The following is a 474,497-nucleotide window of genomic DNA, read 5'->3' as shown; positions in this document are numbered from 1 at the left end:
TATTTCAGCACCTTCAAATACCCCCGAATTGAGCCTCCATCGAACCTGCCAAGATGGGATCAGAATACCAGCGGTCTATCGTCCGAGGTACTCAGCCCGGCATTAGAGCTTGGAATACGTTGGTCGTGCGGTTAGGGGCGCGAAATTGTGAACTTTCATTGGGAAGATACTGGGTTCGAACTCCACTGTCGACAGCCCCGAAGATGGTTCTCCGTGGTTTCCCATTTCCACATCAGGAAAATGCTGGAGCTGAACCTCATTTAGGTCACGAACGCTTCCTTCTCACTTCTACCCCTTTTCTGTCCCATCGTCGCCATAAGACCTATCTGTGTCGGTGCGACTTAAAGCCAATTTTGAAAATCATCATAATTAGGACATTATACAACTGTCGAGATCCATAGTTATAAACGATGAGAAGTATTTTCTAGGCAGACATTATTGGCGAGTAGTCAATAATAATAATAATAATAATAATAATAATAATAATAATAATGGTATTTGCGTTACGTTTACGGTTTTCGGAGACGATGAGGTGCCGGAATTTAGTCCCGCAGGGGTTCTATTTACGTGCCACTAAATATACCGGCACGAGTGTGACGTATTTGAGCACATTCAAAAACTACTGGACTGGGCCAAGTTCGAACCTGCGAGGTTGGAGTCAAAAGGCCAGCACCTCAACCTTCTGAGCCACACAGCCCGACAGGAGGCACGAAATGTAGGTACGTTTAATTTATTTATTTGTATAACATGTCCATTATTCGTTTGAAGTAAAACGTTGGCTGTGCTTGCCTAATTCAATTCAATCCCATGCTTGCTTTCGTTGGCGTAAAGACATAGGTTTTCAGGTCATTTCCATACTCACTAGACCACGGGGCTGACGACCACAGATATCCCAATCCCCTAAGTGACGTAACAGCAAATGAACCAGTATTAACGCTGACAATTCGATACAGCTCCAGGGTCCGAAACCGATAACTAGGGTTGTCTGACGGAAACTAAATACTAACAACAAAACCAGTCTGGCGAGAATGTAACGTAACATGGTGAACACCGGTAGCAGCCTTCAGCTGTTATCGTAGTTCAGTTGCTCGTAAACATAAAACCAGTTTGGCAAGTATATTACGTAACATCTCGCGGCATTACAAAGGTAGCGTTCAGCTGTTACAGTAGAACCGGTTTGGTACGGATGGCGCGTGACTTGCCTGTTGTCAACGGAAAGCTATTCATTCGCAGAACGAGGCATACTACCTATTCTAAAAACATCATATCACTTTGCTCTCGAAAATAACTTCCGCGGATTACTAAAAGTTTGATATATAGTGGTTCGTCACATCGTTCTCTATTGCTACAAGAAATATCTGCACGTATACACCTAACACGCTGTATATATTACAGAAAATAAACAAACCAATGGATCCATGCTGAAAGCCAAAAGTGAGGCTTTACAGAAAATTTATAACACATTTATTGCGCATGCCGAAGTTAACCAATGCTGGTGGCGGGAAATCTGACAAGAGTTCTCGAGACTAACGCAGACACTATTTCTTGTCAGAAATTTTAAGCATTGTCCCCGCATTATGTGGCGAGCAGCGTGTTGTAGACCTGCAGGTAGATGGAGGTGAACGTTGTTTGTGCCGAGTATGCGAATAGCCAACCATGGGCCTTCTCCATTCTGTAAATACGTGTCAACAAGCGACTAGGGCAGCCCTGTCCAACGCGGCGCCCGCGGGCGCCATGGCGCCCGAGGTGCCATTTTATGGCGCCCTTCGCAATTAATTTCCAAATTAAATTTTACTTAATATTTGAAAACAATACTTTTGCATTTCAAAAAATATACTTTTCTCTTAAAAATACCGCCCTCAAAGTCAGGAAATTTGTTATATCCGTACCTCCAAATACACAAAGAGCTTTGAGTAAGCCATAAATGTGATCTAGGCCTAACTGACTCGTGTCCGCAATTAGTGAAGAGATAGAAGAAAGGTTCAGAAAGAGAGCTATTCGACATGTAAGTATTTGCGACAAAGGGAAATCCTCCACAAACCTCTCACTGTGGGGGGGGGGGGCTAGCGCCAGGTATAAGGCCCTCTCTACTCACGAGCCAAATATAGCCGCATATTTATTCAGCAGCCAAACAGAACCGCTTCCTTATGATTCACTTGATTGCAATGCCATAAACTACCTACCATGACAGAGTTTTACCAGAACGACAAAGGGATATCCAATTTGCCCACAAAGTAACTTTAATCCCAACAAAGCTGTGCCGTAAACAATGAACAAACGATTATGAAAGTCTTGCAATTGGAATGTTCCCAGTTCCTAGCTTTCAGGCGAACATTCAGTATTACTTGTGAGCTTATGCAGGGCGTATGGAATACGTTTTGAGTGCCTTGTGTTGTGATAAGTTGTGCACTCAACATGTTTCGTGTGCTTTTTTCATTACTATTTAAACTTTAAATTATTCAGTTTATAATCAGTTATATTTCATTAAACATAACTCTTCTTAACATGGCTAAAAGGCAAAGAAATTATAACTTTAACAGTGAATGGAAGGACCAGTATTGCTTTATTGAAAACAAAGGAAAGTATGTGTGTTTAGTGTGTAATGCTAGCGTGTCTGTTCCTAAAAGAAGTAATGTAAAGCGACATCTTTCGACTAATCACAAAAAATTTGACAGCGAATTTCCTGTTAATTCTGAACTAAGAAAACACAAAGTGAAAGACCTAAAATCTAAATTAGCATTGCAACAACGTGCGTTTAAGAAGCCAGTTCAGCAAACGCGTAACGTGACAATAGCTTCCTACAAAGTTTGTTACGTCCTAGCTAAAAGGAAAAAAGCTTTCAGGGATGGGGAAGTAGTGAATGAAGCTATGTTAAATGCTGCTGAATCTCTGTTCGAATCTCACAAAGATAAACCTGAATTGATATCTTCAATCAAAAGACCTCAGTTGTCTCACCAAACTGTTGCTAGGCGGGTCGAACAGATGTCTAATAATTTGGAATCTCAATTGCATCAGGATTTTAAATCGTGTGAACATTTTTCACTCCAGTTTGATAAAAGTGCTGATATGTCTGACACTGCTGAGTTGTGTGTAGCCTATTTGCTAGAATGGTTTTTAATGATTTTACAATAAAGGAAGAATTTATCAAGCTATTGCCACTTCATGGACGTACTAGGGGAGAAGACATATTTAATGCTTTCGTTAAATTCACCAAAGAGAGTAACTTACCACTGTCAAAGCTTGTCGCTATAACAACAGATGGGGCACCGTCTATGACTGGTAGAAATAATGGATTTCTTTCTCTTTGCGCTATAATAATTTCGTGTGGCTATTTCTAGCCGGGTGCAGCCGTTCTAAGGCAGACCCTCCGGTGAGGGTGGGCGGCATCTGCCATGTGTAGGTAACTGCGTGTTATTGTGGTGGAGGATAGTGTTATGTGTGGTGTGTGAGTTGCAGGGATGTTGGGGACAGCACAAACACCCAGCCCCGGGCCATTGGAATTAACCAATGGAGGTTAAAATCCCCGACCCGGCCGGGAATCGAACCCGGGACCCTCTGAACCGAAGGCCAGTACGCTGACCATTCAGCCAACGAGTCGGACCTCTTTGCGCTAAGGATGAATCATCTCCAAAATTTCTTTCTTATCATTGACACTGACTGACAGAGCAAATGCAACACCAAGAAGGAGTGGTCAGAACTTTATGCCAATTGCAGGGTAGACTGACGTCACTGAGGTATGCTCATGATGTGAAATGCGCCGCTGTGCTGCGCACGTAGCGAACGATAAATGGGACACGGCGTTGGCGAATGGCCCACTTCGTACCGTGATTTCTCAGCCGACAGTCATTGTAGAACGTGTTGTCGTGTGCCACAGGACACGTGTATAGCTAAGAATGCCAGGCCGCCGTCAACGGAGGCATTTCCAGCAGACAGACGACTTTACGAGGGGTATGGTGATCGGGCTGAGAAGGGCAGGTTGGTCGCTTCGTCAAATCGCAGCCGATACCCATAGGGATGTGTCCACGGTGCAGCGCCTGTGGTGAAGATGGTTGGCGCAGGGACATGTGGCACGTGCGAGGGATCCAGGCGCAGCCCGAGTGACGTCAGCACGCGAGGATCGGCGCATCCGCCGCCAAGCGGTGGCAGCCCCGCACGCCACGTCAACCGCCATTCTTCAGCATGTGCAAGACATCCTGGCTGTTCCAATATCGACCAGAACAATTTCCCGCCGATTGGTTGAAGGAGGCCTGCACTCCCGGCGTCCGCTCAGAAGACTACCATTGACTCCACAGCATAGACGTGCACGCCTGGCATGGTGCCGGGCTAGAGCGACTTGGATGAGGGAATGGCGGAACGTCGTGTTCTCCGATGAGTCACGCTTCTGTTCTGTCAGTGATAGTCACCGCAGACGAGTGTGGCGTCGGCGTGGAGAAAGGTCAAATCCGGCAGTAACTGTGGAGCGCCCTACCGCTAGACAACGCGGCATCATGGTTTGGGGCGCTATTGCGTATGATTCCACGTCACCTCTAGTGCGTATTCAAGGCACGTTAAATGCCCACCGCTACGTGCAGCATGTGCTGCGGCCGGTGGCACTCCCGTACCTTCAGGGGCTGCCCAATGCTCTGTTTCAGCAGGATAATGCCCGCCCACACACTGCTCGCATCTCCCAACAGGCTCTACGAGGTGTACAGATGCTTCCGTGGCCAGCGTACTCTCCGGATCTCTCACCAATCGAACACGTGTGAGATCTCATTGGACGCCGTTTGCAAACTCTGCCCCAGCCTTGTACGGACGACCAACTGTGGCAAATGGTTGACAGAGAATGGAGAACCATCCCTCAGGACACCATCCGCACTCTTATTGACTCTGTACCTCGACGTGTTTCTGCGTGCATCGCCGCTCGCGGTGGTCCTACATCCTACTGAGTCGATGCCGTGCGCATTGTGTAACCTGCATATCGGTTTGAAATAAACATCAATTATTCTTCCGTGCCGACTCTGTTTTTTCCCCAACTTTCATCCCGTTCGAACCACTCCTCCTTGGTGTTGCATTTGCTCTGTCAGTCAGTGTATTATTCACCAAGAAGCTTTACGCAAAGCTTTTAAAGTTCGATCACGTCATGAAAATTGTAACTCACGTCGTGAATTATATAAGATCGTTATGTACTCGTCATCGATTGTTCAGAAATATTTTAAGTATGTCAGATTCGGAGTATGGTGACGTCATCATACATGCAGACGTAAGGTGGCTTAGTAGGGGGGAAACACTAGAACGGTTTTGCTGCCTGTTGGATGAGATACAAGGCTTTATGAAATCATCTCCTGGGAAATATTATCACGAACTTGATTATATATCTTGGCTAATCGAATTAGCATTCTTGCAGACATCACCTCAAAGTTAAATGAGTTAAATCTCAAATTGCAAGGAAAAGATCATAATATTTCAGGTATGATAAGTATTGTCAATGTATTTGAAAATAAACTTAAGGTATGGATTGTCCATTTAAATATAAATTCCCTTTCACATTTTCCAAATTTGAAATCTATGGCAGATACAGTAAATGGCGGCACGCGTGATTTTTCATCTCTTGCTAAACATCTTAAAATTCTTCGGTCCGAATTTGGTGGCAGATTTAGCCAGTTTTCAATGCTTGAACCAGTGATCATGTTTGTCAATAATCCCTTCGCTTCTGTTGAGGTTTGTGAGCTTGGAGGGAGGGTGTGTGAAATATTCGAAAATTATAATCCTGAAGAATTAGAAATGGAAATTTTAAGCCTTCACTCAGACCTTTCTTTGAAATCCTCCTACGCAACATGTGGCAATTTTTGGACTCTGGTGGACGGTAAAAAGTATCCCATTACCCGCAGTGTTGCTCTGAAGATGCAATCTTGTTTTGGTTCAACCTATCTTTGTGAAGTCGCCTTTTCTACTATGAACATAATAAGAAACAAATACCGATCCTGCCTGACAGACTCAGACTTGGATGACGCGTTAAGAGCAGCCTGTTCCAGTTACACACCAGAGTTTCCTAAACTTGCAGCGGGCATGCAGTGCCAGATTTCACATTAATTATGCGAGTAAATATATTTTCATATAATTTTAATTCTATTATTATTATTATTATTATTATTATTATTATTATTATTATTATTATTATTATATAGTCGCTGTAGTACCGATAGCAGTAGTCGAATTAGTGGAATCGTACCTGGCGCCCGCATACCCTTAGTTATCATGTGAATGTGCTCGCGTAGAAACGAACGTTGGACAGCCCTGGACTAGGGTGTTCATTTCTTTCATTTCTATCTAGGTCTACTTTGACGCAGTATAACAATTATAAAAAATACGCATTCTGGCATTGTATGCAGTGGTAAGTACATGAATGAGTAGGCTAAGTACATAAAATAACTGCTACTGTAGGTACACCTGCCTGGATACTAGAAGCATGCATTATTCGAACTTGAGACGAGGCAAGATGCGCCTTGCTGCATATGCAACCAGTCAACCCCATTACACACGAGTGGAACGTGTAATCTAAAATGCCTAAGTTTGCTCCAATTCTTTCGACAGGAAGGTGTACATCGTTATCAGACCCCACATTAAATACCATATGACCACTGCTTGTGTTTCCTGATATTTAGGTGATGAAGGAAATAATTCCTTACTGTAGAGTACTCGCGTCTTAATAAGATACTTTGGTATATGACGGTATAATGTGTAACTGTGTCTAATTGTATGCGACAACTTTAAGACTATGTCCGAAATGCAACGCAAGTCGTGAATGTCGGTTATTTTGAAGAGATACCAAATAGCACAGGCCGCTGTGTTGTTTGTTCAAAAGAAGTAAAGTATGCCGGCGGAGATACTTCTGGGATGATCTGGCACTTAAAAGTACACTAGCAATGAAGGGGAATCATCACAGAACACCTCCGGCCCGGTCTGCATCACAAGAAGCTACCCGTCAACAACAATTGTGAGGTATCCAGGTAGGTGTAAATCCTATCTGTAATTATTAACAAATTATAAGGGTTATTCAGCTAAGATGTCCGCCTTAAACAACTCGTGAACTGTTTAAAATAATGACATTTTGTTTTCACTTTTGTTACTGGTATTAAGGAGTTCATAGTACAACATGCAGTACTTTTCCAGGCTTTTGACAAGATTTATCGGCACACACATTTCCTTATGAGAATTGCTGATGATATACTATCAAGCTGCTGGGCTGAGTGGCGCAGACTGTGGAGGCGCTGGCCTTCTGACTTCAACTTGGCAGATTCGATCCTGACTCAGTCCGGTGGTATTTGAAGGTGCTCAAATACATCAGCCTCATGTCTGTAGATTTACTGGCATGTAAAAGAACTCCTGCGGGACTACATTCTGGCACCTCGGCATCTCCAAAAACTGTAAAAGTAGTTGATGGGGCATAAAACAAATAATATTATTATACCATCAAGCTTACACTCGGTTACTGGGACGTCGTACAGCTCGCAGCACAGGAGAATCAGTCTTGAGAGCATTGCCCATCACTACCCTGTTGAAAGAATGGGAGCAAACTCAGGCATTTTAGATTACATGCTCCACGCTTGTAATAGTCATTGCATATGCAGTAGAGCACATCTTTCCCCGTCTCAAGTTCGAATAATGCAAGCCTCTAGTATCTAGGTGTGTACATCCTATCTACAGTTAATCACAAATTATAGAGGGTTATTCAGCTAAGATATCCACCGCAAATAAGCCATGAACAGTTTAAGATACAGACATTCTGTTTTCACTTTTGTTAATGGTATTAAGGGGTTCTTAGTTGAACACGCAGTACTTTTCCAGGCTTTAAAAAAAAATATTGGCTCTCACATTTCCATATGAGAACATTATTTCATGCAATAACTGCTTATGGTATACTATCGTGTTTACACTCGTAGTTACTGGGACGTTGCACACATCGCAGCACAGGATAATTAGTCTTGAGATTCTTGCAAGAGTGTCTAGATCTGTGACGGTGGTCTTGAGAGAGTCGAGCGAGAGCGTTGCCCATCACTAACCAATGCACAATTAAGCAAATAATAATTGCTTATGGCCTCCGGAGAGGTCTCTTGTGGGTCTTTTGCTCATAGACGTCCTATTAGGCGACCTGAATGTCTTTTAAGATGAGGGCCGTACCTAGGATGATTTCTAATGCTGAATACGCCACACACACCCAGTCCCAAACCATTGGAATTAACCAATTAAGGTTAAAATCCCCAACCCGGCCGGGAATCGAACCCGGGACCCTCTGAACCGAAGGCCAGTACGTTGACCATTCAGCCAACGAGTCTGACAAAAATAAGCAAATAAAACAACTATATGAAAACATGAAAAGAAACGCAAAGAAAGAAAATGCCATTGACAGGGTGGAGAGATACCGTGCAGGAGAAGGAACATATCAGCCTAAATAAATGGAAAAGTCTATGAGACATAAAAATTGTTTCAGATTAAAAAATGCATATTAGAAATGTTATCGTAAGTTCTGGTTCTGTGCATTGCAGCACTGCTTTAATAGCTGCCAGGTTAGAGTACAATTTAAAACTAGGTGATAATGGTTATCCCTTGGGAAAGTATTAACTCCAGTATTAAGTCCTCAAATAAGAACAGAAAGCAGAAATCAGGTACAACAGAGCTTGCAACTGCAACATGAACTCTATAATGTTGTGAGATGGATAACAGGCAATGGTATGTTGATAAACGGGGTTACAAGTCAGGTTGCGAGTTTCACAAATAGGAATAGTCCTCTCAATTTTAATTACTGCGTTGATGGGGTGAAAGTTCCTTTTGGGGAGCATTGTAAATATCTAGGTGTTAATATAAGCAGTGATTTAGTTGGAACGAAATATTTAGAGGTACTCACCTTAGCAATTTACAAATGGACTCGTATTGGGTGTCAAAATCAGCGGCCCCTTGTTTCCGACAAGTTGTTTCATCAGCTGAACGTCTCCCCTTTCGTAGCCGTGACTTGACATATGGATGTGGGTTAAATATATGCACAGGATGTCCAACGCTGCTTATGAAAATAAGTCCGCTTGATCTTGCATCCAGCAGCCTATTTCTCTTTTCGGTGAGGATCTCATTCATGGTACTGAAAGCTCCTTCAGCTTCTGTTGAAGAGATGGGAATGGTCTGTACAGTCTTGATTAAAGGCATCAGCTCCACTGGGATTTCCTTGGTCTTGACATACTTTCTAAAAGCATTATTGTGCCTCGTCTTGTCTGACACGTGGAAAAAGTCACAAAGGTTGCCAACACTCTCATCACCATAGTATATATCCAAAGTAGAAGCGGAGGGCCAGTTATTTTTGTATAGTACCTTTGAATCACTGATGCCTTTTGTCATTCTCTCATGTCTCTGATGACTAGAGCTGGAACCAAGATGAGATGATGTGAACACATTTTCCATAAGCCTGTTGCTTAAATTGTTCACAAGACTTCTGAAAAACTGCTTTCTGTCAATTTACACAACTTTTTTTAGAATCATGTAATCCTATGTTTCTAAACATTTTGTATTCTGCTGCTTTAATTAATTAATGTTATTTGTTTTACGTCCCACTAACTACTTTTTAAGGTCTTCGGAGACGCCGAGGTGCCGGAATTTAGTCCCGCAGGAGTTCTTTAACGTGCCAGTAAATCTACCGACACGGGGCTGTCGTATTTGAGCACCTTCAAATACCACCGGACTGAGCCAGGATCGAACCTGCCAAGTTGGGGTTAGAAGGCCAGCGCCTTAACCGTCTGAGCCACTCAGCCCGGCTATTCTGCTGCTTTAAGAACTGTTCTGTAGTATTCTCCAGGAGCTGAATTACACATAGATTCAAACACTTTTATAGTGTGCTTGATTGCATTTTGAGCCTCTGTCAGACTTCTCTCTCTTTTCTGTAACTCTAATGACAAATCAGTTAACTCAACAAGAGCATCATACATAATTGCTATATTTTCTAGGAATTCTACACATGTTAACATATTTTCTAGGCCTTGGAATTTTGCCCTTTCTTTGGAGTCTCTCTGGTGGTCATTTTTGGCCTCACAAAAATGTTTTACTAGCGCACTATAATTTTCCCAGACAGCTTTTACAGTTCTCTGGCTCGATGCTACCCATCTTATTGTAAATATTTTGGATTCACTTGGATTCACACAAACATGTGGAAGAAGGTTGTTGTGCTCGCTTTCCGCTCTCCGAATCCAATAACAGAGTAGTTAACATTAGAGAACCAGAAAACCACCCAGGAGTGTAAAATCGACCGTATCTTATGAACATAAAACCGTAAGTTTCGATATTAGTCCGCTAGAGTACACCCATGACGTTTCAGTGCTATGTATAGATTATAAGATTTTCTTACTGAATGTAAAAATCTTACGTCATTGTAAAGAGGGAAAATATTTTCCGGAACGGCGTTCCGGCCCGTTCCGGTCCAACTAAACCACTGAATATAAGGAAAGATCTTCATTGGGGTAATCACATAAATGAGATTGTAAATAAAGGGTACAGATCTCTGCACAGGGTTATGAGGGTGTTTACGGGTTGTAGTAGGGATATAAAGGAGAGGGCATATAAGTCTCTGGCAAGACCCCAACTAGAGTATGGTTCCAGTGTATGGGACCCTCACCAGGATTACTTGATTCAAGAACTGGAAAAATTCCAAAGAAAAGCAGCTCGATTTGTTCTGGGTGATTTCCGACAAAAGAGTAGCGTTAAAGAATGTTGCAAAGTTTGGGGTGGGAAGAGCAGGGAGAAAGAAGACGAGCTGCTCGACTAAGTGGTATGTAAATACAAAGTATGTTACAAGTGTTATTTTTAATATCCATCTATTCAATACAAAGAGACCTAGTAAATTAAGAATTAAATCTTATCATAAAAAGTTACAAGGGACATGTTTTGCCCACATTAAGGGCATCGTCAGAATCAAACTCAAACCTACCGGGGGAGTTGGCCGTGCGCGTAGAGGCACGCGGCTGTGAGCTTGCATCCGGGAGATAGTAGGTTCGAATCCCACTATCGGCAGCCCTGAAGATGGTTTTCCGTGGTTTCCCATTTTCACACCAGGCAAATGCTGGGGCTGTACCTTAATTAAGGCCACGGCCGCTTCCTTCCAACTCCTAAGCCTTTCCTATCCCATCGTCGCTATAAGACCTATCTGTGTCGGTGCGACGTAAAGCCCCTAGCAAAAAAAAAAACAACAACTCAAACCTGTAAGGTAAATAATCAGGATCCTGATTGTTCTTACAAATCGTAAAAACAGGATATCAATGTAGGTGTTTGTCTAACATAAAATTTAATTCTCAATGACTCAAGCTGCAGCTTGATACTATGATTTTAACCAAGGACATTCTAATCATTTTATGTTAGACAAACACCTACATTGATATCCTGTTTTTACGATTTGTACGAACAATCAGGATCCTGATTATTTACCTTACAGGTTTGAGTTTGAGGCTGATGATGCCCTTAATATAGGCGAAACATGTCCCTTGTAACTTTTTATGATAAGATTTAATTCTTAATTTACTAGATCTCTTTGTATTGCATAGGTGGATATTATAAATAACACTTTTAACATACTTTGTATTCACGTACATTTCAATACTGACCTAACATGAGAATTATAACGTGTAAGAGGTATGTTCCAAGCTGTCGGTGGAAAGATGGCGTGGAATGACATTAGTAGACGAATAAGTTTGAGTGGCGTCTTTAAAAGTAGGAAAGATCACAATATGAAGATAAAGTTGTAATTCAAGAGGACAAATTGAGGAAAATATTCATTTATAGGAAGGTGAGTTAGGGATTGGAATAACTTACCAAGGGAGATGTTCAATAAATTTCCAATTTCTTTGAAACCATTTAAGAAAAGGCTAGGAAAACAACAGATAGCGAATCTGCCACCTGGGCAACTGCCCTAAATGCAGATCAGTTTTGATTGTTGGATTGGATTTGATTTTGGATTTTGATTTGATTTGGGAACTGTGTAGGAAGGATAATATATGGTGTGTGGAAAAGATGTACGAGCTGTTGTTCTGTCAAATCATTGAAATAGTCTCTTCTCTTTCTAACTATTTCTTGAAAAGGCCTATCTATTCTAAAGTTCTGAATCTGTTGCATCTGCCATATTAAGTACTTCTGGTCTAACAAACAGAATTAACTGCTTGAAGCTGGGCAGTTAAACTAACTAAAATTTCAGCAGATTGTTAGACTTAACAACTGTTTGGTTAAATGCTAATTTGTTAAAAATAACTGTTAAATTATTTTAATATGCAGTTACTGTAAATGTTAACTGAGGTTGAATAAACGGGGCATGTACCTATCAGTAGATGATACAAACTATGAACAATAACTGAAATATTACAGCCTTTTTTAACCCCTGTGAGTACCTTGAACCAAAAACTCATTCAACCATCAATTCTCACTGCAGTCCATTTGATGGCTTTTAATAATATAAACTTAATCGCATAGTCCCCTTGTAGGGTTAACATCTTTTCCCTTGGTATTGTCATGTGCCTTCTAGATCTATGAAACTTAAGCATATGTGTGTTCCACTCGTAGCATTTTTCAATTGCCCAGAGCCTACTGAAAATGCAATTCTGACAACCCCCTTGTGATCTGAAACCACACTGGTTCTCATCCAGATTGCTCTCAACCACTGATCGCACCCTCCCTTCCTAAATGCCAGTGAATACCTTTGCTGGTATAATGCCAAATGAAATACCTGGATACTTGTTACAATCCTTCCTGTTACATTGCTTGTAGATTGGTACAATTACTGCTTTTGATGAATCAGAAGGAACCTTACTAACATTCCATGCTAATCTTATTACTCTGTGAAGCCATTTCTACCTTTCCAGGGTGCCTGCAGAAAAGATCATGAAAAATGGTTTGCTCAAATCTTCGGTTTAAAAAGAATAATAGCAAATCCATGACATGATATAGTAGGGGTAACAGAAAGATGAAGACAGTAATTATTACTTTGTGGTGGAAAGTGCAAGTCACAGCTGATGGATGGCTCTACTGGGAGAAGCATTTGGTAGAGACCAATAGTGGTTGCAATAATGAGAGTGAGAAAAATTGAAAGAATAAAGGAAATAAGGGAGAAGAAAATGAAAGTATGGAAATTAAAAGGTATAAATGTACAGGAGATATTGAAACAATAATTGAAATACCTCGACACCACTGTAGGAACAAGCAGAAAAACAAAGAACGTGGAACACATGCTTGCTACTCTTCAAAACAAGAGTTCTTCATCTGGCAAGGGTCAGTGGTTCCGTCTAGGAGCGGTATAAGGAAGTGTAATGCTGTTGCTAAAAAACAAACCCCATAGTGCAACAGCCCCGAAGGGGCATGGACTACCAGGCGATTGCTGCTCAGCCCGAAGGTCTGCTGATTATAAGGTGTCTTGTGGTCAGCATGATGAATCCTCTAAGCCATTATTCTTGGCTTCCTAGACTGATACTGTCGCTCATGATGATGATTATTATTATTATTATTATTATTATTATTATTATTAATATAAGAAGAAGAAGAACTGAACACCCCACTAACTACTTTTCTACAGTTTTCAGAGACTCCCAGGTGCCAGAATTTTGTCCCGTGGGAGTTCCTTTATGTACTGGTAAATCTGGGGCTGACGTATTTGAGCGCCTGACAAAATGACAATGGCAAGAGATATCGAATTACCTTTTTCAAATTATCCGTCATGCCAAGTGAACGTAACTCTCATATACTTCGTTCACGTTGATACCGACCACTAGTGATGGGTAGTCTGAGACGAGGTCTCGGGATTTCTCGAGACTAGCGCAGGCGCGAGAAATTTCGAGAGATCTCGAGAGCGCTGTGCGACGAGCAGCCTGTCGTAGGTCTACTGGTAGTCGGAGCTGAATGTTGTTTGTGCCGAGTATGCGAATAGCCAACCACGGACCTAATCCATTTCGTAAATACGTGTCAACAAGCGACTAGGGCGTTCATTTCTCTCATTTCTATCCAAGTCTATTTTGACGCAGTATAGCATAAGTATAAAGGTTACACATTCTGGCATTGTATGCAGTGGTATTGTAAGTACACGAATGAAAAGGCTAAGTACAGAAACTGACGGCTACTGTAGGTACACCGACCTGGATACTAGAGGCGTGCATTATTCGAACTCGAGACGAGGCAAGATGCGCCCTGCTGTCTATGCAACCACCATTACGCATGAGTGGAATGTGTAGTCTAAAATGCTTGAGTTTGCTCCAATTCTTTCAACAGGTTATCAGGTTATCGTTATCAGATCCCACATTCAATATCATTATGACCACTGCTTAAAATGCTATGGATTATTCGCGTCATATGTACAGTTAGCGCAATTACCCAACAACAACAAGAGTACAACAAGCAATTCCATGGAAAAGAAATATTACAAGAAATACTACTGATCTAACATTCTAAATCCAGCATCATACACAAATTCAGTATTTCCAGTGTTTAACACTACCGCGTACAATAGGTTGAGCTTTCGACTAGCTTAACATTACAAGTGATAATAAAGTGAACTTTAACCATCATTACCCTACAACTATAACGACAACAACAACGAAAGGAAATATGACAAGAAGTTTGACTACCTAAATTCAGCATCACTATACACAAATTGACACACAACTGACGCATTTCCATTACTTAACAATATGGCTTACAATACTATAGGTTGAACTTACTACTAGCTTAACACTACAGGTGATATCAAAGTTAAAACATAACTACCCAACAACTACAACAACAAGAGTACAACAAGCAATTCCATGGAGAGAAAATATTAGAAGAAATACTACTAGTTTAACACTCTAAATCCAGCAGAAAATCACCAATTCAGTGTCCGTCGTTTACAGCTTTTACTTTCCACCTTACACTAGCGCTTAAATGATATGATACCGGAAGAGAATCTATCAAATACTGCTGCAGGTGATTTATTCCAATCCCTTATGGTCCTGTTTACGAAGGAAAACTTGCCCACATCAGTATGCAGGTTATTATTACACTACTGTAAGTGACCATTGCCACCGGGATATTTCCCATTTGCGATGTATTTGTTAATAATAATAATAATAATAATAATAATAATAATAATAATAATAATAATAATAATAATTAGGTGCTTCGGTATATGACAGTGCAATATGTAATTGTGTCTAGTTGTACGCGACAACTTGAAGACGATGTCCGAAATGCAATGTACGTCGTGGATGTCGGTTATTTTGAAGAGATGCCACATAGCACAGCCCGCTGTCTTGTTTATTCAAAGGAAGTAAAATACGTCGGCAGAAATACTTCTGAGATGATCTGACACTTAAAAACACATAATATAAATGAAGAGGAATAGTCACAGAACACCTCCGGCCTGGCCTGCATCACAGGAAGCTACCCTGTCGACAAAGATTGTGAGGCATCGAGGTAGGTTTACATCGTAATAACAGTTATTAACAAATTATACGGGTTATTCAGCTAAGAAGTCCACCTGAAATAACTCGTGAACAGTTTAAGATACTGGCATTCTGTCTTCACTTTCGTTAATGCTATTAAGGAGGTCCTAGTTCAACATGCAGTGCTTTCCTAGGATTTTGACAAAATTTGTCGTCACACGTGTTTCTATATGAGAACTGCTGATGATAACTATCAAGCTTACACTCGTAGTAACTGGGACGTCGCACAGCTCGCAGCACACGAGAATCGGTCTCGAGAGCGTTGCCCATCACCCCTGCTGAAAGAATTGGAGCAAAATTGGGCGTTTTAGATTACACGTTCCACTCGTGTGTAATGGGGATTGCATATGTAGCAAAGTACATCTTCCCCGTCACAAGTTCGAATAATGCACGCCTCTAGTATCCAGAGTAGGTGTACATCATATCTACAGTTATTCACAAATTGAAAACCTACAACCTGTTTTCCAGTCATTGACCGGGTCAGGGATGTAATGAATGAAACATATATAGGCTATTAGTACGATGGGGTCACCACTCCCAAAGTGATATATTAATGACTGATAGATGCTACGAAATGAGAATGGAGAGTGTTGCTGGAATGGAAGATGACAGGGAAAACCGGAGTACCCGGAGTAAAACCTTTCCCGCCTCCGCTTTGTCCAGCACAAATCTCATATAGAGTGACCGGGATTTGAACCATGGTATCCAGTGGTGGGAGGCCGACGCGCTGCCGTCTGAGCCACGGAGGCTCTTTATTCACAAATTATGCAGGATTATTCAGCTAAGATGTCCATCCCAAATAAATCGAGAACAGTTTAAGATACCGACATTCTGTTTTCACTTTCGTTAATGGTATTAAGGGGTTCATAGTTGAGCATGCAGTACTTTTCCAGGCTTTTGAAAAATGTATTGGGTCACACGTTTTCATATGAGAACGTTATTTCGCGCAATAACTGTCCATGATATACTATCAAGTTTACAGTCATAGTTACTGGTACGTCGCACGGCTTGCACTTCAGGAGGATCGGTCTCGAGATTCTCGCGAGAGTCTCGAGATCTGCGACGTCAGTCTCGAGAGTCTCGAGCGAGAGCGTTGCCCATCACTACCGACCACCCTATATTGGGTGCCTTTCATATTTTATTGTCGAAAATAAAAGACCCAAATGAGTTCAGTGCGGAGTCATATAATTAAAATTTAGGACACAAAAAGAATAATTTAATTAGCTCAAAAATTTCTGAAGTTATGCAGGGTGTATCCGTGATGATGTTACAAACTTTCAGCGATGATAGAGGACGGCAAATGGATTAATTTGGTATAAGGAACTGTAGTCCAGAAACGTTTGAGTCAAAAGTTATTAATAATCCAAGTTGTTTAACGTCCATCTGTTCTTAACAGACGTCAGGGTGTCGGAATTTCGTCGCGCATATCGTGCTGGAAGCCAACAACATGGGTTGTCACCTTAAAACACCCTGAAAAGCCACCAACCTCAGTTGGGTTTGAACCCCTTAACTTGGGATTACTAGACCAATGCCATATCCACTACACCACTGCAGCCGGTAGTCAAAAGTTAAAGCAAAAATCGATCTGATACCTCCGACTAGTGATGGGCAACGCTCTCGCTCGAGACTCTCGAGACTGACGTCGCAGATCTCGAGACTCTCGCGGGACTCTCGCGAGACTCTCGCGAGAATCTCGAGACCGATCCTCCTGTAGTGCACGCTGTGCGACGTACCAGTAACTGCAATACGACTGTAAACTCGATAGTATATCATTGGCAGTTATTCAGTGAAATAACGTTCTCATATAAAAACGTGTAAGCTAATACATTTTGTCAAAAGCCTGGAAAAGTACTGCATGTTCACCTATGAACCCCTTAATACCATGAACGAAAGTGAAAACCGAATGTCAGTATCTTAAATTGTTCACGGCTCATTTGACGTGGACATCATAGCTGAATAACCCTGCATAATTGTGAATAACTGTAGATAGGATGTACACCTACTTGGATACTAGAGGCGTGCATTATTCGAACTTGAGACGGGGAAGATGTGCTTTGCTACGTATGCAACCCCCACTGCACATGAGTGGAACGTGTATTCTAAAATGCCCGACTTTGCTCCAATTCTTTCAGCAGGGGTGATGGGCAACGCTCTCGAGACCGATTCTCGTGTGCTGCGAGCTGTGCGACGCTATGTCCCAGTAACTACGAGTGTAAGCTTGATAGTTATCATCAGCAGTTCTCATATGGAAACGTGTGTGACGATAAATTTTGTCAAAAGCATAGGAAATCAAAGCATGTTGAACTATGAGCTTCTTAATACCATTAACAAAATTGAAGACAATGTCAGTATCTTAAACTGTTCACGAGTTATTTCAGGTGGACTTCTTAGCTGAATAACCGGTATAATTTGTTAATAACTGTTATTAGGATGTAAACCTACCTGGATGCCTCACAATCTCTGTCGGTAGGATAGCTTCTTGTGATTCAGACCGGGCCGGAGGTGTTCTGTGACTATTCCTCTTCATTTATATTATGTGTTTTTAAATGTCGGATCATCGCAGAAGTATTTCTGCCGACGTATTTTACTTCTTTGGAATAAACAAGACAGCGGGCTGTGCTATGTGGCATCTCTTCAAAATAACCGACATCCACAACTTACGTTGCATTTCGGACATCGTCTACAAGTTGTCGCGTACAACGAGACACAATTGCACATTGCACTGTCATTTTTTTTAAATGACGTTATTTCTGGGCGTCGACCTAAAGAGATTTTTTTGCCCCTTCTTGCACCATGTGATATGAACCTGCGTGCAATTGGAATGGAGGAAATGTAGAGTGCTGAATGTGAGGAAAGGAGCGTTAAGGACGACACAAACACCCAGTCCCCAAGCCAGGGATATTAATCATTTACAATCAAATATCCTGACCCAGCTAGAAATCGAACCCGGGGCCGTCGTGTGACAGGCGGACGTGTTGCTCCCTACACCGCGGGGCCGGACTGCATTGTCATATACCGAAGTACCTAATTATTATTATTATTATTATTAACAAATACATCGCAAATGGGAAATATCCCGGTGGCAATGGTCACTTACAGTAGTGTAATAATAACCAGCATAGTGATGTAGGCAAGTTTTCCTTCGTAAACAGGACCATAAGGGATTGGTATAAATTACCTGCAGCAGTCTTTGATAAATTATCTTCCAGTATCAAATCGTTTAAGACAATGATTAGTAAAAGTAAAATCATCTCCGTACAGGCCACGAAGGCCCTTGGAGGGGTAGAAGGTAAAGGCTTCCACTATCCGTAACCTCGGCACTTGATGGGGTTGAGTGGTTAGCTCTACGCCCGGCCGCCTTTGCCCCCAGGAATTAACCTGGTACTCATTTTTGGTGTAGGCTGAGTGAACCTCATGGCCATGTGCACCTCCGGAAGTGGAAATCTCGGTTCTTAAATTTTACAGCTTCCTGACGGTGATTCGAACCCACGTCCTTCCGCGTGAACCGAGCACTCCTTTACCGCCTCGGCCAGGCAGCTCCTAAGATGATGATTATTGCTAGTGTAAAATTAAAAGTAAAAGCTGTAAACGATGGTCACTGAATTTGTGATTTTCTGCTGGATTTAGTATGTTAAACTAGTAGTATTTCTAATATTTTCTCTCCACGGAACTGCTTGTTGTACTCTTGTTGTAGCTGTTGGGTAGTTATGTTTTAACTTTAATATAACTTGTAGTGTTAAGCTAGTAGGAAGTTCAACCTATAGTATTGTAAGCCATAGTGTTAAGTAATGGAAATACTGAATTTGTTTATGATGGTGCTGGATTTAGAACGTTAAATTAGTAGTACTTCTTGTAATATTCTCTTTCCATGAAATTGCAAAATACTGAATTAGTTTGATGCTGGATTTAGAATGTTAAATTAGTAGTACTTCTTGTAATATTTCCTTTCCATGGAATTGCTTGTTGTACTCTTGTTGGGTAATTATGCTAACTTTACATATGACGCGAATACTCTATAACATTGTAAGGAATTATTTCCTTCGTTACCAAAATATCGGTAACGCAAGCAGTGGTCATAATGTGATACTGAATATGAGGTCTGATAACGATGTACACCTATCTGTCGAAAGAATTAGATCAAACTGAAGCAGTTTAGATTACACATTCCACTTCTTCGTAATGGAGGTTGCGTATGCAACAAGGCGCATCTTACCTCGTCTCGAGTTCGAATAACGCACGCTTCTGGTATCCAGTACGTGTACCTACAGAAGCCGTTAGGTTCTGTACTTAAACCACTCATTCGTGTACCTACCAGCGCATACAATGCCAGAATACGTATCCTTTATAATGATGTTATACTGCGTCAAAATAGACCTCGCTAGAAATGAACACCCTAGTCGCTTGTTGACAAGTATTTACGAAATGGAGAAAGCCCGTGGTTGGCTATTCGCATACTCGGCACACACAACATTCAGCTCCGAATACCTGTAGGCCTACGACACGCTGCTCGCCGCACAATGCGGGGACAACGCACTCGAAATCTCTCCAAATTTCTCGCGAGAAATAGTATCTGCGCTAGTCTCGAGATATCCCGAGAAATCTCGAGACCTAGTCTCAGACTGCCCATCACTACCTCCGACTATACCGTACACTACATGTGCTAAGAGTACAATAGGGAAGACAATCCTGATGGGCACAAGATAATAACTCAATGACTCCAATGTAGATTTGATATTTAAAATCTGCCTTGTCAATACTTAGTTACGGTATTTAACTAATAATTTATTTTCACCTAATATACTGGTAGGCCATGGCCCTTCAAGGGCTGTAGTGCCATGGGGTTTGGTTTGGTTTTTTAATATACTGTATACGTTTTGAGGACCTTATTGTCCTCTTCCTCAGTGGTTTCTTTTTCTCACACTGCCCAATATCTCTTGGAACTTTTCACTTATAAACACCAATCTTATACTTAACAACAAATCCTCTTGTAACCTATAGTGCATATTTAGTTCTAGACATATCTTAGTTAATATATACTGTACCAGTAAAATAGCCCGACTTTATGAATTAATATTAAAGTTAGCATGAAGTAGGTCTCAGGGTAATTCTGGGTGGTTTCTAGCTAGGGCCTGGTACAGGAGGCAGGGTCCTATCTACAAGAAAATTTGTAAATTGATTGACTAATAGTTTTATTCAGAAAATTCATTTCAAAGTGCACATCACCTTACTGTTGATAGTCACTGTCTTCAACATCGCCTTTTGATGACCCGTGCTCCCAGTTCACCAGGCCGAAATACGTTCTGGAAGTTGCCAATATTTCGTTGAGATAAGGCCGGAACACCCCGGTTGGTTTGATATGGGTTTGAGTCTCGAACTTTCGACGTTGTGGACGGTCTCCGACGCTCTCCGACTATGTTACGGGGTAATCACTCGTCACATAACTTACACGAGTGTCCAAATTTACACAGTCCACCGACACTTTGGTTTGACAGCACTGTTTCATTTAATATGGTTGGGATATGCGGTCGAATTCACTTTTAATCTTGTAGATAGAATTTAAAAGTTCACTAAGGATTTAGATGCGAGTAGCATCGAGATTGGAAGAAAATAAAGCACAGTTCATGAATAGAAATAATGAAACAGAATATTGTTCACGCACTAGGCACAGTTCGTGGTGATTTTTCCACTAAATAAAGTAGCACTTGACATTGAAAGAAATGTATGACTGCTCTAGAGTTTATCAAAGACACTGCGGTCAGTCATGAAACAACACTAAACACTTTGATGAAGAAATAAGGTTGTAATGAAAAGTACAGTTCGTTGTTAGGCGCGCTTGACATTAAATTAAAAAAGGCGACTGTTCGAGAGTTTGTCTAAGACACTGCTGTCAGTCACACACAGATAATTTACACACTGTTGAGAAGAAATAATACACAGTTCTGCTTGAATTGGATTTAAAAAAACACAGTTTGAATTCACAGTGAAACACTTGTGTCGCAATACACGATTATACTTTTATCATGGTAATCATTTGCAGTAACATTCATGGGAAAGTTCGAACACTTTCGTAAATACTCGTGTCTATTAAGGAAATTATGCTGACAGAGATTTGAAGAAAAAATGTCAGAGTTAATAGTATAACGTAGTAGTGTCACATTGAAATTAATTATGTTCGTTCAGAGGCTAAGTTTCACACAGGCAACGTGGTAATAAACTCAGTTCTACAAGAACAAAAGTAAGTTGCATCGAGAAGTTTCTACATGCTCACAGAATATAAGTCCGACTTAACTGTTGTCACCTAAGTCCAATACACGACTTGTCATAATCAGAGTTCCAATACGCGCACAGATTATAAGTTCAAGTTTATTGACAGACTCAATGTCCATTATAAAGACTTTGTTATACATTAGAGTTCATACGCGCACAATTTATAATTTCAACACGACTGTCAGAGTTTAAGTCCCACGCGAAGACTTTGAATATTCGAAGAGAGACTTTGTCAGCACTTCGACGAACACTGTAGCGTGGAGAGTCAGTCTGAACACTCATCTATGACAGTCTGATCTGGGTAAAGTGAGCTCTCTTTATATTCGGTTTGGGGCTCCTACGTCATCATATAACGTAGGGCCTAATCTCCTTGAGGCTGATTATCTCGCGAATCCCTCGACGGATTAACTTGAGATTCACAATTTGGGACGTTTATGTTATTCTCTTCAGAATGACGTATCGCTCAAGTCGCTGCGATTAATATTAGAGAAGTTTTGAATTTTTCTCAATGGAATGTTCGCGAAGGTGTGACGTTCATATTCAGAATATACCAGGCCATGCAGGCTACACGTGGCGTCAGACGGGTAGTCTAACTTGTCCCTGCAGCTACGTCCCACACACAGCTGTCGGCGGCTCGCCTGTTCGTTCCTCCGAACGTAAACAAACCAAGTTCGCTCTGAACATCTTGCGTGATGATGAAGTACAATTAATAGTCAAAAAATACGGAATGTACAGGTCGTAACCGGTACAATACTATGTGTCATAAATAAAATGTCATAAATGTGCACTAAACCATAGTATTATATTTACAGTCTTATTTTAAATGTCTTAGCCTTGTCTGTTATGTACAAATACAATCAATTTAATAAAATTAGCAGCTCTTAAAATGTATTAAAATCTTCCAATCCAGAGTTTTAATCAGTTATATGTTGCAGCTACTTCCATTTGCCCTCAAACACTCCCTAGAATGGTATTTCCTCACTCCACACTAAGTGAGTCTACTATTGTCTATATGTAAACATAATTGACCTTGACCTTAGCCTTATGTAACATGCCTCTCAGTAGAACATCGATGTCAGGATCAATATCTACTCCTCCTTTAGCAAATTGGACAATGTTTGCTTTTTGGCACCCGAATCTGAAAACTGTCAGTTGTTCTATTTAAAGTTAAGTGCAATCACTTTACCCTTAAACTCCGTTGTTGTTATCTGAATCAAAACCAATTGTATTATCTTTCCACCATAGCTCAATTGGTAGAGCAACTAACGCAAAAACAAATGGTATAGGCTACAAAAGGATTTGTTAAGTATATGATTGGTGTGTATAAATAAGTGAAAAGGTCCAAGAGATATTTGGCAGTTTGAGAAAAACTGCAGAGGAAGAGGACAATAAGGTCCTCGAAACATATACAGTATATTTAGTGAAAATAAATAATTAGTTAAATAACTCTAAGTATTGACAAGGCTGATTTTAAATATCAAATCGCCGGGCTGAGTGGCTCAGACGGTTAAGGCGCTGGCCTTCTAACCCCAACTTGGCAGGTTCGATCCTGGCTCAGTCCGGTGGTATTTGAAGGTGCTCAAATACGACAGCCCCGTGTCGGTAGATTTACTGGCACGTAAAAGAACTCCTGCGGGACTAAATTCCCGCACCTCGGCGTCTCCGAAGACCTTAAAAAGTAGTTAGTGGGACGTAAAGCAAATAACATTCTTAAATATCAAATCTACATTGGAGTCATTGAGTTATTATCCTAACATCTTCTGCCCATCAGGATTGTCTGCCCTATTGTACTCTTAGCACATGTAGTGTACGGTACAGTCGGAGGTATCAAACCGATTTTTGCTTTAACTTTTGACTACCGCGATTGGTGTGCGATGTCTGTACTGTAGGCTTCAGTCTGTGTTTACGGGTTGAAATGGTATGTTGATCAGCCCTATCCAAATGGAGTTGTACCCGGTGATTGTATTAGAACCATGAGAATACTTGTGATTAGTACCACCACGCGGGGAACAACATGGGTCGCTTTTACTTGCACGTACTACCACTATGTTAGGTACCAAATAGGTTTGTGATTAGTAGCAATAGAATGCGTTGCCGGCTTCTACAGTACCTGTGATTAGTACCATTTTAGGAGCCACACAATGGGTGAGCGACACCATGGTTCTGGCTCGCCTATGATTCGTACCCACTACCGGTATATGAGGAACACCAGGGGATAGTGTGGACCCCTCTGGTTAGTACACCTATGTGATTGCCTGTAAATGGCACCGCAATGTGTGAAACCCCATAGGTCTGTATTCCATGTTCGAATTTCATTACCTGTGAGTAGTACCATACTGTGTGGAATGCCGAGAGTCTAAGCTACTTTTGTTTAGTACCGCAACATGGCAAATACCATGGTTCTGTATTCCTAGTGATAAGTACCATTATGAGGGGTCGATGACTTGGATTTTGGACCCCTTTAGACTAAAAGCATCATTGATTCAGTATTATGCTCTAGACGCAGGCCCTTGGTCAGTAATACTATTGTTTCACGGCAGTTTCTGTGAATGCGAGACATTGCGGGTTGGATCCACTGCTTGTTTTAAATTCATATCCATCCATTCATTCTTTGTCCTTACATTTTGAATTCTGGTCAGTGGAGGATTTTGGACTTTCAATTTATCATTCCATTTTGTCTCATCTCGTATCATTAGGGGCCGATGACCTAGATGTTAGGCCCCTTTAAACAACAAGCATTATCATCATCGTCGAAATGATTTGCATACGTGAAAATCACAATGCACCATGAACCTCTTTTTGTGGAAGCACAGGGTTTTGTGCTGTTTTAAATTATCACAATTTTGGGTCATCAATTGCAACATACAGCCGCTCGCAAAATTATTCGTCCGGACTCGTCATGTGAGGACAATAGACAGTAGCACCAATATAATAAAGAATTAATTGCAAACAAGTAATAGTATGATTTATTTGCCATCTGAACAGCTGAGGACATACTTTATAGCACCCTATGCACTGGCATTTGGAACAAATAAAAACAATCACACTGCAATCACACTGCTTGCAGAAAAGTCACGTTACAAAATTATTTGTCCACAATAAGAAGCCAGGAAAAGTTCAGTCGTTTCCTAAGTATCAGTAGCGTGTCAAATGTCCTTTGAAATCAATCACGGTTTGAAACGTTTCGGCATGGATGTCACCAGTTTTTCTGTCACTTCCTGGCCTATTTCGTGCCATTCTTCTATGAAGTATTGTACCGGTAACAGAGCCCGACTCTCAGATTAAATGTTAAAGTGGCATGACTATAGTTCTCAGGGCGAAAAACTGGATTGATTGTAGCTAGGGCTCGGTACAGGAGGTAGGTCCTATCTACAGAAAAACTTTGACTCTGATTGCACAAGAGTTTATTCAAATAAGTCATGAATTGGCACATCACCTCTAAGTAGAAATGGATTGTCTTCCTCGTATTCCAATAGTATGGCTCGGGTTCTCCAGCTCACCAAGCCAAGCTGGTTGAAGCACGTTCCAGAAGACTCCAGGGATTCCAGAGACTCCAGATACTCCAGACAGAGGCAGCTGGACTGTCTGGATTGACGGCAAGTAGAGATGTCTCGAACCCTGAGGCCCGGGTCGAACCCCGGTGATCCAGGCGATGAGGCAATGAGACTGAGAGGATTGATGTTCCCAAGGTCACTAGTAGCACTGAGTCCATGAAAACCTTGGATGAATAACTTATAAGCAGAGTTCTTGATAATTGTATATCAAGACTTCCAACACTCCTAAACCGATATGAGTGGTATTAATAATTTTAGAGTTCATCACTAGGAAAATCCCCTTCCCTGTATAACTTTTGGCAACGAAAAATACAAGTCCCTTCTTGTGAAATTATAGTTAAACTCAAAGTTCATTACTGGCGAAGGTGCAAGTCTTTGCCTAAACTCGAATGAAAACACAAGTCCATTCACTTGGAAGTTTGAATATATTTAAAGTTAATCACTGGTGAAATTCATAAAGTCTTTGAGTGACCACTGACGGAAACACAAGTCCTTCCACATAAATAAATTCACTGACGAAATTTATAAGTCTTTTAAACCAACACTGGCAAATGTACAAGTCTTTGAGTAATGTTGTTGTTTGAGTCATCAGTCCATAGACTGGTTTGATGCAGCCCTCCATGCCACCCTATCCTGTGCTAACCTTTTCATTTCTACGTAACTATTGCATCCTACATCTGCTCTAATCTGCTTGTCATATTCATATCTTGGTCTACCCCTACCGTTCTTACCCCCTACACTTCCTTCAAAAACCGACTGAACAAGTCCTGGGTGTCTTAAGATGTGTCCTATCATTCTATCTCTTCTTCTCGTCAAATTTAGCCAAATCGATCTCCTCTCACCAATTCGATTCAGTATCTCTTCATTCGTGATTCGATCTATCCATCTCACCTTCAGCATTCTTCTGTAACACCACATTTCAAAAGCTTCTATTCTCTTTCTTTCTCAGCCAGTTATCGTCCATGTTTCTGAACACTTAGAAAAATTCCAGCTTCGAAGACACGTAAATAATACAAGTCCATTCAATGAACACTTAGAAGAATTCTGGTCTCGAACCCATGTAAATAATACAAGTCCATTTCACGAACACTTAGAAAAATTCCAGCTTTGGAGACACGTAAATAATACAAGTCCAAACACTTAGAAAAGTTTCAGTCTCGAAGGCACGTAAATAATACAAGTCCATTTAATTAACACTTGTAAATATTCTAAGTTCATTTACGAAGACTTAGAAAATTTTCTACAACACTCTAAGTCTTATGAGTCCACTTATAGTACTTGGAAGAATCGTCTTCCCACACTTGTATAATGACAGAGTTCCACGATGATAGTAGCAGCAAGAGTGTCCCCGCTGACTACTCAGCTGAGACTTTGTGAATAGGCTACAGTAGGTCCTCCTTTTATTCAATCCGGGATGTCTACGTCATAATACGGTTTGATTGAATATCTCCCGAATCCCTCGATGGATATGCTTGAAACTCGAGCATTGGGACGTTTAGGTGATCCCAAACAAGATGATATATCGCTCGATTCGCTAGCATCATTATTATAGAAATTTCAAAATTTTCTCCATCGAACTCTCTAGAACAAGTGACGTGGAATCCAGAAAATACCAGTCAAGGCTGGTAACACGTGTTGAGACGAGCGGGCGGTCTAGCTAGCCCCTGTGGCTACGTCAAAGCTCACAGTCATCATACACTCGCTAGCTGGTCCTCGCTGCTGGTAAACAAACCAGTCGCGCTCGGAACATTACGCGTGGTAAATAAACGTAACTTATGCTCAAAGAATACTTATGTACAGGTCGTAACCGGTACAGTATTGCTTCAGAGCTTCTTTCTTTGGAATATACTGCTTGCTCAGTTTACATTTTAATTCTGCCCATAAATGATGTATGGGTTTAAGTCTGGGGAGTGGGATGGTGTCTGCAGCACATGAGGTGTATTGTAGAGTAGCCATTCCCTAACAACATGAGCAGTGTGCTTAGGGTCATTATCTTGCTGGAAGAAGTACACACAACTAAGACCTAATTTTGCCGCGCTGAGTGTTAAGTGTTGCTCTAATATATTCAAATATACCATCTTATCCATCCGTTCAGGTATTGTATGGCAGTTGGCTACCCCAGCCGCCGACGTACGCCCGCGTACCATTATGGAACCTCTTCTATATTTTGCGGTTGGTTGCAGATTTTGACTTTGGAGCTCGGCGTTCTTCTTTCTCCATACATGTCGCTTTCCAGAGCAATTGGATAAACGGAATTAGCTCTCGTCCGTCGACAACACGCATTTCCATAATGCTGGTGGCTTCATAACGTACTGTTTGGCGAATGCCAGCCTCTTCTTACGGTTCACCTAACTTATCCAGGGCTTCTTCCGGCTTGTACGCCCCTGCAAACCAGCTCTGTGTAACATATGTCATACGGTGTCGGTGCTGATGTTCTTCCCAGTGGAGGTTTGTACTCCTGTTCGAAGCACTGGTAAAGACACATGGGGGTTTTTCTGGACGGTGCGTATTATGCTTCGCTCTTCGCAATTTGTCAGCTTCCTTGGCCACCCAGTTCTTGTTCTGTTGAGTACGTTGCACTGGTCTTGTATCCTTGAATGATACTTGCGACTGTAGTTTGCGGTATTTCTGTTTTTTTCAGCAATTACTCTTTGCGAATTAGCAAGTGGGTGGAGTTGGATAATTCGTTGGCGTTCAACAACAGTTCATTTCCTTATCTTGCCCATTGTACTCGGGGCATGCACTAGATGTTGTCTCACCGACACTGTCCGTATCACTGATGGACTACACTTGGTGACGTGTTGCACTTCCTTAGTGCTGTGTACATTACACAAGGTAGTGCACAAGGTGGACGAATACTTTTGCGTTGCCATTTCCCAGCCCAACCGCACTCATTATTTATTATTAAAGAGTACTGACGTGCACAAGGTATATTCTACCGGTATTATTGTACATATATATTGCATATTCACTGCGTATTTGTTTCTGAACATACTCGAAGTGTTGCAATGCAGTTTTGGTGTTCAATATATGAACAGGACACATGGACGAATACTCATGCGAGCGACTGTATATGGAATATCTCTTATATTTCTTTACCTTCAGAGTAACATATATTGGATGTTATTTACTTTACATTTATATTACAATTAACAAGTTTGTTTGCAAAAAGAAATTAAATAGAACAAATCTTAGTTCAAGAGCTCTTCAAAAACAAACTAATAATGTTTTCAATTAAATAAAAATTATGTTCTTATTCCTTTACATTATATTTGCTCTTGTTTTATTAGTATTAAAACTTTGTGCTCAACTGTAAAATGACAACTACTTTTTGATGTGCAAGGAGTGAAGAACAGAGAAACTTAGTTTAAGCTATAAACTCAACTCTCTTCAAATGGCAAATCATGCCTGATGTACACTGACTGACAGAGCAAATGCAACACCAAGAAGGAGTGGTTCGAAAGGGATGAAAGTTGGGAAAAAAACAGAGACGGCACGGACGAATAATTGATGTTTATTTCAAACCGATATGCAGGTTACACAATGCGCACGGCATCGACTCAGTAGGATGTAGGACCACCGCGAGCGGCGATGCACGCAGAAACACGTCGAGGTACAGAGTCAATAAGAGTCCGGATGGTGTCCTGAGGGATGGTTCTCCATTCTCTGTCAACCATTTGCCACAGTTGGTCGTCCGTACGAGGCTGGGGCAGAGTTTGCAAACGGCGTCCAATGAGATCCCACACGTGTTCGATTGGTGAGAGATCCGGAGAGTACGCTGGCCACGGAAGCATCTGTACACCTCGTAGAGCCTGTTGGGAGATGCGAGCAGTGTGTGGGCGGGCATTATCCTGCTGAAACAGAGCATTGGGCAGCCCCTGAAGGTACGGGAGTGCCACCGGCCGCAGCACATGCTGCACGTAGCGGTGGGCATTTAACGTGCCTTGAATACGCACTAGAGGTGACGTGGAATCATACGCAATTGCGCCCCAAACCATGATGCCACGTTGTCTAGCGGTAGGGCGCTCCACAGTTACTGCCGGATTTGACCTTTCTCCACGCCGACGCCACACTCGTCTGCGGTGACTATCACTGACAGAACAGAAGCGTGACTCATCGGAGAACACGACGTTCCGCCATTCCCTCATCCAAGTCGCTCTAGCCCGGCACCATGCCAGGCGTGCACGTCTATGCTGTGGAGTCAATGGTAGTCTTCTGAGCGGACGCCGGGAGTGCAGGCCTCCTTCAACCAATCGACGGGAAATTGTTCTGGTCGATATTGGAACAGCCAGGGTGTCTTGCACATGCTGAAGAATGGCGGTTGACGTGGCGTGCGGGGCTGCCACCGCTTGGCGGCGGATGCGCCGATCCTCGCGTGCTGACGTCACTCGGGCTGCGCCTGGACCCCTCGCACGTGCCACATGTCCCTGCGCCAACCATCTTCGCCACAGGCGCTGCACCGTGGACACATCCCTATGGGTATCGGCTGCGATTTGACGAAGCGACCAACCTGCCCTTCGCAGCCCGATCACCATACCCCTCGTAAAGTCGTCTGTCTGCTGGAAATGCCTCCGTTGATGGCGGCCTGGCATTCTTAGCTATACACGTGTCCTGTGGCACACGACAACACGTTCTAGAATGACTGTCGGCTGAGAAATCACGGTACGAAGTGGGCCATTCGCCAACGCCGTGTCCCATTTATCGTTCGCTACGTGTGCAGCACAGCGGCGGATTTCACATCATGAGCATACCTCAGTGACGTCAGTCTACCCTGCAATTGGCATAAAGTTCTGACCACTCCTTCTTGGTGTTGCATTTGCTCTGTCAGTCAGTGTATTTTGCTTTCAAAACTGACATGCTGGGAACAAACTAATTTGCTTTGTGTCGCACTACACAAATTAACGGTCTTATAGCGATGGTGGGATAGAAAAATTCTATGAGTAGCTAAGAAGTGGCCTTAATTAACTTAGAGCTCCAGCATTTGCTTGGTATGAAAATGGGAAACCATGGAAAACCATCATCAGGGCTGCCGACAGTGGGGTTCGAACCCACGATCTCCCGGATGCAAGCTCACAGCTGAACGCACCTAACCATATGGCCAAATTCACCCAGTGCATTAAGAATGCAAATAGGGCATTTTTCTCTATGAGCCCTATATTAGGCTCCAAGATTTTAACGAGGAATGCAAAAATGATTATCTACAATAAAATCATTCGACCAGTACTTCGGTATCGTTCTGAGACATGGAGTACAACCAAGAAAGAGCAGTTGCAGTTGCAAGTCTTTGAGAATAAAGTTTACAGAAAAATACTTGGCCCATGGTTTGATCCCAATTCTCAAAGCTGGCAGAAAATATCTAATTAGGAGATGTATACCCACTCGCAACAACACACTATAATGGGTATGATAGAATCCAACAGACTGCGCTGGGCTGGACATGTACTGAAGATGCAGTATAACAGAGCACCAGTAGATCTATACAAAGGATCTCTTAATGGGAAAAGACCTTCAGGAAAACCCCGAAGCACCTGGAAGAAGGAGATCAAATTGATAACTGGGAAGAGCAGTCTCAAAATAAAAAAGGATGGAAGAGGGTTGTGAGATCAGCATGAGAACTTCATGTCCCTCAGAAGCCTGTGGAGTGAGTGAGTGAATGGTGAGCCTTATGCCTAGAATTTCATGTTTTTCATCTTTAACTTTTTTGTAGCTTACAAATTTTTCTTTCACCAGAACAAATACTCCCCATCCTACTATTCCTATCTCTACAATATACACTCCAGTTCTGTGAGAAAATTTCTGCATCCATTAGCCATGACTCAAATCCTATTAAAATATCTGGTAAGTATGTATCTATTAAATTACTTAGTTCTATTCCTTTCTTTACAATACTTCTACAGTTCAACACTAACATTTTTATGTCATCCTTACTTGACTTCCAGTTCCCTGTACCCTTATCACTGCTCCCTAGACCAACCAGTTTCCCTGAATGTACCTCCCTATACAATGTACCGCATTTCCCCATCATTAAATGTACAGTACATTGCTCACAATTAGCAGATGCTGACCTGGATTAAACAAGTACGAAAGAAATTCTTGAGAACAGCAGTCTAAATTTTGAGAATTTTGTAACCCTTCTCTAGTCAAAGTAAATATTGTTGCACTCTCTGCGTGCGTGTGCAAATTAAAACATATTGTAAACATTTCTCCCTCGAAGTGTTGGACTCGAGCAGTTAATCTGCACAATTGCACATACATCTGTGCTATTCATTGTGAATGGATGACCAAAATGATTTCTGAGTAGTCTGGTTGACCAAGATGTTGCAGCATATTTTCACTCTCTGTACCACATGACATAAGAAATGTGTAGCCTTCTCGAGGGGCCTGCAAGACATCATGAAGTTATTCACGTGCGGTCTCATATGTTATCCCTACTGACAAGTATGCAGCACTATCTCATAACAGAAATATCACATAAGGGGTGTGACTGTACAATCAACTAGCATCCAACATTACGATCCAAGAGCTCCGGTTCACTTCCTAGCAACTTCATCTGGTGAACCCTTCAATAGGAACAAGATGTGGCAACTAGGACATTTGCAAAGTAACCCTGCACCTCAGTGAAGTAGCTTCATACAATTCACTTACTTCAAGAAACAAAATGTGTAGGGAAAAGATAAATACAGCTTTTTCAGTATACTTTATTATAAGTGATTGTAATACATACAGCATGACGGAATGATTACCATGTAATTGTATAAAAGAAGGACAGTGTACAAGGTACTTCATTTCTTCCTTATATTGCGTAAAATGCAGTATAATGAAAAAATGGACGATGGTTGAACAGGTCAAGACTCGCCGAGTGAACCTATCGTTCAGAAACTTCACCTGTTCTGGCTTCTCTTGGTCGAACTGAAACAAGTCATGATAAAATGAGTTCTGATGGTACACAAGCTTCTTACTAAACAATATGACATATGTGACCAGTTGTGCAGAAAGGGACCTAAAGTGGGATTTTCAGTTTTGGTTTTCTTGTGGTTTTAAAATTGGCATAACATATTGAGCATTTAAAAAAACACTTAATGGTTCTAGGGGCAATACTTCAGAAGATATTAATTACTGACTCTTGACATTAATTGTATTCTTCACAAATTACAGTTTTTTAATAGTTTTCATTTACTTTCTTATGAATTGTACAAAATCTTCACGACTCTGGTGATGAAGAACTGAACTGGTTAGCAATTTAATTTGTTAAGTAAACCCATATGTAGCATAAGAAGTCAAATCTGTGAAATGCAATTTTTACATCCCAGACACTTTGTTCATCTCTGCTGTAAAATTTCCATTGCTGATTCCGGGTCCCTTTTTGTGCATCTGGTCATATACATACAATCATTAAATCATAAATACTCAGTAAATACTTTTTTAAAAATCTTGCACACTAACGAGTCACTTTTGCCATGTCAACCTGCACTTCAACAATTGTGAGAGTCTCGCAGGGTGTATTTCTGTTGCTGTTGTTGGTGAGCACGTGCCTACAATTTGTTGATGTGAAAGTAGAACCAAAACTCTCTTTGTAACACGAGATATTTACCTTTACCTCTCCGAGGAAAACAAGTGTTTTAAAATGGTCCACACATGTGTGTAATGTTGAGAAATGACCTGTTAGAAACAGATTGAATAGAACATCTGACTGAATCTTTTCATAGAAATTGATAAAATTATGTTAGAAATTGTCAGCAGTGTAATTTGCTGCCATTATTTTGTATTCCTTCCCCTAAAATTTAGTTCCAAGCCATTTAAAATATCATACTCTTACCACTGTTTTATGCCATCTAATTGGAAAACTTACTCACATAACACCTATGGTACCTTTCTGGAACATGTGAAGCAGAAATATATATTTCTTTGATTTTCTCTTTTCTAGACCTTGTATCCATCTAAAAAATACTACCCTAATTTCAACCAAGAATTTTCATGTGGGAAAGGGTTAAAAAGACTATGAAATACATTATCAGGAGTTTACAACATGTACTGGTACAACAAATGTTGGGCTGACCTATACGGGGTGTTTCAAAAACACACGGCATAATTTCAGGGTTGGATTTCTCAAATATAGAGAAGGAAAGAAGTCCATATAAACATGGGTCTGAAAACTTGCACTTTTCAAGATATCAGACTCTGTTGTGGACTACAATCTTAAGTGTTATGGGCTATCTTGCATGTACTGATGTACTCCGGTCATTATCATACAAGGTGTTCAACATACCCACCTCCTGCCATACTACAGGCTAATGTTCAATGTCGTATGGAGTTACAGATACACTCCAATAAGTCCGGTGTTGTACATACTGTTTGAAAAGACCATACAATTCTGCTGTGAAGTGTTGCTTCATCCTCCTCAACAGTCGTGTACACTTTGCTTAAACCCACATAAAGAAGACCAACGGGTTTAGATCAGGTGATCATGGAGGCCAAGAAAGTATGCATTTCTGGGCCATGTTCATATATACTTTTTTCCTTCCCTGTATGTGATGGGATCCAATCATAAAATTATACCTTGAATTATTGAAACATTCTGTATAGTGTGACTTACAGTATGAGTCACATAAGGAAGAACAAACAACTAATTTGACCACATCTATAGCCATTCATTCTAAGACCACACTCAGTACTAATAATAATGTTGTTTATGTTTACATCCCACTTGCTACTTTTACAGTTTTCAGAGATGCTGAAGTGCCAGAATTTTGTCCCGCAGGAGTTCTTTTATCTGCCATTAAATCTACTGACATGAAGCTACTACTACTACTACTACTACTACTACTACTACTACTTCCAAAAAGATGACGCTTGCTTGTTGTTTTAAGGGGCCTAACATCGAAGGTCATCGGCCCACTTCCAAAAAGAGAAAAAGAAGGTTAAATTCCCAGCTATCTGTAACTGTGAAGAAGGAGTTGAAAGCTGAGGATATATGCCTTGGAATGACAAGAAGTTATGGATTGTAGCATCATCATCATCCCCAACTAGATTATTATTATTTTACAAGTTGCTTTACGTCGCACTGACACAGATAGGTCTTAGCGATGACAGGATAGGAAAGGGCTAGGAGTGGGAAGGAAGCAGCCGTGGCCTTAACTAAGGTACAGCCCCAGCATTTGCTTGGTGTGAACATGGGAAAGTATGGAAAACCATCTTCAAGGCTGCTGACAGTGGGGTTCAAACCTACTATCTCCCAAATGCAAGCCCACAGCTACGCACTCCTAACCGCATGTCCAACTCACCCGGTATTATTATTATTATTATTATTATTATTATTATTATTATTATTATTATTATTATTATTATTATTATTCATAATACTATTATCAAGATTATCACCCTCTAGCTTAATATCAGTGATAGTTGACTTCATATTAATATATTTCTACTGTGTATATTACTCTAAATTACTAAATATGTGTTAACAGTGGTGAAGTGTAAGACAGGGACTAATGTCCTTAACTTCACCAGATTTTGACCCTAACTTGGCAGATTCGATTCTGGTTCAGTCCAGTGGTATTTGAAGATGCTCAAATACGTCAGCCTTATGTTGGAGATTTATTGGCACATAAAAGAACTCCTGCGGGTCTAAATTCCGGCACCTCGGAGTCTCCAAAAACAGTAAAAAAGTAGTTAGTGGGGCGTAAAAGCCACTTATATTATTAACCCATCTCACCCACAAAAAAAACTCCACAAACTTCTCTTCCTCTTCATTCCTATTTCCATTTCCAAAAGGTCTAATTACTCATTATTCATTACTCATGTCTGCCATGACAGTGACTTCTATATTCTTTATTTCTCTCTCAAGTGTCTCCAGGAATTTGTCCATATCTTCTTCTATTCATCCAGTCTGAGGTACATACACTTGGATGAAATCCTTAGTCCATTTTCTGTCCTTACCTGCATCTGGATTATTCTATCACTTAAGTAGCCCACTTTGTCTACATACTCATCTAAGATCTTGTTGGTCACTATCCCCAGTCCATTGTTTGCCTTATGTCCTCCACTCCAGTAGAGAGTGTATCCCTTCCCAAACTTCTTCTTTCATTTTCCTCTCTACTTAACCTCACTCAATCCTATTATTCTCCTTCTCCAGAAAATCTGTCACCTCTTTTGACTTTCCAGTTAGTGACATGAGGTTGATTATTGCCATCTTCATAACGTTCTCTACTGGTCACCCAATTCTCATTGTTCCCCCAGCATTAAAACTGCATGTTGCTTCCAGGGAACACCCTAGCCTTTTCCGAAGCTGATTTAAAAGGGCCATTTTCATATTAGGCTAGTATTATGATGTTGTCACCACTTCTAAAGGCATTTTAGAGCTACTGTTGGCAAGTGATCAAGCTGCTTGTAACATGGAGTACAGATACATTTTGCAGCTTCTCCTAACCTGGATTCAGACACTACCTGATGTGTTCCAGTGACGTTTCCTACACTAATGGGATGATTACCACACCCAAGGAAATTCATCTGCCCTGATGCTCTGTGATGAGATGTTGGCTGTATAGTCTACTTATTACCATAGCGGGGTAACCGTCAACTAAACGTTAAACTACAGTAGTATCATTAGTAAACAAACAAGCAAGAAAAGAGGTTCTCAAACTGTTTGTTCACAAGTGATTTTTAAGATTACTGTTGCTATGAACACACTGAATATACAGTTCTTATTTCTACAACCCACAAACCTACTACACTGGCATAGCAGGGGGGAGAGGTGATACTCCCACGTGGCGCGTCCCAGGTGTCAGATAGGGGGGTCCTAACCGGCTTGCCAGCGGATTTGTGGGAAATAAAATACCTCTCGCGGACCAAACACACAACCCCTGTGAGTGGAGGATGCAGACAAAGAATACAACCACGGTATCCCCTGACTGTCGTATGAGGCGATTAAAAGGGGCGACCAAGGGATGATCAAATTAGAACCATGATACTACTTGTAATTAGTACTATCACGCAGGGAACAACATGGGTCACTTTTACTTTCTCGTAGTACCACTATGTTGGGTACACAATAGGTTCATGATTAGTAGCGACAGTGTGTGCTCAAGATGCATTTTACAATACCTGTGATTCGTACCACTATATGAGCGACACCATGGTTCTACCATGCCTATGATTAGTACCCACTATGTGAGGAACACCACGGGATAATGCGAGTCCCTGTGGTTAGTCCAGTTATGTGAAGAACACCATAGGTTTACGTTGCCTGTAAATAACAACACAAGGTCTGTGTTACATGTGCGCATTACATTACCTGTGAGTAGTACCATACTGTGTGGAATATCACGAGTCTACGCTACTTTTGATTAGTACCGCAACATAACAAATACCATGGTTCTACTTTCCTAGCGATAAGTACCATTATGAGGGGCCGATGACCTGGATTTATGGATCCGCTTAGAGTACAAACATCATTGATTCAGTATTGTGTTTTAGAAGCAGTCCCTTGATCAGTAATACTATTGTTTAACGCTAGTTTCTGCGAATGTGGAGTATTGCGGGTCAGATCCACTGATTGTTTTAACTTCATATCCATCCATTCATTCTTTGTCCTCACATTTTGAATTCTGGTCAGTGGAGGATTATGGATTTTTAATTGTACTTACATTTGGTCTCATTTTGTGCCATTAGGTGCTGATGACCTAGTTGTTAGGCCCCTTTTAAAAACAACCATCATCATCATGTTTCTATGACCTCTTCTTCTTATTATTATTATAATCATCATTATTATTATCATTATCATTATTATTATTGAGTATGACTTACTTTCACAGGCACCAGGTAATAATCTTATGTCATCAACTGCAAATCCCCCATTACTGGCTGAACCCTCCAGAAGGAGACGAAGAGGCTTACGGTTGTCTAATGTCACTTGGGCTGGGCTCCACTTTGGGTAGGCTGTATCCATTCCCTGGGCTGCCAACTTCCACAGCTAGAATTGAAAGATCAAAATCAAGTTTCATCAGTCATCTGTGTTTCTTTGATAAAATCCCTAAATAACAGAGAAATTAAAAGAAAATTTTATTCCATATCTCATGTGTTCAAATAATGAGAAGATTCCACTCTGGAAGATATTAACAATGTTAGGCTTAATGCAATAGCTGGAGCTGATATCTCATTGATTCACCCCTTTAAACAATAGTTAATAATAATGCTTCCTTAATAGTAAACCATTTTCTAGTTTACAAAAATAAGGTAAAAATTTGGGAAGGAACAAAACAAACCTAAAAATTCTAGCAAAGATAATATTATTATGCAGAGAAAATAAGAAATCAGTTATGGAAACTGCACAAGTGAATCTCAACTTAGAAAATGATCAATTAACTACACTTCCAGAAAAAAAAGACATGCAACATCCTCAAGGACTATGTTCAGTGGCACCAGGGTAAATATGTGCATACTGAGGGGTTGTTGTGTTAATGATTCATTGTCACAGACATCGACTATCAGATGGCACTCAGGAGGCCTGTCTATTCGCACTCTGTTTTGACTCTGCAGGTAGTAACTGTGCTGAGGTTAGAGGTGAACAGTGTTTGCAACATTCATTCTAAGGTAAAACCATGCCTCACCAATGAGTACTCGCTCCTTTTGAACAAATGCAGCCATTTGAACGGGGTCGGATTCTGGGCATGCGGGAAGCTTGATGGACGTATCAACAAATTGCTGAACATGTTGGGTGCAATGTATCGGTGGTGTATTGCTGCTTTCTACAGTGAACTGTGGAAAATTTCCACACCCGTAGACCAGGCTACGGACGTCTGCATGGTACAGACACACGTCAAGATCGACGCATTTTACGAGCAGCAGTGGCCAACCAAACATCTTCCAGGAACGAAATCCAGTTACATGTTGCATCTGCTGTGTCATCAAGGATCATTAGGGACCTTCTCTTGCAGAAGGATTATGATCACGTGTGCCACTGGCCAGGCTACCACTGACACCACGACACCGCCAAGCGTGGTTACTCTGGTGTCGTGAAAGAGTCGACTGGAGAGGGGAATGATGCTCTGTTGTCTTTACTGACGAGAGTATGTTCTGTATGTATGCAAGTGATGGACGTACATGTGTACGGCGTAGACGTAGTGAGTGGTCTATTCCAGAGTGCATTCGCCCACGACACCCAAGTCCCAACTCACGGTCACTGTTGGTGTTTCTGCAAGGTAACATAACCAATGCCTGCTACATTGCACAGATTGTTGTCCCCGTGCTACTGACATTTCTTTGACAGGAAGGTGATGTGCTTTTTCAGCAGGACAGTGAATGTCCACATACAGCTGCTGTGATGTAACGTGCTCTACGTGGTGTAGAACAACTGCCCTGGCCAACAAGGTCACCTGATCTCTCACCAACTGAACACATATGGGACATGATGAAGCAGGAACTTATGCGTTCTCCAGAGCTGTGAAAACTATTGCCAAATTGCATCAAAAGGTGAAAGATGCTTAGGACAATCTTTCGCAGGATGCCACTTGGCACCTTCAAGATTGTTTGTAAGCATGAATACATGCTTGTACTGCTGCCTGAGTGGGGTACACTGTGTGTTGATGCAACTATTTGGGCACCCTTTACTGTGACGCGTTTCATTTGGTCTGCATTTGTAATCCTATACTCCTGCAATGATGAACTGCCTGTTACATCACTTGTGAATAATATGACCTTGTCCTTGGGATGTTACATGTTCTTTTCTGGCAGTGTACATGAATATGCGCTTTGCTAATAAATTTTTCCATTCTTTCATTTGGACCATGAAATGCACATCTTAGTTTTACACCAGTAAGTGGACAAGATACAATTATATCTCTTGTGATTGTCTGGAATATGGATTCTCTTGAGTTACGAGCAATTAACTAAGGAGTGGATCATTTAAAAAATGAAAGTGTATCAAAAATTTCACAGTGTGGTAAAAAAATGGAAATGGCGTATGGCTTTAAGTGCCGGAAGTGACCGAGGACAAGTTCGGCTTGCCAGATGCAGGTCTTTTGATTCGACGCCCGTAGGCGACCTGTACGTCATGATGTGAATGAAATGATGATGAAGAAAATGGCACATACACCCAGCCCCTGTGCCAGTGAAATTAACCAATTATGGTTAAAATTCCCGACCCTGCCAGGAATCCAACCCGGGATCCCTGTGATCAAAGGCCAGCATGCTAACCATTTAGCCATGGAGCCACAGCGTGGTGATAAGGCTATGTAGATTCAATTGTTATTCTCAGGATACATAGTCAATATTATTGTTGAGGAGAACTGTTTAAAAAAAATACAAACAAAGATGTTTATGTTGTATTGAATCTAAACAGTGGGTCATAGCCTGATAACAAGAGTTCTTGACAAACACATTCTAGTATAGGATGTACAGCAAATGATTAGTAGTTAAGTTGGAAAATTCTCTGGAATATCCAATAATACAATTATTTCTTGCAAATATGTGCAAAATGTTTATTAAATGATAAATTATAACTGAATTAACCACTTAAGTTAACAAGTTGTGGAATTTGAGATAGAATATTGTTGTTTTAAATCTATATTGAAATGAAAAATATTATTTCACCATTATTATGATGAAGGTTCAACCCATATTGTGAACGATACATTTTCAGAAAATTATGTAACTCACCTTTTAGTTTTTAACAGTGAAGTTGGCAATTAGCTTTTATAAAAGAATTTGCATCATTACCAAGCAGAGTAGCCAACAGCAGCTAGTTTTACTAGTGTTGAAGCTCTGCATTTGGGAGGAAGAAGGGCTGATCCCCACCGTTCTCTGTTCTGGCTTTCCATTCACCTGGACTAAGGCAAATGCCGGGGCAGATCATTTTATAGGCCATAGCTGCCACCCTCTCACCTTCTCTGTACCACAAATCTCCCTGGCCTGAGAGAGGGCAAAACCCTCTGGGAGGTCTACCAGACCCCTTCAGGATATGGAATGAAAACATTTTTAATAGCAGCAGCAGTAGTAGTAGTATTTGCATCATTAAGCATCTTAAATCCAGATCCTGTTGTTCAATTAATTTAATCTAACTGGGCTATTGTTGCCCTATCCAACGGCTCCACTATAAATTAGCCAACCTGCCCTGTAAATTCTCTAAAATGAAAATAAATTCCACTTATGAATACTTGCCCGTGCATTCAAAACCCTCCATTTATATATATATATATATATATCTTTTTTTTCCAAGTAGCTGACTGCCTATTAAAACTAATCAAACCCCTTATATGCCACTTACAATAAAAATGCTCTATGTGAACAGTTTAATATTATTTTCTTTATTTGGTAAATTATTTGATCACCTTTCACGGTTGAAAGGGTAAACAAACTGTGTCACAGTGTAAGTCCTTTGTATTTTTTACTACAAGATTCCAAGAGATCTGATAAAGTGAGTCTAATAATAAACTAAACAACTGGAACATTATCCATCAGTGGTTCACAAACTTTCCAGTTCACAGATACCTTGAAAAAAAAAAAAAAAAAAAACCCTAACGTTTCACAGACATCATGTAAGTTTTGAAATTAAACAAACTGCAAATGTGTTAAAAATGCTCATATTTTAATTCACACATATTAAATTCAACAGTCAAAATTAGAGGATAATATCAGTGACATCAGAAGTAGTTCACTTATGTGCCAGGCCATGGTCACAGATATACTTGCCACAGCAAGAGGCCTATTGCAACGTGCATGGCAAATTACCCTGCTATACATTTGTTTAATGTAATGGTACTCCTTTTACTTATACTTGAAGAAAAGAAACATTACAAAACAATGGAACATAAATATATACAGTACTTGTACTTGTTACTTATCAAAACAGCAAGCATTTCCTAAAAGAACCTACATTTTAACAATAGCAAGAAAAGGAATAAAATTACGCATGAAAAGTGACATTACAAAAATACTCAGGAACACAAAGTATGCAATTCATATGAGTTGCTCCCATGAGCCGGTCAAACTAGTTACAAACTGTCAAGGTGTGGGAGCACTTGCTTGAAAACTATTCAAAATCAGTGAGATGTTGCAACTTACCCTTGTTACAATACGCTACTTCCTCCTCTACTAGTTTCATGCTACGTTTTATACATGTATGAAAAAGTTGCATGTACTGTATTTCTGCAATAAGAGGTCCTGTTACCTCATTTGTAGAACTGTAGTTTTTAAGAATAATTTTTTATAATGAAATGGTTCATAGTGTGGGTTACTCTAGTCACGTCCTAGTTGTCAACCATGGGCAATGGCTGAGTGGCCTAGTAAGTGATCCTGAGATTTGGGATACCAATTGCTATGGAATGGACTGGGCATCTCGGACATACTCTGAGTCATGGCCCTCCTTGTGCTCAGGCGGCTAGGATTATACAACCCACTGCTGGTCCCTAACTGGTTAGTGGAGAGATCCTCACTTGGACAACTTTTTTTTTTGCTATTGGCTTTACGTCGCATCGACACAGTACATCTTATGGTGACGATGGGACAGGAAAGGGCTAGGAGTGGGAAGGAAGCAACCGTGGCCTTAATTAAGGTACAGCCCCAGCATTTGCCATGTTGTTTTCCAAGGAGTCCCACACCTGGCCACACTTAAAGGCTTGCTTAAAATGTTCTGATCTCGGTAAATTCATGAAGCATGATGCTACCCTACTTACACATAGTCCAGGTACCGAGCTTGATAGCTGCAGTCGCTTAAGTGCGACTAGTATCCAGTATTCGGGAGATAGTGGGTTCGAACCCCACTGTCGGCAGCCCTGAAGATGGTTTTCTGTGGTTTCCCATTTTCACACCAGGCAAATGACTGCTTGTCATCTCGTAGGATGAGGGAAATGGCACTAGGGAGTTTTAGACTATGGCGCAGATCAGCCAGGTCCACACACTCCGTAAGGATGTGTACTATGGTTAAATAACACCACAAATACACACCGGGGGGGGGGGGGCATTCACCCTTCAGTAGGAGTCTGTTATGAAGGGTAAGAGATGTAGGGAGAGACCAAGACGACGATGGTTAGACTCAGTTTCTAACGTTTTAAAGATAAGAGGTATAGAACTAAATGAGGTGACAGTAATAGTTGCAAATAGAGGATTGTGGCGATGTTTAGTAAATTCACAGAGGCTTGCAGACTGAACACTCAAAGGCAAAATGGTCTATAATGATGATGTATGTTTGTATGAAATTTTCTATCTTGTAATTCTCTTAATGTTTATGGTGGGTTCAACAATTCAGTAATATGTTATTCAGAAAGGTTGTATCACATTAAATGAAAAATAACTGTGTAATATATACCATCAGTTTTTTAATTCAAGTGGTGGTGGTGGTGGTGGTGGTGGTGGTTATTGTCTTCAGAGATAGTACAACTGGACAAACATCCTATTTAATTCAAGTGCTAAAATATAATTCTAAAATTCAATAAAATATGCAGTACAATAGTAAGAACTAAGATGCTCTGCTCTAAAGGAAGACATTACTCTATTGTTCCATACACGGTATTTATATGGAATGTTACCGTTTCTCCAGTCAGGTCATCCAAGTCACCATGTGGAGGGTAGCTGACAATACGTAGGTGAGTAGTATCCCCAGCACCAAAGGCAGCAAACCAAAATGAAAAGCACAAGATGTCTTTATCCTTGACTGGATTCATAACTGGTGACACAAGCCTCACTTGTCTTTGCACTTGGTTGGTGGTGAAGATATCAAAGAATATATAACCATCTGTGGACAGGAAAAGAATAACTGTTTGAATATCCCAATGTATATTATCAGGTGAATATAGATATAAGATAGATTTTAGGATGATAATATATCCTGGTTTTAATTATTGTAACTTTTAGTAGCTAGTCTGAGTATTTCTCTTAAAAATAAGAAATAAGAAATAAGTGATAAAGTATTACAGAGCTTAAACTAGACTAAGCCTGTCAAGACATTGGCCACTACAAGATAGTCACAGCAAGTGTGGCATTCATGACAAATGTATCTTTACCCCAGGTCACAGTTTTTTAATAGATTCATGTTAAAATCAGCTCTTTGGGGATGAAATGGCCCAACATTTTATGATAATAGGAAACATAGGTAAGTATTGTAAATTAAATCAATTTAAAAAAAGTGAATTAACTTTTCCTTTACATGTATTGTGATTCTACTCATTTTGTTTTGATTATTTTGACTCCACAATTCTTAGAATATTAGGTTCAATATTAATTTAAACTAAGCTTTCACAACATGCAACCTTCTTCTCCCATCCTTTGCGGTATTGTGTGTCTTAAAGGAGTCTATCAAATCGGCTACAGTAAACAGTCTGGTCATGTGATCAGCCTCAGTTTGCCATGCCTGGACTTAACAGATGCTATAGATGACTAAGTAGAATTTTAGCAGTCTAGATTTCATAATAATAATGAAAAATGAAATGGCATACGGCTTTTAGTGCTGGGATGTGTTCAAGGACTTCGGCTCACCATGTGCAGGTCTTTTGATTTGACGCCCACAGGTGACCTGCACATCATGATGAGAATGAAATGATGATGAAGACGACACATACACCCAGTCCCTGTGCCAGGGGAATCAACCTATTATGGTTAAAGTTCCCAACCCTGCCGGGAATCAAACCCAGGGCCCCTGTGACCAAAGGCCAGCATGCTATAATAATATTAGTATTTCATCCCACTCAGTTGCGTAGCCAGGATCGGACGATGGAGGGGGTGTATTTGTGTGTGTGCGCGCGCGCGCGCGCGCGCGTGTGTGTGTAGTTACAAAATGATGGTAGAACATAATGAAGGTTCAGGAATGACTTGTCATTATAATGACACTGATATAAGTGAATTGCAGATCTGTTGGTTCTACAATTATGCCTCTGAATGTTTATTTAGTTTATTATCAGTTTTTGTATATTTTCTTTTTATAAAAATTCCATGGGTTTGGGGTGGTTTCTGACCCCCAGTAAGCCCCTGCCACCTATATGGTTTTCGGAAAGACAGAGGTTGCAGAGGTTGTTCAGCTTGAGTTATTTTATCTGCCAGTAAATCTACCAACACAAGGCTGGTGTATGAAGCAACTTCAAAACCATGGGACTGAGCCAGAATCGAACCTACCAACTTGACTTCAGAAGGCCAGCGCTCTACCATCTGAGTTACTCAGGCCAGCAGTCTGGCATACAATTGTACCTGTAAAGATTCAGATGCATTTCCCATTTTCTTCCATTTTCCTTGCAATGTAGTAGGAAAACTCTACTGTTTTCAATCTTACAATTATCTATAACCACTTTAGAAACTAAATGCATTTTGCTCAATCAGTAGAATATACTTGAATAGAATTTAGTGTTGAAATTTAGCCTATATATGATGTGCTCAAAGTACAAGTGAAGGAAGTCTAAAAATTAAAATTATTATGGTAGGAGGTTTAAGATATTCACCAGTATGAAGTCTGTCAGAGGAGTAATGAATGAAGTCCATAGTTGAAACTCCTTCTTCAAGCATCTCCCGACTGTGACAAATGCTCTTCAGCCAAAACTAGCTCAACATGGGAAGACTACGATGAAATGCTTCATGATTGAGTTTTTTTTTTTTTTTGAAAATGTGATAGTAGATACTTCAGTAATCATAATTACCATCATCATTTTCCTTGTCCACCTCCTGCCAATTGGGATGTTTACGGCACTTTTCCATCTTTGTCTATCCAAACAAAACTCTTCCTCCCTATGTTCCAAACCAGGTTTCTTCTGCTATTCTCGATCATTTGCAACCACCTTAGTCTGGGTCTCCATCATCCACTTTTGCATCCTTCCCTCTTCCATCCTCTTAACATGTCAAACCATCTAAGTTTATCCATCTCCATACTGTCAAAATGTTTTTCCACTCTGATTTCTTTCCTGATGTCCTTATTTCTTGCTCTGTCCTTTTTTGTCTTTCCTATCATGCTTCTTAAATACTTAATTTCAATTGGCTTGACTACGGAATAAATTAGTCAACTAGGGAAAGGGCATAACCAGTAAAATCAGATCTATATGACTGATAGTATAAAATGAACGTAGGATCATAATGCTCATAATACTCATCAGTGTGATTCATCACGGCATTTAACTATCAAACGGACAAGACCGAATCACATATAAAGAATGTGTTAGTCATATTAGTAAAAATTATACTGTGAGTTAACTTTCTTGAAGGAAATGGACTAGTGGCTCTGCCAGTTGATCTGTAGGTCTATGTAATAGGCAAGGGACATTCAAGGACAATTGAATACCCAATTTCATTATTTTATTATTTTATGAAGAATTTTGATCCGTTGATGCTTGAATTTTTCACATTGGAACAAAATATGATTGGTTGTACTGACTTCTTTACCACATTCACAGATATTCATGTCGATCACCTTTATTCTAAATAAATGTTCAGGGGTGAATTTTTCACATTGGAACAAAATATGATTGGTTGTACCGACTTCTTTACCACATTCACAGATATTCATGTCGACCACCGTTATTCTAAATAAATGTTTAGGGGTGCAGACATGATTGAGTCTTAATCTTATGATCGTGGATATATGTCATTGTGTGTAGGAACCTGTAAAAAACCATGGATGTTTCGGGATAGTCTGCAAAATATCTAATAAATGTTTGCCTGTAAACAGGGACTCATGTTTCCAGTTTTCAATCCAGAGCTTCCATAACTGTTCCACTACTTCTCCCCATAAATCTAAATAAGAAACTGCTAAATGATATGCTAAGCCAAATCCATTAGCAGCTTCATTGGCAAGTTTATCAGCTTGTACATTGACCGTATTTTCTATATGAGCTGAAACTCACAAACATATTACTTTGACATTACTCATTTCTAAATCGTAACTTGATTTGCGAATGTTTTGAATATTTCAATTGGTAGGGTCTTCATCATGAAGTAAAGAGGAAAGTGTACTAAGCGAATCCATACAAATAATTGCTTCTTTTATCCTTGAATATTTTATGAATAATAATGCTTGCCTTATATTAAAAATCTCTGCAGTATACGATGATGCCTGGGATGGTAAGGAAATTTGCTTTGCTACTTGTAAATATGGTGAATAAAAAGCTGCCCCTACACCTGGAGGTTCTGTATGTTCTGATCCATCTGTATACAATGGGATGAAAGTAGAGTACCTCTGAAGAGTCATCAAAGTATGAAGGCTTTCGCAGCTGGTGTCAATATAATTAAAATCTTCTGGGCTATTATGCTGTGGTCCACTCCTCTCATTTCATCCAGACATTTTGACTACTGCTGCAGTAGTCATCCTCTGTGGCATCATGTAGCTACTCTCTCCTGTATCCCGCTGGCAACTGCGTTGGTTGCTTGGGAGGCAGCTGTATTTATATGTGAATGTGCGGCCTCCAATTTGTTCACGGCATGCAATCTGACGTCTGATACTGCAGTCACTCTTTGCCCTGCGATGACGCATCAACCATGTCACTGGCTATTCCCCAGCAGAGCTGTTTCTTGGTCGACAACTGTACGGCACCGGGGATTGGGAGATTCGTCCACCACCCATTTTGGGTCAAGGTGATGCAGCGGGTTCCCTGGCAGAGTGGCAGCAGCAACAGCAGCAGAGCATCCAGGAGAAGCAAGCTTTGGCCGAGAAGATATCCCTTACCCAGGCCAAGGCTCAAGATATCAAAGAGACCCACATCTTCCTACCAGGCCAACAAGTACTGCGACGTAACCACCCAGTCAGTAATAAGATGGAGGATTTCACATAGGTCTCGCACCTAAGTGGGTTGGTCCCATTGAGGTGGATAAACAGCTGAGTCATGGGGTCTACTTACTGAAGACCAACCCTCCCGTCAAGGTCCACGCATCAGAATTGTGGCGAGTCACCCGACCGCTGCGCATACAGAGTAAGCCTGGAGGAGAGGCTACTAATGACACAGCACCATCTGGTCATCGTGAGGAGAACATATAGACTGTCGAGGAAGAGGCTGGCAGCGAGGCAACCCCGAACCGCGGCGCGGCACATGCTGGTCAAGAGGAGGAGGAGAGCACATCCAGTGACATAGAGGAAGAAAGAAGATACAACTTACGTCCAAGGCAGCATCGACGAGTGTGACAAAGTGTGGAAATTGTTTGAAGTTAAAGGGGGGATATCGACACAAGTACGATAACAGGTATGACTTGAAAACAATGTTCTTTTACCCATGGGTAACTAATGCAGGTATCAAGCTTGAATTATTATGGTTATTATTATTTTGATCATTATTATTATTATTGTTGTTGTTGTACCGGGAGGTACACCCCTATGCCGCACTTTTAAATCTTGCACCAATAAAACCTCCTCTACAGGAAAAACTCGGAACTTAAAACTGGACCAAATTATAAATTTTCTCAGAAGATGTCACTACCTTAATTTTGTGATTATGAAGTTGCCAGTACTGTGTGAATTTCAACTTGTTTTGTTTTCTGTTCCTCAAGAAGTGTGGACGCTCTCTCATAGATGTCTCTACTAAAAACTATGATCATGCACCCTGGTGCGAAATGAAGGAACTTTATTTGAAGAAATTATTCATAAGTTTGTTCTTTACTAAATTTCATTCATTCAGTTGTGGGTTGGCAATATTTATCTTTCTTCCCGCCTGTTTTTATTTTAACCAATCAAGAATTTCTGTAATTAATTTCCTGTGTAATTAATTTCCTACCAATCACAGGTTTCTTCTTTGATTTGATGTGGAACTTTAAGCAACCCAATAAAAGAGAGAGGGTGTGGCTTAATTATTCATGAAAGGTCTCAAACTTTCCCCGAGGGTTTATAAGCTGTTGATTTTCTCGTCTCTCGGCCACTTGATCAACATCTAACCTAGTGTGTGGATGTGTAGCAAGAGGCGGGTGGTGCCTCTTTCTTCAGCCAGCAGCTCTTCAGCAAGGTAATGGCCGTTTTACATCTTATTTCTTGCTAGCTCAGCAGTTTAACCCGCGGGAAAGGTCCGAAACTTTAATATGTAACCTACTTTTCTAAACATGTCATTTTCTGCCGGCTTATGTAAAAACTTCATAAAATCTGTAAGTGTAATTCGGGGATAGAGAGTGATTTGCCCTCTTGAGCCTCCCTTCATTTTGGTTTGAGGTGACTGCATTTTCTTGCTTTCTGTAATGTCTTAAATTATTCTTATACGGGTCACCTCCATAGCTTGGGAATAGCCCCTGTTTCATTGGCCTAGTGCCTTTTAGGTTTTAAAATGAGTATTTAGGAGTGCAAGTACACGCCTCCATTCATTTTTGTATTTTGGGCCATTTACTTAACCTGTTCTTTTTCTGCTAAGGCCCAGTAGATTGGGTACAAGATACCCCCGTGTCATTGTTGTAAGTTGTGCCTTGATAGCAAATAATTGTAATGTCTACTATTGCCTTGAAGAGGCTTGAAAAACTGAGAGCATGTATGCTCTTTTCAAGTATTTTAAAAGTGCCTCTAGGAGGCTTGACATGGTAAATTAAGGAGCAAGTGCTCCAGGTATTTGGGGATTTCTGCCCTTTGTAAAATTACGCTCCTCTGTAATGTTTGATCTGAAAGCTCAAAAATTGTAAAACTAAGGGCTTGTTGCCGAAGTGTGTTAAAGATTCATTTTTTTTTTCTTTCTAAATCTTGTTTTTAAATTACTATGTTATTGTTATCTCACTAAGTGAGAATTTGTTTTTAAATATAACCTTCCATTTCAGTTTAAATTCTTTCTTGATAAAGTAGTTAGACTCATTCACCCCAGCACCTTCTTTCACCTCTGCTGATCAACCAAATCACGGTAACAATTATTATTATTGTACGAAGAGAAGGAGAAGAAGAAGAAGAAGATACAATTTTGATACCTGGAAAGTCCATATGAAAGTATTACTCATAAAAATAAATGATATGTTGTCCTATGTAAGTGGTGCCAAAGTAAAGCCCTAGGCAAATGCAGAGAACGGGGTCGCAGTTATTATTTATTTAGCGTATGATGAATACAATATTATATACAGTTTGTACAACAACCATCTCTAGTTTATAACTAAAGTTCCATATAAAAAATTTAGAGCCAGAAAAGAGCTTTGCTTGAGAAACAGTGTACGTCCTCTATAGAGCATCTCTAAGCATGCAAAGGACACTCAAATGCAATGTGATCCACTGTCTGCTCCTCTTCTCCACAGTCACACTGCGGTGATGTCTTCCATCTCCATTTGAAGAGAGTGGCTGCACATCTATCTTGGCCAGTCCTAATTCGGTTTAGAGTCCTCCACTGCCGTCTGGGAAAGAAAAATCTATCTGGGCACTTGCAGGGGTTCTTAATGATGTGATGATGTGGTAACAAAGATTTCTGTTGCCATTTTTCTTTCCAGGCGTCCGATATATTAAAAGAGGTGTCCTGTAGATTCATTGCAGTATGCCAAGAGGGGTGTCTGGATTTCAGTCATTTAGCTGGAGAAGCTGATATGTCAGAATGAACAGGGTGGTGAGGATGGTTTTATATTTGCTTCCGTAAGTTAAGCAGTGACTGAGATCTTCTTAGGGATGGAGGTGGTATGTGGCTTAGGGTGGGAAGCCAGTGTGTGTTAATTGGTTGGATGCACCCTGTAATGATATGCATTTCTTGGTTCAGCTGGGTGTCTACTAGTCCAGTGTGAGCACTGTTAAGCCAGGTTGAGCAGCAACATTCAGCGACGGAATAAGAAAGTGCAAGAGCAGTGGATCTCAGGATTTGAGCATTAGCATCGCAGGATATACCCGCCAGCTTTTGAATGATGTTATTCCTGGTCTTGATCTTGGCTGACCCATTACAGAGGTGATTCTTGTAGGTCAAGGACCTACCCTGGGTGACTCCCAGTATTTTGGGATGCTACAGTACTGTAGATTCTCTCCTCTGAATGGCATGGTTGGTTTGTACCCAGCACTTCTATTCCGCAAGTGGAAGGTAGACATAACAGTTTTCTGAGGGTTTGGTCTAAGGTTGTTCTGATGAAAGTAAATGTCTAGAATTTTTAAGTCTGATGTAAGCATCGACTCAGGCTCATCGGAGCATTGGTGTTGGGCAACCAATGCGATGTCATCTGCGTAGATGAATTTTCTGGATTTGGTTAATAGGAGGTCATATGGTACAGGTTGAATAGTAGAGGGACCAATATGGAGCCCTGAGGGAGTCCACCATTTATCTTATGTACTTTACTTCTGGAGTCTTCTGAAAAACTCTAAAAGTACTTATTACTCAGCATGTTACTGAGTAATGTGGTGAGTTTCAGGCAAGGGATGATGCTGATAAATTTGAGAAGGAGCTTATCTTGCCATACGGTGTCATATGCAGCTGTCAGATCTAAGAAGACACCCGTGCTTACCATTTTTTTCTCAAAGCCATTTTCAATATGGGTAACTAGTGCTAAAACCTGTTCGTCACATCCTCATCCAGGTCTAAATCCACCTTGCTTGACTGGAATGTGCTGATTGATTGTCGCAGAGATCATGTTATATGTCAGCCTTTCCAGAAGGCTAATTGTAACACTGAGGAGTGCTATTCGCCAGGAATTCTCAACTTTTGTTAGGTCCTTAGATGTTTGTAATACAGCTATTATTTTTGTTTACTTGAAGAGTGAAGGTAGGTTACATGTCTCTAGTATGTTTGTGAAGAAGTTAGTAAGCCATTTAGCAGCTGATGGTCCATTATGAAGAAGGAACTCTAGATAAATACCATCAACACCTGCCACTTTGCCAGGTTTTAGACTTTTTATGGCCTGCTTAGTGATGCAGTGACAACGTGGGGATCAGAAGATAGTAGGGCTATGTCAGAAGGTTGCGTGTTGATTGCGACAATTTTGACTGCAGACACCCATTAATAGTCTTGATTGTGGACACAATATATTTGGGAAGAGTGCCAGCTCATTCCAAGGTTTTCCTTTCCATACCTCTTCCACCTGTCTTACCAATCCAGTTCTGCTCTAGTTGTCATACAGAACGTTAGCTCTACCAGAGTGTTGAGTTTTCAGTTTGTTTATTTGTTTCTGTTCATTAATCGTTTTTGTGCTATTATGGAATTTATCGGGATGGAAAAAGGGAGGCCATGTGCTTTATTACATGGTTATAGTTATAGATAATACACATGGATTTGTTTGAAGAAGAAAACAAAGAAGTGCAAAGGAAAGAGAACTTGATTTTATAAAGTTAATAAATAAATCTCTCTATTCACTTTCAACTCTGATTAATTTGAAATTTACATGAATGTGGTGTTAAAATACATTATATTTACTATTTGTGACCAATTTCAGTTTTCCACACTTACGTGTCATGAAGCATGTAGAACAGTTTTTAACTTAATTTGGTTGTATTTATTAGCAACCATAGATATTGTTTTTATTATTAAATATTTGTTATTATTTTTATTATTAGCATTTAATTATTTGTTTATGTATTATAGGTAATGAAGTAGTGAGAATTGTAAATCATGATTGCATACCAGATGAGGCTTAACTGGATGTAAAACAAGCAATATTTTGTGCAATGAAACAGGCTAGAGAAGAGCCCTAGTACACCCATACCTCAAAATTTATTCAGAAGAATTTCAAAATTTGCATAATAAAGAAAGTGTACTCGTAGCACACATTGCTCAGTTTGAAAAAATTGAAAAAGTCGATGCACGGAGCATGGAGTGCAGTTACCATCAGAAATCATCCTCAATGAAGAATTGTTGAACATAGAAATAAAATTCAGGAAACGCAATCATCAAAAGTTACCAGTGTTTTGCCCAGAGTGTGGCATGGGCTCATCAGTTGGCCACCACACCTTTTCCAAGACACTGGCTGGCTAGCTCGCCAGTAGCGATACCACTGTAAAAGGTGCGGTAGCCCACTGATGAGCCCATGCCGCACTCTGGGCGAAACACTGGTAACTTTTGACGATTGAGTTTCCTGAATTTTATTTCTAGCTAACTCAGTCGGAAGCCATATTTTGGTCATGCTAGCCCGGGAGGGCAATATAGCAAGGGGAGATGCAATTCTCCCCTAGTATGTCGGCACTGCATTGTGCTTATCACATGTATGGCTTGCAGTGGTGTCACTACCGGCGTGCTAGCCAGCCAGTGTCTTGGAAAAGGCGTGGTAGCCAACTGATGAGCCCATGCCGCACTCTGGGCGAAACACTGGTAACTTTTGATGATTGAGTTTCCTGAATTTTATTTCTAGCTATCTCAATCGGAAGCCATATTTTGGTCATGCTAGCCCGGAAGGGCAATATAGCAAGTGGAGATGCAATTCTCCCCTAGTACATCGGCACTGCATTGTGCTTATCACATGTATGGCTTGCAGTGGTGTTGCTACCGGCGTGCTAGCCAGCCAGTGTCTTGGAAAAGGTGCAGTAGCCAACTGACGAGCCCATGCCGCACTCTGGGCGAAACACTGGTAACTTTTGACGATTGAGTTTCCTGAATTTTATTTCTAGCTATCTCAATTGGAAGCCATATTTTGGTCAATTGTTGAACATGTTTGACAGAAAGAGCTTTCTCCTTTCACATGATGGCACAGATGACAGAATGAAAATTTTTGCCAGTTTTTTTAGCTAAAGAAATGTTGCAAGAAAGAATGTTGTTTTACGTTGATGGTGCAGTTTGCTGAATTGTACACGATACATGTGGACCTGGGCAATACCTCCTGTCGGACAAATATCAAACCTGATCTGAATTTAACTTCACTATGTGTCTCAGGCATTGGACTACAGAGTTCTTCTTCTTCTTCCTGGCCTTTTCCCAATTACCTGGGGTCGGCACTTTCTTCAGTTTATCACTGATGTTTCTAGGTTCACTGGAGCCAGCCAGGCTCATTTAGGGTCTGTTTGGTGGTTTCAGATTGGATGTCCTTCCTGATGCCACGTGATTTTTCAGTTGAATATTCCAACCCAGGTTTGATCGAAATTTGAACCTTGACCATCTGGACAGAAAGTCAGGATCTAAGCCACAGCTCTAATACCCCCTCCCTGCCATTGGCCTTCAGTGCATTTTGTAAACATGTTTGATGTACCGTGATGTATACCGTGTTAAATTGTAATATGCAAAATTATTTTTGAGCACTGTACTATGAGTTCCAATGGTGTTCAGAAAGAGTAATGTTTTTCAAGGAATTTTTTGTTTGGAAGGGTAGTAATTAATGCCAAGAAATTCTGTAATGTGTAAAATTTCAAACACACACACACACATACACGCACACGCATGCACACACACACGCACACGCACGCACACACACACACACACACACACACACACACACACACACACACACACACACACACTTTGCATAAAGCAACATATTATACATAAGGTAGGGCAGCAATGAAGTACATTAATCTAATGTGGCTGTGTTCCTTCCCAAATGAGTCCTGTGTAGGATTTGCTGCATACCAGCGTGTGTCAAGTCATGCAAATCGGGAATCGGCATGTGCGGCGTGATGCAAAGAATGCAGGAAGCAACAAAAATATGACGTTCATTGTATACAGGTCCGGGTCATGTTGCTGACGTCGGTGGCATGCTGCAGACACGTGCTGAAAAACTCCACATGCTGATTACTGTGCATCATGGCTACAAGAAAATTTCATTGCAGTTCTTTGTTGTACTGCTCCCTGAATAGCAATTGCATTACTATTGAAGAAGTAATTTTCTTGAACTTATCTCAATGTTATTAGTAGCTTTTCATCAACATTTAGCTTTGCTTTAGTTTAAATCAATTTTCCTTCTTTTTAGGTATGTAGATACATCTGATAATGCATTTGAACTTTATGGGATCTTTTGAAAAATCACAAGCTGACCCACATGCAACATATGTGTGACACAACATATTGAAATCACGAACCCACTTCCTTTTCCTCTTATTGTTCAATTTTAGCCACATGTACAACATAACATTGTCTTTACTGTGTCATCAAATGGATAAAAGAGAGTGCTTCTCCGATGTGCAGTCACAAGTCTGAATCACGGAAGAAGCAAAGACATATCGGATTTTCATGCCTTGATGCATAACTTGATGTTTGCCAGGTTTGACTTTCCTAAAAGATCATGGGATGTGCTATGAAGTCATGGAGTGAGAAAGGAGCTTGAAGCTGTCTCCCAGGGATATGGAGTACCCAGGACGACATTTGTAAATGTACCTCAAGCACCTCTTTATTTATTACTACACAGATCTTACCAGATGTAGAGAATGTGTTATCTGACAGGTGTGCTGGTCGGTGTGAGTCGAACGCCTTCTGCCAGCTGACCATTTGTTCCCCAGGTCGAGAGCGAGTCAGGTTGTTCCACGAGCAGAGGTTCCGCTCGAACGAGCAGTCCTCTGGTCGCAGCATCGCATGCTCAGGTGAGACTGTGGAAGAACAAATTTGGCATTATTTTAAAATACATTTAAACCTTCACATCCACCACAGATTCGTCCATCCGGTGGTCTAGAAGTGAAGTCTCATTTTCAGGATTGCCCTCCCTTTCTTCCCCCATTATTGGTCTTTTTGTTCTAACAAATTGGTAGTGGGACAATGAATTGATCCTTCTGCTTTAAATAAAGAAATAATACATTAAATAAATATCATATGTTTATTTTTATGCTTTTTGGTAATCCATGTCATTGGCTGGGTCTGTACCAGAAACTGTACTTCTGTAATAATAATAATAATAATAATAATAATAATAATAATAATAATAATAATAATAATAATAATAATAATAATAATAATAATAATAATAATAATAATTTTAACAGCTGTTAAATGTCACACAAACTCAGACAGGTTTTTGGCAATAACGATAGCCTATAGGAAAGGGCTTGGACTGGGAAGGAAGCGACTATGGCCTTAAATAATATAAAGCTCCAGCATTCACCTAACAAGAAAATGGGAAACTACGAAGAACCGTATCCGGGGCTGCCGATGGCGGAATTCAAACTCTCATTGTTTCAGACGTTTCCTGTGTTTCTGTGGCAGTCTTAGTTAATGAGATGTTGACCTTGGTGTCATCACAGTAGGATCTGGAAGTCCTGGAGTACCCATCAGTACCACAGCTCCAGAGTAGTGAGATACCCTTATTGCCCTTGACATTCTTGTATGCTCTGAAGATCAGCTTATAATGTGAACATTTAGCAAATGAAAGCACATCCTTTGCATTTGTAATAGAATACCTGGTCGTTAGTCTACGGACAAGCCAGTCATTACTCCAATGCTCTTACTGTATTTGAGCGTTGCCTGATAATTCTGCCCTGTTGTCGCACCATTATGCGTGATCATAATAGTATGGCTGTTTGGATTTGTGGGAGCATCCTTAAATTACAAAAATAATTTGCCATTTTTGTGGAAGGTGTATGTGATGACTAAAGTCATGGTTGCCTGGATCTAAATCCTTCAATCTTGACTTCCAAGTCGTTTCACATTGTACAAGGAGTTCCTTAAATAGCGCTCAGTGACTATTCATTTGCTGTGGGCATATTTTCTTTAAACACATTGGAAAAGTACATACACTTTCATAGAATATGTTTGAAGTCAAGGCAGTTAACTAGGACAATACAACTTACAAAATGCAACTTTCCATTATTTTACCTTGGGATTCCTGTAAAAGAGATTGATATAAAACACATATTGTAAATAGAAAATAACATTTTCATCATTAAACACAGCACTCAAAGCACTTCATTATATATGTGAACTTTTATATATACATATAACTTACGTACATATTTGCCTTACGTCACACTGACACAGACCGGTCTTATGATGATGAAGGCAAGGAAAGGGGCTAGGACTGGGAAGGAAGCGACCGTGGCCTTAATTAAGGTACAGCCCCTGCATTTGCCTGGTATGAGAATGGGAAACCACAAAACACTTCAGGGCTTCACTGGCGTGCGAACCTGCCGCACTTCACAAGTGGAACCACTCACAAACATGCAGCTCGCACACATCCAAGCACAGGGGATTAGGACCAGCTGAACTCTTGCCTCGTTAGTCACCTAGTGGACTTCAGTTGATCAATCATCGATTTATTTTATATGACATTTTACCCTAAAATGTTAAATATATATCAATTTTACTCACCAATACAAGAAAAAATATACCAAACAATATACCAGGCGGCTTGCAAGCGCCGTAATTTCTACTTATCAATGTCCTGCATGCACAAATGATGAATGGGATGTCTACTAACTGATTTTCACGGGGTCACTACTGTCAGCAGGCAGGTTACAATCAGAATACGATGAGTAACAACCGGACAGTCGATTGCAGCATGTTCCTCAGCGCTACCCATCTAATGCAACTCCTTGCATTAGTAAACCTCATTTTTGACTGCATTGTACCAGGCTGGTGTATGGTATAGCAGCACTACATTTGCTGTCTGCATATTGGCAATGGCTAGTGTGTTCACCAACAACGAACACACAGACAAAATTTTAATCTATGGAGAATCTGGTAGGAATGTGGCCGAAGCTGCAAACAGACATCTGCCTTCTACAAACGTATTTCGTCAAACAGTATTAGTTTTTGTTTCATACAAACAACTCTTTTATATAGTGGAATGTCTACAAGTGAATAAATTCATAAGTTATTAAATTTTCTTTTTTGCATCTTTGGCATATTTAAAAATGCACCCTGTTGTGGAACGTGTGCAGTAAAATGACTGCTATTTGTTTCACATCATCTAAATTCAGCACGTTGTAGTGCTCCTTTGAAAACAAGTGCTAAGGCATCCCACGCATCACTAGTGCATGCAGGATATTTGTAAGTAGAAAGTACGGCGCTCGCGAGCCGCCTGGTATAATTGACTGAAATTGCCAATGTTGGAGAAAAACCAACTCAAAATTTACAATTCATAATTAATAAATAGCAAAATAATAAAATAGACAACAGTCTAAGTTTAATAACATATTGAATATTTACATTTACAAATGTTTACACACTTAAATAACCCCTAATAAATTGTAATAAAATATGAGGAAATGCCTTGATTTTTACAGTATGTTTACGATTGTGTAAAGATAAGACAGTATAAAGGAGAAAGGTTCCATTTCATGCTATTCCTGAAGATATTCTTGAACACAGGGTAAAATTGCATTTGTCAGTTTATATTTTGCAGTCCTTAGGAACTGTTTAAACATTGTCAGTGAATGGTCTTCCTATGTTTGTGTATAGTAAAGGAATCCAATGGCAGGCCACACCTCACCAAAACTCAGGTGCCTGCCATCAATGTCAAGCATCAACAATATCTGATGTATCTTAGAGGTGAAGCTTCCACGGTGTGTAGAATTATTTAGTTTATTTTCCAGGTTGAACCGTGTTGTTGTTTTATGTACATTACGTACAGTTTGCCGATGTTTCGAATACATTGCAGGGTGGTTCATGACCTTGTAGTGTGATTGCTCCCTGGGAGACTGATTACCTCAGATCAAGTAGGGGTATTTCAGTCGCCTTGACAAACAATACTACAATGTATTCGAAACGTCGGCAAACTGTACGTAATGCACAGAAAACAACAACACGGTTCAACCTGGAAAATAAACTAAATAATATTTGATGTACATCACTGGGATTATCTGATCTGGTCATCAGCTTGAACGATGAACTAATCCACTTCCATGTTTTTGTAAAACTCTCACAGTTGGTACAACTTTGCAAGTGTGCATCCATCAACATGTTGTTTCTTTTTACATATCATATTATGGCAAAACTTTCTTTCTTCCTTAGGAATAGTTTCACTGAGTGCTCTGTATGCAGCTACTTTCCACTCTACTGGTGTGTTTTGAACTGTTTCAAGGTATTCTTCCTGTTTCTTTTGGGTTACTTCTGTATAACATGCAGTGTAATATCATTTTTAACCACTGAATGTTTGTAAATTATCTTCAATCTGTATGCTGTTGTGTATGTCGATGCTGAGCTACCGGGCTGACAAGGCAGATTTTAGAAATATTGGATGATTGTCCTGTCTCTCTCTTGTGTTTCTATGACCTCCTCCTTTTCTATTAAAACAATTGAGAGTTTTCTGTTCTATACTAATGTAAATGATGTTGCGCGGATGTTTGAGTGATTGACTGAACTGTTCTATCTGATTCCTCTTGCACTACTGAAGCTGTTTCATGAAAGTCAACTATGGGTGTGTTGAGAGTGTTATCTTCAACTACAGGATCTACTACCAGGGGAACGCGTTGTGCGGGGAATTTTTCCCGTTCTAAGCTGGTCTAGGTAGGACTGTCGACATTATCAGAATGAATAAAAGAACAAGTTATCGACTATGTTGTCAGAGCCTCTTTACAGACTGAGCTCACGTGACGCTACCCCGCGTGTGTCCAATGCCACTGTGAAGTTCATAAGGCAGTCCTCAATTTTAAAAGAGGATGTTAAAGGTCTGACCCCGGGAGATGCAGTACCATCAAGAATATATGGACTACCAAAAATCCATAAAGACGACTTTCCCCTCAGACCAATAGTTAGTGCAATAGGTTCTCCTGCGTATGCTCTGGCAAAATATCTAAGCAAATTTCTTCAGCTCAATACACTGCATACTGAATCATACATTATGGACTCTCTATATTTCGTTAATACATTGTCAACTCAACCATAACCCTTCAGCCCAATGCATTTCTGGCGAGTTTTGATGTGGAGTACTTTTTCACTAAATTGCTGATTAACTCGGTCATGTCTCTCATTGAGGATCTGTTCCCTGAGGACATTAATAAGCTATTTCACCACTGCATGACTTCCAGCCATTTCTTGTGTCATGGGAAATTTTATGAACAGATGGATGGTGTGGCTATGGGAAGTCCACTTTTGCTGGTAGTGGATAATTTCTTCATGGAGCATTTTGAGGACGAGGCGGAGGAGGAGGCTATTTCTTCTCTGTCCGTCAAACCGATGACATCATCAATTTCTAAACCATTAAATCAGCAGTATCCTTCAATTAAATACACTATGGAGATGGAGTTGGATTGGATGCCTTCCTTTCTTAGATGTTGCAGTAAGAAATGCCACAACCGTCTATCGTAAGCCTACCCACACAAATCGCTATCTCCACGCAGACTCTCACCATCATCCAGCCCAAAAACGGGCCATTCTCATGACACTCACCGCGAGGGTGAAACAAATTTGTGAGCCATCAATTATTCAGGAGGGAATGGGCACACTCACAGTCATGCTCATGGGTGACTGTGAGTGTGCAGAGATTTGTAGAGTCTTGCATCACACAGGGCAACTAGGCAATGCTCTTAGAATGAAGTGAAGGGAACAGCATACCTTCCATTTATCCATAATACCATAGATTAAATTGCCAAGGCCCCCTGCAAGCAAAATATTATAACCGTGTTTGGCACCGTCACCAAAATTGCTCACAGGTTAGGTAAAATCAAGGACAAATTGTTCCCACTATTTCACTCTGGCGTTTACAAAATTCCCTGTACTTACGGCAAGGTATTCATTGGCCAAACATGCTGGTCCATTGACACCCATATTAAGGAACACCAAAGAAATATCCATCTCAGCCAGACAGACAAGACAGCAATACCTGAGCATACCCTATCATCATCCAAGATATTCGAGCTCTTATTCACAAAAAACACTGCAAGTCCAGGATTATATGGGAAGCTGTGGAAACATGTAAAAATCATAACAATTTGAACAGGGACACTGGCTATTAATTAAGTAATACGTGGATTCCAGCCATGAAGGAATTACACAGATAGTTTTCTTCCCTGTCCTTTCACTATTTTCGTTTCGGTGTTTTCCAAATTCGTACTCTCCTTATCACTAGATGGTTTACTCTAGGCTATGTGTCATACAACTCTCGACTCTACGACTCTCATAACCTGTGTACACCTGTTACTGTTTATTCTTACCTACTTCTTTTCACTCTCGTGTCTTCAACCTTGTTGTACAATGTCCTTTTTCATCCCCCGCCCCTGGCCCCACCCAGCTAACACAAGAATTTTTCTCTTTGTTCCCCTTGATACACACTTTTTCCATCTTCAGTTCTATTCTATTCTTCTATCCTCGTCAGTCTTTTGTTGCACTTTATTTTATTTATTTCTTCTACCACATTCGTCTTATTCATCTGATGATCGTCTTGTTCATTTCAAGACACACATAAGTTACGTACTGAACAAGAAACAACTTAACTGGAACTAAGATGGCGTCGTCACTTTCGACTTGGAAACTAGCGCACAGTGAGCCATCTGGTGACAAACGAGAGTACCACTTAGTATAGGACAACGATAAAGTATTCTCAAGTTCACACCATCGTTATTAGAGAAGTCTTCCTCATGAATAGATGTTATTTTTTTCTGAAGACATGGAACAAAGTTCGCTGCAAAATATAAAGAATTTCACCTTATTTTCTGGACACGGCAAAAGCCAAAAGCTTTATTATCACATCTAACACTATCAGGAGTTTGTGCTGGCTGTTTACGATGAGGATATTGTTCTGGTAGACGTTTAGTTTCATTACAGCAGCTTGAAAATTTAGTCGTCTGGTTTTCGCAACTATGTTTTGTAACTACTGATGTCTAGATAGGGAGGGAATGCGTTGCTTTAGCAGAATTCTAATTGCCCTCACACCATTGTGAACTTTGTAGCTGAAGAACGATCTTGAGGTCTCCTCATAAATGAAGAAGATGGTTCCGTATTACTGAGCTGGTCTGATAGCAACCAGTGCGAAAAATCTACCAGCAAATTATATACCGTATCTGTAACAATTTTGTTCAAAGACCTGCAGATTCTACTGTAACTTTACTTTGGAACCCATTGCTATGTATTGTATTGTATGCTATTGCTATGTAGTTTCAAGATGGCGACTACTGTGTGTGACTCTGTGATATCCGTGGTGGATAATGGTGTAAGATGCAGTGAAAAATGTGGCAAATGCAGAAGAGTAGTTAAAAATGGGATTCTGTGTCGAAGTGTGATGAATGGTACCATTTTCGTTGTGCAAATATTGTAAATAGGTCTGATATTGAAGAAAATGTGTGGCTGTGTCCCGAGTGTAAACAAACTGACAGTGAGGTAGAACAACAAGAAAGAGAGACTTACGAATCTATGCTTAAGATTTTAGGAGTGCTACAAGAAGACTTATGTCCTCTGAAACTTGAAAATGAAAGCTTAAAGGACAGAATAAAGAAACTGGAAGATAAAGACAGTGGAGAAGAAAGATTGCCGTGGACGGAAATGACGTGTAGCCATTTTAGGCCTAACGTTAAACATATGGGAGAAACTACCTACAACTTAAAACCGGGAAAAAAACTCTTTGCAGTGCCAAAATAGATTTCAGTCATTGCAACAAGTTCCAGAAGAAGACACATCAAGTTTTCCGAATAATTTTAAATCCAGTGGAGGTAACCTACAGAAGAAGAAAACCAACCGGAAGTCAAGATTGCCAAACATTCATCTCTACGCAGACAGTCAAGGACGGGGTATGGCAGAAGGCATCAAGGATGAGCTGCATAATCCAGAAACTGAGGTTTTAGTACTAATAAAACCAGGTGCCAAAACTGAAGACGTCCTTTCAAGTTGTGATCCTGTGTTAGAGAAGGACAACTACGTGGTGATTGTGAGTGGTACAAATGACATTGCTGCAAATGAAGATGAGGAACTAATTACGACCCTCAGAGGTAAGATTTCGAAACTACCTGACTCAAAAGTAATTGTAGTTAATGTGCCACCCAGGTATGACCTTATGGAAGACTCGTCTGTGAACAAAGCTGTACATGATGTAAATATAAAAACCAAGAGATTAAGTACGGTACCGGTAAGAGTTTTAGAAATGTCTATGTACCTAGTAGATAGTTTAGGTCTTGGCAGGCAAATGTTCACTAGGCATGGGTAACATCTGAATGGTAATGGAAAAGCAACTCTCTGTAGACAAATTGCTACAATTATCAACAGAGATTTGCAAACTAATATGCACTTAAGAAAACCCATACCACTAAATTGGCTTATAGGCCTACAGGGAAACTTGCCAGAAAACCCAGATCCTTAAATCAAGATCAATGACAAAGATCTGGGTTCCAGGGCGTTCTCAACTCATGAGTCAAATGTTACCCAATTACAACAGTCAAGTTTTAGGGAGGAAGGGGGTCTGAGATTGCTCTTGGTAAACTGACAGAGTGTAGTAAATAAACAAATAAAATTCAGTACATTGATGGAATCTTATGAGACTGATGTGGTGATAGGAGTAGAATCATGGTTGAGAGAAGGGGTGGGTAATAGAGAAGTATTTCCAGAAGGGTATACAGTCTATCATAGAGACCGAGGAGATAAAAAGGGTGGGGGGTTGTTTATTCTGGTGAAGGAAACTTATTGTTCACATGAATGGTTTACCGATGAAAGGGATGAAATATTAGGGATAAAATTAATTTGTGATAATATGCAAGAGGTGGGAATTATAGGAACATATAGGCCTGGAAGAGAGGAAAGAGAAATGGAAATATTTGAGAAAATAATAGATTATACTCATAAAAACAATAATAATGATATGGTAATAATTGGGGGAGATCTAAATTTGCCTGAAGTTGAATGAAATGGAGCTGCAAGTGAAGCCCATGAACAAAAACTGGCAAATAAGTTAATTTAAGATTTACACAAGTAGTACAAGAACCGACTCGTCTCAACAACTTGCTAGATGTATTCTTGGTTAAACCATGGGAAATTGTTGATAAAACTGAGGTAATTGAAGGAATAGGTGACCATAAGGCTGTAATAATGGATGTAGGACTTGTACAAAAAATGCTTAATAAGAGGGTCACACAAGACAAGAAATTGTACAGAAAAACTAAAGTTGATGAATTTGGGACTTACCTTAAATCACAATTCAGTTGTTGGATAAGTGAAGGGAGTAATGTGGATACACTTTGGGCTAAATTTAAAGGAATCATTTGGGAAGGAGAGAAGAGATTTGTACCTGTTAAGAAGGGTAAAATGACCTCAGACCCTGTTTATTATACATGGGAAATAAGAAAATTAAACAGAAAATGTAGAATAGTAAACAGGAAAATCAATAGAGAATAGAGAAACTAGAAAACAGCTAATGAGGGAACTGAATAGAGTAAAAAAGGAAGCAAAACAGAAATATATGAATGGCATACTTCAAGAGGGTAATGACCACAAAGAGAAGTGGAAAAAGATGTATTCATATATTAGGAATCAAAAAGGAAAAGGAATCCAAATTCCTACAGTGGTGGGAGAAGGGGATGAACACTATTCAACAGATACTGAGAAAGCAAATCTATTTAGTAGGGAATTCAGAGATTCAGTAGAAGATTGTCAGGAGTTGGAAACAGTAACAGAAGATAGAGAGGGAGAGACACATAGGGAAACAAGAAGCTTCTCATTCACAAATGAAGATATTTTCAGAGATATCCAACTGCTTCAGCAAGGAAAAGAAGCAAGAAGTGTTCAAATTACTGGGGAGGTATTAAAGACAATGGGGTGGTACATAGTGCCTTATTTAAAATTTCTCTTTGACTATGACCAAAAAAATGGAAGGAATCAATAATAATACCAATTTATAAAGGAAAGGGTGATAAAAGGAAACCAGAGAACTACAGACCAATCAGCCTGACCAGTATAGTTTGTAAAATACTGGAGAGTTTAATAGCAAAGTACATCAGAGGGATATGTGATGATAAAAATTGGTTCATGAGGAGCCAGTATGAATTTAAAAAGAAATTTTCTTGTGAGGCACAACTGGTGGGATTTCAGCAGGACATATCAGATCAGTTGGATTCAGGAGGCCAGTTAGATTGCATAGCCATAGATCTTTCCAAAGCCTTTGATAGATTGGAACATGGAATATTATTAAAGAAATTGGAGGGAATAGGATTGGATGTAAGGGTTATACATTGGATAAGAACATTTCTAAATTCAAGGGTTCAGAAAGTCAAAGTAGGAAATAATATATCACAGGAAGAGAAAGTTTGGAAGGGAATTGCACAGGGTAGTATAATCGGTCCGTTACTTTTCTTAATATACACAAATGATTTAGGGAACAAGATAACATCAAAAATAAGATTGTATGCAGATGATATAATTGTTTATAGGGAAATAAATGACATTGAGGATTGTTCAGAATTACAAAGGGACCTTGAAAGTATCCAACAGTGGGTTGAAGAAAATAATATGAAGGTTAATGGAGGCAAATCAACTGTTACAACATTTACAAACAGGAGCTTTAAAACTGAATTTGAATATACTTTGGATGAGGTAGTTATCCCAAAAGATGGTAAGTGCAAATACTTAGGTGTGAGATTTGGAAGTAATTTGCACTGGAAGGATCATGTGGATGACATTGTTGGGAAAGCATACGGATCGTTACATGTCGTAATGAGGCTACTTAAAGGATGCAACAAAGAATTAAAAGAGAAAAGTTACTTAAGTATGGTTCGTCCATTATTGGAATATGCAAACAGTGTTTGGGATCCTCACCAAGAATACCTAATAAAAGATATAGATAGTGTGCAGAGGAAAGCAGCAAGATTTGTAACAAGGGATTTCAGGAGAAACAGTAGTGTATCAGAAATGTTAGAGGAACTTGGGTGGGAAACTTTAAGTAAGAGAAGGGCGAAAACTAGACTTATAGGATTATATAGAGCCTATACAGGAGAAGCAGCATGGAGAGAAATCCGTGAGAGGCTTCAGTTGGAAAATAATTATATTAGCAGAACTGATCACAAGTATAAAATTAGAAGGAATTTTAGCAGAAGCGACTGGGGTAAATTTTCATTCATTGGGAAGGGCATGAAGGAGTGGAACAGTTTACCAGGGGTAGTGTTTGATCCTTTTCCAAAATCTGTACAGGTATTCAAGAAGAGAATAAACAGCAACAGGGAAAATAAATGAAATGTTAGAGGGCATTCGACCAGTGCAGGCTATTGTAAATAAAAAATGTGTGTTTAAAAAAAAATTAACTCCATCCCCTGGTCCATGGAGTCTGGACAGCTAAAGTAGGAGACTGCCTGTAGGGATGAAGTACAGCGGGGACTTCGAGGGCCCTGGGACCGGTACGGTAGCTGTGAAGGCCCTTCAGGAACTCTGAAAAGTGGTGGCAAAAGGGGGCTCTGGTTAAGACGCAGCAGGTCGTTATGCTACTTAGGTTCCAAAATGGGTAAAAAAAAAAAAAAAGTAAATAAATGCAATGTAAATTTTAATCTTATACCAGTTGCTTAGTATTATTTGAAGTAATTACACATACTGTATATGAGTTGACTATGTTTATAAGTAGAATTTTGTAAACAATATAAATTTATGAAGGATGATCTCTTTGTTTAATTGTTAGCATAAATTGTATATTATTGTATTCTAGAAAAAAAAATTCTTATCTTGTTAATTTAAAATTTAGTGCTTGACAATAATATATTTTAATGTACCATTTGCCACCGAGGTAGACACCTCATTTGCAAATAAAGAGATTTTGATTTGATTTGAAGTCTTGCTCACCTGCAAATTGTTGAAGGAATTTGTCAGTACCATAGTTTCCTGATTTGATGCACTTGATGAACACTTGATTTGAAATGCCATTTAACTGAATCACTTCAATTTCACTTTTGTCGAGTTTCAATGTATCAAAAATACATTCATGTATTTCACAAGGAGCTGGACGGGGGATGTCGGTGAAACTTACCACTACCATATTTTTACATTCAACTAACATTTTGTCAGTTTGTATTAACTGTACAAAATACTAAAACAATTCTACCAATATTCTGTTCTGTTATTACTATTGTTTTGAGAAAAGCACTATTAAACTTCTGCTTACAACCATTAATTGGAGACATGAACTGTCATGGAGCGTGCTAGCAAGTGTGACCCGCTCGTGCACCGGTCTACGTTGAACTGATAAGGTCATGTGAAGGCAAACCTATAACTGCTATGGATCGTTTGGTGGATGGCCGGAGAATTTACTACGAGGTACTCCAACAACAATAAATACTAAATATTGCTTAACATATATACTGTCATCACATATTCTGTTGGAAATACCTCTCTCTACACAACACTCTTCTTCTGAGATCAGCAGTCTTGCCAGTTACTTTTACACATGATTTGTGCCGAAAATGGCATTAACTCTCTGGTGCTCGTAAAATCATCCTACAGACCTACTTGGGACACAGTTCTTACAGGCTATAATATAGAAGCTTTCTTCTTGGTCATATCCCAATTATTTAAGGCCCATTCTATGTGTCGATTACGCCCAGTTTTACAGCTGAATGCCATATGTAGAGAAATGTAATCGCTGTTGTGTGCGTTAATTAGTAGTGTGATGTGTTGTGTGTAAATGAAGATGTGTATTAAGATAAACACAAACAGCTAGTCTCTGAATGAGAGGAATTAACCAGACGTTAACATCCCCAGCTCAGCCGGAAATTGAAGCCCGAGGCCTCTGAACCAACGACAACTACGCTGACCATTCAGCCAAGGAGTCGGACAGAAGCCTTCTATCTTTGAACAAAAGAAATTGTGCTCTCAATGTCAGGCACAGTTTTATTCTTTATTAAACTTGGCTAATTGCACAATTTTTTCAGTTGTTAGAATTATTTATTTGTTGAAAGTTTTCTGAAGAAAGAGAGAGAATCAAATCCCTTGATTCAATGGAAGTGGGCTACAATAATAATGGGTTCCGGAAATCGACCAGTGAAGAGTCTTCATGGCTCTGGCATATGGGAGCGAAACACATTGTTGCAAACACCTATATATATATATATATATATATAAAATAACTTGACCTGACTGACTGACTACTGGACATAAAAAAATGAAATTTTGGGGATACATTCATATTAACATGTAGGTGCTCGCTAAGGAAGGATTTTTGGATATTCTGTAGCTAAGGGGGTGAAAAGGTGGGTGAATTTTAAAAATGAGGATATCTATATCTCAAAAGCTTAAAAGTTTATAGACATAAAAATTGGTATTTGAAATCTCCTTTAAAAATAAAGAAACATATATTTTTAGTTTTTGGAAAATCCCATTAAGTGGGGTGCAAAAAGGGGGAAAAGCAGTTAACACCTTTTATGAGGAGACTTATATCTCAAAAACTGAAGATGTTACAGACATGAAAATTGAAATTTGGAATCTCGTATGAAAATAAAGAAACATGTATTTTTGTGTTTTTTGATAATCCGATGAATAGGGGGTGAACAGGAGTGACAAACGGGGTGAAATTTTAAAAGACTATATCTGCAAATTATCTCAGACACGTAACGTATTACAGATTTGAAAACTGGTATTTGGAATTTCCTGTAAATCTAAAGAAAGATAAATTTTTTTCAGAAAATCCACTTAAGGGGAACTGAAAAAGAGGGTGAATTTTTAAAATGAGCGTATCTAGAGTATATCTCAAAAACTTAACATGTTGCAGACGTGAAAATGGGTATTTGGAATATCCTTTAAAAATTAGGAAACACGTATTCTTTGGTTTTCGGGAAAAAAACCTTAATGGGGGGGGGAAGGGGGTGAAAGATTTGAACAATTAGTTAAATTATTTGGATGAGAATATATATATATACTGTATACCAAAAAATCTAAAGATGTTACAAACGTGAAAACTGGTATTTTAAATCTCCTTTAAAAATAAAGAAACACACATTTGGTGGAGAAATCAACTTGGTAGTGGGGGGGGGGATGAAAACGGAGATGAATTCCTTTTACGAGGATACATGTATCTCATAAACCGAAGATGTTACAGTCGTGATAACTAGTATTTGAAAGCATTTTTAAAGAAACAGTACTGTTCGTTTTTGGAAAATTCATTTGAGTGGGGAGTGTGAAAGGAAGTAAAAAAATTTAATTCTTTTTCTGGAGAAACTTATATCTCAAAACTGAAGGTTACAGACGTGGAAATTGGTATTTGGAATCTCCTTTAAAAATAAAGAAACACGCATATTTTGGGTGGGGGAAACCAACTTAATGGGCGGGGGTGGAGTGAAAAAGGAGATGAATTCTTTTCTTGAGGATACTTATATCTCAAAAACTGAAGATGTTACAGACATGAACATTTTTGTTTGGTTTTTCCTTCAAAGTAAAGAAACATGTAATCTTTTGTCTTTGGAAAATCCACTCAAGGGGGTGAATTAATTGAAAAATTAGTTGAATACTTTGTATGAGGATACTTATATCTCAAAAAGTAAAGATGTAACATATGTGAAAATTAGTATTTGGAATCTCCTTTAATAATAAATAAACACCCATTTGGGGGGAGGGGGCAATCAACTTCGGGGCGGGGGCGATGGAAAACGTGTTTAATTCCTTTTTATGAGGACACATAAATGTCAAAACTGAAGATGTTACAGTCATGATAATTGGCATTTGGAAGCTCCTTTATAAATATTAAAAACGTTATTTTTGTTTTCAGAAAATTCGCTAAAGGGGAAAGGGTGAAAGGAAGTGAACATTTTTTATTCTTTCTTGGACAAACTTATGTATAAAAAACTTAAGGTTACACACATGAAAATTTGTATTTGGAATCTTCTTTAAAAATAAAGAAACACGCATTTTTGGAGGGGGGGGGGGAATCAGCTTGACGAGCTGGGGTGAAAAAGGAGTTGAATCCTTTTCATGAGGATACTTACTTCTCAAAAACTGAAGATGTTGGAGGAATGAACATTTGTATTTGGGATCTTCTTTGAAAGTAAAGAAACACGTGTTCTTTTGTCTTTGGAAAATCTACTTAAGAGGGTGAATGAATTGAAAAATTAGTTGAATTCTTTGTGTGAGGATACTTATATCTCAAAAACTAAAGATGTTAAAGATGTGAAAATTAATATTTGGAATCTCCTTTAAAAATAAAGAAACACTCACTTTTGGGGAGGGGGAATCTACTTAACCATTAGGAAGGGGGTGAAAAAGGAGTTGAATTACTTTTATGAGGATACTTATATCTCAAAAACTGAAGATGTTACAGACGTGAAAATTAGTATTTGGAATCTCCTTTAAACACGCTTTTGTTTTTGTTTTTTTCGGAAAATCGACGTAAGCGGCGTTGGGTTGAAAATAAGTAAATAAGGAGCTGAAATATCTTTATGAGGATACTTTATCTTAAAAACTGAAGCTGTTACAGACGTGAAGGTTGGTATTTTGAATTTCCTTTCAAAATAAAGAAACACGTATTTTTTGTTTTCGGAAAGTCCGCTTAAGGCGGGAGTGGTTGGAAAAAAGTGAAGAAGAAGTTGAATTATTCTTATGAGTATATATTTATCTCAAAAACGGAAGGTGTTACAGACGTACAGGCATGGAAACTGGTATTTGGAATGTCCTTTATAAATAATGAAACACGTATTTTTGGTTTTCAGAAAATCCAGTTAAGGTGCTGAAAAGAATTGGAAGAGCGGGTTAATTTTTAAAATGAGTACCGGTATATCTATATTATACGTCAAAAACTTAACATGTTAGAGACAAGAAGCTTGGTATTTGGAAAGCCCTTTAAAAATACATGAACCTGTACCTTTTCGTTTTCGGAGGAGGCACTTAACAGGAGGTGAAAAGAAGTGAAAAGTAGTACTGACTGATTCATCATCGCCGAGACAACACTACTGGACATAAAGAAATAACATTATGGGGATACATTCATATTAACATGTAGGTGGTTGCTGAGGGAGGATTTTTGGATATTCCGTCGCTAAGGGGGTGAAAAAAAGGGGTGAATTTTTAAAACGAGGATATCTATATTTCAAAACTTAAAACTTTACAGATGTAAAAATTGGATATTGGAATCTCTTTTAAAAATAAACACATATTTTTTTGTTTTCGGAAAATCCCATTAAGGGGGGTGAAAAAGGAGGAAATGTGGTTGAACACCTTTTATGAGGAAACTTATATCTCAAAAACTGAAGACGTTACAGACATGAAAATTGAAATTTGGAATCTCCTTTGAAAATAAAGAAACACGTATTTTTGTGTTCTTGGATAATCCCATGAATAGGGGGTGAACAAGAGTAACAAACGGGGTTAATTTTTAAAAAGATTATATCTGAAAATTATCTCAGACACGTAACATATAACAGATTTGAAAACTGGTATTTGGAATTTCCAGTAAATGTAAAGAAACATAAATATTTTATTCGGAAAATCCACTTAAGGAGAATTTTTAAAATTAGTGTATCTACAGTATATCTAAAAAACGTAACATGTTGCAGACGTGAAAATTGGTATTTGGAACCTCCTTTAAAAATAAGGAAACACGTATTCTTTGGTTTTCGGAAAATACCCTTAACCGGGGGGGGGGGAGTGAAATAATTGAGAAATTAGTTGAATTATTTGTAAGAGAATGTAGCCTACATATATACCAAAAAATCTAAAGATGTTACAAACGTGAAAACTGGTATATGGAATCTCCTTTTAAAATAAAGAAATACGCATTTGGTGGGGGAATCAACATGGTAGGCGGGGGATGAAAACGGAGATGAATTCCTTTTACGAGGATACATATATCTCAAAAACTGAAGATGTTACAGTCATTATAATTGGTATTTGGAAGCTCTTTTAAAGAAACGGGTACTGTTTGATTTTGGAAAATTCAATTGAGTGGGGAGTGTGAAAGGAAGTAAAAAAATTGAATACTTTTTCTGGAGAAACTTATATCTCAAAACTGAAAGTTTCAGACGGAAATTGGTATTTGAAATATCCTTTTTAAAATAAAGAAACAAACATTGTTTGGGTGGGGGGGAACCAACTTAACGGGCGGGGGTGGAGTGAAAAAGGAGTTGAATCCTTTTCATGAGGATATTTATATTTAAAAACCGAAGATGTTACAGATATGAAAATTTGTATTTGAGTTTACTTTCAAAGTAAAGAAACATGTAATCTTATGTCTTTGACCGGGGAGTTGGCCGTGCGGTTAGGAGCGCGCAGCTGTGAGCTCGCATCCGGGAGTTAGTGGGTTCGAATCCCACTGTCGGCAGCCCTGAAGATAGTTTTCCGTGGTTTCCCATTTTCACACCAGGCATATGCTGAGGCTGTACCTTTATTAAGGCTACGGCCGCTTCCTTCCCATTCCTAGGCCTTTCCTGTCCCATCATCGCCATAAGACCTATCTGTGTCGGTGCGACATAAAACAAATAGGAAAGAAAAAGCTTTTGTCTTTGGAAAATCCACTTAAGGGGGATGAATTAATTTAAAAATTAGTTGAATATTTTGTATGAGGATACTTATATCTCAAAAACTAAAAACGTTACAGACGTGAAAATTAGTATTTGGAATCTCCTTTAAAAATAAAGAAACACTCATTTGCGGGGGGGGGGGGAGGATGAACTTGGGGGTGGGGTGGTAAAAAGGAGTTTAATTCCTTTTTACGAGGATACATACACTGACTGACAGAGCAAATGCAACACCAAGAAGGAGTGGTTCGAAAGGGATGAAAGTTGGGGAAAAAACAGAGACGGCACGGACGAATAATTTATGTTTATTTCAAACCGATATGCAGGTTACACAATGCGCACGGCATCGACTCAGTAGGATGTAGGACCACCGCGAGCGGCGATGCACGCAGAAACACGTCGAGGTACAGAGTCAATAAGAGTGCGGATGGTGTCCTGAGGGATGGTTCTCCATTCTCTGTCAACCATTTGCCACAGTTGGTCGTCCGTACGAGGCTGGGGCAGAGTTTGCAAACGGCGTCCAATGAGATCCCACACGTGTTCGATTGGTGAGAGATCCGGAGAGTACGCTGGCCACGGAAGCATCTGTACACCTCGTAGAGCCTGTTGGGAGATGCGAGCAGTGTGTGGGCGGGCATTATCCTGCTGAAACAGAGCATTGGGCAGCCCCTGAAGGTACGGGAGTGCCACCGGCCGCAGCACATGCTGCACGTAGCGGTGGGCATTTAACGTGCCTTGAATACGCACTAGAGGTGACGTGGAATCATACGCAATAGCGCCCCAAACCATGATGCCGCGTTGTCTAGCGGTAGGACGCTCCACAGTTACTGCCGGATTTGACCTTTCTCCACGCCGACGCCACACTCGTCTGCGGTGACTATCACTGACAGAACAGAAGCGTGACTCATCGGAGAACACGACGTTCCGCCATTCCCTCATCCAAGTCGCTCTAGCCCGGCACCATGCCAGGCGTGCACGTCTATGCTGTGGAGTCAATGGTAGTCTTCTGAGCGGACGCCGGGAGTGCAGGCCTCCTTCAACCAATCGACGGGAAATTGTTCTGGTCGATATTGGAACAGCCAGGGTGTCTTGCACATGCTGAAGAATGGCGGTTGACGTGGTGTGCGGGACTGCCACCGCTTGGCGGCGGATGCGCCGATCCTCGAGTGCTGACGTCACTCGGGCTGCGCCTGGCCCCCTCGCACGTGCCACATGTCCCTGCGCCAACCATCTTCGCCACAGGCGTTGCACCGTGGACACATCCCTATGGGTATCGGCTGCGATTTGACGAAGCGACCAACCTGCCCTTCGCAGCCCGATCACCATACCCCTCGTAAAGTCGTCTGTCTGCTGGAAATGCCTCCGTTGACGGCGGCCTGGCATTCTTAGCTGTACACGTGTCCTGTGGCACACGACAACACGTTCTACAATGACTGTCGGCTGAGAAATCACGGTAAGAAGTGGGCCATTCGCCAACGCCGTGTCCCATTTATCGTTCGCTACGTGCGCAGCACAGCGGCGCATTTCACATCATGAGCAAACCTCAGTGACGTCAGTCTACCCTGCAATTGGCATAAAGTTCTGACCACTCCTTCTTGGTGTTGCATTTGCTCTGTCAGTCAGTGTATATCTCAAAACTGAAGATGTTACAATCGTGATAATTGGCATTTAGAAGCTCCTTTATAAATAAACAAACAAGTTTTTTTGTTTTCGGATTATTCACTTAAGGGGGAGTGTGAAAAAAGTGGAAAAATTTAATTCTTTTTATAGAGGAACTTATATCTCATAACTTAAGGTTACACACATGAAAATTTGTATTTGGAATCTCCTTTAAAATAAAGAAACACGCATTTTTTGGGAGGGGGCGGGGAATCAACTTAACCTGCTTGGGTGTAATAAGAGTTGAATTCCTTTTATGAGGATACTTATATCTCAAACCTGAAGATGTTAAGAGGCATAAATATGTGTATTTGGGATCTTCCTTTTAAGTAAAGGAACACTTGTTCTTTTGTCTTCGGAAAATGCACTTAATGGGGATGAATGAATTGAAAAATTAGTTGAATTCTTTGTATGACAATACTTATATCTTAAAAGCTAAAAATGTTAAAGACGTGAAAATTGGTATTTGGAATCTCCTTTAAGAATAAAGAAACACGCACTTTTGGGGATGGGGAAATCAACTTAACGGGTATGAAAGGGGGTGTGAACAAAGAGTTGCATAACTTTTATTAGGATACTTATATCTCAAAAATTGAAGATGCTACAGACGTGAAAATTAACTTAGTATTTGGATTCTCCTTTAAAAATAAAGAAACACGCATTTGTTTTTACCGGAAAATCGACGTAAGGGGTTTGGGGTTGAAAATAAGTAAATAAGGAGCTGAAATATCTTTATGAGGATACTTTGTCTTAAAAACTGAAGCTGTTACAGACGTGAAGGTTGGTATTTTGAATTTCCTTTCAAAATAAGGAAACACGTATTTTTTGTTTTCGGAAGTCCACTTAAGGCGGGAGAGGGGTGGAAAGAAGTGAAGAAGAAGAAGTTGAATTATTCTGAAGGGGTTACAGACGTACAGGCATGAAAACTGGTATTTGGAATCTCCTTTAAAAATAATGAAACACGTATTTTTAGTTTTCGGAAAACCCAGTTAAGGGACTGAAAAGAATTTGAAAAGCGGATGAATTATTAAAATGAGTACCGGTATATCTACATTATATGTCAAAAATTTAACATGTTAGTGACAAGAAACTTGGTATTTGGAAAGTCCTTTAAAATACAGGAACATTCACCCTTTTGTTTTCGGAGAACGCACTTAACGGGGGATGAAAAGGAGTGAAATATAGTTGAATTTTTTTTATGAGGATACTTATATCTTAGAAAATGAAGATGTTCAGACGTGAAAATTGGTATTTGGAATCTCCTTTAAAAACAAAGGAACATGTATTTTTGTTTTCGGAAAATACACTTAGATGGGGGTAGGGGTGGGGGAGGGACTGATCAAGGGGTTGAATTCTTTTTATGGGGATACTTATGTATATCTCAAAAATCGAAGATGTTACAGAGGTGGGAATAGGTATTTGGAATCTCCTTTAAAAATAAAGGAACATCTATTCAATTTTTCAACTTGAGAGAAGACTCTTTCTCACATGTACAGTTCTATGTCGCATGGTCGTCTTTGCCACAAAAGGTAATACCTCAAACATGGTTTACAAGAATTTCTAGGGTAAATGAATCTCAATTTTTGGTGAGTTTTTATACTTTAGGAATTTTCAGATAATGTCTTAGTACAATGCCGAGGAACGATTACTTTGATCAAATTACGAAATCCACGCGAGCCAAGCCGCGGGTAATTGCTAGTAAAAAATAATTAAACAGTTCGTGGTGGCCACTAAAAATGTCAACCTTTTAAAAATTCCTTAGAATAATTGAGTCTGCAAACCGTTACCTGAGTCAGTTGATTAATAAAAAGCCAATCCTTGCCACAGAAGCAGGAAAATAAATGCTCGCAGAGGGAACCTGTAGCATGAGGAAAACCCAACGGATGTAGTACAGGTTCAGAGCCACAGAAATTGGAGGAAACACTCAACAGATGTGCAGCATCTATTTTCCAGCATACACATTTTAGTTTTGATTGTTATCCCTACATAAAAGGTAATATTTTAAGTAAATAAATGGAGAAATGGAGCAAAGTAAGTCTAGCAGCATATTCCGACATCCCAAGTCTCACCATAATATTTTTCTGACTGCCAATATTAACGTGTTAATTGTTAAGTGTTATAGTTGGATTGTGATCTCCCGATTTACTTATTCTAACATTAAAACACACCCGGAAATTTTATGGAAACGTATTTCAAACCACATAAATTGCTATAATAGACGTCATTAAAATTTATATTTATTTGCATGTGAAGTGTTTTATAGTAGTTAATTGAAGTGTGGGGATGAACTGATCTTAAACAGATTGTATGCATGTGTGTGTGTTTAAGTAGATGTTAGGAAATAGTTACATTTCTCTGCACCATAATATTTATACATTTATTTCTGCACACCTTTTCTTACCGGCGTATAATCTTTCCCATTTAGAAAGTATGTATTAGTGAATATACTTATATTAAAACCTCAAAATTGGTACAAAAAATATTGCTAACAACAATATAATTATCAAAAGACAACATTCGGTACTTATGAAAAATAATAAAGAATTGTCCTCACCTACATATACGGACTTGAAGAATGAAGTGAAAACTATAATATAAACATGTCAAAATATGTGAATTGACCCCTATTTCACCAACATTAAAGAAATGCAAAAATTATACACTTCAATAATAGTAAACGAAATATATTATTGTTATAGCTAACTTTGCAAATTCTAAATATTATAAAAATGTAATAGGTAAGGGTTATTCTGCCCGAAGGTAGGTCCGAACCTCCGCAGAGGTGTTCCTGAGCCGGAGTTTACGTGCGGTAGGGTGGCCAGTTCGTTTCCGCTCCTCCATTCCCTTACAACCCCCCCCCACCAACAGCACGTTGCAACCCATTCAACTCCTGACCACGCCCAATGTTGCTTAACATTGCTGTTGGCATTATAAAAATGTAAACAAAGTAATTTTATGCAATGTTTTAAAAGATTCATAAATCTATAAATGCGAGTTATAAAATAATGGAATTCACGAATCTTATAAATAATATTCTAGGGGGCCCGTTGTCTATAATGTCATTTATTTCGCCAAATTTTGATATATTTATCCGTTTAAAGTCAATTCAAGATCGTATCTGTAGTTTTTAGCTTTTGTGACTGCCTGCCTGTTTGTTTATTTGTTTGTTTGTTTGTTTGTTTGTTTGTTTGTTTGTTTGTTCCATCATCACGGGTAAAAGATTGAATAGATCTCGACCAAAATTCATACTTAGAGTCTACTCATCCAGAAGCAGTTTTCGATATGCATACCATTTGAAAATCACCGAATAAACTGGGGTTTATAGAAAGACTAGATGATTTCTTTCACTTTTCTCTTACACTATTGAATATATCTAGATCAAACTTCATATTTAGTCTACTCATCCAGGCACAGGTTTCGATATGCATATCATTTAAAAATCACTGAATAGACTGGGGGTTTATAGGAAAACTAGAAGAGGTTTATTCAATTTTCAATTACACTATGGATTATATCTCGACCAAACTTCATATTTAGAGTCTACTCATCCAGAAGCAGGCTTCACTATGTATATTATTTAAAAATCACTGCATAGACTGGGAGTTTGTAGGAAATAATTGTAATACATAATGTCTTTTATCTTCAAATGACGTAGAAAGTACTATTTTCTACGGGCTTCATGCTCTGCAGCCAATGACGGACACCCTCGCAGACGTACAGTTATTTGAAGGATCAATAACAGGATAAAATCAGAGGATGAATCACATTTCTCTTAGCTTTAAAATTACCCTCATTTAATGTATCTGAACACTGAAGTAATATGAGGTAGAACTTTTCCCTTAGGTGTCTGTCTGGTTATCTATCTGTTTGTATATTCCTAAAAGTGAAAAACTGCTGGACTTATTTCAACCAAACTACGTATTTGGATTCAACTCACTCAGGATTATGTTATCAGGTGCATATGGTGTCATGGTAATCACATGGAGTTGGTATTTATAGGAAGACTATCATCATTTTGTCTTTGAATGATGAGTGATGGGTGAAAGAGTACTGCTATGAGCGCTGAGTGAGGAGTAATTCACCCGGCATGTTCGTATCCAAAGACGTCTTCCTGTGCGTGTGTGTCTACCCCTTTGCAGTTCCCATATCGTTCCACATGCTCAGTGCTCTCACGGTTCAGGCGGGCCTGGAAGCACTCGCAAGCAGCTCTGAAGAAGGTTTTGTTGTGGTCCCCATTTTCACCCCAGGCAAATGCAGGAGCTGTACCTCATTTAAGGCCACGGTCGTTTCTCTCCCACTCCTAGCCATGTCCTATCCCATCGTCGCCGTAAGACATATCTGTACCGGACGAGTTGTTGTGCGGTTACAGGCGCGCGGCTGTCACCTTGCATCCGGGAGATAGTGGGTTCGAATCACACTGTCGGCAGTCCTGAAGATGGTTTTCCGTGCTTTCCCATTTTCACACCATGTAAATGCTGGGGCTGTACCTTAATTAAGGCCACGGCTGCTTCCTTCCAACTCCTAAGCCTTTCCTCTCCCATTGTCGCCATAAGACCTATCTGTGTCTATGCGACGTAAAGCCACTAGCAAGAAAACACACATCTCTGTGTCAGTGTGACGTAAATTAAATCTTTTAAAAAGTACAAGGAATGTCGAATATAAGGAAATCCTTTAATGAATATTTACCCCATTGACCGTCATGTCTTGACAGGGTTACAGCTAGTTATTATTATTATTATTATTATTATTATTATTATTATTATTATTATTATTATTATTATTATTATTATTATTGGGCAACCAGCGTGTATTTACTGGAATGAGAGAGAATGTGAAAGGTGCTCGACCTTCGGAGAACGAAGGCACTGGCAAAAGAAAGGGAAAGGCCATGAAGGGGTGCAAATTAGAGACTCCCTGAACTAATAACGTTGGGGTCGGAAGTCAGAAGAGAACAGGAGTTGACCAAGGGTGGCCGTATAGGAGAGATAAAGGTTGGGAGACTGGGGCAAGTGGAAGCAACGCCAGGTGAACCGTGGTTGCCAGTCCACATCCCCAAACTTAAAACCTCAGTTCCCAATTTTAGTCCCCTCCTACGACAGATAGAGGATACCGTGGGTGTTTTCTACCATCCCCATCCACAGTCTTCTGTATTTGCTCCTATATCTTTTGTTTTAGAAGCCCCCCACCCTCCGAAAAATCCTAATTCCCCGGAGAAATTCCTGGGTATGGCCTTGAAGGGAAACATAGTGTAATCAGTTAAACATTTCCATTCTTCCTCTGAAAGATTGTCACATTTGACAATAAGAAACGGAAATAAAAATTAAACATTAAAATATCCATGTGCTTATTAATTAAGATAACAGGAAGAACCGAAGTATAGTGGAAGAGTACTGGGAACTCTTAGAAAATGAAATCCGCAAAATTCCGAAGGATCATATCAAGATGCTACTTGGTGACTTTAATGCTCGGGTTGGAAAAGAAAGAATATGTAAGAAGATTATAGGCGACTTTCCGGTACATAATAAGACAAACAGAAATGAAATTAGTCTAATTGAACTGTGCGAGGCATTTAATTTGGTGCTGGTGTCCACCTACTAGGCTATAACAAAAACTGAACAGAAAACAAACAAAAAATCTGGTGGCCCCGATTCTGAACCTAGAAGAATTTCAAATTGACCATGTAGCTAGAACCTCTAGGAACTTGAAATGAAATCCAAAATTTCAAGGTAAAAAAGTAGGAGGTAACATTGAGACAGACGATTATCAAACTGAGATTCATCCCGCAAAACAGGTTCAAAAAGAGATCACCCAGTACATTCCAATTTGATATTGAAAAACTAAGAAACAACTAAGAGATAAATCAATCTTTCAAAGAGAAGTTAGGAAGTAACAGAACGGAAAATTGGTAAGTCCTGAAAGGAAATAACCACAGCCACCCAGGAATGATGTCATTTGGAAAGAAATAACTAGCACATATGGGGGAATGAGAAATGAATTTTGTTACAGTCAGTATAAGAACTTCCTATAGAATTAGGCACAAAATAAGTTGCCTAATGAACAAACTTACTTGAGCAGTCACCGTCAAAGAAGGCGATGTCATCAATTGCCATCGAACCACTCGCCCGATTTGGTCCCCAGATGCCTTCGAAGATGACCTGGAGAAATGAACATACGATATTGAACTAGTATGATTTATAGCGTGGCATATGTAGTGCTCATAATTCACAATCAATTCTTTTAACAGAATATGTATTCCCGTCCTTACAATATTAATAATGTACACAATTCATCATGGAATAAAGTAAAAATACAACTGACAGATTTGTTGTTGCATGCCACTAGTATTCTGAATGATTTATGGAAGTGTATTTTCGTTACATGGGCTAAGAGCAAGATGAATACCCATTGCATGCGAATATGAACTGTACGTGAAGCCTTGATGTAAAATGTGATCGAGACTTGGTACAAGAAGTTGCTGGACACACTGTGTAGCTAGGTATTTATTTCCGGTTAATTCTAGTGGAGCTCTTCACCTTCATTGATTCACGTACCCCTACAACGAAGAGAAATTCCAGCAGGATAATGCATCGTGTCATAGGGATCAAATTGTCCACAACTGTTTTGAGGAGCGTGCTGGAGGGTTGCAACGACTGCTGTAGCCATTTCTTTCGCCTAATCTGAACGTGACGGCGAGGTCTATTCCCACCCTCGACCCTGCATCTACAAATAGCAGGAAGTTGTGAGTAGCTATCCAAACAGCATGGGTCAGAATTTCTCCACGGGTGTTTCTTACACTTGTAGACGAGTTTCTGCACTTGGTTGAGCTGGAGGGGGGGCCTATACTGTACGATAAAAATGAAACGGCGTATGGCTTTTAGTGCCGGGAGTGTCCGAGGACATGTTCGGCTCGCCAGATGCAGGTCTTTCAATTTGACCCCCGTAGGTGACTTCCGCGTCGTGATGAGGATGAAATGATGATGAGGACGACACATACACCCAGCCCCCACGTCAGCGAAATTAACCAATTATGGTTAAAATTCCCGACCCCGCCGGGAATCGAACCCGGGACTCCTGTGACCAAAGGTCAGCACGCTAACCATTTAGCGGTGGAGCCGGACAACCTATACGACACTACACCACTATTCAATGATTTTTGGCACGTCAGTGTATTATGTATCTGCCTGTCTGTTAGGTCATCAGCTTAGAGGCTGGTTGGATCCTCAAATAACACCACCAAAGGTTATGCGGTTATAAGGAAACCCCAAAAAGCAATGGCAGCACCAAAATGAGGCACACTAGGCAAGATGAGGAGTGAGGTAGTTTGTCATTGCTTTCTTCACTGGGTCAGAAAGTACTATTGCAACACGACTGACCCTATGAGCAGCACCTTTCATAACACTCAGATGCACTAGTCATGCTCTGAATGTCATTACTCAGCACCACCCATACTCCAGCAGCTTCCTTATTGTCACAGCCATGGATGTTGACTGGGACTTCGGTGGAAGCTACACTTTACTCTGGCCTGTGCCAAGAGATGGATGCAAAAGTACTGTATCCATCAGGAAATGACAGCAGGCAGATTATGTCTCTAAGAAACAAAAATCACATGTAAAGCAAATACAGAAGGTCGTTCGGGATCTCTGGTAACGATTTTGAAGGCCGCTGGTGGGGCTGTTATCAACCTGAGCACGTCAAAATCGGGAGTGATGATTCACGTCTGTACTGAGAACTTGTGTGTAAAGTTCCGTGATATTAGTTGCAATGATGCCGAAGCGGATTGACCCTCACTGGGAGGGCTACATAAGAATCTTTTCCGATGCTAAATATAGCTATTCTGCAATCCAAGGAATGTGTACGAAGAGTGATTTCTTGATATCAAAGAACGGGATCAGTGCTGTATTGAATAAAAAGGCAAAGGCCGACTGGGCTTAATTCCAGAGGTAAATCCACGACCAGCCATCAGCCGTACACCAGAAGTGGTGAGGAAAGTGAAGGCCCTTGTCTCAGGTGGTAACCCTGCCCCTCAAAAGACTATCACACGTAAGTTGGGCATGTCTATTTCAGCAGTTAAAACCATAATCAATAAGGACCTGCAAATAGAAAAGTGGCATAAGCGCCGAGTTCACAAGCTGTTGCACCGTCACATTTCGGAACGTCGCACTAACGCAAGAAAGCTGTGTGAGGGCTATGTGGCAGGGGACACATGGGAAAACGTGGTGATATTAGAAGAAGCATATGTGTACATGTGTGTACTTTAGTGATTGTAACAAACCACGCTCCATTTACTATCACCCTGGAGAAAAAAAATCAAATATTGTATAAAGAATGCCAGGAAAGTTTTCCAAGGTATTTCATGATCATCGCTGGAAACTGCTACAATAGCAAGTTAACCACTCACCGTGTCGTTATTAATGTGGAGGTGAACTCTACATACTATCAGCAAGATGATGGCTTTCTTTTAAAACCTCGTATGTCCCAATGCTCTACCTACCCATTATATTCCTTAAGACTGGTTACGCCTCCCAGCCACATATTTATATGCAGTCAATCAGAATAATTTTCGTTGTGTTCATTTTCCTATGGTAGTGTGTAAAGGAAAATGGACCTTACCATACCATATTGCAGGGACGTTGTTTGCATGACGAATGTACGCACTCCTACAATAAAACATATTTAAGGTTCCCTTTTCTTTACATATTAGAATAGAATACTCCCCTCCCCACAGTCTCGGATCACCCGAAACTGGGAAGGGAGTAATCATTTATTGTACACCAAAATATGTTTTGGTACATGTACAACATGTGACAATAAAGTGCGGTGAATGAAGTCAGAACGGTCGATCCGGTAACATTGGCGACACAAAACGCTGCTCCTGCGTAGCAGCAAGTTTTGACCACCTGCTCCCATCGTTGTTCAGTTGAGCATCGTGTGTGTGCCGTGTAAGACCTGTTTGACACAGTGCGTGTTTAGTGCGTTGGTTCTGAACTGCGAACTGGAACATGAACGACCAAAAGATCAATGTACAGTTTTGTTTTAAGCTTGCCAAGACACCGAAAGAAATGCATGCGATGCTGGTACGCGTTTATGAATATCAAGCACTGTCCTTGAAGTGTGTGTGTACGAGTGGTTCGCCCGATTTCGAGGAGGCCGGGAAAGTGTTTCTGACAACCCCCGTAGCGGAAGACCGGCGACCGCCGTCAGTGACGAAAACATTGAGAAGGTGAGGGCATTAATCACGAACGATCGGCGATTAACTGTGCGCATGATAGCGGATGAACTGCAGATTAACCGTGAATCCGTGCGACAAATCGTTACCCAGAAGTTAGGGAAGAGGAAAACGTGTTTTCGTCTTGTGCCACATCACTTGACTGACGATCAGAAGCAGGCACGTTTAAAGGCTTCACAGGATTTTGTCGAAACGGCGGATGCGACACCAAATTTCTAGAACTGTATTGTCACTGAGGATGAAACCTGCTGTCTCAGGTACGACCCTGAAATGAAAGGGCAAAGCATGGAATGGCGTTCTCCGGGATCCCCTCGTCGGAAAAAGGTCAGAGCCGAAAAGTCACGCATCAAACTCGCTTTGAAAAGAAAGAGATTTGACGATATTCCTGACATCCAACGAAACGTGACGAGGCTTTTGAACACCATCCCAAAGGAAGCATTCTTGCAAAGTTTCCAGGACATGTATCGCCGATCTCAGCAGTTCATAGTTATGGGAGGGGACTATTTTGAAGGACAGTAAGGTCACTGTTATGCATTGTTCATCTATGTTGACAGTACAGGACTATTCGCCGAACTTTGTCACAGGTTGTATATTACAACATTAAACATTTACCATTAAACTTATTCACTATTTCAGTCTGTTTATAGATTGCATTGTGATTTCCTTTCCAGATTATTTATTTATTTTGACCTAGACGTGAACATCGTTATATAGTCTAGGATAAGCGTGTATCTTACGCTCCCTAAGTTGTATTAGTGCTTAATTTTCTACCTTATGAACGAATTAAATAACTGAAGAGTGACTGAGTGCCTATACTTCATTCGCATGCGGTTTAATAGTTAACTTGAAAAAAAAAATAGCGACTCTGCAATACAACAATTTATCTATTACTACATTTAATAATATATTAACACCTACAAGTAATTATGTATCTTCTCCTTCTTTACTGTCTCTGTTTTCGTCCTCTTTGAATTTCTTTTTCTCACATTCCTCTTATAGTATTGGAAACTTTTACTCTTTCTCCTGGTACCTTCCATTCTCTGTTTATTAACTTAACAATGGTGTAAAATTTAGGTTCATTATCGATTTTACTTATATCCTTTCCATCTATATATTTCTCTCTTAACTTTCTTGTTTCTTTACAGTCTTTTACCCACTCTGCATCCACCGACCTACGTTAACAACACTGGTAATATGATACTGTGCCGACCGTTGCAGTTCCCGTGAGCGTACGATCAGACCAAGTAGGCGCAGCTCACAGCACTAGGGACCTAGGGAGCTCTGGGGAGTTCAGGAAGTCTAACATCAGTACAGGGAAGGTCTTGATGATGATGATGCTTGTTGTTTAAAGGGACCTTATATATAAGGTCATCGGCCCCTAACGGTACGAGGTGTAGACATGATATGATATAATTATTTAAATTTAAAATGTATCCACTGACTGGAGATTAAAATAAATGGTGAAGAAAAATTATTATGAGATTAAAATAATCAGTGGATCTAATTTGCAATGCCTTATTTTCTAATAAAATTATAGAAAATGCAGGTGGCAATGGAATTGCTTGGAAGTACAGATATATATATATCAAACTAGCAATTACATGCGGCTTCCCTAGCGTGGATTTCGTAATTTGATCAAAGTAAGATATTATCTGAAAATTCCTAAAGTATAAAAACTCACCCAAAAATTAAGTTTCATTTGCCCCAGAAATTCTTTGTAAATCATGTTTTGTGGTATTACCTTTTGGGGGTAAGACGACCATGTGACAAAGAACTGTACATACAGAAACAGTCTTCTCTCAAGTAGAAAAAGTAAATAAATGTTTCTTTATGTTTAAAGGAGCTTCCAAATACCTATTCCCACATCTGTAACAATCTTCAGTTTTTGAGATGTACATAAGTGTCCCCATTAAAATAATTCAACCCCTTGATTAGTCCTTCCCCCAACCCCCACCCCATCTAAGTGTATTTTCCGAAAACAAAAATACATGTTGCTTTATTTTTAAAGGGGATTCCAAATACCAATTTTCGCGTCTGTAACATCTTCAGTTTCAAAGATATAACTATCCTCATAAAAATAATTCAACTATTTTTCACTTCTTTTCACCCCCTCTTAAGTGCCTTCTCCGAAAACAAAATGGTAAAGGTTCCTGTTTTTTTAAAGGACTTACAAAATACCAAGTTTTTGTTTCTAACATGTTAAGTTTTTGACTTATAATGTAGATATACCGGTACTCATTTTAAAAATTTACCCGCTTTTCAATTCTTTTAAGCCCATTAACTGGATTTTCCTAAAAAATACGTGTTTCATTATTTTTAAGGAGATTCCAAATACCAGTTTTCGTGTCTGTACGTCTGTAACACCTTCAGTTTTTTAGATAAATGTATACTCATAAAAATAATTCAACTTCTTCTTCTTCACTTATTTCCAGCCCTCTCACGTCTTAAGTGGAGTTTCCGAAAACAAAAAAAATACGTGCTTATTTTGAAAGGAAATTCAAAATACCAACTTACACGTCTGTAACAGCTCAGGTTTTAAGATAATGTATCCTCATATATATATTTCAACTCCTTATTTACATATTTTCAACTCCACACCCCTTACGACGATTTTTCCGAAAGAAACAAAACAAATGCGTGTTTCTTTATTTTTAAAGGAGATTCAAAATACTAATTTTCACGTCTGTAACATCTTCAGTTTTGAGATATAAATATCCTCATAAAAGCAATTCAACTCCTTTTTCACCCCCACTTCCTACCCGTTATGTTGATTCCTCACTCCCCAAAAGTGCGTGTTTATTGTTAAAGGAGATTCCAAATACCAATTTTCACGTCTTTAAAATATTTAGTTTTGAGATATAAGTATCCTCACACAAAGAATTCATCTATTTTTTCAATTCATTCAACCCCCTTAAGTGGATATTCCGAAGACAAAAGAACACGTGTTTATTTACTTTGAAAGAAGATTACAAATACAAATGTTCACGCCTCTAACATCTTCAGTTTTTGAGATATAAGTACCCTCATAAAAGAATTCAACTCCTTTTTTAACCCAGCCCGTTAAGTTGATTCCCCTACCCTGCCACAAAATGCGTGTTTCTTTATTTTTAAAGGAGATGCCAAATACAAATTTTCAGAGTGTAACCTTAAATTTTTGAGATGGGAGTTTCTCCGTAGAAACAATTAAATATTTCACTTCCTTTCACTCTGCCCCCTTAAGTGAATTTTCCGGAAACCATAAATACTTGTTTCTTTACTTATAAAGGAGCTTTCAAATGCCAATTATCACGACTGTAACATCTTCAGTGTTGAGATATACAGTACGTATCCTCATAAAAAGGAATTAAACTCCTTTTTAACCGTCCCCGTTCCCAAGTTGATTTCTCCCCTAATATGCGTATTTCCTTATATTAAAAGGAGACTCCAAATATTAATATTCACGTCTGTAACATCTTTAGTTTTGTGATATAACTATCCTCATGAAAAGAATTCAACTCCTTTCTCACTCCGCCCGTTAACTTGGTTTTCCCCACCCCAAAAATGCGTGTTTCTTTATTCTTAAGGGAGATTCCAAATACCAGTTTCCACGTCTGTAACCTTCAATTTTGAGATATACGTTTCTCCAGAACAGAAATTCAGTTTCTTCACTTCCTTTCACACTCCCCACTCAAGTGAATTTTCCAAAAACAAACAGTACCTACCCATTTCTTTAAAAGAGCTTCCAAATACCAATTATCACGACTGTAACTTCTTCAGTTTTTGAGATATATGTATTCTCGTAAAAGGAATTCATCTACGTTTTTACACCCCCCCCCCCCCCAAGTTGATCCACCCCCAAAATGCGTGTTTCTTTATTTTTAAAGGAGATTCCAAATACCAGTTTCCACGTTTGTACCATTTTTATATAATCTCGTACAAATAATTCAACTAATTTTTCAATTCTTCCAACCCCTCCCCCGCCCGCGCCGAGGTTTTTTTCAGAGAACCAAAGAATAAGTGTTTCCTTACCTTTAAAGGAGATTCCAAATACCAATGTTCACGTCTGCAACATGTTAAGTTTTTGAGATATACTGTAGATATGCTAATTTTAAAATTCACCCCCTTTTACAGTTCTCCTTAAGAGGATTTTCTGAAAAAATTTATGTTTCTTTACTTTACAGGAAATTCCAAATTCCAGTTTTCAAATCTGTAATATGTCACGTATCTGAGATAATTTACAGATATAGTCTTTTTAAAAATTCACCCCGTTTGTCTCTCCTGTTCACCTTCTATTCATCAGATTACACAAAAACACAAAAATACGTGTTTCTTTATTTTCAAAGGAGATTCCATATACCAATTTTTACGTCTGTAATATCTTCACTTTTTAAGATAAGTCTCCTAATAAAAGGTGATCAACCCCTTTTCCCCCTTTTTTCACCCCCATAATGGAATTTTCTGAAAACAAAAAATACGTGTTTCTTTATTTTAAAAGCAGATTCCTAATAATAATTTTTACGGCTGTAAACTTTCAAGTTTTTGAGATATAGATATCCTCATTTTAAAAATTCACCCCCTTTTCACCCCCTTAGCGACGGAATATCCAAAAATCCTCCCTTAGTGAGCACCTACACCCTAATATAAATTATACTCAAAATTTAATTTTTTATGTCCAGAAGTTTTGGCTCGGCGATGAAGAATCAGTCCGTCAGTCAGTCAGTCAGGACATGTTATTTTATATACGTATATTGATTAAAGTTAGAAATTAAAATAACACATTAAAATACGCAAACACGAAATAAATAGAGTCAAAGGGGTAAAAGCGCAGTTAACACAAACACACGAGGACAAAGGACGTTATTATGCACGATAAAAAAGACCACTATCCCTCATAAAACGGATGACGGGATCTGCTGGCTGCTCATCATCTCGCAAGACGAGGGAGATTGTACACGGGAGTGTTAGCCTACGGCGCAGATCGACCAGGTTCGTACACTCCGTAAGCATGTGTACCACGTTAAGATGATCGCCGCAAGTACACATCGGAAAGGGTTCTCCTTGCAGTAAGTAGGAGTTCGTTAGTAAACCGTGGCCGATCCGAAGACGACATAATACCACTGCTTCCCTCCGAAAAGCCCAAAGGGGAGTCCTCCATATCTTCGTTGTTCCTTTTATCGCTCTCAGCTTATTTGGAAGTGGAGTGGCCTGCCACTCCATCTCCCAATGTGACATAACCAGATGTCTCAACTGAGTGCGAACATCACTTGTTGGAACCTTGTAAGGGAACGGGGGCAGTGTAACCGCCTCCTTGACAGCCTTATCTGCTAATTTGTTTCCCTCTACACCCATGTGGCTCGGGAGCCACAGAAACGTGATTCTGGTGCCGGCATCTAAACACCCAGCCAGCAGGTCCTGGATCCGCTGCACCAGAGGGTGCCGAGGGAAACAGGTATCAATAGACTGTAGCGAGCTCAAGGAGACAGAACACAGAAGAAACTTCCGGCGCACATCGGACAGTACGTACCGCAGAGCTCCAGAGATAGCATAGAGCTCTGCTGTGTACACACTACAGGTTTCCGGGAGAGCAAATAGAAACCTAACATTGTCGACAACGAACGCACAGCCCACCTTCGTTTCTGTCCTCGAACCATCCGTTTAAACCACGACTGAACCTGGATACCGGCCAAAAACTGACAAAAAGGGCCTCCAATAAATCGAAGGGTCCGTGTTTTCCTTCGGGCCAGTGTGCGGATCCAGGATTATTTCAGGTCGTCGTATTATCCACGGAGGTACCCCACTCGGTTGTCTGACAAGGCAGGGAACCGAAGGTACATCAAACAATCTGTGACTGCTATCCAAGCGTATTCCGACCGGCCGCGTTGCTCGAGGATGAGCATCGTCCAGCGGACGGTTTACATTCTGAAATACGCTAGGGTAGCTTGGGTGAAGTGGCATATGTTGCAAATTTGCAGCATAGGACATAAGCATTTGCTGGAGTCTCAGGCGTAAAGGCGGCACACCAGATTCAGCGAGCAGGCTTGTACGAAAAGCTCCCGTCGCCAGCCTAACCCCACTGTGGTGGATGCTATTCAGTTTCGCAAGGACGCTTTGCCTTGCTGATCCGTATGCTGCACTGCCGTAATCTAACCTAGATAATATATGTGCCCTATAAAATCGTAAGAGTTCCGTGTCGTCAACACCCCCGCCCCAATTAGGGCTGCTAAGAAACTTCAAGATATTTAACTGATTGGTGCATTGCACTTTCAACTGCCGCACATGTTGCTCCCACGATAATTTGCTATCGAAAAGGAGCCCAATAAATTGATAAGTGTCGACTACGGGAAAGCGACATTTCCTACATACAGCTCAGTATGCGAGTGAAGAGGGCGTTGCCGGCAAAAGTGGACAACAGAGGTCTTTGCGGTTGAAAACAGAAAGCCATGTTCTAAAGTCCACTGTTCCACTCTCCTAATAGCTTGCAGTAATTGTCGCTCTGGAACTGCCATATTATGCGAGCTATAATGCAGAGCAAAATCGTTCACATATAGCGACGGTGTTATTGATGAACCAGCAGCAGCGACAATACCGTTTGTGGTAATCGCAATCAGAATGACGTTAAGAACCGATCCCTGTGGAACTCCATTTTCTTGAACGTGGTATTACGAATATGCCCTTTTAACTCGGACACGGAATAGACGGAGGGACAAAATTTCGCAATAAATACCGGCATGTTGCCTCGGAATCTCCATTGATGAAGGACTGAAATGATAACATATTGCCATGCGGTATCATAGGCTTTTTCTAAGTCGAAGAAAACAGCCACCAAATGCTTTTTGCGGAGAAATGCATCCTGGATTGAACACTTCAGGCGTACCTGGTGGTCAGTGGTCGAGCGAACGGCTCGAAAACCACATTGGTACTCGGACAAAAGTCCTTGTTTGTCCAGACACCACACAAGTCGGCGATTTACCATCCTCTCAAATAGCTTACACAAGCAGCTAGTGAGACAAATACGTCTATAGCTTCCTGCATACTTAGGTTTCTTATCAGACTTGAGGACAGGAATGACTATGCCCTCTCGCCACTGAGACGGAAACTCACCCTCTATCCAGATTCGGTTGAAAACTCGAAGGAGATATAATAGACTATCCTCACTAAGGTGTTTCAACATATGGTTTTGGACATTGTCTGACCCAAGAGACGTGTCCTTGCAAAGCGCCAAGGCGCTGCGGACTTCCCACTCCGTAAAAGACACGTTATAGTCCTCTGAAGCTTGAGTTGTAAAACTAAGGTGATGACGTTCTTCCTCCCGCTTCAGAGTGAGGAAATCACGGTGGTAATTCCCGACGCCAGATACATCCGCGAAATGACGTGCAATATGGTTAGCAACCGAGATTGGTTCAGTGACGATACTGCCTGCAATGGAAATTTCCGGTACAAAAGATGATCCTTGGATACCCGAAATACGTCGATGTTTAGTCCACACTTGAGATGATGAAGTATGTGACGTCATAGACGAGACATATCTCTCCCATGAAGCTTTCTTACTTTGGCGAATAAGAACTCGCGCCTTAGCGCGGAGTTTTTTTAAATGTTACCAAGTTGGCCACAGTAGGCTGCCTACGGTAACGGTTATGAGCGCGACGGCGTTCTTTGATGGCTGCTCCAGTTTTCGGCGAGGAGTCTCTGAGAAGGAGAGAATTGACTCCTCAGTAGCAGCAAGGATAACTTGTGTTATGTAAGTTACTTCACCGTCTACGGTCCGCTTGGTCTAGTAGTTAAAGACAGCAAGGGGTGCGAACTTTGGCTAATCAGCATTTTTAAGTATCCATCGAGGAGGAGCCTCGACGGATTTTTGTTTCAACAAAGTAAGAATAATGGGAAAATGGTCACTGTCACAGAGATCATCGTGTGTATTCCACCGAAACAGCGGAACTAACGTTCGGCTGCATAGACTTAAGTATATGCGAGAGTATGTGCTGTAACGTACACTGAAATGAGTTGGCTCACCTGTGTTCAAAGTACATAAATACAACTCTGTTACTAATGTTTCCAACTCCCTTCCCCTGAGGCAAGGTGCTTCAGAGCCCCATATGGATTGATAGGCGTTAAACCCACCCAATAAGAGGAAGGGAGGTGGAAGCTTATCTATAAGATCAGTGACATCATATATGTTAAGAGACTGGCCTGGTGGAAAATAAGCATTACATACTGTTGGTATGACAGGCAGCGGAACGCGAACTGCTACAGCCTCCATCGGGGTTCTTAGTAGAATCTCTTCGCTGTAGGTATCAGAACGGACAAAAATGCAAACGCCATCGGAAGCCCGGTCAACATAATATAGTTCTGTTGAGTATAGTCGAAAATTTCTCAAGACCGTATGTTGACCTGGTCTGAAATTTGTTTCCTGAATACAGACTATACTCGCCGAATACTCGCTAATGGGCTGGCGCAGCTCAGCAAGATGCCTATCATAACCGTTACAATTCCACTGTAACCGTGCCATAGTGTGGGTGTGAACTTCTGTGGTTTAGGATAGAATCAGCGAAATGCTACCAAACAAACACTCACATCCCCATCTGAAGATGGAGATAAATGCTCCATTTACATCACCTCATCTCCAGACGAGGTAATCCATGCCTTGAATTTCTTCGACGTAGTCCGGGGGTGGGGTTTCTTCCTACGAGGGGAGCGCCCTGGTTTTCCAGGAGGAAAACCCCCTGGCGCAGACTCGGACCCTCCGGGTAGCGGGGGTGAGTTCCCATTCGTAGGAGAGGTGGAAGAACGCCTTGTAAGGGCGCTCTCTTTTGCCACCGTCGATTCTTGTTTAGATGGGCTGGGAGGTGATTTCCCAGCCCTGGTCGCCGAAGCCGCCTCCGCCGGCTTAGGCGCGGCTTTCGCCGACCTCGTGAGGGAAGGAGACATTATCTTCTTCCCCTGCTGTGCCGGCGTAGGTTTCTTAGCCAGCACAGGCTTGTTTGTGGTCGGAGGCTGGGATGAACCCGCGTTCGAGCTCTTTCTCTTTACGGCGTTGCTCACAGGAGCAACTGCCGCCTTAGGCGCAGCGATATTCTGGGAGTGTGTACCAGTTGTACATAACGAACCTGGGAGAGACTGTGCTACCATGCTGAAGTCTAGCGTCTTGGCCGGTGTATTTAGAGAATTAAACTTACGGTGCGCTTCCTGGTAGGAAAGACCAGTGTCTTAATATCCTGGATCTTCTTCTTACTCAGATATACCGGACAGTTCCGATCTCGAGGAGAATGAAAACCAGGGCAGTTAGCCCACCTATATGGAGTTGTGCACTCTTCCGCGCCATGAACTTCTCTTCCACACGTACCACAGATAGATGGATTCGAACAACGGGATACCACGTGTCTGAATCTCTGGCATTGATAGCATCCCATACGAGGCGGGATGTACGGTCTCACATCGCAACGATTTGTTGTTACCTTGACTTTCTCTGACAACACTCACAATTTGAAGGATACTATGAACGCACCCGTGGCAACGTCTTCACCGTTGACATTGCACGTGATGCACCGGGACGTTTGTCACGCCACGGTGCTTCATGTCTTCCATCTGTTCATCGTCAGTATTCAAAACGAGATCACGGTGGAAAATAACTCCACGAACCAGATTCAAGGTTTTGTGCTCTTCCACTTTGACGGGGATTTCGCCAAAGTGGTCGCACTTAAGCAACCGATCTGCTTGGAGTGCTGTGCTCGTTTTCAAAAGCAAACCGCCATTGCGCATTTTCTTAAGATCGTCGAGTTCACCGTATAAGCCTTCGATGTGTCGACTGAAAAGAATCCATTTGACCAGCTTGAAATCTTGCCCATCGGTTCTGGTAGGAACTAGGAACGTAGGGAAGCTGGAACCCAGACTAATATGCTGCGCTTGTTCCCAAGGGATTGCCCCCTCCCCCTTATGGAATCAAATGTTAAAGACTTGGGTAGCTGACTACCCGAGGAGGCTGGCGGAAGTGGTTTCGACGCAATGCCCGAAATCATCCTCCCCGAATTCTACCCACTCGGATCAGGGGTGTCTGTAGCCGAACCAAGCAGCCAAGGCAATACCCACCTGGTCGTAGCCGGTATTGCCCCGGGTCCGATGTTGGACGTTGCCTAATACTACGAGATGACTGAGGCAAGGAGCACTAGGACTCCCTTCCTGCAATCACCCGCAACAGCACGTGCCCCATAGCGTGCACAGAGCACTAAATGTAGAGAAAAATGAATAATAATATGTCCTTCTGGCATTCGGCTGTACGGGGGCCTGTGTTGTCAGGCGGATACTACTTCAAGGGTAGATGACACTCCCAACCGCTGATCCCTGGGTGGTCACTGCGCGGGCTTTCGAGCGTAATCGCACACGTAGGAGGCCTATCTCCGTGCAGCATGCACATCGAGAATTTCGAATCGGTCTACAACTAACCCTCAAAAACAATACAAAATAAAGAGGGTACCATGGCCACATGACCCTTTGAGTCGCCTTCTGCGACAGGCAGGGATTACCTGTAAGTGTGTTCAGCCCCTCCCATCCACAGGGGTCAAACCCATAGTACCTAACCTCAATCCATGTCCGCGCCTAGGTCGCTCCTTTTATTCGCTCTTTACGCCAGGCAGGGGATACCGCAGGTGCATTCTACATGTGCGTCCCCCACCCGCAGGGGCCAGGAAAGGTCTTTATCTACTTAAGACTATCATTCACTTCTAGTTACATAATAAAGTCAACTTACTCTATATGGACGAGTCTCCGTAAAAGGAGCACGGGCGAAGTTCCACCGAGGACCCTGGTTGTTGTAGAGTTGCCAGATGGGGCGCAGCACCGGCCGAGAGTTTTCCCCCTGAGTCTGCAGCAGCACCCTCAACACGCCAAGGCTTGGACCCGAAACATCAATGAAGGGCTCGTACATGAAGAACCTGCACACAAGCACTACCATCATTGTTTGAAAAATTATGATGTTTGAGCTCGAAACCTATTTTTACACTAGGCTGTACCAGGCTTTGCTCTCTTCGTTTCAACTTTTTAATGAACCAATAATCGCCAAGGAGCTGCAGTATTTGGTTATGAAGTGTTGATGTGTATCTGTCCCTGACAAGGGATACAAACAGTTCCAGAAATTTTCATGAAAAAAATAGAGTATGCAATGTATAATTTAAGTGTTAAAAAAATAAGTACCGGTAATTATAGTGTAGGCGTATTTAAAATAATCCACACTGATTTATAAAATCACATGAAGTGAAGTGATGTTGTGCGCCATCCTTATAAGTGAAGAACTAAGACAATAGAGTAGGCCTATGTGTCATTAATTGTTAAAATGTTGTGTAATTACAGTTAAAATTAACCGATTATAGACTAAAGGCAAGAGCATTGAGAGAATATAGCAGTTGTGACCCAGATCGCACAAACGTGTAGGTCGTACATTTTGTTGATATTTCCCTGTAATTTGTTATTTTTTACAGCATAAAATATAAAATATAGAAGTGTACGACTGTGCGAATACGTCATGGCACTCACTCTTATTATTATGTAATTCTTCCTTTACCAATCGGACAAAAATAGTACAAATATAGTTATAGGTATATATTTAGGCTTCTTAGACATAATTCACCGTGTCATTCGTAAAATGCTTTTGTACCCCTCTTCTTTGAATTTTATGATATAGCGTGTCGTATAATTGTTAGGATGTGCTGTGTTTAGTTCAAAGGCCTGCGATGATACTTTCAGCTTTTCTCAAACGGAGTTCGCTCATCCTTTGGAGCAAAATGGATACATTATCTGATCAAAAATGTAGTGACCTCCATCTCACTTGATGATAATAAAGGCAATGGTGCTATATTCTGTACAATCGTCAGTTGGTAGGACAAGACAAAAGAGGGCCATTGTGCCAATGGAGCTTCCGTCCTGAAAAATATATCAGAGCTTTCATATCTATATATATAAAATAAGAGTTTTGTCTGTACATTGCTCAAAATTTGAAAAGAATGGTATTTCTGTATCGGTCATGTCCACAGTAACAAGAAAATGCATTTTTTACTTTTCCGTAATGTCTGTCTGTCTGTCTGTCTGTCTGTCTGTCTGTCTGTCTGTCTGTCTGTCTGTCTGTCTGTCTGTCTGTCTGTCTGTATGTATGTATGTATGTATGTATGTATGTATGTATGTATGTATGTATGTATGTATGTACACGCATCACGAGAAAACGGCTGAAGAGAATTTAATGAAAATCGGAATGTAAAGTCGGGTGATGAACCGCTACAATCTAGGCTATAAATTATTTTAATCACGCTGAGTGAAATGGTAGTTTAGTGGAAGGCCTGAAATTTAATTCTCAAATATTTATGTTACTAGTGGTCGTGTCTTAATGAAAATCGCTAGACAAAGATGGGAGATAAGTCGCTACAATATAGGCTATACACGCTGAGAAAAATGGTAATTTAGGGGAAGGCCTAAAATTTTGTTGTCAAATATTTATTTTATTAGTGGTCGTATCTTCACGAAAATTGGTATGCAAAGTCGGGGAATAGGTCGCTATAATCTAGGCTGTCAGTAATGTTATTCGCACTGAGTGAAATGGTAGTTTAGGGGAAGGCGTGAAATGTAATCTACATATAAAATAAGTGTTTTGCCTGTGCATTGCTCAGAATTTGAAATGAATGATATTTCTGTATCTGTCATGTCCACAGTAACAAGGAAATGATTTTTTTAATTTTCCGTAATTTCTGTCTGTCTGTCTGTCTGTCTGTCTGTCTGTCTGTCTGTCTGTCTGTCTGTCTGTCTGTCTGTCTGTCTGTCTGTCTGTCTGTCTGTCTGTCTGTACACTCATCAATAGAAAACGGCTGAAGAGAATTTAATGAAAATTGGTATGTAATGTCGGGTGATGAACCACTGCAATCTAGGCTACAAATTATTTTATTCACGTTGAGTGAAATGGTAGTTTAGGGAAAGGCCTGAAATGTAATTCTCAAATAAGTTATTTATGTTATTAGTGGTCGTATCGATAAATACTACATAACTAACATAACTTTATTTATGTCGTAAGTTAGTAGTAGTTATGTAAGCAGTTATTAACTTTCCGATCACTTGTGTCTTATACATTGTTACCCTACCGCATATAATCAGAGATATTCATGAATTTGGATTTTTGTTACTAAGTTCATATCAGCGCCGAGTCACGAGAAAATGGGTAAACAGAAAATCGGTATGTAAAGTCTGAGAATAAGGAACTACAATCTCCGATATAAATAATTTTGTAAGACACCCTAATATCACAGAGTCGAAAGAAAACTAATGTGAAGGCCTGCAATATAGAAAGCTCATAAACTTTATCAACAATAACATTACATTGACCATTGTTTGTTGTGATGTGCTTTTTGTCTTCTGTTTCCACTCATCCCTGATAGATAGGATTACTGCAGCGTACCGAGGTTTTTTTAATTTGCTTGACGTCGCACCGACACAGGTAGGTCTTATGGCGACGATGGGATAGGAAATGAATAGTGGTGTGAAGGAAGCTGCCTTGGCTTTAAGGTACAGCCTGGTGTGACTGGTGTGAAAATGGGAAACCACGGAATACCATTTTCAGGTTTGCCGGCAGTGGGGTTCGAATCCACTATCTCCCGGATGCAAGCTCACAGCTGCGGGCCCCTAACCACACGGGCAACTCGCCTGGTCGTACCGACTGTAACAGCCTGCCTGTATATTGGCGGGAGGCATCTGGGGAGTAAGATAAAATTCTTCTTTAGCATGCCATTCTTCTGGTTCATACATTTTCTGATATATCTGGTACGTAACACACTGGTTCATCATAGTATTCGAGCTATTCAATCCCTACTCTGAGGCACTGATTGGAATGAGTAGTGTGCATATTTAACGGAATAATGACAGAGGAGTGTTCACGGCAGTCTGCGACCTGGTTATTCCAGCTCTGGAACTTTGGACTCTTAGATCGGCACCGTAGTACTGTTCGTTGAAAGTGAGAAAGTGTGCGGTTTTTCATTTGATCGAGTATTTTATATGATAACATTGCTTTCAATCGCTACATTCCTACTAACGTTTTTGTAATGTCCTATGTTGAATTCAGTTAGGAAAACCACCAAGTCAGTCTTTCTGAGAATCCCGTAGCGAAGCACGGGTACATCAGCTAGTATAGCATAAAATCATTAAACGCACACTTGGTTTGGATAATACTGCGATGAAATGTATTATTTGTATTTTATAATCCAAGAAATGCTATCACTCCATCGTGCAGCTTGTTGAAGATTCATAAGAGCAAGCTGAACATGTACCGGTACTAGCAATTAAAACAGAGTTCTCAAATACCCTGGGAACTAGTAATATGAAGTACTGAAATCGTTTCGATATACAGGATGAATTACTTAAAACATTCACCCCAAATATTTCTGAAATGGAAGCTGCTATTGATGTGCTGTTTTCACAGAAATGAAGTGTAACCAAGGGGTCATCGTTGTAGCCCATGTAGTATGCGAACCTTTTCTTGATACCCAGTTCCCATTCAGCACTAGAGAGCTCAGGTATCAAGAAAAGGTTCGCGTACTATACACAGATTGTAATAATTATTTGAATATGTATTTATTTTGAAAGTTTACTTTTACAAATGGAACAATGCCTATTTACATTATCACAATAAAACTAAATTAGAATGCCAGTGGTGTTTCTTTCCAGGATTCTAGCACAAGTAGTTTACGAGCTATTATAGTTGGAAAATTGTAAATGCCGACGGTGCAAATTTGTGAAACTTTATGCAAATTATAAAATAGAATGCGGTGCATTGTATATTTATGAGAACTGATGGTTATTTTAATAAATTAATACTGAGCTACTTCTTCTCTTGCCTACCTTATTACGGAATAGTATTTATGGATATAAATTGGTCAACGCCTGAAAGGTATGCAAGTGATTAGAAACAGATGTACAGGTTGAGTGAAATACTCCTAGGTTCATGATATTCTCTTGGTAACCAGAAACGTACACTAAAAGTATCCTTCTTCTTCTTCATCTGGCCTTTTCACAATTACTTTGTACCGGGCGAATTGGCCGTGCGTTTAGGGGCGCGCAGCTGTGAGCTCGCATCCTGGAGATAGTGGGTTCGAACCCCACTGTCGGCAGCCCTGAAGATGGTTTTTGGTGGTTTCCCATTTTCACACCAGGCAAATGCTGGGGCTGTACCTTAATTAAGGCCACGGCCGCTTCCTTCCTATACCTAGGTCTTTCCTGTCCCATCGTCGCCATAAGACCTATCTGTGTCGGTGCGACGTAAAGAAAATAGCAAAAAATAATTACTCTGCATCGGCACTTTGTGTGGATCTGGTCAATTTTAACGGCGCGATGATGTTCCTGACGCCAACCCTATGTGGAACAGAATACTCCCTTCCCCACTGTTCCGGGTCGCCAGAAACTGAGGGGAGATTATTCTCTTAATTGGCAATTAGGCATGTACCTATTACAGCCAAAACAAACAAACAAACAAACAAACAAACAAACAAACAAACAAACAAACAAACAAACAAACAAACAAACAAACAAACAAATACATGTAATTCGGAAGAAGTACATTATGGAGTACATATCAATAAACAGAAATACTACCAGCTAGAAAATATACAATGTATAAAAGATGACGATCAAAACTGAACAAATATTTAAACACAACATGAAACTAAAATTAGAGTTATTATCAACCTTAGTCATTATTATCTTAGACTCCTTACTTTTTCATACTTTTAAGTCATAAGTTTGTGCTGTGTACATACATGGTTACAAAACCTCTTTTAAATTCCCCATAGAGACATAATACTTAAGAAATTGATAATTTTCTGTAGGTATATTTATTTTCAACACAAATATGACCAATGTTTAACTTTCCGTTTACTATACGAGTAAATGATCAATTTTGGACTCTCTCTCTTCCAACTTCGGTTGACCAAGGCAGGAGACATGACACTTTTTTCATCCTGAAACGTCAGTATACATTTCAGTATGTATAGTATAAGTATCCCCTATTATATTTAACCATACGTATTCTTGCTGATTCCACTATTTTCAGATCGTTAACTTGCCAATTATTCGTACATTTCACTGCATGTACTGTTTCCTCATTCATCCCTTTCATTTTCTTATCCCATAAACTTTTAATAATTATCAATAATGTCGATGGTTTCCCTGGACCTCTCCATTCCCTGTTCATGATTTTAACAATAGTATAATATTCACATTCTCTTTCTATTTTATTTCTCTCTTCTGTTTCTAAATATTTAACCTTAATGCCCTTGTACTTTCGCACTGCCTCAAGAAATATGCATTTCCTATCTCCTTCTCACACAAGAAACATATTTTCTTTCAGAACTTCTTTAAATGTCTTATTTTATAAACTCCAATCAACCACCAACAGGTCATTCTCCTATATTCTCTTTTTGTTAATTTATAATTTGTTATTCTCATGCCTGGATATATTGTACCATTCTTCTCATCCTTGGCCATGTAAAAGTTTCCTGTAATAGGCCTGTCACCTTATCTGTGCCTGCATGTTCAGTCGTATGGTGTCCTAGCCAAATCAGATCAATTTGGTAGCCGATGGGACGACAATCCGGAATCTAGTGTGTTCGTCGTCTACGAACTTGTGAAGGAGGTTGTTAAAATAATACAAATATTATGCCTTCTTCTGCGCCTCGTCGAAACGTGGAGTCCCGGGTTCAAGTTCCTTCTTAAAATATTCAATGGATTAGGGTTCCTACTGGGAGTATCAACTACTACATTTATTTTTCCTGGGCAATGTTGCATTGTTAAGTCAAATTGCTGCTTGAAAAGTGCCCATCGGCAAACTCGATCGCTACCGACATTGCATTTGAGAATAACATCAATGCCGTAAACATACTTTCTCCACTGAATCAATGAAGCAACAATAGGCAATATGTCTAACTCCGTTGTTGTGTATTTCATCTTGTAATGTCGTAATTTCCTGCTCACGAAGGCTAGATAACTGATCTTGTTCTCACACTCAGGTGTCTCTTGGTACAGAACCACACCAATCCCTATGTTAGAAGCGTCCACCTGGAGGATGAATCTCCTATCGAAAAGATATCCTAGCCTGACTGAGTTAGCTAAGAGCTGTTTGGTTTTATAGAAGACTTCCTCGTGTCTAGGCGCCCAACGCCACCTGTTGTTCGCCTTTAACAATTACTGTAGAGGCGCCACTGTATCTGTGTATGCGGGACAGTGATCTGCAAAAAATTGACATAAGCCTAGACATTTTCTGATATGTTTGACTCTGCTAGGCACAGGGAAATTTTGAATAGCATCAATTTTGACTGGTTTAGGCGTAATCCCACTTCCATCAATCACGTGACCTAAGAATAACGCGCTTCTATGGCAAAAATGTGATTTTTGCAGATTCACCTTTAAATTACATCAGTTTAGGCGTGCCAATAATAGGTCAATCTTTCTGAGGTGATCTTCTAAAGTTATCGAACTTCTTATAATATCATCCACATAGAGTATGGGGAAATCCTTTACTTCTTGACTAAGGTTTCCTTCCACGGCTCGCATAAGTGCTGAGCTTGAGTTCATAAGACCGAAAGGCCGTCTTTGGAAAATTTAAGTCTGATTGTCGAGCATAAATCCAGTAAGCATACATGATCCACGATGTAAAACTATGTGATGAAAGGATGAGGTTAAAACCACCGTACCGAACAATTTCATTCCTCCACATTTTTACAGGATGTCCTTAATTGCTAGTGCTTGTCATATTCGGGTAGCAGGCGTTTGTTAATTGCCCGCGTATCCAAGCATACTCGAATGAACCGTTTGATTTCAATACTGGTAAGATTGGATTGAGGAAGGGTGTAGCTGACTTGGTGATAATATCATTGTTCTCCATTTCGTTAATTACATCTTTAACCTTCGGAAATAACTTTTGCGGTATAGGATATGGTTTGTGTTTGAAGGGTTCCCAGCTGTTCACTACAATCTCGTATTCATAGTTGGGGATCTTGCCTCGTTTTGATCTCTAAAATGGTCTTGAGTTTGTCACGGTTTTCATCGTTTACCTCGGCTTCAGCTATATTTCTGTATCAAATTTCTAAATCTCTCTTCCTCGTTGTCGTCTTCGATATTTGAGATCATTGCGTCCAATGTTTATCGAAGTTCAGCACAATTTTCGATCTAACCAGCCGGAAAATCGATCGACTCCTTTCCTCCATGTTTTGCTGTGGTAGTCCAAATCTTTTCCTCTCCATTATCACTTTCCAACTCGTTTAATTTCATCTCTTCGTGAATATTGATTGCTCGAAATATAATATTGGTGGTTCCCATGTCAATGATCGCATTATATGGCCTGAGAAAATATGTGGCTAGAATATGATTATATTCCATCTTAGGGTAAAATCACGCATGGATGTGACATTATTGAGTTTCCTAACTCAACGTCTAGCAAGGCTTGTTCTTTACACACCGCAGTCCTCTCGGGGATTATTCTTCTAACTTTCAGTTTTGATATGGTATGACCGAAATTAGAACTCTAGACTGTAGTTCGCTGAGAATTTTCTGGGATGCCGGACTTATGGTAGCGCCTGTATCTACCAAACTACGAATACGGAGATTATTTATTCTGGCATAAATCACGGGCAATTCCTTGACAGACTTACAATTTACTTTAATTGGGTCGTCAATCAGTTCTTCAGGTTGAATGATCCAGCTATCAATAGAGACGATAGTGCATTCTTCCTCTTGCTCGTCCCGTGCGGAATTCGCACTATCTTCTCGTACTAATGTTGAAGTATTTTTTATACGCGCCCCCTCTAGCATCGTATTCTGGGGAGTGTGGGTTCAAATCTTGCCCTTGGTTTGCCAGTCTGCGAGCGCGATATTGTTTACTTTCAGCCCCATGACCTTTTATGTCGTCTTGGCCCTGAATAGCCTCCTTCCAGCGCTCTTCCTCCTGACGATTGCTGTTGAGTTCTTGCAAGTATCTCTGGGAATCTCGATTTCGCTCTTCAAGTCCTAGGCGATAATTGCCTCTCATCCCTTCCTTTCGACCGTCCCTGTCATTCCATCTGCTTCAGGGCCGTCTCTGACTCGCAAAAATTTCCGTACGGATAACGGTATGTTTTCCCTGGAAATCCGCCTGGGTAATAGCTGCCTCTCCGCTATCCTCTATTTCGGGCGTTGTCGCTACCTTTCCTGTCGTCTATCCATCGGTTCGCTCTCCATGCTGCTCTCTTCTCTTTTTCTTCTTCCCCATTCAACGTTTCTCTCTGTATCGTCTGCGCTCCTGATTGGCATTCCCCATTTCTTGTTCTGAACTGGGCTGTGGCCTGCTGTTAAGTGCACAGTGAGAATCGCTTCAGTCTTTCACACTTCCGGATAACTCTGATTCTTAGTCTGGTCGAGCTGTCTAAGTGTCAATTCGGCCCCCGCGGCGGTCTTTACATTTGCTGCGATCAGTGTCCTCTGTACTTCCACCGGTATTTGCTTCAAAATGGCGGCTATAACCTCGTTCTCTGGTGGCGGAACATCCAAATCATGGATCTTAAGCATTTGGGATAGAAAATATTGAGAAAACTTAGTCGGAAATGTAGCGACGTATTTCCTGGAGTACAATTCCATTCTCAATTCCTACTGTACAGATACGTTCCAATATTTCTTAAGAAATGCCTTTTTAACTTCCTCGTACGTACTAAACTTTACCGAAATGCCGTCATTCATTCCAACACTGAGTCAGCTAGGAATTTCTCAACCGTCTTTAATTTTCTCTCCGGTGGTATCCTACATTCAGCGATATAATCCTCTACTTCACGCAGAAATGTACGTGGCTTTCTGTCGTCCATCACCGTGTATTTCTTGGGTTTATCCTCCGATGTTCTACTAATATTATATATAGGGACCCCTCCGTGAGCATCGGGCGTCGACCTTCCAGTCGCAGGAAGCTTAAAATCTCCCTCAGCGGAGCTGCCTCGCTTGTACGACTGTTTTCATTATTCACTTGCCTTCCCATGTCTCTGACATTACTCTGCTGCATTGAATATTTTATCTTACTGAACTCCTTATTGGTCCGCAGATCTGTCAATTCGATCTTGTCTCTCAAGTGTTCGAGTTCTTTATCTATCATTGCTACTTTGGTCCTAGTCTCCTCTCCTATCTCGGCCCACGCTTGAATTACTTCGTCTACCTCCTGGTAGCGCACGATCTGTCATGATCATGTTGGTGATTTCCTGTCTGTTCTTGGTGATTTCCTGTCTTTTCTTGGTGATTTCTTCACCGACCTCTTGCGCAATGTGCCTTTTAATTTCTTCAAGCTGCTGTGCAGTCTGGGAATGTACTACCTTTATTTCACCCGTTATTTTCTCTTCGGTCTACCTCTGTGTGCGTGCTATTCGGTCGCTTACCTCGTTCGACATAGCTCTAAGCCTCGTCTCAGTGTCTTTCGTTAATTGTTGTACCGAAAGCCGGTTTTTACCTATTTCTTGCACTGCGCCGTTAATATTTGTGACAAGAGTTACAAATCTATTCTCGGTATCTTCTGCAGTTTCCGTCATCTCACTCACTAATCCCTTAAATGATTACTCAAACTCTTTAATCAGTTCCTATGCACTGTTCTGTACTTCATTTAATCGTCTTTCCAATCTATCCGTGCCTTCCATACAATATTTCTGTACTAGATCAATCTTGGTGTCCAACTCTATTAATGTTAACTTAGTGTTCTGGTTATCCATCACGATTTGGCCTAACCGTTCATTCGTTTCCCGCCTATTTGCTATTATTTGGTCCTTAGTATCCTGCATCGCGTGCTTTAATTGTTCATCCATCCTCGCTAACTGTTCTTCACTTCTCCTCGCGGCTACATCCATCCTCGCTAACAAGTCCTCAAGTGTCACTCTCATAACAATATCTAATTTGAGAAAACGTAGCCCCTCAGATATAGCTTCGGCATTAGGTATTTGTAGATTTAATGTTTCATTTCGCTATCTACATTTATTGTTAAATTTCCCCAGCTTCTAATTATTTACGTTAAATACTGTCACTCATGTTCGGCCCTCCAAATGACCGTTCAGAAGCTGCCTACGGATTTTCCCTTTATGTTTTCATGAGATAAGCAATAACAATATACGGGAAACGTCCGATAATTTTGAAAAATGAATATTAATTAGCCCCCAAATGAATTTATCAAATCAGCTAGGTCTCCTACTCATGGGCTCGGAAATTATATTACTAGACAACAGTACATAGCCATATGCACATCTTTACCTTCGACATGAGGATGATATGTCCCGTACAATGGTTCGTAAACTCCTAATCATCACTTTCGATGTGGTATTGTTACGCTAGGTCAACTCGAGACCGAGGTTATCTCGTGAACCGATTTCTAATTTTTTTGCTGTAGGATTTGCCGTACCAGACAAACACTTGGCTGTGTCCGTGCTGATAAATATCTGAACACCTTACCTCATTAGTGGGAAATCATTCTATTATTCCCGAACTCGAATAGAGTTTCTTGATTATTCTTTGACATGCCTTAATGCTTGACTCAATGGGTTTCACCATTCTCTGCTTCAATCTGTTCAGTTCTCATTCATTCCTTCTACATTATAATTAACATATTTACTTGTCAATCCATAATACCAAGCGTGCATACGTGAATTTAGGCTTACTGACTTTTCCTAAATCATTCGATTTCAAAGAAATCTTGCCCTTTCATATTCGACTACCAGAGACATGTGGCATCGAACTCAGGACTACTAGACATACGAAAATCTGCCCCACGTTGGGTGCTTTGTTATGCACCTTTTCCCTGTTCCAGGTGGCCTAGCTGAACGGAGACGCTGCGTGGTGCGTCCGAAAAATTCATATGCCTAACAAACTTATAATACAACATTGCGACAGGATCTAGAATACATATTCATGAATGAGAACTCAACAAGACAAAGGAGGTAAACGCATAATTTATTCCGGCTAAAATTCAAAGTTCAAATTCAAGTAGAAACTAAACCCCAATGAAAAATCCACAGCCTGTTTCCAGTCATTTGACTGGGTCAGGAATGGAATGAATGAAGCCCCATCTAGCGGCGAGGATAGGAATTGTGCCGCCTGCCGAAGCCTGTCACACTCCCATGGGGCAATGATTAATGAATGGCAGATGAAATGAAACTAAATTGGAGAGTGTTGCTGGAATGAAATATGGCAGGGAAAACCGGAGTACCCGGAGAAAAACCTGTCCCGCCTCCTCTTTGTCCAGCACAAATCTCACTTGGAGTGACCGGGATTTGAACCATGGAACCCAGCGATGAGAGGCCGGCGCGCTGCCGCCTGGGCCACGGAAGCTCCTCTAAACCCCAATGAAAATTCCAAATTATATAAAACAAAGAAAATTTACAATGTAAAATTCGACACTAAAAGTCGTTCAATGCATACGGGTCGAGAACCCGAGCATATAAAATTCAATAACTTCGGAAACGTGAATTATACCTATTTGTGATGAATATCGAGATAAGTCTATTATGATTTGTCTGCAGGCTGCGATTAAGAACCGTCTCTTTCATGAATACGTAATGATCGATTCAAATATTTCGAATTTGTTGAATATAAACATCATAAAATGAACACTTTGTTCGGGACTGGCCCTAAATTTAAACCATCAAAAGAACACTGATTCTAATATACAATATCCGGATCGTGGGCATAAGACAGAGGTTTGGAAACCTCGCAATCCAACTACAGCCAACGGACTGTGGATCGCTAATCAACACAAATAACTGACAACACTATCACACACATAAGACACAACGAACACAAATAAACCATATCTGAAAAAGAAAGACATAAATGGTACATGTTCAACATCGGATCGAGCGGGAATCGTTCTGAGGTTCTGCGGAGTTTTCATGACAATTAGAGTCACATTACATAAGCTATTCTCAAACATGTTCTCAAACAGGTGGTCAGCTGTGTGGCAAGGGAATAAACAATCACAACCTTAGTCTGCGTGGCTCAAGCAATCCCCAAATATGACCGTTTCAAGTTAATGGGACAATGTGTAAACTTTCACTCAAGGCCTCGAGCTGGATATACACACTCTGCGCTCTTTACCTGGGAAAAATCTTGGCCAGTGGAAAGACCATCTCGGCTTATAGGCCCTTAAACATATCGTTCATTATAACAACTGGCCTGGGGTAAACACTCTCACAAACCAGGTACAACTCATTACGTTAGCCACAAGACTATTTCCAATTTTAGCCCTCAACACAATAATCATGCTCATATTCAATAGTCACCGGTTCACTTCTGGAGCGCAGATAGGGTTTTTATAAATGAACCTCACTAAATTCAACAATGGGATAGCCCTCTGCACAAATCGTCAGTTGAAAAGCAACACATGCAATACTACTACTTCATTCATAGCCTGTCTATAGATTAGTTCCACACATCTCTAAGTTCACGTTCGATCCTCAAGGGGTCCAATGCCCTCCAATTTGCACAGATGACTTTGACATCGCTTATACCTTAGTGTCGGCACGGCACAAATACACATAAGACAGATAACAATTAAAAAACTACACTACTTCCTGACATAGTCCTCGTATCCCATCTCTAAATAACACTGAAATAACACTAAAATACAGCATGCATCCAGCCCCAAACCTTATATATACAATAAATGAAAACAAACCAATACCACTCTGGCTTACATTACAACTACTAATGCGTCCCTGTATCCTGGTAATGGTTGTAAATCTCAATTCTCTTCACCGCTTCGTTCGTACACGAATACACTGTCGTAACCCTGGTAAGGATGCAGTTGACAATATCCCCTATTGAGACATTAGTCCGGTCAAACGATAGTTACCAAATTATGGGATAGTTTCCGGTTTCGACCAAGTCCTTCTCAGCGGTTTTATTATTAGACAGCGCGAACTTGTGTTAAAACATTTATTAACGGAGTAAATGTTGCTCGGGTGACCTTAAACACATTGTTACTAGGTCTGCTCTACCACTGATACAACAAGCTTTGTTGATCACGTTGAAAATACGCACTTCTCGAATATCACTTAGCTACTGCGGGCACTGAAGTACTGGATCTTCTTGGATCTGTAGAGAACATAAAACCTGTAAATTGTGTGGTGATAGGCGATTCTATCGTGCGGCATATAGGACAGGAAAACAGGACAGTGAAATTGATGTGCATGCCGGGAATTCGAGCGGAATAGTTGAACAGGAAAATAGACGACGAATGCGGTGGAAACGAGGAAGTAGTAGTTCTCCAAGTAGGTACTAATGATTTAAAACGCAACGGACTGAATATATAATGGGGGTCATTTATGATCTAGTGAAGTCGACTAAGAAAAAGTTCCCGAAGGCAAATGTTGTAATTAGTGGTATACTAAGGAGACCAGATGTATCGTGGAAGAAGATTGGCCGATTGAACGAAGAGCTTCAGTGGGTGGCCGAAAGTTCCGGATCACTCTTTGCAGACGGCAACAGTTGGATCGACGACAGAGACTTCAGCAGGGATGAACTTCATATGAATCAGCGACGAGTGGCGAGACTAGGTGAACTCTTTTCGAGGGTTACCGAGTCCTTTTCCACCCAAACGGATGACGGCGCAGAACGGGATGCTGAATGACGATCCACGACGGAAGCAGATTCGATGAAGCTACAACGATAACAGGGCCACCAACAGGAAATCGTGAGAGGCAGTGATACCGGATCGGGTAAGTTTCTTAGATTGTTGCAGGTAAACTGCGGAAGTATTCGTAATAAAACCGCAAAATTCGAAAACTTAGTTGATGCGAGTGACTCTGATATAATTGTGGGAACGGAAAGTCCTTGATCGCATAATATATATAATTCAGAAATATTCAGGTCAAAATTTCTAACGATTAGACGGCATAGAGGGTCGAAAGGAGGGGGAATTTTGTGTTAGGTCAGAGCTAAGCAGTGCGTTAAAATGTTTCCTCGATGGCTGCGAAATAATTGGGGTGGAGGTAAATAATATACACAATAAACAAAATATAGTCATTATTGAGCTTATCGTCCGCCGAAATCAGGTTTAAACACGATCACTCGTCTTTCAGAATTGACATGTGCAAATATAAGCTACGGGAAAAGAATTATAATTGCAGAGGATCTAAACCTCCCGTCAGTAAACTTGGCTGGGTCAACTAAGGGGGCCTATCGAAAGAAGCAGTTAACTTATTAGTGCATAATACTGGCTTTTCCCAAGTCGTTACAAAGAATACACGTAAACGAGCACTTTTAGGTGTTTTTCTAGTCAGACGGATGACATAGTTATATCTTGTGACGTAATTCAGGGGATTATTGACCACAGTGCAGTGGTACTCGATCTCTCTTGGGAAACTTGTAATACGAGGCTTGGGGGAATTTCTAAGACTATTTGGTGCTATGTGAGGGGAGGCTCCGTAGGTTTTCAAAACTATTTGAGATTGTGCTATACTAACTGGTTAAAGGAGAGCAAGGGGATGGACGACATTTGGGAGAACTTCAAAACCATTTTAAATACCGGACTGAATAAATTCGTTCCCAAAAGGATAATTAGGGAAAATTCAGAACTGTCGTACTACATCGCGACTATTAGAAAGCTTAAACGTAAGACTAGGAGAGCGTTTAACAGAAGAAATAATAACGATGCATGCAAAGCGAAGTATAGACGTTTGGTGAAGCTTTTGATAGAAGAAAAGAAAATGGCTGAAGTGATATATCTTGACAACATCCTAAATGAAAATCGAAATTCCTGGAACCCTTTCCTTAAATATATACGAAGATTGAAGGCAGAGAACAAGTTAGTTCCTTCTCTTTCTATAGGAGGGTATTTATTGGCGACAACAGATATAGATAAAGCTGAAGCATTAAATAAGCACTACGGAAAGGTTTTTAATCCGGCGGCACAGTTATTCAGGGGCAATTTTCCGTAAACTAATAATGATTTCCAAATTGAAGCATCATTATTGCGTAAAGGTTTTTCTAAACTCAGAAGAAGTAAATCTTGTGGGCCAGATTCTATTTCCGGAGAGGCACTTAAACTCGGGAGTGAAGCGATCCTACTATGTTGAATAAGAATCTTTAATATATAACTGAACAATACGAAGGTTTCAGAAGATTGGAAATCAACCATTGTAGTTCCTATTTACAAATGGGGTGACAAGAGCAACTTGAATAAACACAGACCGGTAAGTTTGACGTCAGTCGTATGCAAACAAATGGAACAATTATTATTTGAGATTATTTGAGGTTAAAATGGGACTCTTCTGGAATGGTATTTAGGGGGCAGCATGGTTTTAGGGAAGGGTTCTCCTACGAAAGTCAGTTCTGTTCCGTATGTGAAGGTATACTGTATATGCTCGACAGTGGGTCAAGGTTTGATGCAATAGTAAATCTTGTGCCACATGACATCCTCCTTAACAAGTTAGCGCGTACGGGCAGTGACATCAGAGTTGTGAAATGGATACGAGAACTCCTCAATGGAAGAACTCAGAGGGTGCGTGTAGGAGAAACGCTATCTTCCCCAATAAGTGTTATGTCTGGTGTGGCTCAGGGTAGTGTTATTGGGCCAATTCTTTTCATACTTTTCATGAATGATATGCCTGATCCGATAAAATCGGAAGTGCGCCTCTTTGCCGATGAATGCGTCATATACCGGGAGATAAAGACAGAGGAAGACGAACTATTGCTCCAGGAGGATTTTGATACGATTGAAATATGGGCGCGTGAAAACCGAATGAAAATCCACAGCGGTAAATGCAAGAAATTGTGTTTCAGTAAAAAGAAAATGACAGGAAGGACGGATTACGAAATTGGAGGGGAAAGTGTTGTTGGAGGTGATAGTTGTAAGTACTTAGGTGTTCCTTTTAGAAAAGACTAAAATTGATCAGAGCTAGTGGTAAATGTAGTTAAGAAATCCTGGAGATCGTTACATATTTTGTATGCCGAATCTCGAGAAAGCTAATTCTGGTGCCAAAAGTAAAGCTTATAAATGAATGGTTGGTAAGACCGATTCTCGAATATGGATCTGCGTGCTGGGATCCGTACAGGGTGGGTTTAATAAATTCCCTAGAAAAAGTGCAAAGAAGAGCGATGCGTTTCGTAACCATGAATAGGAGGAATACCATTAATTGGGAAAGTCTTGAATCTAGAAGAACTAGTGCTTTTCATATTTATCGAGAAATGATCATAAGCATAAAATTATGGCCAGAAACCAGTATACGGACATGGGCAAGTTTTCCTTCGTAAACAGGATGATACTGGAATAAATTACCTGCATCGGTCTTTGATAGATTCCCTTGCGGTATCGTCATTTAAGAAGACCATCAGTGCTAGTATAGAGTGAAAAGTGAAAGTTGTAAATTACGGATACTGAATTTGTGATTTTCTGCTTGGTTTAGATTGTGAAATTAGTTGTTTTTCTTGTGGTATTCTCTTTCCAGGGAACTGCTTGTTGTACTCATGTTGTTGTTCTTGGGTATTTACCAATATTTTTTAACTTTACTTCATTATCACTTGTAATGTTAAGCTAGTAGTAAGCTGGTTTTGTAAGCATAGTGTTAAATACTGGAAATAATTAAGTTGTGTGTGAAACTGTATATGATGATGATGGATTTAGAAAGTTAAACTAGTAGTATTTCTTGTAATATTTTTTCCATGGAATTGCTTTTTGTACTCGCGTTATTGTAGTTTTGGGTAGTTATATTTTTAATTTTATTATCACTTGTAGTGTTAAGCTAGTAGTAAGTTCAACCTATAGACTAGTATTGTTGTAAGCCGTAGTGTTAAGTACTGGAAATACTTCAGTTGTTTGTGAATTTGTATATGATGATACTGGATTTAGAATGTTAAACTAGTAGTATTTCTTGTCATACTTTCTTTCCATGTAATTGCTTGTTGTACTCTTCTTGTTGTTGTAGGGTAATTATGGTTTGACTTCACTTTATTATCACTTATAATGTTAAGCTAGAAGTAAGCTCAGCCTATAGTACTGTAAGCCGTAGTGTTAAGCACTGGAAATACTTAAGTTGTTTGTGAATTTGTATATGATGATACTGGATTTAGAATGTTAAACTAGTAGTAATTCTTGTAATATTTTCTTTCCATGGAATTGCTTGTTTTACTCTTGTTGTTAGTTTGTTTGTTTGTTGTTAATATTGGGTAATTATGTTAACTTTATTATCTGCGCATTTTTTGCGATAGATTTACACCCTAGTGCTGAATTGGTCGACCTCGGCAATCTTCGAGATTCATACTGGCAACCTTTGAAACACAAACTATGAATCGCTTATGCATCGTTGTGGGACATCTGGCGTACACTTTACGTACTAGTACTGTTGTTATTTACACAGCAAAGCCAAACTATAGAATTCACTCTAGGAATAAGATTCGCATCGGAAAATGTTATGTAATGTTATATAATGTGTGTGTGACACAGTTGTTGGCTTAAGAAAATTAGAAAATTCATATCGATCGAGCATATTATCGATTCAATTCAGATTTAATTTCCATTCAGTTGGCAGTACTAACGGAACCGGGAGAGCTCCCTCCTTACTCCTCAAACCCGTACACAAATCTATCGCTAAAAAGTGCGTAGATAATACTTTATTATTACACTACTGTAAGTGACCATTGCCACCGGGATATTTTCCATTTGAGATGCATTTGTTAATAATAATAATAATAATAATAATAATAATAATAATAATAATAATACAATGAGACTGTTGCACTAACGCTTCAGTCTTTTATAAACAGAGTAGGGGGACACGCCTTTCAGTACATCCCCGAGATACACTCGGCTCGCTTTGTGTTCGACCAGTTACCCCTCAACGGATATTTCAGACAAGTTGAAATTAACAAAACAGGCACAGTTATCATTTCTATGTCTTAATCTACTTCTAAAATATCAAAAGGAATTGTCCTCTTCTTGGATCTGTGGGATATGGCTCTGTAACTTATGCCCGGGACCGAATTTAAATGATTCCGGACCTGGATATCTCGTGTTAGAGGAAACCCTGGCGTTGTTTGGCAGTTCCCCGCTTTCAAATCTCTCGCTCTGTCTCTTGCATGCGGTTTGCCGACTCTAGATTCTCCTCGCGTACCCAAGCCATCAACGGGGTTTACAACAGTAACCTTACGGCGGGAACAGCGCCGTACCCTGCTTGCTACGGGTTCGATACGTATATACAGACGGTCACTCAGCGTTCCTAAGCTCGTTTCTCAGCGCTAAATTCAAAATGTGTCGCAGTATTAAACCAATTTAATTGGACCGTGACGGTTCAATATATTCATAAGTTCCTCTAGAGTTCTCCTATGTTTACCCCCAGCTCTTAGCATTTGTATTTAAATATCTACTACTTTTTTTTATAGTTGTTTTACGTCACACCGACACAGATAGGTTTTATGGCGACGATGGGACAGGAAAGGACTATGAATGGGAAGGAAGCGGCCGTGGCCTTAATTAAGGTTCAGCCCCAGCATTTTCCTGGTGTGAAAATGGGAAACGACGGAAAACCATAGTCAGGGCTGCCAACAGTGGGGTTCGAACCCATTATCTCCCGGATGCGAGCTCACAGCTGCGCGCTCCTAATCGCACGGCCAACTCGCCCGGTGAGGGTTTATTACTGCGTGAGGGGAGATCTCTCTCTAATGTCAATCTGGACACCTGACCGAGTCGATGAAAAAATACAACTTATACTACTACATTTCTTTACTTACCAGAACGAGAGACAGCGTGGTTGGTCAGAACCCGTGAATTCCTTCGACGTGAATTGTGTTGTGCTGCCCGCAGATTGAAGTAGCATGCGACCAAGGCTTAAGAAGTACTCTGTAATCGTGGAGATAATATTAATGATGATTACAATGGAGAAGTGAAAATTACAGCAAATAAATGTAGACCATAACAAATATAAGCTATACTAAAAAGGAAATAAAAGATTGGTTAATATTAAAGAGGGGAAACGGATATTGAATTTAGCATACCAACACCAGATTAAACAAGTACATGATGATTTTTGTTAAACGAAGGCGAAAAAGAATGTTAGGTAGAATAAGAGTCTTAAACTACTGGGATAAAGAGGGTCAGAACGAAGGAAACCGAGTAAGAAAGTAACTATTGAGAAGCAGACGACCATGTCAAAATGTAGGACCAAAAGGACGTTACAGGAATTCTGTGAAATCAGCAAAAAAGTCAATAAATAAATAAATAAATAAATAAATAAATAAATAAATAAATAAATAAATAAATAAATAAATAAATAAATAAATAAATACTTACGAATAGAGAAGTAAGAGGTGTATTGTGGTGGTTAATGGATATCTCTAAGAATAAGGGTCAAAGAGAGAAATATGAGGAGAATTGTTGTTTGTTATACGTGCAAATAATGGAAGAGGCACATTTGCTGAGACTATGTAGGAGACAGACTCACTTAGGGTAAAATACGTGGGTAGCGATTCCAAAGCAAAAATAGAAGGAGAGAAAGAATGTTATACAATAGTCAATTTTTTTTAAAAAAAAGAGTGAATCTCATCGGGTAAGAAAGCAACATTTTGGTGTATATTAAAGGAAAATATAGTAAGCACTAATTCAACTAATGAAGAGTAGGATACATTTGTTCTAGATCATATAGCACTATTTAATATCCAGAAAAAAGCTATATTTTGTAAAATGGGTGCAAACATTTGTTAGTAAGAGGAAAACTAACTGTAGTTAGGAAAATCAAATGTATGTATTAAAAAACGGATTGAAATGAATGAATGCTCTCTCCCCTGTTCCACGTGGTCCGGAACTAGGGGATCGTAGTATTCTAGTCTAAGCATAAGCTGTAGATGGTAGGGAAAGTCGATGGACAAGAAGCGAGGATAAATAATTGAAGGAATATCAATCTTAAAAATCTGAAATTGTTAACAGCTTTGGAATTCTGACTTAGCAGGGCTTGTCTCATGGTCAGTTGTGGCCACCCGACTTACCTTCTATGTGATGATATAGCTAGGGCATGGCAAAGGCACGTCTTCTTTTTTTTACAATTGCTTCACTTCGCACCGACACAGATAGGTCTTCTGGCAACGATAGGATAGGAAAGAGCTAGGAGTGGGAAGGAAGCGACCGTTCCCTTAGTTAAGGTACAGCCCGAGCATTTGCCTGGTATGAAAATGGGAAAATTTGGGCCGATGACCTTAGATGTTGGGCCCCTTTAAACCACAAGCAAGTAAAATGGGAAACCGGGTAGAATCATCTTCAGGGCTGCCGACAGTGGGGTTCGAACCCCACTATATATCAATTGCAAGCTCACAGCTGCGCGCCCCTAAGAGCACGGCCAACTCGCTCGGTACTACTGCGTTAGTCATTGTGCAATATGACGATATGGAAAAACATGCATAAAATTGATGCTGCTTTTACTTTAATGACTCGAAAAAGAATTGGTCTGTGGTCTCGTTTATGTTATTCCTTCAAGTAGCATTAATACTAACACTTCTTCTTCTTCTACCGCGTTTCCCACACTGTGGAGTCGCGAGTGCGAACTGTGTTTCACATGTCGATCTGGCCCTGTTTTACAGCCGGATGCCCTTCCTGATGCCAACCCTATATGGAGCGATGTAATCACTATTGCGTGTTTCTGTGGTGGTTGGTAATGTATTGTGTTGTCTGAATATGAAGAGGAGAGTGTCGGGACACACAGACACACACCCAGTTCCCAAGGCAGAAGAATTAATCACAAGCGATTAAAATCCCCGCCTCGGCCGGGAATCGAGCCCTGGATCCTTTGAACCGAAGGCATCAACGCAGACCATTCAGGCAAGGAGTCGGACATTAATACTAACACTTGATCTTAGATGATGATGATAATAATAATAATAATAATAATAATAATAATAATAATAATAATAATAATAATAATAATATCGTGTGGCTGTTGGTGGCCTGGTGCAGCCCTCGTGAGGCAGACCCTGGGTGTTAGTGTAGCAGAGGATAGTGTTGTGTGTGTGAGTTGCAGGGATGTTGGGGGCAGTACAAACAACCAATACCCGAATCAGGGGAAATAACCATTGAAAGTTAAAATATCCGGCCTGGCTAGGTATCGAACCCAGGTCCCTCTGAACCAGAGGAGACTACGCTGACCATGCAGCTAAGGAGCACATAATAATAATAATAATAATAATAATAATAATAATAATAATAATAATAATAATAATAATAATAATAATAATGGGATTATAGAATTCTGTGACAGCCACAAGGACTTCATTTTCAGTATTAATTTGATACAATGGTCAGTACTGTAAATATTGTTGTACGCTCCACTATTTTGCGATACCAATCTTTTATTCTAATTCCACTAGCTATGAGCATGTCTACAATAGGGAAGAAGTGGTCCCAGTGTAAATGCCTTCAATCCTCACCTTCATTGCACATAATGGTTTTATGACAAAATGCCATTGATAATGAACGTCACTGGCTAGATCTTCCAGTACGTAATATCCCGGATGGATCACACGTCCCTTGCGATCTAATTTTATGCAACCCACTGTGTTTCTTACAACTCTGAAATACATTGGCCCCTCTCCTTAAACCAGAGTAATGTAACGGGATGTGTGGTTACGGGCTAGGAAACAGTAGAAATTGTGAGAGCCACTATTAATTCATAATGAGTACCCGAATAAACCCGTAAAACTAGTACAGATACGAAGAACATGTACTTTACGACAGAAGGTTTGTATAGGTTGGGAACTGCCCGCTGCATGTCAAACCTCGCAATACCTTACTTGGCAGGGACGCTGTAGGAGATCTTAAAGTGAACTGATTTGTTTATTTGGCCCTGAAAAGAACTGTTGGTACTGTGGAATATGGAATGGAGCTGGGTTGGAGGGGGCTAGGAAATGTGACAGGATTTCAGTTACCTACGTCGTTTAAAGCAGCATCTGCTCGAACTGACGGCCTCCGTGGTCGATGCAGAGCTGAGCGCAATGTTGTAAGGACCATCTCGCACGTTGCGACATCTTCTGCGAAACGGGTCGGCATAGCTCGCTGATGAGCTCTGTAAGGAGACCAGGATTAGCCGGTTCCTGTGCATATACTATTTGTTATACATGGCCATATAGAAAAAAACCAGGGACGAAATATCGGGTGACGTGGCGGGCGAGGGACAGATCCTCCCCTTCCTACTGGACGACCGCCGCCAGGTGTGGTGGAGCTCTGTCATGTTGAAATCACATCCTGCAGCGGTCAAGGAATGGCACATGTTCCAAGAACGGTGGTAATTCATCTTGGAGAAATCGCAGATAGCGTTCTCGAGTCAGAGATCCCTCAAAGAAATGGGGACCAATGAGGTGATCATCCACCATACGTTCACATGCCACTCTACCTGAAAAACTGCTTCCTGTACCCAATGAGGATTAACCACACTCCAGTAATGCATATTATATCGATTAACGGTTCCATTGTTATGAAAACGCGCTTGGACCGCAAATAATATGGTCGCTAAAAGGGCAGTATCAGTGTCCACATGCCGTAGGGTCCATTGAAGAATGCCACCCGGGCTTTGAATTCATGACCGTGGAGCTCCTGGTGTAAGTGCAAATGGTACGGATAAAACCGCTGGGCGTGCAATATCCGAATAACAGACACCAGTCTGATATTCGTTTCCTGTGCAATGGCCCGTGTGCTAGTGTGAGGATTATGCTGGATGCCGGCCCCGTGGTGTAGGGGTAGAGTGCCTGCCTCTTACCCGGAGGCCCCGGGTTCGATTTCCGGCCAGGTCAGGGATTTTTACCTGGACCTGAGGTCTGGTTCGAGGTCCACTCAGCCTACGTGATTAGAATTGAGGAGCTATCTGACGGTGAGATAGCGACCCCGGTCTAGAAAGCCAAGAGAACGGCCGAGAGGATTCGTCGTGCTGACCGCACAACACCTCGTAATCTGCAAGCCTTCAGGCTGAGCAGCGGTCGCTTGGTAGGCCAAGGCCCTTCAAGGGCTGTAGTGCCATGTGGGGGGGGGGCGTCCAAGACAACATTTTCACATGTGAGCAGACGTCACGGGTTTATCTCGAACAGGCCGTGTCCCTTCCCGGCGACTCAGTAGCCCGCAGACGCCTTTCCACACTCCAAAATGTCATACCTCTTGGTTTTCGTCTACCCAGATAGCGTCTTTGAAACGGGCGTTGTGCCTGGAATGCATTCTCTCTAGCTTCTCCATATATGAGTAACATATCTACATATTCGTCGCTAGAATACCTTACGAGGCAGTGAATAAGAGTTGTGTTGTGTTGTGACTTGCCTCGAAGGAGGGGAGTTGGCTCAGCTACATACCTACCTGCCATAGCATGTTGTTATCGTTCCGACAGGGCACACTTTTCCCTAAATGTGGTCTATGAAGCTTGGAACATGTACGATGTGGCTAATTATTTGCCTGTGTCCTAGCCACAGACCATCACCTCCTCATCCTCGTCCAGCCAAGCTCAATACCCTATGCCACGGTAATTATGGTCCATTAGAGGGCCAAATAAACAAATCAGTCAGTGGAAGCTATCAAGTATGCAACCTTACCACATAACACGAAATTGGCGACAAAATAAAAATAAAAGATTACTCGCGTGGAATTCGAACCTTCGAGATCCGTCCGCTATCACCACTCCGACCGCGCACCTGCCAAGAGAGCTATTGCGAGGCTTGACACGCAGCGCGCAGTTTCCAGCCTATACAATACCTGCTCCTGGTCTGTGTGTGCACCTGCTGTTGTAAGGCACGTGTTTTTCGCATGTGTGCTCGTTTTACGGGTTAATTCCAGGTACCCATAACGAATTAATAGTGGCACTCACGATTCCTGCTGCCTTCTAGCCCGTAAACACATATCTCGTTATATTACCCCGGTTTAGGGTGAGGGACCGATGCATTTCAGAACTGTAATAAAAGCGGCGGGATGCATAAAACTAAATCACAAGGGGCATGTGAACCACCCGATATTGCTGTAAAATGTCCTAGAGTGTTTCATATAGCAGAGATGATTTTGATGTTGTGAGTTACATTTATATGTCGTTGTAATGTGGTCTAATAATGCACCAGGAAAACTAAAAAGTCTTCAAAAATGTATGGCGTTTACATTTATAATTGAAATACTCACCATTCTGTCGATATGACATCTGCGTGGAGGCGTGTGGACGAAGTCTATGTCGCATTTCCTGTGTGTGAGTTGGCACTCGTTCCCAACGAACACCTTCTCTGTTTCCAGAACTGGTCCAGCCACACTCATCCACTTCAAACGTGCAGTCTCCAGTGTCAGGTGCTGCTACCTGAGGTGCAGCTGCAATCGTACAAACACATGCATATTTTAACAAGAATTATACGCTTCACCCTCTTTACATTTTACATAATATACTACAGGCTTTGCAAAGGCCACCTTGTTAAGAGTGTTCCATGAGTACGTGGATTCGTGGAATAACCGCACCACCACCACCAGGGTCTAACTGCCGTGGAGTACGACGTGTTGATGACGAAGCTCACCGCAGGCTATCTTGGATGGTAAGAGGTGATAGACGGGCCTAGAGGGCAACAGATCACTAGGGCATTCAATAACATTGAAATGGCGTATGGATTTTAGTACCGGGATGTGTCCGAGAGCTTCGGCTCACAAGGTGCAGGTCTTTTGATTTGATGCCCGTAGGCGACCTGCGCGTCGTGATGAGGATGAAATGATGATGAAGACGGCAGTCCCCGTGCCAGGGGAATTAACAATTTATGGATACAATTCCCGACCCTACTGGGTATCGAACCCGGGATTTCTACCAAAGTCCAGCACGCTAACCATTTAGCCATGTAGCCGGACAACGAATTCAATGCTGGTGAACAACAACATGTGGGTAATTATGCCATCCAAAACCTTCTCTTTGCAATAGGGTACAGCGTACCTCTGCTCACCACACGTCAGAAGGCACACTGACTGACATGGGCATCGTCTTTGGACTTTAGAAGTATGGGAAAAGGTCACCTACGAGAGTCCAACTTGGCAGGTTCGATCCTGCCTCAGTCCGGTAGTATTTCAAAGTTCTCAAATATGTCAGCCTCGTTGCGGTAGGTTTACCGGCTGGTAAATCCCAGCTATTTGGGGATGCCAATAATGTGGATTTGGTCCAGTTTTACAACAGATTCCCTTCCTGACGCAAATCTTAAGTGAAGGAATATATTCACTGTTGCATGTTTCTGGGGTGGTTTCTGGTTGATGTCATCGTAAATGGAATACTGCGAGACAATATTCCGGCACCTCGGCGTCTCCGTCAACCATTAAATTAGTTAATGGGACGTGAAACCATTATTATCATATATTTCAATAAAGAAGAGATGTTCAAATGCCCAGGGAGGGGGTTTAAACCAGGTAACCACCTCCAGACCCTTGCGTACGCCACTGATCCTAGTGTCTATAGCACTATGCGCGTGTTTGACTTCTTTTAGGTTTTTAGGTAACTGTGTCTAAGTCTATAATGCAGCAGAAAGTGAGGAGTCAAGGACCAGCTTGGTAACAACGTGCTATTAGAAACTAATGCACACGCCGTTAATGTCTTTTAAGGGTGTTAAGAGATAAAAGCAAGTGTTCCACTACAACTCAGAGGCTGCCGACTGGCTATCTGATGAACGTGGTGACTGTACATGGGTATCGTGAAATATTGCGCCACCGTCGGACTTACAGAATACAGATGACATAACCGACTAGGACCGACTGGTATATTGCCAACGAGAGTCTTGCAAAATCACTTACTCTGCTCATTTAGAAACAATTCACTTTTCACACGTACAAATGGCATAATGTTTCCATTTTCTCATTCAGTCTCATAGGCGCAGCCATAACAAAAGTCCCACCATATATTGCCGGGATGACTGAGTGTGCTCAGCTAAAAGCAGTCGGTAACAATCAGTCATTCAGAGTAGGAATACCGTTCGAACTGAGAGAGTTAGTAGAACAACCACACTTCTGGCCGAAAGGTGTGTTAGTAAGGCGATTTCCTTTTCGAGGACACCAAAGAGAAAGGATACGGCTATAGGCAGGAAACAAGTAACACATAGAAAGTGATGACATGGAACGCTGAAGGTGCAGTAAATGCATTCGATATGTTACCAAACGATGATTTAGCGGACTTTGATTTGATCATTTTACCAGAAACTGTTGTAACTAGAGAGTGGAATATTCCTACTTTTTATACGATGCATGTTTTTGCCACTCAAGGAAAAACGGGTAGACCAGTGGGAGGAATCTCATGCCATCTCAAACCCAAAATGGCCCCCTTTAAATTGCTGTACGAAGTACCGGAGATGATAATAATCAAAACAAAACTATGCACAGTGATAGGCGTATACTTCCCACCACGATACAAGGCAGAAGACATTGTGGATATTATTAGTGCTGGGCTTCATAGAATACAACCACAGGATCTAGTAATACTCACGGGAGACCTGAATTGCAGGATAGATATTCGCAACTCTAAAACGGAGGTACTTCTGGAATACTTCAAGACAGAAGGTTTAAGCCTGGTTAACGAACCAAATGAAAAGACATATATATGCCATAATGGAAGTAGCACTATAGATTTGTTATTTTCCAATATGAAGGACGTCGAAATGATTTCCTAGACAGTTGTACGCACAGCAACCAGGAAGCACTTACCAGTGGCTACAATACAGATGCTGCGAGAAAGAACCAGAGCCGTCACTAAAAGTACGGAAGTATCAAGGAAAATCAACATGCGGGTAATATCAGAGTCTAATGCAATAATAGATATGGTGTCCCTACATGTCCAAGATGGTGATATTACCGGGCGAGTTGGCCGTGCGGTTAGGGGCGCGCAGCTGTGAACTCGCATCCGGGAGACAGTGGGTTCGAACCCCACTGTCAGCAGCCCTGAAAATGGTTTTCCGTGGTTTCCCATTTTCACACCAGGCAAATGCTGGGGCTGTACCTTCATTAAGGCCACGGCCGCTTCCTTCCCATTCCTAGGCCTTTCCTGTCCCATCGTCGCCATAAGAACTATCTGTGTCGGTGCGACGTAAAGCAACTAGCAGATGGTGATATTGATAGTGCAGTATCGAAACTACAAAACATTATCTTAAATTCCGCTATAAAATATAGTCAAACCGAGAAGAGAGCAAAACCATGGTTTTTCTTTTCTTGCTAGTGGCTTTACGTCGCACCGACACAGATAGGTCTTATGGCGACGATAAAAACCATGGTTCAACAGGTCCTGTTACCAAGCTAGATATGAAACAATCAAACTCCTCCATACTGCTGCAGACACGCTAGAAGAAGAAGCACTAATAATGTACGCCTGGAAGAGAAGGGAATACAAAAAGCTAATAAGGGAAACTAAAGTGAAATACTATGAAGAGACAGCACTAACGACCAACATTTCCTCGGAATATTCCCATGAGCACGTGGACGGCTCATTACACACAGGTTTTGACATATAAGGACACGAGACCACGCGTAATCAACGATAGCACCGACATTGACGGACCAATAGATATGTTCAGCGCACAGGAGATACTCTTAAATTTGAAAAATAACAAAGCTCATGGGCCAGACATGATCTACAATGAACATTTGAAGAATTCGGCTCCCGTTCTCATTGATCCCCTCACTAGCCTATTCAACGAATGTGTTAAACAGGGAAAAATATCAGATCGATGGCGAACTTCAACGATAAAGACCCTTTATAAAGGAAAGAAAGACTTAAGCGACCCTAATTTAAATCGAGGAATAGCACTAGAATGCACATTAGTGAAGATATTGACCAAACTGTTAACGCAAAGGCTGAATGCTTTAATAGATCAGTATCTCCCAGAAGAGCAATTTGGATTTAGGAAAAAGCGGTCCACAATACAGGCTATACACTGACTTAGCAAATGTCATGGGATAGTCACCTAATAGCGTGTGGGGACTCCTCTGGTCCTAAGAACTGCAGTGAGACGTCGTAGAAGTGAGTCGACAAGTCCCTGATCTCTGGACGCACCTGACACCAAATCGTTTGCAGAGCGGCCGCCAATGCTGGTCTGTTCGTTGGTGCAGGATCTATGGCACGGAGCCTGCGTTCCAGGACATCCCAGATATCGGGTTCATATCGGGGCTTCTGGGTGGCCATGGCAGTCGTTGGACCTCCGCTGCATGTTCCTGGAACCATTCGCGGCCGACGTGGGAGCGATGTGGCGGCGCGTTATCATCTTGAAACACCGCAGAACCGTCTGGGCGCTGGAAGGCCAAAAATGGGTGGGGATGATCTCCGAGCAGCTCAACATACCGCGTACCATTCAAAGTCTCTTCCAGAACAAGTAGAGGGCCCATTCCATACCAGAAAAGTGCACCCCAGACCATAACAGAGACACCAGCGCTCTGGACCACACCTTCGAGGCAGGCGGGATCCATCGCTTCATGTGGTCTGCGACATACACGGTGCCTCTCATGGGCATGGCGCAGTTGAAATCGTGATTCGTCCGACCATATCACGTTACGCCATTGTTCCAGTGTCCATCCCTGGTGACTGGAGACAAATGCGCGTCGTTGTGCCCGATGATGTTGGGTTAACAGTGGCACCCGTGTGCGGCGCCGGCTCCCATCCCCCGTAGAACCCATGTTCCTACGGATTGTCCACTGGGAGACGTGTCTAGCACGGCCTGTGTTGAACTGAGCCGTGATTTGTTGCACAGTTGCCCGTCTGTCACTATTGACAATCCGTCTCGTCTCAGGTGTCGCCGGTCATGGTCATCGAGGGTGACTGGACGGCCAATCGTTCGTTTGTTGTGGACGGTGACACCCGCATTCAACTATTCATGATACGCCCTGGACACGGTTGATCGTGTGAAGCCGAATTCCCGCACCACTTCCGAAATCGAACTTCCCATCCGTCGGGCACCGACCACAATAGCCCGTTCGAACGGTGTCAGTTCACGACGACGTTCCATGTTACACCTGTTACATGCACAGCCACTGCTCACAAGGTCTCCTATACAGCTACCGCTGGCACAGTGGGCGTGTTATGCGCAGACAACACACCTGCGCATCAGTCCTCCGCTATCCCATGACATTTGCTCAGTCAGTGTAGATTGCCTTCAGAATGATATTCATGAAGCCTTTAGATTCACGAAGGGGAAGCTACATGTTATGTTCGTGGATTATTCGAAAGCCTTTGATACAATTAGTCCAATACAAGTCATATCAAAGATTGAAGATCTCATGGGAAAAAATAATCCCATATTGCAACTGGTAAAAAACATTCTGGCAATGAATGAGGTGCAAATAGACGATTCGATCACAATGTCCGATCACAAGGCACAAACATTTATATGTGCGCAGATGACATGGTTTTAGTGTCCAGATCAATACCTGCTCTGCAGTTGGCATTTGATCGACTCGTAGAGTGGGCTAAAACAAATGACCTTCATGTTAACAGAAGTAAAACCATGACTATGACCTTTAGGAAAGGAGGCAGACATGCAGCAAGTGATGTGATATATTTGGATGGAGAACCATTAACCAGTGTGAATTAATTTAAATCTCGGAATAACACTGCATATACAGTACAAGGAACCAGTTTCACAGCGCATATCAAACAAAGATTAACAGCAGCATTGGCACGGTAGCTATTAATGACATCAAATATTTATATAAAATATCCCTTCAGACAGAGTTGAAGTTATTCAAAGTGAAAAGACCACCTGTAATAACCTATGGCATCTCCAGTATCTAGCAGCATCTGTCAGTAAGAAACTTAAAGGATGTGGAGAAGATAAAAGCAACATTTTTAAAGAGAGCCCTATGTTTGTCGAAATTCACCTCTTCGAGACTGGTGTATGAGCTAACTAGGGAAATGATGTTTTTGGAGGAAATACGGGACAAATTTTCTCTCCCATCAACTCCAGCATATCAAAGTTTATTTCGCGAACATCAGAGAAACAAATCGGAAATCTGGTTGGACTTCTATAGTACGGAAGCGATGATGAATGACAAATGGAAGGAAGCCAACTACGAGTTGCAGCACGTATCAACAAGGCTTGCTGTGCACAGGCCCCGATTTCAAGTAGTTAGCGCCCTGGGCAAACAATATTTAGCAGCCCCACCCCCTCTCTGCTCGTTTTCCTGTTTCTCTAAAAAATAACTGTTTACAAATTAAATATTACAATTTTCGATATTATGAGTTTTAAAACAGCACATTATGCAAATACAGTTAATTTTCATAATTAAACTTATCAAGCCAAATAAGAATCAGGCTGTTTTTATTTTTATTTAAAAAGCCGTTGGTTCAGTTTGATAGTTTGTATGTAAGTAAATAATTTTAGAAATAAGACACATTTTCTTCATAAAATTTAAATATATAGATTAAATTCAGGTTTTAAAGTTAGAATAGTTTAAAGTGTTTGATATAGGCTAATAAAATATGTGGAATAATTTGTGGAATGTAAAATTAATTTGAGTGTAGTGAATTTAAGACGTAATTACGCAGGCCATAATTACTCGATCCGCCGGCCGCCGCCCCTCAAAAACTGGCGCCCTGGGCAAATGCCCAGTCCGCCCATTTGTAAATCGGGGCCTGGCTGTGCATAGTTTTCACTTCAAACTATGCTCCACGACGAAGTATCACTCGCCAAATGGGGGATGCACGTGTGCTTTGTGCGGGAAGCAGTGTGATCGCTATCAAGTACTAAGGGGTGAAGGAAGGAAAATTCCTCTAATTAAGTTCTGCATTGAATGATTTGGTTTATTCTTTGTATATGGCAATTAGCTGCAATAAATATATTATGATTAAAAGTCCCACCATACCTGGACAGGGTCCTTGAATAAAGGACACATCGTCGACTGCAATGTCTCCCATAGCCGTGTTACCGACTGTGGCTTCCATCAGAACCTGTACAACACAACGAAAACAACGTTAACGACATAGCTTATTTTATTCAATATTGTGCTGTATTTTAATATTGAACAAGCACCTGGTTTTAAAAACTGAAAATGTAAAGTAAAGTAGATGAGAACCAGTACAGAGTAGTGTGCCACATAGAGACACCACTCAGTTGCCGTGCACGTGAACTGACGTAACAAGAGGGGACTGAAAGGGGGCACATTTGAACAAATTTAGAGAAATATGTTTTCTTACTGCCCAAAAGATTTTATTTACTGAAATCACAATAATCTTGAAAAAGTGGCATATTCTACATAATTCCAGATCGAATGAACTCTGATGCATCCTGTTAATACAAAAAGCAAAGGTGTAACATGTTCATAACTACCCCTACCGCTGGGGTACCTTTGAACTACACATGGGACACTTTTGAACATGCATAAATCAGTTCAGAATAGATCAAATATGCAAGCTTTATGTTGTTTGAAGGACACTGTTCACTTCATTACGTAACTTTGTCCTTGCAAAAGTTGAAGTTGACACAGAAAGTTTTCAAAGCTCCACTGCGTGCAGTTCCACCTGAAGCCGATACGGTGGAAGTTTGACAACAATATAATCTGCCAACTTCACTGATACCATCTGTTTCTGGAAATAGAAACTTCCATGTCTCTCCATTCCTAATGTTAATGTAATTGGCTTTACGTCCCACTAACTACACTTACGGTTTTCGGAGACGCCGAGGTACCGGAATTTAGTCCCGCAGGGGTTCTTTTACGTGCCAGTAAATCTACAGACACGACACGAGGGTGACGTATTTGAGAACCTTCAAATATCACCGGACTGAGCCAGGATCGAACCTGCCATGTTGGGGTCAGAAGGCCAGCGCCTCAACCGACTGAGCCACTCAGTTTCCGTATTTGCGTATGAATATAACCTGCCAGTTATTTCGATCACTTGGCCTAAGAACAACATCTTGTATTTCATTGTAGCGAATCGAATTAACAGAAAATCACCTGTTAATATTTTTTCGTTGACTGCTCTCTTAGGAGACCCCACGATTTCTTCAAATGTCTCAAAACCGGAATCGGCGTGAACCGAAATATCCTCACTACTTACACTGGAAGATGAATGTCCGTTTTTCTAAGGATTCTTCTGACTTTCCTGAGTTTTGCTTTGTTTTTTAGTCTCCCTGCCATATTTGTTCTTTTGAGCGGCCCTTGCTGCAGTTTCTTCCTCAATGCAGTCTTTTACTGGCATGGATAGCGGGATTTGGCTTTCTTTCTTTCTTTCTTTCTTTCTTTCTTTCTTTCTTTGCTTTCATACTCAGCTAGGTCCAGCTTTTCGAAAGGGTCGAACATCTTCTGATGAAAGGTTCTCCTTTCATGGTCCTTGAGTTTCCTCGCAAAATTCTACTCCAGTACGTGTTCCAGCCGAGGTAGCGGAAGGGACAGAGTTCCCTGAAACAGTGATTTCTTCACTGATACTGCATGTTGGCTCGAAATCCTCATCACTGAAGGCAAGCCTATAAAAAGGTCATATTCCTGTCTCAGAAAATGGAGCAGTTATATTTTTCAAAGTGAAGGAAGGCTGAAAGGCAACATTCATTAATGCTGCCAAATCATGAATTGTTATAGTTTTACCAGGATTAGCAGTTATCCAGTCGTGCTGTGCGATTCGTAGCTTTCTTTTAAATAGCCCCATGACTCCTACATCTAGTGGCTGCAGTCGGTGTATGCAGAGGGGGGGAGGGGGTGGAATTGACCAAAACGATACCTTGCTCTCGAGCATTCAGAATAAAATATAGCATGCAATGGGACTCATTTACAGAATGATAGGGTCTTCATTCGAACACGTAGTAATTTTCTTGACATGCTCCAGTACCATTCAAAACAAAGGTCCCGCCATCGAGCTACTTCTAGGACTATTGACAAGGCCCAGACTTCCAGGTGGTGCACCAAACATCAATGAGTCAGCAATTCTCGCACAAGGAAAGACGAAAAGAGATAATAAACGATTACCAACAGCACTGATTATCATACAAACTGTTATAGTTGCTCCACGCTCTCCGGAAACTACATTCGTAGACTGTACAACTGTAGATACCCCAGTTTCATCGAGATTCCAGACTGTGTCCACACTGATCGACACCAATTTAAGTACAAGCTCATAATTGCCATAAAATTCCATTACGTTTCATTTGTTGGACAAACTGGCTCTGGCGAGATTTGTATTTTCAGGCTACGAAGAGGAAGTTTGTTGCGTGGTTTCGTAAATACCTGCACCCAGTCGATTCCTACAATATTGTTTTTATCCTAAGCATTTGGATATTTACAGCCTAATTTCTTACGATAGTCGTAAGCCAACGGACGGATTTTCATGTTAGTCATTCCGTAACTGGTTTTAGAGCTTTTAACATTGTCATCATGTAGCATTTGCTCTTGATTTTCACTGAACGCCTGCCGACTTCCATACCGCGAACGAAACACACGAGATTTCCTTAGGTCATTCTTCCCCATTTTAACTCTGTAATGGATTGAAATGCGAGTCATTCCATATTGTGAAGCAGCCTCTCTCAGTGAAAGACTTCTTTCCATGACATTTCTAACAGCGTCCGTTATAACCTCCTCCGGGATATCCGATTCGTTTCTCTTCTTAATGTACGTACGCACCATAGTTTTTCTCAGCTCTAACATAATTTCATATTAATCAGTAGGAGGTTTTGTTATATTTTGCTTCATAAACGTGTGCCCCCCAAACGCAGTGTTCAAATCTGTTCCGCGTGCAGCCATTAACCATAACCTTACATTTTGGTGAGGAGCAAGACCTTACAACAGCTTTGTTCTGCTGATACCTTTCACAACACATTGATATGTAATATCGCAGAAACAAACTTACATTTTATGGAACAACACAGTAACGAACACCTTATAAAGTTCACTTGTTCATTCATTCACACCAAAGACAACAAAGACATGGCGGATTTAAGAACGCCGCCTCGCAAAGCCCATTTGAATTAGCCCGGGAAGCGATCTGATTGGCTAACTTCGGCAGCTGATAAAATGACAATGGCGAGAGATATCGAAATATTTCTTTTTCAAATTATTTACCAGTATGACCAACCCTGCAACGTTCATACACACGGTTCACGTTGTATATACAATCTTCTTCTTCTCCTTCTTTCCTACCGCTTTTTCCCACACCTGTGGGGTCACGGGTACGAACTGCGTAGCACATGTGGATTTGCCCTGTTTTACGGCCGGATGCCCTTCCCGACGCCAACCTTATATGGAGGGATGGAATCACTATTGCGTGTTTCTGTGGTAGTTGGTAGTTCGGTATGTTGTCTGAATATGAAGAGAGTATTAGGATGTACATGAACACCCAATCCTCGAGCCAGAAGAATTAATCAGAAGCGATTAAAATCCCCGACCCGGCCGGGAATCGAACCCGAGACCCTCTGACCATTCAGCCAACGAGTCGGACCCCTGTATATACAATCTGATATGAAAATTAAATTTGCATCCACTTACCTCTTAGATGTTATTTTTGCCAAGTCCACCGAAAGTAATAATCTCTTAGATCTTTTGCTCCTATATTCCTATTCCTTTATAAATATCATTAGCTCGTAAGGGCTGTAACTATTACCTTGATGGATGTATAGTCTCCCAAAAAAGTGTGTGTGTGTGTGTGTGTGTGTGTGTGTGTGTGTGTGTGTGTGTGTGTGTGTGTGTGTGTGTGTGTGTGTGTGTGTGTGTGTGTGTGTGTGTGTGTGTGTGTGTGTGTGTGTGGTACTGTATAGTACGCGCACCTTTTAGCGATACATGGGCACCCTAGTGCTGAATCGGTCGACCTCGGTTATCTTCGAGATTCGTACTGGCAACCTTTTAAGGACAAACTATGAATCGCTTATGCATCGCTGAGCGACATCTGGCGTACAGTTTACGTACTAACACTGTTGTTGTTTACACAGCAAAGCCAAACTATAGAATTCATGCTAGGAACAAGATTCGCATCGAGAAATGTTATATAATGTGTGTATGACACAGTTGTTGGCTTAAGATTATAACGGTTTACAAAAATTCATATCAATCGATCATATTATCGATTCAATTCAGATTTCATTTCCATTCAGTTGGCAGTATAACCGGAACCGGGAGAGCTCCCTCCTTACTCCTCTACCCCGTACTAAGGAATTACGCTAAAAGGTGCTCGGACTATATGTTCCTTGCATTTTATATTTTATTATATATAATTTTAGTTATTATCAAAGTGTAATTCAACCACCATGTAGATACAAACTCTATGGATACCCATAACAAACATTAGAACTATTGGTTTGTTTCTGAAGAAAGTGTACCTGCGAGGATCTTATACAACACCATTCCTTTCTGAGCGGCTGTACATGTATTGTAACAGATAGTATACCAGAGAACTTCATAAATATAAATTAATAAAAATATTAATGATTATTTTGCGTCCCACTAACTACTTTTACGGCACTCAGAGACGCCTAGGTGCCGCAATTTTTCCCCGCATGAGTTATTTTACGTGCCGGAAAATCTACCGACACGAGGACGAATTATATGAGCACCTTGAAATACCACCGGATTGATGCGGGATCGAACCCGCCACCTTGAGCTCAAAAGGCCAGCACTCTATCACCTGAGCTACTAAACTCGGCAAGAGATAAAAGAGTCATTCATCTGGGAATGATGAGTAACACCCATATCAAAGAAACCCCATGGCGCTCCAGCCCTGATTGACCTTGGCCTACCAAGCGACCGCTGCTCAGCCCGAGGGCCTGCAGGTTACTAGTTGACGTGTGTTCAGTGCGGTGAATCCTTGCTATTCTGCGGGCTTCTCAATTGTAAACAGGAAGGCTGCGTGGATCTCAAACTAGCCCTCAGATCCAGGTAAAAATCCCTGACCTGCCCAGGAATCGAAGCCGAGGTCTCTCGGTAATAGGCGGGCTCGACCACGGAACCGGCACAAAACCACAAGTTAAAAAAAGACTACTGTATGTGGAAATTTATATTGATTATTCTCTTTAAGTCCTTCAGGAAACTTTTCAGTTAATGAATCCTAATTGCGGGATATTCAGACCTGCCACATGGGGGGAATATTAATATTGCATGCAGATGAATCTACTACTCATGTATGGTAGAAAATAATTAGTAATCTCTACATCTTTAGATGTTAATTTTCCTCCGTGCTTCGTACTTCCACATAATTTAATACAAAATGATAATGTTAATATTTCATAAAAATAATATTAGCCTGTAATGTTTGTAAATAATGTAAAACATCGGGAATAAAGAGAATTGTAAGTAGTTATTGTGTTGTCTGACCTGGAACTCTGTGAGTGAGGAGACTGTAACTTCTCCCATGAACCAGGCGTTACCAACATTTCCTGTCAGCTCCCAGATCGTGTGAGTAGCAGGGGTCGAAGCTTCGTGGAAGAAGTGGCGTAGAAGTACTCGAAGTGACCCTACCGAAGGGCCGAACATGTGAAACCAGAGCCTCATACACAGAGGTGCATCACTGCCTGAAACAGAGCAACCATTTATTGACGAACTCCCCAAAACACAAATCACAATCAGGTCGCTTCATCAGTTATGGCAACCATGTTATATTTCCCTAACATATGGCAGCGCTGTAAGTTCAATGCATGCGTTCGGAAACCTATGTCGCACTAATGAATGCCACCGACAGATGGCGTCTCTCTGCATTCATGCCTAGTTAACAGCACAAGAAAAGTGTTCGTGTGCGATCCGCCGTGCTCCAAGATGGATGTAAGTAAAATTGGACAGCGCTCATACGTGAAAATTGCAGTTTTCCGCGGCAGATAGGCTATACACGTCAGTGTCATGCGGATCTAAGAGAAGCGTTGCGTGATAGTACTTTACCATATCGAACTTTTGCACGTAGGGTTGTGCCTTCAGACGTGGGCATCCGGTGTGAGATGTCGGTGGCCATTATCGAGCAGTTCTTAACGGAAGACAGGCGTTGGACTGTGTAGAAATTATCCATACATACGGGTATTTCTGAGCTGTCAGTGTTCTGAATTTTACGACAAGATTTGCAGATGCCCACGATTTGTGCAAAGTGGTTCCCATTTCAGTTAACCGAAGTGCAGAAGTGTACTCGAAACGAGACATGTGTCCGTCTGGAGCAACTTCATCGCGAAGGAAACACCATGATAAATCGACATGTGTCCGTCTGGAGCAACTTCATCGCGAAGGAAACACCATGATAAATCGACATGTGTCCGTCTGGAGCAACTTCATCGCGAAGGAAACACCATGATAAATCGACATGTATCCATTTGGAGCAACTTCATCGCGAAGGAAACACCATAATAAATCGACATGTGTCCATCTGGAGCAACTTCATCGCGAAGGAAACACCATGATAAATCGAAATTGTATCCATCTGGAGCAACTTCATCTTGAAGGAAAGCCACGATAAATCGAAATTGTATCCATTTGGAGCAACTTCATCGTGAAAGAAACGCCATGATAAATCGAATTAATGTAATTGGCGAAACCTATTTGTAATGTACTTTTGAATTCATTTTATTTATAATAATAGAATTATTTCCATTCAGGTATCTTTCGATTGTCCCTGTCAATAGCGCTTTTACCTGGAGCCAATTTCGTGCTGGCATTGAGAATCACATTCCAGTGTCCTTCAAACACACACAGTGGAATTCAATTGCTGATGTGTTATTGGAAGATTTAACGCACTTTTCATGACTTATAAAGCAACCCCTGTATATTTTTCAGTGCATACGCATGGCAAGGGAAATAAGAGGTACCTGTACCAAAAGTTGAAGATGAAAGAGGTACAGTACTATTACAAGATACACAGGTAACTTGTTTATGTGCCAAGTTTAATGCCCACAGGCTTTAATGTTCACACCACAGGGTCTTTGAACAAATTTCACATGGGCTGCATCATCTTCAACAACTGAAGGAAAAAAACAGTTCAGCATCCTTCCTCCACTAAACTACTGAAATTTACTGAAATATTGAGCATTGCTGTATTCTGTGTCAGTGTTACGTCATATGACGTCTGATCGTTATTAAGTTCTAAATGGAACAGATTGCAATTCCTTTACTTCCTTCTCCTTTTTTCTTTTTTTTTTAAAATAGTGTAACATAAAAATAATGGACATATTTTGACCCGTTTGTCCACTTCGAAATTATAAGACTGCCTGTTCATTTCAAAGAACATGTGAATATCGCAAATTCCACATACAGGGTGGCCCACGTTAGTTTTTCTCCTCAAATACGTTATTTTCTGACTAGCTGAAGTTAGCGACAAGCTGTTTTTACCTAGATGTATGACAATAAGTGGCACATGCAAGAACCTGCAATGTGTCCCGTGCTTTTCTAAGCTATGAGGCACAGATACCAAGTCGCTTTCTTAAAATGAAACTATACTCATTTCTGTCGCATACACAGTCGACAGAGTGGCTGTCCCAAGAGCTCTGAATTATCTTAGTGAAATTATTGAAGTTTAGTTCATCTTGTGTGCGTGTGTGATCCATTTAGTTCTAAAAACATTGGTGTTTATTTATAATAGGTCTAATTGAGATTAGCGATAACCTAGTTATTTAGATTTAAATAACACGATACCCTTGTGGCTCAGACGGCAGCGCGCCAGCCTCTCACCACTGGGTTCCGTGGTTCAAATCCCGGGCACTGCATGTGAGATTTGTGGAGGACAAAGCAGAGGCGGGACAGGTTTTTCTCCGGGTACTCCGGTTTTCCCTGTCATCTTTCATTTCAGCAACACTCTCCGACATCATTTCATTTCATCTGCCAGTCATTAATCATTGCCGCAGAGGAGTGCGACAGGCACAATTCCTATCCTCGCCGCAAGATGGCGGCTTCATTCATTCCATCCCTGACCCGGTCAATGACTGGAAAACAGGTTGTAGGTTTTCTTACAGTATTTCACTTGCGAAATACTTAACAATCGTTGTATTTTTTATCGATTATTGCCGCTCTTCGTTTTCGAATATTGCATTGTTAGCTGTCTACAGGCGAGGCAAAAGGGTATAATGTAGTCAAGAAAACAGCAAAATAATCAGCTGATTACATTATTCCGATAACGTAATTTTAGTTCTGAGTACCGGTAGGTACTTCAAGTCGCAGGAGTAATTTATACTTTCACCTCGATCTTTCAACATTTAAGAGCAGTTTCCATTTCTGTTAGCTTGTAGGAATAAAACAAAAAATATTTTTAAATGAGGATTTAACTTTAACTACATTTTTGTTGTTTCAATTATCCAATTGTATTTAGGATACGTCAAAACACAGTTTAGAATGATTGTAGTGTAGTTATATTATTAGAAACTATCATGCTTACTGTATCATTGCGTAATATTTGTCTTCTGTTAGTGCGTAGGTAGAAAAAGAATAATAACACGAGTAAGTTTCAAGTATTTAGTTTTAGCTCCAGTCCTATTGTTTCAGTTAACCTGTTATAATTAGGATACGCCTAAGTGCAGTTGAGAATTGTAGTGTAATTATTTTATTAGATATTATCTTGCCTGCTATGTTAGCGTGTTATCCTGGTGTATGGTAACCCTTTCAGTATTTCAGCATTTAACTGAAAATGAAAACCTACAACCTGTTTTCCAGTCAATGACCGGGTCAGGGATGTAATGAATGAAACATATATAGGCTGTTATTACAATGGGATCGCCACTCCCAAGGTGATTTATTAATGACTGATAGATGCTATGAAATGATAATGGAGAGTGTTGCTGGAATGAAAGATGACAGGGAAAACCGGAGTACCCGGAGAAAAACCTGTCCCGCCTCCGCTTTGTCCAGCACAAATCTCACATGAAGTCACCGGGATTTGAACCACGGTATCCAGCGGTGAGAGGCCGACGCGCTGCCGTCTGAGCCACGGAGGCTCTTCAGCATTTAACTAAACGGCAGTTTTAATTTCTATTAAACCATACTAGTGTAAACTAGTAAATATTAATTATAATAATCTGTCTACCTATTTAGCTTTGTTGTGCAATCCTTGTGTAATTCTTCCGAATTTCAACTTTTAATGGCAATTTTCATTTCTGTTTAAGCGTAGTAACAACCTCTTGTAATTAGGATACATACGTCTGAACGCAGTTTAGAAATATTGTAGTGTAGTTATTTTGTTAGAAATTAGCGTGCTTATTTTAATACTGCGAAATATTTGTGTACTAGGGGAAAAATCTCTCAAGAAATGTAGCATTTACCAGAATTCTATTATTGTAATTAGAATAGGCTTAGCTGCAGTTTAGAATAATTCTAGCATAACTATTCTTATTGCACAGTATCTTGCTTGACTTCCTGCAAGCAAGCAAACATTAATAACATGTCTGTAACTGTATGTATTTAGTGTAGTTATACATTTCCAAAGTTAGCCTCTTATTCCTAGTATTTTATAATCAGGATACGTTTAACTAGAATCATTGTAGTGCAGTTATTCTATCAGTTGATTTCCTGATTACACTATTGTCGTGAAATCTTTGTGTAATATACATTATTTCATATACCTATATATGACATATACCTGACATATAGGATACCTACTTCTGTTCACAGAATACGCTGATTTATTTTTGTGAGAAGGTAGTGCCATACCGTATTTGCTTTACGTCGCACCGAAATAGATAGGCCTTATGGCGACGATGGGAGAGGAAAAGCCTAGGAGTGGGAAGGAAGCGACAGTGGCCTTAATTAAGGCATAGCCCCAGCATTTGCCTTGTGTGAAAATGGGAAACCACGGAAAAAGTTCTTCAGGGCTGTCGACAGTGGGGTTCGAATCTACTATCTCCCGGATCTACAGCTGCGCGCTCCTAACTACAGGGCGAGTTCCTAACTACAGGGCGAGCTCACCCAGTTTCAATATTATTTCATATTTCTTTGAAGAGATAAAGGAATGGCTGGAAGAGGCAGGTGTAAGGACTGTGGACGCGAGTGGGAAGTAAGGAATATGAGGGAAGAGATAGCGAGTTTGAGGGAGATAATTGCACTGTAACGGAGGACAGGAATGCAGATGTGTCTCCCTCAATCAAGGAACAGGATACGGTAGGAAGGAGAGAGAGGGGAAGGTAGGTGAAAAGTTGTGGAAGACAGGTGGGCTAATGTTTTAAAGCCAACGAAAACAATGCTAAGGGTTTTCCTCAGGGAATGGGCAAAGGAGAGGTATTGGTGAGGAATCGGTATGAGTCACTACAGGTAGATCAGCAGAGGGTAGATGAAAATCAGGGAAGTGTTACATAGGAGAGCGGGGCCGGGAAAAGGGACCGGCAGAAAGGGGAAACGTAGAGTAGAGGATAGGAAAAGGGAGGTGGAATTGGTAGTGAGAGGGAGAAAAGGAAGGATATAGTGGATTCTTCAGGCATCAGGGAAGTTAAGGGAGAGCAGGAGATGAGGAGATCAATCAGAGGGGATGGGATTGAGGCTCTGGCCAAGGGTAACCCTTTGTCAGGCATATGGGGAAAGTGTGTGGAGGAAAAGGAACCAGGGTAAAGTGTTAACCGTGAATTAGGTTGAGAAAGATGTCGAGGAAAACAGAAGGGAGGGAGGAGGGTAAGGAGAAGGTGGTAATTTGCAACGTTGGTGCCAATAACGTACGACAAGAAGGAATAGGTACTAACATAGTTGGGGGCGTGTGACAAGAAGGAATAGGTACTAACATAGTTGGGGGCGTGTGGGATCTGGTTACGGTAGCACGGAAGAAGTTCAATAAAGCAGAGATTGTTATCAGAGGGATACTGTGTAGGAGGGTAATTGGGGATTTAAATGAGACTATGGGATTAGTATGTGGGAAATTGGGAGTGAGATTTGTAGATCCCAATGGGTGAGTTAGGGGAGAGCAGGAGAGGAGGTGTCAGTTATCTACGTTCGGATGGCGTTCACTTGAACTGCATTAGTACATATAAGTTAGTTTTTTTTTAAGAAGAGTTATAGTAAGGTACATTCAGGGAAACAGGTCGGAACAGAGAGCGGTGATGGCAGTATAGGAAGCAGAAGGTCAAGTAAGGATGACATAGAATTTTTAGTGTTAAACTGTAAAAGTATTGTAAAGAAATGAATAGAATTAATTTTGATAGATATACACTAATTTTCATAAAAACCAGAACACCTTGAAAGACTAGAGATAGGAAGTTCATATTCACAGGACATGTGCGTTATTATATGTTCTGACGAAATGATTAGCGTTTGAAACCATGTCGGCCTTCAGGTTCCAGGTCCACATCGATATCTCGGCGCACCACCACCGACTGGTAAAATGTGCCTGCGGCTCTCGTTGTCGCTATAAGCAGCAGAAGTGCAGGATGTCTCGCGGACGTATGCGAGAACCGTACCGTCAAATGAGTGAGTTTAAAAGAGGGCGCATTATTGGCATGAGAAAACGTGATGCATCCATCCGATAAATTGCTGCTTGTGTGGGACGAAGTGTGTCGGCAGTGCAAAGGGTGTGTAGAGGATGGCTCACAGAAGGCCATAGAACACGACAAGATGGTCTGGTCGCACCACCCAGACAACCCCCCGAGAAGATCGACACCTCATCCGAATGGCATTTCAGGACAGATCTGCACCTTCCTCGGCTCTGACGCAACAGTGGAACAGTGTAACACATCGTACACTATCAGGAGTAACAGTCTGTCGCCGTTTATTACGGTCTGGGTTACCGGCGCGTCGTCCACTTCTCCGCCTACTTTTGACTAATGTTCATAAACATGCTAGGCTGCAATGGGATATGGAAACACGTTACAGGGGACAGGAATGGCAGCAGATGGAATTTTCGGACGAATCCAGGTTCCGTTTGTTTGAAAATGATGACCGCATTTTGGTTCGCAGCAGACAGGGGGAGGGGCATCACACTGACTGCATTCGCACAAGACATTCAGCGCCAACTCAAGCCTTATGGTGTAGGATGCCATTAGATAAACCATAAATCACAGTTAGTGCGTGTCCAGGGTACTGTGACCAGTTTGACCTACGTGAATGACATCCTGCGACCCGTAGCCACACCCTTTCTGCACGACATCCCGCAGGTCATATTTCAGCAGGACAATGCGAGAGCACATGTTGCTGCACGAACACGTTCCTTCTTGTTGTCACAGGATGTCACACTGTTGCCCTGGCCCGTCCGATCACCGGAATTGCCGCCAATCGAAAATATGTGGGATATAGTGAAACGACGGGTGCGGCGCTATGACCCAATACCAACCACCAAAAATGAAGTGTGGAACCACATGAATGTAGCATGGATGGCTATACCCCAGGACGCCATTCGCGCCTTATACGCATCGATGTCATCACGCATGGAACAAGTTATCAGTGCCCATGGAGGAACCAGTGCCTATTAAGCAACAGGAACATCTGAACCTAGGGGACTGAAATGCTAATCATTTCTGCAGAACATACTACCTAATGAACATGTCCTGTGAACATGAACTTCCTATCTCTATTATTTCAAGGTGATCTGTTTTTACCAGATATAGTAATAGGAATTGGATCATGGCTGAGAAATGATATTACGGATGCGGAAATTTTCTCAAGGAACTGGAGTGTTTATCGTAGAGACAGGTTAGGAACAATAGGAGGGGGAGTATTCATACTGATGAAAGAAGACCGTACAAGCCACCTGGGCGACTGCCCTAAATGCGATCAGTAGTGATTGATTGATGATTGATTGATTGATTGATTGATTGATTGATTGATTGATTGATTGATTGATTGATTGATTGATTGATTGATTGATAAGCTAGAAAAAGTGAAAGATGAGAAACATTTCATTCTAGGTGCACTACTTATCTCTAAAGATAATGTTTTTGGGGTGTACAGACTGGGCAAGGCTGGCGCTGATGCAATCAGCTACGTGGGGAACGACAGAGAATGTAACGTTATTGTAGCGGGTGAGCTGAACTTACCAAATGTTCATTGGGAAGGGGATGCGAACGACAGAAAGGATGACATGCAAATTGTAAATATGTTAATATGGGAAGCACAGCTGGACGGAACCAATTACGGCACGGGTTCCGGACCTGGGGGCAATTACCCCTACGGTGGTAAACAGCTATTCTGCGGGGGTAATAATGCCGGTAATTTTTGGTATGACAGACGAACGCCACGTGGCTTGCGCTCTCTCGCGCTGCATGTAGAGTATACTAATAAAAAGCGTGGCGATGTGTGTGTAGGTAGGTCACTGTGTTCCATCCCTTTCTAGCAGCTGCCACCACCGCCGTGCCCGCTTTCTCGCACGCGAAGGAGACGGGCGAGTACGACTCAGTTTGAGTTTCCTCGAGCACTAACTCGTACGTGTCGGTTTGCTTTTGCATTGTACTGTTCTCTAAGATCCTACACGCGTTCTAGGTAAGTACCAACACTAATAATTTTCACTTCTTTTGATGTGTTTTTTCAATATTGTTATTAGTAAACCAATCATTTCACGTCATGAGAGTTTATTTTCAAGCAACATTGTGAACGACAGAATAAAAGTTGTTAGCCAGTAGTAAGTAGTTCATGTATTTTTCTATTGACCGTTCATTTCGTAACAGTGTTTAACGATTGTTTCAGGTGACATGGCTTCTACATCCGGAAAAATGCGCTCGTATAAAGAAGCATTTCTACAACCGGGGTTTCACGAATCTTGTTGACATAAATATAGAAAAGTCTCAGTGTGTTATATGTAATAAAGTTCTTAGTGCAGGGAGTATGAAACCGAGCAAACTAAAAGAACATTTCGAGAAAGTTCACAAAGAGTTTGCAGGTAAAGACATCGATTATTCTTTAAGAGAAAAGAGAGTGTTTTGAAGTCTTCGCAATTGGAAATGTACAAAAGGCAACTGAATCGTGTCTTCAAGCTTTGTGTCGAATTGCTTTTCGTATTGCTATGAACAAAATCGCACACTATAGAAGAGGAACTTATCAAACTCTTGTGTGACGCAGTGTCGCTCGTTATTGGGGAGCAACACGTGACTAAGATTAACCCAATATCACTCTCCAATACAACAGCCGTATTTTAGAGTAGAGTAATGACATTTTGGCAACTGTTACTTCTGAAATTAAAGAAAGATCTATGTTTGCGCTGCAATTGGACGAGTCAACCGATGTAGGTTCGTGTTCACACTTTCTGGTATTTACTCAGTACATTGAGGATGACCATGTAAAAGAGGAATACTTGTTTTGAAAGTCTTTGCCCACCACTATTCGCGGCGAAGACTTATTCAAAACGCTGAAACAGTTTATTGAGGAAACAGGACTGGATTGGTCAAAGCTAGTTGGCGTTTATACGGATGGGTATTCATTCTGGCTTTCAAGTACTCGTGAAACAAGTTGGACTGCATGATACATCGTTACGCTTTACTGTTAAGACGCTTCCTTGAGATTTACTAAGCGCGTTGAGCGACGTAGTAAAAATTGTCAATCATATTCGTGGCAGCGCTACGAGTTCCAGATTATTCAAAGTTTTGTGCGATGAAGTTGGTGCCAAATGTAATTGTCTTTTGTAAAACACGGAAGTACGCTGGTTGTAGAGAGGGAAAGTTTTAAACAGGGTTTATGATCTCCGTGGAGAAATAAGACTGTTTCTCGAAAATCAGACAACACAAAAAGAGATAGAATTGGACTCAAACATAAAAGATAAAACATTTAGCAAAATGCTGGCGTATCTTGCTAATTTTTTCAGTGAAATTAACAGTCTGAATACCTCATTATAAGGAAGTATGACGAATATCTTGACGGCACAGGATGAAGTTGTAAGTTTTCCACGTAAATTGGAACTTTACCTACGCAGAGTTCAAGTTGTTGATATGTTGATGTTTACACAACAGTGTGAGCAATTTGTAAATGGTGAATCTGAAAAAAATCACTTTTGAAAATTCCGTGATTCACCACATATCTGCAGCAATAGACTCAATGAAGCAATATTTCCCGGTCAAGGGTCAGTCCAGTTCTTGGATATTAAGACCATTTTCTACTGATGATGACATTTTTGAAGACCACGACTATCAGTCAAAGTAGAATTTCACGGACCAGGCGAGGATAGTACTTTCAAAGTGGAATTTCAAAATTATGATCTAAGTACATTTCGGCGAAAAGTAAGTAGTGAAAATCCTATCATAGCTGACAGAGCTCTAAGAATGATGATACCTTTCGCTATCACATATACACCAGGGTCCAAAAGTTAAGCATAAATTACGAGTAAGCAGGACAACAGGAAATAGATCGCAAATCGTACGACATATGCAGCTACCAAACTTACGTGATCGCTCTGTATAGGAAAGGAGTGTTCCCGGCTTTGACTAGCGGCGTAACCGCAAGGTAAACACAGCCAGTGCCTGCGCCCCATATTCCCTCAGTCGTGTTTGCTCTGTTATAGTACGCGGAGTGTAGCCTCGTGGTGAACGTGATACCATAATGGCACGATGACTCCATTTTGACCCCGTCTTGCAGGGTAGAATACTCGGCCGCCTGGAAACAGGCCAGATACAGACCGGAGTCTCCGTATCCTTGAATGTGCCACAACGTGTCATTTCCAGGCTTTAGAGACGATTTTGAGACACAGGAGATGTTAGTCGTAGGCAGTACCAGGTCGACCAAGGGTAACCACCCCAGAGCAGCACCGATAACTGGCCTTAACCGCCCGACGAAATTGGAGTGCACCTGCAGGACAATTGTCGGCGAAGCTTGCAGCGGACTCAGGGGTTGCCGTTTCCCGGCAAACTGTGTACCGGAGGCTCAGAATAGCAGGGCTGTTTGCCCGACGTTCAGCGGTGTGCGTCCCACTCACTCCAACACAGAGACGGGCCCGTTTACTGTGGAGCCGTCAACATTGAAACTGGACCACGAATGAATGGAGGCATGTGCTCTTCACAGATGAATCCCGCTTCAGTTTTCAGAACGATTCCCGTCGCACATTAATCTGGAGAGAACCGGGTAGCCGATACAACCACAGGAACATCGTGGAACAGGACCAGTATGGTGGTGGAGGCGTCATGATGTGGAGTGGCATCATGTTGAATGGCCGTACGGACCTGCACATCTTCATGGGTGGTCCGAAGAACACTGTTAACGCTCGGAGACACAGGGATGAGGTACTGAGACCACATGTTCGACTCTTCAGAGGTGCGGTTCGTCCAGACTTCCTCTTAATGGACAATAATGCCCGACCGCACCGCGCTGCTCTGGTAAATGAATTTCTGGCTGGGGAAGACATTCACCGCATGAACTGGCCAGCGGATCTGAATCCTATAGAACATGCCTAGGATGCATTGGGGAGGCGAATTGCATCCCGTCAACCTCCACCAAGGACCCTCCAAGACCTTCGCATTGCCCTTTCTGAGGAATGGGATCAACTGCCATAGGAACTCTTGAACCTTGTGATAGGGAGCATGCCACGTCGCTGCAAAGCATGTGTGGCCGTTAGGGGTAACCATACACCCTATTAACAGCATATTTTGTTGTGGAAGACATTGCCAAGGTGTACCTTAGCTATCAGAACCTTTCTGACACTGTTTTCTTGGACAAGTTGTGTGACATGGTGTGTGAGTCAGCTTCCGTTTGTTCAGCAATCCGTCTGACATTCCTATCAGGCGGTATGGGCTCGTTTAGTGATGATGCTTAACTTTTGGACACTAGTGTAGATGTGAGAGTGGTTTCTCAACTTGACTAACAGTAAAAGCAAAGGCCAGAAACCATCTAATGTGGAACATGACTTGAGGTGTGCGTTAAGTGAAACTAAACCTAACGTAAAAAACTTGTGAATGCAAAACAATTTTAACCTTCACATTACTTGTCATTAATTAAGTAACTACATTGAAATTGTTATTGCGTATATACTATATTTGTGCGATTTTATGATTAATAAAGGCTATTTGTATGCTTGTGTTGTTTTCTTCGGTAACATTTTAAAGGGGGAGCGGGAGGTAAAATCAGTTTCCCCTGATACCTCACAGGTGTAACAAGACTGAAAAGGTTTAGGAACCGCTGAACTAGAGCGAAAAATATTCTAGACGTGGTGCTGAAAAACCAGATATCCTCTATAGATAAACTGAAGTGATACATAAGTGACCACGAAGCTGTCTTTCTCGTAGATAGAAGATAAATGTGATTGAAAGGAATGTCATAAAAGTAGGATTATTAGGCAAAACCATATGGTTAATAAGAGAGACATGGGGATATTTAAAAAAAGCAATTGTGATCAACAGAAAAGAGTAAATAAATTAAGGCCACGGCCGCTTCCTTGCCACTCCTAGCCCTTTCCTGTTCCATCGTCGCCAAAGACCTATCAATGTCCGTGTGACGTAAAGCAACTCGTAAAAAAGAAAGGTTGAGAGGGGGGACGGGTGGAATTAAATACTTGATACGAACAGTGAAACACAAGGGACAACGAGAAAAACACAGCATCAGTATTCCTTACTTGGTAAAAGAACACAATATACTTGGTAAATGAGTTGTAGCCTACTTGTTTTTTATAAAATTCTCTTTTAAATTCCACAGAGTCAGGCGGTTTCTAAATATCACTTTAGAAATATTATACAACAAAAAAGGAGCCATCATTTTGTGAGGGACCCTAAATTATCAGAAATGTTCAGTTATATCGCACCGGACTGCACCCGATTCAACAGTTAAGCAGGAATTCAACATTGGTGATGCTGCCAAATGATTTGTCAACGTTTTTCGAATTGTCGCCAATTTGATACATTTGTTGATGTATCGTCTGAGATAAAAAGGAAATGACTTATCCGAGGAGTTTAAATTATTTATAAGTAGAGCCCGGATTTCCATGCATTATCAAATTTCAAAATATGCATGCATTAATGCACTATCATACGGCAAAACATGCACAATAAACTGGAAAATATCCACTATCAAAATTCAGTTCCTTTTGAAACATTGTACAAAAACGACCCTAATTTCTCCAAATTGTCTTGATTTAAGCTCATCCGTTTATCTGTCAGCACTTGATCTTTTTACGTCACAAGAAGTGATAGATGCATACTTCAATGAATATATTTGGACAAACTGAGGTCTTTTGCATTTTCACCACAATACATCTTTTATAAGCTTGACGAATTCAAAATCAGGATTTGAACGAATTAATTTATTCAACATATCTCTAGCTGCGGCAGCTACTTCTCCATGTGATGATTGCAGACACATCTGAATGTCCTCAATAACTGGTAACGATTGCCTGCTGCGATAATAAACACGTGTGACGAGCGAGAGCTCCGGGTAGGAAATTTCAGGATAACAACGGAAGAGGGTTCAATGAAAAACCCGAGTTTGTAAGCTGCTATCTCAGTAACGCGGCGCCACAGAAGTGCGATACAAGTTTTCTTTTGTTCGTCTAACATAAATGAAAAATGAGCCATCAATGATTAATGCACAATTTACGTTTTTCGAATTGTTGCCAGTTTGATACCCCTTATTCCTAAGAATTAGAGATCGACGTGGGGCCTTCCGACTTATGTCATTATTTACTCAAACAACAGATAAGAAAGAAAGTGTTTGATTAATTGGATTATAGAACCTGTACCGTATGTAGGCTACTAACCTTGGTTGTCACACAGGATGCCAGGAATACATTCTCTCCGTCTCTCAGTAATAGACATACTGTAGCCTATAACGTGGAAAAATTGTCCCAAAGTCTGCAAACTAACATTCAGAAAAGGCACTATCATGCAAGTCAACAATTTATATGCGTCAAAGTCAGAATAAAAATCATATTATGCAGTATTAAACGTCCAAATATTCGCTATTACATCCAAAATCTTCCAAATATGCATTATGCACGAATTTTCTCCTAAAAAGACGAAAACATGCAAACATGCACGGAAAAAGAACGGTTATTTGGAACTGTTCAGCCGTAAAACGAATATTTGCAAAGTTTGAGAAGTGTAGCTAGCTTATTTAAAAAACATGCATTTGCATGGAAATCCGGGCTCTACTTATAAGCAAATATAAATTTGAACAAATTATTAAGTCGGTTTGACATTTTTTTAAGGAAGAACGGTTAATGATTTTCTTATTGAAGAACAATAAAAGGAGCAGTCTAGTTAAGTGTTAACTGATAGCAGTACACTTACCTGTAGGGGGGAACGTCATACTGACGAGGCGTGCCCTATCTCCAGGTCGCCGGGGAAACGATGAGTCAATGAAAGCATAGCCGCCACTGACACCTGTATCCATTGAGCTGTCCCTAGAGGGTCCAGTCACGGGGTTCTGGCTTCCTCGGCTCTGGAACACACACAAACACTGGAATACGTATGTATGCGCAGGAAAATGAAACAAAAATGTTGAAAGATATATTTAACTCAATATTTTGGTTTTCGGTTCGACCGTGCACTCAGCCCCAGTTCGCTTGGATGTCGTTTGTACAAGTGGCTTTACGTCGCACCGACACAGGTCTTATGGCGACGATGGGACAGGAAAGGGCTAGGAATGGGAAGGAAGCGGCTGTGGCCTAGATAGGTACTTGCCTGGTGTGAAAATGGGAAACCACAGAAAGCCATCTCCCCCTACGGACACTCCCAGGATACGGTCACTACTCAGATACGATAAACTGGCAAGTCCCAACTGAAATACTACAGAAATAATTTTCAAATTAACTCTCATTTACGGACACACTCAGATATGGACACGGACAACAGTTTGAGAGTCCTAAAGCTTGCTTTACCTTTTGACTACGAACAAAACTGGGGTTTCGAGACCAAATACACTGTACTGGGTGTTACAAAAATGAAAAATATTGAGCTCCCTACAGAAATGTACTCCATTGACCAGAAGACAATAAGGGCTCCGTAATGCTGTACCTGTTAGCCTAAGCCACCCAGCTCTCCAGTGCATTTAGCTGGAAGAGGGTGAATAGATAAATTCATAAAGTGTTGCCTGAGTGATGGGTCCAAACTCCAGTCACCATGATCAATATGGTTGCCTTGTTTGATGTTTAAAAGCAAAGGTCTGATAATCCGTGAAAAAAATTAAGTTCTAGAATGTGTGGAAACAATTACATGCAGAGTTCGTGTGATTGCAGATAAGTTCAGTGTAGGAAAGAAACAAATTATACAGTTTTGCTACAGAAACAGTACAACAGTCGTCCAGTTGCAAAACTCAGGAAGTTCTAATGAACAAAATTTCCAAGAACAGAAAATAAACTTCTCATATTTTATTTTTCATTATTGCCAAGTTCAAACTTTCCACCTTCCTCTATGGCGCTAAGATGCGGACTCTCTGTTGTTTGGAGCTACAGAAAATTGATGTCTTTGAAATGTGGCGTTGGAGAAGGATCCTTCACTTTCCTTGGACAGCTTTCCACACCAACGAGGTTTTTCCGAAGGAGCTGCACATCATGACCAGGCTGTCAACTACAGTATATGTAAACAAAGAATTTGCCATACTGCAAGACGTGGAGAAGGGAGTCTGAAAAGACTGCTAGACGGAGGAAATGCCCTTGGAAAGAGAGATCGTAGACGAGCTTCCATACGCTGGACGACTTAAGACACAGGCAATGCGGCTTTCAGTGGATTATCTGTGCCAATCCTTTGTACATTTAAGTTGCTATAATTCTTCCCAGATTTACTGGTGCCTTTTCCTTCTGCGATATTGATACTAGTGGAGAAGTGATCCTCCCTTGTAACTAATGCAATACTCAACATGGATCTTGAAATAATACTTATTTTAGCAGAGTGAAATTAAAGCGTGATTTTCCTGGAGGTTAATAACCTAAGAAAGTGCTTCTTTCCGATTGCTATTGTCCAAATTGGGATCCAAACGTTGTACATTACCATGCTGTCTGAAGATGTCAGTATACTCTTGAGGCTCAATGATTGTATTCTTTCCCTTACAAGTTTCTCACTTTTCCCAAACACATGATCAAGGAGGAATATAAGAGTGGCCAACAGCAGGAAAAATGAGGGGGAGGTTGGAAACCACGAAGAGAATAAGAATGTCATCAAAACGGACGGAAATAAATTGTTTTTGTTTAGACACAGTATTAGTAGCCTAGACGTAAATTAGCAATGGATAGAGGCGTAACGAATATGATACGAGCCCGCCTGCAGAAATTATAGTTGGCCCCCTCAGTGAAATTGTACTTGGGTCCCCCCTCAATGAAATTATAGTTGGCCCCCTCAATGAAATTATAGATGAGCGCCTCCCTCAATGAAATTATAGTTGGTCCCTCTCAATGAAATTATAGTTGGTCCCCCTCAATGAAATTACAGTTGGTTCCCCTCAATGAAATTATAGTTGGCCCCCTCAATGAAATTATACTTGGGTCCCCCCTCAATGAAATTATAGATGAGCGCCTCCCCCAATTAAATTATAGTTGGACCCTCTCAATGAAATTATAGTTGGTCCCCCTCAATGAAATTACAGTTGGTTCCCCTCAATGAAATTATAGTTGGCCCCCTCAATGAAATTATAGATGATGGCCTCCCTTATTGAAATTATAGTTGGGCCCCCATCAATTAAATTATAGTTCTCTTTTGCTAGTTGCTTTACGTCGCACCGACACAGATAGGTGTTATGGCGACGATGGGACAGGAAAGGGCTAGGAGTGGGAAGGAAGTGGCCGTGGCCTTAATTAAGGTACAGCCCCAGCATTTGCCTGGTGTGAAAATGGGAAACCACGGAAAACCATCTTCAGGACTGCCGAGAGTGGGGTTCGAACCTACTATCTCCCGAATACTAGATACTGGCCGTACTTAAGCGACTGCACCTATCGAGCTTGGTAAATTATAGTTGGTCCCCTTCAATGAAATTATAGTTGGCCCTCTCGATGAAATTATAGATGAGCACCTCCCTCAATGAAATTATAGTTGGTCCCCCTCAATGAAATTATAGTTGACCCCCCTCAATGAAATTGTATAAAACCTATCAAAGACACATAAAATTACCTGCAGCAAATACAAACAAAACCTTAATGCAAATTATATCCTTTTAATTCAGTACAGTATGTGCAAAAGACTAACTAATTCATAGCTTGTATTTTAAAACAAATATTTTGCAGGGACTGAAATATACGAAATCCGCCTCCGTAGCGTAAACGTTAGTGTTATTAGCTGCCATCCTCGGGGGTCCGGGTTCGATTCCCGGTACTGTCAGAAATTTTGCAGGCCCCATGGTGTAGGGGTAGTATGCCTGCCTCTTATCCGGTGGCCCCGGGTTCGATTCCCGGCCAGGTCAGGGATTTTAACCTGGACCTGAGGGCTGGTTCGAGGTCCACTCAGCCTACGTGATTAGAATTGAGGAGCTATCTGACGGTGAGATAGCGGGCCCGGTCTAGAAAGCCAAGAAAAAGGGCCGAGAGGATTCGTCGTGCTGACCACATGACACCTCGTAATCTGCTGGCTTTCGGGCTGAGCAGCGGTCGCTTGGTAGGCCAAGGCCCTTCAAGGACTGTAGTGCCATGGGGTTTGTTTGTTTGTTTGTTTGTTTGTTTGTTTGTTTGTTTGTTTGTTTGTTTGTTTGTTTGTTTGTTTGTTTGTTTGTTTGTTTGTTTGTTTGTTTGTTTGTTTGTTTGTTTGTTTGTTTGTTTGTTTGTTTGTTTGTTTGTTGAAATATACGAAGGTGGGGGTGATTTTAAAGCAAAGAGAAATGTGATGCATCACTGACTTTCTCCTGTTATGGAGCCTTCAAAAAACTGTACGTCTGCAAGGGTGTCCGTCACTGGCTGCAGAGCATGAAGCCCGTAGAAAATAGTAATTTTCTCCATCATTTGACGAAACCTTCTCCTGGATGAGCAGAGTATAAATAGGAAGCTTGGCTGAGATATAACCAATAGTGTAAGAGATAATTGAAAACACTCTTCTGGGCTCCCTGTAAACCCCCAGTCTTTTTAGTGAGTTTTAAATGATATGCATATTGAAACCTACTCCTGGATAAGTAGACTCTAAATATGAAGTTTGGTCGAGATATAATCAATAATGTAAGAGGAAATGGAAAATAACTCTTCTGGTCTTCGTATTAACCCCCAGTCTGTTCAGTGAATTCTTTTGCTGTTGGCTTTACGTCGCTACGACACAGTTAGGTCTTATGGCGACGATGGTACAGAAAAGGGCTAGGACTGGGAAGGAAACGGCCGTGGCCTTATTTAAGGTACAGCCCCAGCATTTTCCTGGTGTGAAAATGGGAAACCTCGGAAAACTATCTTCAGGGCTGCCGACAGTGGGGTTCGAACCCACTATCTCCCGAATATCAGTGATTATTAAATGATATGCATATCGATACCTGCGCTTAGATGAGTAGTCTCTAAACATGAAGTTTTGTCGAGATATATTCAATCGTATAAAAGAAAAATGGAAAAATCCCTCTTTTTGTCTTCCTGTAAACCCCTAGTCGATTACGTGATTGTTAAATGATATGCACATCGAAAGTCGCTTTTCGATAAGTAGACTCTAAATGTGAAATTTCGTCGAGATATATTCAATAGTGTGAGAGAGAACTGAAAAATACTTCTGGTCTTCGTATAGACTCCCAGCCTATTGAGTGATTTTTGAATGATATACATATCGAAACCTGCTCCTGGATGGGCAGACACTAAATATGAAGTTTGGTGGAGATCTATTCAGCCGTTCATCAGTGATGGTGGAACAAACAAAGAGACACGAAAGCTAAAAAATACTGATACGATCTTGAATAGACCTCAAACGGATAAATATGTCAAAATTTGGCGAAATAAATAACATTACAGACAACGGACACCCTAGAATTTTATTTATAATAATAATAATAATAATAATAATAATAATAATAATAATAATAATAATAATAATAAAAACCATATCCTCTGTTGTGCATGAAATTAAAACTCATAAATATTATCACATCTGTTTTATATTATGATTATTGTAGCAACAATACTAAAATATGGTTACGCAGAGTAGGAGATTCCGTTTGATTCATTTCACGGCGTGTCAACCTACACTCACTGCAGTCTTACAATTGGTGTGGCTAGAGGACTGATCTTCGAGCTCTGGGCGCGAAGAACTACAGACACAGACTTGTGGCAATGTAAGAGCGAAAACCACCAGTGACCGTATCTGACAACGTTGCTGTACTTCATTAGAAGACTGTGTAATGTTAATACGTATATTGCGGGAGAGTGTGATTGATTTAATATTGTGCACAGAGGACATGTTAGTGTATATCAAAAATATATAGATTAGAGACTGGGCCGAGTCCCATCATGCACCAGTATGGGTAATGTTAGAAAGAAGCGAGAGGAAAATAGAGGAGGAGGTAAAGGGAGGCATGGGGAAGGGCACTAGTCTCACTAAGTACAGGTGGACGGAAAAGACATCACAGGAGCTAAATGCCCTTTTAGAAAAGGAGCTGGATATAATTACGATTGAATGGGAAGAGGCACTGAGAGAAGGTAAGAATGATAAAGCGCTTGAATTAATCAAATACCCAATTAAAAGAGTGGCAAAGGCGAATAGAGTCCCTAAAAGATCGAAGAACAATGAAGAGAGCTGGTACAACAATGAATGTAAAGAAAAAAGAAAAGCAGTAATAGTGGCACTAAAAGAGTTTAGAAAGAAGGGAGGGTGCCAAGAAAGAATAGCGTTCTGCAACCTAAGAAAAGAATACAAATTAAAAATCGCAGAGAAAAAAAGAATATGGATGAAAGAGCAAACAGAGCTAATAAACAAGGAATGTAAAATGAATCAAGTGGAAAGAGTATGGGATAGAATTAATAAAATCAACAAAGGAGGGAAAAAGGTTAGCAAACCGAATATAGCGGACGAGCAATGGTTGGATTATTTTCGGGAGCTGCTAGGTGGTGAAGATAAATGGGAAAAGGCAGATATGGAAATGGCAGGAGGACAACATCAAGAGGTACGCATCCAGGAACTGGATAAAGAGATCTAGAGGGAAGAAGTGATGAGGGTACTGAACCATGCTTATCGCATGTTCCACGATTTGACATTTAATTATGTAAATAGCTTCCTTCAGTTTTGTGTGTCAGTCTAATGACGTCCAGTAGGGAGCAGCACACGCTATGTTTTTATCTGTGAGGTCGTTCGTTTTGCTGAGCGATAATTTTTACTCTGTGGAGCTCTTCTGCTGTTCTATGTGGGGCAGATACTAACAATGGCTGCTGCTATGTTTGGTGTGGCCTTTTTATGTTTTAAATATTCATTTAATGTGTTCAAGCCTGGACCTTTCACGCTAACTGCTATTCGATTTTACCATTGATAATCACAGGTACGTGATATTTGGTTTGTATTTAAATTTGGTGACGATTTATTCCCGTATGTTTCGCTTTAAATCTGATGTCAGTTACCCCTTTGAGACACCATTTCAGCGTCCCACTGTGTCCGCTCTGACGGAACCTCCTCTTATCAATGCCTCATGTGAGCTCAGCGAAAACCAAAATCTCATGTTGAACTGCCTGTTAGAGGAGTTTTCCGACGTCTTGACCGATAAGCTTGGGTGTGCTAAGAATTTTTCATACTGCATCGAACTCAAAGATGACACTCCTGTGAGGTCCCCTCCGTTCAGTTGTTCGCCCCCGAAGTTGTCCGCTATGAGGGAATATGTCAACGACCTGCTAGATAAGAAGGTCATCAGTCACTCCAAGTCCCCTTTTAGTAGTCCCGCCTTCCTAATCCCTAAAAAGGACGGCAAACTGAGATTCGTGATAGACTACAGAAAGGTCAACAAGAACATTGTCTTCGACAGCTTCCCATTACCCACCATCGAAAGTGCCTTCCAGCATTTTCATGGCGCCAAGTACTTCACTGTATTTGACTTCAATTCCGCATATTATCAGATCCCCTTGGACCTTAAAAGTCGCCCCTGTACTGCCTTCGCCACTCCGTTTGGATTGTTCGAATTCAATAAAGTCCCGATGGGCATTTCTGTGGGAGGACAAGCGCTTAGCCGCGTGATGGACTCAATTTTCGGTGACCTCAAATTTTCCTGTGTATTTAATTTTTTGGACGATCTTCTGATCTTTTCGCCCAGCTTTGACGAGCACCTGGCCCATCTTCGCGAAGTTCTCAGTCGGTTGCGCAAGCACGGCTTCACGATCAACCCAAAGAAGGTCTCTCTTTGTACCAAACGGCTAAATTTTCTAGGCCACGTTGTATCTGACTCTGGAATCGCTGTAAACCCTGATCGGGTTAAGTGCATCAAAGATTTTCCCCCGCCCAAAAACGTTCGCGGTGTGCGAAGATTTCTTGGTATGGTAGGATTTTACAGCCGGTTCATCAAAAATTTCTCTCAGATTTCGGCCCCTTTAAACCTGCTGAAAAGAAAAGGTTGTCGCTTTGTCTGGAGCCATGATCAAACCCAGGCCTTCGAACAATTGAAACAGGCACTCTGTGAAGCCCCTGTATTGCATAGTCCGGATTTTTCCCGCGATTTCATCTTGCAATGCGACTCCAGCGAGCTCGCTGTGTCCGCGGTGCTCAATCAAGCCGATGAGCAGGGTAAGCTAGTCCCCGTCGCGTACTTCAGTAAACTACTACATGGAGCTGAACTGAGGTATTCCATTTACGAAAAAGAATGCCTAGCAGTAGTTTTGGGTGTCGAAAAGTTTCGCTCGTATCTTGAGCACCGCCATTTTTACATCCACACGGACAATCAAGCTCTCTCGTGGATGAGCGCTAATGTGAAAAGACTTGGTCGAACCGCCAGATGGATTCTCCGATTATCTGCGTACAAATTTACTGTCGTACATGTCCGTGGAAAGGACAATGTTGTAGCCGACTGCTTGTCGCGCATGTTCGAGGGAGCGAAGGAGAGTGCGGTCGAACCTGAGGAAGACCGTGTCCCAACCGAAGAAGATAACACCATTAGTATTTTGCAAAATTTCCCATGGTCCTTCACGGATATCTCCGAACACCAGAAGGACGACTCCGAGTGTCGCGAGTTGTTGAAACGAATCGCGGATGGCTCTCTTGAAGACGAGTCGTATAGTGTTAAGAGAGGATTGTTGTCCCGTCGAAGTCGGAAAAATGGTAGTGACAGAATTTACGTATCCTTGAAATTGAGGCCCATGCTACTTCAGTTTTATCACGACTCCTATCTTGGTGCTCATTTAGGTCAATATAAAACTTTAAATCGAATCTCTCGCGACTACTTCTGGCCTGACTTGAAAAGAGATGTTTTGGAGTATGTAAGAAGTTGCGATGTTTGCCAGAGGGCTAAACCCGCGCAGTCTTCTCTCGTTGGACCCCATTCTGCTGACATAGCGACATGCCCCGGGGAAAGGTTATTCATTGATTATTTTGGCCCCCTCACCAAGTCCAAGAGTGGCAACGTTGGGATCTTGTCCGTCGTTGACGCATTTTCAAAATTTGTTTGGCTATTTCCCGTGCGCAAGATAAATTCGAACAACGTTGTGCATTTCCTATCCCGGCACATTTTTGAAATTTACGGACCCCCTAAGACGATAGTGACCGACAATGCGTCCACCTTTAACTGTCGTAAGCTCCGACACTTATGATTTGGGTGGGGAATCAAGCATGTGTTTTTAAGCCCTCACTATCCCAAACCCTCGCACGTTGAAAGGTTCCATCGAAATCTCAAAGCTTGTTTGACGGCCTTTCACAACGCTGACCAGCGCAGCTGGGACTGATATCTTGATTTCTTTGTTTTAGCATTCAACAGCAGTGTACATGAGTCGCACCGGCAAGCCCCGGCTGCTCTATTTCTAGGTAGAGATCTCGTCGACCCACTGCAATTGAAGTGGAATATTGGGTATCTGTCCAAACCGTCCAGGACGATGGACGTAGAGGCCAAATGGAAGGAAGCAGTGACACAGTTAACCAGGGCTCGAGACCGTGTGGCTGAGAGGTACAATCGGAACAGAAAGAGAGTAAAGCTTGAAGTTGGAGACTTGGTCGTAGTGAAAGTTTTTCCATTGAGCTCAACGGCAAATCAAGTCACGGCCAAATTATGTTATAAATGGTCTCAGCCTAAAAAGGTAACCAGATTCCTAGGACCTGTGACAGTAGAACTGGAAGATGTAGTAAGTAAGAAGGTGAGCAAGGCTCACGTCTCGATGGTAAAGGCTTACCGTCAAAGAAGCCAGTAAACCTCGTATATTTCCATATCTTACGTATCTGTAGTGGTGTATATTAACCTTGTCCTTAATGAATTCCCAGTTTTCTAACATGCCTTTTCTTTCAGGTAAAAATCGTGTTTCATGAATGAGAACGGAAATGAAAGAAAGGAAAGAAAGGAAATAGAAAAAAAGGGAAGTGGTTCGAATTGCTGGAGTTGAACTGAATTCACATCCAGATCCCTGAGTGCATGGAAATATTATACCCAACCGCCTTGACTTTTGAATGCCTAGATTTCAACCTGAGTGCGCGAATGAAACAGTGTAATAATGGACTGATGTAAATCAGCGTTGCACGTGACAAGCTAATACAGACCTCCCATGAGGCGGACTTTCTCATTTAAAAATGTATAATGTGGTGACTGTTCTTGTAAATTTCATGTGTCCGTAAATAATTGTAGATATAAGTAGTTCATAAGTACCTAGGTTAAGTGGGCGCGCGCTCGTAGCTTTAAGTTATGGACCTCTTTTAAAATGCGTCCACTCGTCTGATCAACGAGTTTCGGAGCATTTTAAAAGGCGGTGCCGCTGGATATTTGAACCATGCTTATCGCATGTTCCACGATTTGACATTTAATTATGTAAATAGCTTCCTTCAGTTTTGTGTGTCAGTCTAATGACGTCCAGTAGGGAGCAGCACACGCTATGTTTTTATCTGTGAGGTCGTTCGTTTTTCTGAGCGATAATTTTTACTCTGTGGAGCTCTTCTGCTGTTCTATGTGGGGCAGATACTAACAATGGCTGCTGCTATGTTTGGTGTGGCCTTTTTATGTTTTAAATATTCATTTAATGTGTTCAAGCCTGGACCTTTCACGCTAACTGCTATTCGATTTTACCATTGATAATCACAGGTACGTGATATTTGGTTTGTATTTAAATTTGGTGACGATTTATTCCCGTATGTTACGGTCGATGGCATACATCTTTCCGCTCCGTCATACGATGTGCTTTGAATGAATGTATTTGTGGTCTTGTTGTTATGATTGAAAAAGGGTCTCTGTGGTTATGATTTGGTGCACTGCGTGCTTTAATACTGCGTGATCCTCATGATGTGCCCCTTGTCTCGACCGCAGGGGATACCAATGCAGGTTGTACAAGGCGCAACATGCCAGTGATGTGAATAAAGTAATGTCCAATTCTGACCTTATGTGTAATTGCACGCCGCACAAAAACATTTGAGTACGTGAGACCCACTGATAATGACCGTGGAGTCATAATTTATGGTTTGTATTTGACTACGAAATCTGAACGGCCGTTCGTGTTTTATTTTCCCGATACCCTCATTGTGTGTGAGTGAATGTGGTATGCATGTGAGTTCGAATGTGTGGGAGAGGAAAGGTTGGTATGCCGATTGACCTGTTGTATTTGTCTTTCAAATTCTGCGCCTTGTTTGGTTTTCAGCGCAGAGTTATATTTATTTATTATTCATGGCTGATGCTCAGCTTGAGTACCCGCCATGTTGGTTTCATATTTGCGCATGGGTGTACCTATTGTGTTCTTTGGGTCTTGTCTTGGCTTTGATTGGTCCATGGAGGCTGTGCTCAGTCTCATCTGTCGTTATTCTTATCTGCCTTTTGTTCTCCGGCACTGCTTATTGTTGTGCGAACGTTTCGCATTGTCGGTTGCCTGATGTGATTAGGATGCAGTGCCTTGGATATTTGAATCTTGGTAAAACGGGCGACCTGGTTGAATAGTTTATGATGAAAGGAAGCTGCTGGTATTGTAATAGCGATGTGTCGAGGAGCAGTGTGCATTTTAAATTGCGTATCAATATTTTTGATGAGTATTAGTGAGTTTTCACGCCATATTTCAACTATGTGAAAAAGAACAAGGTATGTCCATCAGTATTTCGATTAATTCCCCTATTTATTTCGTGTGATTTTCTTTTCTTGGTTTAATCTTTTTCTCTTATATTTATTTAATAAATCCCCTGGTTTAAACCATTTCTTCTTTTATTTCAAATAGATGTAGTCTTGCCCTTGTTCCCTGATTACAAGGGGGGGTTTTCAGCTCAGGGTTATGTATGTGCCTTGCCCAGTCGACACGATCCGGGCCTCAAATATTGTTCCCCATGAATATTTCACTAAGGTATTGCTTGGATCGCTGATTTATGTAGTGATAGATGGGGAGGGTGTGGCTCAGTACTGAGTAATCTTAAGAGTAAATCAGCAGGAGAATGTAATGGAATAAATAACGTTTTTTGGAAGGAAATATGTAAGCACGTTCAGATAGTAGATGGTATAGTTAAATTTTTTAACAAGATCTTCGAAGGAGGGAATTACCCAAAAGAATGGGAAGTTGGTGTAGCATGTCCTATTTACAAAAAGAAAGGACACAGAAATATACCAAAGAATTATAGAGGAATAACACTGCTAGACTCGTTGAGTAAGGTGTACATAGGGATACTAGCGAATAGGCTAAGCGCGACTGGGCGAAGAGTCAGTCGATATTGTCAATCTACCAAGAGGGGTTTAGAAGACGGCGCAGAACAACAGATAGCATAATGACTGTCAAGATGATCATAGAAAAATATCTGGATAGAAAAGGGGGGAAAGTGTACATAGCTGCAATAGACTTTGAGAAAGCATTTAATACGGTTAGTAGAAGAGCTTTATTGCAAAAATTAGGGAACATAGGGGTATCTAGGAAAATGATCTTAGCGATTGAAGCTATATATAGGAAGGTATATTGTAGGGTTAGATTGGAGGACAATCGGTTGAGCAAACTAATAGAGTGTAAGGTAGGTCTGAAACAGGGCTGTAAATTATCGCCCATATTATTTCTCCTGTTCGTTAATGACATCCTCAACGGCCACGGTAGAGATAGCTGGGCGGTGCCAGCGGTAAATGGGCTTGAGGTACTAGGCTTAATATTTGCAGATGATGTGATCCTACTAGCCCTGACAGGGGGAGGCTTACAGAAAAGCTTCAATATGGTTGAGTTTGCAAGGAAATGGTCCCTGAAAATCAATGGAAGTAAGTCGAAGGTGTTGGTAGTAAGTAAAACTAAGAGAAGGAAGAATGAAAGGATATGGGCGGTACAGGGAGAGAAGATTGAAGAGGTAAGCAAACTAGAATATCTGGGGGTAATTTTAAACAGGAAAGGAGACTGGAACGACTAAGTGAGGTCAGAGAAGTGGAAAGGAACCGCAGCACTTTCGCTGGTCAACATCCTAGAGTCAAAATTCCCTGGTGTTAATTACAGTCTGCAGAGAATGGTTTTGAAAATGCTGGTGCTAGGCAGAGCTCTGTACGGGGCGGAGCTATGGGGTTTAGAGGACAAAAAAGACATGTTGAAAGAGATTATATCCAGGTTCAGTAAAATAATAATGCAATTACCACAATGCACGGCTAATGCCGGGGCACTACTTATGTGTGGGGAATGTATTGAAGCTGATTGTGTGAAAAGAGTACTAAAATATTGGATGAGACGTAAACTAGGAGAAGGGGGTGCAGTCCTACAAGCAGCATATATCCAACAGTTGAAACATATGTATAAGGGGTGTTGGTTGACGAGAGTTAAAGAGTATCTGAATAGGATTGGTATGGGGTATATCTGGAAGACAGTCTGGCACGGGAAAGAGAGCTGTAGACTGAGTGAGATAGTAGAGAGAGTCAAAGACATCCAAATACAGCGCTTGATAGAGGAAGGTAGGGAGAAGTGTTCCCTTAGGCTGTATTATGAAATCGCCGAAATAACAAGAATAAGCATTACCAACGTAAACAGAGCAGAGAGAAGAGGAATAGTATGGTGGTTATTGGGGTTGCATAAAAATAGGGGATGGATAAGAAGAGCGGACAAGTCACGGTGTATATTATGTGAAAAAGTGGCAAATGATCTGCACTTGGTGAAAGAATGTGTGGCTCTAGATAAAGTGAGAAATAAACTGTTGAATCAAGAAGAGCAAACCATATTTAAGCAGGGGGATGATCATAAAATTATGAATTGGGTAGTGAAAGAATGGTTAAGAGCTGGTAATTTAAATAAATACTTATGTGCGGCAAAAAAATTATGTGTGAGTAAAATAGAACAAGGATCTGGTCAGTGCTGCTCTTAGGGTTTAGGAGTCTTAGAGTTAGAAGTAGTTAGTATATGACTCAACGAGCTGCCATGTGTGTGCAACAAAATGGATCATGGACAAGTGTTGATGACACTAATGATGAGGGAATATATGTACCCCCATAGAGTGCAGTTAGGTTTTATTCTTAATATACATTCCTATGTATATTGGATTAGATGTAAACCAGGAATCGTATTGAGTAGGAGATAGTAGGAAGAATAGTATTAGTTAATAATTATAAGTACTAAGATAGAATTAGGAATGAGGGGAAAGGGGATTCAGGATATAACCGTTAAAAAGGGGTGGGACGGGCCCACCCGAAAGATGTAAGTGCCAACTTAGTAGAGTTAGACTGGGCGTGGTACCCTGCATGGAGACTGGTATCCCGCTCGTGCGGGGGGCCACTAAGTATGTTGTAAGAGTAGAGTTTTAGTTGGTCAGAAAGAGAGCGGCTTCAGCTTTACGGGGCAGGCCGCAATGGAATGGTGAGAGGGACACACGGTCATCTGGTAGTTGTGGGGGTCCTTATGAGGGCCTACTGAATAGGGCCGGTCGTGTCATCATCAGCAGTGCGGCTTCTTCTCACCAGGGGTGATGTAGGGGTAGATGCTTAATTTTGGCTCTTGTTTTACTTTAGATTAGATTTTAGGGTTATAGGGTTGGCACTTTCATGTGGTATGGTCATCCGCCCAATTAAGAGGCCGTCAGTAGATTTAGTTGGTATAGTTATTCTTATACTGTTTTTTATTTTTGTTTATTTTATTGGTCCCTTTTGTTATTAGTAGAGGCAACATAGTAGAATTAGTCTAGGGTGGTGCCTTACATGGAGACTGGTATACCGCTCGTGTGAGGGACCACCAAGTTAGTTGACAGGATTGCAGGGTTGACCCTTACATGTGGACTGGTCATCCGCCCATGTAGGGGACAGCTCAGTAGACTAGTTGGGGTGCTTATAGAACTGCTTATAATTGTTTAGTTTAGTTTATTTATGGTTCTTTCAGTTTCCTGTATTCTAACACTGTGAACATGCATCGGGGTGAACAGCCTGTAATGTTCAATGTTCAATAAATAAATTACGTATATTGCAACATAATTTCCACTTACATAGGAAGTAATCGTGGTATACTTGGAAGTCTGTTAAGGCTGGGGACGCTACAGTTGATTTTGATTTGTGGTATAGTATTGAAAATGATTACATATACAGTATTTATCCTGAAACTGCCAGTGAAGAACTTACCAGAGACCAGTCAAAGTCGTCCCCAGGTTCATTGTTCCAGTCACAAAATCCTGCAGCGAACGTACAGAATCCTTGGCAATAACTTCCTGGCCGTAGCTGTATCCCATCCACGGCTAGGAAGCCACGATAGGAGCGGACAGGATTGCTGGCCTCCACCGGTACTCCCTCCAATAGAAGCTGAAGTGAAAATAACTTGGTGACAGTGAAAAAATATCCTTCAGTTAAACATTAAAATATTAGTAATATAAAACTGAATTCACAAAATGGATACGGTCTAAAGATATTCAATATTAATTTTCAGTATTTTGTGATAAGTAACAGCAACCTCTTAACGCTTCAAGGTGCCAGTGTGCATTCTCCAGCTGGTATATTCCTCACTAACAAACATATCCTCCACGTGGGTATTAATGGACAGTACATCCCTGTCAAGTCAATGCAACCTCTATACTTAGTTCAATTTTTTAAATATTTGCTTCACGTCGCACCGACTTATGTTGTCTTATGACAGCATGGATAGGAAAGGGCTAGGACTGGGAAGGAAGTGACCGACGGCTTAATTAATGTACATTTGCTTTGTGTGGAAATGGGAAATCACGGAAAGGTATTTTAAGGGCTGCCGACAAAGGGGTTCGAAGCCACTATCACTTGAATGGGAGCTGACAGCTAGGTGACCCAAACCGCGTAGCAACTCGGTGCTTAGTTCAAATATTTCCGCGTACAGTACACAGTGTATCAACACAGGGACTGCCTAGGCGAGGCGTAAAGGCGCCCTCTGTTCACTTGCATTGACATGGGTTCGATTCTCCGTCAAGAATTCTAAAATAAATATTTTAGAAACGACATTTCCACTTCTGTACAGGCACATGACTATGTGTTTCACTCAGCCTACACCTCATGAGGGTACCATATTTATTCCTGGGGCAAAGGCGGCTGCAACCACCGTACCCCACTTACTGTCGTGGTTACGAACAGCGGAAGACTTTACCTTCCACTCCTCCAAAGGCCTTCACGGCCTGTATGAAACTGGCTGGCGTAGATGAACAACTATTTTATTCTTTTCTTACCATTTGTATTACGTGGCACCGACACAGATAAGTCTTACGGCGACGATGGGACAGGAAGCGGCCGTGGCCTTGATTAAGCTACAGCTAAAATGGGAAACAACGCAAAACCATCTTCAGGGCTGCCAACAGTCGGTCCGAACCCACTATCTCCGGAATACAAGCTGACAACTACGTGACCCAAACCCCGCAGCCGCTCGCTCAGTACTATTTTCTTTACTAGCGGTTTAACGGCGCACGAACACAGGAACATTTTCGGCGACAATAGGAGAGGGAAGTTCTCGGACTAGGAACGATGCAACCGTGACGTTAATTAACGTAAACCCCAACATTTTCCAGGTGTGCAAATGGGAAAAGACGGAAAAGCATTTTAGTGTTGCCGGCGGCGGGAGGTTCGAACCCACCATCTCTCGATTGGGAGGTTAAAGTTACGCGACTCCTCGCCTCGCTTGGTGAATACTATTTTAATAAGCTTAGACCTTTATAGCATGTTCAAGAAGTATAATTTCTTTACAATTACTGCTTCTAACATTCCTTCTCTGTTCACTCATAGGTGTTAAATCCTCGTTGATGATGGTTTCCTGACACTATTCTTTATTTGTCATTCTACTGGGTGCTTTTGAATTATGCTATATGAAATTAAACTTGTAAAAAGTGCATGTATCAAATCATAAGAAAGATTACAATAAATAATACCCCATTCCTAATGTGTGGTTTCCAAGATTATACGAGTTGGGTATTATCTTATATTTTTAAAAAATAGTTCCGAAAATTTCTTAAACAAATAATATGAGAGTGAAAATATAATTAAAGAAATTAACGCGAGGGTTTTCGTAGTCGTTCAAAGCTAAAATATTCCTTTCTTTTCTTCTTTCATTGCACTAAATTTAATACAATAAAACCCGCCTGAAATTATTTCCGCCGGATTGAGTGGCTCAGACGGTTGAAGCGCAGGCCTTCTGACCACAATTTGGCAGGTTCGATCCTGGCTAATTCCAGTGCTCAAAGATGTCAGCTTCGTGTCGGTAGATTTTCTGGCACGCAAATAACTCGTGCGGGAGTAAATTTAGGCACCTCAGCGTCTCCGAAAACCGTAAATGTGGTTACTGGGACGTACAGCAAATAGCATTAAAAATTATTGAAATTATTTCCTATTTTCAGTAATTTCCATTCTAAAAGTTATAGGTCAAGTTCTCCAGTAAATGACCATGTAAGAACCATAGCAAAGCAAATTCATCTTCGTACAGGCCATGAAGGCCCTTGGAGGGGTGGAAGGTAAAGGCTTCCACTATCCGTAACCTCGGCACTTAATGGGGTAGAGTGGTTAGTTCTACGTCCGGCCGCTTTTGCCCCCAGTGGTAAGAACCATAGGATTACACATTAAAATCCAATAATAATGTTATTTTTCTTTACGTCCCACTAACTACTTTTACGGTTTTCGGAGACGCCTAAGTGCCGGAATTTAGCCCCGCAGGAGTTCTTTTACGTGCCAGTAAATCTACCGACACGAGGCATACGCACCGGACTGATCCAGGATCGAACCTGCCGAGTTGTAGTCAGAAGGCCAGCGCCTCAACCGTGTGAGCCACTCAGCCCTGCACATTAAAATGTAATAATTGAAATTAACGATCTAAAAAAAGACAGTTTTCCTCAGTTTATGACCGAGGAATGGAGACTTGAAATGCTTGATTTAGCACCCTGAAATACAACAGCAGATACAAGATATATGGTGGCAAATTTTTTGAAACTTCCTGTTTGCGTGAACACCAATGAATGACCATTTCGCTCTATTGGTCGACTGCTCTTTCACCGGGGAATGATCAGAAGTAAAACCAAGTTATAAGGATTTCATTTTCTTAATTCTATATTCTAAAAATATTTTCCAGCAGTTTGGAAGTACACTATGTGGGCAAACGTCTCCGGACATTCCATGCCGTTCGCTAAAAATACGCCAGTCATGCTACAATTAAACTCGTGTCCTCATCCCGAGGTGGTGCGGCTCGTTTCAGGCACACCCCCAATGGAAGTAAGATGCATGCACCATTTTAACCACATACCAGCCCTCCTGGCATTCTTAAATTTTCTGGAGGTACCGGAAATCGAACCCGGGGCTGATTATCTTATCAAATCATTCCGAATCAGCATCAGCGCTACCCTTTCCCGGTCTGCACATTCCAAAGACATAAAGTTGCCTACCATCTTCAGAGATGAGCCTTACACTTAGAATTTCATGTTTGTCATCTTAAACTTTTTCTTAGCTTACAAACTCTTCTTTCTCCAGAATGAATACTCCCCCTCCTGTACGATAAATACTCCAGTTGCGTGATGAGAAAATTTCTGCACCCATTATATCACTTCTTAGTCATGATTCAACTCCTATTACAATAACTGGTAAGTATATATCTATTAAATATATATCTATTAAATTACTTAATTCTATTAATTTATTTACAATACTTCTACAGTTCAGCGCTAACATGTTTATGTCAACCCTACTTGACTTCCAGATCCCTGTACCCTTATTACCGCTCCGTATACCACCCCGTTTCCCTGGATGTACCTCCTATGGAACTACAAAATAGCTTCTTCTGACGAATCTATCTTCCTATTGTCAATCTTCTTTGATTCTTTAAGGAATTCATTGAAAAGTACTTGACTGTTGGCTGCTTTCTTGATACGTCTTCCGTCGAATTTCATATTTCCCAGAGATTTCCTAAGTTCACGAACCGCTTGAGGAAGCTTGCAATTTTGGATTATTTCAACTCTTTCTGGCTGTGGTTGTATGGCTATTGGTGTAATCAGATAGCCCTGGGATTGATTTTCTTATACTCCTAACACTGATTTACTTAAATTAATTTTAAGGCCATTATCATTCAATCTTTGAAACACCAAGTTCAAATGCTTAGTATGTTGCTCTAGAGATTCTGAGGCTATCAGATGTCATCAATGTAAACAAAACAAAAATGAAGTCCTTGTAAAATAACATGAACAAATCTTTGAAAAGTTGATGGGGCATTCTTGAATCCATTAGGCATAAAATGAAATTCAAAAAGGCCAAATGGTGTACTTATCGCTGATTTTTCTTTATCTTCTTCTGCTAATAGAATATGTAAAAAAAGCTTGGAGCATGTCTAATTTCAAGTAAACTGTTTTGCTTTGTGAGATGTAGTTGAAGTCATCAATGCGAGGTGTGGGATAACGGCCGGGTATGGTTCGCTCATTAAGTCTACGATAGTCACCACACACACGTCACGTTCCATTCTTCTTTGTAACTAAATGCACTGGGCTTGACCATTGTGACCTTGAAGGCTGAATTATATTGTGATCCAACATGAATTGGAATTTCCATTTTGCAGTAGCTAACTTTTCAGGATCAAGACGCCTAGGCTTGGAAAATACAGGTGGCCAATTGGTAGTAGTGATAAAGTGCTTCACATTATGTTTTATATCGTTAGGAGTTATTATTGGTTTGGTTATTCAGACTATTTCTGCAATAAGTCATAAAATGCTGGACCCTCTTGCAGAGTACTGACCGTATCAAAGTTGGATATAGCAGCTATCTCAGCCGTGACACTGAGTTTTGGTTTACCATCAATTATTCTTCCATTTTTAATGTCGATAGGTCAAACTGATGTAAAAAATCGTATCCCAATATAACTTTAGTTATTTTTTCTATTCAAGTGGCCATTCAAATGTTCTTTTTAAAGCCGAGATCAACGTAAATTATTTTGGTGCCAAAAGTTGGTATCTCTGTCCCATTAGCAGGACAAAGTTTAAGATCGGATGATACATTTTTATAACTACTATTAGCTGGTAAGACAGAAATATCTGCTCCTCCGCTATCTATTAGAAATTGTTGGTCAGAAGATCGATCTTGAATAAACAATCTAAAATTCCGGCCTACCTGAGTCATGACGGCAGAATGTGAAGCCGCTGCTAATTCTGCCGGCTGACGTTGCCCTCATCTTTCCACTGGCAATGTGGGGTGCACTTCTGTGGCCTATAGTTGGTCCCAAATCTGAAGTGGTAGTAGCAATATTTACCATCTTTATCAAATTTCGGCTTACCCCTACTCTGACTGCGAGATCTTGGGCGGTAGTATCTGGTTCTACTACGGGATCGTCTTGTACGTTGCAGATCTCGTTATAATTCTTCAATCCTGGTCAGGATAGGTGCGCTGAGGGCATAGGTGCGCTTGATATGTTTGGCTATTGAACTTTAGGTGTCTGGATTTCTTCAACATACTTCGTCTCACAAATTCGATCTGCCATCTCTGCTACCTTTTCCAAATCCTCATTTATTTATTTATTTATCAACGAAGCACAAGATACAGCAAAATTGAAAAAAAAAATCACTTGTACTGTCAGCAAACTAATTAACATTCATGATAAAATTTAACAAGCATAACAAAATATAACAAGATCAGGTACACAGCCTAACACGTGTCCAAATCGAAAACCATGAGAATGTCCATGTTCATAGTAAAGTCGTCGTGGCTCAAGATGTCGGTATAACCACTTCCATCAACTTGTACTTAAGATACAGTTTACACCCCTCTCGAATTTACTTTTATTTGATGCTATATCAAGCTCTTGTCTCCTATTAATAGTGTTAAAGAGAGTTGGGAGGCTGATTAGGAAAGATCGTTAAAGTATTGAGTGCTGACTTTGGGGAATGAGGGAAATCTTTGATTCTGGTGGAGCGGGAAGGAACTCGGAAAGAGAAGAGTGAGACAAGATGTTCCGAACGGTAATGCGCATTTAAGATCCCGTGGAGGAAACTCAGGTCAGCTACCTGTCGCCTGATGTGCAGCGGTGACATATTAAGTGCATTTAATACCCGCTGCCTAAACAAATTTCTGAGCTTGGGGTTTCTGCTCCTAATAATTGCAGCAAAGAAGGGCACTGATCTGTCTAACTGGTTAATATTGGAGAGGGAGTCTGTTGTCCAAATCAGAAAGCAGTAGTTCAAGAGAGGTTGAATGATCATGAGTAAGAGGTGACGATAAGCTGTAGGATCAGAAATTTCTGTGAAGCGGTAGAGAATGCCTAGTAATTTCATAACCTTGGTTGTATATGATTTTATGTGGTACTTAAATTGTAATTTTGTATCGAATATTACACCTCAGTCACGCTGTTGCATGACTGTGGCAATGGGCTTGTCGAGTAGGTAATCTGATGTCAGTAGAGGAGATTTACGTGGTGTTATGGTCATGTAACAACACATTTGAGGATTGGGGATAAGTTTCCAAGTACGGCACCAGTTCGAGAGAACGTTAAGTGAGGACTGTAGAAAAGCTGCATCTGCTATATTCCTGATCTCCCTAAATATCTTACAGTCATGAGAAAAATGTAGGATATTTGCTGTTTCGTTGAGGTTGGACGGCAGATCGTCCATAAACAAGGAAAACAGCAAGGGGCCAAGAGCACTGCCTTGTGGTACATCGGAGGTGACTTTTAACCATAAGGATGATGTGCGGTTGTTTTTGTGAGGGAGGGGAGATGTTGGAGAAGAAATACATGTTGAACAGTTTATTGCGATCGGCACCGTCTGCTGTTGCATCGTTGTGCGTCACACTGACAGGAATCCACTCCGTTCTCCGTGTGTTGATGAGACCCTAGTAACGCTTGGGATTGCTACGGACGTTATCAGTGATTGTGTGTACGTGTGTCTTGTAGTCTCTTCTGACCATAAACCTCGCGTGGCGGCGGATGTTAACGAAGGTATTGTGAGTGTGTGGGTTAGAGACGTATTTCCACAGGCGCCAAACCAAACGTATGTTTACTGGAAGCTTATCTAAACACAATATTTTTAAACCATTTTCTGAAATGCTGGTACCAGCTAGTCCTTTCATTTTTCTGAGAAATTGACACGGTTTCATGTCACCTAACTGTATTTTAGTTATTAGCTTCTTTATCTGTCTCTCTTCACTCTCCTTAAAGATGGTTAGCAATCGTTCCAAGGCTACGGTGTATTTATTTGAGTCCTTACTTGTTGCTAAACCCCAGATGTTTTCAACGAAACTTGGCTCCAGCTGAGTGAGAAAATTAAATCTTGATGATTCAGTAGTTATTACGGCGATCTTAAACTGAGCTTCGGCTTGCCAAAACCAAATCTCTGGTTTATCAGTCCACAACTGCGGCAGCTTCAACTTCACTTTTCTGTTGCATTTCTTTTCCCTTGCCGTTCTGCATCACGTCGGGGTCATCAATTATGTCGATACAGTCAAGAGCAATTATTGACTTTGAATGAATAACTAATTTTTATTACACCTTACTTGTTCATGCATCAGAAAAGAACAAAGTATCACTTTAAAATCCATTCTAGAATCCGAGAAAAGAATAAATCTTATTTCACTGGATGGCAGCCATCTTACGTCCATCTTACAGCAATGTTAGTCCTTATATTAAGTATCAGCATGGAATAGATTTCCTCCTTGTAATTCTCTGATATTATAGTACAGTATTATAAATAAATAAATAAATAAATAAATAAATAAATAAATAAATAAATAAATAAAATTTAATTAATTAATTAATTAATTTATTAATTAATAATCTCACCTTGTGTGGGCTGTGACATGTGTAGAGCAGACGAGCTTCCAGCCAGTCTCGAGCTCGGTACTGCGCTTGCCACAGCACATGATCCTGTTCTGACGCACGTGCTACATCACCACTACCGCTCTCTTCAGTGTCCCTCAACAACACGCGCAACTCTGCGGCGCTCAACCCCTGTAGCGCGTATCTGGAAAACCAGGAAACAGTCCTGTAAGGTGCACACTAAACAGAGTCTTTAGGTCGGTATTCTTTTCATAATCTGGCGGCGTATTTATTCTCATGCCCAAGCGTATGTGTTCGTGGAAACAACACTTCATAATAAGAGATTACGATTAGGAAACTAACTGTGATAATAATAAACTGTAAGTAATGGATACCAGAATCATTGTAACTACAAGAGGAAAAGACATGCCTGAACCCTGCCCGATGAATCACCACCAAATTCGAACAGGTATATTTATAAAATGAACGTACGTGGAATGCTACAACAGCTCCTGCAAAGGGATGTGTCAAGTTTCACCAAGCAGTTGCTTTACGTCGCACCACCACAGATGGGGCTAGGAGTGGGAAGGAAGCGGCTGTGGCCTTAATTAAGGTATAGCCCCGGAATTTTCCTGGTGTGAAGATGGGAAACCACGGAAAACCATCATCAGGGCTGCCGACAGTGGGGTTCGAATCCACTATCTCTCTAATGCAAATTCACAGCTCCGCGACCCTAACCACACATTTCGCAAAGCTGACCTCCTGCATTTGCCGAGATGGCGTTGTACCAGCGAAAGAATGTCTGCCTGTGGTACAGTTATTGTACGTACGGTAGCTTATGGTCTCATTGATTGCCCTATTCTGCTTCATGTAGTGAGAAACAGAAAAGTTGTTTACTTTCGTTACAGCCTACCATGTCTTCGTCCCAGAAATGCGATTGTTTCGTCGAGGATTTAATGTCAATGAAAGCTAACGAAACTGCTCTGGAGAAATATAGCGGATATTTGTTGGCCACTTATATAAGTGGACGATGGTAGAAATCCATTACATTCAGTCCATACTATCAAAGAAGTGTCGTACGGCTTTTAGTGCCGGAATATCCCAGGACGGGTTCGGCTCGCCAGGTGCAGGTCTTTCTATTTGACTCCCGTAGGCGACCTACGCGTCGTGATGAGGATGAAATGATGATGAAGAAAACACATACACCCAGTCCCCGTGCCATTGAAATTAACCAATTAAGGTTAAAATCCCCGACCCGGCCGGGAATCGAACCCGGGACCCTCTGAACCGAAGGCCAGTACGCTGACCGTTCAGCCAACGAGTCGGACCATACTATCAATGCATGCGAGCCTTTCCGTTCAGATGTGAACGCAAACTTTTACCTTCATCATCCACTAACTGTGTAGTATATTATCGCTGTGGAGCAAAACCGCGTAGCTGACAATGCACTTCCTATCTGTTATTTCCCTTAAGACTGGCCACGCCTTTCAGCGTACGTACGGATTTGCAGTCCTTCGGAAACTTCGTTGTGTTCATTTTCCTATGCCAATGTGTAAAGGAAAATGAACACTACTCTAGGAGTGCCTAAATACGTCGCGCAAACATACATTCCTACAGCACGGTACACTACGCATAGAAAAATGAACACAGCGAAAATTGTTTTGATGGATTGCATATCCATACGTGGATGGGAGGCGTGACCAGTCTTAAGGGAAATAATGAACAAGAAGAGCATTTTAGCATAGCAGGTATTGCTCGCTCGTTGGTCATTAATGTTTATAAGTACTGAAAACATTTCAGAGGAACACGTAGCGTAATAACGCGAAGTACTACACAAGAAATTACATCAAGGCTGAAAGCCCTTTTAGTGAAAAAATCAAGAATGAAAATTCAGGTTGTAAGCTTCATCAATAGTGTGGCAGTATAAAGACAGCAGTGGGAATGGATTGAAATATCTTAATATATTGTTTAAAGAAATATTTTTTGTTGTATAAGATTTTATTTTGTTTGGACATGGAAGAATTGTTTTGATTTCATAAACCTGTGCCTATTCAGATCATTTTAAATTCAGTTTTAGAAATTCTCCTTTTATAGATTGTATTAAAATGAGCATTTATCTGTGGATTTTAATAATAGTTTATTGTCAATATTTGTGAAAGGGCGCGTACCTAAACGTGCAGTTCCGGAAGCGCGTTTCCTGTCGAGTAAACGAAGATCTTTCTCGAAATTTATCACCGTGTCAACAAGAACGAAGCGATTTTTTGATTGGAGAATTGGAGAAAGTTGAAGATAAATTCTAAATTGTCATTGGTTCTCTTTGGTGGTTGCACCATTTCCTCTTTCTGGACCTTACCCCACTCCTTCGGTGGGAGCGAGGTACGATCTGGGTCTTTGATCATCTGACCATCGTAGCGAGCGGTCGTGAAACTCCTTCTGTCCCCTCGTGGGAAAACCTAGCACTGTTTCTACGTTTATTTCGGTTTTCAACTTCATTTAAATGTAATAATTTCTTCGTTTTTTTACGCAGTATATCCTCGAGTTTCACGTTCATGGCTAAATTTGTCGAAATGACTTCGCTTTCAGTTAAGATCTTGTACATTTTGTTTCGGAGGCAATACTTAACTTTGTAACTTGTAATGTACGGGTTCGCCTCCCGTAGTTCTGTGTCCCCTTACATAAGTACTGAAACTCTATGCACATTACCTGAAGTGTTTAGGTAGTGATGCAAGTTTTCTGTACTTCTGTGTTTGGTTTTATTTATACATTTGGGTTGATTAGGATTACCCCTAATTTTAATCATCGTGTATCGTTGAATAGTCTTTCTATGGATTCAAAATCTGTGATTAAATTTCTTTTAGTGCATTGCGCATGTCTACAGACGCGGTTAACACTTAAATTTACCTTTGTAAACATCTTTCTATTTTGAGTTCTTGATTTGTTCCTTTTATTTTAAATTCTTGATTTGTTTCCTTTTAAATTAAATGTGTGTAATCCAAGGGCAATTATCCTCTAAGTTTTCCTTCTTCACAAAAGACTACCTTCCATAACCTTTCAGGGTTCCACGCAGCTTTCGACATCCATTCTGTAGTTGTCATGTTTCCTAACCTGTATGTGTACGTTTTGTGCTGCGATGTTTTGTTGGACCTTAAGTTTTCTTTTACTGTGTTTAAAATTTAATTACGGTATTAATATTTTTATTTGTGTAATCAAGCCAGTTACGATTACATTGGTAGCCCGGAGAGTGATTTTGTGAACGAAGGATTAACAATAATGTTATTGGCTTAACGTCCCACTAACTACTTTTACGGTTTTTGGAGGCGCCGAGGTGCCGGAATTTAGTCCCGCAAGAGTTCTTTCACGTGCCAGTAAATCTACCGACACGAGGCTGAAGTATTTAAGCACTTTCAAATACCACCGGACTGAGCCAGGATCGAACCTGCCAAGTTGGGGTCAGAAGGCCAGCGCCTCAACCGTCTGAGCCACTCAGCCCGGCGAACGAGGGATTAGTAGATGTAATTGACCGAAACTAACCTTAAAATTGCGTAAGATTTTATATGCACTTTAAGACATTCTAATCTTTTATTTCTTGTTCTTTCCTTTCATGATGTCTCGAGCCATTCCTACTCCTTCTCATTTGAGAAAAGAGGAATTACGCTACGAACTCCGGATTCGTACCGTAAATCCCACAGGAACTGTTAGGGACGATATGAGTTGATTAGCTTCTTCTCTTAACCTACCGGTGACTGTTTCTGAGCTAACAGAAATGAATTGGGTGAGTCTTTATCCGTGAATAAGGATAAATTGCCTGACTTTAGTGCTATGATTTTGTTTTTTTCATTCTTCTGAGCCCTCTGAAAATCAATTAATGCGGGTTAAACGTCAATTACAGCATTACACGGATCGTATTCAGGATTTGTAATTGTATGTTAAAGGATGCTTCGTCTAATTCTGAAGCTGGTGTTATGTCTCACTCTGAACCTTATGTAAATTTTCTACAATCTTGTGGCATTTCCGCAATTCCCCCTTGTAAGAAACCGTACATATGCTTAAAGATAAATAATGAACATGTATGTGCTTTGGTAGAACAGGAAGTAGCATCAAATTGATACATGAGGATAGGTATAATTCCATGACAACTGTTTGTAAATTACCTCCTCTTAAATCTAGATTATTATGGAAAATTTAAAATGGAATTCATTGAACTGCAGAACCAAAATCATACCAGTTTTAGCAATAAGATTTGCACCTAAAATGAATGGACAAGATAAATCTCCGGAAACTAGTACAGGCATTTTCCGTGTAAAAACACAGATTCTCATTTTGACTTTTAGTGATCCTACTATATTCAAAGGGTTAGAATTTGCAGTGTTTCAAGTTAAAGATTCATTGAGCTCGGGGTGAGGACAAAGGGCACTGAAAAATATATCTCTACAAGTGATTCAATAATATGAGTTATTAAATCAGAAACTATTAATCTCCCATTAGTTCATATCAGTTTGTTATACACGCATACTGTCATCAACATTTTCATCGTAAGATACCACCATTTTTTTAGATCGGATGTGCTTTTGAAATCAGACCACATTTTAAAATTTCTTCTATGAATTATCTGGCGTGCCATCTTAGGTGTACCACCATTGGTAAGCGTGCCACGGATTGAAAGTCCTTGCAATAGCTTGTTCCTGTGTCAGTGGCCTCAGTCTGGTGCACACGAATTGAGCACAGGGTACTTGACCAACCTTAATTTCTTACTCTAGTAGATCACATACAATGTGAAATCGTTCGTTTGCACCAGGCACAAGCAATTTGGAATTGTTCATTCGCAATGGAATGTAAAGTTTTTCATGTTAATAGTACCTTGTAATTTCATTATTTGTCAATACCTGTTCATATTATAACTTAACCCTCTATCATTGACAAGTTTACGCAACGTAAATAATACTGTACATATATATACGTATGTTTTAAGTGATTTCAATCTGAGGATGTTCTTGTAGAACGAAACATGTCATTCTTTGTATAATATTGGGTATGTTTATAGTGTTATAATTTATAATGAAATTGTTGTGTGTTTGACAATCTGTAAAGCTTTTATGTTACATTTTACTAAGTCGACACTGGAAAGTATGGCTCCATTTTAAAGAAAATATTCACAATGAGTACAAAGAAAATAACAAACATTTCCTTCCCATTTTGTACAGGCTTAAGACTGACAACATAAATTTACCAAGGATGGCCTGGATAAAAAGTTTGGTCAAAATTAAAATCATGTAACTTTTCACTTAAATTATTTTCCATGATAGGCTGCTCGTTTTACATAACCTAATCGAGAAATGACTTCTGTATTTCATTATAACAGTACACCTGTCAAAATATCGCCTCAAGGACATCGTCCATACTTTTAGGTAGCTTTGGAGACTTACCACATTTGGTAGTATAACGATTTTCTTTAATCCACGGAAAATCTTCTCTTGTCGGATGTTTCAGTGACAGTAGAAAAGTTAACTCTTTTCTAATCACGTTACTAGGCACTTAATTTAAATCTTCACTTGCTTTTCCCTTTATATCGTTTTAAAATATTTGCCTTTACAAATTACCACTGGCCCCATGATTGTATATTCCACCAAGGCTGAATGAAACAAAATAAACTATCAGTATACAAATACGGACGACGACCGCTATCTGTACATCACCATCTTACTTTAGTAGTTGGGAATATTTTAGGTCATATACCTTTTAACTCTGCACCCTTTTCACTCCAGAATGAAAGCACGGTTTCTCGGACTGAAGGCATAGTTGAACTGGAACGGTGTTCTTTTTGCCCTAAGTAATAATATTCGAACGTTGAGCCACATTTCGAACCATGAGAATAGGAAAACAAGTTGCTGCCACAACATGCCAACAGCAGCTCCGCATCTAGGTCGGTGGAATGGAGAAATGTATACACTACGTATTTGATCTCTTCTCGTTGATCATTTCTAATGCTGTAAGCGCAAATAATAATTTCTTACCGTGGTGCTCAACTGAAAATGTTACCGGTACTTGAGTTCTGATTAAACCGGTTTGAACTCTGTTCTTATTCGTCAGGCCACCTCTTTGTATACTCACGATCATTAGAATTTCGGGTGGAGAGGACATAAGGTAACGTTTGGATGTAGATTTCGGCCAACCCTGAGCGTGGAGAAAAGAAGCAGGGCAACGTCACACGTTCACGTCTTCCAGGAGGTGTGGCTTGTAACGTCCCGTACTCACATAATTTCACAATTTTAACATTTTTTTTTGGTGGCCCGATTACAGAACTGTCCTCTTAAACGGCCTATTGCACCCTGTTACACAAGGAATACAGAACAATTGACCCTCAAGGGCCTCACATATATATCTTCACGCTTCTGTTGTGTGCATGTGTTCGTTTCTACATGGCTCTGCTCTGCTCTCTTACCTTTAAGAAAGAGCGGTTCTGAGGGCTGTGCAGAATTACTTACATACATACATACATTATCATTATAGACTGTTATGCCTTTCAACGTTCAGTCTGCAAGCCTCTGAGAATTTACTAAACGTCGCCACAATCCTCGATTTGCAACTAGTGTTGTGGCCTCATTTAGTTCTATACCTCTTATCTTTAAATCGTTAGAAACAGAGTCTAACCATCGTCGTCTTGGTCTCCCTCTACTTCTCTTACCCTCCATAACAGAGTCCATTATTCTCCTAGGTAACCTATCCTCCTCCATTCGCCTCACATGACCCCACCACCGAAGCCAGTTTATGCCTACAGCTTCATCCATCGAGTTCATTCCTAAATTAGCCTTTATCTCCTCATTCCGAGTTCCCTCCTGCCATTGTTCCCACCTGTTTGTACCAGCAATCATTCTTGCTACTTTCATGTCCGTTACTTCTAACTTATGAATAAGATATCCTGAGTCCACCCAGCTTTCGCTCCCATAAAGCAAAGTTGGTCTGAAAACAGACCGATGTAAAGATAGTTTCGTCTGGGAGCTGACTTCCTTCTTACAGAATACTGCTGATCGCAACTGCGAGCTCACTGCATTAGCTTTACTACACCTTGATTCAATCTCACTTACTATATTACCATCCTGGGAAAACACACAACCTAAATACTTGAAATTATCGACCTGTTCTAGCTTTGTATCACCAATCTGACATTCAATTCTGTTGGATTTCTTACCTGCTGACATCAATTTAGTCTTCGAGAGGCTAATTTTCATACCATACTCATTGCACCTATTTTCAAGTTCCAAGATGTTAGACTGCAGGCTTTCGGCACAGTCTGCCATTAAGACCAAGTCGTCAGCACAGGCCAGGCTGCTTACTACATTTCCACCTAACTGAATCCCTCCCTGCCATTTTATACCTTTCAGCATATGATCCATGTAAACTACAAACAGCAAAGGTGAAAGATTACAGCCTTGTCTAACAACTGTAAGTACCCTGAACCAAGAACTCATTCTACCATCAATTCTCACTGAAGCCCAATTGTCAACATAAATGCCTTTGATTGATTTTAATAATCTACCTTTAATTCCATAGTCCCCTAGTATAGCGAACATCTTTTCCCTCGGTACCCTGTCATATGCTTTCTATAGATCTACGAAACATAAACACAACTGCCTATTCCTCTCGTAGCATTTTTCAATTGCCTGCCGCATACTGAAAATCTGATCCTGACAGCCTCTCTGTGGTCTGAAACCACACTGGTTTTCATCCAACTTCCTCTCAACGACTGATCGCACCCTCCCTTCCAAGATGCATGTGAATACTTTGCCTGGTATACTAATCAATGAGATACCTCGATAGTCGTTGCAATCCTTCCTGTTCCCTTGCTTATAGATAGGTGCAATTACTGCTTTTGTCCAATCTGAAGGTACCTTACCAACACTCCACGCTAATTTGACTACTCTATGAAGCCATTTCATCCCAACCTTCCCACTATACCTCACAATTTCAGGTCTAATTTCATCTATTCCTGCGGCCTTATGACAATGGAGTTTATTTACTATCCTTTCCACTTCCGCAAGCATAATTTCACCAACATCATTTTCCTCCTCCCCATGAGCTTGACTGTTTGCAACACCACCATGATGATTTCCTTTTACATTGAGAAGGTGTTCAAAATATTCCCTCCACCTCTCCAGTGATTCCCTGGGATCTGTTATGAGTTCACCTGAATTACTCAAAACACTGTTCATTTCCTTTTTGCCTCCCTTCCTAAGATTCTTTATTACTGTCCAGAAAGGTTTCCCTGCTGCTTGGCCTAGCCTTTCCAGGTTATTACCAAAATCTTCCCATGACTTCTTTTTGGATTCAACAACTATTTGTTTCGCTCTGTTTCTTTCATCTACGTACAAATCCCTGTCTGCCTCGGCCGTTGTTTGGAGCCATTTCTGATAAGCCTTCTTTTTACGTTTACAGGCTGCTCTCACTTCATCATTCCACCAAGATGTTCGCCTTTTCCCATCTTTACACACAGTTGTTCCTAGGCATTCCCTTGCTGTTTCTACTACAGCATCCCTGTATGCCACCCATTCACTTTCTATATCGTGAACCTGCTTACTGTCTACTGTTCGAAACTTCTCACTAATCATATCCATGTACTTCTGTCTAATTTCCTCGTTCTGGAGATTTTCTACCCTTATTCGTTTGCAGACAGATTTCACTTTCTCTACCCTAGGCCTAGAGATACTTAGTTCACTACAGATCAGATAATGGTCTGTATCATCGAAAAATCCCCGAAAAACTCGTACATTCCTAAAAGATTTCCTGAATTCAAAGTCTGTTAAGATATAGTCTATTATGGATCTGGTGCCCCTAGCCTCCCATGTGTAGCGGTGAATAGCCTTATGCTTGAAGAATGTATTCGTAACAGCTAAACCCATACTAGCACAGAAGTCCAGCAAACGCTTCCCATTTCCATTAGCTTCCATATCGTCCCCACGTTTACCAATCACCCTTTCGTATCCTTCAGTTCTATTCCCAACTCTCGCATTGAAATCGCCCATTAGCACTATTCTATCCTTGCTGTTGACCCTGACCACGATGTCACTCAATGCTTCATAAAACTTGTCAACTTCATCCTCATCTGCACCCTCACATGGTGAATACACGGACACAATTCTTGTCCTAATTCCTCCCACTGACAAATCTACCCACATCATTCGCTCACTTACGTGCCTAACAGAAACTATGTTGCGTGCAATGGTATTCCTGATAAAGAGCCCTACCCCAGACTCTGCCCTTCCCTTTCTAACACCCGTCAAGTACACTTTATAATCTCCTATCTCTTCCTCCTTATCTCCCCTTACCCGAATATCACTTACTCCTAGCACATCCAGATGCATCCTCTTTGCTGACTCAGCAAGTTCTACCTTCTTTCTTCCATAAGCCCCATTAATATTGATAGCTCCCCATCGAATTCCATTTCGTTCACCAAGTTGTTTCCAAGGAGTCCCTCGCCTGTCAAATGGGAGTGGGACTCCATTACTCCCATAGGTGCGAGGCTTGCTTAAAGTGTTCTGAGCTCGGTAAATTCATGAAGCAGGATGCTGCCCTACTTGCACATAGTCCAAGTGAGGATCTCTCCTCTAACGGGTTATGGACCACCGGTGAATTGTGTAGTCCTGGCCGCCTGAGCACAAGGAGGGCCACGACTCAGAATATGTCCGAGATGCCCACTCCCATTCCATAGCAACTGGTATCCCGACTCTCAGGACCACCTACTAGGCCACTCAGCCGTTGCCCATGGTTCACGAACTAGGACGTGACTACAGTAACCCACTTACTTGCCTGAAATAAACATTTCTGCCCACTACTTACTAATGATAGTGAGTGTATACGACAAAACATTTCATAGCGGAATGAACTTGCCCCTGCGTATATACACAGATTGTATCCGTAGGCTTTTGCATTGGCGGCTCGTGACAACATTTTTAGGGGGTTCACAACAACATTTTCGTTCATGTCTCAAATCAGCAAGAAAGTAACATAGGTACATAAATCACTTCACTAAACGTTCCTTGTACGGTTCCTTTTTCACAAATAATGTGGTCGAACCCCTGTAACCGAGGATAAATTTTATACTAGACTAATCTGTTAGTGTAGAACAAAAGTAAAATTCATAATAACTTTACTGCATTGCGAACATTGAAGGAGGCGAGTACTATTCTTGGTTTTTAAATAGCACGAACTTCACCTGGGTATGACGAGAAGCATAGAGATAATGTGTACCGCAATTACCGGCCGATTTTTGAAATAATTGTTTCCGAATTGTCCCCAATAGTCTCCACATTATCTCGGTTAATCAGGGTTCTACTATATCACATGTTAATTATTCTCGTCTTGTTATAGACAACACCAGCAAAGGGAATTCAATACTCGCTTTTTTGTGTGCAAGAGCATTTTCATGTTTATTTATTTTTGCACTCAAATGAGCAAGGTCTGTGCATCCAGCGGAATTCCATAACTTCTTTCTTTGTTGAACAATAAACAGGGCAAACAAAAAAGCGCATTCCTAGATCTACATATTTTTGCACTCAAATGAGCAAGGTCTGTGCATCCAGCGGAATTCCATAACTTCTTTCTTTGTTGAACAATAAACAGGGCAAACAAAAAAGCGCATTCCTAGATCTACATCCACAGAACCAGTTGCGTGTTTCGTACACTTCTCTCTTAAACTTACGCCTATAATCGCGTTTGTCAGTTTTTGTAACTTTTCCGATAATAAAATCTGGTCTGTCCGGTCCATGCCTTTAAATTTCTAACTCACCCTGATAGGTTAATATTTCTCTGGTTAAAATTATCTGACCTTAATTCATTTCCTCTTACACAAAGTATACCATGGTTACAAACCATACAGACAGAGAAGAAAAACACAACACTCAAATAAATTTCACTTGAAAAGATGTTCCAATAACAAGGTAACGCAAACTTCTTACCACGATTACCAACAACTGTTCACAACGAGCTAGAAAATGCCTATTCAGAATTACTAGCGAAATCTGCCGGTAATGTAATGCAATAGTAGCTCCTGGGAGGCTGTGGCTAACCGTAATAGGGGAGGTGGCGGACCCTTGTGGTCAACTGTAATACAGCCACTGGTTTGAGGGTGGCTCTAGACGGCAAGGCACGTTCCTTACCGTGTCCTCGCCAATGGGAATATGCGTGCATAAACCATAACGTCATCTGCTTTGCGCATGCGTATAGTCTTCAGCACAATAGCACATTATGCAGTGTGCTCGCTGCATTGCCAGTCAAAACGAACAACTTTCGGTGTAACAGAGCTTCGATATAAGTTGAATGCTTTCTATCGATTGTCGAAATAAGGTCGAAAGAAAGGAACGTTTTAAATTATCCATGAATGCGTGAAGATGTATTAAAACTGGGTGTTCACGTGCTCATGTGCTCCTGAGAGCCCACCACCAATGGACTTTAGTGATTCGTACCTCGTAACTGCAAGATTTATATTATATCTGGAGGATTTATTCTTGTTTTAAATGATTTAACATGTACTCTTTTTATTTTCTCTGTGTTCACATTGTCTTAATTAAATAAATTAGCGGGGCTGAGTGGCTCAGTCTGTTGAGGCACTGGCCTTCTGACCCTAACTTGGCAGGTTCAATCCTGGCTCAGTCTGGTGGTATTTGAAGGAGATCAAATGCGTCAGCATCGTGTCGGTAGATTTACTGGCGCGTAACAGAACACCTGCGGGACTAAATTGCGGCACCTCGGCGACTCCAAAAACCGTAAAAGTAGTTAGTGGGACGTAAAGCCAATAACATTTTCATTATTGAAATAAATTATTTGGTGACTGGAGTGTACTAAATGAAACAAAACTATTTTCTCACTCATAACAACAAAAGAGAAGAAACACCATACATCAACATACTGTGTAACTATGATGATTATGATAATGGGGCGGTGGTGGTGGTGGTGGTAAGGCAAAGAAGGGAATCATATGAAGGGATACATTTGATACAGGTAGAAAGGTCCGAACATAAACAGATTCGGTTGCAAGTATACAATACTGCTTTACAGAAATGTTCGGTGGTTTGTCAGTATAGCCGGGTGTCAGACAATTTCATTTAATCTGTGATCTTCACACTCTGTCATGCATTCCTAGAACCTTCAACACAAGTAAACTAATTTGGACCCACCCGAATATAAGACACGTTCCTTCCGATCCAGTGCTGGCCAGTTCTGAGCTCTCCAGGAGCGCTCCAGTGTGGAACTGATGAGTTGACACAGATGTCTCCACGAACATGTAGCCTCCTGCACACAGAAATAGAACACATTTTAGTCTTCCGAAATTAAAAATTATCATCATAATCTGGAGTTACCTCCAGCGAAGAAAACCTCATTGTCGTTGATATATTTTTATAGATGAAGGACATATTTATTTGCCAACTAACATACAGTATACAACCTGCTTGATGATACTCATATATATAGGTTGATTTAACAATCTGGGAGAAAACAGGGCTAATAAGATTCCATCTTTCAATACAATAATTGATTTGCACAAGGAGATGCTTAAAATGATAATACATAAGACTTCACCACAAAATTACTAAAACAAGAAACACACATTAAAATGTACAACAATTCCGTTTCTTGTCACTGACTGAGACCTATCAGTCAATCACTACTGATCTGCATTTATGGCAGTCGCCCAGGTGGCAGATTCCCTGTCTGTTGTTTTCCTAGCCTTTTTTTAAATGATCGCAAAGAAATTGGAAAATTATTGAACATTTCCCTTGGTAAGTTATTCCAATCCCTAACTCCCCTTCCTATAAACGAATATTTGCACCAATTTGTCCTTTTGAATTCCAACTTTATCTTCATATTGTGATCTTTCCTACTTTTAAAGACACCACTCAAACTTATTCGTCCACTGATGTCTTGAGGAAAAATGTTAAAATCGTGTTACATTGTGAAGGCAGAGTGCAATTTGTTAGATATAACATTCCAGTTCAGAAACGGTATTTAATGCGTTATTCTAAAAGTATTGATTGATGCATTCCAATTTAACCAAAAGCAAATAAGAAGTGCCTATATTTTGCTTGGCACGTGGAGCCCTTCTTCTTATTTAAGGAAACCGTGACAATTGAGCGTCAAGTGGGGCCTATCCAGCGTTGTCACGCGTAGTTACGCTTTTGTCACTGATAACAAGACATTTTAGGGCTGGCAAAACATAACATTGAACTTCGCCGCATCAGTTTCCTTAAATAAGAAGAAGGGTTCCGCGTGCCAACCAAGATACAGGCACTTATTATTTGCTTTCGGATAAATTTGAATGCATCAATCAATACTTTTAGAACAACGCATTAAATATATTTCAAGAATTGGAATGTTATACTCAACAAACTGGAATTTGTTTTCACGATGTGACAGGATTTTAAAATGTTTCCTCAAGAAAGAATATAAGATAGGTTTCACACAGTGACATGAAACAGAATTTTTGTAGAGTCTAATGTCTAATGTATGATAATTTTAAGCATCTCTTTGGAGATTTTGACTGTTTTTTTAATTCTCACTGAAGAAAGTAAATGATATTTTTCTCGAAATATGTACCATGATGAAATGAATTAAATTAGTAATCTCCACATACTAATTGTGCAAATCAATTGTATTGCCAAGCAGAACCGTTTTAGCCCTGTTTTCTCATACGTTGTTAAATCATCAGTAGTTAATAAGGATCTAATAGAAACCGAAAATAGTCAAGTTCATTAATATAAAGGTTGTCCAATTAGAACATAGACAGAACTAGCAATACGGTGAATAACTGACGGGTCTGCCAAGAGTTGGCAGCATTTTTCTTCTGCTATTTAGTTTACGTCACACCTACACAGCCAAGACTTATGTTGGCAATGAGATAGGATTAGGAGGGAAGAGGCCGTGGCCTTAATAAGGTACAGCCCCAGCATTTGCTTGGTGTAAAATGGGAAACCAAGGAAAATCACCTTCAGGCTTGCTGACAGTGGGATTCGAGCTCACCATCTCCCGAATGCAAGTTCACAGCTACGTGACTCAAACCGCGAAGCCAATTCACTCAGTGTGGCAGCACTGCATGGGTTGGTGTTTGTAGTAACAGCTCAGAAACGTCGTCAGTCCAAGGCACGCATCCACTAAGTAGAGGAAAATGTTGAAGCAACATTCCTGTTTAACAGTTACGCCCAGACGAATACAACGTGGCATGAACCAATTCCTGTGCAAAGAAGGTGCTGTTGTTTGAGAAACTGTCACGAAATGTGGTTGTGATCAACGGTAACGCACATCAACACGCTGCCAACGCAGCAATGTACAGTCGGCGCTGTTTTCGCTGGGTAGGCTATTATGGATCACCCACCTTGCAGGCATGATCTCTCCCCTTGCTACAGTCACGTCTTTGGTCTACTGAAGAATGCCCTATAGAGTAAGAGTTTAACCATCAACCAAGCAGTTTCGAATTCTGTGGAAGAGTGGTTTAACCGAAAACAACCGTCCACCCTTGTAGAGGGTGCAGATAAACTTGTTCAGCGTTTTAACAAGGAGTGGCAATGTTTAGGTGTAGACTCCCAAACTATCATTGGTAGACTTTCGTTTTGATGTACTATGTGTTGTACTACAGGCTACATGAGGAGCTTGGTATCAAAGTCGGACAATTCCATTCTATTCAGTTTTTAGGTTTTGGTTGACTCTTATGTGACTTTTATGCTGAATTCGGTTCTACAACTGTTCTGCTTCAAAAAGATAGAACTTAAGTAGAATAGCGTGTATTTACTCAGTTGGGAATCAAAATATGGACAATTCCACCATCGTTTCTTTAAAAAAAATGACAACTCCTTCAGTTGTCAATGAGAAGCTTGCATTCATGCAATCTGCTCCCAACTTGCACTGCAAATCCATCATGGCTGAATGTTTATACTAACCTGTAATGAGTGCATTTCGTGATGATTCTTGTTAATAATTAACTTTATATTGTTCAATAAAAGTAAAAAATGGAAGTCCAGGTTAAACAAGTACCCCTGAAAGAAGAAAGGAAGCGATCAATTGACAAGTCAAATTGGAAACGCACAAAGAAAAGATTGCCAGATGAGTAATTCCAGTATGATTTCAGAGCAGTAACGTTCAATAGTTTCAGTTTTGTATTACGCAATTTTAAGTTTAAATACGGGAAGATTTATGTGGATTTAGGCCTATAAGTGACAACTGGCATTTTTATAAAACAGATCTACTTTTATTTTCACTACTAAGCCTACACTAAAGCTAGGCCGCAAAGGTTGTCGACTGATAACAATGAATGGTGTTAATAAATGTCATGCTTCTTATTAGTTATCAAAAGAGAAGGAGAAGCAAGACTGTTTCCTTTTGAAATATTGTAAGGAAGTTCAACCGGCAAGCAGACTGAAAAAATGGAGCTCCAAGATCGGTAATGTATCAGTACTATGTTATTAATGAGGCAAACAACAAAGTACAGATGTCGAAATGCCTTTCTACGTATTCTCAACCTAAAGAAGCAAAGGATATTAGGAGTGTTCCAACGTTTTATATGAAATGGTTCACTTGTACCTCATGAAACTCGCGATGGGGATCGAAGAACTGAAGCATTCAAAGGCAAAGAGGAATCAGTTATTTCTTTCAGTAAAGGCTTCAAGTGTATTGGAATCACATTATGGCAGATGGAAAAGTAGGAGAATTTATCTTTCTTCGGACCTGAAAATTAGAAAAAATGTTTAAAATATATCACATAAGCATAAAAGAAGGAACGTTGAAGTCAGATTTCCGGCACATTTTCAACACCCGCTTCAATATTAGCTACTCAGAGGCTCCTGTGGATGTTTGTTCTCTCTGCCTTGAACTTCAAGAGAGACTGAAGCAAGCTGAAATATAAAAGGATTAAAAGTCGAATACAGAATTGGAGACAAAAATGAAGATTCATATCTTAAAAGCTAGTTCATTCTTCAATGATTTGCGAGAAGAAAGAGGAGGACTGCGAACCATTTCTTTCTTTCTTTCTTTCTTTCTTTCTTTCTTTCTTTGGTTTCTAAAAGCAACACTTCCAAAAGTGCCATATCAAATGCCATACTACAGCCGTCAGCTCTATTGCTGTAACTTAGCCGTCGTTACTGGATCTTCTACAGCCCCACTGAATACAAGAACAGTTTGTATTTACACTTGGTGTGAGAAGGAAATGCAGGAATCTTCCAATCAAGTCGCCTCTGCTGTTTTTCATGAGCTGTGTGTGCAATCTGCAAAAGGAGATCTTTCTGAAGTTAAAGTAATCGGACTAGTTGCAGATGGATGTGCAGGCCAGAACAAAAAATGTAAATATGCTTACTATGTGCTCGTTTTGGTTATTAAAGCATGCTCCAGAGAATATAGAGTCATTGGAAATAATATTCCCTGTAACTGGACACTCTTTTCTGCCAGCTGATAGTGTTTTTGGTTACTTGAAAAAGACTTAAGGAAGAAGACCACCCACCGTAATTGACGTGGCAGAATACCATGAAGACGGTTCAAAACATGGACGAATGAAAATTGTGGGAAGAGATTGGATAGCACATGACTGGAGACAAGAAGCAAAGGTGGTGGTAAAGCCAACCCAAAGTCTTCACTTTCCGCTTTCCAGATGTAAGCGCTTCATACTTAGACGCTCCAAGACCCACAAGAATGTACTAGTATCCGGTGGGAGTCATACAACAATATATTGGTAAGTTTATGTCCATAATAAAAAAGGACAAGTAACGTCTAAAGCTCAATCCTGCAACAATTTCTGTCGGCTGTAGCGTCAACCCCAAGAAAATTGCAGATGTTAAGAATCTCTTGTCCAAGCACTTCGGAGAAAATTGGCAAGAAATAGACCGTTTACATTGAAACCGCAACCTCATAGTATAGAGTGAAGCTGGTAATATTCTCAGCAATGGACAATGTGAGTGTGATGAGCTAGATAGTGCAGGTTTTGATGAACTAGTTGTTTCTAAGGTTCAAGAATAACTCAAAGATTTCAGTTTTGTCAAAAAGCACATAAATTTAATTTGTTCGTGTCATTTTTAACCATATGTCCGATTTTATATGATTTTGTTTTAATACATTGGATATAATTGCATTATTTTAAAACACCCTTCCTAAGGCATTAGAAGTGTAGAGAAGAAAATAAAATTAATTCATTGATATAGAGTTTATAATTATTTGGTTTCAAAAGAGGACAGGTTCAGTTTTAAATGGCTCCCTTTGGTTTCAAAACCAGACAACTCCATGACTTCGTTTCCACATGGCAACTCCAGTATTTAAATTATAATTACGGTTTTAATATGTATTTAATTTTATTAATGAGTATGAAAAATATTTAAGTGGACTATCATAATGAAATTAAAAATATCACCTGATACTGACAACCATATTGTGGATTTAGTTTTTTACCTCTCCTGTAAAAAGAAGCAAAATCGAAGTTGTCCTATTTGATACGAAGCTCTTCACATTAATTTTAAGTTTCTAGACACCATTCTGTCTTTCAGTCGAACAACACTTACGCGTTATTTTAGGCCAACAGGAGTGTAACAGTATTTTAAATTTATTTTAGAATAGATTTCGTGGAACTACACTATTCTAGTACTTGCCAGGATTGAGCGCAGAGAACCTCATTTCAATGAGCCACTGAATGCTCCTGGAAATGGGGATTGAGCTTATCACCTTTAGCTTCTCAGTTCCGTTACGAAACGTCTGATGCTCCTCAATGAAGGTAGGTGAGAACCATACAAGATATTATAGCAAGTTTGTAGCCAACAACAGCAGCATACCGTTTGTTACAGTAGTAAGTGAGTTCAACTATGAATAGCGCCATGTCTCAATATGAGTAACAAAACTTCAAAAACGTCACGTTTATGAAACGAAATAATAGAGTGATGGAACTGAGTATACGGTACAGGTAATGAAGTTGAAAACTTGAATTCGAGAGATGGCAAATTCAAACTCCACTGCCGGCAGCCCTAAAGATTTTTTAATATTTTAATATAAGGCAAAAACTGACTCCTAATTAATGAAGTAGCCGCAAATTTAGTTGTACTAGCCCTTTCTGAATACAGCATCGCCAAAGTTCTATCAATGTTAGCCGCGGTGTTGAACAGCTAGCACAAACTGTACGAACAACAAGATGCACCAGAATTGTCTCTGTCTTGTTATCGATGATTCCGGGCGTTGAAAGCATACATCAAAAACTTACAATGTACTGGCATGGAAAGTGAGCTGTGAGAAGTGCATTTGATCTATGGCGCTGCCATTCGAAATACGTATGAAGTAGTACTCGTGTACCCAGAACATCATCTGAAGAGGTGTCACGCTGTATGCACTATGTTGTCAAATATTACGTAACGTTTCTGTATAACAGGTTAATTTGGTACAAAGCTGCATGTAGATCTACTTGTGAATGGAGTTGCGTTTCTTTATTAAGGGTTTCTTATTCATAGGGCATTTTAGTCAGACCCGAGTGTGAAATGTGTGATTTAATAGCACTGCCCCTACCGGGCGAGTTGGTCGTGCAGTTACAGGCGCGCAGTTGTGAGCTTGCATCCGGGAGATAGTGGGTTCGAATCCCACTATCGGCAGCCATGAAGATGGTTTTCCGTGGTTTCCCATTTTCACACCAGGCAAAAGCTGGGGCTGTACCTTAATTAAGGCCACGGCCGCTTCCTTCCAACTCCTAGGCCTTTCCTGTCCCATTTTCGCCATACGACCTATCTGTGTCGATGCGACGTAAAGCCAGTAGCAAAAAAAAAAAAAATAGAACTGACCAACAATGAAAATGTTTCGGGCTGACAAATCGCCTATTCCTTCGTATTTCCACCTGGTGAATACAAAAATCACCATGAAAATGACTGATTAGCTCTTGCTTTGGATATACAGTGACGCATCCCCTTTTAGAGTCTACATTTTCAGTTTCGGGGAAAATATGTTTTTTGGAAGTTGGCGCACACCTGTCAACCGACAAAACACAACGTTATACGGTTGTTTATACGTTATAAACATAAATACTGTGTCTGTGACTGTGAGTGCTTTAAAAGTGTAAAATTTGTTACGTGAACATGCCACGAAACTGTGGAAATTCCGTGAGTAATTTTTGTTACATTTGCGGTGAAATAACATTTTAGTTACAGAAACTCAATCTCACGCCTGTTGTGAAGACTGCTTATCATCATTATTTTGGTATTAAGGTAGGGGACCAGGATTAAACATGGAATCTACATATATGTTATACCTTGTGTTCAGTTATACTGCGAGAATGGATGAAAAAAACGATCTATGGGTTTTGCTGTGCCTATGGTTAGGCCGTAGCCTAAAAACCATACAAATGACAACTATTTCTGCTTGACTCTACCAATAAAATCAGAATTGTCAATTAAGGTAAGAGGAACCGTTGAATATCCGTATCTTTGATCTGCTATTCGACCTATTTCACATTCAGATTGTTTACCAGTTCCTACTCCACCTCAAAATTATCAGTTAGAAGTAGAAAATCAACACAGTGATGAAGAAGAAGAAGAAGAAGAAGAAGAACCCAAGAATCCTTACACCATCCAATTACCCTGATTTTGAGAAAAAAAGGTGATAAACCGCGCACTGAGTCAAGTGGAATTGAGTAATCTCATTCGAGACCTTCACTTGTCACAGGAAAAGACAGAACTTCTAGGGCCACGACTACATCAATGGAATCTTCTCGAACGTGATGTCAGGTTCTTACATTACAAACAACATCAGAGGGAACTGCTTCCTTTTTTTAGAAGAAAATCGATCTTGTTTTTTCTGCGACGTTACTGGTTTGATGAAAAGTTTGAATTTGAACCATGATCCAACTGGATAGAGGCAATCAATCAATCAATCAATCAATCAATCAATCAATCAATCAATCAATCAATCAATCAATGCTGATCTGCATTTAGGGCAGTCGCCCAGGTGGCAGATTCCCTATCTGTTGTTTTCCTAGCCTTTTCCTAAATGATTTCAAAGAAATTGGAAATTTATTGAACGTCTCCCTTGGTAAGTTATTCCAATCCCTAACTCCCCTTCCTATAAATGAAGGGGAGTTACCTCATAATGGCAACCGCCTTGGTCATGCAGTTCACATGAAAGAGACTTATGCAAACATGACAGCCCTCCTCGGTGCAATCAAGTACGCTGAACACAAGTGGAAAATCTGTGGCGATCTGAAAGTCATAGCTGTATTCTCAGGAATGAAACTGGGGTACACTAAATACTGCTGTTTTTTATGTATGTGGGGCAGTAGGAACAGAATATCACATTATATTCAAGCAGACTGGCCTGCAAGAAATTTGAACTCTAGTGAGAAATATGTCGTTGCCGAAACTCCCGTGGACCCAAAAGAGGTTATTCTTCCACCCTTACATATAAAGCTCGGTTTGATGAAAGTTTTTGTCAAAGGTATGAACCAGGAAGGGCAGGCCTTTAAGTACTTAAGAGACACATTTTCTACATAAAGTGATGCAAATGTTATGGAAGGTATTTTGTTGGGACACAAATTCGTTAACTTACAAAACATCCTGCCTTTGAATGAGTTTTGGAGGAGAAAGGAAAAGGATGCCTTGAAGGGAGTTATTCATGAATTTTTAGGCAACACAGGAGATGATAATTACACTCATTTGGTGACAGTACTACTGCAAAGACAGCATCGACTCGGATGCAGCATGCCTCTTAAAATCCATATTCTCCACTCCCGCCTAGACTTTTTCCCTCCAAGTTGTGGGGCTGTGAGTGATGAACACGGAGACAGGTACCATCAGAATATTTCTGTTATGGAACAAAGATATCAAGGCCGCTGGAATGAAGCAATGCTTGCGGATTACTGCTGGTTTCTGTGTAGGGATGCTCCGGAACTCGCTTATAAGAGGTAAGCAAAAAGACAACGATCTCACGAAGCCACCACATGCTTCTCTTCAGACCTAGCCACCTACTAGGCATTCTTCCATCAATTTACAACTCTTAGAATGTTACTGTCATTTAAAAATGTAAAATAGATTTTCAGTGTTATCGCATATGCAATCAAAATGTATCGCTTTATCTCAATCCGTTAAAATCAAATACTTGCACGTACATAACTAAAACAGAAACTAGAGCTAGTAAACATTTGTCTTTGTGATATTCATTTTTCTCAACACTAAATTAGTAAGGATTGACTAACGAAGTGAAGGAAACATTCACGGTTTGTTCTTGTTATTCAGTGTAGCTTGTGTTATTCTGATTTCATAGTGGTATGCCTAAACGAAATTATTGGATTCAGGATTCTAAATAGAGCACGGAGGCTAAGCATATTTCCTCATACTAGCGTATATGTTAAGGAGGTAAAATAATTGAAAACCCTCATTCAGGATGCCCGGGAGTCGGGCCGTAAACCTCCAAATATTGGAGCATCCCAACCTGAGATCCTTCAGCGGGTGAAGGAACCATGAAATGAACCAAAATAAAGCAAGCACTGCTATAAAATTAAGTTTCCTTCACTTTTGCCTTGATAAGGAAAACTGCTTGACATCGTGAGAAAGATGTAAAATGTGTTTCGTAGATCTGTGGATGTGCGAAATTGCACCGTTCGGAGATCTCGGCGCCAGCACTGGCTTTCCTTAGTGTAATGCTCTCCAGATATTTCTTCTCTCATTTCAGGCAAATGATGAGTTAGTAGGCCTGTCCTTAAGTTGTTACCACAGTACTTTATTTGTATACGCATTATTTGCGGGTTATTTTCAAATAGCTTTTTACAAATCGTCATCTATTCTGGAAAATTCATTAAATGAATCAACAGCAAAATCTACTAAGAAAATCTATGACCCATTGATTTAGATGTCCTTGCGTGAGGCGATGTTGGTAGTGGAGTATGAAATGGATTTCCAACTTTTTCACAATACTAGTGTATTTCGTAGACGTAGCTTCATTTATGTTTAAGACACCGAGATGGAGTGACACACACAACAAATGTCATCCATATCAGATAAGCTCAGCTGTCTGCAAGCGTAGAAACTACAATTCTGGAAAAATATTTAAACAAAAAGTCACTATCCCAGCGTATTAGTCACAAACATCACCTCTAGATGTTCCTTACAGGACTGCCGTTTGTTCGATTACCTCCGGAGGGATATAATGTTGAGAGTGATTCAGAGAAATAAAATGTTTCTTATATAGCAGTAGTAGTACCTGAAGAATCAGCATTGTCGAAGTCTCGAGGAGGACCACCAAGCCAGTTGGAGTTCTTTCCAGAGCTAACTTGCCACCGCAAGGAAGAATTCCCGTCACTCTTCCACTTGCACGTTGTGAGCTCTGGTAACACTCCAAAATTGCAGTCAGCTGGAAATATACACACAGGTAATGACACAACTCAGTAGATATTTTTATTTCTAAAATCCGACTTCCAATGGCAAGTCTCTACTCGGCCTAAATGTACATCTTACAGAGAACATCTGCTAGTGAGACAAACGTACCGTAGCAAGTTTATCATTGGCCTTAACAGAATTCTTAAAGATAGGATCTGCTTGTGCGACAAACGTAGCAGATTTCTCGTTGACATTAAGAGACTTATTAAGCCGCGTTTACACCGAATGTTAACTACAAATGTTTATAACTTCCTGTTACCAACACGTGTTAGCATAGGATGTTAACAATAAATATTGGTAACGGAACACCAATGTGACTTATTTTTGTTACCAACATTTTGGCCGCATGACCTCAGTCGGCAATATGTCTTGTGGGGAGGAAGTTGTATTCATTGCAGCAGTATGCGTCATGTTAGTGCAGCAGAGAAGACAAAGATTTTGGCTTAGACCTTTATTGCTGGCAAGAGCTACGTATAGCGGGAGTGACCTGTTAAGGTATTTGAATAGAGATGGCATTGATCTATTGTCAGGCGAACTGAGATGTGATGGAAATTTCTGAGAATGGCTAGTTGTGACTCTGAATATTTGAGAGGAATGATAGGACGTGGGATTGGGAAACGTGACACTGATTATAGAAAAGCCACTCCAGTAGAAGAAAATCTTGCGGTGACCTTGCGTATATTTTTACCAAGTAGAGACACAAGCCTAAGTTATATGTTTAAAATTTCAAAACTGAAAGTACCGTATCGTTGTTTTTACCAGCGGTGTGTCAGGCTTTGAACAAGTTTGGTCTGAAAGGAGAAGCTTCCCGCGAAACAATTCATTCAAGTTCAGCAATTGATCCTTTGATCACTCCATTTCACAAAAAAAAAAATAAAAAAATGAAATGACGTATGGCTTTTAGTGCCCGGAGTGTCCAAGGACAAGTTCGGCACGTGCAGGTCTTTCGATTTGACACCCGTAGGCGACCTGCACGTCGTGATGAGTATGAAATGATGATGAAGACGACACATACACCCAGCCCCCGTGCCAGCGAAATTAACCAATGATGGTTAAAATTCCCGACCCTGCCGGGAATCGAATCCGGGGCCCCTGTGACCAAAGGCCAGCACGCTAACCATTTAGCCATGGAGCCGAACTTCACTCAGAATATTTTCCATAATACAAAATCAAACACTCCCGCACGAAAAGTGATTCCCTCGCCCTAGCGGGCGATCTCACGATTGCGAGATGGCGCTGAACAAGAGCGGGTTAAATGTTGCCAACAACGAAAAGGCTCGATAACATGTGTTGGTAACAAATGCTAACATTTTATCACCTTAATCAACTTCTTGTGGTTAACAACATTTCTGTTGCCAACACGGGAAAACTGTTGCTAACATGACATGTTGATATATTCACAAGCATTTTTTTTCGAAAAGTTACCAATAATGTTGGTAACATGAGTTACCAACTGCGCTGCAGACGCGGATTTAGAGAGAGGATCTCTTTATGAGACACACCTTATTGACCCTAATAAGCTTTATACAGAGAGCATCTGTTTAAAAACAAACGTAGCAACTTTCTCACTAACCCTTGTTTGTATGTATGTTTGTTTAGTCCTTAGCCCGAAGGCTAGTTGGATCCTCAACAGCTCCGCCATCAGCTGTCATAGATGGCTTAGGCATTACTGAAGAGGTATACTAGGGAAATGTGGAGTGAGGTAGTTTCACGTTGCTTTCCTCACCGAGCCAAACGTTGCTATTACATATCAGTCTGCCATGTGCACTGAAATGCAAGTACAAACCGACCCTATGAGCAACATTTTCACACCATTCATAACAGAGAATGGCTGCATAAGGAATGGCATTGCTAGCATCACTCATACCACTCTCACTTCCATTTTGTCAAAGCCAAGGATAAACTGAGACAGGTCATTGAAAGTAACAAAATTGCTCTATCCTATACCAGAAGACGTAGTGCACTGTGCCCTTATAACATTCTTACACAGAACATCTATTTGTGTGACAAACGTAGTGAGTTTCTGATTGGTCCAAATTTCTTACAGAGGCCAATACGTTTCCCCGGTGGCAAACTAGCGAAATTGGACAACTAGCGAATCTGCTGTCTTTGGCAGTTAAGGTCTAGATTTTACTATTTACTCCGGTGAAGTCTGATGTCTGTTACTTCTAACTTATGAATAAGATATCCTTGAGTCCACCCAGCTTTCGCTCCCGTAAAGCAAAGTTAGTCTGAAAACAGACCGATGTAAATCAATGCTGTTAAACTGATAGTTTGCACTTTCGTTTCAGAAGAGAGGGGTGGGGGGCTTATTTGTTTATGAGACAAGAGACAGTCCAACAATCACCTGAAAGTGGTTCATACGGGAAACTCAAGCGTCATCTATCGATTCTTAAACATTCTTAAGGTTATACATACATACATGCATACATACATTATCATTATAGACTGTTATGCCTTTCAGCGTTCAGTCTGCAAGCCTCTGTGAATTTACTAAACGTCGCCACAATCCTCGATTTGCAACTAGTGTTGTGATCTCATGTAGTTCTATACCTCTTATCTTTAAATCGTTAGAAACCGAGTCTAACCATCGTCGTCTTGGTCTACCTCTACTTCTCTTACCCTCCATAACAGAGTCCATTATTCTCATAGGTAACCTATCCTCCTCCATTCGCCTCACATGACCCCACCACCGAAGCCGGTTTATGCGTACAGCTTCATCCATCGAGTTCATTCCTAAATTAGCCTGTATATCCTCATTCCGAGTACCCTCCTGCCATTGTTCCCACCTGTTTGTACCCACAATCATTCTTGCTACTTTCATGTCTGTTACTTCTAACTTATGAATAAGATATCCTGAGTCCACCCAGGTTTCGCTCCCGTAAAGCAAAGTTAGTCTGAAAACAGACCGATGTAAAGATAGTTTCGTCTGGGAGCTGCCTTCCTTCTTACAAAATACTGTTGATCGCAACTGCGAGCTCACTGCATTAGCTTTACGACACCTTTATTCAATCTCACTTACTATATTACCATCCTGGGAGAACACACAACCTAAGTACTTAAAATTATCAACCTGTTCTAGCTTTGTATCACCAATCTGACATTCAATTCTGTTGAATTTCTTACCTACTGACATCAATTTAGTCTTCGAGAGGCTAATTTTCATACCGGTACCATACTCATTGCACCTCTTTTCAAGTTCAAAGATATTAGACTGCCACAAAGACCAAGTCGTCAGCATAGGCCAGACTGCTTAGTACATTTCCACCTAACTGAATCTCTCCCTGCCATTTTATACCTTTCAGCAAATGATCCATGTAAACTACGAACAGCAAAGGTGAAAGATTACAGCCTTGTCTAACCCCTGTAAGTACCCTGAACCAAGAACTCATTTTACCATCAATTCTCACTGAAGCCCAATTATCAACATAAATGCCCTTGATTGATTTTAATAATCTACCTTTAATTCCATAGTCCCCTAGTATAGCGAACATCTTTTCCCTCGGTACCCTGTCATATGCTTTCTCTAGATCTACAAAACATAAACACAACTGCCTATTCCTCTCGTAGCATTATTCACTTACCTGGCGCATACTGAAAATCTGATCCTGACAGCCTCATTGTGGTCTGAAACCACACTGGTTTTCATCCAACTTCCTCTCAACGACTGATCGCACCCTCCCTTCCAAGATGCCAGTGAATACTTTGCCTGGTATACTAATCAATGAAATACCTCGATAGTTGTTGCAATCCTTCATGTTCCCTTGCTTATAGATAGATGCAATTATTGCTTTTATCCAACATGAAGGTACCTTACCAACATTCCATGCTAATTTTATTACTCTATGAAGCCATTTCATCCCTGCCTTCCCACTATACTTCACCATTTCAGGTCTAATTTCATCTATATCTGCTCCTTTATGTCAGTGGAGTTTATTTACCATCCTTTCCACTTCCTCAAGCGTGATTTCACCAACATCATTTTCCTCCTCCCCATGAGCTTGGCTGTTCGCAACACCACCAGGATAATTTCCTTTTACATTGAGAATATGTTCAAAATATTCCCTCCACCTCTCCAGTGATTCCCTGGAATCTATTATGAGTTCACCTGAATTACTCAAAACACTGTTCATTTCCTTTTTTCCTTCCTTCCTTAGATTCTTTATTACTGTCCAGAAAGGTTTCCTTGCTGCTTGACCTAGCCTTTCCAGGTTATTACCAAAATCTTCCCACGACTTCTTTTTGGATTCAACAACTATTTGTTTCATTCTGTTTTTTTCATCTACGTACAAATCCCTGTGTGCCTCGGCCCTTGTTTGGAGCCATTTCTGATAAGCCTTCTTTTTACGTTTACAAGCTGCTCTTACTTCATCATTCCACCAAGATGTTCGCCCTTTCCCATCTTTACACACAGTTGTTCCTAGGCATTCCCTTGCTGTTTCTACTACAGCATCCCTGTATGCCACCCATTCACTTTTTATATCCTGAACCTGCTTACTATCCACTGTTCGAAATTTCTCACTAATAGTATCCGTGACCTTCTGTCTAATTTCCTCGTCTTGGAGATTTTCTACCCTTATTCGTTTGCAGACAGATTTCACTTTCTCTACCCTTGGCCTAGAGATACTAAGTTCACTACAGATCAAATAGTGGTACCTCTAGTCTCCCATGTGTATCGTTGAATAGCCTTATGCTTGAAGAATGTATTCGTAACTGCCAAACCCATACTAGCACAAAAGTCCAGCAAACGCTTCCCATTCCCATTAGCTTCCATATCTTATATTGAAACTTAAATGTATCGGTCTTATTGACGACCTTTAAGTATCGATGTATTACTTTCACTGCTGTAGCTTGCTAATAATTCCGAAAATTAATAGGTAACTTACCTTCTTCGAGAGGGGGAGCTGCTGAGGGCTCCTGGTCGATAACAGGTCTACTGGTCGAGGTTGTAGCAGTGGTGGTGGTTGTGGTGCTGGTGGTGGTGGTAGTAGGGGGGGCAGTGGTAGTTGTACTCGTAGTAGTGACGGCCGTAGTGGTGGTAGGTGCAGGTGTGGTGCTACTGGTAGTTTCTGGAACTGTTATGGGTTCAGGTCTAGTGGTTTCACTTTCCGGTGTTGTGCTCGCCGCCGTCGTAGAGCTAGTAGTAGCGGGGCTAGTTGTCTCTGGCAACGTCGTCGGAGGTTCCATAGCGTCTGTGTGTTGTTCAGGAGCATCAGTGACCGGCGCAGTCTCAAGTACTTCATCCGACGGTTCAGTTGAAGGGACAGTTGTTGTCGGCAATGGCGTGTCACTCGTCATTTCGTCAGTCTGCTGGTCTGTTTCGTTGAATTGTCCCTCAGACCCGTACTCTACACTACTCACGGCATTCGATGTGCGGCCACCATTCAACCCCACCCGATTGTGGAAAGAAAAGCCATAGCCTGTCTGTTCCACGTCCACTTTATTTGTCTCTTGCGTCACTATGATTAGGTCTTCAGGTAACACAGTAGCGCCTCTCCTGTACTCCAGGATGAGATTCTGTTTGAACGGTCGAACACTTGCAACCTGTAACACACCAGAGTACACGTTATTGTTCAATCTTCTACTCTGTAGAGAGAGCACTCGAATATGAAAACTGGATTCAACATCTATACCACCAAGAAATTATTGCTCTATCGACGTAGAATCAATAGCCAACCACCTTATTTCTCCATCCAAGATAGGAACACATGAGAAGTTTTGCAGAGAGATACGGTCGTAATCCAACCAGTTAAATCAAAAGACACAAGAAATTTTGCAGACAGATATAGCACCATGCAGAGCCCGAACTCCGTGCTTTAGGAGGAGGTGACGCCATAGCGCAAGTTCCAGTCCGTGCGATTACTTGTGAAGACTCTGGACGGGAAGGAAGCTGTATTTCAAACTTACTGGCAAAGATCCCGGATATAGCGTTACCCAGCCAGAGAGAGAGAGAGAGAGAGAGAGAGAGAATAGATCGCGAGAAGAGAACAGAGAGATTTGAATTTGTCACGTGGAGCGAGGAGTGCCAATTACACGTAGCCAAATATGAGCACTTCAGGCCTGACAGCAAATTATTAGATCAAGCTATTTTCAAAAGAATGCTAGTTATATCATTTGTTGGACACTAAAACATGTTGATTTAATTTATGGAGGGCTACCTGCATCATTGCGGTGACAAGCAAGCAACTTTAGGATTTCCTCACTCAAATTCAAACGACCGTTGACCGCAAGCGGCCAGTACACAAAGACTGTCTGGTGAGAGAACGGGGATGTACCATTCGTAACGGAAACGGACCTTTCCTATAAAGGGGAATCAGCCAAGAAGCTCGCCCCTTGTGTTTGACAGATCGGAGAGGAGTACGTGTCGCTCGCGTAAAACCTTGAGACAAAGTGCCTATAACACTGTGCCTTAAACAAAGTGATAATAGCATTATCAAACTAGCTCGCCCTAGCATGCACTGTGAGTAGATGATAGCTGAACTAGATGAAGTTCGTCATTTTAGTGCGGTTCGCGGAGAGTTATCTGCCTAATGAACTTGTTGTGGCCGGTTTTCATACCGTAATAGGCTGTACTCTTGACGGGACTAAGATCATAAGTAGGAGATTAGCTAAACGATCTCGCCTAGGCCGCAACACTGCGCGCATATACGTACAAGGCAGTAAGGAAGAATATTTACTTGCAGCAGCCAGTTTCCAGGACGTCCAAAGAAGACAAGAGAGAAGCAGACGGCGGCAGTGATGGCGTTCCCAGGAGTCGAGTGCCAAGCTTTCAGATTTAGCGTCCGCAGCTCCAGGATGGGCTAATTCTACAATGAGCCCCGGACGGTGGCCGGAGGCAATGACGGAGGATATCAGATGAGTTAAACTGCATTTTTTAAGAATGATGTGTAGTTGTAGACTCGTTTCAGGCCCTTTTCCTCATTAATCATGTACATTTTTAATTACGTAAGTTCAATGCCTTGAGCATCTTCATTTCAAGTGTAATTTAATTAATTTAACTTGAGGCTGACGACACGCGCCAGCCATATGTTTTATTAGCTTTGCTTAAGATGGTATGAGGGTAACATTAGTTTTGTGGTTGTTATGAGTTTTTTAAATGTAGTTGCTTTAAGTGCCATTTTGGGTGCTAGGGTTATTGATGTCATTGCCTTCAGTTAGATCCGGAGGTAAGATCACCTCTAGTGTTTCGAACGGGGAAGCCGGTTTCGAATACCATATAGTTAATGTCAGGATGTGCATGAGTTGCATGGAGCATGTTTTTCATCTTGGAGTGAGACCAGTGAGACATTTCCACCGTTGTGATGAGCAAGGATCTTTTAGAATTATATGCAACAGATTAATCCGTAGCCGAGGGTGAGATGCGAACCCAGAGAGTGTAGATGCGAGGCTAGAATGACCTCAGATATATGTATGTACTACCGCCGTGAGATACTAGTGGAATCAGCCGTGCGAAGGCTTAGTTGACAGTCCGAGAGTGAGCCGAGATGTTAATGTAATTAGCCGAGAGAAGGCTTAGATAATGGGCCGATAGCGAGCCAAGATTCGAATCTGTATTGTATATTCGAGATGCAAGACGCGAGAAGCGCTAATGAGTATATGTGTGAAGTACGGGTTACTGTGCGCTCTGACGTGGCGTTTGTTGTGACACAAATTTTCGAATGCAAAGAGCGCTTATTTGTGTCGCTTTTGTGTATATGTGACAGTTGAATCTCGTTCCGTAAGCCACAAGGACAAATGTTTGTAAGGGACTCAGGTAGTTTCATGCCGGCTGCCCGAGGCGTGGTAAATGAATGGGCGTACGCACGGTACCGCTATGTTTTTGACCGAGGCAAGAGCAGTCTGTCCGCATTTATAGTTCCATTTCATTGTTCAATCACTTTCACTGCTCAACTAATACTGCCAAGTCTAGTCGGCCAACACCTGCCATGTGCGCAGTATACATCTGGAGATATCGCGAGTTCGAGACCAGGATATCAGAGTACGACATCAATTGTGTTTTTGTGTTTACTTTTTCAGGATGTGTTTCATTGTACATTGTATTGTTTGTGTGTGCATTTCATTTTGACTTTTGTTATTTGTGTGCATCGTTGTATAAGGCGATTAAACCACGAGCTGGATTATTCGTTGTGAGGCTCGATCCTCTCCAGTTTATCAGGGCAGATCCCGTGATATTTAATTCAGTTTCTTTTGGGGGACATGTGTTAGTCCCAAGCCAGTTTTTGTTATATGTTTACCGACTATATGGGATTTATATAACAAGGCGGATATGTACAAGTCTATAATTATATGTGAGTTGCAGTAAAGATGTAATTTGAGGCTTCGTGCCACCCGTAGATTTAACTCATCTGTATACTCCGCGAAAATACAACGATACCAACGTATTTCCACTCACGATGATTTTGAGTTGGGTTCGAGGCCCGTGTTTCGACTTACACTTTGTGACGACGAATTTTTCTGTATAATTTTGTAAATCTGTTGTTAGATTTTTATCTTGCATAGTTATCATGCTTTCTCATGCGTTATTGATTATAAATTGGTTCCACCCTTTATTGCCACGACTTATCATTTACATTTACCTTGCCAATACCTGCATGTCCGGTCGTATGGTTTCCTAACCTAATAAGGTCAATCTGGGTACCACAATACGTAGTTTGGTGTGTTGGTCATCTATTAACTTATGTAACATGTTATTGAAATAGTGGAAATACGCTGCCTTTTTCTGTGCTTCGACGAAACTTGGAGTGCCGGATTCGAGTTCCCTCTTGAAACTCTCGATTATTAACCGAGTTGGTGGACAGTTAAGCGTCAAGTTTATGATGATCATGTTAACTTTGGTAAAACATTCAAGGAATTTAAACGTTCGTCTGTGTGCTAGATGTAGTTTATCATAACGTTTCGGCTTCTTAGTTATCGATAGAGAAAGTGACTTTCATCACTGTCGGTATTGCATGAGCTTTGATGATTTTATAAGCGTCAATACATTGGTTACAGATTGCACTTCATCTGCAACCGAAAAACATGTCAACATCAGGAAAGGAGATTACGCAAAATATCATCATGCACTAAACAATATACGACGTAAATTTAAAAAGTTCAAACATGTTTCTTTTAGAAAAACGGAGCTCGGTACACCTCCACAAGAGCTGCTTAATTCTACCTCATCGTCTAAGCAAACTACAATTTCTGTCACCGTGCAAATATCTCAAGAAGACGGGGAGCAGGGAAAAGAAGAAGAAGAAGAAGAAGAAGAAGAAGGACTAAACGTCTTTTCACCTTCAGAGCAAGTTGGGGTTTTACCTACAAATGTCACTGTGGAAACACCTACTATGTCAAAAGAAGATCTAACCTTCTTGTTCCAAGTCATGATTACACCAGAATATCGTAATCAGTTAAAACAACTTATTCAAAACAGCTACGGTTCACTCTTCACGCCCTACATAGAGAAATTTTTTACATGACAAACCGACATCATCTGCGGCATTCACTTTGAAAATGGTTGCTTTCATATAGGTAATGCTGACATTAAGATTGATAGCGACAGTCTCGTCGTGATGTGACCTATTAACCTACAAGAGGTCCCTTAGAACTCCTCTTCTTACGAATACTCGACAAGGATATAATTTCGGAAGATGATCCTAAGAAATATAAATAGATTTTTTTTCTTGCTACTGAACGTAATTACAAGAGATCGGAAGCTGCGAATGCCAGTAATAGTCGCAAGTATAGAAAGCTGTTTCTCGCACATCAACTGTCTACACGTGGTCTCAATGTCATCAGCAATCCCTTGTTACTCTACGTTGACGTGACGTACTGGGACGATCCCAACAACTCGTAGAACGTCTGCAACTTCTAAAAGTTTCTCGAGATGCTGATCACACGGGGCATGAAGCATGTGTTCTAGAAATAGAGAATAAATTGCGTCATTCGTGTGTTATCGAGTAATGGCTCCTCAAAGCAAGACGACCTTTATAGATTAGTATCGCTCACGAGTTACAGTACATAAACCACCTACCGTCGCAGACGAGTCACAACATGTGGAAATGACGATCCATGGTAAGCTAAGTAGAAATGATTCCTTATGCATCTAGTAGTAAAGTATTACAAGCATCTGGTCACCGTCATCGATGCGTAATTCAGGTGTGCCTTTGCAGAATCCGTTCGTTCCAAGGCAGGTGCTCAAGTCAAAGGGGCTTTGAAACATATCGTTCAACAATCAAAATGCCACCCATTAATTCTTCAAACTAATCTGGTCAAAGAGTTTTAAAACATGTTGTCTTTTTATCTCAAGACACTCAGCATTCATCAATATTCTACGTACAGCAGTCTCAAAGTAAGTGCTGTAGAACATTTTAATCACACACTCAAAACATTCATGTAGCGAAAATTTACAGTTCAGGGTTTATATCGCTGAATTGATCTGCTACCAGGACTTGTGTCTCCATACATCGATACGTCTCCTCGCATCATCAGCACGAAGCTTCGTCTTGTCATCCGTAATACACTGCGCTTTGATGCCATTCGTCATATGATCAAAACAGCTGGTCCTCGACGTCACCAGTTAAAAAAGTGATTTTTTCCTATCAGAAAGTACAGGTTATTCTTCACAAAAAGATACACACCTAACTTGAGCACAGAAACACTTCAAATCAACGTAGTCAGGCTCACCAACTCATTTACCTGTTTACTTCATGATCTTTCAGAACAGCCTATCGAAGGAGGATCATACATCGAAGGTCATGGAGCAGAACAAAGAAAACAGAGACAACATAGCAAATTATCTTGATATCGAACAAGTGAGACTTATTTGTAAGTGCGAATCTTGCACCGAGTCTAACACTGTACTAGTGAGAATGCTAATACTGCTTATTATGAACACAGAAGTTCACTCTGTATGCCGCATCATTTGATTACCCATTTACCAGATGGGTTTCTATCAACTTACGCTGTTTTAGACGTAGAACATACAGTACCTGGGAAATGCTACTTTCACAGAGTTGCATAGCGTTAGACGTAGGTTGTAATCGACACTACAATCATTGAAGTAAATCAGATTTTGATAGACCAAATTTAATTATTAAAATACTGCAAACAGTGAAAGAGTGAATTTAGTGGTGTATCTTAAAACAAAGAAATGTACCTCATTACTGTCTATTTGATAAACATATCCTAGAACTATTCCTTAACTCATCTCAAAGAACGTCTGAAGACAAAATGACTGAGCGCGTGGCTGCGTGGTTTGGGTCACGTAGCTGTCAATTTGCAATTAGGGAGATAGTGAATGCGAACTTCACTGTCGGCGGCCCTGAAGATGTTTTTCCATGGTTTCACATTTTCATACAAGGCAAATGCCAGATCTGTACCTTAATTAGGGCCACGGCCTCTTCCTTCCGATTTTTAGCCATTTTCTATGCTATCGTCGCCATAACACCTATGTGTGTCGGTGTGACGCTAAACAAATTGTAAAAAAATGTGATGAAGAGAAACTTATGAAATATGGTGTTATAGAAGAATGCTAAATGTGTGATGAGCAAAAGATAGCATAGAGAACTGTATCAAATCCGTCAATCAACTAATGACTTAAACAACAACTACCCTTCCTTTCCTCACAGAAAACCCATTTAGAATAGAAATTGATCGTTCTGGTCACCAAGAACCAGTGACCGGGTTCGAACTAGCTCTAACTAGCTCGGAGAGCCAGGCATCAGATAATTTTTGTCTAGTTTTGTCAGTGATCGCTACGAGAATCACAATTAGTAAAAATATATATTCACGCGATGAAAAGCTGGGAGCGAGTCATACGTCTCACCTTGAAAAATAACTGTTCTGAACACAGGGGCTTGATCTCCGAGTGTTCTAAACGGTAGTGTAACCTACTAGAGCTCGAATGTGTTTAATGCACAGAGGTTCGTTTCTCGGTGACGGAAACGGTATTTGAACATTGCGATTTACACATGTCTCTCACCTTCCAGCATGCATTGCGAAACAACGAATCGAAGGGCATACACACATGGAGTAAAGATTTCTTAATCGTTTCAACACTATGCTCCTTAGGAAAAGTTTGCAATGACGGACCTCCTATTTCATGGAGATCTATAAATCCGCAGGTCGGTGACAAGTACTCGCGCAGCCATTCTGTTTCTCACTACACCTAACAAACACTGGATCTGCTCTTGACACATGGACGCACATGATCATAGCTAGAAAGCGATAATACTGCCTTCTTTTTCTCACGCAGTTCCAGATTAATTTTAATCCATTGTATCTGTCTTTTACACTCATCCGTTTGCAGGAAATAGGGAAAAGGCGGAATAAATACAAATCTGGCGACTTTTCATGCCCACAACACGCTGCATGTCACAGTTTTGGTGTTTCGATATGGAGGCATGAATCTTGTTTTCATGATGGTTTAGTAGCACGATCTGTTATTTCAACATTATTGAAGATGTTCGTAGGTGCTTTTTCAAGTGATAATATTACGGAAAAGCATTAAAAGGTGTGTTTTCTGCAGTAGTAGGTATGTGTTCGCTACTATAAGCTCTGTGCGCTGGTGGGAGAAATGCACCGTTGCGTTGCGAGTGGCGAACATTGTAAGTTAATGTGATCACCGCGCACATATCTGCTGTCGTCTCACTACCTGTTGCCATTGCCGATTAAATTATAACAGTGGGATTTCAGAGTGTTTTATGCAACAAGAACCGGCCAAACAGTTCACAGGAAATAGCAACAGAGTGAATAAGTACAAATTTGATAAGAGATACATTACCATTTCACGATATAGGCAACAGAGTAATTTATGTAACTTATTATTTGTGGTGATAACGAGATGAATATTCATGTACACACTCAACATTGCTGTCTTCTTGCTAGTTGCTTTACGTCGCACCGACGCAGATAGGTCTTATGGCTACGATGGGACAGGAAAGGCCTAGGAATGGAAAGGAAGCAGCCGTGGCCTTAAGGTACAGCCCCAGCATTTACCTGGTGTGAAAATACGAAACCACGGAAAACCATCTTCAGGGCTACTGACAGTGGGGTTCGAAACCACTATCTCCCGGATGCGAGTTCACAGCTGCGCGCTCCTAACCGCACGGCCAACTCGCCCGATGGTCAGAAGTTTAGGAAGTAGGCCTTCTATAAAATATCTTTGTAACTGGAAGAATATATACGCAAACACAGTATTTACTTATATTTTCTTGTCACGAGGGAAACGGAAGAAAGACCGCGAATCCTTCTGGACTTCATAGTTATTGCAGCCAAACGCAGCACATATCTTTCCACTCATATTGACAGGGGATATAAAAGAATGACACACGCTACTATTTGCTTATGTCAACTTACTGCAGACGCATAAATAACCCCAAAAACTTCACAGACAAATACACGTGCTCTTATGACAGAATCAGTAAATCTCAGGTCACTCCGCTAGATCGAGCTCTAATCGCTGTCCCTCGATATCTCTCAAAGTGTCGCGTATTGTATCTACTGTATTTGGCTGCACCACCTCAGGATGAGGACACGAGTTTAGTCCGGCTCCATGGCTGAATGGTTAACGTGCTGGCCTTTCGTCCAGGGAGTCCCGGGTTCGATTTCTGGCCGAGTCGTGGATTTTAACTTCCATTGGTTAATTCCGATCACTCGGAGGCTGGGTATGCGTGCCGTCTTCGTTATTAGTCTTCATCATAGGTAGGCTCCATCCTGACAGACGCGCAAGTCGTCTATACGGCGTCAACTCGAAATACATGCATCAGGCCTCTTCGGAAGCCACACGCCATATATGTCATAAGTGTTAGTGTAGCGCTTCTCGGCCTCTTAGCTAAGATCAAAGTGTAAAAATCTCTTTACAATAGGCTATGGTAGGAACGTGTAGGCTGCCTGGTTATACATCTAATTACCATTCACATAACGACTAAGGCTATCTCAACATTTGCGTTTCCTAACGATAAGGAGAAGCGAGATAAACGGACTCATGCTGTACACCGAGCAAAGATGCCTGTGTCTGTATTATACACTGACTGACAGTGACAATGCAACACCAAGGAGGAGTGGTTCGAAAGGGATGAAAGTTGGGGAGAAAACAGAGTCGGCACGGACGAATAATTGATGTTTATTTCAAACCGATATGCAGGTTACACAATGCGCACGGCGTCGACTCAGTAGGATGTAGGACCACCGCGAGTGGCGATGCACGCAGAAACACGTCGAGGTACAGAGTCAATAAGAGTGCGGATGGTGTCCTGAGGGATGGTTCTCCATTCTCTGTCAACCATTTGCCACAGTTGGTCGTCCGTACGATGCTGGGGCAGAGTTTGCAAACGGCGTCCAATGAGATCCCACACGTGTTCGATTGGTGAGAGATCCGGAGAGTACGCTGGCCACGGAAGCATCTGTACACCTCGTAGAGCCTGTTGGGAGATGCGAGCAGTGTGTGGGCGGGCATTATCCTACTGAAACAGAGCATTGGGCAGCCCCTGAAGGTACGGGAGTGCCACCGGCCGCAGCACATGCTGCACGTAGCGGTGGGCATTTAACGTGCCTTGAATACGCACTAGAGGTGACGTGGAATCATACGCAATAGCGCCCCAAACCATGATACCGCGTTGTCTAGCGCTAGGGCGCTCCACAGTTACTGCCGGATTTGACCTTTCTCCACGCCGACGCCACACTCGTCTGCGGTGACTATCACTGACAGAACAGAAGCGTGACTCATCGGAGAACACGACGTTCCGCCATTCCCTCATCCAAGTCGCTCTAGCCCGGCACCATGCCAGGCGTGCACGTCTATGCTGTGGAGTCAATGGTAGTCTTCTGAGCGCACGCCGGGAGTGCAGGCCTCCTTCAACCAATCGACGGGAAATTGTTCTGGCTGATATTGGAACAGCCAGGGTGTCTTGCACATGCTGAAGAATGGCGGTTGACGTGGCGTGCGGGGCTGCCACCGCTTGGCGGCGGATGCGCCGATCCTCGCGTGCTGACGTCACTCGGGCTGCGCCTGGACCCCTCGCACGTGCCACATGTCCCTGCGCCAACCATCTTCGCCACAGGCGCTGCACCGTGGACACATCCCTATGGGTATCGGCTGCGATTTGACGAAGCGACCAACCTGCCCTTCTCAGCCCGATCACCATACCCCTCGTAAAGTCGTCTGTCTGCTGGAAATGCCTCCGTTGACGGCGGCCTGGCATTCTTAGCTATACACGTGTCCTGTGGCACACGACAACACGTTCTACAATGACTGTCGGCTGAGAAATCACGGTACGAAGTGGGCCATTCGCCAACGCCGTGTCCCATTTATCGTTCGCTACGTGCGCAGCACAGCGGCGCATTTCACATCATGAGCATACCTCAGTGACGTCAGTCTACCCTGCAATTGGCATAAAGTTCTGACCACTCCTTCTTGGTGTTGCATTTGCTCTGTCAGTCAGTGTACATTTTCTGAAAATCGTACGAGTATAATTCAGTTAGACACTGCAAATAGACCAGACGGTTCCGTTTTAATTGTGCGCAAGGGAAATTCAAAATTAACTGACGATGCTGTGTTAATCTATGTTTAGTAACTCATTAATACAGTCATCTAAAGTAAAACACATATTTAATTTGTAAACTGTATCCATTAATGTATGAGGCAGCCCTCATATATGTCACAACCAACCCCTACCAAAAGAAAGGAGAAGAAAGGAGGGAGGATCTATTGCTGAATGATGAATTTACCGCCAATACATTGCGTGAAGGAGGCAAGGCATCAAATTATAACGACTTGTTCGGTAGGCAAAAGAATGCAATTGAATTTTAAAGCAAATTAGTGTCCATAAGGTTTTATTTTACGAACTTCAAACCAGATAATTCCAACTATCAAGGTATCTACAGCAATTTTTAAAGATTTAAGTGTGCAAATATGCTTAAATGATTGCAATATACGGTAGCTTCTAAAAATATAGCTGGATTTTAAGAGATAGTCTGCTATGTACCGCGTTTTCAGCACTTGAGCGTTTACTAAGTCATATGAATGCTTTCGGTAACTATTCTACATCAATGGATACAGTTAAGAAGTTAAATAACATGTGCTTTGTATATCTCCCTTATAATTTAGTGAGTAATTTACCATTCATTACAGCTGTAAAGATGCATACCTGTTTTCACGCTCCTCAGCAATTACTTTAAACCCATCCCATAGGCTGTTTATATTTTTATTTACCATTTTCCTCTGATACATTTTAATTTCCCCCATGCCTCTCCAGTCAATCATATGGTATTGCCAAATAGTCCTTCTTTTAAAACCTTTCTATAGCATTTTTTAAAACTAAAAAATCAGCTTCGTGGTCACTGATACCATTTATCACTTCAGTTGCTCTATAGAGCTCGTCTGATTTCCTCAGCACCACCTCTAAAATACTTTCTTCTAGTTGGTTCAATACTTTATTACTCAGCTGTCCTCGGATTAAATTATTTGAAATTTTTTGATCATTGTCTTTGACATTCGTATTACCTTCCCAATTAACTTCGGGTAAATTGAAAAATGCTTCTTTCACCAGTTTCAATACTCGCCATCCTACCGTTCCTACCCTTCAGTTCTGCGAGAACATTTCTGTACCCATAATATCACTTCTCAGCCATGACTTAACTCCCTTTCTGGTAAGGGTTGATATCAGGAAGGGGATCCTGCCGTAAAACAGGTCTTAATCTACATTAGTATCAGTCCAGATAACTAGTAAAAAGGACAGGAAAGGATCACTGTGGATATATACCAAAGCATATTTTCTAAGAGTACCAGCGTTACCTCAAGTGCATATCCATAGCCATCACATTCATTAGAACAGCCTACAAACTACAACATAGACTCATATTTTTGCTGCTTAAATCCTTGTTTGAGTCGTAAGTTTGTGACTGTGTTTGTACAGAACTTTGAATGCTTATTAAATAACAAAAATTACCCAAAGCATTCGTTATTAATAAGCCATCGATATTATTAATTAGAGAACAACACAGCCAAAATTACAGAATTCTTTAGTGACATGCGCCTTTTTTGTTACGGAAATGTCAATATACAGCTTGAAACCCAAGGTCAGTACTTCCATCAATACAAGCCAGCCTTACACACTGACTGGTAGCCTCGAAAATAGTGAGCTAAAGATTTCGCGTAACATGCAATGCTTTCCAACCGGATGGGCTCAGAGCATGCTATAAACTCCTCTGCATACCCTCCACTAATGTCGACGCCATTCTCTTATTTATTCTATTTTATGAAGAGAGAAATTGTGTGCGTTTGTTGATATGTGGAAATTACTCTCGGGAACACTTATCGAATTTCAGTAGTCCTTTCACAATTAGAAATAATATTTTATCCAGGTTATTTTAGGACATATATGTCTAATCAGTCATCTGATCCCTTTTAGTGCTGTTGCGCAGATGGAAGATTCCTTATCAGCTGTTTAACTGGTGTTTTCTTAAATTATTCTACAGATCTTGGAAGTTTGTCGAACTTCTCCGTCGGTAAATATTCCATCCCCTAATTCTTCTTCTTATAAACGAATATTTGCCCCAATTTGTTCTCTTGAATTCATGTTCCTTGCTACTTTTAAACACTACCTTCACGCTTATTCGTCTTAATTGTAAGCCATCTCTCCGTTGACAGCTCGGTGTATACCACTTAGGAGTAGCTCACCTCGTTATTTCCAAGTCTTCCCAGCACGAAGTTTGAAAGATTTCCTTAAAACACTAATCCACTACTCCAATTCAAGATGGCGTGATCCTTTCCTGCCCTTTTTCCTAGTTATCTGGGCTGGTACTAATGTAGATTAAGCCTCGTTTTATGGCGGGATCCCCTTCCTGATGTCAACCCTTACCATAACAGGACTTCAGTCATGGCTGAAAGTATTCGGCTAAATAAGTTACAAGATTGTGAGCAACTGAAAAATGACCTCGATAATGTTGTGAGATGGACAGCAGGCAATGGTATGATGAAAAACGGGGTTAAAACTCAGGTTGTGAGTTTCACAATTGTAGTAAGGACATACAAGTCACTGGTGACCCCAAATAGAGTATGGTTCCAATGTATGGGACCTTCACCAGGATTACTTCATTCAAGAACTGGAAAAATCCAAAGAAAAGCAGCTCGATTTATTCTGGGTGATTTCCGATAAAAATGTTGCGAAGTTTGGGCTGGGAAGACTTGCGAGAAAGAAGGCGAGCTGCTCGACTAAGTGGTATGTTCCGATCTGTCAGTGGAGAGATGGCGTGGAATGATAATAGCAGACGAATAAGTTTGAGTGGTGTCTTTAAAAGTAGGAAAGATCACAATATGGAGATAAAGTTGGAATTCAAGAGGATATATTGGGGCAAATATACGTTTATAGGAAGGGGAGTTAGGGATTGAAATAACTTACGAAGGGAGATGTTCAATAAATTTCTAATTTCTTTGAAATCATTCAAGAAAACCTCCAACAGATAGGGAATCTGCCACCTGGGTGACTGCTCTAAATGCAGATCAGTAGTGATTGATTGATTGATTGATTGATTGATTGATTGATTGATTGATTGATTGATTGATTGATTGATTGATTGATTGATTGATTGATTGATTGATTGATTGATTGATTGATTGATTGATTGATTGATTGATTGATTGATTGATTGATTGATTGATTTCCTTAACAACACTACCCTTTTGTTGGAAATCACCCACAATAATTCTGTGGACCTTCTTGAGTTCTCGAATCAAGTCATCTTCGTGCGGGACCCATCCACTATACTCTCATTAGGGTCTTATAAGAGATTTATACCCTCTCTCCTTCACATCCTTACTACAACCCCTAAATACCTCCGTAACCACATGAGGAGATCTTATTTACAGCCCCGTTAATGAACTTTCCCCAATGAAGATATTTCCTTATAAAAACACCTGAGTATTTACAGTGATTCACATAACGAGATGTGTGGTTAGGGGCTAGAAGATAGCAGGAATCGGGAGAGCCACTCTTAATTCATTACGATACGGGTACCTGGAATGATCCTGTAAAAAGAGCACGCATACGAAGAATATGCACTTTACAATAGGTGGTGCACACACAGACCAGGAGCAGGTACTGTATAGGCTGGGAATTGCGCGCTGCATGTCGAGCCTCGCAGAAGCTCACATGGCAAGGTCGCGGTGGGAGATATGATAGTGGACAGTGCTCAAAGGTTCGAATTGCAGAGTAGTAATTTCTTTACCGCCAGTTGCCTGGGATATGGTAAGGTTGCATGCTTGATAGCTTCCACAGACTGATTTGTTCATTTGGCCCTGTAAAGGGCAGTATGTATTGTGGCATAGGGTAGATAGCTGGGTTGGACGAGAATGAGGAGGTTATGGTCTGTGGCTAGCATACAGGCAACTATTTATCCACGTCGTACTGTACATTTTCCAAGCTTCGTAGGCGACAGGTAGGGCAAAGTGTGCCCCATTTCAACAATAACAACCTCCGATGGCAGGTAGGTATGTAGCTGCTCGAACTCCCTTCCTTCGAGGCAAGTTGCAACACAACACAAAGCTTATTCACTGCCTAGTGATGTATTCCAGCGACGAGTAAGTGGATATAAGTTACTCATTTATGTAGAAGCTAGACAGAATGCATACCAGACTCAATGCCTGTACCAAGAAGTCTATCCGGCTAGAGGACAACCGGCGGGCATGATATTTCGGAATGTGGAAAGACGTCTACGGGCTACCACGTCCCTGGGAAGGATACGACCTGTTCGAGATCACGTCGTGACAACTGTTCACAATTGATGCCAAATTTGGTAGAGTGTGTTTGTGGCCTTGCAGCAATGCGACTGCTACGAGTTGGTATGTCGATTGTCATTTATAGTGATATTCTTGTCAACAAATAAGACACCTTGCAGAGACAATGCAAAAGAAAAAATCGACCGGGAAGAAGAGAGCAGTGTTCCTACAACAAGATAATGCACGCCCGCACTCCGCTTTTTTGGCAAGAGCATCTATCGAAGAACTTGGTTGGGGGATTCTTCTTTCCCCGATCTTGTGCCCTCAAATGTCCAACAATATCCAAGAAAGCTCTTTTGATAACAAAAATGACCTTGAAACTTGGCTTGACGACTTCTTTAAGTCGAAACTGTCAGATTTCTTCAAACGTGAAATTAAGAACTTGCCCCAGCGTAGCCAGAAAGTTATTAATAGTGTAGAGAATATGATCCTGATCCATTTGTATCTTCCATGTACTACTCCTTCTACCGCTTTTACCACACCTTGGTGTGGTCGCCGGTGCGAAATGTGTCGCATATATGGACTTGCCCCTGCTTTACAAACGGATGCCCTTCCTGACGCCACCCATCTCTGGAGGGATGTAATCACTATTACGTGTCTTCCGTAGTGGTTCGTAGTATAATGTGTTGTGAGTGTATAAGGAAGGGTGTATTGGGACGAACACAAATACCCAGACCCAGAGTCAGACGAACTGACCATATGCGATTAAAATCCATGACCCCACCGGGAATGAAACCCAGGACACTCCGAACTGAAGGACTCTACGCTGACCAATCATCCAAGGAGCCATCTTCCAGTTAGGTTATCTGAAATGTGTAAAAATAACGATTTTTGCCAGACAGCCAAAAAAAAAAAAAAGAAAAAAACACTACAAGTGCTTATCTGGGAGCTGGCAATTTTTAAAGGAGCAGAGCAAGTCTGAAATACAAGCGTATGCTACCCTTTAAAGTGAATCGGCTGTCGGAACTGTTAGGGGTATTAAAGAATGGATACCACGAAATGTACTTCCAATTCAATTTTCTACCGAATATGTTCATGTGCATTTTCTTCCTAACTTCAGCAGTTTTCCTGGGTAAAATGCGCATTCTTTATGCGATATAAACCAAAAGAAAGGGTAAACGTTTAGTCATATTAAATGTAGTACACAAGTAAGATTAAGAATGACATTTCCTCTAAAAGTACGCATGTGAATTTTCTTCGTAACTAACAGTTTGCTAGAAAATTGCTTTCTTAAAATGCTTTTACGGTGCACTATGTCTTCTAATAAGGACTAGAACAAATTTGTTACCTTGACCTATCTCAGCCTCATCCTGGGCTGATAATGTGATATTGACTGAGGTATCAGCGATGCTAGTAAGACCATTCCTTATGCTGTCAGTCCCTGTGATGAATGGTATAAAACTATCACTCATCTCGTTTGGTGTATGCATTTCAGTGTGCTTGGCAGACTGATATGTAATAGCAACTTCTGGCTCGGTGGGGAAAGTCACCATTTCCCTAATACGCCCTTCAGTGAAGCTTAGGCCATCCGTAACAGCTGATGGCGGAGCTGATGATGATGATGATTATGATGACGATTCATGTTGTTTATAGGAGCCAATATGTAGGTCATCGGCCCTATGGCGGAGCTATTGAGCATCGAACCAACCTTAAGACTGAGTACTCAGATTATATACGTACATCGTTTTAAATAAGCAGGCCAGGGCGTTTGCATGTTATTTGTATACATTAGTGGTGCGAGTCCAGCAATTGTTATACTACTCGTATACTTCCTCACTCCGAGAGAGAATTTTTGAGGTGGAAAGCAGGGGCAATGGAAAAAGCTATCACCAAAGCAAAGGAAATCTATGTCTCGAATAGAGAATACACTATTTAATCTCTTAGACGTAAAGGTTCTAGAAAAATTAATGTTCCCCTGTATCTTGTAACTGAGGTAGAGGACGAGGGGAGAGTGACAGTGATCAGGGGCAAGTTACTTCGTTCCGTTCAGTTCACTATTTTCACCAGCAGTGCACAAATTTAATTAAGTCTGACTTAAACGCGGGCGAATCGTGGTAGCTGCTAGTTAAATAGATAATAGGTTGCACGCCTTTTTTATAAATTTGCGCTGGCAAAGAGAATATCTGACACAAAGTTTTAAAAATATCTTCCTCTCGCTCTTTTCTGGCCGTTTTGCCAGTTATCTGATCTCGGCTTTAACCTACACTAAAGCCAGTTCTACGGCCAGATGCCCACCTTGAAGCCAACAATATGTGGAGGATGTATTCACTATTGCGTGTTTCTTTTTGATGCATTGTACGCAAATGAAGATATAAATCAAGAAAATCACAAATACACAGCTCCGGATCCAGCCAAATGCGGTTAAAATCCCCTGACCGGCCGCCAATCGAACCCGGAGCCCCATGAACAGAAGACCACTACTCTGAACATTTAGCCAAGCAGCCGGATAATTTTAATAATAATGTTATTTGCTTTACGTCCCACTAACTACTCTTTTACGGTTTTCGGAGACGCCAAGGTGCCGGAATTTTGTCCCGCAGAGTTCTTTTACGTGCCAGTAAATCTACCGACACGAGGCTGACGTATTTGAGCACCTTCAAATACCACCGGACTGAGCCAGGATCGAACCTGCCAAGTTGGGCTCAGAAGGCCAGCCTCAACCGTCTGAGCCACTCAGCCCGGCCGGACAAATTTCTACTAATAGCTGCGAATATTAATTTCTAGTTTGGCGTTCTCTTGTTAGTAGTTATGACTTGTTCTTTCATTGCAATACTTTTCAGAGGACCCTGTCTTATTCTACAGTATGTTCGTAGTCTGTTCATAGTGACCTGTAACAAGTCAAATGTTGCGTTTAAAAGCAATGCTGCCATATGAAACGCACGATCAAATGTAAAGCAGCAGAGATTCTCACATGTTAGTAATAGTACTACGCTTGCAATCTATCAGTGCCAAGTTCAAGAGCTGGAATGGCCTGGCCACAGACGGCGATGAAGACTGGTCTGTTGGGTTTCGTTCAGTGTGCAAACTCCCCATTCGTATCACCGCCTCCAGAGCACGGATCGAATAACTCGAGTACTATGATGGACCAGTGTGTAACGTACCAATAGCTATCAGAATATGTAGGCTATGGTCCAAAGATAAGAAAATTATGTAACTCTCCAGGTCCTCTGTACCAATATTTCAGACAGGCTGTTACGTTACGCTAACGCGCCACTTTGGAACAACAATACATTCGTGTATTGGGACTGGTGATATTTCTAATACGATAAAATATATATGAGGCACGAAAGATCAGAATTTACTATTCTTCCCCCTTGTTACAGAAGATGCTGCAGTAAGATTAACTTCAGCAGCGGTAGGACATAGGACATAAATGAAATAAATAAAATATAATACATACATATAAATATAAAATATATAAAATATTCTTCGTCCTAGGATCAATTTGTACTGCGTGTAACTAAGGAAATTTTATTTTCTGCAACTTTTGTTATGTGGCGTTTATCGATACTTGCAATTTCCCCATAACTATTATTTCAGCCAGCGAGAATAAAAAAATTGATATCCCAAATTGTAGTACATTCTACCTTCACTTAATATCGATTTTTATTAGATTCTTTTTACATGTTTCCTCGTGATGTACATAAATGCATACAGACATGACAGAAATTAAATTGAATTTTCCGTTTATTATGGTCATGGTCGACACACAAATACCAATTTCTAAAAATTGTGACCAAAGAACGGCCAACATTCTTATTTTATTCATTGCAATCCGTCACGCTATATTTTCTAGTTATACTTAGATAGACTGTTTACTTTGACTCAAATTTGCTATCAGTTGATGCTGGAACTTTACAAGCAGAACAACATTGTTTAACCTTGGACATCGGAGCGTGAAGCGCAGGTGAGTCACGTCTGATTGCCGGTTTGAGTTCATGTGTGCACGCATTAATAACAATGGGCTATTGATACAGAATTCTACAGAATATCACAAGGTATTCTAAGATAAACTTGGTTCCATTTTCCCTCCTTGTTGTAGGATATTAACTGCGGGGTATCTGGCTCCATGGATAACTGGTTAGCATGTTGGTCTTTGGCCCAAAGTGTCCCGTGTTCGATTCCCGGCCAGGTCGGGGATTTTAACCTTTATGGGTTACGGTATTTCCTCCTACTCGGGGACTGGGATTTGTGCCGTTTTCGACATTAGTTTTCTTCCAAGGTCAGGCGTCATTCTTACAGGCGCGCAGATGGCTCATGAGCGTCAATTCCACCTCCAGTGTCTCTCCGGAGGCCACACGTCATTATTATTATTATTATTAACCTAGTCACTGCGGAGACGCTCTGGAAAGAGAGCTACACTGGAGTGTGAGAATTTCATCTGAAACATTTTTTATTTCATATAAGCTAATGAAATGAAATGAAATGGCGTATGGCTTTTAGTGCCGAGAGTGTCCGAGCACAAGTTCGGCTCGCCAGATGCAGGTCTTTTGATTTGACCCCCGCAGGCGACCTGCGCGTCGTGATGAGAATAAAATGATGGTGAAGACGACACATACACCCAGCCTCCGTGTCAGCGCAATTAACCAATTATGGTTAAAATTCCAGACCCCGCCGAGAATCGAACCCGGGACTCCTGTGGCCAAAGGCCAGTACGCTAACCATTTAGCCATGGAGCCGGACATATCAGCTAAAATGGCACGGAACTATGTAGAATCAAACCATGAACTTCTTAGTTGCCAAAGAAATGCTTCGGCTATCGTGCTGTATTAGCAAATTTGACGCACAGAGCTTGTTCCTAGGTCTGTTGAAGTTTATTTAAAGGAATATCGATTTTTCACGTCCACAAGAATTTCATAATACGTTTTGCGGCTTTTGGATCGTTCAGTATACACTGAGGTATTTAGTACAGGTGTAAAATGGTACGACAGACTTAAAATCAAATCAGAGAACTTATATTTCAGGAGGAATTGCTCTACTCATTGAACTATCGTGAGAAGCTGACCGAAGTACGAATACACTTTCCACCATTTGTTAAGAATGAAGCCATATTTTCAGTCCTTAAATAGTGTTTGGTGACAACGGACTTAGCATCGGCAGTCTAGATAAGTACGTAAGTTTTCCATTATATTGATACTTGTATATTTATTTTCTTTTTGTCATTACTGTTTCATGTTATCACTAAACTCTCTATCATTGACATGTTTACGCAACGTAAACAATACTGTACACATATAAGCATGTTTTGAGTGATTTGATATAATCTGAGGATGTTCTTATAGAACGAAACATGTCATTCTTTGTATATTAGTGTGTATTTTACAGGTATGTTCATAGTGTTGTAATTTATATTGTAATTGCTGTGTGTTTGACAGACTGGAAAGTTTTTATTGCACTTTCCACCATGGAAAATTGGAATATTTGATGAATGCAATCCAATCCTATAAGTCCTAAAGCAATGAAATTCGGTGTGACATATTTAAAACCTGCGCTTTAATTTACAACAAATGTATTTTCTTTTTATTGTACCTCGTGTCGGTAGATTTACTGGCACTTTAAAGAACTCCTGCGGGACTAAATTCCGGCACCTCGGTGTCTCCAAAACCCGTAAACATGTAGTTAGTGGGACATAAAGCAAATAACATTATTATAAATTTCTATTGCATGGTTCGTGGTGTGAGTTACTGTAGTCACGCCCTACTTCGTGAACCATGGCCAACGGCTTAGTGGCTTAGTAAGCGGTCCTGAGAGTTGGGTTACCGGTTGCTACGGAGTAGGTTTTTGTTTGATTGTTGTATAATGCGGCCTAACATCTAGGACATCGGCTCTATGGAATAGGAGTGTGCACCTCGGACATATGCTGAGTCATGGCCTCAGGTGGCTAGGACTATAAAATCTAACGGTAGTCCCTAACCCGTCAGAGGAGAGATTATCACTATGGCTATGTGTAAGTCGGTCGGAATCCTGCCCCATAGAATTTCTTACGAGCACGTTCAGAACGTTTTAAGCAAGACTCGGACCTATGGAGGTAACAGAGTCCCACTTCCATTTGACAGGCAACTATCAATATTAATGGGGTTCATGGAATAAATAAGATAAAACTAGCTGATTCAGCAAAGAGGGTGTGCCTGTAGTTAGGAGTGAATGATATTACGGTAAGGGGAAGTAACGAGAAGGAAATAGGAGATTATAAAGTGACCTTAACAGGTGATTAAAGAGGGAAGTGCTGAATGTGGGGTAAGACTGTTCATCAGGAATACTATTGCATGCAACATACAGTAATTTGTGTTACGCACATAAATGAGCGAATGATGTGGGGTAGATTTAGCAGTTGGACGAATTAGGATGAAGATTGCCTCAGTGTATTCCCCATGTGAAGGTGCAAATGATGTGGAAATGGACAAATTTCATGAAGCTCTGAGTGACATCGTAGTCAAGAGTAAACAGCAAGGATAGGACAGTGCTAATGGGCGATTTCATTGGCAGAGTTAGGAAAAGAACTGAAAGAAATGATAAGCTGATGGGTAAATGTGGGTATGATACTGTATGGACGCTAATAGGAATGGGAAGCCTTTACTGTACTTCAGTTCTAGAATGGAATTAGCAGTTACGCATACATTCTTTAAGCATTACGCTATTCACCGCTACATATGGCAGGATGGTGGCACTAGATCCATAAGACTATATCATAACGGACATTGTCCGGCTCCATGGCTAAATGGTTAGCGTGCTGGCCTTTGGTCACAGGAGTCCCGGGTTCGACTCCCGGCAGGGTCGGGAATTTTAACCATCATTGGTTAATTTCGCTGGCACGGGGGCTGGGTGTATGTGTTGTCTTCATCATCATTTCATCCTCATCACGACGCGCAGGTCGCCCACGGGAATCAAATCAAAAGACCTGCATCTGGTGAGCCGAACTTGTCCTCGGACACTCCCGGCACTAAAAGCCATACGCCATTTCATAACGGACATTGTATTCAGAAAGTCTGTTAGGAATGTGAGGGTATTCCGGGGCAAGCACGATGTTACAGACCACTATGTGATTGTTGTGAACTAAGTATCTCTAGGCCTGGGACAGGGAAAGTCAAATCTGTATGCAGACGAATAAGTGTAGAAAATCTCCAGGACGAGGAAATTAAACAGAAGCACATGGATATGATTAGTGAAAAGTTCCAAACAATAGACAGTAGTCAGGTTCAGGATATAGAAAGGGATGGGTGGCATTCAGAGATGCTGTAGTAGAAGCAGAAAGCGAGTACCTATGGATTACTGTAGGTAAAGATGGGAAAAAAAGCGAACATCTTGGCGGACTTAAAAAGAGAGGGATGGAGGCACAAATGAACACTGAGTGGTTGCTGATCACTAAATAATTACTGAATATGGTTTGTGCATATTTTAGACCGCAGTAAACAAGGACGTTAAGTGCTGTGGGGTTTGGTTTTGGTTTTATAGTTCATTTTTGGAAACAGTTGCTCAAGCTAATAAGTAGAAGCGAACACAACCAAACATTTAGCTACAAATAATCTTAATTTGATGTGCATAGCAATTGGAAAAAATGTTTGAATAGACCTACATCTACAACAACATTATCCTGAAATAGTGTTTTCAGAAATGCTTCATATCGCACTGATTAATTCGAGTTACAAATCCAGTCTTACCTTCGGAGGTTGAACGTGCAAAGGACTTACAAACAAGGTCAGAATCACTTTTCATTGCCTCCTTTGGGAACGCACGAAAGCCTTTCTTTCTATTCATCGTGAAGTTTACGTTGATGCACTGATTTCGTTTGATCGAATGTGTCATCACGACTTTCTAACTGGAACTGCGCCGCTGCCCGCCACAGGCCGTCGTTCAGGTTTACGAAACGAAAAAGTGACAGACGAATGAACACTGATCCCGAGAGATCTCCAAAATTAAGCAACATTGGGAGTGGTCAAGATTTGGATGGGTTGCCACGCGCTGTTGGTGGGGGGGGGGGGGTAAGGGAATGGAGGAGCGGAACGGAACTGGCCACCCTACCGTACGTAAACTCTGGCTCAGGCACACCTCTGCGGAGGTTCGGAGTTGCTTTCGGCAGAATATACCCTTACTTACAAATCACTGCAACACATCTGCTGGCCTGAGAGAGGGTGTCACCCTCTAGTAGATACGCCGTGCTCCATCAGGGTACGTAATGAAAGCTAGCTAATAAATAAATAAATAAATAAAGAAATAAATAAATAAGGCTAATTATTTTTCAACAGGTAGAAAATAAGCCTGTAGGCAGAGGAATGCTAACGGGCCCTTGTTACAAACAAACCAATAACAATAAAATGCAAAATAAATCCCGTGGCACATACAGCACGTCAAGGGCTGCGGATTGCTCAGACGACTGCTGCCTAGCTAAATGACCTGTGGATACTGGAGTGTCACGTTGTTGGCGTGATAAGTATCCTCAGGCATATTCCTTGGTGTTTGACCAGGTCCGTAGTCTCTCATATCACACGCAGCGTCGTGTTGATTGTAACTCCATTGATTGTTTGAACAGCCGCAGTCGTGATCGGACGTTTTTCCCTTCTGAGAAAGAGGAAATTCTTCACGAAACGTAAAGAATTCCTACAGTTTATTTCTTTGACACGGCAAAAACCAAAAAGATGATCATGTATAGTAATAATAATAATAATAATAATAATAATAATAATAATAATAATAATAATAATACCGTTAATTTCCGTGGTCCAGGGAGAGAAAGAAGCGTAAGGGGTAAATGGCTGAACAAAGAGAGAACCAATGATAAAATTTTGACAACAGTTATTGCTGAAATTTGTTTTCTTTCTTTTCTTAGGAAACTTGTCAAAAGGGAACAACAACAACAACAGAGGTTTAACGATAGGAAATTAACAAACAAGCTTAGAAACTTAGAACGTTCACAACCGGGAGAAAGCACTTCCATTTTACAGAATACATTGAGTCTAATTCAGACCAATAGGTCTTATAAATTTACAAATCTTGGGCTTTAATTCGTGAAGAACTAGCCTTTACAAGAGAAGTTACTCGGCAGAGGGAATATAGAAAAGTACATGTCAATAAGGAAAGAAGCAGAAGCTTCTGGAACAAGGTTACCACGAGGGAAATCGAACCCTCAGCTTCAGAGTTACATTTAGAAGGGTCTTGAACCCAGAACTACAATTTACATTTCACACCTTATAATGCCCACAAGGGCCTCAAACTCACATTAGGTTAATGAAATTACATGAATGACTTCAAGTCAAGACACCTCCAGTTACATTTCGCAGAATTCCATTTCTGCTCTAAAAGCTTAAACAGCTTTCACACTCGCTACCCTTATTTCGTAGGGAAACCACCGCAGAAAAGTGGATCGAAAGATCAAGAAAATACAGGAGCCGAAGTCCATATTACACGGTCAAGGAATTGAAAACAAAAGTTGATGGAAAGGCCGAGAACAAAATGAAAATGGCTGAACCCACTCAAGCACTCTTAGTACAAGATTTAAGGTAAAACAAAATATGGCTTAAGGCCCGATGACATGCTACTTGGTGACTAAGAAAATATTAAGTCCAAAACCACGGTAGAGAAATTTATAAATTGAAACTTAGTCACCAGAAAACCAATTGAATTAGGGACGCGAGGGTACACACTCGTGCGTCCTTAAATTTTATAAAGTACTCATGAGGGGTTTTGAAGTTCAGTCAGCAAACTGCATAGAAAGCCTACATTTTAAGTCCCAACAAAATAAGAAAACCCTACATTTAATTTAGAGGAAATGCAGATCGACCTAACCGTTCCATGCTAAGGGGAACACTGGAAACTTCCCTTTGTCACACGTAGATGAAGTTGGCATAGTTAGATTATAATTCTGCTGTACCTTATGCCAGCCCCAGTCTCTGCAACCGGCTCCTGAAGGAGATCTCAATCAATGTTGCACTCTCGAAGACCGGGCGAGTTGGCCGTGCAGTTAGGAGCGCGCAGTTGTGAGCTCCCATCCGGCAGATAGTGGGTTCGAGCTCCACTGTCGGCAGCCCTGAAGATGGTTTTTCCTGGTTTCCCATTTTCACACCAGGCAAATGCTGGGGCTGTACCTTAATTACGGCCACGGCTGCTTCCTTCCTATTCCTAGGCCTTTCCTGTCCCATCGTTGCCATAAGACCTATCTGTGTTGGTGCGACGTAATGCAAATAGCAAAAAGCACTCTCGAAGTCCAGATGAAGACTGACACTTTATGTTTAAACTCACATCTATATATGGGGAGCTGGCTGACTGTTCTAGAACAATGATGTAATTAAACTGCTTGATTGGTGGAAAATTACGTCATTAGGCATAAATGTGACTGGTTGATCAAAGCTTTAGACAGTAGTGACAACTCAAAAATAACTCAAAAACAACTCAAGGCGATCAGGCTATGAAACATTGAAACATGAACATTCCTGATCATGTTAATTACACTCCAATCCAGTGAATGACACTTACAATCACTAGTGGTGAAATCGTGTGAAAATATATTAAACTTTGTGGATACGATAAATTTCAAAGACAAAGACTGCTGACACTTGGTAGAGCGGGAGTTCAAGCACAGGAAGATGTCTTACTAATCATAATAATAACAACAACAACAAGAATTGTATGACTTCAGCTGTCGGGATGTAGTGGTGCCATTTAGACGGCCAGCGTACAAGTTTTGGCGTTTCAATTGCTCTGCCATAAACCAGGAAATCAGAACTCTGCTGGACGAATTGATGTCGCCGGATGTCAAATACGAAGAGAAGGACTGCCCACGTAACAAAATATCTACCAAAGCTATGGTCCAAGTAACACCATTAACTAACCCCAAGGCACTACAGCCCTGAAGGTCCTTGGCCTACCAAGCAACCGCTGCTCAGCCCGAAGGCCTGCGAATTACGAGGAGTCGTGTGGTCAACACGACGAATCCTTTCGGCCGTTATTCTTGGGTTTCTAGACCGAGGCCGCTATCTTACCGTCAGATAGCTCCTCAATTCTAATCACGTAGGCTGAGTAGACCTCGAACCAGCTCTCAGATCCAGGTAAAAATCCCTGAACTGGCCGGGAATTGTTTTTTTTTTACAATTGGCTTTACGTCGCGCCGACACAGATAGGTCTTATGGCGACGATGAGAGAGGAAAGGCCTAGGAGTGGGAAAGAAGCGGCCGTGGCCTTAATTAAGGTACAGCCCCAGCATTTTCCTGGTGTGAAAATGGGAAACCACGGAAAACCATCTTCAGGGCTGCCGATAGTGGGGTTCGAACCCACTATCTTCCGGATGCAAGCTCACAGCGGCGCGACCCTAACCGCACGGCCAACTCGCCCGGTGGCCGGGAATCGAGCTCAGGGCCTCCGGGTAAGAGGCAAGCACGCTACCCCTACACCACGGGGCCGGCAAGTATCACCGTTGGTTGTGTATTATTCGTCCTAATCGGCTTGTACGAGAGCAACGTCCTTGCCGGTTATTGATGTGGTGGAGACAGTCTCTGCTGAAGTGATGCTATTGATCAGTCTTCCGCAAGCAAAGCGCACGCTACCGCTTAGCATGTGTCACCTCACTAACTTCGTGTTGAATATTTCAAATAATTAATGAGCAGTGGAGATCAAGAGATACGTTTGGTTCATATTTTATGCCCTCCCCACCTTTACTATAGGCAAGAAAAAGACATTAAAAATTACTTCACATCACTTATAATATATGGGCTGCATACATATACAATTAAATACGGCACATAAGAATACAGTCCTTACAAAGCTATTCATTTCTAGATTTTAATTTTGTAATAAATCTTTCTTTTTTTCTTAATCCGTTTACCCTCCAGGGTTGGCTTTTCTCTCGGACTCCGCGAGGGATCCCACCTCTACCGCCTCAAAGGCAGTATCCTGGAGCGTGAGACTTTGGGTCGGACGATACAACTGGGGAGGATGACCAGTACCTTGCCCAGGCGCCCTCACCTGCTATACTGAACAGGGGCCTTGGGGAGATGGTAAAATTGGAAGGGATAGACAAGGAAGAGGGAATGAAGCGGCCGTAGCCTTGAGTTAGGTACCATCCCGACATTTGCATGGAGGTGAAAGGGGAAACCACGGGAAACCACTTCCAGGATGGCTGAGGTGGGAATCGAAACCCTCTACTCACTTGACTTCCCTATGCTGAGTGAATCCCGTTCCAGTTCTCGTACCACGTTTCAAATTTCGTGGCAGACCCGGGAATCGTACCCAGGCCTCCAGGGATGGCAGCAAATCACACTCACCACTACACCATAATAACTAAAAGTACTAGTATTTATTTATTTATTTATTTATTTATTTATTTATTTATTTATTTATTTATTTATTTATTTATTTATTTATTTATTTATTTATTTATTTATTTATTTAGGGGCTACCTGGCCGAGGCGGTGGAGGAGTGCTCGGATCAGCCGACAGGTTGTAGGTTAACCTAACCATCAGGAAGTGTAGAAGATTTAGGAAGCGATACTTCAACTTCTGGGAAGGTACATGACACTGAGGCTTACACAGCCTAAATTAAAAAATGAGTACTAGGCAAACGTAGAGTTAACCACTCAGTCCGATTTACTGCCGAGTTTACGGAAAGTTGAAGTCTTTACCTCCAAGGGCCTTCATGATCCTAACGGAGGTAGATTATTTATTTATTTATTTATTTATTTATTTATTTATTTATTTATTTATTTATTTATTTATTTATTTGTGCTAGTAGTTTGACGCCGCACTAAAGGTACAGTCCCAGTATTTGCCTGTGTGAAAACGGTGAAACCACGGAACACTATCTTCAGCGCTTCCGATGGTGGCATTGGAACCCACCATCTTCTAAATGCAAGATCACAGCTACGCGGCCCGTATCGCGCTGCCAACTCGTTCGGAAATAATAATAATAATAATAATAATAATAATAATAATAATAATAATAATAATAATAATAATAATAATAATAATAATAATAATAATAATAATAATAGGCTATACATATAACATTTCGTCTGTACACTTCGAGGTCTTGCCTCATATTTAGTTTTCATTTTGGCTTAAGTGTATATAAGTCGAAAATGAATTGCGTTGCGTTGAGTTATGTTAGGACATGACGAGAACACGGCGCCACATGTGAGGCTTGTGCTGGTTGTTTAGGTGATGATTGTGTTAAGAGGAAGTACGACTGGACAACTATCCACATTCGCTCCACAGAATGTCTCGGAAGTCGGTATTCAATTTCAAAGATAACCGGGATATGCGCTAGGCTATATATTATTCCACTAGCAATTACCCGCGGCTTCGCTCGCGTGGATTTCGTAATTTGATCAAAGTAATCGTTCCTCGGCATTGTACTAAGACATTGTCTGAAAATTCCTAAAGTATAAACACTCACCCAAAAGTTGAGTTTCATTTACCTCAGAAGTTCTTTGTAAACTATGTTTGTGGTATTACCTTTTAGGGCTAAGACGACCATGCGACATAGAAGTGTCCATGTGAGAAACAGTCTTATGTCAAGTCGAAAAAATAAATACATGTTTCCTTATTTTTAAAGGAGATTCCAAATACCTGTTCCCACATCTTAACACATTCAGTTTTTGAGATATGCATAAGTATCCCCAGAAAAGGAATTTAACCTCTTGATCAGTCCTTCCCCCTCCCTCACCCCCATCTACGTGTACTTTCCGAAAACAAAAATACATGTTTCTTTATTTTCAAAGGAGATACCAAATACCAATTTCCACGTCTGTAACATCTTCAGCTTTTAAGATATAAGTATCCTCATAAAAATAATTCAACTACTTTTCACTTCTTTTCACCCCCTGTTAAGTGCCTTCTCCGAAAAAATGGTAGGCCCTACAGGTTCCTGTATTTTTAAAGGACTTTCCAAATACCAAGTTTCTTGTCTCTAACATGTTAAGTTTTTGACGTATAATATGGATATACAGGTACTCATTTTAAAAATTCACCCGCTTTTCCAATTCTTTTCAGCCCCTTAAGTGGACTTTCAGAAAACAAAAAAATACGTGTTTCATTATTTTTAAAGGAGACTCCAAATGCCAGTTTTCATGCCTGTACGTCTGTAACACCTTAAGTTTTTGAGATAAATGTACACTCATAAGAATAATTCAACTTCTTGTTCTTCACTTCTTTTCACTCCTCTCCCGCCTTAAGTGGACTTTCCGAACACAAAAACACGTGTTTCTTTATTTTGAAAGGAAATTCAAAATACCAACTTTCACGTCTTTAACAGCTTCTGTTCTTAATATGAAGTATCCTCATAAACATATTTCAACTCCTTATTTACTTTTCAATCCCACACCGCTTACTTCGATTTTCCGAAAAAACAAATAATTGTTTCTTTATTTTTAAAGGAGATTCCAAATACTAATGTTCACGTCTGTAACATCTTCAGTTTTTGAGATATAAATATACTCATAAAAGTAATTCAGCTACTTTTCATCCCCGTCCTACCCATTAAGTTGTTTCCCCCCTCCACAAAAGTGAGTGTTTCTTTATTTTTAAAGGAGATTCCAAATACCAATTTTAACGTCTTTAACATTTTTAGTTTTTGAGATATAAGTTTCCTCATACAAGAAATTCAACTAATTTTTCAATTCATTCACCCCTTAAGTGGATTTTCCGAAGACAAAAGAACACGTGTTTCTTTACTTTGAAAGAAGATTCCAAATACAAATGTTTATGCCTCTAACATCTTCAGTTTTTGAGATATAAGTATCCTCATAAAAGGTATTCAACTCCTTTTTCAACCCAGCCCGTTAAGTTGATTCCCCCCCCCCCCCCTCCTTCCAAAAATGCGTGTTTCTTTATTTTTCAGGCGATTTCAAATACAAATTTTGACGTGTGTAACCTTAAGTTTTTGAGATATAAGTTTCTCCATAAAAGAATTAAATGTTTTCACTTCCTTTCACCCTCCCCCCCTTAAGTGCATTTTCCGAAAACAAAAAAAGAACGTGTTTCTTTATTTATAAAAGGAGCTTCCATATGCCAATTATCACAACTGTAACATCTTCAGTTTTGAGAAAACTCCTTTTTCACTGCCCCGCCCCCAAGTTGATTCCCCCCACCCCCACCCCCACCCAAATGCGTGTTTCTTTATTTTTAAATGAGATTCCAAATAGTAATTTTCACGTCTGTAACATCTTTAGTTTTTGAGATATAAGTATCCCCATACAAAGTATTCAAATATTTTTTTTAATTAATTCACCCCCTTACGTGGATTTTCCAAAGACAAAAGATTACGTGTTTCTTTACCTTGAAAGAAAATTCAAAATACAAATTTTCATGTCTGTAACATCTTCAGTTTTTGAGATATAAGTATCCTCATACAAAGTATTCAAATAATTTTTTAATTAATTCACCCCCTTACGTGGATTTTCCAAAGACAAAAGATTACGTGTTTCTTTACTTTGAAAGAAAATTCCAAATACAAATTTTCATGTCTGTAACATCTTCAGTTTTTGAGATATAAGTATCCTCATGAAAAGAATTCAACTCCTTTCTCACTCCACCCGCGCCCGTTAAGTTGCTTTCCCCCACCCAAAAATATACTTTTCACGTTTGTAACATGGCGTATGGCTTTTAGTGCCGGGAGTGTCCGAGGACAAGTTCGACTCGCCAGATGCAAGTCTTTTGATTTGACGCCCGTAGGCGATCTGTACGTCGTGATGAGGATGAAATGATGGTAAAGACGACAAATACGCCCAGCCCCCGTGCCAGCGAAATAAACCAATTATGGTTAAAATTCCCGACCCTGCCGGGAATGGAACCCGGGACCCCTGTGACCAAAGGCCAGCATGCTAACCATTTAGCCATGGAGCCGGACTATATATATACTAGCAAGATACCCGTGCTTCGCTACGGTATTATACTGAAATTTATAATGGAATTCTTAACGTTTTATATATAATCCGCCGAAATTCGCGATCTGACTCGTTTTCTGAGATAATCCGCCAAAATTCGTGATCTGACTCGTTTTCTGAGAGATTACGACAAATTTCCTCCCGTTTTTCAATCTTTCTTTCCAGCAATCGATTTAGTACTTCCCGGGCTAGGTCCAGGTATTCCACCCGGTCAGTTGGGTCCCTAAATCTTTGCCACCTTTTCCTATAAGCAATTTTAATATGGATCAAATCCTTGAGGAGATCTGGCGTGGTATCGTCTTGGGTGCCTTGGCGGTACTGAACCCGCGGCCGGACTGTAATCGTAGTCAATACCCGGCAAGGACCCGTTTCCGCACATTTTGGCGACGATTCAGAACATTATTATTATTATTGTTATTATTATTATTATTATTAGGGTGGGTGATATTTTTTTGGTAGTTGCTTTACGTCGCACCGACACAGATAGGTTTTATGGCGACGATGGGACAGGAAAGGCCTAGGAATGGGAAGGAAGCGGCCGTGGCCTTAATTAAGGTACAGTCTCAGCATTTGCCTGGTGTGAAAATGGGAAACCACGGAAAACCACCTTCAGGGCTCCCGGATGCAAGCTCACAGCAACGCGCTCCTAACCGCACGGCCAACATGCCCGGTGTGGGTGATATTAGTTTAATTTATGTTCTTCTTCTTATTATTATTATTATTATCATCATCATCATTATTGATATTCTGGGTCCTGCAGCAAGATACAAGACCGCTACTTGGCGGTAAATTACATCTTCTGCCATTGTCATTGCTGACAATGTGAACAGCACCATTGTCGCGCGTAGGCAAATGCACGGGATTTCTGGCGATACGAATGACATACTTCCGAGCATTATTGACCTTATTATAGAGATGAACAATTGCACGGTCAATTTCATTCCTAACATTTACTTCAAATGTGTTTAAATGTTTATTTATATGCCAGGGGAATCTACTGCAATCTAACATGAAGTTCTACCAAGGAAACGTTGGCTCTTGAAAACGAAGCGAGGAAAGATTAAAAATGATCAGTTTAGGATTAGAATAAGTACATTACAAACAGTCAAATCAATTGGTCTCAACTACTTCTTCACCCCACTGCCGTTAAGTTGATTTACCCTCTCCCTCCCACCCCCCACCCCCCGCCCCCAGAAAAGAAGGCGTGTTTCCTTATGTTTGAAACAGATTCCAAATACCAATGTTCACGTCTGTTACCTTCAGTTTTGAGATATAAGTATCCCCATAGAAAGAATTAACTTTTTTCACTTCCTTTCACACTCCCCCCCATTTTAAGTGAATTTTCAGGCAAAAAATACTTGTTTCTTTAACAGTAAAGGGTCTTCTAAATACCAATTATCACGACTCTAACAACTCCAGTTTTTGTGATATGTGTCCTCATAAAAGGAATTCATCTCCGTTTCACCCTCGCCAAGCCTTTGCTGGCAAGATGTAGTGTTATCAGTGCACTATGTCTTCTGGTATGGGCTAGAATAAAATTGTTACTTTCATTGACCTGTCTTAGTCTTATACTTGGCTTTGACAATATGAAAGTGACTGAGGTATGAGTGACGCTAGTAATGCCATTCTTTATGCAGCCAGTCCCTGCTTTGAATGGTGTGAAAATGCCGCTCATACGGTCGATTGGTGTACGCATTTCAGTGGGCTTGGCAGACTGATGTGCAATAGCAACTTCTGGCTCAGTGAAGAAAGCAACGGGAAACTACCTCACTCCTCATTTCCCTAGTACGCCTCTTCAGTGACACCTAGGCCATCTATGACAGCTAATGGTGAACCTGTTGAGGATCCAACCAGCCTTCGTGCTGAATACCCAACATACATACATACATACATACATACATCACCTCCGCCCCCAAGATTACTTTCCCCCAAAAAACGCGTGATTTTTTGTTTGTAAAAGAGGTCCAATAACCAATTTTCACGTCTGTAACAACTTTAGTTTTTATTAGATATAAGTATCAAGTATCCTCATACAATTAATTCAATTAATTTTTCAATTCTTTCACCTCCCCCTTCATTGGATTTTCCGCGAATACGTGTTGCTTTACTTTTAAAACAGATACCAAATACTAGTTTTCACGTCTGAAAAATCTTTCGTTTTTTAGATAATAGTATCTTCATACAAATAATACAACTAATTTTTCAATTTTTCCCATTTAAGTGGATTTCCGAAAACAAAAAATACGTATTTCATTATTTTTAAAGGAGATTCCAAATACCGAATTTCACGTGTCTAACATCTTCAGTTTTTGAGATATCAGTATCCTAATTACAAGAATTCAACCCCATTTTCAGTAACTTTTACCCCCCATCCCCCACCCAAGTGACTTTTCCGAAAACAAAAAATACGTGCTTCTTTATTTTAATAGAGATAAAAAGATCATTTTTCACTTGTGTCACATGTTAAATTTTTGAGATGTACTGTAGAAATTATAATTTTAAAATTCCACCCCGTTTTTAGTTCCCCTTAAGTGGAGTTTCCAGAAACAAATAACCTATGTTTCTTTACTTTTACAGGAGACTCCAAATACCAATTTTTACATCTGTAACATTTTACGTTTCTGAGATATACTGTAGACATAGTCCTTCTAAAATGTCACCCCAATTTGTCACTCCTGTTTAACCCCCATTAATTGGATTTTCCAAAAACAAAAAATTCCTGTTTCTTTATTTCTAAAGGAGATCCCAAATACCAATTTTCAGGTCTGTAATATCTTCAGTTTCTGATATATACGAATCCTCATTAAAGGCGTTCAACCTATTTTTCACCCTTTTTCACCCCTCCTATTGAGATATCCCAAAAATAAAAAAATACATGTTTCTTTGTTTTTAAAGGAGAATCTAAATACCAATTTTTACATCTGTAAACTTTTAAAGTTTTGAGATATAGACACACTCATTTTAAAAATTCAACCCCTTTTCACTCCCCATTAATTGGTCCCCCACCCCCCAAATACGTGTTTCTTTATTTTAAAAGAGAATCCCAAATACCAATTTTCAGGTCTGTAATATCTTCAGTTTCTGAGATATAAGTACCCTCATTAAAGGCATTCAACCCCTTTCTCACCCTATTTCACCCCTCCTACTGGGATTTTTCCAAAACAAAAAAGTGTTTATTTTTAAAGGAGATTCAAAATACCAATTTTTACATCTGTAAACTTTTAAAGTTTTCAGATATAGATACACTCATTTTAAAAATTCACCCCCTTCCTTTTCACCCCCTTAACCATGGAATATACAAAAATCCTCCCTTAGCGAGCACCTCCATTGTAATATAAATGTATCCTCAAAATTTCATTTCTTTATGTCCAGTTGTTTTGGCTCGGTGATGATGAATCAGTCAGTCAGTCAGTCAGTCAGTCAGTCAGTCAGTCAGTCAGGACATGTTCTTTTATATATATAGATTGGTGTACACCGGTGTAGCGCTAATAAGAGAATTAAAGCAGGAAATATCAAGTTTATCCGTTAATAAAAATGGATCGGAGAACAGCAGAGTCGCTCAACGAAGAATGAGCGCATGGTACTGTATATTCCTCGCATTTAATATTTTATCAGACTTAATTTTAATTATTATCAAATTATATTTCACCTGCAATATAAGATTCATGTTTGTGGGTTACTGTAGTCACGTCCTAGTTCGTGAACCATGGGCAACGGCTGAGTGGCCTAGTAAGTGGTCCTGAGAGTCTGGATACCATTTGCTATGGAATGGGAGTGGGCATCTCGGACATATTCTGAGTCATGGCCCTCCTTGTGCTCAGGCGGCTAGGACTATACAATTCACCGGTGGTCCATAACCCGTTAGAGAAGAGATCCTTACTTGGACTATGTGCAAGTAGGGTAGCATCCTGCTTCATGAATTTACCGAGCTCAGAACTTTTTAAGTAAGCCTCGGACCTATGGAAGTAATGGAGTCCCACTCCCATTTGACAGGCGAGGGACTCCTAGGAAACAACTTGGCGAACGAAATGGAATTCGATGGGGAGCTATCAATATTAATGGGGCTTATGGAAGAAAGAAGGTAGAACTGGCTGAGTCAGCAAAGAGGATGCATCTGGATGTGCTAGGAGTAAGTGATATTCGGGTAAGGGGAGATAATGAGGAAGAGATTGGAGATTATAAAATGTACTTGACGGGTGTTAGAAAGGGAAGGCCAGAGTCTGGGGTAGGGCTCTTTATCAGGAATACCATTGCACGCAAAATAGTTTCTGTTAGGAACGTAAATGAGCGAATGATATGGGTAGATTTGTCAGTTGGAGAAATTAGGACAAGAATTGTGTCCGTGCATTCACCATGTGAGGGTGCAGATGAGGATGAAGTTGACAAATTTTATGAGGCATTGAGTGACATCTTGGTCAGGGTCAACAGCAAGGATAGAATAGTGCTAATGGGCGATTTCAATGCGAGAGTTGGGAATAGAACCGAAGGATACGAAAGGGTGATTGGTAAATGTGGGGAAGATATGGAAGCTAATGGGAATGGGAAGCGTTTGCTGGACTTCTGTGCTAGTATGGGTTTATCTGTTACGAATACATTCTTCAAGCATAAGACTATTCACCGCTACACATGGGAGGCTAGGGGTACCATATCCATAATAGGCTATATCTTAACAGACTTTGAATTCAGGAAATCTGTTGGGAATGTACGAGTTTTCGCGGATTTTTCGATGATAGAGACCACTATCTGATCTGTAGTGAACTAAGTATCTCTAGGCCTAGGGTAGAGAAAGTGAAATCTGTCTGCAAACGAATAAGGGTATAAAATCTCCAGGACGAGGAAATTAGACAGAAGTGCATGGATATGATTAGTGAGAAGTTTCGAACAGTAGACAGTAAGCAGGTTCAGGATATAGAAAGTGAATGGGTGGCATACAGGGATGCTGTAGTAGAAACAGCAAGGGAATGCCTAGGAACAACTGTGTGTAAAGATGGGAAAAGGTGAACATCTTGGTGGAATGATGAAGTGAGAGCAGCCTGTAAACGTAAAAAGAAGGCTTATCAGATATGGCTCCAAACAAGGACCGAGGCAGACAGGGATTTGTACGTAGATGAAAGAAACAGAGCGAACAAATAGTTTTTGAATCCAAAAAGAAGTCATGGGAAGATTTTGGTAATAACCTGGAAAGGCTAGGTCAAGCAGCAGGGAAACCCTTTTGCACAGTAATAAAGAATCTTACGAAGGGAGGGGAAAAAGGAAATGAACAGTGTTTTGAGTAATTCAGGTGAACTCATAATAGATCCCAGGGAATCACTGGAGAGGTGGTGGGAATAATTTGAACATCTTCTCAATGTAAAAGGAAATCATCCTGGTGGTGTTGTGAACAGCCAAGCTCATGGGGAGGAGGAAAATGATGTTGGTAAAATTATGCTTGAGGAAGTGGAAAGGATGGTAAAAAAACTCCATTGTCATAAGTCAGCAGGAATAGATGAAATTAGACCTGAAATGATGAAGTATAGTGGGAAGGCAGGGATGAAATGGCTTCATAGAGTAGTAAAATTAGCGTGGGGTGTTGGTAAGGTACCTTTAGATTGGACAAAAGCAGTAATTGCACTTATCTATAAGCAAGTGAACAGGAAGAATTGCAACAATTATCGAGGTATCTCATTGATTAGTATACCAGGCAAAGTATTCACTGGCAACTTGGAAGGGAGAGTGCGATCAGTCGTTGAGAGGAAGTTGGATGAAAACCAGTGTGGTTTCAAACCACAGAGACTGTCAGGATCAGATTTTCAGTATGCGCCAGGTAATTGAAAAAATGCTACGAGAGGAATAGGCAGCTGTGTTTATGTTTCGTAGATCTAGAGAAAGCATATGACAGGGTACCGAGGGAAAAGATGTTCACTACACTGGGGGACTATGGAATTAAAGGTAGATTATTAAAATCAATCAAAGGCATTTATGTTGACAATTGGGCTTCAGTGAGAATTGATGGTAAAATGATTTCTTGGTTAAGGGTACTTTCAGGGGTTAGACAAGGCTGTAATCTTTCACCTTTGCTGTTCGTAGTTTACATGGATCATCTGCTGAAAGGTACAAAATGGCATGGAGTGATTCAGTTAGGTGGAAATGTAGTAAGCAGTTTGGCCTATGCTGACGACTTGGTATTAATGGCAGACTGTGCCGAAAGCCTGCAGTCTAATATGTTGGAACTTGAAAATAGGTGCAATGAGTATGGGTATGAGTATGACTAAATTGATGTCAGCAGGTAAGAAATCCAACAGAATTGAATGTCAGATTGGTGATACAAAGCTAGAACAGGTCGATAATTTCAAGTATTTAGGTTGTGTGTTTTCCCAGGATGGTAATATAGTAAGTGAGATTGAATCAAGGTGTAGTAAAGCTAATGCAGTGAGCTCGCAATTGCGATCAGCGGTATTCTGTAAGAAGGAAGTCAGCTCCCAGACGAAACTATCTTTACATCGGTCTGTTTTCAGACTAACTTTGCTTTACGGGAGCGAAAGCTGGGTGGACTCAAGATATCTTATTCATAAGTTAGAAGCAACAGATATTAAAGTAGCAAGAATGATTGCTGGTACAAACAGGTGGGAACAATGGAAGGAGGGTACTCGGAATGAGGAGATAAAGGCTAATTTAGGAATGAACTCGATGGATGAAGCTGTACACATAAACCGGCTTCGGTGGTGGGGTCATGTGAGGCGAATGGAGGAGGATAGGTTACCTAGGAGAATAATGGACTCTGCTATGGAGGGTAAGAGAAGTAGAGGGAGACCAAGACGACGATGGTTAGACTCGGTTTCTAACGATAAGAGATATAGAACTAAATGAGGCCACAACACTAGTTGCAAATAGAGGATTGTGGCGACGTTTAGTAAATTCTCAGAGGCTTACAGACTGAACGCTGAAAGACATAACAATCTATAATGCTAATGTATGTGTGTTTGTATGCAATATAAGATACAAACCGGATAGTTGTAAGTTGTTTAGAAGTGGTACAATTAGTGATCTATAATAGTTGTTGAGAGCTTATCCAGGAGGCTGGTTTAAACAGCTCCACCATCAGCCGTCGTAGGTAGCCAGGTGTCACTGAAGCAGCATACTAAGGAAATGAGGAGCAAGGTAGTTTCTCGTTGCTTTACTCACTGTCAGAAATTGCTATTGCATGTCAGTCTGCGAAGACCACTAAAATGCCTGCAAAAACTGAACCTACGACTGACATTTTCACACCATTCACAACAGGGACTGGCTGCATAAGGTATGGCATTACTAGCATCACGCATGCCCCGATCAATTTCATGTTGAGCTGTGTGTGTTCTAAAATAATGGGTACTGAGTCAGCATTTCCCCCACACTTCTCTTAGTAGAAAAGCTATGTAGATTCTCGGTCATCGACCTAGTAGTAAAGCTATGTATATTCTTACCCGGGTTCAGTGACCTCTCGGTGAGGTTAAGACGCGGAAAACGCGACGGAGTCCGGCTCCATGGCTAAATGGTTAGCGTGCTGGCCTTTGGTCAGGGGGATCCCTGGTTCGATTCCCGGCAGGGTCGGGAATTTTAACCATCACTGGTTAATTTCACTGGCACGGGGGCTGAGTGTATGTGTCTTCTTCATCATCATTTCAACCTCATCATGACGCTCAGGTGGCCTACGGGCGTCCAATCAAAAGACCTGCACCTGGCGAGCCGAACTTGTCCTCGGACACTCCCGGCACTAACAGTCATACGCCATTTCATTTCAACGCGACGGAAGGCTAGCATCTCAAAAGTCTGAGCCAGTCAGCCTGGCAGGGTAAGGAGGTGGTGGTACACAATTCCTAAGTACTAGATTGTGTGTCAAAAAGCCTCTATTACATTCCAATCCTCTCCGCAGTGCTCATATGGAGTGAGGGCATTTAACGCTGTTGATGGTGATTTGTCCGTCGGATGGAGACGTAAAGCCTTGACCAGACCTCTCGATGCTATTCGAGAGGTGAAGGCTATGTGCCACTACCGGGTTTTAACCTCTCTCTTCCTACTATAATCTTATCATTCATTTCAACGTATTATCTTCCCTGATGGGGTTTACACCAGGAAAGGCATCCGGTTATAAAAAGTCCACCCTGACAGATTCATCTCACCACAAACCCAACGCCGTAGGCATTTCAAATCACCCACGCTGTGACGTCACATATCTGTCAGGAGAAGGCCTGTGCGTTCGGGTATGTAAAGATAAGCATTCATTTTAAATCGCCCACGCTTATGACATCACAGCTCCGTCGCTCCTCCAAGGAGAGACGGCAAAGGGCCTGTGTGAGATTAGGTTACCGTTAATGGCCAAGGTTATCAGCCGCGCTCTGACGTAATAACTCTGTCAGGAGAAGACATGTGCGCTCGGTTATGTAAAGATAAGCATGCATTTAAATTGCCCGCCCTTATTACGTCACAGCTCCGTCACTCATCCAAGGGGAGACGGCAAAGGGCCTGTGTGAGGTTAGGTTACCGTTCGTGCCCAAGGTAAGTTTAACACACGTGTTAACCACATCTACAAGTCATTTCACCAGTTCAGCTCCTCCAAGGAGAGCCCGTAAAGAGCCTGTGTGAGTTTAGGTTAGCGTTCATGCGCAAGGTTAGGTTAACACGTAATAATGGCGTCTTAACCTCATCTTCAGGTCACCTAACCGATTTGTGGCTCCTCCAAGTGCGCCCGATCGATTTGACTCCTCCAAAGGTGTCCGTGACCTTCCCGTTTCGGCTCCTCCAAGGGGCCCCTCTGATTCGGCTGCTTCAAAGTGGCCCGTGAGGTTAGCATTGCCCTCGTACGTAAGGGCATGACGTCATAACCTCACCCAGGTGTCAAAAACGTTCCAGGTTGGCCAGTGAGGTTAGCATTGCCCTCGCACGAATGGGAATGACGTCATAACCTCACCTAAGGGTCACAAGTACCCCCAGATCATTCCCTAAACAATTAGGCCCCTTCAGTGGAGTCTGTGAGGTTAGGCTTGCTCTCGTACGCAAGGTTATGACGTTATTCCGCGTCTTAACCTCACGGAGAGGTCATTGAACCCGGGTAACAACCTACATACCTTTATTACTAGGTCAATGACCTAGAACCTACATGGATTTACTACTCAGAAAACCGTGGGAAAGTGCTGACTTGTTCTAGCCCATACCAGAAGACATAGTGCACTGTAAACACAAGGTCCTGCCAGGAAATACGATATAACGTTAATATTAATGAATGTAATAAATTATAATATGAATTTACGCATACCTTACACCAAGAGAGCTGGCTACGTGCTACAGGTAAACCGAAGGCTCAGAATCGGGAGATTTTGGACTCGAACCCCATCTTAGGTTCCTCAAGATAATTTTCCGTGTTTCCTCGTTTTCACAGCATAGGATTGTACCTTAATTAAGACGTCAACTATTTTACTTTCCCAGTCTCAGCAATTTTCCCTCCCTGACTCGACGAAAATCTGAGTTAGAGTAACGCTAAATGTCAAAGGCCGTCAGTTTGAGCCTTAGAGACCTATTCAGTGTGTATCTAAACACGTGTTACAAACGTCGTGGTCTGATTCCTAGGATCAAAACAAGAAAAAATGTCCCTATGAACATATCTTCTGCAATGAATTGTTACTGAGTTACATGCGACGGGGTTACAGGACGCACTTCGGCCGCATCACGGGAGCTACTCAAAGTATTCCCCATGAGCAGACTAAACATGGACTGGGGAATCTACACGAAGATAACTGGGTTCTGTCGAACAGCTGCACAGTCGTTACTGGTACGCTGTTCCAGCTCGCTGATGTCGTTAAGCGGAGTAGCGTACACCATAATTTTCATGCGCTCACAAACACAAAGGTGCAGTGGAATGAGGTCAGGAGACTGGGCAGGCCAATGCACTGGACCTGGATGCCCGATCCACAGTCATGTGAAGGTATTGCACAAAACCCGGTGTACCTGCAAACTGAAGTACAGTGGAGCCACGCTGCGTCGTAGGCGCTGTTGATGATTACAAACAATCGTACCATGGGTTTTTCAACTGTCCACGTGTGTGTGTGTGTGTGTGTGTGTGTGTGTGTGTGTGTGTGTGTGTGTGTGTGTGTGTGTGTGTGTGTGTGTGTTATGCAAGTATATGATGCCATATCTTCCAAATGTGGCCTCGTCGGTGAACAAAACGGGCGACAATGTCTCTAGTAGAGGACATACGTTCACCGGGACAGTTTTTCTTGTTTTGATCCCAGGAATCACCTCCCGACGTTTGTTACAAATGTTTAGATACATCCTATAGACTGTCAGAAGTGTTAGCACAAGCCGGAATGGTGGAACGTACAAAATGGAAGAAGCAAAAACGCTTCAGTGAACATCTGATTACAATCGAACCTTTCGCAAGAGAATAAGGAATGCTACTCTGACGTGTTTGCTAGTACACATGGACACATCGTGTACACCTGGTTCCGTCGTCCTAGTCAGTGTTCAATAACGGAACACATCTTACACCTCGTTAATAACAGCTTTTGTTAAAATAGAGTGTCTCATACAGCCTTGAACAAGGACGTTGTTACATGGTACAGTACAGTACTGTACTCTTACAGAGGTGCTCAAAAATGCTATACAATGCAGTGTCCTGGAGAGTGTGACTTTGGGTCGGGTGGGATATAACTGGGAAGGTGGACCAGTACCTCACCCAGGAGGCCTTACACGCAATGTTGAAGAGGGGCCTTGTGAATAGGTGAAAAGATCGGAAAGGGGTAGACAGGGAACAGGGAAGAAAGCGGCCGTGGCCTTAAATTAGGCACCATCCCAGCATTTTCCCGGAGAAGAAGTGACAAACCACGAAAAACGACTTCCAGGATGGCTGAGATGGGAATATTCTTTTTCTTTTGCTAGGGGCTTTACGTCGCACCGACACAGATAGGTCTTATGGCGACGATGGGATAGGAAAGGCTTAGGAGTTGGAAGGAAGCGGCCGTGGCCTTAATTAAGGTACAGTCCCAGCATTTGCCTGGTGTGAAAATGGGAAACCACGGAAAACCATTTTCAGGGCTGCCGATAGTGGGGTTCGAACCTACTATCTCCCGGATGCAAGCTCACAGCCGCGCGCCTCTACGCGCACTGCCAACTCGCCCGGTGAGATGGGAATCGAACCCTCCTCTACTCAGGTGACCTCCCGAGGCTGAGTGGACCCCGTTCCAGCCCTCGTACCACTTTCCAAATTTCGTGGCAGAGCCGGTAATTGAACCATGGCCTCCGGGGATGGGAGCTAATTGCTTCGAGTAAATTATTGTGTTTAAATCAGTAACGCGAATTTTAGTTGTTGTTGTTGTTGTGATGTTCAAGTCTCACTGTTAACTTTAGAACTGTAAAACATGCAGTTTAATTGTTTGATAAATGATCGTTTACAACTATAGTTTATAGGAGGTAACTTAGAGCACTGATGGCCATTTTCATTCGGGTTCACTAACTCATCCACTGTATTTCCTCATATGTCACGAACAAAAGTCAGATTATAAGTTTCAGTAAGATAAAATGTCCTCTCGTTTCATTTACTGTGTAGGTGGAGTAGAAGTACAGTAACCCATGGGGGTCACTGTAAACATTTAGATGTTAATATAAGGTAATATCTTCCTTGGGTAATCGCATGAACGAGGTTGTAAATAATTATTACACATTATGAAGGTACTCAGGGGTTACTGTAACGATGTGAGGAGATGATGTACAAGTCACTGGTAAGACCCCAAGTAAAGTATCGTTCCTGTGTATGGGACCCTCAAGAGGATTATTTGATTCGAGAACTGGAAAAGATCCATAGGAAAGCAGCTCGATTTGTTCTGGGCGATTTGCGACAAAAGAATGGTATTACGACAATGTTACAATCTTTGGGCTGGGAAGACTTGAGAGTAAGGAGACAAGTTGCTCGACTAAGTGCAGAGATAGCGTGAGATGCTATTGGTAAACGTATAAGCTTGAATGGAGTTTATAAAAGTAAAAAAGATCATAATATGAAGATATAATTGGAATTCAAGGGGTCAAATTGGGGCAAATATTAATTTATAGGAAGATGAACTGGAATAATTTACCAAGGGAGATGTTCAATAAATCTCCAACTTCTTTAAGAAAAGATTAGGTACACAGCAGATAGAAAATCTATCACCTGGGTGACAGCCCTAAATGCAGATCAATGGTGTCCGATGATGGTGAGGTTTAACATGTTTAACCATGTTTATTTCTCTCTCAAGTACTGACAACATAAACCCTCATTTACTATTCATTTTCCGGAAATATATTCTGTAATAAATATACAACCTGTGTCTGAAAAGTTCGGTGAAAAGTCGCCTAGTTTGTACACCGTGCTAGTTCAGACGATGCGTTCGCTCATACGCATTGCGAGACATGACACCAAGTGCCCCCTATCGGTTAACTCAACACAGTTAAACGGAGTTGAACGCTGCAACACATCGCATGGAGTCAGTGTGAGGACTCATGTTATTGCACAATAGAGTGCAAAACGGAGGAACGCGTTAACATGAAGTTTTGCTTCCACCTATGCAAAACGGCAACGGAAACACACGCAATGTTAGTGCAAGTTTACCACGCTCAAGCAGTGAGTAAAGAGTGCGTTTTTGACCGGTTTAAACGCTTTCGAAATGGAAAAGAAGGTGCTGAGGACGAGGCGCGTTCGGGTCGACCAACCACCAGCACATCTCCAGACAACATCGAACGAGTGCGACAGATGCTTGCGAATGATCGGCGACTGTCCTTACGCATGATAGCAGATGAAGTGGGTATAAGCAAGGACGGTGTAAGGACCATTGTTCACGAACATTTGAAAAAGCGGAAGAGTTGTGCCCGGTTTGTACCGCACACCCTGACAGACGAGCAGAAGCAAACTCGGATGGAAACGTCCGGGGATTTCATTGACGTTTTTGACCAAAATCCGGAGGTGTTCAAAACCATCATTACAGGAGACAAGTCGTGGTGCAGCCAGTATGATCCGGAGTCCAAGAGACTACAATGGCGTGGTGTTCAGCGTCTTCTCCGCCTCGCAAGAAAAGTCGGTGCACAAAGTCCAAGACTAAGACAATGCTGATCGCCTTTTTCGACAGCAATGGTGTCATTCATAATGAATTTTTACCCCAGGGTACACCTGTCAACGCAGAATTCTACGAGGGAGTTTTGACACGGCTACTGCAACGCATCAGACGGATTCGGTCTGAACTGTACCGTAGTGGACAGTGGAAGCTCCTCCACGACAATGCCCATCCGCACACCGCGATCCGCGTGACCCATATTCTTGCTGAACACCAGGTGATTTTTTGTTCCCCCGTCTTAAATTAGCCCTGAAAGGCCACCGGTTCGACAGTGTAGCAGGTATCCAATCACTCGTGACAAGGGTTCTCCGGGAGATTCCAAAAGAAGCGTTTGCTGCCAGCTTCCAGCAGCTTTACAGTCGATGTCAAAAGTGTGCTCTTGCTAACGGAGATTATTTTGAAGGTCCCTAAAGGAGTGTTGTGTGTAACTGACGTTGTCTTTATTTCCTGAGACCATTCACCGAACTTTTCAGACACAGATTGTATTATATACCGAGCGATTTGGCCGTGCGGTTACGGGCGCGCAGCTGTGAGCATGCATTCGGGAGACAGTGGTTCGAACCCCACTGTCCGTGGTTTGCCATTTCCCACCAGGAAAATGCTGGGGCTGTACCTTAATTAAAACCACGGTCGATTATTTCCCACTCCTAGCCCTTTCCTATCCCACCTTCGCCATATGGTCTGTGTCGGTCCGACGTAAATCAGATTGAAATAAATATTAAAAAGTACTTGAAGCAAGTGAAATCGATATGAAGAAGAGTTAATGAATAGAAACTCTTCTTTCTCAGTCACGGATGACCATTTATTTTAACTATAATTAATACATGCAGATATTATTATTATTATTATTATTATTATTATTATTATTATTATTATTATTATTATTATTAATTTAATCCGTTTAACCTTGATGCAAGTGTAATGGATTAGTACAACTGGGAAACAATTATCTAACCCATGGGTAAATAATGGAAATATCAAGCTCGATTAGTAGGTATTATTATTATAGTTATTATGACTTGTGAGGTGTGGCTATGAAGTTGTTTGCGTCTATTGGTATTGTTATTTACGTAGTTTTATACGGACTTTATTTTGTATAACTCGTGATTGTATTATTTGTGTGTTGTATCATCTGTATAGTGTAACAAAACATGTGAGGTTATGTCGTGATACATCTGCTGTATGTATATTAATAAGAGTTTATTTAATGTAAGAACACGTAATCAATAGTATATATTTTATTATTACCTGTAAATATGATATATAAATCCAGTGTAATGTTGTGCAACACAGAGTAATAGTTCAGAACAACACATTTTGTCACTAGAATTGTATAGAAAATTCCATTCATTGTTAGTAGGCTATTGGAGACTCTAGAAATTGCGAGAAAACAGGTTTTGTCATACTTTTCTAGAAGCCTGGTCGGGCAATGTATATTAAGAGGCAGTCTTGGGAGTTGGAGTTAAAGTTGTTAGCGAGAGTTGCTAGTGAAAGCCGTCAGTTAAGTATGTGAACTTATGTTGTGATTTTGTTGTGTTGGTAGTTGGTTGACATGCGAATGTTGCAGTCTTCTTCTTCTTTGTAGCAGTCTTTTGTTCAAGACGGCAGTTTATTAGTGCAAGGATCATGTGTGTTTAATATGTACATAATCTATATATATAAAATAAAAGTTTTGTCTGTACATTGCTCAGAATTTGAAAAGAATGGTATTTCTGCATCGGGCATGTCCACAGTAACAAGAAAATGCATTTTTTACTTTTCCGTAATTTTTGTCTGTCTATCTGTCTGTATGTATGTACACGCATCACGAAATAACGGCTGAAGAGAATTTAATGAAAATCGGAATGTAAAGTCGGGTGATGAAACGCTACAATCTAGGCTATAAATTATTTTAATCAAGCTGGGTGAAATGGTAGTTTAGGGGAAGGCCTAAGATTTAATTCTCAAATATTTATGTTATTAGTGGTCCTATCTTAATGAAAACTGGTATGTAAAGTTCTAAAATAAGTCGCTACAATATAAACTATAAATAATCTATATTCACTCTGAGAGAAATGGTAGTTTAGGGGAAGGCCTAAAATGTTATTCGCAAATATTTATGTTATTAGTGGTCCTATCTTAATTAAAATAGGTATACAAAGTTGACGAATAAGTCTATACAATCTACGCCATAAATAATCTTATTTACGCTGAGCGAAATGGTAGTTTAGGGGAAGGCCTAAAATTTAATTCTCAAATATTTCTTATTAGTTGTCCCATCGTAAATAAAATCGGTATGCAAAGTCGGGGAATAAGTCAATACAATCTAGGCCATAAATAACTTTATTCACGCTGAGCGAAATGGTAGTTTAGGGGAAGGACCAAAATGTAATTCTCGAATATTTGTGTTATTAGTGGTCTTAGTGACAATTACTATATAAATAAAGTTACATAGTATTAAATTTCCGATCATTTATGTCTTATACATTTTGACCGTACCGGCTATGATAACGGATATATTCATGAATATGGATTTTTGTTGCTAAGATACCAGCGCCGTCACGAGAAAATGGGTGAACAGAATTTAATGAAAATCGGTATGCAAAATCGGGGAATAAGGAACTACAGTCTACGCTATAATTAATTTTATAAGACGACCTTATATTAAAGAGTCGAAAGAAAACTGAATGTGAAGGCCTACAATACAGAAAGCTCATAACATTGATCAACAATAACATTACATTGACGATTGTTTGTTGTGATTTGCTTTGTGTGTCTGTTGCCGTTCATCTCCGATAGATGGGATGACTGCTGTATACCGAGTTTTTTTAAAAAATCTGCTCTACGTCGCGCCGACACAGATAGGACTCATGGCGACGATGGGATACGAAAGGGCTAGGAGTGGGAAGGAAGCAGCCCCTATGTTAAATACGTTTCAGCCCCAGCATTTTCCTGGTGTGAAAATTGGAGACCACGGAAAACCATCTTCAGGGCTGTCGACAGTGGAGTTCAAACCCACTACCTCCCGGATCCAAGATCACAGCTATGCGCCCCTAACCGCACAGCCAACTCACCCGGTCGTACCGAGCATAACAGACTGCCTGAAAATTGGCGGGAAGTAGCTGGGGAGTTAGATAAATTTCTGATACTGATACGTAACAAACTGGTTCATCATAGCATTCGAGCTATTCAATTCCTACTCTGAGGCACTGATTGGAATGAACAGTGTGCATATTTAAAGGAATAATGGCAGAGAAGTGTTCACGGCTGTATGCGGTCTGATCATTGCAGCACTGGAACTTTGGACTGTTAGATTGGCACCGTAGTACTGTTCGTTAAAAGTGAGAAAATGTGCGGTTTATTAATTTTGATTGAGTATTTTATATAACATTGCTTTTAATCACTACATTCCTTCTGACGACTTCAGGTAGGAAAACTACAAAGACAGTCTTTCTGAGAATCCCGCAGCGAAGCACGGGTACATCAGCTAGTTTGTTAATAAAACTGTACACAATTGACAGCATTTCATGTGTGCGTCTTTGTGGATACAACACCCTCCACTGGGCGATTTGGCCGTGCGATTAGGGCTGCGCAGCTGTGAGCTTGCATCAGGGAGATAGTGGGTTCGAACCCCACTGTCGGCGGCCCTGAAGATGGTTTACCATTGTTTCCCATTTTCACACCAGGAAAATGCTGGGGCTGTACCGTAATTAGGGCCATGGCCGCTTCCTTCTCACTCCTAGGCCTTTCCTGTCCCATCGTAGCCATAAGACCTATCTGTGTCGGTGCGACGTAAAGCAAATTGTAAAAAAACACCCTCCTGGGTTTGTTTCCCCCCTCCCCCCCGGACTCTGCGAGGCATCCCAACTCGACCGCCTCAAGGGCATTGTCCTGCAGCGTGAGACACTTGGTCGGGAGATACAACTGGGAAGGATGACTATTACCTCGCCCAGGCATCCTCTCCTGCTATGCTGAACAGTGGCCGTGTGTGGGGCGGGGGTGGAAAGATTGGAAGGGTTATGCAAGGAACGGGGAAGGAAGCGGCCGTGGCTTTAAGTTGGGTACCATCCCGGCATTTGCCTAGAGGAGAAGCGGGAAACCATGGAAAATCACTTAGAGGATGGCTGAGGGGGGAATCGAATCCCTATCTACTCTGTTGACTTTCTGAGGCTGAGTGGACCCCATTCTAGACCTTGTACCACTTTCCAATTTTAGTGGGAGAACCGTGAATTGAACCCTGGCCTCCGTGGGTGGTAGCTAATCACACTAAGTTAGTTTTTCCATACACGATATTCAAGATACCCAACTAAGAAAATGTTACGAAATTATTTATATATTTTTGCAAATAAACTGCATATGGAATAAGAGAGCCTCCGTGGCTCAGGCGGAAGCGCCCCGGCCTCTCACCGCTGGGTTCCGTGGTTCAAATCCCGGTCACTCCATGTGAGATTTATGCTCGACAAAGCGGAGGCGGGACAGGATTTTCTCCGGGTACTCCGGTTTTCCCGGTCATATTTCATTCCAGCAACACACTCCAATAACATTTCATTTCATCTGTCATTCATTAATCATTGCCCCAGAGGAGTGCGACAGGCTTCGGTAGCCGGCACGATTCCTATCCTCCCCGCTGGATGGGGGCTTCAATCATTCCATTCCTGACCCGGTCGAATGAATGGAAACAGGCTGTGGATCTTCATATTGTATATCGAATAAATAATTCTTAGACGTATCTTTAATGAATAATAAACGGTACAGATCTCTGCACATGGTTATAATGATGTTTAGGGGTTGTAGTCAAGATGTAAAGGAAAGGGCATATACATCTCTGGTAAAACCCCAACTAGAGTATGGTTCGAGTGTATGGGACCCTCACCAGGATTACTTGATTCAAGAACTGGAAAAAATCCAGAGAAAAACAGGTCGATTTGTTCTGGGTGATTTCCGACAAAAGAGTAGCGTTACAATAATGTTGTAAAGTTTGGGCTGAGAAGAATTGGGAGAAAGAAGACAAGCTGCTCGTCTAAGTGGTATATTCCGAGCTGTCAGCGGAGAGATGGCGTGGAATGACATTTGTAGACGAATAAGTTTGAGTTGTGTCTTTAAAAGTAGGAAAGATCACAATATGAAGATAAAGTTGGAATTCAAGAGGACAAATTGGGGCAAATATTAGTTCATAGGAAGGGGAGTTAGGGATTGGAATAACTTACCAAGGGAGATGTTCAATAAATATCCAATTTCTTTGAAAAGTCTAGCAAAACAACAGATAGGGAATCTGCCACCTGGGCGACTGCCCTAAATGCAGATCAGTTTTTTTTTTTTTTTTTTTTTTGCTACTTGCTTTACGTCGCACCGACACAGATAGGTCTTATGGCGACGAAGGGATGGGAAAGGCCTAGGAGTTGGAAGGAAGCGGCCGTGGCCTTAATTAAGGTACAGCCCCAGCATTTGCCTGGTGTGAAAATGGGAAACCACGGAAAACCATTTTCAGGGCTGCCGACAGTGGGGCTCGAACCCACGATCTCCCGGATGCAAGCTCACAGCCGCGCGCCTCTACGCGCACGGCCAACTCGCCCGGTAAATGCAGATCAGTATTGATTGATTGATTCGATTAGCCTTGGAGATACTTCTTAGACGTCAATGAAGTCATAGAATCTAGGATAGCTAGCTACAAGCGAATTCTCTGTTTTCATCTTCTTTAGACGTCTTTTTCCACATTTCTACATAGTTTTGCTGCTCTCCCTGGTGTCTTCATTTTTTGTTTCATAATATAACAAGGTGCCTTTGCTAAAAAGATGTAGTGTTTACAGTGCACTGTGTCTTCTGGCATGGGCTAGAGCAATTTTGTTACTTTCATTGATCTGTCTCAACTTTATCCTTCGCTTTGACAAAATGAAAGTGACTGAGGTATGAGTGATGCTAGTAATGCCATTCCTTCTGCAGCCAGTCCCTGCTATGAATGGTGTGAAAATATTGCTCATAGGGTCGGTTGGTGCATGCATTTTAGTGGGCTTGGCAGACTGATATGTAATAGTAACTTCTGGCTCGGTGAGGAAAGCAACGGGAAACTACCTCACTCCTCATTTCCCTAGTACGCCTCTTCAGTGACGCCTAGGCTATTTATGACAGCTGTTGACGGAGCTGTTGAGGATCCAACCGGCCTTCGAGCTGAGGACTAAACATACATACAACATAACAAGAATGTAAAGTTCATTTTCGATTTTCCCTATCTCCTTCCCATCTATATACTTCCTCCTCATATTTCTCGTTTCACTGCAGTACTTCAGTGGATGTGCCACTGAATTATATTCTTTTGGCATAAAATGCATAGATTTTCCTAATTTTATCTTATTGCTTTATTGTTCTATACAGTACATACACCCATGAGCCACCAAATTATCCCCTCTCATTTCCCGTTTTCCTGGCCGAGTGGCTCAGACGGTTGAGGCGCTGGCCTTCGGACCCCAACTTGGCAGGTTCGATCCTGGCTCAGTCCGGTGGTATTTGAAGGTGCTCAAATATGTCAGCCTCGTGTCGGTAGGTTTACGGGCACGTAAAAGAACTCCGGCGGGACCAAATTCCGGCACCCCAGCGTCTCCGAAAAACCGTTAAATTAGTTAAAGCCAATAACATTATTATTACATTTCCCTTTTTATTAACATTTCAGTTCATTTTGCCACATTTTGTACTTACGTTACAAAATTCTACGAGTATTCTCTTGCTAATACATCCTGTCCTTTTTCCTATTTATATGCCTTTCGCTATTTATACCACCTTATTACACAGTCCAATATCATCCCTTAATAAATGTATTTCCCATTGTTATCCCTTTTCTATGTCATCTAGTAGTTTCTTCACCCTATTCACCCAGTAACCCTCATTTTATGAATAGAGATGAGTGGCCGTAGTGTGTATTTTTTGTAATTCTTTGCATCACGGGTAGTGACCGAGCCCGGTATTGGTATCTACAGTAGCATATGTACGTTCTCTCGGAGCTGAAGTAGGAACCACTTCAGCGATAGTCGATAATGTAATTAGAATGCACGTCTTTTTTTCGATTGCTAAAAAGTTTAGTGGCACGGGTCTCCCTCATTAAGTACTCTTAAATGTCAATTGACTGCGCCACGATCGAACCCGTAACTTGAGTGCCTAACAAAGTACGTAACGTAGCCGTCCGGGCTGACCCTCAGACCACGGTAGTGGTTCAGTAACCGAGCAAGTGGTAAGGGTGTTGAGGGATTATCACCTTCCAGTGGCACTATCTGTAATTTATCGATAGAGACAGGCACAATGTGAAGAAAATGTTGCCAAAATATGAAACAAAAATGTAAAATATGAACCATTTAGACCAGGTTTACATCATTATTATTTTACAAAATTAGCCTTTGTAAATTAAATTGTATCTATATTAAATCATCATCATCATCATCATCATCTGTTTACCCTCCAGGTTCGGTTTTTCCCTCGGACTTAGCGAGGGATCCCACCTCTACCGCCTCAAGGGCAGCGTCCTGGAGCTTCAGACTCTTGGTCGGGGGATACAACTGGGGAGTATGACCAGTACCTCGCCCAGGCGGCCTCACCTGCTATGCTGAACAGGGGCCTTGTGGAGGGATGGGAAGATTGGAAGGGATAGGCAAGGAAGAGGGAAGGAAGCGGCCGTGGCCTTAAGTTAGGTACCATCCCGGCATTCGCCTGGAGGAGAAGTGGGAAACCACGGAAAACCACTTCCAGGATGGCTGAGGTGGGAATCGAACCCACCTCTACTCAGTTGACCTCCCGAGGCTGAGTGGACCCCGTTCCAGCCCTCGTACCACTTTTCAAATTTCGTGGCAGAGCCGGGAATCGAACCCGGCCCTCCGGGGGTGGCAGCTAATCACGCTAACCACTACACCACAGAGGCGGACATCTATATTAAATAATAAAGCAAATACTTTCTTAGTAGCGTGAGCACTATTAGCTCCCGTTCTCGGGGAACAGCGCGGATTCCAATTACTGTAAAAGATCTAAAATCTACAGAGGGGCTGGTAAGTGGTTAAAAGATACATGCAGCTCATATCCATAGGGTGTCTGCCTTAAAAGAGGCGATCACCTCGAGGAACACGAGGATACGAGTGCTTTACTATGATACCAAATTAAATATAGTTATTTCTTGTCCTTTCTTTCCAGTTATCTGAGGTCAGCATTTGTGTTAATCAAGCCTTATTTTACGGCCGAATGCCCTTCTTGACTGAAGAGATGTATTCACTATTGTGTGTTTTCTGTGGTGGTTAGTAGAGTGATATGTTGTATGCAAATGAAGCTGGGTATTAAAACGATCACGAATACCCAGTCCCCCCACTAGGGGAATTGACAGACCCGGCCGTGAATCAAACCCAGGGCCCTATAAATGAAACGCCACTACGCTGACCATTCAGCCAAGGAGCCAGACACCAAATGAAATACGATAAATTACGATAATGTTATAGCCTTTCGACACTACGAAACCCTTACACTGAGAACAAATCAAATCACTGGTTACTTTAATTCGACTTAACAGTAGTTGCAATACAGGGGCTGTCTGGCCGAGGTGGTAAAGGCGTGCTCGGTTTGCCCGGAAGGACGTGGGTTCGAATCCCCGTCAGGAAGTCGTAAAATTTAAGAAACGAGATTTCCACTTCCGGAGGTGCACATGGCCCTGAGGTTCACTCAGCCTACACCAAAATTGAGTATCCAGGTTAATTCCTGGGGGCAAGGCGGCCGAGCGTATAGCTAACCACTCTGCCCCATCAAGTGCTGAAGTTTCGGATAGTGGAAGCCTTTATCTTCCACCCCTCCAAGGGCGTTCATGGCCTCTAGAGAGTTGACTTTGCTTTGCTTTACTGGTTACAATATGCCAAAAGTTGCCTTTTACTATTTTCTGGTAAAAGGTTGCATTTTCTGTCAGTTATAGTTGTGTTCTACGAAAACGAAGATCGTTCCACATGAGTAGACCTATACTTGTATCGTACTATATTTGCTCTTACGTTTAAACACCTTGCAATTTGATAGAGAGTGTCGCGCGATGGATTGAGGGTTTTTCATACGTGTTTCCTGGCAAATGGTCTCGATTCAGTATCTGGAAAGCCTGGTTCATTGCTCATGGAAGTACTGTATTAAGGGGAAGAAAAAATTAAAGCGAAGAATTGTACATTTTACACCATATGAAGGTTTCCATGAATTACGAAAATTTTACCAAAATATGATTGAATATGAAAATAAATTCACGCAAATTAAATTCAAACCTTTGTATATCCCGAGAATTCTTCTTCCAGTGTCATTATATGTAATTTATCAGCAACAGCTCATATTTTGTATTAGTCGATAGGCTCATATTGTGTGAGCTGTTGACATTAGAGAGTAATCTGCCAACCGTTAACACAGAGTCACGGTGGCCAGCTTCATACTGGTGACATAATAAATAAAGGTACTCGTGCAAAACTCTGTATTCCGCAGCGCTTTGTTGGCTCGCACAACGCCACATCCGCACCAGGTCCGACGTCACGTAAACAGATCGCAGATATAGGTTCATAGGACTGGCAAACCGGAGTCAATGGAACCATCTCATTTTACAGAATGTGTTCATGGCGATTAACTGAAACATGTGGGGCGATTTTGAGGGGAAAAAATAAAAGTAATACAAACCTGACTTTATTCTCAGCAACAGCTGCTTTAAATAATAATAATAATAATAATAATAATAATAATAATAATAATAATAATAATAATAATAATAATAATAATAATAATTATAATAATAACATTTATCAGCGTATCTCGGTTATTTCTGGGGTCACTGGGGCCACCCAGGTTCATTTTTCGGTTTTGTCTGGGGATTTACGACCATATCCCCATCCTGACGCCACGTGATCTTTCAGATTAAAATCTGAGCAGAGCACTGATCGGGATCCCAACCTCAGCTTTCTGAGTTGGAAGCCAGTAACTGGATATTAGGTAGTGTTACAGTTATTGTAGGCTGACGTGTTTCGATCTTGCTACTTAGATCGTCTTCAGAACGAAAACAATTAATGGCAATTGTCACTCAACAGTAACTAGACCGGGCGAGTTGGCAGTGCGGTTAAGAGCGCGCAGCTGTGAGCTTACATCCGGGAGATAGTGGGTTCGAATCCCACTGTCGGCAGCCCTGAAGATGGTTTTCCGTGGTTTCCCATTTTCACACCAGGCAAATGCTGGGGCTGTACCTTAATTAAGGCCACGGCCGCTTCATTCCAACTCATAGGGCCTTCCTGTCCCATCGTCGCCGTAAGACCTCTGCGTCGGTGCGACGTAAAGCCACTAGCAAAAAAAGAAAAAAAGAAACAGTAACTAGACTCAACATAAAGTGACCCTGTCAGAAATTTAGTTCATTCCAGGGCCTCAAGGGTCAAGGAGAAAGATATTCAAGATGTTAGCTATGATCTATTCAATATATAGCCATCCCTTGGGTTGCGTAGCTGTGAGCTTGCATTCGGGAGATGGTGGGTTCGAATACCACCGTTGGCAGCCCTGAAGATGGTTTTCTGTGGTTTCCCATTTTTACACTAGGCAAATGCTGGAGGTCTACCTTAACTAAGGTCAGGGCCACATTACCTCCCCAATCCTAGTCTTCTCGCATACTTGCATCGCCGAAAACCTTTCAAATGGATCTGTTTCATCTTGTTCTCACCACCACTATTTCAGTTTTCATGGTAGAATATATGAACAAATAGATTTTGTTGCTATGGGATCACCATGGGCATCAGTCATCGCTAATTTCATTACGCAGGATTTTGAAGAGCGCTGTCTTCAATCCTTCACACTTAAGCCTTCCATCTGGCTGAAATATGTTGATGACACATTTGTTATCTGGCCCCAAGGTGAACACGAATTATCCATATTTTTGGATCACTTGAACAGCTTACATCCAAAACATTAAATTTACTATGGAGACTGAGCGTGGAGGATGGTTGCCGTTCTTGGGTGTTTTAGTTTCTGGGAAATCTGATAGAACTTTAGTTAATTCGATTTACCGTAAACCCACCCATACCATCTCGCACCACCCTTGCCAAAAGCGAGCTGTGCTTAACACCACTATCAGCCGAGGAAGGGAGGTTTGCGAGGAGGATAAGTTAAGCGGTGATCTTCAATTCAATAGCGATGGTTATTCAGTGCAAAAGACCAAGTGCGACACCCTATGTTAAAAGACAGATTGTCACGTGTTTTCCACCTTTAAGCCTGTCCTTCTTGCCATTCGTACAATATGTCACAGATAGGACTAGCAATATTCTCAGAAGGCACAATAAAACCATAGGCAATTGCTTGCGATCTGTTAAACATTCTATTGGCTTAAAGTGGGATATATGAGTCCTTGTTACTGTGGATGTAGAAAGGTAGCAACAAGGTTTAAGGAGCATTGTAAGCACTCATGGCTTTGTCAGTCAGAGAGATCTACCATGAGAGAGCATGCCATATATAACGACCATAAAATCATTGTTGATGCAACATCTGTCATTTGTAAGGAGAAACTTTTCACATCTAGAATCATTCATGAAACTATAGAAATTATTAAACACTCAAGTTATTTTAAGAAAAGGGATGGCTATGTACTGAGTAGATCATGGTAACCCTCCATAGTTAAGTCCTGGACATCTATTACCTTTATTCTTGAGGACCTGGAATTACCTATACTTCTAACAACGCCTTTCTATCTTGAGCCTAGTTCAAAATCAAAATTACTTTATTTGCAAATGAGGTGTCTACCTCGGTGGCAAATGGTACACTAAAATACATTATTATCAAGCACTAACTAGAGAAGAAGACATTTTCCTACAATATAGTATTATACAATTTACACTAACAACATTTTTTTTCTATTAAACACACAACTCATCCTAAATAAATTTATATTGTTTACAACATTCTACTTATAATGTCTCCTGAACTTACAAACATACAGTATGTTGAATTACTTCAAACAATACCATACAACTGCTATAAGATTAAAATTTACATTGTATTTATTTATTATTATTTACCCATTTTGGAACCTAAGTAGCATAACGACCTGCAGCGTCATAACCAGAGCCCCTTTTGTCACCGCTTTTTAAAGTTCCTGAAGGGCCTTCACAGCTACCGTAGCGGTCCCAGGTCCCTCGAAGTCTCCACTGTACTTCAACCCTACAGGCAGTCCCCTACTTCGGCTGTCCAAACTCCATAGACCAAGGGATGGAATTAATTTATTCACACACATTTTTTTATTTACAATAACCTGCACTGGCCGAATGCCCTCTAACATTTCATTTATTTTTTCTGTTGCTGTATATTCTCTTCTTGAATATCTGTACAGATTTTGGAAAAGGATCAAATAATCCCCCTGGCAAACTGTTCCACTCCTCCACGCCCTTCCCAATGAATGAAAATTTACCCCAATCGCTTCTGCTAAAATCCCTTCTAATTTTGTACTTGTGGTCAGTTCTGCCGATATAATTATTTTCCAACTGAAGCCTCTCACGGATATCTCCCCATGCTTCTTCTCCTGTATAGGCTCTATATAATCCTATAAGTCAGTTTTCTCCCTTCTCTTACTTAAAGTTTCGCACCCAAGTTGCTTTAACATTTCTGATACACTACTTTTTCTCCTGAAATCCCCCTGTTACAAATCTTGCTGCTTTCCTCTGCACGCCATCTATTTCTTTTATTAGGTATTCCTGGTGAGGATACCAAACACTGTTTGCATATTCCAATAAGGTACGAACCGTACTTAAGTAACTTTTCTTTTTTAATTCTTTGTTGCATCCTTTAAGTAGCCTCATTATGACATGTAACGATCTGTATGCTTTCCCAACAGTGTCATCCACATGACCTTTCCAGTGCAAGTTACTTTGAAATCTCACACCTAAGTATTTGCACTTGCCATCTTTTGGGATAATTACCTCATCCAAAGTATATTGAAATTCAGTTTTAAAGCTCCTGTTTGTAAGTGTTGTAACAGTTGATTTGCCTCCATTAACCTGCATAGTATTCTCTTCAAACCATTGTTGGATACTGTCAAGTTCCCCTTGTAATTCTGAACAATCCTTAATGTTATTTATTTCCCTATGAACAATCATGTCATCTGCATACAATCTTATATTTGATGTTATATTGTTGCCTAAATCGTTTGCGTATATTAAGAAAAGTAATGGACCGTGCTACCCTGTGCTATTCCCTTCCAAACTTTCTCTTCCTGTGATACATTATTTCCTACTTTGACTTTCTGATCCCTTGAATTTAGAAATGCTGTTATCCAACGTATAACCCTTATGCCCAATCCTATTCCCTCCAATTTCTTTAATAATATTCCATGTTCCACTCTGTCAAAGGATTTGGAAAGGTCTATGGCTATGCAATCTAAATGACCTCCTGAATCCAACTGATCTGATAAGTCCTGCTGTAATCCCACCAGTTGTGCCTCGCAGGAAAATTTCTTTCTAAATACATACTGGCTTCTCATGAACCAATTTTTATCATCACATATCCCTCTGGTGTACTTTGCTATTAAACTCTCCATTATTTTACAAACTATACTGGTCAGGCTTATTTAGTTTATTTTCCAGGTTGAACCGTGTTGTTGTTGTCTGTACATCACGTACAGTTTGCCGACGTTGCGAATACATTGCAGTATTCTTTATCAAGGGACTGAAATACCCCTACTCGATCCGAGGTAGTCAGTCTCCCAGGCACCAGTCACATTGGTCTGCAGTTCTCAGGTTTCCTTTTATCACCCTTTCCTTTATAAATTGGTATTGTTATAGATTCCTTCCATTCCTTTGGCATTACACTATTATTTATGACATAGTCAAAAAGAAATTTTAAATAAGGCTCTATGTACCACCCTATTGTCTACGGAGTGATTATTGCCATTAACTGTTTTCATTCTGCATTCTTATTGCTTTCAAGAACTTAGTAGCAAGATCAAACCGCGTCAGCCTACAATAGTTGTAACACGATCTAATATCCCCAAAATACTACAGTATAGTAATAATAATAATAATAATAATAATAATAATAATAATAATAATAATAATAATAATACTTTTTACAAGTTGCTTTACGTCGCACCGACACAGATAAGTCTTACGGCGACGATGGGATAGGAAAGGACTAGGAGTGGGAAGGAAGCGGCCGTGGCCTTAATTAAGGAACCACTCCAGCATTTGCCTGGTGTGAAAATGGGAAACCATGGAAAACCATCGTCAGGGCTGCCGACAGTGGGGCCCGAACCCACTATTTCCGGAATACTAGATACTGCCCACATTTAAGCGACTGCAGCTACCGAGCTCGGTATAATAATAATAATAATAATAATAATAATAATAATAATAATAATAATAATAATAATAATAATAATAATAATATAGGTTTAACTTCCCACTACCTGCAAAAATGGATCGGATAATAACTCAACACATTTTATGAAATATTTAATGAGTAGAAAATATAAAAATATGCACGAAGGAACTACAGGCTTTCCCTATTTTTCAACATATGAACCAAGCCTCACGAGACACTCCTCCCATCGTGACACCAAGTGGAATACGCCTCGTTCACAGACGTCTGTTCCCTGGGAGTATAGCCACCTGCGCGCGATAGATTTTACTTGATGACAATCGAAGCGCTGACCTCTTAGGAATTTCTTCTGGGGTCCGAACAGATGAAAGACGATGCAAGGCCTTACTTCGTGCGCAGGTGACTGTACTCCTCCCAGGCAATGGAGTTCTACGAAAGAGACGTATTCTGCTTGCTGTCACGATGGGAGAAATTACTCGAGGGACTTGGTTCACATCATGAAAAATAGCAGACATCAGTACATAATTTTGTTTTGTTTTTCCTACTCTCTAAATAGTTCGTTAAAATGTCGTGCGTTACTTTTTGAATTCACCCTCGTATTTTGCGGTTTTCATACGATGTCGAGATGCCGGAAATTTTGTCCCGGAAGGAGATCTTTTGCGTGCCCGTAAATTTACCGACACGAGATTGGGACTTTCATATAACACCGGACTGAGCTGGGATCAAACCCACAGACTGGGCTCAGAAAGCCAGAACTCAACCGTCTGAAATACTCAGTTTGTTGGTTAGAATATTGTATACTCTGATTATGCACGGAAGCAAGCTTGTTTTTTTACGTGACTATGATAGCCAAGAACCTCCAGTTTTCCATGGAATCCGAACCACAGGGACGTGACTTCATTTCAAAATTCCCACATGCACGAGTTGGGATTCGAACCACGGCCGCTATATTATCACGCTCGCGCACTCGAGATGTATACGTCTAAGAGGGTGTTAAGTGTAATCAAGATCTGATAGCTAAAAGAGTAACTCGGGCTAATTCGTCTGTTGCCTCCAGGTCTCTAGCTGCATCAATAACTACAGTCATTTGGCTGGTAAGTTTCTCATAGATTTATGTTTTAGCGCTCCATGCGTAGTTACATTGTTCTAAAATCAATAATTAACAGAAATACAATTATATTTGGCTGTGCTTCAAATTTTTTTTCGTACTTCATTTTTATCTTGGGTTATATGTGGTCATCAGCCCAATGGATGGTTGAATCCTAAACAAGCACCAGCAAAGGTTATGCGGTTATAAAGAAACTGCAAAAACCAATGGAGGTGCCAAAATGGGGACAGAAACGGCTATTGCAGCACAACTGATCCTCTGAGTAACACAGATGCACTAGTCGTGCTCCGAACGTCAGCAGTCATTCCTCAGCAGCTTCCGTATTGTCACAGCCATGGTTGAGACTGCAACTTCGGTGGAAGCTACATTTTGCTCTGGCCTATACCTAGTTTAGTTGGAAAGTCTCGACAGTAGGGCATATGTTCACAGGGGCTCTTTGTTATGGGGATGTACTGTCCACCAACGCCCCCCCACCCACCCACCCCGCCATCCCGCCACGCCACAGACACCACTGCTTCTCACATGTTTGGGAACACTCAGTGTAAAGAAATAATTATATTTCTAGGTACTTTTTCAAGCGGAATGATCCAATAGGGGATAATAACCTACAAGCTGACTCTCGATTACGTCTTTGAGTAAAATTTGGTCCTGTTAAGTACTGTAGAAGATGTGTGTTTTTACTAAGATTTTTGTAGAATTTTATGTTATTAGCCCACTAAACGGAGAAATAAAGCGTTGTGCAAATGTATTCGAGCGATGTGATATGGAGAGAGCTATTCATGCATCAATGGTCCACAGATAAGTCATCAGGCCAGGGGTTGGTTGAATTCTAAACAAGCACGATCATAAGTTATGAGGTTATAAGGATATTCATAGGGGCTCTGTAGGAAATCCGTTGAACTGAAGATGCCTGAACTAGCGGAAACGGTAGAAATTAGTTAGTGGGAAGTTTTGTTCCACAACAGAACACAGAGCCTCATATGAATTTGACCACCCACAGAAAATCATACGGTTTCAGGGTTGTCCTATCACCTCAACATACAGTCCAAATACTTCTCTTTTTACTTTCAACTTCATTTGGTCTTTACCGAGATCTTGGTAATTTTAGCAGTATCAAAAATTCACTTTGAGGATGTCTTCGCCTCCAAGCAGGCGTATTTCTATATGACTAAATTGGCTGAGCTCGGAATGAAATAATAATAATAATAATAATAATAATAATAATAATAATAATAATAATAATAATAATAATAATAATAATAATAATAATAACTTGTTGGATTTTTAAGTCACCCTAACTAATTTCTACAGTTTCCGGAGAGGCCGAAGTGTCGGTATTTTGTCTCATAGAAGTTCTTTTAAGTGCCGATAAATCCACCGACGCAAAGCTGACGTATATGAGCACCTTCAAATACCACTGGACTGAGCCGGGATCGAACCCACCAACTTGAGTTCAAAGTCAGCACTCTGCCGCCCGAGCTACAAAGCCCGGCTAAGAAATCGGAATGGTCGCTCCCTTGCTCTGTAATACATAGTTATTTCCGAAAATGGAAATTGATTAAATGTTCATTTTTAAATTGTTAATAAAAGGTAGAATCCGTGAAATTAAACACTATCTGCTATGGTACGGCGGGTCCTACCTGAGCGCCGTATGCTAATACTCGTTGCCGGAATGTTTAACTACACATCCCCTCTGACAAAGTGGATACCACCACAGGTACAACCGCAAACAGTCTCGTCTGACTTGAGGGATTTTAGGGGAATATTATAGGCAGTATGTTATTTGGCATGAACGTTTCAGAGAAAATAAGTATTCGTCCTGATGACGACAAGCAAGCCTAACTGATCATTATCAGCTTACGCAGTCCGTCTTAAATGAGAAGCTTTTTCTGTTGCGCTCGTTTTTATGAAGTAAAATCTAATTTAGCTTCGCTCAAGTGATATTTACCGCAGTGAATTTTTCTGCAGAGTGCAACGCATTGAGCGGGCGGGACAACATGGAAACATTACAGTGTCTTGATTGGACAATTCTGAGTAGCTCCTGGAAGCCAAAACTCTTACCGTTTCATCGTAGGCCCTATATTGTTAGTCGAATTGAGTGCGAAATATTTTCTTGGAACTAACTTGTCTTATTGCTCTCTCAATGCCCGGCGTCCAACCGCTCCAATACGGGAAGCCTTAGGATTCTTAAAGGCTACCGAAAAGGAAAGCGTGTACAACATTTATGGTTTAAAAATAATTTTATGAGAAGTTTTCTGGCTATAACTCTAGAAAAGTTTTCGTGGTTTCTTTTGATCAACTACAGTATATTACCTCGGAGGTTTCCGATAAAGTTTCCCTCGACAGTTCATTTAACTAAAGCATGACACGCAATCTGTGCGCAACTGGTCACGTTGTATAATTCAAGAGCGCGTCTCCATCAAACTGAAGCAGACTAAATGGTCCGTCGAACGTGTACATCATAATCAAGATCCGATTCGACTTCCGTCTGGTGGATGATATGTGCACGAAATTGTAATAATCTTGATTAATAGCACCCTAGAGACTTCTGCTGTAATTCTTTTCCGAACAATCAAACTTCCGTCTTCAAAGCACCAGTCAACGCATTTGCTCTATATAATGCAACAGATACATTAACATGATAGTAAAACCATTTTGGCAACTCTGAAGTAACTACAGTGACATGAATTACAGTATTAGAATGCCAGTCCACTGTCTGGATTTAATACGTGAGGCGGGAAGTCACGCAAACGTAACAAGATATATCGGTTTCTACAAGCGTCTTCTCTGCCCATTATAAACTGGCTCAAATCTAAAACTGAACTCACGTTAACTCACCCCCCCCCCCCACCCCCATGGCGCAACAGCCCCGAAGGGCCATGGCCTACCAAGCGACCGCTGCTCAGCCCGAAGGCCTACAAATTACGAGGTTTTTAGTTTTTAAGTTGGCAAAACTGTAATATTTGTAGATTCTTTTCTGAGTTCTTAAGTTACTAGCACAGCTATCCCTTCCTTCTTCTTCTTCAAAATTTTCCACCAATCAGGAATTTTGAATATCTATTAAATTAACGGATAGAAATTGTGGGTGTGTACAGGGCTTCGGCCCACAGATTTATGAAACCTTCTCTCCGCTATAAAAGTTGGGACCTTCCGGGCAATATTGTCTTTTTCCGTCGCTCCAGTCAAGAAGTTTAGAATGTGTCGGAGGCAGGGGGCAAGCCTCGCCCATCGTCGGAAGGTCCACCAGCTCAAGGTAATGGCAGACATCTTTTAATCATGTGATAGTCTCAGAAAGCCGACTTGAGGGGAAGGTTTCAAAATTCGTTCGTAACGTAAATTTCAATCTTTCAATGTAAATTTTCAAACAAGTCTAAAGACCTTATTCTAACTTAGGGAATAAGGAGTGTGAACCCTCTTTTAATTCCCATTCATCTTGGTATTGGGGTGACTATGATTTCGTAAACTTTATAAAATTTACCTTTTCCTTTTGTAATTTAAAATTTTATCTCCATCTAGTCACCTCTGTAACTTCTAGCCATAAGCTCCTAACATTTTGGTTTACGGCCGACATATTAAATCTTGTCTTTTTTCACTAAGGCCAGGTAGAATGGGCCCTTATTGCCTCTGTTAATGTTTAACTATTCTTATTGAAATGTAACTTAGACTGCCGAGCGAATAAGACAGTGAAAACTGTGTGTATTTGACCTAATGTAAAATTTAGATTGTGCCTTGGAGAGGCTTGAATCTTGGAAATTTTGGAGGGTAGTCTCCTAGTTAACTGAGTAGAGCAAAGACACTCTTTCGAACGTGGTAAATTTGGGAGCCCTGTCTTCTTGCTTGTAATTGAGCAGTTTGAGCTACCTAACTCATCTCTTAAAAATCATTATGTCTATTGTACCTGATCTTTCTTAGGTTTTCAAATAAGAGCTGAAGACCTCCCCTTCTGTCTATCCAACTGTTATTGGTTATTGTTTAACAAGGTTAAAATCTAAGAGGAAAATAAATACAAGGAAAGAAATAAAATTTCAAATTTTAGAGTTTTAAATTAAATTTTATCATTTCTCTGCCCACCCATTCATGCCCGCACCTTTTTCACCTTGTATTTCACGGAAAGTCCGTAATAATAATAATAATAATAATAATAATAATAATAATAATAATAATAATAATAATAATAATAATAATAATAATGTTATTGTTTTACGTCCCATTGACTACTTTCGACGGTTATCGGAGACGCCGAGGTGCCGGAAGTTTGTCCCACAGGAGTTCTCTACCGATACGAAACTGACGTATTTGAGCACCTTCAAATACCACCAGACTGAGCCAGGATCGAACTTGCCATGTTGGAGTCAGAAGGCCAGCGATCTACCGTCTGAGTCTCTCTGACAAGAGAAATACTTGGGTTGGACGAGACAGATTTCAATGAAACTAGGGTGAATGATAAATTAACATGTATACCGGGCAAGTTGGCCGTGCGGTTAGGGGCGCGTGGCTGTGAGCTTGCATCCGGGAGATAGTGGGTTCGAATCCCACTGTCTGCACCCTGAAGATGATTTTCGTTGGTTTCCAATTTTCACACCAGGCTTCCTTCCAACTGCTAGACCTTTCCTATCCCATCGTCGCCATAAGACCTATTTGTGTGAGTGCGACGTAAAGCCCCTAGCAAAAAAAAAATAACATGTGCTGAATTTAACTGTATTAAACCTTTCTTTTTTCGCAAAATGAACGATACTGTTATAACTAATTGCTGGAGGACGTAATGGTAGCAAAAAATAAAAGTCGGAAAAATAGTGAAAATGAAAGGCATAAGATTCTTAAGAATATAAAGCTGAGTATGCACTGTATAAATATACAGATAGTCCTGTTTTGAAGTTACATAAAACACTTTATGCTGAAAATGAGATTTTGACAATTACAACATAATTTCACACTCTATAAACCTGTTTTACTAACACGTATAGTGCCTGAATATAACAACATATTTGAATTTAAATACTTCTCTATTGTTTGTAATGGAAATACGAAACCTTTGTCATCTATATTACAACGTGCACGTTATTAATATAATATTTTATTAGTACAAAACGAAATGTCCGCCTCTGTGGTGTAGTGGTTAGTGTGATTAGCTGCCACCCCCGGAGGCCCGGGTTCGATTCCCGGCTCTGCCACGATATTTTAAAAGTGGTACGAGGGCTGGAACGGGGTGCACTCAGCCTCGGGAGGTCAACTGAGTAGAGGTGGGTTCGATTCCCACCTCAGCCATCCTGGAAGTGGTTTGCCGTGGTTTCCTACTTATCTTCCAGGCAAGTGCCGGGATGGTACCTAACATAAGACCACGGCCGCTTCCTTCCCTCTTCCTTGTCTATCCCTTCCAATCTTCCAATCCCCCACCCAGGCCCGTGTTCCGCATAGCAGGTGAGGCCGCCTGGGCGAGGTACTGGTCATCCTCCACAGTTGTATCCCCGAGCCAGAGTCTGAAGCTCCAGGACACTGCCCTTGAGGCGGTAGAGGTGGGATTCCTCGCAGAGTTCGAGGGAAAAACCAACCCTGGAAGGTAAATAGATTACGTCGTCAAACGAAAGAGTAGAAAGAATATTGGAACGATCAAAAGATACGGATGGAAAAGAGCAAATCATAGACAGTTATTAAATGTAACAGCCTTGCCAGAAGTAGTTTTTGATGGAGGCTATAGAGTAATGGTAGCAAAAAATGAAAGTCGGAAAAATAGTGAAAATGAAAGGCATAAGATTCTAAAGAATATAAAGCTGAACTGAGGTCAAGAGGGTACAAACACCGTGCCGTGCAGCTATGTAGCTCAAATCTTTGGCTTTGGGCGAAATCTGTGGCATACTTCCGAGGAAATGAAAGTAGGGAAATTAAAAGTATGGAAATAAAAAATAAATTCCATATAAATTGAAACAACACTCACCCAGAGCTAAGGTGGAGAGTGTGGGAGTGGGATGGGACATGTTCAAAAAGGCATTTGTGCAGAGTGCTTGTAACATATCTGAAAAGAGTAAAAAAAAATTGGAACGAGAGGGTAAAGGGTTCTTTGAAAAATAAGAGGAAGGCGGTACGGTATGTATGTAATAGGGATAAAACGGAAGAAAATAGACAAAAATATCAGGAAACGAAAAGAAGGTACAAGAAGGTAGTAAGTGAGGGAGAAAAGCTGGGAAAGATTTACACGAGAGTTGGGAGAGAGAGTGCGTAGCAGTAAGAGGGTTCTATATGGACTGGTAAGAAGGAAAAGTAAGCGTACACAAAGCAGATGAAAGGGAAAAGTATAACACAACCAGAACAGATAAGGGTAAGATGAAAGGATTACTTCGATGAACTCCTGAATGTGAGAAGTGTAGGAGAGATGAGAGGGGTGGAGTATGAAGGGGTTAACCCGAGAGTGATATCACAATGGAAGATGTGGAAACTACTGTCAGACGAATGAAAATGGGAAAAGCAGTGGAAATAAATGAAGAGTGTGTGTAAATGGTAAAAGCAGCAGGACTCGTAGTCTACAATGCCTGTTCAGGCCGTTTATATGTATTTGGAAAGAAAAATCAGTACCAAATGGCTGGAGTAAAGGAGTACTGTACTTATAGAGAGGGGCAGGAAGATATGCGGGAATTATCAGGGAATCATAGCCATATCTCAGGTAAAGCAGAATGAAATGGTGCTACAAAATAGAATGAAAAGAAAGTTGGAAAGACAATATAAGTAGAGCAATATGGCTTTTGAAATGGGAAGATCAACACTGTACACCATATTCAGTAAGAAACAGATAATGGAAACACATTGGGAATACAAGAGAAGTATGGCGATTACATTCCTTGATTTAGAAAAGGCTTACTATAGTGTACCCCGAGCAAAGGTATGGAAAGTAATGCAAAGAAAAGAATGTGTGCAAGCAATGTACAAAAATGTTGCAGCAGTGTCCAGACACGTGTGGGCAGGACAGAGTGGTTTTGGAATAAAATTGAACTACGACAAGGAAGTGTGATATCACCGCTGTTATTCATAATGATTATGGAAGAAACTGTGAAGGAGACACAGGTAAAATATTAGGACAGGGAGCTTTAGATTGTGCTGTTTGCAGATAATATTATAGTATGGGGAGCAAACACAGATGAAGTACAAGGGCAACTCGACAAGCTGAATGAGATTATTGTAAATTATGCAATGAAACTCAGCGTGGGAAAGAGTAATACAATGGTGTTGACTAGAAGAGAAAGAGAAGTGAAAGGAATTGTAAAAATAAAGGAACAAAACCTTGGAATTCTTGAGATCTTCAGGTACTTGGGAAGCAAACTGATGCAGGATGCAGGGCTGGACTTGGAGATCAGTAAAAGGAATCAACAGGAAAATGTATTCTACCAGAGTGTGAGCAAGCTGGTGTGGAGGAAGGAAGTACCAGTGAAGTGTAAAGAGGTGTACTACTGCCCAATACTGACATATGCAGCAGAGACCTGGCCACTGACAAAAAGACAGGAGAATGGAATCCAAGCTAGTGAAAGGACAAAGGACAGAGTAAGAAATGAGGACTTCGGGAAGGAAATTGGAGTGGAAAACTTTACAACAGAATGGAGAAAAAATAAAGTTAGCTGGTTTGGACATGTAAAGAGGATGGAAGAAGGAAGGATAGCGAAGCTGGACGATTGATACCCACTTAGAAGGAAGGAGGGCAAGAGGGAGGTGGTTGAAGAAACCTAGACTGGAACACAGTTTAGGAGGAACAATGGTGTTTAGATAGAGGAAGATGGAAAGGTGTCATGCACATAACAACTCGGTGAGAGCTGGACGAGGGAAAGTGATGATGAAGAGGAGGAGTAGTAGTAGTAGTAGTAGTAGTAGTAGTAGTAGTAGTAGTAGTAGTAGTAGTAGTAGTAGTAGCCTACAGTGCGACTTGGCCATGCGGTTTGGGGCGCGCAGCTGTGAGCTTGCATCCGGGAGGTAGTGTGTTCGAAACCCACTGTCGGCAGCCCTGAATATGGTTTTGCATGGTTTCCCATTTTCACACCAGGCAAATGTTGGGGCTGTACCTTAATTAAGGCTACGGCCTCTTCCTGCTCGCTCCCAGCCCTTTCCTGTCTCATCGTCGCCATAAGACCTATCTGTGTCTGTGCAACGTAAAGCCAATTGTAAAAACTAGTAGTAGTACAAACGAGGGAACAGTCTGATTCCTGTTCAGAATCGTTGAATTTGCCATCCTGTGGACAGCCTACGTAACAACAGCATGCATACAGAGATTTTTTTGGTGTCTTAATTGATAATTTTACCAAGTTTAATTACAATCAGTTTGTACCTACGCAAACAGTTCTCTTCTTTCTTTCTTAATCTGCTTACCCTCCAGGGTTGGTTTTTCCCTCGGACTCAGCGAGGGATCCCACCTCTACCGCCTCAAGGGCAGTGTCCTGGAGTGTGACATTGGGTCGGGGATACAACTGGGGAGAATGACCAGTACCTCGCCCAGGCGGCCTCACCTGCTATGCTGAACAGAGGCCTTGTCGGGGGATGGGAAGATTGGAAGGGGTAGACAAGGAAGAGGGAAGAAAGCGGCCGTGGCCTAAGTTAGGTACCATCCCGGCATTTGCCTGGAGGAGAAATGGGAAACCACGGAAAACCACTTCCAGAATGGCTGAGGTGGGAATCGAACCCACCTCTACTCAGTTGACCTCCCGAGGCTGAGTGGACCCCGTTTTAGCCCTCGCACCACTTATCAAATTCCGTGGCAGAGCCGGGAATCGAACCCGGACCTCGGGGGGGGGGGGGGTTGGCAGCTAATCACACTAACCACTACACCACAGAGGCGGACAAAAAAACAGTTCTCTTGTGAGATGAAATACCAGGGCAAGCCCGAGATCACAGTACATATATCACACACCGTCAAAAAGGTAATCTTCTAATTTGATTTTCCTAGTTTTATACAGAGAGACAGTTTGTCTGTTAATCCACGTATATAATCACAGCTGAAGTCTGATTTATGGGAACCGGGCTCCCGCATACATTAGTGTCGACCAGCCTATAAGTATGTATGGTTGACTGTAAGCGTGCGTTACACCCTTACGTGGAAGTGTAACTATCAGTTTCAGGTGCATGATTGAAGCACGGGTCTTTTAACGGTTTGCATGCAGTGATTCATTAACTACTACGTCTTGAGGAAACTTACAAAGGATCCAGACGAAGCTATATCACTACAGTGAGGATGAGACTCTAGCCATTATAGGATATGCAAATATAACTACAATGTTCACGGAAGTAGTTGAAGTCAAAGAAAATGCAGGTGGATGATTTTGCTTAGAATAGCAGCACACCTCTTGAGACTCTAGTTAATACCGACCCACAACTCAAATTTCTATTGTGTCCTGCTGTGGAATATATTCACTTTTATAGATATCTGAGTTGAAAGCCAGTATTTCAGTGCATTGTTCGCGATTGGTGATCCTTGACATATGGACATCATGAGATTAGGCATCGTTTAATTTCGAGAGATATGGCTTATAACTGCAATTATTTCATAACAGGATCACCTTAAGTGTACCGGCACGAAGTTCAGCCCAGTACTTCAAAGTACTGTCAAAATTATTGTCACGGACATCAAATATACATGACAGCCAGCTGTGCTCGAGTTCGATTCCACAATTTTGAGCTTGAAGAGAAGAAATTGCATAACCAGTAGAAATATTTCCAGTTAGATTATTTGTCATAAATGCGTGTCCTAACTATAAGCTGCGAGTTCGATCTCAGTGAAGAAGGAAACTACACGACCAAGTTCAACAACGAAGAAGGGAAGGGAACTGGCCAATTGTTATTTCTCTTGACTGATGTGATAGAAGAAGTAACTGTTACAGGTAGGGGCAAAAGATCTCTATAGGTCGACGCCCCGAACAAATAGCATATGTATATAAAACTGTTACAGATCTATATTACATTGATTTTTACTAGGAGTAGGGAGAGGCGTGTCAGTGGGTGGGAGAAACAGAGAGAAAGAGGTAGGTGCTGGAAAGGTAAAGCAAACAGGTAACACAGAAAAATATGCCATGCAAATAGGTATTCTTGTATGGGTTACCTTGGGTAATCAATGCCAGTGTGTCCTTCAGAGAAGCACGGTGAAATAACCTCTTCCAGTGCAATGTCTGCATGTGAGGACAAATTTATTTTCTTCTCTATCAGTGTCGTTCATATTTCCACGCGGTTTTATTTAGGATTTGTTATCTAGTCTTCATGATCGCACTCACCAACATTATGTAGCCTTTTAGATGACCTTTCAATTGGGATGAGGAGGGCAGTAATAACGTACTGTCCAGTTCCTAGTATACACCCTACCCATGAAGAACAAAGAAGCTGAAAACTCATAAAATATTACGTTATGCCCTTACTAGGATTATAAAATACTTTCGTAACACGGACGACGTTTGCCTTTTGAACCATCAATTTACACATTACAGATCGCTGTACTACATTTAAAAAATTGCTTCCTTTATTTTAAGGCTGCCGATTTGGCAACGCTTACCATAACACATACTATCCGTAATGAAAAACTACTCTAGCTTGTCTGATTTCCTGAACATTTCATGGTTATTATTGGTGTTAAATGATGGTTCCAGCAGATAGAAGCTTGGTTCTACGAGGTAAGAAAAATTAATTACATTTCTCCTTGTATTATTTTAAGATATACTTCCCTAAGCAGATTATTTATGAGTATGACACAGGATCAGACATGGACTGAGCAGGTGAAGAAGAAATACGGTATATTCGTACATGTACAGGGTGTTTCAAAAATAATATACGTTTTTCGAATGCATATAATTATTAAACTGTAAGACATAAGAATATGAAACTTTACAAACATATTTACGAACCTCTCAAGATCAGATTACAGATGTTCAACATGTCCTCCATCAGCGACATGAACAATATCACATCGATACTTAAATTCCTCCCATACTCGGGCAAGCATGTCCTTCGTCACTGATGTTATGGCAGTACGGATCCGGTTCTTCAACTCTTCCAGGTTCTGTGGGAGTGGTGGTACATAAACGTTGTCTTTAACGAGACCCCACAGGAAAAAGTCACAGGGTGTCAAATCCGGTGACTGTGGAGCCCAGCTGAGACATGCTCAGTCGCCAGCTCCTTGACGACCAATCTAACGGTTCGGTAAAGTTTCATTCAGATATTCACGCACTTGGCGACTCAGGTGAGGGGGTCTTGTTGAAAAATGAAGTTGTCTTCGTGCAGCCTCGGAAACAACCAGTTTTTTAACATAGCGAGATACTGTTGACCGTTTGGTGTGTTTTGAAACGTCGGTTGGTTATGAAGCCGTACAAGTTACAGCTGTTACTACAAGCTCTGCGTCCTGATGACAAACGCAAACAAGTGGCATTTTGTAACGAGATTCTTGATGCTATTGCTAATTTGACCACATACGTCGGCATTAGGTCATAAACTTGTACACAGATAATGTTTACACTTGTGGAAAAATTTTAATTTTCAATTTAGATGCAAACTGGTAGCACAGATGCTCCAAATACAAGTAGGCCTACTGAAACCCCAGAAAGCGATTTCATTTTAGACTATTTTTCCACAAATGTGGTCTTCGGCACTGAAGAAGATATTGCGACACGTGCTCAAAGCAACGTACGATAGAGCGACTATTTTAACAACGACAATGATCGTAACGCATAGAAAATGTGTACACCTGATGGGTGTAAATGTTATTAACCGTTGCATAGAAGGTTTATGTACCTGTTGATCTGAGTGGCAATAAATATAAAGGATCCCACCATTCATCAAGAGTAGGTAGGGTGAAACATTCCAACACCACCACCCCCTCCCCCACCTCTCATCGTCAGACTGCGCGCACAGTATCGCTGAAGTCGGGATCTGAACCTGTTCCTCATGCAAATCCACGTGAACTTCTCGTTCAGATCATTATCGTTCTGTCGTATTTTATTTAGGTGGTGTGCTTTGTGTTGTAGTTTTCCATTTAAGGAACTAGAGAAATAATTATTAATTTGTTATGTGTACAGTGCAGTTATGCTTGTTGTCTGCGATGTCATAAAGTTTGTATAGCAGTTTATATATTGGCAATAGGTGTGCAGGGATGTGAAGTAATGTATTATCTTAATATGTTCTTGAATTAATGTGGATAACCTCGGGAAATTATCACTCTTAGGGAAGTGCTGTTACCAGGGATCAAACCAACTACTACTACTACTACTAAACGTTTCCATTCCTCCCCTGAAGGGGTGAGGCGGGCCACTTAGACGGTGACGCCGTCTCTCAGGTCGGGAGATTTGTTACGGTGAAGGAAATGTGTGGAGAAGGTGAGGGGGTGGGCGGCCGTGGCCTATTCTACGAACTGTCCCGGCATTCGCCTTAGTGCAGGAGAATGGAAAACCACGAAAAACCATTCTCAGGACAGCCGACGGGTGGGGCGAGGCGTGAAGTCCGGCACTGTGCCCCAGGCCCGTCTCACGAATGCAGACGCGTAGAGCCACGGTAGAGCCGTGGCCAACTTTCCTCTGCTCGGTTGGCCGGTCAGAGTACATATGGGACAACAACCCACTCTCCATCTACCGACTCAAAACAAACACCTTAGACTTACATAGTACTTGTTTAAGCGCACTAATTATGAGAGTTCGTGGGATGACCTGTAGTAGCAGAACACGAATCACACACCTTTTGGTTGAACAGTATTTTGCATGAGAAAGCTTTGGGGTTTTTTTTTGTTTTTTTTGTTTTGTTTTTTTTGCGTCGCACCGACACAGATAGGTCTTTTGGCGACGATGGGACAGGGAAGGGCTAGGAGTGAGAAGGAAGCAGCCGTGGCCTTAATTAAGGTACAGCTCCAGCATTTGCCTGGTGTGAAAATGGGAAACCACGGAAAACCATTTTCAGGTCTGCCGACAGTGGGGTTCAAACCTATTATCTCCCGAATACTGGATACTGGCCGCAGTTAAGCGACTGCAGCTATCGAGCTCGGTAGAAAGCTTTGGTAAGGTGTACATTTTAGTCTGTCATAGTAGACTGAAAGAAGTCTATTTCTTTTAGTCTGTCATGAAAATGAAAATCCACAGCCAGTTTCCAGTCATTCGACCGGGTCAGGAATGGAATGAATGAAGCCCCCATCTAGCGGCGAGGATAGGAATTGTGCTGGCTGGCGAAGTATGTCGCACTCCTCTGGGGCAATAATTAATGACTGACAGACGAAATGAGAGAGTGGGTTCGAGCCCCACTGCCGGCAGCCCTGAAGATGGTTTTCCGTGGTTTCCCATTTTCACACCAGGCAAATGCTGGGGCTGTACTTTAATTAAGGTCACGGTCCATGCCTTCCGACTCCTAGCCATTTTCCGTCGCTAAAAGAGCTATCTTTATCGGTGCGATGTAAAGCAATTTGTAAAAAGAAAATATCACATATCTTTATCTTCACTAGTGATGGAACTTATTCGCTATTCAGAGGCTAGCTGTTGTCCATGGGCGTCTGATGATGTTCCAAATACTATTTTAAGAAACTCAACGAACAGAAAAAGTCACATAGCATTACAACACTATGCAAAATCAAGCATTAAACTTGTTCAAGTGTGCAAATATATTACGTTTTTGTGAATGAATAACAGAAATTTTACTTTTCATAGTGGAAACTCTGCCATTCCCACCCAAGAAACTGCACGCTTCAACCCCGTATATTTGTACTTTGTAACACGAAACTTGTAACGTATCAGTTTTCTTTGAATGTGTAAATATAGGAAAATAAAACCCTGTGTATTAATATCGAGCGCAATATAAATCAAACGCGAAAATTTTTTTAACGTCTGTTTTTCTTGCGATTGTAGAGTCCTCCTTTCTATACTATACTCAAATCAACATTTCGTTGAATTATGCGAGGAGAGTTTCATACAATCGAATGTCACTGCTCGTGTCCCGTGTCGAGTATGCTTGCTCTCTGCGACGTACGCTTGGTACGTAAGCGAGCCCGGCCGCACTGGGCTAGCCTCAATGGGCGCCCAGCTGACCAACTCTCATATAGTACATGCTAAAGAGATATTAAGTATAGAACAAAAATGGCCATCCAAACACGTTGGGAATCTAACTCGCAACCATCGTTACTTGCTGATTTATCGTACTCAGTGTGGCAGAAGTCAGTGTAATGATTCAAAAGGGAATCTAAATAAGATTTTTTTCGTTTCTTCACGCCGGTATATCCAAAAGATTCAAACATTCGGGTAATAAGATAAACATTTCCGAAGATTTGAATATTTGCAAACAATTATCTCAGTCAAACAGACAACCATAAACTGTCCACGTAACATAATTTTATCTTAGTTTTGCCACCGGTTTAAGGTCGCTCTAACTCATTGAAGGTTTTCGGCGACGCAAGCATGGGAAAGGGCTAGGATTGGGAAGGAAGCGGCTGCGCCCTTATTCAAAGTACAGCCCCAGCATTTGCCTGGTGTGAAAATGGGAAACCACGGAAAACCATCCTCGGGGCTGCGGACGGTGGGGAACCACATGATCACCGTCAGCTTCTGCAGCTATTTGGGGCTGGGGTTGTATCTTAATAAAGGCTTGTAAAACCTTCGGTGTGTTAGTGCGACATTAAACAGTAGCAAAAAATGTGATCCAACAGAGCGTAAGTTATACCAGTAATAGGCCCTAAGCTTAGAACAGTAGCTCCAGCGAAATGGACTCAACATCTACGCAAGTAAACGATCGATAGTGAATTTACTCGCAAACGACTGTATCAGCCTAATCACAACATCATCCTAGGACCACACAGCTTCCTAAACCTTCTGCCTACCGAGCTCGATAGCTGTAGTCGCTTAAGTGCGGCCAGTATCCAGTATTCGGGAGATAGTAGGTTCGAACCCCACTGTCGGCAGCCCTGAAAATGGTTTTCCGTGGTTTCCCATTTTCACACCAGGCAAATGATTGGGCTCTACCTTAATTAAGGCCACGGCCGCTTCCTTCCCACTCTTAGCCCTTTCCTGTCCCATCGTCGCCATAAGACATATATGTGTCGGTGCGACCTAAAGCAACTAGCAAAAAAACCTTCTGCCAAATTTTTGAGCCTTGTATACGACACGTTTAATGTGGGTAACCCATATCAACCAACTTATTCTAACGATACATGTATTACGAACTTTAACACAAACTTGGTGGAATGTTTCACCAATGTTCTATCAATCTCCGATAAGATCTAGAAGATAATCTGGTTGCATCCTATACCAAAGTGGAACTAAAAGGGCTCTACGGAGATTACGTTGCATCTAATATCGATGCCTTCGGAAAGGCATCGGAGCGATGAATTCAACATCGCAGAGGGACAGGTCGCTGTAAGCAAATCGTTGCTGAGAAATAGTTTCCATACGAACATCATCAGGACTTTCTAAGAGGCGGACTTCCTATTAAAACAAAAATCACCACCACCATCTAGAGGTGGCCGAACTGCTTTTCACATTATTCGTCAGTACTTATCAGACAGACTTCTACTGAAATGATCAAGCTCTGCAGTTTCTCTCTAGCCCATGATCACCGTCAGCTTCTGCAGCAAGTTGAAAATCGGGGATAGCCAGAGCTAATAAACATTCTTCAACTACTCAACAATTTTCAGTATTTTTTTCCGATTTTTCTAACCACAGCTGCCAACTAATGAACCAGCAATACATGATCGTTCTTTTCACCTTTATGTGGGTGCCCTTACTGTAACCCGGCTGGAATATACTCTCCCCAAACAGCACACAGTCCTACAATTGTTCCAAGAATAAATAATAGTAAATTGGACCCGGCTATAGCAAATCTACACTGACGAATCTAAAGCTGCGTTTACCCTAAGCGCAATTTCCTCGCGAAATAATTCCGCGAAGGAATTGAGCCTAGTGTAGACGCTCCCTCACCCCTGAATAATTGCGGAGTGAGGGCCCTCGCTGGGAGCCGGAGCCTTGTCGGCTTTTGCCCCCGCATCAAACGGTTTCGCTCATCGAATTTCGCTCAGTGTAAACGTGGTCCCCATACTTGCGCGAGGGATGAATCAAGAACAGTGCTTGCAGCTCATCGAGCTCTACAAAAATAGAGATTTTATGTGGAATCCGAAAAACAAAAACTATTTCAATCGCAATAAAAGAGAAGATGCGTGGAAGGAAATTAGTTGCCAACTAAACTTTCCTATTTCTACAGTGAAAGGGAAGATGAAAGCGCTACTGGGATCATATCGAAGCGAAAGATCGAAAGAAAATAAGAGCAGAGTCACTGGATCAGGTAAGCAATTGCTATTGGTTTATAACGAAAAATTGTGTCATTTCATTACTTTTTAGAAACCTACCGGTACCTATGTTGAAGCATTCTTGGGTCATTGTGAAGAAGTTACACTGACCGGCACGAAAAACGCAACACTTCAATTTCTTACAAAAACTGAAATTTATTTTAACTTTATGACACTCTTATGACACTAAGCTACTATATGATGACGAAATATTGTAGTGACTGGAGGGACAAAATAAGTTTCCATGTTGGCTGCAAAACCAGAACTGAAGCTTTCAGGCTTGTCGAAGGCGGCTCGCCCCACTCGCGTTATTTTTCGCTCTGAATTGCGCTCTGTTTTGGGTAATGCGAAATTTCACTCGAAGCGAGTAAGTTTCGCCCGACCGACTTTCGCGAGGGAGTTTCGCTAGTGTAAACGCAGCTTTAGATGCTATCTGCATCCGCCCTAGCCATCAGATGATATAGATGTTGATTCCCAGGCATCAATTTTTGGAAATGAGACATAGCTCTCATAGTGCATTGGCACTGCTGGTGGCTTCAAGTAGCCTATGCAGTGGCCTCCACGGTATGCACTAGCCTTGCGTCTTGGGAGGTGTGCTAAGTCCCAACTGACGAGCCCAACTTAGCACACGAGGGCGAAACGCAGGCAACCAAGAATGAGTTAGCTGGAAAATTTATAATGTCCAATAACGGACCATTATATTTGTATTATAAATTTACTCATTCAGGACAAATATTTTAGATTCCCTATGGGAATCAACATCTATATTAACTACTACTAACTTACGACATAACTAAAGTTATGTTAGTTATGTAATATTTATCGATACGACCACTAATAACATAAATTATTTGAGAATTAAATTTCAGTCCTTTCCCTAAAATACCATTTCACTCAGTGTGAATAAAATTATTGATGGCCTAGATTACAGCGACGTATTCCCCGACTTTGCATACCAATTTTCGTGAAGATACGACCACTAATATAATAAATATTTGAGAATTAAATTTTAGGCCTTCCCCTAAACTATCATTTTTCTCAGCATGAATATAATTATGTATAGCCTATATTTTAGCGACTTATTTCCCATCTTTGTCTACCGATTTCCATTTTGATACGACCATTAATAATATAAATATTTGAAAATTAAATTTTAGGCATTCCCTAAACTCCCATTCCACTCAGCGTGAATACAATTATTTATGGCCTAGATTATATAGACTTATTACCCCGAATTTGCATACCAATTTTCATTAACGCACGACCAATAACAACATAAATATTTGAGAATTAAATTTCAGGCCTTCCCCTAAACTACCATTTCACTCAGCGTGAATAAAATAATTTATAGCCTAGATTGTAGTGGTTCATCACCTGACTTTACATTCCGATTTTCATTAAATTCTCTTCAGCCGTTTTCTCGTGATACGTGTACAGACAGACAGACAGACAGACAGACAGACAGACAGACAGACAGACAGACAGACAGACAGACAGACAGACAGACAGACAGACAGACAGACAGACAGACAGACAGACAGACAGACATTACGGAAAAGTAAAAAAAAAAATGCATTTCCTTGTTACTGTGGACATGACCGATACAGAAATACCATTCTTTTCAAATGTTGAGCAATGTACAGACAAAACTCTTATTTTATATATGTAGATTACTAGGCTTTTTAAAAATCCGAACCTTCATGAATATTAACGAATATGCGTTAAACATGCATTTTTTTGGAGTAGAATGTGTAGTCGTCCGCCTCTGTGGTGTAGTGGTTAGTGTGATTAGTTGCCACCCCTGGAGGCCCGGATTCCATTCCCGGCTCCGCCACGAAATTTTAAACGTGGTACGAGAACTGGAACGAGGTCAACTCAGCCCCGGGAGGTCAACTGAGTAGAGGGTGTTCGATTCCCACCTCAGATATCCTCAAAGTGGTTTCTCGTGGTTTCCCACTTCTCCTCGAGGCAAATGCCGAGATGGTACCTAACTTAAGGCTACGGTCGCTTCCTTCCCTCTTCCCTGCCTACCTCTTCCAATCTTCCCATTTCCCCACAAGGCCCTGTTCAGCATAGTAAATGAGACCGCCTGGGCAAGGTACTGGTACTAATGTCCAGTTGTATACCCCTGACACAAAGTCTCACGCTCCGGGATACTGCCCTCGAGGCGGTAGAGACTGAGTCCGAGGTGAAAACCAACCTTAGAGGGTAAGATTAAGAAAGAAAGAAAGGAAGAAAGAAAGAAAGAAAGAAAGAAAGAAAGAAAGAAAGAAAGAAAGAAAGAATTTGTAGTCTTTGAGTTATAACAATTACAATTTGAATCTCACTACTTTTAAGCAAACGAATGGTATACCACCCCTTTAACCCTTTGAATGGCGACAAGCGATATACCGTGCCCGCGTGAGTTTGCTAAAAGCGCAGGAGCAATGCATAGCTAGCGATACAGGCTTTTATTTAACGGCTTCTAGTTCAGTTGTGTAGGAGAGGTGGCAGCACTAATCTCTTGCTTTATGGAAAAGGTCAAAAATGCCTTCTGCGTGCTTTCACGGTATCCATGCTGCAAGTTCTGGGATGGTTTTCTTCCTTGCGGTCATGTGCTTCTTACACGTGGAAAATCACGGAAAACCATCTTTAGGGCTGCCGACAGTGAGATTCGGACCAAGTATCTCCCGATTACAAACTCACAACACGCGACCCTAACCGTGCGGCCACTTGCTCGGCCGAAGGGAGTTTTAGTAAGCAGTTGTTCGTAGTGAATATCATGCAAAGTGAACCCGAGAGTTACATAAGTGGGTAAATAAGCGGCCTATCCATCCCTATACAGGCGTAGTATCTTAGCGCGGTAGTCTTTTACTGTAAAAGTATTAGATCTTGGGGTTACTGTAAATAATTGGACTACGAAAATTTCTGTGGTGGTCAAAAAACAAACCTGGATGCCAGGAAACATAGAACATAAGAGAGAGCTCTAAATTTTCTGTATGAATTTTGAGTAACGGAGTAGAATTTCTGTTTATATCTTTTCAGAGAACTACTTAAAATTTGTAACTGAACATGTTGTTCTTCATCTACTTGTTACTTGTAACGTTGCTGTCAATATGGTAATATTTCCGAGGAAATTGCTTAAATATTGAGAACGTTGTGGTTATTTTCCAGGCTTTCTTAGCACAAGCCCAGGGTCAGAGACTGGCACTAACAGTAAGTTGCTTCACGTCACACCGACGCAGATAGGTCTTATAGCGACGATGGGACAGGAAACGGCTAGGAGTGGGTAGGAAGTAATCGTGGCCTTTATTAACCTACAGCCCTAGCATTTGCCTGGCATGAAAATGGGAAACCGTGGAAAACCATCTTCAGGGCTGCCGACAGTGCGGTTCGAACCCACATCTCCCGAATGCAAGCTGATATCTACGTGACCCAAACCGCGCGGCCTCTTCCTTGATTAAACCGGAAATTTCGTGGATTCCTAGAGCAATACGATGCAGTCAGGAAACCTTTCCGTTGTTCTGGAGCTTTGTCGGCCAACTAAACCCTGATTCACGCCAAAAATATATACATCAACCCATTTAGAAAGCAGAATTGACCCTAGTTGAAACTATCTTGTTCAGGCGCTACTGCTATTTTGAAATTGTCTTTTTAATTTATTACACGTTCGGGTTAGGACACCTGTCTATTATTCTGCACATTATAAATATTCAGAATTGCTCGCTAGGTTGAAGGCTGAGTTAACCTCGCTATTTCCGTGCTAGATGACCGTACTAGATACCTCGTTCCAGCTGGGGAATCGCACTGCGAGTCCTTCAGATAATTCTAATGAAATGTCTGATATCAATGAGGCTACACGCATGATCTCATCCCCTTTCCCTAATATGTTAATTTGGTATCTCGTCAGGGTCGTTCAAGAACTGTTCCATTTACAATTCAAATCACTTCTAGGAGAATCTAGGTTCGCTTTATCTAGCTAATAACTTCCACATATGTATACCTTAATGGTATGAGGAAACTGGAAGACTGCTCAAAAATAGCATGAATCAGATACGAAGATTATGCATACTGTCTTCGGAAGAAATCTTGTAACGGTCTCAGAGAACCATTAACAGTAGCGATATGGAATTCAAAATGGTGCTTGATATATTCGGATAAAATGAATAGCATGAGGTCTCAATTACAAACTGACTTAATGATAACAGAGGAAGTTAAAGATAGAGAATATTATCATAGCTCGCGTATGAGAACAGTTTGACTGTAATGTATCGCCCGCCTAGGAAGGCATCTACTACGACTACTACAATTGTGAAATTCAAATACAACGTTGAAGAAGTTCGTAGTTTTACGAGCCTATCAATATTGTGATCACTGCAATAGGACCTCCAGTTTTAAGTCGAATCCGAACCACAGGGGTGTGACTCTTCGTTTCAAAATTCCCACAGACATTGCCTGGGATTTGAATCACGTTTGCCTCGGAGAAAAGCCAGTCAGTGACGATGTGACTCGGCTATCACACACCACCCTTTGCACTTTTTCTTTCTTTTTGGTCATCAGCCCAGAGGCTGGTTGGATCCTCAAATAGCACCACCAAAGGTTATGCGGTTATAACGAAACCGCAAAAACCAATGGCAGCACCAAAATGAGGCGTACTAGGCAAGACGAGGAGTGAGGTAGTTTGCCATTGCTTTCCTCACTGGATCAGAAAGTGCTATTGCAGCACGACTGACCCTATGAGCAACACCTTTCAAAACACTCAGATGCACTAGTCGTGCTCTGAATGCCATTACTCAGCTCTACCCATACCCCAGCAGCTTCCATATTGTCACAGCCATGGATGTTGACTGGGACTTGGTGGAAGCTATACTTTACTCTGGCCTGTGCCAAGAGATGGATACAAAAGTACTGTATCCATCAAGAAATGGCAGCAGGCAAACCCTTTGCACAATACTGAATTAAAGTGTAAATTGCTGTCAAAATGTTTTAAAAGTAACGATGTCACGCTTTCTCTCGCACATGCTATGTACGCTATTGGTGGAAATGAACATTTTATTCCACGTAATATTTTAATTCTACGATACAAAAGAGGTTTTTTTGGAATAACTGATCCACTGTAACAGGCTGTCACCGCATGTTTATGCTTCGTTTGTTCACAGAAACTCCAACTGAACTGACAGATGGAATTTCAGGGTACCCACTACTGTCATACTAGCAAGTGGCCGCATGGTTTGAGTCACGCAGCTTTGAGCTTGCATTCGGGAGACAGTGGGTTCGAACCCCACTGTCGGCAGCCCTGAATATGGTTTACCGTGGTTTCCCATTCTCACACCAGGAAAATGCTGGGGCTGTACCTTAATTAAGGCCACGGTCGTTTCCTTCCTGCTCCTAGCCTTTTCCTATCCCACCGTCGCCGTAAGAACTATCTGTGTCCGTGTGACGTAAAACATTTTTTTTAAAACCTACTGTAGTAGGGTGAGTGAACCTCGGGGTCATATTCCTCTGTAGAAGTAGTCAGGTTTCTAAATTCCTCACATATCTGATTGAGAATTTAATCCACATCCTTCCGGGCACATCTTCACTGTACAGTCCCGTACTGACATACCGGTACAGTGCAGGATTTCTCTGAATGTGTATGATGGACGTGAAACGTGCATGCTTTAAGGTCCATATCCATGAAAACAATCGTTCCATCACTACTAAAAGTGGTGTTCCTCATAGCATAAAACAGAGCATAATGCATGCTTAATATCTGTCTCCATTAATCCATCAACAGGGATGAACACCGCAGAAAATCAGATTTTAAAGTTCACATTTCTGCCACACCTATAGGTGCAGTTTTCTTCACGAATCTTAACTATTTTTGTGCAAGTTAATATTTGACCGAGCTCGATAGCTGCAGTCACTTAAGTGAGGCCAGTTTCCAGTATTCGGGAGATAGTGGGTTCGAACCCCACCGTCGGCAGCTCTGAAGATGGTTTTCCGTGGTGTCCCATTTTCACACCAGGCAAATGCTGGGGCTGTATCATAATTAAGGCCACGGACGCTTTCTTCCCACTCCTAACTGTTTCCCATCCCATCGTCGCCGTAAGACGTATCTGTGTCGGTGCGACGTAAAGCAACTTGTAAAAAAATATATAACTTATGTGTATCTACCCTTAGAAATGGCTTCTCAAAAGTATTTTCCCCCTCAAAAACCATTAATTAAAGCTACTAAAGGAGCGTACAAGTATATTGTTTTAGTTCTTGTAGTTCCTGAGAAAATTATACCTAAAGATTACATTTTCGGAAATGTAATTTTAGCTGACAGCTGAGGGAGAGTGACAGTATGTATGTATGTATGTATGTATGTATGTATGTATGTATGTATGTATGTATGTATGTATGTATGTATGTATGTATGTATGTATGTATGTATGTATGTATGTATGTATGTATGTATGTATGTATGTATGTACGTCCTGTTTCCTGGTGCGGGATCTGGGATGAGGTGAAAAGAAATGACATGGTACATAATGCCCTTACTGTTACAAACCTCATCCGTGGAGATAATGAAGATGACATGAAGGATCGTGAATGAAATTGTGTAAGGAAGTGGAAGGAATCGGCTGTGGCCTTTGATTAGGAACCGCCCAAGTATTTAGCTGGAAGTGCAAATGGGAAAGGACGGGGAGTGACAGCGGTGCTGTCATATTTAAACAACCATTTAAAATATACTTTTATTGTAGAAACATACACATTATTTATTATATATCTGTGGACCCAAAAAAACTGATTCTATTCGAAGACGTGGGGAAACCAAAATATGAATTATGATGGAAGACTTTTCAATTCCAGATGCTCTTAATTTTTGGTAGACTGAATGGTAAATCTCGCTCTGGGAATAGGCTACTGAGGCAATGAATGAATTAATTACTTAATACACTCCTCTCCCAATCACGGATAACCACCTACTGAGAAGAGAGTATTCATTCATTGTAATCAGACGTGTCTGGCTCCTTGGCTAAATGTTCAAGCCTTCGGTTCATCGGGCCTTGGGTTTAATTCCCGATCAGCTCCGGGATTTTAACTTCGTCTGGTTAATTGCTCTAGCTCGGGGGCTGGGTATTTGTGTTCGGCTTGATACACATCTTCATTTTTCATATATACATTACACTACAGTCCAGCTCCTTGGCTAAATGGTTAGCGTGCTGGCCTTTGGTCACAGGGATCCAGGGTTCGATTCACGGCAGGGTCGGGAATTTTAACCATCATTGGTTAATTTCGCTGGCACGGAGGCTGGGTTTATGTGTTGTCATCATTTCATCCTCATCACGAAGCTCAAGTCGCCTACGGGTGTCCAATCAAAAGACCTGCGCCTGGAGAGCCGAACATGTCCTCGGGCGCTCCAGGCACTAAAAGCCATACGCCATTATTTTACCATAGGGTTGGTGTCAGGGAAGGCATCCGTTCGTGAAGATTGGCTAAATCCACACGAAGTGCTGACCGCAGGTAATTGAGAAAAGGACAGGAAGAGAAGAAGAAGATTACTAATACATGCAGTTAATGTATAATATGTCAACTAAAAACATATTACAAATATATAATCTATATATCTAAAATAACATGTCCTGACTGACTTATTTATCATCGCCGAGCCAAAATTACTGGACGTAAAGAAATGATTTTGGGGATACATTTATATTAGAGCCTAGGTGCTCACTAAGGGAAGATTTGTCAATATCCCGTCGCTAAGAGGGTGAAAAGGTGGATAAATTGTTTAAAAGAGCATATCTATATCTCAAAAACGTAAAAATGTACAGACGTAAAGACTGGTATTTAGCAACTCCTTTAAAAATAAAGAAAAACGTTATTTTTTTGTTTTCGGAAAATCCCATCAACGAAGGCGAAAAAAGGCGAAAAATTGGTTCAATACCTTTCATGAGGATACTTATATCTCAAAAACTGAAGATGTAACAGACATGAAAATTGGTATTTGGAATCTCCTTTAAAATTAAAGAAACACGTATTTTTTGTTTTTGGAAAATACAAATAGTGGGGGGGTGGGGGGTAAACAGGAGTGACAAAGGGGGTGATTTAAAAAAACTATATCTTCAGTATATCTCATTAACATAAATTGTTACAGACGTGAAAACTGGTATTTGGAATCTGCTGTAAAAATAAAGAAACATAGATAATTTGTTTTCGGAAATTCCACTTAAGGGAAACTGTAAAAGGGGGTGAATTTTTAAAATGGGGATATATCTACAAAACATCTCATAAACTTGACATGCTACAGACGTGAACATTGGTATTTTTAATCTCTTCTAAAGAGACATGTATTTTTTATTTTTGGAAAAACCACTTAAAGGGGGTTAAAAGGGACTGAAAACGGGGTGAATTCCTTTTATTAGAATAGTGATTACTCAAAAACTGAAGATGATACAGAGGTGAAAATTGGTAATTGGAGTCTCCTTTAAAAATAAAGAAATACTTATATTTTCGTTTTCGGAAAATCCACGTAACGGGGGGGCGGGGGTGAGAGATTGGAAAAATTAGTTTAATTCTTTGTATGACGATATTTATATCTCAAAAACGAAAGATGTTGCAGAAATGAAAAATATTATTTGGAATCTACTTTAAAAGTAAAGAAACATGTATTCTTTTGTTTTCGGAAAATCCACTTAAGGAGGTAAAACAATTGAAAAATTAGTTAAATTATTTGTAAGAGGATACATAAATCTAAAAAATCTGAAGATATTACAGGCGTGAAAATTGGTATTTGGAATCTCCCTTAAAAATAATTAAACGCTCATTTCTGAGGAAAAATCAACTTGAAGGGGGGGGGGGGTTAATAAAGAGTTGAATTTTTTTATGAGGATACATATATCTCAAAAACTGAAGACGTTACAGGTATTAAAATTGGAATCTTCTTTCAAAGTAAAGAAACACGTATTCTTTTGTTTTTAAAAACACATGGAGGGGGTTGAATGAATTGAAAAATTATTTGAATTCTTTGTATGGGGATACCTATATCTCAAAAAGTGAGTATGTTATAGACTTGAGAATTGGTATTGGTATTGGTATTTGAAAAATTAAGAAACACGCATTTTCGGCTGGGGGATCAAATAGGGTGGGGTGTGGAAAAGGAGATGAATTTTTTTTATATGAGGATACATATATCTCAAAACTGAAGAATTTACACTCTTGATAACTGATAGTTGGAAGCTCCTTTATAAATAAATAAACAAGTATTTTTTTGTTTTTCGAAAATTCGCTTAAGGACGGAGGGTGAAAGGAAGTGAAAGAATTGAATTATTTTTATGGAGATACTTATATCTCAAGAACTGAAGGTTACAGACGTGAAAATTGGTATTTGGAATCTACTTTAGAAATAAAGAAATACAATTTTTTGGGGTGGGGGTATCAGCTTAAGGGGATGGGGGCCGAAGAAAGAGTTGATTTGTTTTTATGAGAATACTTATACCGGTAACTCAAAAACTGAATATGTTACAGACATGAAAGTTTGTATTTGAAAGAAGATTCCAAATAAAGAAACACGTATTCCTTGTTTCGGAATATCCACTTAATGGGGGAGGGGGGTGAAGATAAGTAAAGGAGTTGAATATTGTTTATGAGGATACTAATATCTCAGAAACTTAAGATGTAACAGACGTGGAAGTTGATATTTTGAATCTCCTTTAAAAATAAAAGAAAAATAAAGGGGTGAGAGAGGCGGAGGGAAGTGAAGAAGAAGTTGAATTATTTTTTTAGGATAATTATATCTCAAAAACTGACGATGATACGGATGTGAAAACTGGTATTTGGAATCCCTTTTAAAAATAAAGAAATAAATACTTATTCTTTGTTTTCGGAAAATCCATTTAAGGGGGGTGAAAAGTATCGAAAAAGAGGCTGAATTTTTAAATTGAGTACCGGTATATCTATAGAAAATAAGACAAAATATTAACATGTTACAGGCGTAAAACTTTTTATTTGGAACGTACTTTAAAAATACCGGAATATTTTTTTTCGGTAAAGGCACTTAACGGGGAGTAAAAAGAAGTGAAAAAAGATTGACTTAATTTTTATGAGTATACTTATATCTCAAAAAGTGTTTATGTTACAGACGTGGAAATAGGTATTTGGAATCTCTTTTAAAAATAAATAAATATTTTCTTTCGACTTGAGAGAAGACCGTTTCTCACATGTACAGATCTAAGTCGTATGGCCATGTTAGCCCCCAAAGGCAATACCAAAAACGTTATTTGCAAAGAGTTTCTAGGGTAAATGAAATTCAATTTTTCAGTGAGTTTTTATACCTTAACGATTTTCAGAATATGTCTTAGTACAGTACCGAGGAACGATTACTTTTAACAAATTACGAAATCCACGCGAGCGAAGCCGCGGGTAACTGCTAGTTTAATTATATACATCCAGTAAATCCTTCTTGGACATATCTTTAACAATTAGTCAAACTTAAAATTTTAAGATTTTCCTAGACTTTAACTAAGTTATAGAGTCTTGTATATTCTTACTACTATCTACAGTAGTGCTCAACTTGGCTAAATATTGCTCATACCAAAATAATAGATACCCAACTAAATCAGACAATGCGCCTCAACACTGGCTACATGTCATAAACAACATACCACAACCATCACTAAGGAGATCAGAATCGCTACTGAAACAAGGAGGAAAATTTTAAGCAATGAATGCTTACCAATCCACGCAGATACTTTAAAAACGACAAGAAAGTGACTAACATCTCGGCAACCATGATGGCGCACGGCAGACCACCTTCTCCGGAGCTCTTTCAACATCTCAGATGCCTGGAAACCTCGGTAGGAAGAATGTTCTTTTCTGTCACACCATGAAACTGTTCAAAACCCGTGTGTTCAGCCAGCTGGGTCCCACCTTTCCCGGCGTCAGTGAAGAATTCTCAATCGAATAAGGACTGATCAAGGCAGATGGGGACTTCCCCGAACTGCGACCGAGGCGAGCCGTTATCCACTTCGAGCTTTCCAGGGCATTTCCACAGACTAATGAACCCGTCCGGTGGATTTCCAGTCTGGATTTGGATTTGTTACCAATATTCCGATCTTGTAACTACTCAGTATTTCTCATGTACATACCTTTGCATTACCGTATGCTAAATAAAAGAAAAAAATTAACTACTATCTGCAAGTATCTTCTCTGTTAATATTACATCATTTTGCTCTTTTCCTTGTTCCATTCTCTGCTTAATAACTTAACAAAAGTACAATGTTCAGGTTAATTTTCAGTTTTATCTCCCTCTGAATGCCTAGGAACAACTGTGAAAAAGGATGAGAAAAAGCGAACATCTTGGTGGAATGATAATGTGAGAACAGCTTGTAAACGTAAAAAGAAAACGAGTCAGAAATGGATCCAAACTACTGATGCAGACAGGGAATTATTGGTGGACGAAAGAAACAGAACAAAACAAATAGTTATTGAATCCAGAAGAAGTCGTGGGAAGTTTTGGTAATAACCTGGAAAGGCTATGTCAAGAAGCAGGAAAGCCCTTCTGGACAGCAATAAAGAATCTTAGAAAGGGAGGGAAAAGGGAAATTAATAGTGTTTTGGATAAAACAGGCGAACTCATAATAGATCCCAGGGAATCACTAGGTAGGTAAAAGGAATATTTTTAAAATCATCTCAACGTAAAAGGAAATCATCTTGGTGACGTCGTGAACAACCAAGCTTATGGGGAGGAGGACAATGATGTTGGTGAAATTACGCTTGAGGAAGTGGAAACGATGGTAATTACATTCATTGTCATACTGTAGCAGGAATAGACCTGAAATTATGAAATATTGTGGGAACGCAGGGATGAAATGGCTTCATAGAGTAATTAGATTAGTATGGATTGTTGGTAAGGTACCTCCTGATTGGACAAAAGCACCTGCCTACAAGAAACGGAACAGGAAGGATTGCAATAACTATCGAGGTATCTCATTGATCAGTATACCAAGCAAGGTGTTCACTGGGATTTTGGAAGGGATGGTGCGATCAGTGGTTGAGAATAAGTTGGATGAAAACCAGTGTGATTTCTGACCACAGAGGGGCTGTCAGGATCAGATTTTAAGTATGCACCAGGTAACTGAAGGGGTTGCCTGGCCGAGGCGGTAAAGGCGTGCTCGGTTCGCCCGGAAGGACGTGGGTTCGAATCCCCGTCAGGAAGTCGTAAAATTTAAGAAACGAGGTTTCTACTTCCGGAGGTGAATATGGCCATGCGGTTCACACAGCCTACTCCAAAAATGAGTACCAGGTTAATTCCTGGACGCAAAGGCGACCGGGCGTAGAGCTAACCACTCTACCCGTTCATGTGCCGAGGTTAAGAATGGTGGAAGCCTTTACCTTCCACTCCTCCAAGGACCTTCATGGCCTGTACGGAGGTGATTTCGCTTTGCTTTTACCAGGTAACTGAAAATTGCTACGAGAGTAACAGACAGTTATGTTTATGTTTCGTAGATCTAGAAAAGACATTTGACAGAGTACCGAGGGAAGATGTTCGCTGTACTGGGGGACTATGGAAATAAGGGTATATCATTAAAACCAATCAAAGGTATTTATGTAGACAATTTGGCTGCAGTGAGAATTGACAGTGGAATGAGTTCTTGATTCAAGGTACTTACAGGGGTACGAGCTCGATAGGTGCAGTTGCATAAGTGTGGCCAGTATCCAGTAATCGGGAGATTGTGGGTTCAAACCCCACTGTCGGCAGCCCTGAATATGGTTTTCCGTGGTTTCCCATTTTCACACAGGCAAATACTGGGGCTGTACCCTAATTAATGTCACGAACGCTTCCTTCCCACTCCTAGCCCCTTCCTACCCCATCGTTGCCATAAGACCTATCTGTGTCAGTGGGACGTAAAAAAACTTGTAAAAAAACTTACAGGGTTAGTCAAGGCTGCAATCCTTCACCTTTGCTGTTCATAGTTTACATGGCTGATCTGCTGAAAGGCATTAAATGACAGGGAGGAACTCAGTTAGGTGAAAATGTAATAAGCAGTTTGGCGTATGCTGAGGGCTTGGTCTCAACGGCAGATTGTGCTGAAAGCCTGCAGTCTAATATCTTGGAACTTGATATTAGGTACAATGAGTATGGTATGAAAATTAGCCTTTCCAAGACTAAATTGACGTCAGTCGGTAAGAAATACAGGAGAATTGAATGTCATATTGGGGAACAGGTAGATAATTTCAAGTATTTTGGATGCGTGTTATCCCTGGAAGGTACTAAAGTAAGCGAGAGTAAATCAAAGCGCAATAAAGCTAATGCAGTGAGCTCGCAGTAGCGATCAATAGTATTCTGTATAAAGGAAGTCGGCTCCCGGACGAAACTATCTCTACATCGCATCAGTTTGTTTTCAGACCAACTTTGCTTTACGGGAGTGAAATCTGGGTGGACCTATTCATAAGTTAGATGTAACAGACATGAAAGCAGCGAGGATGTTTGCTGGTACAAACAGGTGGAAACAATGTCATTAGGGAACTAGGGATGACGAAATAAAAGCTAAATTAGGAATGACCTCGATGGACGAAGCTGTACGCATAAACCAGCTTCGGTGGTGGAGCTATCTGGGGTGAATGGAGGTGGATAGGTTACCCAGGAGAATAATGGACTCCATTATGGAGGGTTAGGGAAGTAGAGGGATACCAAGGCGACGATGTTTGGACTCAGTTTCTAACGATTTAAAGAGGTTTAGATCTAAATAAGGCCACAGAACTAGATACAAATAAAAGATTGTACCGGCGGTTTGTAAATTCACAGAGGCTTGCAGACTGAACGATGAAAGGTTTAACAGTCTATAATGAAGACGTATGTACGTATGTACTGTATGTACACTGACTGACAGAGCAAATGCAACACCAAGAAGGAGTGGTCAGAACTTTATGCCAATTGCAGGGTAGACTGACGTCACTGAGGTATGCTCATGATGTGAAATGCGCCGCTTTGCTGCGCACGTAGCGAACGATAAATGGGACACGGCGTTGGCGAATGGCCCACTTCGTACCGTGATTTCTCAGCCGACAGTCATTGTAGAACATGTTGTCGTGTGCCACAGGACACGTGTATAGCTAAGAATGCCAGGCCGCCGTCAACGGAGGCATTTCCAGCAGACAGACGACTTTACGAGGGGTATGGTGATCGGGCTGAGAAGGGCAGGTTGGTCGCTTCGTCAAATCGCAGCCGATACCCATAGGGATGTGTCCACGGTGCAGCGCCTGTGGCGAAGATGGTTGGCGCAGGGACATGTGGCACGTGCGAGGGGTCCAGGCGCAGCCCGAGTGACGTCAGCACGCGAGGATCGGCGCATCCGCCGCCAAGCGGTGGCAGCCCCGCACGCCACGTCAACCGCCATTCTTCAGCATGTGCAAGACACCCTGGCTGTTCCAATATCGACCAGAACAATTTCCCGTTGATTGGTTGAAGGAGGCCTGCACTCCCGGCGTCCGCTCAGAAGACTACCATTGACTCCACAGCATAGACGTGCACGCCTGGCATGGTGCCGGGCTAGAGCGACTTGGATGAGGGAATGGCGGAACGTCGTGTTCTCCGATGAGTCACGCTTCTGTTCTGTCAGTGATAGTCACCGCAGACGAGTGTGGCGTCGGCGTGGAGAAAGGTCAAATCCGGCAGTAACTGTGGAGCGCCCTACCGCTAGACAACGCGGCATCATGGTTTGGGGCGCTATTGCGTATGATTCCACGTCACCTCTAGTGCGTATTCAAGGCACGTTAAATGCCCACCGCTACGTGCAGCATGTGCTGCGGCCGGTGGCACTCCCGTACCTTCAGGGGCTGCCCAATGCTCTGTTTCAGCAGGATAATGCCCGCCCACTCACTGCTCGCATCTCCCAACAGGCTCTACGAGGTGTACAGATGCTTCCGTGGCCAGCGTACTCTCCGGATCTCTCACCAATCGAACACGTGTGGGATCTCATTGGACGCCGTTTGCAAACTCTGCCCCAGCCTCGTACGGACGACCAACTGTGGCAAATGGTTGACAGAGAATGGAGAACCATCCCTCAGGACACCATCCGCACTCTTATTGACTCTGTACCTCGACGTGTTTCTGCGTGCATCGCCGCTCGCGGTGGTCCTACATCCTACTGAGTCGATGCCGTGCGCATTGTGTAACCTGCATATCGGTTTGAAATAAACATCAATTATTCTTCCGTGCCGACTCTGTTTTCTTTCCCAACTTTCATCCCTTTCGAACCACTCCTCCTTGGTGTTGCTTTTGCTCTGTCAGTCAGTGTATGTATGTATGTATGTATGTATGTATGTATGTATTTAGAACAAGGATATTCCTGACACAATGTTAGAAAATTAGAAATACGGCACATCTTTGAAATTCCAAAACTTGTTCATAGTGTATGGATTATCTACTGACAGGTATTAAATGGAAGGGAGAGATTCAGTTAGGAGAAAATGTAATAAGCAGTTTGGCCTATGTTGGCGACTTGGTCTTAATGGCAGTTTGTGCCTCGTAGTCTGATGGAAGTGCAAAGAAGCTGCAATTGAAATAGTTAATTGTCCAAGTGTAAAGTTCGGCGAAACATTAAGATTTCCATGTTGACATTTGAATGTATTTACTGTGAACACTAAAACCTGCGTCTGAGGCTATATCCGGAGGTACATGAATTATTTTTAAATCTTACCATTTATATATATATATTTGTTGCTATAGGAGAGTCAAATAAGTTCTAAGTATAAGTTCTATATAAGTACCAACATAGTTGGGGATGCGTGGGATCTGGTAAATGCAGCACGGGTGCAGTTTAAGGATGGGAAGATTGTTATCAGTGGAATACTGTGTAGGAGGGATACTGACTGGAGGGTGATGGGGATTTAAATGAGACTATGGAGTGGGTATGTGGGAAACTGGGAGTGAAATTTCTAGATCCTAATGGGTGGGTAGGAGATAGAGATCTGCGCTCAGATGGCCTTCACTTTAACCGCAGTAGTACGTATAAGTCAGGAAATTTGTTTGGAGGGGTAATAGGTGAGGAACATTCAGGGAAACGGGGTGGTCTAGGGAGCGGTGATAAGGGTACAGAGATCTGGAAGTCAAGTAGGGATGACATAAAAATGTCAGTGTTGAACTGTAGAAGTACAGTAGAGAAAGGAATAGAATTATGTAATTTAATACATATTGTAATAGGAGTTGAATAATGGCTGAAATGCAGACATTTTTCCACGGAACTGGAGTGTGTATCATATAGATAGAAAAGGAATGGTGGGAGGGGGGTATTCATTCTGGTGAAAGAAGAATTTGTAAGCTACGAAAAGGTTAAAGATGACAAACATGAAATTCTAGGTGTAAGGCTCATTTCTAAAGATAATAGGCAACTTGATGTTTTTGGAGTGTACAGACCGCTGACATGCATTCAGAATTATTTGATAAGACAATCAGCTATGTGGGAGACGACACGGAAAGGAATGTGATTGTAGCGGGAGATATGAATTTACCAAATGTCAATTGGGAAGGAAATGCGAACGACACGAAGCATGGCCAACAAATGGCAAATAAGCTAATATGGGAAGGGCAGCTGATTCAGAAAGTGATGGAACTAACTAGAGGGAAAAATATCCTGGACGTGGTGCTGGTAAAACTCGATGAGCTCTATAGAGAAACCGAAGTAAGTGATCACGAAGCTGTTTTTGTCGTAGTTAAAAATAAATGTGATAGAAAGGAAAGCCTTCAAAGTAGGACTATTAGGCTGATGAAGCAGGCATGGGGAAGTTTTATAAAAGTAACTATGATCGGTGGAGAACAGCAAATAAAAATGTAAACGGACTCTGGGATGGGTTTAAAGCAATTGTTGTGGAATGCGAAAACAGGTTTGTACCTTTAAAGGTGGTAAGGAATGGTAAAAACCCACCTTATTATAATAGAGAAATAAAGGGATTAAGAAGGAGGTGCAAATTGGAAAGGAATAGTTAGAAATGGCTATGGAAGTAAGGAGAAATTGAAGGAACTTACTAGGAAATTGAATCTAGCAGTCAGCTAAGGATAACTTGATGGCAAGCACAATTGGCAGTCATACAAATTTCAGTGAAAATGGAACGGTATGTATAGGTACTTTAAGGCAGAAACAGGTTCCAAGAAGGACATTCCAGGAATAATTACTGAACAAGAGGAGTGTGTATGTGAGGATCTTCAAAAGGCAGAAGTATTCAGTCAGCAGTATACAAAGATTGTTGGTTACAAGGATAATGTCCAGATAGAGAAGGAGACTAATGCTAAAGAAGTACTAAAATTTACATATGATAACAATGACATTTACATTGAGATACAAAAGTTGAAAATTAGAAAAGCGGCTGGAATTGATCAGATTTCTGGGGATATACTAAAGACAATGGGTTGGGATATAGTACCATATCTGAAGTACTTATTTGATTATTGTTTGGTCGGAGGAGCTATACCAGATGAATGGAGAGTTGCTATAGTAGCCCGTGTGTATAAAGGAAAGGGTGATAGACATAAAGCTGAAAATTACAGGCCAGTAAGTTAGACATGCGTTGCATGTAAGCTGATGGAAGGCATTCTTTCTGATTATAACAGACATGTTTACGAAATTAATAACTGGTTCGATAGAAGGCAGCTTGGTTTTAGGAAATGTTATTCCCCTGAAGCTCAACTTGTAGGATTCCAGCAAGATATAGCAGATATCTTGAATTCAAGAGGTCAAATGGATTGTATCGCGATTGATCTGTCCAAAGCATTTGATACGGTGGATCATGCGAGACTACTGGCAAAAATGAGTGCAATTGGACTAGACAAAAGAGTGACTGAATGGGTTGCTATATTTCTAGAAAATATATCTCAGAGAATTAGAGTAGGAGAAGCTTTAACTGACCCTGTAATATTTAAGACGGGAATTCCCCAAGGCAGTATTATTAGACCATTATATTTTCTTATATATATAAATGATATGAGTAAAGAAGTGGAATCAGAGATAAGGCATTTTGCAGATGATGTTATTCTTTATAAAAGTTTGTGAGCAACTAAAATTGACCTCGATAATGTTGTGAGATGGACAGTAGGCAATGGAACGATGATAAACGGGGTTAAAAGTCAAGTTTTGAGTTTCACAAATAGGAAATGTTCTCTCAGTTTTAGTTACTGCGTTGATGGGGTGAAAGTTCCATTTGGGGATCATTGTAAGTATCTAGCTGTTAATATAAGGAAGGATATTCATTGGGGTAATCCCATAAATGGGATTATAAATAAAGGGCACAAATCTCTGCACATGGTTATGAGGGTGTTTAGGGGTTGTAGTAAGGATGTAAAGGAGAGGGCATATAAGTCTCTGGTAAGACCCCAACTAGAGTATGGTTCCAGTGTTAGTTGATTCCAAGGATTAGTTGATTCAAGAACTGGAAAAAAGCAAAGAAAAACAGCTCAATTTGTTCTGGGTGATTTCTGACAAGAGAGTAGCGTTACAAAAATGTTGGAAAGTTTGGGCTGGGAAGACTTGGGAGAAAGGAGACGAGCTGCTCGACTAAATGGTATGTTCCGAGCTGTCAGCGGAGAGATGACGTGGAATGACATTAGTAGACGAATAAGTCTTTTTACAAGTTGCTTAACGTCGCACCGACACAGATAAGTCTTACGGCGACGATGGGACAGGAAAGGGCTAGGAGTGGAAGGAAGCGGCCGTGGCCTTAATTGAGATACAGCCCCAGCATATGCCTGGTGTGAAATTGGGAAACTACGGAAAACCATCTTCAGGACTGCGGACAGTGTGGTTCGAGCCCACTATCTCCCGAATACCGGATACTGGCCGCAATTAAAGGACTGCAGCTATCGAGCTCGGTACGAATAAGTTTGAGCGGTGTCTTTAAAGGTAGGAAATATCACAATATGAAGATAAAGTTGGAATTCAAGAGGACAAATTGGGGCAAATATTCGTTTATAGGAAGGGGAGTTAGGTATTGGAATAACTTACGAAGGGAGATTTTCTATAAATTTCCAATTTCCTTGACATCATTCAAGAAAAATCTAGGAAAACAACAGTTAGGGAATCTGCCACTTGGGCGACTGCCCTAAACGCAGATCAGTAGTGACTGAATGTTCTATAAAAAAATCTATTAATCAGGAAAACTGCTGTGGCAAGTAGAAAAGAGTGTGCACACATGTCAATACTGTAGTAATTCTTTTAGTCCCCAATACATAGGAGCAGCTCGTAGTGTTGACAACAAAGATAAATTCACATTCTACATCGTAACAATATCCGGCTCCTTGACTAAATGGTTAGCGTGCTGACCTTTGGTCCAATGCGTCCCGGGTTCAATTTCCGGATGCGTCGTGGATTTTAACTTTCATTGGTTAATTCCGATGGTTCGGGGACTGGGTGTGTGTGTGTGTGTGTTGTCTTTAGGATCTGAATTAATCACAGTAGGGCCTCATTCTAACAGACGCGCAGGTCGCTTATCTGGCGTCAACTCAAAAGACCTTCACCAGGCCTCTCCAGAACTCACACGCCATTATTATTATCAAAACATAAAGACATTTGTTTAAAAATGTTTACGGTTTTTGCTTCAACGAGTTTTCAGTATATCATCATAATGAGTAACAGGTGATCGCATCTAGACAGCACATGATCATACTCATATGAAGGTACAGAAATCAAATCTTCTCAAGTGACAGCTGAAAAGGGAATGAAGCCTTGTGTGCAGTAATTATGCTGTAGCTAAGTACAAACCATCAAAGAGAACTCTTTCACCACCGGAGGAGGAATCAACGTAATGGTGCTGCAAACTATGGAACTGTAAAGTGGCTTTTTTATTCATATTTAAGATTTAGGTAAGTTTAAACTTACAAGAGTGTAATGCTGCATTGTGATTCCTATACGGTAGGCATGTTAAGGTATTCTAAATGGGACGATTGCACACGAAATACATGGTGTTTCAAACGTAGTGCAGACAAGGAGGTCATATAAACATGGGGCCGCAAATTCCTCATTTGAGATATCACTCTCAAGTGTCGTAAACTGGAGTGTTATTTGTCAGAATGCAATGGTGTGACGTTAAGGATTTTTTTTGTGTCTGAGCACCATAATGTGCGTCATCGTGATCTCTGGATAGGAAGAAGTTAATCAATTGTTTCGCCCACGCTCACTTGATCTAAACCTACTGGACTGCTTTCTGTGGGGGTACTTAAAGTCGTTGGTGCATGCGACTGCCGTGGAGGATGAAGCATCACTTCGAGGAAGAATTGTGCAGGCTTGTCAAAAGATACGCACAAAGCTAGACATTTTGCATAATGCGACGACGTGTAGAAGCCTGCAGTATGGCATGAGATGGGCCTCATAAGGTAAAAAAAAGAGTGCATCGTCATAGGAAATTCAAACCAAATTGTACCAAATGATATTCTAGGCGTAATTATCTGATGATTACGAATTTCCGGATGCATGTTTATATAACTTCTTTATGATGCACTTACTGAGGACCATATGACCATATCTGAGAATGTTTCAGGAAGAACAATTTGAAAAAATTAATACCTTGCATAAAATAATAAAACGCTTGTCAAATTACCCATGTTGCCTCCAACTGCACATTTTAACAAATATTTTAATATCTTATCAATTTCTTGTCTCCGTCTAAAAGCCTCAGGTGTAAGCTAAAGCATAACTTGATACACTCTAATACATTCTGTACGGCTAATACAAATATCCATATGTACTGCGCTAGAAGAGATTCAAAAATTAATTTTACACAAATACATACTTGTAAGTTTGGTACAAATTCACTATGAAATTACTCCGTACATATTTTAACCCTTTCACTCCCACTGGGACATATATGTCCCGCAAGGGCATCAAGCAATACTATTGGGATTTAATTCAATTATAATAGCACAGGACCGTGTCCCAATGGTTATCTATACATTTTTTAGCTTTAGCATTGCCATAAATTTCCAACAGATGGCACTTGTTCTAAGTTTTATTCATATAACGGGAGATAATCGACACGGGTCACTGTTTTCGCGCCAATTTTTTGAGGTTACATTATTGTGTTCATTGTGTAACACAGGAAGGTGCTTATAGCAATAATAAATACCACTTTCTTTCATCTTACATATTATTATATCAGGTTAGTGCAATGTTATATCTAATTTCTTTACAATGGGACACACATAACCCATTGGTAGTTTTCGTTGGGATGTATAGTCCCAGTGGTATTTTATAACCTGGTTTACAAAATAGCTTTTGCTTATTGTAGCTACGATGACTTCAAAAAGGCGGCATTGGGAGGATGTCTTTTCGAATGACAACCAACTGGCAGAGTTTTTAGAGACCAATGGAGAAGATTCAGCGTCAGATTTGGACTTCGGCTCTTATGATGTTACGGATGTAAATTACGTGCCTAATGACAATGATTCGGTAGGTTTGGATGGTGATACAGCCTCAGAAGCAGACAAAAACGACAATTTCAGGGAAAGTTAGACAGGAGCCAATGTCAGTATTTGGCTAATGCTTCTGGAACGCTTGCTGCAAAGTGGCAGGTTTCTAAAGAAGTGGTGGAACTTAGCAACTGCCATATGGCAAACGAAGTCGAAGTGCTAAAAAGGAAGAAAGATGGAAATAAAGAAGTAGTTCCCTGCTCATAATCAACATCATTCTACAATGAAATCATGGGAGGTGTAGATCTCTCAGATCGGAAAGTTGGAACATACGATTTTGATAGAAAATCTCCAAAGTGGTGGAGAAATGTTTTCTTCAAGGTCCTCACGGTGGCCGTTGTCAATTCTTGGATTTTGTATCAAGAAACCAAGCATAAAAAGATTCCGTTTTTGGAGTACATTATTCCCCTTGCAGAACCAAATGATGGCTGTTAGCAAAGCAAATGCAACAGTACAAATGAAGAGGACATCTGGGCGACCTACCTCGGCATCAAAATTGATGTTGAATGTCGGAGATCAGTTGCCGGTGGAAGGCAACACCAGAAGGCGATGTGTGAGGTGTTCAAAGCTGAAGAAAGAAACAAGAACCAAAACTCTCTGTACAATGTGTAAGCTTCGTCTGTGCAAGAACTGCTTTGCACCTTATCTCACTTGATCTGTTGCACCTAATCTAACCTACATGTGAGGTGTTCTAAACCTAATAATTTGATCGCATACATCATCGTTTTCAGTTTGCTTTTTTTTGCTATTGGCTTTACGTCGCACCGACACAGATAGGTCTTATGGCGACGATGGCACAGGAAAGGGCTAGGACTGGGAAGGAAGTGGCCGTGGCCTTAATTAAGGTACATCCCCAGCATTTGCCTGGTGTGAAAATGGGAAACCACGGAAAACCATCTTCAGGGCTGCCGACAGTGGGGTTCGAACCTACTATCTCCCGAATACTGGATACTGGCCGCATTTAAGCGACTGCAGCTATCGAGCTCGGTCGTTTTCAGTTTGCCTACTTAGTATTCTGTGTACCATATTTTGCATTTCATATTCTTATAAATAATGGTATTATAAATGAGGGTTGGCATCTTTCAAAATATACCTCTGGGACATATATGTCCAACACAGAAATACCAGTGGGACACATATGTCCCACCCCTCTCAGAGACACAACGTATCAGATATGAATTAGATATTGAAATTACATACTAATTAGAAGTTCGTTGACCAGTAAATGCAAATAAATAACCTAATTTATGAAAAAATTAAATTGGTAGTGAAAGGGTTAACAGACTCCGTGGAGACATAAGATAAACATGCACATTAGTTACTTTTAAGCGTAAACTACTGCAGGTACTGTTGTGTGTGTCCTCCGCGCTCAGCTCCGCGCCTACAAGCTCCGCAACCCGCCGCATCACCGATGTTTCCAGAGCCTACGAGAGGACTGCACGGCGCCTGGCATGCTCGTCTGTGACGTCAGCCAGCGCTATATAAGTAGCGACGTTCCTCGCCTTACCGAGGACTACCCCAGTGTCCAACGACTAGACCACACCGCAAGTCAAACACGGAGGCATTCCTCTTAAAAATGTGTCTTGAACAGGCGGACTGATTGCTGGTTGTGAGGTCTCACCTCCGGACATTGCCTCATCTTCCCTGATTCCCGTAGCCACGTCGAGCCCCGAGTCAAGCACTCTGCTACCCTCTCAAGTCCTCAGCAATGCTCCGACGACTATCTTAGCATTCTGCGAATTAAGATATTGGTGCAAGTTCCTTGCAAGTCTAAGTCCAATACTAGCATTATACTAACGCGACTCTCTCTACAAGATACGCTTGTCATCCCACAGCAGATAGTTTTCGACTATCCAAGGACATTTCCCAGTGGAATAGACTATCTCCTCAAGATAGGTGTGAATGTGTATATAGGACTCTCTCTTTGTAAATATATATTTGTGCCATAGACTTTCAGTCTATCACTTAATAACAGCATTAACTGCGTGCAATCAATCAAGCTTCAAGACAAGTCTCATTATATTTCTTGTAAATACTGTATAAAACTATTGAAGCAATAAACTTTATGTAGTGTTACTGTATACCAAGTTCTTTGTATACAACAGGTACCTAATACTGTTTGCATATAACATAGGTTACATCTGCTGTGTAATTGAATGTATGCTATGTACCATTACGAGCTGAAGCTCAGGTGCCCTAGCATTAAATAAATAAATAAATAAATAAATAAATAAATAAATAAAAAGGGAAACCCGTTTAGTCTCCTCTCTATACATGAGCAATCCAACCTTGCACTGTTCCCGTGTATTTTTTAAACATTCTGTATAACAAAACCATCACATAGGTCATGTTCTTGCACATACATTGTTTTCACCAGTCCTACTAACCATTAATGCTGCAGTACCAAATAGGAATGAGTATACATACGGAGCAATTAATACTGTGGTAAATCTTTTAGCTCCCCCAGTAAAATGAAGTAATATATTAGAAAAATAAAACGGTTGGGGATATTAATCTCTGCACAAGTATTAACCAATTAAAAACGTTATTTTCTTTTTAACCGGAAAAACTGAACAGCATTTTAACCAACAGTACAACCTTAGTGTAAGGAAAGTATATCTTTTTGTTTTCCCTAGTGCTGCGTGTATATAAGATCCAATACATACTGTATATGGAAGGTACTCACCACGCCCGCCAACAGGAAGGCCACCACGGGTGGCCACAGCATCTCCCGCATGGTGCTCCCAAGAGCTGCAAAGAGTACAATACCAGTCAGTACCTCACAAAGCTTGCTAGTGTTTATAGTTTAACAGAATGTTGTAAGAGTTAAAGAATTCATAGAGTTGTATGGCAAGATGAAGTCATTCAAGGAAGGCTGTAATACCCCTGAAAACAGAGGAGTTGGAGTGTCCCCTCACGACAGTGTTAAAATATCCCTGTATATCTGGAATTTTTGCAGATAGAATTTTTAAATGACCCGAGTACAGTTCTTTTAAATCTCTCGTAAGTGTACCGTACCAGCATTAAGTGATTCCTGTTGTTGGAGAAAGCTTTGATTTACTTTAATTTAGAACAATTACAGAAGGGAACAACTACTGTATTATACAAGGTTCCCGTACAATGATATTTTACTGTGGCTCTTCGTATGTTTTAAGAAGTTTATGAAAATTTGAATACTATCCGTTTTGTAGTTCGTCAGATAGTTCGGCTTCTTGGCTGATTGGTCAGCGTACTAGGCTTCGGTTCCCCCAACCAAATCGGTTTTCTTTAACTCCGTATGGTTAACTTCTCTGGCTCGGTAACGGGGTGTTTGTGTTCATCTTAATATTCTCCTCTTCATCTACATAAAACACACCAAACTACCAACTACGCCATAAACACGCAATAGTGAATTCATCTCTCCAAATACGGTTGGCGTCAGGAACGGTATCCGGCCATAAAACTGGGCCAAACCCTGAACAAGTGCCGACCACAAAAATGGGAGGAGAAAAAAGAAGAAAATGTTTGTCAGACAGAAATATCAAACTGAAAAATGTGAAATACGAAACGCTATGATAGAAGTAATGCAGTTTCTTACCGAGCTCGATAGCTGCAGTCGCTTAAGTGCGGCCAGTATCCAGTATTCGGGAGATAGTGGGTTCGAACCCCACTATCGGCAGCCCTGAAGATGGTTTTCCGTGGTTTCCCATTTTCACACCAGGAAAATGCTGGGGTTGTACCTTAATTAAGGCCACGGCCGCTTCCTTCCCAGTCCTAGCCCATTCCTGTCCCATCGTCGCCATAAGACCTATCTGTGTCGGTGCGACGTAAAGCCAATAGCAAAAAAAGAAAGTAATGCATTAAGTTATAAATATTCATACGGGGCATTCATGTGAACTGGACAGCAAAATAAAAGTTTAAAAAATAACGTAATAGCTTCCTCTGTTCAAGAGTCTTCATTACATTAAATGTTGAATACACTACTGTATATTTTTCTGAGCCCACTAAACTAAACTAGAAGGATAGTTATTTATTAACATGTTCTGAAAACATACTACATTTGACCGACTTCTGCACATTAAAAAAGTATTTTAAAAATAACCACGGCTTTCTCTTTGGCTTCTCTTAACCTTCATGGCGGAAGTTTTAAGGCAGATAGCACAAGATGGGGTTGCGAGTTAAATTATATTTATGGCGAGGCTGTCCTGTAAATAGTAGAGGATTTTAATTTATTTGTGTTAAACGACGGATTGGCTACTCTGTTACAAGTGCCGGGAGAACGTCCGTCCGCTATTGACCTAACAACGATTTGTTCTTCTAATAACTCATCGGACTTTCACTGAAAAATCTTGCTATATTCAATGGGATCTAATCATTAGGCTGTCATCGTTTTACCTGATTTGCCGTTTCGTCCCTCGCTGTTCAAACCTACAATTAAAATGGAAGGTCCAAACGCAGACAGGATAAAATACAGAAGGGTAATAGACGCAAATATACACTATGTGTTTAATCAAAAACTACGCTTGATAAATACGCTTTCGTACACACCATTAATTTAGCTGTCTCCATATCAATTCCTGAACGAAGAAAAAACAACATCTCAGAATGATACCCACCCCCAGCGTGGAATTCTAAATGTAGTAGAATAGCAAAGGGATACCAGGCCCTCAGCAAGTTACAACGAGCTACTACAATGGAATATTTCATCAGGTACGCGGCACTCAATCGCTTCCTGAAAAAGGGAAAAGGGTAGTTTGAGATCCTATTTTGAAACAGTTGCCCAAGGATACACCTCTATTGAGGCCAATGACCTAGATGTTAGGTCCTTAAAACAACAATTATCATCGACACTCCTCTGTCAAAATCTGCTCGATGGTCAACAATGTGAAGGAGACGCCAGCCCCTAAAGCACTTAACTGTTTGATAGAAGAGTCTTTAGAGCTTATTGCTCCACCTACGACCTCACCTTCCCCGAAACAGCGTCCACAGTTGGAAGTTTTCGTACCTACGCAAGATGTTCTTACATCACCCTTCACGTTACACGAGTCAGATCAAGTTTTAAAAAACTACTACTGGATATGACCATGCATATTATAACATGCTTTCTAACTTATCTCGCAGCGCCAAGGAAATATTGCTATTACTTTTCACGTATATCTGGAATGAAAACAATTTCCCACAGGACTGGAAGATGCGAGTTACTGTCCCAGTTCTGGAATAATTTACCAAGGGAGACGTTCGATACATTTCGAACTTCTTTGAAATTATTTCAGGAAAGACGAAATCTGCCGCCTGGGTGACAGCCCTGACCGCAGAACAGTGGGGATTGATTGATTGATTGATTGATTGATTGATTGATTGATTGATTGATTGATTGATTGATTGATTGATTGATTGATTGATTGATTGATTGATTGATTGATTGATTGATTGATTGATTGATTGATTGATTGATTGATTGATTGATTGATTGATTGATTGATTGATTGATTGAAAACCAGGTAAAGATCGAAACGAATCTGCTTCTTATAGGACAATCGCTCTATCTCATGCACGGCTGTTGAAACTTAGACTAGAGTGGTGGTCAGATTCACAAAATTTATTGCTTCCCTCTCAATATGAGTTGAAGAAAAGTCGATCTGCTTACGACAAACTCGGCATTCTGACTACGGACATCTAACGTACACTTCTAACTAATGACTTTTTCTCATGTTCCTTGACATATCTGAGACATATAGCAGCGTTATCATACAAGTACTTTCTGAAAAGCTACAAGATCTAGGTCTCCCCAAAATAGGCGTGCGAAGTATTTATGATCTACTTTTCCGGCGGACATTCTATATTCGATCCCAAGGCTAGTAGCAAAAGGTCTCCCTCAAGGTGCTATACTGAGTCCTTAACTGTATGCCATTACATTGCAGATCTTACCATGTTTTCAATCGAACAGCCAAAGTTCTACAAAAATGCAATGGCGTATGGCTTTTAGTACCGGGAGTGTCCGAGGACAAGTTCGGCTCGCCAGATGCAGGTCTTCTGATTTGACTTCCGTAGGCGACCTGCGCGTCGTGGTGAGGACGAAATGATTATGACGACGACACATACACGCAGCCCCCATGCCAGCGAAATTAACCAATTATGGTTAAAATTCCAGACCCTGCCGGAATAGAACCCGGGACCCCGTGACCAAAAGCCAGCACGCTAACCATTTAGCCATGGAGCCGGACAATGTTCCACAGTATGCAGATGACGTATCATTTCAATCTTTTTGGTTAGCGTGTCTATGCCCCCATGACGCCACAAGGAAGCTCCAAACTTGGACATTTCAACCTGGTGTTAATTTATATACAACGTAAATGGAATAGAATATAAAGTATATATATTTTATCTTTAATTCGTCACTGTATTGTATTCATTCGAAAGAAGTTCCACTACACATCACCATTTGTACATCGCGGGCCACATTCTTCCCCCTCTACAGACTTCAGCGAAGCTGCACGGCTTAACTTATATCTCGATAGTAAACTTAAATGGAGAACACACGTTGAGTACCTGGCAACTAAAGTGGGCCGAACGTCAAACAACATCAGAGCAGTATGCCGGAAATGGTAGGGAACTGAGCCATCCGTTCTACTACCATTATACACATCTTAATACACTCTGTGCTAGATTATGGTTGCATATTTTTCGGCAACGCGCCGCTGTACGTTCTACGAAAACTACAGTAGATGTCCTACAGTTCCGCACACACAAAACATCTCTCGGAACCATACTACTGGTAAACGTTAAAGAAATGACCCTCGAGATAAGACGAAAACTGCTTGCCAATAACTTTCTTTTGTAACACTCGACCATAACTACCAACTCTCTAATGTTCAAATTGCACCAACTTTTTCCAGTGTGTTAATGAGGAATAGACAGAAGGCTAAGGATACCTCTATTGGTCAAAAGCATTAAGGAATTACAATACATTTGTAACTTAACTCACACAAATAGCACATAAATACTCACCATACGCTGTCCCATTTTGATCTCACATATACTCGTACTTTGAATAAGAAACACCATCACCGTAAAATAAGAATAACAAGTAGTGTCATCACTGTACAAGGTAATAATATAGAGTCGCATCACCATGCTAGGTGAAAAATATCAAATCAAATCTTCTTTAAGTAACAATATAAAATCAAGTGCTTACGATGAAAATGTCAAGTCAAGTGAAGCGTAACGAAGGGAAGAGAAGTGCAGCAAAATAAGTGTAAATGGAAAGTGCTCCCGCACTGAGTCCATGCGTTAAAGATGATTGTAACTCTGCTAGTTAATAAATGACTGAATGGGAATGCACAAGGAACAATTAAGAATGATCTTGTTCCATGCTCGCGCAAGTTTATAAAGGCTCTCTCCACGCAGCGGTACCAACATCAAACGTCGACTGGTAGCTACGCCCATGACGTATCTACTAGCGACTACCGGTCAGCGAATACTTGTTCAAAATTCGAACCGTCTCCGTGTCCGTAATGACCATAGAGCAGCCGATACACAACTGAATACTTGCCATTAAATCGGCCATCACGTACGGCGCGCAGCACATCAGTGGAATATTAATTGTTACGAAATTTATTGTATTTCAAAAATTAGAACAATCGTGCAGGAACAAGCGTTCGAGTAAGTACACCGTGGACATACTGAGTAGTAGGCTATATACGAAGCTCAGGAAAATAGAAAAGAAGTTCATCTTATTTTGTGAGGGGGTCATTATAAACAATTTACCATTGACATTATTGGTATTTTAAATGTAGTAGTAGTATATCATGTTACGGTATATTTATTCTACTATGTTCGAAAAGAACACATTCATAAACATCCTAATAAAATCTTCTAAATATATTTTTCACAGTCTTGGGCTATAACTTTTAAACAAATTTTATAATGTTTCATTTTATACAATTAAAATGTTCGTGCCAGTGCCACGTGACATTATTACCCTTATGCTACACTGCAGTCTGCCTCTGTGGTGTAGTGGTTAGTGTGATTAGCTGGCACCCCCAGAGGTCCGGGTTCGATTCCCGGCTCTGCCACGAAACTTGAAAAGTGGTACGAGGGCTGAAACGGGGTCCACTCAGCCTCGGGAGGTCAACTGAGTAGAGGTGGGTTCGATTTCCACCTCAGACATCCTGGAAGTGGTTTTCCGTGGTTTCCCACTTCTCCTCCAGACAAATGCCGGGATGGTACCTAACTTAAGGCCACGGCCACTTCCTTCCCTCTTCCTTGTCTATCCCTTCCAATCTTCCCATCCCCCACAAGGCCCCTGTTCAGCATAGCAGGTGAGGCCGCCTGGACGAGGTACTGGTCATCCTCCCCAGTTGTATCCCCCTACCCAGAGTCTTAAGTTCCAGGACACTGCCCTTCAGGCGGTAGAGGTGGGATCCCTCGCTGAGACCGAGAGAAAAACCGACCCTGGAGGGTAAACAGATTACGATACGATACGATGCTACACTGTAACCGTATATTTTAGTCAACGTTTATTTGTATACTTTACGTAACAGGAAAATCCATGGAAGTAATCAAATATATTGAACTAAATTTAATAAAACACAATATGTCAACACGGAACTCAGCAAAGTTCAAGAATGAAACTGGCATGATGAATCCACACTCTACGAAGTATTTATTTTTTAAATGAACTGCCATATGCACAGCATTCTACAACAGAATGTGAGCTGAGACTAAACGGTGAATACAGCTGGGTAATGTACATCTGCTCTTGCAGAACTGTCAAAACAATATGTTTCGCAACAAGTAAGTTTATATGGTGTCGGCCTTATTTTATTACATGGTCGATATTATCAACTTACCTTCTTAATAAGCGGGATGGCTGTGGTGCTCCTTTTTCTCTTTCAGTAGACGAGGAGCCAGTAAGAGTACTGCCGCTATGTTCAGTGACAGCTACTTGTGTACAGTACGTGCAGCAGTCCCTAGCACAGGGGAGGGCAGACTATACTCATGTCCAAATATTTTTCGTTACTCTGACAGTGAGAAATTAGAGGAAAGAAAATGATAATGTTATTTTTAAATATAAATATGTCAATGTTCATTTTATATAGCTCTAAAGTGGTTAAACTTGGCGTACGCCTCGATGGATCAAAGTCCACAGTGGTACACTACACAACGAAACAATAGACCAATTGGTGAAGCAGAGCGTCACAGAAGCCCAGTTCCCAGCAATACGCCAACCATTCACGGATTTCCAACATCAAATCAAGGAACATGCTTACAGAGAATGGTCAAAACACTGGACAGGAACTCAGCTATCAAATGCAAACATTACACCGCCATCCAGAGATACATTCCACAGAAACCATGGTTCAACCTACAATCTCTCATCCTTGACATACCACTTCATTTATCAGAATGAGACTTGGACATGCATCTTACCCCAGCCATCTACTCACAATCAGAATTAATGTTGTAGACTCTTCAAATTGGTCCTCTTTCCGCAATCAAGAAGTTGACCTCAACCATGCAACTTTAGGATGCACTGAATACAAATCACAAGTAACCAATTTACACCAGTCTATTATAAAACACAAAGTTCCACTTCGCACGCCTGCTTCGCCATTGTTAATCAATTATGACATCCGTATATACAAAGCAATAGCCAAATTTTAAGTAAAGCCAACTTAGCATTATGATACATTCAGTCTCACTAGTCCCTCTTTAAACTATCCCCCACTCAGTCCAAATTCCTATACCGTGTCTTACCATCACCAAGTAGTCACAATGCCATGACAGGCCCCACGGCATGAAGATGTTGCACCTCGTCTTACAGACTGAATGCCAATATGTTAAAAACGTTAATGGCGAGTTCATCTCCGTACACGCCAAAATTTGCAAGTTCTGACTGCTTGCAGCGCCTCATCTTCACCTGGTAGCAAGACTTAGAACTAATAATTTTGTGGCACAATTCGTGAGCGCGTTGCTTAGTTAGCATATCTACGAAATTTCAGACTCCTATGATCATTGCAGCCCGTGCTGTACCCCGCTGAACACGGTCAGCTTAATTGTGGATACCCGGTATATACATAGTCCTACATACATACATACATACATAGGCTACATACATCTTTCTTTCTTTCTTAATCTGCTTACCCTCCAGGGTTGGCTTTTCCCTCGGACTCAGCGAGGGATCCCACCTCTACCACCTCCAGGACAGTGTCCTGGAGCTTCAGACTCTGGGTCGGGGATACAACTGGGGAGGATTACCAGTACCTCCCAGGCGGCCTCACCTGCTGTGCTGAACAGGGGCCTTGGTGGGGGATGGGAAGATTGGAAGGGATAGACAAGGAAGAGGGAAGGAAGCGGCCGTGGTCTTAAGTTAGGTACCATCCCGGCATTTGCCTGGAGGAGAAGTGGGAAACCTCGGAAAACCACTTGCAGGATGGCTGAGGTGGGAATCGAACCCACCTCTACTCAGTTGACCTCCCGAGACTTAGAGAACCCCGTTCCAGCCCTCGTACAACTTTTAAAATTTCGTGGCAGAGCCGGGAATCGAACCCGGGCCTCCGGAGGTGGCAGCTAATCACATTAACCACTACATCACAGAGGCGGACACATACATACATACATACATACATACATACATACATGCAAGAAATTGAACCGATGGTCTCCAAGGTCCTTATATGGCATGGAAAGGATATTTTATCAAACAAAATGATAATTTTAATAACGTACGGGAAAAACGTAAATTTTATTTATAAAGATGGTGAAAACGAAAACCTACAACCTGTTTTCCAGTCATTGACCGGATCAGTAAAGAAATGATGAATCACTCCCAAAGTGATTTATTAATGACTGATAGATGCTATGAAATGAGAATGGAGAGTGTTGCTGGAATGAAAGATGACAGGGAAATCCGGAGTACCGGGGGGAAAACCTGTCCCGCCTCTGCTTTGTCCACCACAAATCTCACATGGAGTGACCGGGATTTGAACCACGGAACCCAGCGGTGAGAGGCCGGCGCGCTGCCGGCTGAGCCACGGAGGTTCCTTATAAAGATGATATTCATGATTATTACAACGGTGACACACTCGCAAGATAAAACACGTTCTAAACGGTGACAAAGCTCAAAGAATATTCCAAACTAAGGAGTACGTCCATACGTGTACCGTCAATATTGTCGTCCTCACAAAATGAATCATGCGAAACGCTGCTTACACGAGACGTCCACAGCTAAAAGATCAATTTGAAGTTCGTGTCCGCTCGTTTAATCCATGTGTTTGGGACATAAAGGACACATGGTTTCGTTGAACCTGTGCCTTGGAAATGTATGTCAGGATGGACAAAAAAATGGTTCACTGACACCGAGTGTAATGATTACCATTTTATGACGTCACGAGCATGAGCAGGTAACGGAAGTAGCACTCGACAGGCACAGTCAGAACGGGAAGTAAGGTAGAAGCTGTGATTGTCCCTAACAGTCCATATACAATCATGAATGTACTGTTAGACAGCATGTCTCGCTCAATTCACCACGCACAACCACCCATCCCCGTGTCGCATGTGCCCTACAGCTTCAATTGCCGAATACCAAACAACTGACAAAGAAACTGTTGGTGTTGGACCAGATCAATTGTAGAAAGGTAATAAACACTCTGCCGTAAAATATTTTTTTTCTATTGGCTTTACGTCGCACCGACACAGATAGGTCTTATGGCGACGATGGGACGGGAAAGGGTTAGGACTGGAGAGGAGGCGGCCGTGGCCTTAATTAAGGTACAGCCCCAGCATTTGCCTGGTCTGAAAATGGGAAACCACGGAAAACCATCTTCAGGGCTGCCGACAGTGGGGTTCGAACCACCTATCTCCCGAATACTGGATACTGGCCGCACTTAAGCGACTGCAGCTATCGAGCTCGGGAAAATAATATTGAAGAACTTGAAAAGTCGTATTTCTTGCTGCAGTTTTACATGGAGTGTGGTGCACTGAAACTTAGTAGGGTGGTCATCTGTTCAATTAAGACATCAGAACTTCGCTGTACGCTTGCCCTTGTTACGTAGGCTGTCCGCAGCATGACAAGTGAGTGGCTCTGAACAGAGATATGCTAATTTCCTCGCTTGTGTTAATAAAACATTATATTAATAGCATGCACGTTTATATACTGTAGACGACCGAGATTTCATAAACTAAACCAAACCCCATGGCGCAAGAGCCCCTTAAGGAACATGACCTACCAAGCGATCGCTGCTCTGCCCGAAGGCCTGCAGATTACGAGGTGTCGTGTGGTCGGCACGACGAATCATCTAGCTCGTTATTCTTGACTTTCTATACCAGAGCCGCTATCTCACCGTCAGATAGCTCCCCAATTGTAATCACGTAGGCTGAGTGGACCTCAAACCAGCTCTCAGATCCAGGTAAATCCCTGACCTGGCCGGGAATTGAACCTGGAGTCTCTGGATAAGAGGCAGGCACGCTACCCCTAAACATCGGGACCGGCAACCAAGACTTCATACTACAAAATATTTTATAGTTGGGGACAAATCATGACGACCTCGCCTCACACCACTACTTTCCAGCGGCAGCTCGGTGTCTATTAGCGACTTATAGGATTTACTACCTCTACTGCAGCCAGAGCTACTGCATTCTATACGAAGAAAGGGTAAATGCTACAGAGAGTGAGGAAGAAAGTGGTTTGGCAGCCTCTCCAAAATAAACAAGGATCACTTAGAACTCGTTAACTCAACAGGGTTTAGGGTGTGTAGGGTGGCTTCCAGGTCGCTTCTAGGAACTGAGGCCGTCATGTTTTGTCCCCAACTATATCTTCCATTATAAAGGGCATATAAGTCGTAAAACACTAATCGTTTGATTAGACATGGCTTTTCGATACCTTCCATACGTCGATATTCTGGATACTCAAGAGCTATCGATAACTAACGATACTTCAACAGATAAGCTTGATATTTCTTCGATACTATATTAAGAGAATACGAAAATGTTTAATCAATACTGTCAACTTGCCAGAAGTAGCAGATTTTAAAGTGGTCGCAAGGAGCTCATGTCTCAACTCATAAGTTGCAAAATAACAGGTATAGAAAGAAATTGGACTCCTTTGCAGCCAATCAATCAATCTATCTATCTATCTATCTATCTATCTATCTATCTATCTATCTATCTATACTGATCTGCATTTAGGGCAGTCGCCCAGGTGGCAGATTCCCTATCTGTTGTTTTCCTAGCCTTTTCCTAAATGATTTCAAGAAACTGAACATTTATTAAACATCTCCCTTGGTAAGATATTCCAATCCCTAACTCCCCTTCCTATAAATGAATATTTGCCCCAATTTGTCCTCTTGAATTCCAATTTTATCTTCATATTGTGATCTTTCCTACTTTTATAGACACCACTCAAACTTATTCGTCTACTAATGTCATTCCACGCCATCTCTCCGCTGACAGCTCGGAACATACCACTTAGTCGATAAGCTCGTCTTCTTTCTCCAAAGTCTTCCCAGCCCAAATTTTGGAACATTTTTGTAACGCTACTCTTTTGTCGGAAATCACCCAGAACAAATCGAGCTGCTTTTCTTTGGATTTTTTCCAGTTCATGAATGAAGTAATCGTGGTGAGGGTCCCATACACTGGAACCGCACTCTAGTTTGGGTCTTACCAGAGACTTATATGCCCTGTCCTTTGCATTCTTACTACAACCCCTAAACACCTTCATAACCATGCGCAGAGATCTGTACCCTTTATTTACAATCCCATTTATGTGATGTGCCCCACTGTTCCCACAACAAAAGGGGCCTTTCTCTGAATTTCTGTAGATGTTCTGGTGCCGGTATATCTGAAGTACAAACTTCCTTAAAAGTCGTATTCCAGGGCAATAAAACGTGCCAAATTGTAGCTTTAGGGTGTTATTTTCGAACGTGATATTGCACTTATTTGTAGCATTATTTATTTCCAATTTGGACGGCTATAGAAAAGCCATCCTCCGCCTACAAAATAACCTATTTCTGAGACTTTCAGTAAACAAATCCCGCGGTCTATTTAACCTATCAAATCACAAGCAAGGAAGCAACTTATTGTAAAAAGTGTCATCGCCTTTAGCATGAAACCTGATTTTGATTTTAGATTAATATTTTACATTTTCTATTCAGTTGTTATTTTGACGTGTTAGAAGCAGGCATGTTTCGTAATCTACCGCTTTTGGATGATACGATCGAAGTGTGGAACTACTTCCAATTGAATCCTGCCAGTAATAACCGTGTTATTTGCCGCATTTATAACAAGAGTGTCCCGCGAGGAGGAAAATCTCACAACTCTAGCAAACTGAAGAAACATGTCACCTCGGTTCATAGAATTGTGTTTACAGAACATGAACATCCCAACGAAAATATTCGAAACAGTGGAAATGTAACAAGTGAAGGAATGGCAGTGGAAGCGCCTGAGCCTCTTTATTCCATTTCGAAATCATTACAACTTACATGATATGGAAAGACAACCAGTCATTTAGCATTGTAGAAGATAAATAATTTAAGCAGTTAATTTAGCACCTTGAACGTAAGCTCACGTCAAATAACGTCATCTCAGAACTATATCATGAAGTAGGAACGAGAGTGAAAGATGAGCTCCGAACTCCAGATATCATAGATGTTACGACGGACTTGTGTACATCAGCAGCAACCGTGGACTACGTAGCTATCACAGTTCACTTTGTAGATCAGGACTACAAACTTCAGCACTTATTGCATGCACTGAACTGATACCATTTGAAGAAGTGAGACATACAGGTGAAGAAAAATGCAAATTTCTTGAAGAAGACATTAGAAACTTGGGGCTTAATGAGTAAAATAGTGGTTGTGATTCACGACAACGCACGTAGAGGTATTTGATTAAAAATCGCGGACAAAAGTCCGTAGTTACAAACAAGCGAATGCTTGGAAACAGCGACTACCTGATAAGATTGAGATCCTGAGTGAACATAAGAACCGAGTTTTGTTTTACCTGACTCACTCAGCGCGGCGTGGTCAGTCGTCATCTAATCGCTTTGCTGAATGCATGGACCAAAATCTAAGTAAAAATAAAATAATATCTTCTGTGTTACTATCTCGTAATTTTTAAGCGAATTGTTATGATTTTTGAAATGGACAACGTTGGGCTAGGGATGTACCGTTATTAGAACTACTTTCAATATAATTGCGGTAATTTAGTTATAACTGTATGATTTTGAAACTGAGAAAAAAGCAGTTTGTTTTCCCTAAAAATAAATTGACGAGTTAATTAGTTAATGTTACGGACTTTTTCTGATTATGCTTTTTCATTAATGTGTTAGTTCACTCATCTACTTACTGAACATTCGAATTGTAGGTGCCAAAAGAACTGACTCGGAACTTCACTCAGAGTTAGAAGAGATTAACTTACATGCACGTCAAAGTTACTCGCCTTCCTTCCAAAGATAATTTGCTTATGCCCCTTTGAGCTGTTGAATTGGACAACTCGGAAGATGCAAAAGGAATTTTTAATTAACACACATTCAACGTGCCATCATTTCTGGCGAACTTCGTCGCAATGCACAAGATATCTCACAGTGCACCCGATGTCAGGGGTTTGGTCACACTAAAAACACGCTGAGACAAATGTCCTAATAATCATCACCATTCAGCATGCAGTAAACCAAAACGCGTACCTCCGGCATGTGTCAACTGCGGCCAGAAACATGCTGCAAACTACAAAGGTCACCCATACTGTATCAATATGAAGAACAAGATCAGGCGCGAAATCACTTCCCTTTCAACAACATTTTTCACCTGCTTCCAGCCCATCAGTATCACCCATATACCTCCGGCTAATAAAGCTAAAGACGTTTGCCCACTGCCATGTCCACCTACACTAGTTCAAATCCCTAAAACACCAGAATCGCAACGGCCTATTTTCCAGCCTTCACTACAAACCCTAGCACATCCCGCTCAGAATCAACCGAATCATTCTTCACATCCTGAAGCATCATCCAGTCTTGTCCAACAGGTCATAGAATTTCTTACGGCATTTATCCCCCAAATTAAGTTATTTATCATGAAATTACTGTCACCCGCGACCCCACAGGCGTGGGACGAGCGTTAGGAAAACAATAAGAAGAAGATCATGAAATTACTGCCAGAACTTCTCAATAATGATAGTTAGCTCCAATCCTATGGTCCCTCACCTCACATTTCTAAACTGGAATACCAAGAGTTTGAAGGTCAAACGTGTCTCCTTCTTAGAGCTCATGTCTCGCCATAATATCGGTGTTGCTTGCATTTCTGAAATACACCTAGTTGAACTTTTACAGCACCTGGATTCAACGCACAGTCAGCAACAGTTCTGTTCGTACAGCTGAAATGTGAATAAAATTTTACTGTTTTGTGTAAAAATATGTATATATACCAGGTGGCTCTCGAACGCCAAACTTTCTACTTATAAATGCCCCGCATGCACAAATGATGAATGGGATGTCTACCAACTGATTTTCACAGGGGAACTACTGCCAGCGGGCAGGTTACGTCAGAATGTGAAGAGATAAGAAACGGAGTGTCGCTTACAGCATGTTACTCAGCGCTGCCGGTCTAATGAACCCCTTGCATTAGTAAACATCGTTTTTGACCGCATAGTTCTAGGCTGGTGTATAGTACAGCCGCACTATATTTGGTGTCTGCATATCGCCAATGGCTAGTGTGATCAGCAGCGACGAATACACAGACATTATTTTAATCTGGACAATCTGGTCGGAATCCAACAGAAGCTCCAAACAGACGTATGCCTTCTACACACGTACTTTACCGAACAGTATTAGTTTCTGTTTCATACAAGCAACTCTTCCATTGAGTGGAATGTCTACACGTGTATAAATTAATAAGTTATTAGATTTCCTTTTCTGCATCTTTCGCTTGTCTGCAAACAGTAGCGGCGATTAGGGGATGGGGTGAGGAGGGACAGTCGCCCCCCCTCACCACCACTTTGTGGAGTAAACATTACATTTCTATTCCACTTTAGCCAGTTGGAACTAGGAATTATTTTTAAAAAGCTGCTTGTACAAACCTTGTAGGTCTTATGGCGACGATGGGATAGGAAAGGCTTGGAAGTTGGAAGGAAGCCCGTGGCCTTAATTAAGGTACAGCCCCAGAATTTGCCTGGTGTGAAAATGGGAAACCACGGAAAACCATCTTCAGGGCTGTCGACAGTGGGGTTCGAAACCACTATCTCCCTAGTGCAAGCTCACAGCTGCGCGCCCGTAACCCCATGGCCAGCTCGCCCGGTACAATTACATAGATGTACGGCATGATTATGCAATTAAAAATCATTTAGTATTTGAATACACACTAAGAAACTAACAGACAATAAAGAGACTGCCAGACTGACGAATGCGCGCGGCAAGCGGGTGAATTATAACTCAGTGGCCACGACCTCAGCAAAAAAATATGTACCCTTACTACCCTTCCTCACAGCACATGCAAAGTCTCCACTACTTGCCGTAGCGCTATACGATAAAGGAAAGACTTAGCATTCAAGACAACAAGGCTTGTACAAATAGCTCTTTTAAAATAATTCCTAGCTCCAGCTGCCTAAAGTGGAATAAAATGTAATATTTACTCTACAAAGTGGGGGTGGGAGCGACTGTTCCTCCTCACCCCGCCCCCTAACCACCGCTACTGCTTGCAGACACGCCAAAGATGCAATAAATGAACTCTAATAACTTATTAATTTATACACGTGTAGACATTCAACTCGATAAAAGAGTTGATTGTATGGAACAAAAACTAATACTGTTCGGCGAAATATGTGTTTAGAAGGCGTACGTCTGTTTGGAGCTTCTGTTGCATTCCGACCAGGTTGTCCAGCTTAAAATGATGTCTGTGTATGCACTGCTGCTGATCACACTAGCCATTGCCGATATGCAGACAGCAAATATAGTGCGGCTGTACCATACACCAGCCTAGAACTATGCGGTCGAAAACGATGTTTACTAATGCAAGGGGTTCATTAGACCAGTAGCACTGAGTAACATGCTGCGAGCGACACTCCGTTTCTTATCTCTTAATATTCTGCCGTAACCTGCCTGCTGGCAGTAGTTCCCCTTGAAAATCAGTTGGTAGACATCCCATTCATCATTTGTGCATGCGGAGCATTTATAAATAGAAAGTACGGCGATCGAGAGCCACCTGGTATATATATATGTTTTTGCACTTTTCTGGTAGTAACCTGATAAAGTACGACATCTATTTTTAATACATGAACTAAAATATTACATATCACCTTCAGAAAATGTATGAACAACCTTAGAAAACACAAAAATCTAAACTTCCTCTACAACATTTCTGTTCGTACTTACACCGAGCTCGATAGCTGCAGTCCCTTAAATGCGGCCAGTATCCAGTATTCGGGAGATAGTAGGTTCGAACCCCACTGTTGACAGCCCTGAAGATGGTTTTCCGTGGTTTCCCATTTTCACATCAGGCAAATGCTGGGGCTGTACCTTAATTAAGGCCACGGTCGCTTCCTTCCCACTCCCAGCCCTTCCCGGTCCCATCGTCGCCATAAGACCTATCTGTGTCGGTGCGACGTAAAGCAACTAGCAAAAAAAAAGTTCGTACTTACAAGTTAGTCCCGTCTCTCAGCATCTAGCTGCCCTGTTATACCTCAGTCCTGCCTGTAGCTTACTTGTTTACATTCCTATGAAGGATTGGTGCGAGATGGTGGAGGCAAGAGAGCTCTCAAACGACCTGAAGGAAATAATTGACCAGCTTGCTTAAGGGGAAATCAGTAAGGGGTCAACAATGCAGTGTATCGTCAATAAATTCAAATTTATTAGGGCACGTGGAAGAATATGAGACGAAATCCAAGAGAGAGAAAATTAAGTGGAAGGGATGAAATGTACATTTGCAGCAAACTACACGTGATCCTATGTTAAGTGTACCAAAACTGCGCACTCTTGTACAACACAATCTGTGAAATCTGCCAAAGGAACTTTCTAACCAGACTATGCGTCGTGTTTTGTGGATAAATGGCTACCGGGGCCGAAAGACAAAAATAAGTAACTTCGGGTCGGATGGAGTCTGCAGAGTTTTGAGCCTCTATATCCTCTCAAGCAATGAGAAATCTGCACTTCAATGAGTAAAGAATGGACAAACTGAGTATAAGCACATACTGGCGAAAAACTTGAAAAATAGTGTCCAAAAACAGGCTTTCACAATAATTTCATTTTTCAACTTGATACTGAACTAAACATACTTCGGAACTTGTAATAATCTGGCTGATTTGGAATGTTCCCCACCAACTCAAAACTCCTTTTCAGTCAACGGATTTAAATCATATTGAACATTTATGATCGATTTTGAAAATGAGGGTCAGAAATGTAAGAGTACTTCCAAACCGGAGTTGCGAAGAGTTATTACAGGACAATGGAAGAACATCAGTCCACAACTGTGCAAGAAGCTAGTCACTTCTATTCAAAGACGATACGAGAAAGTTATTAAGGCAAAAGGATATTCAACACGATACTAATTTCTTGATGATTATGATGCTTGTTGTTTAAAGGTACCTAACATCGAGGTCATCGGCCCCTAATGGTACGAAATCTAATGACAAATTAAAAGTTCAAACTTATCCACTGACCAAAATAAAAAACTTTATGAAAAAGGAATGGATGGATATGAATTTGAAACAATCAGTGGATCCGACCCAAAAACTATCATAAAAAGTAGTACTACTGACCAAGGGACCACTTCCAAAGCACAATCCTGAATCGAGGATACTTGTCTAAAGGGGTCCAAAATCCAGGCAACGGCCCCTCATAATGGTACTTATCACGAGTAAAGTAGAACCATGGTATTTGTCATGTTGGAGTACTAATCAAAAGTAGCGTAGACTCACGGTATTCCATACAAGATGGTACAACTTACAAGTATTGCACGTCGCACAGGTAACGCAGACCTATGGTGTTTCTCACATAACGGCGCCACTCACAGGCAACGCGAACCGATGATGTTCCTCACCTACGTGTACTAATCACGGACGCCGGTATTCCCGTGGTGTTCCTCATATAGTGGGTACTAATCACAGGCGACGCAGACCCACGGTGTCGCTCACATGGTGGTACTAATCACAGGCAACGCAGACCCGTGGTGTTTCTCACAGTGATACTAATCACGAGTACCGGAAACCAACAGTGAACCACTTTCTGCTACTACTAATCACAAACCTCTGGTGTACCAAATATAGTGGTACTACTCGCCAGTAAATGCGACCCATGGTGTTACCCGCGAGATGGTACTAATAAAAAGTAGTTTCATGGTTCTAATGCAATCATCCCTTGGTCGCCCCTTTTAGTCGCCTCTCACGAAAGGCAGGGGATACCATGGGTGTATTTTTCGTTTGCATCCCTCACCCACAGGGGGTAGACAGAGAGAAAAAAGAAGAAGAAAAGGGAAGGGAGCCGTCACTTCGAAAAATGAAGCAACGGACGAAGAAAGGCAAGAGCCACGAAGGGCGTGAAAGTGAAGGACTCCCTAGGCCTCGAATGCTCTAATACCGTCGGGGTCGGAAAAGAACAAGAGTTGACCGAGGGAGGTCGGACAGGATAGACGAAAGAGAGGAGCCGAGCACAAGTAAGTGGAAACAATACCAGGACTCAGCTAAGGGCCCCGTGGTCGCCAACCCACACTCCCAAGTTGAGAGCCCCTTGGGCCCCTTTTATTCTCCTCTTACGACAGGAAGGGGATACCGTGGGCGTATTCTTCATCTGCGCCCCCCACCCACAGGGAGTACTAATTTCTTGAAAGTGTTGAATTTTTGTGTTTCGAGCATTTCTTCTTCTTTTTTCTTGCAATTTGCTTTAAGTCGCACCGACACAGATAGGTCTTGTGGCGACGATGGGACAGGAAAGGTCTAGGAGTGGGAAGGAAACTGCCGTGGCATTAATTAAGGTACAGCCCCAGCTTTTGCCTGGTGTAAAAATGGGAAACCACGGAAAACCTTTTTCAGAGCAGCCGACAGTGGAGTTCGAATCCACTATCTCCCGGATGTAAGATCACAGCCGCGTGCCCCTAACCGCACGGCCAACTCGCTCGGTTCGAGTAATTCCTATAATGAAGTGCAGAAATAGAAAAATTGTAAAATGAGTTCAGTTTTCTGTTTTCTGATATTGTTCATAGCCTATATCTTCTGAAAGTGATATGTAAAATTTGAGTTGTATTAAAAATAGACGTCATAGTTTATTATGTTCCTACCAGAAAAGTGCAAACAAATACACATTTACTTCATAAAACAGCCAACTTGTATTCACATTCCAGCTGTACGATGAAAACTGTTACTATCTGTACATAGAACTGATCGCCCAACTCATGTTGCCTCTGGTGGCGTAGCAATCATCACAAAGAAAAAACATAAACATCACTCAGTATTCCTACCGCAGCTATCCATTACAGGAGCTTGTGCTGTTAAATTGAGTTAAGTTACGGACCTCCATTGCCCACCATAGCAGCCAATCATCTCGAATCCACGTAGAAGGCATAAGATTATTGTTTCAAGACGAGTTACCAACCGTATTAATGGGATATATTAATACAGTAGTAAGAACGAGATTGGGGTGGTCGTGCAATAACTATGCTAGACAACTGAAATTAATGCCATTCATGTCGCTGCTCCAGAAGAACCAATCCACTCACTACCCACCTGACTTAAACCAGCAACCTGAAATCCTCGACATAGCTTTCATTAAATACTGCTTATTCCCGCTTTACATGAGATCTATAACTGAAATGGACTCAAATCCCTGCCCGGTAACTGCATCATTTTCTGCTGAAACTACCGTTCAACATTATCATTCACTCATTCATGGTTATATTAATTGGAACATCTATCAACAACAGCTTGAATCCCATCTTCAAACAAGTATATCCCTAAGAACCAGTGGAGATATTGACACCACTTCACGATCTTCGTATGTACCTCACTTAAACAGCCACAGTATCCCGAAGGGGACAACAAAACACAACCACTCACTCAGCCTTTCCTCTCAGAATTTTACGACTCCTCAAGGCCAAACATAAAATGCGTCAGACTCAGCGTCTGCCTTGGAAACATCATAGATTAAACCATTTCATCAGATTAGTACACACAACTTTAGGTAATCACCAGTAGGCATCGTACCAGAATCATATCTCCAGTCTATCGCCCGATGATTGCACACTTTGGAAGGAAACCAAACGAATACTGCATGAACCAAGCATTATTCCACTACTATTAACTGCGATATACTCGCAGATGTTTTTGAAGCTGCCTTCACTCTAAAACCACAAATCAACCACGAGTATAACAGTGAAGTCGAAGAAGTTCTGGAAATAATCAAATTTACCTCGCCGGGAGAAAGTCAATATCTGATAAAGAACCTGCCCATCAACAAAGCTGCTGCACATGATCACATCCCTAACATAGCCTTGAAGCACCTAACTCGAAAACCACTATAATTCCTTGCATCTATATTCAATGCACTTCTTCGTCCACAGTACTTTCCCGATACACAGAAATAATTGCAATTCACAAACCTGGAAAACCTTTATCACTTTCAACGACCTACAGACCAATAATTTTATCCAAATTATTCGAGAAATTCATCAACAAACGTTTAAATAACTTCTTAGAGGAAACATCCTACCTTCCATATGATGAGTTTCACTTCCGTCAGAGACATTTGAATACTCACCAACTACTAAGTTACGTATTACGGAACATATTGCACGAGATTTCGGGCTAGAGCATCAAACTATTACAACATTCTTAGATTTTACAACAGCTTTTGTTAAGGTTTGGCGCAAAAGCCTTCTATACAAGTCGCAAACAATTGGAATCCCACATTATACCGTGCGATTCAGCCGCCCCTTTCTATGTAGTTTTATGCTACCCGCAATATTAATTCCATCCTGAAAATATCTGCCCTGCCGGTATGCTCAGACAACACAGCAGGATATCTTTGTATTTATCCGCCTCACCATGATAGGATACCGTAATATTATACTCGTATTAAACACTGGAAGGACCGGGCGAGTTGGCCGAGCGCGTAGAGGCGCGCGGCTGTGAGCTTGCATCCGGGAGATAGTAGGTTCGAATCCCACTATCGGCAGCCCTGAAAATGGTTTTCCGTGGTTTCCCATTTTCACACCAGGCAAATGCTGGGGCTGTACCTTAATTAAGGCCACGGCCGCTTCCTTCCAACTCCTAGGCCTATTCCATCGTCGCCATAAGACCTATCTGTGTCGGTGCGACGTAAAGCCCCTAGCAAAAAAAAACACTGGAAGGCATGCATGTGCCTTCCAGATCATATGAACCTGACACGCCGGCGAAACACTAAATTGATATTGTGATCCCACTAAACCTTATGCATTCTATAAGCTGTACAAGCTGCCGTAGCACAGTTTGTGAAGGCGCAGCGGAGATGGTTTACGCATGAGGTGGGCGGCTCGAGTCCGGGGCGAAGATTCCATACTTTTGAAATATTTGTTTAATACGTACCGCACGTAATGTAGGTTAAATATCCGCTTTCATGAAAATTGTGTGTGAATGAATGTGTTTGTGACCCTAAGAAGGGCCGATTATTTAACAGGCTGGACACATACGGACAGGAAATAATATGAACATAACTGTCCTGAAATGTTTTATCGCAGAAAATGCTCATGTGATGACCATTTTAGTTTATGCACATTCGGGTTCGGTGTCCAATAGATCATCTTTTGCGCTGAAGCATTCCAGGCGTAATTGCTCGGCAGGCGTCCGTGATAAGTTGCCGGAGCTGGTCGGTATGGATGAACTTTATGTTCAGGCAGTACTTTGTGTTCGCCTGAGAAATGACGGACGGCTGGCTGGTGTTCGCCTGTTGTGCAATCGCACTTGTACTGATGTGTAGATTATTACGAGCTGCCTCCATAACGTCCTCTTCTGCTTCACCCGATGTAACGGGCCTATCGTGGACTGGTGGCTGCCTGGAAATCACGCCTGTTGTCCTTAGCGTCTTTCAACACGGCGGAATGTCGCAGCAGTCGGATGTTTCCCGTTCCTGGTACAGACGTAGTCCCTCGAACGTGTTTTGTCTTGCTTCCCCATAAATGAGGAGCATGTCAACGTATTCCTCTGTGGAAAACATGCCGAATGACAGCAGAGATAACATTCAGGCCCTAACCAGCCGAGTATGCGCAGGGCACAAGGTGAATAACAGCGCCGTTGTACTGTTTGAATGTGGCAAACGTGGGCCTGTGTTTATGTATTCAAACATTATACCGATGCAAAAATTCTTGAATGATGCAGGATTTGAACCACTGATGGAATATTTCCTCGATAGCTCAGATAATGCCTAACCACATCCGCTAGGCTACACTGCTGTGAACACGCTGGTAGTACAACGAGCGTAAAGTACATACGCCATCCGGTTCGGTACTTAAGACATTAATTACTACACTGTTAACTAGTTTTATGCATTGATTCCCCTCTTCGTGACACCCGGTCACGAGGCACGACACATTAGTATAGTTACATGGTCAAAGGACGTCGCTACATGATTTCAAGGCGTCATGTTTTGCGAGTGGACGATATAACCTGTCGGTAGGATTCAGAATCGTGAGAAAAATGTGCTTACTGGACATCATTACCATACAGTACGCCTGCAGGGGACGAGCTACCTTATAACTATGTCGCACGTTAGTTAGGTTGCATAAAACTACATTGGAAGGGGCGGCTGAATCGCACGGTATATACAAAATAATCTAAAGCTTATTGAGCCAGCGTACCATTAGCGTACGCATCAACTTCACGAATTCAACACCTCGGCCCATCAAAGCCGCAATCCCTCAAGGTTCTGTTCTTGGTCCAACATTCTCCAACATTTATACATACGATATTCCATCACCTCAATTCATCAACGTCGCAATGTATGCAGATGATCCCGCTGTTTTCACATCACACAATGCCATCTTAACTGTCACTCGCCACCTGCAAGGTTCCCTAAAAACCACATCAGCTTGATTAAACGACTGGAGTATGTCACTAAATGTACTGAAACGTGAAAACATATATATACTTTTCGAAGTCCAATACCTCCACCACAAATAATTCTAAATGGAACATCCATACCTTGGACGCCTAATGATAAGGCCTTCCAGCGCCTGGGATTATTCTTTGACCGCAATCTAACTTGGAAATACTACACAAATCAGAAAATAAATCCAAGTTACACAAGACTAACAAAACTATATCCACTCCTAAACATGAAATCGTCCCTTAAATTTGAATCTGACTTACTCCTCTACAAATCACTGCTGCATCCTTTGCTCACCTTCACCTGCCCAGTATGTGGAGGGGTGGCTCGAACCACGATCAGACGACAACAAACATTCCAAAATAAATATCTCTTGTATCATCACCAATGGTTCTTGGTATATTCGAAACCTACAATTACATCGTAAACTTCAGTTAAGACACTGTGGAGCACATGATCTCAACGCAAGCCAAGGCGTTCTTTAAGGAGGTACAAAAAGTGCCTGGCGCTGTGTTCTTCGCCCTTGGAAAATTGTCATCACATCCACGCCATCCAGTCGTCTTCCTCAACATATTTTGCCTTCGCCAAGAGAATAGTCTGAAGATTATCAGGTCTATTATGACCACTTTTAAGTATTTACGATCATTACAAAAAAAATACAAAGTTTCCAAAGCTGTGAATACTAGCTGTGTGATATTTATAACTCGTGTGCTATTCCACAGTGATTCTTTCAATTAACTGCCACGTTAATCATTAATAATGTATTCAATACAACAAATATTACAGAAAAACGGTTAACCTGAAACTGAAAATTGGATAATCATTGTATGTTTGTGTTCGTGATTTGTTTTTGTCTTTCTTTTATCTGTTTGCTGTTACAATACTGCGCTATCTTGTTTAGGAGGTCGACTTCAATCACGTCACTTGCCTTGTATTCCACGTTACAAGATTCTTTCTTTTCAACAACAATCTGACATAGTATGTACCTTTTTTGCCAGCGGTTATACGTCCCATAGTATGTACCTATGCTGAACGATGAAATACTGCATTTAAAAATAGTTATCAAATCTTCAAAAGCCATCACACAGTTGATCAGTGATTGCCACACTAAGATTGCTGAATGAAATTAATATGCGCAAAAAGACACTGAAGAGAACGAAATATGTTTCATCACCACACTGTTGGATCCCGCTTAAAAAGACGAGATTTTCGCAATTAGAGTGCTCTCACTGCTGCAACTTGCTAAACAACAGAAGGGTCTAAAATCCACAACTGAAATGGTAAGCTTGTAACTGCATCGTAATATGCTGAGTATTCAAATCTTTGGAGAAAGTATAGGTTACATTAAAATACTCGGTACAAGTGGTAAATTTTAAATTTTTAAATTTCAGATGACCCATTCTTTGGTGCCAGCAAATTAGCCTGGTATTTAGTGCTTGATTTGTAGCATTATGCAAGAAAATAACAAAACAAATTCATTGTCTGAAAATGAAATCACCAAGTAGGCCTACCTGAAAGAAGGTCTATTATGACCACTTTTAAGTATTTACGATCATTACAAAAGAAATACAAAGTTTCCAAAGCTGTGAAAACTAGCTGTGTGATATTTATGTATACCACCAGCAACATAATTTTTTAAGAGACTGCTTAGCAGTATGTGATAGAAAGGGAAGTAGGTTCGACGCCGAGAGAGTGAAAATGTTTATGGTTTTGAATAAAAACTCATGACGCTATTGAGTTAGTGTTTTATAATTCATTTGATTTGGATTTTTAAATAGTGTCAAATACCTTTTCAAAATTTTGTTTGTGGAAAGATGAATAACTAACTAAGTAATAATGACCTAGCTTTTCGGAGCCACCAGCTATTTTTCAAAAATTCAACGTAACATTGATTTTACGCAGAATGATTATTACCATGCAAATTTAGGATATTTTGACTTATCTTTCACCCAGGTTTCATTGAAACCTGTCTGGTCCAACCCAAACAGATCCTTCGTAAGGGAAGAGAGCTGTCGTAAGCAGATATCAGCAGTAGTATCACGACATTGCATGAAGGCTGAGAAGGAAAGCCCAAAAAGAGGCTTCGTCTGACTACAGAAAACTTACAATTGAGTATCATACATTTTGTTACCATCTAGAACGTTAAGTAACATTTTATTTTAATTTCAAGTAATTGATATATTACAAGATAGAAAGACTCCAACTTTTTTTGCTATTTGTTTTACGTCGCGCCAACACAGATAGGTCTGATGGTGACGAAGGGATAGGAAAGGCCTAGGAGAGGGAAGGCAGCGGCCGTGGCCTTAATTCAGGTACAGCCCCAGCATTTGCCTGGTGTTAAAATGGGAAACCACGGAAAACCATTTTCAGGGCTGTCGACAGTGCGGTTCGAACCCACTATCTCCCGGATCCAAGCTCACAGCCGCGCACCCCTAACCACACGACCAACTCGCCCGGTAGACTCCAATTTTCCCGGCTCTTCGACTGAATGGTCAGCGTCGGGCTCCTATGTTCAGAGGCTCCCGGTTCGATTTCGGGCTCGGGGACTGTGGTTTGTGTTTGTTCCAATTCTCTCTACTTCAGATACACACAACACATTACACTACCAACCCCCACAGAAATAGACAACCAAACCAAACTCCTTGGCACAACAGTCCCGAAGGGCTATGGCCTGCCAAGCGACCGCTGCCCAGCCCAAAGGCCTGCGCACGACGAATCCCTTCGGCGGTTATTCTTGGTTTTCTATGCCAGGGCCTAAATATCACCATCAGATAGATCGTCTAATGTGATCACGTAGGCTGAGTGGACCTTGAATCAACCCTCTAGTCCAGGCTACTCGCTCTCAGAGGTTGAAATGGAAATGGCGTATGGCTATTAGTGCCGGGAGTGTCCGAGGACAAGTTCGGCTCGCCAGGTGCAGATATTTTGATTTGACTCCCCTAGGCGACCTGCGCGTTGTGATGAGATGAAATGTTGATGAAGGCGACACCTACACCATCCCCCGTGCCAGCGAAATTAACCAATGATGGTTAACATTCCCTACTCTGCTGGGAATGGAACCCGGGACCCCTGTGACCAAAGGCCAGCACGCTAATGATTTCGCCATGGAGAGGTTAAGTAGTTAAAACTGAGAGATGGTAACCCTGTGTCTTGAGCTGAGGAAATCCTGGCACACCGCGGACTAGAAATGTAAACACAGCCAGCCAGCTAGGCTTCAAAAGCGCACCGATCGTTAACGAGTTAATTGCAAGAACTATAATGTGGTATTTGGAACACAAAATCAATGCTAATCTTGTGGCAGATCAGTACTGTGTAAACTAAAGCCACCACCTAGGAACTTGAGGCATTCTTGAATGCGGGGAATCATACTGAGCACCAAAGAAAACAACTTGTTTTGGGGCAGATTATGTCACTCTAAGATGGCAGCTTCAGTCAGTTGCTGAAGTTTAGCACGAGAATTAGGACGGTGGACAACTGATCTCTTCAGTTCACGCCATGCATATTGAAAACAGTCTATGTCTGTAGAATATACCGGCCACACCAATCGCTGTTCAAACCCGGCAGAGGTAGTCGGATTTTTGAAGGGCGGAAAAAAGTCCATTCGACACTCCATGTCGTACGATGTCGGCATGTAAAAGATCTCTGGTGATACATTTGGTATTTACCCGACAAAATTAATTAAATCTCAGCCATAGACGCCCAAGAGAGATCCGGTTTACTCTGTCTGCCATCTAGCGGACCTAGAATAAAAACGGAACGTCGAAATTGACGAGCAGACAGCCATATGGCGTCAAATCGAAATGTCTGCAAACGGTAGCTGAGGCCATACGATTATTATTATTATTATTATTATTATTATTATTATTATTATTATTATTATTATTATTATTATTATTATTATTATGCGTCTCAAGAAACTGACCACTCGGTATTGATGGGCATGAGTATTATCATCCACTAGTGTAAAACCACCTTTCACAGCGGCAGCAAAACCTGGAACTACAGATTGGAGGATGTTGCCTCTGACCTCTTTATAACAGATTAGTCACGTTACCCTGGTTAGGAATTAGAAGCGAACGGTAGACCAAACATGATACCAAGACATGACGGAACCACCTTGTAGCAAACGGCACTACAGGATGAAAGGCTTGTTTGATCTCACACCGAATTGTCTCCAGACCCTAATGCTCTTGTTGTAAGGTGCAGGCTTATGGTGACTTCATCAGGAAAGTCCATACGCTTCCACTGTTCCTAATTCCATGAGTTGTTGTCCAACTCAGAAGGGTGGTTTAAGAGGAGCTTTTAGTATAAGCCTCCTTGATATAAGTCATCCATCTTGAAACCGATTTCGCACCGTCTGATCTGACACATTCATCCCGGTGGCTCTCCAAAAATTCTGATGAAACGAGGTGACAGTTACCTATGTCTTGCTTAAATCAACAAAAACCGCTCCTCATTGAGAGTTGTTTTACTTGGGCGTGCCGCAGGTGGTTACTCATCTGAGAACGGGCCCAGCTAATCTTCTGTACCATCTCTAGGATGCGATGCAGCACAGATATTTAACAATGGATATCAAGTTCCTGCCTTGATTACAACTTGTGATTGGTGTAACTGCCGGAAGTAACTCCAGTGGGTATGAAAAATAAATCCATATTATTTTATTTATACCATTAGAATTTCATGAACTTAACCAGTATAAAGGCGTCCAGGTTGTTCAAACGCCGGAGGTTACTCACGGAGATATCCTGCAGTCACACATGAAGTCTCATTTTGAGATTATTTATTTCATATCAGATGTACTGTATATATTTGTCATTGGTATAGCTATATACAGGGTTATTCACCGAACATGTTACACTGAAATAACTTCTAAACCATTAAAGATATCAGCATTCTGTTTTCATATTCGTAAATGGTACGCAGGGTCTTGTAAAATAACGTGCTACTTAGTCTCATGGGGTGATTAACAACCGGAATATTGATACTAACTACATATTTTTAAATGGAACGGCACAAATTCACAAAGCTAATTTAAAAGTTCATCTCCGTACAAGTTCAAATATGTAAGTATTTTCAAAATCGGACAATTACTTTTTGAGATATAAGTAAGAACGGCATGTGCTGTTTTGCATGCCGCATTAGACGGCGTGAAGTCGGGCAAGGACATATTGAGGCGCAAGCAGTTTCCTGGGAGTGAGTTCAGCCGCGGAATGGATACCAGGCATGTATGCACCTCGTACACATGTGATGGGTTTGCAAAGTGTGTCTGACAGACGAACACATGACAGGACAGAAAGGGTTGATGTGTTTAAAAGGAATAAAATAAGTACTTTGCCTTGAAAGGAACGTAACGAAAGCTATAATTGTCACTGGTTTTAGTGTACAGTTCATACTACTCTATGAGTTGAGAAATAAACATAGCACAAAACACCGAAAGACCTCCTTCTTTAAAAGCAAATGGTCAGAGCTGATCGTGGTGAGATGGCAGCAACACTATTATTTATGTTTTATTTTACACGCATTAATCTCCGCAGAGCTCCAGCGCGACTGTAGTAGCGTGCATTCGGAAGAGCGTAGGTTCGAGTCCTGCCTCGCCCAACCTAAAAGTAATTTTCATTGTGTCCCATGTTCAACACCAGTAAAATGCCGGATAGGTACCTTTGTGATAGGCCACGGCCGACTTCCTTTCCAAATCCTTCCCATTCCCATCCGTGAGAAAAAACGCTAAACTGAGCGCAACCTATTACATGTCAAAACAAAACAATACAACTTTAATCTCCCTTCCCCGTTGTGTGTTCGCCAGTCATACAATAACGTTGCACACCCAGGGTATGTTACGGTACATCACATTATGTTTACAGTACATGCCTGGTATCCGTTCTGTGGCTGGAATCAAGGCCAGGAAACAGCTTGCTTCTCAATATGTCCTTGCCCGACTTCACGCCGTCTGATGCGGCAACAAAACCGCGCATACTGTTCTTATTTATATCTCAACAATTAATTGTACGATTTTGAAAATACTTACATATTTGAACTAGTACGCAGTTGATCTTTTAGGCAATCTGTATGAATTTATGCTGTTCCGTTTAAAAATATGGAGTTAGTATCAGTATCTCGGTTATCAATCATCCCATGAGACTAAGTAGCACGTTGTTTTACAAAGCCCTGGGTACTATTTACGAATATGAAAACAGAATGCCGATATATTTAATGGTTTAGAAGTTATTTCTGTGTAACATGTTAGGTGAATAACCATGTATATAAAATAACATGTCCTGACTGACTGACTGACTGACTGACTGACTGACTGACTGACTGACTGATTCATCATCGTCGAGCCAAAAGTACTGGACATAAAGAAATGAAATTTTCGGGATACTTTTATATTAGGGTTAGGTGCTCTCTAAGGGGGGATTTTTGGATATTCTGTCGCTAAGGGGTGAATTTTTAAAATGAGGATATCTATATCTCAAAAACTTAAAAGTTTACAGACGTAAAATTGGTATTTGGAATCTCCTTTAAAAATAAAGAAACATGTATTTTTTGTTTTCAGAAAATCCCATTGAGGGGGGGGGGGGTGAAAAAGGGGGAAAAGCGGTTGAACACCTTTTATGGCGAGACTTATATCTCAAAAACTGAAGATGTTACAGACATGAAAATTGGTATTTGGAATCTCCTTTGAAAACAAAGAAACACGTATTTTTGTGTTTTTGGATAATCCGATGAATAGGGGGTGAACAGAAGTTGACAAACGGGGTGAATTAAAAAAATATATATTTGAAAATTATCTCAGACATGTAACATATTACAGATTTGAAAACTGGTATTTGGAATTTCCTGCAAAAGTAAAGAAACATAAATATTTTTTCGGAAAATACACTTAAGGGGAACTGAAAAAGGGGGTGAATTTTTAAAATTGACATATCTACAGTATATCTAGAAAACTTAACATGTTGCAGACGTGAAAATTGGTATTTGGAATCTCCTTTGAAAATAAGGAAACACGTATTTTTTTGTTTTCGTAAAATCCAATTAAGAGGCTGAAAAGAATTGGAAAAGCGGGTGAATTTTTAAAATGAGACCGGAATATCTACATTATATGTCAAAAACATGTTAGAGACAAGAAACTTGGTATTTGGAAAGTCCTTTAAAAATACAGGAACATGTACCTTTTTGTTTTCGGAGAAGGCACTACACGGGGAAAGGGGGGGGGGGTGAAAAGAAATGAAAAATAGTTGAATTATTTTTATGAGGATACTTATATCTTAAAAAGTGAAGATGTTACAGATGGGTATTTGGAATCTCCTTTAAAAATAAAGAAACATGTATTTATTTTTTCGACTTGAGAGAAGACTTTTTCTTACATGTACAGTTTTATGTTGCATGGACGTCTTAGCCCCAAAAGGTAATACCACAAACATGGTTTAAAAAGAATTTTTGGGGTAAATGAAACTGAATTTATTTGTGAGTTTTTATACTTTAGGAATTTTCAGATAATGTCTTAGTACAATGCCGAGGAACGATTACTCTGATCAAATTACGAAATCCACGCGAGCGAAGCCGCAGGTTATTGCTAGTCTTTACTAGAGGAGTAATTTTTTCATACTAAAGGAATGTCATTTTCTTACAAAACTTCGGTCAGATATTTTTAACATTTATTTCATTTAACGTAACAATTTTCTTAATGAATTAAGTATATTACAGTTTAACAAATAATTGAATTGGTTATTTGAGAAACTACACATGTCCATTTTCAGCCAAAATGAGTTTGATGAATTAATCAATGTAAAGGGTCAATGACCTTAGATGTTAGGCCTCTTTAAACATCAAGCCTTATAACCATCATCAATCAACGTAAACTCGTGCCTTCGTCCCGAGATTGTGCAGCTCTTTTCAGGCACATAGAGGTGAGCTACATGTACCACCCGGAAAAGTGGTTAACACTTACGAGCCCTCCTGCCATTCCCAAATCTCTGGCAGTACCGGAAATAGAACCAAGGCCCCCGAAGACGACAGCTAAGAGCGCTAACCGTTACTCTACGGAGCTGGAATACGCATTAATGAAAACATGCACTGGCGGATAAAATATCCAAACACCATGAAATAAGGAATGTAGAATAAGGAAATTTTGGCAATATATTTGTCGAGGTAACATCTTTAACTGATTAAAGGTACAAGACTACAGGTTAATACCCGCGCGAGAAAAGCCATCGCAAATGTATCATGCTGCTCCATTAATAACCGCTGTAATCGCCTGACTGTTGAATGCAGGCATGTAAACGTGCATGCATTGTGTCGTACAGGTGCCCGAAGTAAGCATGCAAACGTGCGTGCATTGTGTCGTACAGGTGCCGGAAGTAAGCATGCAAACGTGCATGCATTGTGTCGTACAGGTGCCGGAAGTAAGCATGCAAACGTGCATGCATTGTGTCGTACAGGTGCCGGAAGTAAGCATGCAAACGTGCATGCATTGTGTCGTACAGGTGCTGGAAGTAAGCATGTAAACGTGCATGCATTGTGTCGTACAGGTGCCGGAAGTAAGCATGCAAACGTGCATGCATTGTGTCGTACAGGTGCCGGAAGTAAGCATGAAAACGTGCATGCATTGTGTCGTACAGGTGCCGGAAGTCAGCTTGTGGGATGGAGTTCCATGCCTGTTGCACTTGGTCGGTCAATACAAGGACGGTTAATGCCGGTTGTGGATGACGCTGGAGTTGTCGTCCAATGATGTCCCATACGTGCTCGACTGGGGATAGATCGGGGGATAGAGTAGGCCAAGGCAACATGTCGACACTCTGTAGAGCACATTGGGTTAAACAGCGGCATGACGGCGTGCATTGTCCTGTTGGAAAACAACCCCGGGAATGTTGTTCATGAATGGCAGCTCAACAGGTCGAATCACCAGACGGAAGTACACATCTACAGTCAGGGTGCGTGGGATAACCACGAGAGTGCTCCTGCTGTCATGGGAAATTGCTCCCCAGACCAGAACTCCCGGTGTAGGTCCAGTGTGTCGACGCCACAGACAGGTGGAATGCAGGCGCTCACCTGGTCTCCTTCTGACCAACACACGGCCATCACTGGCACCAAGGCAGAACTGGCTTTCATCGAAAAACATAACGGACCCCCACTCTATCCTCCAATGAGCTCTCGCTTGACACCACCGAAGTCGCAGACGGCAGTGGTTTTGGGTAAGTGGAATGCACGCCGCAGGACGTCTAGCTTAGAGCTGTCTTTCAAGTAACCGATTTCCAACAGTTCGTCGCGTCACGGTGGTGCCAACTGCCACTCGAATTGCTGCTGCAGACGTAGTCCGCTGCGCCACAGCTATACGCCGAATACGGTGGTCCTCCCTCTCGGTGGTGCCAAGGGGACGTCCAGAGCCCAGTCTTCTTGCGAGCGTACCTTCTGGTGACCACTGCTGCCAGCACGCATGCACCGTGGAGACATTCCTGCAAAGTCGTTCTGTAATAGGGCGGAAGAAAAAGCCACCTTTACGTAACTCTATTATACGGCCTCATTCAAGCGCAGTGAGCTGTTGATACTGGCCTCTTCGTCCTCATAAAGGCATTTTTGACCCACTCACAGTCACATCGTCCATTCTCACAGGTAACTAACGCTCTCGCACAGTAGAGTCCCTATTTAAAGCAGACCTTATGTGCGATGTCATGGAGCCACTACTGGCGCCACGCTAATGCGATTTTCGGGAAATTTGAATCAACATCATTTTTCAGATGTATAAACACGCCTGGCAACGTTCGTTGAATAAAATACATGCAAAATTTTCTCCCGGCCTTCCATTTACAGGGATACTGCAGCTGAGAAACTTTAATAAGAGACATTGTTAAGAGAAAATGTTCAGAATTTTGGCGTTAATTTTGTTTTATGAAGAGAGATTTAAAAGCATAACTAATTCCGAGATTTAAGTGTGATACTGTGTTGCACTTGAAAACTTTTTGTAAGAATTAGGTAGAAAATAAACTCATTTCTATTTTTTTTTTTGGATAGGAGTTTTATTTTAGAAATCCTACACGTCTAGAAAATTCTAGATCCCACATCACTCTTTTTCTTAAATGTTCAGGAGTACCGCATAGTATCTGAAACTTATTGCGTAAAAATCAGAACGAAAGACCAAATATGACAAGCTGCAGACAGTTTTATTTTACTTTTCTCGAAACCGGCAGTTGTGAACATATGTGGTTTCTCCAATAAAGTACTTCGTGGACAGGAACAGCCGCTGGTCAGCTGTTGAATAGTGCACATTACATTCAAAATTCCTCTAAATTTAAATGAGAATTCGGTGTTTGGTGGAAAATTAAATTCTAAAACAGTTGGCGATATTCTATTAGCACGGCTCAATATCGGATAAAGCTCCAGTGGCAAACAGTCATTCATTGAGTGTGAATCGTCCTCTAAGATATATCATGGGTAACGACATTCCATTCCTTCTGGTGGCAAAATTACTGTTCTTGGGAGAGATTTCATAAAGTTTTTGTCTGTTATGCCACATGCTTATCGCCAAACAATTATTTATGTATAATTGTATTAAATAAACTCCACTTTGACCCTTCTTCAAAATACGCCACTTAACTTACAAAAAATATATGGGCAAAACCACAAACAAAATGTAAATCACTGATTTTTTGTTGTTGCAAGAAATCGGTAACGGTGACTGCTCCTCTGTAGATGGTGACGGATCAAATGTTATTGAACTACTATCCAGTATTGTAGCATATTATAACATCGTAATTGAAATTTTGTAGCAAACAGTTCATTTCTGCGAAATATATAATTTTCTCGAAACTTGCAATTCTTAATTAATTACTGTAATTTGAAAATCATTGAGCTTGTACTGGGAAATTCAAAACCACACACTAGCGTCAACAACTTAATACTGAAGATGAAAGCTAGCTACTTTAATTTCCTACATAATTCTTGAACTCCTTGGAATTAATGGTTTGCCTCCACATATTCTCATTGTAAAAACTGGAGCCATAGTTTTGCTCCCTAAAAATCGGAACGTTTCCCCACAGCTCCTAAACGGAATCAGATTAGGGCCTGATTCTAAGAAGCATGTACGAAAATTGTTTAGATTTGGAAATAATAAGTGAAGATAAAACTGGACAGAGAGCTCTGATCCCTCGAACTGACTTAACAATATCCGATAAAGCACATCCATTTTCTTTCAAGATGCATCAACTTCAAATTCGCTCGGCATTTTGTATCACGATTAATAAACCTCAAGGGACGTGAAAGTCTCTATTTACCTCAGCCATGACCAGTTACATGTTGCAATGTCAAGAAAACGATATTTTGAAATTGCAATAGTGCCAAAAGCTACAAGGTTTCAGGTACAAGGAATGCAGTGAACATGGAGCTGCGTGAATTGGGTCACGTAGCTATCAGCTTGCATTCAGGAGATAGTGGGTTCGAGCCCCACTGTCGGCAGCCCTGAAGATGGTTTTCTATGGTGTCCCATTTTCACACCAGGCAAATTCTGGGGCTGTACCTTAATTAAGACCACAGCCGCTTCCTTCCCACTCCTAGCCCTTTCCTATCCCATCGTCGCCATAAGACCTATCTCTGTCGGTGCGACGTAAAGCAACTAGCATTTCCTTCGCACTTCTAGGTACATCAGTAATATGAGCTGTGTATGTTCTAAAACAATGGGTGCTGTGTCTGAATTTTCCCACGCTTTTTGAGTAGTAAAGCTATGTAGTTCTAGGTCATTGACCTAGTAGTAAAGCTATGTAGGTTCCTACCCAGATTCATTGACCTCTCGGAGTGGTTAAGACATAGAATAATGCCATAACCTTGCGTACGAGAGCAAGCCTCCATTGGAGGGGCCTAATTGGTCAGGGAAAGATCTGGGGTGCTCTTGACTCCTGGGTGAGGTTATGACGTCATACCCTTACGTACGATGGCAATGCTAACCTCACGGGCCACTTTGAAGGAGCCGAATCGGACGAATCCCTTTGGAGGAACCGAGTCGGTAAGGTCACGGATACCTTTGGAGGAGCCGAATCGATCAGGCGTCCTTAGAGGAGCCACAAATCGGTTGGGTGACCTGCAGGTGAGGTTAAAACGTCATTATGACGTGTTAACCTAACCTTGCGCACGAACTCTAACCTAACCTCACACAGGCTCTTTAACGGATCCCCTTGGAGGAGTCCAGTCGGTTAGGTGACTGGTAGTTGAGGTTATGACGCCATGGTGACATGTTAACCTATTCTCGCTACGAGGAAACCTAACCTCAGACAGGCTATTTACGAGCTCCCCTCGGAGGAGCCAAACTGGTGAGGTGAATTGTAGGTGTGGTTAACACGTGTGTTAACGTAACCTTGGCCACGAACGGTAACCTAACCTCACACAGGCTCTTTGCCGTCTGCCCTTGGAGCAGTGACGCAGCTGTGACGTAATAAGCGCAGGAGATTTAAAATGCATGCATATTTTCACATAACCGAACGCGCAGGCCTTCTCCTGACAGAGCTGTGACGCGACAGTTTGGGTGATTTAAATGCGGGCTGCTGGCTAAGGGTGCAGGAAGTTATAACGTAATGCGTGTCCATTCCTTGCCCGTTTCTCTACGGTCTTAGGTTTGTGGTGAGATGAATCTGCCAAGATGGATTTTTTATAACTGGATTCCTGACGTCAATCTCATCAGGGAAGATAATAAGATGAAATAAATGGCATTATATATGGTAGTAGGAAGGGAGAGGGTACAACTCGGTAGTGGCACATAGCCTGCTCCTGTAAATAGCATCGAGAGGTCTGCTCAAGGCTTTACGTCTCCATCCGACGGACAAATGACCATCAACAGCGTTATATGCCCTCACTCCATATGAGCACTCCGCGAAGGCCACAATGCTAACCATTCAGCAAAAGAGTCGGACATTAATAAAAATAACAACACTTTTCCCATATCTGAAGGTCACGTTGCGAACTGTATAGGAAATGTCGATTTAACCCTGTTTTACGGTCGAATGCCCTTTCCGACACCAACCCTCTATGGAGAGATGTATTCAGTATGGTATGTTTCTGTATTGATTGGTAATATAGTGTATTGTCTGAAAATGAAGAGGAAAATTACCCCTCAGCATTTGCTTCGTTTAAAATATATCGTCGCTGCCGGGGCAAAACCTCTTATGTGAAATACTTTAGCTTAGAACTTTGGCCGGTAAGGTTCTGTCAGCTAAGGTGCAATATTGTGTGAACACGGTCAAAGCATTCTCGCTCTTCATAATGTATGTGCTGCGGGTCAGTATATCTCCAAGAATATTATTACATAGGAGGTTTTGTCTCGGCAACGACGATATGTTGACAAGAGGTATTCGAAATCACTATCTTTGAATACAAACAAGTTTTACATATTTGAAGAATTCAATATCTATATTCTCTCTCAACAATTAGTATAGCAAGTTAGATTGAATCAAGGTTTTCAATGGAATTTCATGCTGTATGTTGCAGTTACCGGCGTTGCAGCAATTACATACGTCCGCTTCCGCTCTTGCTACTGTTTCGATCCTGACTCAGTCCGCTAGTATTTGAAGGTGGTCAAATACGTCAACCTTGTGTCGGTAAATTTACTGGCGTGTAAAAGAACACCTGCGGGACTAAATTCCGGCACCTGGCCGTCTTCGAAATCCGTCAAATGTAGTTAGTGGGATGAAAAGCCGATGTTGTTGTTTGAGTCATCAGTCCATAGACTGGTCTGATGCAGCTATCTATGCTACCCTATCCTGTGCTAACCTTTTCATTTCTACGTAACTATTGCATCCTACATCTACTCTAATCTGCTTGTCATATTCATACTTTGGTCTACCACTACCGTTCTTACCACTTACACTTCCTTCAAAAACCAACCTAACAAGTCCTGGGTGTCTTAAGATGTGTCCTATCATTCTATCTCTTCTTCTCGTCACATTTAGCCAAATCGATCTCCTCTCAACAATTCGATTCAGTATCTCTTCATTCGTGATTCGATCTATCCATATCACCTTCAGCATTCTTCTGTAACACCACATTTCAAAAGCTTCTATTCTCTTTCTTTCTGAGCTAGTTATCGTCCATTTTTCACTTCCATACAATGCCACGCTCCAGATGAAAGTCTTCAGAAACATCTTTCTAATTCCGATATCAATGTTTGAAGTGAGCAAATTTCTTTTCTTAAGAAAGCTCTTCCTTGCTTGTGCTAGTCGGCATTTTATATCCTCCTTACTTCTGCCATCGTTAGTTATTTCACTACCCTAGTAACAATACATCTACTTCTTTTAAGACTTAATTTCCTAATCTAACATTTCCTGCATCGCCTGCCTTCGTTCGACTGCACTCCATTACTTTTGTTTTCGACTTATTTATTTTCATCTTGTACTCCTTACCCAAGACTTCGTCCATACCATTCAGCAGCTTCTCGAGATCTTCTGCAGTCTCAGATTAAATAGCAATATCATCGGCAATTCTCAAGGTTTTGGTTTTCTCTCCTTGGATTTTAACTCCCTTTCCAAATTCCACTTTGATTTCCTTTACTGCCTGTTCCATGTAAACATCAAAAAGGAGGGGGACAAACTGTAACCTTGTCTTACTCCTTTCTGGATTGCTGCTTCCTTTTCAAAGCCCTCAATTCGTATCACTGCAGACTGATTTTTATACAGATTGTAGATAATTCTTCGTTCTCGGTATCTGATCCCAATCACCTTCAGAATCTTAAATAGCTTGGTCCAATCAACATTATCGAATGCCTTTTCTAGATCAACAAACGCCTTGTACGTGGGATTGTCTTCCTGAATTCGGTCCTCTAAGATCAGACGTAAAATCAGGATTGCTTCACGTGTTCCCACATTTCTTCTGAAGCCAAATTGATCTTCACCCAACTCACCTTCAACTTGTTTTTCCATTCTTCTGTAAATAATACGTGTTAAAATTTTGCAGGCATGAGATACTAAACTAATGATGCGGTAGTTTTCACACTTGTCAGCACCGGCTTTCATGGGAGTAGGTATAATATTCTGCCGAGAATCAGATGGTACTTCTCCTATCTCATACATCTTACAAACTAAATGGAATAACCTTGCCATGCTGGTTTCTCCTAAGGCAGTCAATACTTCAGAGGGAATGTCATGAATTCCAAGTGACTTGTTCCTATTTAGGTCTCTAACAGCTCTGTCAAACTCTGACCTCAAAAGTGGGTCTTCCATTTGATCATCATCAACAGCCTCTTCTTGTTCCAGAACCAAATTATCTACATCTTTACCTCGATACAACTGTTGGATATGTTCCTGCCACCTTTCTGCTTTGTCTTCTTTCCCTAGAAGTGGCTTTCCATCTGAACTCTTAATATTCATACACCTAGATTTCCTTTCCTTTCTCCAAAGGTTTCCTCGATATTCCTGTATGCAGCATCTACCTTTCTTAGGACAATACACAACCTTCGACGTCCTTGCACTTCTCCTTCAGCCATTCTTCCTTAGCTATCTTGCACTTTCTATCCACTTAATTCTTTATTCGCCTGTATTCTTTTCTGCCCTCTTCATTTCTAGCATTCTTCTATTTTCGTCGTTCATCAATCAGCTCTAGTATCTCTTGAGTTATCCACTGAATCTTAGTTGATCTTTTCTTCCTTACTAACATTTCTTCAGCAGCCCTACTGACTTCATTTTTCATGACTATCCACTCTTCTTCTATTGTGTTTCCTTCAGCCTTTTCATTTAGTCCTTGTCCAACATGTTCCTTGAAATAATCCCTCACACTCTTTTATTTCAACTTGTCTAGATCCCATCTCCTTGCATTCCTTCCTTTCTTCAATTTCTTCAACTTCAGATGGCATTTCATGACGAACAAGTTGTGGTTAGAGTCCACGTCTGCTCCTGGAAAAGTTTTGCAATCCAACATCTGGTTTCTGAATCTCTGCCTAGTCATAATGGAGTCTATTTGATACCTTCCAGTGTCTAGAGGTCTAGTCCACATATACAGCCGTCGTTTGTGGTGTTTGAACCAAGTATTGGTAAGGACTAAATTATGATCAGTGCAGAATTCAACCAGCCGACTTCCTCTTTCGTTCCTTTGTCCCAATCCGAATTCTCCTACTGTATTGCATTATTTTCCTTGGCCTATCACTGCATTCCAGTCTCCCATCACAATTAGATTCTCGTCACCTTTTACATATTGTATTAAATCTTCTATCTCTTCATATATTATTTCAATTTCCTCATCATCCGCTGAACTAGTAGGCATATAGACCTGCACTATTGTGGTGGGCACTAGTTTGGTGTCTATCTTGACGGCAATAATTATTTCACTATGCTGGTCGTAGTAGCTTACCCGCTGCCCTATTTTCTTATTCATTATTAAACCAACTCCTGCATTTCCCCTGTTTGATTTTGTGACGATAATTCTGTAGTCGCCTGACCAAAAATCCTGTTCTTCCTACCAACGTACTTCACGTATACCAAATACGTCTAACTTTAGTCTGTCCATCTCCCTTTTCAGATTATCTAACCTACCACAACGATACAAACTTCTAACATTCTACGCTCCGGTTCGCAGAATGTCAGTATCCATCTTTCTGATGACCAACCCCTCTCCGAATAGGGGACTACCTCCGGAATATTTTACCCGGGATGAAGCCATCATCAGTACCTCATTCATAAAGAGAGAGCTGCATGCCCTCGGGAGTTACTTACAGGTGTACTTTCCCACTGCTTTCAGCCATGTAGCAGTATCAAGACAGCTAAGCCATGTTGAGTATTGTTACAAGGCCATATCAGTCAATCATCTAAACTGCCTCTTGCAACTTCCGAAATGCTGCTACCCCCCTTTCGATGAACCATTCGTTAGTCTGATTTCTCAACAGATACCCATCCGATATGGTTGCACCTGCGGCTCGGCTATCTGCTTCATTGGGACACGCAAGCCTCCCCACCGCGGCAAGGTCACATGGTTCGCAGGGGAGGGAAAAGCCGATCACATTATTATTATTATTATTATTATTATTATTATTATTATTATCATTATTATTAAATAACTCGGAATATCGGATTTATATGTTAGAAGTGAAAATAAAAATCTACAGGCTGTTTCTAGTCACTTAACCAGATTCGAAATAGAATGAAGCTATATCTAACAGCGAAGATAGGAATTCTGCCTGCTCCCCCGAAATTAGTTATCTTCTTCTGGCTTAGAGCGTGCAAATATGCGAGGTGACTTCTCTTCTCTTCACACTCACATAGTTTTAAGCTTACGTTTTTTACTGATAGACCTAAGGGTTGACGAAAGTTTGTCTCACTTTATATGAGAATATAAAGGGTATACAAAATACTCTCTTTATTAATCTGTGCTACGGTGTAGTGGTTGATGTGATTAGCAGCGTTAGGGAAAACCAACCCTAGAGTGAAATCAGATTAAGAAAATAAGAAAGAAAAAAGAAAGAAAGAAAAAGAAAAAGGGAGGAAAATTATTATTATTATTATTATTATTATTATTATTATTATTATTATTATTATTAGCTACGGTCGCTTCCTTCTCTATACCTTTTCTTTGCCTGCTGATCTCTCTATCCGCCTAGGTGAAGCCCTGGTCTCTTGAAAGCGGCGACTAAAAGGGGTTCGCTAGGGCGATCTCAAACTTAGGAGCGTGGTTGACGATATACACTGACTGAGCAAATGTCATGGGATAGCGGAGCACTGGTGCGCAGGTGTGTTGTCTGCGCACCACACAGCCCCTGTGCCAGAGGCAGTTGTATAGGAGACCGTGTGAGCAGTGGCTCTGCATGTGACAGGTGTAACATGGAACGTCGTCGTGAGCTGACACCGTTCGAACGGGGTATGGTGGTCGGTGCCCGACGGATGGGAAGTGCGATTTCGGAAGTGGTGCGGGAGTTCGGCATTCACACGATCAACCGTGTCCAGGGTGTATCGTGAATGGTTGAATGCGGGTGTCACCGTCCACAACAGACGAACGACCGGCCGTCCAGTCACCCTCGATGATCGTGACCGGCGACATCTGAGACGGATTGTCAATAGTGACAGACGGGCAACCGTGCAACAAATCACGGCTCAATTCAACACAGGCCATGCTAGACACGTCTCCCAGTGGACAATCCGTAGGAACATGGGTTCTATGGGGTATGGGAGCCGGCGCCGCACATGGGTGCCACTGTTAACCCAACGTCATTGGGCACAACGACGCGCATTTGTCGCCAGTCACCAGGGATGGACACTGGAACAATGGCGTAACGTGATATGGTCGGACGAATCACGATTTCAACTGCACCATGCCCATGAGAGGCACCGTGTATGGCGCAGACCACATGAAGCGATGGATCCCGCCTGCCTCGAAGGTGTGGTCCAGGGTGCTGGTGTCTCTGTTATGGTCTGGAGTGCATTTTCCTGGTATGAAATGGGCCCCTAGTTGTTCTGGAAGAGACTTTGAATGGTACGCGGTATGTTGAGCTGCTCGGAGACCATCTCCACCCATTTTTGGCCTTCCAGCGCCCAGACGGTTCTGCGGTGTTTCAAGATGATAACGCGCCGCCACATAGCTCCCACGTCGGCCGGGAATGGTTCCAGGAACATGCAGCGGAGGTCCAACGACTACAATGGCCACCCAGGAGCCCCGATATGAACCCTATCGAGTATATCTGGGATGTCCTGGAACGCAGGCTCCGTGTCATGGATCCTGCACCCACGAACAGACCAGCATTGGCGGCCGCTCTGCAAACGATTTGGTGTAAGCTGCGTCCAGAGGACTACCAGGGACTTGTCGACTCACTTCCACGTCATCTCACTGCAGTTCGCAGGGCCAGAGGAGGCCCCACACGCTATTAGGTGACTACCCCGTGACATTGGCTAAGTCAGTGTCCGCTTCCGACCGCTGTAAGTAGGGGGGCGATAGAATAACACTACGGTATCCCCTTTCGTCTTGTAAGAGGCGAATAAAAGGCCTCCTCTACGGAAAACGATCTGTCTCGTGTAAGTAGCGACTAAAAGGAGACCCCTACGGACTGAAATAAAGAAAGATTATTATTATTATTATTATTATTATTATTATTATTATTATTATTATTATTATTATTATTATTATTATTATTATTATTATTATTATTATTATTATTATTATTATTATAACCCGTAGACGACAGTCCTATGCCTCACCTGTTAAGTTGAACTAAGGTCTTGTAGGCGGATAAAAATATTAGAACCAGGCGAGTTGACCGTGCGGTTAAGAGCGCGCACTTGTGAGCTTGCATCCGGGAGATAGTGGGTTCGAATGCCATTGTCGGCAGCCGTGAAGATGGTTTTCCGTGGTTTCCCATTTTTCACACCAGGCAAATGCTGGGGCTGTACCTTAATTAAGGCCACGGCCGCTTCCTTCCCATTCCTAGGTCTTTCCTATACCATCGTCGCCATAAGACCTATCTGTGTTGGTGCGACGTGAAGCAAAATAGCAAAAAAAAAAATTAGAACGGGGTAGAAAAAGAAGAAGGAAGGAAGCAGTCATAGCTGGCTAGTGGAAAAATGCAAAACCACGGAAAACCGCTTCAACTTTTGTGCGCGTTTAACGACTACTGAGCCGTGTGCTGTGTCCTTGTATTGCTTTTACATACAACGATTAGGCTCCTTACTTATCTGGAAGGATAATCATATGCTTGTTTTAAAATAATTTTATTTGTATATTATATTTTGTTGATGTAGAATGTTTGTTCAGTGAGATGGTTGTCAGGCAAGTTGGTGTACTAAGTGCAGTATAGATATATGCAAACGTTTGCAAATATCAAAAGTACCGGGTGAGTTGGCCGTGTGGTTAGAGGCGCGTGGCTGTGAACTTGCATCCGGGAGATAGTGGGTTCGAATCCCACTGTCGGTAGCCCTGTAGATGGTTTTCCGTGGTTTCCCATTTTCACACCAGGCAAATTCAGGCCACGGCCGCTTCCTTCCAACTCCTAGGACTTTCCTATCCCATCGTCACCTTAAGATCTATCTGTGTCGGTGCGACATAAGGCCACTAGCAAAAAAAAAAAAAAAAAAAAAAAAAAAATTCAAAAGTTACGTTACAGGAAGTAGGGTTGTACAAAGATACGGACACGCTTCATGGAAGCTAGGTGCGCGCAACTGGAAGCTGGTATCCAGGGGTTAGCCATGATAATAATAATAATAATAATAATAATAATAATAATAATAATAATAATAATAATGTTATTACCGGGCGAGTTGGCCGTGTGGTTAGAGGCGAGCGGCTGTGAGCTCGCATCCGGGAGATAGTGGATTCGAGCCCCACTGTCGGCAGCCCTGAAGATGGTTTTCCGGTGTTTCCCATTTTCACACCAGGCAAATGCTGGAGCTGTACTTTAATTAAGGCCACGGCCGCTTCCTTCCCACTCCTAGCCCTTTCCTATACCATCGTCGCCGTAAGACCTATGTGTGTTGGTGCGACGTAAAGCAAAATAGCAAAAAAAAAAAAGGAATGAAAATTAATGTTATTGCTTCTCGTCCTACTAACTACATTTGACGCTTTTCAGAGACGCTGAGGTGCCGGAATTTAGTCCCGCCAGAGTTCTTTTATACACCAGTAAATCTATCGACACAAGGCTGGTGTATTGGGCCACGTTTACATACCACGGGGCTGAGCTAGTATCGACCTGACAAACTGAAGATCCCCACTCCTAGAGTGAGTTGGGCGTATGGTTAGATGCAGGCAGCTGTTAGTTTATATCTGTGAGATAGTGTGTTCGAACCCTACTGACGTCAGCCATGATAATAATAATAATAATAATAATAATGTTGTCCGCCTCTGTGGTGTAGTGGTTAGCGTGATTAGCTGCCACCCCCGGAGGTCCGGGTTCGATTCCCGGCTCTGCCACAAAATTTGAAAAGTGGTACGAGGGCTGGAACGGGGTCCACTCAGCCTCGGGAGGTCAACTGAGTAGAGGTGGGTTCGATTCCCACCTCAGCCATCCTGGAAGTGGTTTTCCGTGGTTTCCCACTTCTCCTCCAGGCAAATGCCGGGATGGTACCTAACTTAAGGCCACGGCCGCTTCCTTCCCTGTTCCTTGTCTATCCCTTCCAATCTTCCCCATCCCCCGCAAGGCCCCTGTTCAGCATAGCAGGTGAGGCCGCCTGGGCGAGGTACTGGTCATTCTCCCCAGTTGTATCCCCCGACCAAGAGTCTGAAGCTCCAGGACACTGCCCTTGAGGCGGTAGAGGTGGGATCCCTCGCTGAGTCCGAGGGAAAAACCGAACCTGGAGGGTAAACAGATGATGATGATGATGATGATGATAATAATAATGTTATTGGCTTTTCATTCCACTATCCTACATTTGACGCTTTTCAGAGACGCCGAGGTGCCGAAATTTAATTCTGCAGGAGTTCATTTATATATCAGTAAATCTATCGACACAAGGCTGATGTCGAACCTGACAAACTGAGTTCGGCAGCTGTAAGCTTCTATCCGTGAGATAGTGTGTTCGAACCCTACTGACGTCAGCCATGATAATAATAATAATAATAATAATAATAATAATAATAATAATAATAATAATAATGTTACTGGCTTTCCATCCCACTATCTACATTTGACGCTTTTCAGGTGCGCCGAGGTGCCGGAATTTAATCCAGCAGGAGTTCATTTATACATCAGTAAATCTATACACACAAGGCTGATGTATTTGACCGCATTTACATACCACGGGACTGAGCCAGGATCGAACTTGACAAATTGAGTTCAGAAGGACTGCATTCCACTCTAAGGCTGAGTTGATCGTGCGGTTAGATGTACACAGCTCTAAGCTTGCATCTAGGAGATATCGGGTTCGAAACCTACTGCTGTTACTCATGTTGAAAATTTTTCTAATGTTTCACATATTTTTTACATTAACACAAAGCTGTCGTATTTGACTACCTTTAAATACTACCGAACTGATCCAGGACTGCGAACTTTGCGACAGAAGGTCGCCGTCTCAATCGTCTGAGCAACTCAGCACAGTGTGATATGTATACCCCTTTCATCGTTACTGCGTATAGAAGCGGCTTATCAGTGTGTGGGAGTCTGACTCGTTGGCTCAATAGTCGGCGTACTGGCCTTCATTTCAGAGGGTCCCGGGTTCGATTCCCGGCCGAGTCGGGGATTTTAACCTTCATTGGTTAATTTTAGTGGCTCAAGTGCTGGATGTTTGTGCTGTCCCCAACATCCCTGCAACTCACACACCACACATAACACTATCGTCCACCACAATAACACGCAGTAACCTTGACGAGGCAGATGCCGCCCACCCTCATCGGAGGGTGTGCCTTACAAGGGCTGCACTCGGCTAGAAATAGCCACACGAAATTATAATTATAGTAGGTGTAAGAAGGAAGTCACGTGAAGCTGTGTGTGAACGATCTATCTCGATGTAATTAACATATAAGTTAGTAATGATAATTCAAAGGATTTACTTTTTTAATTAACATTTACGGTATAGGAACATAAACATATACACAGAAAAAGAAACAGTACGAGAAAATAAAAAGGTAGATAGATTCATAATTAACTTCAACTTGTAAGAAAATAGAAAACCATAAACTATTTCATGTGTGCGGGCAGCAGTGTTCAAACTTACTATCCATGTAACCCCTACATCCGGCGTGTGCATGGCAGTTCGATAATAATAATAATAATAATAATAATAATAATAATAATAATAATAATAGCGTATGGCCTCCTGAGAGGCCTGGTGCGGGTCTTTTTCTCGTAGACGGCATATTAGGCGACCTGCATGTCTGTGAGGATGACGGCCTTGCCTTGGATGATTTCTAATGCTGAATACGCCACGCAAACCCAGCCCCAAAGCCATTGGAATTAACCAATTAAGGCTAAAATCCCCGACCCTGCCGTGAATCGAACCCGGGACCCTCTGAACCGAAGACCAGTACGCTGACCATTCAGCCAACGAGTCTGTTCGAAAACGATGACGGTAGATGAACTTTGATCAGCACGGTTGTATTTATATCAGAATTCGATCGATACTCGTCCTTCTCATTGTCAAGCAGCGCAGCTTTTCTGAAGGCAAACAGATGCGTGTGTGTGTGAAAGAAAAAATGTATATATATATATATATATATATATGTATATATTAAAAGTAGATGAATTATAATATTGTATTTTTTAAATGTTTATGACTTTTCTTTTGCAGAAAATTGTCATTATCATCATCACTATCAATCAGCATCATCAGAGAGAGAATTAATCTATATGTCAAATATATTCATATGCTGAGCACACTCTACTTCAAATATTGTGACTTATTTGCGCATTCATCTGAAAAGTAAGATTATTATAAATTTTATATAATATTACATAGTATCATTTTTCTTAATTTTATTTTGAATATGTTTTTGTTTTTTATTTTAGGTGTTAACAGCACTTGTGAGAGCAAGTCTCGAAACTCTCAACGCTGTACGAGAACGTACGTTGTTAGAAGTTTTTCGGTAGTTGTGTAGCCGCATCACAGAAGTCAGCGCACACCACATCTCCATTATCTTTTCAAGGTATGTATTAATCGTTTATACAAAAGAAGCACACGTTGTTGATATTTCAATAGACTAATATTAGTAAATGTGATTTTTAGAATGGAAGCAATTAACAATCTAGGACGCTTCGTAGGAATTCCAACGCGCAGACTTATTAATCTTCCTGTTTATCACCAATTCCGTGTTGTTTCTCTTCAAACAATATCAACAAGATTTGGTGAGAGAATTTTACGTACATGTGAGGATTTTAAAGTGTTTCTACCAAATAGATTAAATGCACTTTTCGATTCTGATCGCCATGAAATAAACCAACGAACAGTTTCAATGACATATCATAGTACTTAGAAAACAATACATACATTGTTAGTTTAACGATATATAACATGTAATTGTTTATTATAACACGTAAACTACATCACACACAAATAGAATGTATTGAAAATGAATTAAATACAATAATAGATATTTTAAATTTTTATTTTCTTATAATATCGGACATATTTCCTTTTGTTTTATAATTTTTTCTGTGTGCCATGGCTATTAATTGGGAAACAATGAATACATGTTTATCTTCACGTATAACAAGTGGTATTATAAAAAACTCAATGAACATTTTAGATCCAAATTCGTTTTTAATATCATGCTATGATGTGTTCAAAGATAAAGTATCTTCATTGCTATCTACTCATTCTGCACTTAAGCTGAATGCAACATTAGCATGTTCACTTATTCTTTTTAAAGATAATGATGAAATTCATGAAACTCTTCATATAACATCAAAAATGACTAAGCTGTTACGTTCCGATAATATTTCAGAATGGTTTCACAAACACATTGTAGACGAACTGCCTACTAAATTTCAAAAGTTTGAAGAGGTTACAAGCAGTAAAGCACTACAAAGTATACACATCTTCAGCTTAATGTCTGTAAGTTTGATCCATTAAATTCAGAAAGACAATATATCTCACTTCCGAAAGCCATTGCAGACAAAAGAAAGTTGTTATCAATATTCAGAATAATGATGACTATTGCTTTTTATGGTCTATTGCAATGGCATTAAAACCAGTAACACATAATTCTTGTAGAACTTCACAGTATGAAGATATGTTCAGTGAGTTGCAACATACGTTACATACATCCTCTTAGAAGCGTCAAACTGATGAGGTTCATTCATTCACCAAAAACAAACATGCAGATGTTCTTTTCTGTTCAGAACGCAAGAGACTGTATGCTGAATGATCAAATCTTTTCTGTTCATTACAAAATATATGTGGATTTGTAACGTATGAGCAAGGTAAGATAACAACCGTCAATGAATGTCTAAACACAAAATATAGGTTGTATACATTCAAAATTGGCAGCCGTGCCGCCACCTTGTTCACTTCCGCTACTTGGTAGAGGATGCATAATGTCTGCCCCCCTCCACGCACACCTCTCTTCTCCTATGAACAGGGTAATGAAGCATCAGGGAATGTATGTGATTAAATGCGACCAGCGGTTGAAACCACCATCAGCATAAGTAGATCTAGTGACTTCCAGAAAAATACGCATGTGCTACACAGTTCGCACAGGTCACCCCCCCCCCCCCAGGTATTGGAAAAGTGGTTTTAATGATAATGATAATAATAATAATAATAATAATAATAATAATAATAACAATAATAATAATAATAATAATGACCGGCTCCTTTGCTGAATGGTTAGTGTTGTGGCCTTCGCGCAGTGCTCATATGGAGTGAGGGCATATAACGCTGTTGATGGTGATTTGTCCGTCGGATGGAGACGTAAAGCCTTGAGCAGACCTCTCGATGCTATTTACAGGATAAGGCTATGTGCCACTACCGGGTTGTACCCTCTCCCTTCCTACTACCATATATAATGCCATTTATTTCATCTTATTATCTTCCCTGATGAGGTTGACGTCAGGAAGGGCATCCGGTTATCAAAAATCCATCTTGACAGATTCATCTCACCACAAAATTAACACCGTAGAGAAACGGGACAAGGAATGGACACACGTTAGGTCATAACGTCATGCACCCTTAGCCAGCAGTCCACATTTAAAATCACCCACGCTGTGACGTTACAGCTCTGTCAGGAGAAGGCCTGCGCGTTCGGTTATGTGAAGGTAAGCATGCATTTTAAATCGTCCACTCTTATTACGTCACATCTCCGTCACTCCTCCAAGGGGAGACAGCAAAGAACCTGTGTGAGGTAAGGTTACTGTTCGTAGCCAAGGTTAGGTTAACACACGTGTTAACCGCATCTACAAATCACCTCACCACTTCGGCTCCCCCAAGGTGAGCCCGTAAATAGCCTGTCTGAGGTTAGGGTAGCGTTCCCCGTAACGAGATTAGGTTAACACGTCATCATGGCGTCATAAACTCAACTACCAGTCACCTAACCGATTGGACTCCTCCAAGGGTAGGAGATAAAGAGCCTGTGTGAGGTTAGATTAGCGTTCGTGCGCAAGGTTAGGTTAACACGTCATAATGACGTTTTAACCTCACCTGTAGGTCACCTAACCGATTTGTGGCACCTCCAAGGACGCCCGATCGATTCGGCTCCTCCAAACGGGTCCGTGACCTTACCGATTTAGCTCCTCCAAGGGAAACTGTCCAATTCGGCTCCTCCAAAGTGGCTCGTGAGGTTAGCATTGGCCTCGTACGCATGGGTATGACGTCATAACCTAACCTAGGCGTCAAAAGCACCCCAGATCATTCCCTGACCAATTAAGCCCCTCCATTGGACTCAGTGAGGTTAGGCTTGCTCTCGTACGCAAAGTTATAACGTTATTCTGCGTCTTAACCTCACCGAGAGGTCACTGAACGCGGGTAGGAACCTACATAGCTTTACCATTCAAAAAGCGTGGGAAAATGCTGATTCAGCACCCATTGTTTTAGAACATACACAGCTCATACTACTTATTTACTATCCCATCGTCCCCGTAAGACTTATTTGTATTGGTGTGACGTAGGGAAAATTAAAAAAACAGAAAAAAGTACAAGTAATGCCGTATATAAGGAACTCTTTCAATAAGTATTTACCCCATTGACAGTCATGTCTTGACGGATTTCAGCTAGATCACTTTTTTCTTCTTTAAACAGAGTAAGTCAGCCTCTGTGGTGTAGTGGTTAGTGTTATTAGCTGTCACCCGCCGAGGCATGAGATCGATTCCCGGCTCTGCCGCTAAATTTGAAAATGTAGTACGAAGACTGGAACGGGGTCTACTCAGCCTCAGGAGGTCAGCTGAGTAGTGAGGGTTCAATTTCCAACCTCAGCCATCGTCGAAGTGGCTTTCCGTGGTTTCTCACTTCTCCTCCAGGCAAATGCCGGGATGCTTCCTAAGTTAAAACTAAGCCGCTTCTTTCCCTCTTCCTTGCCTATCCCTGCCAATCTTCCCATCCCACACAAGGCCCCTGTTCAGCATACCAAGCGTGGCAGCCTAGGAGAGGTACTGGTCCTCCTTCCAAGTTGTATCCCCAAACAAATGTTTCACGCTCCAGGACACTGCCCTTAAGGTGGTATAGGTGGGATCCCTGACTGAGTCCGGGGGAGAAATTAAACCTGGACGGTAAACTGACTACATAAAAACAAGTCAAACATGAACATGGTAAATTTCCCTGAATGCAAAAGTATATGTACGTTCCTGCAAAAAATACTATTTTAAATTGCTTTGTAAATATGATAGCAACGCTGCCAAAATTTTGCATTTCCTTTCTCAAGACACATTTTAATAGGTTAAAATATTTTTGGGTACATTTATATAGGAACGGGTGGCATTAAGTTCCTCAAAAATCATTATGATTCATTAAGTAATATCTTCCTTGAAAGTTCTACGTAATGTTGTGGCAGAAGTTCGAATTTCTTAATGTGGTTTGTTGCTATTTGCATCCCTGATGATGAAATGAGAGAGGTAAATAGCTGATATTATGCACACATTTTTCTTTAGTTGACATTAAGAGGTGAGCAAAGATTGGTAGTCTTGAAGTAAATAGTTTTTTTGGCATGAATCTACAAAATAGACATGAAAACGTGCAGGTAGTAGGTCCAGGTGCCCTTCAGAGACCCATAGGAACGTTTTAATCATTAATATATGTCTTAAATACTCCTCTATTGATATAATTGGAGATTTCCTAGATTCCTCACAAATCATTTTATCTGGATAGGCTAAGGCGAGTTTCGAATTTCATTAGCTCATGCATTTTTCTCTTAATTATCTCAGAGTGTAAGCAGTGTTCCAATAAACAATAGTACACCGTGCTGCTCTCCAAGTGTATGCTGAATGTGCAGGCACAACACAAATATCTGCACGACACCGGCCACCACTTGTGAACCTTCAAAGTAGTCAGTCACGAGGCAGTATAAGAGCTAGGTCCACTAAAAAAATGTTTCCTGAAAAAATGCAATTTCGAAACGGGTAAGAGCTCGAGTAAGTTACCTTCTCTCTTCATTTATATATTTCTTCCTTTATTTACCTGTTTACCTCCAGGGTTGGCTTTTCCCTCGGACTCTGCGAGGCATCCCACCTCCACCGCCTCAAGGGCAGTGTCTTGGAGCGTGAGACGTCGGGTCGGGGATACAACTGGGAAGAAGGACCAGTACCTCGCCCAGGCGGCCTCACCTGTTATGCTGAGCAGGGGCGTTGTGGAGGGATGGGAAGATTGGAAGGGATAGACAAGGAACAGGGAAGGAAGCAGCCGTGGCCTTAACTTATGTACCATCCTGGCATTTGCATGGAGGAGAAGTGGGAAACCACGGGAAACCACTTCGAGGATGGCTGAGGTGGGAATCGGGCACCCCACTCCCGCCTATACTCATTTAAACTCGCGAGGCTGAGTGGACCCAGTTCCAGCCCTCGTACCACTTTTCAAATTTCGTGGCAGGGCTGGTAATTGAACCCGGGTCTCTAGGGGTGGCAGCTAATCACACTAATACTACACCAGAGAGGCGGACCCAATTACCTTCTAAGCAAAATAAAATTACACATTGCCGGGCAGAGTGGCTCAGACGGTGTCTACACGCTACGGCTGTGGGCCAAGCTCTGCAGTCGGCTGTCCTGATAATGGTTTTCTGTGATTTCTCATTTTCACTTCCAGCAAATGCGCGACAGTTCCTATTTATACGCCACAGCCATTTAAATTCATTTCACCCCATCTCCAACCCCATATGAAGAAACGGCACTAAGTCTTTCTCAGTTCATGTCTGAAGGATGGGGATTTGAAATGCTTGGTTTAGCATCCTGAAATACAACAAGAAATATAGTGGCAAATTTCCTGTTTGCTTGAACACCAATGAATGACCATTTCGTTCTATTCGTTGACTGCCCTTGTATCGGTAAATAATCAGAGACACAGCCAAGTAATAAAAGCTTCGTAATTATATATTTTTCATTTTTTAGAGCAGTTTAGAAGTATATGAGGGACAGTAGGCAGCACAAATACAGACATAAATAACTTTTTACTTACCTAGAAGTATCAATAAGGCATTTGTCAACACGCTCACCCTTGTCGGATTATTGAAATCAGCGAAAGAAAAGAAAATTAATACAAGAAAGGGTTTCTTGATATCTCTTGAGAGTATGACAACGTAGGGCACAACCATTTTCGGTCCGTCCTCTCCGCTGAACCCCAGTGAGACATCTAATGAGAATTTTATGAAATATATAGCTTTATTTTTTAACTAGCATTTGTACCCTTTCTTCGCACGGGAATTTGCAGTGGATTGCATGTTTCCTTTGCGAAGTAACATGGCTCTATTCACACGTATAATGCGACATGTTAAAATGATATTTTCGTACGGAAGCGCGTGGCAGTAACGTGAAATATGATGATGATGAAGCTGAACGAACTCGAGAGAGAATGGGGACGATTATCGAATGTATTGAACGGTACAGTTCTTGGTCCGAAGTTGTGCGAAATTCTCCATGGTTCTCAGGTTGCAGTTTGTATCTCTGACCACTGGCGTGGCGCTCTGACGTTGATGATACCTCCCTTAATATCTTTCTATCGAAAAGAGTAAAATTGGTCTTTAATTTTTCCCATTACCCACCTTGAAGTGACATGAACGACATGTCCCACGGGACTTGGACGAAAAATCCAAACTTTCGTAATCATCTGCGTTATTATTCGTCATACGATAAATGCGTATATGACATAAAGGAACGTAAAGGAGAGACAGCAAAAGGAAAACTTCTACCTCATGTTTCCTCGGTGTTCAGTTACATTCGGTGGGGTTAATTCCAACCGAGCGAAATATGATGCATCCTCTGATTTTCTCCTGTTATGGATCCTTCAAATAACTGTACGTTTGCGAGGGTGTCCGTCACTGGCTGCAGAGTATGACGCCCGTCATTTGAAGAGTAAGCGAAATTATGTACAACAATTATTTCAAATGAATGGGCGTTTCTCACATACTCTAAAGATTTTACATATAATCAATAGTGTAAGAGAAAATTGAAAAAACTCTTCAGGTCTTCCTATAAACTCCCAGTCTATTCAGTGATTTTTAACTGATACGCATATCGAAGCCTGCTCCTGGATGATTAGACTCTAGATATGGAGTTTGGCCGAGGTATAACCAATAGTGTAAGATAAAATTGAAAAAAAAAAAACCTCTTCTGGTCTTCCTGTAAACCCCCAATCTATTTAGTGATTTTTAAAGGATATGCATATTAAAACATTCTCCTGGATGAGTAAACTCTAAATATGAAGCTTGGTCGAGATATAATCAATAGTGCAAAATAAAAATTGAAAAAAAATCTATTTTGGTCTCCCTATAAACTCTCAGTCTGTTAAGTGATTATAAATGATATGCATATCAAAACTCGGTCTTGGATGAGTAGACTCCATATACATACTGTAGGTTGATTGAGATATAATCTTTGCTACTTTTTTTGCTTTACGTCGCACCGACACAGATAGGTCTTATGGCGACGATGGGACGGGAAAGGGCTAGGAATGGGAAGGAAGCGACCGTGGCTGCCGACAGTGGGATTCGAACCTACTATCTCCCGGATGCGAGCTCACAGCTGCGCGCTCCTAACCGCACGGCCATCTCGCCCGGTGAGATATAATCAATAGTGTAAGAGAAAATTGAAAAAATATCTCTTCTAGTCTTTGTATAAACCCCCAGTCTATTCAGTGATTTTTAAACGATCTGCATATCGAAACCTTCTCCTGGATGAGAAAACCCTAAATATGAAGTCTGGCCGAGATCTATTTAGCCGTTTACCCGTGAAGGTGGAACAAACAGACAAACAAACAGACGGACAAATAGACACGAAAGCTAAAAAGTAGTGATACGGTCTGGAATTTACCTAAAACGGATAAATATATCAAAATCTGGCGAAATAAATGGCATTACAGACAACGGACCCCCTAGAATTTTATGTATAAGATTATGCAACAGCCACATAAGCTCACAGCTTAGCAACTCTAAGCACACGGCCAACTCGTTCGGTACCTTAAAAAACAAAATATAAAACAATATTCGCATAGTTTGAGAGCTGTATCTAAAACGTACACCAGTGTGAGCAATTCACAATGCAGAATTAATTCAGGTATGAATGTTTGTTTGCGTTGGACAACTGGACGAGTAATATTTTTTTTGCTATTTGCTTAACGTCGCACCGACACAGATGGGTCTTTTTGCGACGATGGGATAGGAAAGGCCTAGGAATTGGAAGGAAGTGGCCGTGGCCTTAATTGAGGTACAGCCCCGGCATTTGCCTGGTGTGAAAATGGTAAACCACGGAAAACCATATTCAGGGCTGCCGACAGTGGGGCTCGAACCCACTATCTCCCGATTACTGGATACTGGCCGCACTTAAGCGACTGCAGCTATCGAGCTCGGTGGACGAGTAATACAAATGCACAAAATGCATTACTGTACCACTAATAAAGTGTAACCTCATTCTTTGTTAATTATAGCCGTTTATCAACCACTGCAATTTCTATCTATCTCCTTTCGTATTATTTTGCACGTCCTAGTCTCTTCGTTGCTTCATTTAACCTGCTTCTTTATTATCTTAAAACACTTGGAATTATCTCTTTCCATTACAAAGTACGTCTTGTTCATTTTAATTGAGGTCACAGTACTTCACAATATCTAAGTGCTCCGCTTACAATGAGCGTTCATCCATCAAAGGAGCGACAACTTGACTACAAGGGGGGAATATGACAGTCCCGCAGACCATTTTCAACATGGATGAATGTCCTGCAGTGCTAGGTAAGACATACTGCCCTTGGGGGGAGGCTTGTGGCAGGAATGTCTATTCTCCAATTAACTGTACAGAGAACATACACGTACATGGAGAATTTGAGGTAATGTTTCGACCTTTAAGCAGGTGGTTGGAGACGTTGCTTAATTCAGAAAATTTAGTGACATTTTTCAATGCGACAATAGTTTTCCATTAAAGAAAATTGTACATCACATTTAACTACTATTTCTTCTTCTTCCTGGCTTTTACCCAACTACATGAATTCGGGAGTAATGTGGAGTAAGCCCAGTTTTACGGTCGGATGGCAACCCTATGTGGAGGGATGTATACATTACTGCGTGCTTCGCCGGGCTGAGTTGGTCCGACGGTTGAGGTGCTAGCCTTCTGACCCCAACTTAGCAAGTTCAAGCTTGGCTCAGTCCGGTGGTACCGGGCGAGTTGGCCGTGCGCGTAGAGGCGCGCGGCTGTGAGCTTGCATCCGGGAGATAGTAGGTTCGAATCCCACTATCGGCAGCCCTGAAGATGGTCTTCCGTGGTTTCCCATTTTCACACCAGGCAAATGCTGGGGCTGTACCTTAATTAAGGCCACGGCCGCTTCCTTCCAACTTCTAGGCCTTTCCTATCCAATCGTCGCCATAAGACCTATCTGTGTCGGTGCGACGTAAAGCCCTTAGCAAAAAAAAAAAAAGTCCGGTGGTACTTGAAGGTGCTCAAATACATCAGCCTTTTGTCGGTAGATTTACTGGCACGCAAAAGAACTCCTGTAGGATTAAATTCCGGCACCTCTGCCTCTGCGCAAACCGTAAAAGTAGTTAGTGGGACGTAAAGCCAATAACATTATTTGTATGATTGCGTGTTTCTGTGGTGGTCTGTGGTGTGATGCGTTGTATGTAAATGAAGATGTGTATTAAGACGAACACAAATACCCAGTCCCCGAGCTAGAGGAATTAACCTTAAAATACATTAACCGGCAGGGAATCGAACCCAATGCCCTCTGAACCGAGGACCAGTATACTGACCATTCAGCCAAGGAAGCCTGACATCACATTTGAACATGCAAATTGTAAAAAGTGTTCGAGTCAGTTATTTTTAGTGGGCTATGAAGAGGAGTTAAATAAGCTAATAAGATAATCCAATACGCAGAATCATGCTAAAACTAACCTTTTTCCAAGAAATGAAGCGAGAAACTTAGATTATATGTAACAAATATTTCCTGAATGTTCAAATGTCAACGTCTGACTAGTCAGTTGTTTACATCAGGCTGTAGAGTCCCTTTGCTCCCCCTTTTCACCATGGAGTAAAATTAATTACAAAACAATGAAAGAATTTTTTTCAAATTATAGCAAAATAATACAAGTAAATTGCTAAATATCCGGGCGGGTTGGGCGTGCGGTTTACAATTAGTATAAAAAATTTAAAAAAGCTAATGAATACAGTTGAATGAACCGAACTTGGCTTCTCTATCTTTCATTTCTATCTTTTCTCCTTCTTCCTAGTCGAAGGGAATCGAATGAAAAGTGTCGTACTTATGTACTTATGCAACGTAGTAATGACAACTTTTTTTTTGCTACTTGCTTTACGTCGCACCGACACAGATATGTATTACGGCGACGATGGGATAGGAAAGGCCTAGGAAGTGGAAAGAATCGGCCGTGGCCTTAATTAAGATACAGCCTCGGCATTTGCCTTGTGTGAAAATGGGAAACCACGGAAAACTATCTTCAGGAATGCTGGCAGTGGGGTTCGAACCCACTATCTCCCGAGTGCAAGCTGATAGCTACGTGACCCAATCCGCGTAGCCACCTCTTTCGGTAGAATGATAGCTAATCCGTCCCTTATTTTCCTTACTTTGCCCTGGGAAGGGAGGTTGAAGTAAACCCCTACGTTATATTGAAACAGGGCATGTCTTCTGAGAGTTCCGTGATCGGAAACGAACACAATGGCATTTGTAACCACGTGTACAATGTTCTCAAACATAACACAATGAAACAGCACAGAAACACCGATTGTTGGCTTAAATTTAATTTTCTGTAACCTCATGAAGCCCGGCCCCGTGGTATAGGGATAGCGCGCCTGCCTCTTACCCGGAGGCCCCGGGTTCGATTCCCGGTCAGGTCAAGGATTTTTACCTGGGCCTGAGGGCTTGTTTGAGGTCCACTCAGCCTACGTGATTACAATTGAGGAGCTATCTGACGGTGAGATAGCGGCCCCGGTCAAGAAAGCCAAGAATAACGGCCGACCACACGACACCTCGTAATCTGCAGATCTTTGGGCTGAGCAGCGGTCGCTTGTTAGGCCAAGGCCCTTCAAAGGTTGCAATGCCATGGGGATTGGGGTTTGGTTTGGTTTGGTTTGGTAACCTCATGGAAGAACAAAACCAGTCTTAAATTCACTCGGTATAAGTTAAATGTAACATATCGATTCGACTGAATCTGTGAAGGCACGTTTAAACAAACCTTGAATAACCACGCCAAACCAAGCGAGTTTTCCTTAGTTCAATCGCAACTGCAATATGGAATTAACAGTTGGGGTGGAATACTTGATTCACACTTGGCTCAGGTAAATACATGCCAGAACTACATACTGAAAGTCATGTACAAAAAGCCACCTATGTTTCCAACATATGAACTGTTCCAGCAAAGCATGGTACTTAACATACGGCAGCTATTTGTGCATTCAGTAACCCTGTACATGCATAAATATTTAAATCTCTTCAGCAAAGAACACATGTCAAAAATTTGCACTGGGCTGCAAGACAGAACTGTTATAAGTATACCACGCCGGAACACTTTACTTGGACAAAGAAATCTAAGTTGTCTAGGGCCTCGTGATCAGTGGCAACCAGAATACCCTGAAGAAAAGGCTATTCACATGGCTCATTAACAATTATTACAAAGTAGATCAGCTTATAAATATCCCTTATAATATTTAAATCAACTAGCACACTATTCCTCTCTAGTAATAAACCAACCTTCTCCTTAACCCATGTCACTCATTCCCAGCTTCCTGTTTATTACACCAAATTCAGAAGAACAGTTCATAAAATTACTGTAGTACAATATCACCAGTATGATAATGAAGTAAACGATATTCACTACATGTCCTCGTGCACATAATCTAGCTATTGTAATTTTGAAGCCCACACACAAGTTTACCTTATGTGGGATTCACTCTGTATCTTTTACTCCCTCTGCATTTATAGGTAAGATACTGATCCTGAATAAAAATGTTTAAAATAAAAATTAAAAAGCTTGGCCTTAATTAAGGTACAGCCCCAGCATTTGCCTGGTGTGAAAATGGGAATCCACGGTAAACTATATCCAGAGCTGCCGACAGTGGGGTTCGAACCCACTAACTCCCGAATGCAGGCTGATAACTACGTGACCCAAACCGCTCAGCCACTTGTTCTGTACCGAAAGTTCTCGCCATGATACTGAAAAATGTATCATATTGTTGGGAACACGTTGGCAAGAAAAACATAACCACGCCACAAACTATTGGCTGATACAAAACAGAAGCAGAGATATTGTAATTCAAATTTAGCAATCATCTTAGTTTGATAGGACTGATATTGGCGGTGGTGTTGCCGGGTTACCTGCAACCGGAAGCAAGTAGTGTGTGTACAGGAGTACTACTCAGACGGCCCGGATCCAATTTCCGGTTCGTCCAAGGATTTTAATTCTGGACTGAGGCTGGAACGGGGTTCACTGAGCCTCGTGAGACCAGCTGAGGGGCTGTCTGATATGAGAGGTAACGGACCCAGCGTGAAGGTCAAGTAATTCGACTGACGACGTCGTCACGCTGACCACGTGTCTTCTATTATGCCTGAATGAAACACGCTTCTTTCCTAGTCACGGATTACAACCAAGTGGGGAGAGAGTATTCGTTTATTTATTGTTATCACAGATTTCATTTAGATTTATTTTATAATACAAAAGACTATGAATATTTTTCTTATTATTTTTTTCTTCTTTATCTGTTTACCCTCCAGGGTCGGTTTTTCCCTCGGACTCAGAGAGGGATTCCACGTCTACCGCCTCAAGGGCAGTGTCCTGGAGCTTCAGACTCTGGGTCGGGCATACAACTGAGGATGACCATTACCTCGCCCAGGCGGCGTGACCTGCTATGCTGAACAAGGGCCTTGCGGTGGGATGGGAAGATTGGAAGGGATAGAAAAGGAAGAGAGAAGGAAGCTGGCGTGGCCTTAAGGTAGGTACCATAGCGGTATTTGCCTGGAGGAGAAGTGGGAAACCACGGAAAACCACTTCCAGGATGGCTGAAGTGGGAATCGAACCCACCTCTACTCAGTTGACCTCGCGAGGCTGAGCGAACCCCGTTCCAGCCCTCGCACCACTTTTCAAAGTTTGTGGCAGAGCCGGGAATCGAACCCGGGCCTCCGGGGGTGGCAGCTAATCATACTAACCACTACACCACAGAGGCGGACTATTATGCATATTCAACCGACAAAATGTTATGAAAATAATGAACATATAATTTAGCGAAAAGGACAGGATGTGAAAGTGAATGTCATGGGAAGTAAATTGGAAAAGAGGAATCAGATAGGTACGATGAACACACAATTACTTATTGCGAATCGTTGTCGGTAGTACAAGGGGGCGCATATGATTACCAAGAAAGAAACGTTTACGTAAAGGTCATGCTGTGCAACCGTAAATACGTGTAAACACTTAATTTCCATATGACTTAAAGCACTAAAACGTTCACGTGCTGAATTTAGCCGATGTGACAAATGTGGCAATAGAGTATTGATTAGCCGGGCTAAGTGGCTCAGTCGGTTGAGGCGCTGGCTTTCTGACCCCAATTTCGCAGGTTCGATCCTGGCTCAGTAGATTTACTGGCACAAGAAAGAACTCCTGCGGGTCTACAATTCCGACACCTCGGCGTCTCCGAAAACCGTAAAAGTAGTTGGTGGGACGTAAAGCTAGTAACATTATTATTATGGAGTGTTGATTCATATATTAATGACCGGGCGAATTGGCCGTGCGGTTAGGGTCGCGTGGCTGTGAACTTGCATCCGGGAGATAGTGGGTTCGAATCCCGCTGTCGGCAGCCCTGAAGATGGTTTTCCGTGGTTTCCCAATTTCACACCAGGCAAATGCTGGGGCTGTACCTTAATTAAGGCCACGGCCACTTCCTTCCAACTCCTAGGCTTTTCCTATCCCATCGTCGCCATAAGACCTATCTGTGTCGGTGCGACGCAAAGCCACTAGAATATATTAATGCTTATTTCCATGGTGAGTTCTGCTCCGTCATTCCCCACCATTCTTTATACACATAAATCCTTCTTGGAGGTCTCTTCAATAGTTAGACAAAGTAGACTTATCAGGAATTTTTTATTTATTTACTTATTTTTATTTATTTATTTATTTATTTATTTATTTATTTATTTATTTATTTATTTATTTAGTTCACCGTCCAGGGTTGGATTCTCTCCGGGACTTAGGGAGGGATCCCACCTATACCGTATCAAGGGCAGTGTCCTGGAGAGCAAGACATTTGGTCGGGGATGCAACTGGGGAGGATGAGCAGTACCTCGCCCAGGCGGCTTCACCTGCTATAATGAACAGGGGCCTTGTGAGGGGATGGGCTAGGTCGGAAGGGATGGACAAGGAAGAGGAAAGGAAGTGTCCGTGGCCTTAAGTTAGGTACCATCCCGGCATTTGCCTGGTTAAGAAGTGGGAAACCACGGAAAGCTCTCTTCAGGGTTGCCGACAGTGGGAGTCGAACGCACTATTTCCCGAATGCAAGCTGGTAATTACGTGAGCTAAACCTCGCAGCCATTTGCTCGGTTCTAGACTAATAAGATCATACACCGTGTTAACCAGCACTGATTTATTATACTAAAAAGGAAAGCGAGTTATGAAATTGCCAAGAAGAGATATAGGAAACTTGTACGTTAACCCTGTAAATAATTTTCAAGGAAACTCATAGTGTGAGGTTTATTTTTATTCTTTTTACTGGAGCGTCAACAGTTTCACTCTCTCTTCACCTCTTATCATTCCCAGACGGACCAATTAACAGTATGGCTACTTTCTAATACTCGGGGCTTCGGTGTCGGTGTTCGTCTCATCTGTATAAATTTTTAACAGCTCGTCAATCACGATTGTGGCATACACATCATTCCATACGTTTTTTGAATGTTGCATGACTGACTGATATGAAATATCTTTGTGAAAAATCGTAGTATATATAGTTAATCAAAGTACAGAGCTGGCTGCATGGTCTAACAGACCTAATGTCAAGAGTGTTTTTTTTAATTATTTTTTTTTTTATTTTATTTTTTTAACCTCTCGAAGTTTGAACGAAATCGGTGACACCATAGCTGTGGCCTCTTACTGTAGGTTGCGAAGTCTAGGATACATCCTCATGTATTTTTGTTACTTTGCTTTACGTCGCACCGACACACATAGGTTTTATAGCGATGATGGGATAGGAAGCCTAGGAATGGGAAGGAAGCTATTCTTTTTGCTAGTTGCTTTACGTCGCACCGACACAGATAGGTCTTATGGCGACGATGGGACAGGGAAGGGCTAGGAGTGGGAAGGAAGCGTCCGTGGCCTTAATTAAGGTACAGCCCCAGCATTTGCCTGGTATGAAAATGGGAAACCACGGAAAACCATTTTCAGGGCTGCCGACAGTGGGGTTCGAACCTACTATCTCCCGAATACTGGATACTGGCCGCACTTAAGCGACTGCAGCTATCGAGCTCGGTGGGAAGGAAGCGGTCGTGGCCTTAGTTAAGGTACAGCCCCAGCATTTGCCTGGTGTGAAAATGGGAAAGCACAGAAAACCATCTTCAGGGCTACCGAGAGTGGGATTCGAACCCACTATCTCCCGGATGCAAGCTCACAGCTGCGCGCTCCTAAGCGCACGGCCAACTCGCCCGGTCATCCTCATGTACGTCCTTACTACTAGCCACATGCATCTCCTCCGTTGTTTTCGCCTTCTTTATATTATTTTGTTTTCCCACATTCCTCTGACAATATTACACAGTTCTTCAGTCCTTCCCGGTTTCTTTCATTCTCTGCTTAATAACTTAACAAGAGGTGGCATTCGAGTATCTACATGCCATCTAGCTGGGTAACAGTCGTTTAGGCAGACCAAAATCTCTCAATGAGATGTTGCACCACGGGTTTGTTCTTGTAGTTTTTGGAAGTCGGTAGTGTGTCTCGTCTTCACCATTGGCCTACCCATCATTCCGAATGATTTTGAATATTGCGTGATGAATAGGTTATACTTTCAACTTTTCAAATAATTTTCCTTAAAACTTCAATTAATTGATGATATTAAATAGCGTTGTGAAAAACCGTAGTTTGAAAACAATTAAGTAAGGTAATGAACGTCCTCACCGGTGTTTCATTTAATATCTGGTTACTTTTAGAGTTATTTGATTAAACGTAACGAAAACGGTTGCTATTCTGACACCTATTATCGAACAATATACATTTATTTCGCCATGACAAAGTGCCTCAACAAATACTAATATCGGTAAATTATATTATTATTATTATTATTATTATTATTATTATTATTATTATTATTATTATTGCCGGCCCCGTTGTGTAGGGGTAGCGTGCCTGCCTCTTACCAGGATGGCCCCGGGTTCGATTCCCGGCCAGGTCAGGGACTTTTACCTGGACCTGAGGGCTGGTTCGAGATCCACTCAGCCTACGTGATTAGAATTGAGGAGCTTACTGACGGTGAGATGGCGGCCCCGGTCTAGAAAGCCAAGAATAACGGCCGAGAGGATTCGTCGTGCTGACCACACGACACCTCGTAATCTGCAGGCCTTCGGGCTGAGCAGCGGTCGCTTGGTAGGCCAAGGCCCTTCAAGGGCTGTAGTGCCATGGGGTTTGGTTTGGTATTATTATTATTATTATTATTATTATTATTATTATTATTATTATTCGCCTCTGTATTGTAGTGGTTAGTGTGATTAGCTGCCACCCCCGGAGGCCCGGGTTCGATTCCCGCTTCTACCACGAAATTCAAAAGTGGTAGGAGGGCTGGAACGTGGTCCACTCAGCCTCGGGTGGACAAGTGAGTAGAGGGGGGTTCAATTTCCACCTTATCCATCCTCGAAGTGGTTTTCCGTGGTTTCCTACTTCTCCTCAAGTCAAATGCCGGGATGATACCTAACTTAAGGCCAAGGCGCTTTCTTCCCTCTTCCTTGTCTGTCCCTTCCGACCTTCCCATACCCCCACAAGGGCCCTGTTTAGCATAGCAGGTGAGGCCACCTGGGCGAGGTACTGGTCCTCCTTCCAAGTTGTATCCCCAACCCAAAGTCTCACGTTCCACGACACTGCCCTTGAGGCAGTAGAGGTAGGATCCCTCCCTGAGTCCGAGGGACAAACCAACCCTAGAGGGCGAATGGATTAAGATAGGAAGAAAGAAAGATTATTATTATTATTATTATTATTATTATTATTATTATTATTATTATTATTATTATTATTATTATTATTATTACTAATTTTGCTTGTCGTTGCTTGTTGTTGAAAGGGGCCTAACATCTAAGGTCATCGGCCCCTATTATTATTATTATTATTATTATTATTATTATTATTATTATTATTATTATTATTATTATTATTATTATTATTATTATTATTATTATTATTATAGTGTTAGTAGTATTGCTGCCGCTCATATTTATCCACCGTACCGAAAAACAGTACTATCCTCTGAGACAGTTAACCACGCCTTTCTGATAATATTCATTAAAAAGTGCATTTAATTGGAAAAAAAAGCGTGCATGTTGGTCATGCGACTATCTCCTCCTGAATATGCAGTATAGTGATATGGTAATTGACATTGTAGTACTTAGCGTACAAGACTTGCGTGTATACAGCCTCTCCTTCACTACAACAAGTCTTAGAATAAATCACCGGAGATACAAAGCTGTAGCGAAACAACGTTGTGCTATATTGGCAGAGGGCTCACCTGAACGTGCCTGAGCTCCCTCTCGGATAAACACCATCCTGAGCAAAATTTTACTTCGAGGTTTCACACTTGCTCACTTGCCGAAAATATATCTTCAGTATAAATTTATTTTAATTGCCCTAATTTCTAATCTGACTCATTTGCACAGCCAGTACTAAACACAGGGCTAAACCTTTCAAGAGCGTGAGTAAAGAAAAACTACAATGAGGCACCTACATATTCTTCCTTCTTCTTTTGCTACCGCTTTTTCCCACACCTGTGGGGTCGCTGGTGCGAACTGCGCAGCACATGTGGATTTGGCCCTGTTTTACGGCTGGATGCCAAGCCTATATGGAGGGATGTAATCAATATTGCGTGTTTCTGTGGTGGCAGGTAGTGTGGTATGTTGTCTGAAAATTATGAGGAGAGTGTTAGGACGGACACATACACCCAGTCCCCGAGTCAGAAGAATTAATCAGAAGCGATTAAAACCCCCGGCCTGGCCGGGAATCGAACCCGGGACCTTCTGAACCGAAGGCCAGTACGCTGACCATTCAGCCAACGAGTCGGACGAGGCATATTATTGCATATTATTATGGTGGTTAGTAGTGCGGTGTGTTGTGTAGATGAAGAGTTGTGTATTAAGACGAAGACTAACACAAACATACAGTTCCCGAGCCAAAAGAATTAACCATATACAATTAGAATCCCCGACAAGGCCGAGAATCGCACTCGGGGCCCTATGAAACGAAGGCTGCGCTGCTAGCCATTCAGTTGAGAAGCCGGAAACATACATACATACATGCATATTCTGAGTAAATGTATCCAGGCATCTACCCACAACTACACACTATCCAAAGTCGTCAATATTAACACAGAGTGAGTCCACTTCACCTATGGCGATGGGTAGCAGAGGAAAAATATTAGGCATATTTTACTTTCTATCATATATATTCTTGTTATGTATCGTCGTTGCGCCTAGAAAAACCGCTGTTTGATAATATTTCAGCTTAGAACTCTGAGCAGAAAGGTTGTGTCATATAAGGTTCAGTATTGCATGAACTGTATCAACGAATTTTCGTTCTAAGAAAGAGAGGCCAGACCCTGCGGCCAACCGATTTCAACGAGCTTCAGTGAGCCTGTTGGGGGACTCATGTATAAGGATTTAGGTCGATACGCTTTCGTTTTCGAAAAAAAAAGGTCAAATATCATGACCCAGAATTCGCTTCGGACCAAATGGAGGTGATAGAGCACTAAAAGGCGAACAAATTTTATTTAAACCTCTCAGATCCGCAATCTAATAATTTCCGAAAAATGGATGAATCCCCGATTTCAGTGCAACGCATATATACTTGGAGAGTTACACCGCGGTCACCTTACTTCTTTGCGCCGTCGGCGACGTGAGTTCAAGTCTCGTGGCAGCTATATTTCTTGTACAAACTAAATTAATATTTGAGGTAACGTGAAAACAAAAATATTACGCAAATTTCAATACGTTTTATTTTCTACCTGAAATTAATATAGGCCTAAATTTTCTCAGTTACTGAGGCCTAAACGTTCTCAGTTACTGTTGGATATCTCTCTCTATGTATATGTGACCAAATATGTGGGAAAGCTCCGGGGATTCTATAGAGGACCTGGCAACAAGCAGAACATGTCCTGTAAACATATGGTTTATTTGCTTTCGTTTCAGTGTTACAGGCATTGTTTGTGGTGTACATAACACAGACCACTTCACTATGCAGGTTGGTCATTTGCGTAGGGCACGCAGGCCACTTGTGTGTTTCGTCCCTATTCAAGTCTGTGTGCATTTGTTTTGCATTCAAAGCCACGTGATGTCAGTTGCTTAGCAACGTAAACACTTCCACACAGGTCATAATCTAGAGTGGAGTGATACGTATTGTCAGTTGTTATTGAGTGCACGTACAGTACAAGTGGAGTTATACGTATTGTCAGTTGTTATTGAGTGCACGTACAGTACAAGTGGAGTGATACGTATTGTCGATTGTTATTGAGTGCACGTACAGTACAAGTGGAGTGATACGTATTGTCAGTTGTTATTGAGTGCACGTACAGTACAAGTGGAGTGATACGTGTTGTCAGTTGTTATTGAGTGCACGTACAGTACAAGTGGAGTGATACGTGTTGTCAGTTGTTATTGAGTGCACGTACAGTACAAGTGGAGTGATACGTATTATCAGTTGTTATTGAGTGCACGTACAGTACAAGTGGAGTGATACGTATTGTCAGTTGTTGTTGAGTGCACGTACAGTACAAGTGGAGTGATACGTATTGTCAGTTGTTGTTGAGTGCACGTACAGTACAAGTGGAGTGATACGTATTGTCAGTTGTTATTGAGTGCACGTACAGTACAAGTGGAGTGATACGTATTATCAGTTGTTATTGAGTGCACGTACAGTACAAGTGGAGTGATACGTATTGTCAGTTGTTGTTGAGTGCACGTACAGTACAAGTGGAGTGATACGTATTGTCAGTTGTTATTGAGTGCACGTACAGTACAAGTGGAGTGATACGTATTGTCAGTTGTTATTGAGTGCACGTACAGTACAAGTGGAGTGATACGTATTGTCAGTTGTTATTGAGTGCACGTACAGTACAAGTGGAGTGATACGTATTGTCAGTTGTTATTGAGTGCACGTACAGTACAAGTGGAGTGATACGTATTGTCAGTTGTTGTTGAGTGCACGTACAGTACAAGTGGAGTGATACGTATTGTCAGTTGTTATTGAGTGCACGTACAGTACAAGTGGAGTGATACGTATTGTCAGTTGTTATTGAGTGCACGTACAGTACAAGTGGAGTGATACGTATTGTCAGTTGTTATTGAGTGCACGTACAGTACAAGTGGAGTGATACGTATTGTCAGTTGTTATTGAGTGCACGTACAGTACAAGTGGAGTGATACATGTTGTCGATTGTTATTGAGTGCACGTACAGTACAAGTGGAGTGATACGTATTGTCAGTTGTTATTGAGTGCACGTACAGTACAAGTGGAGTGATACGTATTGTCAGTTGTTATTGAGTGCACGTACAGTACAAGTGGAGTGATACGTATTGTCATTTGTTATTGAGTGCACGTACAGTACAAGTGGAGTTATACGTATTGTCAGTTGTTATTGAGTGCACGTACAGTACAAGTGGAGTGATACGTATTGTCAGTTGTTATTGAGTGCACGTACAGTACAAGTGGAGTGATACATGTTGTCGATTGTTATTGAGTGCACGTACAGTACAAGTGGAGTGATACGTATTGTCAGTTGTTATTGAGTGCACGTACAGTACAAGTGGAGTGATACGTATTGTCAGTTGTTATTGAGTGCACGTACAGTACAAGTGGAGTGATACGTATTGTCAGTTGTTATTGAGTGCACGTACAGTACAAGTGGAGTGATACGTATTGTCAGTTGTTATTGAGTGCACGTACAGTACAAGTGGAGTGATACGTATTGTCAGTTGTTATTGGTGCACGTACAGTACAAGTGGAGTGATACGTATTGTCAATTGTTATTGAGTGCACGTACAGTACAAGTGGAGTGATACGTATTGTCAGTTGTTATTGAGTGCACGTACAGTACAAGTGGAGTGATACATGTTGTCGATTGTTATTGAGTGCACGTACAGTACAAGTGGAGTGATACGTATTGTCAGTTGTTATTGAGTGCACGTACAGTACAAGTGGAGTGATACATGTTGTCGATTGTTATTGAGTGTACGTACAGTGCAAGTGGAGTGATACGTGTTGTCAGTTGTTATTGAGTGCACGTACAGTACAAGTGGAGTGATACGTGTTGTCAGTTGTTATTGAGTGCACGTGCAGTGCAAGTCGTGATACAATGGGGTACTCGAATCAGGAAATGGCAGTCATGCACCTTCTGTATGTTGATGATGATGATGCTTGTTGTTTAAGGGGGTCTGACATCTAGGTCATCGGTCCCCCTTCTGTATGGACGGGCTCAGTGTAACGGAAAAGAGCACGGTGTTTGTATGCGGAACACTTTCCTAATAGACGTTTACCGAACAAGACGTTCCAAAGAACACATGAGCGTCTTTGCAAAACAGGCTCGTTTATTAGACGTGTTGCTGATAATGGACGACCTAGGAACACACCTAAAACACAGAGGAACGAGTTCTCAACCATATTGAGGAAAATAGCAGGAGCAGCACCAGGGAATTAGCGGCAAGGTTGGATGTGAGTCATATGACAGTATGGAGGATTCTACGAGAACAGCTCCTTTATCCATACCACCTTCAAAGAGTCCAAGGTCTTAGTGCAGCTGACTTTCCACCCGGAGTGGCATTTTGTACCTGGTTACGGCAGATGGGTGTTAGGAGTAACATTTCCTCTCTGCTATTCTGTTGACCGATGAAGCGAAGTTTACCAGAAATGGAGTGGAGAACTTTCGCAATACTATGCCTGGGCGTATGAATATCCCAGAGAAGTTGTGCAAACCAGACATCAACAACAGTTCAGTATTAATGTTTGAACTGGAATAATAGGTGATACATTAATTGGTCCTTCCATTTTACCGGGAACATTGATAGGAGCATCATTCGGCGCCTTTTTCCAAATGATTTACATGGTTTGTTGGAGGACGTTCCACTGGATTTAATTCAGTGCATGTGGTTCATGCATGATGGAGCACCGCCTCATTTTGCTCTTGCTGCTAGAGCGATTTTGCATCAGCTATTCTCAAACAAATGGATAGGGCGTCAGGGACCGACACCGTGGCCTGCTCGTTCTCCCGATCTTAATCCATTAGACTTCTACTTATGAGATCATTTGAAGGACATTGTGTATACCACACCTATTCATAACGTGGAAATGCTGCGTAGGCGAATAGAGCAAGGCTGTCAGGCGATACGACAGACACCTGGAGTATGGGAACGAGTGAGACAGTCAATGATGCGGCGCATCGACGCCTGCAATACAGCTCGTGGTAGCCATTTTTGAGCACCTTCTGTAGAGAACTGTAAGTTGTAAATTACACTTTATCAACACAAATGATCAACCTGCATAGTGAAGTGGTCTGTGTTATGTACACCACAATGCCTGTAACACGGAAACGAAAGCAAATAAACCATATGTTTACAGGACATGTTCTGCTTGTTGCCAGGTCCTCTATCGAATCACCGGAGCTTTCCCAGATATCTAGCTACACCCTATGTGTGTGTGTGTGTGTGTGTTTGTGTGTTTGTATGTGTGTGTTAATTTGAGGTAGAAAATAAAATTCACTGCAGTTTGCCTAATATTTTTATTCGCATTTTTATCTTCACGTTCCCTCAAATATTAAGTTATTTAGTAGAAGAAACGTAGCTGCGACGAGACTCAAACTCACGCCGTCGACGTTCGCACGCAAGTACGGTGACTTCAATGAAAGAACTTTCCAAGTACATATGCGTTGCACTGGAATCAGAGATTCATCCATGTTTCGGAAGCTATTTGGTGGCGGACCTTACATGTTCAAGTAAAATGCGTTCGCCTTTTAGTGTTCTATCACCTCCACTTGGTCCGAAGCGGATCTCTGCTTCATGACATTGACCTCATTTTTTTCGAAAACTAAAGCGTATTGACCTAAACCCTTATACATGCGTTACTGTCGAGTGTCCCCCAACGGGCAGTTCGTGCGTAACCTCGGCCGAGGTAACACGGCAAGCGGCGTGTCGGTACAGTGCGGTGTCGCGTAGTGCAAGTGTGTGTTCCTAATACATATTTGTGTAGACCTTCGACAATTGTACATACAATCATGGCAAGTATCAGGGAAAACACCATAAAATGTGTTTTCGAAGACAGGATTAATAGGCCTTCGCCTTTAGAAATCCATCGCTGGATTAGTCACTTACTAAAACTGAACAGAGACCAAGTGATTGTAATACAGTTAAATAACGGGGGAAATGCTGTGTACATAAATCTAGTATCTGTGACTCTTTATGAAAACCTTCTAGCACGTCAGGAAGGAGTGAGAACTTTTCGTTTAGCTAATGGCAGTACCACTAGGGTAACGATTTCGGCAGCGGACACTTGAACTGAACGAGTACGTGTGCTCAACCTCCCTCCAGAAATAAGCAACGATCGCCTTGCACGAGTTCTCTCTACATATGGAGTAGTCAAAGACATCCATGAAGAACGGTGGAATGAAGCCTGCGAATTTGTTGATCTAAGTAATGGCATACGAATTGTAAAAATAGAACTTAAGTGCCCTATCTCATCTCAACTTATGCTAAATGATTGTACAATTCTACTATCGTACGAAGGACAATCAAAATAATGTTTCTATTGTAAAGAAACGACACACCTTCAAATAGATTGTCCCAGTAGGAAAGCCCGTCCCGCACTGAGTAGAAAAAACATACAGCTCCGCAGTGGCCGAGTCTGATGGGAGCAGTACACTAAGCAACACAACAGATGCAGAAGTCGGAGCTCTCTCACCCGAATACCCAACCGTATTAGAGAGTATTACTCACATTCCGCATAAACAACAACACGGCTTTCAAGAAACCCCCCAACTAGCTGACAGCATAGAGCACACATCTTTACCTCGTAGTACGGGAGAAGCAATCATGACAATTTGTAGTGACAACTTTGAGAAGGAGGGAAACATTCAGACACCACAGGAGACTGAAGAACTGACAGCAGCTGAAGAGAGCTCAGTTAGAATGAAACAAATAGTAAATACACCAATAGAAAGAAAAATATGGTCTGAGGATATGAATATTCAGGAAGACACCCATCCACCAACAGGAGACACTCAGTTAACAAAAGATAATACACGCCCAGATTTTACAAACCATCCAACCACAGACAACAAACAAACAAAGTCTGCTTCCTTGCGCAGTGAAGACATGGAGTTTACACCAGATTCAGAAAATTCTCCCATTCCTGACCCTGTAATTGATCCTAACACAACAACAGGACCGAGTGTTAGTGAAAGTGCAGTGACTTTGCTAGCAGGTGACAAGACTACCCCGAATACGACAGACGGTACCAAGGACTCTCACAATTTACGGATGAAAGTTGTCAACAAATACGTTGCACGTGACGAATCAAAACCGTACAACACCCAAAGGCGTAGTACCTCACGCAGTCGGCTTATATAATAGAACGTATAAACCAGTGTATGTGTGACAGTGTATTGACCACAGCAGCTTAATTAAATCCTCATACCAGGATGAATTCTACTACAATTACCTTGATTCGTCCCTTGTTTCTGCAAATGAATCTCCTACGTTGTGTCACCACCTTGAACGTAGACGGCGTCAAAGGTCTAACCACGCAAGCTCTCCTTCAGGATTTTCTCAGGGTTCATTACATAGATATCATATTTATTCAAGAAGTTAATGATCCAAACTTAGACTGGCTGTCGGGATACGAATATAAAGTAAATGTTGGTCCATTACTTCGAGGTACGGCTATAATATATAGAGCACTACTGACTGTTTCTGGAGCGGAGTTTCATCCCAATGGTAGAATTGTTGCTGTGCAATGTGAGGACACCCGCTTTATTAATGTTTATGCTCCGTCCGGTTCTCAAAGGTGTCTAGACAGAGAACAATTATTTGAAGATGACATCACATATTTTGTGCAGGGCCCTATTATTAACATAATTTTGGCCGGTGATTTTAATTGTGTATTAAATCCGCGTTAGCAAACTGGACATTTTAATAACTGTCGCAATCTACAAAATCGTGTTGCGGGATTACACTTACATGACGTATGGGAACTGAAACATGGAACTGACGTCCAATTTATATTCTACAGTGCCGGGTCAGCTTCTAGAATTGATAGGGCATATATATCACGAGAGATGATACCTTGGCTTGTAACTATTTGATGAATACTGATAAATAAAATCATGAATAAAATATGTAAATAAAAAATATTGTAAATAAATAACATTACTCAAAAACTTCATAGAATACTTTAAATGAATTACTATAATAAAAATACTTAACCGAACTGTCCGTGGTATGGGCGCCAGAGTTCACCAGAATGGATCCCTCGAATTTTGATAGAGCAAGATAAACTTTATATCCCAGGGCGTGTACATAATGCTGCGTACTGGTACATCTGCTGCAGGCCTTACCTAACCTCCTGAAAACGACTAAATAGGTAGGAACTGCACCTAGGTTCATCAATAACTCCACTGATTCTAAAATAGCTAACTATATTCTTAACAAAATCCGTGCATGAGCACCTCATCAACACACAAAATTATACAACACATAAAATATTGCTGGAAGACTCCATATTTACAACAACAACAATAATGGAAACAGTGGGAAAACGAAAGCGAGAACTAAGCTACCATTTGTAGATAGTCCGATGAACAATGTACATGTATGAAGATAAATACCCTTGACTGTCTCTATATCAATTCGACTTACCGATTCTCATAATCGGCAGTTATCACATCACACAGATACTGTACCTTGTAATGCTGTGTTCACATATTTTAACACTTGTAAAGATATATACATTTTAGTAACACATGCTTGTCGATCCTCAACATAATTTATGGAAAGTCTGAGATAGCTTTCACCAACATATAATGCCAGACCTCCACAAGTACTACAACACTTAATGCATAGCCCTCCACAATTTGTTGATCAGCCACTTTCCACGAACATAACAAGACTACGTTCCACGAACGTTTGAAGTCCAGTCCATAGCAGCCGTGTCACTCCAGTACCGTGTATCAGCACCACTTCCTTCCCGTACAGTGTGCCAGTACTCCTTCTTGTCCGTACCGAGTGTCTGTTGTAGTTGTCTTCCTTCTCGTTCCTTTACAATGTCCCTGGTTGCCGCCGTATGATCAACCTTTATAGACATCAACATCCCCCTCCTCTCAGATGATACGTCTGGATTGGTGCTTGCCAGCCAATCATGAGTGAACCTCTTGTCAAGACCATGCCCTGAACTTCTTCTATCTCCCACGAGATAAACAAACTCTGGGTTTTATTACATGAGTCAACGAACTTCCCTAATACAACAACAAGCTCATCTCCTCAGACTGGGATATATACATGACTAATAGAACTTCCCGACACAAGTACATCACAACAAACACTGGGGTAGCCACATGACTCATCCAAATTACCAGAGTTATTAAAGCAATGTTTTCCCACTCGTGCAAAACAAATTACTCATACCTACATATGTGGATATCTTCCAGCTTACAAATATAAATGGCAAAATATACAAATGAAATACTGATAAAAATAATGATAATAATAGTAATAATAATAAATCGAATACGGACAATAATACATCTTACTTTTACATATAGTGCGAGGGTGTGATATATGTACTATCACAGGCTACACAGTTCTGAGGTTATACCGGTGTCAGTCAGTGACCATCATGCTCTCCTCTTTCGTTATTCAACAACAGTACGACCCCCTCTACATGGGCATGGATACTGGAAAATTAATGCGTCTCTCTTGTACGACCAAGATGTCAAGAATGATTTTCGAACACTGTGGATGAAATTGCATAGTAAACAATCTAAATACTATTACCATGTGACATGGTGGACTGATACTGTTAAACCGGAGATTAAACGATTTCTTCAAAAGATTTTCAAACAACGGGCAAAGGAAAAGAAAAATACATTGCATTTTTATTATGAAATTTTAAACCAGCTTCAACGACAGCAAGCCAGTGGAGAGAATGTCATTAATGAAATGAAAGAAATCAAACACATAATCATAAATATTCAAGAGAATCATCTGAAAGGGGCGTTCATCCGTGCAAAAATACCCTCAGTAGTTGAAGAAGAGCGTTCTTAACTATTTCACATTTTGACTGAAAGCCGTAAAGGGAAGAGGAAAGCAATTACTAAACTCCGGGATGAGCATGGTCACATAAAGTCGGATATGAAGGACGTCCTCCAAATTGGTGCAGACTACTTCACCACACTATTCCATGACGACCCACACATTAATCAGCACTTTTACAGCATCCTACAGCACGGTCTACCAACATTGCATAAAGAAGATGAGTCAAGTTCGATTGCAGATATTACCTCGGAGGAAATACTCTCTGCACTTTCCCAAGCACAGTGTCATCGCTCTCCAGGCCCGGATGGAATAATTTATGAATTCTACAAAATAATGTGGGACATAATAGGGGAAGACCTGTTGCAAGTATACCAAGAAATACTATAGAGGCCACACATCTTAACGGAAGAAGGCCGATCACCTTGCTAAATACAGATTACAAAATCTTCTAAAATAATAGCATCTCGAATAAAACGGCAGTTGCAACAGATCATCGGACAATGGCAATCGTGTGGGATATCAGGTCAAAATATTATCTCTAATCTGTTAGTGCTGAGAAACATAATTCTGTTACACGACAAAGCCTAATCGAACCTTCCTCCGACGACACTCGTAAGTTTGTCCATAAGGCCTTCGACAGAATAAAACATCCGTATCTATGGTCCACAATTCAAACTTTCGCCTTTCCCCCTAAATTGATTGAGTGTGTTAAAAGACTGTATAGAACAGCCACCTCACGAATCATTACAAATGGATATCTAACTGTGAAAATACCTATACGGAAATCAGTTCGTCAAGGATGTCCCCTCTCTATGCTTCTGTTCATCGTAGCGCTAGAACCATTTTTTCACCGAATAAATCAGTGTATAACTGGCCTGACACTCAGTGCACACAAAGTGACAGTACGGGCGTATGCTGACGACGTGTGCATTATCCTAACAGAACCATCCGACGAAGAGCGAACTCTAAATATAATCCACGAATTTGAGGAAGATTCAGGAACGAAGGTAAATAAGAAACAGTCCGGAACGCTGCTTCTTGGCCGACAGCAATCACCTGCGCCTAATCGATCACTGCCCATTGCAACTAAGTTGAAGATCTTAGGAATGGTTTTACAACAAAATTTTAAAGATATGCTAAACGAGAATTGGACGTCGATAACTAATAACGTTAGAAACACCTTAATGCAGCAGCATACTATGTCTCTGAATTTCATCCAAAAAGTATGGCATATTAATGTGTTTGCTTTATCTAAAATATGGTACTTTGCGCAAGTTATACCTGCAACAAAACAAATAACAGTGTGTAGAACTTTGTCTAGACCACTATCTTTGGCGAGGTTCTCTGTTTCGGGTGAGACGTGATCAGCTGTACTTGCCGATTACACATGGAGGACTCAACCTAATCTGTGTAGACCTGAAATGTAAGGCTCTACTGGGAAGAACGATACTTAAATCACTATCGGGGTTGCACACTCGAACAGAACTGACATTTCTTCAACCTCTGGAGCCTGATGTAAGAGGTGGTCGACATAGGCATATACATCCTGCTTTCCGAACCATCGTTGGTATCCTTGACAGTCTCCTGCAGGATCGGAAAAGAATTTCACTCGACAAAGAATTTATACACTTACCTGCTGAAAGGATTACAGAGATTAGTACCGACTGAATAAAAATTCCTTCGAAGAAAATAGAAAATGCTGTGGTCAGATGCTAACAACATACAAGTACCAACACAGTGGAGATCATCAGTCTACTCGGTAATTAACGACATCGTTCCAACAGCAACACAAAGCTATCGTCAAAACTTGTCTGAAGATAATAAGTGTGGACATTGCGGCGAGCTCGATACCGCAGTGCACCGAGTTACATCTTGTCGAGAAGCGCGACCTGTCTGGACATGACTGTCAATACAAGGTGGTCTGTCTTCTTTATCGAATGAGCAGTTAATGATTGGCGAATTTCAACTGGAGTAAATATCAGAAGTGAATGCTGTAACTTGGTTGCTAGCGGCGGCAGTGCGTTGGAATTTGACATCATACGATAAGAATGGATGGACTTTAGTGTACTTTATCAGATCAATCAAGACTGCTCGTTGGGACATGGTAAAAAAAACTCAATATAGAGAAATTTGTGGAACATTTACTTTATTTTTAAATGTTTTATTTTATGTATTTACACGGTGATGTAATGAGAACTGACAACAGTGAGATGGCTTTGTATATTTTTCAAAAGAGTGTTATACTAATTTTTGTATTTCTTTCTTTAAATTATAAAGTACAGTTTAGTGTCTCTATTAGTCTCAACACTTTTGTACAATTCTACAGGTGTGCTTTTAGTTTTCAGCTCAATACATTTCTTTAAACTGTCATGCTTTTTTTTCTTTTTGATTGATTAAGAAGCGTGATTCGTACTTTGTACTTTTGTAATTTTGAAAAGGTGAATTAAAAAACCGTAACTGGTACACCTGGGTCTTAGGAACCCTAGTGAAATTTATTTTTATCAGTGTCAGAATTTTTCCCTTAAGCCTGAGACACTATTGAGCGCGCGTCTGTGTTAGTTTTGCTTCCCGAGGACCCACGTGTACTTTTAGTGTTTTTTTAATTTTAAAAACGGGTACATTGAAGCTCGTTGAAATCGGCTGGACGCTGGGACCGGCCTCTCCTTGTAAGTGATACCTGTGCTGCGGGTCAGTATTTCTCCCCTCCACATTGTCGCATAACAGTACATTATGCAACAAGACACGAGTATGTTTATAAAACGGGCGAAGTCAGTTTTATAATTTCCACACGAGTGTCTTAATTACCATTATAGGCGAGTGGGATACGACTGCTTATGCTCGACGATAAATATAACTCTATTTTTTAAATATTCATAAATTTCTGTCGAGATGTCACTTGAAAGTTGAGTTTACTGAACAGAGCGCAGAGCGCGTGCGCTGGGTTATTGATTTTCCGTGAGTGGATCAGAAACCTTGATAATGTCATATGTTTTCAAAGCTTTATTACAAATAAAAATTGTTCGTTGTTCAGTTGGTGAAGTGAATTTGCAGGAATGTGCCGTGCTGTTGTGGAATATTGGAAGTAGAAGATGCATTGATGTTAGTATGTGTGTCCTTCATGTTTGATTTTGGAAACAAGTGCGAAGCTAGTGCGTTGAGGCGCAGGTGCGACGCTCTCCTTACCTAATTGGTCAAACAGTATATCATAAGGAAAATCTGAACTCTGATTTGTGGAGAACCTGTATCATAATGAAAATCTGAACTCTGATTGGTGGAGAACCTGTATCATAATGAAAATCTGAACTCTGATTGGTGGAGAACCTATATCATAATGGAACTTGAACTATAATGAGACTCATTAAGATTCAGTTTTCTAGCATATAATATTTATATTTCGGCTTCGTCGAGCATAAATATATTTCGTGGCGCAGCGACGATATACTGCATATTCTTTATTTTCTTTCATAATACACAATCCTTGCCTAATATTAATATAAGAGAAAATAGTAGATAATCTGCTATGTGTAAGGGTAACCCAAGTTCAAGGGATACTTTTGCAGTAAATATAGTGATCCATAAACTCAAAGTATAAATTAAAGATTTTGAGGAGGGTTCGTTTAATGAAAATATTACCATCATCAAATTTTAAACACCCAAATCCATAACATTAAGTAGAATCATCGACAGCATAGAGATATGATTCCTAATTGACAGTGGAGCAGAATAAAATACCGCCAGTTCAGGAGTACATTGGTAAGTGAGAGGCGCAATACAAGACAGACGTAAACAGGGGGAGAGTCCTACAGTACCGGCCGGCTTGCAGTACCGGCCATTGCTGGTTCTCGTTCCAGGTGCTATATGGTAGGCTAGTAGCTTACAGGTGGCATATGAAGGATGCTACATTCCGGCATGTCATACTTTGGGGGTTTCGTTTAGCGTTCAGTCTTGTGTGAGATGTGAGTGTTGTACGGTGGCTGGCTTACGATCGCCCGCGAAAAGTTACTTTCAAGTCCCAGGTACTCCATTTCCAGGTAAGCTGTTGATTTTGTTTTTACTTATATATTATATACATTCATTGAGGATGCTATAGCTAGTAAGAGTTTCACGATATCATCTCTTAAACAATATTCAGTCGGGGAAGATCCTTCACGTGAGTTTCGTACAGTAGGTACCGGCCACCCATATGTTTTCCAGTACCGGCCAATAGGACTTTTAAAGAAATAAAATTATATCCACTTCTTATCACTTTCCGGTGTAAAATGACCGAGAAAAGGGGTAAAATAAAATAAAAGTGGACCGAGGACGGGATGAAGATGGCACTAAACTAAATTATTTCTAACAAAATGACTGCAAGGCAGGCTGCTGAGGCTATTTGTGCGCCAAGAAGTACGTTAGGAGATCGTCTGAGAGCACTTAGAGTTGGTGTGGTTGTGGATCTAACTCCTCAGATGGGACGAATTAAAAAATCCTTTCATTACTATATTTAAAATCAGTTGGTTACTTATATGAAGTATCTAGATAATCTTCATGTCCCTGAGAAGGAACACATTTTTACAATTAGCATTCGCATTGGCCGAGCATTCGAAAGTACCACACCAGTACAACAAGGGAAACAAAACTACCGGAAAGCGGGTTTATTATGATTATTTTGTAAATACTAAGGAAATGGAAGAAAACACATTATGCATTATTTGTTGTGAGTCATTGGATGAAGAATGGGTGCAGTGTACCAAATGTTGGATGTGTGGACCAAGGTAATATTTTGTATTTTATTTGTAATAATAGCAAAAATTAAATCAAACTTGAAGTTAGTGGATGTCAATTCCAATAATTATGTGTTGTCGAGTTCATTCTGTATTTCTTTGATGTTAGTAATTTATTAGACATATAAATCTTAGAAAATGCTAAGTGGCCGGTACTGGAAGAAGGTTTTCGCAGTCCTTGGAAATTAAGCTTTGTTGTATTTTTAAATATTAGAAACTTTTAGTAAGATTTTATGGAAATCACACCCTGACATTGCAAAAGCATTTAATGAAGTACAAGATTATTGTATGAAAATCTCATACCGAACAGCATTTTATTTTTTATAAGGGAAAACGTTAAGTTGGCCGGTACTGCAGGACTCTCCCCTAATCAATCCAAACTGTATAAGCTAGTTCAGGACAGTGACAAATTCCAACAAACACCTTGGGACAGGAGAAAAGTGTTAAATAGGAGAATTGCCATGGAAATGAAGTATTTCACACAAAATTTAGAGGTGATATTTCAACATTTAGATTACATATATAGCCTAGTGCATACTGTATTAAAGAGAATGACTTAAAGATTATACCTAACATGTATAAAAGCGTTCTGAACCGTGGACGTCCGCTTCTTTGTTTCAATAAAAGTTTTTAAAAATTGAAGGTCACATCAATCATAATGACGAGGTACTGAGTAAAATTAAGATACGGACAAGGAGATTTGCATAAAACGAGCGACTGAAAATATTTTAGAAAGATCAATGGAGAAAAATATGAAGGATCTTGGAGTATATTAGACATTTAGCAATATTCAAGGTTCAGAATAAAATACAAATTAAGTTATTACGTAAAGGTAACACAAAAAAGGGCATGTTACTAAAACTGAGTGAATCAGAAAAAGAGCGAGTATACTATGGCTAGAATAGACAGTTCATAACCATTAAAAGCTTCATTAATATTTTCGGTAACACTGAGAATTTTCCCCTGATATTGAAAGTGTTGATTAACATTAAAGGTTTCCATTAATCATGAATGTCCTCATTAACACTGCACGTTTTTCAACAATATATTGTTTTTCGGTAACACTGAAAGTCTTGATCATCACTGAATATTTTCATTAACCTTACGAGTCTTGAATAACGTTGAAGTTTCTCGATCATCATCATCATCATCATCATCATCATCATCATCATAATCATCTGTTTACCCTCCAGGGTCGGCTTTTCCCTCGGACACAGCGAGGGATCCCACCTCTACCGCCTCAAGGGCAGTGTCCTGGAGCTTCAGACTCTTGGTCGGGGATACAACTGGGGAGAATGACCAGTACTTCGCCCAGGCGGCCTCACCTGCTATGCTGAACAGGGGCCTTGTGGTGGATGGGAAGATTGGAAGGGATAGACAAGGAAGAGGGAAGGAAGCGGCCGTGGCCTTAACCCTAGAACCACAACGTGGGGTCGTGGGCGACCCTCGCCTGACCACTAAAACGATTTTGCCCATGCGCCTCTATGATCAAGGAAGCTGATGCTTCCAGTACCTTCAGTGCTTGACACGTTCTTGAATCCAGTGGTTGCATTATTTTCTCCCGCTATTTATATTCAAAGTTAAAGGCTCTTGGGTCGCATATGACTCCACGTTGTGAGTTGTGTAAAGTATTCGTCTGTGGTGAACTGTTTGTAGTGGAGTGTTTTATTGGTAAAGTTATCAAACAATGGCACTGCACAAAGACTTTTTTGCTATTTGTTTTACGTAGCACCGACACAGATAGGTCTTATGGCGACGATGGGACAGGAAAGGCCTAGGAATGGGAAGGAAGTGGCCGTGGCCTTAATTAAGGTTTAGCCCCAGCATTTGCCTGGTGTGAAAATGGGAAACCACGGAAAACCATCTATAGGGCTGCCGACAGTGAGGTTCGAACTCACTATCTCCCGGAAAAAGCTCACAGCTGCGCGCCCCTAACCGCACGACTAACTCGCCCGGTGGTATAAATACTGGTAAAAGACGGAAAATTATCAAACGCTTAGATTTCCTAAAACATCTTGCCCTAGGACTATGTGAAGAAATTATGAAGACTAGAATGGTAAACAAGAGGCTTCCAAGGCAATTCAGAAATGACATTCACAAAGTACTTGGTTATGAGGAGGAGCACAGTGACGTTACTGCGCCAATTGAGTGACGATCAGGACGATGTGCTTTCTGTCCTGGAACCAGGGACCGAAAAGGTGTAGCAACTTGCTGTTCCTGCTCTAAAAGCCTATGTGCAGAACATAGGAATAATGTATGTGAATAATGCCAGCCGTAAGATAGTGATTACTCACCGTGGAAAATGTCGAACATCAAAACCAAGAAAAGGAACACACTTTTGATAACAAAGATACGTACATCATATTGTGTGGTAATACAGTTTTAATTACTTTCTTATCTGAACTTAACTTGAAAATATATAAGTGATTTGTTTATTTTAAGCTAAATATTGCGAAGATATAAACAATAAGACACTAAATATTCACGTAGACAAGTGTTTAATATTCAAAAAAACGCACTTTTAATTAAATTGTTCTGTAAACAATATTACTTGACATTTTTGGTAAATTTCTTTATGTTTTGAGCTTAATATACTCAAATGTATGTAATTTCCTTATTTCAAGTAGAACATATGTTATTCAATGCCTAAATAATTTGTTCAAATATAGGGTCGTGGGTGATCCCACGTTGTGATTCTAGTTCCAAGAAATGAACGTTGTGGTACTAGGGTTAAGTGAAGTTCCATCCCGGCATTTTCCTGGAGAAGAAGTGGGAAACAACAGCAAACCACTTCGAAGATGGCTGAGGTGGGATTTAAATCCCCGCCCCTCTACTCAGTTGAGGCGGAGTGGGCTCCGTTCCAGCCCTCGTACCATTGTACAAATTTCGTGGTAGAGCCGGGAATCGAACCGGGGCCTCCGGAGATGGCAGCTAATCACACTAATCACTGCACCAAAGAGGCGGACTTATACATAGTTACGTAATATTAATACGTGGTAGACCAATATCGTCTGAGCTTAATCGCTTGGTACCTGATACTTGCGATAAGTGAAAGTTCTTCTAAAATGGTGTTAGTAGAGTCGGATAGTTTCTTTTAATTTACAGGTTTCCGTAATTTCATTCTTATAATAAAAACGTTTTGTACGCGTATTTTCATTTAACCCGTTTAAATAGTATTTATCAAATCTAAATAACTGACGCTATCTCTTAGTGCCCTTAGGTATAAAATATTTAGAGGAATTTAGGGAATGGTGAGGGGTAATGGTTCGACAGGAAAATTAATGCAAATCTTAATCTTAACCCACATAAATTCGAAAATGCCCTGCAGTGAATAAACTCAATACCATGTTATAAGTAACCTGCAGATGAAATTCAGCATTTTTACTCCTCTGTCTAAGAACGAAAGGAAACAGGCCTTGGTATTCTAGAAATATAATTTTACTAGTCCATAACTGTCTCATTCATAACATGAAATGGGCTTCAGCAGGTAAAGAAAACCAGGTTCTGATATGTAGCGTTTGGTCTTACCGCAAACAGATAACGATATACAGTATACCGAGCGAGCTGGTCAAGCGGTTAGGGTCGAGCAGCTGTGCGCTTCAATTCAGGAGATGGAGTGTTCGAATCCCACCGCCCGTCGGCAGCCCTGAAGATGGTCCTCCGTGGTTTCCCATTTTCACACCGAGCAAAGGCTGGGGACTGTACCAAAATTAATTTTTTGCTAGGGGCTTTACGTCGCACCGACACAGATAGGTCTTATGGCGACGATGGGATAGGAAAGGCCTAGGAGTTGGAAGGAAGCGGCCGTGGCCTTAATTAAGGTACAGCCCCAGCATTTGCCTGGTGTGAAAATGGGAAACCACGGAAAACCATCTTCAGGGCTGCCGATAGTGGGATTCGAACCTACTATCTCCCGGATGCAAGCTCACAGCCGCGCGCCTCTACGCGCACGGCCAACTCGCCCGGTACCAAAATTAAGGCCATGGCCACTACCTTCCTAATAATTCCCTCGCCGAAAATCTTTGATGTGTTAGTGCGACGTTAAATCAGTAACAAAAAGAACGGATAACAATAAACACTGCCTAACAAAAAAGTTAAGCACCCAGAAGGAGTGGTCCAATATTATCCCGTTTCGGTGTACATGCATACCATTGATTTATGAGTAAATGATTAGATTTACAACGATCTGTAATGTGTAGAACGCCCACCAGAGTGCCTTCGTGATGGCACCGTCCTGTTGTTGATAAGTTGTTACCAGTCAACTGCTGTGAGTTTTGGACTGGGTAATGGCTTTTCAGCAGCGCCCAAGAAAATCCTAAGAAGAAGAAGAAGAACTGCTGTGAGTCAGACAGTTAAGCAAGACGTGCAGAGAGGACTACGTACAGTACGAAGCACACGCGATGCCTCGCAGACGCGTTAGACAGTCTATCCACCAACTGACAGCATTTGACAGAGGCCGCATTGTGGGACTGCATGAGACTGGTTGGTCGTATCGTGCAATTACCAGGCATGTGGGCCATGCAGATGTCACAGTGGACCGATGTTGGACTCAATGGGTACAAGAGGGCACCCCATCACGTTGTGCAGTTTCTGGTCGACCAAGAAACACCACCCCGAGGGAGGACCGTCGTATGGTGCGCCAAGCATTGCGGATCCCATAACTTCGGCACCCGCCATCCGCGACACGTACAGGAGACTCTACAACATCATGTGTGTTCCCGCACAGTGTCTCAACGACTCGCATCCGCCGGATTGGGGTCTTACCGCCCAATGCGATGGTTGTCATTCACACCAGAACACCAACGCCTGCGTTTGGAGTGGTGCCTTGCCCGTGAGGCATGGACAGAGGACGACTGGCATCGCATCATGTTCAGTGATGAGTCCCGCTTCTCCATGACCTCCGAAGAACAACGTGTGCGGGTTTAGCGGCTTCGAGGGCAGAGGGCAGATCCTGCTCATACTGTGGAAAGACAGACAGGCGTAATCCCTGGCATAATGGTGTCGGGAGCCATAGGATATGCCTTCATGTCACCTCTAATAGTGCTTCGACAGACTTTGACGGCACAGCGATACGTCACAGACATTCTGCGTCCACACGTCCTACCCCTTATGGCACAGCACCCTGGGTCAGTGTTCCAACAAGATAATGCACGTCCACATATGGCACGTGTGTCTATGGAATGTCTAGGGGGTGGGTTGCGACGCCCTACTGACCTGGCGCCAACATTCCACCTGTAACTACCAACGGTCTTGTCTCTTTCACCCCGTACTGTAATCAGTTCAGTAAAGGCACCTTGTCTTTCAGCACATGTAGTTTCATTCACTTTCAACCACTCCTTCTGGGTGCTTAATTTATTTTGTCAGGCAGTGTAACATACTGTTCCAATCCTTCGATTGAATAACAATCTTCATGTTCTCCTCTTATTTTTCAGGTCGCTTGACCCGTCGTCCTCGTTTTGGGTTTTGCTCGGAATTGTAAGGCCGAATGTCATTCCCGAAACCATATCACTTTTTCAGATGAAAACTCCATCCCGAAGATATCAGGATTCGAACTCGTCGTTGGTGATGAAAGCCACTAGCTAACCTACTGTGTTTATCACTTCTTCCAGGTTAAAATAGGCTATAATAAACACAAATAGGTATAAAATAGAAATAAACACCATCCTAACATTCCATTTTGACATAAATCAGTTTGATCAATCATCCTGAGACACGTATCATGACGCTTAATAAAATATGTCCTCAACAGAGAATATTGAAAGATATATGCTCAGAGATTAAGAAATAAGCTTAAGATTGGTAATCATTTTAGCAGCTTGACCGTAATTGAATGTTGGCTTACAACTCTGCAAATCTTGCCAAAATCTTGCATGCTATTGTGAAGTTTAAAACTTAAAAGGGTAAGTTCTGATGGGATGATGGCACTCACGACGATCGCTGTAAGTACCTAGATGTTAATATAATGAAAGATCACCATTGGAGTAATCAAATAAGACATGTTGTAAATAAAGTTTGCAGATTGATTGATTATGAGGATATTTAGGGGATGCAGTAAAGATGTAAAAATAGGGCGTATAAGTCACAGGTAAGCCCTTTTTTGCCAGTGGCTTTACGTCGAACCGACACAGATAGCTCTTAAGGCGTCGATGGGATAGGAAAGGCCTAGGAATTGGAAATAAGCTGCCGTAGCCTTAATTAAGGTACAGCCTCAGCATTTGCCTGGTGTGAAAATGGAAAACCACGGAAAACCATCTTCAGGGCTGCCGACAGCGGGATTCGAGGCCACTCTCTCCCGGATGCAAGCTCATAGCCGCGCGCCTCTAACCGCACGGCCAACTCGCCCGGTGGTAAGCCCATTTAGAGTATGGTTCCAGTGTATAGGGCCCACACCAGGATTACTTAATACAAGAACTAGAAAAGATCCAAAGGAAAGCAGAGCGATTTGTTCTGGGTGATTTCCAATAAAAGAGTAGTGTTACGAAAATGTTGCAAACTCTGGGCTGGGAAGAGTTTGGAGCAAGGAGAAGAGCTGCTCGACTAAGCGGTATGTTCCAAGCTGTCATTGGAGAGATTGCTTGGAATGACATCAGTAGACGAATAAGCTTGAATGGAGCTTTAAAAGGTAGGATATATCATAACATGAAGAGATAGTTGGGATTCAAGAGGACAAATTGGTGCAAATATTAATTTAGAAGAAGATGAATTAGGGAGTTGAACAATTGATCGAGAGAAATGTTCGGTAAATTTCCTAGTTCTTTCACATCATTTTTTAAAAAACTAGACAAACAATTGGTAGAGAATCTGTCACCTGGGTGACAGCTCTAAATGCAGACGATTGATTGATTGATTGATTGATTGATTGATTGATTGATTGATTGATTGATTGATTGATTGATTGATTGATTGATTGATTGATTGATTGATTGATTGATTGATTGATTGATTGATTGATTGATTGATTGATTGATTGATTGATTGATTGATTGATTGATTGATTGATTGATTGATTGATTGATTGATTGATTTATAACGTAATTTCAAAATAGAAATTACATACAATTTCTGAACATACCTGTGGAAAATCTCTACGATCTCCTTTCACAGATGAGTAAGTTAGTACAGGTCCCGTGATTAGGTATGAAAAGTCAGAGTTCAGGATTTCTATTCGTGGTTATCCTGAATTTGATCTTTCTTTGGGATTTTTTCCACATCTGTTAACACGTTCTATTTGAAATCAACTCCCCGAGCATCATTTCAAATCTTAGCCCTGAGATAATTACAATCCACACAATAAAGACATTCAATAAGATAAACTGACATACAAATTCTACTAAGGTTTAGAGTACACGGGATATTACCAAAGAAGATTTTCCTCAGTAGCATAGTCATTACGTCATTACAAACTCACTAACGTGGCTGTGGATCAAACTTCGGTCAATTAAGATTAGGTTTTTGAAATGAAAAATCGCATTCCTATAGCTCGGATTCCTCATTAACCAATATATACGGTAGCCTATTTAAAATACCTCAAAACTTTAAGTTTGTTTACCTCTTAGAACGAAAAACAACGTATTCATTGTAAGGAGTCCTTGCCCGTGCCCTCACTGCTCTATGTCGAACGTTTCGAACACTAGCATTTCTAATTTCGAATTTCTTAAGAGATGTGACAACTAAGTCACATCGTCACTAGATGCTCACTAGAGGTGGTTATAGTTCGAATCCCGTTCAATATTTATAGAATTCAGGAAATGAAAATTCACGTCCATGTTGTTCGTATTCTACGCAAAACAAGAGGTCTTGTGGCTATAATCACGATATCAACAGCCACAAAACCCAAAAACTTGCTGGCTTCTACATGTTTTATCTAAATATTTCAGGAACTATTAAAATGTTAAAATTTTCTAATTTCAGCACCCACACTTCGGAATGTTTGAAATTTGCATTGGGAATATGCTTACGATTTATCACATAACTTAATGTAAAATGCTCGAAGTTTGCTATAATCACAGATGATAAGGTATAGTCTACTTTTTCTTTCCTTTTTGTTTGCTTTATAAGTGTAACCTCCAGAGAGGTGAACTGACGCCATATAGACGACCTGCGCGTCTATGAGGATGGAGCCATATCTATGATTTTCTAATGATGAAGACGTCACGCACACCCAGCCCCCAAGCCATCGCACTTAACCAATTAAGAATAAAATCCCCGATTAGACCGGGAATCGAACTCGGGACCCCTTGAACCAAAGGTCAGCGCGCTAATCATTTAGCCATGGATCCGGACTGTAGTTTATTTTATACCACACAATAAAACAAAGATGCTAGAAACGAAAGAAGGGTGCATAAATCGACCATTTAATGGTCGTCGTGTTGAATCCCGACGCCAATAAAGGCTATTCTGAACATGATACCCCCACCACTTTCCAAAAAATCTCAGATTGTACTCACCTCAAGCACTCATTATTATCCCCAAATAATTACGGTAGCTAAAGGAATTACACATGCCACAATAAAACCAGTTACCCGAGAGGTTACAACCACATAAGTAGCCTAGACTGATGTTCAAATCTCTAAAATGGTTAATACAACCTGAAATAATAGCATAATAATAATAATAATAATAATAATAATAATAATAATAATAATAATAATAATAATAATAATAATAATAATAAACCCACGGCACTTAAAGCCCTTGAAAGGGCCTTGGTCTGCCCCGCGACCGCTGCTCAGCCCGAAGGTCTGCAAATTACGAGGGTCGTGTGGTCAGCACGACGCATCCTCTCGGCCGTTATTGTAGGCTTTCGAGACCGGAGCCGTCATCTCACCGTCAGATAGCTCCTCAATTCTAATCACGTAGGTTGAGTGGACCTCGAACCAGCCCTCAGGTCGAGGGAAAAATCCCTGACCTGGCCGGGAATCGAACCCGGGGTCTCCGGGCGAGAGGCAGACACGCTACCGCTACACCACGGGGCCGGCAATAATAATAATAATAATAATAATAATAATAATAATAATAATAATAATAATAATAATAATAATAATAATAATAATAACGGGCTGAGTAGCTCGGATGATGGTAGAACGCTGGCCTTCTGAGCCCAACTTGGCAGGTTCGATCCTGGCTCAGTCCGGTGGTATTTGAAGGTGCTCAAATACGTCAGCCTCGTGTCCGTAGATTTACCGGCACGTTAAAGAACTCCTGCAGGACAAAACTGCGGCATCTCGGCAGCTCCAAAACAATAAAACTAAAGTCAGTGGGACGTAAAACAAATAGCATCTTATTATGATATGATAATAATAACATTCATAATAATGATAATATGCTATTTACAATCACCAGCTGCTAAATAGTTTTGAAGAATGCGAGAAAGGTCGATTATTTTATATTTCTTAAGAGTTTCTGTAATGTACTAGAAAACCCACTGGTATAAATACCTGACACACCAAAAAGAAATAAATGCAGATAGACTGGGCCAAACTGCACAGAAAACGGGACTATACAATTGGACAACTGAAAGGATACAGAGCATGTTTAAAGCAGTTAAATAACATTTTCTGGGAACTTTTTATTATTGTAAACACGCAAAATGTGTAAACATGATGTTCTGAAGTAAACAATACAGTAAATTTTCCCGTTTCTATAAAATTAGCTTCTAATGTATACAAATTTGTTTACAAATCTGTTTGCAGAATTAAAATAGATCTGAACCCAAAATCGCAGTCAGAATGTGACAAGTAAAGGAGTTTTAGAATACCAAGATGAGAAGTTTGTATGTTTTAAGATACATTTTGTAGGTCCATACCTAAGAAACTGTTTGATGATTGCCAATATTTTGCACGCCTCTTAACGTCAACTAGGGAAAAATAAATACTTAATATCAATTATCTCATTTAAATCATCACAAGGGATGCAAAAAGCAACAAATTACATTTAACAATTAACATTTATTCCACAAATGTACGTACAGTATTCAATGGAAGTTATTACATGATGACGCTTAATTGTTTTTTTAGACAGCAATAGTTCAAACGATTATGGCTCACTCCGGCTGTATTTGAAGGTGCTCAAATACGTCAGCCTCCTACTGGTAGATTTACTGGCACGTCAAAGAACTTCTACGGGACAAAATTCTGGCATCTCGGCGACCAAAAATCCGTAGTAGTTGTTAGAGGGATATAAAATTATTATTATTATTATTATTATTATTATTATTATTATTATTATTATTATTATTATTCTAGTGGCTTTACGTCGCACCGACACAGATAGGTCTTATGGCGACGATAGGATAGGTGTGAAAATGGGAAACCACGGAAAACCATCATCAAGGCTGCCGACAGTGGGATTCGAACCCAATATCTCCCGGATGCAGGCTCACAGCCGCGCGCCTCTAACCGCACAGCCATCTCGCCCGGCATATTATTATTATTATTATTATTATTATTATGTTAATAACACTAGTACCTAAAATATGAATTTATAAGTGCATCCAAAAAGTGTTTACTCTATTAAAATAGGCTCTCAAAAGGAAAATATACTTCCAACTATTTGGAGGTGGTTATTACCGTACTACGTCAACAATATTCTTTTTTGCAGGTCTTCCGTGCAGATTTTAACCAAAAGCAGAGAAATGAGCTTGATTGCTCTAACTCTTACTGTTCCTAAGTAATATGAACCTAAACATTAAAAATATGTCTCTTTCGGAAATTTAATGTTAGCTGAGGAGGGAGGGGGGCAGTTGTGCCGCCATATTTAAATAGTCATTTAAAATACACTTTTGATACAGGATCTTACACATTTTACATATTTTTGGATTCAAAAACCTTTACTCAATTCAAATAAAGTAAAAAACCGACATGTTATTTTTTTTATTTTTTATTTTTTACTATACACGTCCAGTTGTTCTGTAACGTGTAAATAAGCGATTTGTAGTGAGCGTTTTGCTGCCATTTCTCACAAAATCTTTCTGACATTGAAAGTGTGTGTGTACTCACCGAAAAACGGCCGGTGACCTGCAGGTGCGTTCAGCCTTCAGCAGACTCAGCGCGGGACTTGGAGCTTGTGTCGGGACAGTACGGCCAGGTGGTGGTGGGGGCGGAGTGGGGAGGGGGTGGAGCTCTCTGCCATGCGTGCCACAACTCCTAACTCACGTGTACCAGCAGATTGACTGAATTGCGTTACTGGCACGAAGTTCGTAGGTTACGGGCATTAATTGAGCACTAGAACAAATAACACGAAGGGATCGACTGCATTTCAAAGTATTCGAATATTGTCCCAACAAAACAAAGTGTAGTGGCTAAATAAGTGCAGTCTATTACATTCATGGAATCCACGTAATGTGCAAGTTAACCATCACGAATACATCGATCTGCGAACTCCGCTCATACGAACATTTGACAGGTCAAAAGTTCAATGCGTGTTCTTGTGGCAGCTATTAAGGGCCATTAACAATGACAACAAAACATAAACTTTTAACACAAAAATTACACGTAAAATTAGTTCATGATAGAAGTATTCACAATGTAAAACGAAAACGTAGATAATAACCAGTCACAAATGGAAACAAATTGCCTTCTTTTCCTTCTGCTACCGCGTTTCCCACATCCTGGTGTGTCACTGGTGCGAATTTTTAACACATGTGTACTTGGCCATGTTTTACGGCAGGATGCCCTTCCTGACGCCAACCATATTGGGGAGAGCTTTATTCTGTGGTGTTTGGTAGTTTAACGAGTTCTGTGTATATGAAGAGGAAAGCAATTGCGACAACAAACACCCAGTCCCCGAGTCAATGGAATTAACCATTTATGATCAAATCCCCGACCCGTCCGGAAATCGATCCCGGGACCCTCTGACCCAAGGCCTTGACGATGACCATTCAGCCAAAGACTCAAACTAAATGAGTGAAAATGAACAACTGATCTAAAACTGGTTACGTACAGACAATATCAGACTAAATACAATTATAGTTAATACTTACTTTTATAGTTTATGAGAAACTGTTAACCATATTCTTTCAAAGCCGCAGTGTTATAAGATTCATGTTTTTGTCAAACAACGTAATGAATCTGTCATGAAACAGCACCATTGTTCACCTGTCGAAGCATTTCTCTCTCATTCGCTGATGTCAATCAATCAATCAAACAATCAATCAATCAATCAATCAATCAATCAGTCAATCAATCATCACTGATCTGCATTTACAGCTGTCACCCAGGTGGCAGATTCCCTATCTGTTGTTTATCTAACATTTTCTTAAAAGTTTTCAAAGAATCTTGGAAATTTATCTAACATTTCCCTTGATAAATTATTCCAATCCGTTATTCCTCGTCCTATAAATGAATATTTGCCCCAGTTTGTCTTCTTCAATTCCAAATGTATCTTCATATTTGGCTGTGACATTTCCTACTTTTAAAACCTCCACTCAAGTTTATTCCTGTACTGACGCCATTCCACGCCATCTCTCCTCTGACACCTCGGAACATACCACTTAGTCGAGCAGCTCTTCTCCTTACTCCCAAGTCTTCCCAGCCCAAAGTTTACAACATTTTCGTAACTCTACTCTTTTGTTGGAAATCACCCAGAACAAATAGTGAAACTTTCCATTGGATCTTTTCCAGTTCTCGTATCAAGTAATCCTGGTGTGGGGCCCATACGAGAGAACCACACTCTAATTGGGGTATTACCAGTGGTGTACGCCCTCCCCTTTACATTTTTAATACAACCTTTTGATAGCCTCATAACTAGAGCCCGGAAGTTAGGCAAAATGCCTTTTTTATCTGAGTGGATATATTGAAGAATCAGATAAGAGATAAATATATTTTCGTGCATTTAGGAAGTGTAGAGACAATTTTTATTTTGCCTTTTTTTGCCTATTTTGGCTTCTGTTGCCTATTCTACGGTTTAAAGCCTTTTTTGACATTTTTGATCGTTACGCATTTTTTTCTGCGATTTACACATTTTAAACAGCACATAATGAATTTCCGTACATCGAAGACAAAAAAGGTTGCACAAATTAAATTACATATTGCCGTCACAAATATATATTTAGAATATTGTTCCCTGTAAATCGTTTATTTGTTTTCAGGCATTCGAAAGCTTATTTTCTCAACCCATTCATTTAACCTCTGTAAATAGCATAACCTTCATTAGTGAAAGGAATGCACAAGCATAATGAATACCACGAAAGAGAGAGGATGAGGGAAGTACGTCTCTTCTTCTTCCTCACCACCCTTTTGCTGTGACAATGCACAATTACCTGGTATTCCTGATTTCGAAATGATAAGGTAATGCAGAGGAAGGGAGGAAATCACTTCTGTCTAACAGGTCAAACTTAAAAAAAGCTGTTAGTCTACTGTTGAACTTGTTAAAGGCAACTCGGGTGTTCGCTCTGACTTATTTATCATGCCGAAATTTTCATCGTTCCGTGGTAAATTACATGGCTATGTTCACGAATTCGGTTCGGATACAATTTCGACTGATGGAGCTATAGGTACTCTTTTGCAAAATCTGTGAAGAATCTATGAATCACGAAAGAGAGTACTTTATAACTCAACATTTCGCAACACTGAAACATAAGTCTAGGTTAAATATTCTTGGCCCTAAGATCAATTTAATACCAACAGCAGGTACAACATCCAGCAGGCATTCTCAGTTTTCGGTGGATCTATGACTGTGATGCAAGATGGCTACCGTAAGCATGTAGACATTGTACCTGTGTGGTCTCTTACAGTTTATTCTGAAAGTTTTACACATTTTTCATCAAAATAAATTATGGAACATAATCAAGGCAGGACAGAAAGACAACATGACCGTTCTAGATAGCGGGTACGCCGTTAAGACCAGTGGAAACAAAAGATGGCAAAATTGAAGAGGTACCGTATGTATTTTGTCTTTACATTATGCAGTGAATGGTGGAAATCTGAGCATAAGAATAACATTTCAAGGTGTAAAGAAACAATGTATAATCTATTAATCGTATACGTGTGAAAGTAATAAATACGTGTGTTGGCTATTGTCATTGACATGACCTAATATTGATCTATGAATAACAAGTTTTTGTTTATATGTATGACTAGCAAGATACCCGTGCTTCGCTACGGTATTATACTGACATTTATATTTGAATGCTTATTGTTTTAGATATATAATCTGCCGAAATTCGCGATCTGACTCGTTTTCTGCGAGAATCCACCAAAATTCCCGATCTGACTCGTTTTCTATTAGATTACGGCACGTTTCCCCCCTTTTTCAATCTTCCTTTCCAGCAATCGATTTCGTACTTCCCGGGCTAGGTTCAGGTATTCCTCCCGGTCAGTTGGGTCCGTAAATCTTTGCCATCTTTTCCTACAATCATTTTTAATATGGATAAAATCCTTCAGGAGATCCGGCGTGGTGTCATATTGGGTGCCTTGGCGGCACTGAACCCGCGGCCGGACTGCATTCTTAGTCATTACCCGTCCAGGAGCCTTTCCAGCGCGGTCCGCACATTTGACGACGGTCCGGAACATTATTATTATTATTATTATTATTATTATTATTATTATTATTATTATTATTATTATTATTATTATTATTATTATTATTATTACTATTATGCGTTGCTGGAATGGCTGATGACAGGAAAAACCGGAGTATCCGGAGAGAAACCTGTCCCGCCTCCGTTTTGTTCAGCACGGAGTGACCGGGATTTGAACCACGGAACCCAGCTGTGAGAGGCCGGCGCGCTGCCGCCTGGGCATCGGAGGATCCTTATAAGTACATTAAGAACAGTAATATCAATCGGTCTCACCTCCTTCTACACCCCACCGCCGTTAAGTTTATTTACCGCCACCTCCCCCCCCCCCAAAAAAAAATTAAAAGAAGGCTTGTTTCTTTATGTTTAAGGGAGATTCCAAACACCAATGTTCACGTCTATTACCTTCAGTTTTGAGAATATAAGTATCCCCATAAAAATAATTTACTTTTTTCACTTCATTTCACACTACCCCCCTAAGTGAATTTTCCCGCAAAAAATACTTGTTTCTTCAATAGTAAAGGATCTTCTAAATACCAATTATCACGACTCTAACTTCTTCGGTTTTGGATTTATGTGTCCTCATAAAAGGAATGCAACTCCTTTACACTCCCGCCCTCCAAGATGGTTTCCCCCCAAAACGCGTTTTCTTTGTTTTTAAAGGAGATCCAAATACGAATTTTCACGTTTGTAACAACTTTAGTTTTTATTAGATGTATGTACTCTCATACAATTAAGTCAATTAATTTTTCAATTCTTTCACCCCCCCCCCCCCCGCCCTTCATTGGATTTTCCGAGAATACGTGTTTCTTTACTTTTAAAGCTGATTGCAAATATCAAATTTCACGTCTGTAACATCTTCTTTTTGAGATATCAGTAGCCTAATTAAAAGAATTCAACACCATTTTCAGTCACTTTTACCCCCCTCCCCCCGCCCAAGTGGTATTTCCGAAAACTAAAAATACACGTTTCTTTATGTTTAATAGAGATAAAAAATACCATTTTTCACTTCTGTAACATGTTAGGTTTTTGAGATATACTGCAGAAATTCTCATTTTAAAATTTCACCCCTTTTGAGTTCCCCTTAAGTGGAGTTTCCAAAAACAAATCACCTATGTTTCTTTACATTTACAGGAGATTCCAAACACCCACTTTTTACGTCTGTAACATTTTACGTTTCCAAGATATTCTGTAGATATAGTCTTTCAAAAAATTAACCCAATTTGTCACTCCTGTTTAACCGCCATTAATTGGATTTTCCAAAAACTAAAAAATACGTGTTTCTTTATTTTTAAAGGAGATCCCATATACAAATTTTCAGTTCTGTAATATCTTTCGTTTCTGAGATATATGTATCCTCATTAAAGGCATTCATCCCATTTTTCACCCTTTTACACCCCTCCTATTGGGATTTACAGGAAACAAAAAAATACGTGTTCCTTTATTTTTAGAGGAGATTCTAACTACCAATTTTTACATCTGTAAATTTTAAAGTTTTAAGATGTAGACACACTCATTTTAAAAATTCACCCCCCCCCTTTCACCCCCAATATTTGGATTTTCCGAAAACGAAAAAATTCGTTTTTCTTTACTTTTAAAGTAGATCCCAGATACCAATTTTCAGATCTGTAATATCTTCAGGTTCTGAAATATAAGTAGCCTCATTAAAGGCATTCAACCCATTATTCACCCTTTTACACCCTTCCTATTGGGATTTTCCGAAAACAAAAGAATACGTGTTTCTTTATTTTTAAAGGAGATTTTAAATACCAATTTTTGCATCTATAAACTTTAAAAGTTTTGAGATATAGATACACTCATTTTAAAAAATCACCCCCTTTTCACCACCCCCATTAATTGGATTTTCCAAAAACAAAAAAATACGTGTTTCTTTATTTTTAAAGGAGATCCCAAACACCCATTTTCAGGTCTGTAATATCTTCAGGTTCTGAAATATAAGTAGACTCATGAAAGGCATTCGACCGCTTTTTCAACCTTTTCCACCCTTCCTATTAGGATTTTCCCGAAACAAAATATACGTGTTTCTTTATATTTAAAGGAGATTCTAAATACCAATTTTCATATCTATAACCTTTAAAAGTTTTGAGATATAGATACACTAATTTTAAAATATTACCCCCTTTTCATCCCCCCTTAATTGGATTTTCCAGAAACAAAAAAATAGGTTTTTCTTTATTTTTAAAGGAGATCCCAAACACCAATTTTCAGGTCTGTAATATCTTCAGTTTCTGAGATATAAGTAGCCTCATTAAAGCCATTCAACCCCCTTTTTCACCCCTTTTCACTCCTCCTATTGCGATTTTCCGAAAACAAAAAAATACGTGTTTCTTTATTTTTAATGAAGATTCTAATTACCGATTTTTACATCTGCAAACTTTAAAAGTTTGGAGATATAGATTCACTCATTTTAAAAATTCACCCACTTTTCACACTCCCATTAATTGGATTTTCCAAAAACAAAAATATACGTGTGTTTCTTTATTTTTAAAAGAGATCAAAAGTACCAATTTTCAGGTCTGTAATATCTTCAGTTTCTGTGATATAAGTACCGGTATCCTGATTAAAGGCATTCAACCCATTTTCCCCATTTTCACCCTTTCTTCACCCCTCCTATTGGGATTTTCTGAAAACAAAAAAAATACATGTTTCCTTATTTTTGAAGAAGATTCTAAATACCAAGTTTTACATCTGTAAACGTTTAAAGTTTTGAGATATAGATACACACTTTTTAAAATTTCACCCCCCCTTTTCACCCCCTTAGCGACGGAATATACAAATATCCTCTCTTAGCGAGCACCTACATCTTAATATGAATATATCCCCAAAATTTCATTTCTTTATGTCCAGTAGTTTTGGCTCGGCGATGATGAATCAGTCAGGACAAGCTACTTTATATATATAGACTAGCAAGATACCCGTGCTTCGCTACGGTATTATACTAAAATTTATAATTGAATGCTTATTATTTTGGATATATAATCTGCCGAAATTCGCGATCTGACTCGTTTTCTGCGAGAATCCACCAAAATTCCCGATCTGACTCGTTTTTATTAGATTACGGCACGTTTCCCCCCTTTTTCAATCTTCCTTTCCAGCAATCGATTTCGTACTTCCCGGGCTAGGTTCAGGTATTCCTCCCGGTCAGTTGGGTCCGTAAATCTTTGCCATCTTTTCCTATAATCATTTTTAATATGGATAAAATCCTTCAGGAGATCCGGCGTGGTGTCATATTGGGTGCCTTGGCGGCACTGAACCCGCGGCCGGACTGCATTCTTAGTCATTACACGTCCAGGAGCCGTTACCAGCGCGGTCCGCACATTTGACGACGGTCCGGAACATTATTATTATTATTACTATTATGTGTTGCTGGAATGGCTGATGACAGGGAAAACCGGAGTATCCGGAGAAAAACCTGTCCCGCCTTCGTTTTGTCCAGCACGAATGTCACATGGAGTGACCGGGATTTGAACCACGGAACCCAGCTGTGAGAGGCCGGCGCGCTGCCGCCTGAGCAACGGAGGATCCTTATAAGTACATTAATAACAGTAAAATCAATTGGGCACCGGGCGAGTTGGCCGTGCGCGTAGAGGCGCGCGGCTGTGAGCTTGCATCCGGGAGATAGTAGGTTCGAATCCCACTATCGGCAGCCCTGAAGATGGTTTTCCGTGGTTTCCCATTTTCACACCAGGCAAATGCTGGGGCTGTACCTTAATTAAGGCCACGGCCGCTTCCTTCCAACTCCTAGGCCTTTCCTATCCCATCGTCGCCATAAGACCTATCTGTGTCGGTGCGACGTAAAGCCCCTAGAAAAAAAAAAATCAATTGGTCTCACCTCATTCTACACCCCACCGCCGTTAAGTTTATTTACCCCCCCCCCCAAAAAAAATTAAAAGAAGTCTTGTTTCTTTATGTTTAAGGGAGATTCCAAACACCAATGTTCACGTCTATTACCTTCAGTTTTGAGATATAAGTATCCCCATAAAAGTAATTTACTTTTTTCACTTCATTTCACACTACTCCCCCCTCCCTTCCCTAAGTGAAATTTTCCGCAAAAAATACCTGTTTCTTTAATAGTAAAGGATCTTCTAAATACCAATTATCACGACTCTAACTATTTCAGTTTTTGATTTATGTGTCCTCATGAAAGGAATTGAACTCCTTTACACTCCCGCCCTACAAGATGGTTTCCCGCCCAAAACGCGTTTTTCTTTGTTTTTAAAGGAGATCCAAATACGAATTTTCACGTCTGTAACAACTTTAGTTTTTATTAGATATATGTATTCTCATACAATTAAGCCAATTAATTTATCAATTCTTTCACCCCCCCCCCCCCCGCTTCATTGGATTTTAAGAGAATATGTGTTTCTTTACTTTTAAAGCAGATTGAAAATATCAAATTTCATGTCTGTAACATCTTCATTTTTGATATATCAGTAGCCTAATTAAAAGAATTCAGCACCATTTTCAGTCACTTTTACCCCCCCCCCTCCGCCCAAGTGATATTTCCGAAAACTAAAAATACACGTTTCTTTATGTTTAATAGAGATAAAAAATACCTTTTTCACTTCTGTAACATGTTAAGTTTTTTTTAGATATACTGTAAAAATTCTCATTTTAAAATTTCACCCCTTTTGAGTTCCCCTTACGTGGAGTTTCCAAAAACAAATCACCTATGTTTCTTTACATTTACAGGAGATTCCAAACACCCACTTTTTACGTCTGTAACATTTTACGTTTCCAAGATATTCTGTAGATATAGTCTTTCAAAAAATTCACCCCAATTTGTCACTCCTGTTTAACCGCCATTAATTGGATTTTCCAAAAACTAAAAAATACATGTTTCTTTATTTTTAAAGGAGATTCTAAATACCAATTTTTACATCTATAAACTTTAAAAGTTTTGAGATATAGATACACTCATTTTAAAAAATCACCCCTTTTCACCCCCCCCCCCGCATTAATTACATTTTCCAAAAACAAAAAATACGTGTTTCTTTTTTAAAGGAGATCCCAAACACCAATTTTCAGGTCTGTAATATCTTCAGGTTCTGAAATATAAGCAGACTCATGAAAGGCATTCGACCGCTTTTTCAACCTTTTCCTCCCTTCCTATTAGGATTTTCCGAAAACAAAATATACGTGTTTCTTTATTTTTAAAGGAGATTCTAAATACCAATTTTCACATCTATAACCTTTAAAAGTTTTGAGATATAGATACACTCATTTTAAAATATTACCCTCTTTTCACCCCCTCCCTTATTTGGATTTTCCAGAAACAGAAAATACGTGTTTCTTTATTTTTAAAGGAGGCCCCAAACAACGATTTTCAGGTCTGTAATATCTTCAGTTTCTGAGATATAAGTAGCCTCATTGAAGGCATTCAACCCTTTTTCCACCCCTTTTCACTCCTCCTATTGCGATTTTCCGAAAACAAAAAATACGTGCTACTTTATTTTTAATGAAGATTCTAAATACCAGTTTTTACATCTGCAAACTTTAAAAGTTTGGAGATATAGATTCACTCATTTTAAAAATTCACCCACTTTTCACCCTCCCATTAATTGGATTTTACAAAAACAAAAAGTACGTGTTTCTTTATTTTTAAAAGAGACCAAAAGTACCAATTTTCAGGTCTGTAATATCTTCAGTTTCTGAGATATAAGTACCGGTATCCTGATTGAAGGCATTCAACCCATTTTTCCCCATGTTCACCCTTTTTCACCCCTCCTATTGGGGTTTTCAGAAAACAAAAAAATACGTGTATCCTTATTTTAAAAGAAGATTCTAAATACCAATTTTTACACCTGTAAACTTTTAAAGTTTTGAGATATAGATACACTCTTTTTAAAATTTCACCCCCCTTTTCACCCCTTTAGCGACGGAATATCCAAAAATCCTCTCTTAGCGAGCACCTACATCTTAATATGAATATATCTCCAAAATTTCATTTCCTTATGTCCAGTAGTTTTGGCTCGGCGATGATAAATCAGTCAGTCAGTCAGTCAGTCAGTCAGTCAGTCAGTCAGTCAGTCAGTCAGTCAGTCAGTCAGTCAGTCAGTCAGTCAGTCAGTCAGTCAGGACAAGTTATTTTATATATATAGACTAGCAAGATACCCGTGCTTCGCTACGGTATTATACTGAAATTTATAATTGAATGCTTAACGTTTTATATATAATCCTCCGAAATTCGCGATCTGATTCGTTTTCTGAGAGAATCCGCCAAAATTCGATATCTGACTCGTTTTCTGAGAAATTACGGCAAATTTCCTCACATTTTTCAATCTTTCTTTCCTGCATTCGATTTCGTACTTCCCATGCTAGGTCCAGATATTCCACCTGGTGAGTTGGGTCCCTAAATCTTTGCCATCTTTTCCTATAAGCATTTTTAGTATGGATCAAATCCTGAAGGAGATTCGGCGTGGTGTCGTCTTGGGTGCCTTGGCGGTACTGAACCCGCGACCGGACTGTATTCGTAGTCATTACCAGGCCAGGACCCGTTTCCAGCGCGGTACCAACAATATTTGACGATGGTCCAGAGCATTATTATTATTATTATTATTATTATTATTATTATTATTATTATTATTAGGATTATTATTATTATTACAGATGTTCTGGAGCCCACAGCAAGAAGCAAGACTGCTACTTGGCGGTAAATTACATCTGCTGCCATTGTCATTGTTGACAATGTGACCAGGAACATTGCGCGCGTAGGCAAGTGTGTGGGATTTCTGGCGATACGAATGACATACTTCGGTGCATTATTGACCTTATTATAGAGGTAAATAATTTGACGGTCAATCTCATTCCTATCGTTTATTTCAAATGTGTTTAAGTTTTTATTTATATGCCAGGAGAGTCTACTGTAATCTAAGAACGTTCTCCGAAGGAAAAGATAGCTGTTGAAAACGAACCCAGGAAAGATTAAAAATGATCGGTTTATGGTCAGAATAAGTATATCGAAAATATACAGCCTGTTTCCAGTCATTCGACAGGGTCAAGAATGGAATGAATAAAGCCCCATCTAGCGGCGACAATAGGAATTGTACCGGCTGCCGAACCACCCTTCTGGGGCAATGATCGATGAATGACAAATGAAATATTGGCCAGTGTTGCTGGAATGAATGATGACAGGGAAAACCGGAGTATCCGGAGAAAAACCTGTCCCACCTCCGTTTTGTCCAGCACGAATGTCACATGGAGTGACCGGGATTTGAACTACGGAACCCAGCTGTGAGAAGCCGGCGCGCTGCCGTCTGAGCAACGGAGGCTCCTTATAAGTACACTAGCATGGTACCCGTGCTTCGCTACGGTATTATACTGAAATTTATAATTGAATGCTTATTGTTTTAGATATATAATCTGCCGAAATTCGCGATCTGACACGTTTTCAGCGAGAATCCACCAAAATTCCCGATCTGACTCGTTTTCTATTAGATTACGGCACGTTTCCTCCCATTTTTCAATCTTCCTTTCCAGCAATCGATTTCGTACTTCCCGGGCTAGGCTCAGGTATTCTTCCCGGTCAGTTGGGTCCGTAAATCTTTGACATACCGTATATTCCTATAATCATTTTTAATCGGGATAAAATCCTTCAGGAGATCCGGCGTGGTGTCTTATTGGGAGCCTTGGCTGCACTGAACCCGCGGCCGGCTGCATTCTTAGTCATTACCCGTCCAGGAGCCGTTTCCAGCGCGGTGCGCACATTTGACGACGGTCCGGAACATTATTATTATTATTATTATTATTATTATTATTATTATTATTATTATTATTATTATTATTATTATTATTATTATTATTAATGTTATTCTTATTCTTATTATTATTATTATTATTACTATTATGTGTTGCTGGGATGAATGATGACAGGGAAAACCGGAGTATCCGGAGAAAAACCTGTTCCGCCTCCGTTTTGTCCAGCACGAATGTCACATGGAGTGACCGGGATTTGAACCACGGAACCCAGCTGTGAGAGGCCGGCGCGCTGCCGCCTGAGCAACGGAGGATCCTTATAAGTACATTAAGAACAGTAAAATCAATTGGCCTCACCTCCTTTTACACCCCACCGCCGTTAGTTTTTACTGCCACCCCCCCCCCCAAAAAAAAATTAAAAGAAGGCGTGTTTCTTTATGTTTAAGGGAGATTACAAACACCAATGTTCACGTCTATTACCTTCAGTTTTGAGATATAAGTATCCCCATAAATATAATTTACTTTTGTCACTTCATTTCAAACTACTCCCCCCCCCCCCCAAGTGAATTTTCCCGCAAAAAAATACTTGTTTCTTTAATAGTGAAGGATCTTCTAAATACCAATTATCACGACTCTAACTTCTTCAGTTTTTGATTTATGTGTCCTCATGAAAGGAATTCAACTCCTTTACACTCCCGCCCCCCAAGATGCCTTCCGCCCCAAAACGCGTTTTTCTTTGTTTTTAAAGGAGATCCAAATACGAATTTTCACGTCTGTAACAACTTTAGTTTTTATTAGATGTATATATTCTCATACAATTAAAGTCAATTAATTTTTCAATTCTTTCACCCCCCTCCCCCCGCTTCATTGGATTTTCCGAGAATACGTGTTTCTTTACTTTTAAAGCAGATTGCAAATATCAAATTTCACGTCTGTAACATCTTCATTTTTAAGATATCAGTAGCCTAATTAAAAGAATTCAACACCATTTTCAGTCACTTTCACCCCCCCCCCCCCCTCCACCCAAGTGTTATTTCCGAAAATTAGAAATACACGTTTCTTTATGTTTAATAGAGATAAAAATACCATTTTTCACTTCTGTAACATGTTACGTTTTTTAGATATACTGTAAAAATTCTCATTTTAAAATTTCACCCCTTTTGGGTTCCCCTTAAGTGGAGTTTCCAAAAACAAATCACCTACGTTTCTTTACATTTACAGGAGATTCCAAACACCCACTTTTTACGTCTGTAACATTTTACGTTCCCAAGATAATCTTTCAAAAAATTCACCCCAATTTGTCACTTCTGTTTAACCGCCATTAATAGGATTTTCCAAAAACTAAAAAAAATACGTGTTTCTTTATTTTTAAAGGAGATCCCATATACAAATTTTCAGTTCTGTAATATCTTCCGTTTATGAGATATATGTATCCTCATTAAAGGAATTCAACCCATTTTTTTCCCTTTTACACCCCTCCTATTGGGATTTACAGGAAACAAAAATACGTGTTCCTTTATTTTTAGAGGAGATTCTAACTACCAATTTTTACATCTGTAAATTTTAAAGTTTTAAGATGTAGACACATTCATTTTAAAAAATTAACCCCCCTTTTCACCCCTCAATATTTTGATTTTCCAAAAACGAAAAAATACGTGTTTCTTTACATTTAAAGTAGATCCCACCCCCTTTTCACCCCCCCCCCATCAATTGGATTTTCCAAAAACAAAAAAATACGTGTTTCTTTATTTTAAAGGAGATCCCAAACACCAATTTTCAGGTCTGTAATATCTTCAGTTTCTGAGATATAAGTAGCCTCATTAAAGCCATTCAACCCCCTTTTTCACCCCTTTTCACTCCTCCTATTGCGATTTTCCGAAAACAAAAAAATACGTGTTTCTTTATGTTTAATGAAGATTCTAAATACCAATTTTTACATCTGCAAACTTTAAAAGTTTGGAGATATAGATTCACTCATTTTAAAAATTCACCCCATTTTCACCCTCCCATTAATTGGATTTTTCAAAAACAAAAAAATATGTGTTTCTTTATTTTTAAAAGAGATCAAAAGTACCAATTTTCAGGTCTGTAATATCTTCAGTTTCTGAGATATAAGTACTGGTATACTGATTAAGGGCATTCAACCCATTTTCCCCATTTTCACCCCTTTTCACCCCTCCTATTGGGATTTTCTGAAAACAAAAAAATACGTGTTTCCTTATTTTAAAAAAGATTCTAAATACCAATTTTTACATCTGTAAACTTTTAAACTTTCGAGATATAGACACACTCATTTTAAAATTTCACCCCGCTTTTCACCCCCTTAGCGAAGGAATATCCGAAAATCCTCTCTTAGCGAGCACCTACATCTTAATATGAATATATCCCCAAAATTTCATTTCGTTACGTCCAGTAGTTTTGGCTCTGCGATGATGAATCAGTCAGTCAGTCAGTCAGTCAGGACAAGTTATTTTATATATATATATAGATTATGAACAGTAAAATCAATTGGTCTCACCTCCCTTTACACTCCACCGCCGTTAATTTTATTTAACCCCCCCCCCCCTCCAAGAAAATTAAAAGAAGGCGTGTTTCTTTATGTTTAAAGGAGATTCCAAACACCGATGTTCACGTCTATTACCTTAATTCACTTTTTTCACTTCCTTTCACACTCCCCCCCCCCCCCAAGTGAATTTAACGGCATCAAATGCACGTTTCTTTAACAGTAAAGGATCTTCTAAATAACAATTATTACGACTCTAACTTCTTCAGTTTTTGATTTATGTGTCCTCATGATAGGAATTCAATTCCTTTTCACTCCTTATTAAAAGAATTCAACACCATTTTCAGTCACTTTTACCCCCACCCCCCTCCACCCAAGTGGTATTTCCGAAAACTAAAAATACACGTTTCTTTACTTTTAATAGAGATAAAAAAAATACCATTTTTCACTTCTGTAACATGTTAAGTTTTTTGAGACATAACTTACTGTAGAAATTCTCATTTTAAAATTTCACCCCTTTTTAGTTCCCCTTAAGTGGAGTTTCCAAAAACAAATCACCTATGTTTCCTTGCATTTACAGGAAATTCCAAATACCCACATTTTACGTCATTTCACGTTTCTCAGATATTCTGTAGATATAGTTTTTCAAAAAATTCACCCCAAATTGTCACTCCTGTTTAACCGTAATTAATTGGATTTTCTAAAAACAAAAAAATACGCATTTCTCTATTTTTAAAGGAGATCCCATATACAAATTTTCAGTTCTGTAATATCTTTAGTTTCTGAGATATATGTATCCTCATTAAAGGCATTCAACCCAATATTCACCATTTTACACCCCTCCTACTGGGATTTACAGAAAACAAAGAAAAAATACGTGTTCCTTTATTTTTAAAGGAGATTCTAAATACCAATTTTTATATCTGTAAACTTTTAAAGTTTTAAGATGTAGACACACTAATTTTAAAAATTCACCCCCCCCCCCCATTAATTGGATTTTCCTAAAACAAATAATAGGTGTTTATTTATTTTTAAAGGATATCCCAAGCACCAATTTTCAGGTCTGTAATATCTTAAGTTTCTGAGATATAAGTATCCTCATTAAAGGGATTCAACCCATTTTCACCCCTTTTCAGCCCTCCTATTGGGATTTTCCGAAAAAAAAAGTACGTGTTTCTTTATTTTTAAATGACATTCTAAATACCAAGTTTTACATCTATAAACTTCTAAAGTTTTGAGATATAGATGCACTCATTTTAAAAATTCACCCCCTTTTCACCCTTCATTAATTGGATTTTCCAAAAACAAAAAAAATACGTGTTTCTTTATTTTTAAAAGAGATCAAAAGTACCAATTTTCAGGTCTGTAATATCTTAAGTTTCTGAGATATAAGTATCCTCATTAAAGGGATTCAACCCATTTTCACCCCTTTTCAGCCCTCCTATTGGGATTTTCCGAAAAAAAAAAAGTACGTGTTTCTTTATTTTTAAATGACATTCTAAATACCAAGTTTTACATCTATAAACTTCTAAAGTTTTGAGATATAGATGCACTCATTTTAAAAATTCACCCCCTTTTCACCCTTCAATTAATTGGATTTTCCAAAAACAAAAAAATACGTGTTTCTTTATTTTTAAAAGAGATCAAAAGTACCAATTTTCAGGTCTGTAATATCTTAAGTTTCTGAGATATAAGTATCCTCATTAAAGGGATTCAACCCATTTTCACCCCTTTTCAGCCCTCCTATTGGGATTTTCCGAAAACAAAAAGTACGTGTTTCTTTATTTTTGAATGACATTCTAAATACCAATTTTTACATCTATAAACTTTAAAAGTTTTGAGATATAGATGCACTCATTTTAAAAATTCACCCCCTTTTCACCCTTCCATTAATTGGATTTTCCAAAAAAATACGCGTTTCTTTATTTTTAAAAGAGATGAAAAGTACCAATTTTCAGGTCTGTAATATCTTCACTTTCTGAGATATAAGTACCGGTATCCTGATTAAAGGCATTCAACCCCTTTTTCACCGTTTTTCACCCCTTCTATTGGGATTTTCTGAAAACAAAAAAAACGTGTTTCCTTATTTTTAAAGAAGATTCTACATCTGTAAACTTTTAAAATTTTGAGATATAGGCACACTCATTTTAAAATTTCAACCCCCTTTTCACCCCCTTAGCGAAGGAATATCCAAAAATCCTCTCTTAGCGAGCACCTACATCTTAATATGAATCTATGCCCAAAATTTCATTTCATTATGTCTAGTAGTTTTGGTTCGGCGATGATGAATCAGTCAGTCAGTCAGGACAAGCTATTTTATATATAGACTATAGATTTCAGATATTCGTTGAATGACTTCCAGAGTATCCGAAATGTGGTCATCGAACCGGATGGGACTGTGCTAGCCTGAAAATGACAGATATTAAGTCTTTTCATACCAGCTTTTATGTAAAGTGTGATAAAATTTACCAAGATAAATTCCTTCTGAAATACATGAGCATCAAGACGCCTTCGAGATCTCGTTGTAGGGGAGAAAGACAAATCAACAGAGGACAGACAATCTCTTATTTTGTACAAAAAAGTAACAGGTGGGTCAGTGAAAGTATGCCGTGAAACATTTTTGAGCATTCTTTGTGTTTCAAAAGCAAGAGTGCAAAACATCGCACGTCATCACGGGTGTGAGTAGACTCGGAGCGAGTGGACTCGCATGATGCGTGCGCATGTTTGGCCCGCCACTCGCATCATGTGAACAGTTCATGCGAGTCCAGTTGCCTGAGTTTGAGAGAAGCGAGTCAACTCGGACCGTGCCCAACTTTCTATGTTTTGAGTACGGTATGAATTTGTGTTTTGTGAAAATCAGGACGAGATCTGTCGAACACCTAGCTCTGTTCTCCCGGGGAACTCCTCTCGTGCTCATGTGAAATGAGCTCTGGCCTGTAGCCTGGAGGAAGCAATACCCAGGCGCAGCCAAGCTTGCAACACTCCCCGTAGCCGGTGGAGTATGCCATCAACCGGGATCGACTTTCACTGATACCGTCTATAGTTACTTGTCCTCCCGCAAGGGGGTAGAAGTGCTCGATGCCTCCTGCTACCCTGATGTTGAACATGATAAGCGATTCTGCCACTAGAGAGCAGCATCGTCTGGGCTCAAATGTACAGCGTAACTGGGGACAATCTATCGCAAACATAACGTTGTTATTAAGGTAACCAACCAATATCTATCTTCCTTTTGTGTCAAAAATAAGGAATTCGTACGTGAGTCAAAGAATCTTGGACTGACCCTAAATGTTATACCGCATTATAAGGTAAATTATGCTGGTAATAGAGGAGGTCTCAATGATTCAGTTGGTTGGCAGTACTTTCAGTTGCTTTCGGCGGTGTTTGATCTCGCGGTTATATTGTTGGTGCGTGTTTTTCTATCACTGTGTTAGTGTTCAAGTTCATACGGAGATTTATCCAATTATTTATCCACTACAGTGTATATCAAGTGAAATTAAACTAGTGTTCTTAGTGAGGATCTATATTTCCAAGATCCTGTTTGCACTGAAGATTGAAAACAGCGTATTTAGCGTTTTTTGTAGCACGTAGGACGACTTTATCACGAGCCGCCACTGAATTTTACCGGGCTGAGTGAATGTTTTACAATGTATTATATTCTTTGACACTTAATAATTGATACATGCGAACACACTATGATGCATTCTTTCAGTGCATCATAGATCGGATCCAATACAGCCGACACATACGTGGATATTGTAGTCTTTGGAACTCGATATAAAGATTCCAAAGATCTGAGACAGTCACAAGTCGCCAAGTACCGTAGTGTAACCTGGAGTCTCAGACGGGCAGTTGAAGCCGCTCTCATATTTGTGTTGCATTTCTGTATTTATACTTTAATCATCTGTAGAAGTTGATCGAACTGGATAGCTGTGAGTCGTAAGTGATTTTTAAATGTGTTTTCATCTCCCTCTAGAACTTCACGTAAAAAATGTGTCGACGCACCGAATGCACTACGTCGTGCAATCCACTCTCACGCACACATTACATTTTCCTTTCTATTTATTTTTCCAACACTATTTACTAACTCGACAATTAACATATCAGCAACAGCTGATATCCTTTCCCTTACGAGGTCCGCCATCTTAATTCAGAGGCGAGTACAACGTCGTGTGAACACCCATTATATGCGAGTAGCTGGCCAGGAGATGCGCACGCATCATGCTAGTCCACTCGCTCCGAGTCCACTCGCACCGTGTGAACCCAGCTTAAGGAGAGAAGAGGAGGTGATCGCTAGACGATGAAGAATGAGCCTAAATGACAGGAAGTAATTGCTCATATAAAAAGGTATGTTCCAACTGAGTCACATTACTGCAGGGAGGAAAGCTGTCGCGTGTATTTACCTGCGAATCTCAATATTGGAAAGATGTGGCGACATTACAATTCCGTGGTTACCCTTGAAAAGCGAGTCACGCAGACTATTCTTAGGAACATATTTAATACAAAATGTAACATTGGATTTGGTTCCCCAAAAACAGATGTTTGTTCTATGTGCCTCAGACTTTTGGAGCAGATCAAAACTGAAAAGTGTGACGTTAAGAAAGCTCAACTTATAAGGGTCAAAAGAGACTTCATAACCTTAAAGCACACAGTTTCTATTCACTGCTGAAGGAAAAGCAAGACAACCTTCTGACAATGTCCTTTGACTGCCAAAAGAATTTACCCTTGCCAAAAATACCTGATCAGAGTGTCTATTACAGCAGGCAGTTGTACCTATACAATTTTGACATTGTAGTAGGCTCCTCTAAATCAAGGATAACCACTAATAATGTCTTCATGTACACTTGGCTTGAACATGACATTAAGAAGGGGTCAAATGAAATATCTTCAGCTCTTTACCACCATTTGTGCCATACAGACATGAGAAACGTACAAACTTTGAGATTAATTGCCGATGGATGCCCTGGGCAAAATAAGAAAACAATAATTGTCTCAATGCTGTGTCACTGGATGTACAAACATGTGCCTGGAGTAAAGAAAATAGAAGTTATTTATCCCGTAACTGGACATTCATCCATGCCTCCTGATAGAGTTTTTCGGCTCATCGAAAGGCAACTCCGGAAACGAGAAGTGATAGTTAAGCCATCAGAGTACTATAACATCTTGGAACAGTATGGGACCCTTCATATTCTAGGTAGAGACTGGGAGGTAGCTGACTGGAAAGGAGCCATTCTAAACATCACAAAACCCGGAGCATCATTTCCCTTCCAGATAACGAAAGTTAAACGAGTGGTCATCATCCGTGATCCTCGCTTGATGATGCTTGTTGTTTAAAGAGGCCTAACATCTAGGTCATCGGCCCCAAACCCCGTGATCCCCAGAATGCTATAAAAGTCCAAGGGGAGCCTAATTATAATTCTGAAATCAACCTACTAGTGGGCGTGTGCAAACGTGGAAAACACTTTGGACAGATAAACTCGAGCTGCAATACGAACACGGTTGTGCCTATTAATGAAAAGAAACTGGAGGATGTTTCAATACTCCTCGAGAAACACTATGGTGAGTCCTGGAGAGAACGTGAATCCCTGTCGTGGTACATGACATTACTAGGTTCCAGCGGGTCAGGGGCATCATTTGAATCAGAATGCCTAGCAGGAGTGGATGAAGACATTGTTCCAGATATGATGTTGCAGTTTGTCAGTTTTTACACCATGTACCTTCAGAAATATTAAAAGAAATTAAACTTGAATCCACAGTTTTATGTTCATCCCATATCCTCTCCGCACGTACAACGGGTCAGTTTCAAAACTGTCTATGTCCATTTCACTCGCATGCAAAAGTTGCCATCTGCAAAGTCAGATGCAAAACTGTCCAAGTCCATTTTTATTTTGCTTATATCTTACATGCATTGAGTTCATGGTTTTTTGTCAACAGGCCAAATGATTTTGTACTAATCCATACGTATGCATACGACATACAGTGTAGGATAATGTGTATTTACCCAGTGAAAACAGTTTTTCCACTTTTTCTCAAAACCGGTTATTGAGGGCATGGACAGTTTTGCATCTAGCCGACTCATTTGTTGATTATGCTTTCAGTCGTTCGCATTCCCTTCCCAGTTAACAGTTGGTAAGTTAAAAACGCCCGCTACACTAACGTTTCTTCCTTTGTCATTCTCAAATAATTCCGCATCAGCGTCAGCGCCAACTTTGCGAGGTCTGTACACCCTTAAAACATCAAGTTGTCTATTATCTTTTGAGCTTTAGACCTAGAATTTCATGTTTCTCATCTACAACATTTTCGTAGCTGACAAATTAACCTTTCGCCAGTAAGAATACTCCCTCACCTATCTTTCCTAACCTGTCTCTACGATAAACACTCCAGTTCCGTGAGAAAAATTCCTCATCCATGATATCACTTCTCAGTCGTGATTCAGTTCTTCATATAATATCCGGTAAATATGTATCAATGCAATTACTTAGTACTATTCCTTTCTTTACAATGCTTCTACAGTTTAAAAATTGTATCCATTCTCACTTGACTTCCTGCTTCCCATACGGTCATCACCTTTCTCTAGTCCACGCTGTTTCCCTGAATGTTCCTCCCTTATACGTCTTCTAAACAAACCCCGTAACTTGTATGTACCATTGACGTTCAAGTGAAGGCCATCTGAACGTCGATCCCTACCTGCTGCCCATCCGTTAGGATCTACAAATCTCACTCCCAATTTCCCGCATAGCCATTCCATAGTCTCATTTAAATCTCCAATCACCCTCCAGTCAGTATCCCTCCTACTCAGTATCCCACTGATAACTTATGCTTCCTTAACCTTCTTCCAAGCTGCCGTAACCAGATCCCACACATCCCCAACAATATTAGTACCTATTCATGCTTATCTTACGTTATTGGTACCAACTCAGAAAATTACGACCTTCTCCTTACCCTCCTTCTTCCCTTCTATTTTCCTCAACATCTGCCTTGATCACACTCTACCCTGGATCCCTTTCCTCGGCATACTTCCCCACATGCCTGGCAACCCTACCACCTTCATGAAATGGAAATAAATCTAGTTTAAAAAAGGAATTTAGGCACAGATTTCAGGAGGAAAAGAAAAATAGCATGAAAATCAATCACCTAGAAAAATTCTCCTTACAGTACACAAAGTACGTTTGCGGAGGCACAGGAGGTCACGTTAGACGACCGATGAATCTAACGTGGGTAATTTCATGGCCTTACTGAAGCTGCATCCTGTTCTTGATTGTCGTGTACGAGCAGCTGTGTAGATCAGAAACACATACAGTGGAACCTTGGATTACGAGCATAATTCGTGCCGGCAACATGCTTGTAATCCAAAGCGCTCGTATATCGAAGCAAGTTTTCCCATAAGAAACAATTGAAACGCGGGTGATTCGTCCACAACACAAAAATATTCGCATACAATTTCTAAAACAAAACGTAAAAAATTAAAGTGCACTTTTCCTTACAATTACTGTATAGCACGAATTTCACTAACGGAATTACTGCTGTCTGTTGGCTCATTGAAATTGTTTTCTTTTCTTGCAACTTTAACGAGAAACCTGTCCAATGACTGTTGCTTTTGCCTCTTTTTGAGGATTTCACGAAAATGTGACATTGCATTGTCATTGAACTAATTCATCGCTCGCACTGCTACGGCCTTATTCGGGTGGTGTTTTCTACAAAATTTGCACCGTTTCCCACATTTTGCACTTCTCCCGAATCTCAGTTGGAGAACGAGATATCCATAACCTCCTTCTGTTGTTCGCGATGCAGGTCCATCAGCTCGTTGGTGGTCAATTCCTGGCGATGTTCTTCCACCAGCTCTTGAATGTCCACGTCATTCACCTCCAGCCCCATAGTCTTCCCTAAGGACACAATTTCATCGACAATCAGCGGCTCATTGTCACCAACAATTCCCTCAAAGTCACGTCCAAGAACACAGTCAGGCCACAGCTTTCCCCAAACGGAAGTGAGAGTTCTCTTGGTGACTCCATCCCAGGCTTTATCGATGATCTTCAGGCAGTTCACGATGGGGAAATGATTTTTTCCAAACTCTCGGAGGGTAAGGTTTGTTCCTTCGGTCACTTCGAAGCATCGCTGAAATAGTGCTTTGGTGTATAACTTCTTGAAGTTCGAAATGACTTGCTTATCCGTAGGCTGGAGTAGTGGAGTAGTGTTGGGAGGAAGCAACTTAACCTTAACGAACTTGAATTCCTACAGTAAGTCGTCCTCAAGACCTGGAGGATGAGCAGGAGCATTCTCCATAACCAGCAAGACACTGAGCGCCAGATTATTTTCTGAAAGGTATTTCTCCACTACAGGACCAAAGACCTCGTTCATCCATTCAACAAATGAACAGGGGAGGGGAAAACGTAGGAACACGTATTGCGAAACCTCACTCACTTATCAAGTTAAAATTAATTTAAAATGTTCGCACGTCTTGCAAAACACTCGTAGACCAAGTTACTCGCATTCCGTGGTTTCACTGTACTGGACACTTTATCTCTTTCAGCTGTTTAGAATAGCTTAATTTACCAAAAGCATCCAGTGTTCCGTAGAGTTTATTAAGAAGTACATAAAGACTAGTGTGTACATATATGTACTGTATGTCTAAACCCTAGCCCCGTTTCCTGATACGTGGTCGGGGATGAGGTAAGATGAAATGATATGGCATGATTGTTTATGGGCGGATGCCCTACATAACGCCAAACTCAGTTGAGGAGCTAATGAAGATTATGAATGAAATTGGGAAAGGAGGTGGCCTATGAACATGAACTGTCCCGGCATTTGTCTGGAAGTGAAAATCAGAAACCACGGAAAACTATTGCAGAACAACCGACGATGGTGCTCGAACCCACATGTCTCATGAATGCAGAACTTGGCTTCATAGCCGTAGTGCGTTAACACGCGCGGCTACCTCGCTCGGTAGTACATACCGTAGTATTATGACTAGGGTTCGGATCATTAGTTAAATAAATATTCGGTTACTTAAATACGCGTTTTAAACACGTTTTTCGTAATTTCATACAGATTACGTTCACGCCACCCAACTTTCTGTAACGCCTTAGACATGGTTGCTAGAGGTTACAACCAACTACAGAGTGGAAAAGACGGTGGAAAGCAGCAACGGAGATGCACCTGCACAGTGGATTCCAGCTACCGCGTAAAACATGCACTGCTCTGAACAGTATAAGAACAGGCCATGTCAAATGCAGAGACATTTTGTTTAAATGGAACAAGTTGCCGACACCCGCGTGTGATTGAGGAGCTTCCTGACAAACCATACACCATATTGTCAGCGAGGTGTGAAACATGGGCATACACAGGAAGCAAGTGGATTTTCTGATGGCAGCTTCAGAAGCAATACAGTGGATCAATGATCTTGACATTCAATTGTAAGGAGTCTTTTCTTGTTCATTGTTTTCCTGTTATGTAAATATGTGTATAAATTATTTCTGTACTCAACTTGATTGTATGGGACATACGCTAAATAAATACATCCTGTTTTTAAGTTATTAGCACATAATATTTACATTTTTAATCAATATAACAAGATCTTTCAGTTTATTTCATTTCTGTTTTGTGTTACTTAAATGAGGAAAAACCTGTGAGCTATCGAATCTTAATATAATATAAACTACCGCTGCCCTAAATGCAGAGTGTTATGTTATTCTAGTTCTGCATGTCAGATTGCAGCTGCGAGTACCTTATCATATCGGTCGCACTCACCGTAGAAGCCGAGGATTTCCTTGTCCGTAGCCATATTGCACCACGTGTCCGACTTTCCTCCGAATACAGTAGAGACTAGGGATGGGCGCGACTGAAGCCTGGAATCGAGAGCGTCGACTCCATCGACTCCGAACACTGGTCTCGGTTCGCATGAAGCCTCTCGACTCCAAGTTAACTTGATGCGCATTGCGGGGCCGCACGGTCGCTTCGCATGAAGCCTCGCAACTCCAAGCGAACTTGACTCTCATTGAGGGGCCGCTAGCGTGTCGAGGTGCGGAAAATAACATGAAATATCATACATGTTGCTGCTCATTTGCCCATTGAGTTTTTTAAGAGTATTGTAGAGTGAAGTACGATATCGATAACGAAGACGACGAGCGTAATGGTGTAGCTGAAATAAAATTAAACGTGTCATGTCAGAAAGTATCGGCATAGCAGACCACGGGCATTTAATTTCACGTCTTTATTTGTCGCGATCAGGAAATTGATAAACAGATATCGATGTTAAATCATTATGAATTGCACATGAACGATGAAAACAAATCTAATATGGGTAAATCCTCTAACATAATTCGAACATAGATTACACCATTAAAAGCCTCCGTGGCTTAGGCAGCAGCGCGTTGGCCTCTCACCGCTAGATTCCGTGTTTCAAATCGCGGTCACTCCACGTGACATTTGTTTTTCTCTGGGTACTCCGGGTTTCCCTGTCATCTTCCATTCTAGCAACACTCTCCAAAATCATTTCATTTTACCTGTCAGTCATTCATCATTGCCCCAGAGGAGTGCGACAGGCCTCGGCAACCGGTACAATTCCTATCCTCGCCGCAGGATGGAGGCTTCATTCATTCCATTCCTGACCCGGTCACTGACTGGAAAACAGGTTGTAGGTTATCATTAAAATTCAAGGACCACGTTAAGTCTTGTTGCATTATTTTTTTTTTTTTTTTTTTTTTTTTTGCTATTTGCTTTACGTCGCACCGACACGGATAGGTCTTATGACGACGATGGGATGCTTAAGGCCTAGGAAGTGGAAGGAAGCGGCCGTGGCCTTAATTAAGGTACAGCCCCGGCATTTGCCTGGTGTGAAAATGGGAAACCACGGAAAACCATCTTCAGGGCTGCCGACAGTGGGGCTCCAACCCACGATCTCCCGATTACTGGATACTGGCCGCACTTAAGCGACTGCAGCTATCGAGCTCGGTATTTTTATGATTATTATTATTAGTAGTAGTAGTAGTAGTAGTAGTAGTATACACAAAAGCCCCTTTTCGCGACAGCCCTGTTAGACCTTGGCCTACCAAGTGACCTCTGCCCAGCTCGAAGGCCAGTAGATTACGAGGTGACGTGTGTTCAGCACGACGAATCCTCTCGACCGTTATTCTCGGCGTTCTAGACCCGGTCTCTACCTCAACGTGATCACGAAACCTGAGATACAGGTAAAAATCCCTGACCTGGCCGGAATCGATCCCGGGTCCTCCCTAGACTGCGGAGGCGGCTATTATGACGCACAATGTTTGGTAAAATATTTGTTGTAAAATCATACTCTAAGCACTCGCTTCTTTTTTTTTTCTGTTTTATGCCCCAAGCCAGGGTATTAATCATTTGCAATTAAAGAAAACCTACCCCGGCCTTGAATCGAACCCGGGACCGCCGGGTGAGAAGCGTACGCGTTGCCCTCTTCACCGCGGAGCTGAACGTGTTCAAGTTAATATTGGCGAGTATGTAAACGTATACTGTCAGATTATTATTACCACTACAATTATCGTCATCATTATCATCATCGTAGCCAAAATAGATCTACAACATTAACACTAACGTTGATAAAATCCCGAAACAATATTTAATGTTTGCTGGCTAATAATCATCTTGTATTCATCGTATCACGAGTTACCAAGGGAGGAACGTGGAACTATAATTCGAAGCAGTTCCGACAACAGTTGATAGATGGCGTTACTGCATCAGTGGAGTCGACACTGGAGTCGAGAGTGTCGGTTCCAGAGGTAGCAGTCTCGACTCTTCGCTATTCCGTTCGCAGCCCATCCCTAGTAGAGACAATACGCGACACTCTGCAAGATATCGAGGGACAGCAATTAGAGCTCTGTCTAGCGGAGTGACCTGGAGTTACGTGTATTTGTTTGCGAAGTTTTTGGCGTTATTTATGCGTTTGCATTAAGTTGACATAAGTAAATTTTTTGCTATTTGCATTATGTCGCACCGACACATATGTCTTATGGCGACGATGGGATAGGAAAGGCCTAGGAAGTGGAAGGAAGCGGCCGTGGCCTTAATTAAGGTACAGCCCCGGCATTTACCTTGTTCTTTTTTAATTTCGTGTGGCTATTTCTAGCCGAGTGCAGCCCTTGTAAGGCAGACCCTCCGTTGAGGGCGGGCGGCATCTGCCGTGTGTAGGTAACTGCGTGTTATTGTGGTGGAGGATAGTGTTATGTGTGGTGTGTAAGTTGCAGGGATGTTGGGGACAGCACAAACACCCAGTCCACGGGCCATTGGAATTAACCAATGAAGGTTAAAATCCCCGACCCGGCCGGGAATCGAACCCGGGACCCTCTGAACCGAAGGCCAGTACGCTGACCATTCAGCCAACGAGTCGGACATTTACCTGGTGTGAAAATGGGAAACAACGGAAAACCAACTTCAGGGCTGCCGACAGGGGGGCTCGAACCCACTATCTCCCGATTACTGGATACTGGCCGCACTTAAGCGACTACAGCTATCGAGCTCGGTGCATAAGTAAATAGTAGCGTGTGTCATTCCTTTATATCTCCTCTCAGTATGAGTGGAAAGATATATGCTGTGTTTGACTGCAGTAACTATGATGTGTAGAAGGATTCGCGGTCTTTCTTCCATTTCCCTTGTGACAACAAAATGTAAGTAAATACTGTGTTTATATATATTCTTCCAGTTACAAAGGGATTTGTATAGTACTTCCTAAATTTCTGACCTCCGCGACCCATATTTTAACTGGTTTAAAATATAATCTTATGCTATTGTATAGTGCAACAGTTAACCTTCAGTACCGATGTGTTGTAGGTGTGATCTGTGGGTTTTGATTTAATTTAGGAAAATGCATATGCATATGTGTGTGGCTGGTTGTGTTCCAAGTTGCCCCATTTGGAATGCCGTAATGCGTCGTCAAGCACTGAAGAAAATATGGGTGATTTATGAAATGTACATATTGTGTTGAAGAAATTTGATGATGCAAATTTGCTTTACCGTAATGTAATGGCAAGTATTGCTTACAGGGAAATTTTGAATGTTCTTGAGGCTAAATTTATAGATTTTCTTTCTGTTAGTAAATTAAATGTAAATTCGTTGAATCATATGTGTAAGGAATGTGCCGATATTTTTATTATAATTTCGTGTGGCTATTTCTGGCCGAGTGCAGCCCTTGTAAGGCAGGCCCTCCGATGAGGGTGGGCGGCATCTGCCATGTGTAGGTAACTGCGTGTTATTGTGGTGGAGGATAGTGTTATGTGTAGTGTGTGAGTTGCAGGGATGTTGGGGACAGCACAAACACCCAGCCCCCGGGCCATTGGAATTAACCAATGAAGGTTAAAATCCCCGACCCCAGCCGGGAATCGAACCCGCGACCCTCTGAACCGAACGCCAGTACGCTGACCATTCAGCCAACGAGTCGGACGATATTTTTATTGACAATGTGATGATACAATGCTTTTAAATGAGAAAAAATACAAATCTAGCCGTGAAATTTCAGGCAGGACTACTAAAGATAAAAAAGTAATGCATAAATGAAAGATCAAGCCCTTTCACAGCAGTCCATTTCACATCTTGATTATATGTCTAATTTCAGTATTTAAATAATTTTTCATTCATTTATCCAGAATTGCTTTAGCAACTTTGAAGTTAATATCTTAGTAACACTTTCTTTCTAGACATAATTTATTTATCCATTTCCGTATATGCATTTCCATTGATATTTGAATTTAGCGGCAATTACCAGGTCACGCCACTAGGAGCGCCACTTGCAAATTGTCTCCCATTTTAACAAGGCTAAATCCGGAAGTGTCGCGTTTTGTGTCTACTGTATTTGCTTCCTCCCAAATGCATGAGTATCACTCACATGTAGTTCATTTCTGGTGCTGGGAAGTGCAAGGCAATATGCAAGGTCTAACGTAAAAGCAACAATCAGTTTCGTCTGTAGCAATATGTTGCAGACTTTAAGGATAATTTATGTTCAGATGGACGCGTCCTGTTCTGTCAATCATATGGGAAAGCAATAAAGGCCGAACAGCGATCTCAAATTACACAACACCTGGAGGGAAAGAAACATATCACTGTAGTTTTGCGCCTGATGAAGAAACCTCTAATTGGTGTTGCAGTTCCAGATTCTTCTGAAGGACCTTCTACGTTTTCAGTTTATTGTGAAGATTTATGTAGGGCATTTGTGTCGGCCGACATATCACTTTCTAAGGTAAATAATCCAGTTTTGAGGAAGTTTCTCTCCAAATATTCAAATCTTGACACTTCTGAAGAGTCAGCTTAGAGAAAAAAGTATCTTCCAAAATATTACCAACAAACCCTACAACAAAATGAGAAGATCTGAGTTACGTTAGACGAAATTTCTGACTATACTGGCAGGAAAGTTGGAAATGTCATTGTTGAAGTATTAAAAACGATGAAGTGATATCGAAGAAATGTTTTCTACTAACAATCCAAGAAATGACTACCAAGTGACTGTTGCAAGATTATAATGTTGCAATGTAAATTTTGTGGCAAGATGGTGTGAAGTTTGACAATGCTTTACTGTTATTGACAAATGCTGCTTGCATATATGAAGAAGGCAGCAGCACGTCGTGTTGTTAGTTATCACATGCATCGCGCATGGTTTACACAGTCTATGTGAAGAAATTAGAGCAGTATATCCTAATGAGGACACATTGATTTACAACAGGAAAAAAAGAGTTCATTAAGTCGCCGAGAAGAATTCGCGTATTCAAGACTAAAAATCCCAACTCACTACTACCACCCACCCCAGCAGTAATGAACTTGGCTCGCTGCAGACCAGTATTATGCAGAAAATGTTAATAGTTTTGCCTCAGCAGTTAATGTACCGGACAAAGATGATGCAACTTCAATTGGCATCCTTCAGGCTATGTAAAGTGGCGTAGTATTTAAAAAATGACTGGGCATATATATCTGCTAACTTCTGTTTCCTTAGCACCACAACTGACAAACAAGAATAGGGAGGGATCCTTCTGTCAGAAGCAGTTCAGCATGTTCATGGCGCCGAAGCAAAAATTAAAAGCCTTAGTGGATCTACAGTACAAATGTTACAAAATAAATTCAGACGTGTGTTTGAAAACAATAGTGTTTTTCAAACTACGTGCAAAATTTCGAATGTGTTAGATGGCCGTCAAGAAGAGGATATCGATGTGAGTGTGAGCCATGTGTCCTGCTGAAATCATGTGACGTGGACCGCTCATTTTCCCAGTATAAGTGTTTCGAGATAATTGAGGGTGGATCTCATTGTGTATTGTAATTGTTCAGCAATCAGTGAGGCATAGCATAAATTTGCATTCGTGAGTACTGCATATTGTTTATATTCACATAAATAAACTGAATTTTAATTAAATATTTTTGTCACAGATTTCAAGTATTTTTAAAACATTTAAAAAATCCTGATCTTTAGCACCTAGAAATCCGAGCCCTCGTGACATAATGTGTGCTTTTGATCGCGAACACCGAGCGCAGGTGTCTGAAGGAAAAAACAGATAGAAGCTGATTTTGAGAGACAAACAGTAAATGTTCGACAGCCCTTTCTTGGTTTTAGAGAAATACAACACACAGACGCAGACAGCCTGGTTAAGGTAATCTTCAGATGCCTCATAATATACAGGACATAAATTACAAGAGAAGGTCATATGTTACAGTAACGCTGCAGTGGTGGCATGGTAAAGGGGTAGTGTAAGCTCTCTGCGTCAAAGAATTAAGGAGAATACGCTAGCAAGGTTAGTGAACTGTGACAATCATTCTCTCAATTAGAAGATGTATATGAAGCAAACAAAATCCATTATGGAGGCGGTTTTTGGAACAAATGAAGTGAAAGATCCTTTAGATCATTTTTATACCGAAAGAGAAACACACTTAATGAACACTTCTCTCTCTTTCAAAATGGAATGTTGAGGAAGAGAGGCGTCAAAGACGAGAGTAATGATTCTCGTTGAAGTGTCCAAATGATGGACAAGAAATGAAGATTATTAGGCCGTCTTTAAATGGAAATGGACGAGAGGACAACTGCAAGATGCTCTTCAAAATTCCTTCTAAACTCAATGCACTGAGTTATAGTGTCAATAATAGTTACTTAAGATACAAGTGCACAAGTTTGAGCGAAAGCTACAGCTTGATATTAATGGACAGAAGGTTAATTAAGAAAATTCGGGTCGACGGTTGTTGCTTTCGACTCATTCTGAGATAATCAGAAGGCCTAAAATGCTTCCCAAATTCATAGTGTAATGTGAAGACGACGGCGTTTCCCTCTATTTGTTCACTGCGACACAAATAATGTGAACTGTTTAAGTTTTAATTACGAGCTACGAGAGATCATTCAACAAGTTAAAATCGATTCCATCCACCTTCAGAGCATTTATGGTGCAAGACAGGTTGAGTGATTTTTCTTTACAGTGTCGAAAGAGTAGGAGCTCAGACAACTTCGTGAACCTTATACACAAGTTTGCGACAATGAAAGCAAGACAAAGAGTATTGTCATTCATTTGTACATGATGGGAGAAATAAGGTGTTTTGAATAATGGGATTGTTTCGGTTTATTTTAATTCAGGGTCAGTGTATTTAAAAGAAAATATGGAATTGGAATTTGTTGTGTGTGTCCTCCGCGCCTACAATATCCGCAGCCCGCCCGACACATGGATGTTTCCAGAGACCACGAGGCGGACTGCAGTGCGCTGACATGATCGTTTGTGACGTCAGCCAGCGCTATAAAAGGAGCAACGTTTCTCGCCTCTCCAGGACTCGCGTCGGTTGCTCTACCAATTGAGCTATGACCCTCCTCTCCAGACTACGTTGGGACTCCGGCAACGAAGCTTAAACGATTGTTTCTCTCAACCGCCCCGCAAGGGGCGCAAGTCATATTCTGACCAATGAAGACTTAATATCCGCTACTCTAGCCAAATCAACAACGCCATGCCATCGAAGAAGAGAAGATCTCCACTAAGAAAAAGCACTCAAGGCCCGAAAGGGGTCGAAGGGCTAAAATTCCTCACTGGTCCTCCGGGACCTATGAGAATGGCTGCTGGTCCAGGACTCCTACAGTGTCCAACGACCAGACCACACCGCAAGTCAGACACGGAGGCACCCTCTTAAAAATGTGTTCTGAATAGGTGGACTGATTCCTGGCCGTGAGGTTTCACCTCTGGACATTGCCTCATTCATCCTGCATCCCGTAGCCACGTCGAGCACCCATCCAAGCATTCTGCTACTCACTCAAGTCCCCTACAGTGCTCCGACTCCAATCATAGCATTCTGCTATATATGAACATTAGACGCAAGTTCCTTGCAAGTTATACGCCTCCTGTTACCATTCTGCTAATACGAACTCTCTCTACAATCCCACTTATTATACATGACCGATAGTTTTCGACTATCAAGAACATTCTCTCATTTGAACAGACTGTCTCATCAAGACAAGATTGAATGTATATAGGAATCTCCAATTGTACCTATGTAAATAATACTCAGGCTCTCAGCCTACTACCTTATATTAACATTAAATGTGTGCAACTCAACAAGCTTCAAGAAAAGTTTCGTTCTATTTCATGTACATATTGTATAAATGTGTTGAAGCAATAAACTTTTATGTTCTGCCTTGTATACCAAGTTCCTTGTATACAACACAACAAAATTGGCGACGAGGAAAAGTTACAAGTGTGTTCCTCCAATACAACAATATTGGCGACGAGGAAAACTTCGTAGTAGGTCTCGCCAACAAAATTGGCGACGAGGTAAAGTTCCCGGACGGCACGCCAATAACAACAATATTGACGACAAGGCAACGTTTCACGCCGACACGCCAACAATATTGACGACAAGCAAACGTTCCAAGTGGTTACGCCATATCACTAAAATAGCTACGGGACACAAGTTAGCCACGCCAACACTCTTCTCACATTTTGTATTTACAGTGCCATTCCTACCAGTGTACGCCCCGTTCGAACTGAGGACATCAAGCCAACCTTTCACGGCGCACGCATCACCTGTTCTCCACTGCCTTCTCGCTGCGCGCTCTCTTTCTCTCTCACTCACAGGCGATCGTTGAAGGTCACACTTCCAGCTGGTTCCCCTACACGCTGTCTCGCAAGTTGTGCTCACTGTCTCATCTGTCAACATGGCTAGTACCGAGCAATTGGCGGCTATATTGCAGGCTTTACAGCAGCAACAACAGCAATTAATGCAACAGCAGCAGTCCACATTGCTTACAGCCATACAGGCTCTCTCTTCCTCCGCACAAAACACCACCGTTCCTCCATTTTCTGCCTTCGACCCAGAGAAAGAAGAATGGTCAGTGTATTTAGCTCGACTTCAACAGCATTTTATCTGCCACTCCATTACGGACGAGAAGCGCCAACGAGCTCTTTTTCTCAGTTCTGTAGGAAATACTACCTGCGAATTACTGCAGAAATTAAGCCCCGAAGAACAGATCTCGGAAGTTCCTTTTGCACAGCTCCTAGCTCGCATAAATTCACATTATACTAAGGATCCTCACATCGTAGCAGCTCACTACAAGTTTTTTCAATGTAGAATGAAGCTCCACCAGACTCGCACCGAATGAATTGCGGAACTACGTGGTCTCGCCAAGCATTGCAAATTTACCTGTTCTAAGGATAGTTGTATCACGCCCTACACTGATTCACTCATTCGGGACATGGTTATTCTCCATACTCCCCAAGACAACGTTCGTTTCGACGCTGTCAAGAGTAGTAACCCTTCTTTGGAAGAAGTTCAGTGTCTTGCCACAGTCCATGAGATGACTACCAAGACTGCAGCTGAAATAGCTACAAAACATGAAGTCTCTCACGTATCTCATACGGCCCGCCAGCATTCTGTTCCTTCGAACCGCCAGGTCGGCTCGCTCCCTGCCAAGCGTTCCCGACAAGTTCCTCCGCGCTCTTCTACGAAGACACGCAATTCTAAGGAAACTCCTCAGCTCCTGCCTTCCTGCAGAGGATGTTTTAAGCATCACGACCACCGTGACTGCCGCTCCTTCATGTCCACCTGTGATCGCTGTCATAAAGTAGGACACATCAAGACTGTCTGTCAAAGTACGTCCCGCCCTGTCAGTACTCATCCTCCGAAGAAAACTCTACAGAAGACACGACAGGACATGGAAGTTGATCAAATCAACCTCATTCTTCCTACAAGAAATTCTCGTAAGATCATCATTCCGATCGTTTTCCCAGATCACTCTACTGATTTTCAGTTAGATACTGGTTCGCCTGTCTCCATCATCAATCTGGCTACATATCACAACTTAGGATCACCGTCTTGCTCGCCTGCTGATGTACAACTTGTTACTTTTAACAAGAAGAAAATTGATATTAAGGGACAAATCACTATTCCAGCAAGATATAAAGTTATTCATAAGGTCGTTACCTTACTAGTGGTCAATAACTACACTGCATTTAATATCCTAGGCATGGATCTCTTCAATTTATTCGGTTTTGAAATACATGACAACGTCAATGTAGTCTCCGCCTTACAACCTACCTCTGATGTCACCGATCTCCTAGAGGAATTTCCTGAAGTCTCCAACTCTACCTTAGGCACAGCCAAAGACTACACAGCTCATATACAGCTGAAATCAGGAGCCAAGCCTCGCTTTTTCAAAGCACGTCCAGTCCCACTGGCACTTCAAGATCAAGTTACTCAAAAATTACAGCGATAGGTAGCAGCCGGTATAGTAGTTCCCGTCACTTCCAGTAAATGGGCTACTCCACTTGTCGTAGTTAAAAAATCTAATGGCAATATCCGTATTTGTGGTGATTTTCGCTCTACAATCAACTCACAGATTGAAACCGATGTTTTTACGATTCCCCGTTCTGAAGACTTATTTCACCGTTTAGCCGATGGACAGTTCTTCTCTAAAGTGCACCTCAATGAAGCTTATCTCCAGCTACTTTTAGACGAAGAATCCAAGCAGTGCCTCACACTGAATACCCCTCTTGGACTTCTACAGCTCCAGCGCCTACCTTCGGAGTCTCTTCCTCCGCTGCGATCTTCCAGCGCTATTTAGCACAGCTTACTGCCTCCATTCCTGGTTGTGCTAATTACCTTGATGACATTCTTGTGACCGGCAAAGATCATCAAGAACACCTGCATAATCTGCGCCTCCTCCTCACCAAATTGAAAGAAAATGGCCTACGTGCTAATCTCGCTACGTGCACATTCTTTCAACGTCAAGTTCACTACCTAGGTCATATCCTTGATAAGTCTGGCATTCGACCTAGCGAACGGAACGTCTCTGCCATTGTCAACATGCCCGCACCGCAGAACATCAAACAGCTCCAATCCTTCATAGGAAAAGCGAACTATTACAACAAGTTCATTCCACGCTTCGCTTCAGTAGCAGCTCCTCTGAACGCCTTACGCAAGAGAGGTGCTAAATTTCATTGGTCTCAGCAATGTCAACAGGTCTGGCAGACTATCAACAAGGCTCTTGTCCATGCTGTCAAGCTTACTCATTTTCAGTCCGGTAAGCTCCTCACTCTCGCCACGGACGCATCTGATTATGGACTCGGTGCCGTTCTCTCCCAGAAGGATCGTCACGGACAAGAACGTCCTATAGCCTTCGCTTCCAAGACACTCAACGAGCATCAACGTCACTACTCTCAGATAGAGAAAGAAGCTTTAGCAATTATATTTGATATTCGCCGTTTCAACGAGTATCTCTATGGCAACCATTTCCTCATAATTACTGATCACAAGCCTCTTGTTCACTTATTCCATCCTGGTTATAAGATCCCTGAACATTCTCTAAGGAAACTTCAAAGATGGTCCATATTTCTTTCTGACCACTCCTATCAGATTGCCTATCGTAGCACGTCCCAGCATTGTAATGCTGATGCTCTCTCTCGCTTACCTGTAGGTCTTGATACTACTTTCGATTCTCAAGAAGCTGAATGTCTTCAGTTAGACATAGAACTTGAAGTCGCAGTCTCCAGCTTTCCCATTGACGCTACTTGCATCGCCAAAGCGACTGATAAGAATAGTACACTAGCAACAGTTCGTACTTATATCCGCAACGGTTGGCCTCTTCAAACCAAGCTTCCTACCAGCCTTGCACCTAATCATCGGCTTCAGCATCGTCTTACGACTCGTGCCGGAGTAATCCTATTAGAAACTGGCACCCTATTCCGAGTGGTTATCCCACTCAGTCTACGCAAGCAAGTTCTCGACTTGTTACATGAAGGTCATTGGAGAATATCACGCACCAAGCAACTTGCCCGTCAACACTGCTATTGGCCCGGTATTGACGCCGACATCGAAAAATTCATCCGCCACTGTGACCCGTGTCAGGTACATCAGAGCGCACAGTCATCTGACCTCACTCCATGGCCTCCTGCTACTTCTCCTTGGGAAAGAGTACACATAGACTTCGCTGGACCTTTTCTCAACTCTACGTGGCTCATAGTGATAGATTCTCTACCCAACTTTCCTTACGTCGTAGAAATGCATTCTACTACTACAGAAGCTACCATTCGCGCACTTCAGAAGATTTTCACTACTGAAGGTTTACCTCAAGTGCTCATTTCAGACAATGGACCCCAATTTACTGCCACTAACTTCCAGAACTTCTGTACTCATAATGGCATTCGGCATATTCTGGCTCCGCCTTTTCACCCTCAATCTAATGGTGAAGCTGAACGTTTTGTCCAAACATTCAAGAAAAGCATGAAGAAAGCTGTATCTTCAGGTTTAACTAAGGACCAAGCATTGTTACAACTTCTAGGAAGATATAGGACTATGCCTGGTGCCAACAACCTCACTCCCGCTCACAAGCTCCATGGACGTCCTCATCGAACTTTGCTTTCTTTGTTGCAGCCTCTTCCTGCCCAGCCGCAGCGCTCGCAACCGAAGTTCAACGCCGCCGACAAAGTATATGTCCGGACTTTCAAGTCCAATCCTCCATGGATACCTGATATCATCTGCCGTACCCTGGGCCATCGTCTCTACGACATCCAGACCGCAGAGAAACGCATCTGCCGCCACCAGGACCAGATACGCCTCCGCTATCGTCCATCTCCTTCTGTTGATTCCCTTGTAACACCTCAAAAATCTATTGCAGACCGAGCTCTGGACCATTTAATCAACATGGGTTCTTTTCAGGACTATTCTACGCTCCTTCGCCCAGCCCAGGCTCCGGACAACATAACAGACACTGCCGACTCTCCAGCCTAGCATCGCTGCAGCCGCCAGCGCCGTCGCCGCTTCGCGTCATATCGGCGTAATTAAGAGAGGAGGGTGTTGTGTGTGTCCTCCGCCCCTACAATCTCCGCAGCCCGCCCGACACATGGATGTTTCCAGAGACCACGAGGCGGACTGCAGTGCGCTGACGTGATCGTCTGTGACGTCAGCCAGCGCTATAAAAGGAGCAACGTTTCTCGCCTCTCCAGGGAGGACGAGTTCAACAGCCGTAGTGGAAGGACGTGTTCCTCTCGCTCGCTCTCTCTCTCTCCTCGCCAGGCGCTCTGTACTTTCCCAGTACTAGTCAGGCAGCTGTACTTGTTAGTACATCTTCGAAAGAGCATTTGCCAGAGGTGAGCACTTTTCAGTGCTCGCTATTTCTCTTTCAGGAGCTTTATTTTCAGGAGGACCAGGATGGAGAAGCCGACCCTACCAGTGAGACTGGTCGACCACGACTACGAGGCAGCCTTCGAGAAACTACAAGACGCGCTCTACACGATGGAAGCCCCCCACTATGAACGCCCGGGGCTGGTGGTTTTCAACCGGTGGGGGGAGGACAACCACCAGGGGACGCTGAGAGTATTCGACCACCTCAACGCGATCGCGGAGTCCATCGGGGAGCCAATCCTGCCGATCATAGGCCATATGGTCCCTGCCTGGGCGATCATCATTCGCCCTAATGACGCAGCTAGCTTCAAGGTCTACGAGGAGCGCGCGTCCCAGGAGTTCCAGGTTGCCCAGCTACCAGGACTCAGGGATCATCTGGATGTCTCAAGCTACCAGGAGGCAGCCATACAGACGGAGCCGAGGACCGAGTACGACGGCGGCACTCCCGAGCGCCGCGACGGCGCGACCCCAGTTGGAAGGCTGTACTCTACGAAGTACACGCAGACCCACAAATCCGCCAACCAGGATCGTCGACCACCTACCAAGGCGAAGTGGTCGCAGACGCAGGCCTACCAGGAAGGGCCTGTTACCCGGGCGCAAGCCAGGAACGCGCCCGTGATGGTGGACAGTAGCACAGCAGTGGAGAAGGACGCCCCCTGGCGTTCTGAGACTGCTGCCCAGGCCCAGCCTGCCTGCATGTCTGTCGAGCTACAGACCTCGATATGCGCCCCTCAGGACAGGGAACGCAATCGAGTGTTAGCACCGACCGACACCGCCGCCGCCAACCAGAAGATGGAAGATGACGGCGACGCAGCGGAGCCACCAGCTACCCCGGGGTCACCAGGCCGGGAGGAGGGCCAGCAGGACGAGGCCTCTTCCCCTGCCGAGAAGCAACCCCTGGAAAGAAGAAGAAGACGACGCCGGACCAGGAAGCAGAAGGCGACGCCGGCCCACCAGGAGAGGGCCGCCCAGTCGCAATCCAGGACTGCCCCCAGGACAGCAGTCTGCCGAGGAACAAATCAGGAGAGGACCTCAGCGGGTAGCGGCAGCCAGGTGAGATGGAAACGTCCCCCTCAGCAGCTCTTGCAGTGTTTCCGCTGTCTGAGGTGGGGCCACCGGCAGGAGAGCTGTGGGCTCCAAGTGAAGTGCAACCGTTGTGGGGGTGATCACCACTACACGGCCTGCGCGACACTTAAGGAGGCGGCGGTTTGCGCCAACTGCGCGGGGGGCCACCCGGCCTCCCATCGCAGTTGCCCAGTCTACCGGGCCATGGCGCGGGCAGAGAGGAAGGAGGCCCAGCGTCATGACCCACCCCCTTCCAGGAGGCCCCCGCCTCGGCGGGCTTGGCCTCATTCTCCGGGATCGGAGACTGGGTACGAGGGACCCCCAGGAAGTGGTGCGTTGCGGCAGGCCCTAGTGGTACTCGACGCATGGCTCCGCAGCCGGCAAGGCCCGCGCTAGTCACGGCAGTGCCCAGACGGACTGATCCCCTGGCAGATGGAACGGCGAGACTATGGTTCATGGCTAGCTGGTGCATGATACCTCTTCTCAACTAACACTACCACTGGACCTTTCCCAGTCCACATCCTTGCATGTGCTATCACAAAATGTCAGATTTTACATGTAGGCTCTTTCTCTTTCTGCCTATGTGGTTTTTCCCTGACCCTTCAATACCACACCTCACCACTACCTTACCAATACAAACTCTTGCCGTGGTAGCGAGTCTAACTCGGAAACCGGCAGATACTCCTTGTATCACTTTCCCACTCTTCCCTGCTATCTCTTTCTTCTTAGAAATTAATAGCATGTCGGAGGCCATGTAGATTGAGTCGATGGTCACGGCGGGGGAGCAGGCTACGGGGGCCCCCCGTAAATTTTTTTTAAAAAAACGCCTCTCCAGGACTCCTACAGTGTCTAACGACCAGACCACACCGCAAGTCAGACACGGAGGCACCCTCTTAAAAATGTGTTCTGAATAGGTGGACTGATTCCTGGCCGTGAGGTTTCATCTCTGGACATTGCCTCATTCATCCTGCATCCCGTAGCCACGTCGAGCACCCATCCAAGCATTCTGCTACTCACTCAAGTCCCCTACAGTGCTCCGACTCCAATCATAGCATTCTGCTATATATGAATATTAGACGCAAGTTCCTTGCAAGTTATACGCCTCCTGTTACCATTCTGCTAATACGAACTCTCTCTACAATCCCACTTATTATACATGACCGATAGTTTTCGACTATCAAGAACATTCTCTCATTTGAACAGACTGTCTCATTAAGACAAGATTGAATGTATATAGGAATCTCCAATTGTACCTATGTAAATAATACTCGGGCCCTCAGCCTACTACCTTATATTAACATTAAACGTGTGCAACTCAACAAGCTTCAAGAAAAGTTTCGTTCTATTTCATGTACATATTGTATAAATGTGTTGAAGCAATAAACTTTTATGTTCTGCCTTGTATACCAAGTTCCTTGTATACAACAAAATTATATACATCTAATGAGGAAGAATTGTAATTTCTGGGCGTGGCCTTCGAACCGTTTAATTTAGGTAAACCTCTGTATCCGGGGCTCTCCCATATCTACAATTTGGCGACGATTTATATCCTAAATGAGCTAACTCATGAACGGACAGTATGACTAGATGGCAAGAAACATCATTCTTCTTCTTAATCTGCTTACCCTCCAGGGTTGGTTTTTCCCTCGGACTCAGCGAGAGATCCCGCCTCTACCGCCTCAAGAGCAGTGTCCTGGAGCGTGAGACATTGGGCTGGAGGATACAACTGGGGAGGATGACCAGTGCCTCGCCCAGGCAGCCTCACCTGCTGTGCTTAACAGGGGCCTCGGTAGGGGATGGGAAGATTGGAAGGGATAGACAAGGAAGAGGGAAGGAAGCGGCCGTGGCCTTAAGTTAGGTACCATCCCGGCATTTGCCTGGAGGAGAAGTGGGAAACCACGGAAAACCACTTCCAGGATGGTTGAGGTGGAAATCGAACCCACCTCTACTCAGTTGACCTCCTGAGGCTTAGTGGACCCCGTTCCAGCCCTCGTACCACTTTCCAAATTTCGTGACAGAGCCGGAAATCGAACCCGGGCCTCCGGGCGTGGCAGCTAATCACACTAACCACTACACCACAGAGGCGGACAAGAAACATACTATTCCTGTACAGTACTAAGATTTGCGGACGGCACAGTAAAAGTAGATAAGCACAAAGAAGTTGCACTTAAGTCCGACTCCTTGGCTGAAAGGTCAGCGTTGCGGCCTTCGGTTCAGAGGGTCCTGGGTTCGATTCCCGGTTGGGTCGGGGATTTGAATCGCGTGCGATTAATTCTTCTGGCTTGGGGACTGGTTGTTTATGTCTGTCCCAACACTCTCCTCTTCATATTCATACAACACACTACACTACCAACCAACACAGAAACACGCAATAGTGGTTACATCTTTCTACATAGGGTTGGCGTCAGGAAGGGCATGCGGCCGTAAAACAAGACCAAATCCACATGTGCTACTCAGTTCATACCCGCGACTCCACAAGGCGTGAGAAAATCGGAAGAAGAAGAAGAAGAAGAGAGAAAGAAGTGGCACTTAAGTTGACGAGTAACAGAAAACGAAAATTTCAAGGTATATGACTATTAAAATGCAGATAACTGCACGGGAATTAGAATCAAAGAGATCAAACTAAAGACATACAGTAGAGGTGAGTAGACGAGTGAAACAGTACCAGCACAGTGAAAATATGGGATAGATACAGTTGGGAGTAGCCTGTAAAGACACTTCCTGTTTACATTCCCAAACATTCACTCAAGACTGGCAAAGAAGTTTCACCTCCTCAATTTGTTCAACTCTGTCCAGTCCCTTCCAACAATAATCAATCACCATCACTGCTACTAATCCTTTCCAAACATCTCCTTCGAAGAAAATACATTCTAAACATTATAAGACAAAATGAGTAATCGTTCTACTGTAGAAATACTGTGTTTTAACTGCATGGACATCTGCAATACTAAATCGAAAGAATTCAAAGATCTCGAACGTTTTAAAGCCGCGTAAGAACTGTGTCTACAAAACAGCAAACCGTGTGTCATTTCCAAACATCTAATCATGTATATTAAACACCCGGTATCTGTTCACAGAAACAGATTAATACTTCAAATGTCCACAAGTTTTGGCCTTGCCGAGTGGCTCAGATGGTTGAGGCGCTGGTCTTCTGAACCCAACGTGGCATGTTCGATCCTGGCTCAGCCCGGTGTTATTTGAAGGTGTTCAAATACGTCAGCCTCGCATCGGTAGATTTACCGGCACGTAAAGGAACTCCTGTGGGACGAAATTTCGGCACGTCGGCGTCTCCGGAAACCGTAGAAGTAGTTAGTGGGGCGTAAAGCAAATAACATTATTATTATTATTATTATTATTATTATTATTATTATTATTATTATTATTATTATTATTATTATTATTATTATTGTTACGGAGTTTTGTGGATGTGCAGAGGTGAAAGAAGGTGCTGGGGTGAACAGGTCTCAAAATACGAAATTAAAGTTAATTTAACAAGGTTATATTTTCTTTTCAAGTTCAAGAAATAACAAATATAACAGGTACTCAGTAGCTTAACAACAAATCGAGAGTGTACAATTACAGTGTTACAGGATTTGGGCTCCGAGAGCCAGACACACAATTCTTGAGCTATAAGCCCACCCTTACGATATACAAGATTCAACAAAGGGGCAGAAGACCCCAATCATGCCCAGGAGCTCTTGCTCCCAATTACACAGTAAAGCCTCCTCGAGGCATGCAGAAACAAATTTTAAGAAAGAGCAACCCGCTCTTAAGTTCAAGCCTATCAAAGGCCACACCAAACTCCACGTTCAAGCTGTCCTCCAAGGACATACACACAGGCGTAAAAAATACCCAACCTACTGAGGCCTATTCAGTGAAGAAACAGAAATATTACATGGCCTCCACAATACCAACTTGAGAGGAGGCAAAACTGCACTCCTAATATACCTTACTAAAACCTACCTGGCACTAGGCCGCTAATGCAAGGGCTAATCCCATACTAAAGAGGTGACTTATATAAGAAAACGATTTACATTACACTAGAAGGGAAGAAACGGTTGTGAAAATAGGTTCACCTCAAAGCAATATGAGTGGGAGCTCGAGAGGGTTAAGCACTCTCTATCCCAATTTGTAGTTTAAAAAGATAGAATTGATACCAAGTGTCTTTACATTTTAGAGGAAAGTTACATGGTAAAAGGCTTCGGACCTGCCCCGAGAGTTAAACTGCTGAGCTAGCAAGAAAAGAAGTTATTAAGAGGCCATTACCTGGTGGTTGAACTGCTGCCCGAAGAAAGAGGCGCTTCCCGCCCCCTGCTACATAATTTACACGAAGATAGATGTTATTGAAGTGGCTCGGAGACCCGAAAATCAGCAGTTTATATACCCTCGTGGAAAGTTCGAGGCGTTTCGTGAATGATAACACCCGCCCACAAGCATTTTATTGGTTAATGGCAAAAACTACTACACCAGATGAAGAAGAAACACCTTATTGGTGGAAAATTAATTACAGAAATTCCTTATTGGTCAAATTCAAAACTGGCGGAAAGAAAGGGTTAACATTGCCAACTTAAACAATGGCAGAAAGAAATTTAATAAGGAACAAACTTATAAGTACTAAATTTCTTCAAAAAAAGGTTCCTTCACTTCGCACTAGGGTGCACAATTGTAGTTCTTAAGTAGTGTCCTCTAGAAGAGAATGTTCACACTTCTTGCTACAGATAAAACAAAAATGAATCGAAACTGACATAGTTCAGAACACTTCAAAATTTACAAGTAGGGACATCTTCTGAGAAACTTGAGAATTAACACTGTAGTTAAAGTTCAGGCTTCCTCCAGTAGAGGAGTTTTAACTGGCGCAAAGTTTGAATTAGCGGCGTGGAAGTGTACCACCCGGTACAATTATTATTATTATTATTATTATTATTATTATTATTATTATTATTATTATTATTATTATTATTATTATTATTATTATTATTATTTATTGGCCTGGATGTTTGAAGCATAACCACCGATTACTTTTTATTATGGGTGGAACATAAGCAGCCATTTGGCACCAAGCCGCTGCTACACACTAGCAGTGACGTCACCTTTATTCTTTTCGAGATATTACATATATCTACAGTATATCACGCCCCTACGTCTATTCAATACTGAATAATTCATTCCATATGTTAAATGGGGAAGCTGGAAATTTGTCCATAATAGATATTGTTTATATGTGGGAAATTCGGAGCTATTTACAGAAGGCAAAAATAACACTGGAAACTTCTTTGAGTAATTTCTGGGACGGCGGACTCAGCCAGGAGTACTGCATCATCATGATAGCTACGGACTCAAAGCACTTTTTCAAAGCGTATCTTTGAGGGACGACTTCGTTGGAGGGTTTGCGCGGGATATCTAGCTCTTCGGATTGGACAGCTCTTACCTACCCTGTGTATGTCATGACGTCATGACAAGTTGCAGGTTTATAGGCCCTATAAGCAGGGGCGTATTCTCCTGAAGTACGATTTGAGGTTGTCTCAAGTCAAGTATTGACAATTTAATCTCACAGAAGTTCAAAATGTCCGCGCAACTGGACTAGGTCCGTTGCTTGACTACGTGTGGTGCTGGTGTAGTCTCGCCATCTAATCCACTGTAGATAGAAAGAGAAAGCAAATGGAGAAGTTAAGTACGTAACGCGTTCAATCTTTAAATTGCATTCGGTGGTAGACATAGTTCTGAAACCCTCCGAATGATGTTGCTACAATTTAAATTGGTCACCATCCATGTGCTACCCTTTGCCATCTGTAAACAACTTGAAGAAAGCCGGCATGTCCAAGCTTACAGCGAGCGGGAACCACTGATTACCCCCTGGCGAGAACCCAACGTGACGAAAGTGACCACTGTCACTGGGGTGATTTAATTCCGGTGCTTGAGTATTGGCTGACTAGGGAGTTCATTCATTGTGTTTTGTTGATTAGTGAATTCATTAATTGTGTGTTTTTCTGTGCTATTCCTCGAGTTCGATGTTTTATGCATTAACAATGGATGAGTCTAAAATGGCCTGCCTCTGTAGTGTAGTAGTTAGTATGATTAGCTACCACCACCGGAGGTCCAGTTGGTTCGATTCCCGGCTCTGCCAAGAAATTTGAAAAGTGGTACGAGGACTGGAACGGGGTCCACTCAGCCTCGGGAGGTCAAATGAGTTTGATTCCCATCTCAGCCAACCTTGAAGTATTTTTCCGTGTTTTCCCACTTCTCCTCCAGGCAAATGCCGAGATGGAACCTAACTTAAGGCAACGGTCGCTTCCTTTCCACCCACAAGGCTCCAGTTCAGCGTACCAGGTGAGGCCACCAAGGCGAGATTCTACTCCTCCTTCCCAGTTGTATCCCCGACCAGATGTCTCACGCCCTTGAGGTGGTAAAGGTGGGATCGTTCGCTGAGTTCGAGCGTAAAGCCAACCCTGGAAGGTAAACGGATTAAGAAAGAAAGAGTCTCTGAAAAGCCTTTTACAACCCGTTCGTTTGATGAAAATTTAACATTTAAATTAAAAGAAACAGAAAACAAGAATTATGTTCGCACGTTCAATCCACAAACTTACAGTAAAACTGCTTGCCTCTCAGACACGTTTATGTTGTTGAAAAATTGCTTGATTCCTATAATGTGAGTTCTGATAGGACAGTGAATGCATAGGTGAGACTTGCTATTGAGTGTTTGGATAACTTTGACTGCCGTGAAAAATTAGTTGCGCAGACGTTTGAAGGAGCGGCGGTGCTTGCAAGTCAGCTGAATGGTGTGCAAGCTAAATTATTAAAATAATTGGTTCCTGAGACTGTATTCACCCACTGCTATGCGCACAAACTTAATTTAATTCTTTCTCAAGCCGTGTCATGGGCGAAAGAATGTCGTATATTCTTCGCACCGATGAGTGGCTTTGCGATATTGTTTAGGAGTTCTTCTAAGGCTTGCTGGATAGTGTCCTCAAGAAAAGGTTTCCTAAAACAAGGTGGAACTATTCCAGCCGATTAGTACAGACCATCGCCGAATATCGTACTCCTCTCGACGTGAAAATGGGTATTTGAAATCACCTTTAAAAATTAAAAAACATGCATTTTTGGGGTAAAATCAACTTCGGGGGGGAGGCGGTGGTGAAATAGGTGTTGAATTCTTTTCATGAGGATACAAATATCTCAAAAACTGAAGATGTTACAGTCGTGATAATTGGTATTTGGAACCTCCTTTATAAATAAACCCGTATTTTTTCGGAAAACCACTTAAGGGACTGAAAAGAATTGAAAAAGCAGGTGATTTTTTAAAATGTGTACCGGAATATCTACAGTGTATGTCAAAAACTTAACATGCTACAGACATGGACCTTGCTACTCGGAAAGTCCTTTAAAAATAAAGAAACATGTCCTTTTGTTTTGGGAAAATCCACTTAGGTGGGGGTAGAGGAAGGGCTGATAAAGGGGGTTGAATTCTTTTTATGGCGATACTTATATCTCAAAACCTGAAGATGTTACAGGTGTGGAAATAGGTATTGGGAATCTCCTTTAAAAAATAAAGGATTGTTTTTACTTGAGAGAAGACGTTCTCACGTGTACATGTCGCATGATCATCTTAGCCTCAAAAGTCAATACCACAAACGTGGTTTACAAAGAGTTTCTGGGGTTAATGAAACTCAATTTTTCAGTGAGGTTTTATACTTTAGGGATTTTCGGATAATGTCTTAGTACAGTACCAAGGAACGATTTCTTTTATCAAATTACGAAATCCACGCGAAAGAAGCCGCGAGTAACTGCTAGTGTGTACATAAAGTTCACCTCAGATCGTACAGCAAACAAAATTAACGTGTTTCCCATCACCGTCAACTACAGGCTCGAATACCAACCAAATACGACTTTTAAGTTCAGGAACCGGTTCTGAAGTCTTCTATTGTGCGGTTTCTAGTTCGTTTGTTTCTTTTTTGATTCATGTTTTTTACCACGGTTTCCTTTTTTTGGAACAACAGTCCACATTCGTTTCCGATAACAGTATAGACGGGGAAGTGAAAGTGACAACCACAGCAAACTTGATCGTCTCCACTCGACCGTAATGCAACGCACTCCGCTGACACGCAGTACACTGTACATATTGCAGCAGTCAGCTCATAGAACTACGTACCACAGCGATGTCCTTGGTTCACCGCGTACGAATGACATAGCGCTGCCCAGACCAGCCCGTGCGATGACGTCACGGGCTTCGTATGTTCGAGCCTTTCAAAGCCCATTGCAATCTATTGCCGAAGTAGCTCATGGGCTGGACCGCTGTGCAGGACTCTGCTAGGCCCCTCATACCTTGTCAACCCGCACTCAACAAGCCAGAGCGCTCTGAGCTGGCTCAGACTTGTCATTCCCTCTCTCTCTCTCTCTCTCTCTCTCTCTCTCGCTGGCTCTGCTTCTCGCTTTGGACAGATTGCACCAGGGGCGGATCCACGCTCATTTTGTGTACTTTATTTTGGTGTCACTAAATTCCCATGTCATGCCAATCATGTATGTCAATTGTTACCTCTCTATCTCCAATATTCCGTGAAGTATTGCCTCGTCAAAGGTTAACGGACTTTTGGGTCACCCTGTACTTTAACAGCTCTGCCCAGATCTCTCTTGCATTCCTCACAAGTACGCATCATTTTATTGAAGACTTTCTCCGTTATTTACAAATATATCGGGATTAATTTGTTTTCTTAGGTTTTCCCTTATGGTATCCCAAGAGAGATAAGCTCACCGGACAAAAATATAGTCACCCTAGTGCGCACGCAGAGATGGATCGTTAAGCCTGTACAGATGGCAGAGCGAACGAGTCCCGTGCTCAACCGCACGTGCACTGCCTCTACGTGAGCATAAGGCAGTAGCGATCGGTGAGACATTGACGTTTCAAGCGGACAGTGTACGTCAACACGGGTAGATGTAAGGATGTGACAGATTGGCAAAAAGGGGCAATCGTGTTTGGCCGTGCTCATGGCCATATGGCGCGTGAAGTTGCTGGATTTGATGGTGCTTCACACCGGACTGTTCAACGTGTCTACAAGCAGTGGTGTACTACATATGACCACGAAACACGACAGAATTGTGGTCGGAAAAATATCCTGACTGAGAGGGACCGGAGACGCATTTCACGGCTTCTGAATCAAAATCGCTTCCAAACCCGACAGGAATTGCTGGAGTCAGTGAATGAAGGTCCATCCCAACCTCTTAAGTGAGAGAACATTGCGACGGGAACTGCATGCAGTGAACATTTAGAGTCGGTCACCTCTTAAGAGACCATTGCTCATACAGGCACATAAAGCTGCGCGTCTTCAATCATCGAACTTGGAAAGTAGCTGACTGGCGAAAGGTAATGTGGTCTGACGAATCACGATTTTTCCTGTATTCCAATGACGCACGTCGTCGAGTGCACCGAAGGCCAAACGAAGCATTTCATCCTGGATGTGTGCAAGCTCAGGTTCAAACCGGAGATGGGTCTGTGATGTCTAGGGGGTGTTTCTCGTATCATGGATTGGGCCCGCTCACTGAAGTGACCACAAACATGAACCAGCATGTATATTTAAACATCCTGGATGATCAGGTGTTGCCTTTCAGTCAACATCTGCATGATGAATATTCTACTGATACCCCGGCATTTCAAGATGACAACAGCAAAGTTCATCGGGCTGAACGCGTTGTGACTGGTTTTATGAACACTCCCCCTCCCTATTACATCTCTATTGGCCTGCAAAATCACCTGACTTGAACCCCATTGAAATTCTGTGGGGCATGTTGGAATAGCGAGTAAAACGCCGGCATCAGCATCCCCGCAATTCGGTGGAATTGCGTGATCAAATCCTCAGCGAGTGGCTTAACCTGGGTGCGACGTACCTGCACAACCTTGTGGACTCACTTCCTAACCGTGAACGTATTTTTAAGCAGCAGAAGATATTCTGAACTACACTTGTGTCTTGGCTCGAATGCGTCGCAACTAGATTCGGAGAAGTGAAGCCTGCAGAGAAGCCCATGTTGATCACTTTGAACAATTGTTACGAGTTTTACTTTGGTATGTCGGATGTTACGCCATTTCTGAAGCGTAATGTCTTGGGAGTACAGTACAGAATCGATATGGTATTTTGAGTCTCGATAGTTCGATATTCTTATAAATTCGAGCAGAGAAGTTGATGTATAGGTTGGCCGCTCGTTCTTGGCCGGCCACTTGCGCGCGGGAACAATAGAGCGAGTATAGAAGATCATGTGACTTATCATGTGACTTACCCATTCCAGTCTTCGGGCACCCTTCGCCCCGCTCGTCTGTCCGTCCGTCGCCATGCTGCAGGCTGTATAAGAAGCGGTCAGAGCAAAGCAAAGCAAAGCAATCCAACTTTCCGTTCACACGAAATCTTTATACACATTATTCTTTACACTAAAAGATTCACATCGCTAGTAGGCATTACTGTACGTTCCAGTTAACTAAAAAAAAGAATAATATATTTCTAACTTTCTACTGAGGTAAAGTACTAATACTAATATTCACAGGAGCTAATAGTGGAGGGTTTAATTCAGTTCCTCTACACCTGACATCGCTGTGTCTTCACTGTCTCCTGATTGTATGTTCTCTTCTGATTCACTGTCACCGTCACTGTCACTAATGCCACTACTGCCATTAACTGTGAACGCTATTCTTTCAATAGCATCTTCGATTAGTCCTTCCCGTGCATAATATTCTAATTCATTTTCCTCTGTGCGACGGCAAACCTTTCTCCATTCCTCTTCTCCGATTTCTGATAATCTTTCCCTGCACAAAGCGATAACATCGTCCATTTTAAAAGTGGTGTTCCTATTTCCTACCCATTGTTTCACGTCAGCCCATATCATTTCTATGGGGTTTAAATCAGGATGGTATGGGGGTAGTCTCAAGGTAGTGTGCGCATGTCTTGCCATAATTTCATCTATGAGATACTGCTGATGGAGCGGTTTGTGCAATTTAATAATGTTGTACAATTCAGCCTTTAGCATACTCTCTTCAAACGAAATTCCTTTCCCTCTAAGCCATGCTTTCATGGTATCTTTCCTACTATTAGAGGTTGGAGTTTTGTTCAGACGAACGTTATGGTAAGAAGCATTATCTATTACCAGCACAGATTTAGGTTGTAAATTTGGTATTAATTGTTCTGTCAACCAGCGCTGATAATTTTCAGAGTTCATTTCATTATGGTAGTCTCCCGTCGACCGCCCCGATTTGAACATTAATAGAGCGTTCGGTACAAAACCCGACGAGCCACCGGCATGAACGATTATTAATCTACTGCCCTTCGATACAGGTGTCATCAAACCTGCTGCCGTGTCATCACTCCAGTTCTTAGGGCTTGAATGGCTACTATGAATGTAAGACTCGTCTTCATAAACTATGGGACGACCCTCCTCTCGATATTTCTTAATCGCCTTCAGGAACTGTGTACGCAAAGACCTAATGTCATGCCGTTCTATCAGAACAGCCCTGTTGTTTCTTGTCTTTTTCCATTTAAAACCCATATTCTTCAATATGAGTTTTAAACTTGTTTTCCCTCCTGTAAACTTTATGCTATCCTCATCCTGAAGTCTAGGAAGGAGTTTGCCGATTGTTGGCGCACATTTCCCTACAAGATAAAAGTCATGCACTGTACGGCGAATCACAGACACGTCGAAGTCATCCACACCAGTAATACGTTTCCTTACTGCGTGCTTTTTCCCAGGCGTTCCAAATGATGTTCCCGTTTCTTCAGCGGTTTCTCTTTCCCTAATAATCCGTCTCACAGATCGTTCAGACACACGAGTCGTCCTTACGACCCTTTCCTGAACCTTTTTCAAAGGGATCATCACTTCACCGGCCGCTGCTTCTCTCTTCATAAATTCGTGTACATTCGAAATTATTTCACGTGATTGACTATGCAAGGTTTTCGACCCTAGTTTCGAATGAACGGGAGGCATTGTAAGGAAGTAAAAACGAACCACTAGTCACTATTCTTACCGCTCGCGTTACTCTGGTGTCCGCACGCTGTCAGTTCGAGGAGAGAACTGAGGCCATAATTATTATGCGCAAGCCCTGCGCGGGGAGATCACTGCGCACGTCAAATGTACTGGTTACCGTAGTGGGAAGAAACTTATAGGCTCGCTATGCGTGGAGAGACCACTGCGCACGTGAATTGCACCGGCCAAGAACGAGCGGCCGACCTATACCGGTAACCAAAATTATAAATCGAGTGTTTCAGTGCGCGGATGCCTTGTACGTGGCGAAAGCTGAACACAACACACAGAAGACGTGCTTGTTAAAACGCTAGACATTGACCTTGAACGCATTTCGGCAGTTCCTCAATCCTACCCTACACGTGGTTTGGGCTCGTTACGTGTGTTCGAGCAGTTTTATTTTGTTTCTTATTCACTACGAGTTAAAACAGAAGACACTTTACGTTATTAAGGGCCGATGACCTTAAAACAGCAATCATCATCATCATTATCACATTTAAAAAGTTCTATAAAATGCTTATTATATTCATCACTACTGAAATAGGAATTATAAGTTAACATTTAATTTAAGAAGGTTGCCTAGAGTTTTTTAATTTACAAAAGACAGTTGAAAATTTCTTTTAGTGTAAGACAATCTGTATGTTTTTGCTACCTAAACTATTGTACGGTAATGTTTAACATAGGTAAATTTTTCTTTTACACAGGTGTTTTCGTAAATCCGTGCTTTTCTATTCCAGATAGTCTTGTTACCGTCCACCGGGAATTACGGAGCCCCTACTGTATGTTAGTTCATTCTTTTCTACAACAGAGTGTTACTATTACGACTGTAGTTCCTACGACCACGCCAGTCGTATATCTGTGTCACTAATGTGAGCCTTCTTCGGCTCTGTCCTGCTTGACTATGTGGCTCTCGTTACCTCCTTCTTCTTCTTCTTATTATTATTATTCTGGAGCCTTACGTCTTAACAGGTATATTCTACCGACATCATCTTAACACGCAGTAGCGTAATCTGCTGCCACATGTTATTAGCACCATCATAGTAAAATGTAGGATGTAGTTGTGGCTGAATCTTCTTAGATACGTTCGACGTCTGTGAATTGTGTATAATTTGATAACTCATCTTGTACTCATGAAAGCGACCGTCGGCCTGGCGTTCAGGTTAATAGCTACATGTCTCTCACGTGTAACCTTGTTTAGGCTTCTCAGATTTGTTGACGTGTATATTTGATGTTTATACACAATACGAGGTTACAGCTGACTCATCCCCACGAACTTTACCTGGTTCTCGTCTTACGCATAGTAATCTGTAGTTAACTACTGCGACTGATGTCGCCTCACGTGACGTACATTTCATCTTGTTTCCTCCTAAACCACGCATATTTTACTATTTTCTTCCACGTATTTCAGCTCTTAATGACCTGACAGTAATAACAATAATAATAATAATAATAATAATAATAACGATAATGTTAATTGCTTTGCGTCCCACTAACTACTTTTACGGTTTTCTGAGACTATGAGGTGACCGAATTTAGTCCCGCAGGAGTTCTTTCTATGTAGCAGTACATCTACCGACACGAGGGCGACGTACAGTATTTGAGCACCTTCAAATACCACCGGAATGGGCCAGGTTCGAACCTGCGTAGTTGGAGTCAAAGGCCGGCACCTCAACCGTCTGAGCCACTCAACCCGGCAGGAAGCACAAAATGTAGGTACGTTTAATTTATTTAGTTGTATAACTTGGCCATTATTCGTTTGAAACAAAACGTTCGATGTGCTTCGATAACTCAGTTCCGATGCTACTCATTTGGACATTCTATCCCATGCATGCTTTCGTTGGCGTAAGGAACTGCCTACTTTCTTCTACTTTACGCAATGCAGAACAGGGATCGTACCGTATTTTACGTCCCGGCGCGCCTATCCCAACCAATAATTATATCACACGCTCGTATAGGTCCCGCACCGACACAGGTTTTCAGGTCATTGCCATACTCACTAGACCACGGGGCTGATGACCACAGATATCCCAATCCCCTATAGGGCGTAACAGCAAATGAATCAGTATTAACGCTGACAATTCGATACATCTCCAGGGTCCGAAACCGATGACCAGGGTTGTCTGAAGCCCCTAAGACGGAAACTAAATACTCACAACAACAAAACCAGTCTGGCGAGAATGTATCGTAAAATGGCACACACTAGTAGCAGCCTTCAGGTGTTATCGTAGTTCAGTTGTTCTTAAACATAAAACTAGTTTGGCAAGTACGTTACGTAACATTTCGTGGCATTGCATAGGTAGCTTCCAGCTGTTACGTTAGTACATTTGCTCTTAAACATAAACAGAAACCAGTTTGGCACGAATGGCGCGTAACTTGCCTGTTATCAAAGCAAAGCTATTCATTCACAAGAACAAGGCATACTACCTATTCTAAAACATCGTATCCCTTTGCTCTCGAAAATAACTTCCGAGGATTACTAAAAGTTTCATATGCTGTATAGTGGTTCGTCACATCGTTCTCTATTGCTACAAGAAATATCTGCACGTATACCCCTAACAATCTGTATATGATTTACAATTCTTACGTGTCAACATTCTCAGAGACTACAGTGTACTTGTGATGCTACTGTCCAGTCGAATGAAAGCACAAAAAGCTTAAATACAGGATAATGCTTGATAAAAAGGATAGTGTTCAGTTGCGATTAAATCACACAAAATCTATTTACTGTTCATGTTAATTCTTCAAACAACGTATTTTAAGATAAGGGATAGGCCTACATATATTTATCTACCTTTTGTGTAAATTTGCGGGGCTATAGGCATAATTCTATCCAACAGCCGAAAACATTCTCTCTCTTACGAAGCGAATGAGCCTAAAGCCTTGGCGAGTTTATGGGGCTATGCAGACAAATTATTGCCATCGCTGTTTTTAAACGCATATTTTAATAACTCTATGGCTGAGACGTCCCAATTCTAGGAATCGTTGACACTTCACCAAATGAGGTTTTAAATCATACTATCACCTCTCCTGGACTATCACCCTCTTTGGGTCGATCTTGTCTTGCTTGATCTGAAAGGAAAGATCTGGCTTGACGATTTGTATTGAAATATTATCACTCCGGGTTGGCACTGTGGCCGAGAATTATTTCAAGGGTTTAAACCTCCTTTCGTCAAGGGCTTCAATACACAGTCTTTCTTTCTTTCTTTCTTTCTTATTTCATCTGCTTACCCTCCAGGGTTGGTTTTTCCCTCGGACTCAGTGAGGGATCCCACCTCCACCGCCTCAAGGGCAGAGTCCTTGAGCTTGAGACTTTGGGTCGGGGATACAACTGGGGAGGAGGACCAGTACGTCGCCAGGCGCCTTCACCTGCTATGCTGAACAGGGGCCTTCTGAGGGGATGGGAAGACTGGAAGGGATAGACAAGGAAGAGGGAAGGAAGCGGCCGTGGCCTTAAGTTAGGTACCATCCCGGCATTTGCCTGGAGATGTGGGAAACCACGGAAAACCACTTCGAGGATGGCGGAGGAGGGAATCGAACCCACCTCTACTCAGTTGACCTCCCGAGGCTGAGTGGACCCCGTTCCAACCCTCGTACCACTTTTCAAATTTCGTGGCAGATCCGGGAATCGAACCCGGGCCTCCGGGGGGTGGCAGTCAAGTACACTAACTACTACACCACAGAAGCGGACTGTGGAAGATTTAGCGGTATTTATTTTAAATGAAGTTTAATTTGAGAAAAAGTCTCACGTGTGTCTCGTGATGCAATACGTCTACCGACCACTCGCGTGTTAAAGAGAAACGTGAAGTTTGTGAATACAGTAGACAGTTCCCAAAGACTAGTCAGCAGGCCATCGCATCCCACTTTTCATTACTTTGGGGAAAGACTGTTAGTCGGAGGTGTATAGGTAACATAATGAATGAAAAAGGAAAGTGGCTTAAAAACAATATTCTACTAGTGCATCACACCTTAGGCCTGCAAAACATGAAGAACTGGAGGGTACCTAAACTCTGTGGATAAGCCAGGTTAATGCAAATCATAGAACAGTGACTGGTGCAGTAATTAATGAAAAAGCAAGAGAGTTTGGAGACAAAATGGGAATAAAGGATTTCAGTACTGTTAACAGATGGTTGGCATGTTTTAAACAGAGGCATGACCTTTCACGGTACAGTAGGCAAGGTGAAACAGGTGAAGTGGACGACAAAATAGTGTCTAATAGAAGGAAAAGATTGTGTGACGAAATCAACATATATCCTTTGGAAAACATTTACAACATGGACGAAAGTGTTTATTTTTCAGAATGCAGCCTGATAAGACAATTCCTTCTGCACCTGTAAAAGGTTCTAAGAAAGCCAAGGATAGGATTACTCTAGCTTTTTACACAAATGCTGATGGCAGTGACAAAAGAAAATTAACTGTCATTGGGAAAGCTGCTCGGGCACGATACATCAATGGTTTTAATCCTAATTTGTATGCCGTCTACCTTTACAACAAAAAAGCATCGATGATTGCAATTGAATTTATGACCTGGTTACGAGACTTCAACGAAGCCATCAAGAGGGGAAAGAGGCATGTCTAACTTATACTTGATATCGCAACTTGTCACATGGCAGAGCCGTTCAGCAATTTAACAATTGAATTCATACAATCTAACTACACAGAATTCCTTCAACCTCCAGTTGCTGGAGTCTTCAAATGTTTTAAAGCACATTATCATTATAATGATGTACCGTACCAGTCAGTCTGTCTGTCACTTACGGATGCGCTCTCCATGATATGGTATTCGTGGGATGAAATTGTATCAATCAGCCTAGCGGCTTAGTTCCGCTCATAATGTGACAGAAACATCCAATGTTAAATTTCACCCTTGCGCATACTCATACGATTCATAATGCCATTTTTGTTTATTGTTAACTACTTTGTTTTTACAGACGATCAATGCAGTAATTATTACTAGACAAGTATACTTTATGGTACGTGTGAGTTTTTTCAGCAAGTTCACGCAAAATTTTTATGAAATTCTGGAACTGAAGATGCATCATTCTGTAACGCAAAACAAAAATATAAACCTGTTTTCCCCAAGGAAGACAGCAACATCGAGGCTAGTAATAACTCAGAGATTGACAATGTCGAAGGAAATGATCAGGTACTTTCCTAATATGTTTATTTCCTCTAGAAGGATGAGTAAATGACAACTGAATCCTATTTCAAATGCTCAAGTCATCTATAAACCAAAAAATCTCAACTCAACCCTGAAGCTATATTCTGTTGAAATTGCTGCCCATGGGTCTCACAAAGCAACCTTTGGCATCGAGAAGTAAAATGCTGATTTCACCAACAAATCTCCGATGTCGTATTCAGTGGCATTCTGGAAAATCTGAGGAGAGGAAAAGTACAGTCCTCAGAAAGCATCAAGCAGGAAGATGGAAGTAAAAAGGACAGAAAAACCACAGGTTGTGTAACATGCAAAAAAACTAATTTGCCGGGAACATGTGAAGCCAATGTGTAAAGAATGTGTGGAACAAGTGAATAAGCAACAGAAAGTAATGGACCAGGAGTGAAGCGTAATCAAATCTGATCTTTGAACATCCTTTATAGTCCTTACCCTCTGCTCTTCCCTCTATACCCAACGGGTGTTTATCATATGCGACTCTTTTAATACAGAGATGTGTGTCTAATGTAAACGATGTAATATAAACAACTGAGTAATGCCAATCTATGTATAAACGTTGTGAGAACGTGAATATTTCAATATCCATTCTTATTATATATCACAAGTTGCTCATTGCCATAATTACTCCAAAACTATTACAGTTGATTAACTACATAAATGTATCATCATTTACATTGTTTCCAATAATTACAGTTTATAATTAAGGAGCATTTTCGCTTGTGGGTAATTTTCACAAATAGCGTGCCCTTGCGTCTCGACGGAGAGCACGTGTCCTACCGGGTTAATAAAGCTGTACGTATGAACCGGTTATGATGGAGGAGTCGTGTAGGCGAGTAGAGGAAGATAGGTTATCTGAGAGAATAATGGACTCATTACGGATGTTATGAGAAACTGAGCGAAGTCAGGGTGGTAACGGTTGGACTCTGTTTTTATTGAATTTGAGGTAAGAAGTGTAGAACTAGAAAACGCTGAAGAACTATACAGTAACAAGGAGAGGATTGTAGAGGTTATAATTCATTCACTGAGGCTTGCAGACTGAACACTGAAAAGCTAATTTATAAGGCGCAATCAAAAAATTTCCTTTTGAGGGTGTTGCTGCCGTTGACATGCGATGTACCGCGACTCTGATGCAGGCATATAAAGACGGACATGTAGGCAAAGGGATTGGTGTGGCAGCCGCGTCGTGGTGCATACGTTAAATGCGGCCACATGAACTACGGAGACGTTATTACCAAATGCGTCCAAACAGGACCAACGTGTTGTTATTCTTTCTTGGCTGCCGAAAGTCAAACACTGGTGGACATCCACTGGAGAAGTAACACTGTATATGGGGCAGCATGTCTGTCGAAAACCACAGTTGTGGTATGGTGCACCAACTTCCGTGCGGGTTGCGTTTCGACACAAGACGCCAGTCGATCTGAGAGGCCAGCCTCATCCAGCACGAACAAGCGGGTGGTGGATGAGGCGATTAGGGCAAACCGGCGCATAACCTGTTCTCTCCCCATGTGATTATCACACCTTCGGTTCCCTCAAGAAGGCCGTGAAGGGTCGACACTTCCTGTCGGACAAGGATGTGCAGCTGACGGTTACAGACTTCTTCACACTGCAGGACAGTGTGTTTTACCACACGGGGATCTTCAATCTGGTGCATCGCTGGGATGGGTGCCTCAATGCTCGTGGCGATTTTGCCTGATTGGCATCCCGATTCAGGACTGTACGACCATCGAACGGAAACTTTTTGATCACCCTTATATAAGGAAGATATATACATATTGTACCAGAAACACCGCTATGTGAAAACGGCGTGGTGGAGGATAGGCGAGCCCGCTGAAGTACACAGCCGTGACGTAGCCGCCTCGAGCTGGCTTTACGCAGCAAGGCTACCATATATGGTAATGTTACGACGCCTGTGTAAAAGTCTATTTGGAGGTGAGATATTGTTATTTTTGCACCGCCAACGTAGAGGCAATCAAAATAGATGCAAATTATCAAATTCTCGTGCAAATCCACCGTGTACTTCAGAAGTTATTGAGGTGGATAATATACATGTTCCGAGATGCTTCGTCGGCTCCAGGTATAAAAGTAGGGCGATTCAGGCTACGGAGTCAGTAATTCTCCACCGTCTCTACGATACGGGTGACGGGTGGAGCTCTGCAAAGTGAGATGGACCGAACCTATGTCCAGTCGATACTCTAGTGCTCGGTTCCAGTGGAAGCGGAACTTAGTATTTTTCTTCAAATGCCATATTAGGACTTGTGTTTCTGTAACAAACTGAAGGAACATAGAATTTTTCTTGTGACTGTTGTAATTTTCCAAGTGCCACATTTGAACTTGTGTTTCGTAGAAACTGTGGGAACTTAGAATATTCCCAAGTGTCACGCTTGAACTTGTGTTTCGTAACAAACTGTGGGAACTTAGATTATTTCCAAGTGCTACATTTGAACTTGTGTTTCGTAACAAACTGTGGGAACTTAGATTATTTCCGAGTGTTACATTTGAACTTGCGTTTTCGCGACAAACCGTGGGAACATAAAATATTAATGTCATACTTGAATTTGTTTTTTCCTCTCATAAAGTTCCGAGAGAACATACAATTTTTCAGTGCCATATTTAAATTTATAATTTCTACTTAGTAGATAAAGTCAGGGATTCGGCGGCCATCTCCACCTCCGGCTCTCGGGAGAGGCCTCCACCTCCCGCGGGAAATTTGAATTTTGGCGCGAGATTTGAATTTGTAAACAAAGCCACGTGCTTTTTGACAGCTGTCATCCGACAACAACGCATCGCTAACCTCACTGCTGCCATCTTGACGGGCCTAAACCTAATTGCTGCCAACTAAACATCACTAGCGCAAGATTTGAATTAGTAAACAATGCCACGTGCTTTTCTGACAGCCACATGCTTTTTGACAGCTATCTTTAAACAACAACGCATCGCTAACCTCAGTGCTGCCATCTTGACGGGCCTAAACCTCAGTGCTGCCAACAAAACCGTACTAGCGCGAGATTTGAATCGGTAAACAAAGCCACGTGCTATTTTGACAGCTGCAATCCGCCATCTTGCATCGCAAACCTCAGTGCTGCACTCTTTAGCTACTTACCTTTGAAATGTGGTGGCGGCAATTTCCACGTGCTCTTGTTTGGAAACAAACCCACGTACTTTTTGACAGCTGCCATCTTTAATCAACAGAGCATCGTGCTGCCCTCTTTAGCTGCATACCTTTGAAATGTGGTGGCGGTAATTTCCACGTGACAGCTCTCATCCGCCATCTTGCAATGCTTACCTTTGTGCTGTACAGCTTTCATCCTCCATCTTGCATCGCAAACCGCAGTGCTGTCCTCTTTAGCTACTACCTTTGAAATGTGGTGACGGCAATTAGAAAAAATCCGTCAGCTGTCATCCGCCATCTTGCATCGCTTACCTCATTGCTGCTATCTTTACGGTACTAAACCTTATCGTGGTGGTGGTGGGAAATTAAAATCAACATGCTTTCTGACAGCTGTCATCCGCCAACTTGCATCGCTTACCTCAGTGCTGCTATCTTTACGGTACTAAACCTTATCGTGGTGGTGGTGGTGGTGGTGGTGGTGGGAAATTCAAAATCTACATGCTTTTTCGACAGCTGACATCGTTAATCAAGAGAGCACCGTGCTGCTATCTTTAGCTACATACCTTTAACATGTGGTGGCAGCAATTTGAAATTTTATCCAGTTGTCATCCTTAATCCACTGAGCACCGTGCTGCTATCTTTAGCTACTACTTTTGAAATGCGGCGGCGGGTAATTTGAAAAAAAATCTGTTAGCTAATCTTGAAGGAGACTATCCTTAGTTTACGACAAGATGGCCTTTCCGACGCTAATTAGCGCTTAGAGGCTACTACACAAGATGGCGGCGGCTGTTATGGCTACCTCCTCCACTTCCTCCTTCTCCTCCTCCTCCTCCGCCTCCTCCACCTCCTCCTCGTCCTCTATCAAGGTATAGCTTTATCGAACATGCATCGCCAAGGCAAGAGTGTGCAGCGATAACATCATTGTGCACGTTTAGACTTGTGGATTACAAAAGAAACATAACAAGACTAGAATCGAACACTGCACTCGATGTTGTTAACTTCAACATGTGATTAGAACATTGATTGATGTGTTCAAAACACTAAATAAGCGATCAAGACTAGAATCGAACACGGTACTCGATACAACATGAGTTTAGAACATGTCAGGGGATACCTTTGTTCTAAGAAAATCAGATTATAAAAGAAGTGATTAAGACTAGAATCGAACACTGCACTCGATGTTGATAACTTCAACATGTGATAAGAACATTGATTGATGTGTTCAAAACACTAACTAGAATCGAACACTGTACTCGATACAACATGTGTTTAGAACATGTCAGGGGATACATTTGTTCTAAGAAGATTAGATTGAAACATAACAAGACTAGAATCGAACACTGCACTCCATGTCGTTAACCTCAACATGTGATCAGAACATTGATTGATGTGTTCAGATCACTAAATAAGTGATCAAGACTAGAATCGAACACTGTACTCGATACATGTGTTTAGAACATGTTAGGGGATACCTTTGTTTTAAGAAGATCAGATTAAAACGTAACAAGACTAGAATCGAACACTGCACTCGATGTCGTTAACCTCAACATGTGATCAGAACATTGATCGATGTGTTCAGAGCAAGAGTACAAATTTAATGATTTGCCTAGTACGAAAATCAAAAACACACTCTGCACATATCGCGTAGCTAACTCGCTCGGTAAACGATATACAACTTCAATGATTTGCCTAGTGTGAAAATCATAAAAAACCATACTGTGTAGCTAACTCACTCAGTAAACGATATAGCAACACTTTAAATGATTTGCCTTGTCTTGTGCGAAAATCAAAAACCATACTGCGTAGCTAACTCGCTCACCGCACTGCTAAGACGCTCAGTAATTGCAAATACACTAGAACACTAATATACGTTATGTAAAAATAAAAAACCATACTGCATAGCCAACTCGCTCGGTCACTCGCTTAGTAATTGCAAATACATCACAACACGACTAGAACACTGATATTCGCATACACGTTACTATTTTTTTCGAAACACATGGACAAGAATGTTGCGAGATACTACACCCGACATATTTGCATGTTAAAAAAGGGGAGGATGAAAAATCATAAATTATTTGTACGCATGTTGTCTCCTCCAAGTTGTAAGAGCAAATGGAAGCAGTACCGTGAGTTTCTGCTACAGTTTGCGAAAGGAAGTGGCATGTTATCTCAGCAAAAAATACGCATGACCTTGTTCCTGCATACACGCAAGTCAGACACTTACAGAAATAAAATGACGGATACCGCGATTCAAATCCTAGCAACTTATTACCTTTTGCCGTCAGGAACGGCATCCGGCCAGATCCTTATGTTTTATGTAATTACACGTTGTCAGGAAGACCGTAACATATTTGTTTCGAAGTACCATTCGTTTAGCTTGTCACACAATGACATTCACGTTATGGTCATCATTTAGTTAGCTGCAGTTACGGGTTGACGTCACCGTGGAGACTCGAGTAGTTCGCACAGGTTTCTCGGAGAGGCTCGGACCATTGCCTACGAGATATACAAGGCCGGGACATAGCTACTAATTTGTCGCTGATAAAGCAGCCCGATCGTGTTTACGGTTTGGCCGCTAGATGTCAGGTTTCCGTTCTGTTCTTGGCGGACTTCAACATTGTGATATGCGGAGTAATTGTGACGCTGTGTTGATTTTGTGCAATTTATTGTGAATATTGTTTCTGTCGGTGAGTGTCTGTGAGGATGAGAAGAAGGTGCACTGTTGTGTACCTCTCTGTATTTCGGATGACACTAAAAAAGCATGAAAATTGACGTTCCATAGTTTCCCTTCCGAGTGCGGTTTAAGGGAGAAATGGAAACAAACTATTTCTAGGTAAGGTGATATAGCAGGATCTCTTTAGGTACCTAGCAATTCTTCTCATAAAACAGATTTCAGTGTAAGCACATCAATCAAACTTCTTTCTGTTTTCATTGGATATCCCGTTCACAAACAGGAACGTGTCAAACGCAGGAAGCGTCCAGCTCCGAAAAATTATGTATTGCCATCAAAATTTAGTAAAAGTTCCGATTCAGATAACGATGAACATACCATATCTTCATACGTCAGCCACAAACGAGAAAAGAGTACAAGTCTCGTTTCTATATCAAGGAAAGTCTACGAGTATCCCTGTTAAATCTAAAAAATATACGGATGAGAAAATTAAATACCAGATTACAGAAAACAGTCTGTAAATTGAGAAGTAGGATACGGGTAATGAAATCAGAAAAAAAGTTTTACGGTATCTGAACTTGACCAAAAAGCAAACCAAATTGAAAAGCATGCTAAATTTGGTAATTTAGGAGCTTTATTCCTGTTAGACCGAATTTAATTTTTTTTTCTTTCTTCATCCGTTTACCCTCCAGGGTCGGTTTTTCCCTCGGACTCAGCGAGGGATCCCACCTCTACCACCTCAAGGGTAGTGTCCTGGAGCACCAGACTTTGGGTCGGGGGATACAGCTGGGGAGGATGACCAGTACATCGCCCAGGCAGCCTCACCTGCTATGCTGAACAGGGGCCTTGTGGAGGGATGGGAAGATTGGAAAGGACAGGCAGGGTAGAGGGAAGGAAGCGGCCGTGGCCTTTACTTAGGTACTATCCCGGCATTTGCCTGGAGGAGAAGTGGGAAACCACGGAAAACCACTTCGAGGATGCCTGAGCTGGGAATCGAACCCACCTCTACTCAGTTGATCTCCCGAAGCTGAGTGGACCCCGTTCCAGCCCTCGTACCACTTTTCAAATTTCGTGGCAGGGCCGGGAATCGAACCCGGATCTCCGGGAGTGACAACTAATCATACTAACCACTACACCACAGAGACGAACACAAATTTAATTTTACGGGAAGAAAAAAGAGAAATACGGTGCAACGACGCTAAATATTTGCCTAACGGGCATAACATCGCTCACCAAACAGCGGCTTCAATACGAATGTCAAGATATTAGATGTGCGGAGGAAAAGATTGGATCGCTGATAATTGGTGAAAGGGCGATTAAACCCAAAGTTATTTATGACCGCAATCTCGATCCGCTTATCATACTCTGAGGCACAATTAAAGGAATTGGTAAGAAGTGACAAACTTACTATCAGATTTCTCTGCTTCTTTCGTGAATTACTTATTTCGTTTAAGCATATTGTAAGAAATACGTTGTAGAAAATAAGTCAAACAATTGCTCTTGGTCTATCTTTGATCTCATATCTGTTTGCTGCCGAAATTACTAGTTTTAATGAATTTTTACAGTTTTTCATATTCGAACGTGTTGCAATGAGCGGGCGAGACAGATCAGTAAAGAGAACTCTAGCGGCACTTACTGGAAGTATCTCGAGGACGAGTCTGGTGTGCTGTATTTATCGGCCTTGTGTATCTCGTAGGCAACGCTCGGACTCGCCAGACTCGATTCTCGCGAATCCAAGCGTCACTCGCGCACATCACTATTATCTGCGCACTTTTTAGCGATAGCTTTGTGTACGGGTTTGAGGAATAAGGAGGGAGCTCTCCCGGTTCCGTTAGTACTGCCAACTGAATGGAAATGAAATCTCAATTGAATCGATAATATGATCGATCGATATGAATTTTCTAAACCTTTGTTATCTTAGCCGGCCTGTGGTGTAGGGGTAGCGCGCCTGCCTCTTACCGGGAGGCCCCGAGTTCGATTCCCGGCCAGGTCAGGGATTTTTACCTAGACCTGAGGGCTGGTTCGAGGTCCACTCAGCCTACGTGATTAGAATTGAGGAGCTATCTGACGGTGAGATAGAGGCCCCGGTCTAGAAAGCCAAGAATAACGGCCGAGAGGATTCGTCGTGCTGACCACACGACACCTCGCAATCTGCAGGCCTTCGGGCTGAGCAGCGGTCGCTTGGTAGGCCAAGGCCCTTCAAGGGCTGTAGTGCCATGTGTTTTGGTTTGGTTTTTTGTTATCTTAAGCCAACAACTGTGTCACACACACATTATTCGAATCTTATTCCTAGAGTGAGTTCTATAGTTTGGCTTTGCTGTATAAATAACAACAGTACTAGAACGTAAAGTGTACGCCAGAAGTCGCACAGCGAAGCATAAGCGATTCATAGTTTGTGTTCCAAAGGTTGCCAGTACGAATCTCGAAGATTGCCCAGATCGACCGATTCAGCACTAGGGTGTATATCTATCGCTAAAAAGTGCGCAGATAATACATTCCAGTCTGTCGTGCCAATGCCAGCGGACTTGCGTCGTAGACTAGACATTGTAAATTGTACATAATTTTCCCCAGTATCAATTCAGCTGTCCGCCTCTGTGGTCTAGTGGTTAGCGTGATTAGCTGCTACCCCCGAAGGTCCGGGTTCGATTCCCGGCTCTGCCACGAAATTTGAAAAGTGGTACGAGGGCTGGAACGGGGTCCACACAGCCTCGGGAGGTCAACTGAGTAGAGGTGTGTTCGATTCCCACCTCAGGCATCCTCGAAGTGGTTTTCCGTGGTTTCCCACTTCTCCTCCCAGGCAAATGCCCGGATGGTACCTAACTTAAGGCCACGGCCGCTTCCTTCCCTTGCCTGTCCCATCCAAACTTCCCATCCCTCCACAAGGCCCCTGTTCAGCATAGCCGCATGGGAGAGGTACTGGCCATTCTCCCCAGTTGTATCCCTGACCCAAAGTCTGAATCTCCAGAACACTGCCCTTGAGGCGGTAGAGGTGGGATCCCCGAGGGAAAAACCCTGGAGGGTAAACAGATTACGAACGAACGAATCAATTCAGCTGACATGCAACGTGTGGTCAGATAATCAGTTTAATAATTTTGCTTTCAAGTGATAATTTATTAACTTTTGTGATTCAACGAGGTGTTCGAGTCAAGATTCAAGTGTCAGTTTCGTTAACATTTTGACGTATCCCACTTGCAATGAACGAATGCAGTATTTAAAGGTCAATGTTAATTTATTTAACAGTGCTACAAGTGAGTACGAGGGACCTGTGTGCGCGTCACGCCTCACCTCTCAGTATTCTCGTGTGAGATCGAACCCCGCAACGTGTGCACCTAGAAATTCGAGAACTTCCAGAAATTCTAGAACGTCAAGAACTTCACATCCAGGACGGGCGTGGTTCCTGTCCAGACCGTGTCCAGTAACCATCGCGGAGTCCGGAGATTCCAGCCTGCTACAACGCTTCAACTCAACTTGTATAAAAGGTGATAAGAATTTGTTTTCAATGAACAAAAAACCAAATTTTCAAAGGAATATAAATTCAATAAACTAATACCCCTCTCTGTACCAACTCCAATATCTACGTACCACCCCCTTAGATATATTCCATTCTCTTCAAGCTAATGTCAGACAGACAACGACAGACATTCATTTTCCCGGTACAATATGTATGTTTTGTTTTTGTTATTTGATTAACGTCGCACCGACGCAGATATGTCTTACGGCGACGATGGAATAGGGAAGGCCTAGGAATTGGAAGGAAGCGGCCGTGGCCTTAATTAGGGTACAGCCCCGGCATTTGCCTGGTGTGGAAATGGGAAACCACGGAAACCATCTTCAGGGTTGCCGACAGTGGGGCTCGAACCCACTATCTCCCGATTACTGGACACTGGCCGCACTTAAGCGACTGCAGCTATCGAGCTCGGTTATATATGTATGTGTGTAGTCGCCAATACTACAAGGAAAGTTATTAGATATAGAATATGACACTATCTTAGAAAATTGCTATAACACTGAGTTTCCATGCTTTTAAACAGTTTCCACTGAAGAAAATAAAAGTCAACGCATGTAAATGTAATTGTTTTCTCAGTGTCATGTTCCTAACATCTTCCTGCGACTTCAGAAAACGTGTTTCCTATGAAATAAAATGTGTGTCTGTACCAACGTACTTCAGTTTTTTCTGTGTATGGCTAGCAGACTAAGTGTACATATTACCTACCAATAGTCCGACTCATTGGCTGAATGGTCAGCGTTGAGGCCTTCGGTTCAGAGAGTCCCGAGTTCGATTCCCGGCTGGGTCGGAGATTTTAATCGTGTTTAATTCTTCTGGCTCGGGGACTGACTGTTTGTTCCAACACTTTCCTCTTCATATTCAGACAACACACTACACAACCACCACAGAAACATGCAATAGCGACTGCATCCTTCCATATAAGGTTGGGGTCAGGAAGGGCATCCCACCCTAAAATAGGGCCAAATCCACATTGCGACACAGTTCGCACCCGCGACCCCACGTGTGGGAAAGCAGTAGAAGAAGAAGAATTAGCTACCAATAACTTGAGACTTAAAATTCAGAAGGGCCCAAACATTACACTGGATACGGACCCACAAAGCCTTTAGGTTGACCTATGCATAGTTTACATAGGAAGCCATATTCTGTAAAATATAAATGCAAGGTTTCTTGCAATTTCAAAGTTAAAAATAACACGGGGCATTCCCAGTCACCAGCCCCATAGTGCACTTGTGAACGTAGCAACTATCTGGTGCGTTAGTCTGAAGTAGTGCTTGGACTGAAAGCCCCAGGCCTTTGTACATGTTAAATGTAAGGGAAGGAACTATAGGGTTGATCTGAAAAAAGCAATCACATATTTTACTTGTGTAAATATTTTATTAAAGATATATCTTCTTTTATAAATATATTTTCAGTGGTGTTGGGAGCAATCTTATGTAGAGATTATTCTTCTGAGATAAGTAAATGTACAGACATTTTAAATGACCTGTATTACTGTATAATGATACCGAACAGTAGCATTAGCTATCACTTGGTAGATACATTAGATGGTAATTTTTCAATCTACAATACATGTCTGTTACAATTACACATGATTTGTGTGAGAACAGAATTAATTTTATAAATACTTAATCATTTAATTCAAATGCAAAATAAAAACTTAATTTTGTTGAAGTAGATAACTTACTCAAATTAGTACTGTAACTGAATTTATACCAGTTAAAGTTAAAACTAGTTGAATGGCAAGACAAAGTATCTTTACAAATATAGTTCAAGTGAATGACTTTAACATTAATTATAACTTCAAGGATGCATGTAAACTCTTTCATTTGTGGTAGTCCCTGCACAAAATATGCTGCTCCCAAAAGAAACACATATTTACAAAAGAACAAAATTCAACCATAATTCTCAATCATATCGCCAAACCCTGCCGGCTAAAAATGCTCAGGCATTTCTGCAACCCTCAATCATTTAGGTCTAAGTCATCTTACTACAATTAAGAATGAATGAATGAATAAATATATAAATAAATGAAGTCACTGCCATTCATCTCAGGACAGCCAAATGAATTACCCTGAATATATACAGGGAAAAATCAATTAGTCCAGCTTGATTATCAGAGAAAAGTCCAGCTCCATGGCTAAATGGTTGGCGTGCTGGCCTTTGGTCACAGGGGTCGCGGGTTTGATTCCCGGCAGGGTCGGGAATTTTATCCATTATTGGTTAATTTTGCTGGCTTGAGGGCTGGGTGTGTGTGTCACCATCATCATTTCATCCTCATCATGACGCACAGGTCACCTACGGGCGTCAAATCAAAATACCTGCACCTGGCGAGCCGAACATGTCCTCGGACACTCCCGGCACTAAAAGTCGTACGTCATTTCATTTCATCAGAGGAAAAAGCACACACATTTTGTACCAATGATATATCAAAAATAATTATTACTTACGTTCATAATTCTTTGTGCATTTCAGTGTCATTACCTATCTCTCAGTAGGCCTATATAATGATATGAAGTAAGCAACAAATTATTCATATTGACTACCAGAGGTCTGGAGAGATTTCAGTGTTTTTAAATTGTCACCCAACAAGTTGATATGCCGATGAATATATCAAGAAAAAGACTATTATAACAGTACAATTAAATGGTATCCACCTGAATCAGATAGGGCCTACAATCACAGGCTTAAAAGATGAGCTCTCATACCAATGAAGACAGTAACTGTTATAAATACTTCCTCACTTTTACTCATCTTGAACTCTTTGAAATTGTTTTCTCTATGGACTGTTCATTCAGAGCTCTTAGGAGTAAGAAACTGTCATGACTGTGAGGTCAAAGTCAGGGACCAGTCACGAATTTGCCAGTCAATCCCATGCGTTTCAGCATCTACCTTCTTTCATGAACTTAGAATGAAGAAAATATGGATCAGCGATGTACAGTACCGGTAGGTGATAAATGTCCAGAAATTCAGCTCCTTGTTGGAATGGATGTCTATGCCAAAATTCTGACTGGAAATATTATTCGGCTTAAGAATGGTCTTACAGCAATTCAAACAAAGCTAGGATGGACTTTGGGTGGAGAATTGACAGCTCTCCTGAAGTGAATATGGCAAATACAACAATAACGATGCTTTAGTGATGGCTCAATCACAGACTTGTGGAATCTTGAAACAACTGGTATTCAGGATCCAGTAGAAATCAAATTATGATGATGATGCTTGTTCTTTAAAGGGGCCTAGACCTAGGTCATGGGCCCCTAGAAGAAATGAAGTCATCTGAAGAAGAAGATGACGTTATGTAATTGGTCTTCCTTTAAAGGAGGGACATCCGGAAATCCTGTCCAATAAGGAAACAGCAGGAATAAAAAGCAAAAAAAACTTCAGTCTACTATGCAGAAGTTGCAAAAACAGGTCTCTTCTTACAATATGGTAAAATATTTAAACATCGGACAGCAGAAGGTTTTATTGAAGAAGTGCCATAGAAAGAGGTTGATAAATCTTGTCATTATCTTCCACATCGACCTGTAATCAAACCTGAAAGTCTGACTACTCCAGTTTGACCAGTTTTTGATGCTTCATGTAAAACAGCTTTCACTAAACAATTGCTTAATAAAAGGTTGTAATTACGTTCACATTATCCCTGAAATTCTTTGAAGTTTTCAAGAGAAAGAGCTGGATGTTATTGCAGACATAAGAAAGGCATTCCAAATGATTTGAGGTATGAGCTGAAGACTGCAATTTTCTCAGATTTTTATGGTGGGAGGATTTCAGAACAATGAAACTGAAGATTTAGACACATTCAAGAGTTATTTTTGGAGCCACATGTAGTCCATTTACATCAGGTGCTTTACTGGATCATCATCTTTCGGCTGTTAATGATAATGACAAACTGATAGCACGGAAACTGATGAAATCTATGTACGTAGATAACTGTGTAACATCATTGCTTCTGTAAAATACACTATGTTTCATTCTGAAAGTACGTGGATTCTAGCTAAAACCAAGATGGAGCTGAGAAGCTGGGAATCTACGGTGAGAAACTGTGAATTTTCTAAGATTGAGGGCAACAGTGAAGATATTAGTAACAATGGATATATCACAAAGGTTTTGGGCATGAAGTGGAACAAGAGGTTGGATACATTAGGGGTTTATATTGTTGCTCACTTTCCATTCTTCCAAGATATACCTACCAAGAGAATTCTACTCTCAGTGATACAGAAAATTTATGCTGTCATTGGATTTCTCACCCCTGTGTTTCTTCCATTCCATTTCATTGCTACAGGAGTCATGGAAAATAGAAACTTCAGAGAAATTAAGTGAAAGGATATTTGTCAAATTGGGACTCCCCTCTACCTGAAGTAATTTCGAGGGAGTTCAACCAGCGTTACCATGAAATCGGCCACTTAGAAGAAATAGAGATTCAAACTGGTAGAAAAATACTGTAGATAGACAATCTTGTTCACTGTATACTTTTGCTGATGCCAGTCAACACATCTATGGAGCAGTATTGTATCTCAGATCCGAGGATGAGAAAGGTGTATCAGTTCAAGTAGTACTAGCTAAAGCTTGAATAGCACCTCTCAAAAGTATCACTATTCCTCGACTAGAATTGTTAGGTTGCCTTATAGGAAGTCATCTTGCTTCATTATTCAGATCATCCCTCCGTTTAGGTTGTTTGTTCTATGCAGAAAATACATGTTTCAGTTCTGAATTTCCATATCACAGATGCAAAATATGTTTTATCTAGACAGAAATCAGCCCAGCCAGCTTATAGATACGCAGCCTTCAACTCCGATTCTTTACAGAGGTCTTAATGTCTCAAAAAGAATAATGGAAAAATAGCATATATCGCATGCAATTTGTGACAAACAGAGAGCAAAATAGTTTAAATACATTAAACTTATTATAATCATCACGATATTCCAGTACTGCACTAATACATCCTTTTGTTCTGTCATACCTTGGTCATAGTACAGTTTTACACAGCACAATCTCTCTCTTTTGACCAGAGCATGATCAGCAAAACAGAAATGATACACTTGATTAATTTAAATTAAACATCATATTGAATATCATTTGACAGCTGGATCAGATAATGCAGATTTTACACTCACAGAAGGCATTTCACCTTTTATTTCAGTGTCATTTCTTGGTGTGACTTTCTCTGTGACACAATATGCATTTAAGTGAGAAATATGTCTACATCAGAGGGCTACAGTAACATCACAACAGAAAAGAAGCAGAACAAGCGAAAGTCAAATAACAAATCAAATTGGGGTGGGGGGAAAAGAAAAGCAGTACAGTACTGCTTATGTTTTCATTAACTTCTTATATCAGTTATACACTATGAGGAAACAACAGTTTTAATGTTAATGCTTGTATCAATCAATTACCATTAGGAAAAAATTCATACAAAACAATACCATCCCAGAGCTGGTAACGGTATATAATTTAACAGCGACTACAGCTCATAATGAACTTGACCAGAATTTACTAGAAAAATTTCATAAATCAGTTGCAACAATACCATTAACATTTGGCAGAGATGATTGCTCAGTGAAAGTGATGCTAGTTCAAGGTAAATACAGTTCAAAATCTCATCAATGCATGCCATATTTTCACCACAGAAAGTCACATGCTCATGGTTCAGATTCCATTTAAAGTATAGGTCACACAGATAAAGATCACATGATTCAGAAGTCATGAAGAACTGCAAGTTCACTTGCTTTGTGTCCACAAATGAGAGGTGTGTACAACTTCTGAATTTATACATTTCACTCAGGAATCTTAATTACAATAAAATAACAAACTGTTTATAAACGTATAGCATCTCTCTATTCAAGAAAACCAGTTTCAAGAACGCTTTCTTGGCACCGCAGTTGATTTTTTCCAAATGTGTGAAGTTGAAAAAAATGGTGAGTACATACTCCTATGACTGTAGTCAACAATTCTCTCTTTTATGCAACAAGGCATAACGAAATATTATTCTACTACAACTAGCAGAAATACTTCCAGTTACAGATAATGATTCTATGTACTGGATAAAAGCAAATTACTATGACAGCAATCAAATTATTCAATATCCAAACAAATTGGAACATGGTGAAAGAAAGCTTTCGATGTAACACAACACACGACATACGAGTAAATTATGTAAGGCACATAGGAATCCAAATCGATGCAATGACGTCGTAAGTAGCAAAAATACTTGTTTAAACAACAATGGTATAAAAGTAGCTATTATACTACAGTGAACACAAAATAATTGTGGACCATCAAGCCTAGGCCTTCATTAATCATTAACAAGAATATGCACTATCTAAATACTGACAAAATTATGTTACTACAAGACAAGTCAGACAATGAATTGTAAAAACTCTCATTAAAAGTATTATGTACCATATTTACTTATGTACTGGCCCTCACCTTTCTTTTATTTCTTCACGCAGATATTTGCTCTCCAAAATATACAGAGCTATTACATGGAACTTTTAACCCCTTTGTCCAAAAAGTGCTACTTTTCATTGACCTGTCTCAGTCTTATCCTTGGCTTTGACAATATGAAAGTAACTGAGGTATGAGTGATGCTAGCAATGCAATTTCTTATGCAACCCGTCTCTGCTAGGAATGGTGTGAAAATGTTGCTCGTCGGTTGATACATGCATTTCAGTGGGCTTGGCAGACTGATATGTAATAGCAGCTTCTCGCTTAGCAAGGAAAGCAACGGGAAACTACCTCACTCATTTTCCTACTACGCCTCTTCAGTGATGCCTAGGCCATCTATGACAGCTGGTGGTGGAGCTATTGAGGATCCAACCAGCCTCAGGGGTGAGGACTGAATATACACATACAATATTTAGTACTAGAAAAAATCCAAATAAAATTTGTACAGTAAGTAACTAGTTTATTACTTTTTATCTTCCAAACTGATCAACATTCAAATTATAATGCTTCATCAGATTTGCCATAATCACCACTAGTGATGCTGTAAAGTGCACCAAGGTAAGGAGTTGTTCCCAACATTGAGATCAGCCATAGAAGGGACTGAATCACTTCTTCTTATGATGCATTTGTTGTGGATTGGACAATGGTGATAAACAAGTACTTCAAGATGTGTACACCAACCACAAATAACAGACTGCAGCTCCAGTTTCTCAGGAATTAAAAAAAATGGAGAAAACAGCATAATTTTACAAAGAACCAATTACAAAAGCCTGGGATATCCAGGGTTTACAATAACAGAGGACAGTGAGGAAGAGAACGGTTAAAATTACAACCTTTACTTCTATCGACAGAATACAGTATAATTATTTTTCAAGATGACTAATCTTGCCTATAGACCAAATACCTTCTTGAAGAAATAATCCAACTTCTAATTACAAATTGATTTGCAAATTCAAGGAATTGTATGTGAAAATGACTAAAATTTTAATCATGAGTGATATAAACAATAATTTCCACTACTTAATTTTAGAGTGAGTTTGTTTATGGTTTCTGTACAGTACACAATTGCTCTTCGTCAACTATTAGTCTATTTTTCCGCATCATCACAATCTTCCATCAGACTGCTACAGATACCTGTCTTCTGTTTTGAGAACTCGCGTTGTAACAGTCAACAGTACAAGCTGGAAATAACAATGGTGCCATCCTGGGTGCACACTAAAATCCATCAATCAGTCTGGCAAGGTACAATACCATTGAAGATTATCATATAGGCCTACACTTGTATTCAAAATATTATTTCTCTTTTCTTTTTTTTTTTTTTTTTGGCAATTCATACAGACTTCAAAAATTCCCAGTCTAAATAACTATTTATTTAATTTTAAATTAATTTAAGTGAAAAACACCTCAATTTAGATATTGAGGGGAAGTTTAGAACCAGGGTGCATTTTATGTTCAATCCTCCCCAGCCATCCCCTCTTTGAAATTCCAAATTTGTTCACACATCTTTTGTCCACTACCATCTTGGCAACCTGGAGCTATTTGAATTTGAACAAAGAATGAGTAAGTTAGCTGGACGAAAACAGGTTTATTTTGCAAAATTTCCTGCACATTATTACTGTAATTCAATTATTAGATGTTCAAAATGTGCTCTATTGTTTACTAGACAGTAATATAGTCTATTTTAGAACTCTTCACAAACCATCTGAAATATCTCTTGATTAATCTGCTGACATTCCCAGGTTACTCTAATTTGCAATTTTTTAATATTCTCAGGCAAAGGAATGCAAATAACTGATCTGAAATGACCCCATAGGAAGAAGATTTAAGGTTCAGGTCTGGTTATCTTGCTGGCCATTCTAGAACACATCTATCAATCAATTTTCCAGGAAATCTTGTATCCAGCCACTACCGCACAGGTACTGATCAACAAAAGCAATAACCCAGGTTCCCAAGTCGACAGACAACAAAAGATATTAGAAAAACAGAATGAGATGTACTAACAAATGATGGTGAGGGGTAAAACCTGAAATGCAATTAATCCTGATTTTACACTTCTTTCTTGAAGAGTATACACAGTTTTTAAATAATTAATTACCCAAGAGCGAATATTCTGTTAAATAGTGCTCAATCTGTGATTTTATTCTATTCAACTTTGACCAACAAGGTTGCCAAGAAGATAGTATTCTCATATCTTTCCTTTTCTATTTCAAAAAAAAAAGAGTATAAAATATACGGAAATCATTTGAAATTTCAAAGAGTGGGGTGGCTGGGGATGAGGGGTTGAAACCTAAAATGCTATTAAATCTGGTTTTAAAGTTCCCTTCCATATATATGAATTAATGTGTCTTTTTGTTCACTTAAATTATAATTAAATGAATAGTTATTTGGGTAGGGAGGTTTCAAAATGAAAAACAAAAAAAAACAAAAAAAAAACACATACAAAAAAAAAGATGTACTAACAACTCTTTATATGAAACTAAAACTTGCACCCCAAATATTTCTGAAATGGAAATGTTTTCACAGAAATGAAGTGTAACCAAGGGCTCATAATTGTAGCGCATATACATATTTTAATAATTATTTTAGAAAGTTTCACTTTTCAAATGGAATAATGCCTATTGACATTAACAAAATAAAACAGTGAATTAGAATGTCAATGGTGTTTATTTCAGCATTCTAGTACACATAGTTTACAAGGTATCACATTCTGAAAATTGAAAATATCAACAGTTGTCTGCTCCATTCAACTGCTTAGTTGCAAGGCTATGATGTTCTTACATTCGTTTTCTTTACAGTAAACAGATTGCATAGCATCTTCATTGTCTGTTACTTTGTGACAGTTTAAGAAGTAGGACATAGTGGAAGATGGTCTTTACCAATAATGAAATGTTAACGATATGTGGAGAATGTAAGAAAAATGCTATTCGTTCTTGTGCTCTGTACACAAAATGATTTTGACAATTATTTGTAAACCTCTTCAACCAATTACATGAAACTGGAAGTGTAACGCCTAGAAAACGTAACAGAAACAAATAAGTGACTGGAGAAGAGGGTGAAATTAATGTTCTACCTGCTGTTGCTGTAGATCCACGTTAGTTCCTGTGCAATCGCACGAGGAAGTAGCATGAATCAGGCAAGTGTACTGCGCGTGTTCAAGTCATAAGTTTCATCTGCATCTTGTCTCTCTCCATCAAGAGCTGCGTGGGAACAATTTTGAGAATAGTGTTAACTTTCGTACATGGGCATTAAGACACAGTACACCAGATTTATCATGTATCTTGTTCAGTGATGAAGCAACATTTAAAAAACATGACCAAGTAAACCTCTGAAACATGTAATATTTATCTCTAAACAATCCCCATTTGCTTCAAGTGAAATGTTAGCATGCATGCAGTTTAAATGTGTGATGTGGAATAGTGAACCATCAGCTAATAGGCCCTTTATCTATCGAAGGAACACTAGATTCTAAAAAGTATCTCCACCTCCTAACACACCAACTTCCACAGATGTTAGAAGACATTCCACTGCAGACCAGGAGGAATACTTGGTATCAGCTTGATGGCTGTCCAGCATATAGTGCACACACAGCTTGTCTTCACTGATCATTTCCATATTGTTTGATTGGACAATGGGGACCTGTACCTTGGCCCATTCACCAGATTTGACCCCTTCAGGATTTTTCTTTGGAAAAAGCTAAAAGACACTGTTTACAAGGACATATCAACTACACCAGGTGATATGAAATGGTGTATTGCTACTGCCTGCACTGAAATTTCTGATGAAATACTGGAACGTGTGCATCAATTTTTACACGGCACACTGGAAACTTGTATTGAAGCTTGTGGTTGCCATTTTGAACACAACCCTGGAAGGCAAATTCTCTTTCTGCTTCATAAACTATAAAATTTGTTAATTCACTTTTTCTTCAGTTAGTGCTGATACATGGAGCAGACAAATGTCAGTATTTTTTGCTGCTGCCTGCACTGAAATTTCTGATGAAATACTGGAACGTGTGCATCAATTTTTACATGGCACACTGAAAGCTGGTATTCAAGCTTGTGGTCGCCATTTTGAACACAACCTTGGAAGATGAATTCTCTTTCTTCTTCCTAATTCATCAAATTTGTTTATTCACTTTTTCTACAGTTACCGGTAGTGGTGATACAAGGAGCAGACAAATGCTGGTATTTACTATTTTCAAACTACGATACCTCATAAACTACTTCTTAGAAAATACCATAAACATTCTAATTTACTGTAGTTTTATTTCAGTCATGTCAATAGGTTTTGTTCCATTTGAAAAATGGAACTTCCTAAAAGAAATACACATTCTAATAATTATTAAAATATGTGTATGAGCTACTATTATGAGCCTCTGATTACACTACATTTCTGAGAAAACAGCACATCTATAGCATCTTCCATTTCGAAAATATTTAGGGTGCAGGTTTTAGGTGGTTACTGACATGCACAATCTCCTAGAAATATATGAATGCCCTGAATTCAAAACTAGTTTCAATTTTACTCTACAGGGCTGAGTTTCATAATAATATCATCAACACCAAAAAATTGTTTAACTCATTAGCAGTAAATTGTTCATTTTTCCTAAAACCAAGCATTGCCAGAACTACTCGTGTCTTGTAGCATAAGTAGGGAAAATATGTAAATAATATAACACTGCTGTTGAAACCACCATCAGTTCCAGAATTTCATAACAATAAAATGAAAGAAAACTTGCATAATTTTTTAGCACTGTTCTAATCAGCAGAAGAGCATATTTTCAAAGAACATCAGTAATAACTAGGATCCAGATTCTTAGGTTTTAACCTATTTATTTCCTTTCATTGTATTTAGAAATTGCCTTTGGGTTTTATGCCTGTAAGATTCTAATGTGAGCCTAAAAAGGGCTAAATGAGTCTTTAAGACCTAAAACAGACTAAATCTGCCCTTTTCAAAATCTGTTTGGTGATTTTCCTTTCTCTTTCTAAAAAATCCATGAGGTACTACCCGTTATTTTGATTTTTACATGGATTGCACATTACATGAAAGCTGTAGAACTGTTCACAACCTTCTTTGGAGGCTGCTGACAGAATATAAAAGGACTGAAATGCAATATTCTCTGAAGAGAGAATGGTGTAGGTTTGACCATAACCTTGCCTCTACTAACAACATACTGAAAAGCAAATTTCACTTATGGGATTGGCAAGTGTTTTACTTCTCATCACCTTTCTGTCATGAGTGAGTGTATATCAAAGTCGTTTTGTGAAGTTGTGTACTCTATTCAGTTCATTTTATCACCTAGTAATGTGGAGTTTGTAGTAACGTATTGAACATTAAAAAATATGTCTTCAAAACCCAAGTCTGACATGACAGCAGACTGGAGACTTAATTTCACTAATGGCAGTACAATAATCTAGATAACAATATTCAATTCTTCCCCCTAGTATTTTATTTGCTTTTGAAGAGCACCAACATTACCAACATTAACATTAACATGATGCAAATTATCTTATTTTTCTTTCTATATATGTTTCAACTGTAAACTTATCTAATACTGGTAGGAGGGCTGGTATGTTGTTAAATAGGTACATGTAGCTCACCTCCAACAGGGGTGTGCGTCTGAAAATAGCTGCACCACCTTGCGATGAGGACACTAATTTACTTAACTGTAAATATGTCATAAAATGTCTTTAAAAAATGGCATGTCAAATCCAGAGGGACCTGGAGCAGGTATCTAGAGTTGCCACCGTATAATGACCTCATGTCTGTATGGATGGGGCCCTACCTAAGATTAATTCTACCGAGCTCGATAGCTGCAGTCGCTTAAGTGCGGCCAGTATCCAGTATTTGGGAGATAGTAGGTTCAAACCCCACTGTCGGCAGCCCTGAAAATGGTTTTCCGTGGTTTCCCATTTTCACACCAGGCAAATGCTGGGGCTGTACCTTAATTAAGGCCACGGCCGCTTCCTTCCCACTCCTAGCCCTTCCCTGTCCCATCGTCGCCATAAGACCTATCTGTGTCGGTGCGACGTAAAGCAACTAGCAAAAAAAAAAAAAAGATTAATTCTAATGCTGAAGACAGCACAAACACCCAGCCCCCCCGAGTGAGAGGAATTAACTAGTGAATTTTAAAATCCCTGACCCGGCCAGGAATCAAATCTGAGACCCCTTGGACCACAGCCCAGTGTGCTATGGAGACAAACCACAAAATTTCTATAAAAAGCTAAAACTTTTCTTTAAACTGAAAAAGAAAGGCTAATGTGTGATAATATGAGGCTAAAACTGTTTTTATACAAACTTAACTATTGAGCAAATGCTCTCCTTCAATCATTCAACACACCCACATTATTATTACAGTTTTATGCCATTTCCTTCTAGTTCTCTGATGTCTTGTTGATAATGATGTTCTACATTACTATTTTTTTATGCCAACCATACTGACTTTTAAAAAATGGTTGTCGACCACGGAAAGATTTCATCTCATATAAGCTCAAAGAATTTCGAGCTCATCAAGAGCGTCCATAGCTACTTCAGCTGCAGTTAAGCGGCAATTTTGTAACGAGAAAATGGGAACAGCCATAGTTTATATTAAGAACATTATACAGTAAAACCTCGTTTGTGCATTCCTCAAACACGTTTTCCCGCTTAGTATGTCGTGAATTCGAAGTCTCGATTCTCATCATATTAAATCTACCGTATATAAAAATACCTTCACTTATCGCATCACGAATTTTCGCTATTACCGCTTAGTACGATCACATTTTTTCCTAGCCTTGAATATTTTATTTGCCATCCCTTGTGAAACAAACGTGATTTCCAACTCCGGTTACATCCGTCGCCACAGTTCCGTGATTACGGAAAAAGGCCTTATATTCCTGACCTTCACACGATGTTGCACATTCGGGGAGCAAGCTGTCAGCCTGTGGAATGTTCCGTTTTGCTTGCCGGTTAGCAGCAAGGTTGCTGAATAACACAGTAAATCTACTTGTGCTTGTATCTCGCATTCCATTCAGAAGTTAGAAATTTATTTTGTGTTGAGCGATACAGTGAAGTGTAGCGAATGTTTGTCGTGTGAAACGGTAGCCTATATCAGGATTAGGAACATTATAAAACATGCATATCGCATCAAGAAATTTCGCTATAACCGCGTACTACAAGAAATATCACATTTCTCCTAGCCCTGAAAACTGTACTTGCCATCCCTTGTGAAAAAAACGTGATTTACATCTCGTGTAAGAGCCGTCGCCACAGTTGCCCAATTACGGAAAAAGTGAGCCTATTTGTGCTCGTATTCCATTCAGAAGTTAGAAAAATAATTTGAGTTGAATGGTGCAGTGAAGATTTTTTGCGTGATACTGTAGCCTGTATCTGGCTTAGGAACATAACCTTGTGAAATTGACAAGCGTGGTGCATATTTGTCTTGTGATAGCCTAGGTATGGATACGGAAGAAGTGAAATTCCTTTCTAATGAAGACATTAAAATCTTTCAGAAAGTGGACTGGCACCCGCATCTTCAAGCGCTCAGAGGTCGCGAAAGTTGAACTCGCACCTTCGAATTTCGACACAAGCGAAGTTTTTCGAAATGGCGGCCAAAGTCATTCTGTTCTGTCGCAGTCGCACATAGCCGAATATAACCTCCAATTCATTGTCTAAGAGTGTGACCACAAAATAATGTTTTATAACCCACCGATCTGAAATAAAAGGTTTATACTAACACTTGTTTGAGAAAGTGTGTGATCTCTAATAATAGGCTACTTGGATATTTTTATTGGCCCCCGTGCATGTTTTCATATTTGTTTTTGACACCGTTCAGTGCACTTGTTATTTTATAAGCCCCAGCAGAAAAGGTTTTCATATTTGTTCTCTCGTGTTTTTCACACCTTGAGAAATGGTAGATATAGTTTTCACTGTACCCGCGGATACACGATGTAAAATGCCTTCATGTTGGAAAAAATCGTATCTAGTGTTTCCATATCCCTGTTGGATAGTTTTTATTCGTATATTCAGTAGTACGTTTTCTCGCTTAACACGTTCATTTTTGTTGTCCCCTACAGAAACGTCTTAACGAGGTTTTACTGTATTTGCTTCTTTAGGTTCAGTTTAATGGAGCTGTGCAAGGATATGGACATTTTTTTTCTATGAACGGAATAGCTATGTTTCATAGATCTCGGGAATGCATATGACAGACTACTGAGGGAAAAGATGTTTGCTGTATTGGGGGACTACAGGATTAAGGGTAGATTATAAAAATCACAAGGCATTTATGTTGACAATTCGGCTGCAGTGAGAATTGATGGTAGAATGAGTTCTTGATTCAAGATACTAAAAGGAATTAGACAAGGGTATAATCTTTCATCTTCGCTGTTTACATGGATCATCTACTGAAAGGTACTAAGTGGCAGGGAGGGATTCAGTTAGGTGAAAATGTAATAAGCAGTTTGGTGTATGCTGATGACTTGGTCTCAATGACAGATTGTGCCGAAAGCACTACAGTCTAATGTCTTTGAACTTGATAATGGGTGTAATGAGTATGAAATGAAAATGAGCATTTCCAAGACTAAAGTGATGTCAGTATGTACGACATCTACAAAAACTGAATGTCAGGTTGGAAATACAAAGCTGGAACAGGTAGGTGATTTCAAGGACTTAGTATGTGTGTCCTCCCAGGATAGTACCCAGGTAGTATAGTAAGAAAGAATGAATCAAGGTGCAGCAAAGCTAATGCTGTGAGTTCACAGTAACAATCAACAGTATTCTGTAAGAAGGAAATCACCTCCCAGATGAAACTATTTCTACACCAGTCTTGTTTTCACACCAACTTTGCTTTACAGGAGTGAAAGCTGGGTGGACTCAGGATATTTTATTCATATGTTAGAAGTAACAGACATGAAAGTAGCGGGAATGATTGCTGGAATAAACAAGTGAGAACAATGGCAGGAAGGTATTCAGAATGAGGTAATAAAGACCAAGTTCAGAATCAACTCGATGGATGAAGCTGTACGTATAAACTGGCTTCTGTGGTGGGGTCATGTGAGGCGAAAGGAGGAGGATAGGTTACCTAGGAGAATAATGGACTTTTATGGAGGGTAAGAGAAATAGAGGTAGATCAGGACAACAATGGCTAGACTTGGTTACCAATTATTTAAATATAACATGTACAGAACTAAACAAGGCCACATAACTAGTTACAAATAGAGGATTGTGTCAGCAATTAGTAAATTCACAGAGTCTTGCAGAGAAGGGCTAGGAGTTGGAAGGAAGCAACCGTGGCCTTTAATGAAGATACAGCCACATTTACATAGTGTGAAAATGTGAAACCACAGAAAACCATCTTCGGGCCTGCCAACAATGATGTTTGAAACCACTATCTCCAGAATGCAAGCTGATAGCTACGTGACCTAAACAACTTGCTTGATATGAACAGACAAAACTAAGTGTTCATACATTACCTCTATTAATCCAGAACAAAATTTATCTCTTGTGAATAATTCTTTCTGGTCCAATTGTCCAATGTAAACCTACTGTCCCATTGACAAAAGAGAGAAACCGTATTTTGCAATTTCTGACTGCTGATCTAGAAGAGTAGCAAGTACTCCCAAGCCATCACAAATACACTCATGTTCTTCATACTTCAATACTTTTAAGAGAAATACACAAGTACTATATGACTTGTCTAAAATTAACTGAATATGCAACTCTGACACAAAGTAAGTCGGGCAGCAGTACCTCTTATACATCACCATTTTATACTTCATTGGTACTTCCTTTCTCCACATCAGGTTTCTCACACACTGATAGAATGCATTTCCTAGTTGAATCCTTTCACTGACAACCATGTCAACGCTGCATCAGCTTGCTTCCCAAGTACTTGAAGATCTCCACAATTCCAAGGTTTTGTCCCTTACTTTTAAAATTCCTTTCCATTCCAGTTCTCCTCTAGTCAACACCATTCTCATTCCTTTTCACACTGATTTTCATTTCATAATTTTCAGTTATCTTGCTCAATATTGTCAATCTGCCTTTGTACTTTCTGTTTGCTCTCCACATTAATATCATCTGCAAACAAGCATCACCTTCAGCTCCCTGCCCCATATTTTAGCAATGTCTCCTTCACAATTTCATTCATAACCATTATGAATAACAGTGGAGACAGCACACTTCCCTGTTGTAGTCCAGTTTCATTCCAAAACCATTGTTCTCTCCACATGTCTGGATACTGCTGCAACAATTTTTGTACATTGCTTGCACATATTCTACAATTTGTTTTTAAATCCTTTCTGTTGCATTACTTTCAATGTATTTGCTTTGGGTAAGCTAACAAAAGCCCTTTTTTACATCCAGGAATGTCATTGCCATCTCTCTTCCATATTACCATTGTCTTTCCATTAACTGCCTCATACTGAAGATGGGGTCTAGTGTTGATCTTCCATTTTGAAAACCATATTGCTCTTCTTGTAACTGTCCTTCCCTCTTTCTTCTCTTTCTCTTTTCTATGACCCTTTCAAATGTTTTTGCTACATGAGGTATGAGTGCGATTCCTTGAAAATTCTCATTCTCTTTTCTATGACCCTTTCAAATGTTTTTGCTACATGAGGTATGAGTACGATTCCTCGAAAATTATCACTTATCTTCTTGTTCCTTCTCAAATATACGTATTACTACTCTTTTACTAGTCATCTGGTACAGATTTTTCTTTTGAAATAGGTCTAAATTGCCTATACATCAATCGCAGTCTTGCTGATTTTTCATTACCAAACAATTCTTATATCTTCCCACTTTTCCCACTTTCATTCATTTGATAGCAATTTCCACTTTTCCAATGCAATTTCACTCTCGGATTCTGCCTCCTCACACCGCCTCCATCATAAAGAAGTAGTACTAATAAAAATAATTTTTAAAGTTTTATTGGCTTTACGTCCCACTAACTACCCTTTTATGGTTTTTGGAGATGCCGAGGTGCCGGAATTTAGTCCCACACGAGTTCTTTTACATGCCAGTGAATCTACCGATACACTGCTGATGTATTTGAACACCTTCAAATACCACCAGACTGAGCCAGGATCAAACCTGCCAAATTAGGGTCAGAAGGCCAGCGCCTCAACCGTCTGAGCTACTCCGCCCCACAAGAAGTAGTACTGTACCAGGTGTTAATAAACAACTTTACTTTAACCTTTGAAGCTACAAGTTGCAACCTGCTGTTAGGAAGGTCTAAAATTCTTAACTTGGCTTGTGTAAATTTTGAGGATTTTTGAGGTTCTTTCAAGGGGAGAATGTTAATGTTATAAATTTTATGCCCCACTAACTACTTTTACGGTTTCCGGAGATGCCGAGGTATCGGAATTTTGTCCTGCAGGAGTTCTACCGACAAGAGGCTGACTTATTTGAGTACTTTCAAATACCACCTTACTGAGCCAGTAACCTGCTAAGTTGGGCTCAGATGGCCAGCACTCTACTGTCTGAGCTACTCAGCCCAGTGTTCAATGTGAGATAGTTGTGAAGGTATTTCCACAAGCATTCAATGTTAAATAATAGAAAATTCTACACTTTTAGAGGAAACTACTGAAAGTACAGCAGTGAAACTAGAACAGGATGGAGATTGGGCATTCGTTTCTAATAGCATAAAAATTGAATAATATAAATTTAATACAATATGAAATATACACTTTTTTACTGAAAAACTGTATTTGTAGAATTCTTACTTTATTTTCTCCAAGGTGTATTGCATATAAGTTTGTTCCTACTAATTTCAATGAGTTGAATCCTTATAGCATTGCTAGTTATATTTGTAATGTCATAGTCCAAAAGTTTGAACTACCTGTCTTGCTTTACTTTTTGAAAAAAGTACCAGAATGTTAAAAATATATATAATTGAGAAAAACAGATTTAAAGTTTTGACATGCATAACAGTACCCTAAATTCCCATTTTAAAACATTTCAGAGTCTTAATATATCTCTGCTGCATAGTCTCAATCCTCTTTCTTTGGTCTATGTATAAAATTTGGACATAAATCTGTAAATATGTACTGTATATTTTGTTCTTTGTACAATGATGTGATATTCTGTTCCATACATTTCATAATATTTATAAAAAATATTAAAAAATAGAAGAAGAAGAATAGCAGCTTATTATTACAATGGCCATTTGTAAGTAAGAATCCTTTTCAGACTCATTCACAACTGGCTATTATTCTCCTCTGTCGAAGACCTCATTCTCATTTCGTCCTCAGTCCAACCTTTATAACGTGTATTTCTCCATAGAATTATACAATAAACATATATTTGAATATTCGGCTTGGAAGCGGCTGAAATGATACTTGCGTCACTTCCTTCACAGTTACAATCTACAGAGGCTTTTGGCGAACAGGAAGATGATTTCAAGTTTTTGTGGGTAGTGCTAACATTGAGGTTAACTACCACTACATTATTTTTTTCCTCTTGTCTTTTAGATTTTTTGAGACCTATTTACGATTGTCTCCCCATAATGCTTCTAGTTCATCAGTAGATTTAAAGTTCTTTTCTGGTAACTGTGGTTAATCATTTTTCCAAGCTAGAGTTTTCACTGCAAGTCTTTTGAGGTCAAGAAGGAAAGGCATTAACTTTGACATTATGAGGAACTGGGCTAATTATAAGAGTTCAAATTAGGAGGATATTTTCGAGCTCTCTTAATCTCTGTCTGTATTCCTGCAACATTTCACAAACAGAAAAGTAACAATCTGTAGCCTAGCATTTTACTTTTAGAGGCCGAAGACCTAGATATAGATACTAGGCACCTTTAAACAACAAGCATCATCATCATCATCATCATCATCAGTATTTTACTTCAAGGAACATCACTGGGAAATCACGTGTCAACAAATTTAATTTAGCATGATACCACAGTTTACTATTTTAACGAGATGGTTGTTTTATGGTAGGGTTACCCTATTTTAAAATTTTAAAATATGAACACATTCTTCTCACGACTGAACTACAGGTACAAACTTAAAATCATTTATATTACTTTGCAGCTCCTGTATATTTATTACTAGATCTAATTCTCTTCAGCAATTTCTTGTTACTATTCAAATAATCAAACATATGCTTTGCATGGAAAATGAGATCAAGCCAAATAAACAAGATTTCCGCTTACCAGGAATAAGGCGTCACATCTCAAAACTGAGAACAATGAACCATGGAAGTTAAAATTTGAGTCAATTCCACCTGTCCATAGCCAACGTCTGCACTTCATACATACGAAATAAACAAAAATGAATCAATAAAACTTCAATATGCTATTGGCTTTACGTCGCACCGACACAGACATGTCTTATGGCGACGATGGGACAGGAAAGGGCTAGGACTGGGAAGGAAGCAGCCGTGGCCTTAATTAAAGTACAGCCCCCAGCATTTGCCTGGTGTGAAAATGGGAAACCACGGAAAAACATCTTCAGAGCTGCCGACAGAGGGGTTCAAACTCACTATGTCCCGAATACCGGCAGACTTCGACATGAAAAATGTCAACAAATTAGGGGATTTTAAAAATGTAATGCCAAGTGCTTTTTATAATTAAAAAACTGACATGTTTGCATAAATGCTGACCCTATTTAAACCCTATTTAAATGGGAAGCTTTTCTAGGTGATAATCATGATATTTTTAACACACAAAGAATGATCCCTTTCTCATCTTGAACCTCCAATGTTTAAACTAAAGTAAAACCTTCTTTTTATAAAAGTTTGCATTTCTTTTCCTTTTTAAAGTTGTAGGAAAATGATCCAAGACTATTCAGATACTGACAATGGAACATTATCATTCACACACTGTAAACTTATATATTTTCAAAGAACAAGCAATGACTAGTTGAGTACCTATAGACCCTCAGTGTGTCCCATTTGAACAACTTTAAATGTTTGGGGGTGGTTAGAAAGTTGAAACTACTTTCCATCATAACGAAATGTGAAAAAAAATGTAGTCTTGTGAAACAAAATGAAGTCCAATTTTTTTAAAGATGATATGGGTACAGAATCAGAAAATATCAACATTTTACAATCAGAAAAATGATATACTAAACAAGATGGTGTCAAACATTTCCTCCTCTCACAATGTTGAACTGTTACGTCAAGAATGATATTCCATTTTTTAAATGAATAAAACTTTAAAATAAGAGTAGAGCAAATATCTGGGTATGGCCAATACATGAACAAATACATTATATGGTACAAAAAAGTAATCGTGAGAAGCCATACTGTTAAGAGCTCACGTGTTTGCTAGCACGGGGTGAAACAGGAGTGGGGAAAGTGCTCTTTCCTCCACACAGCCTAGCGGCCGTTATCATAGCAACCTCCTTACTACTAGGTAGCGGAAAATATCAGCCCGCTTTTCAGACATTGTCTGAATGGCTTTTTCTTTGGTGTTAATCAGTTCATATCTGCGCAGTAATTAAGTCGATATTATCACTCAATCTTGTGCCTTTTACCTAGAGAATGTTCTTTCAGGATGCATACATTTTTATGACTTGGTGAATACATTTTCTGCTTACATTATATCTGTCATTCGTAAGAAGTGGAAAATAATTTGTAGCGGAACTAGGCAAATAATAGGAAACATTCATATACATTGTAATCAGGAAGTTTTTTTTGCTATTTGCTTATGTCAGACCCACACAGATAGGTCTTATGGCGACGATGGGATAGGAAAGGCCTAGGAATTGGAAGGAAGCGGCCGTGGCCTTAATTAAGGTACAGCCCCAGCATTTGCCTAATGTGAAAATGGGAAACCAAGGAAAACCATCTTCAGGGTTGCCGACAGTGGGATTCGAACCCACTATCTCCCGATTACTGGATACTGGCCACACTTAAGCAACTGCAGCTATCGAGCTCGGTGAATCAGGAAGCTAGAGAGGGAAAAAAACCCAGCATCATTAAATAAATCATGTTTGATTTTAAAACAATCATTATAATAATAATCATCTATACCTCAGCTACCTGGTGTAGACCTTTGAATTTGGTACCATTTAGGCAATCATCCTTGATGATAGTCCTTTACGCGGAAACATCATTGACTTAGATCCAGTTCTCAAATTAGCATTCTATGTGCTCTGAATGTTATGACACAATACCTTTACAAAGGGAGATAGCGCTATGCTTCAACCAAACTGGCTGGAGCAGTGTTTTGGTGGTCACATTCCTCAGCCTAGCAAGCAAGTGAGCTCCACACAGACTTTTCTTTTACAAAGTTATGACAGAATAATACAATAATGTACAGTTGCTGAAAAAAAGAATGAGCGCAAGGTATTGAATGTTCTTCATATTTAGTATTTTTTTTCAGACTTCATTTTAATTATTATCAAAATATAATTCACCTTTCCTGCAGATACCAACCCTGTGGATACCCACAACAAACATTAAATCTATAGATTCAATTGTTCCTGAGAAAAGTGTACCCGAGAGAACCTTCCACAACACCACCTGTTTATTCTTTTTTGAATCGACCATACATCTTTCGCAACTCCATAACCTGCTCACCATTAGAAACCAACTCCTTTGATGAGCCCAGCTCACCGTAGTAATGTACTGCACTTATGGAAAGTTGGTTAAAATACGAAAGCTTACGAGCCAAATATAAATTAAGATTTTCAGTGAATCAATCACCTGAATTTGCAGTGTTCCACAAATAACTACTTTCATTAATTCCTATACATTAGCAAAAGTAGCTAATTACTTTGGGTGAAATTGTCCTGTTTGGCATTTTTTAAGTGAATGATTCTCAACATGCACTAAATTGCCATCTCTTCAATAATTTGAACATAATTAACAATATCACCATAAACATTTGTGACTATATTTATTTCAACAGTGTCATCCATTTCAGTATATGCCAGGTATCACACAATATGCATACAAAATACATGTACTGTATATAAAAAGCAAGAACGATTATAATCATAGAAAAATGTGACATTAAAAGTGTCATTTTCCAAAAATGTACTGTACAAAAAGCGTATGAAATAGTAGTAATAATAGTAGTCTATTAAAAACTAGGAAGTAAATGTCCAGCATCAGATAATATACTGTATTTCTTGCCAATCCTACTACTTGATAACATGTAGCAAAACTGCCAACTGCTGACAACTGTTGTCAGGTTTTCAACTGAGAATACACAACATTTTAAACACTATACTAATATTCAGTCTCACATTTGGATACAATGCTGAGGCAAATTTTGGCAGTGTAACTTTACTCAATCTGGCAATACCAAATCAATCAATAAACATAAAAATAATGTTCCTAGAATTATCTGAAATTACTATTGCCCTAACTATTTTCATCTCACAAGAAGTTCTACCTCAAACATTGTCAGAAAGTAGTTGACATTTATGAATTTTATTAATTTGGTTGGTACACTGCCATTGGCTGCAAGTAATGTCCTCTTTACAGAAAAACATCTTCAAAATACAAACTAAAGACTGTTAATGAGGGAGCTGTTAAATACAAGTACAAAATAATAATAACGTAATTTGGTCTTGAGTCAGCCACTTTTTAACGTCTTTATTATTCTCCTTTCAGACAAAGTTTGTCAAATGTAGTGTCTTTTTATAAAATATGACAACATGATATTTATGCAATATACAGTAATACATAGTTATATCAATTTTGGACCCCACTATATTCTTTGGAAATTTGTCATTAAAAAGTGGCGACTCAACCCAAAAAACAGTCTTGAGTCGGCAAACCTATCGAAATCAAGAAGAAATATAATTCCGTTCCACAGAACCGATTTCAGCCACCTATTTTGCATTTCTTGTAATTGTATTGTTATATTAATTTCTGTACGTTTATTGAGCATTTATTTAATAAAGCCTGTACATAATGACTGGTACACAAAACTTTATACAATTTTAAGTCCTGTTTTAAAAATAATTTTTAATAAGTTCTCTCATTCACATACAAACATTTAAAACATATTGTCAAATGTTTCAAGGCCCAATTTACATTGTACCCCTGGTAATCAACAATGAAGGTAGAGTGTGTTTCATTCTGAAAACATAGGTGGGAGTACGGCATACACTCAATCTGAAGCCCCAATCAGAAACAACGAGATGTTCAGCCATAATGCCCTTCTCTTCTTTGCTAAACAAAGGCTGCTTTCCATGTTCTCCCCATTTGTTTGCTGCTTATCTGAGCTCCTAACATAGCTCTAGAAAGACCCTACTTTTTTTTTGCAGCTTTCCCAATGGATGACAAACTTTCCATAAAGATGACAATGAAAGTAGCACACAGAAAAGGAGGTTAATGCTTTCACTGATGCAGACTCAAAATCAATGTGATTTTTTCCTTTGGAATGTCCTACTCCCTCATGTGTGTTTCTAGTACATACTTCCCTCTTTTGTTGCTCTCTTTAGCCATTTCTTCTCTCTAACTAGTACAGTTCAAATTCACTTTCATATGCTTATCCAAATTCATTTGCAAGGCAAGAATCTTCTTAACAAGTTATATTTTCATGGGAAGAATACTACCAAATCATAACACTATGCTATCATGAAAGTGAGAAACTTTAAAAGTTATGCAGTTTTTAACTGCCTATAATTTGATGCTCTCATGGCTCTTGCCAACAAAATTTTGAGAGTGTATACGGAAGGCACATTCCAATTACCATTACTCATTAGAGGGTGTGATAGTGTAATGACAATGTCATTTTCTATGATACATACACCATATTACCAAAACAAAACACAGTGCACATAAAATATTGCTATCAACTTAATCTCACTACATGTGTGCTACAAAACAGACCTAGGCAGAAAACCTAGCATGCTTTAGAAAAAGAAATATCTTCCTTAATCTAACAGGGACATTGTTAAGGACAGTGAAATGCAGCTATGACAGGACCATCATACATTTTAAGTATTAGGATTACCCAGAGGATTAAAGATGAAGATAAAATGATTATGAAATGGCAAAATTTATGTTGTGATACTTAAACTGTCTTAAACTAATTTATAATACTCATCATATGATAGTAAAATTATGGCAACATCAACTTTTGTAAAGTACAGCCTATACCCTACGTGTTTTACGTGTAAAAAGAGTTACAAAAACTTGTGCTGAAGATTTCCTTTTCTTCTGCTCTTTGTGCTCTAATTAGCAAGTATTTACTAATTTCAACAAGTCTCATTTGTAATCATCATAAAATTCTTTTAAGTAATTTTACATCCAAAATTAAGACTGTCATGGAAAAGAGACAAGCCTGACTAAGTGAGTGCAGTGATCTCCCCAGAAATTTCATCAGCCATGTGGCAGGAATGAGTAGCCGGGTGGGGAATTCTACTTCAAATCTGAATATGATAAAATGTCAATTTCAGAGCATTAACAATAATATCAGACAGGTAAACATTAACTTCAAAATTGAACTATTTTACTCTTATTATCACGAACAAGACTTAAGAGTATTTTGAACTAGTGTTCTACTGCTCGTTCATAATCCTGTAACAATGAGGCTTATCACTCGGTTGCTGTGGAGTGCCATACGGGTTTGTAACATCACGTGGAATCGAGTGCTCGTATGCGATTCCACGCTAATCCACACACCGCTCGCGCATGACACCACGTGATACTCAACCTAAACATTTAAACTCTGATGTATGATGCAATTTTGCAGATAATGAAAACCTACAACCTGTTTTCCAGTCAATGACCGGGTCAGGGATGGGATGAATGAAGCCCCCAACTTGCGGCGAGGATATGAATTGTGCCGGCTGCCGAGGCCTGTCGCACTCCTCTGCATTTGCTGACAATAATGAAGATTATTTAATAAAGAGTTTTACAGTATTTATGTTTTAATTTGGAGCACCCAACGACTTAAATATGTAATAATATTATGTAACTAGCATATATCTAGGTTATGTTAGCCGGGCGGTCTGTAAAAATGGCAGAGCGGTGTGCCCATTAAAAGGGTCCTAGGGAGAACACTGGAGTGTGTTGAACCACTGAACAATTATACGAGGATTATAACAGCATAACGCACGCACCTGGTTTTCAGTAAATTGCTCACTATAATTTTATAGTTAGGATTTAAGAGAATTTGTAACAAGACCAAGGTTTCATCCACAATATTCATGTCATAATATGTTGAAGTGTGCAACATTTTCCTTCATTACATATCAATATATGGAAAGTTGCCTTACTGTGAACTGACATGAGAAGCAACACTATTAAAAGCTACTTAGTTTACAATGCCTACAGTGTGTTCATAGACTGTTGAATTAGTACCAGTTTTGCATAAAGTTATCTAATGCCACAGGACTGTCACACCAGGCATTACTAGTTGCTTGAACAATCTTCACAATCTAGCCTCGCATCTGATTTTAGAGCAACTGTCATGATATAACATAGTACAGTAATTATATTTAACTCACTCTATACTAAATCTATGTTACGCTATAGGTCTGTTCCATGATTTTCATTCTTAGTTAGAACGAGATGTATACTTTTAAAAACTGAATTATATAAAAAAAAATTAAATGCTTCTATTGGTTCAAGTACATTGTCATTTAAACAATCTATGTACCAACTGTTTGAAACAAACATGTAATGCTATTCCTAACTACTGAAGGTCAGTTATTCAAGCTCTGATAACTTGGAAAAGCGTTCTAGGCAGTGGGTGGGAGAAAGAACAGAAGTTTCATCGGGATCATTGATTTGTTGTCATGGACAGGCAGCATTTACTGTTAATGAACAAACTACTGCTCAGAAATGAGCTGATGCACGACATACCACAGAGAGCTGAAAATATGAACAACTATTACATCACAGTCCTTGTAGTGAAATCAAGCCATGTGCGTGTACTAAATTAATTTGATAGACCTTTAATCATGTCCCATAATCAAGAATTCTTAAATATTTCAGAATTCGAGGAATTTCTGTTGAATTTTATACCTTTCCAATACAAATTAGTTCTGTTTAACTTACAAAGCTAAACATGGGAAAACAAACTAGAGTAATGATGGGGCTACTGACCACGATGCATTCACTTTCCAGGACAAGGCAACAAGCCATGATGAAAACATGCTCTTCAATTACTTTATTTTGAAGGTGTAACTTATTAAGTGATGGAGGAAATACATCTAAAGAAAGAAAATAGTTGTTGCGAAGGAATAGATTGATTTCATAGTTGCCTAAAACGCTTATGTTTCTACGGTAAGAAGAACGTAATGTGTGTTTGAAGGAAATTTGGGTTCACTTTATTTTTACACCAAGGTAAGTAGTCAGGTTTTTATCTCTCTCTGTCAATAAGCAAGAATGTAGCTTTGCACAACTGTTTTATATCATAATAGCGGCCACAGTATCTTCCGTTTTATGTGGCATTAAAATCACTGGGATGAAACACTTCATTTTAAAAATCCCACATGCATTGACCAGGATTAAAACCGTGGCTGCCTTAGTGAGCACAACGAAACTCAGCCATCGCACCCCCACTCAGTGAATCTATTACTCTGCCAAATTTAAATGTAAAAAATCAATGAAGAGCATGACTTCTCTCATCTTTGCTCTGTGACTAGTTGCTTGAACAATCTTTACAATCTTATTTCTCATCTGATTTTAGAGCAATTATCATGATATAAACATAGTACCGTATTTACGCGTGTATAGGCCGAATGTGTGTATAAGCCGCACCTGAATTCTGAGACAAAATTAATGGGGATTTTTTCTGTTGTAGACTCAAAGTACGTAGCTTCGTTCTGCAAAATGTGGCAATGTTGTACAATTCCTTACAGTTCAATGCTTGCTTAAGGATATCAGCTACAGCCTTAGCTGAGGGTGGTGAAAGTACAGTACTTAGCAGCATTCACTGTTTGCACAGCAGCTGACCGCTGTAAATTGAGGAACATGGGTCATGTCAGAGCAAGTTTCACTTCGAAATTTAAATTACAAATGCTGTGTTACGCTGAAGAAAATGGTAATAGAGAAGTGAGAAGGAAGTTTGATGTTGATGAAAAAGTGCGGTGTTGAATTTTAATTAAAGATGAATTTTTAAAATGTCACAGAATCGGCAGGCATTTCGTGGGGGGGAAAAAAAAAGCAATATCCAGAACTGGAAAACAATCTTACGGAGTATGTATGTAAAACACAAGCAGACGGATTTCCTATTTCAGTTGAAATGCTACAGATTCAAGGACGAAAAATTGCCGAAAGAATGGAAATTCCTGAAAGCCAATTTAAAGCAAGTTACAGTTGGGCAAGGCATGGCATGAGACGACCGTCGATGGCTCAGTAGCTACCCGGAACATGCCAGGAGAAACTGTTCGCATTTTAGCAACGTCTTGAGTTAAAGGAAGACACATAATTACAGCATGGGAGCAATAAGAAATGCTAACAAAACTCATGTTTTTTTTAAGAAGTCTGGGAAACTATGGTCAACAAATCAGGTGAAAAAAACATTCAAGTGTAAATGGCAGGGGTAGAAAAACAGAGTTTTACTGTAAAGTTATGCATCAGTGTGGATGGGACAAACTACTGCCTTTTGGAATTTTTAAGCAAAAAACAATGCTAAAGGAAAAGCTGCCCCCAGGGATACAAGTGAGAGTGCAGGAAAATGGGTGGATGAACGAGGATTTGTACATGGACTGGTTAAAAACAGTGTGGTTTCGTCGTCCTAGTGCTCTGTTACGTCAGCCATCCATGTTGGTGATCGACAGCTTCCGTGGTTACTTGACAGAGAAAGTGAAAAGGATGATGAAAAAACAGCGACCTGACAGTTGTGATTCCTGCTGGAATGACGGGAATGCAGCAACTCCTAGATGTCTCCATCAACCGGCCTTTTGAGGCATATCTGCGGCGTTTCTACCGCGACAGGAGAAAAAATTCTAAGGAAATGACACCGAGTGGACGACTCAAGAAACCTTCAATTACTCAAATGTGTGAATGGAACCTGTATGAGTGGAAATTAATCCCAGCAGAGATGATAGCCGAGAGCTTCAAAACCACGTCAATTTCCAACAAAATTAATGGGACCGAAGACGACACAGTGTGAGGTGCATTATCTGACAGTGAGAGTGATAAAGTGTCAGGCGAGGACGAATAGGTACCTTAAAATATTTTAATCACATTTGGGTGCAATAGGTTGTGAGGTATGTAGATACTGATGTTTATACTAGTAACGTGAAACTAGAGGGTGTTGACTGCATTTAATTTAAAAGTTCTGAGTACAGACCGCAACCCATTTTTACCTACCTATTTTTATAGTAAAAGTGCAACCTATATGCGCGTAGATAAAGTAATTACATATATGTAACTCGCTGTATATCTTGACAGTCAAGGCTACCATAAATACAAATATACATCAAAGAGCATGTTACATCAGTGTGTTAAAAGATACAAAACACAATGAAAGAGAATGTTTACAGATGAATCCATGCCTTGGTTGCATAACCCAAGTTTCAGAGAAAATGTGTATCCAGGATTTGAGTTGCAGTCCCTCAGTAAAGATGGGACCTAATTACACAAACCAAGCAGTCATCAGCATCAATGCAAGGGCATCATAGGGTAGAGTAATCTCCAACTTTGAAGTCACAAAAGAGACCAGCAATGCAAATAAATTGCATTATAATTCTGATGCTAATGGTTGGGATTCAAATTTCTCGACAAATATAGTTCAAAGAGCACCTAACTAGATAGAGATGTTCAGCTCTAAAAATGCATGTAAACCAAATAACAGCCTTCACAGCATCTCAAAAGGCTCAGATTTTTATTATACCTATTTCTGTCCCCATTTTAACATGAGTGACTAAGTATCATCATAAAACACAATAATAATAATAATAATAATAATAATAATAATAATAATAATAATAATAATAATAATAATAATAATAATAATAATAATAATAATAATCATCATCATCATCATAACAATAATGATGTGTTTGTTAGGTCATCAGCCTGAAGGCTGGTTCTATCCGCAAATAATACCACCAAAGGTTATGCTGTTATACGAACACTGCGAGAAATGGTAGTAGCGCCAAAATGAGGAGTGGGATAGTTTGCAATTGCCCTCCTCATTGGGCCAGAAAGTGCTATCTATTGGAGCACAACCAACCTTGTGTGTATTATCTTTAATAACACTCAGAAGCACTAGTTGTGCTCTTAATGTCATAACTCAGCACCACCCATACCTCAGTAGCTTCTATACTGTCACAGCAATCAATGAGACTGGGACTTTGGTGGAAGCTACATTTTGCTCTGGTCTGTGCCAAGAGACAGATGCAAAATTACTGTATCCATCAAGAAATGGCAAGAAGAAGAAGAAGAATGTGCAATGCATGAATAACATATTATTACAAGAGCTGGACAAAAGACAACTCTGACAGTAGTCATACTGCAACGCCTGGTATTTCAAGCTTGGGTAGTGGACAACACAGTCTACAGTATTCCCTCAGTTTACCTGCTATAGTTTACAATATTATTATGTGTAAATTCTTCATTAATCTGCTGATATATTTTCCCACAGAATATAAGATTTTGAGATGATAAACTTACAAGAATGTATTTTGTTAAAAGCATTTAAAATGTTTTGTAGCTTGAAAACATAATAAACTATGTCCACTTTGCAAGCACACTGATGTTCATTTTTTAATTGAAAATAGGTCACCAAGACTGATATATGGTCATGCTTCACAGAGTTCAACACCAAGGAATAGCATTACTTGCAATTTCCAAACAGGGGAGTACAATACTAAATGACTACCATAAAGA

At 40.9% G+C, this 474,497-nt stretch overlaps 1 protein-coding gene across 1 annotated transcript; it reads right to left on the bottom strand.

The window, feature by feature from the left end:
* Positions 1-32,029: 32,029 nt before the first annotated feature.
* LOC136862974 (MAM and LDL-receptor class A domain-containing protein 2) lies at positions 32,030-380,540 on the bottom strand. The gene is made up of 18 exons (XM_067139270.2): positions 380,489-380,540; positions 291,917-291,981; positions 192,337-192,994; positions 187,275-187,424; positions 177,257-177,371; positions 165,114-165,294; positions 157,490-157,666; positions 143,203-143,353; positions 129,446-129,642; positions 124,022-124,106; positions 117,347-117,526; positions 111,949-112,057; positions 92,957-93,140; positions 79,078-79,165; positions 54,441-54,611; positions 42,811-43,016; positions 37,094-37,259; positions 32,030-32,197 (listed from the first exon to the last, which is right to left on the bottom strand). Exons 2-18 carry the CDS (start codon positions 291,965-291,967, stop codon positions 32,154-32,156), a joined length of 2,913 nt encoding a protein of 970 aa, XP_066995371.2. The 5' UTR covers positions 291,968-291,981; positions 380,489-380,540; the 3' UTR covers positions 32,030-32,153.
* Positions 380,541-474,497: the final 93,957 nt, after the last annotated feature.

Source organism: Anabrus simplex, chromosome 2 (assembly GCF_040414725.1).
Source record: "Anabrus simplex isolate iqAnaSimp1 chromosome 2, ASM4041472v1, whole genome shotgun sequence".
NCBI classification, from domain to species: Eukaryota; Metazoa; Arthropoda; class Insecta; order Orthoptera; family Tettigoniidae; genus Anabrus; species Anabrus simplex.
The sequence above is the reverse complement of the archived record's forward strand: the minus strand, read 5'-3'. Positions and strand labels throughout refer to the sequence as shown.

Excerpts from the sequence above, each read along its gene's own strand:
- LOC136862974 (XM_067139270.2), bottom strand. The coding sequence starts at position 291,967 with ATGCGGGAGATGCTGTGGCCACCCGTGGTGGCCTTCCTGTTGGCGGGC. Across the intron at positions 37,260-42,810 it reads ATGACCTGACTGGAGAAACG|CTGTGGAAGTTGGCAGCCCA; the intron begins GTAACATTCCAT and ends TTTCAATTCTAG. Across the intron at positions 32,198-37,093 it reads ATTACCTGGTGCCTGTGAAA|TTCGACCAAGAGAAGCCAGA; the intron begins GTAAGTCATACT and ends GACTTGTTTCAG.